This window comes from Dendrobates tinctorius, unplaced genomic scaffold, assembly GCF_039654945.1.
Source record: "Dendrobates tinctorius isolate UK_male_01 unplaced genomic scaffold, ASM3965494v1 ptg000135l, whole genome shotgun sequence".
In the NCBI taxonomy this organism is placed as follows: Eukaryota; Metazoa; Chordata; class Amphibia; order Anura; family Dendrobatidae; genus Dendrobates; species Dendrobates tinctorius.
The window spans coordinates 9,605,014-10,081,127 of NW_027361803.1; the positions used below are offsets into that span (position 1 = coordinate 9,605,014).

General features: G+C 45.4%; 2 protein-coding genes and 2 long non-coding RNA genes across 10 annotated transcripts; 2 read left to right on the plus strand and 2 right to left on the minus strand.

The window, feature by feature from the left end:
- The first annotated feature begins 3,347 nt into the window (after window positions 1-3,347).
- LOC141048423 (class I histocompatibility antigen, F10 alpha chain-like) lies at window positions 3,348-303,565 on the plus strand. Of its 4 annotated transcripts, none has more exons than XM_073543977.1 (8): window positions 3,348-3,496; window positions 22,952-23,212; window positions 65,739-66,017; window positions 72,208-72,477; window positions 95,400-95,492; window positions 105,175-105,204; window positions 113,751-113,796; window positions 115,398-117,722. In XM_073543977.1, the coding sequence occupies exons 1-7, from the start codon at window positions 3,448-3,450 to the stop codon at window positions 113,792-113,794; spliced, it is 1,026 nt and encodes a 341-aa protein (XP_073400078.1). In that variant the 5' UTR covers window positions 3,348-3,447; the 3' UTR covers window positions 113,795-113,796; window positions 115,398-117,722. The 4 variants fall into 4 exon arrangements, with proteins under 4 accessions (XP_073400078.1, XP_073400077.1, XP_073400079.1 ...); XM_073543976.1 differs by lacking the exons at window positions 22,952-23,212; window positions 65,739-66,017; window positions 72,208-72,477; ... (2 more) ...; window positions 113,751-113,796; window positions 115,398-117,722 and adding exons at window positions 197,878-198,138; window positions 248,960-249,238; window positions 253,107-253,376; ... (2 more) ...; window positions 291,041-291,070; window positions 303,120-303,565 and having other exon boundaries at window positions 3,349-3,496; XM_073543978.1 differs by lacking the exons at window positions 22,952-23,212; window positions 65,739-66,017; window positions 72,208-72,477; ... (2 more) ...; window positions 113,751-113,796; window positions 115,398-117,722 and adding exons at window positions 197,878-198,138; window positions 248,960-249,238; window positions 253,107-253,376; ... (1 more) ...; window positions 291,041-291,070; window positions 303,120-303,563 and having other exon boundaries at window positions 3,350-3,496.
- On the minus strand, window positions 128,940-141,498 carry LOC141048383 (uncharacterized). Its single transcript, XR_012220043.1, has 2 exons — window positions 141,360-141,498; window positions 128,940-130,208 (listed from the first exon to the last, which is right to left on the minus strand). It is a non-coding gene; the product is annotated as an uncharacterized lncRNA (long non-coding RNA).
- LOC141048432 (uncharacterized) lies at window positions 163,226-176,131 on the minus strand. 3 transcript variants are annotated; one of them, XR_012220055.1, is made up of 4 exons: window positions 176,117-176,131; window positions 171,065-171,205; window positions 166,011-166,205; window positions 163,226-163,497 (listed from the first exon to the last, which is right to left on the minus strand). It is a non-coding gene; the product is annotated as an uncharacterized lncRNA (long non-coding RNA). The 3 variants fall into 3 exon arrangements; XR_012220054.1 differs by lacking the exon at window positions 176,117-176,131 and adding an exon at window positions 175,826-176,104; XR_012220053.1 differs by lacking the exon at window positions 176,117-176,131 and adding an exon at window positions 174,935-175,286.
- On the plus strand, window positions 176,275-475,814 carry LOC141048425 (class I histocompatibility antigen, F10 alpha chain-like). 2 transcript variants are annotated; one of them, XM_073543981.1, is made up of 8 exons: window positions 176,275-176,360; window positions 398,456-398,716; window positions 442,243-442,521; window positions 450,948-451,217; window positions 456,534-456,629; window positions 466,516-466,545; window positions 474,171-474,216; window positions 475,240-475,814. In XM_073543981.1, the coding sequence occupies exons 1-7, from the start codon at window positions 176,315-176,317 to the stop codon at window positions 474,212-474,214; spliced, it is 1,026 nt and encodes a 341-aa protein (XP_073400082.1). In that variant the 5' UTR covers window positions 176,275-176,314; the 3' UTR covers window positions 474,215-474,216; window positions 475,240-475,814. The 2 variants fall into 2 exon arrangements, with proteins under 2 accessions (XP_073400082.1, XP_073400081.1); XM_073543980.1 differs by lacking the exon at window positions 176,275-176,360 and adding an exon at window positions 374,328-374,477.
- The last annotated feature ends 300 nt before the right edge of the window (window positions 475,815-476,114 follow it).

Sequence of the window (476,114 nt, forward strand, 5' to 3'; positions counted from 1 at the left end):
TTTCCTATTCGACTACACTACATGGTAAAACCAATGGTGTCATTCAAAATTACAACTCGTCCCGCAAAAAATAAGCCCCAACATGGCCACATTGACAGAAAAATAAAAAAGTTATGGCTCTGGGAAGAAGGGGAGCGAAAAAGGAAAACCGCTCCGGTCATGAAGGGGTTAAAAAATAAGAATTTTAAAAAAAATCCCCTAATAAATACACATTTTTATGTAAAAAAAATAAAGTAAACAAAAAGTACACGTTTGGTATTGTTGCTTCCGTAAAAATCCCATCTATAGAAATGTCACCCTAGTTAACCCCTTCAGTGAACGCTGTAAAAAACACAAAAAAGTAGCAAATTATACTTTTTCCAAGCGGTATCATCATACCACTTGGAATAAGTGGAATAAAACGCGATAAAAAAAAAGAATGGTAGTAAAAATAGTATCACTGAATGCGCCATCTTGTTCCGCAAAAAACAAGCCGCCATACAGCTCCATCAGCGGAAAAATAAAAAAGTTATAGCTCTCAGAATAAAGCGATGCTAAAAGTTATTTTTTCTGTAAAAGTTTTTATTGTGTAAAAAAACGATATAAATGAGGCATCGCTGTAATCATAGTGACCCGAAGAATAAAGCTAATTATCAATTTTACCACACGCGGAACGGAGAAAAAAATTCCTGAATTGCTGTTTTTTATTGATTCTGCTCCACAAAAATCGGAATAGAAAGTGATCAAAAAGCGTCATGTGCCCGAAAATGCTACCAATAAAGACGTCAGCTCATCCTGCAAAAAACAAGACCTCACATGACTGCTGAAATATGGAAAAATTATAGATCTCAAAATACGGCGATGCAAAAACTTCTTACAAAAAAATTATCCAAAAAAAAGCCTCTTTTAGTAGGTGACAGAAGCTAAACATGGAAAAAGGATATAAATCTGATATCGCTGTAATCGCACCGACCCGAAGAATAAAGTCGCCATATCACTAATACCGCACAAGGAACGGCGTAAAAATCCAATTCTTCACCTTTTGTGGATTTGTTCATTCTGCTTCCCAAAGATCGCAGTAAGGCGATCAGTGGTTCCCCCCCCCACATGGGGCATCAGTGTACTCAGGACAAATTGCACAACAACTTTGGGGGTCTAATTTCTCCTGTTACCCTTGGGAAAATAAAAATTTGGGGGAAAAAGATCATTTTTCTGGAAAAAAAAAAAATTATTTATGGCTGTACGTTATAAACTTCTGTGAAGCAGTGTGGCGTTCAGAGTTTTCACCACACATCTAGATAAGTTCCTTGGGGGGTCTAGTTTCCAAAATGGGGTCACTTGTGGGAGGTTTCCCCTGTTTAGGCACATCAGGGGCTCTCCAAACGCGACATGGCGTCCGATCTCAATTCCAGCCAATTTGACATTCAAAACCTTTAAGGTCTCTTTCACACATCAGTTTTTTGCCTTCAGGCGCGATCCGGCTTTTTTTTGTAAAACCGGATCCGGCAAAATGCAATGCCGGATCCAGTTTTTCCCCATTGACTTGCATTAGCGCCGGATCGCGCCGGATGGCATTGCGTTTCATCCGTTTTTTGCCGGATCCGGCTACTTGTCTCATTCCGGCGTCTGGAAAAAACGGCTACTGTAACGTTTTTTGTCTCGGGCGAAAAAGCCGGAAGCGCCGTATCCGGCGCTTCCGGCTTTTTGCTACAATGAAAGTCTATGGGCGCCGGAAAGCGCCGGATCCAGAAAAAGACGGATCCAGCCACCGGATCCGTTTTCTTAAGTCTGCGCATGCTCAGATCCAATTGGCCAGCCCCCAGGAACAGATATAACCTGCTAGACGGATCCAGCAAAAAAACGGATCTGTTTCTACAGTTCTCCAAAATTTATGCCGGATCCGTTTTTTCTAAAAATAGCCGGATCCTGCCTGACGGCAAAAAACTGATGTGTGAAAGTAGCCTAAACGATGCTCCTTCCCTTCTGAGTGCTACCGTGTCGCCTAAAGATTGGTCTTTCTGCACACATGGGGTATCGGTGTACTCAGGAGAAATTGCACAACAAATATTGTGGTTCATTTTCTCCTGATACCCTTCACAAAATAAAAAAATTGTGTCTGAAGTTAAATTTTTGGGAAAAAAGTTAAATGTTCATTTTTTCCTTCTACATTGCTTCAGTTCTTGAGAAGTACCTGAAGGGTTAATAAACTTCTTGAATGTGGTTTTGAGCACCTTGAGGAGTTCAGTCTTTACAATGGTGTCACTTTTGGGTATTTTCTGCCATATAGACCCCTCAAAGTGACTTCAGATGTGAGGTGGTCCCTAAAACAAATGGTTTTGTAAATTTTGTTGTAAAAATGAGAAATCGCTGGTCAACTTTTAACCCTTATAACGTCCTAACAAAAAAAAATTTTGTTTCCAAAATTGTGCTGATGTAAAGTAATCAGGTGGGAAATGATATTTATTAACTATTTTGTGTCACATCACTCTCTGATTTAACAGAATAAAAATTCAAAATTTGAAAATTGCGAAATTTTCACCAAATTTCCGTTTTTTTCACAAATAGACACAAAAATTATTGAACTAAATTTACCACTAACATGAAGTACAATATGTCACGAAAAAAACAATCTCAGAATCGCTAGGATGCGTTGAAGCGTTCCTGAGTTATTACCTCATAAAGGGACACTGGTCAGAATTGCAAAAAATGGCCCGGTCATTAAGGTCAAAATGGGCTGGGTCATGAAGGGGTTAATAATATTCCTGACTACAGAAAGAGAAGGTGAAGAAAAGAAAGGATCAGAGGAGGATGTGAAGAATTGATGGTATGAGAGAGGTCAGAGGAGGCTCATGATTTGCTGCGGTTCTGAAGTCAGATGTGAAGTCTGAGGACAAATGTGACACTAGATGGGGGCTCTCATTAGTGGTCGTCCAGGACAGATCCGCAGAGGAGATATAGACCCAAATAAAAGTATTTTACCTATTTCTATGTACAGAATTGCATGCTGGGTGTTGGTGAATGGAGAGCAGTGCAGCAGGGTAAAGCAATGAGGACACTGTCTGCAGTAGCATTGTGCGGCCTCTAGGGGGCACATCCCTTATACTGATTTTCCCCTATTGAGTAATCCCAGAGGCTTTCTCCCCTCATTATCCCCGGGAGGATGGCTCCTGTGTCTGCGGCCTCTGTCCCCCGTGGTCACTGTGTGACGCGTCTTATCCGGCCCTGAGATCTCACAGGTTTTCTTTCCCTTTCGCTTCCTCCAGCTCTCACCTCTCGTCCTCCCTCTGCCCGGTAACTGCTGAGCAGCGGAGATTCCTTCTCCTATTGGAGGACGCTGCACCTCCCGTCCAATCAGCGCTGAGCTCCGCCCTCCAGTGTACAGAGACTGTGAAGCCATTACAGTGTGTCAGTCCTGGGTGACACTGAGCTTCTCCTCCTCGGGGTCCCCCCATATATCGGGGCAGGGGGATGTGGCCCCTCATTGTGCTTCTCCTTCCCGTGTCTGCGGTGTGTTCTGGTGAGTATGGAGGGTGATCAGTGATTGCTCCTGATCGCAGAGGATTATTACGTCTTATGTCGTCTGTTGTGATTGGAGTTTATGGATCAATGTGTTGTCGTCTATAAGAGGCAGAAATCCACTAGAGAAGCTGCGCCTGTAAGATACAAATACAATAATGATTCGGGCCCATAGTCTTTAGTGTGCAGAGAGCAGGATACATAAAAAGTGCACACAGGAAGCCGAGAGAGGTTCTGCAGCAGCTGCAGAGTGACCTGTACAGTACATGACCCCAGCTGCTGCAGAACATCTGTGAGGAACATAAAAGCCTCTGCTCTTGCTGTAACTCCCCACAGACTTTCACCCCTTACCGACATCTGCTGTACATGTACGGCGCAATGGGAAGAGCGTTCCCACAAACAACCGTACCTGTATGACGCGATGATAAAGAAAAAAAGTGAAATAAAGTTTATAAAAATGTGAAAAATAAAAATAGAAAGTAAGAAAAAGAAAAGAGAAAATATTTTGCAAGTAAAAACGCTGTTTTATCTATAAAAAACGAAAGTAAAGGGGAAGAAGTGCATATCTGGTATCAGCAGATCCGGAACACAGTGTCACATTATATAATATCTGATGAACACTGTAAAAAAATAAAAATGCCAAAAATACCACACTGACACACAAAACATAGAATAAAAAGTGATCAAAAAAATTGCCTGCAATAAAAATGGTATCAAGAAAAATATCTTCTTGTCCCGCAAGAAACAAGCCCTTACATAGGTCTGCAGACAAAAAACAAAAAAGTTACAGCTGTCAGAGTGTGAGGATGGAAAAACATTGTAACATATTGATTGTAGTGTGCGAAAGTGGCAAAACATAAAAAACCCTGTATAAGACCGGTGTCTGCGATCATAATGACCCGAAGAATAAAGCTGCCCGATCACTTCTACCACACGGTGAATGGCGTGGAAAAACAATTATAAACTTCTGGTTCTTGTTTCCTCTGTCACCCAAAATGAAAAAAAAGGGATCAAGAAATGTTCTGTGTCCAATATGGTACAAATAAAAGCATCAACTCATCCCGCAGAAAACAAGAACCACGCGGCTCCATCAGCGAGAAAGTGAAAAAGTTCTAGCCCTCAGGATACGGTGATGGAATGACAGATACTTTGTTTGTAAATCAGCGTTTACCAAAAAATAGCAAATTATGAAATTACTAAATAACCCCGACGTCGCTGTAATTGTACTGACCCGAAGAATAAAGTCGTCTTATCACGTTTATCGCACAGTGAACAACATAAAATGGTGTAAAAACATTGCAGACAATTCCTGAATTGCTTTTTATTTATTCTGTTTCTCAAAATTGGAATAAAAATCAAATGATAGATAAGATGTTCCCCCAAATGGCCCCAATGAAAACGTCAGCAAAACACCAGCCCCTCCTCAGATCTGCTGTCAGTGGAAAAACAGAGGCTGTCCGTGTTCCTTGTAGTTCAGAGGCGCTGGAAAAGCGACATGGATCCCAGAAAACATTCCAGTAAAACCCAAGCATGGAGCGCATGCACCCAACAGTGTCCGCAAGCGCAGTGTGGACCTAGCATTAGTTTGAGAGTAGTTTTCAGCTGATTGTGAGAGTGTCGGACCCCCACCAATCTTATATTGAGATTAGTCGTCAATTGTTAGATTTTCAAAAGGGTTGTCCAGACGCACAAGCCGGGCACCATGTCTAAGACACTGGAATGGCATATATGTAATTTTCACTCTGCAACTTCCATTGCACACTAATTGCCAGTGGGGTCAAAATAGTGAGTACACCCCTAGATAAGATCCCTCAGTATAATTTGAAAAATGGGGTCACTTTTGGGTGATTTCTACTGTTTTGGAACTTAGTGGCTCTACAAACTACTCCAGGAAACTCTGCTCCCTAAAAGCCAAATGGCACTCTGAAAATGTGTCTGACCACATATATGGAAGCAAGGAGAGGAGGGAGGAGTGAGCTCAGCACAGTCGTCCAGGTAATCATAAAATGAACTTTATTCAGTTTTCAAAGCGTACAAATTGTACAAAAACAAGCTGACGCGTTTCTGGCACATTAGTGCCCTTAGTCACCTATGCTGGTGGGTGCGCCACGGGCCGGGCTTACCTTGCAGGGACGGAACAAAGTGACTACTACGTAGTCACTAGAGCCTCTGATGGTGACGCCCATTTTCACAAGGTACGACTCGAGGGCAGTCCCCAAGTCTGCAGCAGCGGGTATGAGGTACTGAGAGGTGTCGTCAGGCATCACAGAATCAGTAATCTTAGCTGAGGTCAGGAGCAGAGAGGTCAGGCGGGACGGGTAAACAAGTCGGGTTTTTAATCCGCGGCGGAATACAGAAGAATGCATGAACAGGTACTATCAGGATAGGAACCATAGTTCAGGATTGGTAGGAAGAGCTGCCTAATGAAGACCTTGCTAGCTCGGAATAGGCCAGGGAAGCTAATCGCTGCAGGACCCAGCAAGGTTACCTTCCTGCAGAGACCGGCAATGTCCCCTGTGAAGATCTGAGCTTTTGGGTTGTAATAAACACCTAGGCAGGTTAACAAAGCAACTATTTTGTATCCCTTACATCCATGGCTTTACAACAACTCTGGGTAGATGGGCAAAATACATTGCACTCAGTCCACAAGATCCCCCCCCCGAGGCTGGTAGTGCCACTGCCACCGTACCAGGCAATACTCACTCTCTCCCAACTTTTGGTTGGCCCACAGATTTCTTATCTCCAGCCAGTATAATGTGTAGTCATAGTCAACGCTCTTCTAGACAACCGGTAACAACAAATTCCCATGTATCCAGCAGCAACAGTCCTTAATAATGTTCCTGAAATCCAGACGACAGATCCCTCAACAATAGCAAGTGTGTCCAGCCCTGCCAGCAACCGAACTCCAAACTCCATCCATCCATGTGCTCCATGACCTCATCCTAGATCCGCTCCCTTCTACGTCACTCCCAAATCTCTGACTAAACATGTGGCTTCTTGCCCCCTTCCTGTAATCAGCCCCCCTGAATGGGCAGAAGTGTACACACCGACCCTCATAAACATTTGCTTTTAGCTCAACGAATGAAGAACATTCCATAAGTCCATCACCTGAGATTGCATGTGAGACCCCCTGTGGTGACGGCTCCCCTGGGTCTACTATCCCCATCCCCACAGTGGGCCTTTTTGCTGGGAGAACAAAGGCTTAAGGCCCATGAGATACAGATTAAATTAATAATAGAATGATTTCTTTACATTTACCTTTAGCAATCTCCTGTCTGGCCTTATGTATACTTAACATCGAACCAGCATGTCTTCCTCTGCTTGCTGTCACTGAATGGAAATATTGATTCGTGAGTCTGAACTGAAGAGCAAGCAAATCTCTAATAAAACACAACAATATCAACGTAACCAGTGCTCCGTGCTGGAAAAAGACTGGATCCCGTAGAGCTGTGGACTCCACTCTACGTCCATTCATCCAATAGTCTTTAGTAAATGGCCAACTCCTCACACCCCCTAAGGCTAAATGAAAGCCATGCAGATGCAGCAGTGCTGTAAGACTAACAGGGCAGCCTGACGTGTGGACGTGGAGAAGCCGCACACTGGGTAGAGTGGTGCTGAGGAGGCATGTGACTTACTACCGCGACAGCTATTTCAAAAGTCTAATGGTGCTCCTTTCCCTTCTGAGTGCTGCCATGCGCCCAAGCAGTAGTTTTCCACCACATATGGGGTATCATTGTAATCAGGAGAAATTTCACAACAATTTCACAAATCTAGATTTTCATTTTCACGGATCAACTTTATAAAGCTCCTGTGGGTTCAAAGTGCTCAACACACTACTAGATAAATTCCTTGAGGGGTGCAGTTTCAAATATGGGGTCACTTGAGGTTTTTTTCTACTGTTGAGGAACATTAGAGGTTCGGCAAACGTGACATGGCGTCCGCTATCTATTCCAGCCAAATTTGCACTCCAAAAGTTAAATGGCGCTCCTTCTGTTCCGAGCCTTGCTGTGCGCCCAAACAGTAATTTTGTACCATATATGGGCTATCTGCATACTCAGGACAAATTTAGGGGGCCATTTTCTCCTGTTATCCTTGTGAAAATGAAAAGTTTGGGGCTGAAAAATCTTTTTTGGAAAAAAATTAGGATGTTCATTGTTTCCTAGGAAGCACCTAAAGGGTCAATAAACTTTTTGAATGTGGTTTTGAGCACTTTGGGGTATTTTCTGTCACATAGGTCACTCAAAATCACTTCAAATGTGATGTTGTCCCTAAAAAAAATTGGTTATGTAAATTTTGTTGGAAAATCGAAAATTGCTGACAAAGTTTTAACGCTTCAAATTCTGATTAAAAAATGATTCTTATGTAAAGTAGACATGTGGGAAGTGTTATGTAATAACCATTTTATGTGGTCTAACTGTTTTAAGGGCATAAAATGTCAACGTTTTAATATTCCAAAATGTTCAAATTTTTTGGTAAAAATTTTTATATTTTCATAAATTAATACAAATCGTATTGTTCTAAATCTACCACTAACATAAAGTACAATGAAAAATCATTCTCAGAATCACAGGGATTTGTTGAACGTTCCAGAGTTATTACCACAGGTCAGAATTGAAAAATTTAGACTTTTTGGAAAGTGGAAATAGGCATCGTCGGTAAAGGGTTAATAGAGAAGAACCGGCCTGAATCTCCAAACTAAGGTCATGGAATGTCACTTGACAAACGATAAGGTTTTTAATATTCGAGTTAGGACTGTCCCAATTACGGTCACCGTGGAGTGCTGGGATGGCTTCCGCATTATTTTTTTATCAAAAAACATTTTAACTAAGTACCATATGTTATTTTCAAGCACAATGCTATTTATTTACTGCAGGGTATTTAACCCCTTAACATCTAAGGACGGACATAGTTCGTCACAGGCAGGATATCAGTTCCCGCACCATGGACTATGTCCGTCCTGCATTTAAACTGTCGCTGTGTGTAAACACACACTGACAGTTCATGAGGAAGATGTGCGTGGATCATTGCCATTGGTCCCCGCACCCACAACACTGTGATTGGTCACAGCCCAGTCAGTGCAGGAGCTCAGCGCTGCCGGTGGCTGAGCTTCCTGCACTAACAGCCAGGAGCGGCATCCGCCCCTGACTGTTAGCCCCCTGTTTGCTGCAATTGGGCGCAATTGCAGCGTTCAAGTGGGAGGCAGAGGGTCGGGGGCTCCCTCTGCCTTCTGATTGGCGTCCCCACGATGTAATCGCAGGGCCTGATCTCTGCCATGATGACCCGGGGTTGTCATGACAACGCCCGGGTCATCCAGCTACTGAGAGCCTCAGACCATGCTCTCAGCATGGTCTCAAAAACTTTCTCCATAGGAATAATACATTGCAATGCTCCAGTATTGCAATGTATTATACCATCAACCAAATTAAAAAAAAAGTGAAAGTCCCATAAAGGGACTAGGTAAAAAAAAAAAAAAAAATAACCCCTTACTGCCAGCTGACGGAATAGTACGTCAGCTGGCAGTATGCCCCGCTTTGATGAGGGCTCCGGTGGTGAGCCAACCTCAAAACTGCGAAATGTTATAAACAGCTGACATGTGCCCGCAATAGGAGCGAATGGAATCGCGATCCGCCCGCGCCTATTAACTAGTTAGATCCCGCTGTCAAACGCTGACAGCAGGCATTTAACTAGAGCTTCCAGCGCGCGGCCGGAAATACGCGAATCGCCGACCCCCCGTAACGTGATTGGGGGTCAGCGACGCATTGCCATAACAACCTGAGGTCTACTTGAGACCTCTATGGTTGTTGATGGCAGATTGCTAGGAGCGCCACCCTGTGGTCGGCGTTCATAGCAATGCTGTAATTCTACTGCATAGAGGTGATCTATGCATCACGTCTGTGTAGCAGAGGCGATCGTCATACTTCTTGGAAAAAATGGAATAAGAAACGCGCTAAAAAAAAAAACGAATGGTAATAAAAATAGTATCACTAAATGCGCCATGTTGTCCCGCAAAAACAAGCCGCCATACAGATACATACAGATGAGGTATCCCTGTAATCGTAGTGACCTGAAGAATAAAGCTGCCTTATCAATTTTACCACACGCGGAACGGAGAAAAAAAACAAGAAAAAAACAATTCCTGAATTGCTGGTTTTTGTTAATTCTGCCTCCACAAAAATCGGAATAGAAAATGATCAAAAAACGTCATGTGCCCGAAAATGCTACCAATAAAGACGTCAGCTCATCCTGCAAAAAACAATCCCACACATGACTCTGTCAGCTGAAATATGGAAAAATTATAGCTCTCAAAATGCAAATATTTCTTACGAAAAAATTCTTGCACAAAAAAAAAAGCGTCTTTTAGTGGGCGATAGAAGCTAAACATGAAAAAAGGTATAAATCTGGTATCGCTGTAATCGCACCGACCCGAGGAATAGTCGGCTAATCACTAATACCGAACAAGGAACGGCGTAAAAAATAAAACCAATTCTTCACCTTTTGTGGATTTGTTCATTCTGCCTCCCAAAGATCGCAGTAAGGCGATCACAGTGGTCCCCCCCCACATATGGGGCATCAGCGTACTCAGGACAAATTGCACAACAACTTTTGGGGTCCTATTTCTCTTGTTACCCTTGTGAAAATAAAAATTTTCTGGGAAAAAGATCATTTTTGTGGAAAAATTTTTTATTTTTTAATTTCACGGCTCTATGTTATAAACTTCTGTGAAGCCCTTGGGGGTTCAAAGTTCTCACCTCATTTAGATGTTCCTTGGGGGGGTCTAGTAGGGTGCCAAGGAAAAATGAACTTTGCAAATTGGTAAGTCTTACCCCTCAAATTTGTTCCTTTTGGCATAAGGATTCACCATGTAAAATATGTTGACAATTTAGATTTACCACTTGCTCAAGGCATGTGAATTATTCCATGTTTCTCACTTTCCACAATATTGTACAACACAATAACCACTCAGTTTGTCATCATATCTTTAACTGGATATACTATTTATAATTCAAAAAACATAGAATGGCAGTAAGCATTCTATTACAGTAAAATATGCATTACACAATTAGGTACATTGTACACATATTTGGTATCGCCGCATTCAGAAACGCCCGATCAAAATATAAGATCAATTAATTTGATTAGTAAACGGCATAACATACCATACATTACGCGGGATATGCATGACGATAAATACTAAACAAACATTTAAAACTGCAATATGATGTGCCATTGAGCAACCAGTAAATGATAACTAATCTTAAAAAAAGAAAATTATAAAATATCTATGACCAAAAAGGAACAAAATTAGGAGGTAAGACCTTCAAAAACTTGCGACTTAATTTTTACCCTGCATTTCCTTGGCACCCTAGGGTCTAGTTTCCAAAATGGGGTCACTTGTGGGAGGTTTCCACTGTTTAGGCACATCAGGGGCTTTCCAAACGAGACATGGCGTCCGCTCTCGATTCCAGCGAATTTGACATTCAAAACCTCAACCGATGCTCCTTCCCTTCTGAGCGCTACCGTGCGCCTAAGGATTGGTCTTCCTCCACACATGGGGTATCGGTGTACTCAGGAGAAATTGCACAACAAATATTGTGGTTCATTTTCTCCTGGTACCCTTGACAAAATAAAAAAATTGTGTCTGAAGTAAAATTTTTGGGAAAAAAAGTTAAATTTTCATTTTTTCCTTCCACATTGCTTCAATTCTTGAGAAGTACTGTGAGAATCATGTGGGAATAGTGGATGAAGGCAGGTATATCTCTCCCAGATACCTTTCCTATGTGGCCTAGTCTGGTCAGTATCGCATCTGCTTGCTAATGAATAATGGGAGGTGGATATAAAAGGATGCCAGGTGGTTGTGTGGGTGTCTCAGCCTGGGGACACAGAGAGTCTGTCTGTGTGAGAGACACACGTGAGTGAAAGCAGTGCCCACTGCAACTGTGGTTTGGCTGGACGGGAGAAGCCCGCCAGTTGGTAGTTAGTTTGTACCTTGTTTAGTTAGTGCCGGACAGGCAAGGATTTGTTTTATGTTTTATTTCCTTTTGCATTGCTTTCACCGTTAATAAACCTGACCCAGGGTCAGTTACACCCGAATCCCAGCTCTGCGCCTGAGTTTCATGCTGAACGCACGTGACCTTTGACCCCAGCAAAGCCGATCCCGGAGTGTTTTATCACATTGTGGTGGAGAACGCGGGCATCACGTTGCAAGCATGAGCATGGAGGACGTGGTGAAAGCGCTGGTACAGTCCACCGCCGTCCAGCAAGAAGCTAATCGGGTGATTATGCCCCAGCTGAAGGAGTTGGTGGACATAACAACTACCAATCGTTCGCTTCTCCAGCAGGTGGCGCTGCGCCTGGCAAGCCTACATGAGGTTAACTTGGAAGCCGAGTCGAGAGTGATTCACGTGAGTCGTACTGGCAGAAGATGACGACCGAAGATAACGTCGAGGCATACCTGACCACGTTTGAACGGACGGCGGTGCGAGAAAAATGGCCGAAGGCACGATGGGCCGGCCTGATTGCCCCGTTTCTTTCCGGTGAGGCCCAAAAGGCTTATTATGACTTAGAACCTGAAGCCGCGCAGGACTTTGACAAACTGAAAGCCGAGATCTTGGCCCGGCTGGGAGTGACGACCGCTGTCCGTGCACAGAGAGTGCATGAATGGACTTATCAGCCGGATAAACCACCGCGGTCACAGATGTTCGACCTGATCCACGTGACGAAGAAGTGGCTACAACCCGAGGTGCTGACAGCGCCAGAGATAATCCAGAGAGTCGTCATGGACAAGTATCTGAGAGCTCTACCGCCAGCCCTGAGGAAGTGGGTAAGCCATGGAAATCCTACGACGGCAGATCAACTGGTGGATCTGGTAGAATGTTACTCCGTGGCGGAAGGGCTCCGAGACGACGCTACCCCACCTCGTTCTTCATCATCTCCACGTGGAACCGGTAAGACTGTTCCAGGGAGTAGGGGAGAAGGAAAAATCCCTAAGACATTGGGGGAGGAAAACGGGACTGCCCGCACTGCGAGGCCGAGAGTAACGAACTATGGTCTAAGCAAGGGGCCCGTTAGGTGTTTCCGCTGCCAAGAGATGGGACATATTGCTGCGAACTGTCCGGTCACTACTGAACCCATGCAGTGCGACGTCACAGACTCTAAAAACCGCATGTCTATGGTTGCACGGGTAGTGAGTGTGAATGCCGGTCAAAAGTATGTGGAAAAACACTTGTGTGATTTAACTGTTGATGGCAAAAATGTGGTGGCATTGTTAGACTCGGGAAGTGTGGTGACTCTGGTGAAGGCCAGTCTGGTGTTAGCCCCGACTGGACCATCAGACAAATTTTCTGTAACGTGTGTGCATGGAGACACCTGTTCATACCTCACCACGGTCATATGCATTACAACTTCCTATGGTTCTGTGCAACATAAAGTGGGACTCGTCCCGGCGTTATTGCATGATGTTATCCTTGGCCGGGTTTTTTCCCACTTCTGGCAATTGTGGGAGAATCAGTTGATGCCCTCGGGTAATAATGTACATGATTCTCCTCCCCGGGCGCGTGTGGGTCCCGAACCCCTGGAAGAGGTCTCCCCGGAAGACTCGGGGGAAGAGTCTGCTGGAAATGACCTACAGTTCCCGTTTTCAGTCATGGCGGGTGATACGGAGGAGACCGGGGAAGAGGAGGAGGCCGACAGCCGTCCACCTCCCCGTTTGCCGGATTTAGAAGTTCAGAAAGATGACTTCCAAAGCGAGCAAATAAAGGATCCTACCCTTTCTCAGGCTAGGACAAATGTAAAAGTGATAAATGGGGTACCCGTAGAACCTGGCTCTAGGCTGGCCTATCCTTACATGGTTCTGGAGAATGATTTACTCTATCAGATAGAGAAAAAGGGGGAAGACCCGGTGCAACTATTAGTTGTGCCAAAACCCTACCGGCGGCAGGTGCTGGACCTGGCCCACGGACATGTGATGGGAGGTCACCTGGGTGTCCAGAAAACCACCGAAAGGATATTACACTGTTTTGTTTGGCCAGGCATGCATCACGATGTTCGTGTATATTGTGAGTCTTGTCCTGACTGCCAAGCCTCTGCACCTAAGCCCCGGTTCTGTAGCCCTTTGGTACCCCTACCTATTATTGAAGTCCCGTTTGAGAGGATTGGGATGGATTTAGTTGGGCCCCTTCCACGGTCTGCACGTGGACACCAACATATCCTGGTCATCTTGGATTATGCCACTCGTTACCCGGAGGTCATACCTTTGCGTAACACGGCCACCAAGACGATTGCCAAGGAACTGGTGCATGTGTTTAGTCGGGTCGGTATACCAAAACAGATACTCACCGACCAGGGGACCCCCTTTATGTCCAGGGTAATGAAGGAGCTCTGCCGATTGTTACAAATCGAACCGTTACGCACATCCGTGTATCACCCTCAAACAGACGGGTTGATCGAACGGTTCAATAAAACTCTGAAGCAGATGCTGAGAAAGGCGATAGACAAGGATGGGAAGAACTGGGACTATTTACTTCCGTATTTGCTTTTTGCCATCAGGGAAGTGCCCCAGTCTTCCACGGGGTTCTCGCCTTTCGAGTTATTGTACACCCGACGTCCTTGCGGACTGTTAGACGTTGCAAAAGAAACCTGGGAGGGTCAGGTCACTCCGTTTAAAACGGTGATAGATCACGTCACACAAATGCAGGACCGTATTGCGGCTGTTATGCCTATCGTCAAAGAACACATGATGCAGGCTCAGGGAGCCCAGAAAAGAATCTATGATAGGGGCGCCAAGATCCGTACCTTTGCACCCGGAGATAGGGTGTTGATCCTGGTCCCCACGGTGGACAGTAAGTTCCTGGCAAAGTGGCAGGGCCCCTTTGAGATTAAGGAAAGAGTTGGTGAAGTAAACTACAAAGTATACCAGGCAGGTAAACGGAAACCTTAACAGATTTATCATGTAAATCTGATAAAACCCTGGAAAGATCGGTCTGCTTTGTCAGCGGAGCTGGCCCGTCCCGTCTGCTCGCATACCGTACCGGAGGTACGGGTTGCAGAGACTCTCTCGGAGCGGCAAAAGACTGAGGTCAGGCAGTTTCTACTTCACAACCAAAAGTTTTTCTCAGAAAAACCCGTGCAGACTACGCTAATGAAACTGTCAGGAACACCGCACTGCACTTGCTCACTGAGCCAGGGCGCGTGTCCTGAGTACAAAGACTGTGCACAAAGATACCTGCGGAGCGAGCAGCAGTGGTGACAATGCATGCTCCAGGACCTGAATCACGTGACTGCTGGGGGCGTGTCCTAAGCGCCACAGAGCTAGGAGCTGCAGGGAAACTCCTAGAAGGGTAACTACAGGACAATGTTACCAAGGAGCATAGACAGAGACAGACACCAGATCAAGCCGGGTCAAAGCACGAGATAGCAGGACAGTACCAAAGGGCTTAGACAGAAAGAATAGTCAGGACGTAGCAATAGATCAGAAAACCAGAACAGGTATTAGACGGTACAATAGGGGTAAACTGTAACGGAGTAACCATAGCCAAGCCAGGAGGTCAGAACCAGAAAAAACAATGGTACCAAAAACGAGAGACGGAGTACAGAGTGAAGGAACAAGCCGGGTCATACACGGGAAGCAAACCAACAATGCAGAGTACACACACACCAGAATAGCAGTATAACTGACAGAGAATGCCAGTATGGAGTGAGCATAAATACCCCTCCCAGATCCAAAGAGAGGCCGGCAATGTTAACCCTGTCAGAACAGGACATTAACCATGTCCTAACCATGACAGTACCCCCCTCTTAATGGGGGGCCACCAGACCCCCAGGTTTCTCAGGGTACCTGGCATGAAAAGCCCGCACCAGTCGATCAGCGTGCACCGAACTGGCCGGAACCCACGATCGATCCTCAACGGAATATCCCTTCCAATGGATAAGGTACTGAAGTCTCTGGCGCACCCACCGCGAATCAATGATGCGCCCTACCTCGTACTCCAGTTGACCCTCTACCAACACTGGTGGAGCCACGGATGAGGGATCTTCTCTAACTCCCCACAGGTTTTAATAGGGACCTGTGGAAGACGTTAGAGATTTTGAAGGAGGTGGGCAACTGTAATCTGTATGCCACCGGGTTGATCACCTCTACAATCTTGTATGGGCCAATAAATTTGGGGCCCAACTTCATAGAGGGTATTTTAAGTTTGATGTTACGAGTGGACAACCAGACTTTTTCCCCCACTGTTAATGCAGGAACCACCCCCCTCCTCCTGTCTGCAAAATGTTTGAACTTCTTCTGGGCTTTGGAGATGTTCCCCTGTACCTCCTTCCAGAGGGTTTTTAATTGTTGTACCATCCCCTCGGCACCAGGGCAATCCGAATCCATATGGGAAAATTCCCCAAACTGCGGAACAAACCCATAATTGACCAGAAAGGGAGGCTTTCCGGTAGACTGATTAACCCGACAGTTGAATGCAAATTCTGCCATGGGCAATACCTCACACCAGTCTTCCTGTCTGGAGGAGGCCTGGCATCTCAGAATCTGCTCCAATGACTGGTTGGTGCGTTCCGTTTGTCCGTTAGAGTCCGGGTGATAGGCAGAGGAGAATGACAACGTGACCCCCAACTTCATACAAAACGCTCTCCAAAACCTGGCCACAAATTGCACACCCCTGTCCGACACCACGTTCACAGGCACTCCATGCAGTCGAACAATGTGCTGTATAAACAAACGAGCCAAGGTTTCAGCCGATGGTAACGCAGGTAATGGCACAAAGTGGGCTTGCTTAGAAAATCTATCAACCACTACCCATACCACTGAGTTGCCCTTGGAAGGCGGAAGGTTAGTGATAAAGTCCATGGACAGGTGTGTCCATGGTTTATCCGGAATTGGCAAAGGCACCAATTCCCCGGCCGGCCAGACCTGAGAGCTTTTAGAGCGCGCGCACACCCCACAAGTATTCACAAACCTTTTTATATCAGTACCCATAGAGGGCCACCAAAAACCCCTAGCTACTGCCCCCCGGGTAGCTGCAATACCAGGGTGTGCACTTAACATAGAGTCATGAAATTCTTGAAGGAGTGTGGGACGGAATTGTTCGGGTACAAACAATTTACCTGGGGGTTTATTCCTGGGAGCTTGTGCTTGTGCTTCCAGAATCTCGCTCTGTAACTCAGAGGAGATTTCGGCTACATCCACTCCCGGTTGAAGAATGGAGGAAGGAGGTTCTGGAGGGGACACAGAATCAAAACTTCGGATTAAGGCATCTGCCTTTACATTTTTAGACCCTGGTCAGAACGTGATGGTAAATTGAAATCGAGAAAAAAAAAGTGCCCACCGAGCCTGTCTGGGGGTCAATCTCTTAGCAGACTCGATATAGGCCAGGTTTTTATGATCAGTGACGACCGTAATGGGATGAGCGGCCCCCTCCAAAAAATGCCTCCATTCTTCAAAGGCCAATTTAACTGCTAACAGTTCCCTGTTACCGACATCATAGTTTCTCTCGGCCGACGAGAACTTCTTAGAGAAAAATGCACAGGGTTTGAGGTTAGTCAGGGTAGAGGGGCCCTGTGACAATACTGCCCCCACCCCCACCTCCGAAGCGTCGACCTCGACGATAAAAGGTCTTGACGAATCGGGTTGTACCAACACAGGGGCTGTAGTAAAACACTTCTTTAATGCCAGGAAGGAATTTTTTGCGGCCACAGACCAAATTTTTACATCTGCCCCTTTAAGAGTGAGGTCCGTCAAGGGTTTTACCACCTGCGAGAACCCTTTAATGAACTTCCTATAATAATTAGCGAAGCCCAGAAATCGCTGCAACCCCTTCAGGTCATGAGGCTGCACCCAATCTGTAATGGCCTGAACCTTCCCTGAATCCATGCGGAATCCCTCCCCGGATACAATTACACCCAAAAAAGACAGTTCTTGCATAAAAAATGAGCACTTCTCCAGCTTAGCATACAAATGGTTCTCCCGGAGTCTCATAAGCACCGTACGCAGATGATGCAAGTGTGACTGACTGTCCTCAGAGTAAATCAAGATGTCATCCAGGTAAATGACTACATAACGTCCAATCAAGTCAGAAAAAACAACATTAATAAAGTTCTGAAAAACCGCAGGAGCGTTAGTGAGGCCGAAGGGCATAACCAGGTTTTCACACAGCCCCTCAGTTGTCAGGAACGCTGTTTTCCATTCGTCCCCCTCCCGGATCCTTATAAGGTTATAAGCCCCTCGTAGATCGAGCTTAGAAAACCATTTGGCCCCCGTGAGTTGATTGCATAGATCAGGAATCAACGGGAGAGGGTACGTGTTCTTAACAGTAATTTTGTTCAGTTCTCGAAAGTCGAGGCACGGTCGCAACCCACCATCTTTTTTCTTTACAGAGAAAAACCCCGCTGCCACGGGTGAGACCGAGGGCCGAATATGCCCCTTGCGAAGGCTTTCTTTAATGTACTCTTTCATAGCTTGGCGCTCAGGCCCGGACAAATTAAACAAACGAGCCTTGGGTAATTTGGCTCCAGGTACTAAATCGATAGCACAATCATATGGTCTATGTGGTGGGAGCGCCTCGGCCTCGCTTTCGGAAAACACATCTTTAAGGTCTCTCAGGTACTCCGGAATACCCTCCAGACCGACAGATGACACAGATACAGATTTTATCGGATTGACAAAAGGAACCGGGTTACAACACAGACCATTATCATTACATCCCCAACGGGTGATCTCCCCCTTCACCCAATCAATAAGAGGATTGTGGCGTTGCAACCAGGGCATTCCCAATACCAGTCCTGCAGGCAGATTATTCATAACGAAACAACTTAAATTTTCCACATGAGTGGAACCCACTTTCATAGAAAAAACTTCAGACATAAAACAAATTCCATCCCGGGTAAGAGGGGATGAATCCACAGCCACAATTTTAACAGGGTCTTTTAACCTGACTGTCCCTATCTTATTAAGAGTCACAACTTGGGCATCAATCAGATTAATGGAGGAATCACAGTCAACAAAGGCGGTGGTCATAACAGGACCGCCAGCAATTTCCAATTCAACCTGGAGGACCATTTTTATACGTGAGAAAAAATGTACCTGGGAGTCTGGACAACCTCCTCGATTGTTGCCCAGACTCAGTCGTTTCTCTGAAGGTTTCTCTGAAGAAGGGCAGGAGGGACAATTCCTTTTCCAATGTCCAGAGGCTCCACAGTAAAAACATAGTAGGTTGTCTCTGCTGTGCCTTCTCTCTTTCTCCTTAACCGAGACTGACCCAACGTTCATGGGCTCAGATACGGGTGAAGTGTCACACAATTTGGGGTACAAGGGAGACTCTTGTTGCATAATTCCTCTAGCACGGAGTCTCCGGTCCATATGGACCGCCTGCATCATGGCGTCCTCCAGGGTATCAGGAGGCGGATGTAATGCCAGAGCGTCCTGCAGATGGTCAGAAAGTCCCCTGCGAAACAACCCCCTCAGGGCGGCGTCATTCCAGGATACTTCGGCGGTCCAACGTCTAAACTCTGAGCAGAACCATTCAGCAGAGTGCCTCCCCTGTGTCACACTCATCACCATATCCTCTGCCAGACGCACTCTATCAGGCTCGTCATAAATGTGCCCCAGAGCCTCAAAGAACAAGTTCACTGACATACGTTCAGGAGCAGAGGAAGACAGAGAGAAAGCCCATGCTTGCGGAGCCCCCCGAAGTAGGGAAATAATGACCCCCACCCTCTGGAACTCATCCCCGGAGGAGCGGGGCCTTAGAGAAAAAAAAAGGTTGCATCCTTCTCTGAAAGACCTGAACTCCTTTTTATCCCCTGAGAAGGGATCGGGCAATTTGACTGGAGATTCGGGGGACGCTAATTACACATCCCTACCCCCAGAACTAGAAGCCCCTGCATCGACAGCCCCCTGCACAGTAACCACCAACTGTTGCTGGGTATGGGCCATCGTGCGCTGTTCCACATTGAGTTTATGGAACATTTGGGTCAGGTGCTTGACCTGATCAGCCAAGGCTTGTATGGGATCCATGAGGATAACACACACTTTTTTTTTTTTTTTCCCTTCAGAGGAAAAAAAACCTGAAACGGTCAGTTATAATGTCAGGAACACCGCACTGCACTTGCTCACTGAGCCAGGGCATGTGTCCTGAATACAAAGACTGTGCACAAAGATACCTGCGGAGCGAGCAGCAGTGGTGACAATGTATGCTCCAGGACCTGAATCACGTGACTGCTGGGGGCGTGGCCTAAGCTCCACAGAGCTAGGAGCTGCAGGGAAACTCCTAGAAGGGTAACTACAGGACAATGTTACCAAGGAGCATACACAGAGACAGACACCAGATCAAGCCGGGTCAAAGCACGAGATAGCAGGACAGTACCAAAGGGCTTAGACAGAAAGAATTGTCAGGACGTAGCAATAGATCAGAAAACCAGAACAGGTATTAGACGGTACAATAGGGGTAAACTGTAACGGAGTAACCATAGCCAAGCCAGAAGGTCAGAACCAGAAAAGACAATGGTACCAAAAACGAGAGACGGAGTACAGAGTGAAGGAACAAGCCGGGTCATACACAGGAAGCAAACCAACAATGCAGAGTACACGCACACCAGGGGTCAGACACACCAGAATAGCAAGGTAAAAAAAGAAAATTTTTTCAGCTCACCCCAAAGAAGACAGCTATAAGTCCGATCGGTGCACGGAATGTGGAAACAGGATCCCTCTGCAGCAAAGCGTAATATGGAAAAAAATTCCAGCATCCAGATCAGTAATTAGATTAAAAAATTTTTTATTCCTTTATTCCAAAATTTAAAAAAATCATAAGATTCTCCATCATGATAAGAGACGCATCAGGACGTGTAGTTGGACGCGTTTCGGACAAAAAACCAGTCCTTATTCTAAGACAACCAACACCAGAATAGCAGTATAACTGACAGAGAATGCCAGTATGGAGTGAGCATAAATACCCCTCCCAGATCCAAAGAGAGGCCGGCAATGTTAACCCTGTCAGAACAGGACATTAACCATGTCCTAACCATGACAGAAACATGACATTGTAACGGAACCTGGTGTCACTGTTCACGTGAAACCCTACAGAATTCCGGAAGCGCGCCGTGAAGCCGTTTCCCGAGAAGTGAAGGCAGTGTTAAAGTTAGGCGTCATTGAGGAATCGCACAGTGCTTGGTCCAGCCCGATTGTGTTAATTCCTAAACCGGACAGCACAATTCGGTTCTGCAATGACTTCAGGAAACTGAATGCGGTCTCAAAATTTGATGCCTATCCTATGCCCCGGGTCGACGAGTTAATAGATCGGTTAGGAAAAGCCCGGTATATTACGACCCTAGACCTAACAAAGGGGTATTGGCAGATCCCTTTGGCGGAGGCTGCCAGAGAAAAGACGGCATTTGCTACGCCGGAAGGTCTATTTCAGTATGTGTATATGCCGTTTGGACTGCACGGGGCCCCGGCGACCTTCCAGAGACTGATGGATCGAGTCCTGAGGCCACATAGGCGGTACGCTTCGGCCTATTTGGATGACATTGTCATTTACAGCTTGGACTGGGAGACTCATCTCCAGATAGTACAAGCTGTGATTGACGACCTGTGGGAGGCAGGTCTAACCGCGAACCCCAAGAAATGTCACATCGGGCTAGAAGAAGCCCGGTATTTGGGGTATGTAATTGGGAGGGGTATTGTTAAACCCCAGGTTGATAAGATTCAGGCGGTTCAGGACTGGCCACAACCTGTCAACAAGAAGCAGGTGCAAGCCTTCCTGGGGATCGCCGGCTATTATCGCCGGTTCATACCCAATTTTGCAGCCATCGCTACCCCACTGACGGATCTTACAAAAGGGAAAGACTCCATCATGATTAAATGGAGTTAAGCGGCTGAAGAAGCCTTCCATAGCCTAAAACGGGCACTTTGCTCTCAGCCCGTACTGGTGACTCCGGACTTCCGCAGCGAGTTTGTGGTACAAACGGATGCCTCTGATACCGGTATCGGGGCCGTACTCTCACAAGTGAGGGACGGAGTGGAGCACCCAGTCCTCTATCTCAGCAGGAAGCTGAATAAACACGAGCAAAGGTATGCAGTCGTAGAAAAAGAGTGCCTCGCCATTAAGTGGGCTCTGGAGGCCCTCAAATATTACCTCGTGGGCCGAAAGTTCAGGCTGATCACGGACCATGCCCCTCTCAAGTGGATGCACTTGAACAAGGAACGGAATAGCCGGGTGACCCGGTGGTTCCTTGCCCTGCAGGCCTACACTTTTACGGTGGAGCACCGCCCAGGGGTACAGATGGGGAACGCAGATGCCCTGTCCCGAGTGTTTGGCAGGTGTCATTGCTCGACCGGAGTGGTCTGAGCAGAGGGGGGGGATATGTGAGAATCATGTGGGAATAGTGGATGAAGGCAGGTATATCTCTCCCAGATACCTTTCCTATGTGGCCTAGTCTGGTCAGTATCGCACCTGCTTGCTAATGAATAATGGGTGGTGGATATAAAAGGATGCCAGGTGGTTGTGTGGGTGTCTCAGCCTGGGGACACAGAGAGTCTGTCTGTGTGAGAGACACACGTGAGTGAAAGCAGTGCCCACTGCAACTGTGGTTTGGCTGGACGGGAGAAGCCCGCCAGTTGGTAGTTAGGTTGTACCTTGTTTAGTTAGTGCCGGACAGGCAAGGATTTGTTTTATGTTTTATTTCCTTTTGCATTGCTTTCACCGTTAATAAACCTGACCCAGGGTCAGTTACACCCGAATCCCAGCTCTGCGCCTGAGTTTCATGCTGAACGCACGTGACCTTTGACCCCAGCAAAGCCGATCCTGGAGTGTTTTATCACAGTACCTAAAGGGTTAATAAACTTCTTGAATGTGGTTTTGAGCACCTTGAGGGGTGCAGTTTTTAGAATGGTGTCACTTTTCGGTATTTCTGTTATATTGACCCCCTCAAACTCACTTCTAATGTGAGGTGGTCCCTAAAAAAAATGGTTTTGTAAATTTTGTTGGGAAAAAATGAGAAATCGCTGGTCAACTTTTAACCCTTATAACGTCCTAACAAAAAAAAAAAATTATGTTTCCAAAATTGTGCTGATGTAAAGTTGACATGTGGGAAATGTTATTTAGTAACTATTTTGTGTGACATCACTCTCTGATTTAAGGGTTCAAAACTTAATTTGGAAAATGCAAAATTTGACAAATTTTTGTTATTTTCATAAATAAACGCAAGTTATATCGAAGAAATGTTACCACTGATATGAAGTACAAAGTGTCAGGAGAAAACAGTGTCAGAATCAGCGTTCCAGAGTCATAACAACAAAAAATGACAGCGGTCCGATTTCAAAATTAAGGCCTGGTCATTAACCTACAAAGTGGCTTGGTCCTTAAGGGGTTAATCACTATGTTTCTGTCTTTGGTTTATATGTGTCTCCTCCTGTGACTGCAGGGTCCTGTGTGTGACATGTAACACTCTGTGTCTCTCTCAGACAGTCACTCTCTGCGGTATTATGACACGGTGGTCTCAGCTCCGGGGTCTGGGCTGCCGGAATACTCATCAGTCGGATATGTGGATCATCGGCAGATTGTGAATTATAACTCAGAGAGCGGCAAAGCCCGACCCAAGGTCCAGTGGATGGAGAAAATGGGGGATGAATTCTGGAAGGAACAGACACAGATCACTAAAGGGAGTGAGGCGGCATTCAAATATGCTGTGAGGGCAGTGATGGAGCGATTCAACCAGAGCGGAGGTGAGAAATATACTGTATACACACTATATACACACTCTACACTGTATACACTATACACACTGCACTGTATACACACACTACACTGTATACACTATATACACACTACACCCTATACACACACTACACACTGTATACACTATATACACAATATACATACTACACTGTATATACACTAGACACACTACACTGTATACACACACAATATAGACACTACACTATACACTATATACACACTACACTGTATACACAATACACACACACTATACTGTATACACACTATAAATATAATACACACTACACAGTAAATTTGTAGGCTTTTAGTTTGGGAGAGGCATTATATGAGGTTAGGGTCCCATATAATGCCTCTTGTCATCTTGTCATGGCTGATGGGCTCTTATGAAGTGATCAACTTCTGCGCGAAGTACCTTCATTATTATAAGTATATTCTGCATAGCCGTAATGCAGTTAATATTTCATATTTTACCCTTCGCCTCGACAGCACCCACTGGAGGTAGCGGGATCCGCCTCATTGGAACAGGAAACCTACAGAAAGATAAAAGGGGGCAGTCCACCTCTCCTCCTCAGTTTTGGTTTGCTGTTCCCAGGGGAACCTCAGGAAGAATCCTTCAGAACACATACCTGGGCCAGTGCAGTATCCGCGAGAACGGCAGGGGCTGTGGTCCAGAAGCAGCGTCGGGGGAGTTTCCGTTAGACGGCTCCCCCCTCTTCTGGTGGATGGATTGGAGTGATGACCGGGTCCGGGGAGGGCCGCCCGGTCTCACTCAGGAGCACACTGGGTGCACCGCATGGAGCGCTGGGACAGCCGCCGAAAATACTTAGCGGCGACTCTGGGACCAGGGAAGAGCCGCCGCTGTAGGAGCGGTAAGAGCGCCAGTGGCGCAGAAGAAAAAAACGCAGCGGCAGATTTCCGGCTGGGGGACGCGGCCCCGTGTACAGAGCGGGGCCTGCGCATGCGCCGCTCGACGTAGGTGCTCCGAGCCCCGGAAGTAATGGGTGAACTTCCGGGGCATAATGGCTGAGGTACAGGGCGCCCATAAGCGCTATTGCGCAGGCGCAAAGCGCGCGATTTGACCCGGAAGGGACTTCCGGGTCAAAAAAAAAAGGGAAGGCCCTATTTAAACGAACGCCGCCGAGCAGTTGGCGATGAATCATGTCATCTCCAGGAGACGTGCATGCTCCAGCAGGGGACTCTGCAAGTGGCAGTACCTCCCGGGACCGCTCTGGCAAAGGTTCCACGGACACCGCTCGCAGAAGTGACGCAGGAGAATCAAGATCCAGACCTCATACATCTGATCCGGTACCATAAGTTTCACTGGGTGAGTGCGCAAAAACATACTCTGCCTAGTAAGCTGACACCTCCTTTTTTCTCACCATGTCTCCCCTCTTTCCAGGCTAAGAAAAAAGACAAATCCAAACACAAAGAATGCGCTTTATGCGCTCAGTCTCTCCCTGACTCCTACCCCAAAAATCTCTGCAAGCAATGCATTAGGGAGACCAGACAGGGAGCCGCAGTGTCATCTAAGGACATACGGACCATCATTAGAGAGGAACTACAGGCTATCGCCCGTGCTAGTACTCCCTCAGAAGGTAGGAGCAAAAAGCAAGTGACTCTCAGCTCGGATTCGGAAGAGGAACTAGAGACTCAGACTCCTCACTCACGTCATCATCATCATCAGAGATTGAGGGACGATCATGTTTTCCCCTGGATAATGTAGATAACTTGGTCAAATCCATAAGAAACACTATGGGGTGTGAGGAGACAAAGAGCACCCAAACCACGCAAGATAATGTTTGCGGGTTTGGCGGAGAGAAAAAGGAGAGAGAGCTTTTCCAGTAATACCGGCAATTAAGGCCTTAATTAAGAGAGAATGGGAAAAACATGATCAGAGAAGCTTTCTCCCATCGGCCTCAAAAAGGAAATACCCATTTAACGATGATGAGCTACTAACATGGACGAAAATTCCTAAAGTTGACGCTGCTGTAGCCTCCACCTCTAAACAATCTACTCTTCCGGTAGAGGATGCAGGCTTACTGTCCGACCCACTAGACCGTAAAGCGGAGTCATTATTAAAAAGGTCTTAGGAAGCAACTACGGGCATTTTTAAACCAGCAGTAGCCAGCACATGCACCGCCAGATCAATGCTCGTATGGTTAGACCAATTAGACCAACAAATTGAGTAGAAAGGGTCTATGGAAAAACTGCGCGCCGCTATTCCATTAATTAGAGGAGCAGCAGCCTTCATGGCCGATGCATCTGCCGACACTGCGCCTAGCAGCAAGATCGGCGGGTCTTGTAAACAGCGCCAGGTGGGCACTATGGATGAAAAGCTGGAAGGGGGACGCACAATCAAAATCTAAGATCTGCGCGATCCCGTGCGAGGGTGAGTTTCTCTTTGGGAAAGCCCTAGACGACATACTCACCAAAGCCAAAGAAAGGAAGAAGGCTTTCCCTGACTCTTCTATCCCTTTCTACAGGAGAACCTTTAAAAGGTGACCGTTTGGGAAGAGGAGACAAATGGATAGATCAACTAGATGGCCACAAAAGAAGAGAAGCAAAAGGGTAGCATGTTTAGAGGTTCAACATTCCAAAAAGAAAATAAATACTGAACGATCAATCCTCCCAGTAGGGGGTAGACTAAAACTTTTTATTTTCCAAAATGGGAAACAATAACATCAAGCTCGTGGATTCTAAATATAATCAAAGAAGGAATAAAATTAGAATTCCTTCTTATTCCCCACGACTCATTTATTATAACCTGCCTTAACTCAACAATACAACAAAAAGCCCTCGAAATGGAAATTCGGATTCTACTATCCAAGAGGGTCTTAGTAAAAGTCCCAGAGGGGCAAGAGGGTAGAGGGTTCTACTCTCCTTTATTTTTAGTTCCCAAACCCGATGGTACGTTTAGAACAATCATAAATCATTGACTTAAAAGATGCTTACTATCATCTCCCTATCCATGACAGATACCAAAGGTACCTAAGGGTCACAGTAGCATTCGAAGGCAAGATCCATCACTTTCAGTATACGGCCATGCCCTTCGGTCTCTAAAGCACCGAGAATCTTTACCAAAGTGATGTTGGAGGTGATGGCCTATCTTCATCAGAAAGACACCTTAATCGTGCCTTACCTTGATGACTTATTAGTTATCGGGAACTCGATCACCCAGTGTGCTAGACGTGTGGCTGATACGGTCTCATCTTTGCAGGATCTAGGCTGGATCATCAATTTCCAGAAGTCCAGACTTGTCCCACTCTCCCTCCAGATGTTTTTAGGGTTCCAGTTAGACTCTACGACCCAGAGATGTCTACTCCCTCAGGTAAAAATTATGCTTATTAAAAATAAGGTTAGAGCAGCAATGGACAGACCACGCATGTCTCGGAGAGAGGCAATGTGACTATTGGGGTCGCTCACCTCTTGTGCCCCGGCAGTTCAGTGGGCCCAATATCACATCCGCACACTGTAACATCAGATCCTCCAAGAGGACAGACGACACGGCGGTCACCTTGAGAACAAGATAACCCTATCCCAGGAAGTCTTGACTTTTCTAGAATGGTGGCTAGATAGTAATCATTTGTCCACGGGAGTTCCATGGGTAATATTACCATCCCATACTTTAACCACCGACGCTAGCCCCCACGGCTGGGGAGCCCATATGGGGAATAGCTTCTGTCAGGGAAGGTGGAGTAAGGAGGAACTACAGTACTCATCTAACTTAAAGGAGCTGACGGCAGTACATTATGCATTACATCATTTTCTTCCACAGCTCCAGCAGAAGCATGTCCGATAAGATCCTGACAACACCACCACAGTGGCGTATTTAAACAGACAGGTAGGTTCTCGATCGGAGACTCTGATGTCTTCCGTGGCAAGAATCTATTATTTGTTGTCCCTTTCTGCCCTCCACATCAAGGGAAAGAACAACCAAGAAGCAGACTTCTTAAGCCGACACACACTTCGGCAAGGGGAGTGGCGCCTCAATCACCGAGTCTTCAAGGACATAATAGCTCTATGGGGGCAACCTCAAGTGGACCTCTTTGCCACGAAAGAGAACAGACAAGTAAAAACACTTGCCTCCCTGTCCCCGTCGGATCATCCAGACATACTAGACTCCCTCCAGGCCCCATGGAAATTCGACCTAGCATATGCCTTCCCTCCGATAATCCTTCTTCCACAGGTCATTCGGAAGATCAGAGAGGACAGGGCGAGGGTAATTTTGATAGCACTGTTCTGGCCCAAGAGACCATGGTTCTCATGGCTACGAACCATGTCGATATCAGATCCTTGGGTTCTCCCTTCGATTCCCAACCTACTCTCCCAAGGCCCTTTTTTCCACCCCCAAGTGGACAGCTTACACTTGACGGCGTGGAATTTGAGAGGCAGCTACTTAAATCAAGAGGGTTTTCCAAAACACTAACTGCTACACTCCTACAGAGCAGGAAGCAGTCCACTACTCAGATTTACACGAGAATATGGAAAAAATCTCTGCAGTTCCATACAGCCTCTCATGCCACAGAAATCCCGATAGTTCCTATCTTGGAATTTCTACAAAAAGGAAAAGATCTAGGTCTGGCAGTAAATACGTTGAAAGTCCAAGTGTCCGCATTAGGGGCACTTTATGGCCATAATATAGCGGGGAATAAGTGGGTGTCATGATTTATTACAACTTGTGAACGAACGGCCCCTGTTCACATACCTACAATCCCTCCGTGGGACTTAAACTTGGTCCTAGATGCCCTAATGGAAGCCCCTTTTGAACCAATAGACACGGTATCTCTAAAATACCTGTCACTCAAGACGGCCCTCTTAGTAGCACTAACGTCTGCTAGGAGAGTTAGCGACATCCAAGCCCTATCCATAGACCCACCCTTTTTTCAGATATATCAGGATAGGTTGATATTGAAACCAGACCCCTCATACCTTCCTAAGGTATCAACAAAATTCCATAGATCACAAGAGATACTCCTCCCGACTTTCTTCAGAGACCCCTCCACTCCTGAAGAACAGAAATTTCACACCCTGGACTTTAGGAGAACTGTCTCAAAATATATTGAAAGATCCAGGAGCTGGAGGCAGTGTAGGGCTCTGTTCATATCTTTTCAGGGCTGTAAAAAGGGGTACGGAGTCACGAAGAGCACCTTATCCCAGTGGATCAGGGATGCCATCCGATTAACCTACTCCGCGAGAAGTAAAGATCCTCCGGAGAACATCAGAGCGCATTCTACCAGAGCAATGGCCGAGAGGTGAGACGTTCCAATCGAAGCCATATGTAAGGCGGCAATTTGGTCAACCCCTTCTACTTTCTATAATCACTATAGACTTGACCTTTCATCAACTTCCGACCTAAGCTTTGGCAGGACTGTCCTCGGCACGGTGGTCCCACCCAGGTGCTGGTCTCTGGAATCTCTCCAGTGGGTGCTGTCGTGGCGAAGGGTAAAAAGCCGGATTACTTACCGGTAATGCTCTTTTAAGGAGTCCACGACAGCACCCGCTCACTTCCCTCCCTATGAAGATAACAATAGCAATAAATACACCATATATTAAAGTGTATCTCCTAAAGTAAACAAGTTAAACGTAAAAATGCAAGAACTCATGGTGGGTGCTGGGGTTACAGTCTGGAGCTTCTAGCTGCTTCCACAGTGAGCTGCCTCTCCAGCAATGCCCTCTCTTGAGCTCTATGAATGGCCGTTTGTGACGGGAGTATTCTCCAGAGCAAGGAGGGACAACAGGCCTGGGAACGATCCAACAGATTTATTGACCAGAACACAGGAACAACACGAAGGTAATTTGCAGAGTCCCAAAATAAGTCCACAGGAAACTGATTCAGGGGCACCTCCCGACAATCCTTGTGCCAGATCACAAAACCATAGTCCTTTTAGAGTCCCAGAAATCCGCCACGATCACACTAAGGCCGAGGCTTCCTCAGACAGCCTCGCCCTTCTCTTTCAGCATCCAACTCACATCTGATGGGTCACACATAAGTCCATTGTCTTGGGCTCCTGGGATCAGCCCAAGTGTAGGGGAGTAGAAGTTCCCACCTCCTAGTCAATGGTTTGGTCCATCGCATGGCTCCGAGGTGTCTACGAGGATGTGTATTGTGAGTCCTCCCCCTGCTGAGGAGAACAATGGTGATTCCCCTAGCTGTGTTGACCCAAGCCTGAATTCAATTATGGTCTAGATACACAAGTCTTGTGGAAAGGAGACAGGTTACTTACATAGTTACATTATAGTCCCAGAGACACAGGCAATGGGGAAAGGAAACATATTGTTACAGGTATACACAAGACATTGCAAAGTATTGGGGAAAAATACATATCATGACAATCCCTTCCCCTCCTAATTTGTGTACGTACTAGGGACCTCTACAGGTCACTGGTTAAGTACACACAGGCATGGCTGACTAGACTCAGGGCTCCTCCTGCCTGGACAGTCCATCTGCATTTTGGTGTTGGCTGCCTCTTCTATACTGTATGGTAAAGTTATAGGGCTGCAGAGCCAGGCTCCATCGTAGTAAGCGTCCATTGTCACCAGAGACTCTGTTCAGCCAGGTGAGGGGATTGTGATCAGTAACCACAGTGAATTCTCGTCCATACAGATACGGCCTTAGTTTCCTAAGGGCCCACACTACAGCCAAACATTCTTTTTCAACAGTTGCATAGGCCACTTCTCGGTCCAGCAGTTTCCTGCTAAGGTAGGCAATGGGGTGTTCGTCCCCAGCTGCATTCACCTGGCTGAGGACAGCCCCCAGTCCATAAGCAGAGGCGTCCGTCTGCACAATGAATCTCCTCTTGTAATCTGGAGCAGCCAGAACAGGGTCGCAGACCAGGGCGTCCTTCAGCCGGTTAAAAGCCTCATCACAGGCTGGAGTCCAGATCACCAGCCGGGGCATCGTTTTCTTGGTCAGGTCGGTAAGAGGCTTGGCCACAGTGCTGAAATGAGAAACAAATTTTCGGTAATAACTGGCAGTGCCCAAAAAAGCCATAACTTGTTTCTTAGTTTGGGGTACAGGCCAGTCTCTAATAGCCTGGATTTTGGCAGGTTCAGGACGGAGCTTCCCTCCTCCTACTCTATGCCCTAGGTACTGGACTTCACCCATCCCCAATTGGCATTTATCGGGTCGAATGGTTAGGCCTGCTGCAAGAAGCAGGTCAAGAATAACGGCTACTTGGTTCAGATGTTCCTCCCACGTCTGGCTGAAGATGGCGATATCATCCAAGTAGGCACAAGCAAAGTCACCACATCCCCGGAGGATCTGGTCCACCATTCTCTGGAAGGTGGCCGGGGCATTCTTCATTCCAAAGGGCATATTTAGGAATTCATACAGACCAAAGGGGGTTATAAAAGCGGACCGTTCTCTCCCTTCCTCCGTGAAAGGGATTTGCCAGTATCCCTTACTGAGATCCAAGGTAGTGACATATCGGGATCCAGCCAGTCGGTCTAGAAGTTCGTCAATACGAGGCATTGGGTAAGGATCACTGACGGTATGGTCGTTTAGTCGTCGATAGTCCACACAAAATCGAGTACTCCCATCCTTCTTGGGTACTAACACCACAGGAGAGGCCCAAGGGCTATGGGAGGCCTGGATTACCCCAAGCTGTAACATCTCCTCCAGTTCGTGCTGCATGGTGTTTCGAACTGATTCAGGTACTCGGTAAGGAGCCTGTTGTATGGGACGGATGCCCTGAGTGTCCACATGATGTTGGGTGACGGTGGTTCGACCTGGTTGGGATGAGAAAGCAGCACGTCTCTGTTGAAGCACTCCCAGCATCTGGTTTTTCTGTAAGGAATCCAGGTGATCTCCCAGAGGAGCCTGTTCCACAGTGGATGGGGCTCTCGCTGCTTCCACGAGATCAGGTAGGGAGTCCTCATCCTCTTGACCGTCCTCTGAAGCTAGCCGACAGCTTGCTATCATTGGAAGGTTCCGGTCATGGTACTCCTTAATCATATTCACATGGACAGTCTTTTGTCTTAGCCCCTGATCATCTAAAGCAAGAAGGTAATTGGTGTCATTCAGTTTTCTGAGAACCCAGAAGGGACCCTCCCATGCTGTCTGCAGTTTATTCTGCCGATGGGGAACAATCATTAAGACCTGTTGTCCTTCTACAAACTCCCGGTAGCGTGCTTTACGGTCATACCATGTCTTCTGTCTGGTTTGAGCCATCCGCACATGACTCTGGGCAAAACTAGCAAGTTGGGCCAGGGTTTCTCGCAGCTTTAGGACATAAGGGACAACAGGGGCCCCTGTATCTTCAACTTGCCCCTCCCAGTATTCCTTGAGCAGGGTTAAGGGTCCTCGGACCTTTCTTCCATAGAGTAGTTCAAAGGGGGAGAACCCAGTGGACTCCTGGGGAACTTCCCGATAGGCAAACAAGAGATGGGGTAGGTACTTCTCCCAGTTTGAATCTCTGTCAGTGAAGGCCCTCAGCATATTCTTCAGAGTGCCATTGAATCGTTCACAAAGTCCATTTTTTTGGGGATGATACGGGGTCGTGCGGATCGCTCGTACTCCACAGGTGCGCCACAGACACTGGACCAGCTCCGACATGAACTGGGAGCCTTGGTCCGACAAGATCTCACTGGGAAATCCTACTCTGGTGAAAATGGTAACCAGGGCCTCGGCCACCTTGGCTGCAGAAATACTTGACAAGGCCACCACTTCTGGATATCGGGTGGCATAGTCCACAACAGTGAGAATGTACTGCTTTCCAGATTTACTTGGTTTAGCCAGAGGTCCAATGATATCAACAGCTACTCTTTTAAAGGGTTCTTCTATTATAGGGAGCGGTTGCAGGGGTGCCTTTGGGTGATCTCCGGGTCGCCCTCTGCGCTGACATATGTCGCAAGTTCGGCAGAAATGCGCCACTGCTTGGGAAATCCCAGGCCAATAGAAAGATTGAGTCAATCGTCTCTCGGTGCGGGTTTTGCCTTGATGGCCAGCAGTAGGAATATCATGAGCAAGGTGTAATAGGGGAATTCTGTATTTCTGAGGAACAATCAGCTGTTTGCTATAAGTCCAGGGCTTATCTAGGGAGTCAGCATTGGTAACCCGATACAGAAGTCCATTTTCTCTGATAATTCTTTCTCCATTCTCCCCTAGCTGCCCTATTTCAGCTCGAGCTCTAAAACTAGCTAGGGTGGGGTCAGTCTCCACTTCTTGTCTAAACTGAACTTTATCCCAGGTAACATTCATATTATCCCTACAAGAAGAATCACTCACCGGCTGTGACGGCGGTTCTGGTGGCCTCATTTCCATGGATGGGTTGTACACGTCCACATTTGCTGCTCTCTTGGCTTGACTTCGGGTTACCGCACCGACAAAGTGGCAATGAAGATTCCCCACATCATTTCCTAGAAGAACGTCTGCAGGGAGGCCGCTCATCACACCGACCACGCATTGTTTGGCCCCAAAGCCATAATCCAGGGTCACACTCGCTCTTGGAATATATCTCTGGGTACCTCCAGCCAATTCAATGGCAATTCCTGGTCCCTTTTGAATTGCTTCTGGTTGAATTACTCGGGGATCGGCTATGGTGAGAAAAGCCCCAGTGTCACGGAAGCCAACAACTTTTTGACCATCCAGCACGACCTCCTGTAGATGTTTGTGCTGAAGATCAGAAGAACAGGTGGCTGGGGCTCGCACCCCATAGACTCCTGGTAGGGAAGCCAGGATATCAGAGTCACTTGGCAAGTCATCAGGCACTGAATCCATCTCTTCTCCAGGTGAGGGGGTCTGTAGATAATGAACAGGCAAAGGCGGTCTGTAGGTGTTCTGCCTCCGTACACCTGGACATTGGAATTGCATATGCCCGGGCTGCCCACATCCATAGCATCTGCGCTCCGGGATTCTTCCTCCACGTCATAGTACCGAAGGTGGAGCAGGAGTAATGCGAGGCACAGTCACACGAAGGTCACCATGAGTTGATGGTCTAGTGGGATGGTGAATATTGGAGGCAGAAGGACCAGGGGCCGCCAGCGTTGGGGGGCTGGTAGTGTTTTTCTCCCTGAGTAGTAATTTTTTCCACTGAGGCTTGATGGTGAGAGCCTCATCAGCTAGAGCTGCAGCTTCCTCCACTGTTGCTGGTCTCCTTTCACGCACCCATTCCCGTATCTCAGCGGGGCACTTAAAATAAAACTGCTCTTTTAGGAAGACCTGCAGGAACGTCTCCCAGGTTATGGCCTCCTCTGCCTCCAGCCAGCGAATACATATATGTTTGAGTTTGTGAGCATACATCTTGAAGGACACTTCCTCATCACAGGCTAAAGTACGGAACTGAGTCCTGTAAGTGTCTGGGGTCACAGCATAATGTTCTAGAATAGTCTGTTTAATCTCCGCATACTCACAGTTCCACCGAGGGTCCATAGCTCTATAGGCTGCGGCAGCTCCACCCTCTAAGAGCCCCACAAGATGTCGGACTCGCTCCCTTTCCGGGACTTCCATTAATCGACACTGATGCTCAAAGTCCAGGAAGAAGCCCTCAATGTCACCGGAAGCCTCATTAAACGGCTTGAAGTCTTTGCGGGACACTCTGGGGAGTTCCCTCATGGGGGATGCTGTGGGTACAGTCTGTGTGGAGCTTCTCGCTGCCTCCAAAGCGATCTCCCTCTCCAGCATTGCCCTCTCCTCCATCCTGCGCTGCCTCTCCTTGGCTGTGCGCATGACCTCCCTCTTATCTTCTATGGTAGCCTCTTCTCCCAGCAAGGCCATCTCCTCCTCGTACCACACAACCCACTGACTTTTTTGGGTATTCACCTCCGGCTGCCGTCTTTCCTCTCTTTGCTGTGAGGATCCTTCCTCAGCATCATCTTGCAGGCGAACTGCTTCCAAAGCCTCAATCAGCTGCTCCTTGGAGAGTCCCTTGTAGCTGACTCCCAGTTCACGGGCCTTTGTTTGTAGGTTCACCGCAGTCCAGTTCTTGTACTCTGCGGTGCTGGTTCCCGATGTTGATGGGCCGTTCTCCTCCATTCCTTCTGCTCCGATCCCACCGCTGCCAACCAGTTTGTGACGGGAGTATTCTCCAGAGCAAGGAGGGACAACAGGCCTGGGAACGATCCAACAGATTTATTGACCAGAACACAGGAACAACACGAAGGTAATTTGCAGAGTCCCAAAATAAGTCCACAGGAAACTGATTCGGGGGCACCTCCCGACAATCCTTGTGCCAGATCACAAAACCATAGTCCTTTTAGAGTCCCAGAAATCCGCCACGATCGCACTAAGGCCGAGGCTTCCTCAGACAGCCTCGCCCTTCTCTTTCAGCATCCAACTCACATCTGATGGGTCACACATAAGTCCATTGTCTTGGGCTCCTGGGATCAGCCCAAGTGTAGGGGAGTAGAAGTTCCCACCTCCTAGTCAATGGTTTGGTCCATCGCATGGCTCCGAGGTGTCTACGAGGATGTGTATTGTGAGTCCTCCCCCTGCTGAGGAGAACAATGGTGATTCCCCTAGCTGTGTTGACCCAAGCCTGAATTCAATTATGGTCTAGATACACAAGTCTTGTGGAAAGGAGACAGGTTACTTACATAGTTACATTATAGTCCCAGAGACACAGGCAATGGGGAAAGGAAACATATTGTTACAGGTATACACAAGACATTGCAAAGTATTGGGGAAAAATACATATCATGACACCTCCCTCTTATCTTCTATGGTATCCTCTTCTCCCAGCAATGCCAACTCCTCCTCGTACCACACAACCCACTGACTTTTTTGGGTATTTACCTCCGGCTGCAGTCTTTCCTCCGTTTGCTGTGGGGATCCTACCTCAGCGTCATCTTGCATTCGAACTCCTTCCAAAGCCTCAATCAGCTGCTCCTTGGAGAGTCCCTTGTAGCTGACTCCCAGTTCACGGGCCTTTGTTTGTAGGTTCACCGCAGTCCAGTTCTTGTACTCTGCGGTGCTGGTTCCAGATGTTGATGGGCCGTTGTCCTCCATTCCTTCTGCTCTGATCCCAGCGCTGCCAACCAGTTTGTGACGGGGTATACGACAGAGCAAGAAGGGACAACAGGCCGAGGGACGATCCAACGAGATTTATTAAGGCAGGGAGCATACAACATCAAATATCCATAATGTTCTTGGAGTCCATGAGAAGTCCACAATAAGTCCACACAATGGAAACAAATCCGGGCACCTCACGATAGTCCTTGTGCCAGATGCGATAACAATAATCCTTGCAATAGTCCACAGGATTCCACACAATCCCACGGACGTCACGAGCTGGCCTCAACTCAGTTCGTGACTCCTTCACGTCTGCACTCAAATCACAACTGATCTTAAAACAAGAATGTATTGTCGGGGCTCCTGGGATCAGCCCATCTGAAGGGGGGTAGGGGTCACACCTACTATTCAATGGAAGATTCTAGAAATGTAAGGGCTCCACTGAGTCTACAGGATGTGTATTGTAGGTTATCTTCTGCTTAGGAAAACAATAGCCAAAGTTTCACCAGCTGTTGACACAAGCCTAAATTAGATTATGGTCCAGGTACATCACAAGACATTGCAAAGTATTGGGGGAAGGAGACATGGTTAATTTACAGCAAATACAACCAGAGAAAAGTTAAATGACATACTACACAAAATACAGGACAGGGCAAAACCACAAACCATGACAATCCCTTCCCCTCCCAATTTGTGTACGCACTAGGGACCTCTACAGGTCGCTTGTTAAGTACACACAGGCATGGCTGACCAGACTCAGGGCTCCTCCTGCCTGGACAGTCCATCTGCATTTTGGTGTGGGCTGCCTCTTCTATACTGTATGGTAAAGTTATAGGGCTGCAGAGCCAGGCTCCATCGTAGTAAGCGTCCATTGTCCCCAGAGACTCGGTTCAGCCAGGTGAGGGGATTGTGATCAGTAATGACAGTGAATTCTCGTCCATACAGATACGGCCTTAGTTTCCTAAGGGCCCAGACTACAGCCAGACATTCTTTTTCAACAGTTGCATAGGCCACTTCTCGGTCCAGCAGTTTCCTGCTAAGGTAGGCGATGGGGTGTTCGTCCCCAGCTGCATTCACCTGGCTGAGGACAGCTCCCAGTCCATAAGCAGAGGCGTCCATCTGCACAATGAATCTCCTCTTGTAATCTGGAGCAGCCAGAACAGGGTCGCAGACCAGGGCGTCCTTCAACCGGTTAAAAGCCTCATCACAGGCTGGAGTCCAGATCACCAGCCGTGGCATCGTTTTCTTGGTCAGGTCGGTAAGAGGCTTGGCCACAGTGCTGAAATGCGAAACAAATTTTCGGTAATAACTGGCAGTGCCCAAAAAAGCCATAACTTGTTTCTTAGTTTGGGGTACAGGCCAGTCTCTAATAGCCTGGATTTTGGCAGGTTCAGGACGGAGCTTCCCTCCTCCTACTCTATGCCCTAGGTACTGGACTTCACCCATCCCCAATTGGCATTTATCGGGTCGAATGGTTAGGCCGGCTGCAAGAATCAGGACAAGAATAATGGCTACTTGATTCAGATGTTCCTCCCACGTCTGGCTGAAGATGGCGATATCATCCAAGTAGGCACAAGCAAAGTCACCACATCCCCGGAGGATCTGGTCGACCATTCTCTGGAAGGTTGCCGGGGCATTCTTCATTCCAAAAGGCATGCTTAGAAATTCATGCAGACCAAAGGGGGTTATAAAAGCGGACCGTTCTCTCCCTTCCTCCGTGAGAGGGATTTGCCAGTATCCCTTACTGAGATCCAAGGTAGTGACATATCGGGACCGAGCCAGTCGGTCTAGAAGTTCGTCAATACGGGGCATTGGGTAAGGATCGCTGACGGTATGGTCGTTTAGTCGTCGATAGTCCACACAAAATCGAGTACTCCCATCCTTCTTGGGTACTAACACCACAGGAGAGGCCCAAGGGCTATGGGAGGCCTGGATTACCCCAAGCTGTAACATCTCCTCCAGTTCGTGCTGCATGGTGTTTCGAACAGATTCAGGTACCCGGTAAGGAGCCTGTTGTATGGGACGGATACCCTGAGTGTCCACATGATGTTGGGTGACGGTGGTTCGACCTGGTTGGGATGAGAAAGCAGCCCGTCACTGTTGAAGCACTCCCAGCATCTGGTTTTTCTTCAAGGAATTCAGGTGATCTCCCAGAGGAACCTGTTCCACAGTGGATGGGGCTCTCGCTGCTTCCACGAGATCAGGTAGGGAGTCCTCATCCTCTTGACCGTCTTCTGAAGCTAGCCGACAGCTTGCTATCATTGGAAGGTTCCGGTCATGGTACTCCTTAATCATATTCACATGGACAGTCTTTTGTCTTAGCTCCTGATCATCTAAAGCAAGAAGATAATTGGTATCATTTAGTTTTCTGAGAACCCGGAAGGGACCCTCCCATGTTGTCTGCAGTTTATTCTGCCGATGGGGAACAATCATTAAGACCTGTTGTCCTTCTACAAACTCCCGATAGCGTGCTTTACGGTCATACCATGTCTTCTGTCTGGTTTCATAGAATCATAGAATCATAGAATCGTAGAGTTGGAAGGGACCTCCTGGGCCATCTGGTCCAACCCCCTGCTCAAAGCAGGATTCGCTAAATCATCCCAGTCAGATGTCTGTCCAGCCTCTGTTTGAAGACTTCCATTGAAGGAGAACTCACCACTTCTCGTGGCAGCCTGTTCCACTCATTGATCACTCTAACTGTCAAAAAGTTTTTTCTAATATCTAATCTGTGTCTCCTCCCATTCAGTTTCATCCCATTGCTTCTAGTCTTTCCTTGTGCAAATGAGAATAAAGTTGATCCTTCTACAATGTGACAGCCCTTTAGATATTTGTAGACAGCTATTAAGTCTCCTCTCAGTCTTCTCTTTTGCAAACTAAACATTCCCAAATCCTGCAACCTTTCCTCATGGTTTGAGCCATGGTTTGAGCCATACGCACATGACTCTGGGCTAAACTAGCGAGTTGAGCCAGGGTTTCTCGCAGCTTTAGGACATAAGGGACAACAGGGGCTCCTGTATCTTCAACTTGTCCCTCCCAATATTCTTTTAGCAGGGTTAAGGGTCCTCGGACCTTTCTTCCATAGAGTAGTTCAAAGGGGGAAAACCCGGTGGACTCCTGGGGAACTTCCCGATAGGCAAACAAGAGATGGGGTAGGTACTTCTCCAGTTTGAATCTCTGTCAGCGAAGGCCCTCAGCATATTCTTCAGAGTGCCATTGAATCGTTCACAAAGTCCATTTGTTTGGGGATGATACGGGGTCGTTCGGATCGCTCGTACTCCACAGGTGCGCCACAGACACTGGACCAGCTCTGACATGAACTGGGAGCCTTGGTCTGACAAGATCTCACTGGGGAATCCTACTCTGGTGAAAATGGTAACCAGGGCCTCGGCCACCTTGGCTACAGAAATACTTGACAAGGCCACAGCTTCTGGATATCGGGTGGCATAGTCCACAACAGTGAGGATGTACTGCTTTCCAGATTTACTTGGTTTAGCCAGAGGTCCAATGATATCGACAGCTACTCTTTGAAAGGGTTCTTCTATTATAGGGAGCTGTTGCAGGGGTGCCTTTGGGTGATCCCCGAGTCGCCCTCTACGCTGACATATGTCGCAAGTTCGGCAGAAATGCGCTACGGCTTGGGAAATCCCAGGCCAAAAGAAAGATTGAGTCAATTGTCTCTCAGTGCGGGTTTTGCCTTGATGGCCAGCAGTAGGAATGTCATGAGCAAGGTGTAATAGGGGAATTCTGTATTTCCGAGGAACAATCAGCTGTTTGCTATAAGTCCAGGGCTTATCTAGGGAGTCAGCATTGGTAACCCGATACAGAAGTCCATTTTCTCTGATAATTCTTTCCCCGTTCTCCCCCAACTGCCCTATCTCAGCTCGAGCTCTAAAACTAGCTAGGGTGGGGTCAGTATCTACCTCTTGTCTAAACTGAACTTTATCCCAAGTAACACTCACATTGTCCCCACAAGAAGAACCACTCACCAGCTGTGACGGCAGTTCTGGTGGCCTCATTTCCATGGATGGTTTGTACACATCCACATTAGCTGCTCTCTTGGCTTGACTTCTGGTTTCCGCACCGACAAAGTGGCAATGAAGATTTCCCACATCATTTCCTAGAAGAACGTCTGCAGGGACTGAATCCAGCTCTTCTCCTGGTGAGGGTGTCTGTAGATAATGAACAGGCAAAGGCGGTCTGTAGCTGTCCTGCCTCTGGACGCCTGGACATTGGAATTGCAGATGCCCAGGCTGCCCACATCTATAACATCTGCGCTCTGGGATTCTTCCTCCACGTCGTAGTCCCGAAGGTGGAGCAGGAGTAATGCGAGGCACAGTCACACGAAGGTCACCATGAGTTGATGGTCTAGTGGGATGGTCAATATTGGAGGCCGAAGGACCAGGGGCCGCCAGCGTTGGGGGGCTGGTAGTTTTTTTCTCACTGAGTAGTAGTTTTTTCCACTGAGGCTTGATGGTGAGAGCCTCATCAGCTAGAGCTGCAGCTTCCTCCACAGTGGCTGGTCTCCTTTCACGCACCCATTCCCGGATCTCAGCGGGGCACTTGAAGTAAAACTGCTCTTTTAGGATGACTTGGAGGAAGGTTTCCCAAGTTAAGGCCTCCTCTCCCTCCAGCCAGCGATGACATATTTGTTTGAGTCTGTGGGCATACATCTTGAAGAACACTTCCTCATCACAGGCTGAAGTACAGAACTGGGTCCTGTAAGTATCTGGGGTCACAGCATAATGTTCTAGAATAGTCTGTTTAATCTCCGCATACTCACAGTTCCACCGAGGGTCCATAGCGCTATAGGCTGCGGCAGCTCCACCCTCTAAGAGCTCCACCAGATGTCGGACTCGCTCCCTTTCCGGGACTTCCATTAATCGACACTGATGCTCAAAGTCCTGGAAGAAGCCCTCAATGTCACCTGAAGCCTCATTAAACGGCTTGAAGTCTTTGCGTGACACTCTGGAGAGTTCCCTCATGGTGGTTGCTGGGGTTACAGTCTGTCTGGAGCTTTTAGCTGCTTCCACAGTGAGCTGCCTCTCCAGCAATGCCCTCTCTTGAGCTCTATGAATGGCCTCCCTCTTATCTTCTATGGTAGCCTCTTCTCCCAGCAATGCCAACTCCTCCTCATACCACACAACCCACTGACTTTTTTGGGTATTTACCTCCGGTTGCAGTCTTTCCTCTGTTTGCTGTGGGGATCCTTCCTCAGTGTCATCTTGCAGGCGAACTCCTTCCAAAGCCTCAATCAGCTGCTCCTTGGAGAGTCCCTTGTAGCTGACTCCCAGTTCACAGGCCTTTGTTTGTAGGTTCACCGCAGTCCAGTTCTTGGACTCTGCGGTGCTGGTTCCAGATGTTGATGGGCCGTTGTCCTCCATTCCTTCTGCTCTGATCCCAGCGCTGTCAACCAATTTGTGACGGGGTATACGACAGAGCAAGAAGGGACAACAGGCCGAGGGACGATCCAACGAGATTTATTAAGGCAGGGAGCATACAACATCAAATATCCATAATGTCCTTGGAGTCCATGAGAAGTCCACAATAAGTCCACACAATGGAAACAAATCCGGGCACCTCACGATAGTCCTTGTGCCAGATGCGATAACAATAATCCTTGCAATAGTCCACAGGATTCCACACAATCCCACGAACGTCATGAGCTGGCCTCAACTCAGTTCGTGACTCCTTCACGTCTGCACTCAAATCACAACTGATCTTAAAACAAGAATGTATTGTCAGGGCTCCTGGGATCAGCCCATCTGAAGGGGGGTAGGGGGTCACACCTACTATTCAATGGTTTGGTCCATCAGAAGATTCTAGAAATGTAAGGGCTCCACTGAGTCTACAGGATGTGTATTGTAGGTTATCTTCTGCTTAGGAAAACAATTGCCAAAGTTCCACCAGCTGTTGACACAAGCCTAAATTAGATTATGATCCAGGTACGTCACAAGACATTGCAAAGTATTGGGGGAAGGAGACATGGTTAATTTACAGCAAATACAACCAGAGAAAAGTTAAATGACATACTACACAAAATACAGGACAGGGCAAAACCACAAACCATGACAATCTGCCTAACTATTGGCGGTCCTCCTGGTACTCTGAAATACAACTGAGGAGGAGAGGCGGACCGCCCCCTTTTATCTTTCTGTAGGTTTCCTGTTCCAATGGGGCGGATCCCGCTACCTCCAGTGGGTGCTGTCGTGGACTCATTATCCCCTTCATGACCCAGCCTATTTTGACCTTAATGACCTGGCCATTTTTTGCAATTCTGACCAGTGTCCTTTTATGAGGTAATAACTCAGGAACGCTTCAACGCATCCTAGCGATTCCGAGATTGTTTTTTCGTGACATATTGGGCTTCATGTTAGTGGTAAATTGAGGTTGATAATTTTTGCGTTTATTTGTGAAAAAAAATGGAAATTTGGCGAAAATTTTGAAAATTTCACAATTTTCAAATTTTGAATTTTTATTCTGTTAAACCAGAGAGTTATATGACACAAAATAGTTAATAAATAACATTTCCCACATGTCTACTTTACATCAGCACAATTTTGGAAACAAAATTTTTTTTTTGTTAGGAAGTTCTAGGGGTTAAAAGTTGACCAGCGATTTCTCATTTTTACAACAAAATTTACAAAACCATTTTTTTTAGGGACCACCTCACATTTGAAGTCACTTTGAGGGGTCTATATGACAGAAAATACCCAAAAGTGACACCATTCTAAAAACTGCACCCCTCAAGCTACTCAAAACTACATTCAAGAAGATTATTAACCCTTCAGGTGCTTCACAGGGACAAAAGCAACATGGAGGAAAAAATGGACATTTTAATTTTTCCAACAAAAACTTTCTTTTAGCATCATTTTTTTCATTTTCACATGGGTAACAGGATAAAATGGATCCTAAAATTTGTTGGGGAATTTCTTCTGAGTATCCCGATACCTCATATGTGGTCATAAACCACTGTTTGGGTGCACGGCAGGGCTCAGAAGGGAAGGAGCGCCATTTGACTTTTTGAATGGAAAATATGCTGGAATATTTATCGGTTGCCATGTCGCGTTTGGAAAGTCCCTGTGTGCCTAAACATTGGAGCTCACCCACAAGTGACCCCATTTTGGAAACTAGACCCTCCAAGGAACTTATCTAGATGCTTAATGAGCACTTTGAACCCCCAGGTGCTTCACAAATTGATCCGTAGAAAAAAAAAAGTACTTTTTTTTCACAAAAATTTTCTTTTAGCCTCAGGTTTTTCATCTTCACATGGGCAACAGGGTAAAATGGATCCTAAAATTTGTTGGGAAATTTCTCCTGAGTACACCGATACCTCATATGTGGTCATAAACCACTGTTTGGGCGCACGGCAGGGCTCAGAAGGGATGGAGCACCATTTGACTTTTTGAATGGAAAATATGCTGGAATATTTAGCGTTGCCATGTTGCGTTTGGAGAGCCCCTGTGTGCGTAAACTTTGGAGCTCCCGCACAAGTGACCCCATTTTGGAAACTAGACCCTCCAGGGAACTTATCTAGATGCATAGTGAGTACTTTGAACCCCCAGGTGCTTCACAAATTGATCCGTAGAAAAAAAAAAGTCCTTTTTTTTCACAAAAATGTTCTTTGAGACTCAGTTTTTTCATTTTCACATGGGCAACAGGGTAAAATGGATCCTAAAATTTGTTGGGAAATTTCTCCTGAGTACCCCGATACCTCATATGTGGTCATAAACCACTGTTTGGGCGCACGGCAGGTCCCGGAAGGGAAGGAGCGCCATATGACTTTTTGAATGAAAAATTAGCTCCAATCGTTAGCGGACACCATGTCGCGTTTGGAGAGCCCCTGTGTGCCTAAACATTGGAGCTCCCCCACAAGTGACCCCATTTTGGAAACTAGACCCCCGAAGGAACTTATCTAGATGTGTGGTGAGCACTTTGAACCCCCAAATGCTTCACAGAAGATTATAACGCAGAGCAGAGAAAATAAAAAAATATTTTTTTTCCTCAAAAATGATTTTTTAGCTCGCTATTTTTTATTTTCACAAGGCTAACAGGAGAAATTGGACCCCAAAAGTTGTTGTCCAGTTTGTCCTGAGTACGCTGGTACCCCATATGTGGGGGTAAACCACTGTTTGGACGCACGGCAGGGCTCAGAAGGGAAGGAGCGCCATTTGACTTTTTGAATGAAAAATTAGCTCCATCGTTAGCAGACACCATGTCGTGTTTGGAGAGCCCCTGCGTGCCTAAACTTTGGAGCTCCCCCACAATTTGCCCCATTTTGGAAACTAGACCCCCCCCCCAATGAACTTATCTAGATGGATAGTGAGTAGAGTTGAGCGATACAGTCCGATACTTCAAAGTATCGGATCGGAATGGATCGGCCGATCTTAAAAAAAAGTATCGGTATCGCCGATTCCGATACCGGAAGTCCCATTCAAGTCTATGGGACTTCCGGTATCGGAATAAGAAAAATCCTGTTTTTCCCTTGTACAGCCTCTCTGGGGTCTGTACGGGCCTTTCGGGGGGCTGTGCCGGCCTGCCAGGGGGTCTGTGCAGGCTCCGGTGGTCTGTGCCGGCCTGTCGGGGGCTGTGCCGGCCTGCCAGGGGGGCTGTGCAGGCTCCGGTGGGCTGTGCCGGCTTGCCGGGGGGCTGTGCCGGCCTGCCGGGGGGCTGTGCACCCTGTGGGGGTCTGTACCGGCCTGCCGGGGGGCTGTGCCGGCCTGCCGGTGGTCTGTGCACCCTGTGGGGGTCTGTGCCGGCCTGCCGGGGGGCTGTGCTGATGTCCGGGGGGCTGTGCAAGCATCGTCCGATGGGACTACAAGTCCCATCTGGCGATGCCTGCTACCATGACAGTGATTGACACATTAGCCAATGATGGGACAGTAGTAGTCCCATCATCCGGCTAATGTGTTGAATGTTAAAAAAAAAAAAAAAAAAAAAATACTACATACATACTACATGCATGCTACATACATACTACATGCTACATACATACTACATACATACTACAGACATACTACATACATACCACATATATACTACATACATACTACATACATAACACATATATACTACATACATACTACATACATACTACATACATACTACATACATACTACATATATACTACATGCATGCTACATACATACTACATGCTACATACATACTACATATATACTACATGCATGCTACATACATACTACATGCTACATACATACTACATATATACTACATGCATGCTACATACATACTACATGCTACATACATACTACATATATACTACATACATACTACATACATACTACATGCATGCTACATACATACTACATACATACTACATGCTACATACATACCACATATATACTACATACATACTACATACAATACATTCATACAATACATACATAGACATACAGTACATATAACATAGAGTAACATACTTACCAATACTTGTCACATTGTTCCCTGAAGCCATTGTCTTTTACGGAATAAATATTAACATAACAAACCACAAAAATACTCACCCACGATCCGAAGCAGTCCACGAGTGTGTCCCACGACGATCTTGGGTAGAGAACTGCAGCATCAGCTGTTGCTGCCGTTCTCTACGGGCTGCAGGAATCCAATGACGGAAGGTAGGTATCCTTCCGCACTGTATTCCTCCGCCACTTAAAAAAAAAAAAGTCCCTAGTCTCACTTTATGCCATTGCTGCGTGGGAATTTCCCACACAGCAATGGCATAAAGTGAGACTAGGGACTTTTTTTTTTTTAAGTGGCGGAGGAATACAGTGCGGAAGGATACCTACCTTCCGTCATTGGATTCCTGCAGCCCGTAGAGAACGGCAGCAACAGCTGATGCTGCAGTTCTCTACCCAAGATCGTCGTGGGACACACTCGTGGACTGCTTCGGATCGTGGGTGAGCATTTTTGTGGTTTGTTATGTTAATATTTATTCCGTAAAAGACAATGGCTTCGGGGAACAATGTGACAAGTATTGGTAAGTATGTTACTCTATGTTATATGTACTGTATGTCTATGTATGTATTGTATGAATGTATTGTATGTAGTATGTATGTAGTATATATGTGGTATGTATGTAGCATGTAGTATGTATGTAGTATGTATGTAGCATGCATGTAGCATGCAGTATGTATGTAGCATGCATGTAGTATATATGTAGTATGTATGTAGCATGTAGTATGTATGTAGCATGCATGTAGTATATATGTAGTATGTATGTAGCATGTAGTATGTATGTAGCATGCATGTAGTATGTATGTAGTATGTATGTAGTATATATGTAGTATGTATGTAGCATGTAGTATGTATGTAGCATGCATGTAGTATATATGTAGTATGTATGTAGCATGTAGTATGTATGTAGCATGCATGTAGTATATATGTAGTATGTATGTAGCATGTAGTATGTATGTAGCATGCATGTAGTATGTATGTAGTATGTATGTAGTATGTATGTAGTATATATGTAGTATGTATGTAGCATGTAGTATGTATGTAGCATGCATGTAGTATATATGTAGTATGTATGTAGCATGTAGTATGTATGTAGCATGCATGTAGTATATATGTAGTATGTATGTAGCATGTAGTATGTATGTAGCATGCATGTAGTATGTATGTAGTATGTATGTAGTATATATGTAGTATGTATGTAGCATGTAGTATGTATGTAGCATGCATGTAGTATATATGTAGTATGTATGTAGCATGTAGTATGTATGTAGCATGCATGTAGTATGTATGTAGTATGTATGTAGTATATATGTAGTATGTAGCATGTAGTATGTATGTAGCATGCATGTAGTATATATGTAGTATGTATGTAGCATGTAGTATGTATGTAGCATGCATGTAGTATGTATGTAGTATGTATGTAGCATGTAGTATGTATGTAGCATGCATGTAGTATATATGTAGTATGTATGTAGTATGTATGTAGTATGTATGTAGCATGTAGTATGTATGTAGCATGCATGTAGTATGTATGTAGTATTTTTTTTTTTTTTTTTAACATTTAACACATTAGCCGGATGATGGGACTACTACTGTCCCATCATTGGCTAATGTGTCAATCACTGTCATGGTAGCAGGCATCGCCAGATGGGACTTGTAGTCCCATCGGACGATGCTTGCACAGACCCCCGGACATCAGCACAGCCCCCCGGCAGGCCGGCACAGCCCCCCGGCAGGCCGGTACAGACCCCCACAGGGTGCACAGACCACCGGCAGGCCGGCACAGCCCCCCGGCAGGCCGGTACAGACCCCCACAGGGTGCACAGACCACCGGCAGGCCGGCACAGCCCCCCGGCAGGCCGGTACAGACCCCGGGCAGTCCACACAGCCCCCCGGCAGGCCGGCACAGCCCCCCGGCAGGCCGGCAGAGACCCCCGGAAGGCCCGAAATGACGGCGCATCATGATGCGCACACACCGCGCATCATGATGACGTCAGGCTGTCAATCAACTTTGAACTTCCGATTCTGATGCCGACTTCCGATATTGAAAAAATATCGGAAGTCGGTATCGGAATTCCGATACAGCAGGTATCGGCCGATACCCGATACTTGCGGTATCGGAATGCTCAACACTAATAGTGAGCACTTTGAACCCTCAGGTGCTTCACAGAAGTTTATAATGCAGAGACATGTAAATAGAAATATTTTTTTTCTTCAAAAAATGATTTTTTTAGCCAACAATTTTTTATTTTCACAAGGGTAACAGGAGAGATTGGACCCCAAAAGTTGTTGTACAGTTTGTCCTGAGTACGCTGGTACCCCATATGTGGGGGGAGAACCACTGTTTGGGCACACGTCGGGGCTCGGAAGGGAAGTAGTGATATTTTGAAATGTCGACTAGATGGAATGGTGTGCAGGCGTCATGTTATGTTTGCAGAGCCCCTGATGCACCTAAACAGTGGAAACCCCTGACAAGTGACCCCATTTTGGAAACTAGACCACCCAAGGAACTTATCTAGATGTGTGGTTAGCACTTTGAACCCCCAAGTTCTTCACAGAAGTTTATAACGCAAAGGCGTGAAAATAAAAAATATTTTTTTTTCCTCAAAAAAATGATTTTTAGCCCACAATTTTCTATTTTCACAAGGGTAACAGGAGAGATTAGACCCCAAAAGTTGTTGTACAGTTTGTCCTGAGTACGCTGGTACCCCATATGTGGGGGGGAACCACTGTTTGGGCACACGTCGGGACTCGGAAGGGAAGTAGTGACGTTTTGAAATGTCGACTTGATGGAATGGTGTGCAGGCGTCATGTTACGTTTGCAGAGCCCCTGATGTGCCTAAACAGTAGAAACCCCCCACAAGTGACCCCATTTTGGAAACTAGACCCCCCCAAGGAACTTATCTAGATGTGTGGTGAGCACTTCGAACCCCCAAGTGCTTCACAGAAGTTTATAACGCAGAGCCATGAAAATAAAAAATCATTCTTTTTCCACAAAAATAATTATTTTAGCCCCCAATTTTTTATTTTCCCAAGGGTAACAGGGGAAATTAGACCCCAAAAGGTGTTGTTCAATTTTTCCTGAGTATGCTGATACCCCATATATGGGGGTAAACCACTGTTTGGGCACACATCGAGGCTCGGAATGGAGGGAGCGCTGTTTGACTTTTAAAACGCAAAATTGGCTGGAATAAATGGTGGCGCCATGTCGCGTTCGGAGACCCTGTGATGTGCCTAAACAGTGGAAACCCCTCAATTCTAACTCCAACCCTAACCCCAACACACCCCTAACCCTAATCCCAACCCTAATAATCCTAACCACAACCCTAACCCCAACACACCCCTAACCCTAATCCCAACTCTAAACCTAACTACAAGCCTAACCCTAATCCCAACCCACCCCTAACCCTTATCTTAACCCTAATTCCAACCCTAACCCTAATTTCAACTCTAACCCTTACCCTAATTCTAACCCTAATTCCAGCCCTAACCCTAATGCCAACCCTAACCCTAATGGAAAAATAAAAATATTTTCTTCATTTTATTATATGTCCCTACCTATGGGGGTGATAAAGGGGGTTTTTATTTACTTTTTTTTTTATTTTGATCACTGTGAGAGTTTCTCACAGTGATCAAAATAAACGAATCTGCAGCCGGCGCACTGCGCATATGGCCGCCATTTTCCAAGATGGCGGCGCCCATGATGCAGGACACCGGGACGGCCAGGAGGTTCCGGAGGGACAGGAGGTACCGGGGACGGTGGGGGGGGGAGATTTGATGGCTGGGGGAAGCGGAGGGAAGGGGGAGGGGACCTGATGATGACTGCGGCGTCCGATCGCTGCCGTCAGTCGGTGGCGGCAGCCGATCGGCGCCATCAGTCGGTGGGTGGGGGGTCTGATTGTCGTCTCCAGCCATGGCCGATGCTATTGCAGCATCGGCCATGGTATTGTAATATTTCACCAAATTTAATTGGTGAAATATTACAATCGTACTGCGCATGCGCCCGCCATTTTCAAAGATGGCGGCGCCCATGCAGGTGGGACGGCGGGACACCGGGAGCCGGAGCGGGACATGACAGGTACCAGGGAGGGTGAGGGGCAGATCGTGACAGCAGCAGCCCATCGCTGCTGTCAGTCCGTGGCGGGGGCCGATCGCCCCCGCCAGCCGGCGTGGGGGGGGGGGTTAAATTAGTGTCTCCAGCCATGTCCGATGCTACTGCAGCATCGGCCATGGCTGGATTGTAATATTTCATCAAATTTCATTGATGAAATATTACTATCGCTCTGATTGGCTGTTTCACTTTCAACAGCCAATCAGAGCGATCGTAGCCACGTGGGGGCTAAGCCACCCCCCCTGTGGTGAAGCATAAAGGGTCCTTTGTGTGCGGGTCGGGTGACCTTTCATTAACCCCGGTCACCCGACCCGCAGGGGGGCTATTTATAGCATGACTCCTACGGGGGCGTCATGGGTCGTTTGGGCACGACTTTTCATGACGCCTACGTAGGCGTCATTGGTCGTGAAGGGGTTAAAAGAGCATTACCGGTAAGTAATCCGGCTTATTCAATGTTTGTAGACATATTTGAGCTTACAGAGGCGCCTGGATTATTTTATTTCTGGATTACTCAGCCTAAAAATAGCAGCCTGCAGCCGCCCCACAATTGGCACATCCAAAGATGCGCCAATTGTGGCACTTTACCTGGCTCTTCCCACTTGCCCTGTAGCGGTGGCAAGTGGGTTAATATTTGTGAGGTTCATGTCACCTTTGTATTGTCAGGTGACATCAAGCTCACGGAGACCTATCCATTACTAATCCTATAGTTATATGGTAAATAAAGACACAGCCAGAATAAAGTCCTTTAATTGAAATAATGACACAGATTCCTTTAACAATCTTAATTAAACCATGCTTACTGCATCACCAATTCCACCGACGCCCTCCTTCTCCTGTAAGAGAAATAAAATAAAAAAGCAACAATATACCATACCAGAGAAAAACAAAAGGAGAAAACCGGAGTCCAAATCCATCATAAACAGTGCAAAATTTTATTAATAGCAAAAAAGCACATAATAGAGAAACAGGACAGTGAAAATAGTAAAATGGGCAATAAATTACTGACCCAGAACCAAATAGACAAAAGCAAGCCAGCAGCCTAATGGGAAGTATTTGGTCACTAAGACCACTCAAAATGAGTTGTGCAAGAACTACTAGTAAATAGTACTGAGAAGTCTCCGCTAAGGGTGATCAGTCCTATAATACATTGCACTATGCCCAAAATGATGATATGCTATACAATGAATGACTGATGCTGCAGTGGAGAGTGCAACTCCTGGCAACCAAAAGGTCTGGTAACTGGCAAAGTTGCCTTAAAGCGTATGTGTCGGCTGGAGTAAACAGACTCCTCCACAGAATCAATACTATGCAGTCTCGGACAGGTGCAGAGCAATCAGAGCAGGAGACTGCTAGGAAAACATGTTACCTACGTATTGCACAATTCCCATAGGGGTAGGGAGGAGGAGTGGTCAAGGTGAACATACCCATCATGTCCTGGTAGGGTAGCCGGCGCCTGCAACCCTACCAAACCCTACCAGGACATGATGGGTTTGTTCATGTTACCACGGCTGGTCAGGGGCCGGAATCTCCAGGAGTGGACCCTCTGGACCGTGGCACCGAGGGGCCCCGGGCGAGCCGCCAGGTGAAGCCGACCCCTATACAGGGATCGTTAGGAGCAGGCCCAGGGGTTCGGGTACCACGTTAGCCAGTACCGAGGATGGAGTAGGAACACCGGAGGCAGGACTGCGGGGATACTGCAGGGAACACGGATAGCAGGACTGCGAGGCTACGGCAGGAATCACTGAGGACAGGACTGTAGAGAGCACACGAGGAAGCAGGGCCCAGTGTGCTAGCAAACACAACTATCAGGCGCCTCCCTCAGGGGGAAGCGGCCTGATATGCCCCTGACTGGTCTGCCATTGGTCAGTAGGTGCTTCCGGGTCAGGGCATTGCCGGAGCACAAGTAACAGGAGGGAGGCGCGGCCGCGGCTTATGGCGCATTGCATGCAGAGACCCCGTCAGCCGCGAGCCTGTCAGAAGGGACCGCCGTGGCCATCGGGCGGCGGAGGGCTGCGGCGTGGGAGCGGAGGCCGGGTGAGTATGCCGAGGCGGCGTGACAGTCCACCCTTAGCGGAGACTTCTCAGTATTATTTACTAGTAGTTGTTATTTGCACAACTCATTTTGAGTGGTCTTAGTGACCAAATACTTACCATTAGGCTGCTGGCTTGCTTTTGTCTATTTGGTTCTGGGTCAGTAATTTATTGTCCATTTTACTATTTTCACTGTCCTGTTTCTCTATTATGTGCTTTTTTGCTATTAATAAAATTTTGCACTGTTTATGATGGATTTGGACTCCGGTTTTCTCCTTTTGTTTTTCTCAGGCCTAATGAGAGTCGTCTCTGTCTATTGAGATTTTATGAGGCATTATTTTGGTACTATCTATAATGGATTAACAATGTTCCTTTGGAGGTTTTTCTTTAAATATACCATACCTGTCCGCCGAGAAGATAATCTATACTGTCCCACGACGAGTCCAGCTCTGCTACATCTGGATGCCTTTGGCTGCACAGTGGCATTATGCCACCATCCAGCCTGACATCCAGACACAACGGAGCTTGAGGATGATCACTGGAGATGTCCCCGGCGGTCACGTGTACGGCAGTTCTCACGGTCAGCTCAGCTCCTCCCGAGAACTGCAATGTACGCGACCTTCTGGCTGAAACAAGGTACGCCATTATTTAAATTAGTCACGTGTAGTAAGCTGCTTTCCCGCACTTAATACGCGTGTGACTAGACAGATTACCGCATCTAATGATAGTGAATGGGTAATTTATACAGCGGAGACTGAGCTTCTCCACTGCATAAATTGACATGCTGTGGTCTGGAAAGATGCGCCGTATGTGCGTCTCTGCAGGGAAGCCGGAGGCGTCTCAGGACGCATAGTAATGATGGGATTTCATGAAATCCCCTCCACTATGCTGTAACATCTGGATGCTGCGGGTTTGACGCTGTGGATGTACGGAGCGTCCAACGCACAGCGTTTACTGACCGTGAGAGCATACCCTAAGGCTATGTGCACACGCTGCGGATTCTGCTGCGGATCTGCAGCGGATTTGGCCCTGCGGACACGCAGCAGTGTACAGTACCATTATAGCCTATGTAAAATTAAAACCGCTGTGCAGATGCTGCGGATTTTTCCGCGCGGTTTAGCCGCGGATTACAATCGGCAGCATGTCAATTGTTTGTGCGGATTCCGCAGCGGTTTCACACCTTATCCTTATGAGGTGTGAAACCGCAGGGCAAAACCGCAGGCTAATCCGCAGGCCTTTTGTCCTGCGGATTTACCTGCAGATTTCACCAAATCCGCACAGAAAAATCCGCATATCAATCCGCAGCGTGTGCACATAGCCTAAGATGTGGCGAATCCACTGGTAAAAGCGCACAAGTGTTTTTAGTGAATTTCTGCAGGGGAAACGCATCATAAATGCATGTAATCGGCACATGACTATAGGTATGAAGATTCATCAGAGCCAAATACCAGAAGTATCAAGAATAAAGCGGCTTTGTTCAGAGCGTGACGCCCCAAAAAGAGATAAAAAAAAAAAAAAATTGCAGCGTAAAAAAATGTGACAATGAAAAAATGCAAGTAACGTAATTTCCATAATCCAGAAAATCTGCAACATCAAAAAGTCATAAAATCCTCCTGGTGTGACCGGAGCCGAGTGATGGCGTCTCGGTGTCGTGTGCGGTCTTCATAAATCTTTGTGCCGCACTTCTATGGTGAAACGTTGGTAAAACAGCATTTTTCTGTTATTCCGGTCCTCACTGTCTTATAGCTCATCTCGTCCTGGACGAGGCCACAACAAATATGTGTTTCTGTTTTTACATAAAAGTTGCGTTTTTAATAGAAAACATTTCCCACTGAGGGGCCTCATTATTTTTCTCTCCAGTCGCTGGTGTAAGACACGGTAAGGCCGGTTTCACACTAGTGTGTGTGATGTGAGGAACTCGCACGAGTCTCTCGCATCAACACCCGGCGCTGCTGTCAGCACTCGGGACTGGAGCGTGCGGCTGCATAGAAATACATGCATAGAAATACATGCAGCCGCATGCTCCAGTCTGAGTCCCGGTGGCAATGCCGGGTGTGGATGCAAGAGACTCGTGTGAGTTTCTCACATCACACACGCCAGTGTGATATCGGTCTTATGCTGATGTGCATCAGACCGGTCAGTGTCACCTGACCCCCGTCCTGTACACCTTACTGATGGCAGGACCTCACAGGCCACCGTAGTTGTCTCACCCAGAGGTTACCTGGCAACCATCGCTCCCCCACAATTAGGGGTGTCAGGTGGATGAAAGTGGGAGCCCCCTCCTATTAACCATTTAGATGCTGTTGCTATTGACAGCAGAATCTATGGGGGATAAATGGCCATGACTGGTGCCAGCACCGATCGGGTTTGTTTCTGCAGGGTGTCGGCTGTATTATACATCTAGAGCTGGGGCATTTTGCCAAAAAATACAATCTCAATTTTATTTATTTTTTTTAAAGTTATAGACGATTTTTCTTTTTTAATCTGTATTTTTTATTTTTGTTCTTTTAGCTAAGCTTAGTCCAAATAAGTGTAAAATACCCCCCTATAATTCCCTCCCGGGGGCTTCCTGACGTCTCCTTCTCCTCGGCTTCAGCAGTAGCGAGTTTTCACAGGAGATCGCAGCCGCCGTCATCGGCTGATATAACACAATGTTGTTAGGAAGTATTGGGGTACGTTCCCACGGTCAGTAAATGCTGCTGGTTGGACGCTTCTTACTTTCAAGAAATCCCATGCCCACTATGCATGCACAGACCCCCCACGGCTTGCCTGTAGAGACGGATATGCGGCACGTCTTTCCAGACCGCAGTATGTTTATTTATCTTGCGCAGACGCGAGTCTCCGCAAGAGAAATTCCACTCGCACAATTGTATTGGACGCGGTGATTCCGCACGGTCCAATGAACATATGTGGAATCACCAGCATTCATAAGCCAGCAGCGCTTTACACGCAGAGGACATGTGCTGCATCCAATACGCTGCCGATTCCTGAACATGGGCACATAGCCTTGGAAGCAGCAGAAAAGTCACAACATAAAGGCAGCGGGAATCGTAGTGAGAAAGCGGTCACACAGATCAGTCCTCACCGTACAGCAGCCAAGAAGTAATGCAGCCGGACGTCAGCAGAGTCCGCTGTATCGGGGACACAGAACCGCAATGTTTCCAGGTACACGGAGGTCTCATCAGCCGGACCCCACATTACAGAACCGCAATGTCTCCGGGTATACAGAGGTCTCATCAGCCAGACCCCCACATTACAGAACCGCAATGTCTCCGGGTATACAGAGGTCTCATCAGCCGGACCCCATATTAAAGAACCACAATGTCTCCGGTTACAGAGGTCTCATCAGCCGGACCCCCAAATTACAGAACCGCAATGTCTCCAGGTACACTGAAGTCTCATCAGCCGGACCCCACATTGCGGTTCTGTAATGTATCCTGTTCCACAGAGGTCTCATCAGCCCGACCCCCACATTACCGAACCGAAATGTCTCCGTTTACACAGAGGTCTCATCAGCCGGACCCCCACATTACAGAACTGCAGTGTCTCTGGGTACACAGAGGTCTCATCAGCCGGACCCCACATTATAGAACCGCAATGTCTCCGGGTACACAGATGTCTCATCAGCCGGATCCCCACATTACAGAACCGCAATGTCTCTGGTTATACAGAGGTCTCATCAGCCGGACCCCCACATTGTTGTGTTCTTGTGGAATATCTGGATTATTGCTTTGCTGTCGTCTGATTCATTATTATTATTATTGAGTGATGACAGAACAGAGGGTCTCTGAAGCAGGGGTGAACCTAGCCTCTCTGCTGCCTGAGGCGAACAGCAAAATGACGCCCCCCCCCCCCCCCTCGCACACAAAGTACATTTTCATATCTATCCTGTAAAACTGAGTTCAATAGTGAGTCCTCAGTGGTTGATACCTTTTAATGGCTAACTGAAAAGATGGTAACACATTCCAAGCTTTCGAGACTACTCAGGTCTCTTCTTCAGGCATTGACTAATACAAAATCTGAAGAGTCACATATTTATGCACAATACAACACAGAAAAAATGCAATAGATAAGACAAGTGACGTGAAGCAGAACTATCAATATGGGAGAGGGAGAAACAAATATTGGACCAGTTCATAGATAAGGAGTCCGGATGTTTTATAGTCCTCTGATTGGGGTCTCCTAGTGTGTTGTGATGCCTCCACAAGGTCTTGAAAGCAAATTCCTTAATTGATGTAAAAAGACATAAATCCATGCGACACATTCATTCCAGCACTGAGAGTGTCAAAGGTCGTCATAAATTTATACTCCCAAACATGTCTCTCTCTCTGAGACTTGAAGTTACCTTTCAATACCAGTAATTTCATATCCATGTTGCTGTGATCAGGGATACAAAAATGTTTTGCCACAGGTAGATCCATTCTTTTTTCTCTTATTGTGTGACGATGAGCATTCATCCTTGTTCTAGCTTTTGCCCTGTCTCCCCCACATACAGACCCCCAGTTGGTCATTTAGTACAAATAATTAAGTACACCCCATTAGATGTAATGCAGCTGAAAGTACCTGGGATCTTGTAGTCCTGATGTGAGTTGGGGGATCTTTATCTTGTCCGTGGTCATTATAAATGGACAGGTTTTACATTTTTTCTGGTTGCAAGGAAAGGTAAAGGTTCCTGCAGCTGTTGGAGAGGACAGGGAGCTTCTGACAATGATGCTTCTTAAATTTGGGGGCTGCCTAAAATGCAGCAGTGGGGGGTCTGGAAAAATGGACTGTAATCGGGCATCTTTTTGTAGTAAAGGTTGTAATTTCCGTGCAGCTCCCCTTAGCACTTCCAGATTTGGGTTGTAGGTGACCACTAGAGGCACCCGGTTATTTTCTTCTTTAGCTTTGTAATGTAGCAGGTGATTCCTTGACATTCTGGTGGCTCTTGTAATTTGGTTTTCAATTGTTCTTGGATGGTAGCCCTGATTCAAAAAGGTCTTTTTGAGGCGACCAAGGTGTTTGTCTCTATCCATGGGGTTGGAACATATACGATTGTATCTGATGGCTTGGCTATAGATAATAGAGTTCTTTATGTGTTTTGGATGGAAACTGTCCCATTTAAGGTATGTTGGACGGTCGATTGGCTTTTGATACAGGGATGTCTCTATTTCATTGTTTTTTAGCTTAATGATGGTGTCCAAAAAGTTAATCTCAGTGCTGGAGTAGTTGAGTGTTAAATTGATGGTGGGATGAAATTGATTAAAGTGTTCGTGGAACGTCTTTAGCTGTTGCTCAGACTCTGTCCAGATGATTAAAATATCATCAATGAAGCGGTAGTAGGCCAGGGGCCTGATGGGGCATTTGGACAAAAAGTCGCTTTCAAGCTTGGCCATGAAAAGATTTGCATACTGTGGAGCCATTTTACTTCCCATAGCTGTGCCAGTCTCTTGTAGATAGATCTTGTTGTCAAATTCAAAGTAATTGTGGGTGAGGATGAATTTTACAAGTTTCACCACAGCATTAGCATCAGTCCCTGCGTTTTCCATGAAGAATTTGCAGGCTTTTAATCCATCTTGGTGTGGGATATTAGAGTACAAAGATTCCACATCCATGGTGGCCAGGATGGTTCCTTCTGGTAGAGGAACTATTGCTGCTAGTTTATTCAATAGATCAGTTGTGTCCTGAATGTAGCTAGTTATATCCTTCACCAGTGGTTTAAGAATACCCTCTACCCATCCAGATACCTGCTCAGTAGTTCAATAGTGGACATTTTGATTTAGATAAATAGAAAAAAAGGTGTCCAAAGACAAGGATGTCAGCGGCATCACACGCACATAGAAGAACAACACAGAAGTATCCAGAAGAAGGGCCATTAATGGCAATGGTAGGCCTGGCACAGGGCCGGACTAGCACATGTGAAAAAGACTTGGGTATACTAATAGATCACAGACTGAATATGAGTCAACAGTGTGATGCAGCAGCAAAAAAGGCAAATGCAATTCTAGGATGTATTAACAGAAGCATACAGTCTAGATCACGTGAAGTCATTATTTCCCTCTACTCCTCTTTGGTCAGACCTCATCTGGAATATTGTGTCCAGTTTTGGGCACCACATTTTAAAAAAGACATCAACAAACTGGAGCAAGTTCAGAAAAGAGCGACCAGAATGGTGACCGGTCTGCAAACCCTGTCTTATGAGGAAAGGTTGCAGGATTTGGGAATGTTTAGTTTGCAAAAGAGAAGACTGAGAGGAGACTTAATAGCTGTCTACAAATATCTAAAGGGCTGTCACATTGTAGAAGGATCAACTTTATTCTCATTTGCACAAGGAAAGACTAGAAGCAATGGGATGAAACTGAATGGGAGGAGACACAGATTAGATATTAGAAAAAACTTTTTGACAGTTAGAGTGATCAATGAGTGGAACAGGCTGCCACGAGAAGTGGTGAGTTCTCCTTCAATGGAAGTCTTCAAACAGAGGCTGGACAGACATCTGACTGGGATGATTTAGCGAATCCTGCTTTGAGCAGGGGGTTGGACCAGATGGCCCAGGAGGTCCCTTCCAACTCTACGATTCTATGATTCTATGATTCTATGAAAAATGCAGCCCTGCCACACAAATCCCATAAACTATAACACTCCTCACCCCGATCAGTGAATTTTTGCTATACTTTGTCATCCCCATATCACTCTCTTTAAGGAGTTATTTGAAGAGCCACATGTGAATGGCACCACAGTGCGTATGATTGACCACAGCTCCATTTACATGGTGCTCTTCAAAGCTACGTTTCCTAGGATCATGGGGGTCCCAGCGGTCAGATCCACAACAAACAGAAAGTTATCCCTTATCCCCACATAATGCTCCATACAGTATTATGGGCCCCATATATTACTGCATACAGTATAATGGGCACCATATACTACTTCATACTGCATAATGGGTACAATATATTACTTCATACAGTGTAATGGGCCCCATATAATGGGCCCCATATAATGCTCCATACAGTATAATGGGCCCCATATAATTCTTCTCCCCAAACCCCGCTGATCTGGTCTCCACAATGTATTCTGATGCGCCCCATATAATTCTTCTCCCCAAACCCCGCTGATCTGGTCTCCACAATGTATTCTGATGCTCTGCACTGCTTGGCACAGGGACATCATTACCTTTATGTATATAATTGTCCACTTGGACTGATAGTAATAGTGATTTGTTTGTACCCTGTTGTCTGGGGCTGGCCCTCTTTAAGGGGTGCTCAGGGCATATGATTATGCACCAATAAAAAGTATAAGAGGCTCAAGGTGACCAGTGCCACCTAGTTTCCTACCCTCCTTATTCTACGGGTACTGTGGGCACGCTGACTGGTACTGAGGAAAAGAAAGAAGAGAGAAAAGAGAGAGAGAAAAGGAGAGAGAGAGAGAAGGAGAGAGAGAAAGAGAGAAAAAAGGAGAGAGAGAGAAAAAAGGAGAGAGAGAGAAAAAAGGAGAGAGAGAAAGGACACTATAGCAGCCTGGCTCCCACTGTAGTGCCCACCTGAGCCTCCCGATGCAGGACATATCATGATCCGCTCACATGGCCGGCATCCCCGAGTTCAAGGCGATCCTGCTATCCGCGCTGTTGGAGGAGGACACGGTGATGGATCTGAAGCATTCCCTGAAGTGCCTCCATGGTTCAGACACAATCTCCTCCCGAAATTACCTCATTTCCGGTCAGCTTCTAGCACGTCACTTCCGGTGGAACGTCACGTGCGAATTTTAAAGTGCTCCTCGGGGCTCCGCCGTGTACTCATGTGTCCGTGGGAAAAGTATGCTCCCAGCCGGGACAGTATCTCTCTCAAAATCGGGACTGTCCAACTGGGAGGTATGAATGCTCCCCACCATACACCTTGTACACGTATGGCTCCGCATACATCATACACACACAGTTCTGCTTTTTATGCCTCGTACACACGGCTCCGTTCTGTACACCTCGCACACACACGGCTCCACTCAGTACACATGGCTCCACTCCGTAAACCTCGTACACATGCTGCTCTGCTCCGTACACCTTATATAATCTAATTCACCGCACACTCAGAGGGGTTATATGCAAACAAGTGCTCATTTTATTATATACAGAACATGTGGGAGCCAAACAAGAATATATAGCACAAAGTAGAAGCGATATAATTAGTGTGCGGTGAATTAGATTATTATTGGTAATAGGACCTACTGGTCCATTACACCTGCACCTCGCTACTAGACTTGAGTGCACGCTAACCTCCTGGTTCCGTACACCTTATAGGCACGTGGCCACGCTCTGTAAACCTTGTATACAAATGGCTCCACTCCGTAAACCTTGTACACATGCGGTTCTGCTCCATACACCTCACACATGCGGCGCCGCTCCATACACACACGTGCGACTCTGCTCCGTACACCTCGTACACGTGCGGCTCCGCTCCGTACAACTCACACACTCACGGCTCTGCTCCGTACACCTCGTACACACACGGCTCTGCTCCGTACACCTCGCACACACGGCTCTGCTGCATCCACACTGTAAACCCTCCCTGACCCCACACATAAACTTCACCTCATCCAGGACGATGAGAACCAGCACAGACAGCAGAGTCCTGCATAAACCAAGGGCTGATACTGGGTACTGGGGGGAACATTATACTGTGTATGGGGGGGATGGCGGTACTGTGGGAATATTATACTGTGTGGGGGGGTGACGGTAGTGGGGAACGTTATACTGCGTGTGGGGGATGGTGGTACTGTGGGAATATTATACTGTGTGGGGGGGGTGACGGTAGTGGGGAACGTTATACTGCGGTTTGGGGGATGGTGATACTCTGGGAACATTATACTGTGTGTGGGGACAGGAAAGGGACATTGTAATATGTGTTTCGTTACTTCCTGTTTTCCATACTTGGGTCATATGCATCTATCAGAGGAAAAGGAACAAAATGCTATGATTCTTAGAAAGTGACAACAAAAAAGCACCAAGATAGTCTCAGCTCTGAAAAGGTTACGGTCCCCTGTGCCCAGTAATGGGGAATCTCCAGCACCTACCTCCATTATTCTCTATGTGGATTGTGGCTCTGCGGGTGGAGGTCAGTGCTGGAGGCTCCATTATTCTCTATGTGGAGTGCGGCTCTGCGGGTGGAGGTAGGTGCCGGAGGCTTCATTATTCTCTATGAGGAGCGGGGATCAGCAGGTGGAGGTCAGTGTTGAAGGCCCCATTCTCTAGCACCGACCTCCACCCGCAGAGCCGCACTCCACATAGAGAATAATGGAGCCTCCGGCACTGACCTCCACCCGCAGAGCCGCACTCCACATAGAGAATAATGGAGCCTCTGGCACCGACCTCCACCCGCAGAGCCGCACTCCACATAGAGAATAATGGAGCCTCCAGCACCTACCTCCACCCGCAGAGCCGCACTCCACATAGAGAATAATGGGGCCTCCAGCACCGACCTCCACCTTCAGAGCTACATTCCACATAGAGAATAATGGAGCCTCCAGCACCTACCTCCACCCGCACTCCACATAGAGAACATTGGAGCCTCCGGCACCTACCTCCGCCTACAGAGCCACACTCCACATATATAGCTGCTCTGTGCGCACAGGACCTGTGATGAGGTCACAGGAGGGGAGGAGTCAGGGGTCACATGATCAGGGTGCCCTGACTACTTCCCTCCTGTGACCATCAATTACAGCCTCTTGCAGGCCCGCAGCACCAGCGTGCAGACTCAGAGGCTAAATTGTAGGTGCTGCAGGTAGAGGAGCGCATAATGCCGACCCCTGCTGCCTGCCGCTTGAACAGGTGGCTCAACTTGACTCATTATAGCTGCGGCCCTGGCTAAACCGCAGGCTAATCCGCAGGAACTGCGGATTTAACAAAATCTGCAAGGAGAAATCCACAGCACCTAAAACTTTGTGGGCACATAGCCTTAAAGGGAACCTGTCAGCTAGTTTAGCTATCCTACCCGCCACTGCACCTTGCTAGCACATCCGTGACATCCCTGTCTCATCTAATTGTGAATTACAAATGTGGAAGAAAAGCGTTTTACACACTTGCTTTTGTTCCACTCCCCCATTCTGTGGGCGCTCCTAGATGGGTGGCCGGTCTTCCAGGGTCCGTTTCCTCCCCCTCGCTGCTGGTATCACCTAGTGGATGAGATAATTGTTTCAGGAGCACGGTACAAATTTCAAATTCATGGTTCCTCGCGGGGATGACGCACTGCCAGACGATTGTCATTTCCAGTCTGCTGCATTGTGGGTGATTATCGGGTGTACGGGTCGGCTTCGGAATGCGCACTGCACATGCTCCGGACCCGGCCAGCATAACCAATACACCCCGACAATGCACCGGACTGGAACTGACAACCGTCCGGCAGTGCGTCATACCCACAAGGAGGAGCCATGAAATTGAAATTTGGACCACGTTCCTGAAACAATTATCACACCCACTTGGGCATGATAGCAGCGAGGGGGAGGAAATGGACCCGGGTAGACCACCCACTCATCGGCCACCCATCTAGGAATGCCCACAGAACGGAAAACAAAAGTAAGTGTGTAAATCGCTTTTTTCAACATTTATAATTCACAATTAGGTCAGACAGGGATGTGCTAGGAAGATAGCTAAACTTGGTGACAGGTTCCCATTAAAGAAAACATTCATGCTGTCCGGGGGGCCACACTCACCTGTTGCCAGTAGCTACACTCACATTCACTGTCACCATGTTACACACCCAGGGCCGCCCGCAATCATTTGCTGCTACTGGTCACTCACACTCACTGCCACCCTGTCTCCCCCTCACCTGCTGGCTACAGGCCTGCAGCTTACAATCGCTGATGTATGTGGGTATTATATCTCGATCTCCATTCTCCAAGTTCTCCAGTCTACACACTGGGAGTTTGGGACAGGACATGGGATGAACACATACATAGAGGTAGAGTGACTGTGACTCACTGACTGGATCACCAATCATCTCATCACACTCCCTGGCTGCAGGGGGTGGACACAGAGGAGGCGGAGAGCCAACCAATTGTTCAAATGAAAGTGAAACAAAAGTCTTACAGAGAGACAGACAGCCTCCAAGTCCTCCCTCCCAGGTCTTGATCACAGCCAGCCAGGCAGCTCTCTGGTTCTTATCTTCACAAAGTGTCAGTATCACACAGTGACACAAACACAAGTGACTCACCAATCACCACAAACAGCATTGCAGCCAGAAGCAGGCGTCAGCTTATCTGATTGCAGGGGACAACGCTGCTCTGCCGCCCCCTCTCTTCAGAGACTCTGTGCCGCCTGAGCTGACTTCTCACCTTGGCTCATGGATGATGCAGCTCTGCTCTGAAGGTCGGATGCAGGGTCCGAAAACTCCTCACCAAAATCTGCTGACCGAGCCGTTCTCGTATTGTCTTGTAGGATGTGTTCACACTGATGTTTCTGGAGCGGAAAACACTGGAAACACCACTGGAAAAAATGTTCAAAATAAAGAACATAATTATGTAACAACAACTCACTGTTCACATTGTGCAATAATCTGCTCAGTCTTTTCAGCTTCCTTTAAATGCTCAGAATTTCACAAGACGGCAAAGAAGATTGTAGATTCTCCAGGAAAGCTCAATACTTAACTGTAGACGTTAATGGGAAGGATAAGGTGATATTTTTGCACATTTTTATTGAGCATTTTTACCACAAATTATACAAGTTTTCTTTTCTTTATGGAGATCAAAAAACACTCAGGAAACAAGCAAAAACAGAAGTAAAAGACGCTTTAGGTGTCACGATTTGACTGGCGAGTGGCCTGGGACCAGGGAGCACCTTTCAGGGCCCTAAAACTAGGGGGTGCCCTGTTCCCCGGGATACTTCAGACGGTGAAGATGCTGGGGCTTCCACCTTGCTTTATCTTCTAGATCGGCCCTACATCTGTCTCCTTCCCCCACACAGGGAAGAAAGGCGCTATTGTGTACTGCAGTACACCACCCCGACAGACAGGGGAACAAAGACAAGGGTAAACTAAAAACTCCACACACACAAAATATACACTCACATATAACAGAGGAATTCACCAGGGTGTGTAGGGAGGGGGAAGAAAGTAAAACAGGGTAGGATGAGGAATTTCCAAGCGTACAAACCAGACAATAGTCGCTAATAAATTCCTCCAGCTCTCCTTCACACCAGCTTCTCCAAGATCATGTAGCTATTGCTAACTCTGACAATGCCTTGGTAATCGAGCCCAGATTTTATAGGGAAGAGGAGTGGCTAACAGACCACAGCTGAATGTAGAAGTTTTTCAATATGGCCGATTAACCCCTGTTCTGCTGGAAGAAATAAACCAGTTTACACTGGAGAAGTGCTTCTTCTCAGCGTAGTAGGAGCAACCAGACGTTGCGGTCTTCTGGCTCCGCTCCATTGCGGTAACCCCGTGACATTAGGTTCACAAAACTCCATGGACAAAAATCATTTTCTCAGGCGTCTTCTACTTAAAAACGGTCAGTTTTTAAATGGTGTAAAAAGACATAGTGCGAACACAACCGTAACCTGGTCAGACTGGGGTGGGAGGAAAATCAGACAAGGGGCCAAGAATTCTCTTTATCACAGTTTATGGCCATAGAGTGAAAGCGAAAAACCAGAGGGGGCTGAGAACAGAAGTGGCCGATGTGAAGGGGTTAACCTAGACCTCTTCTGCACAGGAGAAATAACACTGGGAAAAGCGCACAGGCTGAATGCAGAAAGGAAAGGGTTAACCCTCTTACAGGGAAAGTGAAAAGCTGAGTACATTGTATTACTCGGGAGGAGGCACAGGAAGGAGAAGAGGAGGTTGGGGAATGGAGGAGGCACAGGAAGGAGAAGAGGACGGGGAATAGAGGGGGCACAGGAAGGAGAAGAGGAGGTTGGGGAATAGAGGGGGCACAGGAAGGAGAAGAGGTCGGGGAATGGAGGGGGCACAGGAAGGAGAAGAGGTCGGGGAATGGAGAGGGCACAGGAAGGAGAAGAGGTCGGGGAATGGAGGGGGCACAGGAAGGAGAAGAGGAGGTCGGGGTATGGAGGGGGGCACAGGAAGGAGAAGAGGTCGGGGAATGGAGGGGGCACATGAAGGAGAAGAGGAGGTCGGGGAATGGAGGGGGCACAGGAAGGAGAAGAGGATGGGGAATGGAGGGGGCTCAGGAAGGAGAAGAGGTCGGGGAATGGAGGGGGCTCAGGAAGGAGAAGAGGAGGTCGGTGAATGGAGGGGGCACAGGAAGGAGAGGAGGAGGTCGGGGAATGGAGGGGGCACAGGAAGGAGAAGAGGAGGTCGGGGAATGGAGGGGGCACAGGAAGGAGAAGAGGTCGGGGAATGGAGGGGGCACAGGAAGGAGAAGAGGAGGATGGGGAATGGAGGGGGCTCAGGAAGGAGAAGAGGTCGGGGAATGGAGGGGGCTCAGGAAGGAGAAGAGGAGGTCGGTGAATGGAGGGGGCACAGGAAGGAGAGGAGGTCGGGGAATGGAGGGGGCACAGGAAGGAGAAGAGGAGGTCGGGGAATGGAGGGGGCACAGGAAGGAGAAGAGGTCGGGGAATGGAGGAGGCACAGGGAAGGGAAGAAGAGGTCGGGGAATGGAGGAGGCACAGGAAGGAGAAGAGGTCGGGGAATGGAGGAGGCACAGGAAGAAGAGGAGGTCGGGAAATGGAGGGGCACAGGAAGAAGTGGAGGTTGGGGAATGGAGGAGGCACAGGAAGGAGAAGAGGTGGGGGAATGGAGGAGGCACAGGAAGAGGTCGGGGAATGGAGGAGGCACAGGAAAGGGAAGAAGAGGTCAGGGAATGGAGGAGGCACAGGAAGGAGAAGAGGTCAGGGAATGGAGGAGGTACAGGAAGGAGAAGAAAAGGTTGGGGAATGGAGGAGGCACAGGAAGAAGAAGAGGTCGGGGAATGGAGGGGCACAGGAAGGAGAAGAGGTCGGGGAATGGAGGAGGTACAGGAAGGAGAAGAGGAGGTTGGGGAATGGATTGGGTTGGCACAGGAAGGAGAAGAGGAGGTCGGGGAATGGAGGAGGCACAGGAAAGAGAAGAGGAGGTCGGGGAATAGAGGAGGCACAGGAAGGAGAAGAGGAGGTCGGGGAATGGAGGGGGCACAGGAAGGAGAAGAGGAGGTCGGGGAATGGAGGGGGCACAGGAAGGAGAAGAGGAGGTCGGGGAATGGAGGAGGCACAGGAAGGAAAAGAGCAGATCGGGGAATGGAGGCGGCCACATGGGCAGGAGCTGCACACAGAGGACATAAGTGGGGTTTCCTGCTGAGCCGAGTGTCCCCAGGGTTACTGAGTTCAGAGCTGACAGACGGGAGATGTCGCAGGGAGACGCAGCAGTTACTGATCCGGCTGCTCGGGGGTAACCAGTGTGCGGGGAGGAGCGTGCATAGCAGGTGACTGACAGCCGTACAGATCCGTCTCCTCCAGGACCTGCGCTGTCTGCTGCCTGGTCACGTGCAGCATCTCCGAACACGTCAACGCGCCACAGGCGTCCCCCACTGATGACAGACAGCTCTACTGTCCAATCACATAGCTCAGCAGCCCTGCTCCTACCAATGGTAAGACAGCGCCGCGTGTGGGCGGGGCAAAATGCTATTACGAGAAGATGAGACCCACTTGCGCCCTAAGATTACTCCAGTAATCCGCCCTATATACATTCGCCGCCCTCTCCGCTTCTGCCGCCGGGGGCACTGTATCCTCGGGGCCGTAGAAGCCTGGTGAGGATTAAGAATAAAATCCAGTAATGTCCGCGGTAAATGGCGCACAGGTCACTGAGGGGTTACACGGTCTCATGTAGTGACGTCAGACTGTGATCGGTGCACGATGTCTCCGCTGCTCTACAATATCTGTGGCCGATCACACACATCAGATATTGGGGATTATGGAAACACCGGGCACATTCATCACTGGATCGTCAGGATCTTCAGGCTGATCTCTGTGCTGTGTAACATGTTCCTGTCTTGTCTGCAGGTTTCCATTCCTACCAGTGGATGATCGGCTGTGTGCTGAGAGATGACGGCGGGGTCACTGGGTACGATCAGTACGGATATGATGGGAGAGAGTTCATGGCCCTGGACACACAGACATGGACATATGTCCCCACCATGGCCCAGGCTCAGATCACCGCAGATAGATGGAACAGCCCAGAGGAACTATGGGGGGAGAGATGGAAGAATTATATAGAGAATATCTGTATCGAGGATCTGAAGAAATATTTGGAGAACGGGAGAGAAGATCTGGAGAGGAGAGGTGAGCGCTCATCATCACATCTGTCCCTGGCACTGAATACCCCCATATAGGTAATAAGCCCCTGTCACCTCTGTGTGATGTGTGATTTATGGTCAGCCTTGTACTTCTAGTCCCCTCTGTCCCCGGCACTGAATCCCCCGTATAGGTAATAAGCCCCTGTTACCTCTGTGTGATGGGTGATTTATGGTCAGCCTTGTACTTGTAGTCCCCTCTGTCCTCGGCACTGAATCCCCCCATACAGGTAATAAGTCCCTGTTACCTCTGTGTGATGTGTGATTTATGGTCAGCCTTGTACTTGTAGTCCCCTCTGTCCCCGGCACTGAATCCTCCCATACAGGTAATAAGCCCCTGTCACCTCTGTGTGATGTGTGAGTTATGGTCAGCCTTGTACTTTTAGTCCCCTCTGTTCTCGGCACTGAACCCCCCATATAGGTAATAAGCCCCTGTCACCTCTGTGTGATGTGTGATTTATGGTCAGCCTTGTACTTGTAGTCCCCTCTGTCCCTGGCACTGAATCCCCCCATATAGATAATAAGCCCCTGTCACCTCTGTGTGATGTGTGATTTATGGTCAGCCTTGTACTTGTAGTCCCCTCTGTCCCCGACACTGAATCCCCCATATAGGTAATAAGCCCCTGTCACCTCTGTGTGATGTGTGATTTATAGTCAGCCTTGTACTTGTAGTCCCCTCTGTCCCCGGCACTGAATCCCCCATATAGGTAGTAAGCCCCTGTCACCTCTGTGTGATGTGTGATTTATGGTCAGCCTTGTACTTGTAGTCCCCTCTGTCCCCCACACTGAATCCCCCATATAGGTAATAAGCCCCTGTCACCTCTGTGTGATGTGTGAGTTATGGTCAGCCTTGTACTTGTAGTCCCCTCTGTCTCCGGCACTGAATCCCCCTTATAGGTAATAAGCCCCTGTCACCTCTGTGTGATGTGTGATTTATGGTCAGCCTTGTACTTGTAGTCCCCTCTGTCCCCGGCACTGAATCTCCCCCATATAGGTAATGAGCCCCTGTCACCTCTGTGTGATGTGTGATTTATGGTCAGCCTTGTACTTGTAGTCCCCTCTGTCCCCGACACTGAATCCCCCATATAGGTAATAAGCCCCTGTCACCTCTGTGTGATGTGTGATTTATGGTCAGCCTTGTACTTGTAGTCCCCTCTGTCCCCGACACTGAATCCCCCCATATAGGTAATAAGCCCCTGTCACCTCTGTGTGATGTGTGATTTATGGTCAGCCTTGTACTTGTAGTCCCCTCTGTCCCCGACACTGAATCCCCCATATAGGTAATAAGCCCCTGTCACCTCTGTGTGATGTGTGATTTATGGTCAGCCTTATACTTGTAGTCCCCTCTGTCCCCGACACTGAATCCCCCCATATAGGTAATAAGCCCCTGTCACCCCTGTGTGATGTGTGATTTATTGTCAGCCTTGTACTTGTAGTCCCCCCTGTCCCCGGCACTGAATCCTCCCATATAAGTAATAAGCCCCTGTCACCTGTGTGTGATGTGTGATTTATGGTCAGCCTTGTACTTGTAGTCCCCTGTCCCCGGCACTGAATCCCCCCATATAGGTAATCAGCCCCTGTCACCTGTGTGTGATGTGTGATTTATGGTCAGCCTTGTACTTGTAGTCCCCTCTGTCCCCGACACTGAATCCCCCCATATAGGTAATCAGCCCCTGTCACCTGTGTGTGATGTGTGATTTATGGTCAGCCTTGTACTTGTAGTCCCCTCTCCCCGGCACTGAATCCCCCATATAGGTAATAAGCCCCTGTCACCTCTGTGTGATGTGTGATTTATGGTCAGCCTTGTACTTGTAGTCCCCTCTGTCCCCGGCACTGAATCCCCCATATAGGTAATAAGCCCCTGTCACCTCTGTGTGATGTGTGATTTATGGTCAGCCTTGTACTTGTAGTCCCCTCTGTCCCCGGCACTGAATCCCCCATATAGGTAATAAGCCCCTGTCACCTCTGTGTGATGTGTGATTTATGGTCAGCCTTGTACTTGTAGTCCCCTCTGTCCCCGGCACTGAATCCCCCATATAGGTAATAAGCCCCTGTCACCTCTGTGTGATGTGTGATTTATGGTCAGCCTTGTACTTGTAGTCCCCTCTCCCCGGCACTGAATCCCCCCATATAGGTAATCAGCCCCTGTCACCTCTGTGTGATGTGTGATTTATGGTCAGCCTTGTACTTGTAGTCCCCTCTGTCCCCGGCACTGAATCCCCCATATAGGTAATAAGCCCCTGTCACCTCTGTGTGATGTGTGATTTATGGTCAGCCTTGTACTTGTAGTCCCCTCTGTCCCCAGCACTGAATCCCCACCATATAGGTAATAAGCCCCTGTCACCTGTGTGTGATGTGTGATTTATGGTCAGCCTTGTACTTGTAGTCCCCTCTCCCCGGCACTGAATCCCCCTTATAGGTAATCAGCCCCTGTCACCTGTGTGTGATGTGTGATTTATGGTCAGCCTTGTACTTGTAGTCCCCTCTGTCCCCGACACTGAATCCCCCCATATAGGTAATCAGCCCCTGTCACCTGTGTGTGATGTGTGATTTATGGTCAGCCTTGTACTTGTAGTCCCCTCTCCCCGGCACTGAATCCCCCATATAGATAATAAGCCCCTGTCACCTCTGTGTGATGTGTGATTTATGGTCAGCCTTGTACTTGTAGTCCCCTCTGTCCCCGGCACTGAATCCCCCATATAGGTAATAAGCCCCTGTCACCTCTGTGTGATGTGTGATTTATGGTCAGCCTTGTACTTGTAGTCCCCTCTGTCCCCAGCACTGAATCCCCACCATATAGGTAATAAGCCCCTGTCACCTGTGTGTGATGTGTGATTTATGGTCAGCCTTGTACTTGTAGTCCCCTCTCCCCGGCACTGAATCCCCCATATAGATAATAAGCCCCTGTCACCTCTGTGTGATGTGTGATTTATGGTCAGCCTTGTACTTGTAGTCCCCTCTCCCCGGCACTGAATCCCCCATATAGGTAATAAGCCCCTGTCACCTCTGTGTGATGTGTGATTTATGGTCAGCCTTGTACTTGTAGTCCCCCCTGACCCCGACACTGAACCCCCCATACAGGTAATAAGCCCCTGTCGGCTCCTGCTGTTTATTCTGTGAGTCCGTCTTTTCTTACAGTTCCATATCGTCCTGTTCCTCGGTTCTTCCTTCTAGATGTGTTACTAGTCCGGGGCGTCCTACACAGGCTGACACTGTGCGATCAGTGCGGAGCGGCCACATTGTGCAGGACACAGCCGATGTCCAGTCATTTATACATTTCCTGGAGGCATAACAGAGGAATCACAGAATGCAGAAACCTAAGAAAAGATGCTCCAGAATTGTTATTTAATGGGAAATACAAGTTTTGTGCTAAAATAGACGAGTGAGGAGAGGAGACGGGTTCTCTTTAACCCCCTATAGACATTAGACATACTGGTCCATTCAGTGTCGGCTCTCTGTCTCTGGTGCGGGCTCAGGAGCTGAGCCGCCACATTCCCAGCAGGTGATGGCTGCTCTATTCATCCATCATCTACCTCTAAAGTCTGGGGGTGAAGCCGAGCTCCAACCATTGCTGTTATCTGTCAGATGCCGCTGTCAATCACTGAGAGCAGCATTTACAGCAGACCTTTATTCTAAGCGCCCATCAGCTTCCCCGCAGCACGATCGTGGGGAGCCAATGAGCTGCCATGGCAGTCGGGGGTCTGCTGAACGCCCCTGTCATGATGGAGCTGAAGACCCTCCTGTAGCTGCACAGGAGACCCTGATTTGTACTATATACCCCAATACTGCGGTGCTGCAGGATCTAGTACAAGGGATCGGCGACTGCAGGTTCTGGATCCCTAAAAGGACTATAAAATGCAGGAAAAAATTGTGAAAATAAACTTTATTCCCTTATTTATATTCAGTAAACACCGTAATGAGAACAAATATTCAAAACGCCAATATTCCAACATTCCAGGATAAAGTAAGAAGTGATGAATGTGTCACATCAGCCCCAGGATGGGATTAATAAAAAACACCGACTCCGAGCACAAAGTCCCTCACAGCCCGTCACCGGAACACCGGGAACGTCACAGGTCTCGGGAAATGGCGACAGAAGCCACAGTTTATAGAGTATTTCCAAAGTCTGTAATAAATCTGCCTGTTTCTATCACTGTGATCGCACTGACCTGGAGCATCGGCTGCCGGATCATTCTCACCCTAGAATGAAGGCGAGAAAAACTAACAAAAAGCAATCGGAGAATTTTCTTTTTTTTTTTCTCGCAATTTTGCTGTATTTTTTCTGTTTTCCAGTAAATTACATGGTGAAATGGATGGTGTCATTCAAAAGTGCAACTTGTGCCGCAGAAAACAAGGTCTCATGCGGCTACAGACAGAAAAAAAAGCTATGGCTCCTATAGGAAGGGAAGGCAGAAACAAAACGTAAAATCACCATGCCAGGAAGGGGTTAATATCGGTCAGGTATCATTGCACTGACACGAGATTGGCAGCTACATAAATTTAAAACCACCACAAACTGAAATACCCAAACACAAAAATACATAATATAACAAGTAATAAAACCTTTATTAGGCTAAAAAACAGATTGAAAAGGGGAAATTCCAACAAAGACGAGAGTGGTAATCCCCCTATTATACTGGGAGAGAAATAACTGCACTAATACATAAATTACTCATATCCGGTGATGTGAGCAGCACTCATACAGCATCCATCATCCATCTGTGTGTGATCATCATCAGACTAAGTACAAGCTCTGTGGCTCCATCTAGTGGTTATGTGCAAAAATGCTAAACTGGAGGTAGATACAATAAGATCTGCTGTCCCGAGAATAAATATATAGGAATAACATTAGTGTGCCACATTTACTGATTTATGGAAAATATGCATAATATAAAATTAATAAGTGTAAATTATGGCTCAAGGGCCGGAAGAAATTAGAGAAAGTCAGCAAATGTAGCACAGCAGTTATAGTGAGATATGGGGACACAGAGCAATTAATCAAAAAATCACAGAGTCATATTCCAATGAGAAGGCGATCGGGCAAGAACAAGTGTGTGCTAGTGCTGTGCCCGAACAATCAAAAATGAGAACATCCTGCACAAAACATCTATAGACTGAGATAACACATTCACCACTGTCACTCTTACACGCATTTCGCCGCGTTAGCTTCCTCAGGGGGTGAATAAGTGTTCCAAAGGCGTTTCTATATAGGTTTCGCTGGATAGACGTGTCGCCACTGACACCAAACGGGGCAACACACCGCGAGCGTTCAGCACATGAGATGAAACAGGTAGCTCAGGATGGACATATCGCTGCTGAGCTAAATCACATTCACTATCCACACATTGCTTATCTGGTTAAATGGCTACAATAATCTGCGCAGGTAAGAATTAGACAAACGGGACACAGGTGAATGTGACATATAGACCACCCAAGAGGGAAAAATCAAAGTGCAAGTGCCTCTTACAGTGCCAACGTGTGAAATATTGAAAATAATCTAAATTAAAAAAATAAATAAATGGAAAATAATAATTTAATCAGATAAAATATATCTGGATGTTCTACAAGTGTTATATAGAAATGAAATCCTTCAAAGTATATAAATAAATATATATATGTGTGTGTATATATGCATACAAACAAAGATGATAATGTGCAAATTTTTCTTGACTATAATCTACAATTGATTCAGTGTGATTGTGTAGAGTGTGGACTGGAGAACAGAAATAAAAAAGGATACAAAGAAAAGTCCCCGTATCTCTCCTGTTTTCCCTACGTGCTCTATACGCACACTGTATACGGCGCTCTGGTAGCGGCCGGTCAGATGCGGCTCCAATCCGTAATATCGGTAGCAGTAAAGCTCAGCGCTCGATAGGAAGCTGTGCAAGAATTGTGGATTTATTATCAGTCAAGGTCAGTCCGTGATAAACAGCTTAAATTGACGTTTCGTCCAATCATAGACCTTCATCAGAAATCTCCTGTGTTGCTGGGATGTGTAGTGAATGTATACCACTCAGAATTGTAAAGTGGACTGTGAGCCGTGTGGTTATAAGTGGTCAGTGCTGCCGTGTGGTGACATGGTCACTGTCAGGAATGCATGAGAGTAGAGACCCCCAGACAGGAGACAGATCAGATCTGTGCTGCACACACCCCATTTATACCTTCTTCTTCCCTCTCAGTTCGGCCCCAGGTGAAGGTGTCCGGTCAGGAGAAAGGTGACACCGTGAAGCTTCACTGCCAGGTGTACGGATTTCACCCCCGAGCTGTGGATGTGAAGTGGAAGAACAAGGAGGACGAGGTTCACTCATATGAGACCACACACGTCCTCCCCAATCCTGACGGCACCTATCAGATCAGGGTCAGCGCGGAAGTGACCCCCAAAGATGGCGACATATACTCCTGTTATGTGGATCACAGCAGCCTGGAGCAGCCGCAGTACATCGTGTGGGGTGAGTAGTGTCATAGAATCATAGAAACGTAGAGTTGGAAGGGACCTCCTTGGCCATCTGGTCCAACCCCCTGCTCAAAGCAGGATTCGCTAAATCATCCCAGTCAGATGTCTGTCCAGCCTCTGTTTGAAGACTTCCATTGAAGGAGAACTCACCACTTCTCGTGACAGCTTGTTCCACTCATTGATCACTCTAACTGTTAAAAAGTTTTTTCTAATATCTAATCTGTGTCTCCTCCCATTCAGTTTCATCCCATTACGTCTAGTCTTTCCTTGTGCAGATGAGAATAAAGTTGATCCTTCTACAATGTGACAGCCCTTTAGATATTTGTAGACAGCTATTAAGTCTCCTCTCTGTCTTCTCTTTTGCAAACTAAACATTCCCAAATCCTGCAACCTTTCCTCATAAGACAGGGTTTGCAGACCGGTCACCATTCTGGTCGCTCTTTTCTGAACTTGCTCCAGTTTGTTGATGTCTTTTTTAAAATGTGGTGCCCAAAACTGGACACAATATTCCAGATGAGGTCTGACCAAAGAGGAGTAGAGGGAAATAATGACTTCACGTGATCTAGACTGTATGCTTCTGTTAATACATCCTAGAATTGCATTTGCCTTTTTTGCTGCTGCATCACACTGTTGACTCATATTCAGTCTGTGATCTATTAGTATACCCAAGTCTTTTTCACATGTGCTGTTGCTTAGCCCTATTCCTCCCATTCTGTATATGCTTTTTCCATTTTTATTGCCCAGATGTAGTACTTTGCATTTTTCCCTGTTAAAAACCATTCTGTTAGTTGCTGCCCACTTCTCCAGTTTATTTATATCTTTTTGAATCCTCTCTCTCTCTTCTCTAGTATTAGCTATCCCTCCTAGCTTTGTGTCATCAGCAAATTTAATCAGTTTACCCTCAATTCCTTCATCTAAATCATTGATAAAGATGTTGAACAATACAGGGCCCAGGACAGAGCCCTGTGGTACCCCACTTGAGACATTCTTCCAACTGGATGTGCAGCCATTTACGACCACTCTTTGGGTCCGATCACTAAGCCAGTTATGAATCCACCTAACAGTTGCCTTGTCCATTCCATACTTAGTCATTTTTTCAATAAGGATTGTATGACATACTTTGTCAAATGCTTTGCTGAAGTCAATATATACTATATCTACAGCATTTCCTTGATCCACCCAATCAGTGATTCCATCATAGAAGTTAATTAATTTAGTCTGACATGACTTATTAGTTACAAACCCATGCTGACTCTGTTTAATCACTTCATTCTTATCCAGGTACTGACATACATGTTGTTTAATAATTTGTTCAAAGATCTTTCCTGGTATAGAAGTCAGACTCACCGGCCTATAGTTGCCTGTCCATACTGCAGTGTCCATACTGGGCAGATGATGGGGGTAACACTGGAATATGTCATGATTGGTGTTCACTAATTAATATAAAACGACTGAACTGTTCTGTGCGTGACTAATAGTAACTGCAGAATAATCTGTGCTGTGTGTACAGGAGGAATAACACGATATCTGGTCATTATATCACTTGTATCTGAGCAATAACACGATATCTGGTCATTATATCACTTGTATCTGAGGAATAACACGATATCTGGCCATTATATCACTTGTATCTGAGCAATAACACGATATCTGGACATTATATCACTTGTATATGAGGAATAACACGATATCTGGCCATTATATCACATGTATCTGAGGAATAACACGATATCTGGCCATTATATCACTTGTATGTGAAGAATAACACGATATCTGGCCATTATATCACTTGTACCTGAGGAATAACACGATATCTGGCCATTATATCACTTGTATGTGAAGAATAACACGATATCTGGCCATTATATCACTTGTACCTGAGGAATAACACGATATCTGGCCATTATATCACTTGTATATGAGGAATAACACGATATCTGGCCATTATATCACTTGTACCTGAGGAATAACACGATATCTGGCCATTATATCACTTGTATGTGAAGAATAACACGATATCTGGCCATTATATCTCTTGTATCTGAGGAATAAAACAATATGTGTTGTAAGGAAACCAACCGCGAAAGGGAACCAGGCGATACGGATATTCCCCCACCGTCACCAATCTGTGATGGAGCTTACACAGCCGCAGCTCTCTGGTCAGTCAGGGAACTGCACCTAGGATAAGTAGTCGCTGGAGAGGCCGCCCTGTCATGTACTGGTCATTGGGGCACTCTGCAGTGAGGGCGGTATATTTATCACCTGTCCTAGGCTGGGAATATATACACCAGAACGTTATACTGCCACCAGCACCCAAGGGCGGGAGGGTAACACAGCTCTGCTACATCACTCCTGTTCAGCACCACTAGCTATACGTTCATCCATTGGCTTTACCCAGGTAATATTGTTGAGGTAGCTATTGAGGGAGGATCAAGTGACCCTTCACGGTTGACCAAGTGATTTCCAAATTAATCTACAGGGCGTTGCTAGCAACTGAGAATGACCAGACGGAGATGTGTCTCTGTATGGGAGGATCAAGGCAGATCACTAACCCCGTTTATTATGTCACCTTTTTTTTATAGTATTTTGCTTAATTATGCAAAGTACTCAGCTACCAATTACATCGTCGTGACACATTTACTTTATAAGCCAATAGTATTGCAGGAAAACCGGAATATGTCCCTGTGACGAACAGCCCGCCGCTGTTCGCCAATACGTGACGAACGGGGGTCCCGCTACCACCAAAATGCGACGGACAGCGGACCCTGTGTCACCACTATGTCACAATCCCACCACTGACATGGGTGTATCAGCGGATGGATGGACGCGACACACTGCTGGCACACGGCTATCACAGGCACAGTGGGGGCTTATCTTAGTTATCCCACCATGTGACAAAAATATCCAGCAAGCTAATCTCGCTCTAACAATTTGCCGCAGGGGGGTATTTTGGGTGCCCCACCACTGCTATCAATCTTCTACGAACTGCAGGGATTTATGTATATCCCACTTTCTCAGTTCCACTTTGGAACTCGCAGCTCTCCGGCGCCCCCCTTACCCTCAGGTCAGTCAGGGAACTGCACCTAGGATAATTAGTCCCCGGATGGGCTGCTTGTTGTGGACCGGCGGTTAGGCTACTGCAGTGAGGGAATTATCAATGCTGTGGCCGCAGCCCCTCATTCAGCAATATGAGACCCTTCTGGACTGCCAACTAGCCACAACAACCGTACACAACGCGTTACCACCAGTCACGGTTTACTTAATTCACAGAGTTAAGTAAGAGGGTCCGTGGCAAACCCCTTGAATTAGTAGCGGTTATCGAAAAGGGGCGCTTAGTTCGTTTCTTAGAGCATGGAGACAGACTAAATATTAAATCATTTATTCCCCGAAAAAGTAGGGCAGTGGTTATACAGATAAAAGGTGCTACAAAATTGAGACATAAAATATGTACAATACAAATATAACATAATGGGGATTAAAATACAGAAAGTAACACTCACATGTGCTTGGATATCAGGCAGACCATGCGGCTTGGAGGGGGAGGGGCCAGACGTCTCAAGACATTGGGGTAGGTCTGTTCAGCATCAAAACTCTGCTCCAACTGACTGGAATTTGCTAGGGGATAGCTATAGACTAGGGTCTGTGTGACATCACGGAAGGGGCAGTCTGGAGTGGGTCTGCCCCCTACTCCTTGATTTAGAATCAAACTACAAAACTTAGAATAACTATATCTAAATGGTAAAAACCCGTACCGACCCACATGGGGCCTCATTGTTTGTGATTCACCGAATAGAATCCGAAAACACCAAACATGCCATAACTGAGACATTCTATTTGGGTGCAATCCATATCTCAGTCTCTGTACGTCCGAGGACTACGCAAAAGGCACCGTAGCGAAGCTGGGACCGCTCAGATCACAAAAATATGATTGCTGTGTCCGTGCTGTGTATGGTTTTTACGGTACAGACTCTTTAATATCACCCATAGCTGCATTCAAACCTCGTGGTTTCAGACAAAGAGATCTTTTCCCCCTTTTTTTCTTCAGCTTAATTAACATTTCTAGCTGTGGAGAGGAGCCAAATGTTTGTAACAGGAAGTGTCCTATTACCAGTGCGGACACAGGCTGTAAAGGTGGGGGGAAGGGGAAAAGCTGTAGGGGCTGACATGCTGAATTTCTCATCAGAGGGAAGGGAGAGATTTCTAGGCACATATTTTACAGAGAAAAAACAACATCATACTTTACAGACATTGTATATCACACCTCCCCCCTTAAGAGGGCGCTACGGAGGAACTACCTGTCGGTAATCGGCCATGCGCACCTCAGCGGGTTCGCCCCGGCGGGACAACCCATCGGCATTGCCGTTTTCACTGCCCTTCCTGTTATGAGCTCATATTCTGCTCCACCAGCTGGGAGTTCTCCTTCCGTTCTCCCTCTGGTGGTGACAGGATGTAGTGAGGTTGATTTAATTGGTAATGGTCTGCCACCTGACGAGGAAGATAATGATTGGATCTCTGGAGTGTCAGACTGGATATAAGACAGCCGACGCCCTATCCTGTTGCTGGTGATTCAGTCTGCTTCTCAGGTCTTGGACTTCAGCTCTGCTCCAGTCTTCTCAAGTTAAGTTTGTTTTTGCTAATGTTCACACTTGCTCTTGTTGGTCTGCTCAGTTTTTGTGTGGTCAGCCAGCCCAGCTGGGCTATGCTGAATTTCCACTCTTATTTATCTGTATTTGCCTTTTTGTCCTTTATTAGATTGGCCTCTTTTTTGCTCTGTCTCAGAATATTTCAGAGTGCTGATATAGTGGGAGAAGTCTAGTGACTTCAGGGTTAATTTTGTTATCAGAAGTGTTGGACATTATTTTGGGTAGGGTTTTTCGGCAGATTGCAGACAGTATCTTTCCTTTCCTGTCCTTTCAAGTTAGTTTGGCCCCATCGTTTGCTCAGCCTATTTTTCTGCCTTTGTTTGTGTTTTCATCTTGCTTCACCGTCAATACATGTGGGGGGCTGTCTTTCCTTTGGGGTCTGCTCTGGGGCAGTCAGTTTTCCTCTCTTCCTGCTTTAGGCTTATGTAGTTCTCCGGTTGTGACGAGGCGTCTAGATTCATCGTAGGTACGCTCCACGACTGCTGCTAGTTGTGTGTTAATATCAGGGGTCTGCAATCTGCATAGTTGCCAACCTCTGTTTTTCTGAGACATAGCGTGTGTTGCTTTTTTTTCTCCTCGGTGACCCATTCATAACAGAATCACCAGCCATACCGCAGATTCTAGGGTACTCAAAAGCAGGAAAGAATTGTTTAAAAAAAGAATAAAAGAAAAGAAGAAAGGAAAAAAAAAAGTGTCAGAATTTTTTTTTTATATATTTTTTCCTCTTTTTTCTCTGGGGCCGTAGGAGGATTTTTTTTTTCTCTCTCCTAATGGAGATTAAGCAACTGTCTGATCGTGTGGAGCAACTTGCTGCTGAAGTGCAGGGAATTTCTACCTACCTCATTCAGTCACATGTTGCTGAACCCAAGATTCCTACTCCTGATGTGTTTTCTGGGGATCGGTCTAAATTTCTGAATTTTAAGAATAATTGTAAATTATTTCTTGCCTTGAAACCTAACTCATCGGGGAGTTCTGTGCAGCAGGTTAAAATTGTCATCTCCTTACTGCGCGGCGATCCCCAGGATTGGGCTTTTTCTCTGACACCTGAAAATCCTATTCTCACTAATGTGGATGCATTCTTTCAAGCCTTGGGGTTATTGTATGATGAACCTAATGCCGTTGATCAAGCTGAGAGAACCCTGTTGGCATTAAACCAGGGTCAGGATCCTGCAGAGTTATACTGTCAAAAATTCCGAAAGTGGGCGGTCCTTACTACATGGAATGATAGTGCACTGGCAGCTCTCTTTCGGAAAGGTTTATCAGAGACCGTAAAGGATGTTATGGTGGGATTTCCTGTTCCCTCTGGTCTGGATGGCTCTGTCATTAGCCATTCAAGTTGATCGGCGTTTACGTGAACGTAAAACTACACGGGAGGCGCTGCCACCTTCTGAACAAATGTCTGAACCTATGCAATGTGATGGGGTGTTGTCTAGGGCGCAACATCAGGAGTTTAGAAGGCGTAATAACTGTGTTTTTTCTGTGGAGACGCCTCTCATACCATTTCTGTCTGCCCTAAACGAGAGAAACGTTTTGCACACACATTTGCTGTGGGCAGTGTACAACCTAAGTTCCTTTTGGCAATTACTTTGATCTGCTCCTTGTCCACGTTTTCCACTAAGGCTTTTGTGGATTCAGGAGCAGCTCTGAATCTGATGGATTTGGACTTTGCTAAATGTTGTGGTTTGTCCATGACGCCTCTGCAGATGCCTATTCCTTTGAGGGGTATTGATGCCACTCCTTTGGCAGAGAATAAACCTCAGTTTTGGACCCAGGTGATAATGCGAGTTGCCCCAGACCACCAAGAAAATTGTAAATTTTTGGTGCTGCATAATTTGCATGATACTATTGTTCTGGGTTTCCCCTGGTTGCAAATTCATAATCCAGTTTCGGATTGGAAATCTGTGTCTGTGGTGAGTTGGGGTTGTCAGTGTGTTCTTAAGGACGCTCCTGTTTTCTCCACCTCTCCTCAGTCTCATGATATTCCTGATTATCTGGCTGATTTCTCTGATGTATTTAGTGAGAGTAAGTCTGCGTCTTTGCCTCCTCATAGGAGTTATGACTGTGCAATTGAGTTGATGCCTGGGTGTAAGTTTCCCAAGGGTCGGCTTTTCAACTTATCTGTACCCGAACATGATGCTATGCGATCCTATATTAAGGAGTCATTGGGGAAGGGTCATATTAGACCATCCTCGTCACCTTTAGGCGCTGGTTTTTTTTTTTTGTGGCCAAGAAAGATGGTTCATTAAGACCGTGTATTAATTATCGTTCCCTTAACAAGATGACGGTTAAATATCAGTACCCGTTACCTCTGATGTCTGATTTATTCTTCAGAGTTAAGAGTGCCTGCTGGTTTACTAAGCTTGACCTCAGGGGGGCGTATAATCTTATTCGCATCAAGCACGGGGATGAATGGAAGACGGCGTTTAATTCTCCGGAGGGACATTTTGAGTACCTGGTGATGCCTTTTGGGCTCTCTAATGCCCCTTCTGTCTTCCAGGCCTTTATGAATGATATTTTTCGAGACTTTGTTGATAAGTTTTTGATTATCTATCTGGATGATATTTTGATCTTTTCTAGTGATTGGGATTCCCATGTGGAACATGTCCGGACTGTGTTCCAGATTTTAAGGGAGAATTCCCTGTTTGTTAAGGGATCGAAATGCCTCTTTGGTGTACAGAGGATTTCATTTTTGGGATTTATCTTGTCTCCATCGACTATTGAAATGGACCTGGCCAAGGTACAGGCCATTTTATGATTGGGTTCAGCTTACTTCTTTGAAGGCTCTCCAGAAGTTTTTGGGTTTTGCTAATTTCTATCGTAAATTTATAGGTAATTTTTCTAGTATTGTCAAGCCACTGACTGATCTGACCAAGAAGGGAGCTGATGTGCTGAATTGGTCTCCTGAGGCTGTCTCAGCATTTCAGGAGCTTAAGCGGAGATTTACTTCAGCTCCAGTTCTACGGCAACCTGATGTCTCACTTCCATTTCAAGTGGAGGCAGACGCTTCTGAGATTGGTGCAGGAGCTGTTTTGTCCCAAAAAGACCCTGTGACTTCTAAGATGAATCCCTGTGCCTTCTTTTCTCGAAAGTTCTCCCCATCTGAACGCAACTATGACGTGGGGAATCGGGAATTGTTGGCCATGAAATGGGAATTTGAGGAGTGGAGACATTGGTTGGAGGGAGCTAGACATCAATTTGTGGTCCTCACCGATCACAAGAATCTGATTTATCTGGAGTCGGCTAAACACTTGAATCCTAGACAGGCTAGATGGGCCTTGTTTTTCACGCGTTTTAATTTTGTGGTCTCTTTTCTTCCGGGCACTAAGAATGTTAAGGCAGACGCCCTTTCTAGGAGTTTCTTTGCTGATTCTCTTAATGTGACTGAGCCTACTACTATCCTAGGTGAGGGGGTAGTTCTTTCTGCCATTTCACCCGATTTGAGACGCGCCCTGGAGGAATTTCAGGAGGATAAACCGGAGCGTTGCCCTATGGGAAGATTGTATGTTCCTGACCAGTGGAGAAAGAGAGTGATGTCTGAAGTCCATTGCTCCGCATTGGCTGGTCATCCAGGTATTTTTTGGCACCAGAGATTTGGTGAGTCAGTCATTTTGGTGGCCTGCCTTGTCTCGTGATGTCAGGAATTTTGTACAGTCCTGTGGGACTTGTTCTCGGTCTAAACCCTGTTGTCGTTCTAGTGGGTTGCTGATGCCCCTGCCGGTGCCCAAGAGGCCATGGACCCATATCTCAATGGATTTTATTTCTGATCTTCCTGTCTCTCAGAAAATGACTGTTATCTGGGTGATTTGTGATAGATTTTCGAAGATGGTCCATCTTGTACCACTCCCAAAGTTGCCATCTTCCGCTGAGTTGGTACCCTTGTTTTTACAACAGGTGGTTCGGTTACACGGGATTCCTGAGAACATTGTGTCCGATAGAGGGGTCCAGTTTGTTTCCAGATTTTGGAAAGCCTTTTGTTCCAATCTGGGAATTCAGTTATCCTTCTCCTCAGCGTTTCATCCCCAGACCAATGGGCAGACTGAGAGAACAAACCAGACCCTGGAGTCTTATTTAAGATGTTTTATATCTGCTGATCAAGATGATTGGGTCAATTTTTGCCCTTGGCCGAATTTGCGCTGAACAATAGAGCTAGTTCTGCCACTTTGATATCACCCTTTTTCTGCAATTTTGGGTTTCATCCTCGATTCTCTTCAGGACAAGTGGAATCTTCGTCCTGCCCAGGTGTGGACACTGTGGTTGTGAGAATGCAGCAGATATGGGACCAAGTGGTGGATAAGTTGTCACTCTCTCAGGAAAAGGCCCAGCGTTTTTCCAACCGGCATAGGACCATTGGTCCCCGGTTTAAAGTGGGTGATATGGTTTGGTTGTCGTCTAAGAATATTCCTATGAAGGTTGCATCTCCAAAGTTTAAGCCAAGATTTATTGGACCTTATAAGATTTTGGAGATTCTTAATCCTGTTTCTTTTCGATTGGCTCTTCCAGTTACGTTCAAAATCCATAACGTATTTCACAAATCACCGTTGAAGAGGTTTGTTGAGCCAGTAGTTCCTGTGGCGGCAACTCCTGACCCTGTTTTGGTTAAAGGCAATGTGGAATATGAGGTAGAGAAAATATTGGATTCTCGTTTGGTCATACAGAGACTCCAGTATTTGGTCAAATGGAAGGGTTATGGCCAGGAGGATAATTCTTGGGTCTCTGCCTCGGATATTCATGCCAATTGGTTCGTGCTTTTCACTGGGCCCATCCTGATTGGCCTGGTGGCGTGAATGAGGGTTCGGTGACCCCTCCTCAAGGGAGGGTACTGTTACGAGCTCATTTTCTGCTCCACCAGCTGGGAGTTCTCTTTCCGTTCTCCCTCTGGTGGTGACAGGAGGTAGTGAGGTTGATTTAATTGGTAGTGGTCTGCCACCTGACGAGGAAGATAATGATTGGATCTCTGGAGTGTCAGACTGGATATAAGACAGCCGACGCCCTATCCTGTTGCTGGTGATTCAGTCTGCTTCTCAGGTCTTGGACTTCAGCTCTGCTCCAGTCTTCTCAAGTTAAGTTTGTTTTTGCTAATGTTCACACTTGCTCTTGTTGGTCTGCTCAGTTTTTGTGTGGTCAGCCTGCCCGGCTGGGCTATGCTGAATTTCCACTCTTATTTATCTGTATTTGCCTTTTTGTCCTTTATTAGATTGGCCTCTTTTTTGCTCTGTCTCAGAATATTTCAGAGTGCTGATATAGTGGGAGAAGTCTAGTGACTTCAGGGTTAATTTTGTTATCAGAAGTGTTGGACATTATTTTGGGTAGGGTTTTTCGGCAGATTGCAGACAGTATCTTTCCTTTCCTGTTCTTTCAAGTTAGTTTGGCCCCATCATTTGCTCAGCCTATTTTTCTGCCTTTGTTTGTGTTTTCATCTTGCTTCACCGTCAATACATGTGGGGGGCTGTCTTTCCTTTGGGGTCTGCTCTGGGGCAGTTAGTTTTCCTCTCTTCCTGCTTTAGGCTTATGTAGTTCTCCGGTTGTGACGAGGCGTCTAGATTCATCGTAGGTACGCTCCACGACTGCTGCTATTTGTGTGTTAAGATTAGGGATCTGCAATCTGCATAGTTGCCAACCTCTCTGTTTTTCTGAGACTTAGCGTGTGTTGCTTTTTTTTCTCGGTGACCCATTCATAACACCTTCCTGTGTTTTACAGTAAAGTTGTACTGTTGAAGGGCAAGGCTCCAGCGGAGCAACCTTCCATTGGTTCCGGACACTGTGTGCAACCAGCTCAGAGGGTTGTGGTCGGATACCACCGTGAAGGTGCGTCCGTACAGGTAGGGCTGCAAACGTTGCAGTGCCCACCCCATGGCCAGACACTCCTTCTCGATGGTGGATTATGCCACTTCCCTCGGCAAAAGTTTCCGGCTCAGGTACAACACAGGGTGTTCCTGGTTCCCCGAGTCGACCTGGCTGAGCACAGCACCGAGGCCAAACTCGCTGGCGTCGGTCTGTACCAGAAACGGGCGACTGCTGTCGACTGCTCTCAACACTGGAGAGCTGCACAGGGCTGCTTTCAAAGCTTGGAAAGCCGTCTCACAGTCATCTGTCCAGTTGACTGTTTGGGGTAGCCTCTGCTTGGTGAGGTCAGTCAAGGGTTTTGCAAGGGCGCTATAGTCCTGCACGAACCGCCTATAGTACCCTGCAGTGCCCAAGAAGGACTTCACCTGTTTCTTAGTCCTGGGGGTGGGCCAGGACACGATTGCGTCCACTTTTCCTGGCCCCGGACTCATGAAACCCCCGCCTACTCGGTGCCCCAGGTAGTGGACCTCGCGCATGCCCATCTGGCACTTTCCCGGCTTGATAGTCAGGCCTGCCTTGTGAAGACGCTTGAGCACCTCCTGGAGGTGCTGAAGATGTTCCTCCCAGGTGGAACTGAAGATGGCAATATCGTCTAAGTACGCCACCGCATACTCCTCCAGTCACCGAAGCAGGTGGTTGACCATCCGCTGGAAAGTGGCAGGGGCATTCTTCATGCCGAAGGGCATGACAGTGGACTCGTACAGTCCAAAGGGGGTGATAAAGGCGGATTTCTCCTGCGCCTCAGGGGAATCTGCCAGTATCCTCGACTCAAATCCATGATGGATATGTACCTTGCTTTTGCCAGCCGCTCAAGCAGATCCTCGATGCGCGGCATCGGGTGGGCATCAGAGGTTGTGATGGCGTTGAGCCCCCTGTAGTCCACGCAGAACCGGGTGGTTCGATCCTTTTTAGGCACGAGGACTACAGGTGAAGCTCACGTGCTTTTTGACGGTCGAATCACCCCCAGCCTTAACATCTCACCGATCTCTTGGCGCATGACCTGTTGCACCGCCTCAGAGATCCGATAAGGTGTTCGCCGTAATGTGGCATGATTCCCGGTGTCCACCTCATGAACCGCTAACTCCGTCTTCCCAGGTCGGTTGGTGAACACGGCCCAGAAGGGTTCCAGGGTTTCCACCAACTGCGACCGCTGGGATACGGTTAGCAAACCACTTATCTCCATGTCCTCAAGGGACCCATTGGCCTTGGCTTGGGCCAGCATGTCCAGGAGGGGATCTTCCTCCCCATCCTCGGGCAGGTTGGAGACCGGTAGGACGCAAGCTTCACGTTCGTGGTGCGCCTTCAGCATGTTGACGTGAAAGGCCTTGCGCCTATCCCGAGCATGGTCAAGCGTGACCACGTAGGTGACTGGGTTGAGCTGTTGGTGGATGACGTATGGGCCTTCCCAGGCTGCCTGAAGCTTATCCGTTGGTACGGGGACCAGCACCCACACCTTTTGACCCACCTGGTAGGTCCGCTCCCGGGCGTTCTGGTAATACCAGTGCTTCTGGTCAGCCTGAGCCTGCGTCATGTTGTCATGCACCAACTGCGACAAGGTCTGCATTTTGTCACGGAAGCGCATGACATAATCCACGATGGACACTTCTGTGGGGTTTGGCTCATCTTCCCAGGATTCTCTTATCAACCCAAGGGGTCCCCGGACTCGCCTGCCGCACAGGAGCTCGAAGAGGGAGAACCCGGTCGAGGCCTGCGGAACTTCTCTGTAAGCGAACAGCAGTGTGGGAGGTACCGCTCCCAGTCGTGCCCTTGGGTCTCAACCAGCATGCTGAGCATCTGTTTGAGGGTACCATTGAAGCGTTCACACAAACCATTAGTCTGTGGGTGATACGCACTCGATACCAGGTGCTTCACCTGCATTTTCTCACAGAGAGCCTCCATTAGGCGAGACATGAATTGGGTCCCTTGATCGGTAAGCATCTCCCTGGGAAATCCTACCCTTGAAAAGATGGTCACCAGTGCGTCAGCCACCTTATCTGCCCTGGTTGAAGACAGAGCCACTGCCTCTGGGTACCGGGTAGCGTAGTCTACCACGGTGAGAATGTATTGCTTTCCAGAGCTGCTGTGGACGGCCAGCGGGCCTACAATGTCCACTGCGATCCTCTGAAAAGGCTCCTCTATCACCGGCAAAGGAATAAGGGGAGCCTTAAGAGCAGGCCCCGCCGTACCCACTTTTTGACAGGTGTTACAGGAGCGGCAGTATCTGTCCCGGTGCTGCCCTGGGATCTAACTCCCCATCCACCCCCAACACTTCAGGAGCAGTGCTACTTATGGGCCAGTTACCTTCCTCGGTGGCACTGGTCAGCTGCATGGCATTACCTTCCTCATGGTCCCCATGCACCTCCCCATTTCCTTGAGCATCGTTGCTTGCTCCTGCCAGGGGTTCTTCAGCCGTCTCACTCCGCAGAGTGACGCGGCTGAGCACTTCGGTACCTGTGGACACATCTACCGTTTCAAAGAAATGGTTAACAGGTTCAGTCGGCACAGATATATCATCATCATCATTATCACCATTCCTAGGACAAGAATGGTTGTCAGATTGCTTTGGTACATTCACATCACCATCATACCTGGGGAAAGAATGGTTGTTAATTGCATCATTACTCATCAAGGCATTAGCAGGTAACACATTCAGTTTCCCATTATCAACATCAGGGTTAACGTTACCCTTATTATCAGATTGGGGAAGGGTGTCAGGGACATAGAATGCAACCATCCACCCCAAGTCAGTCCCCAATAAAACATCAGTGGGCAGGTTTTCAGACACTCCCACCTCCCTCAACCCGCTCCCAGCACCCCAATCAAGAAAAACCCGGGCCACTGGCAAGGGACAACGGGTGCCTCCAATCCCGGTGACAGTCAGGGTTTTCCCCTCAACAAACTCTTCAGGGGCCGCCAGTCCAGGACGGATGAGGGTTCGTTCAGCCTCGGTGTCCTTGAGGCCTGTAGCAAGACGGGCCCCCACCTGGACAGGTTGAACGTTGTCGTCAATCCTCCCAACCACACCTCCCACCAAAAGAACAGAGGCGTTGGGCCCAGAGGCCTTGGCTGGGGGACTCTTCGGCTTTTCCGGACAGGAGGAACGGAAGTGACCAGTCCGATTGCAGGTGAAACACAGGCGACTGTCAGTAGTAGGCCTGGTGTCGGCAACAGGGACAGGGCCTCCGGAGGGACGGCTAGCTGGGGCATTGGGGTTGGTTGCAGGCTTACCCCTCTCCAGCTGGTGGTGACTGGCCTCCGTGTCTCTGGCTTCCTGTTGGTCTCGTAGTTGTCGGCGATCTGCGCCGCTTTGTCCCCGTTCGTTGGTTCGCGGTCCAGGATGAACTGTCGGACCTCAGCTGGGCAGAGATGCAGGAACTGGTCTTTGATCATCAGGTCCCGTAGCTGCTCAAAGGATTCAACGGACAGTCCATGGATCCACTAGTCAAAGTGGGTCCTAAGTCCTTGCACATCACTGTAGCTATCATGTGGGCCACTTTGGAGGTGCCGGAACTTCTTTCGGTATACCTCAGGTGTCAGCCGGTATTTGGCAATCAGAGCCTGCTTTATGGCCTCATAGTCCTCATCGACTTCTGGCGGAAGAGAAGCAAACGCCTCCAGAGCTTTGCCTTTTAGCCCTGGGGTCAAGTACCTGGCCCATTGGTCAGGGGGTAGACAGTACTGTCTGTAGGCTTTCTCAAAGGCTCGCAGAAACGTGTCCAAGTCCCCGTCCTTTTCCATCATGGGAAAATGCTCTGGCCGGGGTTTAGGACCCTGGACTCTGCTGGGCTCACTGCTTCGGGCTGTGGGGGCATTCCACCCCCGCTGGAGCATCTCCAGTGGGCCCTCTGAGCTTCTCGTTCAGCTCGCTGCTCCGCTCTCTCCCGCTCGGCTCGCTGCTCTGCTCTCTCTCTCGAGCTTGCTGGATCAGCTGCAAACGTCCGTCACGGTCTTCAGCAGGGAGTGCGTCCAAGGCCGCTTGCAGGTAGGGATCCAGCGTGCTCTGGTTGAATGTGGGGCCAGCGCTCAGGAGTGGAGCCTCTGCTGCAGCCCCATTGTCACTTGGGCCAACTTCTACGTCCGCTGGACCCTGGGTGTTGTCCAGCTGCACCAGAGCCGCGATCAGTTGGTCTTTGGTTTTGCTTGTGGCGTCAATGCCTCGGTACGTGCATAACCCAGCAAGAGTTTCCTTTTTCTGCTGCTTATACCACTCCACTCTCATCGCCATGGTTGCCAAATAAAAGATAGGAAAGAAAAACGAAGAAACTGGAGGGGATACTTGTACGTACACAAAAATGTCTCAGGACTAATAACCACTGAGTCTGTTCTCCAAAACCTATGATGCAGGATTCTCGCAGGAACCGTGCAGGTCTTTAGAGAGAGGGATGATTGCTCAAACCAAATCACTAATGCTCTAGGATTATCCCACCGCTCTGCCACCAATATGTGACGAACAGCCCGCCGCTGTTCGCCACTCCGTGACGAACGGGGGTCCCGCTGCCACCAAAATGCGACGGACAGCAGACCCTGTGTCACCACTATGTCACAATCCCACCACTGACACTGGTGTATCTGCGGACGGAGGAACGCGACACACTGCCGGCACACGGCTATCACAGGCACAGTGGGGGCTTATTTTAGTTATCCCACCATTGACACCATGTGACAAAAATATCTAGCAAGCTAATCTCGCTATAACAATTTGCTGTAGGAGGGTATTTTGGGTGCCCCACCACTGCTATCAATCTTCTACGAACAGCGGGGATTTATGTATATCCCACTTTCTCAGTTCCACTTTGGAACTCACAGCTCTCCGGCGCCCCCCTTACCCTCAGGTCAGTCAGGGAACTGCACCTAGGATAATTAGTCGCCGGACGGGCTGCTTGTTGTGGACCGGCGGTTAGGCTACTGCAGTGAGGGAATTATCAATGCTGTGGCCGCAGCCCCTCATTCAGCAATATAAGACCCTTCTGGACTGCCAACTAGCCACAACAACCGTACACAACGCGCTACCACCAGTCACGGTTTACTTAATTCACAGAGTTAATTAAGAGGGTCCGTGGCAAACCCATTGAATTAGTAGCGGTTATCTAAAAGGGGCGCTTAGTTCGTTTCTTAGAGCATAGAGACAGACTAAATATTAAATCATTTATTCCCCGAAAAAGTAGGGCAGTGGTTATACAGATAAAAGGTGCTATAAAATTGAGACATAAAATATGTACAATACAAATATAACATAATGGGGATTAAAATTCAGAAAGTAACACTCACATGTGCTTGGATATCAGGCAGACCATGCGGCTTGGAGGGGGAGGGGCCAGACGTCCCCAGACATTGGTGTAGGTCTGTTCAGCATCAAACCTCTGCTCCAACTGACTGGAATTTGCTAGGGGATAGCTATAGACTAGGGTCTGTGTGACATCATGGAAGGGGCAGTCTGGAGAGGGTCTGCCCCGTACTCCTGGATTTAGAATCAAACTACAAAGCTTAGAATAACTATATCTAAACGGTAAAAACCCGTACCGACCCACATGGGGCCTCATTGTTTGTGATTCACCGAATAGAATCCGAAAACACCAAACATGCCATAACTGAGACATTCTATTTGGGTGCAATACATATCTCAGTCTCTGGACGTCCGTGGACTACGCAAAAGGCACCGTAGCGAAGCTGGGACCACTCAGATCACAAAAATGATTGTTGTATCCGTGCTGTGTATGGTTTTTACGGTACAGACTCTTTAATATCACCCATAGCTGCATTCAAACCTCGTGGTTTCAGACAAAGAGATCTTTTCCCCCTTTTTTTCATCAGCTTAATTAACATTTCTAGCTGTGGAGAGGAGCCAAATGTTTGTAACAGGAAGTGTCCTATTACCAGTGCGGACACAGGCTGTAAAGGAGGGGGGAAGGGGGAAAGCTGTAGGGGCTGACATGCTGAATTTCTCATCAGAGGGAAGGGAGAGATTTCTAGGCACATATCTTACAGAGAAAAAAAAAAACATCATACTTTACAGACATTGTATATCACAGTCCCTAGCTACGTGACATGGAAAAAAGTTACAGAACTTCATGAGTCAAGGTCTTTACACAATAACCCCCTTCACAGAACTTCTTCATCCTGTTTATACTGGTACAAACTGATAACAGCTAACAGAATTTATTTAGTAAACAACAAGATGGTGTCTTGGAAAACAAGATGTCCCGTACATCTGAATCCTGTACTTCACAATCCCCCCTAGATAAATTTAGTTAGCACATAACAGACAGGGCAGAGGTACTCTCCCAAGCTAGCAGCTTGAGGAGTACTTGTCTTCACATGGCTGATGCCATGTTATCAGTCATGGCTGTTGCGGCGCACCCATCCCCCTGTATGCTGCAATTTATGAATAACAATTTTTGATGACGGTGGTGGAGATGTTTTGAAGGTAGCCATGCTCTTGGCTTCAACATCTTCATCAAGGAACCTTTTGAGATCTGTGTAGAGAAGAGCAGGGGTGACGACGCCTTTGGTATCATCATTAGCTGTCCTAGTGCAGAATTCCCTAATACATACAGAAATACACCAAAGAACAAGTTTTAGTATCACATATACAACAAGGATACAGGCAGCAATATGCAACAAGCTTTGTAAGATCCCAGCTAGCCATCCCCCAATTCTGACCACCAACTGTCCTTATTACGATCATTGTCTTTATTATATTGATCTCTGAGTCTTTGAATGTCTTCTAACTTTAACGTCTACCAATAATAATATGGAAAATGCGGAAAACCAAAACATTATGCCCCCTTTTATTTGCTATTGGCTTGTTGAGTGATGAGGAGAACTTGATAGGGACCGTCATACAAGGGTTCCAGTCAGTGCTTTCTGACATGCCTTTTCACGACTACAAAATCACCAGGCTTCAGGTTATGACAGGTGTCGGTTTCTGCTGAATCTGGAAGAGAAGAGGAAACTAGAGCATGGGTGTTAGCAAGATTTTTACTAAGCTGAATAACATTTTGAACAGCACGGCCAGTTTCTTCTGATAACTGCTGAGGCTGGAAATTTGCACCTGGGGGCCTAGCACCAAACAATATCTCATATGGGGACAGGTTATGTTTTGCAATAGGGGTAGTACGAATATGGTATAATACAATGGGTAGGAGCTCTGGCCATGGAGCCGTAGTCTCCTGCATCATTTTGGTCAATTGTCCCTTCAGTGTGCCGTTCAGCCTCTCAACTTTCCCACTGGATTGTGGGTGGTACGGAGTATGGAGGGCTACAGTGGATCCAAGCATTGTCAGAACTTCTTGGTACACATGAGAAGAAAAGGCCGGACCTTGATCACTTTCAACAACTTCTGGAACCCCATATCTGCATATGACTTCCATCACCAGTTTCTTCGCTGTGGTTTTTGCAGTCATGTTGGCAACAGGGAATGCTTCCGGCCAACTGAAGAACATGTCAACAACAACCAAACAGTATTCATACCTTCCAGACTTAGGTAACGTAATATGGTCCACCTGGAGCCTTTGGAAAGGATAGTCGGGCTTAGCAAGATGCTTCGGGGGTACACGTTGAAGTTGACCAGGATTGCAGGTGTGACACATTACAGGCACGGTTGAGCGCTGTCAAAACTGTGGAAATTCCCGGGGCCCAGTAGAATTTTTGCACCAGTGCGAGGGCCTGATTCTTTCCTTGATGTGTAGGCCCATGTGGCAGTAGCAGGGTACATCCGCTTAGGGAGACACACGAGTTGGTCCTTTTTCCAGAGACCATTATATGCGTGCTCCATCAGTCTTCCATTCCTTCACCTCTTCCTTTGGAGACAATTCTCTGCATCGTCATTAATCGTTCTCGCGGGGTCCGACAGAAAATCTCAGTTTGTTGTAGATCATCAGGTTCTTATAGAGTCAGCAGCTCTTGCAACTGTTTACGCTGAGAGCTTGTAGTCACCATAGTTGGTATGGTTGGTTCAACGGGTAAGAGAGCGGCGGCTTTTGCTTGCATATCCGCAAATGCGTTGCCACAGTCTGTGGACTGTTCCTAGGACCGTGCGCCATAACTTTGATAATGGCCACCTGAGTAGGTAATTTCATCGAATCCATGAGGATTTTAACAGCTTCAGCATTTTTCAATGGGGTTTCGGCAGTAGTAATAAACCCTCGATTGGCCCATAGAGCCCCAAAATCGTGAGAAATACCAAATGCATACCGTGAGTCCGTGTATATATTAGCCTGCCTGTTCTTGGCCAAAATACATGCAGCAGACAGAGCCTGGAGTTCTGCTTCTTGGGCTGACTGTGAGGGCGGGAGTGGAGCTGCTTGCACTACAGTGTCCTCTGTGGTAACAGCGTATCCCGTGTGGAATCTACCAAACTCCTCAGCATATCTTGAACCATCCGTGTATAACACCAGATAGGGATTTGGAAGTGGATTCTCGCTGACATTTGGTGGAGTAGCTGTTTCTTCAGTCAGAAGTTGGGAACAGTCATGATGGAGATAATCCTCATCACTGCCATCTTTCTTGGGGACCGGCAGTAAAGTAGCAGGGTTGATTGTTGTACAGCGATGCAACTTGACATGGTCAGGCAAAAGGAGTGAACACTGCAGCCGTAAGTGTCGTTGCACAGTCAAATGTCTTGGTTGCTGAAGTGTCAGTATTGCTGCAATATCATGCGGGGCAAAAATGTGCGTTTCATGTCCAAGATTTATGTCTGCAGTCTTGTCAAGCAACGAATGAGTGGCGTGAACTGCCCTCATGAAACTTGGTAATGCTCGGGCCACAGGGTCGAGGCGGCCCGAATATTAACCCATTGGTCGTTGCCTATTGCCATGTGATTGTGTAAGTACCCCTGCTGCGTGTCCTTCATTCTCAGACACATACAAATGGAACGGTCGAGTATAGCCCGGGATGCCCAAGGCAGGGGCGGAAGCAATAAGTCGCTTTAATTCAGAGAAGGCACAATAAAGGCTTTCCATACAAACCGGTGATCTTATAGTTAATTATACCGTCTTTTGAGGCGTTGTAAAGGGGTTGCATTATGCGGGATGTATCCGGTATCCACTGACGACAATAAGTACATAGTCCAAGAAAACGCTGGAGTTCAGTTTCATCTTTTGGGAAATGAAGGGAGCTGACAGCTATTTTTCTTTCTTCTGTGAGGTGTCTGACACCCTGAAGGAGACAGTGACCCAAGAATATCACTTGACCAAGGCAGAACTGAGGTTTCAAGGCCGAACCCTGACAATTCAGTGCTGCCAGATGCTTGAGGAGGCTAACAGTGGCAACAATGGCTCCGTCCGTGCACACAAGAAAAGATCATCCACATTCTGAAGCAGCGTGACCTGGGTGGGGGTGATCTAACTGCCAGGGCAAGAGACACTCGCTAATATTTTATGCAAACTGGTTGGGACTGTTTTGGGCCCCTTGTGGCATAACTGTCCATGTTAACTGTCGTCCCTGATAAGTGAATGCAAACAAACTGGCAATCTGGGTGTAACGGAATGCTAAAGAAGGCATTGGCAAGGTCGATGACTGTAAACCAAGCAGTATCCTGGGGTATTTGGGACAAAAGAGTATGTGGATTAGGCACCACTGGAGTTTCCAGAACAGTAGCTGCATTAACTGCCCGTAGATCTTGTACCAGCCTGTACACAGAGGGTTGGCCAGGTGGGGTCTTTTTCTTAACGGGAAACCAGGGCGTATTACATGGAGAAACACAGGGTACCAGAGCACCGTTATCAAGTAACATTTGTATTTGTCCCTGGAGGCCCCGCTCCTGATCATGTTTCAAAGGATATTGATGGACTTTGGGAAAAGGGGCGCCAGGTTTAAGAAACACTTTTATTGGTTCTACAGGCATTTTCCCTATATCATTTGGTCCTTTTGACCAAATTTTAGATGGTATCTCTGAGATGTATGGGGTGAGTCAGTGATCCTCAGGCACTATTGGGGGTGGATCTAGGCCTATCAGGGCCATCATACCTGTGGGAAGGGCATGCAAAATACAGATTTCCTCACTGTCTTCATCTGCATAAGGGTTATGTAACGTACGAACCATCTGGCCATCATCTTGGAATTGTATTCTGGAGCGGAACTGTGATAATAAATCTGCCCCTAGTAAATTTACTAGACATGTGGGAGAGATTACGAACTGAGCAGTAACCTCGGGGAAGGGTCCCACAGGGATTGGTTTTGTAAGAGTATGTTTATTGGGTCTGCCATCTACTTCGATTAAAACAGCGGGGGTATGACCATCTCTCTGAAAGTGACCGAGTCGGCCACAGTGCCAGCACTGCAGACAAGAATTGGTGCGGAGGGACTGGGGAGTAAGGTTCCCAGTCATAGGATTGGGTGAGATATTGGAGTAGGGAGCTGAATTTGTGTATGTTTGGAGAGCGGGAGCTGGAGTTTGCTATGTGTGCCACTGATAAAGAACGAGCTGTGTTTACAGCTGCGGTGGGGTCTAAGAGTGGAGTGGGAACTGGAGCAGCTGCTGGCTTGTTTTTTTTTTTTCCTGCTGATACAGAGCAGGATAAATTCTTCTGAAAACTTTTTTTTCTACTTTTAATGCATCGTCCGGAGTCTTTCTGGCACATTACTCTCAGTTCCTTCTCAATCACTTTCTCAATTCCTTCTTCAATATAGCAATAACACAAACTGTCAGAATTCACATCCTTTGTTCTTCCTAACACCTTCGTCACACAATTCATGTGCCAAGCCACGAAATTCTTCTTTTTCTTCCACGGAAACAGGATTCTCTCCTTTAGAGCAAAATATCCTTACTTCAGTTGTGCACAGTACTGGAGCGGCCGTACAGTCTGTTCCACCGGGTCTATCCCCCTCTGGGATGCCCAAAATTCAACGCGGTACTCATTGAAAAGAGGAGGGTGTCTCAGACTATCCCTCCGGACACCTCTGATTATATATATATACCTGAGTTACGTATCCTACCCAATCTTCGATCACATCACCACGCCTGATTCTAACAGTGATGAGGATTTCAGGATATTTTGACTATAAAGAGAGTCACAATCACTGGTCAATCCGGGGTGTCCGTCCCTTATGAGGTACGGTTCGAACACTGGGCCCCCAACAGGACTGCACCTCTATATGATTCCACCCAAGAATCACCCCACCATCAAGGACAAACCTCAGATCCTCTTTGCAGCAACAAGCACAGGAAAACCACACCAAACGGTCAGTCTGTACAGTATAACTGCCAACTTACCGTGGTTGTCGTGGGGGATGATCAGTCCCAATTTTCCAGTTCCTTTGTCCGGTCCGAGGGTCCTTTGTCTTGTCCTCCGGGGGCAGAGACGTCCCTGTTTGGGGACCCCACGTTGGGCAGCCAGCTGTAGAGGTAGCTATTGAGGGAGGATCAAGTGACCCTTCACGGTTGACCAAGTGATTTCCAAATTAATCCACAGGGCGTTGCTAGCAACTGAGAATGACCAGACGGAGATGTGTTTCTGTATGGGAGGATCAAGGCAGATCACTGACCCCGTTTATTATGTCACCTTTTTTATAGTATTTTGCTTAATTATGCAAAGTACTCAGCTACCAATAGCATCGTCGTGACACATTTACTTTATAAGCCAATAGTATTGCAAGAAAACCGGAATATTGTCCCTAGCTACGTGACATGGAAAAAAATTACAGAACTTCATGAGTCAAGGTCTTTACACAATAACCCCCTTCACAGAACTTCTTCATCCTGGTACAAACTGATAACAGCTAACAGAATTTATTTCGTAAACAACAAGATGGCGTCTTGGAGAACAAGATGTCTTGTACACCTGAATACTGTACTTCACAATATATGTATTATAGGGGGAATTATTTTAGCCTGATTTACAGGGATATTATGGTAAATCTGTCCTTGGATTCATCAGATACTGCTGCTAACTAGAAGAGGATAGCCACTGCTTAGGATACAATATATTTGCACATTTTCTGCACTGGGTTAATCCTCACCTCGCAACATCCTTTGGTCACATTGGTTTTTCCACTATGTGATTTGCTGTATCTCCGTTATGAAGCTTTGCATGGATTATACCAATATATATTATTGATTGACAGCACTAATGGATATAACATAGTGGCGGCCTTTGTGTCCTAATGTTGATATACACGTACAGTTCTGATATTGGTTTATATTACTGTGCTGTGCCTTTTGGGCTGTGTTCTTCCCTCCTTGTTTTTTGAAGCCTTAGCCCTGTCTATTTTTTAGTATCCAATCAGATTTTTAAACTTGTTATTAATAAACATTTAATATTTTTTATCTCACTTTCGTTGGAATCTCTTCTGGTCTAGTGGCAATTGGGCCACAATAGACAATTGTTGATACATATGTCATCAGTGCAGCGGAGGAGACTAATGTGCGGCTGATACATGACGCTCTCAGTGTAATCCACAGATCAGATTTATATTTCTGTTTTCCAACCAGAACCAGAGAAGTCCAGAGTCCGGATCATCGCTGTGGTCGTAGCTGTGGTGGTCGTCGCTCTTCTCGGCATTGGTGGATTTATGTTCTATAGAAGTAAGTGTCAGTAATCCCACACGTCTCATGATATATTCCGCTAAATAAACAGCAAAATATATGATGAATGTATTTGCTAAATTTTTCTTCCACACCCCTCAGGTACGCTTTACTGTCATATCAGGTGACTGTTCAGAATAAGCGTCCTGTGAGTACATAAGGAGTAACACTATCTCTGGCCTTTATATCACCTGTATCCAATATTTTCTCCAGTTGTCGCCTCTGCAGGCTTGTAAAATAATGCTTATCCTTGTAAAATACTTAGGACTAGTTACCAGATAAAAATATAGTGGTTTATTTGGATTCTTCCATCAAAGAAAAGATTATTACAGAAAAACATAAAAATAGGTGAAAGAGAGATTGTCCATCAGTTCATTGCAAAAGCTTGTCACCTTCTTTCTCTGGGATGCCACATGGCAAATGGCCTCTGTCTCTCTTAGGCTTCTTACCAGTTGTTCAGTTATGTCCCTGCAGAGATGGCATCTTGCGTCTGTGTCTCATGATGGTGAGGGAAGGAACGAGCGACCTCTACAGTTAGCCATGAATTATATACGTCTCTTGAAGCACGTGATCCTGGTATATATGGAGTTGTCCTGTACCATGAGCCAAGCTTAAAAATAGCATATGTCGTGTAAGCTAAAGCAATGTACAGAACTGAGTCTTATAAGAAATTAACGGATTATTAATATTTAACAAGGCTCTGTCTCTAAATCTCAGTTGTCTCTGAGCTAGTTGGAGGAGAATAGCTGCTCTGATGTCTCCCATATACAGTCGCTGCCAAAACTCCTGAAACTGACACAAATTTTGTTTTTCACAATGTTTGTCACTTCCTTTTTATAGTGGCATTACAGGGAACCTGTCACCTCGTTTTGCCGCTATAAGATGCGGCCACTGCCTTTCGGGGCTAATCTACAGCATTCTGTAATGCTGCAGATAAGTCCCCGGTTTGACCTGAAATGAGGAAAAACAAGTTTTATTATACTCACCCGGGGGGCGGTTTGATGCGATGGGTGTCACAGATCCGGGTCTGGCTCCTCCCATCTTCATGTGATGTCGTCATCCTGCTTGCTTCGTGTCGCGCTCCTGCGCAGGCGTACTGATCTGCCCTGTTGAGGGCAGAGCAAAGTACTGGAGTGCGCATCAGGAAAGGTCAGAGAGGCCCAGCACCTGCGCACTGCAGTACTTTGGTCTTTTCTCAACAGGGCTGATCAGTACGCCTGCGCAGGAGGGTGAAACGAAGCAAGCAGGATGACGACATCGCATGAAGATGGCAGGCGCCGGACCTGGACCTGCAACACCCATCGGACCAGACCGCTGGTCAGACCAGGGGCTTATCAACAGCATTATAGAATGTTGTGTATAAGCCCTGAAAGGCAGTGGCCGCATCTTATAGCAGCAAAACGAGGTGACAGGTTCACTTTAACTCTAGATTATTATGAAGAGCGATCATATGAAATGCAAAAAATTACAAAGTCATTCTTTGTCATGGAGACACGTACAGTCATCATTGCTTTGCACCAAAAGTGCTTTGCAGGCAAGGACATTGCTACTTGTAATATTGCCCCTAAATCAACCATTATTGATCATCAAGAACTTCAAAAGGAAAGGTTTAATTGCTGTGAAGAAGGCGTCAGGGCGCCCAGTAAAGTCCTGCAAGTACCAAGACCGTCTCCTAAAAAGGATTCAGATGAGACAGAGGTGGGGAATCTTTTTTTCTGCCAAGGGTCATTGGGAAATGTATAACGTCATTCGCAGCCATACAAAAGTATCAACTTTAAAATGATCCTGCTATATTTGGTCAAACATTTAATTAACACACCCCTAATGTGATGATGCAGCTCCTCTTTGGGGAGTCTGTGATGTTAGGTGGCATTGATGATGGGACTCTTCACAACTTCCAGGTTTGCATCAATCTGTAGCGCAGTCAACTCTTTGTGATCATATGTTTTGTTAAGAACTCGCAGTAGTAAGCTGTTACCAACACGGTTGAATATTTCACTGCATGTCTCCTTAAAATAAAGTCATCATTCTTCATGTAATTGTCATAGTAATCAAGCAATGTTAGGTCTGCAGTAGTATACATCACATAGGAGACTCAGAGACTGCTGTACATATATCACATAGGTGACAAAGATTGCCGAATACATTACATAGAAGACACCGACACTGCTGTATATACATCATATAGGAAACATTGAAACTGCTGTATATGCATAACATCGGAAACACTGAGACTGCGAAATATGCATCACATAGGAGACATTGTGACTGCTGTATACATTACATAGGAGTCACTGCAACGGCAGCATTCATCATAGAAATGATCAGGATAAGCACACAGAGCAGACAAACTCCACATACAAATAATATCTTGACACTGGCACTGGACATAGTCAGGACGTAATTCAGAAGTGCGTGCACCACGGCGTTCAGTAGTGAATGATGTGTGCAGTCTAGGGAAGAATTAAAAGGCTGCGGCCAGACAAACTGGGCTGGTTACCCAAGCACTGTGGCTGACGGTAATCTGGCCAAAGGCTGGAACAAATTATATCACAGGCTGTAAATGGCCTCTGGTTTGTACTTTCCCCACCCATGACCAAGGGGATCGGTTCAACACCAGTGCAGAGCTTGCTCTGAAATGGCATCAGACAGGTTTTAGTGCAGCTGCACGCACAGTGGGACAAACACTTTCAGAGGCTGGCATAATTTAAAGAAGGGAATCAAAGAAGCCAATTCTCTCCATGTAAAACATCAAGGACAAACTGATATTCTGCTGGAAATATGAGGATTTAACTTGGACATCCGGAAAATGATTATCTAGATAAGAAAAGGTGAGAGCAACCATGAGTCCTATGTCTGTGAACAGTACAGGTTCTTGAGAGCATTCATGTGTGGAGGCTTTTCACCCATGGAGGGGGCTCATTCACAATTTGCCTAGGATCACTGCCTTGAATAAAGAATGGGATCTAAACCTCCTTCAAGAGCAATTTCTGCCCACCACCCAGGAGCAATGTGATGATGAAAAAACTTTTCCAGAATGGTGGATACCAAGTCACAAGGCAAAAGTGATTACTAAGTGGCTCGGTGAACAAAACATAAAAATTTTGGATCCATGGGTGGAAACTCCCCAGATCTCAATTTCATTGAGAACCTGTGGCAAATCCTCAGAAAGTGGTAGGACAAAAAAAACAGAAAGCACCGATTAGATGGGCAGTCATCAGGATTTGGCCCAGAAGCTGATCTATCCAGCTGCCAGGGCGAAGGGCAGAAGTCTGGAAAAATAAGGGTCAACACTGAAAATATCGAGTCTTTTTATAAACTTGATGTACTTCTCAACAAATGTATAATTAGGCTATGTTCACACTAGGCATTTTTCAGCTTTTTATGCAAATTTTGAGCTGCGTTTTACAGTACCAGCAAACTCTGAGATTTCAGAAATCTCATACACACAGCTTGGTTATTTATTTTGTCCTCAGTATTTTGTACCTTTTCTTGGGTTTTGCAGAACAGAGCATGTCACTTCTTTCAGTGTTTTTTCAGCGTTTTCAACCATTGAAAGTAATGGGTGGTGAAAAAAATGATGCAAAAAATGCAGGTATCAGCTTTTGCTGCGTTTTTGACACAAAACCTGATGAAGTACAATATGATTTTTTCTTTGCACTACAGTTTATCAGCATGCACAAGAGACAAATGTAGCATGGCAAAAACGCAGCAAAAAACGCCACAAAGACCAAGCAAAACCTACTTTTTGGGGAAAGTTTCTGCCAAGAGAGCTTGTTTTGCTGCAGAAAAAAAAAGGTGAAAAAACCGCCTAGTGTGAATGTCACGGGGTCCTTCTCCGATACCACACAACAGAGCGAGGGAAGTGTGAACAATCCCAAGACCTTTATTACAGGCAAAATTAGAAGGTCCATAAACAATCCACCACACTGAGGATACAATAGTCCAGAACAAGAATGCAGTCCAGTAACAGGATAAAATGTCCAGGGAGATGAGATTCCAAAACTCTAGCAACAGAGGATAAAATGGGTCCTTCTCTCTGAGGTGCAGTCTTCACACGATCCTCTCCACACAGGAACTGATTTGCCCAGCTCCTGTCCTCCCCCGCCCCCTCATTATCTCCAGGGGTAGTCAGATAGGTTGGGGCGGTTTGCAGGCCTCCCAGAGGAGACAACGGAGCCTTGGGGATTAAGGAACTACAAGGGGTCATCAAGAAACAGATAGAGTCAGGCTATAGACATACAAGGCAACAAGAAAAACACTATGAAAATCAGTAAAATAGCAATATACACAAAATGATATCCACATAGCATATCACACCATCACAACCTCTCCCCCCCATAATAAGTGAGCACGCTATGAGGTCTACACAGACCTCTGGCCTGCTCACTTTTGTCCACATTACTCAATCGTTTATAGTTCCTTGTACAGTGGCAGGGGTTGCAATAATTATAAGCACTTGCTGTCCTTCCATAAATTCCCGGGTCCTGGCGTTACGGTCATACCAGGTTTCTTGACTGGAATGGGCCATTTGCTGTTGATCATTAGCCAAGGTAGCTAGCTGGGCGAGACGGTCTCTGAACTCTAGAACGTAGAGAATGATGGGCATTCCGGTATCTGAGATATCTCCCTCCAATTGTTCTTTCAGAAGAGTGAGAGGCCCACGGACCTTCTGGCTAAACAGATTGCTCCCCAGTGAGGTCCGGATGTCGTGGTGCTTGAAGGGCCTGTAGTTGAGTGGCTGCTCCCACAAAATAACACTGTAACTCCCCAATGTCGTTCCCAAGGAGGATATCTGCAGGAAGTCCTCCCATAACTCCAATCCAGCACAGTTTTTCTCTAAAACCATAATCCAAACGCACCAAAGCTTGCTGTATATATTTGCGGACACCCCCCCCCGCCAAGACAATGGGAATTCCTGCACCCTGGTGAATTGCCTCGGGTCGAACCACACGAGGGTCAGCGATAGTCAGAAATGCCCCTGTGTCTCTAAATCCTGACACTTTGTATTCGTCAATTAAGACATCCTGCAGGTGGCGTTGCCGTTGCTCTGGGTAGCCAAAGGACAAAGGCCAGAGTCCGTACACTCCAGGAGGGGTATCTATGGTGCTGTGGTCGGTGGTCCACTCTGGTGGGGGTGGTGGTAGCTCTTCATCAGGCGGTATGGAGTGCACAAGATGCACTGGACGAGGTGGGGCTGCGTGGAGCTCCCTCCAAATCCTTGTGGGACATCCAAACTGCAAATGTCCAGGTTGCCCACACACATAACATCTCTCGGTGATACCCCCAGGTCGTGGTCGGAACTGTTGGGGCCCAGGATTGGGAGGCTTGATAGTCATCGGCTTGCGACTAGGTGGAAGGGCAGATATAATCTGAGGGAGATGGGGCGCGGGAGCAGGCCATGGTTCATTGTCCAGAAGCCTCCTCCATTGCGGCCGGATAGTAAGGGCTTCATTTGTCAGGGCTGCAGCTCTATCCACGGTACACGGCGTGCGCTCACGGACCCATTCCCGTACCTCTGCGGGGCACTTGGCAAGAAATTGTTCTATAAGGACCGCCTGTATAACATCTTCCACAGTAAAGGCGTTTTCTGCTTCCAGCCATCTCCGACATGCCTGAGACATCTAATGTGCATACATCCTAAACGATCCCCTTGTGGTGCATGGGAGGTCTTGGAACTTGGCCCTGTATGAGTCTGGGGTGATAGCATGGTAATCCAGGATAGTCTGCTTTACAATGTTATAATCCTGATTCCGCTGTGCGTCAATGGTTCGGTAAGCCTCCGCCATGCTTCCGTTCAGGAGTCCCACTAACAAACGCATCCAGCTAGAGTGGGGCACCTCCATCACAGCACACTGCTGCTCATAGTCCTTGAAGAACCCCTCCACATCTCCGGAAGCATCATCGAATGGCTTAAAATCTGTCCGGGTGATCCGTACAGGCTCCCAGATCGTTGGGTTTACACTCCACATTGTATTACTACCTCTCTCAAGCTCCATTGCTTCTTTTCCCCGCTGTGCCCGGCGGGCAGCCTCCTCCTTGTACTCCTGAGACACGCCGGGGCCCAGAACTGCCATCTCTTCTTTGTACAACAACACCCACTGGCTTTTCTGGATGGGGATCCCTGTCTCCTTTGCGTGTCCTTCAGACATATGGGAGTAGGTGGTCTGAATAGCACCCACCAGTAGGTCAATTAAGGCTTCTTTAGTCAGTCCCTGGTAGTTCAGGCCCAGGTCTCTGGCTCTCTCCTGTAAACTGGATACAGTCCAATTTCTGTACTCACTCTGTCGGTGGTTCTCCATTGGGTTACGCTCTGTTGATCCCACTGCTGCCACCAATTGTCACGGGGTCCTTCTCCGATACCACACAATCAACAGAGCGAGGGAAGTGTGAACAATCCCAAGACCTTTATTACAGGCAAAATTAGAAGGTCCATAAATAATCCACCACACTGAGGATACAATAGTCCAGAACAAGAATGCAGTCCAGTAACAGGATAAAATGTCCAGGGAGATGAGATTCCAAAACTAGCAACACATAGGATAAAATGGGTCCTTCTCTCTGAGGTGCAGTCTTCACACGATCCTCTCCACACAAGAACTGACTTGCCCAGCTCCTGTCCTCCCCCGCCCCCTCTTTATCTCCAGGGGTAGTCAGACAGGTTGGGGCGGTTTGCAGGCCTCCCAGAGGAGACAATGGAGCCTTGGGGATTAAGGAACTACAGGGGGTCATCAAGAGACAGATACAGTCAGGCTATAGACATACAAGGCAACAAGAAAAACACTATGAAAATCAGTGAAATAGAAATATACACAAAATGATATCCATATAGCATATCACAACCAACATAGCCTTATGTTTCAAAACTTGATGTACGTAGCTCAAGCCTGTAAGAGGGGCCACACCGGGGATTTTTCTGCCTCTGTGATACAAGTGAAGAAGCCCTTCTTAGCAAGCCAAGCAACCATCAAAGACTGTTATAGCAATGAAATTAGTGATCAGCAGGACACTGAGCAGAGATGGAAGGTATACACAGAGGAACTATATGCTAGCACAAGCAGTGACCATCGTGAGGAGCGTGGAGGCAAAGAGGAACCAGAACCAGACCTATTGGAAAGTCAAGTGGATTGAGCTTTGAGGCAGTTGCCAAAAAAACAAAGCTTTTGATGTTGATGTCATCTCTGCAGAGCTGCTCAATCCAGTCCTGAGAGCCGCACTGACAGCACTATGTCAGAAAATCTGAAAGATCTACACATGGTCAAAGGACCGGAAAAGAATCAGCATTTATCCCGCTGCTGAAGAAAAGCAACATCAGGGACTGCACCAACTATAGAACAATCGCCCTGATTCCCCATCCCCGCAATTTGCTTCTAAGGGTTATTCAGAAGCGCTTGGGGAACATCCTTGATAGAGAACTTCCTGATGCCCAGGCTGGATTCTGTAAGGATAAAGGGACATGATCACATCGCAAAGCTGAGATGGATAATAGAAAAGATGAGAGAGCACCAGAAGACGCTCTACCTGCACCTCACTGATTATACCAAGGATTGTCACTGTGTTGAGTATAAGCTTTGGGAAGCACTGAGTGAGGTAGGAGCCGGCGCACTTTTTTAGCTTCATCTTGTCACTCTACGATGATGAAGAAGCCACAGTGCGAACCAGGTATGGAAATAATGAATGGATCAAGATCAAAAAGCGCATAAGACAAGGAGGCGTCCTCTCCCTTTCTTTTCAACCTGTATGTGGAAGTAATCATAAGGAACCTGGACTTTGCTGATGGCTTTTCTGCCCATTTTCACCTCAACACTTGAATCATCTATGTGATATGTGCAGATGATAGAACTATGCTGACAGAGAGAAAGAAGCACTTAAAGCTTTTGATGTTAAATGTAGAAAGTGAGAAAATGCGACTTAACTGAACATCAAGAAAACCCAAAAATGTAGAAATTAAAGTGGTCGACTGCTTCATTTTTGTGTGTCCATCATTAATCGCAGTGGCGGAATGACAGCAGAGATTAAGTGTCAGATAGCACTGGGGCGCACAACCATGGACCAAAGGTGGAAGTGCTAGTACATCGCAATCATTGTCACACAAAGACTGATCACTGCAATTGTGTTCCCAGATGAGACATGGCTGTGAGATGAAAAGAGAAGATTGAAAATAATTTAACCATAGTAACATAATAAACTAGGGTGCGTCCTGTAATTAGCGTCACAGGGGTCTACATACTTTTAATAAGTCAATCTGCCTATTTATTGGGTGAAAAGTAATCGCTTTGCTGTTTGGTATCATGGACTAAAGAAAGCTACGGAAAGAGTTGTCTCAGGAGAGAAAGAAAAATATAGATGAACATGTTAAAAGTAAAGACTATAATTACTGCAGCTGCACATATTCAGAAGTGTAAGGTCTATGGGACTATAGCCAACCCCTATGGATGGCGGTAAGAAAAATTGATGAGAAATTGAAGAGGTGTGTAATACATATACAAATAGTAACCAAAAAGCCCAAAACAACTTCCAAAGAGACTAGAGGTGAACTCCAAGATTAAGATACATCAGTGCAGATTGCACCATCCGTCGCTGTCTTGGCTAAAGTGGACGTCATGGATGACTACCAAGTAGGAAACCATTGTTGCCACAAAGATCCCTGTAAAATGTCCTTTGGACAGAGGAGACAAAACTGGAGCTTTTTGGCATCACATCAGCTGTATGTTCACATGAAGCATAGAAAGAAAAGGACATTGTACCTACGGTGAGACATGGAGGAGGCTTGGTTAGGTTTCTGGGTGGCTTTGCTGCTTCTTGCACAGGGGGTCTTACGAATTTGTGCAGGGTACAATGAAATCTCAAGACTATCGAGGGATTCTGGAGTGAAATGTGCTGCCCAGTGTCAGAAACCTTGGTCTAAGTGGCAGCTCATGGGTCCTTCAACAGGATAATGACCCAAATCACAGAGCTAAAAACATCCAAGAATGGCTGAGCGCAAAGCATCGGACTCGTTCTCTTGTGGATTCTATGAGCCCTGATCTAAACCCTATTGGACATTTGTGGAAGGAGCTGAGATCTGATGTCTGGAGAAGACGGCTTCACACCTGAGATACCAGGAGCAGTCTGTTCACAAGAAGTCGTCAAAATCCCTGTGCACGTTGGCAGAAATCTCCTTGAGAGTCACAGAAATCGTTTGTCTGCAGTGATTGCCTCAAAAGCTTGTGCAGCAAAATATTAAGTCAAGGGAACCATCATTTTTGTCCCAGCCATTTTTATTAGGTTTTTTTTTTTTTACATTTTCGACCACAATTCAAAAGCAAAAAACAAAGTCTGATTCTCGTTAGTTGATATTCAGTAAATTAAACTTGAAAATTACTTTTGTCAGTTTCATGTTATTTCAGTGACCATTGCGGGATTTTGTTACTTTAGCAGAAGGTACCAACAATGTCGTCCATGTCTGTATTATACCCTCTTGTTTCTTTCTGATTGGCTGTGTTATATCTTAGGGTTGGGGGCTCCTCACTTTTCTCCTTGGTCTGTGGTTGCTCTTCCATATGTTATTTGTAGGGGCTCCTGACTGTATATCGTCTCCCCTCATCTCTCCCCCATTACACTATATTATTATTATATGTCACCAATGATAATGGCGTCTTCAGGTTTCTCTTCCTAATTCCATCTTCTCTGCTTATTTCAGGAAGAAAAGCCGGATACAAGGAGACCGGCAGTGAGTATTCTGCACATGTGGCTCTGATGGGAGGTTTTGGCAGATTTGCTGTAAGGCCACAGCCGGCATTAAGGAAACACATGGACGTCTTGTGTCCCCAGAGGGAGCGCTGATCTTACAGAGCGACTCTCCATTCTGGATCATAGAGGACAGAGACCCAAGTGGACGACCCCGTCTATTCCATACACCATAATTACACCAGAGTGGTGCAGGATCAAAAACACATGGCTGCTTTATTTCAAACACAGCACCGTCCCCGTCCACAGGTTGTATGTGATGGATCGGAGCTCAGCCCTATTCACTACAATGGAGCTGCAATACCAGACACGACCTGTGGACAGGGGCGGCGCTGAGATAGGAGGGAAGCAGACAAGTCTTACTAATCCTGTACTTCTCCCTTTTAGGTTTACAGTAAAGAGAGTCTGCCCCCAAAAACTCACATTAAACCTTTTATACCTTCTTTGGGGGGGGTTAGACTGCTCACCTATGGTATGTGTATTGGGGTATGTTGAAGATCTAACGACAGATGAGTATGGCAAAATAGCGGTGGCTAGATTGCTATATATGTTTAGAAAGTTGATAGCACAGCACTGGTTGGATGATCAGACGCCCTCCATTCCGGAATATATTAGTAAGGTGAACTGGGTGATTAACATGGAAAAAGCAATTTACTTGAAGAGAGGCTGTATCGGAAAATTTGAAAAGCTTTGGGCATTATGGATAGACAGCTCGGGCCTTGCATCCAGAGAGTTACAGAGATTCCGATTAGGTCTTATTTGAGTGTACCTTTACTGAATTGAAGAGAAGTCTTGTCTATATGTAGCACATTTGGAGCCTCTCTTGTATTTCTAATTATTCTTATTCAAGGAGACGTAACATTGACGCTATATAATAATAATATGTTTATTTTTGTTAAGTTGGGGGGACAATTCAATTCAGGGGGGAGGGGGGTGGGGTAAGGGGACTACGTTCCCCTGGGTTGTTATACCTGTTTTGTTGGAAAATGTTCAAATAAAAAATATCTGATTTAAAAAAACCTTTTATACCTTCATATAGGGGACTTAGCCTCCATAAAAAACTTGTAGACTAGATTTTACTTCTTTTGTTTTATATAAAGACAATTTCATTAGATATATAAATGGAGGATCCTCGGTGCACCCATGGAATGGCCAAGGGCTCAGTGCACTATTCCGCCCCTGTAATTACAATCCTCCGCATCTCCACTTATATCTATTAACATCACTCGCTTTGGAGCGTGCCTGACCTGAATTCCCAGCTCTGCACACACTGACACTGCAGGGGCCAAGAGCACACACAGTGTCAGTGTGTTCGGGTGCATTCTGATCTCTATCCTATCTATTAAAAACACATGTAAAATGCACAAATGTGAACACGTCGGTCAGACAATGCTCACACCACCCATTAGCTAAGATATAACAAGAGAACATAGAATGGCAGATTTGCAAAAATTTGCAAAAATTCTCTGCAGCCAAAAATATGGCAGTAATCAGCAAGTGCTGAATAACAAATACAGGGTATTTATTCGATACTTTTTTTTGCAAAAAAATGTATACTAAGCTGCCTCACCAACGTCAAGGTAACCCGTGTCGAAGCAGTCCCTATCTAATGTATTTAATATCTGAACAGTGTCTTGACATGAACAGGATTCAGACAGGCTGCTCCACAGTATGGGCTTATGGGCTGAGACAGCTCTTTTGTGCACATCACACAGGAGAGGGGTGGGGTCTCCCAAACCATGCTAAGCAAGGAGAAAATGGATTAAAAACACGTGAAATGCACAAATGTGAACACGTCGGTCAGACAATGCTCACACCACCCATTAACTAAGATATAAAAAGAGAACATAGAATGGCAGATTTGCAAAAATTCTCTGCAGCCAAAAATATGGCAGTAATCAGCAAGTGCTGAATAACAAATACAGGGTATTTAGTCGATACGTTTTTTTGCAAAAAAAAGAGCTGTCTCAGACAATAAGCCCATACTGTGGAGCAGCCTGTCTGAATCCTGTTCATGTCAAGACACTGTTCAGATGTTCAGGTATTAAATACATTAGATAGGGACTGCTTCGACACGGGTTACCTTGACGTTGGTGAGGCAGCTTAGTATACATTTTTTTGCAAAAAACGTATCGACTAAATACCCTGTATTTGTTATTCAGCACTTGCTGATTACTGCCATATATTTGGCTGCAGAGATTTTTTGCAAATTTTTGCAAATCTGCCATTCTATGTTCTCTTGTTATATCTCTATCCTATCTGCAGCGCCTGCTCATAGGATCACACGGTAGTGGGCGGCCAATGCTGACAGGAGAGGAGAGCGCTCTCACACTGTATCTGCCAGCACTCACTCGGCTCCTGCAGTGTCAGTGTGCACACCTCATCTACCTCTCCGGTCAGCATCGGCTTCCTGCTACTGTGTGATCCTGTATGCAGCGAGCGGCGGCTACATACAGTAGAGCAGGGGTCCTCAAACTTTTTAAACAGGAGGCCAGATCACGGTCCCTCGGACCATTGGTGGGCCGAAATATAGTTTAAAAAAAAATTATGAACAGATTCCTATGCACACTGCACATATCTTATTTTGAAGTAATAAAACAAAATAGGAACAAATATAATATTTAAAATGAAGAAGTGAAGTTAAATCATCAAACTTACCAATTTTTTAGCTTCTTCGAATATCCTACACTTCGAGTCCATTTTTTCACTTTCTTGATATAATTGTTTCCTAGGGATTCAAAATTGCTATTAGTAAAATACCAACATATATACAGCGCTACAAAAACAATATACCAGCAATAAAATTGCCCACACAGAGACATAGACTGCACTGGCCATTAATACAGCCTGACCAGTGCTCATCAATGTAGCCTGATCAGTGCCCATCAATGCAGCCTGATCAGTGCCCATCAGTGCAGCCTGATCAGTGCCCATCAATGCAGCCTGATCAGTGCCCATCAGTGCAGCCTGATCAGTGCCCATCAATGCAGCCTGATCAGTGCCCATCAATGCAGCCTGATCAGTCAGTGCCCATCAATGCAGCCTGATCAGTCAGTGCCCATCAATGCAGCCTGATCAGTGCCCATCAATGCAGCCTGATCAGTGCCCATCAATGCAGCCTGATCAGTGCCCATCAATGCAGCCTGATCAGTGCCCATCAATGCAGCCTGATCAGTGTCCATCAATGCAGCCTGATCAGTGTCCATCAATGCAGCCTGATCAGTGTCCATCAATGCAGCCTGATCAGTGCCCATCAATCAGGGCCGGACTGGGACTAAAATTCAGCCCTGGCATTTGAAGTTACACAGGCCCACTAGTCACATGGTGACTATATAATATCTTTGTACACTTGTAGATTACAAGAAGTGAGAGGAGATTAACACGACTATATAACATGTAGTCAGAGCTGTGCCCAGTATTTCAGCTCAGTCCTATTTATTGCTTTTAGGTACAGTACTCCTCCCAAATCTCTGTCCCCTTTTGTACGCACGGTGACAGAATTCCTGGCAGAACTGCTCTTTATTGGGCAACCAGACCCCCTGGTCATAGCCGCCCCTATCATACCTCCCAACTTTTGAAGAAGGGAAAGATGGACAAAGACTGCGGCGCGCATAGCGCAAATTTTGGTCACGTCCAGCCACACCCATTTCACAACTAGTCACACCCATGTCCACACCTAATCGCACCCATTTAGCACTGCTGATCACACTGACTGTGACTGGCACTAAGGAAGAGAGAAAACAGAGAGAGAGAGAAAAAAGAAAACAGAGCGAGAAAGAAAGGGGAAAGAAAGAAAGAACAGTGAGAGACAGAGAAAGAACAGAGAGAGAAAGAAAGAAGTAAAGAAAAGAAAGAAAGAACAGAGAGAAAGAGAGGAAAGAAAAAGAAAGAAAGAGGGGAAGAAAGAACAGAGAGAGAAAAAAGAAAGAACAGAGAGAGAAAAAAAGAAAGAACAGAGAAAGAAAGAACAGAGAGAGAAAGAAAGAACAGAGAGAAAGAAAATGAGGGAAAGACAGAACAGAGAGAGACAAAGAAAGAACAGAGAAAGAAAGAAAAAGAGAGAAAGAAATAAAGAAAGATTCTACAAAGATACTATAGCAGCCCGGCTCCCATTGTAGTGCCCACCTGAGCCTCCCGGTGCAGGACCTATCATGATCCGCTCACATGGCCGACATCCCCGATTCCAAGGCGATCCTGCTGTCTGCGCTGTCGGAGGAGGACACGGTGATGGATCTGAAGCATTCCTGGTTCCGTCACAATCTCCTCAAGAAATTCTCATTTCCGGTCAGCTTCCAGCACATCACTTCAGGTGGAATGTCATGTGTGTGTTTTAAAATGCTCCTCGGGGCTCCGCCGTGTACTCCTGTGTCCGTGGGAAAAGCCCGCTTTGTATGCTTTGTACACACTTGGCTCCGCTCCGTACATCCCGTACACATATGGCTCCACTCCATACACACACGGCTCCACTCTGTCCACCTCGTACACGCGTGGCTCCTCTCCGTACATCTCGTACACATCCTGCTCCGCTCCGTACACACACACGGCTCCTCTCCGTACACCTCGTACACACGGCTCCGCTCCGTACACCTCGTACACACACACGGCACCGCTCCGTACACCTCATACACACGGCTCCGCTCCGTACACCTCGTACACACACGGCTCCGCTCCGTACACCTCGTACACACGGCTCCTCTCCGTACACCTCGTACACACACGGCTCCGCTCCGTACACCTCGTACACACGGCTCTGGGGCGTGGCGGCTTATCTCCCTGCAGTGCGGGAGGAACTTGGAAACTATCACCGCATGCCCGCAGAGGGCCGGCGGCAGAAGCAACAGTGGCCGCAGCAGCTGGCAAGCGGCCAGATGATTGGGCGCTGCCGCCCGCGGCCCACGTGACAGCGGCCCAGCGGGAAAATGCCCGGTTGGTTATATTGCCAATCCGGGCCTGCCATCAATGCAGCCTGATCAGTGCCCATCAATGCAGCCTGATCAGTGCCCAGTAGCACAGGTCCCCAATAGGCAGGTAAATGTCCCCAATAGGACCCGGCGTTAAAAAAAAAAAAAAAACAGTACTCACCTATGTCCCCGGCTGCTCTGAAGAGGCGCCCGCTCGTCTTCTTCAGGCACAGGCGGCGTGACGTCATCAGGCCGGGCCGTGTGTGCTGTGCTGCATACGGAGGGCTGTGCAACGCCTTTCCTCGGCACCTCGTCCCGCCCGCGATTACAGGGCCCGCTGGCATTGAACTGCAGTTAAATGTTGGCTGGGCCCAGGGGCCGGATAAAAGTCCTTGGTGGGCTGCATGTGGCCTGCAGGCCGTTGTTTGAGGACCCCTGCAGTAGAGGGATCAGAACGCAGTTGCGCACACTGACACTGTGTGTGCTTTCCACCCCTGCAGTGTCAGTGCGTGCAGGGCTGAGGATTGTAATAGAGGGGACGGTACGGTGTCCTGAGCTCTTGGCCACACCAGTGGTGCACTGAGGTCCCTTCATTTACATATCTAGTAAAACAGATTTATATGAAATGAAAAAAGTAAAATCTATAGCATGGGTCTTATTTTATAGGGGCTAAATCTCCTATATGAATGTATCAATGGGTCAATTAGAATTTTGTGGATGACAGACTCTCTTTAAAAGAAATCTGTCATTAAGTTTTTGCTATTCCATCTGAGTGCAGCATAATATAGGCAGAGACCCTGATTCCCACTTACCAGGCTGCATGTTGTCATTTCGATAACATTACTATTTTATACGTTGCAAATCTAGCAGTTCTCTGCATGCTGAGCTTTATATAATTCTGCCCACACCACTGATTGGCAACTTTCTGCCTATGCACAGGGTACATGAAACGCTGCCAATCAATACAGAGTAATACAGAGCTAGTGATAATCTGAGAAAAGAGGGATTTTATCAAAACTACAGCAAGCAGCGCAGTAAGGCTACTTTCACACATCAGTTTTTTGCCGTCAGGCAGGATCCGGCTTTTTTTAGAAAAAACGGATCCGGCATAAATTTTGGAGAACTGTAGAAACGGATCAGTTTTTTTGCTGGATCCGTCTCTGTTCCTGGAGGCTGGCCAATTGGATCTGAGCATGCGCAGACTTAAAAAAACCGGATCCGGTGGCTGGATCCGTCTTTTTCTGGATCCGGCGCATTCCGGCGCCCATAGACTTTCATTGTAGCAAAAAGCTGGAAGCGCCGGATCCGGCGCTTCCGGCTTTTTCGCCGGAGACAAAAAACGTTACAGTAGACGTTTTTTCAAGACGCCGGAATGAGACAAGTTGCCGGATCCGGCAAAAAACGGATGAAACGCAATGCCATCCGGCACGATCCGGCGCTAATGCAAGTCAATGGGGAAAAACCGGATCCGGCATTGCATTTTGCCGGATCCGGTTTTACAAAAAAAAGCCGGATCGCGCCTGAAGGCAAAAAACTGATGTGTGAAAGAGGCCTAAGTGACACAGCGCTGGAATCAGGGTCTCTGTCTTATGCTGCTATCAGATTAGGTGGCAAAACCCTGGTAGCAGATTTCTATTAAAGTGGAACAAGGAGATAAAGTGCTGGGATTGCACTCGCTCTGGTCCCAGAAGATGCAGTGAGAGCTTCATATGCTGCGGACGGCACGGACACAACTTCTGTCCCAGCGCCATCACAGTGACTTATACAGCTCTGGCAAAAATTAAGAGACCACTGCAAAATGTTAATTTTGTCTGATTTTTCTCTTTATATTTTTGAGTAAAATGTAAATTGCTCTTTTATTCTATAAACTACTGACAACATGTCTCCGAATTTCCAAACACTAAATTTTGTGTTTATTTTGAGAAAATGAGAAATGTTCAAAATAACAAAAAATGCAGAGTGCTTGCAGACCTCAAATAATGCTAAGAAAACAAGATCATAATCATTTAGAAACAACAATATTACTGTTTTAACTCAGGAAGAGTTCAGAAATCAATATTTTGTGGAATAACCATGATTTTTAATCACATCTTTAATGCGTCTTGGCTGCTTTCCACCAGTCTCTCACACTGCTTTTGGGTGACCTTATGCCACTCCTGGTACAAAAATTGAAGCAGTTCTTCTTTGTTTGATGGCTTGTGACGATCCATCTTCCTCTTGATTACATTTCAGAGGTTTTCATTGGGGTTCAGGTCTGGAGATTGGGCTGGCCATGACAGGGATTTGATGTGGTGGTCCTTCATCCACACATTGATTGACCTAGCTGTGTGGCATGGCGCATTGTCCTGCTGGGAAAACCAGTCCTCAGAGTTGGAGAACATTGCCTGAGCAGAAGGAATCAACTGTTTTTCCAGGATAACCTTGTATGCGGCTTGATTCTTACGTCCTTCACAAAGATTAACCTGCCCAATTCTAGCCTTACTGAAGCATCCCCAGATTATCACCGATCCTCCACCAAATTTCACAGTGGGTTCAAGACACTGTGGCTTGTACACCTCTCCAGGTCTCCGTCTAACCATTAGATGGCCAGGTGTTGGGCAAAGCTAAAAATTAGACTCATCAGAGAAGATTACCTTACTCCAGTCCTCTATGGTCCAATCCTTATGGTCTTTGGCAAACTTCAGCCTGGCTCTCCTTTGCTTCTCATTGATGAAAGGCTTTTATCTAGTTTTACATGACTTGAGCCTTGCCTCTAGGAGCCTGTTACGAACTGTTCTTGCCATGGACTTCATGCCAGCTGCCATTTCTTTTGTAGGTCACTTGATGTCATCCTGCGGTTGCTGAGTGACATTTGAATAAGATGACGGTCATCCCGGTCAGTGGAGAGTCGTTTTCACCCTCTACCAGTCTGTAACTTTGTTGTACTCAATATGTCCGGCGTGACCTTGTTGTAATGGACAGCCGTCTTAGAAATTTGTAAGGATGGAGGCAACATGACGCTCACTGTATCCCACTGCTAGTAAAGCCAGAATTGAGCCCTTCTTTTCCTCACTCAAGAATTTACTGTTCAACTCTTTGGCATGGTTAAAAGTTACTATTTTTTCATTCCTATTACTTTTGGGATATTACTAGCAGTTGTTTTGCCATCCAGCTTGTCCTATTAAAAAAGGATTGTGAACACCACAGCAGGCTTTTTTATACTTTCCTTTGTTAAATGAGATTTAGTTCAGGTGATCACCTAATCAGAAGCTCATTAAGTAGAATGAGGTGTACTCTGGTTGGAATTCAACTGACAATGGAATGGAACGGCTGTTAGATATGGAGAGAAGCTGATTTTTGTAAATCTGTGCAGTGGTCTCTTAATTTTTGCCAGAGCTGTATGTACGTCCTGATGTAGCAAGTTACACCCCATGAGGACAGACACAGGCGCCATTCTGTGTTAATCGCTGTCTAAAAAGAAAACCAGACACATTTTCTGGAGACTGAAAACTGCTGCACATGAATGAAGAAAAACAAAAAAAAACAGTAAAGAGAAGGTTTCCAGTGTTTCTCCACCTTCTACTCACATTTCATCTGTGACATCTTATAAAACTGAGATTTTGCTATAAATCATTTCCTATTTTCACAGCTTCGGACACATCCTCCGACTCCAATAATCCGGCCAACGCCTAATGGTGAGTGGTGATGTCTTCTGTAAATGCTGCCGCCGTGCAATGAGGGGAGAATTAGGAGAAACTTACTGGGGGAAAGAGGAAAGTGGGGAGGAGGGAAGGGATTGTAAAGGGATTGCGAGGAAGAAAGGTGAGATTCGTCTTTTTCCATATACAGTATATATTGATCATTATGTGATCGTCACTTAAAGAAGGAGAATATAAATGCTGTATATTCCCGGTACATGGACGGTGCAGACTGGGGGAGCAGACAGATTCCTTTACAGCTGGTCATACACTAAAAATGGAGAAAGGAAAGAAAAAGAATAAAAAATTGCAAAAACAATTAGTGCAGAAGAAGGTTCTCTATTACAGCCTGGGAGAGAGGCTGTCAGTAATAATCTTCAATTCTTCCCTTCTCTATCGAGTTTATAAAGAATCTATCATTGGGATTTTCTGTCTTATCTGAGAGCAGCATAAAGTAGGTGCAGAGACCCTAATTCTAGAACTGGGTCACTTACTGGGCTTCTTGCTGTAGTTTGATAACACGCTGTTTTATCTGCTGCAGCTTTGCTAGTCTTCTCAGTGATGAGTTTCTGCTCTGTAGTCCTATATATTTAGTAGCTTAGTCTATCCCCTCCATACAGCACTGATTTTCAGCTTTCTACGGGCCATAAGCTGTCAGTCAGTGTTGCGTTGAAAAACAATAAAGGTAGCACCATGATTTACCAAGAATGATTAGTCTAGAACATTGAAACTGCATTACTGCCATAGAAAATGGGTCAAAGAGTGCTATATAGTGTATATGAAAAATTGCTATTAAAAATACAGTAAAAAAGAAGGTACTTAGCCCATAGATTGGCCAATATATGTGAGCCCAAATACCACATCAAGGCGTCCTTCAAACGTTGGGTCCCTGTTCTGATATGTCACCTCTCCTGGGCAAAAAGCCTACAATTCATGGGGCAGGAACAGACCAGCTATTTAAAATAAACTGTGGCCGATGAGAGTGGGAATGTCCAAAAAGGGTTTGATACAAATAGTGAAAAAGACCAGCACATGCAAAGCTAGTGTGAACAGGTGTCAACCAAAAAATCATATAACTTGAAAAACAATAAAGGTTGCACCATGATTTACCAAGAATGATTAGTCTAGAACATTGAAACTGCATTACTGCCATAGCAAATGTAAAAAAAAGGAAAAAAGCGCTATATAATGTACAAATGAAACATTTATATGCGAATTTGCTATGAAAAATACAGTAAAAAAGAAGGTACTAAGCGCATAGATTGGCCAATATATGTGAGCCCAACTGCCAAGCCAAGGCGTCTTTCAAAAGTTGGGTCACCTCTAGTGATGAGCGAGTATGCTTTGGAAGTGCTCAGAGATTTAGTTTCTGTTGCCGCAGCTGCATGATTTGCGGCTACTTGACAGCCTGAATACATGTGGGAATTCCCTAACAAACAGTCAATCTCCACATGTATCCAGGCTGTCAAGTAGCCGCAAATCATGCAGCTGCGGCAACAGAAACTAAATCTCCGAGCACTTCCAAACCCGAGCAAGGACATTATTAGACCGGTGTAATGACCTCTAATGGGAACGGTTTGTACTTTTTGTCATTACAGAGCCGGACGAGAGACGTCTTCTGCCTCCATCCTTGTGGACCGAAGAATCTCACCTTTTTTCTGTCATTACTTCATTGTGTGTGATTGTACAGGAACCGGCCGTATGCAATAATCTGATTATTATTAAGTCTAATCCCGAAATAAAATGAGCGCTCATAAAAAACAAGCACAAAGCAGAATTGTGAGGCCTCCGGCTGGGTCCTGGTGATGGAGGTCACATTTTCTCGGAAGCTTTTGGGTGAAGTCTTTACATATTTGTGTCTCTTACACAGTTATTCTCATTAATGGCGCATTATACTGGGGGCGGGATCGCTGCATATAACATTATGTCGCTTTATTTCATGCTTTTTACATTCGTTATAACATTTTCTGTGAGGATTTGGGTTTCATTTTATTGTAGCTTCAGTTTTGTTCTGATTTTATTGATATTTTTCTATTTATATGATTAAATATCAGTACAGGAGACATCGGTGCACAGAGCAAATGTTGTATTATACCGGAGGGGTCATTATACGTTCTTACATGTTACACTGGGAAATGTCTGCTGGTAACAGATTAACCCCTTTCTGACATGAGACGTACTATCCCGTCCATGGGACCCGGGCCCCTATGCCCATGGACGGGATAGTGCGTCTACCGCGATCAGCGGCGCCCACGTGGTGAGCGCCGCTGATCGCGGCCGGGTGTCAGCTAATTATCATAGCTGACACCCGGCACAATGTGACAGGGGCGGTCACGGACCGCCCCTGACACGTTAACCCCTTGCACACCGCGATCAAACATGATCACGGTGTACCGGGGGGGGTTAAAGGGAAGCATCGGCAGGGAGGGGGCTCCCTCCGTGCTTCCCTGAGCCCCCCACGGCAGCGCAATGTGCAGCGCTGCTGCGGGGATCTCTTTCCCTACAGGCCCCCGAATCCAAGATGGCGACGGGGGCCTGTAGGGAGCTGACTTCCTCACAGGCATGAGGAAGTCTGCAGCACTGCCTGTGACAGATTGCTGATCTGTCACAGTGATCTGTGATGTGACAGATCAGCGATCTGTCATAGGACAGTGATGTCCCACCTGGGACTATGTAATAAAAAAAAAAAAAAAAAGTGTTAAAATAATTTTTAAAAAATCGCCAAATTAAAAAAAAAAAAAAAAAATATTCCCCAATAAATTCATTTTTTGGAAATAAAAAAAAACCAAACAATAAAAGTACACATATTAGGTATCGCCGCGTCCGTAACGACCTGCCCTATAAAACTGTCCCATTAGTTAACCCCTTTAGCGAACCCCTTAAAAAATAAAAAACGAACCAAAAAATAATGATTTATTATCATACCGCCAAACAAAAAGTGCAATAACGCACGATCAAAAAGATGCATATAAATATCCATGGTACCACTGAAAACGTCATCTTGTCCCGCAAAAAACGAGCCGCCATACAGCATCATCAGCGAAAAAATAAAAAAGTTATAGCTCGCAGAATAAAGCGATACAAAAATAATTATTTTTTATATAAAATAGTTTTCATTGCATAAAACCGACAAAACATAAAAAAACGACATAAATGAGATATCGCTGTAACCGTACTGACCCGAAGAATAAAACCGCTTTATAAATTTTACCGCACGCGGAACGGTGTAAACGCACCCCCCCAAAAGAAATTCATGAAACGCTGGTTTTGTTCATTCAGCGTCCCAAAAATCGGAATAAAAAGCGATCAAAAAATGTCACGTGCCCGAAAATGGTACCAATAAAAAAACGTCAACTCGTCCCGCAAAAAATAAGACCTCACATGACTCGGTGGGTTAAAATACGGAAAAATGATAGCTCTCAATATGTGGTGATGCAAAAACTATTTTTTAAAAAAAAAAACGTCTTTTAGCGTGCGACAGCCGCCAAATATAAAAACCCGCCATAAATAGTAAATCAAACCCCCCGTTATCACCCCCTTAGTTAGGGAAAAATAATAAAATTAAAAGAAAATGTATTTATTTCCATTTTCCCATTAGGGCTAGGGTTAGGGCTAGGGTTAATGCTGAGATTAGGGTTAGGGGTGTGTTGGCGTTAGGGTTGGAGTTAGAATTGGGGGTTTCCACTGTTTGGGCACATCAGGGGCTCTCCAAATGCAACATGGCATCTGATCTCAATTCCAGCCAATTCTGAGTTGAAAAAGTCAAATGGTGCTCCTTCCCCTCCAAGCTCTGCCATGCGTCCAAACAGTGTTCTACCCCCACATGTAGGGTATCAGCCTACTCAGGACAAATTGCAAAACAACTTTTGGGGTCCAATGTCTCCTATTACCCTTTGGAAAATAAAAAATTGGGGGCAAAAATATCATTTTTGTGGAAAAAAAATTTTTTTTTATTTTCAGGCCCGGGCATTATAAACTTCTGTGAAGCCCTTGGGGGTTCAAAGTGCTCACCACACATCTAGATAAGTTCCTTAGGGGGTCTAGTTTCCAAATGGGGTCATTTGTGGCGGGTTTCCACTGTTTAGGTACATTAGGGGCTCTCCAAAGGCAACATGACACCCGCAGACCATTCCATCAAAGTCTGCATTCCAAAACATCACTACTTCCCTTTCGAGCCCCGACATGTGCCCATACAGTAGTTTTCTCCCATATATGGGGTATCAGCGTTCTCAGGACAAATTGGACAACAACTTTTGGGGTCCAATTTCTCCTGGTACCCTTGGGAAAATAAAAAAAATTGGTGACTAAAAGATCATGTTTGTGAAAAAAAATACAAATTTTTTATTTTCACGCCCGGGCGTTATAAACTTCTGTGAAGCACTGGGGGGTTCAAAGTGCTCACCACACATCTAGATATGTTCCTTGGGGGGGTCTAGTTTCCAAAATGGTGTCATTTGTGGGGGGTTTCTACTGTTTTGGTATATCAGGGGCTTTCCAAACGCGACATGGTGTCCCATCTCAATTCCAGCCAAAAACGTCAAATGGCGCTGCTTCCCTTCCGAGCTCTGCCATGCGCCCAAATAGTGGTTTACCCCCACATGTGGGGTATCAGCATACTCAGGACAAATTGCACAATAACTTTTAGGGTCCTGTTACCCTTGGGAAAATAAAAATTGGGGGTGAAAAGATCATTTTTGTGGAAAAAATATGATTTTTTCATTGTACCGCTGTACGTTATAAACTTCTGTGAAGCCCTTGTGGGTTCAAAGTTCTCTCCACATATCTAGATAAGTTCCTTGGGGGGGGTCTAGTTTCCAAAATGGGGTCACTTGTGGGGGGTTTCCACTGTTTAGGTACATCAGGGGCTCTGCAAACGTGATATGGCGTCCGATCTGAATTCAAGCCAATTTTGCATTGAAAAAGTCGAACGGCGCTCCTTCCCTTCTGAGCTCTGCCATGCGCCGAAACAGTGGTTCCCCCCCACATATCAAGTATCAGCGTACTCAGGACAAATTGCACAATAACTTTTGCAGTCCAATTTCTCCTGTTACCCTTGGTAAAATAAAAAAATTGAACCTGAAGTATTTTTTTTGTGAAAAAAAGTTAGATGTTCATTTTTTTTTTTAAATATTCAAAAAATTCCTGTGACGCACCTAAAGGGTTAATAAACTTCTTGAATGTGGTTTTGAGCACCTTAAGGGGTGCAGTTTTTAGAATGGTGTCACTTTTGGGTATTTTCTATCATATAGACCCCTCAAAGTGGCTTCAAATGTGATGTGGTCCGTAAAAATAAAATGGTGTTGCAAAAATGAGAAATCGCTGGTCAATTTTTAACCCTTATAACTTCCTAACAAAAAAAAAATTTGGTTCCAAAATTGTGCTGATGTAAAGTAAACATGTGGGAAATGTTACTTATCAAGTTTTTTGTGTGCCGTATCTCTGTGATTTAAGGGCATAAAAGTTCAAAGTTGGAAAATTGCGAATTTTTCAAAATTTTCGTCAAATTTCCGTTTTTTTCACAAATAAACGCAAGTTATTTGAATGAAATTTTACCACTATCATGAAGTACAATATGTCACGAGAAAACAATGTCAGAATCACCGGGATCCATAGAAGCATTCCAGCGTTATGACCTCATTATGGGACAGTGGTCAGAATTGTAAAAATTGGCCCGGTCATTAACGTGCAAACCACCCTTGGGGGTGAAGGGGTTAAAGCATTGTCCTTCATCCTCCTCCTGACTCTCCAGGTCCCATGTAAGGTCTCCTTCACATGCCCGTGTTTGTCATTTCATTCTTTCTTTATCCGTACCGCAAAAACATGGCTGACACACTGATCCAAAACATGGTGACACCGGTACTGATTTCATACGGACGTTTAAAGTGACCTTACAGTAGATACAGAGCTGTGGAGTCAGTAAGCCAATACTCCAACTCCTCAATTTCTATGACACCAACTCTGACTCCAACTTCTCGACTCCGACTCCACAGCCCTGCTTACATGGTGCTGCGGAGCACTCGCCGTTATCAGCTCCGCACTGATCGCTCACCATTATCAGCTCCGCACTGATCGCTCACCATTATCAGCTCCGCACTGATCGCTCACCATTATCAGCTCCGCACTGATCGCTCACCATAAGGCTGTGTGCACATGCTGCGGATTGTGGTGCGGATTCATCCGCGCGGATTTTGTAAAATCCGCAGGTGAAACCGCAGGTCAAAATACCTGCGGTTTTACCTGCGGATTGCTCTGCGGTTTTTCATCTCCTCAATGGAGGAGATGGCAAACCGCAGCAGAATCCGCAGAAAGAATTGACATGTCAATTCTTTCTGCGAATTGAAAACCGCAGATAATCCGTGCGGAAAATTCCGCACCGTCTGCACAGCGGTTTTTGATTCCCATAGGGAATCATGGTACTGTACAACGCAGCAAAAACTGCTGCGGGTCCGCAGCGGCCAAAACCGCTGCGGAACCGCAGCAAAATCCGCAGCGTGTGCACACACCCTTATAAGCTCCGCACTGATCGCTCACCATTATCAGCTCCGCACTGATCGCTCACCATTATCAGCTCCGCACTGATCGCTCACCATTATCAGCTCCGCACTGATCGCTCACCATTATCAGCTCCGCACTGATCGCTCACCATTATCAGCTCCGCACTGATCGCTCGCCATTATCAGCTCCGCACTGATCGCTCACCATTATCAGCTCCGCACTGATCGCTCACCATTATCAGCTCCGCACTGATCGCTCACCATTATCAGCTCCGCACTGATCGCTCGCCATTATCAGCTCTGCACTGATCGCTCGCCATTATCAGCTCCGCACTGATCGCTTGCCATTATCAGCTCCGCACTGATCGCTCACCATTATCAGCTCCGCACTGATCGCTCACCATTATCAGCTCCGCACTGATCGCTTGCCATTATCAGCTCCGCACTGATCGCTCATCAGGGAAATAACGTCGTGAGCATCATGTGATCCCAGAGGGAAAAGGAGGATCAGGGTTGAGTTATTATACGGAGAATGTGAGTTTAATACAAACAGAAAAACTGAGCAGCACATCCCAACTAGATTGAACAGGAGCCAGCTAACACAACAATTAAGAAAATACAAAGCTGCACTCTGGATTGTGGATAATGGTAAATCTAGAAAATTGGAACTGCATTACGGCCATAAAAAATAGGTAAGTGCTATATTATGTATATATGGAATTTTGGAAAATATATACATAATATAGCACTTATCTATTTTCTATGGCAGTAATGCGGTTCCAATTTTCTAGATTTACCATTCTAAACAATCCAGAGTGCAGCTTTGTATTTTCTCATTAGGGATGAGTTTAATACAGATACTAGTGGTGCGACTGTATATCACTAGTGCAACAATAATAATGACCCCTGTATTGTAGTGACCCGATGCACAAACACCGAGAGATCCCGCTCTAACGCCTCCTGCAGATCAGCGTGGACGAGCGCTGTGACTGCGCTGACATGGACCCAGTGATCGTCAAGACTAATCTGCATGTGGCTTCAGAGCTGGGTTTCTCGGCGCTGACACATCGGATCACTACCAGACAGGCGCCATCTTTATTGCTGTACTGGGATCTATACAGCTGGACCACGAGACTCAGCAGTAAAATCGTCCTGACAGGTTCCCTTTAGGAGCAGCTGATCATTTGCCAGAAGTAGAAAGAGCGATAGTAACAAGGATCTATTAAGAAAAATGTTTGTGGATCAGAATATGCTAATTTTATGCTAATGACAGGGCTCCTGATGAATGTGAGGCAATCAGCCCCGAGAGATTATATAACACCACGAAATATCATCCACAATAACAGAAATCAGAAGGAAACATAATCCCCGGATTTTCTGCTCCAGGACTTTTGTTTGTTTGTTTTTTTCTATAAAAATGGGAATAATTATAAATGAATCTTACAGTATTTCCTGATCTCATCATCCAATCTATAAATAAAGGACATTTACACCGATGTCACAGTCGTCTTTTTCTGTTACTTTTATTGTGGAATATAATACAATGTTTCCCATGTTATTATAATTACAAAAAGCTGCAAACTCCGGAATATTAGAAAAGTGCAATTCATTCTACTGGGGACAAGAAACTTACTGGGGAGTTTATCTCCAGAAATATAACACCTTCCGGGCAGTCGCGTTACTTTTTACATAACATTATTCTTCCGTCCGTCCGGTCGTATGAGGACTTTTCTGGGAGTTGTAGTTTTGGATTTCATTTTTCCTTCGCTTAGTGTGGGATAAAGATGAGCCGGGAACTTGTTCTGCAGATCTGTGGGATTGTGGCGATAATGACGGGTTTTTTCTCTCCAGATTTTATTGGGTTTAATAAACTGTTGTCATTTTCTGCCCCCATTACTGTTATGTTCTAATTACTACTGTGCATTTCTGGGGGAAGTTGTAGTGAAGGAACAAGCGGCAATTCTAAGTTTCATTTTTTTTTTTCCTTTACAGAGATTAACGTGTGGGGGAATTGACTTTATAATGAACTAGCTGAAGAGCCCGGCGCTGCCCGGGCATAGTAACTAACTGGTTAGCTATAGCAAATTATAATTATCCTCCATCCCATAGTCCCGTGCCCATATACCCATCATACATCTCCTCCATCCCATAGTCCAGTGCCCATATACCCATCACACATCCTCCATCCCATAGTCAACCATTATGACATAATGAGCGGCGGGGCATGCAACCTATGATGACATCAGCGTCGCCATGGCAACCATTATGACATCATAATGAGGGGCAGGGCTTGATACACACTTTCCCCATTATGTAGATAGGGGCAAAATTGTTTGGTGAATTGGAACGCGCGGGGTTAAAATTTCACCTCACCACATAGCTTAGGACACTCTCGGGGTCCAGACGTGTGACTGTGCCAAATTTTGTGGCTGTAGCTGCGACGGTGCGGATGCCAATCCCGGACATACACACACACACACACATACATACATACATACATACATACACACACTTGAGCTTTATATATTAGTTCAGGGGTCCCCAACCACCGGTCCGCGGCCCAGCACCGGGCCGTTGCGGAGCCATATATATAAGGGAGAGAGAGTGGGAACGGAGCCATATACAGGGGAGGGAGAGTGGGAGCGGAGCCATATATAAGGGAGGGAGAGTGGGAGCGGAGCCATATATATAAGGGAGAGAGAGTGGGAACGGAGCCATATACAGGGGAGGGAGAGTGGGAGCGGAGCCATATATAAGGGAGGGAGAGTGGGAGCGGAGCCGTATATACAGGGGAGGGAGAGAGGGAGCGGAGCCATATATAAGGGAGGGAGAGTGGGAGCGGAGCCGTATATACAGGGGAGGGAGAGTGGGAGCGGAGCCGTATATACAGGGGAGGGAGAGTGGGAGCGGAGCCGTATATACAAGGGAGGGAGAGTGGGAGCGGAGCCATATATACAAGGGAGGGAGAGTGGGAGCGGAGCCATATATATATGAGGGAGAGTGGGAGCGGAGCCATATATACAGGGGAGGGAGAGTGGGAGCGGAGCCGTATATACAGGGGAGGGAGAGTGGGAGCGGAGCCGTATATACAAGGGAGGGAGAGTGGGAGCGGAGCCATATATACAGGGGAGGGAGAGTGGGAGCGGAGCCGTATATACAGGGGAGGGAGAGTGGGAGCGGAGCCGTATATACAGGGGAGGGAGAGTGGGAGCGGAGCCATATATACAGGGGAGGGAGAGAGGGAGCGGAGCCATATATAAGGGAGGGAGAGTGGGAGCGGAGCCGTATATACAGGGGAGGGAGAGTGGGAGCGGAGCCGTATATACAGGGGAGGGAGAGTGGGAGCAGAGCCGTATATACAGGGGAGGGAGAGTGGGAGCGGAGCCGTATATACAAGGGAGGGAGAGTGGGAGCGGAGCCGTATATACAAGGGAGGGAGAGTGGGAGCGGAGCCATATATATATATAAGGGAGGGAGAGTGGGAGCGGAGCCATATATACAGGGGAGGGAGAGTGGGAGGAGAGCCATATATACAAGGGAGGGAGAGTGGGAGCAGAGCCATATATACAGGGGAGGGAGAGTGGGAGCGGAGCCCTATATACAAGGGAGGGAGAGTGGGAAGAGAGCCATATATACAAGGGAGGGAGTGGGAGCAGAGCCATATATACAGGTGAGGGAGAGTGGGAGCAGAGCCATATATACAAGGGAGAGTGGAAGCGGAGCCATATATGAAAGGGAGGGAGAGTGGGAGGGGAGCCATGTATACAGGATGGGACAGGGGAGCCATGTATACAGGATGGGACAGTGGGAGCGGAGCCATGATACAAGGATGGGACAGGGGAGCCATGCATACAAGAAGGAGGAGCCACACATACATTTTCTGATGATTAGAAAATAATCAGCATGTACAGAACTCCAGTACAATCTTAAGTGCTCAATGCTCCATTTCCTTGTAGGTTCCAATCATCATTAGCAGTGACGGTCATCAGTAGAAGTAGCCCAGTGCTCCCACTGAAACAGAGAAACAAGCCCTGTGCTCCCACTCATTCAAAACCTATGGTGAGTTGAGTCACATTATAAATGTTATAATTAAATGATAAGTATGCACTGCTAAACAACCGCGTCCATAGCCCCGCCCCCTTATGACCAAAGCCCCGCCCATGTCACACCTCCATCCCTGCCGGGCCATGGCAGAATGGTCTTGCTTGAAGCCGGTCCCTGGTGCAAAAAAGGTTGGGGACCACTGTATTAGATGATCAGACTTTTACGAACGAAATATTACTGAGTATGCATATTTTTCTTTTTTTTTTTAAACAAATATTTATGTTCAGTTTGGAAATGGGTGGGGGTGATATAAACTTAGTTTTTATTTAATATATGAAAAAAATACATTGAAATCCAATTTAAGGTCCATGTTTTTTTGTCTTTACACAGTATTTCTTCCATGTTTTGGGGAGGCCGGTAAACTAAAAACTGGTGTATTGTTCACTGCGCTCGCCATGTAGGTTCAGTAATTGGACAATTTTTGTAACCGGGGTCATTACTAATGTGGCAATATCAATTATGTGGGGCTTTTTTTAAAAAAAATTCTATAATTAAATGGGAAAATGTGAGTTTTTGTTTTCCATTTTGTTAACTTATTATCAGGGATATGAACTTCTATCTCCTTGATCACCCCTAATATCCTGCACTGCATCCCTCTAACCACTTACAGGGGAGGTCCAGTAATGTACAACCGCTTTCTAACTATTATTGTTCCCCACAATAATAATGTACTGTATACTTACTGCCTATGAGGTCAGCGCTGTTTTTGTGGCATTGTAATGGCAAGTGACTGCTGCAGCCAATCACTAGTCGCTGAGCGACTGCAGCGGCCACTTGACATTATGTCAACAAGTAATCACAGCTCTGAAAACACAGGAGAGGCGCCGGTATGGGAGGTAAATGTGTGTTTTTAATTTTATGTAGGGGCACACTAGAACTTAAGAGGTTATCCAGCATTGGACAACCCCTGACTTATGGAGACAATAGCCCATGCTACAGTAGTGACCGGTATGCGATTACTGGGATGTGAGCATAGTGTTTGGGGAGTATTTCACTTTCTTCCAGCCTTAATCAGGGATTTCCCAGAATACAAGACCGGTCACGTTACCGGAGACTCCATACAGCCTGCACACAGACTTCTCCAGGTGATGAATATATCTGAGCTGAATTATTAGCAAAGGACAAGAATTATAGGATACCAGACCCACCGCGACACCAGGCCCCTCCGACAGCGATGGCATCAGAGGTCCGAGGAGAAGAAACATTTCTCGGATTTCCCCTTCAGTAATATGGTTGGGAATTACTGAGTTATGGATGAAGTAGATCCACAGACGATCAGCATCGTTCGCACACATTGTATATGATTTCTATATTAGATTTTGAACGGTACCAGCAGTTATAACATATGATATATAAAGCGGATAACTGCGCTCAGATCTGTACTGGATGCTAGAATGAATGACTCCATAATAAATGGGTAAGAATATGCCGTATCCTGTATATAACCACAGTATGATCAATACATTGTATAACCAAAGTAAAGAGACGTCACAATGTCCCCCTCACCACTGCCAGGATGCTCAGGATTAGCCCATTTTTGAGAAATGATGTCCAATTTGCCTTTTTTTCTGTTTTTGTTTTGTGTTGTTCCAATACACACACAGGAAATAAACGTGTATAAAAAACAAAATATTTGTAATTGCAATCATTCTGGGAGAAGTACGTCATTTTTTTGTAACGATTTCAAGGGTGCCAGTGTAAGGAGGAAGACCGAGCAGCGGGTACCTCTGCTGCACCGGGTACGGAACTGTCGAGGCTGCGTCCCCTATTTCCCAGGGGACCGGAGAGGCCCCATGACCCAGAAAGAGGGGGCGTCTTTAGTCAGGGAACCTGGCCGGAAGCTGAGGGGAAAAGCGCGCAAAGCTGCAGAGTCCCCAGCCGTCAGCGTACGAGCAGCAAGGTGGGCAGCGCTGCAACGGACTGCAGCAGACACTCCCAGTGACTGAGAGGCAGGAGGAGAGGCTAAGAGAAAGCGCGCACGATGGCAGACAGCTTTGGCGGGGACAAGCAGCGCGCGGGAGGCTGAGCAGTGTGCTCCGTCCTTAGAGCACTGGCACTGTGAAGGACTGTTCCCGTCGGCTCCCGCTGCTAGCAGCGAGGCTCCCAGAAAGCGAGGCGCTGTGTGCCCAGTGACAGCCAGAGAGCGAGGCTCCGTGACCGTGAGTACAGCGCACGTGCGAAGGCGAGAAGGCCAGTCCACACTGCATCCCCCAACCTACTTTCACCAACACTTTCAGCCATGACTGTATATTAGGACTGATTGAATAGCTTCGGATAAGCGCTTACCGAATAGCTATAGCGCTTACCGAATAGCTGCCTCAGTAACTTGCAGCGCTCCCGATAATCAGCTGTTCGGTGCCACATCTGCATGTGTTGCGGCTGTGTGACCGTCACAACACATGCACGGTGAGCCCAACCCTACTATATATGCAAACTAAATAAAGACCTGTGAGGAGCACATAGAGAGTGAGACAACGGCACGTTAAGGCTTTGTTCCCACTAGGCTTTTTTTATGCTTTTTTAATGCAAATTTTTAGCTGCGTTTCACAGTACCAGCTAAGTCTAAGGCTATGTGCACACGTTGCGGATTTTGATGTGGATCCACAGCATTTTTGGACGCGCGGAATTGCATCAAATCCGCAGTGCAGTGCACAGCCAATGTAATTCAATGTTAAATTAAGAATTGCTGTGCACATGCTGCGGAGGAATCTGCGCAAATTTGCAGCGGTGTTTTTTCCGCATTATGCCAATTATTCTCTCTCCTCCAGAAGCACAATTCATTCCCAGTACCACCTAACAAACCCGCACAGCAAAAACGCAGTATAATCCGCAAGACATCCGCATGAAATCCGCAAGCGTTTTTCCCCACGTTTGCTGCAAAGAGATGCGGATTCTCTGCAGAAAATTCCGCAGCTAATCTGCAACGTGTGCACATACCATAATAGTTGTCAGACATCTCATGCGCACACCTTGTTTTTATTTGTCCTCGGTATTTTGTGCTTTGCTTGTTTTTTTTTAACACAACAGAGCATTTCACTTCTATCAGTGTTTTTTCAGTGTTTTTCACCCATTAAAAGTACCTAATGGGTGGTGAAAGAAATGCTGAAAACACGCAGGTGTCAGGTTTTGTTGTGTTAGAAAAATTATTCTAATTATTAAATTAAAGGGGTTGCCCGGACTCAGGGTACAAGTCTATAATCACTTTATGTGAGTGCACACTCAAGATTTCTCACATTGGGCATCATGTGAGCTGCAAGGATTCTCTGGTGTCGGCAGCGGCGGGCACATGACTATGTGTTATTTGAAAACTGCAGTCCACATTACGACTAGACTGTTTCTGGCCTCGCTCTATACACTGACATTGGGTGAGGCTTCTAGTCGGCATGCGACCACTGCTCCTGGGACCAGAGAGCCCTCATAGTGCACAGTGTGAGCGATGGGAGGATTCACAAGTCTGCAGTCACATAGAGTGACCTCCAGCTTGTAGCCTGAGGCCTGACAATCCCTTTAACCCCACACAGTACTAGCTCGGCACACCCATCGCGTGGCATCACGCTGAGCACCGTGGCGATCGGGTGCGGGTGTCAGCTGTATGTGAAAGCTGACACCCCGCAGCAACGCCCACGATCGGTGCTAGCACCGACAGCAGGCATTTAACCCATCTGAGGCCGCTGTCAGTAGTGACAGCGGCATAGAGGAGCATCCCCTGATTCATTACGCGCTTCCATCAAGATAACACGATCTGATCGCGTTGTCCTGATGGTCTCCATGGAGACACTCCGCCCCAAGATGGCTGCGGGGTCCTTCTGGGTCCTGCAGGGAAGGTGGCTTCCCAGTGCCTGCAGGGAGCAGGATCTGAAACGCCTCCTTCCCTGCCTGTCAGTAGCTGCTCCAATGTTCTGTAGTGCAGATGAATTGCAGAACAGCGATCTGATATAATACAGTAATGTCCCAGGATGGGACAATGCAAAAAAAAACAGTAAAAAAAAAAAAAAAATTAAAAATGTGTAAAAATATTTTTTTTTAATCCAAAAATAAAGAAAAAAAAATCAAATATTTTTTCCAATAAATACATTTATATCAATAAAGAAATAAACAATAAAACTATACATATTTGGTATCGCCGCGTCCGTAACGACCCGCTCTATAAAACTGTCCCACCAGTTAACCCCTTCAGTAAACACCGTAAAAAAACGAGGTAAAAAACAATGCTATATCATCATGCTGCCGAACAAAAATTGCAATAAAACGTAATCAAAAAGACAAATGTGAATAAAAATGGTACCGCTGAAAACTTCATCTTGCCCCGCAAAAAAAAAACAAGCTGTCATACAGCTCCATCAGCAGAAAAATAAAAAAGTTATAGCTTTCAGAATAAAACAGAGCAAAAATAATTATTTTTTCTATAAAATAGTTTTTATTGTGTAAAAGCGGCTAAACATAAAAAACTATATAAATTGGGTATCGCTGTAATCGTATTTACCCAAAGAATAAAGCTTCCTTACCAATTTTACCACACTCAAACAACGAAAGAAACCGAAGAAATGTCCAATTATTAAAGTTTATTAAATTAGTATCAAATATAATGTAAAATGATGTAAAAAATGAGGGGAGGCCAATGCCATGGATGAGGCACAACCAGGGACAATAGTAAGCACTTATGCTATATATATAAAAATAATATCGCACACTACAAGGTAAGACACAATAAATAAGGTGCTAGTGCCAATATAACATTAATGTGCAAACAGCAAAATAGAAACAATTCATGATGTTATATAAAGTGCAGATATATATAAATCTGTACAGCAAAAAATATGGCTACAAATAAGGTGCAGTGCTATAAAATAAAGAAGTGAATCTAATCCATCAAAGTAAATGTACAAAAAGAACTCAAGAGGCAAAACAAAGTGTTTAAATGTGCAAGCAAGGTGCTATACCTCTTATGCTGCTGTAGTCCCCGGGATGTGCCAGCCCCGACACGCGTTTCGGCGTACCTTCGTCAGGGGGTGGCGTCATCCAGGCTTGAGGGGGTATAAAAAGCGCAAAGCAACCAATGGGAGCGGAGTAGGTATAACGCGACGCACACCGGCATCATACGTTACTAGGCAACCCCACGCCGCCGGCCCACGTGTCTCCCCAATCGTCGCAATCAGATGTTGCGGCGAAGAGGGACGCAGGTACAGCGGGCGGGACTCCTAGAACCCGATACCGGCGCGCGTACAACCTAGCCCGCTGTCATTGGGCAGAATAGAACACGTGGTGTACAATTCCTGAGGGCTCTCTCTCATTGGATATATCAGATCACGTGGTACAAAGGTCCTGAGAGCACACTATCATAGAACGAAGAAAGTCACGTGGTACAAAGGTCCTATTAAGTAAATAAAAAGGAAAAATTAAATAAAAATGTACAAATAAATAAAAATATAAATAAATAATTGCAGAGAATAAATGCATCATAAAAATAAAATAAATAATGAAAGAAAACAAAGAAAAATATAAAATCAAGGAAAAAAGGGGGAATTCATCCATATACAATAACGCACGTTCAAAATCAATATATAGATCAGATTTATATAAATTAAATTAAGAAAAAATAATAAAGAAAAAATAAAGAAAAATAATATTATTAAAGTCCATTCTTGATCAAAACTATTCATATATTGATAAGTCAGGCGCTCATTCTTTTTCCTTTTCTTTTCATAGAGGCATTCACAGGAGGAAACAGCAGTGACATCAATCAACTCCAAGACTCCACAACAGGAAGCGGACAGGTAAGCTGAGATAAGTTACTGATGAAAGGAGAATAAACTGAAATGAATAGTAAAGAATATATAATAAATGCAAAATAATTATAATTTAATTAATACATAAAATAAATATAAAATAGAAATAGGACCTATGTATGGCAATAAACAATTAAACTGCAACAACCATGTATAATAAAGAATTAATTAATTCATATACAAAATTGCCCAATAACAATAATATAAATATTATATTCAATATACACTCACTGGCCACTTTATTAGGTACACCTGTCCAACTGTGTGTTAAGACTTAATTTCTAATCAGCCAATCACATGGCGGCAACTCAGTGCATTTAGGCATGTAGACATGGTCAAGACAATCTCCTGCAGTTCAAACCGAGCATCAGTATGGGGAAGAAAGGTGATTTGAGTGCCTTTGAACGTGGCAAGATTGTTGGAGCCAGAAGGGCTGGTCTGAGTATTTCAGAAACTGCTGATCTACTGGGATTTTCACGCACAACCATCTCTAGGGTTTACAGAGAATGGTCCGAAAAAGAAAAAAAATCCAGTGAGCGGCAGTTCTGTGGCCGGAAATGCCTTGTTGATGCCAGAGGTCAGAGGAGAATGGGCATACTGGTTCGAGCTGATAGAAAGGCAACAGTGACTCAAATTGCCACCCGTTACAACCAAGGTAGGCAGAAGAGCATCTCTGAACGCACAGTGCGTCGAACTTTGAGGCAGATGGGCTACAGCAGCAGAAGACCACACTGGGTACCACTCCTCTCAGCTAAGAACAGGCATCTGATGGCTACTTTCAGCAGGATAATGCGCCATGTCATAAAGCTCGAATCATCTCAGATTGGTTTCTTGAACATGACAATGAGTTCACTGTACTCAAATGGCCTCCTCAGTCACCAGATCTCAATCCAATAGAGCATCTTTGGGATGTGGTGGAACGGGAGATTCGCATCAGGGATGTGCAGCCGACAAATCTGCGCCAACTGTGTGATGCCATCATGTCAATATGGTCCAAAATCTCTGAGGAATGCTTCCAGCACCTTGTTGAATCTCTGCCACGAAGAATTGAGGCAGTTCTGAAGGCAAAAGGGGGTCCAACCCGTTACTAGCATGGTGTACCTAATAAAGTGGCCAGTGAGTGTATAAAAGATAAAATAAACTAAAATAAAACAAATATAAAATATAAAATAAAAAAATATAAAAACAGCTGGATGACTAGGTGGTCATAAAAAAGGGACAAAGCTGATGTTCTCATTTAGGCCTTGGGGGAATACTGTTTTGAGTGTCCATATCCATCTCGTCTCCATTTGTGCTCATTTCTGACTGATTTTACCTCCACGTATAGAAAGTGGAATTGTATCGATCCCTCTTACACCAAATTTACTCGAGTCACAATTCTGAAATAGTTTATAATGCCTCGGAATTGTTTTTAGGGCAGAAATATCACTTTCAGTTTTTGCTCCATTAATTCCAATTACACGCTCCCTTACTCTTACTTTTAGTTGTCTTGTAGTAAGACCAACATAAATCTTTGAGCAAGGGCATGTAGCATAATAAATTACTGCCTTGGTGTCACAATTAATATGATGTTTAATGGAATAATTTTTTGAACCAGAAGAATCAGTAAAAGTGTCAGTCCTGTCAACATTTTGGCAGGCGACACAATGGCCACATGGAAATGAACCATTCTTCTGAGGAATCTGAGTCAAAAAAGAGGACGTATGTTCATTTTGATAGTGACTCCTTACCAAAGTATCCCGCAAATTTCTAGAGCGACGAAAAGTAAAAGTAGGTTGCTCTGTTAAATATTTAGATACATCATCAGAGGTCATTCGCGCAATGCAAAAAAAAAAACCAGAAAATCCACAGACTCCTCACAAACAGTATATAGTGTATGACCCCCAGCCCATCACACCCAGGGCTGGCATTTGGACCTGGCAGATGCCTGGGGCCCCCACCTACAAAGGGGGCCCCCTGCATCTGCAGCCCATTTATGAAGTGCCCAGAGGGTGTACAGCAGTGAATAATGCTGTGCATTGCTCTGAAGTCTTGGAGTGTCTCTCGCAAAGCCCCTTGAGCCCCCCTGTCTCTTTCTCCCTGCAGTCAGGTTAAAAGTTGAGAGTGAGAGGGAGGGGCCATTACTGCACAGTGAGTGCAGGAAGATGCCTGCAGCTCTGTATGTCTCCTCCTGAGTCATGGCTGCTCCTAGCACTGACCTGAGAATCGATATGCCTAAGTGAAGCTGCAGAACCTGGTAAGAGCAGCAGTAACAGGTCAGAGAGCAGTGATTTCCTCACTGTCGTCCGGAGCTCTGTGCTGATCGCTGCAGGATCAGGATTCACAGCCACACACCGCAGCGATCAGCATCAGCTCTGACCACAGTCACTAATCCCTGCTTGTAACGTGGCAGGGCGACCTCCTGTCACTGCTGTCTGGATGACACAAGACAGGGATATTGTCTGCTGAATCAGGGGATTTATGACATAGAAATAAATGAATTCCCATGTGAAATAATAAGGGTAAACCATACACATACTGTATATAGTACTAGTACAGGTGTGCATAGGAATCAGCGTTTTTGGTTCATTTTTTTTTTTGCAGCCAAAGCCTCTCTCTTGGCAGTAAAAACACTGCTTTCAAAACGCCTATTTTTTAGGGTATGTGCAGACGATCCAGAAATGGCAGCACTTTGGACGCAGCGGACATGTGCTCCGTCTAAAGTACTGCCATCTTTCGCACGTGATTCCGCGTGTGTTCATCCCATCCACTGTGCTGTAACATCTGGCCGCTGCGGGTTGGACGCTGTGGATGTGCGCAGCATCCAGAGGTTACTGATTGCGGACACAGACCCTTAGAGCTTTTGCTGTTTGTTTTCTTTACAATATGCATTTTGTCTACAGTACATGTTTAATAAAGTTCGTTTTATTAGCCAAAAACGCAGCAAAAAAAACAACGTTGCGACATTTACAGCTTTTCTAAAACTTTTTAATTGCTTTCTACGGGTGAAAAAAATTGCTGAAAGAAGCGACGCTGCGGATTTAAAAACGCTGCAGCTGTGAAATTCGGTCAGGAGAAAATCTCCTGCATGCGCTTGTTTTATTTCTGACTGAATTTCTGAACTGTAGCGCTTTTTAAACCTGCAGCGTCACTTCTTTCAGTGTGTTTTCACCCGTAGAAAGCAATGAAAGAATACAAAAAAGAAAGCTGCAGATATTGCAACGGCATTTTTCGCTGCAATTTTTTAGGTGGTTTTGGTGAATTAAACTATTAAGTGTCATTCACACGTTCAGCATGTTCAGTATTTGGTCAGTATTTCCCATCAGGATTTGTAATGCAGAAGCAGCAGTGGAACAATCAGAGGAAAAGTAACATAGAAACACGTCACCACTTCTGGATTTCTCACCCTCCTGGTTTTGACTTGCACATACTGATGTGAAATACTGACCGAATACTCAACGTGTGAACGTGGCCTTAAACATACTGTAGACAAAGCAAACATCCTCACTTTAAAAAAAGCTGAAAAAAGTGTAAAGAACACCAGAAACAAGGTGAGAAACAGGTGAACGCAACATTTTTACTGCCAATAGAACAGGTTTTGGCTACTGAAAAAAATGCATGTGAACATAGCCATAGCGTTTCAGAGTAAGACTATCTGTGGTGTTACATAGGACTGCAGGTGACATCTACTACATTATCTGTTCTCAGAGAGTTATTACTGCTATCTCTGGTGTTACGTAGGATGAGGTCACAGTCATGTGACTGGTCACGTGAGCCGGGAGGGCTTCTGTTCTGGAGTGTGCTATGCATAGAGGGAATTGTATATGGTGATCGGTACACAGTCCCTTCTGAAATGACAGGTGGGCATGGCGACTGATTTGCGGTGTGGGAAAACTACAATCCCGCAGGTGGGAGTATCAAAATCGGGACTGTCCCGCTGGATCCAGGACTGCTGGGAGCCCTGCTGTGTTATCTGCAGTGTTAAAAAAAAAAAATTAAGAGGGGATTGGGGGACAACTCTTTGTCTTGGGGCTTGGGCCCCCCAATCTTTTCTGACCCTAGCAACGCCCCTGTGTAATGCTAATAGTGGCAGACCCGTTGGCCGATATAAGGCCCCCAAATATGGGGGCCACAGTGCCAGCACCCTCTGCCAACTGTATCCGCATCCTGCTCATGTAATGTAACCTAAATGTATGATATTACAATGTTAGCATTTGGGGCCCCACTTTAAACTTTTGCATAGGGCCCCACTTTGTCTAAAACCGGCACTGATCACACCACAGCCCCTCAGAGGACACACATAACATTCATTTCCAGAGTAAGGTGTAGCAGACCCCCAGCCCCTCAGTGTAAGGTGTAGTAGACCCCCAGCCCCTCAGTGTCAAGTGTAGTAGACCCCCAGCCCCTCAGTGTCAGGTGTAGTAGACCCCCAGCCCCTCAGTGTCAGGTGTAGTAGACCCCCAGCCCCTCAGTGTCAGGTGTAGTAGACCCCCAGCCCCTCAGTGTCAGGTGTAGTAGACCCCCAGCCCCTCAGTGTCAGGTGTAGTAGACCCCCAGCCCCTCAGTGTCAGGTGTAGTAGACCCCCCAGCCCCTCAGTGTCAGGTGTAGCAGACCCCCAGCCCCTCAGTGTCAGGTGTAGTAGACCCCCCAGCCCCTCAGTGTAAAGTGTAGTAGACCCCCAGCCCCTCAGTGTCAGGTGTAGTAGACCCCCCAGCCCCTCAGTGTAAAGTGTAGTAGACCCCCAGCCCCTCAGTGTCAGGTGTAGTAGACCCCCCAGCCCCTCAGTGTAAAGTGTAGTAGACCCCCAGCCCCTCAGTGTAAAGTGTAGTAGACCCCCAGCCCCTCAGTGTCAGGTGTAGTAGACCCCCAGCCCCTCAGTGTCAGGTGTAGTAGACCCCCAGCCCCTCAGTGTCAGGTGTAGTAGACCCCCAGCCCCTCAGTGTCAGGTGTAGTAGACCCCCCAGCCCCTCAGTGTAAAGTGTAGTAGACCCCCAGCCCCTCAGTGTCAGGTGTAGTAGACCCCCAGCCCCTCAGTGTAAAGTGTAGTAGACCCCCAGCCCCTCAGTGTAAAGTGTAGTAGACCCCCAGCCCCTCAGTGTAAAGTGTAGCAGACCCCCAGCCCCTCAGTGTAAGGTGTAGTAGACCCCCAGCCCACCCTGACACGGGTCACCTGTCACCACACAGTAACACACGACCTCCCCTCACTGTACACAGACTATTAGCTGCCATCTGCATCTCACCATCGTGTCTCCGGCCAGGAGCTGCTGTGTGCGGCAGGAGGGAAGCCCTGAAGGCAGCACAGAAAGACGAGGAGGGAGGCGGCACTGACACCGCACAGTCCTGACTGCAGGGAAGGAGCCGGGAATCCTCCTCACCAGGGGCCGCCTGACAGGACAACAAGCGGCAGGAGTTATAGGTGCAGCGCCGCTAAAGCAGCGGGCGGCCGGGTGGCCCTAAATAGCCGCTGGGGGACCTGGGGGCATCTACCCCCTGCCCAGCCCTCCCCTAGGTGCAAGAGAGATAGAGCCTCCTCCATGTTATCTGAGGTAACTGAGAGATAGCGCCTCCTCCATGTTACCTGAGGTAACAGAGAGAGATAGAGCCTCCTCCATGTTATCTGAGGTAACTGAGAGATAGAGCCTCCTCCATGTTATCTGAGGTTACAGAAAGATAGAGTCTCCTCCATGTTATCTGAGGTTACAGAAAGATAGAGTCTCCTCCATGTTATCTGAGGTAACAGAGATAGAACCTCCTCCATGTTATCTGAGGTAACAGAGACATAGAGCCTCCTCCATGTTACCTGAGGTAACAGAGACATAGAGCCTCCTCCATGTTATCTGAGGTAACAGAGAGATAGAGCCTCCTCCATGTTATCTGAGGTTACAGAAAGATAGAGTCTCCTCCATGTTATCTGAGGTTACAGAAAGATAGAGCCTCCTCCATGTTACCTGAGGTAACAGAGAGATAGAGCCTCCTCCATGTTATCTGAGGTTACAGAAAGATAGAGTCTCCTCCATGTTATCTGAGGTAACAGAGATAGAACCTGCTCCATGTTATCTGAGGTAACAGAGACATAGAGCCTCCTCCATGTTACCTGAGGTAACAGAGACATAGAGCCTCCTCCATGTTACCTGAGGTAACAGAGACATAGAGCCTCCTCCATGTTATCTGAGGTAACAGAGAGATAGAGCCTCCTCCATGTTACCTGAGGTAAGAGAGATAGAGGCTCCTCCATGTTATCTGAGGTAACAGAGAGATAGAGCCTCCTCCATGTTATCTGAGGTAACAGAGATAGAGCCTCCTCCATGTCACCTGAGGTAAGAGAGATAGAGCCTCCTCCATGTTATCTGAGGTAAGTGAGAGAGATAGCGCCTCCTCCATGTTATCTGAGGTAAGTGAGAGAGATAGAGCCTCCTCCATGTTATCTGAGGTAAGGGAGAGAGATAGAGCCTCCTCCATGTTATCTGAGGTAACAGAGAGATAGCGCCTCCTCCATGTTATCTGAGGTAACAGAGAGAGCCTCCTCCATGTTATCTGAGGTAACAGAGAGATAGAGCCTCCTCCATGTTATCTGAGGTAACAGAGAGATAGAGCCTCCTCCATATTATCTGAGGTTACAGAAAGATAGAGCCTCCTCCATGTTATCTGAGGTTACAGAAAGATAGAGTCTCCTCCATGTTATCTGAGGTAACAGAGATAGAGCCTCCTCCATGTTATCTGAGGTAACAGAGAGATAGAGCCTCCTCCATGTTATCTGAGGTTACAGAAAGATAGAGTCTCCTCCATGTTATCTGAGGTAACAGAGAGATAGAGCCTCCTCCATGTTATCTGAGGTAGCAGAGAGATAGAGCCTCCTCCATGTTATATGAGGTAACAGAGAGAGATAGAGCCTCCTCCATGTTACCTGAGGTAGGAGAGAGATAGCGCCTCCTCCATGTTACCTGAGGTAAGAGAGAGATAGAGCCTCCTCCATGTTACCTGAGGTAACAGAGAGATAGCGCCTCCTCCATGTTACCTGAGGTAAGAGAGATAGAGGCTCCTCCATGTTATCTGAGGTAAGAGAGAGATAGAGCCTCCTCCATGTTATCTGAGGTAACAGAGAGATAGAGCCTCCTCCATGTTACCTGAGGTAAGAGAGATAGAGCCTCCTCCATGTTATCTGAGGTAACAGAGAGATAGCGCCTCCTCCATGTTACCTGAGGTAGGAGAGAGATAGCGCCTCCTCCATGTTACCTGAGGTAAGAGAGATAGAGGCTCCTCCATGTTATCTGAGGTAAGAGAGAGATAGAGCCTCCTCCATGTTATCTGAGGTAACAGAGAGATAGAGCCTCCTCCATGTTACCTGAGGTAAGAGAGATAGAGCCTCCTCCATGTTATCTGAGGTAACAGAGAGATAGCGCCTCCTCCATGTTACCTGAGGTAGGAGAGAGATAGAGCCTCCTCCATGTTACCTGAGGTAAGAGAGAGATAGAGCCTCCTCCATGTTATCTGAGGTAACAGAGAGATAGCGCCTCCTCCATGTTACCTGAGGTAAGAGAGATAGAGCCTCCTCCATGTTATCTGAGGTAACAGAGAGATAGAGCCTCCTCCATGTTACCTGAGGTAAGAGAGATAGAGCCTCCTCCATGTTATCTGAGGTAACAGAGATAGCGCCTCCTCGTTATCTGAGGTAACAGAGAGATAGAGCCTCCTCCATGTTATCTGAGGTAAGAGAGAGATAGAGCCTCCTCCATGTTACCTAAGGTAACAGAGAGATAGAGCCTCCTCCATGTCACCTGAGGTAAGTTATTGATGAATTTGTCTGTGACTGAGCCACATGCACATATAAAAAGTTTGGGATGTGAAATCTGGCTGACAGATTCCCTTTATGGCTATGTCCACAGCATTTCCGCAACTCCCGCCGCGGGTAAAACGCATGTGGAAATCGCATGCGTTTTCCCGCTAAACACAAGCGTTTTGCAAGCGTATTTAGGTTGCAGAATGCTTGCGCTTTCCAAGCGATTTCAAGCATCGCTTGGAAAACTGATTGACAGGTTGGTCACACACAAGCATAGTGCTAGACAAGTGTGACCATCTTTTTACTATTGATGGCTGCCTATGCCGCATCAATAGTAAAGATAGGATGTTAAAAATAATTTAAAAAAAATAAAAAATGGTTGTTCTCACCTTCTGACAGCCTCCGATCTCCTCGGCGGCGCTCCCGGCATCCTCTGGTCCCAGTGATGCTTTGTGTGAAGGACCTTTGTGACGTCATCTCAGGCCATTCGCACAAAGCATCACTGGGACCGGAAGATGCCGGCAGCGTGGTGAGAGGTGGGAAGGACTCTAGGGGTCATCAGAGGCTGAGTATATTCCTATTTTTTATTTTAATTCTATTTTTTACATGATTATGGTACCCAGGGCATGGAGGACAGTCTCCTCTCCGCCAGACCCTGGGTACCATCCGCACATGGAGCACTCACTTTACACATGGAGGGCATAGCCACATGCATAAAGTGAGCGTTTCAATGCAATCCTTTGTGAGCGGAATCACCGCGATTCCGCCAAAGAATGAACATGCTGCGGATTTTACCGCTATGCGATTCTGCAGCGGTAAAATCTGCATAATTAGCACAGCAATGCGGAATCCCATAGGATTGCATGGGATGCGTTTTTGTAGCGTTTTCGCAGCAGAAAAATGCCGCTAAAAACGTTAAAAAAAGCAACGTGTGCACATAGCCTAAAAGTCTCCACCTTGTGATGACAACACTTCCTGATGAAAACACCTGTCTGTGTTGCTATCATCAGAGGAAATTACCGTTTGACTTGGATCTTTATGGGTTTTATACATTTATGAATTTTGGTGGCAATTTATCTCATATACCTTTCGTTTCTTTATCAGTGTGCACCATGTTATAGTCTGCTGCCCTCTTGTGGCCATTATATACACTACACTTCTATGTCGCTCAGCCATTGTTATTGATACTGCTGACTGCTGTAATTTTTACTATAGGTTTGTTTTTATATACTGTATATATATTTTACACAGTCAGCCCAGTGCATTTTTTATATATATCTAATTAGATTACATTGATTACCGCATGACATTACATTTTGCAGCTTTATATTATATGGAGCCTCCTCCATGTTATCTGAGGTAAGTGAGAGCTATGAAGCCTCCTCCATGTTACCTGAGGTAACAGAGAGATAGAGCCTCCTCCCTCCATGTTATCTGAGGTAATTGAGAGCGATGGAGCCAACTCCATGTTATCTGAGGTAACATAGAACTAGAGCCTCCTCCATGTTATCTGAGGTAACAGAGAGAGATAGCGCCTCCTCCATGTTATCTGAGGTAAGTTAGAGCTATGAAGCCTCCTCCATGTTACCTGAGGTAACTGAGAGCGATGGAGCCTCCTCCATGTTATCTGAGGTAACTGAGAGAGATAGAGCCTCCTCCATGTTATCTGAGGTAAGTGAGAGCTATGAAGCCTCCATGTTACCTGAGGTAACTGAGAGCGATGGAGCCTCCTCCATGTTACCTGAGGTGAGAGCGATGGAGCCTCCTCCATATTACCTGAGGTAACATAGATCTAGAGCCTCCTCCATGTTATCTGAGGTAACATAGATCTAGAGCCTCCTCCATGTTATCTGAGGTAACATAGATCTAGAGCCTCCTCCATGTTATCTGAGGTAACAGAGTTACTTTTGTGATTTGCTACTTTGCCCCCTCTTCTGCGACAACATTGGCACCTCCATATATATTTTTGTGTGAATACTGTCTACTGCATTGATAAGCCGACTTGTGTATAAGATCTCAATTTTGGGCTTACTTGGCATGTGCACTACCATTTTAATGGGTCTCTCCTTATGTGCTTTATTATCCTTGCGCACCTTTTAGGTATGCTATATACCATGTTAATTATCATACCATTTGTGTCACGCAACCAGCGCATGCTCTGTACTAACTTGCCGGCTGATATACTTTTCACAGACCGCATCAACTCTCTGCTCCGTTTTACTGCGCTTGCGCACTTCTTTGTATGACAACCGCTTTGTTTATAGCGATAACCTCGCTGTAGGTAAATGGCACATGCGCTGTATATTGTTGCTGGATATGTCAGCTTGCTACAGGGCGCCTGCGCACTAACCTCTCTGAACGTCTTCGTTATTACTTCCGGCAACACTACTGGAATCTTCCGCAGCTGACAACGATCTCTTGTGTTAGGTAGGTCTGTTTAAACTTAGGAATATGCTTGAGTGGTTGTATTTGCCCCTGATGAAGCCACCATGTGTGGCGACACGTGTTGGGTTCCCATGCCCCTTGGACCTTTGGCACTTTTGATTGACATTTTGATATCCTCACTGGTCGTACCTAATAGGCGCCGCAGTAACCCTTTCTCACCTGGATGGTATGTCTAGTTAGGATGGTACTTCGTTTAGCAGGTGCCTACTAGGACACTGCTTGCTATCCACTTATATTTTCCACATGTCTTTTTCAAGCATCTTTGACGTTGTGTGATAGTTCTTGTTTGATAGCATCCAGCTGCCATTGTGGTTGTTTTTTCCCTCCCGTTTATTATTTTTGCCCCTTTTATTGTTCAGGGTGACTTGTCATTGGGCGGGTTTTTTTTGCTTGGCACTAGTTATAGTATATTTATTTAGGGTGTTTTATAGTGTGACCTTGGTCATATTCAGTCAGCAATGGTCATTTAATTACATGATATTTTTCAATCTTGTTCTTCTTGCCATTTATCCTCAGGTGCCAAAAACTTGCCATTTATATGTGTGCTACTATTTGCACTTAGGTCTGTGGGGCGGTACCCCTCCCTTCTTTCTCATCGGGCATTATGTTTTTAAATGTTGTTTGCTCTGCATATTTCAATAAAATTTGTATTTTTTGTACCGTACACACATATTTTCTGGTGATCGCCGTTGCAGCATGCTCTTTTCTCTTGTATTATTATTAGTGGTTTCACATGCTTCTGGCAGATCTTGTGTACTTGATAAACATTTGGTGATGGTGCCCTCCACTCTGTTCTTTTCTCTGGATGTAGCCACGCAGACGCACAGCGCAAGGGTTAAACAATTATTCACTTTTTCAACACATACAGTTAAAGGGCTGAGGGTTAAACAGGATAACAGTACTTCAAATTAACAGTCTATCAGTTTCACTTATCGTGACTCGGGTGTGCGTTTCTCTCTGAGTTAGATGGCTACCTGGCTGCCGGCTGCGGCCGGTGCTGAGTCTTCCGGCTTCCCCACCCGCAACAAACGGTCCTTCTTCTGGCAGCAGTGGGTGGTCATCAGTTTTGCCCACTGAGCCCCTAGTCCATTCAGCTGCCCAGCAGTCAGGAGTCTCGCACAACATCCTCCTGCTCGGCGTGCTCTGCAGTCAGGAGTCCCGCACAACAATCTCCCGCTCGGTGTACTCTGCCCTGCGCGCCTGGCGACACTCCCCAGTCCTTCCTGCACTTGTCTTTCACTGCTGCATGGCCTAGCGCTACCTGCAGCGCAATGCCGGTCCGCACTCTTGCCTTCCTCTGGTCGGAACTCTCTCTTCCCGCGCAAACTCCCTTATCCTCTCCGGGCTCACCACGCCCCCTCTATGCAGGTCATGGGTCTCCTCCGTCCTCAATTCCATTCCCCCTGCAACAGGAGGCTCGGCCCCAGCAGTTCCGGACCCAATGCCCTGTCAGCAGGAAGGTTGGGCGGGTGAGCACTGATAAATAGGATGTGACGATTGTTTTGCGATGTCTGTAAACATTCATTCTATGAAAATTGATGATCTTGTTCAGTAATCGCCATAAAAAACGAAAAGAATGGAATATCCGGATTTGGCTTTTTCAGCTATTTTGTGTTTCTTTCTCAAGAAATGAAATTAAAATACAATCAAAATTTTTTATATACCCAACAGAGTACAAATAAAGTCCAGCTCGGCACTGAAACATGCAATCCCTTGTACAGCATCATCTGCTAAATATAAAAAAGTTACCGGTCTAAGAAAATGGTGACACAAACCAAACTTTTTTTTATTTTGCAGAATTCAAAATTTCTTTAAAATCTCTTAAAAAAAAATAAAAAGTATAAGTTTGGTATCACTGTAATCATACTAAAGAAGACCCCCCCCCAAATACAATGATAGTATTGCAATATATTCACTGTTTACCACACATTCCTCAGTACATTATACGGGAAAATGAATGGAGTCCTTCAAAATTACAAATAGTCCCACACAAGAAAACAACAACGTCCCTGATGCAGCCATGTCAGAGGAGAAATAATAACGTTATGGCTCCTGGAAAAATGGGAAGAAAAAAAGAGAAAACTTGCCCAGACATGAAGACGTTAAGTGATATGAAGGGGTATTCCCATCTCCAGGATCCGATCCCAATATGTAGAAAGTGTAATAATAATAATATTAGCAAATACGTCCAATTAGAAGAGTGAATGCAATATACTAAAGGAACAGAAAAGCGCAATAGGGTCTTATCCGGGTTAATATCAAAAAAGTAAAAGAAATTCACTCACCTATTTGCAGGGAAGATCAAGCACATAGGATTCCTAGTCAGCTGCTGCACGTCCAAAGGTCAAACCGAGTGACCGCCAATACATCAATTCTTATGGAAATAATTTATGGACTTCCAGTTCAGGTGTATGTATGTATGTATGTATGTATGTATGTATGTGTGTATGTATGTATGTATGTATGGACTTGACAAAATACAGGATCCCAATTATGGTGAAAGATTAATCCTTTATTCCCAACGCGTTTCGAAGTAAGGGCTACTTCTTCCTCAGGGGATGACAGACATGAACAGATAGCGTTGCCTCAAGACTATATACACTCCATATTTGAAAATTGGCACCAATAGCCACATGTTCTTTTGCAAAAAGTCAAAGTTCAAACACATAGAATAACATGAAATAACATAAAAGATAATAAGATAAAAGATTTTTATTAAAATGTGCATACATAGATTGTTTTTTGAACTGGCATTTTTATTCATATAAAACAGATTTTTATAATAATTTTCCCACATATATTTTGTTCCGCACATTTATTCATCCCTTTCCTTCCAGTTCAGGTGTATTCCTGGTCTGGTATACTGGTCTAAGTGGTTGGCCCTTTGTTTTTTTCCGAGTTCTTTTTTCGTTGATATTTTTATATTTTTTCTTTTTCTTTCAAAGTTTTATCTATAATATAATAAAGAGATATTGTGATTTTATTATATAATGATTATTGATCATGTTATTCTATGTGTTTTAACTTTGACTTTTTGCAAAAGAACATATGACTATTGGCGCCAATTTTCAAATATGGAGTGTATATAGTGTTGAGACAACGCTATCTGTTCATGTCTGTCATCCCCTGAGGAAGAAGTAGCCCTTACTTCGAAACGCGTTGGGAATAAATGATTATTCTTTCACCATAATTGGGATCGTGTATTTTGTCAAGCAGCGCATGGAAGTCCATAAATTATTTCCATAAGAATCAATTAGAAATGTGAATACACGAGTCTGAGACCGAATAGTCGCAGATAAAGAAGAGATCTATGGGAATTGGAAATATTATAATATTCCACCAATAAAACCGTATTGCAAATCAGGAAACGTGAGAGAGAAGCGCAGAGCGTATGTGTGACTGATGGGAGTAATATCACACAGGGATGTGTGTGACCATGAGGAATAAATATTCCGTGTACAGATAAACAGCAGCGCAGTCCGTTATTCCCCGATATCTATAGGAATATGGAGAACGGGAAATCTCACATAAGTTTTTATATCATAAGTCACAACTCCTGTGTTATTAGATGATAAATCTAATTCCGTGTCTATAGACGCCATCCTCTATTTATATCCGTATAAACATAAGAGCTCAATGTGCTGCGAGGAATAGGAGCGTCCGATATACACAGAGAAGAGATATAGAACTGGCAGGAAAGATGGAGGCGAGTATATATTGTATATAGTGCACACAGTGATCCCCGTGCTGTACCGGAGGTATCCATGGTTGCGACCACTAACAACTGTCACTCTATGGTCGTATCCCTGGATACCTACACTTTTGCACTGCTCTGCACATGCAGTAAGCGACATAGCCAATCAGAAGATCTATACTACACTGTTAATTGGAGATATTTGCTATTATTACTATTATACCTTCTACATATTGGGATCAGATCTTGGAGATGGGAATACCCCTATAACAGCCAGGATGGATGTGATCTCCAGTCTTGGCCGTTATTGCATGGTGACAGTAATTAATAACCTAAGCAGGTCCTATAAGTCTATGGGAGTAGCAAGAAATATTTCATAAATATCAAAGACAACAATAGTACTCCCATGAAAAATTACCAATAATACAGGTATTGACTAAAAATATGTAATTTTATTAAACATGTATGTAAATAAAGTATAAATACAGAATAAAAAAGATCTACTGCAAAAACTGTTAAAGACACTGGTAAGCACATACTGTATGTAAATAATATAGTAGAGTAATCAATGAATAGTCCATGGAACATGAGAGAAGATGTGTTTCCATATGGGGCAATTATTATTTCTCCTGACGGTCCTCTCTCCTTATTACATCACTGTGCTTATATCTGGATTGTGTCCTCTCATATACTGAGAAAGGGATTAATAATTAGTTATTCCTATACATGTATTCGTTCTGCCTCATTCCCCATGAGTTTCTTGTTTAATGCAAAGCAATGGGCGATGAAGAAGGAGGTTTCTGAAGCCGCACCTGGAGTAGTCGCCATTGCCCCCATAGGCAGTGGCGGATCTTAATAGGGGCGGATGGGGCGGTCGCCCCGGGCCCAAGGTTTTTTGGGGGCCCAGGGGCAGGGGCGGGCTGGGCCGGGTGTCAGAGAGGCAAATGCCCCCCGGGCCACTCCCCCAGCACCTGTACAGTGCCGGCCGTGCCCTGTGCTGTGACGCCGCCGGCAGCAGACAGCCGCCCGCGTCACATTCTATGAGGCCGGGGCCGGGAGCTGTGCACGGCCGTCACCTTGACGGCTGCTCAGCTCCGGCTCCCTCCGGCTGTACTTCCGGGTCAGATGTCGGGCGTGCGCGATGACGTCATCGTGCACGCGCCGACATGTCCCGGAGGATGCTGAAAGCAGAGGCGCTGCTGGGGAGCGAGCCGGCTGTGAGGTAAGTATGGGGAACTTTTTTTTTTTTTTTTTTATTTATAAAATGAATTAAATGGGGGAGGGGGTGAGTGGGGGCTGTACACAATGAAGGGGGGGTGACTGGGGCCTGTATATGATGACGGGGGGGTGACTGGGGGCTGTATATGATGAAGGGGGGTGAGTGGGGCTACACAGGATGAAGGGGGTTGAGTGGGGTTGTACAGGATGAAGGGGGGTGACTGGGGTTGTACAGGATGAAGGGATGAGTGGGGGCTTCACATGATGAAGAGGGGTGAGTGAGGCTACACAGGATGAAGGGTGTTGAGTGGGGTTGTACAGGATGAAGGGGGGTAACTGGGGTTGTACAGGATGAAGGGGGATGAGTGGGGGCTTCACATGATGAAGGGCGGTGAGTGGGGCTGCACATGATGAAGGGGGGTGAGTGGGGCTGCATATGATGAAGGGGGGGTGAGTGGGGCTGAACATGATGAAGTGGGGGATAAGGGGGACTGCACATGATGAATTAAGGGGTAAGTGGGACTGCACATGATGAATTAAGGGGTAAGGGGGACTGCACATGATGAATTAAGGGGTAAGGGGGACTGCACATGATGAATTGGGGGTAAGGGGGACTGCACATGATGAATTGGGGGTAAGGGGGACTGCACATGATGTGGGGGTAAAATTAACTGCACATGATGATGGGGGAGTGGGGCTGCACATGAAGTTGGGGGATAAGGGGCTGCAAATGATGAAGCGGCACTGCAGATGAAGTGAGTGGGTGATAGGGGACTGCAATGGATGAAGTAAGGGGACTTCAAATTAAAGTGGGGACAGTAAAGTAGATCCCCTATGGCCAGGATCATGTTGGGCGATTTTGTGCGTATTGGCCGTAGGCCTACAGCTTATGTGCAACATCTTTTTAGGCCATGTCCACACGTGGTGGAATGGTGGCGGGTTTTCCGTATGGACCCGCAGCAAACCAAGTGCTGCGGTCCGTACGGCTGTCAATTCCCGCACGGGGACCGCAGCGCTCAGGTGGGAAGGGGGGTACAGGGGCCCAGGTTTTATGTACAGCCCCGGGCCCATAGTCCACTTAATCCGCCACTGCCCATAGGTCATACATTTTTGGAGCGCCTTTCTTTTGATATTTTCTCCTCTTTCCATACATAGGGTATTATTTATTCTGGCTTTTAGTTCTTCCAGTGATTGGGAGGATCGCTCCATCCAGTGCGGTGACATCAACTTTCTAGCCTGGAAAATGATTCTACAGAAAGCTGCTGCCATGGGGGAGTCCGAATCCACCCAATCTTCCAAGACACCAGGAATTCAGATTTTGAATACAGATAAAGTCCACATCTGGAGAAGCCTCTATAGGCATTAATGAGAATCGTATGGCCGTCTATTGCTGGCTGTAAAGATAAGAGGTTTGGAGAGAAAACATACGCTCATTACACACAATGGGAAGAATCCTATCAAGGAGATGTGAGAGATGCAATCAGCGGATCATGTAGAGATCTTATATGGAATCCGCATTCACATCCATAACTGATGAGCGCTCCACTAAGCCCAATATATAGAATGAGCGACATCTTATGTGGAGTTGTGCAGCTTAAGCCCAATGAGTGGAAGAGGAATAGGTAAGATATTTAATATGACGCTCCCATCATTATATGGTGAATATTCTACAGAGCCACATGTATAATTGTAAAGATCATCAACCCAAAGATGGCCGCACTTTATAGCTGCACAGTCATATATCATGTAAGGAATTGCCAATCAAGAGGGTGCTGAATCCAGGCGATGGCGCCTTCTATGGGCCAAAGTGTGGTGGATTTGTATCACTGTGTGGATTAATGAGGGGTCACAGTTTGGATCTCTCAGTGGATATCAGAGGAAACCTGAAATGCACCGTCCTTCTGTGACCACTAGGGGGAGATAATTTTTTACAGAAGCCCCTGAGCTCCCCCTGGTGGTGGCTGAACAGACTGTAGGTTTCCCTGTGTTATAGGGAAGCAGTGAAATGATTTTGGACCTTGAACTGAGATGAAATGATTGGTTTTCTTATCTTCCACATATCACTTATATAAACCTTTTTTTCACCATCACAAACTACATGTCCCATAGTCAAAACGTATCACTTGTCCACAGAATAGATCACAAATGTAGGATCGCTCCGGGTCTGACACCCCACTGATCAGAAAGCAGAGATCCCAGTGTGAACGGAGCCGTAGTGCACGTACGTGACCGCCGTCTATTGCACGGAGATGGCGGGGGGCCGTGCTCGGATTTCTTCAGAAGTCTCAACAAAACTCAGTTTTGTTATGGAGACACTAAACCCACTTTTTATGGTCGAACAAAACAAATTTTTTACCGCATTCTAAAAATCCATATTTTTTTACATTTTTTATTATTGTTTTTTCATTGCTCCATTATAGAACTGCAAAAGAGTTTTAAAATAAAAATAAATAAAATTAAAGTTTGGCTCTGAGGTTGCGGGTGACCCCCTGTCACAGCCAGAGAAGAGATCTCGTGCCGCTCTGGGGATCCCGTGATCTGACTGCAGTAAGATCTGCGCCCGCAGCGTTCCTTCCCGTCTGTAAGACTGGACATTAATACTATTTCTGATCTCCAGATTGACATCCAGATTAAAGACGCCATCGGCCGGTACCACCAGTGCGCCACCATCCAGCTGGACTTCCAGCCCCCATCAGATACAACCTCTCATGTCAGGTCAGTGGGGGGCAGCGCCTACATATAGGGGGGCGCAGATCAGCGCGTCGCCTCCTGTTCTAACATCGCCTTTCATTATTTCTGTAACCCGGACGGTAACGACAAGAAGCGGCCGGTCATCATCCACCGCGCCATCCTGGGGTCCGTGGAACGGATGATCGCTATTTTAACTGAGAATTATGGAGGCAAATGGTAAATTTTGGGCGATCTATTGGGTCTGTGTCGTCTGTCATGTATCACACAGAGGCGATAAAGGGGCGGTCTAAGACATAGGCCGTGATCCGTGAGGGCTCGGTGACCGCAGCGTGTTCAGGGTGTATTCACATGAAGCTGTTGTAGTTGTATCTCTTGATATATTTTTTTTTTATAAAGAATGGCGCATGGACGCCCCAGAAATGTCTGCTTCACAGTTGCAGTACCAAGCATAGCCACACTTGTATGCATGGCGCTGTGCCTGCGGAAACAAATAATGAAGATACTTCACCTATTTACAGGCCGAGGTTTGGGGCACTTCCATCAATAAACAAAATCCTACAGAGAATAGGGAAGCATGTGCGAAGTAAAATAAATATACTTTATAAAAAAAAGATAAAAACCTTACATAAAGTCACTTTTCAAGGGAGATAGAAATTGCAAAATAAACAGTCTGCAAGGAGACCATACCATAGCCTAAAGGATCAATGTCATGATATAGGCAGATATTCAAAACCTACTAGATAATAGGACACAGGGTCACTCTGGAAATCCAGAACTCATTTTTGCAGAAATTAATTAAACCTAAGTTGACAGTAAGTATCTGCAGAAATTCACAGATTAAAAACACATGTGAAATGCACAAATGTGAACACGTCGGTCAGACAATGTTCACACCACCCATTAACTAAGATATAACAAGAGAACATAGAATGGCAGATTTGCAAAAATTTGCAAAAATTGTCTGCAGCCAAAAATATGGCAGTAATCAGCAAGTGCTGAATAACAAATACAGGGTATTTAGTCGATACTTTTTTTGCAAAAGAATGTATACCAAGCTGCCTCACCAACGTCAAGGTAACCCGTGTCGAAGCAGTCCCTATCTAATGTATTTAATACCTGAACATCCGAACAGTGTCTTGACTCGGACAGGCTGCTCCACAGTATGGGCTTATGGTCTGAGACAGCTCTTTTGTACACCTCACACAGGAGAGGGGTGGGGTTACCTTGACGTTGGTGAGGCAGCTTGGTATACATTTTTTTGCAAAAAAACATATCGACTAAGTACCCTGTATTTGTTATTCAGCACTTGCTGATTACTGCCATATTTTTGGCTGCAGACAATTTTTGCAAATTTTTGCAAATCTGCCATTCTATGTTCTCTTGTTATATCTTAGTTAATGGGTGGTGTGAACATTGTCTGACCGACGTGTTCACATTTGTGCATTTCACATGTGTTTTCAATCCGTTTTTTCCTTGTTTAGCATGGTTTGGGAGACCCCACCCCTCTCCTGTGTGAGGAGTACAAAAGAGCTGTCTCAGACCATAAGCCCATACTGTGGAGCAGCCTGTCTGAATCCTGTTCATGTCAAGACAGCGGTTGGTTCCGGTGCTCACACTGACGTCAGCGTCACAAGTCACCAGTTCACACCCCCATCCGACGCATCAGACTGAGGAGGCGGAGCCGGCAGCAATGCAGATGCGTCTCCATGGCGACCCACAGCTGGAAGTCTAGAGGAGCGCTCACTGCAGAGAGTGAATGCAGCCCTCAGGCGTATGGATTGGCTAACGCTCTACACACGGTATGTGAAGTGAGACAGTGTTACGCACTATAGGTGAGAGATAGAGTTGAGCGACTTTGGTCGGATCGGGTTTCGTGAAACCCGAATGAAACAAAATAAGTTTCAGATGAAACTCGTCCGACTAGAGCAAAAAAAAGTCGGAGTTTCGTCCGACTTTTATTTCCCATTGACTGGCATTGGGGTCGGGTTTCGGACGAAACTCCGACTTTGTTTTGCTCTAGTCGGACGAGTTTCATCTGAAACTTATTTTGTTTCATTCGGGTTTCACGAAACCCGATCCGACCAAAGTCGCTCAACTCTAGTGAGAAAAGTGCTTCACTAGTGACATCCATTAGCGAGAGTCTAAAGAAGATGTAGATCAAATAAGAAAGTGTAGAGACAAAGTGGCTCCCAGACCGGATCTAATGATCTGATATTGTGAGTATACTCATCTAAGGATTAGTGAGAGGGTATGTAAGTGATAATAGAAATAAATTAGAAAATAGGAGCAGAATAAATAAATAATTTTAAGGGAAGAACTTAAAAGTGGACCCAGGTGTAAAAAAGTGTGCATGTAACAATATAGGATCAGTGATAAAGCAGAGAGATCCTCATTAGAGGAATTGTACATAAATATATAAAAAAATACATATTCTCATTGGACATTTACATATAGATCATAAAGAATAACAGAGTCAGCTGACATAAAGAATTAACCCTTATTTATGCATAGAAATAAATCTAATATATAAAGCTCAATGTGTATATGTCCGGGATTGGCATCTGCACCGTCGTAGCAACAGCCACAAAATTTGGCACAGTCACACGTCTGGACCCCGAGAGCGTCATAGGCTATGTTGTGAGGTGAAATTTTAACCCCGTGTGTTCCAATTCACCAAACAATTTTGCCCCTATCTACATAATGGGGAAAAAGTGACAGGAAAAGTGATGGAGGCAAATTGACAGCTGCCAGATGTGAACAAGGGGGACTTAAAGAATGAGAGCGATGGTGCCAAAGAGTATATACCGTACACATTTCACCACACATACACCAACCTCGCCACATAAAAGCCGAAACACAAAACTCGCCACTCAAAACTCGCCACACTGTCCCAGAGCTGTTTAACAGATGAAAGCTGAGCTGTGATTGGTTGCTATCAGCAACAGTTTTCTTTGTACAGTTGTGGTAACTGAGGCCTATTATTCTTATCATTTCTATGGTGTTATCGTCTATTATATACACGGCTCAGCAGTCAGTATCACACAGGATAGGATTAGATACACGGCTCAGCAGTCAGTATCACACAGGATAGGATTAGATACACGGCTCAGCAGTCAGTATCACACAGGATAGGATTAGATACACGGCTCAGCAGTCAGTATCACACAGGATAGGATTAGATACACGGCTCAGCAGTCAGTATCACACAGGATAGGATTAGATACACAGCTCAGCAGTCAGTATCACACAGGATAGGATTAGATACATGGCTCAGCAGTCAGTATCACAGGATAGGATTAGATACACAGCTCAGCAGTTAGTATTACAGAGGATGGGATTAGATACATGGCTCCGCAGTCAGTATCACACAGGATAGGGTTAGATATATGGCTCAGCAGACGGTATCACACAGGATAGGAGTAGATACACTGCTCAGCAGTCAGTATCACACAGGATAGGATTAGATACACGGCTGAGCAGTCAGTAACACACGATAGGATTAGATACACTGCTCAGCAGAAAGTATCACACAGGAGAGGATATTTGGGTAATCGTTTAGCTAACTTGTGTTGCAAATCTGTAGTGTTGAATATATGATGTGAAATGTTTTTATGTGCAATATAATCATTATAATTTGTTATAACTAACCACAGTTGGTTACTAGGCCCAGGCTCTTCAGCTAGTGTATATATGTGTCTCAATTACATTTGTGTGTGTATGTATGTATGTATGTGTGTATATATATATATATATATGTGTGTGTGTATATATAGCTATTCTTTCTTTTCTTTATTAAACATGTCAGTGTGATTTTACTGTATAGCGCACTGAATTGCCGGCTTTTCTAAAGGACACCGGGAGCGTATTTCTCGCAAGTCACACATCTGGTCCGTGTGTAATGCCTTTGTTTTTGCGCACTTACATTGGCGTACTACGGGAGTAGTACGGTGACAATCGCAGCATGCTGCGATTGGCACGGACCGTAAAATACGCGCGAGAAATATGCGGCTGATGAGAGCTACCCCATAGAGAATCATTGGTCCGTGTGCAATGCATGGTTTTTACGCCTCTCGCTCGTCCGTATTTCTTTCTAGTGTGGCCCCGGCCTAAGAGGGAAGATGTGCCTATGGGATGGAGGATGTGTGATGTGTATATGGGCACGGGAAGGGGGATTCATTTCTGTCATTTGCCCTCTGCTCCTTTCTGGGGGGCAGACAATGGCTGGGAGCTTATGTTCCCAGGGATGCTAGATTTCTCCTACCCAGTCAGTGTCTGCTGAGGTGTTTTCCGGAGTGGGAAAACTATTGTTCGTAGCAACCTGTCACAGCTCAGCTTCTTTTACACAGCTCTGGTGAAATGAAAGATGCTTCGTGATTGGTTGGTGATACACACACACACACATTCAATTTTATATAAAAAGATAACGCATGCGTAACGAACGCATGCGTACGCATGTCCTTCCAGCTCCCCATCAAATTCAACCTCTCATGTCAGGTCAGTGGGAGGCAGTGCATGCATATAGGGGGGCACAGATCAGCGCGTCGCCTCCTGTTCTAACATCACCTTTCATTATTTCTGTAGCCCGGACGGTGATGACAAGAAGCAGCCAATCATCATCCACCGCGCCATCCTGGGGTCCATGGAACGGCTGATCGCTATTTTAACTGAGAATTATGGAGGCAAATTGTAAATTTTGGGGGGTCTATTGGGTCTGTGTTGTCTGTCATGTATCACACAGACGCAATAAAAAAGCAGTCTAGGACATAGGCCATGATTGGTGAGGGCTCGGTGACCAACATGTTCAGGGTGAATTCACATGAAGCTGTCAAGTTGTAGTTGTATCTCTTGATATATTTTTTTTTTATAAAGAATGGCGCATGGACGCCCCAGAAATGTCTACTTCACAGTTGCAGTACCAATCATAGCCACACTTGTATGGATGGTGCTGTGCCTGCGGAAACAAATAATGAAGATGCTTCACCTATTTACAGGCCTAGGTTTAGGGCCCTTCCATCAATAAACAAAATCCTACAGAGAATAGGGAAGCATGTGCCAAGTAAAATAAATATACTTTATCAAAAAAGATAAAAACCTTACATAAAGTCACTTTTCAAGGGAGATAGAAATTGCAAAATAAACAGTCTGCAAGGAGACCACACCATAGCCTAATGGATCAGTGTCATGATATAGGCAGATATTCAAAACCTGCTAGATAATAGGAAACAGGATCACTCTGGAAATCCAGAACTCATTTTTGCAGAAATTAATGAAACATAAGTTGACATTACTGTATCTGCAGACATTAAGTATCTGCAGAAATTCACAGATGCCAGGTATAATTAATGGTATATATGAAACAGTCCCGAAGGCTCATATATATCCACTGACATGAGGGGATTCCATACTAAGACCAAACAGTTGACAAGTGGATAAGAAACACTCTAGCAGCACCACAATCTAAAAATCAGATGTACACAGAACAAAGCCTGATAAATAGGATGCTGGAATCTAACAACCACATTCAATAAACATGTAACATTAATAATAAGGTGCGTAAATGTGCAACAAAAGCCAAAAATCATGAGAAAATACAAGTGTACAAAGCTGATGCATGTTATAAGGCACAGTGGCCAAGCATCACTAAGTCTAGTTTCACACTAGCGTATGGAGGAGCTGCGGAGGATGCGGACTTCCTCTGTGAAGCTCTGCCCATGACCGCAACTCCTCCGGTCAGCTCCACCTCCGTTGGCATGCGTACTCTATCTTTAGCATTGGGTACGCAGGCCGTGCCGATGTATGCAGATGCCTCCGCATGCGTCTTTTTGACGGTGCGGTGACCTGCGCCGAACGTAACGTGTTGCATTTTGGTGCGGTCGCTGCTGTCATGTCGGACGCTATTCACACCACAGCGTCCGGCAGGCAGAGGTAGTTCCACCTCCGTCCACTATAGCCTCAGTGGCGCCGGCTTGAGTTTCTCAGGCTATCGGGGGTTAATCTAGCTGAAGATCAGGTTGGATGTTTGGTCACGCCCACGGTCTTTAAATAGTCTGCTGGCCTATGGGCGTCGCCGATTATAGCTTGTGTGTCATACCAAGTGGTTCCGGTCTGGAGTGGAGGTGTTGGGGGGGGAGAGAGAGAGAGAGAGATTCATATCTGGTGTCGTATGATCCATTGTTACCTTCTCGCCTTCCCATATTTGTTTTGTTGTGCCCTGTTCACATTACTGTATAGTCCTGTGTGTATGCGGCGCGGTGCAGTTTAAGTTCTCCCTGTCTGTCTTTATTGTTTGGGGCTTTGGTGGTTTGTCTCCTCACTGGGTGGAGGGTTAAGCTTAGGGCTGAGCAGGAGATAAGGAAAGGGTGGAGGCTCAGGCATTTGCACCATCAGCAAAAACCCTGAGTTGAGGGTCAGACAGGGTTCCCCTAGTGAAAGGGACACCACAGGGGCCCCGGGTAATTCTGCCTTAGTTGACTTAAGCCCCGCGTGACATTATAATCGGCCCACATTTTTCAGGAGTCCATGGATCCCATGGATTCCATAACCCGCCAGTTGGCGGCGCTGTCCTTACAGGTCTCCGAGTTGAAAGGGGCAGTTGAGCAGCAGGGCCTGGTAGTAGCGAAGGTGCAAACGGCATCTGCAGGTGTCGGTGCAGAGCCGAAGATCCCGCTGCCAGAACGATTCTCAGGGGAACGCAGCAAACTTGTCATATTTCTGGAGGCCTGCAAGTTATACTTCCGCATGCGCCCGGTCTCCTCAGGTAATGAGGCTCAGCGGGTGGGCCTGGTGTTATCATTACTGAGTGGGGACCCCCAAGCATGGGCATTTTCCTTACCAGCTGACTCTGCTACATTTCATTCTGTCGATAATGTTTTTTCTGCACTCGGGCTCATTTATGATGATCCCGACAGATTAGCTCTAGCAGAATCTACAATCCGCGCCCTCCGTCAGGGGGAACGTATGGCGGAAGACTATTGCTCAAAATTTCGCCGTTGGGCAGTAGACACACAGTGGAACGACCCAGCGCTGCGGAGTCAGTTTATTCATGGGGTTTCAGGAAGAGTTAAACAGGCCCTCCTGATGTATGAGACTCCTACATCGTTGGAGTCTGCCATGAGTTTGGTTATACGTATTGATCGCCGTTTGCGTCAGGGGGCACAGGAGACGCTACCCCTGGGGGAAAGCAGGGGTGCAAGTGTGGTTGCTGCAGGTGAGCCCACTGAACCTATGCAAATTGCGGGGGTGTCACTGGTTAAGCGTCGCGTCCCTGGGTTCACGAAGCCCGGAGCATGTTTTTACTGTGGTAAAAGGAATCATTATGTTAACGCTTGTCCTGTGCTACCGAAGAAGGTCACACCGGCGGAAAACTGCTAAGCTCAGTGGGTATGGAGGAGATCCAACTGAGCGTATGCATATCCTCCATGATGGTATCTCAATGTATGCTCCCTGCCAAGGTTATTATCGCGGGCAGAGAGCTACCAATATCAGTGTTTGTGGATAGCGGTTCCGCCACCAATCTCATAGATGAGGAGTTTGCACGCACTGCCGGGTTTAAGATCGAAAAACTCCCTCATCCTATTCAGGTGGTTACCATTAATGCCGCTCCCCTCCCACAAGGGGAGATTACGGAGTTTGTGGCTGAGGTGAAACTCCACATTGGGGTCCTACATTCGGAGTGGGTTACATGTAGGGTCCTCCGTAATCTCCCAGCACAAATGGTCTTGGGTTTTCCATGGTTGTCCAGGCACAACCCGGTGATTGATTGGAAAACTCAGGACATAGTCCAATGGAGTGGTTTTTGCCAGGACAATTGCTTGGCCACATGTGTGTCTGCCGTGACGCCCAGCCTTCCGGAGGCTTTGCAGGATTTCGCGGATGTTTTCTCTGAGAAGGGTTGCTCAGGACTGCCTCCACATAGAGCCTATGACTGTGCGATTAGGTTAAAACCCGGGGCCAAATTACCTAAGGCCAGGATGTTTAATATTTCTGGTCCAGAGAGACAAGCTCTGAAAGACTACATCGCGGAGAGTCTGAGCAAAGGACACATCCGGCCTTCGTCCTCGCCTGTAGCAGCGGGGTTTTTCTTCATTAAGAAGAAAGATGGGGGGTTACGGCCGTGTCTGGATTTCCGGGAGTTAAACCAGATTACGATCCGTGATCCATACCCGATGCCTTTGATCCCTGATTTGTTCAACCAGGTGGCGGGGGGCAAAGTGGCTTTCCAAGCTTGACCTCAGGGGTTCGTATAACCTCATAAGGGTCCGTCAGGGGGATGAGTGGAAGACGGCCTTTAACACTCCTGAGGGTCATTTTGAGAGCCTGGTTATGCCATTTGGGTTGACAACCGCGCCTGCTGTTTTCCAACATTTTATTAATGACGTATTTGCTCATGTCCTGGGGAAATTTGTGATTGTATACCTGGATGATATCCTCATTTATTCGAGCGACCGGGACATTCATTTAGAGCATGTCAGGCAGGTGTTACAGTTGCTCCGTGAGAATAAGCTCTATGCTAAGCTGAAAAAATGCTTATTTTTTGTTCAGGAGTTGCCTTTTTTGGGATATATTGTGTCCGCCACAGGGTTTAAAATGGACACGGCTAAGGTGCAAGCGGTGCTACAATGGGAAAGGCCTGATAATCTGAAAGCGCTCCAGCGGTTCCTTGGGTTTGCTAATTATTATAGGAAATTTATAAAACACTTTTCTACTATAGCCAAACCGCTCACGGACATGACAAAAAAAGGTACCGATCTGACTAGCTGGTCTGAGGTGGCGATACGTGCATTTGAGCGTCTGAAGAACAGTTTTGCTTCAGCCCCCATTCTGGTGCAACCGGACGTGTCTAAACCTTTTGTGGTGGAGGTTGATGCGTCTGAGGTGGGAGTGGGGGCAGTACTGTCACAGGGCTCATCTTTGAGCGATATGCATCCATGCGCCTACTTCTCCAAGAAGCTGTCGCCGGCCGAACGGAATTATGATATCGGCAACAGGGAGTTGTTGGCCATCAAATTGGCTTTTGAGGAATGGCGACACTTCTTGGAGGGGGCGGCTCACCAGGTCACAGTCATCACCGACCATAAGAACCTGCTCTATCTGGAGTCGGCCAAGCGTCTGTCTCCTAGGCAGGCTCGCTGGGCATTGTTTTTTACACGTTTCAATTTTCTGGTGACTTACCGTCCCGGGGCTAAAAACACCAAGGCGGATGCCTTGTCCAGGTGTTTTCCGGGGGGGAGAACCTCGGGAAGAGCCGGTACCCATCCTCCAGGAAGGTGTAGTGGTTTCGGCTCTCACGACTGAGGTAGAGGCGGAGATTGCCGAGGCCCAAGAGGAGGTACCGCCAGGACTTCCCGCCAACAAATCATTTGTACCCCTTCATCTTCGTCTTAAGGTGTTGAGGGAACATCACGACTCAGTACTGGCTGGTCATCCAGGGGTTAAGGGCACTTTGGAGCTGGTATCGCGTCGTTTCTGGTAGCCCAAAATCCGGCAGGACGTGGTCTCGTACGTGGCAGCTTGCATCACGTGCGCCAGGGCCAAGTCGCCCCGAGCCCGTCCTGCTGGCACGCTACAGCCTCTGGGGGTACCTGATAGGCCATGGACAGAAATCTCCATAGATTTTATCACTGACTTGCCAGTCTCGGCAGGGAACACTGTCATCCTGGTGGTGGTTGACCGATTTTCAAAGATGGCGCATTTTGTCTCATTGCCTTCCTTGCCCAATGCGAAGACGTTGGCTCAGGTGTTTGTGCAGGAGGTGGTCAGACTCCACGGAGTTCCGTCGGACATAGTATCTGATAGGGGAACTCAGTTTGTTGCGAGGTTTTGGAAAGCTTTTTGCTCACGTTTGGGGATCAAGTTGTCACATTCATCGGCGTTTCATCCACAGTCAAATGGTCAAACTGAGCGCATGAACCAAAATCTGGAGCAGTATTTACGATGCTTTGTGTCCGACAACCAAGAGGAGTGGTCTACTTTCCTTCCTCTGGCCGAGTTCGCGTTAAATAATCACCTTCAAGAGTCATCGGGAGAGTCTCCGTTCTTTTGTGTTTACGGTCAACATCCTCAATTTTGTACCTTACGTCAGGGTGACTCGGGGGGGGGGCGTCCCGGAGGAGGACCAGCTAGGAGCTCAATTATCATCGGTCTGGAGGAGGGTGAAACAGCGATTGTTGAGCATGAGTGCGAGGTACAAACGGGTGGCTGACAGTAGGCGCGTGCCAGGTCCGGACCTGTGTGTGGGTGAATGGGTGTGGTTAGCGACTAAAAATATAAAACTCAAAATTCCATCTTTAAAATTGGGTCCAAGGTTTATTGGGCCTTTTAAGATTGCTGCCATCATTAACCCAGTTGCTTATCGGTTGGAACTCCCTGCAGTATACAAGATACACAACGTCTTTCACAGGGCTTTATTGAAAAAGGTGGTAGGCTCTGTGGACATGACGCCGATGCCACCTCCGGTCATGGTGGATGGCGATTTAGAGTTCGAGGTCTCCAAGGTAGTGGACTCTCGAGTAGTGCGCCGTACTCTTCAGTATTTGGTACACTGGCGGGGGTATGGTCCGGAGGAGAGGTCTTGGGTACCAGTCTCGGACATCAGGGCTGTGGAGTTGGAGTCGGAGTTAGTTTTGGTTGGAGAAATGTACCGACTCCGACTCCAGCTTTAAAAAAAATGTATTAATATTTCATAATTGAACTTTCATATGAATTTTCTAAATGTTACTCAAATATATATGTTCTATCAAACTATGAACAACAGTGACAAGCAGTTCTGCTGGAGATAGAGACATTTCTTACTTCTTGTGTGTCACTGTTCTCCACTGCCCTTATCTAATCTTATACTTGGTTAACCTCATGCTGCCCCAACCCCCCTACTTACAATGTATGAAACTGAAAGTGAAAATGTGTTGCAAATTCTTAGTAGTAAAGCTCCTCCTCTAGACTAGATCATACTAGGTGTGCGTCTTCCAAGCATCTCACAGCTGCCTGCTACTCAAAAGAGGAAGACTGTAAGTAGTATTATCCTTTCAACAAACTTTGCATCAGTTAACTGTGAGTACATGAGGAATAATAACAGTATTACTGACCACTATATCAGTTGTACGACCTGGCAATAATTTTGTACAATTGTTTTTAGGAAAAACAATTGTCATTTGGATTGTGAATGCAGAATTAAAAACCTGAGACTGTCAAAGAAGCATCACATTAAATCAGCTGTATTTGAACATTTCACCATCACTCAAGATAGAAAACATTATGTCTGTCAGTGTATGACAAATGATCCAGACGAAAACAAATGCTGTGAAGCCAAGATGAGTGCATATTCAGGCAAAGATAAAAATGCTCCTACCAGAGCTAATCTAAAGAGACATTTACAGCGCTTTCATCCAGAAGTACTGAAAGCAGTGGATGAGAGACTGCGTCCAAACCAATGAACCAGTGCCCAGCTCTTCCAGCCAAACAAAGGAGCAGAGAACTTTGCAGCCATCAGTTGCAAAATATTTTGTCAGTGACAAAGTTACTGCGACAATGACAGTAGATACATTTAAAAAAACAGATCATAGAGCTTGTTGTAAAGGATAGTGTGCCTATTTCATTATTTTCACGACCAGCTTTTATGTGTCTGAATGGGGAAATGGCCCGCAAGCTTGGTGTTTCTCTGGAGAGAGAGAGAGAGTATTAGAAAATTAGTAATCGAAGAAGCTTTTAAACAAAAGGAAGAACTTAAAAAACTCTCAAGGGACGCTTTCTGTTTCTTAAAATGGATGCCTGCACACGTCACTATTTTGCCATCAATGTCCGATTTTTGTGACAAAAATGAAATAGTTACCAAGACATTGTCAGTAAAAGACACCAAAGCTCATCACACCAGTGAGTTTCTCCAGGTCTTGGTGGAAAAGGTTCTGCAAAACTATGAACTTAAAAAAGAGCAAGTTCTTTCTGTCGTAACTGACAATGCTTCAAATATGATAAGTACTATTAAGCTAATGAATGAGAGTAATGATGGTGACCAGCAGCTAGAAGAACATTATGGGTCCACAGACACAGAAATGTTTGAAATAGAGGAACACAGTATTGTAACTGAGGAGCAAACTGAAGTTGCTTCAGATGAACAGCAACATGATAGTTTAGATGATCTTGTTGAAACTGTGTCAATATGTTCTTTCATTCATCACATGCGCTGTGTTGTGCATACGCTACAGCTGGCTATAAGAGACAGTCTGCAAGTAGGACATGCTGCTGCACTGATTGGCAAGGTGAGAAAATTGGCTACTGTTGCCAGAACCCCTAAAGTTGACTCAATTTTGAAGAGACGTGCTGGAAAAGGGGCAATTATTGATCAAGCCACACGATGGGGCAGTACTTAATGATTCAGCGCTTGGTTGAACTGAAAACCTTTCTTGTAGACATGGCTAACCCTCAACTGATGCTAAATGAAAGTCTGTGGAATCAGGTGACTGAGCTGGAAAAATTGCTAGAGCACCCATTTACAGTGACTAAAAAATTACAAGCAGAGGACTTCAGGTATTTTCTTAAAGGAGTGGAAGAACCTGATGTTTTGCCTGTCCCAAAGAGGAGGGTTAATTGCAAGTGGCATTGCTACATCAATGAAAGAGGAGCTACTATTACAAAATAACATTCTTTTGGCAGCTGTTTATGTAGACCCAATGCATCGGATTCTTCTAGATGATCAACAGCTAAGTAAAGGAAAAGAAGCTCTGTTTGAAATAGCAGTAAGGATGAAAGGGTTGCAGAACAGTCAGGAGGAACAAGAAGAATTTGGTCGTCCTGCCACATCTTCACCCTCATCATCAACTGATGAAGAATTTAATTTAGAAAAATATTTGGATCACAAGGACCGTGCAAAGCGTTCCCGCATAGAAGAAGAGTCATCCCCATCAAGGAACACAGCCAGTACATTTCAGCAGAATTTTTCATGTGCACTAAAAGAAATTGAGAAATTTGACCGTTCATCAAAAATAACAGTGCAACAAGCGATTCCTCTGTATCCTGACATTGTCAGAGATGTTGCCCGAGTGGTTACTGCTTTGCCACCAACACAAGTTAGTGTAGAGAGGTTGTTCTCTGCTCTCAAAATAATTAGATCAGATTTGAGGGCATCCATGAAGGAGGATCTGACAGAGGCAATACTTTTTCTGAGGACAAATTTATAGATTTCTTCTTATTAACTGCATAAAAGTGTTTATTGCATATTTACTTACAGTTTATAAAAGTTATTTGCTATATTCTAATTGTATTCTAATAAATGTAGTTTTTGCTCTAAGTGGTCTGATTACTTATATGATGGTGAGAAACTGAATAAGCACGATGTTTAATATTTTACAACAGTAAATTTGTTGTTATGAATTGGCCATTTATGAAGGAGTCGGAGCCTGATAAAATCCAGGAGTCGGAGTCGCAACTGTGGCTTACCGACTCCACAGCCCTGTCGGACATACATGCAGATCGGCTGGTCAGTTCTTTTCACCGTCGTCATCCGGACAAACCGGGTCCTATGAGTCTTGAGGGCCCTGGGGTCCCTCGTAGAAGACGGGGTACTGTCATGTCGGACGCTATTCACACCACAGCGTCCGGCAGGCAGAGGTAGTTCCACCTCCGTCCACTATAGCCTCAGTGGCGCCGGCTTGAGTTTCTCAGGCTATCGGGGGTTAATCTAGCTGAAGATCAGGTTGGATGTTTGGTCACGCCCACGGTCTTTAAATAGTCGTGCTGGCCTATGGGCGTCGCCGATTATAGCTTGTGTGTCATACCAAGTGGTTCCGGTCTGGAGTGGAGGTGTTGGGGGGAGAGAGAGAGAGAGATTAATATCTGGTGTCGTATGATCCATTGTTACCTTCTCGCCTTCCCATATTTGTTTTGTTGTGCCCTGTTCACATTACTGTATAGTCCTGTGTGTATGCGGCGCGGTGCAGTTTAAGTTCTCCCTGTCTGTCTTTATTGTTTGGGGCTTTGGTGGTTTGTCTCCTCACTGGGTGGAGGGTTAAGCTTAGGGCTGAGCAGGAGATAAGGAAAGGGTGGAGGCTCAGGCATTTGCACCCTCAGCAAAAACCCTGAGTTGAGGGTCAGACAGGGTTTCCCCTAGTGAAAGGGACACCACAGGGGCCCCGGGTATTTCTGCCTTAGTTGACCTAAGCCCCGCGTGACAGCTGCACCGCCAAAAAGACGCTTCTGGAGGCATCCACATACATCAGCATGGCCTGCGTACCCAATGCTAAAGCTAGGGTACGCATGCCGACAGAGGCGGAGCTGACTGGAGGAGGTGCGGCTGTGAGCGGAGCTTCACCAGGGAAGTCCGCATCCCTCCGCAGCTCCTCCATACGCTAGTGTGAAACTAGCCTTAGCTGTCAGATAAACTGATGAAGCTCCTATAAAGTGCAGCAGGCAAATCTGGTATACATCTGCAAATGGCAGCAAGTGAATAAAGCGTCTCTAGTGCAGTAGGCTAAATAGTGTATGTCACCTGGAAGTACAGTGCTGAGCCCCGACGCGCGTTTCTCGTAATGCTTTTTCCTGGGCGGGGTCTTACTGGAAGGGTGGGTGAGCATGTCGTTGCTTTTATGGCATTGTTAATCAGTGGTGGCAGCGGTTGGTTTTCGGTGCTCACGCTGACGTCCATGCCGGTCAGCGTCACGTGTCACCGGTCCACACCCCCATCCGACACATCAGCATGAGGAGGCGGAGCCGGCAGCAACGCAGATGCGTCTCCACGGTGACCCACAGCTTGAAGTCTAGAGGAGCGCTCACTGCAGAGAGTGAATGCAGCCCTCAGGCGTATGGATTGGCTATCGCTCTACACGCGGTATGTGAAGTGAGACAGTGTTACGCCCTATAGGTGAGAAAAGTGCTTCACTATTGACGTCCATTAGCGAGAGTCTAAAGAAGATGGAGATCAAATAAAACAGTGTAGAGACAAAGTGGCACCCAGACTGGATCTAATGATCTGATATTGTGAGTATACTCATCTAAGGATTAGTGAGAGGGTATGTAAGTGATAATAGAAATAAATGAGAAGATAGGAGCAGAATAAATAAATAATTATAAGGGAAGGACTTAAAAGTGGACCCAGGTGTAAAAAAAAAAAAAAAAGTGTGCATGTAAACAATATAGGATCAGTGATAAAGCAGAGATATCCTCAATAGAGGAATTGTACATGAATATATTAAAAAATACATATTCTTGTTGGAAATTTACATATAGATCATAAATAATAACAGAGTCAGCTTACATAAAGAATTAATCCTTATTTATGCATAGAAATAAATACATATATATAAGTTCCATAACAAGATAACCCCAGTATAGGGGTAAAAAAAAAAAAAAAAAAATGAAAAAGCAGGGGATGAACATGAATGAAAGGGAGAAGAAAAAAAAAATTAAATTACAAATTGATCCTAGAGCGGCTTGAGGGATCGTCCGTCATTTTCATCACCAGAGGATTAGGAAACCACGCCGATCACTGATTAAGTGGGATCGGGGTTACGGGAAACTATAAACTAAAAAAAAAAAAAGTTAAAAACAAATGTAAACAAACAACAACAATACAAGTTACAACCACTAAAACAATATGTATTAAAGGAAAGGGCGAAGCTCCAGACTTAATTCCGTCCATTTGGTTGGACGGAATCTATTTTGGAGATCCATCGGGCTTCCAGCTGTGCTGGATTTTTCTCCCAGTTTCCTCCTCTCGGGCCAATACAGACTTTGTCAGTGCCGGTTACTGTCAGGAGTTTCCATAGCAGTTGTGAAAGGACATAAAGTGTCTCAGTGTGAGTGTTAGTAAGGACGGTTCTTCCTCCTCCCAGCATTGATAATATCTCTATAGCGCTCCCTCACTCTGTGTATAACCGGTCTAGAGGTCACACCCCAATCTATCCTAGGGCCTGGACATATAGCAGGGTTTGGCATAAACTATGGGGAAGAGACGGCTATATGATGTGTGTATCTGCACATGTGACTCTTTATAATTTCCTTACAATGTGTTTGGCCATTTATACGCATATACACTCACTGGCCACTTTATTAGGTACACCTGTCCAACTGTGTGTTAAGACTTAATTTCTAATCAGCCAATCACATGGCGGCAACTCAGTGCATTTAGGCATGTAGACATGGTCAAGACAATCTCCTGCAGTTCAAACCGAGCATCAGTATGGGGAAGAAAGGTGATTTGAGTGCCTTTGAACGTGGCATGATTGTTGGTGCCAGAAGGGCTGGTCTGAGAATTTCAGAAACTGCTGATCTACTGGGATTTTCACGCACAACCATCTCTAGGGTTTACAGAGAATGGTCCGAAAAAGAAAAAAAATCCAGTGAGCGGCAGTTCTGTGGCCGGAAATGCCATGTTGATGCCAGAGGTCAGAGGAGAATGGGCAGACTGGTTCGAGCTGATAGAAAGGCAACAGTGACTCAAATTGCCACCCGTTACAACCAAGGTAGGCAGAAGAGCATCTCTGAACGCACAGTGCGTCGAACTTTGAGGCAGATGGGCTACAGCAGCAGAAGACCACACTGGGTACCACTCCTCTCAGCTAAGAACAGGAAACTGAGGCTACAATTTGCACAAGCTCATCGAAATTGGACAGTAGAAGATTGGAAAAACGTTGCCTGGTCTGATGAGTCTCGATTTCTGTTGCGACATTCGGATGGTAGGGTCAGAATTTGGCGTAAACAACATGAAAGCATGGATCCATCCTGCCTTGTATCAACGGTTCAGGCTGGTGGTGGTGGTGTCATGGTGTGGGGAATTTTTTCTGGGCACTCTTTGGGCCCCTTGGTACCAATTGAGCATCGTTGCAACGCCAAAGCCTACCTGAGTATTGTTGCTGACCATGTCCATCCCTTTATGACCACAATGTACCCAACATCTGATGGCTACTTTCAGCAGGATAATGCGCCATGTCATAAAGCTCGAATCATCTCAGATTGGTTTCTTGAACATGACAATGAGTTTACTGTACTCAAATGGCCTCCTCAGTCACCAGATCTCAATCCAATAGAGCATCTTTGGGATGTGGTGGAACGGGAGATTCGCATCAGGGATGTGCAGCCGACAAATCTGCGCCAACTGTGTGATGCCATCATGTCAATATGGTCCAAAATCTCTGAGGAATGCTTCCAGCACCTTGTTGAATCTCTGCCACGAAGAATTGAGGCAGTTCTGAAGGCAAAAGGGGGTCCAACCCCTTACTAGCATGGTGTACCTAATAAAGTGGCCAGTGAGTGTACATATTGCATTACGGGTGTAACAAATGGAAACTGCCAATTCCTCCTCTTTATTTCTGAGTCTGGTGGGAATACCTTAGTACATGTGTATATACTCCTTGTATTTAATGGTACACATTGTGGTACATCCCATTACCCCGGTGTCTCAGACCCCTACTGATCCATGTACTATGCCGTCCTGTGTCCCAGGGTTGTACTGCTGCCGCCTGCCCTGTGTGTAATATAGGATAATGTATAGATCTGACTCACTCTGTGGATTATCTTGTACTTTTTTGGATCCATAAATATATTTTGTACTTTTTGACATAGCAAGTTTCTGACATTTGTAGTTTTTAGATCGTCAATCTCCATTAATACTGGTATAGCGAAATTCTCTATTTTTCTCCATTATTATGTATAGTCTTTGGAGAGTCTCCTTTATTAAGGAATATGCATTTTCCTGTATACATCAGTTCTGCTTTTATAATATCTGCGTTTTTGATGCTTTTTTGTTACTTGCGTTTTTGATGCAGATTTTTTCCCCTCATTAGTGTGAACGCTGAAAGAATTGATAATCTGCCCCAAATCTGCAGGTGACAAATAAGCACCGTGTGCACGAGACCTCGGGATTCTCACTCACTTTGCTGGAGTTGGGAAACCCTTCAGGTTTTGTGATAAATCTGCATAGTGTGCACAGGCGTTACGGATCCATCCTCCCCACTATGGTGATATTAGTAGTGTGGAGGGTACATGTAATATAGTGATGGAGGCTTATTAGCAGCGAGCATCGCACCCTCACTCTTACCTATTGCGGTCCTTTTTACGTGCGCTCCTGGAGGAATCCTAATTGTGCAGATCCTCCATGGCGGAAGCTTATATGCCGATTACTGCAGCATTACAGAAATCCTCAGGACATCACTGGGCCGATTCCCAGAGGACGGGAGCGGAGAAACCCCGATTTTGGTGAATATTTCATAAGACTTGGACAGCGCTGAGATCTCTGCAGAAGAATAAGAGCAGTGAGACTATGGAACTCTCTGCCATATGATGTTGTAATGAGTGATTCCCTACTAAAATTTAAGAAGGGACTGGATGCCTTTCTTGAAAAGTATAATATTACAGGGTATATACACTAGTTTCCTTAGTGTTGCGTTGATCCAGGGAGCTAGTCTGATTGCCGTATGTGGAGTCGGGAAGGAATTTTTTTCCCCAATGTGAAGCTTACTGTTTGCCACATGGGTTTTTTTTGCCTTCCTCTGGATCAACATGTTAGGGCAAGTTAGGATAGGATATGGGTTGAACTAGATGGACTTAAAGTCTCCCTTCAACCTTAATTACTATGTTACTATGTCTGATGTGAGCAGGTGGGACGCACTGTCACTAATATAATGAAAGAATCACCCTGAGGATGTGTCTACAATGAAACATAATGCAGATTGGATGATGGAGGAGGATGTGAAGAATCAATCTGACATGAGGATCAGCAGAGGATGTGAAGAATCACCCTCACAAAAAGGATCAGAGGAGGAAGTGAAGAATCAATCTGACTGAAGGATCAGAAGAGGATGTTAATGACCTGTGATGACGTAGCGGTCTCGCATGATGCTATGTCATCTGGGGTCATTGTCGCAAGGCATCGCTGGGAACGGGAATTGCCGGGAGCATCGCTGAGGCCTGGGAACGCTGCGGTGGATGCCGGAAGGTGAGAATATCACTTTTTTTTTTTTTTTTTTTTATTATTTAACATTATATATTTTTACTATTGAGGCTGCATAGGCGACCTCCAATAGTAAAAAGTTGGTCACACTTGTCAAACACTATATATTTTTTTAAAAATATTTATTTATAACAGTCTGCAAACAAGATAAGAATCAGTGACATACATAGCATATAAAGATAAAGAAGGACATAACAATATCCAGAAAGTGTAGCTTGAAAGACTCAAAGGAAGATGGGGTTATTCAGTATAAGGGCAGAGACACACTGGCAAATTTTTCGTCCAAGAATCAGATGGTAAAACTTGCCCTGGCCGGCACCTCTCCTGACCTGAGCATGACAGCATGATGGATTACTATGCAGCTGTCAAGTTCAGGTCCGGAGAGGTGCCGGCCAGGGCAAATTTTACCATCCGATTCTCGGACAAAAAATTCGCCAGCGTGTCTCTGCCCTAACAGTCAATCCCAACCCCAACTCCCCCCATCCCCCCCAGGCACGTCTGAAACCCTGCAGGTTTAATCAGGTAAGCCTAATAGGTGTGTTACCAGATATAAGCTCTCTCATATACCAATCAGTGAATTGAAAGCAGCCATGTAATGCTTGACGCACCGATAGTGGCTGCAGATCGATAAAGGAGGACCATGTGAGGAAAAAACATTCCGTATGACTTTTTTTATGAAGTATGGACTCAATCCAATCCATTTTAAACAAATATGTTACCTTCGAAGAAATTAGATTTAGTGAAGGTGTTGTGTCCTGTGCCCACAAATGCAGAATACTCTTGCGGGTAGCCGCCGCCCAAATAGTTAAAACACGTCGTTGCTGAGCAGAGAGTCCGAGTAGTTGATCCCGTGGGAGAATATTAAATAACGCCCATTCTGGAGATAATGTAAAGCGAATGTTGAAGGTGTTAGTGAGATGGCGAAGAAGCATATCCCAAACCTCCTGTATCTTCGGACAATCCCAGAGACAATGAAAGATGTCAGCTGGAGAGTGTAAACACTTGGGACAAGAGGGATTAGCCGATAGAGACATCCTAGATTTGACCTCCGGGGAGATGTAAGCCCTATGGAAAATCATGAGGGCCATAGTTGAGTAGCTGTCATATGGCAATAAAGAGTTTAAACGTAGAGTGGCTTTCAAAAGATCAGTTAGTCTATAATTAGATAGTTGTGATACCCATCTGCCCGGGCCTGGTGAAGAATCTGACCATGAAATGGAAGGTTTGATTGATTTATAGATAAGACTTGGCGAATAAACTCCTGCACGAGCACCAAGGGAGATGAGATGGAGAGGACAGGTTCTGACACTGGTATGCCTCGGAAGACCGAGTCAATGTAATGCTTAATCTGAGTAGTAATAAAAATATTACCCACTAAGATTGAATATTTGGAGAAAATACCCTCCAGAGAAAGAGGACATTGAGCAGTTGTCAGAAGATCGCAGACCAGTCTGCACCCTCTCTCCCCCAGCACTTGGTAAATTGGGGGTGGTCTGCCTTCTAAAAAGAAAAGGTTACCTTGAAAGGGAAGGAAAATTGAGGTATAAGGGTCTAGTCTGCTGATCCTTCTAGCATGACGCCATGCCAATACCACAGACCATAGCAGAGGATTATCCCTGATTGCAGTGGGAACTCTATTTTGTTGTAAATGGAGTAAGGCAGGAAGACTGATCGGTCTAGACATTGCTTCATCTAATAGGGTGTTGGTAAATTTAGTATGGCCCCAAATCCAATCAAGAGAATGTCTGAAAATGGCTGTAACACTATACAATCTTAAATTTGGAAAATTGAGGCCCCACCAAAGATTTAGCCTGTTGCAATTTAAACATACTGATCCTAGATCTCCCCCTCGAGCCCCATATAAATTGTCGAAAAATCTTAGTTAGGAGTTGATCGTCAGCTTTAGATAATAGAATAGGTAGCGTTTGTAAAGGGAAGAGTATTTTAGGAAAGGAAACCATTTTAATAAGGTGAGCTTTACCCGCGAAAGATAATTTAAAAGACGTCCAAGATTGTATTTCCCGAGTAATGGCAGATATTAAGGGTCGGATATTAAGTTAGTAAATAGTATGTGGGTTGGAGGGTAGAAGAATACCAAGATATCGTAAAGAACCATGCCCCCACTGAAATGGAAAAGGGAAGGGCCACTTTTGTCGAGCATCTCTGAAGATCGCTAAAGCCTTGGATTTGTTAAAATTTATGCGGAATCCTGAGATTTCTCCAAACTCATGGAAATCCCCCATTAGGAAAGGAATGGACTCCTTAGGATTAGCTATCATGAGTAGTATGTCGTCGGCGAATGCCAAGGACTTGAGTGTAAGGTGGCCTATCCCAATTCCCTCAAAGGAAGGAATCATCTCCAGACATCTAAGCAGTGGGTCTAGGGCAATATTAAACAATAAGGGGGATAAAGGACATCCCTGCCTCGTACCTCTGAAAATTGAGAAAGGGGATGACTGAATACCATGGAGCCATATTGAGGACTGAGGAGTGGTGTAAATCGTCCAGATAAAATTGAAAAAGGAAAATCCAAACAATCTGTATTTAAGAGTTCGGATGAGGTGGGACCAAGATACCCGGTCAAAGCCTTATCGGCGTCAAGGCTAAACAAGATGTTTTGTTTAGCATTGGTATGATGACTATTAATAACAGCGGCTAATGCCGTTCTAATATTGTAAGTGATGGATCGACCGTGGACAAAGCCTGTTTGGGATGTGGTGAGGATATTAGGAAGCATAGATTGTAATCTGTTGGCCATAATTTTGGTGAGCAATTTGAAATCTACATTTAAAACGGAGATTGGGCGGTACGAGGCAGGGAGAAGAGGGTCTTTACCTGGCTTTGGTAGTAATGAAAGGCTTGCTTCATTGAAGCGGTCAGGAAGGAAACTTTAATCTATAATATGATTAAAAAGAGAGGTAAGGTGGGGTATAAGTAATGGTTGCAATATTTTATAGAATTCTGCTGAGTAACCGTCCGGGCCAGGGACTTTAAGCAATTTAAGAGACTGGATGACCAATCCAACTTCCCCAGGAGAGAGAGAGGTTTATTTAAAATTTCTCTTTGAGAGATGGAAAGTTTTGGAGGATCAACCTTGTGAAGGAAATTATAGCCTTCTTCCTGAGAATCGTTGGGTGGGCCATAGAGATCTGCATAAAAATCTCTGAAAACTGCGCATATTTGAACTGGGTCACGGATAATGGAACCATTAGGATGTTTGATGCTGGTGATTTTAATAGCCTTTTTGAAGGGTTTCGTTAGTGATGCCAGAAGGCGCCCAGGTTTATTGCCCCAATGAAAGAAGCGGTTACGTTGGTAGGCAAGTTGGTTATGCGCTTGTTCATGCAGTAAGGTGTCTAGATTATGTTTAGCAGTGAGGTAAGCCTCCTTGGATGAGGAGGTATTGTGTAGCCGGAAATCTCTATAGGATTGAGTGAGCTGGTCAAGGAGAGGCCGCAAGGAGGACAACAATTTCTTCTTTTTCTGAGACACATAAGAGATAATATGTCCTCTGAGCACTGTTTTAGCGGTTACCCAGAATAAACTGATGTCTTCTAAATGTTCCAAGTTATCCTCCATGTATTGGTTCCCACCAGCCAGCCAAACATTTTGTGAAATTGTCCGACGTATAAAGATATGAGGGAAAACGCCAACAAAAGGAGAGAGTTTTCCTTGTGGGAAGGTCTAGGGTAAGTAGGACAGGAGAGTGATCTGAAATAACCATTGGAATAATCTCAACCGATTTTAAAGATCTAAAAAGAAGGGTAGATGTTAGCCAGTAATCAATGCGAGTGTGTATGTCGTGAACCCTAGAGCCTAGAGTAAAACGTATATTCTTTTTCCATAGGATGGCAGCATCTCCAGGAATCCAATAAGTCAAGCCTATCTAATAAGATGGGAATCGTTCCAACTGGGGAGAGGGATGCAGGCGGTGAGGTAGACCTATCTAAAAAGATATCATGAAGAGCATTTAAATCTCCACATAATAATATATTAGTAGGATGCCAGCTATGGATGACTTCTACCAGCTTAGAAAAAAAGGAAGGTCTAGCTGCATTAGGTGCGTAAACATTAATAAGGCAGAATTCTCTCTGCTCAGCAAGGATCCTAAACAGCAAATATCGTCCCGCCTTGTCTCTTACCACATCTTGAATGGAGTATTAAAGGTCTCTATGGAACAGGATGGCAACTCCACGCTTCTTCCTTAAAAAATAAGCCTCTATGCAGTCTGGGTAATGCTTGTTACGAAGCGGAGGATGTTTTCCACGAATCCAGAGAGTTTCCTGCAAAAACACAATGTGTGGGCGTATACGGGTAACATGGTCTAAAACTTTCTTGCGTTTCACCGGAGTATTGAGCCCAGCCACATTCCAAGATAACAATTTGAGAGAGACTACATTAATATGAGGAGCTACAGTATTAGAGTCAGCCATATTAGCCTATGCCACATTGAGGCCATGAAAGAGTAATATCAGAGAACAAACAACTGGGCAAAGATCTGTCCCAGCAAGCAAACCCTAACACCCAGAAAGACAACTTAAAAAATCGTGCTTAGGGAGGAAGAGCCCACCCCCAACCCCCCAACAAACCCACAAGCCATAGAGAAACCACAATAAACATTATATATCCGTATCTCGACTGAGACCTCCCATAATCATAATGCAGTAAAAACAACATGCATTAAGTAACCGAAAGATTAATCATGCAGGTAAATATAAACAGATGTAACATGGCTATCAACTAGAAAAAAATTACAAAAACCACGAAATTGAAATCAAGTGGCCGGAGAAGAGGCTCGGGAGGAGCGCTTCACCTCCTCCATGGCTTCATTAGGGTCAACGAAAAGCATCATCTTTCCTCGGAGTTCCACCCTCAGACATGCTGGGTAGAGAAGGGCAAAGCGGGAGCCTCTGTCATGCAGAAGTTTACAAGCTGAAGCAAAGGCGCGGCGCTTGGCCGCCACCACGGCAGAATAATCTTGAAACATAAGAAGAGAGTGTCCCTCATATTTCACAGCAGACATAGCCCAAAATGCCCGAAACATTAGCATTTTGTCCTGGAAATTAACTTAAAAAAATAACAGGGCGAGGGCGGGCATTGGATTCTGGAGTCGGAAGTCCAAGTCTGTGGGCTCATTCGCCTATCATGGAGCCAGGTCGGTCAGGCAAATTAAGTGCTCGTGGGAGGCAGGAGGAAGTAAAGTGGTGGAGATCCTTTACCGACTCGGGAACGCCGATGACGCAGAGATTATTTCGGCGGCTCCAGTTTTCCAGATCATCGAATTTGTCTTGGAGCTGCTCTATCACATGGTCCTTATCTTTAAGCTGAGCAACATAGGACTGTACAATGTCCTCCAAATCACTGATCCGCTGTTCTGCTGCCAAAAGTTTGGTGGAATGGTCGGACAACTGGGATATGATCGAGTCCAATGATGATTGAAAGGAAAGAAGTCTTGCATCTATTTTTGGCATAAGTTACTTTGTGATAGAGTCAGCAATGATTTGGAGAGGGGAGACGTCTCAGTCGAGATTTAAGTGCAAGAACCTATATAACTAAGTAGTTTAGGTAGGATATCACAGAGAATTAGTCCCGAGGAGATCCAAGATGGTTTAAGGGATATGGACCACTCAAGATCATAAAGGTAAACAGGCTGAAAAGGGTCCCCAGTTGGGCCGGTATCCACAGCAGTTTAGAAGACAAGCCCTTAAGAGAGGCGTCTGTGTATAAAAGAGAGCACTGAGTGCCACTCAGCAGTGGTATCCGGAGTGGTAGTATACTGCAGCCCGTATCAGTGCGTCATTTTAGTTATGAGCAGTAGATGGCAGCAGAGCTTAACTGGTATGTTGGATGAAATAGTAAATCAGGGATCAGGTGGCTTTTGGAGTAGATAGTCTCCTGCTTAATATGTATCCTCTTGGGGGGAGGGGGTGTGTGGGGGGGTCAAGAAAGTTATGTCCCAGTAGCTGCCCCCACCAAAGGTAACCAGTGCCACAAATAATAGGTCAATGCCTGGATCTTCTCAAAGCCCCTCACTCACAAATATTGGCGTTTCTTAATAAGCTTCTCTGGCCACTATTGTGGAGAGGCAACAGCACTGCTCTGACTATAGTAGAGGAAATCTGCAGTGTCCCTCTAAGGCTGTGTGCACATGATGCAGATTTGCTGCGGATCCGCAGCGGATTTTTCCGCGCAGAAACGCTGCATATCCGCATTGTGATGTACAGTAGTATTAAAATCAATGAAAAAAAAAAAAAACGCTGTGCAGGCGCTGCGGATTTTTCCTGCGGTACAAAATCCGTAGCATGTCACTTCTTTTGTGCGGCTTTCCACCTCCCCTGTCTCCAAAACCGCAGGGGGAAATCCGCACAAAAACCGCATTAAGGCTATGTGCCCACGTAGCGTTTTAAAACGCACACTGAAAACCGGACTCCTTCCCAGAAATCGCACGTTTTTTTTCCCGCGCGATTTCACCGCGATTTTCCTGTGATTATGTTCGTGATTTTGCCGAAATTTTGCCGCGATTTTCGCGTGCGGTAGTCAAGCACTTTCCAAGTGATTTGAAGCATCGCTTGGAAAGTGATTGACAGGTTGGTCACACTCGTCAAACATAGTGTTTGAAAAGTGTGACCAGGTTTTTACTATTGAGGCCGCCTATGCGGCCTCAATAGTAAAAGATAAATTGTTAAAAATGATAAAAAAATAAAAAATTGGGGTATATTTACCTTCCGATGTCCCGCGCTGCATTCCCGGGCCTCAGCGTTCCCAGTAATGCCTTGCGAGAACTGTGATGACGTTGGTCTCGCGTTGGTATAGTGATCTCACGAGACCGCTAGAGTCACGCGAGACTACGTCATCACAGGTCCTTGCCGCAAGGCATTACTGGGAACGCTGAGGCCGGGAATGCAGCGCGGGACGTCGGAAGGTAAATATACCCCGATATTTTATTTTTTATTCTTTTTTTTTTTTACAGGGGTATGGTACCCAGGGCCTGGAGGACAGTCTCCTCTCCTCCACACCGTGGGTACCAACCGCACATGAGACGCTTAAGATTCCCGCTTGGTGGTCATAGCCACATGCAGGAAGTAAGCGATTCTCATGCATTCCTATGGGTGCGGAATCGCGGCAATTCTTTGCAATTCCGCACAAAAGAATGAGCATGCTGCGATTTTTTTTCCGCGATGCGATTCCGCCGCGGAAAAAAGCGCAGCATTAGCACAGCATGTGCGGAATGCCATAGGAATGCATGGGGGGCGTTCTGTACACGATTTTTAAACGTGTTTGCAGCGTTTTTGCGCCGAAAATCGCGGCAAAAAGGCTTAAAAAAATCGCATCGTGGGCACACAGCCATAAGATGGAAGAAATCCGCAGGAAAAATGCAGGTCATTTGACCTGCGGATTTCTTCAATTCTGTGCGGAAAAATCCGCAGGGCTCAAAAGTCCGTCTGCACTCAGCCTAAGGCTGTGTGCACACGCTGCGGATTAGGTGCGGATTCATCCGCGCGGATTTTGTAAAATCTGCAGGTGAAACCGCAGGTCAAAAGACCTGCGGTTTTACCTGCGGATTGCTCTGCGGTTTTGTCCTGCGGTTTTTCATCTCCTCAATAGAGGAGATAGCAAACCGCAGGAGAATCTGCAGAAAGAATTGACATGTCAATTCTTTCTGCGGATTGAAAACCGCAGATAATCCGCGCGGAAAATTCCGCACCGTCTGCACTGCGGTTTTTGATTCCCATAGGGAATCATTGTACTGTACACCGCAGCAGAAACTGCTGCGGGTCCGCAGCGGCCAAAACCGCTGCGGAATCGCAGCAAAATCCGCAGCGTGTGCACACAGCCTAAAGCCCCAGGCTGCTCAGTGATTCTGCAGCAGATGGGGATTTCCCCTGTTGTATAACTGCACAAGGAGGAGAGGACACACAGCTCCCAGCAATCACACAGAACACAATCAGCAATCTTCCCCCAGGTAAGACAGCAGACGGGCAGGGAGAGGTCTGGTCCCGAGGGTCTCTTACTGCCAGCAGGGTCTTCACCACAGATGCAGCGGGGTGGCCCCCCGTGACGGATGATGGTGGCAGACCTCCCTAAATGCTATGTGCTGGAGGCTCCCAGAAGTTCACTCACCCCTCAGTCCGGCCTCCGCTGTAGATCTGTCACAGGTGGATGGAGGGGAAGGAGTGCAGGGACCGTCCCCAGCAACAGGAGAAACTTTTTCCAGCAGGGGGACCACGATTCAGGCCCTGTAGGAGGCCGCAGACTGAAGAGGCTGTACAGGCAATCTCTAGCTGGAGAAGTTGGTTTAAAACTGCTGCTTTCTGGTCCCCCGGGCACTGGGCACCCACCAGAGCAGGAGGGTTAGTGAAGCACTTCCGCACGTGTGCACATAGCCTAAGGGATCATGCTGTGTGCACACGCTGCGAAATGATCTGCGGGTTTGTCCGCGCAGATTTAGCAAAATCTGCAGGTTTATCTGCGGTTTATCTGCAGTTTTGCCCTGCGGTTTGTAACCTCTACAATGGAGCAGGTGGCAAACCGCAGCAGAATCCGCAGAAAGAATTGACATGTCAATTCTTTCTGCGGATTTGAAACTGCAGCAAATCCACGTAGAAAAATCTGCACCGTCTGCACTGCGGTTTTCTTTTTCCATAGGTTATAATGGTGCTGTACACCGCAACAAAAACTGCTGTGGATCCGCAGCAGAATCCGCAACGTGTGCTCACAGCCTTAGAGGAGGATGTGAAGAATTGATGGTATGAGAGAGGTCAGAGGAGGCTCATGATTTGCTGCGGTTCTGACGTCAGATGTGAAGTCTGAGGACAAATGTGACACTAGATGGGGGCTCTCATTAAGTGGTCGTCCAGGACAGATCCGCAGAGGAGATATAGACCCAAATAAAAGTATTTTACCTATTTCTATGTACAGAATTGCATGCTGGGTATTGCTGAATGGAGAGCAGTGCAGTAGGGTAAAGCAATGAGGACACTGTCTGCAGTAGCATTGTGCGGCCTCTAGGGGGCACATCCCTTATACTGATTTTCCCCTATTGAGTAATCCCAGAGGCTTTCTCCCCTCATTATCCCCGGGAGGATGGCTCCTGTGTCTGCGGCCTCTGTCCCCCGTGGTCACTGTGTGACGCGTCTTATCCGGCCCTGAGATCTCACAGGTTTTCTTTCCCTTTCGCTTCCTCCAGCTCTCACCTCTCGTCCTCCCTCTGCCCGGTAACTGCTGAGCAGCGGAGATTCCTTCTCCTATTGGAGGACGCTGCAGCTCCCGTCCAATCAGCGCTGAGCTCCGCCCTCCAGTGTACAGAGACTGTGAAGCCATTACAGTGTGTCAGTCCTGGGTGACACTGAGCTTCTCCTCCTCGGGGTCCCCCCATATATCGGGGCAGGGGGATGTGGCCCCTCATTGTGCTCCTTCACGTGTCTGCGGTGTGTTCTGGTGAGTATAGAGGGTGATCAGTGATTGCTCCTGATCGCAGAGGATTATTACGTCTTATTTATGTCGTCTGTTGTGATTGGAGTTTATGGATCAATGTGTTGTCTTCTATAAGAGGCAGAAATCCACTAGAGAAGCTGCGCCTGTGGTGGGCGCCATAGTGAGGAGGACATGGCGCTGTTTCTGGGGTCTCCGCGTCGGCTCCAGGGATCGGTGTGATCACCGTGTGACCGGATCCAGGAGATCCCAATGTAGGACGAGGCTGAAGTCGGTTTCTTGTTCTCTTTGATTTACAAGTTTAATTATTATCAGAAATGCTCTCAATAATAGAATCCACTGCAGTGCGGGGCCCGGAGGAGAATCCACTGCAGTGCGGGGCCCGGAGGAGAATCCACTGCAGTGCGGGGCCCGGAGGAGAATCCACTGCAGTGCGGGGCCCGGAGGAGAATCCACTGCAGTGCGGGGCCCGGAGGTGAATCCACTGCAGTGCGGGGCCCGGAGGAGAATCCACTGCAGTGCGGGGCCCGGAGGTGAATCCACTGCAGTGCGGGGCCCGGAGGTGAATACACTGCAGTGCGGGGCCCGGAGGTGAATCCACCTGAAAGCGGCTACAAAGTCTATATAAGAGGCTCAGAAATGGCTCCAAAGTGGCGGATCAAAGGGTAAATGATGTTGGGCCACTGATCTCACCAGTGATCACACAGAAGGGAGGGATCCAAGATGGCCCCAATGACCTCCTTGGCCGAATAACATCACAGCGGGCAAATCACCACTTATTAGTGACTCCAATGACTGTGGAGATCACAATCCGCTCCTCTCAGCCGCTCTCTGTGGATCCCGGCATCACAGCCGGTGAGATCCATTGTGCCAGGGATCGCGGTGATGGGGGAGATCAGCGGCACACAGTGATTTCTCTCTCTGAGCTCCGGTTGCTCCTTCACAATAGGGGACAATTGTCCATTTGCCTCTGATGCAGATTTTCGGCTCAGACCCCGTTTGGGCCGGGTACAGAGACCTGATGATGATTCTTGGCGTCTCCTCTGTGTGATTGATGGGAGATCAGTGACTGAAGGTCACAACCCTTGGAAAACACCAGAGACTTATGTGAGTCTGGGACAATTCACCGTCTGACACTTTGAGGCCATTTTTGTGCCTCTTATATATTTTCCAGTGGTTTTCATGTGTGTTCCCCTCCGGGCGCCGCACTGCCGTGTATTCTATTATTGGGAGAACTTTTCTCCTTATTAAACTTGTAAAAAACAAAAAAAAGAAAAATGTACAAATGAGAAAATCAGCAAATAAGAAACCGACTCTCTCATCGCTTCCTCCAGCTCTCACCTCTCCGTCCTCCCTCTGCCCGGTAACTGCTGATCAGTGGGAGATTCCTTCTATTGGAGGACGCTGCACCTCCTGTCCAATCAGCTCTGAGTTCCGCCCTCCAGTGTGCAGTGACTGTGGTGCTGTTACAGTGTGTTAGTCCTGGGTGACACTGACCTTCTCCTCGAGGTCCCCCCATATGTCCATCAGCCATGAGGTGGAAGGAAAGAAACGAGAATCACCGGCCGAGCCACATGACATCATAATGAGAGGCGGGGCTTGCAACCTATGATGACAGCGTCGCCATGGCAACCATTATAACAAATAATGAGGGGCGGGACTTGATACGCACATACTGTTTCCTCATTATGTAGATAGGGGCATTATGACATCAAATTGAGGGGCGGGGCTTGACACGCACACACTTTTTCCCAATTATGTAGATAGGGGCAAAATTGTTTGTTAAATTGGAATGCGCGGGGTTAAAATTTCGCCTCACAACATAGCCTAGGACGCTCTCGGGGTCTAGACGTGTGACCAGGGTGGATTTGATTTAAATCTAACTGATTTAAATCACGATTTAAATCACTAGTCAGTAAGGCTTGATTTAAATCAAAGTTTCTACCTAAACTAGTTCTTGCTACTTGCTAAAATAATCCTGAACTTAATAACAATTTAAATAGATTTATTCAACTGAAACAATAACAACATTACAGCATAAGTTATTTGCTTAAACAAACATCCATGTTTGTTAACTAATTTGGCTAAACAAAATATATATATATTTTAAGAAACTTAGACTGTCAGCCCAGCCGACACATGAAAAACTTAAATACTACTGTCCCTGCTGTCCTCTGTAGCTCACTTGTCGTCATCTTCATCATCATCATCTTCTTCTTTGTTCCTATTCATAATCTGGAAAAGAAAAACAAGCTTTCCTGCTTTATTGGGTCCCAACCGATTTCTCAATTTAGAATGAATGAGTCCAAAGGAAGAGAATATTCTTTCAACGCCTGCAGAAGAAGCTACTGCTGTTAAAAGTGAAATCATTACTTGAACAGTCTCTAAATCCAAGCGCTTAAGTGACTTCCACCAGTTTACTGGTGTGACCTTCCTTAAAATATCTTCAGCAAACAGATATTTCTTGAATGGTTCCCCCTTAGCTCTGAAGTTTATTATAGTTGGCATTAAAGATGGATGATTGCTGGATAATGTCATAGCTAACTCCTCTTCCTCAGCACTTAGGTTTTGACCCTGATATTGGATATTGACAATATTTGCCAAAAAATGAGCTGGAGTCAGTGCTTGTCCCATTCGTTTGTTTACTGCTTGTAATTTAATTCTGTCCATGTGGAGTTCTGTTTTTAAGTGTTCACTCAGTTCCTTCCAAATTTCAACAGCATCCGCAATAAAACAGCTATTTTTCTGTATTTTGTTTAAAGCTTGAGAGATGGGTTTCAGGAAGCTCAGCATATGTTCAACATTTCTCTTAAGCCCAATGTTGAGGATTTTGGCCGTGACAGTGCCATCTATTTTATCTCGATTTTCTTCACAAAGTGTCATCAGAATAGGCCAGTTTTTGATATACTGCTCAAAACAGTCCACCACAGAGTTCCATCTAACATCTTGTGGGAGCGTTAGCTTGGTTCCACCCATCCTTTTCAGAGCTGCTGCAGCAAAATGATTATTACGGAAGTATTTAGCAATTTCAACAACATTAGCCTTTATTTCTGGAACACTTAAGTCTTTGGCTAAGAGGTGCAGCAAATGAGCACTGCAACCATATGTTATTAGCAGCTTTGTATTCCCTCCCTGCTCTTCTAAATCTCTTCTCATCTTGGATACGTTTGCAGCATTGTCAGTGACCAAACTGCGTACTAGACATTTGAATTTTTGTTCACATGTCGTTATAGCTTTTACTGCCACTTCTTGTAAGTATTCTGCTGTGTGTGCATTTCCTGACGTATCAGTTGTTTGTGCAAGGAAGACTTTACCTTCTGTTGTTATACAAGCACATACAATAGGATCATTGTGGACATTACTCCACCCATCAATACTTAGGTTAACAATTTTACCCTCCAGAGCTGTTGCACATTGCTCCATTTCTCTGTCATACACTTGATCCAGCAGTTTCCCTGCAACATCAGCTCTGCTGGGTGGACTGTATCCTGGTCTCAGTGACTGAACCATATTAATGAAATGTGGGTTCTCAGTCAGACGGAAAGAAGAGTTCGTTGCATAAATAAACTGGGCAATTTTTTTATCAATCAACTCTTTTTCTAATCTGCTAGTTCTTATCACAAACCTATCTATGGTGGTTCCAGGAGGTAAATGTTTTTTCTTCCTTTTGGGTGATGGTGATATGTGGCTGTGGGTGTCTGATGATGATGCTGCTGCTAATGAAGCACTATCCTGGATGGATAACTCTGAAACTGTAGAACAGGATGATGGTGATCTTGGAGGTGGATAGTTTCCAGAATCCATGAATTCCCCTAAACAAAAAAAGTCAATGCTGTTATTTTATTGTTTATACAATTTCTGCTTATTGTACACAACACATCACTGCCCCTGCCCCAAAAGGAATATTTGTTTTTCTTCATAACTGTACCAAATGACAGTAACATGCAGTAATAATAAGAAATATAATTTTTCTCACACATGACAGTTCAGTCTTTAGAAATAGGATTCAATAAAAATGTTTACCAACCTGAAGATCCTGCCTGTTCAGAAGTGTTTCTTTGGTCATCTTCATCACCGCACTTCTCATGATGTTGCCTCATTCGCGCCACCAGGCCTTGCATCTCTTTGTTGCATCGTTTGCATTTTGCACGCATGCCTGCCTTACCGATAGGCGAAGGAGCTTCATTAAAATATTCCCAAACTGGGTCTCTTTTACGGCCTGCTGCCATTATAAGGAAAGAATGTAATAAACCTCAGATCGTACACACAAACAGATCCAGACTTGTCTGTCTGTGGCTATGCTGCAGTATTGTGCTCAAAGTTTCACTTTCATTTTCTTGTCTGCTTGCCCTTCCTCCTCCTCACACTTAGATTCACATTCTTCTTGTGTTGTGCAGATCTATTCCACTCCAAACAATCAGAAACATATTGTCTAACTTCTTAGACTTGGCACTGAAGGGGTTGATTCTGTATTCATAGGTTTGTAGAACAATAGGATTAAGGTCTTTTTCTCACCTCTGTTCATGTTGTAACATTTTTGCTGTGAAGAAGAGGCTGGGACCTCTGCGGAGTCAAATTCAGTTTTGAGAAGTGCGTAAGTAAAGCGAGCGTCTGTGATAATATAGGAGAGAAACTGCCCACTAATCCTACAGAAACCTCTGGAAGAGCATGGCATTGTGAATGTTACACATATACAGCCTTTATTCTACTGAGTTAAACAACTCCGCTTTATCTCATGATGGAAGAACCTTTGGATGGTAAAATATTTTCCTCCAAAAAGCAGTTTATTGAAAAAAATCCGATTTAAATAAAAAAAATCAGATTTTTTTTTTTTTATTTATTTTTTTAAAAAACATTGATTTTTATCCACCCTGCGTGTGACTGTGTGCCAAATTTTGTGGCTGTAGCTGCGACTGTGCGGATGCCAATCCCGGACATACACACACACACACACACACATATATACATAAATACACACTTTGAGCTTTATATATTAGATAATATATACAGTATATATAACATATAAATATGTATACACACAAAATCATAAAATAATATACATATATTATATTGAAGATATAGAGAATATATATGCATATAATATATATTATATATACATATCATATATAATATAAACATACTAAAAAATATATATATACACACACGTTAGTGCCAAATACAATTAGTCTAGTGTTGTTCTAAATTATGGACATGCATTTAATAAATAAAATGATTATTTCCAGGAACAAAATGGCGTGGGGTCCCCCTATAATTTTTAGTCAGCAACACTATACTAAATAGCTAATTATATTTGTCACCGACATATATATATAATCTTTTATATATGTATATATGATATGTATGTATAATTTATACATATTTATTTATATTGCACAGTAAGATTGAATAAAAGTCGTTAAATCAATTGTCGGCTTCTGTGAAAACATTACGGAACCCGACATGAAATGACACATGGTTTACAAACAGTAAACCATTTTATTTCAATTAGTTTTTTATATGGCTTTGACTAATAATTTGATTAGGGAATGTGTGTAAAATTTGGGACATGTAGGTGTTAACCCTTTAATTCATTGAAAAAAATTGCGTGGGCTCTCACGCAATTTGCTCCACCAGAGAGGGAAAGCCAGTGAGTGAGGGCAGATTTTAATGAGAGGGACCATTGTTTTTGGCCCCCCTGGCTACAAAAATCTGCCCCCAGACACCCCAAAAAAAGGCGCATCTATAAGATGAGCCTTTTCTGGCACTTATCTTCACTCATCCCACTCCCGTGTAGAGGTGGGATATGGGGTAATAAAGGGTTAATGTCACCTTGCTATTGAAAGGGGATATTAAGCCGATTAATAATGGAGAGTTGTCAATAAGACACCTATCCATTATTTACCCTAGACTATTAAAGGGTTAAAAAACAGACATTAATTAAAATTGTTTTAATTAAATAAAGGCACCAAGTTTTTGACCATATTTATTCCTCTGCTAATCCATAAAAAAACATGAACCTGTAACAAAAATAAAACAAAAAAGCAACAATATACTTACCTCTCCGCTGGTCAGTCAGGTCCCCCACTGCAATCCATCAGAAGGGGTTAAGTGGTTTACATTGGGACAGGTGCTAATGCGACAAGCCCGCTGTAAACTACTGCCAGAATGAATTAGTTCATCTCTGCGCAGCCTCACTGGCTGCCTGGAGATGAACTACTGAGCGTGGGAAAGTTTCTGCATTTTTTTCCCACGCTCATCAGTTCACCTCAGGTCAGCCAGGGCCGACAACTGAGGTCATAAAACATTTCTGATATTTCTTCTATTCATTTATTCTACCGACCTCCTGATATCCACAGCCGGATGGTGGGAGATTGTGGTTCATCTTCTGCAGTGTAGGAAAGAAAACTACATACCATATATACCCGAGTATAAGCCGACCCGAGTATAAGCCGAGGCACCTACTTTTGCCACTGAAAACTGGGTAAGCTTATTGACTCGAGTCTAAGCCGGGATTGCATTGACCCCTCATCCCTGTCCTGGTATGTGGCTCCCCCCATCCTGTCCTGATATGTGGCTCCCCCCCATCCTGTCCTGGTATGTGTGGCTCCCCCTGCTTCGCATTCCTCAGCTCCCCTGTCCCATCGTGTATGGCTCGGCCCCCCCCCGTTCTACTCACCCTCCTGGCGCCATCGCTGGGTCGGATCTCCATCCCTGCACCTTGTTGTTCTGTGGCCGGCAGCTCTTCATGTGCTGAGCGGTCACGTGGTACCGCTCATTAAAGTAATGAATATGCGCTCCATGCCTATGGGAGTCGAGATACGTGCATATTCATTACCTTATTGAGCGGTAACACGTGATCGCTCAGCACAGGAAGAGCTGCCAGCCCCGGAACAACGAGGTGCAGGGATGGAGATCCGATCCAGCGACGACACCTCAAGGGTGAGTATGATGTTTTCTGTTAGCTGGCGGCTGTGGCTCTGTGCCACAGCCCCTGCTGCTCCCCCTTCCCCTGCCAGCAGTGACTCGTGTATAAGCCGAGGGGGGGGCGATGTCAGCACAAAAAAAATGTGCTGAAAATCTCGGCTTATACACGGTATATAAGCGTGTATCCTGTACATCCAGGTGTATCCTATTATTTTCATCCACTATGCTATTTATTTACTGCAGGATATTTAATCATTATGTTTCTGTCTTTCTTTTTTCTGTTCAGTGTCCGGTGTGAACGTGCCCTTACACTCAGCATGCACACCACCTTATATCTGTCATGGGCAGCCTAGGTAACTTTTGGCTGAAACCCCGGGGCCCCTGCGGTGTCCCTCAGACTAGGGGAAACCCTGTCTGTCCCTCAACCCAGGGTTTACACTGAAGGTGTGCCTGCCTGGGCCTCCACCCTGTCCTTGTCTCCTGTCCAACCCTAAGCTGAACCCACCACCCTCCACCCAGTGAGGAGACCAAACACCAAACCCCACAAATACGTATGGACAGGGATAAAGGAAATGCACCACACCGCGTACACACGGGAATACAATAATGTGCAAGGACAACCAAATACAACACAGGGAGGCAAAATGGCAACAACGGAATATACTACACCAGAAACAGTATGCTCCTTAGACCACCACTCCAGACCGGTATCGCTAGCACAAGGCAAGAGCTATAGTCGGCGACGCCCATAGTCACGCAGGAAAATTTTAAAACAGAGGGCGTGGCTAAGACCTCAGCCAGAATGACAACCTGGTTAACCCAATCCAAGCCGGATCAGAAGACCAACCAGCGCCGCTGAGAACAAAGTGGTAGGATGGGATATTACCGCTGTCTGCCTGACACCCTGGTGCGAACAGTGTCCGACATGACAGTACCCCGCCTTCTACGAGGGACCCCAGGAACCTCACAATGTCGAGGACCCGGCTTGTCCGGATGGCGGCGATGAAACGTAACCAGTCGGTCCGCATGTATGTCCGACGCCGGCACCCAAGTCCTCTCCTCTGGACCATAGCCACGCCAGTGGACCAGGTACTGTAGAGTGCGACGCACTACCCGAGAGTCAACCACCTTGGACACGTGCCATCCACCAAGACGGGAGGTGGTGGCACGGGAGAAACATCAACAGCACCCACGGCCTTCTTAAGTAACGCCTTGTGAAACACATTATGTATCTTGTATGCGGCAGGTAACTCCAAACGAAATGCCACAGGGTTGATAATTGCGGAGATCCTAAATGGACCAATGAACCTGGGACCCAACTTAAGCGATGGTATTTTGAGTTTGATGTTCCTTGTAGACAACCACACCCAATCACCCACACACAGGTCCGGACCTGGCACGCGTCTACCGTCAGCCACACGTTTGTACCTAGAACCTACATTCAGCAAGCGCTGCTTTACTCTCCTCCAAACGGATGACAATTGTGATCCCAACTGGTCCTCCTCAGGGACGCCCGCCGAGCACCCTTGGCGCAAGGTACAGAATTGGGGATGTTGACCATAAACACAAAAGAAGGGAGATTCCCCAGACGATTCCTGACAATGATTGTTTATTGCAAATTCAGCCAGAGGAAGAAACGCCGACCACTCTTCCTGATTGTCAGACACAAAACAGCGTAAGTATTGTTCCAGGTTTTGGTTCATACGCTCAGTCTGCCCATTCGACTGCGGATGGAAAGCCGATGAATGAGACAATTTAATCCCTAGGCGTGAACAAAAAGCTCTCCAAAATTTTGCCACAAATTGTGTATCTCTATCAGATACAATGTCAGACGGGACACCATGAAGTCTGACCACCTCACGAATAAATACCTGAGCAAGGGTCTTCGCATTGGGCAAAGATGGCAAAGCAACGAAATGCGACATTTTAGACAACCGATCAACTATTACCAGAATGACCGTGTTCCCAGCCGAGGAGGGCAAATCCGTAATGAAATCCATGGAAATCTCAGTCCATGGCTTACTGGGCACACAGAGAGGATGTAACGTGCCAGCAGGACGGGAGCATGGTGTCTTGGCCCATGCGCACGTGGTACAGGCTGACACATATGAGGCCACGTCCTGCCGGATTTTGGGCCACCAAAAACGACGTGATACAAGTTCCAGAGTGCTCTTAACCCCTCGGTGGTCCGCCAGGACAGTATCGTGATGTTCCCCTAACACCATTAAGCGTAGGTGTAGTGGCACAAACGATTTATTAGGAGGCAGATCCGGCGGTACCTCCTCCTGTGCCTCAGCAATCTCTGCCTCAACTTCTGTTGTGAGAGCCGAGACCACAACACCCTTTTGGAGGATAGGCACCGGATCCTCACGTAGCTCTCCACCCGGGAAACATCTGGACAAGGCGTCCGCCTTAGTATTCTTAGAACCTGGTAGGTATGTCACAAAAAAATTGAACCGGGTGAAGAATAACGCCCAGCGAGCCTGTCTGGGGGACAGGCGTTTAGCAGACTCTAAATAAAGCAGGTTTTTATGGTCTGTTATAACAGTAATCTGATGGACAGCCCCCTCCAAGAAGTGTCGCCACTCCTCAAATGCCAACTTGATGGCCAACAATTCCCTGTTACCAATATCGCAATTACGCTCGGCAGACGACAACTTCTTGGAGAAGTAGGCACACGGACGCAATTTGCCCAAGGATGGACCCTGAGACAGTACCGTCCCCACTCCAACCTCGGATGCATCCACCTCCACAGTAAATGGTAGGGAGACATCAGGCTGAACCAGGATGGGAGCTGAAGCAAAACTGTTTTTCAGGAATTCAGTCGCGCGCACAGCAGCCTCAGACCAGTCAGAAAAATTGGTACCTTTTTTAGTCATGTCAGTGAGCGGTTTAGCAATCATAGAAAAATTCTTAATAAATTTCCTATAATAGTTGGAAAAGCCCAGGAATCGCTGAAAAGCCTTGAGATTATCACGCCGTTCCCACTGCAGCACCGCTTGCACCTTAGCGGTGTCCATTTTAAACCCTGCGGCGGAAATTACATAACCCAGAAAAGGTAATTCTTGGACGACAAATACACATTTCTCAAGCTTGGCATAGAGCTTGTTCTCCCTGAGCAACTGCAATACCTGCCTAACATGCTCTATGTGTGCATCATGGTCGTGTGAGTAAATAAGAATGTCATCAAGGTATATAATAACAAATTTCCCCAACAGATGAGAAAAGACATCATTTATGAAATGTTGAAACACTGCTGGCGCGCTCGTCAACCCAAATGGCATCACCAAACTCTCAAAATGACCCTCAGGGGTATTAAATGCCGTCTTCCATTCATCCCCTTGACGGACGCTTATGAGATTGTACGCCCTCCTGAGGTCAAGCTTGGAAAACCATTTGGCACCAGACACCTGGTTGAACAAATCGGGTATCAGTGGCATCGGGTATGGGTCACGAACCGTAATCTGGTTGAGTTACCTGAAATCCAGACACGGGCGTAATCCACCATCTTCTTGACAAAGAACCCCGCCGCCAATGGAGATGATGAGGGCCTGATGTGCCCTTTACTTAGACTTTCTGCAATGTATTCTTTGAGAGCTTGCCTCTCAGGACCTGAGATATTAAATATCCTGGCTTTCGGTAGCTTAACTCCCGGTTTTAACCTAATAGCACAGTCATAGGGTCGGTGCGGTGGCAGCTCTGAACAACCTTTTTCAGAAAATATATCAGCAAAGTCCAGCAGTGGCTCCGGGATGCTGGGAGTCACTACGGAGATACACGTGGCCAGACAACTCTCCTGGCAATATCTGCTCCACTGGATTATGTCCTGGGTCTTCCAATCAATCACCGGATTGTGCATAGACAACCATGGAAACCCCAGAACTACCTGAGCAGGTAAATTACTGAGCACCTTACATGTTACCCGCTCAGAGTGTAGGACCCCAATGTGGAGTTTTACATCAGCCACAAACTCTTTAATCTCCCCTTGTGAGAGAGGGGAGGCATTGATGGTAACCACCCGGATAGGATTAGGCAGCGTTTCCACCTTAAATCCCGCTGTACGCGCAAACTTTTCATCAATGAGATTAGCAGCTGAACCACTATCTGCAAATACAGTAATTGACAGCTCTTGGCCCCCGATTACTACCTTGGCAGGGAGCATACACTGGGAGACCACCATGGAGGATATGCAAAGGCTCAGACTAGACTCCTCCAGACCCTCTGAGCCTAGCAGTTTTCCGCCGGGACGTCTTTCTTAGGTACCAGGGGGCAAGCATTAATAAAATGTCCTTTTTTGCCACAAAAAAAACAGACCCCTTGCTTTCTGGGCAAGGGACATTTATGCTTGTTATTATGTGTATGTGATATACCAGCGATCTGCATAGGTTCCACGGATTCACCCGAGGCAACCTCACCAGAAACTGCCCCTCCCCCCACAGGCAATGTCTCCTGCGACCTCTGACGAAAGCGGCAATCAATGCGTACTACAAGCACCATAGCAGCCTCCAGAGAGGCGGGAGTCTCATACATTAGCAGAGCTTGTTTAACCCTTCCAGAAACCCCATGCAAAAATTGACTCCTTAGAGCAGGGTCATTCCATTGAGTGTCCACATCCCAGCGACGAAATTCAGTACAGTAATCCTCCGCCAGTCGCTCACCCTGGAGTAGAGAGCGTATTTTAGACTCTGCTAACGCCAGTCTGTCTGGATCATCATAGATTAAACCAAGAGCGGGAAAAAAAAGTCTACTGACTCAAATGCATGTGAATCAGAAGGTAGTGAAAAAGCCCATGCTTGTGGATCACCACTCAGTAAGGAGATTACCAAGCCCACATGCTGAGCCTCAAAAACCAGGGGAAGAGTCTTGAGGAGATCATTTGCATATTCCCAGTGCCTTCTGGGATAAGTGAAGAGTCTCCGCGAGCTCAACGATCACTGGGTTTTGGCCGTTGCAGCAGAAAAGAGGAAATCGGAAAAACCAGGGGAAGAGACTTGAGGAGATCATTTGCATATTCCCAGTGCCTTCTGGGATAAGTGAAGAGTCTCCGCGAGCTCAACGATCACTGGGTTTTGGCCGTTGCAGCTGAAAAGAGGAAATCGGCTCATCTTTCATCGTTTTTAAGAAATCTCAAGATGGAAGAGGCCAGGAGCCATTTGGTGAGCTGCATTTCTTGCTACATGTTCACAGATTTACCAGTGGAAAAGCCAAACTTCACATGCCACAAATGCAAGCTTGTGTCCCTGTTGGAGGAAAAGTTGCAAAATCTCGAAGAGAGGTTAGCTACGTTGAAGATCATTAAGGAAGGTGAAGAGTTCTTGGACAGAGCAGAATTATCTCTTCATGTTACAGAAAGAAGAAATTCGAAGTGCACCTGAAGAAACAGAGGAATGGAGACATGTGACCCAGAGAAGCAGGAGGATCAGGAGGCAGTCAGCACCCATACTGCTCAGAAACCAGTACCAGGCTCTCACGCAGGAAAACGATGAAGAAATACATCAGGATAAGACTTTGCCAACAAACAGCAACCTTGTACGCCTTCAGAGTCCTCCTGGATGGAGAAAGAAAAATGTTGTGAAGAAGAAACGGAGAGTGGTGGTCATGGGGGATTCCCTGTTGAGAGGAACAGAGGCCGCTATCTGCAGACCGGATATAACTTCAAGAGAAATGTGCTGTCTTCCAGGTGCAAAAATTAAAGATGTGTCTGACAGGATATCAGGACTCTTCAGACCTACAGATGACTACCCATTCCTGCTACTACATGTGGGGACAAATGACACCGCAAGAAACGACCTGGAAACCATCTGCAGAGACTTTGAAGACTTAGGCAAGAAAGTGAAAGAACTGGGAGCGCAGGTGGTCTTCTCTCCCATCCTCCCAGTGGATGGCCATGGAACAAGGAGGTGGAATAAGATTCTGCAGGTGAACAACTGGCTACGTCGATGGTGCCGTCAGCAACGATTTGGATTTCTGGATCACGGAGTGAACTACTTATACGATGAACTACTTGCTAGAGATGGGGTGCACCTTACGAAGACTGGAAAGCATGTATTTGGAAGTCGCCTTGCTACACTTGTAAGGAGAGCTTTAAACTAGAAAAACATGGGAAGGGAAGCAAAAGACCAGAAAAAGCCATACACCTGACAAATGCTATTGAGAACTCTGCTATTAGAAGTGGAAAGGAAGAACAAAGACGAAAGAATCTAATTAATAAAAATATTGGAGAAAGAGAAACCAATCACAAACTAAAATGTTTCTATACTAATGCACAAAGCATGGGCAACAAACAAGGAGAATTGGAACTACTAACACAGGAAAAGAAATATGATGTCATTGGAATCACTGAAACTTGGTGGGACAATACACATGATTGGAATACAAGACTAGAAGGATACAACTTATTTGCAAGAAACAGACTTGATAAACGAGGAGGGGGTGTCGCATTGTATGTTCGAAACGCGTATATCTGCACAGAGATTGAAGCTTCAGAGACTGGGAGTTCTGTGGAAACTGTTTGGGTAAGAATACAAGGACAGAACAATGGAAAGGACACCATTGTAGGCATTTACTACAGGCCGCCTGTGCAAAATGAAGATATGGATGAACTCTTTATGCATCAAATGGCCAAGTTCTCCAAAAAATATGACATAGTTGTCATGGGAGATTTCAACTATCCAGACATTTGTTGGGAATCTCTCTCAGGCAAAACTAACAGGTCAAGGAAATTCTTATCCTCTCTTGCTGACAACTTTATCTTCCAAAAGGTAAGGGAGAAAACAAGGGGAACTGCTACCTTGGATCTAATCCTTATAAACAGGGAGGAAATGGTTGAGGAGGTAAAAGTGGCTGGGACCCTAGGAGGTAGCGACCATGCTATTTTAGAATTTTGGATAACTAGAGGCGGAAGACCTGTGAAGACTCAGACGTCAAGGTTAGATTTCAGAAAGGCAGATTTTAAGGGATTCAGAAAGAGAATTGGAGGGATCCAATGGCTGGATATCCTTAAAGACAAAAATGTCCAGGAAGGATGGGAAATCTTGAAAAATGAAATTCTCAAAGCACAATTGTTAACAATTCCAAAAAGAGGGAAGAACAGGAAGCATTTAAGGAAACCAGGATGGATGAACACAGAACTTAAGCACATGCTAAAAAGGAAGAAAAAAATGTTTAGATATGCCTCCCTCTTTCCATTTTATAAAGAAGAATATAATGCTGTCTGCAGAACCTGCAGGGCACAAATCAGATTATCTAAAGCTGAAAATGAATTGAGGCTTGCAAGAGATGTCAAAAGCAATATTAAAGGATTTTGGGGATATGTCAAAAGTAAAAGAAAAGTCAAAGATGCTATAGGATTTTTACAGGATGAAAATGATGAAATGGTAAGACAGGATGTTGAGTAGGCTGAACTTTTAAATTCCTATTTTGCATCTGTTTTCTCTCAGAAAGGAAATGTAACATCAACTGTTATTCACTGTCCTATTAAGGGAATAGAAGAATCCAGGATATCTATAAACAGAAAGATAGTGAGGAAACACTTAGCTAACCTAAATGAATTCAAGTCTCCAGGTCCAGATGAATTACACCCAAGAGTACTGAAGGAGATAGCAGAAGAAATTTTTGAACCCCTCTCCATAATCTTTGAAAATTCTTGGAGAACAGGAGAAGTGCCAGAAGACTGGAGAAGAGCAAATGTTGTTCCTATCTTCAAAAAGGGGAAGAAGGTGGACCCAGGCAACTATAGGCCGGTGAGTCTGACTTCTATACCAGGAAAGATCTTTGAACAAATTATTAAACAACATGTATGTCAATACCTGGATAAGAATGAAGTGATTAAACAGAGTCAGCATGGGTTTGTAACTAATAAGTCATGTCAGACTAACTTAATTTCCTTCTATGATGGTATCACTGATTGGGTGGATCAAGGAAATGCTGTAGATATAGTATATCTTGACTTCAGCAAAGCATTTGACAAAGTCTCTCATACAATCCTTATTGAAAAAATGACTAAGTATGGAATGGACAAGGCAACAGTTAGGTGGATTCATAACTGGCTTAGTGATCGGACCCAAAGAGTGGTCGTAAATGGCTGCACATCCAGTTGGAAGAATGTCTCAAGTGGGGTACCACAGGGCTCTGTCCTGGGCCCTGTATTGTTCAACATCTTTATCAACGATTTAGATGAAGGAATTGAGGGTAAACTGATTAAATTTGCTGATGACACAAAGCTAGGAGGGATAGCTAATACTAGAGAAGAGAGAGAGAGGATTCAAAAAGATTTAAATAAACTGGAGAAGTGGGCAGCAACTAACAGAATGGTTTTTAACAGGGAGAAATGCAAAGTACTACATCTGGGCAATAAAAATGAAAAAAGCAGATATAGAATGGGAGGAATAGGGCTAAGTGACAGCACATGTGAAAAAGACTTGGGTATACTAATAGATCACAGACTGAATATGAGTCAACAGTGTGATGCAGCAGCAAAAATGGCAAATGCAATTCTAGGATGTATTAACAGAAGCATACAGTCTAGATCACGTGAAGTCATTATTTCCCTCTACTCCTCTTTGGTCAGACCTCATCTGGAATATTGTGTCCAGTTTTGGGCACCACATTTTAAAAAAGACATCAACAAACTGGAGCAAGTTCAGAAAAGAGCGACCAGAATGGTGACCGGTCTGCAAACCCTGTCTTATGAGGAAAGGTTGCAGGATTTGGGAATGTTTAGTTTGCAAAAGAGAAGACTGAGAGGAGACTTAATAGCTGTCTACAAATATCTAAAGGGCTGTCACATTTTAGAAGGATCAACTTTATTCTCATTTGCACGAGGAAAGACTAGAAGCAATGGGATGAAACTGAATGGGAGGAGGCACAGATTAGATATTAGAAAAAACTTTTTGACAGTTAGAGTGATCAATGAGTGGAACAGGCTGCCACGAGAAGTGGTGAGTTCTCCTTCAATGGAAGTCTTCAAACAGAGGCTGGACAGACATCTGACTGGGATGATTTAGCGAATCCTGCTTTGAGCAGGGGGTTGGACCAGATGGCCCAGGAGGTCCCTTCCAACTCTACGATTCTATGATTTCCTGAGGAGAGTGGACGCATACGAAAATACAATTTGCAGGATTCACGAAATACAATGAACTTACAGCGATCACCAGAAAATCGTTCAGGAAGAGGTAACTTGGGTTCAGCTGCCCTGACTGCTGCCTCAGTTTGCACAGCAGGAACTGACAGGCCTTGTTGCTGGACCGCCCCCCTCAGTTCAGTGACCTGTATGGACAGAGCCTCCAGCTGCTTGGTTATGGAGACTATAGGATCCATGGTAAATAATCCTTTTTTTTTTTTTTTTTCTTTTTTTTTAATGGGCCGACTATAATGTCATGGGCAGCCTAGGTAACTTTAGGCTGAAACCCCGGGGCCCCTGCGGTGTCCCTCAGACTAGGGGAAACCATGTCTGTCCCTCAACCCAGGGTTTACACTGAAGGTGTGCCTGCCTGGGCCTCCACCCTGTCCTTGTCTCCTGTCCAGCCCTAAGCTGAACCCACCACCCTCCACCCAGTGAGGAGACCAAACCCCACAAATACGTATGGACAGGGATAAAGGAAATGCACCACACCGCGTACACACGGGAATACAATAATGTGCAAGGACAACCAAATAATTCAACACAGGGAGGCAAAATGGCAACAACGGAATATACTACACCAGAAACAGTATGCTCCTTAGACCACCACTCCAGACCGGTATCGCTAGCACAAGGCAAGAGCTATAGTCGGCGACGCCCATAGTCACGCAGGAAAATTTAAAGACAGAGGGCGTGGCTAAGACCTCAGCCAGAATGACAACCTGGTTAACCCAATCCAAGCCGGATCAGAAGACCAACCAGCGCCGCTGACAACAAAGTGGTAGGATGGGATATTACTGCTGTCTGCCAGACACCCTGGTGCGAACAGTGTCCGACATGACAATATCCCAGTTCATACCTTTCGAGTTTTTGCTGTCTGTTTGCATCATGTGCATATAATGGTGCAGCCTTTCCTGTGAGCTGGGCATTATATTGCTGTGGTCTCCCATGGCTGTGTCCACTAGTTGGGCTCAGTCGTTCTCAGCCCTTGTCCACATGAATGTCACTTGACAAGGTTTTTAATATTCGAGTTAGGACTGTCCCAAATACGGTCACCGTGGAGTGGTGGGATGGCTTACGCATTATTTTTTTTATCCAAAAAACATATTAACTGAGTACCATATATTATTTTCAAGCACAATGCTATTTATTTACTGCAGGGTATTTAACCCCTTATCGTCCAAGGATGGACATAGTCCGTCATGGCAGGATATCAGTTCCCGCACTATGACTGACTATGTCTGTCCTGCATTTAAACTGTCACTGCGTGTAAACACACTGACAGTTCGTGCCGACTGCTGTCACTGACAGCTGAGAGGAAGATGTGCGGGGACCCTTGCCATTGGTCCCCGCACTCACAACGCTGTGATTGGTCACAGCCCAGTCAGTGCAGGAGCTCAGCGCTGCCGGTGGCTGAGCTTCCTGCACTAACAGCCAGGAGTGGTGTCCGCGCCCGCCCCTGACTGTTAGCTCCCTGTTTTCTGCAATCGGGCGCGATCGCAGCGTTCAGGGGGGAGGCAGAGGGTCGGGGGCTCCCTCTGATCGGCGTCCCCACGATGTAATCGCAGGGCGCGATCTCTGCCATGATGACACGGGGTCGTTATGACAACCCCCGGGTCATCCAGCTACGGAAAGCCTCTGAGACCATGCTCACAGCTCACAGCATGGTCTCAGAAGCTTTCTCCATAGATATAATACATGCTGGAGCATTGCAATGTATTATACCATCAACCGAATTAAAAAAAAAAAAAAAAAGCGAAAGTCCCATAAAGGGACTAGGTAAATTAAGAAAAAGTAAAAAAAAAAATTAACCCCTTACTGCCAGCTGACGGAATAGTACGTCAGCTGGTAGTATCCCCCCTTTGATGAGCCCACCTCAAAGCCGCGACATGTCAGCAGTTATAAACAGCTGACATGTACCCGCAATAGGAGAGATCTGAATCGCGAACCGCCCTCGCCTATTAACTAGTTAAATCCCGCTGTCAAACGCTGACAGCGGGCATTTAACTAGAGCTTCCAGCGCACGGCCGGAAATACGCGCATCGCCGACCCCGTCACGTGATCGGGGGGGGGTTCAGCGACGTGCTGCGATAACAACCCGAGACCTCTATGGTTGTTGATGGCAGATTGCTATGAGCGCCACCCTGTGGTCGGCGTTCATAGCAATGCTGTAATAAAAAAAACCTAAAAGTTTAAATCACCCCCTTTCGCCCCAATCAAATAAAACAATTAAAAAAAGGTCAAACCTACACATATTTGGTATCGCTTTGTTCAGAATCGCCCGATCAATAAAAAAAAAAGGATTAACCTGATCACTAAACGGCGTAGCAAGAAAAAAAATCAAAACGCCAAAATTACGTTTTTTTGGTCGCTGCAACATTGCATTAAAATTCAATAACAGCCGATAAAAAGAACGGATCTGCACCAAAAAGGTATCATTAAAAACGTCAGCTCGGCATGCAAAAAATAAGCCCTGACCCGACCCGAGATCACGAAAAATGGAGACGCTACGGGTCTTGGAAAATGGTGCAATTTTTTTTTTCACCACTTAGATAAAAGAGAACCTCGACATGTTTGGTGTCTATGAACTCGTAATGACCGGAAGAATCATAATGATGGCAGGTCAGTTTTAGCATTTAGTGAACCTAGCAAAAAAGCCAAACAAAATGTTTGGGATTGCACTTTTTTGCAATTTAATCGCACTTGGAATTTTTTTCCCAATTCGAGTACACTACATGGTAAAACCAATGGTGTCGTTAAAAAGTACAACTCGTCCCACAAAAAATAAGCCCTCACATGGCCATATTGACGGAAAAATAAAAAAAAGTTATGGCTCTGGGAAGAAAGGGAGCGAAAAACGAAAACAGCTCCGGTCATAAAGAGGTTAATAAATAATAAAAAGAATTTAAAAAATCCCCTAATACACATTTTTATGTAAAAAAAAATTAAACAAAAAAGTACACGTTTGGTATCTTTGCATCCGTAAAATTCCCATCTATAAAAGTGTCACCCTAGTTAACCCCTTCAATGGTAATAAAAATAGTATCACTAAATGCGCCATATTCTCCTGCAAAAAACAAGCCGACATACAGATACCGTATTTTTCGGACTATAAGAAGCACCGGACCATAAGACGCACCCCAATTTTAAGAAGGAAAATAGGGAAAAAAATAATAATGTGTCAAATGGGGGTCCGTCTTACAGTCCGAATTCAGCTTACCTGGGAAGGGATCCGGCACAGGTGGAGGAGTGGTCACAGAGGTCATTCAGTGGTCCAGGCTGGTGTGGTGGTGGCGGCTCTGTACTGGAGCAGGTGGGCTGTGCTGGGGTAGGTGGACTGTGCTGGGCAGGGGCAGCTGGGCTGTGCTGGGGCAGGTGGGCTGTGCTGGGCTGGGGCAGCTGTGCTGGGGCAAGTGGGCTGTGCTGGGCTGGGGCAAGTGGGCTGTACTGGGCTGGGGCAAGTGGGCTGTGCTGGGGCAGCTGGGCTCTGCGGTGTGGTGGTGGCAGCGGGCTGTGCTCCGGTGCAGGGGCGGCGGCTCCGCCGGCATTTCCTCGCAGCCTGGAGGCCCCCGCACAACCGTTGGTGGCCTCCGGGAAGATGGCCGCCGGTCCGGGGACGGCGCATGCGCGGGTTCAGATCTCGTCCCGAGATCTCGTTGCCGAGATTTGAATCTCGTCTCCTGAGATCTCGGGACGAGATCTGATCCCGCAGGAAAAAAGTGCGTCTTATGGTCGGAAAAATACGGTACATACAAATGAGGCATCGCTGTAATCATTGTGACCCGAAGAATAAAGCTGCCTTATCAATTTTACCACACGCGGAACGGAGAGAAAAAAAAAAAAAAAAAAAACAAGAAAAACACAATTCCTGAATTGCAGGTTTTTATTGATTCTGCCTCCACAAAAATCGGAATAGAAAGCGATCAAAAAATGTGCCCGAAAATGCTACCAATAAAGACGTCAGCTCATCCCGCAAAAAACTAGACCTCACATGACTGTCGGCCGAAATATGGAAAAATTATAGCTCTCAAAATACGGTGATGCAAAAAATTCTTCTAAAAAAAAAAAGCGTCTTTTAGTGGGTGAAAGAATCTTAACACGAAAAAAGGTATAAATCTGATATCACTGTAATCGCACCGACCCGAGGAATAGTCGCCTAATCACTAATACCGCACAAGGAACGGTGTAAAAAATAAAACCAAATCTTCACCTTTTGTGGATTTGTTCATTCTGCCTCCTGAAGATCGCAGTAAGGCAATCACAGTGGTTCCCCCCCTACACATGGGGCATCAGCGTACTCAGGACAAATTGCACAACAACTTTGGGGGTCTAATTTCTCCTGTTACCCTTGTGAAAATAAAAATTTTGGGGGAAAAAGATCATTTTTGTGGAAAAATATGATTTTTTTTATTTTCACGGCTCTACGTTATAAACTTCTGTGAAGAGCTTGGGGGTTCAAAGTGCTCACCACACATCTAGATTCCTTGGGGGGTCTAGTTTCCAAATGGTGTCACTTGTGGGAGGTTTCCACTGTTTAGGCACATCAGGGGCTCTCCAAACGCGACATGGCGTCCAATTTCAATTCCAGCCAATTTGACATTCAAAACCTTGAAACGATGCTCCTTCCCTTCTGAGCACTGCCGTGCGCCTAAAAATTGGTCTTCCTCCACACATGGGGTATCGGTGTACTCAGGAGAAATTGCACAACAAATATTATGGTTCATACCCTTGACAAAATTAAAAAAAAATTGTGTGTGATGTAAAAATTTTTTGGGGGAAAAGTTAAATTTTCATTTTTTCTTTCCACCTTGCTTCAATTCTTGATAAGTACCTAAAGGGTTAATAAACTTCTTGCATGTGGTTTTGCGCACCTTGAGGGGTGCAGTTTTTAGAATGGTGTCACTTTCGGGTATTTTCTGTTATATTAACCCCTCAAACTCACTTCTATTGTGAGGTCCCTAAAAAAAAAAATGGTTTGAAAATTTAGTTGGATAAATGAGAAATCGCTGGTCAACTTTTAACCCTTATAACGTCCTAACAAAAAAAAAAATGTTGTTTCCAAAATTGTGCTGATGTAATCTAGACATGTGGGAAATGATATTTATTAACTATTTTGTGTGACATCACTCTCTGATTTAAGGGTACAAAAATTTAAGTTTGGAAATTGCAAAATTTTCAACATTTTTTAATAATTTCCGTTATTTTCATAAATAAATGCAAGTTATATCAAAGAAATTTTACCACTGACATGAAGTACAATATGTCACAAAAAACAGTGTCAGAATCAGCATTCCAGAGTCATCATAACCACATAAAGTGACAGCGGTCCGACTTCAAAATTAAGGCCTGGCCATTAACCTACAAAGTAGCTTGGTGCTTAAGGGGTTAATCATGTTTCTGTCTTTGGTTTACATGTGTCTCCTCCTGTGACTGCAGGGTCCTGTGTGTGTGACATGTAACACTCTGTGTCTCTCTCAGACAGTCACTCTCTGCGGTATTATTACACGGGGGTCTCAGCTCCGGGGTCCGGGCTGCCGGAGTTCTCTATCGTTGGATATGTGGATGATCGGCAGATTGTGAATTATAACTCGGAGAGCGGCAGATACCGACCCGAGGTCCAGTGGATGGAGAAAATGGGGGAAGGATACTGGGAGGAAGAGACACAGAGAGCTAAAGGGAATGAGGCTGTAATCAGACATGCTGTGAGGATAGCGATGGAGCGATTCAACCAGAGCGGAGGTGAGAAATATACTGTATACACTATATACACACACTACACTGTATACGCTATATACACACTACACTGTATACGCTATATACACACTACACTGTATACACTATATACACACTACACTGTATACACTATATACACACACTACACTGTATACACTATATAAACACTACACTGTATACACTATATAAACACTACACTGTATACACTATATACACACACTACACTGTATACACTATATACACACTACACTGTATATAAACACTACACTGTATACACTATATACACACTACACTGTATACACTATATACACACTACACTGTATACACTATATACACACTACACTGTATGTAAACACTACACTGTATACACTATATACACACTACACTGTATACACTATATACACACTACACTGTATACACTATATAAACACTACACTGTATACACTATATACACACTACACTGTATACACTATATACACACTACACTGTATACACTATATACACACACTACACTGTATACACTATATACACACACTACACTGTATACACTATATACACACTACACTGTATACACTATATACACACTACACTGTATACACAATATACACTACACTGTATACACAATATACACTACACTGTATATACTATACACACTACACTGTATACACTATATACACACACTACACTGTATACACTATATACACACACTACACTGTATACACTATATATACACACTACACTGTATATACACACTACACTGTATACACTATATACACACTACACTGTATACACTATATACACACACTGCACTATACACTATACACACACTACACTATACACACACTACACTATATACACTATATACACACTACACTGTATACACGATATACACTACACTGTATACCCTATGTAATGTACTGTAAAGATGTTTCTAGAAAATTCTAGAAGTCTCCCCTTCCCCCAAGTCTTTCAGCACTGCCAGCATCTGTGAAACCTGAAACCGTCTATTTCCTGTGAGCTAGGAATGTTAATTAAGCTAGTGGAAAAGATCTCTTTGTCTGAAACCACGATGTTTGAATGCAGCTATGGGTGATATTAAAGAGACTACCGCAAAAACCATACACCATAGAGATATAATAAACATATCACGGTGTAGGCGATGAAGCCAGCTGTCTAAACCCCTAAGTTTCACGATTCTCGGACTTCTAGAAAATGAGATAAGGATTCCTTCTAAACGATGTGTCCGAAATTCTGCATATTTGGGCTTGAATTATTTTACTCAACAAACTACAAAGAATACCATGTGCGTGTTTGTGCGAACTTCCTCCTGCGAGATACAGTTATATTAAGTTTTGTAGTTTGATTCTAAATCCAAGAGTAGGGGACAGACCCTCTCCAGACTGCCCCTTCCGTGATGTCACACAGCAGAGTCTATAAGGCATTCCCTTGGCAAAACCAGTTCAGAGCAGCTGAAGTCCTCGTGCCAGAGAGACGTGCCGATGAGTGGTGACGTTTGGTTACGTGCCCCTCCCCCTCCTATAGCCACATGGGATGCCTAAAGATTCATAAGCAATGTGAGTGTACTTTCTTCATTTAATCCATTTTGTTTTATACTTGTCTATTGTACATATTTTATGTCTCAACTTTATAGCAACTTTTTATCTGTATAACCACTGCCCACATTTTGGGAATAAATCGTAAAATTATCAGTTTGTCTCCATGCTCTAAGAAACGAACTATACGCCTTGTTTAGATAATCGCTACTAATTCAAGGGGTTTTCCACGGACCCTCTTAATTTAACACTGTGAATTAAGTAAACTGTGGATGGTGGCAGCACATTGTGTACGGTTGTTGCGGCTAGTTGGCAGTCCAGAAGGGTCTTATATTGCTGAAGGGGGGGCTGCGGCCACAGCATTGATAATTCGCTTACTGCAGTAGCCTAATTGGCCGTGCACAACAAGCAGCCCGTCCGGCGACTAATTATCCTAGGTGCAGTTCCCTGACTGACCTGAGGGTAAGGGGGGAGCCGGAGAGCTGCGAGTTCCAAAGTGGAACTGAGAAAGTGGGATATACATAAATCCCCGCAGTTCTTGGAAGGTTGTTATCAGTGGTGGAGCATCCAAAATAACCCCCTGCGGTAAATTGTTAGAGCAAGGTTAGCTTGCTGCATTTTTTGTCACATGGTGCCAGTGGTGGGATAACTAAGATAAGCCCCCACTGTGCCTGTGATAGCCGTGTGCCGGCAGTGTGTCGCGTCCCTCCGTCCGCTGATACACCCGTGTCAGTGGTGGGATTGTGACATATTGGTGACAGAGGGTCCACTGTCCGTCACGTTTTGGTGGCAGCGGAACCCCCGTTCATCACGTATTGGCGAACAGCGGTGGGCTGTTCGTCACATATTGGTGGCAGAGCGGTGGGATAATCCTAGAGCATTAGTGATTTGGTTTGAGCAATCATTCCTCTCACTAAAAACCTGCACGGTCCTATGGGAATCCTGCCTCATAGGTTTTGGAGAGCAGACTCAGTGGTTACTAGTCCTGAGATATTAGTGTGTACTTACAAGTATTCCCTCCTTTTTTTTCTGGTTTTCTTTTCTATCTTTTATTTGGCAACCATTGCTACAATGGGAGCCGAGTGGTATAAGCAGCATAACAAGGCATCTCTTATTGCCCTCTGCGGAGTGTGGCGGATCGACACCACAAACAAAAACAAAGCCCAACTGATCGTGGCTCTGGTGCAACGGGAAAACGACCAGAGCCCAGCGAATGCAGAAGCGGGCTCAAGTAACAATGGGGCTGCAGCAGAGGCTTCACTCATGGGCGCTGGCCCCACATTCAACCAGAGTGGGGTGAACCCCTATCCGTAAATGGCCTTGGACGAACTCCCCGCCGAAGACAGTGATGGACAGGTGAGGCTGATCCAGCAATATCGGCAGGAGGCCCGAGCCGAACGCGAGCGCCAAACTGAGGCTGAGAGACCCGAGCGCCAGGCACAGAGGGGCCATGAACTGGAGGTACTCCAGCGGGGTGGGAATGCCCCCACAGCCCAAAGCGGTGAGCCCAGCAGCGTCCAGAGCCCTAAACCCCGGCCAGAGCATTTTCCCGTGATGGAAAAGGACGGGGACTTGGACACATTTCTGCGAGCCTTTGAGAAAGCCTGCCGACAGTACCAGCTGGAGAAGGCCCAATGGGCCAGGTACTTGACACCAGGCCTAAAAGGCAAAGCTCTGGAGGCGTTTACTTCTCTTTCGCCAGAAGCCGATGATGACTATGATGCCATAAAGCAGGCTCTGATCGCCAAATACCGGCTGACACCTGAGTTATACCGAAAGAAGTTCCGGCACCTCCAACGTGGTCCACACGATAGCTATAGTAATGTGGTGCAAGGACTCGGGACCCACTTTGACCAGTGGATCCATGGACTGTCAGTGAACACCTTTGAGCAGCTACGGGACCTGATGATCAAAGACCAGTTCCTGCATCTCTGCCCAGATGAGGTCCGACAGTTCATCCTGGCCAACAGGAAGCCAGAGACGCGGAGGCCAGTCACCACCAGCTGGAGAGGGGGTAAGCCTGCAACCAACCCCAATGCCCGAGCTGGCCGTCCCTCCGGAGGCCCTGTCCCTGTTGCCAACACCAGGCCTACTACTGACAGTCGCCTGTGTCACCACTGCAAGCGGCCTGGTCACCTCTTTTACAGCTGTCCGGATAGGCCGAAGAACCCCCCAGCCAAGGCCTCTGGCCCAACGCCTCTGTTCTTTTGGTGGGAGGTGTGGTTGGGAGGATTGACGACAACGTTCAACCTGTTCAGGTGGGGGCCCGTCTTGCTACAGGCCTCAAGGTCACCGGGGCTGAACGAACCCTCATCCGTCCTGGACTGGCGACCCCTGAAGAGTTTGTTGAGGGGAAAACCCTGACTGTCACCGGGATCGGGGGTACCCGCTGTCCCTTGCCAGTGGCCCGGGTATTTCTTGATTGGGGTGCTGGGAGCGGGTTGAGGGAGGTGGGAGTGTCTGAAAACCTGCCCACTGATGTTCTATTGGGGACTGACTTGGGGAGGATGGTTGCATACTATGTCCCTGACACCCTTCCCCAATCTGATAATAAGGGTAACGCTAACCCTGATGATGATGATGATGATGATGATGGGAAACTGAATTTGTTACCTGCTAATGCCTTGATGAGTAATGATGCAACTAACAACCATTCTTTCCCCAGGAATGATGCTGATGGTGATGTGAATGTACCAAAGCAATCTGATAACTATTCTTTTCCTAGGTATGATGATGATGTATCTGTGCCGACTGAACCTGTTAACCCTTTCTTTGAAACGGTAGATGTGTCCACAGGTTGCGGAGTGAGACGGCTGAGGAACCCCTGGCAGGAGCAAGCAACGGTGCTCAAGGAAATGGGGAGGTGCATGGGGACCATGAGGAAGGTAATGCCATGCAGCTGACCAGTGCCACCGAGGAAGGTAACTGACCCATAGGTAGCACTGCTCCTGAAGTGTTGGGGGTGGATGGGGAGGTAGAGCCCAGGGCAGCATCGGCTGGTGGGTCTGTAGAAATCCCCAGGGAGACAGCATACATAGCAGCTGTCACACGCAGTCAGAGTGCCCAGATTGCAGGTAGCGCACTGTCTTCTGGGCCCTCTTCTGCTACAGGAGAGACTGAACCAGAGGTGAACCCAGAGCCGGTTCCAGAGGGTCCCAGTAAGGAAGGTATCCTGACGTCACTTCTGGCAGCCTCCAGCAAGGAGTTCCAGGCGGCCCTGCACTCAGATGCAAGCCTTGAGAAATTGAGAGGTCTCGCCAAGACCCCCACCTCTGAGTCTGATAAGGAGAGGGTGTTCTGAGAGCGAGGAAGGTTGTACCGGGAGACAGTACCTGGAGATCCTCAAAAGGAGTGGTTGAGGGAAAGACAGCTAGTCGTCCCCCTACAGTTCAGAACTGAGTTGTTGCGGATTGCCCATGAGATTCCACTCGCTGGACACTTGGGGATCAGCAAAACAAAGGCACGGCTGTCTCAACACTTCTATTGGCCCAAGATGGGGACAGATGTCACGACCTACTGCCACTACTGTGCCACCTGTCAAAAAGTGGGTAAGGCGGGGTCTGCTCTTAAGGCTCCCCTTATTCCTTTGCCGGTGATAGAGGAGCCTTTCCAGAGAATCGCGGTGGACATTGTAGGAACGCTGTCCGTCCCCAGCAGCTCCGGAAAGCGATACATTATCACCGTGGTAGACTACGCTACCTGGTACCCAGAGGCAGTAGCTCTGTCTTCAACCAGGGCAGATAAGGTGGCTGACGCACTGGTGACCATCTTTTCAAGGGTAGGATTTCCCAGGGAGCTGCTTACCGATCAAGGGACCCAATTCATGTCTTGCCTAATGGAGGCTCTCTGTGAGAAAATGCAGGTGACGCACCTGGTATCGAGTGCGTATCACCCACAGACTAATGGTTTGTGTGAACGTTTCAACGGTACCCTCAAACAGATGCTTCACATGCTGGTTGAGACCCAAGGGCGCGACTGAAAGCAGTACCTCCAACACCTGCTGTTCGCTTACAGAGAAGTTCCGCAGGCCTCGACCGGGTTCTCCCCCTTCGAGCTCCTGTATGGCAGGCGAGTCAGGGGACCCCTTGGGTTGATAAGAGAATCCTGGGAAGATGAGCCAAACCCCACAGAAGTGTCCATCGTGGATTATGTCATGCGCTTCCGTGACAAGATGCAGACCTTGACGCAGTTGGTGCATGACAACATGACGCAGGCTCAGGCTGACCAGAAGCACTGGTACGACCAGAACGCCCGGGAGCGGACCTACCAGGTGGGTCAAAAGGTGAGGGTGCTGGTCCCCGTACCAACGTATAAGCTTCAGGCAGCCTGGGAAGGCCCATACGTAGTCCACAAACAGCTTAACCCGGTCACCTACGTGGTCACGCTTGACCATGCTCGGGGTAGGCGCAAGGCCTTTCACGTCAACATTCTGAAGGCGCACCATGAACGTGAAGCTTGCGTCCTACCGGTCTGCAACCTGGTGGCCCAAGCCAAGGCCAATGGGTCCATTGAGGACATGGAGATAAGTGGTTTGCTAACCGTATCCCAGCGGTCGCAGTTGGTGGAAGCCCTGGAACCCTTCCGGGCCGTGTTCACCAACTGACCTGGGAGAATGGAGTTAGCGGTTCATGAGGTGGACAGCGGGAATCACGCCCCACTTCGGTGAACACCTTATCGGATCTCTGAGGCGGTGCAACAAGTCATGCGCCAAGAGATCGATGAGATGTTAAGGCTAGGGGTGATTCGACGGTCAAAAAGCGCGTGGGCTTCACCTGTAGTCCTCGTGCCTAAAAAGGATCGAACCACCCGGTTCTGCGTGAACTACAGGGGGCTCAACGCCATCACAACCTCTGATGCCCACCCGATGCCATGCATTGAAGATCTGCTTAAGCGGCTGGCAAAAGCAAGGTACATATCCATCATGGATTTGAGTCGGGGATACTGGCAGATTCCCCTGAGCCCTAAGGCGCAGGAGAAATCCACCTTTATCACCCCCTTTGGACTGTACGAGTCCACAGTCATGCCCTTCGGCATGAAAAATGCCCCTGCCACTTTCCAGCGGATGGTCAACCACCTGCTTCGGGGACTGGAGGAGTACGCAGTGGCGTACTTAGATGACATCGCCATCTTCAGTTCCACCTGGGAGGAACACCTTCAGCATCTCCAGGAGGTGCTCAAGCGTCTTCATCAGGCAGGCCTGACTATCAAGCCGGGAAAGTGCCAGATGGGCATGCGCGAGGTCCACTACCTGGGGCACCGGGTAGGCGGGGGTTTCATGAGTTTGGAGCCAGGAAAAGTGGACGCAATCGTGTCCTGGCCCACCCCCAGGACCAAGAAACAGGTGAAGTCCTTCTTGGGCACTGCATGGTACTATAGGCGGTTCGTACAGGACTATAGCGCCCTTGCAAAACCCTTGACTGACCTCACCAAGCAGAGGCTACCCCAAACAGTCAACTGGACAGATGACTGTGAGGCGGCTTTCCAAGCTTTGAAAGCGGCCCTGTGCAGCTCTCCAGTGTTGAGAGCAGTCGACAGCAGTCGCCCGTTTCTGGTATAGAGCGATGCCAGCGAGTTTGGCCTCGGTGCTGTGCTCAGCCAGGTCTACTCGGGGAACCAGGAGCACCCCGTGTTGTACCTGAGCCAGAAACTTTTTCCAAGGGAAGTGGCATACTCGACCATCGAGAAGGAGTGTCTGGCCATGGTGTGGGCACTGCAACGTTTGCAGCCCTATCTGTACGGGCGCGCCTTCACGGTGGTAACCGACCACAACCCTCTGAGCTGGTTGCACACAGTGTCCGGAACCAATGGAAGGTTTCTCCGCTGAAGCCTTGCCCTTCAACAGTATGACTTTACTATACAACACAAAAAGGGCAGTGAACACGGCAATGCCGATGGGTTGTCCCGCCGGGGCGAACCCGCTGAGGTGCACATGGCTGGTTACAGACAGGTAATGCCGCCCTAGCGCCCTCTTAAGGGGGGAGGTGTAATGTACTGTAAAGATGTTTCTAGAAAATTCTAGAAGTCTCCCCTTCCCCCAAGTCTTTCAGCTCTGCCAGCATCTGAGAAAACTGAAACAGTCTATTTCCTGTGAGCTAGGAATGTTAATTAAGCTAGTAGAAAAGATCTCTTTGTCTGAAACCACGAGGTTTGAATGCAGCTATGGGTGATATTAAAGAGACTGTACCGCAAAAACCATACACCATAGAGACATAATAAACATATCACGGTGTAGGCGATGAAGCCAGCTGTCTAAACCCCTAAGTTTCAAGATTCTCGGACTTCTAGAAAATGAGATAAGGATTCCTTCTAAACGGTGTGTCCGAAATACTGCATATTTTGGCTTGAATTATTTTACTCAACAAACTACAAAGAATGATACCATGTGTGTGTTTGTGCGAACTTCCTCCTGCGAGATACAGTTATATTAAGTTTTGTAGTTCGATTCTAAATCCAAGAGTAGGGGGCAGACCCTCTCCAGACTTCCCCTTCCGTGATGTCACACAGCAGAGTCTATAAGGCATTCCCTTGGCAAAACCAGTTCAGAGCAGCTGAAGTCCTCGTGCCAGAGAGACGTGCCGATGAGTGGCGACGTTTGGTTACGTGCCCCTCCCCCTCCTATAGCCACATGGGATGCCTAAAGATTCATAAGCAATGTGAGTGTACTTTCTTCATTTAATCCATTTTGTTTTATACTTGTCTATTGTACATATTTTATGTCTCAACTTTATAGCAACTTTTTATCTGTATAACCACTGCCCACATTTTGGGAATAAATCGTAAAATTATCAGTTTGTCTCCATGCTCTAAGAAACGAACTATACGCCTTGTTTAGATAATCGCTACTAATTCAAGGGGTTTTCCACGGACCCTCTTAATTTAACACTGTGAATTAAGTAAACTGTGGATGGTGGCAGTGCGTTGTGTACAGTTGTTGCAGCTAATTGGCAGTCCGGAAGGGTCTTATATTGCTGAAGGGGGGCTGCGGCCACAGCATTGATAATTCCCTTACTGCAGTAGCCTAATTGGCCGTGCACAACAAGCAGCCCTTCCGGCGTCTAATTATCCTAGGTGCAGTTCCCTGACTGACCTGAGGGTAAGGGGGGTGCCGGAGAGCTGCGAGTTCCAATGTGGAACTGAGAAAGTGGGATATACATAAATCCACGCAGTTCTTGGAAGGTTGTTAGCAGTGGTGAGGCATCCAAAATACCCCCCCGCGGTAAATTGTTAGAGCAAGATTAGCTTGCTGCATTTTTGTCACATGGTGCCAGTGGTGGGATAACTAAGATAAGCCCCCACTGTGCCTGTGATAGCCGTGTGCCGGCAGTGTGTCGCGTCCCTCCGTCCGCTGATACACCCGTGTCAGTGGTGGGATTGTGACATTGGTGACACGGTCCGCTGTCCGTCGCATTTTGTTGGCAGCGGGACCCCTGTTCGTCACAACACTACACTGTATACACTATATACACACTTCACTGTATACACAATATATACTACACTGTATACATTATATATACACACTACACTGTATACACTATATACACACTACACTGTACACTATATACACATTACACTGTATACACTATACACACCACACTGTATACACACTACACTGTATACACTATATACACACTACACTATGCACACTACAATGTATACACTATACACACTACACTACACTATATGCACACACTACACTGTATACACACTACACTACTCTACACACCACGCTGTATACACTATATACACACTACACTGTATACACTATATACACACTACACTATATACACACTACACTATATACACACTACACTGTATACACTACACTATACAGTATACACACTACACTATATACACACTACACTGTATATACTATATACACACTACACTATACACTATATACACACACGGTAAACACTATACACACTACACGGTATACACTATATACACACTACACTATACAGTATATACACACTACACTATATACACACTACACTGTATGCACTATATACATACTACACTATATATACACACTATATACACACACTACACTATACACTACACTGTATACACTACAATGTATACACTATGTCATGATCTGAAGTGATCTGACAGTTTTAAAAGCATAGAGTGAACTTTTTTTCCTTTTGGCAAGTTGCCAAGGTGACTTGACTGTCCCCGGTGGTGGTTAGTGGTATCGCACCTTAGGTTTTCAGTTTAAAGTTCTCTGTAATTATGATTCAGGTGTGGGGCTCTATAAATGAGTCTCAGGGTGTGTAATCACTGCTGGTGATACTGATTCATTCCTTCATTGATTCTGAGTTGGTGAGAGCCTGGTGGAAGGATGGAGCTGAGGAGGAGTCCTGCGCAGCTTAGCCAGGGGGGACGTGTGTCAGCTATGGTGTCTGGACGAAGGGCTGGCATGGCGTGATGGGGTCGCAGTTATGGTGTCGGCAGGAAGTGTCTGCATGGACTGGTGGAGTGGCGACTATGGAGAGTGGCACTCACCATGTGGGACTTGGCTGCTGAGCTGGACTCAAGCATGCTTGCCTTCGTGTCAGAAGCTGAACTCATCCTTGGGACTCTGTTACTAAGCAGCAGCAACTGGTGGTGGACTCTGCTCCAAGGCAGCATTATGGTGAAGGATCCTGTCATGGTGGAGGAGAAGACGCACGCAGGTGGAGGGCTCTGTTGCAGGAGCATAAGCACAGAGCATAAAGCTAAGTGATGTCCCCCTGTATTGTCTCTTTCCCTCATGTGTGTTGTTAGTGCAGTGGTGGGGTTAGTCTCCGCACCGACCAATTCCCTAGCGAGGGTTTAGGGTCAGGGCGAGCAAGCGTTTAAGGTTCGCGTGCGGCGCCCGGTGCGGAACCGGCATAGGGAACGTTAGGAGTGCAGGGACACTGGCTCAGGGGAGCTCAGGAGGTCTCCACTTCCCTTTTCCCTATCGCAGGGCCCACCACTGTTAATGTTTCCCAGGTCCCCCTTATTATTTAAATTCGCCGTACTGGAGGCGGGGTTTCCAGAATTTATATTAACGTGTAATACTTAAATTCGCAAGGTGGAGGCGGTGTATCCATCTGCACGTTTTATTATTTAAATTCGCCCCACTGGAGGCGCTGTATCCAGGGTCACGTGTGTTATGGGTTCGCCTTACGGAAACATCTGCGTCCAGACACACGTGACCATGACATTATCACCAGCCCCACCTTTTTTCTGGTGAGCTTTTGGCCATGTGGAGACCTGTGAGTAATTGCTGCCGGGCCTCACTGAGGTGAGTGAGGAGCGGCATGGTGTGTTAGAGCCGCTGCAGCAGCATTTATCAGGGTCTGGGGCCTCTGCTCAGACAACCAGGAAATCAAAATGGCGGCTCTGGCAAAAAGCCCCCTAGAGTTGCTGCTGAAGCGGGACTTGCTCATGCATGCGGAGGTACCCAGGCAGGTGGGAGGAGTTGGTGCCCCACGGAGCTGCCTGGCATTCCCCGAGGTGAAGGGGTACATCCCTGTGATGAGCAGACTGGTGTATAGTCCGCGGGGCTCACGCCAAATCTTCCATACCATTGAAGAAGCCGCCCTCTCCTGGTCGTGTGGAGGCGACCAGCGAGTGTATTTTTCCTCCATATTCCTGCGGCTCTGGCAAAGTGCCCCCTAGAGTCGCTGCTGGGGAGTGGGACTTGTTCATACAGGCGGACGTAACCAGACAGGTGGGTGGAATTGGTGTCCCCATGGTGCTGTCTGGGGTTCCCCGAGGTGAAGGGGTACGTCCCTGTAGTGAGCAGACTGGTGTGATAGTCCGCGGGTCTTACGCCAAAACTTCAAATACCACCGAAGAAGCCGCCCCTCCTGGTCGTGTGGAGGCGACCATCGAGTGTATATTCCCTCCATATCCCGGTCCCTTCACCTCCAGGTGTGAGCAGCAGGTGTGCTGCGGGGGAGTAGGGACAAATCTCACCCCTCGCCATTAACCAACCCTGGGAGGCGCAGACCTCATGGTGAAAGGGTTGGAGGGTGGTGTCCCTTGGTGAATAGCGGGGTTGTGAGTGTGGTGACAGCGGAGGGACGCCTCTGTTGTCGAGTCCAGAATGAGTTCATCAAACTTATGACTAACGAATGTGTGCAATAAACGTTCAGGTCCGGACCTGTGTGTGAACGAGCGTGTATGGGTGCCACCAAAAAACATCTTGTGGAAGTGTGTTGCGGAGCCTGATCAGCTCATAACAAACAAACATACACATACATAAACTCGTTCCCCAGGTCGGCGCTGTGGAGATGAGTGGTGCCTCCAAAATGAACTTTGTTGCCAATACCAGCGGTGTGTTGTCATAAACCTGAAGTGTCAGGTAGTGGTGGAGTGAACTCAGGATCTGGGCGTCCCCGCTGTAGGTGTTTCCCTAATGAGGGGTGGTCTTGAGGGTCCAGAGGCCCCTCATTAAGGAGGGGGTACTGTCATGATCTGAAGTGATCTGACAGTTTTAAAAGCATAGAGTGAACTTTTTTTCCTTTTGGCAAGGTGACTTGACTGTCCCCGGTGGTGGTTAGTGGTATCGCACCTTAGGTTTTCAGTTTAAAGTTCTCTAATTATGATTCAGGTGTGGGGCTCTATAAATGAGTCTCAGGGTGTGTAATCACTGCTGGTGATACTGATTCATTCCTTCATTGATTCTGAGTTGGTGAGAGCCTGGTGGAAGGATGGAGCTGAGGAGGAGTCCTGCGCAGCTTAGCCAGGGGGGAAGTGTGTAAGCTATGGTGTCTGGACAAAGGGCTGGCATGGCGTGGTGGGGTCGCAGTTATGGTGTCGGCAGGAAGTGTCTGCATGGACTGGTGGAGTGGCGACTATGGAGAGTGGCACTCACCATGTGGGACTTGGCTGCTGAGCTGGACTCAAGCATGCTTGCCTTCGTGTCAGAAGCTGAACTCATCCTTGGGACTCTGTTACTAAGCAGCAGCAACTGGTGGTGGACTCTGCTCCAAGGCTGCATTATGGTGAAGGATCCTGTCATGGTGGAGGAGAAGACGCACGCAGGTGGAGGGCTCTGTTGCAGGAGCATAAGCACAGAGGATAAAGCTAAGTGATGTCCCCCTGTATTGTCTCTTTCCCTCATGTGTGTTGTTAGTGCAGTGGTGGGGTTAGTCTCCGCACCGACCAATTCCCTAGTGAGGGTTTAGGGTCAGGGCGAGCAAGGGTTTAAGGTTCGCGTGCGGCGCCCGGTGCGGAACCGGCATAGGGAACGTTAGGAGTGCAGGGACACTGGCTCAGGGGAGCTCAGGAGGTCTCCACTTCCCTTTTCCCTATCGCAGGGCCCACCACTGTTAATGTTTCCCAGGTCCCCCCTTATTATTTAAATTCGCCGTACTGGAGGCGGAGTTTCCAGAATTTATATTAACGTGTAATACCTAAATTTGCCAGGTGGAGGCGGTGTATCCATCTGCACGTTTTATTATTTAAATTCGCCCCACTGGAGGCGCTGTATCCAGGGTCACGTGTGTTATGGGTTCGCCTTACGGAAACATCTGCGTCCAGACACACGTGACCATGACACACTATATACACACTACACTGAATACGCTATATACATACAATGTATACACACTATATACACACTATATACACTACACTGTACACACTATATACACTATATATACACTACACTGTATGCACTGTATATACACACTACACTGTATACACTATATACACACTACACTGTATACACTTGTGATGAACGGCGGACCGCTGCCACCAAATTGTGACGGACAGCAGACCCTGTGTCACCAATAGGTCACGATCCCACCACCGACATGGGTTTGTCAGTGGACGGAGGGACGTGACGCACTGCCGGCACACGGCTATCACAGGCACAGTGGGGGCTTATCTTAGTTATCCCACCACTGGCACCATGTGACGAAAACACAGCAAACTAATCTTGCTCTAACCTTCCAAGAACTGCGGGGATTTATGTATATCCCACTTTCTCAGTTCCACTTTGGAACTCGCAGCTCTCCGGCACCCCCCTTACCCTCAGGTCAGTCAGGGAACTGCACCTAGGATAATTAGTCGCTGGACGGGCTGCTTGTTGTGCACGGGCAATTAGACTACTGCAGTAAGGGAATTATCAATGCTGTGGCCTCAACCACTCATTCAGCAATGTAAGACCCTTCTGTACTGCCAGCTAGCCTCGCCAGCCACGCACACCACGCTGCCACCAGCTCCTGGTTTCTCCACTTAAGTTATAGACAATGGAGGGGTTCGAAGCCAACCCGAACAGTAGCGTAATTATCTAAAAAAGGCGCATAGTTAGTTTCCTAGAGCATGAAGGCTGACTAAATAATTTTATCATTTATTCCCAAAAGAATGCGGGCAGTGATTATATAGATAAAAGTTGCTATAAAGTTGAGACCTTACATATGCACAAATACAAATATAAAACAAAGTGGATGAAAGAACAGAAAGTAACACTCACATGTGCGTAGTTGGTATTAGGCAGACCATGTGGCTGGGCGAAGGGCGCTTAACCAAACGTACCCACTCATCGGCATGTCTCTCTGGCAGGAGGACTCCAGCTGAACTGACTGGAATTTGGTAGGGAATACCTATAGCCTAGGGTCTGTGACCTCACGAAATGGGCGGTCTGGTGAGGTCCACCCCCCCCTTCTCTCTGTTATAACTTAACTAAAAAAGTTATGATAACCATATCTTAATGAGGGAAGCTCGTATGAACTCACCAAGGGTATCATGATTCCCAGTGTAACGAATCCAACAAGAAAACATCAAGAATGCACTAGATAGGACACTCCATTTGGGAGCAATCCATATCTCAGGTTCTGGCGGTGATAGAACTTTGCAAGAGCCACCGTAGGGAAGCCGGGTCCGCGCAGATCACAGAAATGTCCGTTTCGTTTTTCTGTCTCGATCGGAGCCCATGCTAGCCTATTTTAATATCTCTCATAGTTTTATTTCAGACACATGTCCCAGAAAGCAAAGGACTTCCTTTAGCTTAACTAATTAACATTCCTTTCTGTGGAGATGGACCAAATGCTATAGGGGAAGTGTCCTATTACCAGTGCGGACACAGGCTGTTAAGGAGGGGGAAGGAGGGAAGCTGTAGGAGCTGACTGGCTGAATTTCTCATCAGAGTTAAGTGGGAGATTTCTAGAAGGTTCTAGAAACATCATACTTCATAGACATTTTACATTACACCTCCCCCTTTTAGAGGGTGCTAAGGAGGCATTACCTCTCGGTAATTGGCCATGCGCACCTCAGCGGGTTCGCCCCGGTGGGACAACCCATCGGCATTTCCATGTTCGCTGCCCTTTTTTGTGTTGTACAGTAAAGTCGTACTGTTTAAGGGCAAGGCTTCAGCGGAGCACCCTTCCATTGGTTCCAGACACTGTGTGCAACCAGCTCAGAGGGTTGTGATCTGTAACCACCGTGAAGGTGCGCCCGTACAGGTAGGGCTGCAAACGTTGCAGTGCCCACACCATGGCCAGACACTCCTTCTCGATGGTCGAGTAAGCCACTTCCCTCGGCAAAAGTTTCCGGCTCAGATACAACACGGGGTGCTCCTGGTTCCCCAAGTCGACCTGGATGAGCACAGCACCGGGGGCCAAACTCGCTGGCGTCGGTCTGTACCAGAAACGGGCGACTGCTGTCGACTGCTCTCAACACTGGAGAGTTGCACAGGGCTGCTTTCAAAGCTTGGAAGGCCGCCTCAGTCATCTGTCCAGTTGACTGTTTGGGGTAGCTTCTGCTTGGTGAGGTCAGTCAAGGGTTTTGCAAGGGCGCTATAGTCCTGCACGAACCGCCTATAGTACCCTGCAGTGCCCAAGAAGGACTTCACCTGTTTTTGATCCTGGGGGTGGGCCAGGATGCGATTGCGTCCACCTTTTCTGGCTCCGGACTCATGGAACCCCCGCCTACATGGTGCCCCAGGTAGTGGACCTCGCTCATGCCCATCTTTCACTTTCCCGGCTTGATAGTCAGGCCTGCCTGGTGAAGACGCTTGAGCACCTCCTGGAGGTGCTGAAGGTGTTCCTCCCAGGTGGAACTGAAGATGGCGATGTCGTCCAAGTATGCCACTGCGTACTCCTCCAGTCCCCGGTGCAGGTGGTTGACCATCCGCTGGAAAGTGGCAGGGGCATTTTTCATGCCGAAGGGCATGACTGTGGACTCGTACAGTCCAAAGGGGGTGATAAAGGCGGATTTCTCCTGCGCCTCAGGACTCAGGGGAATCTGCCAGTATCCCCGACTCAGATCCATGATGGATTTGTACCTTGCTTTTGCCAACCGCTCAAGCAGATCCTCGATGCGCAGCATCGGGTGGGCATCAGAGGTTGTGATGGTGTTGAGCCCCCTGTAGTCCACGCAAAACCGGGTGGTTCGATCCTTTTTAGGCACGAGGACTACAGGTGAGGCCCACGCGCTTTTTGACCGTCGAATCACCCCCAGCCTTAACATCGCCTCGATCTCTTGGCGCATGACTTGTTGTACCGCCTCAGAGATCCGATAATGTGTTCGCCGTAGTGGGGCGTGATTCCCGGTGTCCACCTCATGAACCGCTAACTCCGTCCTCCAAGGTCGGTTGGTGAACACGGCCAGGAAGGGTTCCAGGGTTTCCACCAACTGCAACTGCTGGGATACGGTTAGCAAACCACTTATCTCCATGTACTCAATGGACCCATTGGCCTTGGCTTGGGCCAGCATGTCCAGGAGGGGGATCTTCCGCCCCATCCTTTGGGCAGGTTGCAGACCGGTAGGATGCAAGCTTCATGTTCGTGGTGCGCCTTCAGCATATTGACATGAAAGGCCTGGCGCCTACCCCGAGCATGGTCAAGCGTGATCACGTAGGTGACCGGATTGAGCTGTTGGTGGACGACGTATGGGCCTTCCTAGGCTGCCTGAAGCTTATCCGTTGGTACGGGGACCAGCACCCACACCTTTTGACCCACCTGGTAGGTCCGTTCCCGGGCGTTCTGGTCGTACCAGTGCTTCTGGTCAGCCTGAGCCTGCGTCGTGTCATGCACCAACTACGTCAAGGTCTGCATCTTGTCACGGAAGTGCATGACATAATCCACGATGGACACTTCTGTGGGGTTTGGCTCATCTTCCCAGCATTCTCTAATCAACCCAAGGGGTTCCTGGACTCGCCTGCCATACAGGAGCTCGAAGGGGGAGAACCCGGTCGAGGTCTGCGGAACTTCTCTGTAAGCGAACAGCAGGTGTGGGAGGTACCGCTCCCAGTCGCGCCCTTGGGTCTCAACCAACATGCGGAGCATCTGAGGGTACCGTTTAAGCGTTCACACAAACCATTAGTCTGTGGGTGATACACACTCGATACCAGGTACTTCACCTGCATTTTCTTACAGAGAGCCTCCATTAGGCGAGACATGAATTGGGTCCCTTGATCGGTAAGCATCTCCCTGGGAAATCCTACCCTTGAAAAGATGGTCACCTGTGCATCAGCCACCTTATCTGCCCTGGTTGAAGACAGAGCTACTGCCTCTGGGTACTGGGTAGCGTAGTCTACCACGATGAGAATGTATCGCTTTCCAGAGCTGCTGGGGACGTCCAGCGGGCCTACAATGTTCACCGCGATTCTCTGGAAAGGCTCCTTGTTACGTGCTACAGAACCACTCAGCACCCAGGATATGTTATATGTATGTATAATAGGTTCTATGTGAGATGCATGTCCCTAATGCATCAGCCTACAGGCTGCGCCCCTGGGCAGAGGGGACACGATATTCTCCTTTTATCCGCCCTCCCCCACCTTTGTAATTCCCACAGTAAACATCGGCAGGCTCCGGCCACTTGCGGCTTTTGTAATGCATGTCTGGCCTGCCGCTTTTCTATTGGCCTGCCCTCTGTTTCTGTGTGATATATTCTGTGTCCTGTGAGTAAAGTGTTGTCAGACTGGAAATACGTGGAGAAGCAGTGATCTTTTATATGTGCCCATGTAACCAAGGAATTCCAGCCAGCGTCATTCATTCAGACTCCAGCCAACGCAGAGCGGACCTCCGATAACACGGGGTGGTACTGAAAGAGGTACTCCAGCTTGGTAGATCCCGTTACACTGGTGGCAGCAGCGGGATATGATACCCCTTCTACAGGAGGAAAGGAATGAATGGAAAACAACTACCAGAAGTTAAAGAGGACTACATTAAAAGATCTGGTGGAAGCCCGAGGGTTGATCGCCAGCAACAAAACAAAAGCGGATTTGATAGCAGCCATCATGGAACACGACAGTGCAGCGCCCCCCAATGTGAATGTGGAGGAGACCGAATTCCAGAGGGAGGTAAAGAACAGACTGGCGTTCTATGGCCCAAACCCTGCAGTAGAGATCATACGAGAGGTGATGGCTGATGTGCGTACTGATCTGAAGGAAAAGATGGCCGAGCAGACCAGGATAGAGCTAGCCAAGATGGAGATGGCCGAGCGGAGAGAGGCGAGTCAGCGAACAGGGGGAGCTCTGGCCTCCGCCCAGGTACCTTCAACAGTAAGCCACAAAAAGATCCAGTATAATGCCTTCCGACAGTTGGGGGAGGCAGAGGAAGACATTGATGGCTTTCTGCAGGACTTTGAGCGGCAGTGTGCCCTTCATCAAGTGAAGCCGTAGAAACGGGTTCAGATTCTGACCATCAAGCTGACAGGCCGGGCAGCGGACGCCTATCTCACGGTACCTGATGAGGACTGTATGGACTATGAGTGGATCAAAGAAGTGATCTTGGCCCGGTATGCGCTGACACCAGAGGCATACCGCCAAAAGTTCCGCTGACTTATAAAACGCGTAACCGATACCCACGCTGAATGGGCCTGTAAATTACGGCGGTCACTGCTACAGTGGGTACAAGGGAGCCAAGCAACCACTAAGGAGGACGTCCTCCAGCTCTTCCTGTTAGAACAATTCTTTAATGGACTAAATCCTGAGACACAGGAATGGCTTCGGGACAGTCGGCCAATGACTCTTGAGTAAGCCGCTCGTCTGGCCGATGAACATCATGATGCCAGGAGGCCGCAGTTGTCCAGATCAAAGGTGGTCACTAGGGGCCCGCCCATGAACCTGGAGGGCCCCAAACCACCGAAGATTGTAGGGGGACCAGCTAGAAACCCAGCCTACCACAGTCCCCCGGGGTGCAATGCTACACCTGTCAGCTGCGCCACCTGCAAAGACAATGTCCCAACCGGACTCAGCATACCCAGTGGCCAAAGGCGGGAACAGCTACCTTCAGCCGGGCTGCTGTACACTGCTACCAAGGCGAAGCTGACCCGGCATTGGGGGGCTACGACTAACCAAGGTGTGGAAGAGATGGAGGAAGAGCTGCATGAAGTAGACCCCGTGTAGGCAGCCCGGGCAGATAATCGACAACAGCATCGACAGGTCGTGTGGGTTAATGGGAAACGTATGCAGGGACTAAGAGATTCTGGGGCAACTTTGACCCTTGTGAAGCCTCATCTCGTCCGGGACCAAGAGAAGACGGACCGGACAGTGGCAGTCCGTATAGCAGGGGGAGCTATACATCGACTGCCCACTGCCAGGATTCACCTGAACTGGGGAGTCGGGGTTGGCCTTGTTGAGGTCGGCTTGATGGAGGATTTGCCTGCAGACGTCTTGCTGGGAAATGACTTGGGGCCCATGTTGTCTGCATTCTCGGTGGCCCCTCTGGCTGAGACCTATCCTGTGACCACCCGGAGACATGCTCGAACTGCGGAGGTGGAATCACACTCCGAGGAGGCTCAGGTAAGACATCCCAGCCCTACACGTATTCCCATAGCCAGATACATTTCTTGGGCCACCCCAGATGAATTTAAGAGGGAGTTACTTGAGGATCCTTCATTAGAGGGATATCGTGGGAAGGCACAGGAGGGGAGAGGGGTACTGGAAGGGGAACAGTTTGTATGGAAGCAGGGACTCCTCTACCGGATCACAGAGCAGCACCACACAGGGTCAAGTCCCACTATAAAACAACAGCTGGTAGTTCCCAAGAAGTATAGGCAGGAGTTACTGCGAATCTCTCATGATATACCCTTGGCCGGGCACTTCTGCGTCAGTCGCACCAGGCATCGTCTGACACAAAACTTCTTTTGGCTGGGGGTAACCTATGATGTTCGTCAGTACTGCCAGACCTGTGACAGTTGTCAGCGCATTGGCAAGAGGGGGGATCGATGCAAGGCCAAATTACGCCCCCTCCCCATTGTGGAGGAACCATTTAGCCGAGTAGCGGTCGATCTGATAGGGCCGTTAGCCAAACCCAGTCCGTCCGGGAAAAAGTATATATTGACAGTGGTAGATTATGCCACACGGTATCCAGAGGCAGTTGCGTTACCTAACATACTGGTAGAGACGGTGGCGGCCGCCCTGCTCCAGGTTTTCTCACGGGTTGGATTTCCCCGGGAGATTATCCAGGTAGTGGGGAAAATAGCCGACACAACCTATAATGTCGCCGATTTTGACGACCCCAGGGTTATCCGCTTGTTCCACGTGAATATGCTGAAGCCCTACGGGGAGCGCCCTGAAGAGGTAGTGGCCATCTGTGCACCTGAAGCAGCGGATTTAGCCGGACTTCCCTTGCCGGATGTCTTAGGGGAAAGGACTCAGTTTAAAACATGGGACCAGGTACACTTGGGTGAAGACCTAGGCCCCCGGGAGAGACAGCAGGCGGAGGCGTTGTTGAGGCTGCGACAGAGGATGTTTTCAGAGAGACCGGGGTACACTCGCCTGGCACAACACAAGGTTGAGACCCAGGATCAGACCCCCCCTACGACAAAACCCCTTCCGCGTCCCTGAGTCTGTACGAGAGGGGATGCGACAAGAGATGCTGCGTTTAGGGGTCATTGAAGAGTCAGATAGGCCCTGGGCATCCCCCGTAGTGTTAGTGTCCAAGAAGGATGGGAGTACACGGTTTTGTGTAGCTCAATGAGAAAACAGTGACGGATGCATACCCCATGCCGCGTGTGGATGAGTTGCTAGACCGGCTGGCAGGGGCAAAGTATTTGACCACCATCGATCTATGCAAAGGCTATGGCAGATTCCCCTTAGTCCTGATGCTATTCCCAAGTCAGCATTTGTCACCCCGTTCGGCTTATTCCAGTTTCGAGTTATGCCATTCGGGATGAAGAATGCCCCGGCGACCTTCCAAAGGCTCGCTGACCGGCTTTTGGATGGTCTCCAGGACTATGCTTGTGCCTACCTGGATGACATGGGATGAGCATCTAAATCACCTAGAGACAGTATTGGACAGGATCCACCAGGCCGGAATCACCCTGAACCCAAACAAGTGTCACGTGGGCAAAGCAGAGGTTCAGTATTTAGGGCATTGGGTGGGAAGTGGGAAACAGCGACCAGAACCAGCCAAGATTGAGGCCATAGCCAAATGGCCCATCCCACGCACTAAAACCCAGGTCATGGCGTTTCTAGGGACAGCGGGGTATTACAGGAAATTCGTTCCCAATTACAGCAGCGTAGCCAAGCCCCTCACTGATGTGACCCGTAAGAAACAACCCCGCCAGGTAACCTGGACCTCAGAGTGTGAGGAAGCCTTCCGCCAACTAAAGGACGCCCTTACCAATACCCCTGTATTGGCCGCACCCGATCCAACTAAACGTTTCCTGGTTCACACAGACGCTTCTATGTTTGGATTGGGGGCAGTACTGAGCCAAGTCGGGCCGGACAGCCAAGAACACCCGGTAGCTTACCTAAGTCGGAAACTACTGCCCCGTGAAGTAAGCTATGCGGCCATCGAGAAGGAGTGCCTGGCGGTAGTATGGGCACTCAAGAAGTTGCAACCATATTTGTATGGACGACAGTTTTCCCTCCTAACGAACCATAATCCCCTAGTCTGGCTTAATCGGGTCTCCGGAAACAACGCCAGATAGCTGCGATGGAGTTTAGCCCTACAGCCTCTGGACTTCACCATCCACCACAGACCCGGCAAACAAAACGGTAACGCCGATGGACTAAGTCGACAAACGGAACTTGTACCAATCCCATAAACTTCGGTCATCCCCAAACCGATCCGTTGAGGATCAGACTGTGTATGCCGATCGCGTCGCTGAAGAGGGGGAGCCGTGTTACGTGCTACAGAACCACTCAGCACCCAGAATATGTTGTGCAGTTATATGTATGTATAATAGGTTCTATGTGAGATGCATGTCCCTAATGCATCAGCCTACAGGCTGCGCCCCTGGGCAGAGGGGACACGATATTCTCCTTTTGTCCGCCCTCCCCCCACCTTTGTAATTCCCACAGTAAACATCGGCAGGCTCCGGCCACCTGCGGCTTTTGTAATGCATGTCTGGCCTGCCGATTTTGTATTGGCCTGCCCTCTGTATCTGTGTGATATATTCTGTGTCCTGTGAGTAAAGTGCTGTCAGACTGGAAATACGTGGAGAAGCAGTGATCTTTTATATGTGCCCATGTAACCAAGGAATTCCAGCCAGCGTCATTCATTCAGACTCCAGCCAATGCAGAGCGGACCTCCGATAACACGGGGTGGTACTGAAAGAGGTACTCCAGCTTGGTAGACCCCGTTACACTCCTCTATCACCGGCAAAGGAATAAGGGGAGCCTTAAGAGCAGGCCACGCCTTACCCACCTTTTGACAGGTGTCACAGGAGCGGCAGTATTGTGTTACATCTGTCCCCATCTTGGGCCAATAGAAGTGTTGAGACCTCCGTGCCTTTGTTTTGCTGATACCCAAGTGTCCAGCGAGTGGAATCTCATGAGCAATCCGCAACAACTCAGTTCTGAACTGTAGGGGGACGACCAGCTGTCTTTCCCTCAACCACTCCTTTTGGGAATCTCCGGGTACTGTCTCCCGGTACAACCTTCCTCGTTCCCATAACATCCTCCCCTTATCAGGCTCGGAGGTGGGTGTCTCGGCGAGGTGTCTCAATTTCTCCAGGCTGGCATCTGAGTGCAGAGCCGCCTGGAACTCCTTGCTGGAGGCAGCCAGAAGTGACGTCAGGGTCCCTACCTTACTGGGACCCTCTGGAACCTGCTCTGGGTTCACCTCTGGTGCAGACTCTCCTGTAGCAGAAGAGGGTCCAGAAGACAGGGCGCTACCTGCGATCTGGGCACTCTGACTGCATGTGACAGCTGCTATGTATGCTGTCTCCCTGGGGATTTCTACAGACCCACCAATCGGCGCTGCCATGGGCTCTACCTCCCCATCCACCCCCAACACTTCAGGATCAGTGGCTACTTATGGGCCAGTTACCTTCCTCGGCACTGGTCAGTTGCATGGCACTACCTTCCTCAGGGTCCCCATGCACTTCCCCATTTCCTTGAGCACTGTCGCTTGCTCCTGCCAGGGGTTCCTCAGCCGTCTCACTCCGCAGAGTGACGGGGCTGAGCACTTCGGTACCTGTGGACACGTCTACCGTTTCAAAGAAATGGTTAACAGGTTCAGTCGGCACAGATACATCATCATCCATCATCATTATCATTCCTAGGAAAAGAAGGGTTATCAGATTGCTTTGGTACATTCAGATCACCATCAGCATCATTCCTGGGGAAAGAATGATTGTTAGTTGCATCATTACTCATCAAGGCATTAGCAGGTAACACATTCAGTTTCCCATCATCATCATGAACACCAGGGTTAACGTTACCCTTGTTATCAGATTGGGGACGGGTGTCAGGGACGTCGTATGCAACCATCCTCCCCAAGTCAGTACCCAATAAAACATCAGTGGACAGGTTTTCAGACACTCCCACTTCCCTCACCCCGCTCCCAGCACCCCAATCAAGAAATACCCGGGCCACTGGCAAGGGACAGCGGGTACCCCCGATCCCGGTGACAGTCAGGGTTTTCCCCTCAACAAACTCTCCAGGGGTCGCCAGTCCAGGACGGATGAAGGTTCGTTCAGCCCCGGTGTCCTTGAGGCCTGTAGCAAGACGGGCCCCCATCTGGACAGGTTGAACATTGTCGTCAATCCTCCCAACCACACCTCCCACCAAAAGAACAGAGGCGTTGGGCACAGAGGCCTTGGCTGGGGGGGGTTCTTCGTCTTTTCCGGACAGGCGTGATGGAAGTGACCAGTCCGATTGCAGTTGAAACACAGGCGACTGTCAGTAGTAGGCCTGGTGTTGGCAACAGGGACAGGGCCTCCGGAGAGATGGCTAGCTGGGGCACTGGGGTTGGTAGGCTTACTCCCTCTCCAGCTGGTGGTGACTGGCCTCCACGTCTCTGGCTCCCGGTTGGCCTCATAGTTGTCGGCGATCTGCGCCGCTTTGTCCGCATTCGGTGGTTCGCGGTCCAGGATCAACTGTCGGACCTCAGCTGGGCAGAGATGCAGGAACTGGTCTTTGATCATCAGGTCCCGTAGCAGCTCAATGGTGTTAACTGACAATCCATGGAGCCACTGGTCAAAGTGGGTCCTGAGTCCTTGCACCACATCACTATAGCTATCGTGTGGGCCACGTTGGAGGTTCCAGAACTTCTTTCGGTATACCTCAGGTGTCAGACGGTATTTGGCGATCAGGGCCTGCTTTATGGCATCATAGTCGTCGTCGTCTTCTGACGGAAGAGAAGCAAACGCCTCCAGAGTTTTGCCTTTTAGCCCTGGTGTCAAGTACCTGGCCCAGTGGACCTTATCCAGCCGGTACTGTCGGCAGGCTTTCTCAAAGGCTCGCAGAATCGTGTCCAAGTCCCCGTCCTTTTCCATCATGGGAAAATGCTCTGGCCGGGGTTTAGGAGTCTGGACGCTGCTGGGCTCGCTGCTTCGGGCTGTGGGGGCATTCCCCCCCCGCTGGAGCACCTCCAGTTCATGGGCCCTCTGCGCCTGGCGCTCCGCTCTCTCAGCCTCAGCTTGGCGCTCAGCTCTCTCCGCCTGTGCTTGGCGTTCGGCTCAGGCCTCCTGCCGATATTGCTGGATCAGCCTCACCCGCCCCTCACTGTCTTCGGCGGGGAGTTCGTCCAAGGCCACTTGCAGGTATGGGTCCAATCTGTCCTGATTGTATGTTGAGCCAGCGCTCAGGAGTGGAGCCTCTGCTGCAGCCCCATTGTTACTTGGGCCCGCTTCTGCGTTCGCTGGGCTCTGGTCGTTTTTCCCGTTGCACCAGAGCCGCGATCAGTTGGGCTATGTTTTTGTTCGTGGTGTCAATCCGCCACACACCGCTGAGGGCAATAAGAGATGCCTTGTTATGCTGTTAATACCACTCTGCTCCCATTGTAGCCATGGTTGCCAAATAAAAGATAGAAAAGAAAAACGGAGAGAAGGAAGGGATTACTCGCACGTACACACAAATGTCTCAGGGCTAGTAACCACTGAGTCTATTCTCCAAAACCTATGATGCAAGATTCCCGCAGGAACTGTGCAGGTCTTTAGTGAGAGGAATGATTACTCAAGCCAAATCACTAATGCTCTAGGATTATCCCACCGCTCTGCCACCAATATGTGATGAACGGCGGACCGCTGCCACCAAATTGTGACGGACAGCGGACCCTGTGCCACCAATAGGTCACGATCCCACCACCGACACGGGTTTGTCAGCGGATGGAGGGACATGACGCACTGCTGGCACACGGCTATCACAGGCACAGTGGGGGCTTATTTTAGTTATTCCACCACTGGTACCATGTGACAAAAACACAGCAAGCTAATCTTGCTCTAACAATTTATCGCAGGGGGGTATTTTGGATGCCCCACCACTGCTAACAACCTTCTAAGAACTGCGGGGATTTATGTATATCCCACTTTCTCAGTTCCACTTTGGAACTCGCAGCTCTCCGGCACCCCCCTTACCGTCCGGTCAGTCAGGGAACTGCACCTAGGATAATTAGTCGCCGTACGGGCTGCTTGTTGTGCACGGGCAATTATACTACTGCAGTAAGGGAATTATCAATGCTGTGGCCTCAACCACTCATTCAGCAATATAAGACCCTTCTGTACTGCCAGCTAGCCTCGCCAGCCACGCAAACCACGCTGCCACCAGCTCCTGGTTTCTCCACTTAAGGTATACACAATGGAGGAGTTCGAAGCCAGCCGAACAGTAGCGTAATTATCTAAAAAAAAAGGCGCATAGTTCGTTTCCTAGAGCATGAAGACTGACTAAATAATTTTATCATTTATTCCCAAAAGAATGCGGGCAGTGATTACATAGATAAAAGTTGCTATAAAGTTGAGACCTTACATATGCACAAATACAAATATAAAACAAAGTGGATGAAAGAACAGAAAGTAACACTCACATGTGCGTAGTTGGTATTAGGCAGACCATGTGGCTGGGCGAAGGGCGCTTAACCAAACGTCCCCACTCATCGGCATGTCTCTCTGGCAGGAGGACTCCAGCTGAACTGACTGGAATTTGGTAGGGAATACCTATAGCCTAGGGTCTGTGACCTCACGAAATGGGCGGTCTGGTGAGGTCCAACCCCCCTCTCTCTCTCAGTTATAACTTAACTAAAAAAGTTATGATAACCATATCTTAATGGGGGAAGCTCGTATGAACTCCCCAAGGGTATCATGTTTCCCAGTGTAACGAACCCAACAAGAAAACACCAAGAATGCACTAGATAGGACACTCCATTTGGGAGCAATCCATATCTCAGGTTCTGGCGGTGATAGAACTTTGCAAGAGCCACCGTAGGGAAGCCGGGTCCGCGCAGATCACAGAAATGTCCGTTTCGTTTTTCTGTCGCGATCGGAGCTCATGCTAGCCTATTTTAATATCTCTCATAGTTTTATTTCAGACACATGTCCCAGACAACAAAGGACTTCCTTTAGCTTTACTGATTAACATTCCTTTCTGTGGAGATGGGCCAAATGCTATAGGGGAAGTGTCCTATTACCAGTGCAGACACAGGCTGTTAGGAGGGGGAAGGAGGGAAGCTGTAGGAGCTGACTGGCTAAATTTCTCATCAGAGTGAAGTGGGGGATTTCTAGAAGATTCTAGAAATATCATACTTTATAGACATTTTACATTACAACACTATATATACACACTACACTGTATATACTGTATACACACTTCACTGTATACACTATATGCACACTACACTGTATACACTATACACACTACACTGTATACACTATACACACTACATGGTATACACTATATACACTACACTGTATACACTATACACACTCTACACTGTATACACTATACACACACTACACTATACACTGTATACACACACTACACTGTATACACTATATACATACTACACTGTATACACTATATACACTACTCTGTATACACTATATACACACACTACACTGTATACACTATATACACACTACACTGTATACACAATACACTGTATACACTATACACACTACATTGTATACACTATATACACACTACACTGTATACAGTATACACACTACACTGTATACACACTACACGGTATACACTATATACACACTACACTCTATATATACACACACACTACACTGTATACACTATATCTAATACTAGCTGAAGAGCCCGGCGCTGCCCGGGCGTAGTAACTAACTGTGGTTAGTTATAGCAAATTATAATTATCCTCCATCCCATAGTCCCGTGCCCATATACCCATCATACATATCCACGATCCCATAGGCCCGTGCCCATATACCCATCATACATATTCGCCATCCCATAGTCGAGTGCCCATATACCCATCATACATCCTTCATCTCATAGTCCCATGCCCATATACCCATCATACATATCCGCCATCCCATAGTCCAGTGCCCATATACCCATCACACATCCTCCACCCCATAGTCCCGTTCCCATATACATATCCGCCATCCCATAGTCCCGTGCCCTTATACCCATTAAACATATCCTCCATCCCATAGTCAAGTGCCCATATACCCATCACACATCCTCCTTCCCATAGTCCGGTGCCCATATACATATCCGCCATCCCATAGTCCCGTGCCCATATACTCGTCATACATATCCTCCATCCCATAGTCCAGTGCCCATATACCCATCACATCCTCCATCCCATAGTCAACCATTATGACATCATAATGAGCGGCGGCGGGGCTTGCAACCTATGATGACATTAGCGTCGCCATGGCAACCATTGTGACATCATAATGAGGGGCGGGGCTTGATACGCACACACTGCTTCCTCATTATGCAAATAGGGGCATTATGACGACACTAGATTATGGCCCGATGCGATATGCGATAGCATCACACCTCTTGCCATGTTAATCCTCAACACACACACTCTTCTCACCTTTCACCATCTCCACTCACTCTTTCACTCCACATACGACCCCTTCTCTCACTCCGTCTCTCATACTCACGCCGTCATCGCCGCTGCTCCACGATCCCCGACATCTTCTTCCGCCGGCGCCATCCTGGATCCAGACGTTGTCCACGCCGGCGACATGTTCTTCCGGCGATGCCATCTTGAGTATCGTGAAATCCTGCGATACTCAAGATGGCGTCGCCGGAAAAACATGTCGCCAGCGTGGACGACGTCGGGATCCAAAATGGCGTCGGCGAAATCTCGCGAGATTTCGCCGACGCCATTTTGAATCCCGGCGACATGTTCTTGCGGCGACGCCATCTTGACTATCGCGGGATTTCGCCGATCCAAAATAGCGTCGCCGCAGGAACATGTCGCCGGCGTGGATGCCGTCGGGATCCAAAATGGTGTCGGCGAAATCTCGCGAGATTTCGCCGACGCCATTTTGGATCCCGACGTCCTCCACGCCGGCGACATGTTCTTGCGGCGACGCCATCTTGACTATCGCGGGATTTCGCCGATCCAAAATGGCGTCGCCACAAGAACATGTCGCCGGCATGGAGGACGTCTGGATCCAGGATGGCGCCGGCAGAAGAAGATGTCGGGGATCGTGGATCAGCGGCGATGACGGCGTGAGTATGAGAGACGGAGTGAGAGAAAGGGTCGTATGTGGAGTGAAAGAGTGAGTGGAGATGGTGAAAGGTGAGTGGAGTGTGTGTGTTGAGGGTTAACATGGAAAGAGGTGTGCGGTGACGTCACCGGTTACAACTGGACAGAAGTTGTTACAACCGGAAGTTGCTTAGGGCATTTATTATTATAGATACAGTATATAAAGCTCAGAGTGTGTTTGTAGGTATGTATGTGTGTATGTCCGGGATAGGCATCTGCACCGTCGCAGCTACAGCCACAAAATTTGGCACAGTCACACGTCTGGACCCCGAGAGTGTCCTAAGCTATGTTGTGAGGCAAAATTTTAACCCTGCGCGTTCCAATTCACCAAACAATTTTGCCCCTATCTACATACTGGGGGAAAAAGTGTGTGCGCGTCAAGCCCCGCCCCTCATTATGATGTCATAATGCCCCATTTGCATATAGGGGAAGCAGTGTGTGCGTATCAAGCCCCGCCCCTCATGATGTCACAATGGTTGCCATGGCGACGCTGATGTCATCATAGGTTGCACGCCCCGCCGCTCATTATGATGTCATAATGGTTGACTATGGAATGGAGGATGTGTATGATGGGTATATGGGCACTGGACTATGGGATGGCGGATATGTATGATGGGTATATGGGCACGGGACTATGGGATGGCGGATATGTATGATGGGTATATGGGCACGGGACTATGGGATGAAGGATATGTATGATGGGTATATGGGCATGGGACTTTGGGATGGAGGATATGTATTATGGGCATGGGACTATGGGATGGAGGACATGTATGATGGGTATATGGGCACGGGACTATGGGATGGAGGATATGTAGGTATATGGGCACGGGACTATGGGATGGAGGATCTGTATGATGGGTATATGGGCACTGGACTATGGGATGGAGGATATGTATGATGGGTATATGGGCACGGGCCTATGGGATGGAGGATGTGTGATGGGTATATGGGCACTGGACTATGGGATGGAGGATATGTATGATGGGTATATGGGCATGGGACTATGAGATGAAGGATGTCTGATGAGTATATGGGCACTCGATTTTGGAATATGTATGATGGGTATATGGGCACGAGCCTATGGGATGGAGGATGTGTGATGGGTATATGGGCACTGGACTATGGGATGGAGGATATGTATGATGGGTATATGGGCACGGAACTATGAGATGGCGGATATGTATGATGGGTATATGGGCACGGGACTATGGGATGGAGGATATGTATGATGGGTATATGGGAACGGGCCTATGGGATGGAGGATGTGTGATGGGTATATGGGCACGGGACTATGGGATGGCGGATATGTATATGGGCACGGGCCTATGGGATGGAGGATATGTATGACGGGTATATGGGCACGGGACTATGGGATGGAGGATATGTATGATGGGTATATGGGCATGGGACTATGAGATGAAGGATGTGTGATGGGTATATGGGCACTCGACTATGGGATGGCGAATATGTATGATGGGTATATGGGCATGGAACTATGGGATGGAGAATATGTATGATGGGTATATGGGCATGGGACTATGGGATGGAGAATATGTATGATGGGTATATGGGCATGGGACTATGGGATGGAGGATAATTATAATCTGCTATAACTAACCACAGTTAGTTACTATGCCCGGGCAGCATGGGTATATGGGCATGGGACTGTGGGATGGAGGATATGTATGACGGGTATATGGGCACGGGACTATGGGATGGAGGATATGTATGATGGGTATATGGGCACGGGCCTATGGGATGGAGGATGTGTGATGGGTATATGGACACGGGACTATGGGATGGAGAATATGTATGACGGGTATATGGGCACCGGACTATGGGATGGAGGATGTGTGATGGGTATATGGACACTGGTCTATGGGATGGAGGATATGTATGACGGATATGTGGGCACGGGGCTATGGGATGGCAGATATGTATGATGGGTATATGGGCACGGGACTATGGGATGGAGGATATGTATGATGAGTATATGGGCATTGGGCTATGAGATGAAGGATGTGTGATGGGTATATGGGCACTCGACTATGGGATGGTGAATATGTATGATGGGTATATGGGCATGGGACTATGGGATGGAGAATATGTATGATGGGTATATAGGCACAGGCCTATGGGATGGAGGATATGTATGATGGGTATATGGGCACGGACCTACGGGATGGTGGATATGTATGATGGGTATATGGGCACGGGACTATGAGATGGAGGATAATTATAATTTGTTATAACTAACCACACGGGACTATGGGATGGTGGATATGTATATGGGCACGGGACTATGGGATGGAGGATGTGTGATGGGTATATGGGCACTGGACTATGGGATGTAGAATAATTATAATTTGCTATAACTAACTGCAGTTAGTTACTATGCCCGGGCAGCGCCGGGCTCTTCAGCTAGTCTAATATATAAAGCTCAAAGTGTGTGCCCGTCAAGCCCCGCCCCTCATTATGATGTCATAATGCCCCTATTTGCATAATGGGGAAACTGTGTGCGTATCAAGCCCCGCCCCTCATTATGATTTCACAATGGTTGCCATGGCAACGCTGATGTGATCAAGCCCCGTCGCTCATTATGATGTCATAATGGTTGACTATAGGATGGAGGATGTGTGATGGGTATATGGGCACTGGACTGTGGGATGGAGGATTTGTATGACGGGTATATGGGCACGGGCCTATGGGATGGCGGATATGTATGATGGGTATATGGGCACTCTACTATGGGATGGAGGATGTGTATGATGGGTATATTGGCACTCTACTATGGGATGGAGGATATGTATGATGGGTATATATGGGCACGGGACTATGGGATGGAGGATGTGTATGATGGGTATATGGGCATGGGACTATGGGGTGGAGAATATGTATGACGGGTATATGGGCACAGGACTATGGGATGGAGGATGTGTGATGGGTATATGGGCACTGTACTATGGGATGGTGGATATGTATGACGGGTATATGGGCACGGGACTATGGGCTGACGGATATGTATGATGGGTATATGGGCACGGGACTATGGGATGGTGGATATGTATGATGGGTATATGGGCACTCGGCTATGGGATGGCGAATATGTATGATGGGTATATGGGCATGGGACTATGGGATGGAGGATATGTATGATGGGTATATGGGCACGGGCCTATGGGATGGTGGATATGTATGATGGGTATATGGGCACGGGACTATGGGATGGAGGATAATTATAATTTGTTATAACTAACCACAATTAGTTACTATGCCCGGGCTCTTCAGCTAGTACATTATATACACACTACACTATACACACACTACACTGTATACACAATATACACACTACACTGTATACACAATACACACTACTATATACACACACACTGTATACACAATATACACTATATACACACACTACACTGTATACACTATATACACACTACACTGTATACACTATATACACACACTGTATACACACTATACAGTATACACACTACACTGTATACCCTATATACACACACTACATTGTATACACTATATACACACACACTTTATACACAATATACAAACACTACACTGTATACACAATATACACACAACACTGTATACACAATACACTGTATACACTATATACACACTACACTGTATACACAATACACACACTACACTGTATACACTATATACACACTACACTATATACACTATATACACACACTACACTGTATACACTAGATACATTGTATTCACAATATACACACACACTACTCTGTATACACACTTCACTATATACACTACACTGTATACACAATATACACACTACACTGTATACACAATATCCACTGTATACACAATATCCACTGTATACACAATATACGCACTACACTGTATACACACTACACTGTATACACTATATACACACTACACTGTATACGCTATATACACACTACACTTTATACACTATATACACACACTACACTTTATACACACTACTCTGTTTACACTATGTACACACTACACTGTATACTCAATATATACACACTGCACTGTAAACACTAAATACACACTACACTGTATATACAATATATGCACACTACACAATACATACACACTATACTGTATACACACTAATATAATATACACATACTACACTGTATACAGTACACTGTATACACTATTTACACACTACACTGTATACACACTATAATTATAATATACACACTACACAGTAAATTTGTAGGCTTTTAGTTTGGGAGAGGCATTATATGAGGTTAGGGTCCCATTAAAGAAAGGTCGCCTTGTCATGGCTGATGGGCTCTTATGAAGTGATCAACTTCTGCGCTAACTACCTTCATTTTTATAAGTATATTCTACATAACAGTAATGCAGTTAATATTTCATATATTTAATGTTTGTAGACATTTTCGCGCTTACAGAGGCGCCTGGATTATTTTATTTCTGGATTACCCAGCCTAAAATTAGCAGCCGCCCCACAATTGGCGCATCCAAAGATGCCCCAATTATGGTACTTTACCCGGCTCTTCCCACGTGTCCTGTAGCGGTGGCAAGTGGGGTAATATTTGTGGGGTTGGTGTCACCTTTGTATTGTCAGGTGACATCAAGCCCACGGTTTACTAATGGAGAAGCGTCTATCAGACACCTATCCATTACTAATTCTATACTTATATGGTAAATAAAGACACAGCCAGAATAAAGTCCTTTAATTGAAATAATGACACAGACTCCTTTAATAATCTTAATTAAACCATACTTACTGCATCGCCTATTCCAACGACTTCCTCGTTCTCCTGTAAGAGAAAGAAAAAAAAAAAGCAACAATATACCATACCTGGTCTCCGAGAAAATAAACCATTCTGTCCTACAACAAGTCCAGCTCTGCTACATATGGATGCTTTTGGCTGAACGGTGGGTGGCATTATGCCACCATCCAGCCTGACATCCAGACACAACGGAGCTTGAAGATGATCACTGGAGATGTCCCCGGCGGTCACGTGCACGACAGTTCTCGCAGTCAGCTCAGCTCATCTCGAGAACTGCAGTGCACGCGAACTTCTGGCTGAAACAAGGTACAACATTATTTAAATTGGTCACAAGTATAGTAAGCTGTGTTCCCGCACTTAATACGCATGTGACTAAGAAGAAACGTGGTTTTACGGCTTCTAAATGGGTAATTTATGCAGCGGAGACTGAGCATCTCCGCTACATAAATTGACATGCTGTGGTCTGGAAAGATGCGGCGTATTTGTGTCTCTGCAGGGAAGCCCGAGGTGTCTCAGGACGCATAGTGGAGATGGGATTTCATGAAATCCCCTCCACTATGCTGTAACATCTGGCTCTGCGGGTATGACGCTGTGGATGTACGCAGCGTCCAACCCGAAGCGTTTACTGACCGTGGGAACACACCTTAAGATGGGGAGATTCCACTGGTAAAAGCGCACGAGTGTTTTTAGTGAATTTCTGCAGGGAAAATGCATCATAAATGCACATAATCTGCACATGACTATAAGAATCGGAGCAAAATACCAGAAGTATCAAGAATAAAGCGGCTTTGCTCAGAGCGTGACGCCCCAAAAAGAGACAACAACAAAAAAAATCGCAGCTTAAAAAAATGTGATAAAAATAGAATGAAAAAATGCAAGTAATGTAATTTCCATAATCCAGAAAATCTGCAACATCAGAAACTCACCAAATCCTCCTGGTGTGACCGGAGCCGAGTGATGGCGTCTCGGTGTCCTGTGCGGTTTATATCAATCTTTGTGCCGCACTTCTATGGTGATAAGTTGACAAAACAGCATTTTTCTGTTATTCTGGTCCTCACTGTGTGTAAATGTGACCATCTTATAGCTCACCTCATCCTGGACGAGGCCACAGCAAGTATGTGTTTCTGTTTTTACATAAAAGTTGAGTTTTTAATGGAAAACATTTTTCTGTTATTGTTTTGTGCTTTTTTCTCTCCTTTTCTCCTTGGTTCCCACTGTGGGGCCTCATTATTTTTCTCTCCGCTCACTGGTGTAAGACTCGGTTATGCCGGTTTCACACTAGTGTGTGATGTGAGAAACTCGCACGAGTCTCTCGCATCAACACCCGGCGCTGCATGTAGAAATACATGCAGCCGCACGCTCCAGTCCGAGTCCCGGTGGCAGTGCCAGGTGTTGATGCGAGAGACTCGTGCGAGTTTCTCACATCACACACGCTAGTGTGAAACCGGCCTTATGCTGATGTGCATCAGACCGGTCAGTGTCACCTGACCTCCGTCCTGTACACCTTACTGATGGCAGGACCTCACAGGCCACCGTAGCGGTCACACCCAGAGGTTGTTACTTGGAAACCATCGCTCCCCAACAATTAGGGGTGTCGGGGTGCCGAGTGGATGACAGTGGGAGCCCCCTCCTTCTATTAACCATTTAGATGCTGTTGCTATTGACAGCAGAATCTATGGGGGATAAATGGCCATGACTGGTGCCAACACCGATGTTGTTTGTTTCTGCAGGGTGTCGGCTGTATTATACATCTAGAGCTGGGACATTTTGCCAAAAAATACAATCTCAATTTTATTGATTTTTTTTAAGTTATAGACGATTTTCATTTTTAATCTGTATTTTTGTTCTTTTAGCTAAGCTGAGTTCAAATAAATGTAAAATACCCCCCTATAATTCCCTCCCGGGGGCTTCCTGACGTCTCCGTCTCCTCGGCTTCAGCAGTAACGAGTTCTAACAGGAGATCGCGGCCGCCGTCATCGGCTGATATAACACAATGTTGGGGTACGTTCCCACGGTCAGTAAACGCTGCTGGTTGGATGCTTCGTACTTTCAAGAAATCCCATGCCCACTATGCGTGCACAGTTGCCCGCGGCTTGCCTGCGGAGAGGGACATGCGGCACGTCTTTCCAGACCGTAGTATGTCTTTATCTCCGCAAGGTACACAGAGGTCTCATCAGCCGGACCCCACAATACAGAACCGCAATGTCCCCGGGTACACAGAGGTCTCATCAGCCAGACCCCACAATACAGAACCGCAATGTTTCCGGGTACACAGAGGTCTCATCAGCTGGACCCCACATTACAGAACCTAAATGTCTCCAGGTACACAGAGGTCTCATCAGCCGGACCCCCACATTACAGAACCGCAATGTCTCCGGTTACACAGAGGTCTCATCAGCCGGACCCTCACATTACAGAACCGCAATGTCTCCGGGTACACAGAGGTCTCATCAGCCGGACCCCCACATTACAGAACCGCAATGTCTCCGGTTACACAGAGGTCTCATCAGCCGGACCACGCATTACAGAACCTTTGTTATGAATGGTTCACCGAGGAGGACAACAGAAAGCTAAGTCCCAGAAAACCAGAGAGGTTGGTAACTATGCAGATTGCAGATCCCTGATCCTAACCACACAACTAGCAGTAGCAATGGAGCGTTCCTACGATGATCTAGACGCCTCGTCACCGCCGGAGGACTACATAAGCCTAAAGCAAGAAAAGGGGAAAACTGCCCCAGAGCAGCCCCCACACATTTATTGACGGTGAAACAAGATGAAAACACAAACACAGGCAGGAAAATAGGCTGAGCAAACGATGGGGCCTAAACTAACTATAAAGAATAGGAAAGGAAAGACACTGTCTGCAATCTGCCCCAAAAACCCTACAAAATTAATGTCCAACACTTCTGATAACAAAATTAACCCTGAAGTCACTAGACTTCTCCCACTATATCAGCACTCTGAAATATTCTGAGACAGAGTAAAAAGAGGCCAATCTAATAAGGGACTAAAAAGCAAATTGGCAAATACAGATAAATAAGAGTGGAAATTCAGCACAGCCCCAGCAGGGGCTGGCTGAACACAAAAAAAACTGAATAGACCAAACAAAAACAAGTGTGAACATTAGCAAAAACCCTTAGCTTGAAAAGGCTGGGACAGAGCTGAAAACCAAGACCTGAGAAGCCAGAAGCAATCACCAGCACTAGACTAGGGCGTTGGCTGTCTTAAATCCAGTCTAAGATTCCTGAGGTCCAATCGTCATCCTCCTTATCAGGTGACAGATCTCTACTGATTAAATCAGCCTCGCTACCTCCTGTTACCACCAGAGGGAGTCTGGAAGGAGAACTCACAGCTGGTGGACCAGAGAATGAACTCACAACAGTACCCCCCCCTTGAGGAAGGGTCACCGAACCCTCATCCACGCCACCAGGCCGATCAGGATGGGCCCGGTGAAAAGCACGAACCAATCTATTGGCATGAATATCAGAGGCAGAGACCCAATAATTATCCTCCTGGCCATAACCCTTCCATTTGACCAAATACTGGAGTCTCCGTCTAACCAAACGAGAATCCAATATTTTCTCTACCTCATATTCCATATTGCCTTTAACCAACACAGGGTCAGGAGGTGCTGCCATGGGAACCACTGGCTCAACAAACCTCTTCAACAGTGATTTATGAAATACGTTATGGATCTTGAACGTAACTGGAAGAGCCAATCGAAAAGAAACAGGATTAAGAATCTCCAAATTTTATAAGGTCAAATAAATCTTGGCATAAATTTAGGAGATGCAACCTTCATAGGAATATTCTTAAAGACGACAACCAAACCATATCACCTACTTTAAACTGGGGACCAATGGTCTTATGTCGGTTGGAAAATCGCTGGTCCTTTTCCTGAGAGAGTGACAACTTATCCACTGCTTGGTCCCATATCTGCTGCATTCTCTCAACCACAGTATCCACACCTGGGCAGGACGAAGATTCCACTTGCCCTGAAGAGAATCGAGGATGAAACCCAAATTTACAGAAAAAGGGTGACATCAAAGTGGCAGAACTAGCTCTATTGTTCAGCGCGAATTCGGCCAAGGGTAAAACTGAAACCCAATCATCCTGATCAGCAGATATAAAACATCTTAAATAAGACTCCAAGGTCTGGTTTGTTCTCTCAGTCTGCCCATTAGTCTGGGGATGAAACGCGGAGGAGAAGGATAACTGAATTCTCAGATTGGAACAAAAGGCTTTCCAGAATCTGGAAACAAACTGGACTCCTCTGTCCGACACAATGTTCTCAGGAATCCCATGTAACCGAACCACCTGTTGTAAAAACAAGGGCACCAACTCAGCGGAAGATGGCAACTTTGGGTGTGGTACAAGATGGACCATCTTCGAAAATCTATCACAAATCCCCCAGATAGCTGTCATTCTCTGAGAGACAGGAAGATCAGAAATAAAATCCATTGAGATATGGGTCCATGGCCACTTGGGCAACGGCAGGGGCATCAGCAATCCACTAGAACGAGAACAGGGTTTAGACCGAGAACAAGTCCCACAGGACTGCACAAAATTCCTGACATCACGAGATAAGGCGGGCCACCAAAAAGACCAACTCACCAAATCTCTGGTACCAAAAATACCTGGATGACCAGCCAATGCGGAGCAATGAACTTCAGACATCACTTTCTTTCTCCACTGGCCAGGAACATACAATTTTCCCATAGGGCAACGCTCAGGTTTATCCTCCTGAAATTCCTCCAGGGTGCGTCTCAAATCGGGCGAAATGGCAGAAAGAACTACCCCCTCACCTAGGATGGTAGTAGGCTCGGTCACATTAAGAGAATCAGCAAAGAAACTCCTAGAAAGAACGTCTGCCTTAACATTCTTAGTGCCCGGAAGAAAAGAGACCACAAAATTAAAACGCGTGAAAAACAAGGCCCATCTAGCCTGTCTAGGATTCAAGCGTTTGGCCAACTCGAGATAAATCAAATTCTTGTGATCGGTGAGGATCACAACTTGATGTCTAGCTCCCTCCAACCAATGTCTCCACTCCTCAAATGCCCACTTCATGGCCAACAATTCCCGATTCCCCACGTCATAGTTGCGTTCAGATGGAGAGAACTTACGAGAAAAGAAGGCACAAGGATTCATCTTAGAAGTCACAGGGTCTTTTTGGGACAAAACAGCTCCTGCACCAATCTCAGAAGCATCTACCTCCACCTGAAATGGAAGTGAGACATCAGGTTGCCGTAAAACTGGAGCTGAAGTAAATCTCCGCTTAAGCTCCTGAAATGCTGAGACAGCCTCAGGAGACCAATTCAGCACATCAGCGCTCTTCTTGGTCAGATCAGGCTGTGGTTTGACCATACCAGAAAAATTACCTATAAATTTACGATAGAAATTAGCAAAACCCAAAAACTTCTGGAGAGCCTTCAAAGAAGTAGGCTGAACCCAGTCATAAATGGCCTGTACCTTGGCCAGGTCCATTTCAATAGTCGACGGAGACAAGATAAATCCCAAAAATGAAATCCAAAGAGGCATTTCGATCCCTTAACAAACAGGGAATTTTCCCTCAAAATCCGGAACACAGTCCGAACATGTTCCACATGAGAATCCCAATCACTGGAAAAGATCAGAATATCATCCAAATAGATGATCAAAAATTTATCCACAAAGTCCCGGAAAATATCATTCATGAAGGATTGGAAGACAGAAGGGGCATTAGTGAGCCCAAAAGGCATCACCAGGTACTCAAAATGTCCCTCCGGAGTATTAAACGCCGTCTTCCATTCATCCCCGTGCTTGATGCAAATAAGATTATACGCCCCCCTGAGGTCAAGCTTAGTAAACCAGCAGGCACTCTTAACTCTGGAGAATAAATCAGACTTCAGAGGTAACGGGTACTGATATTTAACCATCATCTTGTTAAGGGAACGATAATCAATACACGGTCTTAATGAACCATCTTTCTTGGCCACAAAAAAAAAAACAGCACCTAAAGGTGACGAGGATGGTCTAATGTGACCCTTCTCCAAGGACTCCTTAATATAGGATCGCATAGCATCATGTTCGGGTACTGATAAGTTGAAAAGCCGACCCTTGGGAAATTTACACCCAGGCATCAACTCAATTGCACAGTCATAACTCCTATGAGGGGGCAAAGACGCAGACTTACTCTCACTAAATACATCAGAAAAATCGGCCAGATAATCAGGAATATCATGAGACTGAGGAGAGGTGGAGAAAATAGGAGCGTCCCTAAGAACACACTGACAGCCCCAACTCACCACAGACCCAGATTTCCAATCCAAAACTGGATTATGAGCTTGCAACCAGGGAAAACCCTGAATAATAGTATCATGCAAATTATGCAGCACCAGAAATGTACAATTTTCTTAGTGGTCTGGGGCAACTCGCATTATCACCTGGGTCAAAAACTGAGGTTTATTCTCTGCCAAAGGAGTAGCATCAATACCCCTCAAAGGAATAGGCGTCCGCAGATGCGTCATGGAAACACCACAACGTTTAGCAAAGTCCAAATCCATCAGATTCAACACTGCTCCAGAATCCACAAAAGCCTTAGTGGAAAACGTGGATAAGGAGCAGATCAGATTAATTGCCAAAAGAAACTTAGATTGTACACCACCTACAGCAAATGTGTGTGCAAAACGTTTCTCTCGTTTAAGGCAGACAGAAATAGTATGAGAGGCATCTCCACAGAAAAAACACAGCTTATTACGCCTTCTAAACTCCTGACGTTGCGCCCTAGACAAAACCCCATCACATTGCATAGGTTCAGACATTTGTTCAAAAGGTGGCAGCACCTCCCATGTAGTTTTACGTTCACATAAACGCCGATCAACTTGAATGGCTAATGACATAGAATTATCCAGACCAGAGGGAACAGGAAATCCCACGATAACATCTTTTACGGTCTCTGATAAACCCTTCTGAAAGAGAGCTGCCAATGCACTATCATTCCATGTAGTAAGGACCGCCCACTTTCTGAATTTTTGACAGTGTAACTCTGCAGAATCCTGACCCTGGCTTAATGCCAACAGGGTTCTCAGCTTGATCAACAGCATTAAGTTCATCATACAACAACCCCAAGGCTTGAAAAAATGCATCCACATTAGTCAAAATAGGATTTTCAGGTGTCAGAGAAAAAGCCCAATTCTGGGGATCGCCGCGCAGCAAGGAGATGACAATTTTAACCTGTTGCACAGAGCTCCCCGATGAGTTAGGCTTCAAGGCAAGAAATAATTTACAATTATTCTTAAAATTCAAAAATTTAGACCGATCCCCAGAAAACACATCAGGAGTGGGGATCTTAGGTTCAGCAGCATGTGACTGAATGAGGTAAGTGGAAATTCCCTGCACTTCAGCAGCAAGTTGCTCCACACGATCAGACAATTGCTTAATCTCCATTAGGGAAAAAAAAAAAAAAAAAATCCTCCTACGGCCCCAGAAAAAAAAGAGGAAAAAATATATAAAAAAAAAAATTCTGACACTTTTTTTAAACAATTTTTTTCCTGCTCTTGAGTACACTAGAATCTGCGGTGTAGCTGGTGATTCTGTTATGAATGGGTCACCGAGGAGGACAACAAAAAGCTAAGTCCCAGAAAACCAGAGAGGTTGGTAACTATGCAGATTGCAGATCCCTGATCCTAACCACACAACTAGCAGTAGCAGTGGAGCGTTCCTACGATGATCTAGACGCCTCGTCACCGCCTGAGGACTACATAAGCTTAAAGCAAGAAAAGGGGAAAACTAACTGCCCCAGAGCAGACCCCAAAGGAATAGTCAGCCCCCACACATTTATTGACAGTGAAACAAGATGAAAACACAAACACAGGCAGGAAAATAGGCTGAGCAAACGATAGGGCACAAACTAACTATAAAGAATAGGAAAGGAAAGACACTGTCTGCAATCTGCCAAAAACCCTACAAAAATAATGTCCAACACTTCTAATAACAAAATTAACCCTGAAGTCACTAGACTTCTCCCACTATATCAGCACTCTGAAATATTCTGAGACAGAGCAAAAAGAGGCCAATCTAATAAGGGACTAAAGCAAATTGGCAAATACAGATAAATAAGAGTGGAAATTCAGCACATCCCCAGCCGGGGCTGGCTGAACACAAAAAAAACTGAATAGACCAAACAAAATCAAGTGTGAACATTAGCAAAAACCCTTAGCTTGAAAAGGCTGGAACAGAGCTGAAAACCAAGACCTGAGAAGCCAGAAGCAATCACCAGCACTAAACTAGGGCGTCGGCTGTCTTAAATCCAGTCTAAGATTCCTGAGGTCCAATCGTCATCCTCCTTATCAGGTGGCAGACCTCTACTGATTAAATCAGCCTCACTACCTCCTGTTACCACCAGAGGGAGTCTGGAAGGAGAACTCACAGCTGGTGGACCAGAGAATGAACTCACAACAAACCTCAATGTCTCCGGGTACACAGAGGTCTCATCAGCCAGACCCCCACATTACAGAACCGCAATGTCTCCGGTTACACAGAGGTCTCATCAGCCGGACCCCCACAATACAGAGCCGCAATGTCTCCGGGTACACAGAGGTCACATCAGCCGGACCCCCACATTACAGAACCACAATGTCTCCGGTTACTCAGAGGTCTCATCAGTCGGACCCCACATTGTTGTGTTCCTGTGGAATATCTGGATTATTGCTTTGCTGTCGTCCGATTCATTATTATTATTGAGCGATGACAGATCAGAGGGTCTCTGAAGGTCGGATACAGGGTCCAACACGGGCCGAAAACTCCTCAGCAAAATCTGCTGACCGAGCCGTTCTCTTATTGCCTTGTTGGATGTGTTCACACTGATATTTGTGGAGCGAAAATCGCTGCAAAAACCACTGGAAAAAAATGTTCAAAAGAAAGAACATAATTGTGTATCAACAACTCGCTGTTCAGATTGTGCAATAATCTGCTCAGTCTTTTCAGCTTCTTTTAAACGCTCAAAGTTTCACAAGACGGCAAAGAAGATTGTAGATTCTCCAGGAAAAGCTCAATACTTACTGTAGACGTTAATGGGAGGGATAAGGTGATATTTTTGCAAATTTTTTTTGAGCATTTTTACCACAAATTATACAAGTTTTCTTTTCTTTATGGAGATCAAAAAGCACTCAGGAAACAACCAAAAACAGAAGTAAAAGAAGCTTTAGGTGTCACGATTTGACTGGCGAGTGGCCTGGGACCAGGGGGCACCTTTCCTGGCCCTAACACTAGGGGGCGCCCTGTTCCCCGGGATAATTCAGATGGCGAAGATGCCGGGGCCTCCATCTTGCCTTATCTCCTATATCAGCCCTTCATCTGTCCCCTTTCCCCACACGGGGAAGAAAGGCGCTACTGTGTACCGGGGTAAGAGTCTTGAGATCATTTGCATATTCCCAGTGCCTTCTGGGATAAGTGAAGAGTCTCCACGAGCTCAACGATCACTGGGTTTTGGCCGTTGCAGCTGAAAAGAGGAAATCGGAAAACCAGGGGAAGAGTCTTGAGGAGATCATTTGCATATTCCCAGTGCCTTCTGGGATAAGTGAAGAGTCTCCGCGAGCTCAACGATCACTGGGTTTTGGCCGTTGCAGCTGAAAAGAGGAAATCGGAATTTTGGCTCATCTTTCATCGTTTTTAAGAAATCTCAATATGGAAGAGGCCAGGAGCCATTTGGTGAGCTGCATTTCTTGCTACATGTTCACAGACTTACCAGTGGAAAAGCCAAACTTCACATGCCACAAATGCAAGCTTGTGTCCCTGTTGGAAGAAAAGTTGCAAAATCTCGAAGAGAGGTTAACTACGTTGAAGATCATTAAGGAAGGTGAAGAGTTCTTAGACAGAGCAGAATTATCTCTTCATGTTGCAGAAAGAGAAGAAATTTGAAGTGCACCTGAAGAAACAGAGGAATGGAGACATGTGACCCAGAGAAGCAGGAGGATCAGGAGGCAGTCAGCACCCATACTTCTCAAGAACCAGTACCCCAGGCTCTCACGCAGGAAAACGATGAAGAAATACATCAGGATAAGACTTTGCCCACAAACAGCAACCTTGTACACCTTCAGAGTCCTCCTGGATGGAGAAAGAAAAATGTTGTGAAGAAGAAATGGAGAGTGGTGGTCATGGGGGATTCCCTGTTGAGAGGAACAGAGGCCGCTATCTGCAGACCGGATATAACTTCAAGAGAAATGTGCTGTCTTCCAGGTGCAAAAATTTAAGATGTGGCTGACAGGATATCAGGACTCTTCAGACCTACAGATGACTACCCATTCCTGCTACTACATGTGGGGACAAATGACACCACAAGAAACGACATGGAAACCATCTGCAGAGACTTTGAAGACTTAGGCAAGAAAGTGAAAGAACTGGGAGCGCAGGTGGTCTTCTCTTCCATCCTCCCAGTGGATGGCCATGGAACAAGGAGGTGGAATAAGATTCTGCAGGTGAACAACTGGCTACGTCGATGGTGCCGTCAGCAACGATTTGGATTTATGGATCACGGAGTGAATTACCTTTACGATGGACTACTTGCTAGAGATGGGGTGCACCTTACGAAGACTGGAAAACATGTATTTGGAAGTCGCCTTGCTACACTTGTAAGTAGAGCTTTAAACTAGAACAACATGGGAAGGGAAGCAAAAGACCAAAAAAAGCCATACACCTGACAAATGCTACTGAGAACTCTGCTATTAGAAGTGGAAAGAAAGAACAACGACAAAAGAATCTAATTAATAAAAATATTGGAGAAAGAGAAACCAATCACAAACTAAAATGTTTCTATACTAATGCACAAAGCATGGGTAACAAACAAGGAGAATTGGAACTACTAACACGGGAAAAGAAATATGATGTCATTGGAATCACTGAAACTTGGTGGGACAATACACATGATTGGAATACAAGACTAGAAGGATAAAACTTATTTGCAAGAAACAGACTTGATAAACGAGGAGGAGGTGTCGCATTGTATGTTAGAAACGCGTATATCTGCACAGAGATTGAAGCTTCAGAGACTGGGAGTTCTGTGGTAAGAATACAAGGACATAACAATGGAAAGGACACCATTGTAGGCATTTACTACAGGCCGCCTGTGCAAGCTGAAGATATGGATGAACTCTTTATGCATCAAATGGCCAAGTTCTCCAAAAAATATGACATAGTTGTCATGGGAGATTTCAACTATCCAGACATTTGTTGGGAATCTCTCAGGCAAAACTAACAGGTCAAGGAAATTCTTATCCTCTCTTGCTGACAACTTTATCTTCCAAAAGGTAGGGGAGAAAACAAGGGGAACTGTTACCTTGGATCTAATCCTTATAAACAGGGAGGAAATGGTTGAGGAGGTAAAAGTGGATGGGACCCAAGGAGGTAGCGACCATGCCATTTTAGAATTTTGGATAACTAGAGGAGGAAGACCTGTGAAGACTCAGACGTCAAGGTTAGATTTCAGAAAGGCAGATTTTAAGGGATTCAGAAAGAGAATTGGAGGGATCCAATGGCTGGATATCCTTAAAGACAAAAATGTCCAGGAAGGATGGGAAATCTTGAAAAATGAAATTCTCAAAGCACAATTGTTAACAATTCCGAAAAGAGGGAAGAATAGGAAGCATTTAAGGAAACCTGGATGGATGAACACAGAACTTAAGCACATGCTAAAAAGGAAGAAAAAAATGTTTATAAAATGGAAAGAGGGAGGCATATCTAAAGAGGAATATAATGCTGTCTGCAGAACACAAATCAGATTATCTAAAGCTGACAATTGAGGCTTGCAAGAGATGTCAAAAGCAATAATAAAGGATTTTGGGGATATGTCAAAAGTAAATGAAAAGTCAAAGATGCTATAGGATTTTTACAGGATGAAAATGATGAAATGGTAAGACAGGATGTTGAGAAGGCCGAACTTTTAAATTCCTATTTTGCATCTGTTTTCTCACAGAAAGGAAATGTGACATCAACTGTTCTTCACTGTCCTATTAAGGGAATAGAAGAATCCAGGATATCTATAAACAGAAAGATAGTGAGGAAACACTTAGCTAACCTAAATTAATTCAAGTCTCCAGGTCCAGATGAATTACACCCCAGAGTACTGAAGGGGATAGCTGAAGAAATTTTTGAACCCCTCTCCATAATCTTTGAAAATTCTTGGAGAACAAGAGAAGTCCCAGAAGACTGGAGAAGAGCAAATGTTGTTCCTATCTTCAAAAAGGGGAAGAAGGTGGACCCAGGCAACTATAGGCCGGTGAGTCTGAGTTCTATACCAGGAAAGATCTTTGAACAAATTATTAAACAACATGTATGTCAGTACCTGGATAAGAATGAAGTGATTAAACAGAGTCAGCATGGGTTTGTAACTAATAAGTCATGTCAGACTAACTTAATTTCCTTCTATGACGGAATCACTGATTGGGTGGATCAAGGAAATGCTGTAGATATAGTATATCTTGACTTCAGCAAAGCATTTGACAAAGTATCTCATACAATCCTTATTGAAAAAATGACTAAGTATGGAATGGACATGGCAACTGTTAGGTGGATTCATAACTGGCTTAGTGATCGGACCCAATGAGTGGTCGTAAATGGCTGCATATCCAGTTGGAAGAATGTCTCAAGTGGGGTACCACAGGGCTCTGTCCTGGGCCCTGTATTGTTCAACATCTTTATCAACAATTTAGATGAAGGAATTGAGGGTAAACTGATTAAATTTGCTGATGACACAAAGCTAGGAGGGATAACTAATACTAGAGAAGAGAGAGAGCGGATTCAAAAAGATATAAATAAACTGGAGAAGTGGGCAGCAACTAACAGAATGGTTTTTAACAGGGAAAAATGCAAAGTACTACATCTGGGCAATAAAAATGAAAAAAAGCATATACAGAATGGGAGGAATAGGGCTAAGCAACAGCACATGTGAAAAAGACTTGGATATACTAATAGATCACAGACTGAATGAGTCAACAGTGTGATGCAGCAGCAAAAGAGGCAAATGCAATTCTAGGATGTAATAACAGAAGCATACAGTCTAGATCACGTGAAGTCATTATTTCCCTCTACTCCTCTTTGGTCAGACCTCATCTGGAATATTGTGTCCAGTTTTGGGCACCACATTTTAAAAAAGACATAAAAAAACTGGAGCAAGTTCAGAAAAGAGCGACCAGAATGGTGACCGGTCTGCAAACCCTGTCTTATGAGGATAGGTTGCAGGATTTGGGAATGTTAAGTTTGCAAAAGAGAAGACTGAGAGGAGACTTAATAGCTGTCTACAAATATCTAAAGGGCTGTCACATTGTAGAAGGATCAACTTTATTCTCATTTGCACAAGGAAAGACTAGAAGCAATGGGATGAAACTGAATGGGAGGAGACACAGATTAGATATTAGAAAAAACTTTTTGACAGTTAGAGTGATCAATGAGTGGAACAAGCTGCCACGAGAAGTGATGAGTTCTTCAATGGAAGTCTTCAAACAGAGGCTGGACAGACATCTAACTGGGATGATTTAACGAATCCTGCTTTGAGCAGGGGGTTGGACCAGATGGCCCAGGAGGTCCCTTCCAACTCTATGATTCTATGATTCTAGTACACTACCCTGACAGACAGGGGAACAAAGACAAGGGTAAACTAAAAACTCCACACACACAAAATATACACTCACATATAACAGGAATTCACCAGGGTGTGTAGGGAGGGGAAAAAAGTAAAACAGGGAAGGATAAGGAATTTCCAAGGTACAAACCAGACAATAGTCGCTAATAAATTCCTCCAGCTCTCCTTCACACCAGCTTCTCCTCCAACTCCAAGATCATGTAGCTATTGCTAACTATGACAACGCCTTGGTAATCGAGCCCAGATTTTATAGGGAAGAGGGGTGGCTAACAGAGCACAGCTGAATGTAGAAGTTTACCAATATGGCTGATTAACCCCTGTTCTGCTGGAAGATATAAACTTGTTTAATACACTGGAGAAGTGCATCTTCTCAGCGTAGTAGGAGCAACCAGACGCTGCGGTCTTCTGGCTCCGCTCACATGCTGTAACCCTGTGACATTAGGTTCACAAAACTCCATTAAAAAAATCATTTTCTGAGGCGTCTTCTGCTTAAAAACGGTCAATTTTTAAATGGTGTAAAAAGACATAGTGCGAATACAACCGTATACTGGTCAGACTGGGGTGGGAGGAAAATCAGACAGGGGGCCAAGAATTCTCTTTATCACAGTTTATGGCCTTAGAATGAAGGTGAAAAGCCAGAGGGGGCTGAGAACAGAAGAGGCCGGTGTGAAGGGTTAAATCCCGACATCTTCTGCACATGGGAGAAATAACACTGGGAAAAGCGCACAGGCTAAATGCAGAAGGGGGAGGAAAGGGTTAACCCTCTTACAGGGAAACTGAAAAGCTGAGTACATTGTATTACTCAGGGGAGGGGGCACAGGAAGGAGAAGAGGAGGTCAGGGAATGGAGGGGGCACAGGAAGGAGAAGAGGAGGTCGGGGAATGGAGGAGGTACAGGAAAGGGAAGAAGAGGTCAGGGAATGGAGGGGGAACAGGAAAGGGAAGAAGAGGTCAGGGAATGTGTTAGCGTGGGTGGTCAGGAGCTGAAATCTCCAGGAGTGGACCCTCTGGACCGTGGCACCGAGGGGCCCCGGGCGAGCTGCCAGGTGGAACCGACCCCTATACAGGGACCGTTAGGAGCAGGCCCAGGGGTTCGAGCACCACGGTAGCCGGTACCGAGAGGGGCAGCTCAGAATGGACTGGAGTAGGAGTGTGGGACTGAAGTGTAGACTGTAAGGCTGGAATATGGAGAGGTGGCTGGAGCGGAACACAGGAGACAGGACTGGAGTAGGACTGTAGGAGTGTGGATAGCTGGAGGGAGCAGGAACACCGAAGGCAGGACTGGAGTAGGATGGAACAGGAACGCTGGTGCAGGACTGGAGTGGAATGGAACAGGACTGGAGTAGGAGGGAACAGGTACGCTGGAGCAGGACTGGAGTATACTGCAGGGAACACGGGAGACAGGGCTGCGAGGCTGCTGCAGGAAACACCGCGGACGGAACCGAGAGGCTGCAGAGAGCACAGGAGGAAGCAGGGCCCAGTGTGCAAGGTAACACAACGATCAGGCGCCTCCCTCAGGGGGAAGCGGCCTGATATAGCCCTGTCTGGTCTGCCATTGGTCCGAAGGTGCTTCCGGGTCAGGGCACAGCCGGAGCACAAGAAGCAGCGGGGAGGCGCGGCAGCGGCCTATGGCGCATGGGCATTGCATGCAGGGATGGTGTCGGCCGCGAGCCCGTCAGAGGTGACCGCCGTGGCCGTCGGGTGGAGAGAGGCTGCGGCGTGGGAGCGGAGGCCGAGTGAGTATGACGGAGCGGTGTAACAGTATGGAGGAGGCACAGGAAGGAGAAGAGGAGGTCGGGGAATGAAGGAGGCACAGGAAGAAGAGGAGGTCGGGGAATGGAGGAGGCACAGGAAGGAGAATAGGAGGTCGGGGACTGGGGGGGCACAGGAAGGAGAAGGGGAGGTCGGGGAATGAAGGAGGCACAGAAAGGAGAAGAGGAGGTCAGGGAATGGAGGAGGCACATGAAGGAGAAGAGGAGGTCGGGGAATGAAGGAGGCAAAAGAAGAGGAGGTCGGGGAATGAAGGAGGCAAAAGAAGAAGAGGTCGGGGAATGAAGGAGGCAAAAGAAGAGGAGGTCAGGGAATGGAGGAGGCACAGGGAGGAGAAGAGGAGGTCGGGGAATGGAGGAGGCACAGGAAGGAGAAGAGGTCGGGGAATGAAGGAGGCACAGGAAGGAGAAGAGGTCGGGGAATGGAGGGGCTCAGGAAGGGGAAGAGGAGGTCAGGGAATGGAGGAGGCACAGGAAGGAGAAGAGGAGGTCGGGAAATGGAGGGGGTTCAGGAAGGAGAAGAGGAGGTCGGAATGGAGGAGGCACAGGAAGGAGAAGAGGAGGTCTGGGAATGAAGGAGGCAAAAGAAGAGGAGGTCGGGGAATGAAGGAGGCAAAAGAAGAAGAGGAGGTCAGGGAATGGAGGAGGCACAGGAAGGAGAAAAGGAGGTCGGGGAATGGAGGAGGCACAGGAAGGAGAAGAGGAGGTCGGGGAATGAAGGAGGCACAGGAAGGAGAAGAGGTCAGGGAATGGAGGAGGCACAGGAAGGAGAAGAGGAGGTCGGGGAATGGAGGAGGCACAGGAAGGAGAAGAGGAGGACGGGGAATGGAGAAGGCACAGGAAGAAGAGGAGGTCAAGGAATGGAGGGCCTCAGGAAGGAGAAGAGGAGGTCGGGGAATGGTGGGGGCTCAGGAAGGAGAAGAGGAGGTTGGGGACTGAAGGGGGCTCAGGAAGGAGAAGAGGAGATCGGGAATGGAGGAGGCACGGGAAGAAGATGAGATCGGTGGAGGCACAGGAAGGAGAAGAGGTCAAGGAATGGAGGGGGCAGAGGAAGGAGAAGAGGAGGTCGGGGAATGGGGGAGGCACAGGAAGGAGAAGAGGTCAGGGAATGGAGGAGGCACGGGAAGAGGAAGATGAGGTCTGGGAATGGAGAAGGCACAGGAAGGAGAAGAGGAGGTCGGGGAATGGAGGAGTCACAGGAAGAAGAGGAGGTCGGGTAATGAAGGGGGCTCAGGAAGGAGAAGAGGAGGTCGGGGAATGGAGGGGGCTTTGGAAGGAGAAGAGGAGTTCGGGAATGGAGGGGGCTTTTGAAGGAGGCGAGAAATGGAGGAGGCACAGGAAGAAGAGGTCAGGGAATGGAGGAGACATAGCAAGGAGAAGAGGAGGTCGGGGAATGGGGGAGGCACGGGAAGAAGAGGAGGTCGGGGAATGGAGGGGGCACAGGAAGGAGAAGAGGTCAGGGAATGGAGGAGGCACAGGTAGAAGAGCAGATCGGGGAATGGAGGGGGCACAGGGGCAGGAGCTTCACACACAGGACATTAGTGGGGTTTCCTGCTGAGCCGAGTGTCCTCAGGGTTACTGAGTTCTGAGCTGACAGACGGGAGATGTCGCAGGGAGATGCAGCAGTTAATTATCCGGCTGCTCAGGGGTTAACCAGTGTGCGGGGAGGAGCGCGCACAGCAGGTGACTGACAGCCGCACAGCGCGTACAGATCCGTCTCCTCTAGGACCTGCGCTGTCTGCTGCCTGGTCACGTGCAGCAGCTCCGGACACATCACCGCTCCGCAGGCGGCCTCCGCTGATGACAGACAGCTCTACTGTCCAATCACAAAGCTCAGCAGCCCCGCTCCCACCAATGGTAAGACAGCGCTGCGTGTGGGCGGGGCAAAATGCTATTACGAGAAGATGAGACTCGCTGGCGCCCGAAGATGACTCCAGTAATCTCCGCCCTATATACATCCGCCACCCTCTTCGCTTCTGCTGCCGAGGGCGCTGTATCCTGAGGGCCGTAGAAGGTGGAGATAAAGAAAGAGCCAGTAATGTCCGCGGTAAATGGCGCACAGGTCACTGAGGGGTTACACGGTCTCATGTAGTGACGTCAGACTGTGGTCGGTGCACGATGTCTCCGCTATACTACAATATCTGGCCGATCACACACATCAGATATCGGGCATTATGGGAAACACCGGGCACATTCATCACTGGATCTTCAGGCTGATCTCTGTGCTGTGTAACATGTTCCTGTCTTGTCTGCAGGTTTCCATTCCTACCAGGTGATGTCCGGCTGTGAGCTGAGAGATGACGGCGGGATCACTGGGTATGATCAGGTCGGATATGATGGGAGAGAGTTCCTGGCCCTGGACACACAGACGTGGACATATGTCCCCACCATGGCCCAGGCTCAGATCAGCACACAGAGATGGAACAGCCCAGATGTACAATGGGGGGAGAGAAAGAAGAATTATCTAGAGAATATCTGTATAGAATATCTACAGAAATATGTGGCGAACGGGAGAGAAGATCTGGAGAGGAGAGGTGAGCGCTCATCATCACAGCTCCGCTGTCTGCGCTCCGTCCTGTCACCTCTGTGTGATGTGTGATTTATGGTCAGCCTTGTACTTGTAGTCCCCTCTATCCCGGACACTGAATCCCCCATATAGGTAATAAGCCCCTGTCACCTCTGTGTGATTTATGGTCAGCCTTGTACTTGTAGTCCCCTCTGTCCCCAACACTGAATCCCCCATATAGGTAATAAGCCCCTGTCACCTCTGTGTGATTTATGGTCAGCCTTGTACTTGTCGTTCCCTCTGTCCCCGGCACTGAATCCCCCCCATATAGGTAATAAGCCCCTGTCACCTCTGTGTGATTTATGGTCAGCCTTGTACTTGTAGTCCCCTCTGTCTCGGACACTGAATCCCCCATATGGATAATAAGCCCCTGTCACCTCTGTGTGATTTATGGTCAGCCTTGTACTTGTAGTCCCCTCTGTCCCCGGCACTGAATCCCCCCCATATAGGTAATAAGCCCCTGTCACCTCTGTGTGATTTATGGTCAGCCTTGTACTTGTAGTCCCCTCTGTCCTCGGAACTGAATCCCCCCATATAGGTAATAAGCCCCTGTCACCTCTGTGTGATGTGTGATTTATGGTCAGCCTTGTACTTGTAGTCCCCTCTGTCCCCGACACTGAATCCCCCCATATAGGTAATAAGCCTTGTCACCTCTGTGTGATTTATGGTTAGCCTTGTACTTGTAGTCCCCCCTGTCCCCGGAACTGAATCCCCCCATATAGGTAATAAGCCCGTCGGCTCCTGATGTTTATTCTGTGAGTCCGTCTTTCCTTCCAGCCCCATATCATCCTGTTCCTCGTTTCTTCCTTCTAGACATGTCTGACTTATCTGACCGCTCGGTGTTACTAGTCCGGGGTGTCCTACACAGACTGACACTGTGCGATCAGTGCGGAGCGGCCACATTGTGCAGGACACAGCCGATGTCCAGTCATTTTTACATTTCCAGGAGGAATAACAGAGGAGCCACAGAATGCAGAAACCTAAGAAAAGATGCTCCAGAATTGTTTTTCAATGGGAAATGCAAGTTTGTGCTAAAATAGACGAGTGAGGAGAGGAGACGGATTCTCTTTAACCCCTAATCGACATTAGACATACCGGTCCATTCAGTGTCGGCTCCCTGTCTCTGGTGCGGGCTCAGGAGCTGAGCCGCCACATTCCAGGCAGGTCATGGCTGCGCTATTCACCCATCATCTGCCTCTAAAGTCTGGGGGTGAAGCCGAGCTCCAACCATGGCTGTTATCTGTCAGATGCCGCTGTCAATCACTGAGAGCAGCATTTACAGCAGACCTTTATTCTAAACGCCCATCAGCTTCCCCGCAGCACGATCGTGGGGAGCCAATGAGCTGCCATGGCAGTCGGGGGTCTGCTGAATGCTTCTGTAGCTGCACAGGAGACCCTGATTTGTACTATATACCCCAATACTGCGGTGCTGCAAGATCTAGTACAAGGGATCGGCGACTGCAGGTTCTGGATCCCTAAAAGGACTATAAAATGCAGGAAAAAATTGTGAAAATAAACTTTATTCCCTTATTTATATTCAGTAAACACCGTAATGAGAAAAAATATTCAAAACGCCAATATTCCAACATTACAGGATAAAGTAAGAAGTGATGAATGTGACACATCAGCCCCAGGATGGGATTAATAAAGAACACCGACTCCGAGCACAAAGTCCCTCACAGCCCCGTCACCGGAACACCGGGAACGTCACAGGTCTCGGGAAATGGCGACAGAAGCAACAGTTTATTTTATAGAGTATTTCCAAAATCTGTAATAAATCTGCCTGTTTCTATCACTGTGATCGCACTGACCTGGAGCATCGGCTGCTGGATCATTCTCACCCTAGAATGAAGGCGAGAAAAACTAACAAAAAGCGATTGGAGAAATTTCTATTTTTTTTTTCTCGCAATTTTGCTGTATTTTTTCCTGTTTTCCACTAAATTACATGGTGAAATGGATGGTGTCATTCAAAAGTGCAACTTGTCCCATAGAAAACAAGGTCTCATGCGGCTACAGACAGAAAAAATAGCTATGGCTCCTATAGGAAGGGAAGACAGAAACAAAACGTAAAATCGCCATGCCAGGAAGGGGTTAATATCGGTCAGGTATCATTGCACTGACACGAGATTGGCAACTACATAAATATAAAACCACCACAAACTGAAATACCCAAACACAAAAATACATAATATAAAAAGTAATTAAACCTTTATTAGGCTAAAAAACAGATTGAAAAGGGGAAATTCCAATAAAGACGAGAGCGGTAATCCCCCTATTATACTAGGACAGAAATAACTGCACTAATACATAAATTACTCATATCCGGTGATGTGAGCAGCACTCATACAGCATCCATCATCCATCTGTGTGTGATCATCATCAGATTAAGTACAAGCTTTGTGGCTCCATCTAGTGGTTATGTGCAAAAATGCAAAGCTGGAGGTAGATAACAATAAGAACTGCTGTCCCGAGAATAAATATATAGGAATAACATTAGTGTGCCACATTTACTGATTTATGGAAAATATGTATACCATAAAATGAATAAGTATAAATTATGGCTCAAGGGCCGGAATAAATTAGAGAAAGTCAGCAAATGTCGCACAGCAGTTATAGAGAGATATGGGGACACAGAGCAATTAATCAAAAAATCACAGAGTCCTATTCCAATGAGAAGGCGATCGGGCAAGAACAAGTGTGTGCTAGTGCTGTGCCCGAACAATCAAAAATGAGAACATCCTGCACAAAACATATATAGACTGAGATAACACATTTACCACTGTCCCTCTTAAACGCGTTTCGCCGCGTCAGCTTCCTCAGGAGGTGAATAAGTGTTCCAAAGGCATTTCTATATAGGTTTCGCTGGATAGTTGCGTCACCACAGACACCAGACGGTGCAACACACCGCGAGCGTTCAGCACATGAGATGAAACAGGTAGCTCAGTATGGACATATCGCTGCTGAGCTAAAGCACATTCACTATCCACACATTGCTTATCTGGTAAAATGGCCACATTAATTTGCGTAGGTAAGAATTAGACAAACGGGACACAGGTGAATGTGACATATAAACCACCCAAGAGGGAAAAATCAAAAGTGCAAGTGCCTCTTACAGTGCCAACGTGTGAAATGTTGAAAACAATCTAAATTAAAAATAAATAAATAAATTTGAAAATAATAATTTCATCAGATAAAATATATCTGGATGTTCTACAAGTGTTATATAGAAATTAACTCCTTCAAAGTATATAAATAAATATATATGTGTGTGTGTGTGTGTGTGTGTATATATGCATGCAAACAAAGATAATGTAATACAAATTTGTATATTGAGTATAATCTACAATTGATTCCGTGTGATTGTGTAGAGTGTGGAGAACAGAAATAAAAAAAGGATACAAAGAAAAGTCCCCATATCTCTCCTGTTTCCCCTACGTGCTCTATACTCACACTGTATACGGCGCTCTGGTAGCGGCCGGTCAGGTGCGGCTCCAATCCGTAATATCAGTAGCAGTAAAGCTCAGCACTCGATAGGAAGCTGTGCAAGAATTGTGGAGTTATTAACAATCAAGGTCAGTCCGTGATAAACAGCTTAAAATGACATTTCGTCCAATCATAGACCTTCATCAGAAATCTCCTGTGTTGCTGGGATGTGTAGTGAATGTACCACTCAGAATTGTAAAGTGGACTGTGAGCCGTGTGGTTATAAGCGGTCAGTGCTGCAGTGTGGTGACATGGTCACTGTCAGGAATGCATGAGAGTAGAGACCCCCAGATAGGAGACAGATCAGATCTGTGCTGCACACACCCCATTTATACCTTCTTCTTCCCTCTCAGTTCGGCCCCAGGTGAAGGTGTCCGGTCAAGAGAAAGGTGACACCGTGAAGCTTCACTGCCAGGTGTACGGATTTCACCCCCGAGCTGTGGATGTGAAGTGGATGAACAAGGAGGACGAGGTTCACTCATATGAGACCACACACGTCCTCCCCAATCCTGACGGCACCTATCAGATCAGGGTCAGCGCGGAAGTGACCCCCAAAGATGGCGACAGATACTCCTGTTATGTGGATCACAGCAGCCTGGAGAAGCCGCAGTACATCGTGTGGGGTGAGTAGTGTCCATACTGGGCAGATGATGGGGGTAATACTGGAATATGTCATGACTGGTGATCACTATTGTGACATGTAATTGTATAGTCACCGACATCTTATTAATGTGAAACGACTGAACCGTTCTGTACGTGACTAATAGTAACTGCAGAATAATCTGTGCTGTGTACAGGAGGAATAACACGATATCTGGCCATTATATCACTTGTATCTGAGGAATAACACGATATCTGGCCATTATATCACTTGTATCTGAGGAATAACACGATATCTGGCCATTATATCACTTGTATCTGAGGAATAACACGATATCTGGCCATTATATCACTTGTATCTGAGGAATAACACGATATCTGGCCATTATATCACTTGTATCTGAGGAATAACACAATATCTGGCCATTATATCACTTGTATCTGCGGAATAACACGATATCTGGCCATTATATCACTTGTGTCTGAGGAATAACACGATATCTGGCCATTATAACACTTGTGTCTGAGGAATAACACGATATCCGGCCATTATATCACTTGTGTCTGAGGAATAACACGATATCTGGCCATTATATCACTTGTACCTGAGGAATAACACAATATCTGGCCATTATATCACTTGTACCTGAGGAATAACACAATATCTGGCCATTGCATCACCTGTATCTGAGGAATAACACGATATCCGGCCATTATATCACTTGTATCTGAGGTATAACACGATATCCGGCCATTATATCACTTGTATCTGAGGAATAACACGATATCTGGTCATTATATCACTTGTATCTGAGGAATAACACTATATCTGGTCATTATATCACTTGTATCTGAGGAATAACACGATATCTGGCCATTATATCACTTGTATCGCTCCCAATAAAACACAAAACAAACCACCCACTCTCCTTCTCCCACCACCCTGCTTCCTGTCTCTGGATCACTCCGGAATGCCCACTCCGTCTGCAATAAACTCCACGTGATTCATGACCTCTCATAGTCTTTCCTTCCTGGGCCTCACCAAACCATGGCTGACACCCTTGGACACAGCCTCCCATGCTGCGCTATGTTACGTCGGCCTCCACTTCACCCACACTCCTTGCCCTAGGAGCAGACATGGTGGAGGAGTGGGCTTTCTTTGTTATGAATGGGTCACCGAGGAGGAAAACAAAAACAAGCTAAGTCACAGAAAACCAGAGAGGTTGGTAACTATGCGGATTGCAGACCCCTGATCCTAACCACACAACTAACAGCAGCCGTGGAGCGTACCTACGATGATTCTAGATGCCTCGTCACAGCCGGAGGACTAAATAAGCCTAAAGCAAGAAAAGGGGAAAACTAACTGCCCCAGAGCAGACCCCAAAGGAATAGACAGCCCCCACACATGTATTGACGGTGAAACAAGATGAAAGCACAAACACAGGTAGGAAAATAGGCTGAGCAAACGATGGGGCCCACACTGACTAGAAAGGACAGGAAAGGAAAGACACTGTGCGCAATCAAGCCAAAAAAAACCTGCAAATAATGTCCAACACTTCTGATAGCAAAAAAAAGCCCTGAAGTCACTACACTTCATCCACTATATCAGCACTCTGGCATATTCTGAGAACAGAGCAAAAAGAGGCCAATCTAATAAGGGACAAAAAGCAAACTGGCAAATACAGTAACATAAGAGTGGAAATTCAGCACAGCCCCAGCTGGGGCTGGCTGACCACACAAAAACTGAATAGACAAAACCAAATCAAATGTGGACATGAGCAGAAATAACTTAGCTTGAGATGACAGGAACTAAGCTGGAAACCAAGACCTCAAGAGGCAGGAAAAAGTCACCAGCATGGGAATAGGGAGTCGGCTGTCTTAAATCCAGTCTGAGACTCCAAAATGTCCAATCCTCGTCCTCATTATCAGGTGGCAGGTCACTGCTAATTAAATCAGCTTCACTACTTCCTGCCACCACCAGAGGGAGCCCGGAAAGAGAACTCACCACTGGCAGACCAGAAAATGAATTCACAACACTTCTTTCTTCCAACTGTACCTTTAACCCAATCTCACCTCTTCCCTCCCTCATCCTCCCCTCTTTTTACGTCCACCCTGTCCGCATCTACTCTCCCTGCAACCTCCCAATGGCCATCATATACCGACCTCCGGGCCCGACCACTGTCTTTATTGACCAATTCTCCGCCTGGCTTCTTTACTTCCTCTCTGCTGACATTCCCACTATCATCATGGGTGACTTCAACATCCTCATTGACACTCACCAGTCAGCAGCCTCCAAACTCCTGTCCCTTACTTCATCTTTTGGACTTAGTGGTCCCTCTCAGCCACCCACAAAGATGGACACACTTTAGACCTGGTCTTCACCCTTTTCTGCTCCCTATTTAACTTCACCGCCTTCCCTCTTCCTCTATCTAACCACCATCTACTCACTTACTCATCACTGTCCTCCACACTTGTCACCCATGTCCAGCAACATGCGCACCCCACAAATACCTTGCACACCTAGACACCCACACGCTTTCTGACTCTATTCTACCACTGGCATCCATATCCCCCTCCATGACACAGAGAGTGCCACTAGTTTCTACAATGCCACTCTTGCATCAGCCATCGATTCGGTCTCCTCTGTTATGCATAGCAGAGTGTGACAAATCAATAGACAACTCTGGCGCAATAACATCACTAAAAAGCTTCGGCAAGCATCCAGAATTGCAGAACGGAGCTGGAAGAAAATGCATTTGCAAGATGATTTCACTGCACTCAAACAAGCAACACTTGCATTCAAATCAGCTCTCATCTCTGCTAAACAGATCTACTTTACATCCCTTGTATCTTCCTTATTCCACAACCCCAAACAGTTGTTCAATACTTTTAACTCCCTCCTCCGCCCACCACTGCCCCCTCCGATTTCCCCAATCTCTGCCGAGGACTTTACCACGCATTTCAAAAATAAGATAGACCAAACAAGGCAAGTCTTTGTTGTTCGACCACCCAACCCTTTGTATGCCAGACCAATGCCCTAACCCCATAACTTCCCTCTCCAAAATCACTGAAGGAGAGCTTGCTCATCTTCTCTCCAAATCACACCTCACTACTTGTGCACTTGACCCCATCCCATCCCACCTCCTCCCCAACCTCACCACCACACTTATCCCATCCCTAATTCATCTCTTCAATCTATCGCTAACTTCTGGTACCTTCCCCTCTGCTTTCAAACATGGCACAATCACACCAATCCTCAAAAAGCCATCCCTTGACACGAGCGCTATGTCCAGCTATCGCCCCATATCTTTTCTCCCATTTGCTTCCAAACTCCTTGAGCAGCATGTCCATGCTGAACTTTCCTCTCACCTTGCATCTAACTTGCTCTTTGACAACCTACAATCTGGCTTCCGTCCCCACCACTCCACTGAAACTGCCCTGACCAAACTGACTAATGACTTACAGCCAAAGCTAACAGACAATTCTCTATACTTCTCCTTCCAGACCTGACCTCTGCCTTCAACACAGTTGACCACTGCCTCCTACAACAGATCCTCTCTTCCTTTGGTGTCAAAGACCTCGCCCTATCCTTGATTTCCTCATACCTTACCAACCACACATTTAGTCTGTGTGCCCACGTTGCGTTTTTTTAAGCATTTTTGAAGCGTTTGTGCCAGATCAGACGCTTCAGAAACGCTTAAAATAAGCTTCCCATTCAATTTAATGCATTTTTGGCTTTTTGTGCCAATGCATGCATTTTTTTCCACTCATAAACCGCTTAGCGGCTAAAAACGCAGCATGCTCATTCTTTTCCGCATAGGTCCGCGTTTTTAGATGTTTCCAAGCTTTCCAGAAACCATGCGGAAAAAACCGCATCAAAAAAGCACATTTTTTGTGCAAAAAACGCGCAGAAATAAAACGTGCGGTTTCTGCGAAGGAGTCCGGTTTTCTGAGCGTTTAAAAACGCTAACGTGGGCACATAGCCTTAGCGTTTCCTACTCCCGTGCTACCTCTTCATCTCTCCCTCTTTCTGTAGGTGTCCCTCAAGCCTCTGTCCTAGGACCCGTTCTCTTCTCAATCTATACCCTTAGCCTTGGACATCTCATAAAGTCTGGGATGATTGTTTTTTACAAACATATTGTACTTCATGATGGTGGTACAATTTCTTCAGTATGACTTGCATTTATTTGTGAAAAAATAGAAATTTGGTGAAAATTTAGCAATTTTCCAACTTTGAATTTTTATGCCCTTAACCCATTCATGACTGGAGGTATTTTCGGTTTTGCATTTTCATTTTTCGCTCCCCTTCTTCCCAGAGCCATAACTATTTTATTTTTCTGTCAATATGGCCATGTGAGGGCTTGTTTTTTGCGGGACGAGTTGTAATTTTGAACGACACCATCGGTTTTACCATGTCGTGTACTAGAAAATGGGAAAAAAAATTCCAAGTGCTGTGAAATTGCAAAAAAGTGCAATCCCACACTAGTTTTTTGTTTTGCTTTTTTTTTTACTAGATACACTATCTAGTAAAACCAAACATGTCTAGGTTCTTTTTTATCTAAGTGGTGAAAAAAAATTCCAAACTTTGTTAAAAAAAAAAAATTTTGTGCCATTTTCCGATACCCATAGCGTTTCCAATTTTCATGATCTCAGGCTGGGTGAGAGCTTATTTTTTGCATTTTGGTGCAGATACGTTCTTTTAATCACCAATTATTGCATTTTAATGCGGCAACCCAAAAAAAGTAATTCTGGTGTTTTGACTTTTTTTTTCTCGCTACGCCGTTCAGAGATCAGGTTAATCCTTTTTTTTTTATTGATCGGGCAATTCTGAACACGGCGATACCAAATATATGTATTTTTTATTTTATTTTCATGGTTTTATTTTGAAAAGGGCGAAAGGGGGTGATTTGAACTTTTATTTTTTTTTATATTTTTAAAAACATTTTGTTTTTTACTTTGGCGTGCTTCAATAGTCTCAATGGGAGACTAGAAGCTGCCATAACCCAATTGGCTTTGCTACATAGAGGAGTTGATCAGAACGACTATATGTAGCAGATTTACTCATTGTTATGAGTGCCGACCACCAGGTGGCGCTCACAGCAAGCCGGCACTGACATAGAAGTCTCCAGGAGACCTCTGGTTGTAATGCCAGCCCAAAGTTGACCCGCGATCACATGACGGGGGTCTCCGCTAGGCGGATCTCCGGCCCGATGGCCGGAAGCGCAAGTTAAATGCAGCTATCAGCGTTTGACAGCGGCATTTAACGGGTTAATAGCCGCGGGTGGATCACGATTCCTCCCGCGGTTATTCCGAGCACATGTCAGCTGTTCAAAACAGCTGACACGCCCTTCCGATTGTTTGTCCTCCCGGATTGATTACTAGATTAAAAAACTCCTTGCCGTTTACTTGGGCTAAAAACTCTATTACCAACCTGGGAATTCACCTGGTTTCCCCTTCCAATGAATTAGTATCCAAAAACATTGTGGAATTAATACATTCCATTAAGCCTGAATTAAATAGAATAAGTGCCCTAGAAATCTCATGGATGGCACGCATACAGACTTGTAAGATGACATTTTTGCCAAAAATTTTATATATTTTAAGATGTATCCCACTACCCATACCTAGAAAATTGCTGGATGAGATTCAGTCCCTACTACTCCGCTTCATTTGGGGTGGTAAAAAGTCTAGATTTCAGAGCTCTTTGCTAATTTATAAGACTGGAGAGGGAGGTTTGGGACTGCCGAATATCCATCTTTATTATAAGTCATGCATGATTGAGCCCTTAAAGAGTGGTGGGATACTACATCCAAATACTCTTGGGTGCAAATGGAAAAATCCAACACCAAACTCCACTCTACTAGACTAATGATGGAGGCGGAGTTCTTACACCCGGGATCACAGTCTGCCCTCAAAATGTGGAAAGAGTTGATCTCTAGAAAGCTGATACACATCCCGTTGAAATATGTCTCATTTAAGAGCTTTGATTTGGTGGTCCCATTTTCCCAATTCCATCGCTGGGATGATTATGGTGTGCCTAATTTGCAAGCCATACTTTCAGGAGTCTTCCTCAAAACTTTTGAGGACCTGAGGCTAGTTTCACACTTGCTTTTTTTTGCAGCGCGTTTTTCCCGCAAAAAAACGCATTAAAAAAACGCATACAAATGCATACAAACGCTGCGTTTTTTTCCAGCATTTTAATGCGCATGCAGGAAAAAACGCAGCGTTTTTGCGCGTTTGTATGCGTTTTTTGTGCGTTTGCGTTTTTTTACAGATTTTGGAAAAACCCCACAAAAAAGAAAAAACAACCATTCAACAACACACAAGACCAATGGGACTTCATTGTGGGTGTGGTATGTTAATATATATACACCCTGTCTACAGTATTCTTCACATTTGCTTGATTCTTCTCGTGACCATGGATCTGCGCTGGAAGAGTTTTCACTTCAACTTGGATTTGGACATCGCGATGGCTCAGGCGTATGCAGTTGCTTGCCATGAACAAAGGAAGAGAGAGAGGCAGCGAAGACGGCGGCGTATGTGGATACATCCGATTGTTGAACTCCGGGAGAGCCGTGGGGCATACCATACCCTCTACAGCGAGCTCCAGTCAAACCCGGAGAAATTTACAGATTATATCCGGATGTCCCACGAAAGTTTCATGGATTTGCTTGCTCGTGTCCAACAATCCATCCGGAGACAGGACACACAGCTCCGTCGTGCGATTCCTCCTGAGGAACGGCTACTGGTGACATTACGGTATGTTTTAAAAACAAAGGGGTGTGGTCTGATGTTTTTTTTTGTAAATTTAGTATTCAAAACCTTGGGTAATTAGTTTTCGTGAATGTACTAATATTTTTTTTATAGTTTTTAAAAATAATATACATAAATATTAATTTTACTTCTTTGTCTGTTCACAGATTCCTGGCGACTGGAGAAACCCTATCCTCACTACACTTCCAGTACCGTATTGGAATCTCTACCTTGTCTGGAATTGTTGCTGACACCTGCCGGGCTCTCTGGAATGTTCTTTGCCCAGAATTTATGCCCCTGCCCACCGCTGAAAAGTGGATGGAAATTGCTGACAAATTCTGGACAGTATGCAATTTTCCCAACTGTTTGGGAGCTGTTGATGGGAAACACATACGGATCATCAAACCCCAAAGAACGGGATCTGAGTACTATAATTACAAAAAGTACTTTTCAATAGTACTCATTGCAATTGCGGATGCCGGATGTATGTTTGTAGCAGTGGACATTGGAGCATTTGGCCGTGGTAATGACTCGCAGGCTTTTAAAAACTCAGACATGGGCCGGAGGTTGTATGGCAACCAATTTAATTTCCCTATGCCACGGCCTCTTCCTCACACCGAAGCTCCGCCACTGCCCTTTGTAATGGTTGGCGATGAGGCTTTTCAAATGTGCGGAAACTTACTGAAACCCTACTCCAGCCGAGACTTGGACCACACCAAAAAAATTTTTAATTACAGGCTGACCAGGGCCAGAAGAACTGTCGAGTGTGCTTTTGGGATTCTTGTTTCCAGATGGCGAATTCTGGGCACGGCCATTAATCTTAAACTTGAAACAGTCGATGAGGTGGTGAAGGCCTGTGTGGTTCTACATAACTTTGTGATGGCTAAAGAGCACCCGACCTTTGAACTGGACGATGATGCTCCTAACCCATTGCCTGAATTCACTCAGCACACTCTCAGGTCATCCGTTGAAGTTGGCCAAATGAGGGACAAATTTGCGGCCTACTTTATTTCTGATGTAGGACGGGTGCACTGGCAAGATGAAATGGTGTAATGTTGTTGTTTATGGTAATAAAAATCCTTATTTGATACCATTACTGAGTGCACTATATTTTTTAAACTCCGATTAATTAAAAAACTTCCCATGTATAACTGAATTTTGTTATGTTCACACACCTGGGCAGGTAAATACACATACGAGTTAAAATGCAGCATTGCTAGTCTGCGTGAAATATATTGGAATGAGCAAAGCTGCAGGCCATGAATCAGGAAACCATTTTTTTTCAAGATAAAATTGTGCAAATAGTTTAAAACAAAGTATGTGATTTTCTCAAAACACAACACTCAAAACCCAACCCCAATGAAAGTCCATGGGGAATACAAGTCAGCATTGAGTGGATGAATGTAATCTGCTCCATTAAAAGTTATTACACTAGGCCTTTGAATTGACTATACTAGGCCGTGGTATTTCAAATATGAGTATACTAGGCCTTGGGGCTAGTAGTATAGTAATATGTGAAATACCACGGCCTAGTATAGTCATACCAAGGCCTACTGTTATAACTCGATTTTTAACAACTAGCATCTTGTTTCAACAAAAACAAACTGGTGAAACTAGAAAGAAACTTATTTTTTAGACAAGTTTCAACAGTTTGTTTTTCATGAAACCAGATTCTATTTGGTAAAACTAGAGTTATTACACTAGGCCTTGGAATGACTATACTAGGCCGTGGTATTTCAAATATGAGTATACTAGGCCTTGGGGCTAGTAGTATATGTGAAATACCACGGCCTAGTATAGTCATACCAAGGCCTACTGTAATAACTCGATTTTTAACAACTAGCATCTTGTTTCAACAAAAACAAACTGGTGAAACTAGAAAGAAACTTATTTTTTAGACAAGTTTCAACAGTTTGTTTTTCATGAAACCAGATTCTATTTGGTAAAACTAGAGTTATTACACTAGGCCTTGGAATGACTATACTAGGCCGTGGTATTTCAAATATGAGTATACTAGGCCTTGGGGCTAGTAGTATATGTGAAATACCACGGCCTAGTATAGTCATACCAAGGCCTACTGTAATAACTCGATTTTTAACAACTAGCATCTTGTTTCACCAAAAACAAACTGGTGAAACTAGAAAGAAACTTATTTTTTAGACAAGTTTCAACAGTTTGTTTTTCATGAAACCAGATTCTATTTTGTAAAACTAGAGTTATTACACTAGGCCTTGGAATGACTATACTAGGCCGTGGTATTTCAAATATGAGTATACTAGGCCTTGGGGCTAGTAGTATATGTGAAATACCACGGCCTAGTATAGTCATACCAAGGCCTACTGTAATAACTCGATTTTTAACAACTAGCATCTTGTTTCACCAAAAACAAACTGGTGAAACTAGAAAGAAACTTATTTTTTAGACAAGTTTCAACAGTTTGTTTTTCATGAAACCAGATTCTATTTTGTAAAACTAGAGTTATTACACTAGGCCTTTGAATGACTATACTAGTCCATGTTATTTCACATATGACTATACTAGCCCTTGGGTTGGTTTTTAACATGTATTTACCCATCAGTGTTTGTGAGTGGCGCAAACAACATTAATGAAACTTATTAATGGTGAACCACAAATGTAAATTTATTTTTTATCACAAAAAAAAAATTTAAAAATTATTTTTTACGGCGTTTGGGGGCAGATGGTTTCAATTTGGGGGTGTGCAGGGAATATGCAACACTTGCAGTTGAAGACGGTGTTTGAGGGGAAGGGGCAACAAAACTTGTGGGGGAAGGTAGTCCAGTTAAGGGAATTAAACTTGGAACACTTGTAGGAGAGGAAATCTGTTCAGTTACATTAGTTGTAATGGCATGTCGCCGTAGGCTTGTGTGCCTGGACCGACTTTGGCCCAATGCCCGCCTTGATTGATTTCGCCTTGAAGTAGGGGCAAATATGGAATGTAGGTCCCCCGTCTGCTGGTATGGCTGCTGCTGCTGAGGTGGCGGCTGCTGCTGCAGAGGTTGCGGCTGCTGCTGAGGTGGCGGCTGCTGCTGAGGTGGCGGCTGCTGCTGAGGTGGCAGCTGCTGCTGAGGTGGTTGCTGCTGCTGAGGTGGTTGCTGCTGCTGCTGAGGTGGCGGCTGCTGCTGAGGTGGTTGCTGCTGCTGCTGAGGTGGCGGCTGCTGCTGAGGTGGCTGCTGCTGCTGAGGTGGCGTCTGCTGAGTTGGCTGCTGCTGCTGAGGTGGCTGATGCTGCTCTTCTTGTTCAGTGCTCGTCCTTGCAGGAGGACTGGTGGCGGCAGTGATGGCCCAGGTTTGCAGAGTGGTGGTGGCAGGGCTACTACATGTTGTTGTAGCGGCAGGGCTGTTCCATGTTTGCCTAGTGGTGGCTGAGCTCCACGCATGCATGGGATTGGCGGTGGTGCTCCAGACAGGAGCAGCGCTTGCCATGGTGGTGTCGGTGAAGTGACCAGCTGCACTCAGACTTGTGGTGGTGTAACGGTGGGTGTCCAGCCTTTGAAGAGAGGTGTCCGTGCAGTGGTATGCAGCACAAGTCGGTAGTGAGGTGAAGCGAGTCAATGGTGGCACAGGTGGAAAGGACACCACTGCCTGCTGACCGTACCGATTATGCTGCATAGCCTGCAAGAAAGCATTGTTGCAGGCCTGCAGCACATTCAGCTGTTGATCAGGACTAAGGTGTTCCGCCATGCCCTTTTCAATCTTACTAAAAAAATGGTGTGCTGGTCTGTTGAGGTCGGCCTCCAGACGGTCAAGGCGCTGTTCTACAGAATTGAAGCGGTGTTCAAAGTGGTTAAAACCACGTTCCATCAGTGCAAAACCGCTTTCAACTCTGTCGGACAGTGACTTGAGGCTGGAATTAAATGTCTCGCTCAAATGCATAAACTCGGGCAAGACATTCCTGTCCAAGGCCCTCTGCCGCTGGCGGGTAGTGCCCGCATAACCAGTGGCAGAGACCTGGGACAGGGGAACACCTGATGGCCCAGCTTCCTGGTCACCAGCTGTGTGTGTGTGGGACCTGCAAGGTGCTTCCTGGCTGTCGGATGGCTGGGACGGGTCAGAGGACGTCCGACGAAGGACCGCTCCAGGGCCAGGTTGCAGGGTGCTGCTCCAGGTGCTGTGGAAGAAAGGAAAATCATTACTACCATGCCTTTACAAGAAGCATCAGCTGTGGATTAGAAAAACACAGATTAATAAAAATAAAAACCCAAAATGTATAATACTTACGATCTTGTGGCAAGGACCGGTCTTAGGAACTGCAACGCGTGATAGTGACGGTATCTAGTTCTGGTCCTTGACGCAGATCCACTGCGAACCTGGCCCTCAGCACGAACATCACTGTTGAAGCGGTCCTTGATCGAACGCCAACGTGTTCGGACTTTGTCCACTGTTGATAAAAAAAAACAGTGCCGTCAAGTACAACAGTCACTGCTTCACAATTTAGCAATACAATACTCAAAGCAGTCACTGTACACCCCGATGACACTGTTGGGTTTCCTGCTAGAATACACCTAGCACGAAACCCAACAGTGCCGTCAAGGACAACAGTCACTGCGGCACAATGTAGCAATACAATACTCAAAGCAGTCACTGTAGACCACGATGACACTGTTGGGTTTCCTGCTAGAATACGCCTAGCACGAAACCCAACAGTGCCGTCAAGGACAACAGTCACTGCGGCACAATGTAGCAATACAATACTCAAAGCAGTCACTGTAGACCACGATGACACTGTTGGGTTTCCTGCTAGAATACGCCTAGCACGAAACCCAACAGTGCCGTCAAGGACAACAGTCACTGCGGCACAATGTAGCAATACAATACTCAAAGCAGTCACTGTAGACCACGATGACACTGTTGGGTTTCCTGCTAGAATACGCCTAGCACGAAACCCAACAGTGCCGTCAAGGACAACAGTCACTGCGGCACAATGTAGCAATACAATACTCAAAGCAGTCACTGTAGACCCCGATGACACTGTTGGGTTTCCTGCTAGAATACGCCTAGCACGAAACCCAACAGTGCCGTCAAGGACAACAGTCACTGCGGCACAATGTAGCAATACAATACTCAAAGCAGTCACTGTAGACCACGATGACACTGTTGGGTTTCCTGCTAGAATACGCCTAGCACGAAACCCAACAGTGCCGTCAAGGACAACAGTCACTGCGGCACAATGTAGCAATACAATACTCAAAGCAGTCACTGTAGACCACGATGACACTGTTGGGTTTCCTGCTAGAATACGCCTAGCACGAAACCCAACAGTGCCGTCAAGGACAACAGTCACTGCGGCACAATGTAGCAATACAATACTCAAAGCAGTCACTGTAGACCACGATGACACTGTTGGGTTTCCTACTAGAATACGCCTAGCACGAAACCCAACAGTGCCGTCAAGGACAACAGTCACTGCGGCACAATGTAGCAATACAATACTCAAAGCAGTCACTGTAGACCACGATGACACTGTTGGGTTTCCTGCTAGAATACGCCTAGCACGAAACCCAACAGTGCCGTCAAGGACAACAGTCACTGCGGCACAATACAGAGCAGGGAAATACTCACTAAACGCCTTTTTGGCGGATGCTGTGGCGCTGTCCCAGCCATCCATCAACGCTGCGGCCACCTCATTCCATAGCCGCCGTGTCACCACATTGTCCTTGTACAGCCGGTCACGGCTGTCCCACAACGGCGAACGCTCCTGGACCAGGCTGATGAGCTGCTCATTATCCAGGTAGACGTCTTCATCCCGTTGTGGAACCTAGACAAAACACATTCATTAGAATAATCAAATTTAAATTGACTAAAAAGTTACAAAAAAAGAAAAAAAAAAAAGAGTAAAAATAGAAGATAAAAAAAAAAAAAAAACATTACAAATCATTTGATACTTACATTACGTATCACCACCGGGACTTGGCTTCGCTGCTCCTGCTGTTCGCCCTCACTATTCCCGTCCGCAGATGATGATGACGATGTCTGAAAGTTGAAAAAAACGTAAGAGATTTGGAGAAGCAGCAGATATACTTACCAGATGCACGAAAATAATCACCTCACGGTCTGCTTGCGCCAATTCCTGCCGCGATGGGGAATACTCCGATTCTGAAGACATACTGCATGTAAAAATAATAAAAATCATTAGTACATACATAATTTAAAAGGACAGGCATATAATGTAATATACTCACATTCTTCGCTGATATAATGTGTTCTTGGTTGAATGTCTGCTCTTCAATCTGTCTAGTGTAGTAGTGGCAGAGTTTTGGCAGGCACCTCCTTTATATAGCCTTTTTTTTTTGGACTTTAGAAGATTCTAACTAGGATAAAAAGTGGACACCACCCAAAAAACGCTGCGCTAAAAAAGCGCATACCTGCGCATGCCAGTGCGCACGTATGCGCATCCATAGGCTATAATGGCCATTTTTAGCGCAAAACGTGCGCATACGTGCGCATGCGATTTTTTCAAGGGCCAAAAAATGCAACATGCAGCGTCTGGAAAATACCATCGCACACCCCAAAAAAACGCAGCGCATGAAAATCGCATACATGCGCTTACAAGTGCGCAGGTATGCGCACCCATGTTAAATATAGGGGAAAAATCGCATGCGCACGTATGCGTTTTTTTCCAGCGCTAAAAAACGCAAATGTGAAACCAGCCTAAGATCATCATACCGACTCCCAGGTAATTTTTTTTTCTCCTATGTCCAATTGAAAAGTTTCCTCTCTCTCATCCAGCAATTTTTTCCCAAGTAGCTCCGTCTTCAATCCAACATTTTATCCTGGGGAAAAAAGGATTTTCTAGAGGGGTCTCAGTCGCCTACAATTATCTTAACTCTCCCACAAATGATAAGCTTCAATACATGGTCAAATGGGAAAATGACCTAGGCACTTCCTTTACCCAAGAGCAATGGCAATTAGCCATATCCTGGCCCCTTAACCCCTTCACCCCCAAGGGTGGTTTGCACGTTCATGACCGGGCCAATTTTTACAATTCTGACCACTGTACCTTTATGAGGTCATAACTCTGGAACGCTTCCATGGATCACGGTGATTCTGACATTGCTTTCTCGTGACATATTGTACTTCATGTTAGTGGTAAAATTTCATTCAAATAACTTGCGTTTATTTGTGAGAAAAACGGAAATTTGGCGAAAATTTCGCAATTTTCCAACTTTGAATTTTTATGCCCTTAAATCACAGAGATACGGCACACAATAAACTTGATAACTAACATTTCCCACATGTTTACTTTACATCAGCACAATTTTGGAACCAAAATTTTTTTTTGTTAGGAAGTTATAAGGGTTAAAAGTTAACCAGTGATTTCTCATTTTTTACAACACCATTTTATTTTTAGGACCACATCACATTTGAAGCCACTTTGAGGGGTCTATATGATAGAAAATACCCAAAATTGACACCATTCTAAAAACTGCACCCCATAAGGTGCTCAAAACCACATTCAAGAAGTTTATTAACCCTTTAGGTGCGTCACAGGAATTTCTTTGAATATTTAAAAAAAAAATGAACATCTAACTTTTTTTCACAAAAAATACACTTCAGGTTCAATTTTTTTTATTTTACCAAGGGTAACAGGAAAAATTGGACTGCAAAAGTTATTGTACAATTTGTCCTGAGTACGCTGATACCTTATATGTGGGGGGGAATGACTGTTTCGGCGCATGGCAGAGCTCAGAATGGAAGGAGCGCCGTTTGACTTTTTCAATGCAAAATTGGCTGGAATTCAGATTGGACGCCATGTCACGTTTGGAGAGTCCCTGATGTACCTAAACAGTGGAAACCCCCTACAAGTGACCCCATTTTGGAAACTAGACCCCCCCAAGGAACTTATCTAGATATGTGGTGAGAACTTTGAACCCACAAGGGCTTTACAGAAGTTTATAACGTACAGCGGTACAATTAAAAAATCATATTTTTTCCACAAAAATGATCTTTTCACCCTCAATTCTTATTTTTCCAAGGGTAACAGGACCCTAAAAGTTATTGTGCAATTTGTCCTGAGTACGCTGATACCCCACATGTGGGGGTAAACCACTATTTGGGCGCATGGCAGAGCTCGGAAGGGAAGCAGCGCCATTTGACGTTTTTGGCTGGAATTGAGACCGGACACCATGTCGCGATTGGAAAACTGATGTACCAAAACAGTGGAAACCCCCCACAAATGACACCATTTTGGAAACTAGACCCCCTAAGGAACTTATCTAGATGTGTGGTGAGAACTTTGAACCCCCCAGTGCTTCACAGAAGTTTATAACGCCCGGGCGTGAAAATAAAAAATTCATATTTTTTCCACAAACATGATCAATTAGTCCCCAATTTTTTTATTTTCCCAAGGGTAACAGGAGAAATTGAACCCCAAAAGTTGTTGTCCAATTTGTCCTGAGTACGCTGACGCCCCATATGTGGGAGAAAACTACTGTGTGGACACACGTCGGGGCTCTGAAGGGAAGTAGTGACGTTTTGGAATGCAGACTTTGAGGGAATGTTCTGCTGGTGTCATGTTGCCTTTGGAGAGCCCCTAATGTACCTAAACAGTGGAAACCCCCCACAAATGACCCCATTTTAGAAACGAGACCCCCTAAGGAACTTATCTAGATGTGTGGTGAGCACTTTGAACCCCCAAGGGCTTCACAGAAGTTTATAATGCCCGGGCATGAAAATAAAAAAAATCATATTTTTTCCACAAACATGATCAATTAGTCCCCAATTTTTTCATTTTCCCAAGGGTAACAGGAGAAATTGGACCCCAAAAGTTGTTGTCCAATTTGTCATGTGTACGCTGACACCCCATATGTGGGAGTAAACTACTGTATGGACACACGTCAGGGCTCGGAAGGGAAGTAGTGACGTTTTGGAATGCAGACTTTGATGGAATGGTCTGCGGGTGTCATGTGCGTTTGGAGAGCCCCTGATGTACCTAAACTATTGAAACTCCCCACAAGTGACCCCATTTTGGACACTAGACCCCCCACGGAACTTATCTAGATGTGTGGTGAGCACTTTGAACCCCCAAGTGCTTCACAGAAGCTTATAACGCTCGGACGTGAAAATAAAAAAATCATTTTTTTCCACAAAAGATATTTTTGCCCCCAATTTTTTATTTTCCTAAGGGTAACAGGAGAAATTGGACCCCAAAAATTGTTTTGCAATTTGACCTGAGTAGGCTGATACCCTACATGTGGGGGTAAAACACTGTTTGGGCGCAGGCAGAGCTTGGAAGGGAAGGAGCACCATTTGACTTTTTCAACTCAGAATTGGCTGGAATTGAGATCAGATGCCATGTTGCATTTGGAGAGCCCCTGATGTGCCCAAACATGAGGAAGCCTTCTGTACTGCTTGTGACAGATCGCTGATCTGTCACAGTGATCTGTGATGTCCCACCTGGGACTATTTAATAAAGTTAAAAAAAAAATTAAAAAATGTGTTAAAATAATTTAAAAAAAATCGCCAATTAAATTCGAAAAAAAAAATATTCCCCCAATAAATCAATTTTTTGGAAATAAAAAAAACAAAAACAATAAAAGTACACATATTAGGTATCGCCGCGTCCGTAACGATCCGCCCTATAAAACTGTCCCATTAGTTAACCCCTTTAGTGAACCCCTTAAAAAATAAAAATAAAAAACGAAGCAAAAAATAATGATTTATTATCATACCGCCAAACAAAAAGTGTAATAACGCGCGATCAAAAAGACGCATATAAATATCCATGGCACCGCTGAAAACGTCATCTTGTCCCGCAAAAAACGAGCCACCACACAGCATCATCAGCGAAAAAATAAAAAAGTTATAGCTCGCAGAATAAAGCGATGCAAAAATAATTATTTTTTATATAAAATAGTTTTCATTGCATAAAACCGACAAAACATAAAAAAAGACCTAAATGAGGTATCGCTGTAACCGTACTGACCCGAAGAATAAAACCCCTTTATCAATTTTACCGCATGCGGAACGGTGTAAACGCACTCCCCCAAAAGAAATTCATGAAACGCTGGTTTTTGTTCATTCTGCGTCCCAAAAAGCGGAATAAAAAGCGATCAAAAAAAGTTATGTGCCCGAAAATGGTACCAATAAAAACGTCAACTCGTCCCGCAAAAAATAAGACCTCACATGACTCGGTGTGTCAAAATACGGAAAAATTATAGCTCTCAATATGTGGTGATGCAAAAACTATTTTTACAATAAAAAGCGTCTTTTAGCGTGCGGCAGCTGCCAAATATAAAAACCGCCATAAATAGTAAATCAAACCCCCCGTTATCACCCCCTTAGTTAGGGAAAAATAATAAAATAAAAAAAATGTATTTATTTCCATTTTTCCATTAGGGCTAGGGTTGGGGTAGGGTTAGGGCTGAGATTAGGGTTAGGGGTGTGTTGGGGTTCGGGTTGGAGTTAGAATTGTGGGTTTCCACTGTTTGGGCACATCAGGGGCTCTCCAAATGCAACATGGCTTCTGATCTCAATTCCAGCCAATTCTGAGTTGAAAAAGTCAAATGGTGCTCCTTCCCTTCCAAGCTCTGCCATGCGCCCAAACAGTGTTTTACCCCCACATGTAGGGTATCAGCCTACTCAGGACAAATTGCAAAACAATTTTGGGGTCCAATTTCTCCTGTTTTGTGGAAAAAAATGATTTTTTTATTTTCATGTCCGAGCGTTATAAACTTCTGTGAAGCACTAGGGGGTTCAAAGTGCTCACCACACATCTAGATAAGTTCCGTGGGGGGTCTAGTGTCCAAAATGGGGTCACTTGTGGGGAGTTTCAATAGTTTAGGTACATCAGGGGCTCTCCAAACGCACATGACACCCGCAGACCATTCCATCAAAGTCTGCATTCCAAAACGTCACTGCTTCCCTTCCGAGCCCCGACGTGTGTCCATACAGTAGTTTTCTCCCACATATGGGGTGTCAGCGTACTCAGGACAAATTGGACAACAACTTTTGGGGTCAAATTTCTCCTGATACCCTTGGGAAAATTAAAAAATTGGGGACTAATTGATCATGTTTGTGGAAAAAATACGATTTTTTTATTTTCATGCCCGGGCATTATAAACTTCTGTGAAGCCCTTGGGGGTTCAATGTGCTCACCACACATCTAGATAAGTTCCTTAGGGGGTCTCGTTTCCAAAATGGGGTCATTTGTGGGGGTTTCCACCGTTCAGGTACATTAGGGGCTCTCCAAAGGCAACATGACACCCGCAGACCATTCCATCAAAAGCATACTCAGGACAAATTGGACAACAACTTTTGGGGTCCAATTTCTCCTGGTACCCTTGGGAAAATAAAAAAATGGTGACTAAAAGATCATGTTTGTGGAAAAAATATGAATTTTTTATTTTCACGCCCGGGCGTTATAAACTTCTGTGAAGCACTGTGGGGTTCAAAGTGCTCACCACACATCTAGATAAGTTCCTTGGGGGGTCTAGTTTCCAAAATGGTGTCATTTGTTGGGGGGTTTCCACTGTTTTGGTACATCAGGAGTTTTCCAAACGCGACATGGTGTCCGATCTCAATTCCAGCCAAAAACGTCAAATGGCGCTGCTTCCCTTCCGAGCTCTGCCATGTGCCCAAATAGTGGTTTACCCCCACATGTGGGGTATCAGCGTACTCAGAACAAATAGCACAATAACTTTTAGGGTCCTGTTACCCTTGGAAAAATAAGAATTGAGGGTGAAAAGATCATTTTTGTGGAAAAAATATGATTTTTTAATTGTACGGCTGTATTTTATAAACTTCTGTGAAGCCCTTGGGGGTTCAAAGTTCTCACCACACATCTAGATAAGTTCCTTAGGGGGTCTAGTTTCCAAAATAGTGTCATTTGTGGGGGGTTTCCACTGTTTAGGTACATCAGGGGTTTTCCAATCGCGACATGATGTCCGATCTCAATTCCAGCCAAAAACGTCAAATGGCGCTGCTTCCCTTCCGAGCTCTGCCATGCGCCCAAATAGTGGTTTACCCCCACATGTGGGGTATCAGCGTACTCAGGACAAATTGCACAATAACTTTTAGGGTCCTGTTACCCTTGGGAAAATAAAAATTAGGGTGAAAAGATCATTTTTGTGGAAAAAATATGATTTTTTAATTGTACCGCTGTACGTTATAAACTTCTGTAAAGCCCTTGTGGGTTCAAAGTTCTCACCACATATCTAGATAAGTTCCTTGGGGGGTCTAGTTTCCAAAATGGGGTCACTTGTAGGGGGTTTCCACTGTTTAGGTACATCAGGGACTCTCCAAACGTGACATGGCGTCCAATCTGAATTCCAGACAATTTTGCATTGAAAAAGTCAAACGGCGCTCCTTCCATTCTGAGCTCTGCCATGCGCCGAAACAGTGGTTCCCCCCCACATATCAGGTATCAGCGTACTCAGGACAAATTGCACAATAACTTTTGCAGTCCAATTTCTCCTGTTACCCTTGGTAAAATAAAAAAAATTGAACCTGAAGTATTTTTTTTATGAAAAAAAGTTAGATGTTCATTTTTTTTTAAATATTCAAAAAAATTCCTGTGACGCACCTAAAGGGTTAATAAACTTCTTGAATGTGGTTTTGAGCACCTTATGGGGTGCAGTTTTTAGAATGGTGTCACTTTTGGGTATTTTCTATCATATAGACCCCTCAAAGTGGCTTCAAATGTGATGTGGTCCTAAAAATAAAATGGTGTTGTAAAAATGAGAAATCGCTGGTCAACTTTTAACCCTTATAACTTCCTAACAAAAAAAAATTTTGGTTCCAAAAAATTGTGCTGATGTAAAGTAAACATGTGGGAAATGTTAGTTATCAAGTTTATTGTGTGCTGTATCTCTGTGATTTAAGGGCATAAAAATTCAAAGTTGGAAAATTGCGAAATTTTCAAAATTTTCGCCAAATTTCCGCTTTTCTCACAAATAAACGAAAGTTATTTGAATGAAATTTTACCACTAACATGAAGTACAATATGTCACAAGAAAACAATGTCAGAATCACCGGGATCCATAGAAGCGTTCCAGAGTTATGACCTCATAAAGGTACAGTGGTCAGAATTGTAAAAATTGACCCGGTCATGAACGTGCAAACCACCCTTGGGGGTGAAGGGGTTAAACATAGGCATCACTGATCTTCCTTATGCTAATAGATGGCTCTGTTCTTTTGTACTAACTGCCGCAAGACAAGCCCTCGCCTCCAATTGGAAATTACAATCAATCCCATCACTGGATGACATTTGGGACATTTCTAAAAAGGATAAAACTCAACAAAGATGGAGCGCGTGGCCTGACGTAAAAAAATTATTCTGTACTTAACAAATCTATGTATAGTAAGTACACCTTCCACCATTGAGGGAAACGATCTGATAGTCTGTGGAATTTTGAATTAGTCAACTTACTTGGTTGATTCCTATAGAGTTTTACACTTGGAGAGTATACCCTTTCATATATATATTTTTTTTTTCTTTTTTTTTTCCGTTTGTTAACTTACTGTTTTGATTTTCCTGTTCTTCCCCCTACCCCAGCCGAGAGGAAAGTTTCAACGTTTTCAGTTTATCCTCTCTCATTCCCTGGTTCATTACTTCAGTGTATTTTTTGTTATATTATTCTTCAATGTATCAACACTGTACGCTATATTGTACTTATGATGAACCTGTTAATTTATCCCCCCCTTTTTATACCTGTTATACTCAGAAAACCTTAATAAAAAACTATTGAATAAAAAAACAGCTGACACCTCCCGGGATAGATGTGGACTCACCTCCACAGCCCACATTAAAGGGAGGGAGTCCGATATCGGCGTAAATTAACCCTTGTCTGACAATTGGCGTAAAAGCACAGAGTTATGTCACACAAAATAGTTAATAAATAACATTTCCCACATGTCTACTTTACATCAGCACAAATTTTGGAACCAAATTTTCTTTGGTAGGAAGTTATAATGCAGGGGTGGGGAACCTTTTTTCTGCCAAGGGCATATTTTTATAATAGCGTTCGGGGCCGTATAAAATTATTAATAATGATGAGCGGGTATACTCGTTGCTCGGGTGTCCTCCGAATATTTTGGCGTGCTCGGAGATTTAGTTTCTGTCGACGCATTTGCATGATTTGCAGCTGCTGGTCAGCCTGAATATATGTTTTGGTTTTTTTTTAACCCTGCTCTTCAACCATGCTCACACTTGCCATCACCGTTTTTGCTCCACTAATCTTCACTCTCCTTCGCTATCCCCAAACCCCTGCAACCTTGAACCAAATAACAATCTCCCCCTCTCTCTTACCCCCCCCACCTCGCTTTATCTGCAGACATACTCCTTAACCTCAGACCTCTCCTACTAAAATACAATACAAGACGATCACTCTCCTTCACCCACCTGCTTTCCCTTTCTCTGCTTCTTCTCACTGATGGTGACATATCCCCCAATCCTGGCCCCCCCTGCCTCATACATCCCACTAATCCTCACCCCTATCTTTCTCACACTAAGAAACTACTGCAATCCCTCAAACTTAAAACCTGTGCCACTGACCCCCTCCCTCCTTCACTCTCTTTCTGGAGCACTTTGGAATGCTCGCTCCATCTGCAACAAGCTCCACGTGATCCACGACCTCTTTACCTCCCACAAACTTTCCTTCCTGGCCCTCACTGAGACCTGGCTGACACCCCCTGACAAGGCCTCCCCGGCCGCATTGAGTTATGGCGGCCTCCACTTGAGCCACACTCCGCGCCCTGGCAACAGACAAGGTGGAGGAGTGGGTTTCCTCCTTTCTAAACACTGCTCCTTCAACCCTATCAAACCCCCACCCTCCCTTATCCTCCCTTCTTTCGAGGTTCACTCTGTCCGTATTTACTCTCCCTCTAATCTCCAAATGGCTGTCATATACAGACCACCGGGCTCAGCCACTGCCTTCATCTACCAATTCTCCACCTGGCTCCTCCACTTTCTCTCTTCTGACATCCCCACCATCATCATGGGGGACTTCAACATCCCCATTGACACCCACCAGCCAGCAGCCTCCAAACTCCTGTCACTTACCTCATTCTTTGGACTTACTCAGTGGTCCTCCACAGCCACCCACACAGATGGACATACATTAGACCTCATCTTCACTCGCCTCTGTTCCCTATCTAATCTCACAACCTCTCCCTTCCCCCTATCTGACCACCATCTACTCACCTTCTCATCCTTGTCTTCCTCACCTGCCCCCCATGTCCAGCCACATCCTCGCAGAAATCTCGCACACCTAGACATCTACAGACTCTCAGACTCTCTTCTACCTCTGTCCTCCCTATCTTCACTCCTCAACACGGACAGTGCCACCACTTTCTACAACGCCACCCTCACATCAGCCATAGACTCAGTCGCTCCTCTCATGCATGGCAAAGTGCGACAAACCAATAGGCAACCCTGGCACAACAACCTCACCAAAAAACTACGATAAGCATCCAGGGTCGCGGAGCGGCGTTGGAAGAAAACACTCCTGCCAGACGACTTCACTGCTTTCAAACAAGCTACACTTGCCTTTAAATCAGCCCTTACCTCTGCTCAACAGACCTATTTCACAAACCTTGTATCTTCATTATCCCACAACCCAAAACAACTGTTCAGCACATTTAACTCTCTCCTCCGCCCACCACTTCCACCTCCAACTCCCATCATCTCTGCTGAGGCCTTTGCCACCTACTTCAAAAACAAGATCGACCAAACAAGGCAAACCTTTACAGTTCCACCACCCCAACCGCTCCACATACCAGACCTCTGCCCTTCCCTAATAACCTCCCTCTCCAACATCACTGAAGGAGAGCTTACTCATCTCCTTTCCAAATCACACCTCACCACCTGTGCACTTGACCCCATCCCTTCGCACCTGCTCCCCAACTTCACTAACATGATCATTCCAGCCCTAACCCATCTCTTCAACCTATCCCTAACTTCTGGTACCTTCCCCATGGCCTTCAAACATGCCACCATAACACCCATCCTCAAAAAATCAAACCTTGACCCTACTGCTATGCCCAGCTATCGCCCCATATCATTGCTCCCAAACTCCTTGAACAGCATGTCCATGCTCAACTTTCCTCCCACCTCTCATCTAACTCCCACCTTGACATCCTGCAATCTGGCTTCCGCCCCCACCACTCCACTGAAACTGCCCTGACCAAAATTACTAATGACTTACTCACAGCCAAAGCTAGCAGATAGTTCTCCATCCTCCTCCTTCTTGACCTGTCCTCTGCCTTTAACACAGTTGACCACTGCTTACTGCTACAGATTCTTTCTTCCCTTGGCATAAAAGACCTTGCCCTGTCCTGGATTTCCTCATACCTTTCTGACCGCACATTCAGCGTTTCCCACTCCCACACTACCTCCTCATCCCGCCCCGTCTCTGTTGGAGTCCCCCAAGGATCTGTCCTGGGGCCCCTACTTTTTTCCATGTATACTCTTGGCCTAGGATAACTCAAAGTCCCATGGCTTCCAGTACCACCTGTATGCAGATGACACTCAGATCTACCTCTCTGGCCCAGATGTCACCTCTCTGCTGTCCAGAATCCCGGAGTGTCTATCAGCCATATCCTCGTTTTTCACCTCTTGCTTCCTAAAACTCAACGTAGACAAAACTAATCTCATTATCTTTCCTCCATCTCACGTATCTTCCCTACCCGATCTATCTATTATGGTAAACGGCATCACGCTCTCTCCCGCACCTGAAATCCGCTGCCTCGGAGTAACTCGACTATGCCCTGTCCTTCAAACCACACGTTTAAACTCTTGCCACCTCCTGTCGCCTCCAACTCAAAAATATTTCCAGAATCCGTCCCTTCCTCAGTCCTCAATCTACTAAAACTCTTGTACATGCCCTCATCATCTCCCGCCTTGACTACTGCAACACTCTCCCCTGTGGCCTCCCTGCCAACTCTCTTGCACCACTCCAGTCTGTCCTCAATTCTGCTGCCCGACTAATCCACCTCTATCCTTGCTACTCCCCTGTTTTTCCCCTCTGCAAATCCCTCCATTGGCTCCCAATTCCCCAACGAATCCAGTTCAAACTACTAACACTGACCTACAAAGTCATCCACAACCTTTCCCCTCCCTATATCTGAACTAATCTCCCAATATCTTCCCTCACGTAATCTTCGATCTTCCCAAGACCTCCTACTCTCCTCCACTTATTTGTTCCTCACACAACCGCCTTCAAGATTTCTCCCAAATATCCTCTGGAATACCATGCCTCAACACGTCCGATTATCCACCACCCTCGGATCCTTCAAACGGAACCTGAAAACCCATCTTTTCAGGAAAGCTTACAGCCTGCAATAACCATTCTGCCGCCTCACCACCGCCTGAGCTGCTGCATCCCCGACCTTCTGTCTCTTCCCCACTATCCCGTAGAATGTAAGTGTGGCGTCCCTGAGGGTTCAGTCGCCACAGAGGTACTGCAACCTCCTGAGGTGTGGTGCCCCACCATCCAGGTAAGGTGGAGACCCCTGAACACGCTCCAACACCTGCACCCCACACAATAGAGTAGTGTAGTAAAGCACCCTTTGGTGGCTCCCTGCTTGGAACACGAAGAGTGCTGGGAGGCGGGTGGAGTTGAGATAGCACTAAAAGAGCGGGAAGAGGATAGGAGTTAGTTAGTTGGTCACAGGAGTCTGACGAGGTTGGACCTGTGTAAGGGGATCCCCTGATTGGGATGGAGGAAGGAAAGTGCTGCAGCCGACCTCAGTGATCTGGGTCCGCTGGCACAAGAAAGGAACACTGAAGGAAAGCCTGACTCTCCATAAGAAGGAAAGGATTAGTACGGAACGTGAGGAGAGGAAAAGAACCAGGGGAGCAGGGTTAGAGGAGAACCCTTCCCAAGTTCTAAGCGCAAGGCCGGGGTCCGGTCCCCGAGGTTGTTTGGATACTTATGGTCCCGCAACAGACACCGGAGGAATAGAAGTTTGTCATCACTTTATTCCCACATCAGACTTGGGGGCACAACAGCAACGAGATAGAGAGCCGGGACTTGGTAGCAGAGAGTCCCCGAAGCAGGCTACAGCTGTCTGCCGTACAAGTAGAGTTCATAGGAACATCTGACAGGAGGAACTCCAGTGTAACTCAGTACTGTGAGTACTTCACTAAAGGCGCTAAGAGGGAGACGTTAAGAAAAGGCACATATGTTGGCGGAGTGTTGGAAGGAGTACTTCATCTTGCCTGGAAGTTGGCGATATAGGCTCTTGAGCCACCACAGACTGGGAGTGAAGCTTTGGAACTACATGCCCTGGTGTCCTCCACTTATTCCTGCGTCAACCTGCCCAGCACTGCTACATCCCCTGCGCCTGACACTACACCATCTAAGTGTCGCTACATCCACTCTGCCCTGGGACTACAGCCCTGCCTCTGGAGGGCTATACCATCACTGCTGCAGGAACTGCAGAGGAACTGTCTGCAGCGTCGGCTTAACATCTACATTGCTGAACACCACATGTGGCGTCACGACTTATTCATTCACACTGAACATTTACAATGGGCGCCCAGGGCCACGGGCCGGGTTCCAGCTACCGTGACATCTCCCATTGAGGACCATCGGGCCCGGTACCGAGTACCCCACTGCCCTGGGTGTGAGGGCGACCCATAAGTCTGCAAGGACAGACTCCTCTCCCCTCTGTACCAGTCCGTCATTGTAAATTTGTTTACTGTTAACGATATCTATAACTTTCTATGTAACGATATCTATAACTTTGTATGTAACCCCCCTTCCCATGTACAGCACCATGGAATTAATGGCGCTATATAAATAATAATAATGTGGAGATTCCTTAACAAACAGGCATTCCCCACATGTATTCAGGCTGTCCAGCAGCCGTAAATCATGCAGCTGAGGCGACGAAAACTAAATCTCCGAGCCCGCCAAAATACTCGGAGGACACCCGAGCATGCTCAGGAAAGCCCGAGCAACGAGTATACTCGCTCATCACTAATTAATAACTTAAACATTAGCCAACTATATTTATTCAAACATTTTAATAACTCCTACCTAATGTGATGGCTGGAATGACTTCTCTTTGGTGAGGCGTTTGATATTGGGAGGTATTGATGATGTTGCTACTCGCAACTGGTTTTCTAAGTTTGCATCAGTCAATCTTGAGCGAAGTCGACACTTTGCGATGGAAAGTTTTGAAAAGAACTGCCTGAACCTATTTGAAAAATAAAAAGCATGACTGAACAAAATAATTTCAAGGGAACCTATCTCCTGTAAAAGCGCTATTAACCTGCAGATTTAGGTTAATAGCGTTTGAATCCTGCTTGGCGCCTGCAGATTGAACCCCTCTGCCCTGCTGAACTTTAATTCTCCCAGCAGCGTTATGGTTTCCGTCATGGAGGTGGCGCCGGTGTGGGTTCAGTCACCGCTCTGTGTATGGAGAGCAGCGGCTGTATCCGCAGCCTTCCGCACTGACTGACAGCTGCTCTGCATTGGAAACCATGAAGGGGGGGGCGCAGATACAGCCGCTGCTCTAGATTTACAAAGCCGTGACTGAACACCGCCGGGAGGATTAGAGTTCATTTCCTCCCAGCAGGGGGGTTTTATATGCCGGAGCCAGGCAGGTTCAGAACACTACTAAGGCCTGTTTCACACATCAGTTTTTAGCATCAGTTTAAATCCGCCAAAATGGCGGAAAGCGGATCCGTTGCTGTACTGATGACAACGGATGCCACCGGACCGTTTTTTTAACGGATCCGATGAAGGAACAATTTTAAAGGAATCGTAGCACGGGAAAGGAGAGAGAGAGAGATTGATTTTTGCGGCCGCCAGAAATGATTTCAGGCTTAAATTTCCGGCTGACTTCTTTCCCCCGGGCATGCGCACTATAAAATGCGGATCCTGCAGCACAACAAAACGTTGTATGGTCCGTCCGGGGATGTCGGCGGACGCCAAAAATTTGGCGGATCCGCAAAAAAACGGATCCAACGGATGGCCATCCGTCAAGATCCGCCGGTAATGCAACTCAATGGGGAAAAAAACGGATCCGCCAAGCAAAGTGGCGGATCCGTTTTTTTTGCAAAACGGCGGATTTTGACTGATGGTCACAGACGGATGTGTGAAACAGGCCTAACCTGCAGATTAACCCCATTTCTGGGGCCTGAGGTATACAACACATGGGTGGTATATGGAGTCTGAGGTATACAGCACATGGGGAGTACATGGAGTCAGGTATACAGTACATGGGTGGTATATGGAGTCTGAGGTATACAGCACATGGGGGTACATGGAGTCTGAGGTATACAGCACATGGGGGGTACATGGAGTCTGAGGTATACAGCACATGGGAGGTACATGGAGTCTGAGGTATTAAGCACATGGGGGGTACATGGAGTCAGGTATACAGCACATGGGTGGTATATGGAGTCTGAGGTATACAGCACATGAATGGTATATGGAGTCTGAGGTATACAGCACATGGGAGGTACATGGAGTCTGAGGTATTAAGCACATGGGGGGTACATGGAGTCTGAGGTATACAGCACATGAGTGGTATATGGAGTCTGAGGTATACAGCACATGGGGGGTACATGGAGTCTGAGGTATACAGCACATGGGGGGTACATGGAGTCTGAGGTATATAGCACATGGGGGGTACATGGAGTCTGAGGTATATAGCACATGGGGGGTACAAGGAGTCTGAGGTATACAGCACATGGGTACATGGGGCCTGAGGTTTACAGCACATGGGGAGTACATGGGGCCTGAGGTACCGTGATTACCCTGCACACTGCAGCTGCACAGGACGTGACACTTTCAGCTCTGCTATCTCGCTCAGTGGATAGAGCGGGGGGAGGGCAGTGACTCCAGTCCGAGGTGGTTCCTGTGCGCGGAGTCCAGCGTCTCACTGGTGCAGGCTCGCTGACAATGCAGCAGGAGACGCATCCTCACAATATGCTGCCAAAACTCCAGTCCCCGTGTCTATTGCCGCAGTATCCACCCAGATTATAACTTGTCCCTCACCTGGAGCCGCACCGCAGGAGTCTCACCACTGAGCACTGATGGGAAAAGCGCAGCACAATACCGCGTGCACCTCTTAAAGGGTAAAGTGGCTGCGAGCCGCACAAGATGATATAGGAGGCCGTATATGGCCCGCGGGCCAGACGTTCCCCACCCCTGTTATAAGGGTTAAAAGTTGACCAGCAATTTTTCAGTTTTCCAACAAAGACCATTTTTTTAGGGACCACCTCACATTTTGTACTCAAAACCACATTCAAGAAGTTTATTAACCCATCAGGTGCTTCACATGAATTTTAAAAAAAAAAAACAAAAACGAACATTTAATTTTTTTCACAAAAAAGTTGACAAGGGTAGCAGGAAAAATGGACCCCAAAATTTGTTGTGTATTTTCTCCTTAGCATGTTGGTACCCCATATGAAGGAGAAAAACACTGTTTGGGTGCACGGCAGAGCTCGGAAGAGAAGGAGAGCCATTTGACTTTTTGAATGCAAAATTTGCTAGAACAATTGGCGGACGCCATGTCGCATTTGGAGAGTCTCTGATGTGCCTAAACAGTGAAAATCCCCCTCAAGTGACACCATTATGGAAACTAGACCCCACTGGCAACTCATCTAGATGTGTGGTGAGCACATTGACCCCCAATGTGCTTCACAGAAATTTATATGTTGAACCTTAAAAATAAAAAAATCAAATTTTCCCCACAAATATGTTTTAGCCCAAAATATTGCATTTTCATAAGGGCAACAGGAGAAATTGCACCATAGAATATGTACGCCGATACCCCATATGAGGGAGAAAACTACTATTTGGACACTCGGCAGGGCTCGTACGGGAAGGAGCGTTAGTTGACTTTTTGAATTTAAAATTTCCTGGAATCGTTAGCGGTTGTCATGTCCCATTTGGTGAGCCCCTGATGTGCCAGTGGAAACCCCCCACAAGTGACCCCATTTTACAAACTAGATCCCTCAAGGAATGTATTTAGATGCATGGTAAGCACCTTGATCCCCCAGGCGCTACACAGAAAATTATAACATTGAGCCGTGAAAATAATAAAATCACATTCTCCTCACAAAAATGTTGTTTTAGCCCCAAGTTTTTAATTTTTCTAAGGGCTAGTAGGAATTTTTTTTTACAATAAACTGGGGTCCATTTTTTCCTGAGTGCGCCAATACCCTACATATAATTGGGAAATATTTTTCAGGCATAGTACAAAGCTCAGAAGGCAAGGAGTGACAGATTTTACTGTTATGGTTTGCAGGTGCCATGACCAACAGGGAGAGCCCATGAGGTGCCAGAACAGCAGAAACCCCATAAGTGACCCCATTTTACGAACTACACCTTTCAATTAATTCATCTAGGGGTGCAGTGATCATATTGACACCACGGGTGTGTCACGGAATTTTATACCATTGAGCAGTGAAGAAAAAGTAACTACATTTTTACCGCCAAAATTTAGTTTTAGCCCCGGTTTTACGTTTTCACACAAGAAATGGGTAAAAATAGCATCCTAATTTGTCCCACAATTTCTACTGAACGTGGCAATACCCCATATGTGGCTGTTCAGTACTACTTACCATACGGAGAGCCTCGTGAGGAACAGAGCGCTATTTGTCTCCTAGAGCGCAGATTTTCCTAGAAGAGTTTACGGACTCCATATACAGAGCTCCTAATTGCTAGAAGAGCAAAATTCCGCCTCAAGTGACCTCATTTTGGAAATTATACCCCTTTGGGAATTTATCTTCACATTTAGTGCCGATTTTGACTCCATGGGTATTTTCCAGAAACAAGCAGTAATGAATATTGCCTAGTGAAAATTGCAAACTGCCATTGTAGTGACCAGTACGCTGTAGCAGCCAGTATGTTATGCCCAGCACGTGCTTCTGGAGTCATGCACCCGTAAGTTAGGCGGGCTCTCATTGCTTCAGAAATCCCAAACAGGTGGACACTATATGTGGTTTAGGTACACTGTGGGCCAGAAGAGAGAGCGGAGAGATTTGAGAGCGGAGAATTTGCTGAATTTCTTTTGGAGGATTATGGAGCCATTTTACTTTTCCAGAGCCTTTGTACTACCAGTAATGTGGAAGCCTTATATAATTCAGTTAACGGGTGACAGACCTGAGTGAAGGCATGTTTTTTTTGTGGATTGAGTTGAAGCTTTTATTGGGAACATTTTACATAACGTTTGGGATCACAGTTATGTGGCGCTTTACGCTGAGCACTTACTTTGGGGTTTCTATCTAAATCTCTGAGTGACGCGATTCAGATGAAACTCCCAAGGGATCCATTCACTATAATGAGGCAGCAGAGTTACTTTGGACGCCATCTGGCCTCTGTTCAGCGGTGTCCTTCTTTTCCGAAGTGCACAAAACTGGGGCTGACGGCACTTTTATGCAATCCTAAAAAGACGGACAGCGCCGGATCACAGGTCAGACGGCGTCCACTGTGCCTCCTTCTGCCTCATTATAGGGAATCTTCCGCCAGAGGTTCTGTCTGAATCACGTATTTCAGAGATTTACATGGAAACCCCGATGCAAGCGCTCAGCGCAGAGTGCTGGATAAATGTGTACCGAGCCTTGCTACGATCTTTGGGAGGCAGAATGAAAAAATCAACAGTAGGTGTAGAATTGGTTTTTATTTTTTACGCCGTTCCTTGTGTGGCATAAGTGATTAGGCGACTTTATTCTTCGGGACGGAGAGATTACAGCGATACCAGATTTATATCGGGTTTTTATGTTTGGCTGCTGTCACACACTAAAAGATGCTCTATTGCAAAAAAATAGTTTTTGCATCACCATATTTTGAGAGCTATAATTTTTCCATATTTTGTCCCACAGAGTCATGTGAGGTCTTGTTTTTGGCGGGATGAGTTGACATTTTTATTGGTACCATTTTCGGGCACATGACATTTTTTATTGCTTTGTATTCCGATTTTTGGGAGGCAGAATGGACAAAAGTCAGCAATTCAGGAATATTTTTTGGGGGGGTTAAGCCTCATTCATATTGTTTTTTATGTTTTGGCGCTTTTATACAAAAAACAATTTTATAGAAAAAATAATTATTTTTGCATGACTTTATTCTGAGAGCTATAACTTTATTCTGAGAGCTATAACTTTTTTATTTTTCCACTGATGGAGCTGTATAGCGGCTTGTTTTTTTTTGCGGGACAAAATGATGTTTTCAGCGGTACCATGTTTATATCCGTCTATTTGATCGCTTTTTATTCCACTTTTTGTTCAGCAGCATGATGATTAAACATTGTTTTTTGCCTTTTTTTATGGTGTTCACTAAAGGAGTTAACTAGTGGGACAGTTTTATAGGTCGGGTCGTTGCAGATGTGGTGATACCAAACGTGTACTTTTATTGATTTTTTTCTTCATACAAATATTTATTTATAAATACAACATCTTTTGATTTTATTATTATTATTTTTGATTTTTTAAACAATATTTTTTACAATTATTTATTTATTTTATTTTTTTTACTTTTTTGAACATTTTTACTTTTGTCCCACTATGGGACTATCATTTTTTCCAGGCTGATTGCTTCTACAGCATGGGGATGCATCAGCATCCCCATACTGTACAAACTGTCAGCTGTGCACTGACAGGAAAAGTTGCTTGTCATGCACTGCGCATAATCAGCAAGTTTCCTACTTCTGGTGACTCGGATGTCATCATGACGACATCTGGTCACGATGGCAACGATTGGGACCCCGCGACATGCCGCGGGGTCTTCGATCCAAAGGCAGAGGGGCTGTCAGCCCTCTGCCGGCTCCTGGAATGCTGTGATCATGTTCAATCACAGCATTTCGGGGGTAAGTGCCAGGAGCGGTGTGTGTCAGATTCAGCTGACACCCAGCGGCGATCGCCCGCATACCACCCGTGTGTGCAGGCGATCGCGCGTATGTAATAATCCGTCCATGATCAGATAGACCCAGGTCACAGGGGCGGATTATTACATCTGATGTCAGAAAGGGGTTAAATTATAGCAATGGCCATGTCACTTCATATGGCAGATTTATACAAGTGGTCACCAGACATGAAATCAGGAGTTTTATAGGCGACCTGGAGAATATGTCAATTTTCTTTTGCAGATTTAATTTTCAAAACGGTTAAATATGTGGCAGAAATCACCGACAAACCTGTGACATATCCGGCATGTCTGCAGTGGAAAATTCCACTACATGTGAATGAGGTTTTGTGACACTGAGTCTAGTTTAACACTGAGAAGTTGTTGCAGATTTTGGTGCAGAATCAGCAGTGAAAATCTGCTACAAATCTGCAGCCTCTGGTCATGTCCTAAGAGGGCGCTGCATTAAGAGATAGAAACACTACACATGTCATCAGTGCAGCGGAGGAGACTAATGAGAGGCTGACACATGATGCTCTCAGTATAATCCACAGATCAGATCAGATTTACATTTCTGTTTTCTAACCAGAACCAGAGAAGTCCAGTGTCTGGGTCATCGCTGTGGTCGTAGATGTGGTGGTCGTCGCTGTACTCGGCATTGGTGGATTTATCTTCTATAGAAGTAAGTGTCAGTAATCCCGCACTACTCATGATATATTCCGCTAAATAAACAGCAAAAGATGAGAAGAATGCATTTGCCAAATTTTTCATCCATACCATTCAGTAAAGTGTACCTGTCATATCAGGTGACTGTTTAGAATAACTTTCCTGCTAGGACATGAGGAATAACTATCTTTGGCCTTTATATCACCTGTATCCTATATTGTTTCCAGTTTTCCCCTCTGCAGGCTCTGTCTCTAAATTTTAGTTGTCTCTGAGCTAGTTGGTGGAGAATAGCTGCTCATATGTCTCCCATATACAGTTGCTGCCAAAAGTCTTGAAACTGACACAAATTTTGGCTTTCACAAAGTTTGCCGTTTCCTTTTTATAGCGGCATTAACTCTAGATTATTATGAAGAGTGATCATATGAAATACAAAAAATTACAAAGGCATTCCTTGCCCTTGAGACAGGTACAGTCATCATTGCTTTGCACCAAAAATACTTTACAGGCAAGGACATTGCTACTTGTAATATTGCCCCTAAATCAACCATTATTCATCATCAAGAACTTCAAAGGGAAAGGTTCAATTGCTGTGAAGAAGGTGTTAGGGCGCCCAGTAAAGGCCAGCAAGTACCAAGACCGTCTCCTAAAAAGGATTCAGATGAGACAGAGGTGAGGAAACTTTTTTCTGCCAAGGGTCATTGGGAAATTTATAACATCATTCGTAGCCATACAAAAGTACGGTATCAACTTTTAAATAATCCTGCTATATTTGGTCAAACATTTACTGCTCCTCTTTGGAGAGGCTGTGATGTTAGGTGGCATTGATAATGGGGCTCTCACATCTTCCAGGTTTGCATCAATCTGTAGCGCAGTCGACTCCTTGCGATGATAAATTTTGTTAAGAACTTGCAGCAGTAAGCTGTAACGAACACAGTGGCCCATTTCACCTTAAAGTCATCACTGCTCATGTAATGGTCATAGAGCTCACGCAATGTTAGGTTTGCAGTATACATCACAAAGGAGCCTCAGAGACTGCTGTACATATATCACATAGGTGACAATGAGACTGCTGAATACATTACATAGAAGACACTGAGACTGTTGTATATACATCATATATGAGACATTGAGACTGCTGCATATGCATAAGATAAACACTGAGACTGCTAAATATGCATCACATAGGAGACACTGTGACTGCTGTAAACATTACATAGCAGTGTGATTGCTGTATTCATCATAGAAAGGAGCAGGATAAGCGTGCAGAGCACACTGACTCCGCCCACAAAGAACGTCTTGACACTGGCACTGGACATAATTAGGACATAATTCAGCAGTGCGTGCGTCACAGTGTTCAGTAGTGAATGATGCGTGCGTATGCGCACAGTCTAGGGAAGAATTAAAAGGCCAGCAGCAAGACAAACTGGGCCGACGACCCAAGCACTGCAGCCCCACTACTCTGGCAAATGGCTGGAAAAAATTACATCATCATAAATGGCATGTGGTTGGTAGTTTCCCCACACCTGACCAATAGGATCGGTTCAACACCAGTGCGGAGCTTGCTCTAAAATAGAATCAGACAGGTGTTAGTGCAGCTGCATGCACAGTGTGACAAACGCTTTCAGAGGCTGGCATAGTTTAAAGAAGGGCATCAAAGAAGCCTCTTCTTTCTAAGTAAAACATCAAGGACGATTGCATAAATACAGAAACTTGATGTATTTGTCAATAAAAATGTAAAAACCTATAACATTTTTATAGGCAGACGCCGAAACGCCTGTCGGGGTGGGCGCATCCAAGGGACAATACACAGCTCATCAGGTAATATACCATCTAAAATGAGGAATTCAATTTATTTCTAACACTGGTTACAGCATGTCACAGCAGCCATGAATTGCTAGTCAAGTCTTTCCTATATCACTTGCATTGCCTTTGTGCTCTGTTCTAATTCAGACAGCAGTATAATTGTTTTCCCCTTTTGCAGACTTTACATAGCGATTCCACTACATATGCACTGTACTCCTTCCTCTCCATTTTATGCTCTCCTCCTTACCTGTATAGAGCTCTATATGGTATCACAGCAAATATTAGTCTAAGTAGTATACTGAGATAATGATTATTATTTTGCACATATTTTTTGCTATTAATTACATGCCATCTGAATTTTGCTGCTATTATTATCTATATACCATTTTATTGTATCTTGTCCCTTATGGTGTGTCCATTTTTTACTGGTCATTTGTTCCCTCCCCTACCGCACCTGTCTGTGTCCATAAAATCAATAGTTATTATTTGTGTCACACATTTTGGACTTTAAATATTTTTTTTCATCTTGTTTTTATCAGTTCTTCACCGATATGTCCTATATTTGGTCCTAAGTATACATACAGTGGGTACGGAAAGTATTCAGACCTCTTTAAAGTTTTCACTCTTTGTTCCATTGCAGCAATCACCGAATCAGTACGTGTCAGACTTTCGGTCATGGGAGTCAGCAGGCACACAGCAGATTGCTGTACACAGTCAATGTACCCAGCCGCAGGGAATCTATGGCGTGGGCCTGCATCAACAAGTTGCTCCAAAGAGGGAGCACCAACCTTCCCCTGCTGCTCGCTGTGTTCTCACCAGATCTCTCCCTGCTTTTCCGCGCACAGCCCCTTTTATCTTAGTCACGCCCGCTGCAGTCAAGTGCAAAGGTTGGTCCGGATCAGAAATCTTTTTCCCCCGGCAACAATGGTGACACTCTCGACAGTTCCGGAACCGACGCAAGAGAGGCACCCCCAATCCGGTCCATCTTCTCACAGAGGCAAAGAAGAACCAGAACCAGACCTATTGGAAAGTCGAGTGGACTGGGCTCTGATGCAGTTGCAAAAAAAAAAAAAAGCATTTGATGTTGATGCATCTCTGCAGAGCTGCTCAATCCAGTCCTGAGAGTCGCACTGACAGCATTGTGTCAGAAAATCTGAAAGATCTGCACATGGACAAAGGACCGGAAAAAAAAATCAGCTTTTATCCCACTGCTGAAGATAAACAACATCAGGGACTGCGCCAACTATAGAACAATTGCCCTGATTCCCCATCCCCGCAATTTGCTTCTAAGGATCATTCAGAACATCCTTGATTGAGAACTTCCTGATGCCCAGGCTGGATTCTGTAAGGATAAAGGGACATGATCACATCGCAAACCTGAGATGGATAATAGAAAAGATGAGGGAGCACCAGAAGACGCTCTACCTGCACCTCACTGATTATACCAAGGATTGTCACTGTGTTGAGCAGGATAAGCTTTGGGAAGCACTGAGTGAGGTAGGAGCCCGCGCACTTGTTTAGCTTAATCTTGTCACTCTAGACGATGAAGAAGCCACAGTGCGAACCAGGTATGGAAATAATGAATGGTTCAAGATCAAAAAGGGCACAAGACAAGGAGGCGTCATCTCTCCCTGTTTTCAACCTCTATGTGGAAGTAATCATACGGAACCTGGACTTTGCTGATGGCTTTTCTGCCTATTTTCACCCCAGCACTCGAATCATCTATCTGATATGTGCAGATGATAGAACTATGCTGGCAGAGAGTAAGAAGCACTTAAAGCTCAAAAGCAAATAGTTAAAAGGTACAAATAGTTAAAAGTAGAAAGTGCGACTTAACTGAACATCAAGAAAACCAAAATCCTGACCATCACTATGAAGGAAGTCCATATAAAGATCAAAAATTTAGAAATAAAAGTGGTCGACCGCTTCATTTTTTGTGTGTCCATCATTAATTGCAGTGGCGGAATGACAGCAGAGATTAAGTGTCAGATAGCACTGGGCGCACAACCATGGACCAAAGGTGGAAGTGCAAGTACGTCGCAATCACTGTCAAACAAAGACTGATTACTGCAATTGTGTTCCCAGTTGAGACATATGGCTGTGAGATGGTGCCCCAAGAGAAGATTGAAAATAATTTAACCATAGTAACATAATAAACTAAGGTGTGTCCTGTAATTAGCGTCACAGGGGTCTACGTACTTTTAATAAGTGAATCTGCCTATTTATTGGGTGAAAAGTAGTCACTGTGCTGTTTGGTATCATGGACCAAAGAAAGCTAAGGAAAGAGTTGTCTCAGGAGATAAAGAGAGAAAAATATAGATGAACATGTTAAAAATAAAGCCTATAAGTTACTACAGCTGCACATATTTAGAAGTTTAAGGTCTATGGGACTATAGCCAACCTCCATGGATGGGGGTAAGAGAAAAATTGATGAGAAATTGAAGAGATGTGTAATAAAAATACAAGTAACCAAAAAGCCCAAAACAACCTCCAAAGAGACTAGAGGTGAACACCAAGATCAAGGTACATCAGTGCCAGATTGCACCATCTGTCGCTGTCTCGGCTAAAATGGACTTCATTGATGACTACCAAGTAGGAAACCATTGTTGCCACAAAGCTCCCTATAAAATGTCCTTTGGACAGAGGAGACAAAACTGGAGCTTTTTGGCGATACATCAGCTCTATGTTCAAATGAAGCATAGAAAGAAAAGGACATTGTACCTACAGTGAGACATGGAGGAGGCTTGGTTAGGTTTCTGGGCAGCTTTGCTGCTTCTGGCACAGGGGGTCTTATGAATTTGTGTAGGGTACAATGAAATCTCAAGACTATCAAGGGATTCTGGAGTGAAATGTGTTGCCCTGTGTCAGAAAACTAGGTTTAAGTTGCAGCTCATGGGTCCTTCAACAGGATAATGACCCAAATCACAGAGCTAAAAACATCCAAGATTGGCTAAGAGCAAAGTATCGCACTCGTTCTCTTGTAGATTCTATGAGCCCTGATCTAAACCCTATTGAACATTTGTGGAAGGAGCTGAGATCTGATGTCTGGAGAAGACGGCTTCACACCTGAGATACCAGGAGCAGTCTGTTCACAAGAAGCCGTCAAAATCCCTGTGCACGTTGGCAGAACTCTCATTGAGAGTCACAGAAATCGTCTGTCTGCAGTGATTGCCTCAAAAGCTTGTGCAGCAAAATATTAAGTCAAGGGAACCATCATTTTTGTCCCGGCCATTTTCATTAGGTTTTTTTTTTACATTTTTGACTAAACCACAATTCAAAAGCAAAAAACAAAGTCTGATTCCCATTAGTTGATATTCAGTAAATTAAACTTGAAAATTACTTTTGTCAGTTTCATGTTATTTCAGTGACCACTGCGGGATTTTGTTACTTTAGCAGAAGGTACCAACAATGTCGTCCATGTCTGTATTATACCCTCATGTTTCTTTCTGATTGGCTGTGTTAGGGTTGGGGGCTCCTCACTTTTCTCCTTGGTCTGTGGGTGCTCTTCCATATGTTATTTGTAGGGGCTCCTGACTGTATATCGTCTCCCCTCATCTCTCCCCCATTACACTATATTATTATTATATGTCACCAATGATAATGGCGTCTTCAGGTTTCTCTTCCTAATTCCATCTTCTCTGCTTATTTCAGGAAGAAAAGCCGGATACAAGGAGACCGGCAGTGAGTATTCTGCACATGTGGCTCTGATGGGAGGTTTTGGCAGATTTGCTGTAAGGCCACAGCCGGCATTAAGGAAACACATGGACGTCTTGTGTCCCCAGAGGGAGCGCTGATCTTACAGAGCGACGCTCAACTCTGGGTCATAGAGGACAGAGACCCAAGTGGACGACCCCGTCTATTCCATACACCATAATTACACCAGAGTGGTGCAGGATCAAAAACACATGGCTGCTTTATTTCAGACACCGCACCGGCCCCGTCCACAGGATGTATGTGATGGATCGGAGCTCAGCCCTATTCACTACAATGGAGCTGCAATACCAGACACGACCTGTGGACAGGGGCGGCGCTGAGTTGGGAGGAAAGCAGTAAAGAGTGTCAGCCCCCAAAACTCACATTAAGCCTTTTATACATTCATATAGGGGACTTGACTTCCATAAAATACTTTTAGACTAGATTTTACTTTTTTAGTTTTATTAGAAATATAAATGGGGGCTCCTCGGTGCACCCATGGAATGGCCAAGGGCTCAGTGCACCATTCCACCCCTGTAATTACAATCTTCCGCATCTCCACTTATATCTATTAACATCACTCGCTTTGGAGCGCTGCCTGACCTGAATTCCCAGCTCTGCACACACTGACACTGCAGGGACCAAGAGTTCACACAGTGTCAGTGTGTTCGGGTGCATTCTGATCCCTATCCTGTCTGCAGCGGCTGCTCACAGGGTCACACGGTAGTGGACGGCCAATGCTGACAGGAGAGGAGCGCGCTCTCACACTGTATCTTCCAGCACTCACTCGGCTCCTGCAGTGTCAGTGTGCACACCTCATCTACCTCTCCTGTCAGCATCGGCTTCCTGCTACAGTGTGATCCTATGTGCAGAGCGAGCGGCTGCTGCATACAATAGGGGGATCAAAACGAGTTGCGCACACTGACACTGTGTGTGCTTTACACCCCTGCAGTGTCAGTGTGTGCAGGGCTGAGGATTGTAATAGAGTGGGTGGCACGGTGTCCTGAGCTCCTGGCCACACCAGTGGTGCGATGAGGACCCTTCATTTACAAATATAATAAAACTGTTTTTATATAAAATGAAAGAAAGTAAAATCTATAGCACAGGTCTTATTTTATAGGGGCTAAATCTCCTATATGAATGTATCAATGGGTCAATTAGAATTTTGTGGATGACAGACTCTCTTTAAAGGAAATCTGTCACCAAACGTTTGCTATTCCATCTGCGTGCAGCATAATGTAGGGGCAGAGACCCTGATTCCCACTTACCAGGCTGCTTGTTGTCATTTTAACCCCTTCCCGACCTGTGACACAGCGTATGCGTCTTGAAAGTCGGTGCCAATCCGACCCATGATGCATATGCTGAGTCATGACTTCAAAGCCCCCCTGCGGGTCGGGTGACAGGGGTCACTGAAAGGTCACCTGACCCACAGATACAGGGGGCTTTGTACTTCACCCAAGGGGGGTGGCTTAGCCCCCCCCCGTGGCTACGATCGTTCTGATTGGTTGTTTCACTTTTAACAGCCAATCAGAGCGATTGTAATATTTCATTTCATCAATGAAATTTGGTGAAATATTACAATCCAGCCATGGCTGATGCTGCAATAGCATCGGCCATGGCTGGAGACCCAGTGTGCCACCGCCGTCATCATCTGCTCCCGTCCCCCTTCCCTCCGCTCCCCCCCACCTTCCCATCCCCCCCTGACCCCCCCCCCCAGTACCTCCGATGTCCCGGTGTCCCTCCGTTCTGTTCCATGGGAGCCGCCATCTTGGAAAATGGCGAGCACATGCGCAGTGCACCTACCTGAATCTGCAACGCTGCTGATTCATTCATTTTGATCACTGTGATATTATTTAGGGTTGGAAATAGGGTTAGAAATAGGGTTAGGGTTGGAATTAGGGTTAGAATTAGGGTTGGAATTAGTGTTAGGGTTGGAATTAGGGTTAGGGTTGGAATTAGGGTTAGGGTTGGAATTAGGGTTAGGGGTGGGTTGGGATTACGGTTAGGCTGGTGGTTAGGGTTAGAGCTGAGATTAGGGTTAGGGGTGTGTTGGGGTTAGGGTTGGAGTTAGAATTGAGGGGTTTCCAATGTTTAGGCACATCACGGGGTCTCCAAACGCGACATGGCACCACCATTTATTCTAGCCAATTTTGCGTTCAAAAAGTCAAACAGTGCTCCCTCCATTCTGAGCCCCGACGTGTGCCCAAACAGTGGTTTACCCCAACATATGGGGTATCAGCATGCTCAGGAAAAATTACACAAGTATGAGGGTCTAATTTCTTCTGTTACCCTTGGGAAAATAAAAAACTGGGGGCTAAAAAAAAATGTGGAAAAAAAATGATTTTTTATTTTCCGGGCTCTGCATTATAAACGTCTATGAAGCACTTGGGGGTTCAAAGTGCTCACCACACATCTAGATAAGTTCCTTGGGCAGTCTAGTTTCCAAAATGGGGTCACTTGTGGGGGGTTTCCACTGTTTAGGAACATCAGGGGCTCTGCAAACATAACATGACGCCCACAGACTATTCCATCAAGTCGGCATTTCAAAACGTCCCTACTTCCATTCCGAGCCCTGACGTGTGCCCATACAGTGGTTCCCCCCACATATGGGGCGTACTCAGGACAAACTGGACAACAACTTTTGGGGTCCAATTTCTCTTGATACCCTTGTGAAAATAAAAAATAGCGGGCTAAAAAAATCATTGTTTGAGGGGAAAAAAAAATATTTTTATTTTCACGGCTCTTCATTATAAACTTCTGTGAAGTACCTGGGGGTTCAGAGTGCTCACTATGCACCTAGATAAGTTCCTTTGGGGGTCTAGTTTCCAAAATGGGGTCATTTGTGGGGGAGCTCCAAAGTTTAGGCACACAGGGGCTCTCCAAACACAACATGGTGTCTAACGATTGGAGCTAATTTTTCATTCAAAAAGTCAAATGACGCTCCTTCCCTTCCAGGCCCTGCCGTGCGCCCAACCAGTGGTTTATGACCACATATGAGGTATCGGTGTACTCAGGAGAAATTGCCCAACAAATTTTAGGATCCATTTTATCCTGTTGCCCATGTGAAAATGAAAAAACTGAGGCTAAAAGAATTTTTTTTGTGAAAAAAAAGTACTTTTTTTTTACGGATCAATTTGTGAAGCACCTGGGGGTTCAAAGTGCTCACTTTGCACCTAGATAAGTTCCTTGGAGGGTCTAGTTTCCAAAATGGGGTCATTTGTGGGGGAGCTCCAATGTTTAGGCACACAGGGACTCTCCATATGAGGTATCGGTGTACTCAGGAGAAATTGCCCAACAAATTTTAGGATCCATTTTATCCTGTTGCCCATGTGAAAATGAAAAAATTGATGCTAAAAGAAAATTTGTTGGAAAAATTAAAATGTCCATTTTTTCCTTCCACGTTGCTTAAGTTCCTGGGAAGCACCTGAAGGGTTAATCAACTTCTTGAATGTGGTTTTGAGTACCTTGAGGGGTGCAGTTTTTAGAATGGTGTCACTTTTGGGTATTTTCTGCCATATAGACCCCTCAAAGTGACTTCAAAGTGGTCCCTAAAAAAAATGGTTTTGTAAATTTTGTTGTAAAAGTGAGAAATCGCTGATAACTTTTAACCCTTATAACTTCCTAACAAAAAAAATGTTGTTTCCAAAATTGTGCTGATGTAAAGTAGACATGTGGGAAATGTTACATATTAACTATTTTGTGTCATATAACTCTCTGGTTTAACAGAATAAAAATTCAAAATTTGAAAGTTGCGAAATTTTCAAAATTTTCACCAAATTTCCTTTTTTTTCACAAGTAAACGCAAAAATTATCGACCTAAATTTACCACTAACATGAAGCCCAATATGTCATGAAAAAACATTCTCAGAATCACTAGGATCCGTTGAAGCGTTCCTGAGTTATTACCTCATAAAGGGACACTGGTCAGAATTGCAAAAAATGGCCAGGTCATTAAGGTCAAAATAGGCTGGGTCATGAAGGGGTTAATAAAATTACTATTTTATCCATTGCAGATCTGGCAGTTCTCTGCATGCTGAGCTTTGTATAATTCTGCCCACATCACTGATTGGCAACGTTCTGCCTGTGCACAGGGTAAACGAAAAGCTGCCAATCAATAGAGTTATACAGAACTCGTTACTTGTCCTGTGGTGATAATCTCCTGCTGAGAAAAGAGGGATTTTATCAAAAGTACAGCAGCAGTGCAGTAAGTGACACAGCGCTGGAATCAGGGTCTCTGTCTTATGCTGCTATCAGATTAGGTGGTAAAACCCTGATGGCAGATTTCTATTAAAGTGGATGAGGAGATAAAGTGCTGGGATTGCACTCGCTCCGGTCCCAGAAGATGCAGCGGGAGCTTTATATGCTGCGGACGGCACGGACACAACTTCTATCCAGCGCCATCCTAGTGACTTACATGTGGTCCTGATGTAGCAAGTTACGCCCCATGAGGACAGACACGGGCGCCATTCTGTGTGTTAAACGCTCTCTGAAAAGAAAACCAGACACATTTTCTAGAGACTGAAAACTGCTGCACATGAATGAAGAAAACAAAAAAAACAGTAAAGCGAAGGAGAAGGTTTCCCGGTGTTTCTCCACCTTCTACTCACATTTCATCTGTGACATCTTATAAAACTGAGATTTTGCTATAAATCATTTCCTATTTTCACAGCTTCGGACTCATCCTCCGACTCCAATAATCCTGCCAATGCATTATGGTGAGTGGTGATGTCTTCTGTAAATGCTGCCGCCGTGCGATGAAGGGAGAATTAGGAGAAACTTACTGGGGTAAAGAGGAAAGTGGGGAGGAGGGAAGGGATTGTAAAGGGATTGTGAGGAAGAAAGGTGAGATTCGTCTGTTTTTCTCATATACACTCACTGGCCACTTTATTAGGTACACCTGTCCAACTGTGTGTTAAGACTTAATTTCTAATCAGCCAATCACATGGCGGCAACTCAGTGCATTTAGGCATGTAGACATGGTCAAGACAATCTCCTGCAGTTCAAACCGAGCATCAGTATGGGGAAGAAAGGTGATTTGAGTGCCTTTGAACGTGGCATGATTGTTGGTGCCAGAAGGGCTGGTCTGAGAATTTCAGAAACTGCTGATCTACTGGGATTTTCACGCACAACCATCTCTAGGGTTTACAGAGAATGGTCCGAAAAAGAAAAAAAATCCAGTGAGCGGCAGTTCTGTGGCCGGAAATGCCATGTTGATGCCAGAGGTCAGAGGAGAATGGGCAGACTGGTTCGAGCTGATAGAAAGGCAACAGTGACTCAAATTGCCACCCGTTACAACCAAGGTAGGCAGAAGAGCATCTCTGAAAGCACAGTGCGTCGAACTTTGAGGCAGATGGGCTACAGCAGCAGAAGACCACACTGGGTACCACTCCTCTCAGCTAAGAACAGGAAACTGAGGCTACAATTTGCACAAGCTCATCGAAATTGGACAGTAGAAGATTGGAAAAACGTTGCCTGGTCTGATGAGTCTCGATTTCTGCTGCGACATTCGGATGGTAGGGTCAGAATTTGGCGTAAACAACATGAAAGCATGGATCCATCCTGCCTTGTATCAACGGTTCAGGCTGGTGGTGGTGGTGTCATGGTGTGGGGAATTTTTTCTTGGCACTCTTTGGGCCCCTTGGTACCAATTGAGCATCGTTGCAACGCCACAGCCTACCTGAGTATTGTTGCTGACCATGTCCATCCCTTTATGACCACAATGTACCCAACATCTGATGGCTACTTTCAGCAGGATAATGCGCCATGTCATAAAGCTCGAATCATCTCAGATTGGTTTCTTGAACATGACAATGAGTTTACTGTACTCAAATGGCCTCCTCAGTCACCAGATCTCAATCCAATAGAGCATCTTTGGGATGTGGTGGAACGGGAGATTCGCATCAGGGATGTGCAGCCGACAAATCTGCGCCAACTGTGTGATGCCATCATGTCAATATGGTCCAAAATCTCTGAGGAATGCTTCCAGCACCTTGTTGAATCTCTGCCACGAAGAATTGAGGCAGTTCTGAAGGCAAAAGGGGGTCCAACCCCTTACTAGCATGGTGTACCTAATAAAGTGGCCAGTGAGTGTATATTGATCATTTATAATGTGATTGTCACTTATAAGATGAGAATATAAATGCTGTATATTCCCGGTACATGGACGGTGCAGACTGGGGGAGCAGACAGATTCCTTTACAGCTGGTCATACACTAAAAATGGGAAAGGAAAGAAAAAGAATGAAAAATCGGAAAAACAATTAGTGCAGGAGAAGGTTCTCTATCACAGCCTGGGACAGACGCCGTCAGTAATAATCTTCAATCCTCCCTTCTCTACTGAGATTAAAGAGAATCTATCATTGGGTTTTTGCTTTCTTATCTGAGAGCAACATAAAGTAAGTGCAGAGACCCCAATTCCTGTGCTGGGTCACTTACTGGGCTTCTTGCTGTAGTTCGATAACATGCTGTTTTATCTGCTGCAGCTCTGCTAGTCCTCTCAGTGATGAGCTCCTGCTCTGTAGTCCTATATATTCGTGAGCTTAGTCTATCCTCGCCATACAGTACTGATTGTCAGCATTCTATGTGCCATAAGCTGTCAGTCAGTGTTGTGAGTGTGAGTATGTGGCGCTTATTGAGAGGACTAGCAGAGCTGCAGCAGATAAATCAGATTTTGTCAACTACAGAAAGTGACACATTGCTGGAATCAGGATCTCTGCTCCTATTCAAGTCTTTTCCCTGATTGGGAAGCATCAACCAAGTGACAGATTCTCAATAATCACCTTATCCTCATCCTTGCAGCTATACAGTGCTCCACCTATATAGTTTGTCCTCCTTTAAGATGATGTCTAATACTCTGATATTGATGCGCTATCCATAGGGAAGGTCATCAGTATCAGATTGGTGGGGTCTGACATCCGGCTGCTGAAGTGTTTTATTAGTTGCTTCTCATAACAATCACACCATTACAATAACACAAAGTGACAGTAGTATAGCCTGATTGACGTAGGGTGACAGCAGTGTCACAATGTCAAGCTTAACCCCTTTCTGACATCAGACGTACTATCCCGTCCATGGGACCCGGGCCCCTATACCCATGGACGGGATAGTACGTCTACCGCGATCAGCGGCGCCCACGTGGTGAGCGCCTCTGATCGCGGCCGGGTGTCAGCTGATTATCACAGCTGACACCCGGCACAATGTGTCAGGGGAGGTCACGGACCGCCCCCGACACGTTAACCCCTTGCACACCGCGATCAAACATGATCGAGGTGTACCGGGGGTTAAAGGGAAGCATCGGCAGGGAGCGGGCTCCCTCCGTGCTTCCCTGAGCCCCCCACGGCAGCGCAATGTGCAGCTCTGCTGCGGGGGGGCTCCTTTCCTGCAGGCCCCCGAATCCAAGATGGCTTCGGGGGCCTGCAGGAAGCTGGCTTCCTCAGTGCCTGCAAAGCGCAGGCATGAGGAAGCCTTCTGCACTGCCTGTGACAGATTGCTGATCTGTCACAGTGTGATGTGACAGATCAGCGATCTGTCACAGGACAGTGATGTCCCACCTGGGACTATTTAATAAAGTTAAAAAAAAATAAAAAAAAGTGTTAAAATAAATTTAAAAAAATCGCCAAATAAATTAGAAAAAAAAAAAATATTCCCCCAAATAAATCCATTTTTTGTAAATAAAAAAAAACCAAAACAATAAAAGTACACATATTAGGTATCGCCGCGTCCGTAACGACCCGCCCTATAAAACTGTCCCATTAGTTAACCCCTTTAGCGAACACCTTAAAAAATAAAAATAAAAAACCAAGCAAAAAATAATAATTTATTATCATACCGCCAAACAAAAAGTGTAATAACGCACAATCAAAAAGACGCATATAAATATCCATGGTACCGCTGAAAACGTCATCTTGTCCCGCAAAAAACGAGCTGCCACACAGCATCATCAGCAAAAAATTAAAAAAGTTATAGCTCGCAGAATAAAGCGATGCAAAAATAATTATTTTTTATATAAAATAGTTTTCATTGCATAAAACCGACAAAACATAAAAAAACGACCTAAATAAGGTATTGCTGTAACCGTACTGACCCGAAGAATAAAACCGCTTTATCAATTTTATCGCACGCGGAACGGTGTAAACGCACCCCCCCAAAAGAAATTCATGAAACGCTGGTTTTTGTTCATTCTGCGTCCCAAAAATCGGAATAAAAAGCGATCAAAAAATGTCACTTGCCCGAAAATGGTACCAATAAAAACGTCAACTCGTCCCGCAAAAAATAAGACCTCACATGACTCGGTGGGTCAAAATACGGAAAAATTATAGCTCTCAATATGTGGTGATGCAAAAACTATTTTTACAATAAAAAGCGTATTTTAGCGTGCGACAGCCGCCAAACATAAAAACCGCCATAAATAGTAAATCAAACCCCCCGTTATCACCCCCTTAGTTAGGGAAAAATAATAAAATAAAAAAAATGTATTTATTTCCATTAGGGTTAGGGCTAGGGTTAAGGCTAAGGTTAGAGTTAGGGTTAGGGATAGGGCTGAGATTAGGGTTAGGGGTGTGTTGGGGTTCGGGTTGGAGTTAGAATTGGGGGTTTCCACTGTTTGGGCACATCAGGGGCTCTCCAAATGCAACATGGCGTCTGATCTCAATTCCAGCCAATTCTGAGTTGAAAAAGTCAAATGGTGCTCCTTCTCTTCCAAGCTCTGCCATGCGCCCAAACAGTGTTTTACCCCCACATGTAGGGTATCAGCCTACTCAGGTCAAATTGCAAAACAATTTTTGGGGTCCAATTTCTCCTGTTACCCTTAGGAAAATAAAAAATTGGGGGCAAAAATATCATTTTTGTGGAAAAAAATGATTTTTTTATTTTCACGTCCGAGCGTTATAAGCTTCTGTGAAGCACTTGGGGGTTCAAAGTGCTCACCACCCATCTAGATAAGTTCCGTGGGGGGTCTAGTGTCCAAAATGGGGTCACTTGTGGGGAGTTTCAATAGTTTAGGTACATCAGGGGCTCTCCAAACGCACATGACACCCGCAGACCATTCCATCAAAGTCTGCATTCCAAAACGTCACTACTTCCCTTCCGAGCCCTGACGTGTGTCCATACAGTAGTTTTCTCCCACATATGGGGTGTCAGCGTACTCATGACAAATTGGACAACAACTTTTGGGGTTCAATTTCTCCTGTTACCCTTGGGAAAAAAAAAAAATTGGGGACTTATTGATCATGTTTGTGGAAAAAATACGATTTTTTTATTTTCATGCCCTGGCATTATAAACTTCTGTGAAGCCTTTGGGGGTTCAAAGTGCTCACCACACATCTATATAAGTTCCTTAGGGGGTCTAGTTTTCAAAATGGGGTCATTTGTGGGGGGTTTCCACTGTTTAGGTACATTAGGGGCTCTCCAAAGGCAACATGACACCCGCAGACCATTCCATCAAAGTCTGCATTCCAAAACGTCACTACTTCCCTTCCGAGCCCCGACGTGTGCCCATACAGTAGTTTTCTCCCACATATGGGGTATCAGCATACCCAGGACAAATTGGACAACAACTTTTGGGGTCCGATTTCTCCTGGTACCCTTGGGAAAATAAAAAAATGGTGACTAAAAGATCACGTTTGTGGAAAAAATACGAATTTTTTATTTTCACGCCCGGGCGTTATAAACTTCTGTGAAGCACTGGGGGGTTCAAAGTGCTCACCACACATCTAGATAAGTTCCTTGGGGGGTCTAGTTTACAAAATGGTGTCATTTGTGGAGGGTTTCCACTGTTTTGGTACATCAGGAGTTTTCCAATCGCGACATGGTGTCCGATCTCAATTCCAGCCAAAAACGTCAAATGGCGCTGCTTCCCTTCCGAGCTCTGCCATGCGCCCAAATAGTGGTTTACCCCCACATGTGGGGTATCAGCGTACTCAGGACAAATTGTACAATAACTTTTAGGGTCCTGTTACCCTTGGAAAAATAAGAATTGAGGGTGAAAAGATCATTTTTGTGGAAAAAATATGATTTTTTAATTGTACCGCTGTACGTTATAAACTTCTGTAAAGCCCTTGTGGGTTCAAAGTTCTCACCACATATCTAGATAAGTTCCTTGGGGGGTCTAGTTTCCAAAATGGGGTCATTTGTAGGGGGTTTCCACTGTTTAGGTACATCAGGGACTCTCCAAACGTGACATGGCGTCCGATCTGAATTCCAGCCAATTTTGCATTGAAAAAGTCAATGCGCCAAAACAGTCGTTCCCCCCCACATATAAGGTATCAGCGTACTCAGGACAAATTGTACAATAACTTTTGCAGTCCAATTTCTCGTGTTACCCTTGGTAAAATAAAAAAAATTGAACCTGAAGTATTTTTTTTGTGAAAAAAAGTTAGATGTTCATTTTTTTTTTTTAAATATTCAAAAAAATTCCTGTGACGCACCTAAAGGGTTAATAAACTTCTTGAATGTGGTTTTGAGCACCTTAAGGGGTGCAGTTTTTAGAATGGTGTCACTTTTGGGTATTTTCTATCATATAGACCCCTCAAAGTGGCTTCAAATGTGATGTGGTCCTAAAAATAAAATGGTGTTGTAAAAATGAGAAATCACTGGTTAATTTTTAACCCTTATAACTTCCTAACAAAAGTAAATTTTGGTTCCAAAATTGTGCTAATGTAAAGTAAACATGTGGGAAATGTTAGTTATCAAGTTTTTTGTGTGCCGTATCTCTGTGATTTAAGGGCATAAAAATTCAAAGTTGGAAAATTGCGAAATTTTCAAAATTTTCACCAAATTTCCGTTTTTCTCACAAATAAACGCAAGTTATTTGAATGAAATTTTACCACTAACATGAAGTACAATATGTCACGAGAAAACAATGTCAGAATCACCGTGATCCATGGAAGCGTTCCAGAGTTATTACCTCATAAAGGGGCAGTGGTCAGAATTGTAAAAATTGGCTTTGTCATGAATGTGCAAACCACCCTTGGGGGTGAAGGGGTTAAAGGGAACCTGTCACCCCCCCCAGGGCGTTTTTAACTAAAAGAGCCACCTTCAGCAGCACTATGGCTGCATTCTGTGAAGGTGGCTCTTCTGTTTCTGACCATTAATGCCAAAATATAGACTTTCATAAATAGGTCCTCATACCTGCATTCTGTCACAGAGGTATGGAGTGTCCCTCTGTTTAAGCTGCCTCTCAGCTATCCATCAACCCCCCTCTATAACATCCCTGCACCGCCTCCTTCTTTTGTATTTGCCGTTACATGCTGCTTCATAGTTTGGGAACCCTTCATAATTTTCCATTTTTCTGCATAAATTTGACAAAAGTCCTAAATGTAAATGCATAGAACAAAACCAAACAAATGAGTCAAAATATTAGACTTTGATTTTTTTAAAATGAGAAAAAATGAACCAATATCACATGTCTGAGTATCAAAAGTATGTGAACCTTTAGAATTAGCAAGGTGAAATTAGGCTGATGCTTTCAATCAATGGGATCAGCTGTGAGTGGTCGTCCTGTTTCAGCGATTTATCAAAGTCTGGTCATTACAACATGTTTGTAGTAGTGTATCGTATTGCGAGGAAAGAGGAGACAAAAAAGCGCAATAGGGTCTTATCCATGTTACACAGAGTAGATACACCAAGAAAATTGCTCACCTGGTGAAGATAAGATACAAGCGTGTAGAAATGGCGGCTGCTGCAGAGCTACAGGTTGATCCACGACCTCATACAGTCATATGTTCAGTAGGAAATTTGTGGAGTAACTCCGCGCTGCCGTAAGGATAAATTCCAGGAATATGTCAAGGATTCAGAGTGATTTATTCAACGCGTTTCGGGGTTCCTATGTCCCCTTCGTCAGTAAATACCACATACCATATACAGTGCAAATTTACCTGATTTAATTACACGCTGGATTTAAAAAAACGGCGCCAATGGATTAGATGACATGATGTCAAAGTTCATTGCAGTCACAGGGTTATCAAATCCACATCAATTGAAATATGAAAATATACATAAGACAAATATTTATCATAATCATTAATTCATTTCATTTGTAGGTTAACAAGTCAAGAATAAGAAAATACAAAAAAGAAAAAAGCAGATCCCGACTTTCGACAAAAATGGACAAGAACCCGCAAAGAAGGGGCATTTAATCTCAAAGGCGGATGCGTTACATTTAAACCACCAAGTGGAATGAAGGAGCAGATTTTCTGAGTTAATGCCGCTGAATCTTAAGCGTGCCCTGAAAACGCATTTATTCAGACTGGCCTACCGCCTCAACACATTAACCTAATCTATCCCTGTGTGGCACAGCCAAAAGTTTTACCATAACCAGGCTCCCCGCATCATGTTCCCACATGCTTTATGCATCCATTAGCCCTCTGCGTCTGTACTGTCACACACTTAATATTATGGCTGGTCCATACAATCAGGGCGACTGTTACCACCCACCTTTCGTGTCTCCCTCTTTCCTCATAGACTGTAAGCTTGCGAGCAGGGCCCTCATTCCTCTTGGTATTTGTTATAATCTATGTGATTATTGTTATGCTGTAATGTCTATTGTCTGTACAATTCCCCTCTGAAATGTAAAGTGCTGCGGAATATGTCGGCGCTATAGAAATAAAATTTATTATTATTGTATAATGCAAAATAAAATCATTTATTTTTATTAATAAATAAAGATTAAAATTGGGACTGAGTGGTCTGGTGTCCAGTTGATGATAATTTATAAAAATGATTCTTATAAATATGTTAGATATATTGCAAACAAATAAAAACAGTGAGGGAAAAAATAAATTCAGTTTGGTGCTCCAGAATAATGGAGAGACGCAAGAGAGGGAGAACGCACCGCCCCGCCCCACCACGAGATCAAAAAAATACATCTGTCAGGGAAGGAAATTAGCCCACAGTGAGGGAGAGAATCAAAAAAAATGTCCACAGGACCAGGGAAGAAATATCAAAAGTGCAATCATATAATCCCCTTAAAAACATGAAATTTTAATAAACTGAGGTAGAAAAACACCCCCCTAGTGCAATAACACAATTAACAAACTCTATACAATAATAACCTACGATAGCCCTACACTAGCCTGCTATCCCTTCCTGACAGTGGAGGTTGGCACCCTAAAAGATACGATTTGGCGCCCCCACTCCGCGGCGGCTGTCCCAGACTCGCCCTAAATGACCATTATAAACTACAGGTGGGAAAACAATAAGCAAATAAAAGAGATGAAAGATAGTGCTTCATATAATACACAGGCCAATAATGTACAATACATAAAAGACAGGCCATTACATGGAAACATAGAGAAACCTCTTGTATAACCAGTAGATAGTGGCAATCTTGTCTTTTTGGGTATTAATAGACCACAGAAAACATAGATTCCATATGTATTATCAAATAAAGCCAAAAAGAAAGCAATCTCTGCAGTAAAATCAGATGAGGTAAAAAATAGCGTGGTTCAATAAAGGAACATCAGAATTATATCCATATTGGTTCCTATAGAAGGCAATGGATGATACCTATTGCCAGAAAAAAAAAAAAAAATCAAAGAAACAGCTGGGGGTTAACCCAAACTTAGCTTCCAGCCTCGACGCGTTTCCCCGTCCACACGGTTCATCAGGAGGCACAATAAGGAACCAGTCAATTCATGGATGTGAGGTGTCCAGATAGAGAGGCAAACGTAGGTTATCATTGTATAGAGTTTGTTAATTGTGTTATTGCACTAGGGGGGTGTTTTTACCTCAATTTATTAAAGTTTCATGTTTTTAAAGGGATTATATGAGGGAGAGAATGAAATTAGTTTGGCACTCCAGAGTAGTGGGGAAAGGCACGGGAGGGAAAAACACTCAACCACACAGGATCATTTATGATAATTTGTAGAAATTTTTCTTATAAATATTTTAGAAAAATTACAAACAAAAACAGTGAGGGAGAAAATAAATTCAGTTCAGCGCTCCAAAAAATGGAGGAGAGGGAGAACACACCGCCCTGCACCACCACGGGGTCAAAAGAACTTACATCTGTCAATGATGGAAATGAACCCACAGTGAGGAAGGGGATGAAATCGGTTTGGCATTCCAGAGTAGTGGGGAAAGGCAAGGAAGAGAAAAAACATCACCCCGCAACCACACATGATCAAAACACACATGTCCGCCAAGGCAATTCCCCAAAAAGACCCATACATAATAAAAAGGCATAAATCCAGAAACCCTTTTGAGGAAAAACAGTATGGTCGGTAAATCATGATTTAGAAAAAACCTCAACATGGACAATAGAACTATTCATAAATAGAAAAAATCATAGCGGTACCTCCTGCCTTGGAGAAAGACAGACGAAAAAATTATAGTCAAAAAAGACCTTATGCAGATAAAGAGATTATTTTTATACATAAAGAGGATATTTAAAATTGAACCAGCACATGAATAATTTGTAGGCATATAATTAGAAAATCTATATATAAAAGTGAATGTATGTATGTGTGTGTTTATCACCAACCAATCACGAAGCATCAGAGTGGGACACCAACCAATCACGAGGCATCAGAGTGGGACACCAACCAATCACGAGGCATCAGAGTGGGATGCGGATGGAGACAGCAGGATGGTGCATGGAGAGCGGGGCTGTGGAGGGAGAGCGCGGGAGAGCAGGGCTGTGGAGGAAAAGAGCGGGGCTGTGGAGGGAGAGAGCGGGGTTGTGGAGGGAGAGAGCGGGGCTGTGGAGGGACAGCAGGACACGGTTGTAGAGCGCGGATGCGGAGGGATAGAACGGGACGGCGGGTGGAGAACAGGGCTGTGGAAGGAGAGAGCGTGATTCCAGGTGGAGAGCGGGGCTGCGGAAGAAGAGAGCATGATGGTGGGTGGAGAGCGGGGCTGTTAAGGAAGAGAGCGGGACCCACGGTTAGGTACTATGCCCGGGCAACGCCGGGATCTTCAGCTAGTATTATGTAAAAGACAGTTGAAATTAAGCCACTGCATAAATAATTTGTAAGCATATAGTTAGATAATATCCAGAAGATATAAATACATAAAAGGTCATAATAAATATATGCATATATAAATAAATAAAAACCATAAAATTAGATGATAAAAATATATATATAAATTCATATAAAAATTCAAAAGGGACTGCGTGCTCTAGATAAAAATCTCAGTTATTTCATTCAAACCATGTGGTTTCAAACTCCCTAATTTGTAAATCAAATACACTTCTTTTCTGTTTAACTTCATAGATCTATTTGGAGCATGTTTTGGGATGTGATCAATTGGGCTAATCTTTAAAGATTTAAAATCTTTATTATGTTCCAAAGCATAGTGTTTGGAAAGGCCATGGGTAAGTAGACCTTTTTTGATATTATGGCGATGTGAATTATGTCGGAGATGAAGGGGTGGAGTAGTCCTACCCACATATTGCTTACCACAGGGACATTCAATAACACAAATTACAAATTCGGAGTTGCAATTCATAAAAAAAGGAATTAAAAATTTTTCTTTTGTAGAGTAGGAAATTATACAATCAGCGTTATGATTTATATTAAAACAGTAAAGACAATTCTTGGTACCACATTTAAAAATTCCCGTGGTGGAATTGGTAGTACAATTACCATTAACCATCGTATGTGGTCTCAGGTGACTGGGGGCTGTGACATCCTTGATTGTAGGAGCCCTCCGAAAAGTAATCCAGGGATTTCTTGGGAGAATCTTATTTAATATGGGATCATTCAATAGAATATATTCCTATGGAGGACCTTGCGGATTTCTCTATGTTCATTGGAAAATTGTGTTATAAAATTCAATGAATATTTATTATTAGCAGTAATTTTATCAGTATGCTCCAAAAGTGCCCTCTGGTTCAATTTCATAGAGTTTTTGAAAGTGTTTTTAATTAAATGAGAGGGATAATTTTGAGAAGAAAATTTTTTCTTTAATATATTAGCTTGTTCTTTATAGTCGGCATCTAATGAACTGTTTTTTTCTGATGTGGCGAAACTGCTTACTTGGGATATTATTGAGCCATTTATTATAGTGTCCACCACTGTAGTGGATATACCCGTTAGTGACCACTTTTTAAAAAAATGTTTTGCTGCAAATTTTCTCTTCTTTGATGAACAGGGTAATATCCAGAAAATTAATAGAAAGTTTACTATAAGAAGCGATAAAAGAAAGACCCCAGCTGTTAGAATTAATTTCATGAATAAAAGCCTCGATATTATTGGTAGAATTGCCCAAATGAAAACAGATCATCTATAAATCTTTTATATAAAATAATATTTTTACACCATATATCATTAAGAATAAAAATTTCTTCGAAAACCCACATAAAAAGATTAGCAAATGTAGGTGCTACCTTCGAGCCCATCACTGGCAGTCCCTTTGATTTCATGAAAAAAATATATTAACAAATGTAAAAATATTGTTCTTCAATATAAAATCAATTCCTTTCATGATAAAATCTTTCTGTGCCCAAGAAAGTCTGTTATCAAATTTGAGAAAGTGATAAAAACAGACTAAGCCTACAGTATGTAGAATATTTGAATAAAGTGCAGTGACATTCATGGTGATAAAAGCAATGTGGCTGCCATAAAACTTCTTGTAGGAGCCACAAGAAGTGAGTAGAGTCACGGAGGTGGCTATGTAAATTAAAAACATGCGGTAACATAATTCTATCGATGTAGTGTGCCAGGTGTCACGGTCACGTGTGTCTGGACGCAGCGAGTACCGCAAGGCGAACCCATATGACACGTGGCCCTGGATACACCGCCTCCAGTGGGGCGAATTTAAATAATAAGAAGTGCAGCTGGATACGCCGCCTCCAACTGGCGAATTTAGGTATTACACGTAAATCTGGAAACCCCGCCTCCAGTAAGGCGAATTTAAACAATAAAGGGGAACCTGGGTAACATTAACAATGGTGGGCCCTGCAATAGGGAAGTGGAGACCTCCTGAGCTCCCCTGAGCCAGTGACCTTGCACTCCTAACGTTCCCTATGCCGGTTTTGCACCGGGCGACGCACAGGAACCTAAAAACCCTAGCTCGCCCTGAACCTAAACCCTCACTAGGGAATTGGTCGGTGCGGAAACTAATCCCACCACTGCACTAAACACACATGAGGGAAAATGACAATACAGGGGAATCACCACTTAGCTTTGCTCTGTATCGTACGCGCCTAGCAACAGAGCCCACCACCTGTGTGCATCTTCACCCGGATCCATCACCATAACTGGATCCTTCACCATAGTGCAGTCTTGGAGCAGAGTCCACCACCAATTGCAGAAGTCCAGTAACAGAGTCCCAAAGATGAGTTCAGCTCCTGCCCAAAAAGTCAAGCATGCTTGAGTCCAGCTCTCAGCAACCAAGTCCCGCATGCTGAGTGCAACTCTCTCCATAGTCGCCACTCCACCAACCCATGCAAGCACTTCCTGCCGACACCATAAACTGTGACTCCACCACGCCATGCCAGCCCTTCTTGCAGACCACATAGCTGCCACTCGTCCCCCTTCCTCACCCAGGCTTGCTTCCCAAATGACGAACACAATATATCACCAACAGTGATTGAACACACCTGGCTCTATTTTATAGAGCCTCACACCTGAATTATAATTACGTGCACTAAACCAAAGAAACTAAAGTGCACTACCACTCACCACCACCGGGGCAACTTAGAATGAACTACACCACGTGTAATAATTCTAATGGCCACCGAGGGCAATCACATCACTTTGGCACCTAGCCAAAGGAAAAAAAGTTCACTTATCCATTTAATCTGTCAGATCCACGCTGGATCATGACACCAGGTTCGAAGATAATGAATTGATGCCTGCAATAATGTGTCTGCCTGGAGGACTATGCAGGCATTTATGAACTTTAGAAAGATGATAGAAGAAGGGAATGCTTGGGTTTTTCATTCTTAAAAAATTCTTCTCTTTACTATTAAAATTGTTGAGGGTCAAACCCTCAGCAAAAAGGTTATTATATGCTTGTATAGTATTAGAATTACTAAATGAGCTTTTTTCATAGTAGTTATCATCGGAAAGAATTCTATGAGCTTCATTAACATAATCATATCGATTTTGAATTACAATTCCTCCACCTTTATCTGCTGGTCTAATCACAATCACATTGTTCATAGACAGCGTTTTCAATGCTTGTTTTCCTTGTTTGTTTAAATTAAAATTCTTTTTTTTATTTGGAATGTTATTAAATGGTTTATTCTGATTACGTGCAGTATTTTCAAATTGTTTCTGCACAATATCGCTGAAGACATTAATGTGGTGACTATTGTCCTCCAAAGCGTAAAATTTAGATTTGGACGGTACGTCGAGGTGAAAGAATTCTGCAAAGCCACCGAAATTATCTTCAGTGGCTAAGGACGTGTTTGTAGTTTCCTTAGTAAAAAACATGCCTTTTTAGGGTTAACTTCCTTATAAAGGTCTGTAAATCCAGAAATAAATCAAAGTCCTTAGGATTATTGTTAGGACAAAAGGATAATCCTTTGAACAAAAGGGCGTCCTCAGTTTAGATAAATTTTAATTAGACAAATTAAAAATATTAGAGGTTAATTCATTATTAGTGGCTGTTAGGCCGGTTTCACATTCGCGCTTTTGAGCGCAGCGACGGCCTGCGCACGGCCGCCGCTAAGCCCCGCCCCCTGCCCCGCCTCCACCAGTATCTCCGCCTCTGGGCGCATGACGTTGCATGCATTATGCGTCCCCTATCTTCATCACAGAGGGCGCAGGCCGTGCGCAGTTTGCGCACAGTCTGCGTTTGCCGGCGCATGCGTCCTTTTGACGGTGCGCCGAGCAGCGCCAAACGCAACCTGTTGCATTTTGGTTGTGCTCGGCGCACCGTCAAAAGGACGCATGCGCCGCCAAACGCAGATTGTGCGCAAACTGCGCATGGCCTGCGCCCTCTGTGATGAAGATAGGGGACGCATGACGCATGCAACGTCATGCGCCCGGAGGTGGAGATACTGGTGGAGGCGGGGCAGGGGGCGGGGCTTAGCGGCGGCCGTGCGCAGGCCGTCGCTGCGCTCAAAAGCGCGAATGTGAAACCGGCCTTAGGGAATCATTTTTCCTCTCTTTTTTTCTACCTCCTCTTGTTCCTCTGTAGTGCTTTTTCTTTTTCCATTTTTTGGTAGAAAGAATTGATTTAATTGCGGGCTTTTGAGAGCCCGGGGTAAAAAAGGAACAGTCCCGGTTTTAGAAGCATTAGAATTGTCAAGTACAATTGTGTTACTAGAATGAAAAGTTATGAGAATGTTATTTTTTAGAAGTATAGGATTATCCAGCAGTATTGTGTTGGAAGGCTGAGAAGACATGAGCATACTTAGTGTCATGTATAGATAAATCCAATAATGAGAAAGGAATAGGGGTAGAGGAATCAGGGAAGGAATTAGTTCCCTTTTTCTCAAGTGAAAAAGTTTTTTTGGGAAATAGAGGAGATTTTTTCTTTATCCTCATTAATTTGATTAATTTGTAGCTTGATTTTTTTGAGGTGTTCCCTGGCCTCAAGCAGTGTTTGAGAGTGATTTAAAAAAACTGTTATTATGGGTCTTAGGCTGGTTTCACATTAGCGCTTTTTAAGCGCACGCACGGCCGGGGGTAGCTCCGCCCCCGAGCCGGCTCTCTGCCCGGCGTGCCCGCCCCTTGCTTGTAGCGCCGCCTCCTAGCGCACAGCGGCGCCTGCGATCGGCGCACCCTATCTTTAGCATAGGGTGCGCAGATCGTGCGCAGGCCGTGCGCTAGTTGCGCTTTGACCTGCGCTGCGCACTTTTGACAGTGCGCCGTGCGCGCCAAAATCAAACTTTTCGGATTTCGGCGTGCTCGGCGCACCGTCAAAAGTGCGCAGCGCAGGTCAAAGCGCAACTAGCGCACGGCCTGCGCACGATCTGCGCACCCTATGCTAAAGATAGGGTGCGCCGATCGCAGGCGCCGCTGTGCGCTAGGAGGCGGCGCTACAAGCAAGGGGCGGGCACGCCGGGCAGAGAGCCGGCTCGGGGGCGGAGCTACCCCTGGCCGTGCGTGCGCTTAAAAAGCGCTAATGTGAAACCAGCCTCAGATGATATTTTAGGTGTACTCATAACTTCTGGAGGATTAATAGAGATTCAATTATTGTCAAGATTTGTTGTATGCACTTTGACAGAAAATGTTTGAAGGTTAGGGGAACATAAGCCACCAATTGGCTTATCCCGAGACGCTGAATGAGATATATATATGATTTTTCTGTTTACTAATGGATCCTGTGGAGACAGAACTTTCATTAGTTGGTATATTTATATTTTTATTATTAATATCTTTATTTTGTTTTATAGTCCTCTCTAACCCTCTGTAGTTTTTTTGATTTTCTCATTATAGTGTCATTCGCCAACTGCATTATAAAGGTGGTTACATTTGAATTTATTTTTTTATATTCCGGATGTGCTAAAAAAGGTGAAAGATCATTATGCATTTGTTTAATTTTGACTGTCGCTATGTCACAAAGTTGAGACCTCTTTTTAAATAAACAAGTTAACATATCAGTCACACAGTTATCTAAAATGCCTTTCCATTCATTGGTAAAAGCAGAGTCTCCTGGAAAGGGAGATTCATGTGTTACCCAATGTATAGTAGAAGAAGAAGAAATGCAGCACTCACCAGTTGAACTAAAAATTGTGCGTCTTTTATTTCACATAAATTCCATCGACAGGTTTATGGACAAGCAGGACTTAGAGGAATGCTGGGGGAGGGAAGAGCCAGACAACGGCCGTTTCGCGATTACTCGCTTCTATGGGTCCAGGTGAGGGGATTAGCTTAAGGTCATTTCCTTTATAGGACTACTGACCTTGCCAATTAACATACATGACTTGTTGTGAGACAGACATTTACAAGTACTGTATATGTTTAACAAAACAAATATACACTAAACAGAGTGCAAAATACTAGGAAAGGATAATTCTTTCCATATCAATTCACATCGATAATCAATATTTTTACAATATCATAGGATGATTATAATCCAAATAACTTTATATATACAATTAATTATAAAAAAAACTGATAGATCGATCCGGTCATTTAGTCCCAGAGGACCTTGTGTGTTTGCTTTCAGAATCCATCTCACTTCTTGTTTCAATAAGGCTTTATCATGATTGCCTCCCTGAGGTGGAAAATTGACTTTTCAATCCTTGCAAAACTCAATTTCTGGGTTAGCTTTATGTGCATCTTGAATATGCTTAATCAGTCGCAAAGAGCCCTTTTCTGAGGTATTAGATCTATAATGTTCGCCAAAACGTATTGCAAGTGGTCTTATGGTTTTTCCAATATAAAAATAACCGCATGGACAGAAAATAATGTAAACCACAAATTTAGTTTGACAAGAAATGTAGTTTTGCACCTTATGCTTAATAGAACCAAAATGTAATCGCGAAACGGCCATTGTCTGACTCCTCCCTTCCGCAGCATTCCAGCAAGTCCTGCTTGTCCATAAACCTGTCGACCTGGTGAGTGCTGCATTTCTTCTACTATACATTGGATGATTCATGTTTGTTCATGCAAGCACCTCCGTTTTTTGACTGAACTGCATACCGCAATACTTCATATAAATAGCTCCGTTTGTTAATAGTGGTGATTTGTGTGCCCTAGTTTGCCGTTCATCTGTTTGCTTTTCTGCTGGGACTAATTGACTTGTCAAACTGAACAGAGCACAGGGTTTATTTCACTTACTTTTTTCCATACTAATGGACAAAGACGTAAATATAGAGCTTTTTGATACGAATGCGATTGAACAGGGACTTTTAGCAGGACGAGAGGATGCAGGGGAGTTTTTTGCAGAGTGCAATTATCAGCACAAAATTACTTGAATCTAAAATACAATCATAGAATCGTAGAGTTGGAAGGGACCTCCTGGGCCATCTGGTCCAACCCCCTGCTCAAAGCAGGATTCGCTAAATCATCCCAGTCAGATGTCTGTCCAGCCTCTGTTTGAAGACTTCCATTGAAGGAGAACTCACCACTTCTCGTGGCAGCCTGTTCCACTCATTGATCACTCTAACTGTCAAAAAGTTTTTTCTAATATCTAATCTGTGTCTCCTCCCATTCAGTTTCATCCCATTGCTTCTAGTCTTTCCTTGTGCAAATGAGAATAAAGTTGATCCTTCTACAATGTGACAGCCCTTTAGATATTTGTAGACAGCTATTAAGTCTCCTCTCAGTCTTCTCTTTTGCAAACTAAACATTCCCAAATCCTGCAACCTTTCCTCATAAGACAGGGTTTGCAGACCGGTCACCATTCTGGTCGCTCTTTTCTGAACTTGCTCCAGTTTGTTGATGTCTTTTTTAAAATGTGGTGCCCAAAACTGGACACAATATTCCAGATGAGGTCTGACCAAAGAGGAGTAGAGGGAGATAATGACTTCACGTGATCTAGACTGTATGCTTCTGTTAATACATCCTAGAATTGCATTTGCCTTTTTTGCTGCTGAATCACACTGTTGACTCATATTCAGTCTGTGATCTATTAGTATACCCAAGTCTTTTTCACATGTGCTGTCACTTAGCCCTATTCCTCCCATTCTATATATGCTTTTTTCATTTTTATTGCCCAGATGTAGTACTTTGCATTTCTCCCTGTTAAAAACCATTCTGTTAGTTGCTGCCCACTTCTCCAGTTTATTTAAATCTTTTTGAATCCTCTCTCTCTCTTCTCTAGTATTAGCTATCCCTCCTAGCTTTGTGTCATCAGCAAATTTAATCAGTTTACCCTCAATTCCTTCATCTAAATCGTTGATAAAGATGTTGAACAATACAGGGCCCAGGACAGAGCCCTGTGGTACCCCACTTGAGACATTCTTCCAACTGGATGTGCAGCCATTTACGACCACTCTTTGGGTCCGATCACTAAGCCAGTTATGAATCCACCTAACAGTTGCCTTGTCCATTCCATACTTAGTCATTTTTTCAATAAGGATTGTATGAGAGACTTTGTCAAATGCTTTGCTGAAGTCAAGATATACTATATCTACAGCATTTCCTTGATCCACCCTATCAGTGATACCGTCATAGAAGGAAATTAAGTTAGTCTGACATGACTTATTAGTTACAAACCCATGCTGACTCTGTTTAATCACTTCATTCTTATCCAGGTATTGACATACATGTTGTTTAATAATTTGTTCAAAGATCTTTCCTGGTATAGAAGTCAGACTCACCGGCCTATAGTTGCCTGGGTCCAACTTCTTCCCCTTTTTGAAGATAGGAACAACATTTGCTCTTCTCCAGTCTTCTGGCACTTCTCCTGTTCTCCAAGAATTTTCAAAGATTATGGAGAGGGGTTCAGAAATTTCTTCTGCTATCTCCTTCAGTACTCTGGGGTGTAATTCATCTGGACCTGGAGACTTGAATTCACTTAGGTTAGCTAAGTGTTTCCTCACTATCTTTCTGTTTATAGATATCCTGGATTCTTCTATTCCCTTAATAGGACAGTGAATAACAGTTGATGTTACATTTCCTTTCTGAGAGAAAACAGATGCAAAATAGGAATTTAAAAGTTCAGCCTTCTCAACATCCTGTCTTACCATTTCATCATTTTCATCCTGTAAAAATCCTATAGCATCTTTGACTTTTCTTTTACTTTTGACATATTCCCAAAATCCTTTATTATTGCTTTTGACATCTCTTGCAAGCCTCAATTCATTTTCAGCTTTAGCTAATCTGATTTGTGCCCTGCAGGTTCTGCAGACTGCATTATATTCTTCTTTTGATATGCCTCCCTCTTTCCATTTTATAAACATTTTTTTCTTCCTTTTTAGCATGTGCTTAAGTTCTGTGTTCATCCATCCTGGTTTCCTTAAATGCTTCCTATTCTTCCCTCTTTTCGGAATTGTTAACAACTGTGCTTTGAGAATTTCATTTTTCAAGATTTCCCATCTCTCCTGGACATTTTTGTCTTTTAGGATATCCAGCCATTTGATCCCTCCAATTCTCTTTCTGAATCCCTTAAAATCTGCCTTTCTGAAATCTAACCTTGACGTCTGAGTCTTCACAGGTCTTCCGCCTCTAGTTATCCAAAATTCTAAAATAGCATGGTCGCTACCTCCTAGGGTCCCAGCCACTTTTAGCTGAGTGAGAAATCCGATCATTTTGGACTGTAAAATCTCAGAAATCATACACTGACTGCAAGAGAGTCCCGAAAGGTTTACGTATATTCAAGGAAATTTCAAAATTTCAAGATGATCCCATTTTCCAAAAGAAATGGACTGAAATCCTTCACCAATGTTCCCTCAATTTATTACAATTGGTAGCCGAGAAAAATAAGCAAGAGTATAATAATTTGACTGAACAGCTGGAGAAAGCGAAATTAGAATTAAAATCAAGCTACACAGACAATATACAAATTTTATAGAAAACTGGATAAAAAACTCGTATTACAACAAGTCGAGATTAAACAGAAGAAAGAAGATAAGTTTTTGAGAGACAAAAATGACTATGAAAATAATATGATTTTCTCCTGGAATAAAAATCGTTCTTTTTTTAAAAAAACGGAGATACAATACATCTCATAAAAAGAAAAATAACTTTGAAGGATGGACCACTGATTCAGGCTCAAGTGTTGCAGAAGATCGAGTAGGTTCGAGCATGCTTACTTTTTCTTCTACTTCTAATGATATGCCCCCTTTGGGAAAAGGACAAGACGAGGTCGGAAAAACAAAAAATCAAGGAAAGAAATGCAAGCATCGTGGAGGAAATAACACCTCCAATAGACAATCTACGTATAATAAATCTCTCAAAGCGCCAATTATCCAGTGAACATATTGAAGTTCTATCTAGAGGTTAAAATTTTTGAAAGCAAACGCACAAGGTCCTCTGGGACTAAATGACTGGATCGATCTATCAGTATTTTTGTAATTAAAGGGAATCTGTCACCCTTTTTTTGGCTTGCAGCTGCCAGCATAGACATCAGGGGCTTATCTATAGCATTCTGTAATGCTCTAGATAAGCCTCCGATGTAACCTGAAAGATAAGGAAAACACGTTATATTATACTCACCGGGGTGGGCGGTCCGGTGGGCGTTGCGGTCCGGTCTGACGCCTCCCTTCTTCATGTGATGACGTCCTCTTCTCCCGTCCTGTAATGGCTGCAGCGCAAGCGCACTGCTCTGCCCTGTTGAGGACAGAGCAGAATTCTGCAGTGCGCAGGGGCCGGATCTCTCCTGACACCTGCGCACTGCTTGTGCTGCAGCCATTACAGGACGGTAATAAAATGCATTACAGCATAAAAACCTCATACAATCTGTGAAACACAGTGGTGTCAGGGTTTGGTCCAGTTTTGCTACATCTAGACCAGGATGGCGGCCATCACTGATGAAACTATAGCAATCAGAGGAAAATGTCACAACACTTGTCCATGAACTGAATCTCAAGGGAACGTCTGTCATCCTCCAAGACAATGAACCAAAGCACATAAGTCGTTCTACAGAAGAATGGTCAAAGAAGAATAAAGTTTGAGTGAACAAGTCACAGTCCTGACCTTAGTCCTATAGTGGAAGGAGCTGAAGTGAACAGTTCATGGGAGAAAACCACCAATATAACAAAGGTGAAGCTGTTCTGTAGAGAGAAATTAGCCACAATTCCTACAACGTGATGTGCAGGACGATCCAACAATTACTGGACACATTTAGATGCAGTTATTGCTGCACACGGCGTCACTCCAGATACTGAGAGCAAAGGTTCACATACAGTACGTTTGATCTTTTTCCTCAATAATAAAATTACAAAATCTAATATTTTAGACTCATTTGTTTGGATTCTCTTCATCTACTGATAAAATCTGATGTAGTTTTAGGCAAAATTTATGCAGAAATATGGAAAATTCTGAAGTGTTCACAAACATTCAAGCAAGACTGTATGTGCTGCTGTCAGGATGTCCAAGAGATCACATTTACCACCGCAGCTATCTGTCGGGGCTTGTGGACGATTCCCAGTGACATCCAGCTTATGGCTATAACGTGACTCGGGATCAGCGGCAGATAAGGCCTCTTTCACACTTCCGTTTTTGACAATCAGTCAAGATCCGCCAATTTTGAAAAAAAACGGATCCGCCATTTTTCTTTGCGGATCCGTTTTTTTCCCCATTGACTTTAATTATTGGCGGATCCTGCCTGATTGGCGTCCGTTGCATCCGTTTTTTTGAGGATCCGCCACGATGCTAGTGTCCGTCAACATCCTCAAAGATTTCCAAACGGAGCTTGCAACGTTTTTTTTCTCCGGCGGATCCTCCAGACATTGAATTAACCCCAAATTCTGTCTGGGTGCCGGGGGAAAAAATATTCTCTCTCTCTCTCTCTCTCTCTCCTTCCCCAGGAACACCACTGCTCTCTCTCTCTCTCCTTCCCCAGCCAGTGTTCCTTTAAATTTCGTCATTTTCAGGATCCGTCTCAAAACGGATCCTGTGCCATCTGTTCACATCAGTTGACAACGGATCCGCTTATCCGCCTTTTTGGCGGATTATAACTGATGCAAAAAACTGAAGTGTGAAAGAGGCCTAAGTGATAAATCTACAGTCACATAATTATCTCTATATACAGTGGGGCAAAAAAGTATTTAGTCAGTCAGCATTAGTGCAAGTTCCACCACTTAAAAAGATGAGAGGCGTCTGTAATTTACATCATAGGTAGACCTCAACTATGGGAGACAAACTGAGAAAAAAAAATCTAGAAAATCACATTGTCTGTTTTTTTTTAATTTTATTTGCATATTATGGTGGAAAATAAGTATTTGGTCAGAAACAAGCAATCAAGATTTCTGGCTCTCACAGACCTGTAACTTCTTCTTTAAGAGTCTCCTCTTTCCTCCACTCATTACCTGTAGTAATGGCACCTGTTTAAACTTGTTATCAGTATAAAAAGACACCTGTGCACACCCTCAAACAGTCTGACTCCAAACTCCACTATGGTGAAGACCAAAGAGCTGTCAAAGGACACCAGAAACAAAATTGTAGCCCTGCACCAGGCTGGGAAGATGAATCTGCAATAGCCAACCAGCTTGGAGTGAAGAAATCAACTGTGGGAGCAATAATTAGAAAATGGAAGACATACAAGACCACTGATAATCTCCCTCGATCTGGTGCTCCACGCAAATCCCACCCCGTGGGGTCAGAATGATCACAAGAACGGTGAGCAAAAATCCCAGAACCATGCGGGGGGACCTAGTGAATGAACTGCAGAGAGCTGGGACCAATGTAACAAGGCCTACCATAAGTAACACACTACGCCACCATGGACTCAGATCCTGCAGTGCCAGACGTGTCCCACTGCTTAAGCCTGTACATGTCCGGGCCCGTCTCAAGTTTGCTAGAGAGCATTTGGATGATCCAGAGGAGTTTTGGGAGAATGTCCTATGGTCTGATGAAACCAAACTGGAACTGTTTGGTAGAAACACAACTTGTCGTGTTTGGAGGAAAAAGAATACTGAGTTGCATCCATCAAACACCATACCTACTGTAAAGCATGGTGGTGGAAACATCATGCTTTGGGGCTGTTTCTCTGCAAAGGGGCCAGGACGACTGATCCGGGTACATGAAAGAATGAATGGGGCCATGTATCGTGAGATTTTGAGTGCAAACCTCCCTCCATCAGCAAGGGCATTGAAGATGAAACGTGGCTGGGTCTTTCAACATGACAATGATCCAAAGCACACCGCCAGGGCAACGAAGGAGTGGCTTCGTAAGAAGCATTTCAAGGTCCTGGAGTGGCCTAGCCAGTCTCCAGATCTCAACCCTATAGAAAACCTTTGGAGGGAGTTGAAAGTCCGTGTTGCCAAGCGAAAAGCCAAAAACATCACTGCTCTAGAGGAGATCTGCATGGAGGAATGGGCCAACATACCAACAACAGTGTGTGGCAACCTTGTGAAGACTTACAGAAAACGTTTGACCTCTGTCATTGCCAACAAAGGATATATCACAAAGTATTGAGATGAAATTTTCTTTCTGACCAAATACTTATTTTCCACCATAATATGCAAATAAAATGAAAAAAAAACAGACAATGTGATTTTCTGGATTTTTTTTTCTCAGTTTGTCTCCCATAGTTGAGGTCTACCTATGATGTAAATTACAGACGCCTCTCATCTTTTTAAGTGGTGGAACTTGCACTATTGCTGACTGACTAAATACTTTTTTGCCCCACTGTATAACTGTACAGTCGTCACTCAGAGGCGTCGTGTCCTTTACACAATATGTCGCCCCTCACTTTCTGGCGTAGTAAAGCTCATGTAGTGACATACACATATTTCTGGTACTTTCCCCCATTATAGAAGGTGATGGAGCATTTAGGACATTATTAGACCGGTGTAATGGCCTCTAATGGGAACGGTTTGTACTTTGTGTCATTACAGAACCGGACGAGAGACGTCTTCTGCCTCCATCCTTGTGGACTGAAGAATCTCCCCTTTTATCTGTCATTACTTCATTGTGTGTGATTGTTTAGGAACCGGCCGTATACAATAATCTGATTATTATTAAGTCTAATCCCGAAATAAAATGACCGCTCATAAAAAACAAGCACAAAGCAGAATTGTGAGGCCTCCGGCTGGGTCCTGGTGATGGAGGTCACGTATTCTCAGAAGCTTTTGGGTGAAGTCTTTACATATTTGTGTCTCTTACACAGTTATTCTCATTAATGGCGCATTATACTGGGGGCGGGATCGCTGCTTATAACATTATGTCGCTTTATTTCATGCCTTTTACATTCGTTATAACATTTTATTGTAGCTTCAGTTTTGTTCTGATTTTGATATTTTTCTATTTATATGATTAGATATCAGTACAGGAGACATCGGAGCACAGAGCAAATGTTGTATTATACCGGAGGGGTCATTATCCGTTCTTACATGTTACACAGGGAAATGCAGAGGTCCCATGTAAGGCCTCCTTCACATGTCCATGTTTCCAGTACGTGTGACCCCCATCTTTGTCATGGACCCCACATGTCCCCATTATAACCTATGGTGATCTTCACATGTCCGTGTTTTCCAGCAGCCGGATACCAAAACCCGATACAAGTCTATGGGTCTGTGTAAGACGTGTGCAGCGCACGGACGGCGTCAGTGTACGGTCCGTGTGTAACACTGCAGAGTATAGGAGAAGCTTTGTCATTCTTTATCCATACCGGAAACACACAGACGGCACACTGATCCAACACACTGGTGACACCGGGCCTGTGTTTCCGGTACCAGTTTCATACGGACGTGTGAATGGGCTCTGATCGCTCAGCTCACATTTAGGCTAAGTTCACACTACATGTTTTTGCAACGTTGTTTTAATGCAAATTTTCAGCTGCGTTTTTCAGTACCAGCAAAGTCCATGAGATTTCAGAAAACATCATGCAGACACCTTTTCATCAGGATTTTGTGCTTGTCATGGTTTTTTGCACAATGGAGCATGTCACCTCATTCAGCGTTTTGTCTGCTTTTTTTCAGCGTTTTTCACCCTTTGAAATTAATGGGTGTTGAAAAAATGCACCAAAAACGCAGGTATCAGGTTTTGATGCGGTTTTGTTTTTTTTGTGCCAAAACCTGTGTAACACCTGCACAGGGAACTGTCAGAGCAGCTAAGAAGAAGCGTTTTGCAGCTGCTGTTAGTCAGGGACCTACAGACATTAACCGTTTTTCCCCTGAGCGGCGGTGGACTACAATTCCCAGGGAGCCTTGTTTCAGTCAGATGACACGGCCTGGAAGGATAGAAGGAGAGAGAGTAGATTGGAGGAGGAGGGACTTGGGGGAGAGAGCTGGGCAGAAAATGAAAGTAAATGTTCAGAGGAGAAGGAGCGTGGCAGCTTGCTGTGAGAGACAGAGCGGTGTGGATCTGCCTTCCTCTATCTTCTGTCTGATTTCTTTACCCCCTGTATGTGGCAGCTCAGTTGGGGATTATACTCCGTACTATGTTATACACAATGGCCTGCTTGTCACCTTTAATGGTGGCGGGGGATTATTGTTATCTGCTAGTGGGCAAATAGATACTTCTTATTCACCTTACCAGGTGCTACTACATATATAATTGTGGATATGGGAGTCTTATAGACACTGCGGTCCCTGTTGCTCAGTCTTCCATTAGTGTCACCCCCCTTTTTTCTGCCATTTTTGTGCCAATTTTAATCTGTGTTCTTTAATAAAGATATGTGTTTTTACACTTCACCTTGGACGTCTATGCACTGATTTCTTTCTTTGTGTATATCTATTTGCAGTGTGTCCCACACTGATATATTATGGGCTGACACTAGTGTTTTTCATTGTTATCTATACCTACATATAATAGATCATGTTACTTTGTTTCAGCCCTGTGGTCTGTCTCTTTTACTCATTATTGATTTTTGCTGTGTTTTGCACAGGAATTTTGACCGACAATATGGATTTCCGGGCCAAAGAAAAATCTTGGCTCTCACAAATGGACCAGGTGTTTGGTGCTAATATGGCCGGACCGCAGCAATCTGTGGATATGGGATTTGAAGATAAATTTGCCTCAGTTAAAACACTGTTAGCTAAACGGTCTAAGTTATGGTGGAATCATACACTTCTTGAAAAATATAAAGATAACAAAACGATTCCAAGAGGTCTTAGAGTAAAGGTTATTCCCTCTTTTCCCATTGAGGATGAGGCCTTCATAACTAAATGGGAAGAGTCATGCAATAATTTTTCATTCTTCCTTATGCAGTGTTTAATTGACCATAATACCTCTACCATTACCAGTTTAGATACGTCAATTCACACAGCACTTAGTGAGCTCCGCAGTGGGTGCTCTACTGATAAATTGCAGAAACTGGAAGGGGAGCTAGATAAATCTATGGACTTGTTGGTCAAAAAAATTCAAGACAATCAAGTAATAAAATTTAATCGTGATATTAAGGACTATCAGTCCAAAAAGGTATACATGTGGAGGAAGAATGTCCAACATTCGAATCTACGTAAGGCATCCTCCTCTCTCTCTGTGTCATCTTTGAGCGGACGCTCGAATCTATCTTCTGTATCCACCATGGCTACTGATGAAACGTCAAGGCTATGTGATCATGCATTCCATCCCTATAGAAGGAACATAGCCCATCCAACTATGAATCGAGATAACAAGGTGATTAATGTGAGTGGTTTGAATTTGTCTGATACTGATCTGCGTCTCCTGGGCAGGGGTCTCTTCTTTAGTCCGGCATCCCATTTTGATCTTTTTGAAACCATCAAAGATATACATTTGTTTGCCCGGTCGTTGCTTTTCAAAAAACATTTTGATTCTGATGATGTTTGTTCATTGTTTCCCACAGAGGAGGAACAGGAGGCTTTGAATATACTTGAGGAACTCTCCTTGGAAAATTGCCCTGATGGAGGTAAGATTCCTCCTTCAATCTGCCCACGGTCTACTAAATTTCCAGCTTTTCTTCATGCGCCAATATCGATATGTTTGTCCGGGTGGTTACGGAGGAGCTGTATAAAATTCCCAACTTCATTGTTGGAGATAATCTCACTAGGAGGAAAGACGTTGTTTGGGATTTTTACAAGAATTGCCGGGTGCATTGATCAAACCGGCTGATAAAGGTGGTAATGTCGTCCTGTGGCCAGTGGAGATGTATGAGAGGGAGGCTTTTTGTCAACTAAGTGATAAGACCTGTTATAGGAAGTTGACATATAACCCCCTCTCAGCATACTCCTCTCAACTGGAAACTATTTTGAAAAGATCTCTACAGGACGGCATTATCACTAAGTCATTATATTCGGCATTATTGGTATCTGAACCAACAATCCCTACGCTGTACTTACTCCCTAAAATTCATAAAAATGCCTCCGTGCCACCCGGGCAACCTATTGTATCTGGACGGGGCAATTTTCGGGAGAACATTAATAGATGGATAGATCATCTTCTACAGCCTCTCGTCACTAGCCTCCCTTCCTTCCTCCGTGACACTGGGGATTTGCTGCACAGGGTCGACGGGCTTTGCCTTGAGAGTGATACTCTTCTAGTTTCAGCAGATGTGGAGTCCCTCTATACGAATATTAGACATGCTGATGGCCTGAGAGCGGTGAGGTTTTTTCTTAATGCATCTGGTCTATCACTGGGCCTGAGGGACCTTCTGCTGGAACTATTAGTGTTCACTCTCACACACAAATTTTTTGTGTTCAAGGGGTCCTTCTACCTGCAGTTCCAGGGTACCGCCATGGGGGCGGCCTTTGCGCCCACCTATGCCGGTCTATTCCTGGGGTTGTGGGAGAGGGACCTCTTTCTGTCAGATGAGAGCGTGTCAATGTGCCACGTCCCCCTTTGGACGCGGTACATTGATGACGTCTTTTTCATCTGGCAGGGCACGCCCGCCGACCTTGAGCAGCTTGTATCCAGTTTAAATTGCAACGACCGTAATATTCACTTAACGTTTGTTTATAATCCAAATGTTTTGGATTTCTTGGATGTCACTGTGAGAATCATAGAATCGTAGAGTTGGAAGGGACCTCCTGGGCCATCTGGTCCAACCCCCTGCTCATGCTCAAAGCAGGATTCGCTAAATCATCCCAGTCAGATGTCTGTCCAGCCTCTGTTTGAAGACTTCCATTGAAGGAGAACTCACCACTTCTCGTGGCAGCCTGTTCCACTCATTGATCACTCTAACTGTCAAAAAGTTTTTTCTAATATCTAATCTGTGTCTCTTCCCATTCAGTTTCATCCCATTGCTTCTAGTCTTTCCTTGTGCAAATGAGAATAAAGTTGATCCTTCTACAATGTGACAGCCCTTTAGATATTTGTAGACAGCTATTAAGTCTCCTCTCAGTCTTCTCTTTTGCAAACTAAACATTCCCAAATCCTGCAACCTTTCCTCATAAGACAGGGTTTGCAGACCGGTCACCATTCTGGTCGCTCTTTTCTGAACTTGCTCCAGTTTGTTGATGTCTTTTTTAAAATGTGGTGCCCAAAACTGGACACAATATTCCAGATGAGGTCTGACCAAAGAGGAGTAGAGGGAAATAATTACTTCACGTGATCTAGACTGTATGCTTCTGTTAATACATCCTAGAATTGCATTTGCCTTTTTTGCTGCTGCATCACACTGTTGACTCATATTCAGTCTGTGATCTATTAGTATAACCAAGTCTTTTTCACATGTGCTGTCACTTAGCCCTATTCCTCCCATTCTATATATGTTTTTTTCATTTTTATTGCCCAGATGTAGTACTTTGCATTTCTCCCTGTTAAAAACCATTCTGTTAGTTGCTGCCCACTTCTCCAGTTTATTTAAATCTTTTTGAATCCTCTCTCTCTCTTCTCTAGTATTAGCTATCCCTCCTAGCTTTGTGTCATCAGCAAATTTAATCAGTTTACCCTCAATTCCTTCATCTAAATCGTTGATAAAGATGTTGAACAATACAGGGCCCAGGACAGAGCCCTGTGGTACCCCACTTGAGACATTCTTCCAACTGGATGTGCAGCCATTTACGACCACTCTTTGGGTCCGATCACTAAGCCAGTTATGAATCCACCTAACAGTTGCCTTGTCCATTCCATACTGTCATTTTTTCAATAAGGATTGTATGAGAGACTTTGTCAAATGCTTTGCTGAAGTCAAGATATACTATATCTAAAGCATTTCCTTGATCCACCCAATCAGTGATACCGTCATAGAAGGAAATTAAGTTAGTCTGACATGACTTATTAGTTACAAACCCATGCTGACTCTGTTTAATCACTTCATTCTTATCCAGGTATTGACATACATGTTGTTTAATAATTTGTTCAAAGATCTTTCCTGGTATAGAAGTCAGACTCACCGGCCTATAGTTGCCTGGGTCCACCTTCTTCCCCTTTTTGAAGATAGGAACAACATTTGCTCTTCTCCAGTCTTCTGGCACGTCTCCTGTTCTCCAAGAATTTTCAAAGATTATGGAGAGGGGTTCAAAAATTTCTTCTGCTATCTCCTTCAGTACTCTGGGGTGTAATTCATCTGGACCTGGAGACTTGAATTCATTTAGGTTAGCTAAGTGTTTCCTCACTATCTTTCTGTTTATAGATATCCTGGATTCTTCTATTCCCTTAATAGGACAGTGAATAACAGTTGATGTTACATTTCCTTTCTGAGAGAAAACAGATGCAAAATAGGAATTTAAAAGTTCAGCCTTCTCAACATCCTGTCTTACCATTTCATCATTTTCATCCTGTAAAAATCCTATAGCATCTTTGACTTTTCTTTTACTTTTGACATATCCCCAAAATCCTTTATTATTGCTTTTGACATCTCTTGCAAGCCTCAGTTCATTTTCATCTTTAGTTAATCTGATTTGTGCCCTGCAGGTTCTGCAGACAGCATTATATTCTTCTTTAGATATGCCTCCCTCTTTCCATTTTATAAACATTTTTTTCTTCCTTTTTAGCATGTGCTTAAGTTCTGTGTTCATCCATCCTGGTTTCCTTAAATGCTTCCTATTCTTCCCTCTTTTCGGAATTGTTAACAACTGTGCTTTGAGAATTTCATTTTTCAAGATTTCCCATCCTTCCTGGACATTTTTGTCTTTAAGGATATCCAGCCATTGGATCCCTCCAATTCTCTTTCTGAATCCCTTAAAATCTGCCTTTCTGAAATCTAACCTTGACGTCTGAGTCTTCACAGGTCTTCCACCTCTAGTTATCCAAAATTCTAAAATAGCATGGTCGCTACCTCCTAGGGTCCCAGCCACTTTTACCTCCTCAACCATTTCCTCCCTGTTTATAAGGATTAGATCCAAGGTAGCAGTTCCCCTTGTTTTCTCCATTACCTTTTGGAAGATAAAGTTGTCAGCAAGAGAGGATAAGAATTTCCTTGACCTGTTAGTTTTGCCTGAGAGAGATTCCCAACAAATGACTGGATAGTTGAAATCTCCCATGACAACTATGTCATATTTTTTGGAGAACTTGGCCATCTGATGCATAAAGAGTTCATCTATATCTTCGGCTTGCACAGGCGGCCTGTAGTAAATGCCTACAATGGTGTCCTTTCCATTGTTCTGTCCTTGTATTCTTACCCAAACAGTTTCCACAGAACTCCCAGTCTCTGAAGCTTCAATCTCTGTGCAGATATACGCGTTTCGAACATACAATGCGACACCCCCTCCTCGTTTATCAAGTCTGTTTCTTGCAAATAAGTTGTATCCTTCTAGTCTTGTATTCCAATCATGTGTATTGTCCCACCAAGTTTCAGTGATTCCAATGACATCATATTTCTTTTCCTGTGTTAGTAGTTCCAATTCTCCTTGTTTGTTGCCCATGCTTTGTGCATTAGTATAGAAACATTTTAGTTTGTGATTGGTTTCTCTTTCTCCAATATTTTTATTAATTAGATTCTTTCGTCTTTGTTCTTCCTTTCCACTTCTAATAGCAGAGTTCTCAATAGCATTTGTCAGGTGTATGGCTTTTTCTGGTCTTTTGCTTCCCTTCCCATGTTGTTCTAGTTTAAAGCTCTCCTTACAAGTGTAGCAAGGCGACTTCCAAATACATGCTTTCCAGTCTTCGTAAGGTGCACCCCATCTCTAGCAAGTAGTCCATCGTATAAGTAGTTCACTCCGTGATCCAGAAATCCAAATCGTTGCTGACGGCACCATCGACGTAGCCAGTTGTTCACCTGCAGAATCTTATTCCACCTCCTTGTTCCATGGCCATCCACTGGGAGGATGGAAGAGAAGACCACCTGCGCTCTCAGTTCTTTCACTTTCTTGCCTAAGTCTTCAAAGTCTCTGCAGATGATTTCCAGGTCGTTTCTTGCGGTGTCTTTTGTCCCCACATGTAGTAGTAGGAATGGGTAGTCATCTGTAGGTCTGAAAAGTCCTGATATCCTGTCAGACACATCTTTAATTTTTGCACCTGGAAGACAGCACATTTCTCTTGTAGTTATATCCGGTCTGCAGATAGCGGCCTCTGTTCCTCTCAGCAGGGAATCCCCCATGACCACCACTCTCCGTTTCTTCTTCACAACATTTTTCTTTCTCCATCCAGGAGGACTCTGAGGGCGTACAAGGTTGCTGTTTGTTGGCAAAGTCTTATCCTGATGTATTTCTTCATCGTTTTCCTGCGTGAGAGCCTGGTACTGGTTTCTGAGCAGTATGGGTGCTGACTGCCTCCTGATCCTCCTGCTTCTCTGGGTCACATGTCTCCATTCCTCTGTTTCTTCAGGTGCACTTCGAATTTCTTCTCTTTCTGTAACATGAAGAGATAATTCTGCTCTGTCCAAGAACTCTTCACCTTCCTTAATGATCTTCAACGTAGCTAACCTCTCTTCGAGATTTTGCAACTTTTCCTCCAACAGGGACACAAGCTTGCATTTGTGGCATGTGAAGTTTGGCTTTTCCACTGGTAAATCTGTGAACATGTAGCAAGAAATGCAGCTCACCAAATGGCTCCTGGCCTCTTCCATCTTGAGATTTCTTAAAAACGATGAAAGATGAGCCAAATCTTTCCCGCCGGGTTTTTGCAGACAGACATTTTCAGGAAAACTACTGCCACTAACTCCTTGCTTCACGCTACATCGTCACATCCGGAGCATATCATTAAAGCAGTCCCCATCGGACAATTTTTACGATTGCGACGTATTTGTTCCACCGATGATATCTTTTTTCATCAGGCGAAAGAACTTCGTCAACGCTTTTTAGATCGTGGATACAGTCGTAGATCGGTTAAGAGAGCCTTTAATCGGGCTAAACATACCTCTAGGCAGGACTTGCTTTATAAATCCAGATCACCGGATGGGCTTAGGGGCAGACAGCTAGTGAGGGTGGTTACCACCTTTAATTCTAGATCTAATGCTGTTCGATCTGCCCTGGAAAAGGCGTGGCCAATCCTTCGGATTGATCCTGTTATCAGTAAATGTTTCTGAGAGACCATCTATGGCGTTTCGTCGGGCAAGAAATTTGAAGGACCATCAGGTCTCGAGCCACTATAGTGGCGGGCATAAACCCACATTTCTGGATGGTTTTAGTTCTGGGGGTGGTTGTGGTCCATGTGGCCACTGTGTTGCTTGCCCCAATATTTTTCGCTGTGATAATTTTACTAATTCTGATGGCGATCAAACTTATACCATCAAACAGCGAATTACGTGTACAACATGATATGTGGTGTATTACGCAACATGTCCTTGTAATCTTATTTATGTGGGCTTGACCACATGTCAACTGAAAGTTCGAGTAAGGGAACATGTGTTGGGGATCCAGGCGGCACAGGGCCACGTGGATGACTCCACCCTTAGAACTATTCCCAGACATTTTAAAGATTACCATAAATGTGACCCAACTCTATTAAAAGTACGGGGTTATTGAGGCCCTAAGAATAGATATACGTGGTGGAAACCTATCTAAAAGGCTTGGTCAATTGGAAACAAGGTGTATTTGGAAATTGAAAACGGTCCATCCAAAGGGTCTTAATGAGTGTTTATCATATGCCCCTTTTTTGTGACCTTTCCCGTGTGTTTTCCCCTTTTTGATTCTTTGCTGCGGTCATTAGGGTGCCACTTTTGTGTCATGGTTTTAACTATTGATTTTATTTCAGTTTCCTATTTGGCATCGTTTGTTTGGCTGTGTTGCCTTTTTTTCAGGGGACGGGATGGACAAACAGAGATGGTGATTGGTGGCCTTATATCCCCATTGCATCAAGAAAAGGACTGGGCCCAAAAAAAAGGGGGGGATTTTTTGTACTCTTGGTGGAGTATATGTTTCTTGTAGTGTTCTATAATGCTCTTTACATATGCGGATATTGGTATTTGTGTGATTTGTCCTTGTTACTGTCATGCAATGTATGTTTATATTCCTTTTTTGTATCCAGCACTTTTTGTCCTTAGTGCTATATCTATTCCTTTATATGTATATCCTTCTGTATATTAGATTGTATAATATGAATAGACACTTTATCCTTCTGTATATTGGATTATATGATATGAATGGACACTTTGTATTTGTTATGTGGGTTGTATCAGAAAGGTGTCTATTGATAATATAATACAACGCTAACAGGCAAATAATATGTGTTTTTTATTTTGTCACTATGTCTGACTTTAAGATGTATGTTATATCAATCTCTTGCTGTGTCTTTTGATTGTGCATAGCTATGTGTTCAGATTATGTGCTGCTTATTTCATCATTTCGTCTGATTTTATATGTGTTTCATGTTTTTGTTTTCTGACTGAATATAGCTCTATTATGTGTTGTTTATTCCATCAATCTGCCTGATTCTTCTACACTATTAGCTTCTACGGTGCCCCTGATTGAGCATAGTTATGCAGGATATCATGTCCATCTTTATGCCTGATTTTATGATGTATTTCATATTAATTTGCATTCTGCTGTGCCTCCTTACTGAGTATACTCTTACTGTGAGTGCGATTGTTATTACAAATATAATTGGTTACTTTCCCGGTTATTCTCCCTTATTTAAGATGGCCGCGGCTGTCCCTTCATTCATCTGCGCATGCGCGGGTTGATGTGCTTCCGCCCCGCCTCTGTCTGCCTGTGGTCTGGCGTCTGACATCACGGGGCCCCGTGAACAGCCAGCGCCAGCCCAGGCAGCGTTGGAGGATGTGGGGGGTTGGTTTGCATCACCTCTATTGATTGGCACAGTAGTTTGTGATCCCCTTTATATACCGCATCCCACAGCCCATTGACACACCCCCTGAGGAAGGAAGATCCGAAACGTATGTTGGGGTTAGCTGAGTCTGGGGTCCTGTGTCCTCCCTCCCCCTCCTGGTAGGTGTTAGTACTATCTTCTGTCCGATTTCTTTACCCCCTGTATGTGGCAGCTCAGTTGGGGATTATACTCCATACTATGTTATACACTGGCCTGCTTGTCACCTTTAATGGTGGCGGGGGATTATTGTTATCTGCTAGTGGGCAAATAGATACTTCTTATTCACCTTACCAGGTGCTACTACATATATAATTGTGGATATGGGAGTCTTATAGACACTGCGGTCCCTGTTGCTCAGTCTTCCATTAGTGTCACCCCCCTTTTTTCTGCCATTTTTGTGCCAATTTTAATCTGTATTCTTTAATAAAGATATGTGTTTTTACACTTCACTCTGGACGTCTATGCACTGATTTCTTTCTTTGTGTATTCCTCTACTCTGCAGAGTGTGGCGGCCCTCGCTGAGATACCCACGCTGCTGGAGAGCGCGCGGTTCTTTCAACCTTTGAGGCAATTAACATCAAAGACCCGGAGAGTTCTGCCGGCACTCCCACCGCATAAAGGCCTAAATCCTGAAGCCCCCAGCTGGTGTCCAGAGGACCCTCTGACCGTTTGAGACACACAGTGAGTGCCCTTCTGAGACTTGTGGTTCTACCAGCGCTATTTACAGTGAGTACACTACAACCCGGACTATTGACAGTAATATTCATCTAAGTGCACCCACGGTTCTAATTTGCGCGCCAACATCAGCGGCAACTGGGCCCCAACGTTTGGACTGAGCTAATACAAAAGAGGAGGAACCTGCTACATTAGAATCATAGAATCATAGAATCGTAGAGTTGGAAGGGACCTCCTGGGCCATCTGGTCCAACCCCCTGCTCAAAGCAGGATTCGCTAAATCATCCCAGTCAGATGTCTGTCCAGCCTCTGTTTGAAGACTTCCATTGAAGGAGAACTCACCACTTCTCGTGGCAGCTTGTTCCACTCATTGATCACTCTAACTGTCAAAAAGTTTTTTCTAATATCTAATCTGTGTCTCCTCCCATTCAGTTTCATCCCATTGCTTCTAGTCTTTCCTTGTGCAAATGAGAATAAAGTTGATCCTTCTACAATGTGACAGCCCTTTAGATATTTGTAGACAGCTATTAAGTCTCCTCTCAGTCTTCTCTTTTGCAAACTAAACATTCCCAAATCCTGCAACCTTTCCTCATAAGACAGGGTTTGCAGACCGGTCACCATTCTGGTCGCTCTTTTCTGAACTTGCTCCAGTTTGTTGATGTCTTTTTTAAAATGTGGTGCCCAAAACTGGACACAATATTCCAGATGAGGTCTGACCAAAGAGGAGTAGAGGGAAATAATGACTTCACGTGATCTAGACTGTATGCTTCTGTTAATACATCCTAGAATTGCATTTGCCTTTTTTGCTGCTGCATCACACTGTTGACTCATATTCAGTCTGTGATCTATTAGTATGCCCAAGTCTTTTTCACATGTGCTGTTGTGTTATGATTGAGTGACCGTAGGAGGCAGACACAAAAACAGAAGCTACGTACAGAAAACCAGAGGAGCTGGTAACTATCCGATTGCAGACCCCTGAACCTATCAACACAACTAGCAGTAGCCGTGGGGGGTACCTACGGTGCCCTAGACCCCTCGAACACAGCCGGAGGACTATATAGCCTAAAGATAGAAAGGGAAATCTAAACTGCCCCAGAGCAGACCCCAAAGTAAAAGGCAGCCCCCAACATATAATGACGGTGAAGCAAGATGAAAAAACACTGACACAGATAGAAAGATAGGCTGAGCAAACGTTGGGGCCCAATCTAATCTAAACAGAAAAGGAAAGGAAAGCTGCTGTCTGCAATCGGCAAAAAACCCTATCAAAAACATAGGCCAGCAAGCTGAAATGGAAAAAGACCCTGAAGCAACTAAGCTTCAAAACTAAATCAGCACTCTGGTATTTTCAGAAGACAGAGCTAAGGAGTTCAGCTCACCCCAGCAGGGAATGGCTGAAATCCAGAAAAAAACAAAGCAAGGCACAAATGCAAAAGGCCAGGAGGAAAACTTAGCTTTAGCAGAGCAGGAATTCAGACTGGACTCCAAGGATACCAAAGAGAAATCACCCGCAGGGAGGAATGGGCGTATGCAGCCTTATATCCAGTCTGTGACTCCACTCAGCCAGTCATCATCATTAATCTCAGGTGTCTGATAATCAGACTCACTACCTCTCCTTACCAGAAGAGGGAATTCCTCGGGCCTCAGTGATGAAGGGGAAAATGAACTCACAACAGTACATCCCCCTTGAGGAGGGGTCACCGAACCCTCAACCACGCCACCAGGGCGATCAGGGTGTGCCTGATGAAAGGCACGCACCAGTCTTTTAGCATGAACATCAGAGGCAGAGACCCAGGACTTATCCTCCTGACCATAACCCTTCCACTTAACCAAATACTGGAGTCTCCGTCTAGCCAGACGAGAATCCAGTACTTTCTCTACCTCATATTCAATGTTACCTTCAACCAATACAGGGTCTGGAGGTGCCACTCCCGGAACAACAGGTTCAACAAATCTCTTCAACAAAGACTTATGAAACACATTATGGATCTTAAATGTGACAGGAAGAGCCAAACGAAAAGAGACCGGATTAATAATCTCCAAAATCTTGTAAGGTCCAATAAATCTAGGCTTAAACTTAGGAGAAGCCACCTTCATAGCAATATTTTTTGATGATAACCACACCAAATCACCAACCTTAAACTGGGGACCAATGGTCCTATGTCGGTTGGAAAACCGCTGGGCCTTTTCCTGGGAGAGAGATAACTTATCCACCACTTGGTCCCAGATCTGGTGCATTCTCTCCACCACAGTGTCAACCCCTGGGCAGGCAGACGGCTCCACCTGCCCTGAAGAAAATCGAGGATGAAACCCAAAGTTACAAAAAAAAGGTGACATCAAAGTGGCAGAACTAGCTCTGTTATTTAAAGCAAATTCGGCCAAGGGTAAAAATGAAACCCAATCATCCTGATCAGCGGAAATAAAACATCTCAAATATGACTCCAAGGTCTGGTTTGTTCTCTCTGTCTGCCCATTGGTCTGAGGGTGAAAGGCAGAGGAGAAGGACAACTGAATTCCCAGCTTGGAACAGAAAGTTCTCCAAAATCTAGACACAAACTGAACTCCTCTGTCAGACACAATGTTCTCAGGAATCCCGTGCAAGCGAACCACCTGTTGCAAAAACAAGGGCACCAACTCAGAGGAAGACGGCAACTTAGGGAGTGGTACAAGATGAACCATCTTAGAGAACCTATCACAAATCACCCAAATAACAGTCATCCTTTGAGAGACAGGCATATCGGAGATGAAATCCATTGAAATATGGGTCCATGGCCTCTTGGGGACAGGCAAAGGCATCAACAACCCACTAGAGCGGGAGCATGATTTAGACCGGGAGCACGTCCCACAGGACTGCACAAAATTCCTGACATCACGAGACAAGGAGGGCCACCAAAAAGACCGACTCACAAGATCTCTAGTACCAAAAATACCTGGATGACCAGCCAAAGCAGAGCAATGAACTTCAGACATCACTCTCTTCTTCCACTGGTCAGGAACATACAACTTTCCACTGGGACAACGCTCAGGCTTGTCTCTCTGGAATTCTTCCAGAGCACGTCTCAAATCGGGCGAGATGGCAGAAAGAACTACCCCTTCGCCTAAGATGGTAGCAGGTTTGGTCACCACAGGAGAATCAGCAAAGAAACTCCTAGAGAGTGCGTCTGCCTTGACATTCCTAGTTCCAGGAAGAAAAGAAACCACAAAATCAAAACATGTAAAAAACAAGGCCCACCTAGCCTGTCTAGGGTTCAAGCGCTTAGCCGACTCTAGATAAACCAAATTCTTGTGGTCGGTGAGGACCACGACTTGATGCTTAGCTCCCTCCAACCAATGTCTCCACTCCTCAAATGCCCATTTCATGGCCAACAGTTCCTGATTCCCCACGTCGTAGTTACGTTCAGATGGAGAGAATTTTCGGGAAAAGAAAGCGCAGGGATTCATTTTAGATGTTACAGGATCCTTTTGGGACAAAACAGCTCCTGCACCAATCTCAGAAGCATCCACCTCTACCTGGAACGGAAGTGAGACATCAGGTTGCCGCAAAAACGGGGCGGAGGTGAATCTTCGCTTCAACTCCTGAAAGGAAGAAACAGCCTCCGGAGACCAATTTAACACATCAGCACCCTTCTTAGTCAAATCAGTCAATGGCTTGGCAATACTAGAAAATTTGGCTATAAATTTCCGATAAAAATTAGCAAAACCCAAAAACTTCTGGAGGGCCTTCAAAGAAGTGGGCTGAACCCAATCATAAATGGCCTGTACCTTGACTGGATCCATTTCAATAGTTGACGGAGACAAAATAAATCCCAAAAATGAAATCCTCTGTACCCCAAAAAGGCATTTAGATCCCTTGACATACAGGGAATTCTCCCTCAAGATCCGGAACACAGTCCGAACATGTTCCACATGAGAATCCCAATCCTTGGAGAAGATCAAAATATCATCCAGATAGATAATCAAAAATGTATCCACAAAATCTTGGAAAATATCGTTCATGAAGCACTGGAAGACAGAAGGGGCATTAGTGAGCCCAAAAGGCATCACCAGGTACTCAAAATGTCCCTCCGGAGTATTAAACGCTGTCTTCCATTCATCCCCATACTTAATGCGAATAAGATTATACGCACCCCTGAGGTCAAGCTTGGTAAACCAGCAAGCACCTTTAACTCTAGAGAATAGATCCGAAATCAGGGGTAACGGATACTGATATTTAACAGTAATCTTGTTGAGGGCACGGTAATCAATACAAGGTCTTAATGATCCATCCTTTTTGGCTACAAAAAAAAAAACCAGCACCTAAGGGTGAAGAGGATGGTCTAATATGACCCTTCTCCAATGCCTCCTTAATATAGGATCGCATAGCCTCGTGCTCGGGTACAGATAAGTTGAAAAGCCGACCCTTGGGGAATTTACACCCCGGGTTCAGCTCAATAGCACAGTCATAACTCCTATGAGGAGGCAAAGACGCAGACTCATTCTCACTAAATACATCATAAAAGTCAGCCAAATAGTCAGGAACATCATGTGACTGGGGCGAGGTGGAGAAAACAGGAGCATCACTAAGGGCACACCGACAACCCCAACTCACCACAGACAAAGATTTCCAATCCAGAACTGGATTATGGATTTGTAACCAGGGAAACCCCAGAACAATGGTATCATGCAGATTATGCAACACCAAAAATCTGCAATTTTCTTGATGGTCTGGGGCGACCCGCATCACCACCTGGGTCCAAAACTGAGGTTTATCTTTAGCCAAAGGAGTAGCATCAATCCCCCTCAAAGGGATAGGCATCCGCAGAGGTGTCATAGGAAATCCACAACGTTTAGCAAAATCCAAGTCCATTAGGTTTAGAGCTGTTCCCAAATCCACAAATGCCTTGGCGGAAAATGTGGACAGGGAGCAGATCAGAGTAATAGCCAGAAGAAACTTAGGTTGAACACCACCAACAGAAAACGTGTGTGCAAAGCGTTTCTCTCGTTTAGGACAGACAGAAATAATATGCGAGGCATCTCCACAGAAAAAGCACAACTTATTACGCCTTCTGAACTCCTGACGCTGCTCTCTGGAGAAAACTCTATCACATTGCATAGGTTCAGTCATTTGTTCAACAGGTGGCAACACCTCTCGTGCAGTTTTGCGTTCGCGCAAACGCCGATCAACCTGAATGGCTAATGACATAGAATCGTCAAGACCAGAGGGAACAGGAAATCCCACCATAGTATCTTTTACGGCCTCTGACAAACCCTTCCGAAAGAGAGCAGCCAAGGCATTATCATTCCAAGTAGTAAGTACCGCCCACTTTCGGAATTTTTGACAGTACAATTCTGCAGAATCTCGACCCTGATTCAATGCCAGCAGGGTCTTTTCAGCCTGATCAATGGCATTAGGTTCGTCATACAACAAAGCCCAAGGCTTGAAAAAATGCGTTCACATTAGTCAGAATAGGATCATCTGGTTTCAAAGAAAACGCCCAATCCTGGGGATCGCCACGCAGCAAAGAGATGACAATTTTTACCTGCTGCGCGGAGCTACCTGACGAGTTAGGCATCAAGGCAAAAAATAATTTACAATTATTTTTGAAATTCAAAAATTTAGACCGATCACCACAAAATACATCAGGTGTAGGAATCTTTGGTTCAGCAGCATGTGAATGAGCAAGGTAGGCGGAAATTCCCCGCACTTCCGCAGCGAGCTGCTCCACACGATCAGACAATTGCTTTATCTCCATTGAGAGAAAAAAAAATTCCCCCTACGGCCTCAGAGATATAGAGGAAAAAATATACACACTTTTTTTTTTTTTTTTATTTGCAATTCTTTCCTGCTATTGAGTACCCTAGGATCTGCGGTCAGGCGGGTGATTCTGTTATGATTGAGTGACCGTAGGAGGCAGACACAAAAACAGAAGCTCCATCCAGAAAACCAGAGGAGCTGGCAACTATCCGATTGCAGACCCCTGAACCTATCAGCACAACTAGCAGTAGCCGTGGGGGGTACCTACGGTGCCCTAGACCCCTCGAACACAGCCGGAGGACTATATAGCCTAAAGATAGAAAGGGAAATCTAAACTGCCCCAGAGCAGACCCCAAAGTAAAAGGCAGCCCCCAACATATAATGACGGTGAAGCAAGATGAAAAAACACTGACACAGATAGAAAGATAGGCTGAGCAAACGTTGGGGCCCAATCTAATCTAAACAGAAAAGGAAAGGAAAGCTGCTGTCTGCAATCGGCAAAAAACCCTATCAAAAACATAGGCCAGCAAGCTGAAATGGAAAAAGACCCTGAAGCAACTAAGCTTCAAAACTAAATCAGCACTCTGGTATTTTCAGAAGACAGAGCTAAGGAGTTCAGCTCACCCCAGCAGGGAATGGCTGAAATCCAGAAAAAACAAAGCAAGGCACAAATGCAAAAGGCCAGGAGGAAAACTTAGCTTTAGCAGAGCAGGAATTCAGATTGGACTCCAAGGATACCAAAGAGAAATCACCCGCAGGGAGGAATGGGCGTATGCAGCCTTATATCCAGTCTGTGACTCCACTCAGCCAGTCATCATCATTAATCTCAGGTGTCTGATAATCAGACTCACTACCTCTCCTTACCAGAAGAGGGAATTCCTCGGGCCTCAGTGATGAAGGGGAAAATGAACTCACAACACTGTTGCTTAGCCCTATTCCTCCCATTCTGTATATGCTTTTTTCATTTTTATTGCCCAGATGTAGTACTTTGCATTTTTCCCTGTTAAAAACCATTCTGTTTGTTGCTGCCCACTTCTCCAGTTTATTTATATCTTTTTGAATCCTCTCTCTCTCTTCTCTAGTATTAGCTATCCCTCCTAGCTTTGTGTCATCAGCAAATTTAATCAGTTTACCCTCAATTCCTTCATCTAAATCGTTGATAAAGATGTTGAACAATACAGGGCCCAGGACAGAGCCCTGTGGTACCCCACTTGAGACATTCTTCCAACTGGATGTGCAGCCATTTACGACCACTCTTTGGGTCCGATCACTTAGCCAGTTATGAATCCACCTAACAGTTGCCTTGTCCATTCCATACTTAGTCATTTTTTCAATAAGGATTGTATGAGATACTTTGCCAAATGCTTTGCTGAAGTCAAGATATACTATATCTACAGCATTTCCTTGATCCACCCAATCAGTGATTCCGTCATAGAAGGAAATTAAGTTAGTCTGACATGACTTATTAGTTACAAACCCATGCTAACTCTGTTTAATCACGTCATTCTTATCCAGGTACTGACATACATGTTGTTTAATAATTTGTTCAAAGATCTTTCCTGGTATAGAAGTCAGACTCACCGGCCTATAGTTGCCTGGGTCCACCTTCTTCCCCTTTTTGAAGATAGGAACAATTGTTAAGTGCCCAGGCCAAGACAATACAGCGGCTACAAAGTGCTGCGGAGGTAGCCAAGAAGCAAACCCTGGTTTCAGGAAGCGAGAATGATGACCTCTGTAGAGTAAAGAGTAGGAAACCAGAAGGGTGCTTTGTCTGTGGGAGTCCAGGCCATATGGCTCGTCAGTATCCGAAGAGGTGGAGCTCAAAAGAACTCTTCACATCTTCCCCATCACACTCAGAGGCAGTCGGGAAACGGAAAAGGGGGCCACTAGAACCCCCATCAGCAGCTAAGACCTACTCTACCGCCCCATCCAATAGTGCCTCATCAAACACTGCCTGAAGGTTTAGTGGGACCAGCCCCACATGTCCCCGCATATATCAATGGTCAACCTTGTACAGTATTGCTGGATAGTGGGTCTCAAGTGTCCATCATCTTCGAAGGATGGTATAAAAGATAGTTATACAACGTGCCTCTGAAACCGTTGTCTGGACTCTTGGTGTGGGGACTGAGTGAGCACAGCTACCTACAGAAGGTACGTGTCCGTGACACTACGATTACCAAAGACTGTTGTTGGAGTGGATAAAGATATACCCATCTGTCATGATTTGTAGTTTTGCCCTATCCTGTATTTTGCATAATAGGTCATTTAACTTTTCTCTGATTGTATTTGCTGTAAATTAACCATGTCTCCTTCCCCCAATACTTTGCAATGTCTTGTGATGTACCTGGACCATAATCTAATTTAGGCTTGTGTCAACAGCTAGTGGAACTGTGGCTATTGTTTTCCTAAGCAGAAGATAACCTACAATACACATCCTCTAGACTCAGTGGAGCCCTTACATTTCTAGAATCTTCTGATGGACCAAACCATTGAATAGTAGGTGTGACCCCTACCCCCCTTCAGATGGGCTGATCCCAGGAGCCCTGACAATACATTCTTCTTTTAAGATCAGTTGTGATTTGAGTGCGGATGTGGAGGGGGTCACGAACTGAGTTGAGGCCAGCTCGTGGCGTCCGTGGGATTGTGTGGAATCCTGTGGACTATTGCAAGGATTATTGTTATCGCATCTGGCACAAGGAATATCGTGAGGTGCCCGGGTTTGTTTCCATTGTGTGGACTTGTTGTGGACTTCTCATGGACTCTAAGGACATTATGGATATTTGATGTTGTATGCTCCCTGCCTTAATAAATCTCGTTGGATCGTCCCTCGGCCTGTTGTCCCTTCTTGCTCTGTCGTATACCCCATCACAAACTGGTTGGCAATGCTGGGATCAGAGCAGAAGGAATGGAGGACAACGGCCCATCAACATCTGGAACCAGCACCGCAGAGTACAAGAACTGGACTGCGGTGAACCTACAAACAAAGGCCCGTGAACTGGGAGTCAGCTACAAGGGACTCTCCAAGGAGCAGCTGATTGAGTCTTTGGAAGGAGTTCGCCTGCAAGATGACGCTGAGGAAGGATCCCCACAGCAAACGGAGGAAAGATGGCAGCCGGAGGTAAATACCCAAAAAAGTCAGTGGGTTGTGTGGTACGAGGAGGAGTTGGCATTGCTGGGAGAAGAGGCTACCATAGAAGATAAGAGGGAGGCCATTCGTAGAGCTCAAGAGAGGGGATTGCTGGAGAGGCAGCTCGCTGTGGAAGCAGCTAGAAGCTCCAGACAGACTGTAACCCCAGCACCCACCATGAGGGAACTCCCCAGAGTGTCCCGCAAAGACTTCAAGCCGTTTAATGAGGCTTCAGGTGACATTGAGGGCTTCCTCCAGGACTTTTAGCATCAGTGTCGATTAATGGAAGTCCCGGAAAGGGAGCGAGTCCGACATCTGGTGGGGCTCTTAGAGGGTGGAGCTTCCGCAGCCTATAGAGCTATGGATGTGACGGGAGTATTCTCCAGAGCAAGGAGGGACAACAGGCCTGGGAACGATCCAACAGATTTATTGACCAGAACACAGGAACAACACGAAGGTAATTTGCAGAGTCCCAAAATAAGTCCACAGGAAACTGATTCGGGGGCACCTCCCGACAATCCTTGTGCCAGATCACAAAACCATAGTCCTTTAAGAGTCCCAGAAATCCGCCACGATCACACTAAGGCCGAGGCTTCCTCAGACAGCCTCGCCCTTCTCTTTCAGCATCCAACTCACATCTGACTGAGTTGCACAGGGATCTAGTGTCTCTGCTCCTGGATCAGCCCATGTGTGTAGTGGAGGAGGGTTCCACTCCTCCTATGCAATGGTTTGGCCCACAGCAAGGCACCGCTGTGTCTAGGAGGATGTGCATTGTGAGTCCTCCCCCTGCTGAGGAGAACAATGGTGATTCCCCTAGCTGTGTTGACCCAAGCCTGAATTCAATTATGGTCTAGATACACAAGTCTTGTGGAAAGGAGACAGGTTACTTACATAATTACATTATAGTCCCAGAGACACAGGCAATGGGGGAAGGAAACATATTGTTACAGGTACACACAAGACATTGCAAAGTATTGGGGAAAAATACATATCATGACAATCCCTTCCCCTCCTAATTTGTGTACGTACTAGGGACCTCTACAGGTCACTGGTTAAGTACACAAAGGCATGGCGTAACTTACATGTGGCTTCATGCAGCCACGAATTGGCATCGTAGCTTTCCCACATCATTGCCCAGGAGAACAGCTGCAGGCAGACCACCCATCACCCCAACCACACATCGCCTGACCCCAAAACCAAAGTTCAGATCCACAGTGGCTGTGGGAATAGTCCTCCATTGTCCACCAGCCAGTTCAATGACAATCCCAGGTCCTCTATGGATTGCCTCAGGCCGAACCACTCGGGGATCAGCCAGTGTGAGGAAAGCCCCTGAGTCACAAAATCCAACAAGTCTTTGTCCATCCAGCACGACCTCCTGCAAGTGCTTACCTCGATGAGCTGAAGTCGTCATGGCTGCGGGTCGCACACCATAAACTCCTAGTGGTGCAACATGGGTGGGTGAGGCACTAGGCCAGTCCTCACGTAGTGGTGACACGTCTTCCTCCATGGCACTTGGCTGTACATAATTAATAATATGATTGGGTACAGGATCAATCCTCATTTGAACAGCTGGGCAGGAGGCTTGCAGATGCCCCGGCTGCCCACATCGATAGCATCTGCGCTGTGTCTCACTCCATCCAATGCGTCCTCTTGGGCGAGGAGTAAGGGAACCTGCCGGTCGGCTCCCACCTAAAGGTGCTGTAGGGGTTTGAGGACGATTCCTCCATGAGCTGGCTGGACATGAGGCCTGCAGATGCCCCGGATGCCCACAACCATAACACCTGCGCTCTGCTACTTCCTCTCCTCGTCGTATTCCAGAAAACGCAGTGGAAGCAACAGGAGGCACATTAACACAGGTATCAACACGAGGTGGTGGCTCAGAGGAACGGGGAACAATGGGGACAGAAGAACTGGGGGCCACCGGTGTTGTGGAGCTGGTAGGCCTCTCTCCATCCTCCAACAGAACTCTCCACCGAGGCTTGATGGTGAGAGCCTCATCAGCGAGAGATGCAGCTTTTTCCACTGTAGCAGGTTTCCTCTCACGCACCCATTCCCTGATCTCAGCGGGGCACTGGGCAAAAAATTGTTCTTTTAGGATAACCTGGAGACAGGTGTTCCAGGTTAAGGCCTCCTCTGCCTCCAGCCAGCGATTACATATTTGTTTGAGTCTGTGGGCATACATCTTGAAAGACACTTCCTCATTACAGGCTAAAGTACGAAACTGGGTCCTGTAAGTGTCTGGGGTCACAGCATAATGTTCTAGAACAGTCCGTTTAATCTCTGCATACTCACAGTTCCACCGAGGGTCCATAGCTCTATAGGCTGCGGCAGCTCCACCCTCTAAGAGCCCCACAAGATGTCGGACGTGCTCCCTTTCCGGGACTTCCATTAATCGACACTGATGCTCAAAGTCCAGGAAGAATCCCTCAATGTCACCGGAAGCCTCATTAAACGGCTTGAAGTCTTTGCGGGACACTCTGGGGAGTTCCCTCATGGGGGATGCTGTGGGTACAGTCTGTCTGGAGCTTCTCGCTGCCTCCAAAGCGATCTCCCTCTCCAGCATTGCCCTCTCCTCCATCCTGCGCTGCCTCTCCTTGGCTGTGCGCATGACCTCCCTCTTATCTTCTATGGTAGCCTCTTCTCCCAGCAAGGCCATCTCCTCCTCGTACCACACAACCCACTGACTTTTTTGGGTATTTACCTCCGGCTGCCGTCTTTCCTCTCTTTGCTGTGAGGATCCTTCCTCCGCATCATCTTGCAGGTGAACTGCTTCCAAAGCCTCAATCAGCTGCTCCTTGGAGAGTCCCTTGTAGCTGACTCCCAGTTCACGGGCCTTTGTTTGTAGGTTCACCGCAGTCCAGTTCTTGTACTCTGCGGTGCTGGTTCCCGATGTTGATGGGCCGTTCTCCTCCATTCCTTCTGCTCCGATCCCACCGCTGCCAACCAGTTTGTGACGGGAGTATTCTCCAGAGCAAGGAGGGACAACAGGCCTGGGAACGATCCAACAGATTTATTGACCAGAACACAGGAACAACACGAAGGTAATTTGCAGAGTCCCAAAATAAGTCCACAGGAAACTGATTCGGGGGCACCTCCCGACAATCCTTGTGCCAGATCACAAAACCATAGTCCTTTAAGAGTCCCAGAAATCCGCCACGATCACACTAAGGCCGAGGCTTCCTCAGACAGCCTCGCCCTTCTCTTTCAGCATCCAACTCACATCTGACTGAGTTGCACAGGGATCTAGTGTCTCTGCTCCTGGATCAGCCCATGTGTGTAGTGGAGGAGGGTTCCACTCCTCCTATGCAATGGTTTGGCCCACAGCAAGGCACCGCTGTGTCTAGGAGGATGTGCATTGTGAGTCCTCCCCCTGCTGAGGAGAACAATGGTGATTCCCCTAGCTGTGTTGACCCAAGCCTGAATTCAATTATGGTCTAGATACACAAGTCTTGTGGAAAGGAGACAGGTTACTTACATAATTACATTATAGTCCCAGAGACACAGGCAATGGGGGAAGGAAACATATTGTTACAGGTACACACAAGACATTGCAAAGTATTGGGGAAAAATACATATCATGACAATGGACCCTTGGTGGAACTGTGAGTATGCGGAGATTAAACAGACTATTCTAGAACATTATGCTGTGACCCCAGACACTTACAGGACCCAGTTCCGTACTTTAGCCTGTGATGAGGAAGTGTCCTTCAAGATGTATGCCCACAGACTCAAACAAATATGTCATCGCTGGCTGCAGGGAGAGGAGGCCTTAACTTGGGAGACCTTCCTCCAAGTCATCCTAAAAGAGCAGTTTTACTTCAAGTGCCCCGCTGAGATCCGGGAATGGGTGCGTGAAAGGAGACCAGCCACTGTGGAGGAAGCTGCAGCTCTAGCTGATGAGGCTCTCACCATCAAGCCTCAGTGGAAAAAAAACTACTACTCAGTGAGAAAAAAAACTACCAGCCCCCCAACGCTGGCGGCCCCTGGTCCTTCGGCCTCCAATATTCACCATCCCACTAGACCATCAACTCATGGTGACCTTCGTGTGACTGTGCCTCGCATTACTCCTGCTCCACCTTCGGGACTACGACGTGGAGGAAGAATCCCAGAGCGCAGATGTTATAGATGTGGGCGGCCTGGGCATCTGCAATTCCAATGTCCAGGTGTTCGGAGGCAGGACAGCTACAGACCGCCTTTGCCTGTTCGTTATCTGCAGACACCCTCACCAGGAGAAGAGCTGGATTCAGTCCCTGATGACTTGCCAAGTGACTCTGATATCCTGACTCCCCTACCCGGAGTCTATGGGGTGCGAGCCCCAGCCACCTGTTCTTCTGATCTTCCGCACAAACATCTACAGGAGGTCGTGCTGGATGGCCAAAAAGTTGTTGGCTTCCGTGACACTGGGGCTTTTCTCACCATAGCCGATCCCCGAGTAATTCAAACAGAAGCATTTCAAAAGGGACAAGGAATTGCCATTGAATTGGATGGAGGTACCCAGAGATATATTCCAAGAGCGAGTGTGACCCTGGATTATGGCTTTGGGGCAAAACAATGCGTGGTCGGTGTGATGAGCGGCCTCCCTGCAGACGTTCTTCTAGGAAATGATGTGGGAACTCTTCATTGCCACTTTGTTGGTGCGGTAACCAGAAGTCAAGCCAAGAGAGCAGCAAATGTGGACGTGTACAACCCATCCATGGAAATGAGGCCACCAGAACTGCCGTCACAGCCGGTGAGAGATTCATTGTGCAGACGGACGCCTCTGCTTATGGACTGGGAGTTGTCCTCAGCCAGGTGAATGCAGCTGGGGACGAACACCTCATCGCCTACCTTAGCAGGAAATTGCTGGACTGAGAAGTGGCCTATGCAACTGTCGAAAGGAATGTCTGGCTGTAGTGTGGGCCCTTAGGAAACTAAGGCTGTATCTGTATGGATGAGAATTCACTGTCATTACTGATCACAATCCCCTCAACTGGCTGAACCGAGTCTCTGGGGACAATGGACGCTTACTACAATGGAGCCTGGCTCTGCAGCCCTATAACTTTACCATACAGTATAGAAGAGGCAGCCAACACCAAAATGCAGATGGACTGTCCGGGCAGGAGGAGCCCTGAGTCTGGTCAGCCATGCCTGTGTGTACATAACAAGCGACCTGTAGAGGTCCCTAGTACGTACACAAATTGGGAGGGGAAGGGATTGTCATGATTTGTAGTTTTGCCCTATCCTGTATTTTGTATAATATGTCATTTAACTTTTCTCTTATTGTATTTGCTGTAAATTAACCATGTCTCCTTCCCCCAATACTTTGCAATGTCTTGTGATGTTCCTGGACCATAATCTAATTTAGGCTTGTGTCAACAGCTAGTGGAACTGTGGCTATTGTTTTCCTAAGCAGAAGATAACCTACAATACACATCCTGTAGACTCAGTGGAGCCCTTACATTTCTAGAATCTTCTGATGGACCAAACCATTGAATAGTAGGTGTGACCCCTACCCCCCTTCAGATGGGCTGATCCCAGGAGCCCTGACAATACATTTTTCTTTTAAGATCAGTTGTGATTTGAGTGCGGATGTGGAGGGGGTCGCGAACTGAGTTGAGGCCAGCTCGTGGCGTCCGTGGGATTGTGTGGAATCCTGTGGACTATTGCAAGGATTATTGTTATCGCATCTGGCACAAGGACTATCGTGAGGTGCCCGGGTTTGTTTCCATTGTGTGGACTTGTTGTGGACTTCTCATGGACTCTAAGGACATTATGGATATTTGATGTTGTATGCTCCCTGCCTTAATAAATCTCGTTGGATCGTCCCTCGGCCTTTTGTCCCTTCTTGCTCTGTCGTATACCCCGTCACACCATCATAGCGCTAATCTGCCCGGAGGCACAGGCAGATGAGAGACCAACACCTGTCATAGTGGGAACAAATGCTAACATCTTCCGTACGTTAGCTCAGTGGTGTCGGGAAGTTGGGGGAGAAAATTACTTGCAGACCCTATCCATCCACCCAGTCTGTTTAGAAGCCTATGTGAGAATGGAGGAGGAGAAGAGGGAACTACAGCCTGAAAGCTTTGACCCTTGTTTTGAAGTTAGTGAGCTGAAAAGAGAAGAAAGGAGGCTGGTCATCGACGGCATGATGATGCGGGGGGCAGTTTCCTCTTTGGGCGAATGGGACAAGGGCCTCGCCCAAGGAGTAGAGCATCGCATTCGGTTGAAGGATCAAAAGCCTTTCCGAGAGAGATCCCGAAGATTGGCCCCGGCGGATATCTAAGATGTCAAGCGGCATCTACGCGGTATGTTAGACACAGGAGTCATCATAGAGTCTAGTAGCCCCTATGCTTCCCCTATCGTGATAGCTCGGAGAAAAAATGGAGCTATTCGGATGTGTGTGGATTATCGTACCTTGAACAAACGTATGGTCCCTGACCAGTACACTGTACCCCGAATCAATGAAGCTTTGGATTGCCTGCAAGGGAGCCAATGGTTTTCTGTGTTAGATCTCTGGACTGGCTACTATCAGATACCCATGTCAAAAGAAGATCAAGAGAAGACCGCTTTTATCTGCCCTATTGGGTTCTTCGAGTTTCAGAGACTGCCTCAAGGACTGACAGGTGCTCCGGCCACTTTTCAGAGATGTATGGACAAAGTAATGGGTACATGCACTTACGTGAGGTCCTGGTTTATCTAGATGATCTTATTGTTTTTGGGAAGACTATGGAAGAACACAACCAGCGGTTGTTCAAGGTGCTGGATCGGTTGAAGGAGGCTGGGTTGAAGTTGTCTCTTGACAAGTGCCGGATTTTCCAGACGACTGTGAAATATGCCCCCCACATTCGATCACTGGCTCGCTCTTGTCATCTGCACCTCAAAAACATTTCTAGAATTCGACCTTTTCTTACTTTTGACTCTGCAAAAACTCTTACTGTTTCTCTTATTCATTCTCGTCTCGACTATTGTAACTCTCTTCTAATCGGTCTCCCTCTTACCAAACTCTCCCCTCTCCAATCTGTCTTGAATGCTGCAGCCAGGATCATATTCCTCACCAATCGTTACACCGATGCCTCTACCTTGTGCCAGTCATTACACTGGCTACCCATCCACTCCAGAATTCAGTATAAACTTATTACCCTCACCCACAAAGCCCTCCATGGCTCAGCACCACCCTACATCTCCTCCCTTGTTTCAGTATACCACCCTACCCGCGCCCTCCGTTCTGCTGATGACCTAAGGTTAGTATCCTCAATAGTCAGAACCTCCCACTCCCGTCTCCAAGACTTTACACGTGCCGCGCCAATTCTTTGGAATGCACTTCCCAGGTCAATACGATTAGTCCCCAATCCCCACAATTTTAAGCGTGTCCTGAAAACGCATTTATTCAGACTGGCCTATCGCCTCAACACATTAACCTAACCTATCCCTGTGTGGCAGAGCCAAAAGTTTTACCATAACCAGGTTCCCAGCATCATGTTCCCACATGCTTTATGCATCCATTAGCCCTCTGTGTCTATACTGTTACACACTTAACATTATGGCTGGTCCATACAATCAGGGCAACTGTTACCACCCACCTTTCGTGTCTACCTCTTTCCTCATAGACTGTAAGCTTGCGAGCAGGGCCCTCACTCCTCTTGGTATTTGTTATAATCTACTGTATGTGATTATTGTTATGCTGTAATGTCTATTGTCTGTACAAATCCCCTCTGAAATGTAAAGTGCTGCGGAATATGTCGGCGCTATAAAAATAAAATTTATTATTATTATTATTATTATTATTATGTGGGGCACATAGTCAGCAGAGAAGGAATTTCCACCGATCCCGCCAAATTGGAGGTTGTTGTAAACTGGCCTAAGCCCACCAAACTGAAGGAGCTTAGGTCCTTTTTAGGATTTTTTGTATATTACCGAAGATTTGTACCCCAGTACTCTTGGATTGCGAAGCCGTTAACTGCCCTTACCCAAGGGTATCCCCTTTCGGGGAGGACAGCCCACTCCTCAAAGTCAAGAAAGAGGGTCTACTTCCGAGTTAATGAACTTTTTGGGGAAAGATGGACACCTGTATGTGATGAGGCATTCGAGAAACTGAAGTCAACTCCAGTGTTGGCCTATGCAGACCCCAGTAAACCATATGTGTTACATGTAGATGCTTCTCTCGATGGACTAGGAGGGGTTCTCTACCAGGACCATGATGGCTGTCTGTGTCCCGTTTACTACATTAGTTGAGGATTGACTCCCAGTGAATGCAACTACCCAGCTCACAAACTGGAATTTCTGGCTCTGAAATGGGCTGTAGTGGACACGCTGCATGACTACCTCTATGGGGTACACTTTGTGGTTCATACCAACAACAATCCATTAACCTACGTGAGAACCACAGCAAAACTGGATGCCACGGGGTACCGATGGCTTGCCACACTCTCTATGTATGATTTCAGCTTAAAATATCGACCAGTGATCAGTAACATTGATGCAGACACCCTCTCTCGCCTGCCTAGGGAACCCTCAATTGAGGAAGAAGAGGGAGGATGGAAAGAGGTCCCCGCCTCTGGGGTGAAGACTCTGTGCCATAGACATTAAACTAATGCCCTCCCTATGCAGTGCTGTGCTAAATTCTTGGGAGCATCTAGTGAAGCGCCCCCGTTGTTGTACTGTCAAGTGACAAATGTAACCCCAGACTCTCTTCCTCAACTGACCCGAAATCAAGTTAGAAAGGCGCAGCAGGAGGATTGGTCGGTGGGGTAGTTCGATGGTGGGTTAAGAGGGGCTGGAGGCCCAAAAAGAATGCATTAAGAACAGAGGAGTCTGTCCTGCTGACTCGGCAGCTAGAGTCACTAGTAGTAAGAATTGGACTACTATACCAGGAGGCAAAGCACCAGAAGGGAGGAGTCCGTAGACAGCTGGTGTTACCCACCCGATTTCGGAGGATGGTCATGAAGTCCCTGCATGATGATCATGGACATCTTGGCATCGAGAAGACCACGGGTTTTGTGGCCGACCGATTTTACTGGCCTCGGATGGAAGCGGATATTGAATACTGCAAATCATGCTCCCGATGTGTGTTGAGAAAAACCTTGCCTTTTAGAACAGCCCCCCTTGTGAACATTACCAGTGATGGCCCACTTGAGCTAGTGTGCATTGATTTCCTCTCCATCGAGCCTGATGAAAGCAATGTCAGTAATGTGTTAGTGGTCACTGACCATTTCACCCGATATGCCCAAGCCAACCCCACTAAAGATCAAAGGGCAATTACTGTGGCAAAAACACTATGGGAGAAGTTCTTCGTACATTACGGGCTGCCAGCCCGCATCAATACCGATCAAGGAAGAGATTTGGAAAGTAGACTAATCAAGGAGCTATGCGCCATCTGTGGGATCAAGAAATCCATAACCACTCCATATCATCCCCAAGGGGACCCTCAACCTGAGAGGTTCAACTGTACCCTTCTGAACATGTTAGGTACTTTGGATCCCAGGAAGAAGGGACACTGGAGAAGGCATGTGAGTCAGTTGGTTCATGCCTACAATTGCACCCCAAATGAGTCAACTGGATACTCGCCTTATTTTCTCATGTTTAGAAGAAAAGCTTGGCTACCAGTGAATATTAGTTTTGGGACATCCTTTGACAGTTCTAATGGGAAGTCCTACTTAAAATGTGTCCCAGCTACAAGAAGATTTGAAAAAAGCTTACAGATTGGCAGATCAGGCCTCTGGTTGGTCAGGGAGGCACAATAAAACTCGCTATGACTGTAGCGTTCGAGAACAAGTTTTACTGCCTGGAGATAGAGTCCTTATCCAACTTCTGGGCCTTCCTGGGAAGCACAAGCTTGCTGATCGGTGGTGTCGTGAACCTTATGTGGTGATGGAGAAGCTGCCCGGTGTCCCGGCCTACAGAGTAAAGCCCGAGAAAGGGGGCGGAGCTGTCAATACCTAACATCGACACCATCTGTTGCCTGTGGGAAAAAACATCCCTTTACCACCATTGCCAACCAAAGGAGGTCATACCAGCCTTCCGTACAATAGAAGTCGTAGGTGTGAACAACCGCCCCAGCTTGGGGTTGCCTCAGGAGGAAGAGACAGCGAGTCTGGGGATGAATGGGAAACCGACGGTCAATGGAGCTATAGATGGACCGAGGACCCATGCCCCATAGGCGCGGGCCCTGTAAACCAGACTCCTAAAGTGGAAACACGGAAAAAGGAAATTTATCAGGAGGATAGTGCGCTCTGCCCAAAATTGGGGGAGAGTTCAAAAGAGGGACATTTATTGAATGAAGAGATCCATCCGGAGGAGCCTGTTTTGGAGAGACAAGAGTCGGGGGCTTAGGAGGGGGCCCCCTCGGTACACACTCGTCCCAAATGGGACACTAGGCCACCCATGATGCTGACCTATGATAGAATGGGACATACCACTGAGGTCCCCCGGCTGATACACCCTAATTCAAAATCTGTTTGGCCTTATTTCCCGGGATCTCCCATGTGTCCAAGTGGTGGTTTGTGTGCATATAAATTTGGTGTTAGTCAGGATGCCTTAACCCCACTTCATGTTTCAGGTGGTGAGTCCTCATATCGTGATGGGACACTTTCAATGACGCACCAGGGGGAGAATGTAACACCTGCACAGGGAACTGTCAGAGCAGCTACCGGTATACTGGAGCTTACAGACACTAAGAAGAGTTTTGCAGCTGCTGTTAATCAGGGACCTACAGACATTAACCGCTTTTCCCCTGAGCGGCAGTGGACTACAATTCCCAAGGACCCTTGTTTCGGTCAGATGACACGGCCTGGAAGGATAGAAGGAGAGAGAGTGGATTGGAGGAGGAGGGACTTGGGGGAGGGAGCTGGGCAGAAAATGAAAGTAAATGTTCAGAGGAGAAGGCGCATGGCAGCTTGCTGTGAGAGAGAGAGCGGTGTGGATCTGCATTCCTCTACGCTGCAGAGTGTGGCGGCCCCCGCTGAGATACCCGCGCTGCTGGAGAGAGCGCGGTTCTGTCAACCTTTGAGGCAATTAACATCAAAGACCCGGAGAGTTCTGCTGGCACTCCCACCGCATAAAGCATAAAGGCCTAAATCCTGCTGCCCCCAGCTGATGTCCAGAGGACCCTCCGACCGTTTGAGACACACAGTGAGTGCCCTTCTGAGACGACTTGTGGTTCTACCAGCGCTATTTACAGTGAGTACACTACAACCCAGACTATTGACAGTAATATTCATCTAAGTGCACCCATGGTTCTAATTTGCGCGCCAACATCAGCGGCAACTGGGCCCCAACATTTGGACTGAGTTAATACAAAAGAGGAGGAACCTGCTACGTTATATTTGCAGGGTCGGAGTAAAAGTAGACTGTGATGTGTATATGACTTTTATATAGCACCGTTACTTGTATTGTATGTTATTCCTTTAAACCCACCTCAATTCTACTGCATAGCAACAAACCTGTTAAACGGTTTTACTCCTGTTCCCTGAGTGTAAAGTATGTACTGAGTTGTGGCAGGGGTTTCCCGAATCAGCCCCTAGCAGAAGATACTTGTCCTTCTGCAGTCTCCAGAGAGAGAGCTCCAATCAAGATTCGGGTGGAGGCACAGTGCCCTAGAGAGGTGAGACCCCCCCATAACACCCAGTGTACCGTGGTAGCCCTAAAGGGGTGTTACACCTGATTCTATAGAATAGGATTTTTTTTTCAACACTAAACTTTATCAGCAAGAGACAAATCTAGCATGCCAAAACCGCAGAAAAAAACAAACAGAAAAGCAAGAAAAAACAAGGAAAACATGCTTTTTCCTGCAGCTTTTTTTCCTGCCAAAAGATCAGGTTTTGCTGCAGAAAACAAAACACCTCGTGAGAACTTACCCTTAGGCCACTTTCACATTTGTGTTTAAGGCTGCAGCGGCGGCCTGCGCACGGCCGCCGCTAAGCCCTGCCCCCTGCCGCGCCTCCCCCGGTAGCTCCGCCTACCGGCGCATGACGCTGCATGCGTCCTGCGTCCCCTATCTTTAGCACTGGGGACGCAGGCCGTGCGCAGGTATGCGTTTGGCGGCGCATGCGTCCTTTTGACGATGCGCTGACCAGCGCCAAACGCAACCTGTTGCAATTTGGTTGCGCTCGGTGCACCGTCAAAAGGACGCATGCGCCGCCAAATGCATACTGCGCACGGCCTGTGTCCCCAGTGCTAAAGATAGGGGACGCAGGACGCATGCAGTGTCATGCGCCGGTAGGCGGAGCTACTGGAAAAGGCACGACAGGGGGCGGGGCTTAGCGGCGGGTGTGCGCAGGCCGTCGCTGCGGCCTTAAACGCAAATGTGAAAGTGGCCTTACAGTGCAGGGTAATAATGCCATCTGCTTCATGTGACGCCAGCAGGAAGAGGAGGATTGGGGCCGGGTTATTATAAGGAGAATGTATAGGGAAGAGGTTAATACAGATACTAGTGGTACGACTGTATATCACTAGTGCAACAATAATAATGACCCCTGTATTGTAGTGACCCGATGCACAAACACCGAGAGATCCAGCTCTGACGCCTCCTGCAGATCAGCGTGGACGAGCCCTGTGACTGCGCTGACATGGACCCAATGATCGTCCAGACTAATCTGCATGTGGCTTCAGAGCTGGGTTTCTCGGCGCTGACACATCGGATCACTACAAGACAGGCGCCATCTTTATTGCTGTACTGGGATCTATACAGATGGACCACGAGACTCAGCAGTAAAATCGTCCTGACAGGTTCCCTTTAAGAGCAGCTGATCATTTGCCAGAAGTGGAGAGAGCGATAGTAACAATGATTTAGTAATAAAAATGTTTGTGGATCAGAATATGCTAATTTTATGCTAATGACCAGGCTCCTGATGAATGTGAGGCAATCAGCCCCGAGACATTATATAACACCACGAAATATCATCCAGAATAACAGAAATCAGAAGGAAACATAATCCCCGGATTTTCTGCTCCAGGACTTTTTTTTTTTTTTTTGTATAAAAATGGGAATAATTATAAATGGATCTTACAGTATTTTGTGATCTCATCATCTAGATAATCTATAAATAAAGGACATTTACACCGATGTCACAGTCGTCTTTTTCCGTTACTTTTACTGTGGAATTTAATACAATGTTTCCCATGTTATTATAAATTACAAAAAGCTGCAAACTCCGGAATATTAGAAAAGTGCAATTCATTCTACTGGGGACAAGAAACTTACTGGGGAGTTTATCTCCAGAAATATAACACCTTCCGGGCAGTCGCGTTACTTTTTACATAACATTATTTTTCCGTCCGGCTGGTCGTATGAGGACTTTTACGGGAGTTGTAGTTTTGGATTTCATTTTTCCTTCGCTTAGGCTGTGTGCCCACGATGCGATTTTTAAGCGTTTTTGCCGCGATTTTCGTCGCGAAAAAGTTTAAAAGTCGTGTACAGAACGCCCCCCATGCATTCCTATGGCATTCCGCACATACTGTGCTAATGCTGCGCTTTTTTCCGAGGCGGAATCGTATCGCGGAAAAAAATCGCAGCATGCTCATTCTTTTGTGCGGAATCGCAAAGAATTGCCGCGATTCCGCACCCATAGGGATGCATGAGAATCGCTGACTTCCCGCATGTGGCTATGCCCACCATGCGGGAAGTTAAGCGTCTCATTTGCGGTTGGTACCCACGGTGTGGAGGAGAGGAGACTGTCCTCCAGGCCCTGGGTACCATACCCCTGTAAAAAAAGAATAAAAAATAAAAAAAAATTGGGGTATATTTACCTTCCGACGTCCCGCGCTGCCTTCCCGGGCCTCAGCGTTCCCGGTAATGCCTTGCGGCAAGGTCCTGTGATGACGTAGTCTCGCGTGACTAGAGGTCTCGTGAGATCGCTATAGCAACGCGAGACCAACGTCATCACAGGTCTCGCAAGGCATCGCTGGGAATGCTGAGGCCCGGAAATGCAGCGCGGGACGTCTGAAGGTAAATATACCGATTTTTTTATTTTTTTATCATTTTTAACATTTTATCTTTTACTATTGAGGCCGCATAGGCGGCCTCAATAGTAAAAACCTGGTCACACTTGTCAAACACTGTTTGACGAGTGTGACCAACCTGTCAATCACTTTCCAAGCGATGCTTCAAATCGCTTGGAAAGTGCTTGACTATCGCACGCGAAAATAGCAGCAAAATCGCGAACATAATTGCGGTAAAATCACGGTGAAATTGCGCAGAAAAAAACCGCGCGATTTCTGGGAAGGAGTCCGGTTTTCATTGTCCGGATTAAATCGCTACGTGGGCACATAGCCTTAGTGTGGGATAAAGATGAGCCGGGAACTTGTTCTGCAGATCTGTCAGATTGTGGAGATAATGACGGGTTTTTCCTCAGATTTTATTGTTTTAAAAAAATCGTCATTTTCTGCCCCCATTACTGTTATGTTCTAATTACTACTGTACATTTTTGGGAAGATTGTAGAGAACGAACAAGCGGCAATTCTAAGTTTCAATTTTTGTCCTGTACAGAGTTTAACGTGTGGAGGAATTGATTTTATAATGAAAGATCAGACTTTTACAAATACAACATCATCAAGTATGCATATTTTTATTTTTTATCAATATTTATTTTGGAAATGGGTGTGGGGTGACTTAAGCTTAGTTTTTATTTAATATATGAAAAAAAAATTTAAACCCAATTTGAGGTACATGTGTTATTTTCTTTAATAATTTATTCCATGTTTTGGGGAGGCAAGTAAAATAAAAAACGGCTCGTCGGGTATATTTTTTATTCACTGTGTTCAACATGTAGGTTCAATAATCGGACATTTTTTCACAAAATTAGAATATCATCAAAAAGTTAATTTATTTCAGTTCTTCAATACAAAAAGTGAAACTCCTATATTCTATAGAGTCATTACACACAGAGTGATCTATTTCACGGGTTTATTTCTCTTAATGTTGATGATTATGGCTTACAGCCAATGAAAGCCCAAAAGTCATTATCTCAGTAAATTAGAATACTTTATTTACCAGCTTGACAAATGATTTTAAAATCTGAAATGTTGACCTACTGAAATATACTGTAAGGACTTGGCCTGGATATCCGTTTCTCTGAAATCCTTGCCTTATGTCTGTCGCTCAGTTTCTGCTTTGCCCTTAGTTTAGTTCATTTTTGCCCTCATCCAAGATGGAGTCACGAGCCTCAACGGGGGCCATCTTATTTCCTGTGTTGAGCTCTCTTGTTCCTGTCTGCTCTGTATATAAGGATGCTCTGTATGATTACTCATTGCTTGAGTATACTTGTTCTTGGAATCAAGCTGGAAGGACTGCTACCTAGCTCGTCTCTTCGTTACCTTGGGATACCCCACCTGCCTGTGAATCTTGGTCTCATTGTAAAGACTTGTTTCTTTGGATCAGCTCTGCACCCACCTCCACTTCAAGGACTGTTTCCTGCTAGCAGGCCTGGCCTGCTCTCCAGGTCTCCGGATCTGGCTTGGACTTCATACATCTCCACGGTCTGTACATTTGCTCACTGCGTTATTATCTTCATCTGCTTTTACCCTGCTGTGTCTTATCTGTAAACCTGCTTGATTCTGATAAATACTACAGAACTGAAAACCTATGAGCTCAGGCCTCATTTCTGATCCACGTCACTGACCTCAATTACACAGAGTATATAAAGTTATAACATATACACACTACTGTTTTTTTTTATGGAAGTGCATTGAGCAGCAGGGTGGTTTTTTGGTGAAGGGGAAAAAAAAAATCTCTTTTAAATCTTCTGCCTGAGCAAGTGTGAACTGAGCGTGAGTGCGAACTTTGGTTAGTGTGTGACTTGTGATTCAGTGACTTTGGATTCAGGGGGTTTCCAAGGGAGGTATTACTGAATTGCTGTTATTTTATTAATACTTTTTATTTATTTTTGCTTATCTTTTCTGTCTGGTGCAATCCCCATTAGGATGTGCTCCACTATTGCCAATGCCATCCAGTGCACGTCTTGCCGCATGTATGAAATCCTTGAACAGCCGATCGAGGGTGCATACTGCTGTGCGAGATGTGAGCACATTGTGCATTTGGAAGCCCAGATACTAGTTCTAAATGTGCAGCTGGCAACACTGAGATCCATAGACAATATGGAAAGGAGTCTTCTGCTCACTGAGCAGATGCTCAATGGGAGAGATGGGGGGGGGGGGGGATGCTAGGTTGGAGCTGCAGGACAGTGAAGCAGCTAGCTGGGTGACAGAAGGCAGGGTAGAGGGAAGAGCACCAGGGGGGCTAGTCCTGATCTGGCACAACCCAATAAGTTTGCTAAGTTGGCAGATGAGGAGTGTCAGTGCAGGAGTAGCACTGCTGCAGCAAGGCATGTCCTCTGAAAGCCGGAGGAGTGTCTGCTCCAGTAAGGGGGGAAATAGGAGAACAGAGCAGGCCAGACAGGTTCTGGTAGTGGGAGACTCCATTATTAGGGGAACATATGGGGCAATACTCGGTATCGGGCCGGTGTCAGCGGAATGTGTCACAGCAGCAGTGACCCGGTCCGTGGCCCTGGGCGCCCAAGTAATGGGGGAGATTGAATGGTGGAATGTAGTTAATGGAATAGTTCGTGGCGCCACCTGTGGTGTTCGGCAAGTGGGATGTTAGGTCGACGCTGCGTGCAGATCCTCTGGGGCTGATGGTGTGTTGCAGCCAAGATGGTGAGGCTCCCCACAGGTGGAGCTGTAGCCCCAGGGCAGTGTAGATGTAGCGGTGCTGGGTGTGTTAATAATAATAATCTTTATTTATATAGCGCCAACATATTCCGCAGCGCTTTACAGTTTGAGTTTCAAAACAAGTCATAAGTAACAACGTTAACAATACAGTAATGAAAGTAAAGTAAGAAGACCCTGCTCGTGAGAGCTTACAATCTACAATGAGGTGGGGGAGATACAAAGTACAGGTGTGTATTTACAATGATGGTCCAGCCATCTTGAGAAGGTGGGGGACAGAGATAGTGAATGGGCTACATACTCACACTTGCACATAGAATGACTGATTAGTGAACGTGATAGGCTGCTCTGAATAGATGTGTTTTGAGAGAGCACCTGAAACTGTGCAAATTGTGGATAGTCCTAATTTCTTGGGGTAGCGCATTCCAGAGGATTGGTGCAGCGCGGGAGAAGTCTTGGAGTGGGAGGTGCGGATTAGGGCAGAGGTTAGTCGAAAGTTGTTTGCAGAGCGCAGCGGTCAGCTAGGCCGATAGACAGATGTGTTGGCGCAGGAATCAATGGAGGACACCAGGGATTGTAGTTCCAAAGCTTTACTCACAGTCTGTAGTACACACACGTGCGTACCGTGTCCTCCGGGTCAGGGACTCAGTCAACCTCCAGGCAAGATGGAGTGCTCCCTTCCAACGCTCCGCCAACATGTACCTTTCTGAACGTCTCCTCTTATAGCGCCTTTAAGTGTGAAGCTCTCCTAGTACTGAGTTACACTGGATGTCAGTAATCAGATACTCCCGATTGGCCACTCGGCAGTGATGTCAGCGATGATGTCAGCGCACATGCTTAGTAGGCACTTCCACGCCCTGCTCCACCATTACAAGTGCTGGCAACTATGCCCACACAGTATTTCATAAGAATAAACAGCATTTATTCATGAAAGAGATAAATCTCAATACATAAATGGAATGGAGCACTTGTAGTGAACATATTAAGTGATGAACTGGACACCCAAAGCATTCATACTAATGGCTGTACATAAACCACAAGCACTATGCCACATGCCCCCTAAAGGACAGATTCAGAGTACCAGCACACAGACAGCAATCACAGAAGGCATTAACCTCTTGCACCACCACTATGCACTATGGGCCAAATGCACATGCCAACAGACATTCACCATATAAACTAGGTGCCAGACGTCACTCACAAAATTAAGGCCTTGGGATTAAATTTATCTCATATACTTTATGATATACAAAAAGGACATAAAATAATTATTGGAAAGAGTTTCTATTCAGGGATTCAACCTTTAAATATAAAAAAAACACAGTATTAAGCAATTAATTTTAAAAAAATCAAAATAATGAACCAAAATTGGTTCAATAAATACAAATAAACTCATATCAGAATACAATACAAGAAGAGAGATCTACAAGGGTTTATAGAGAAACGTGGGAGCACAAAGAGAGGGAGAATGTAAGTAGAAGGACCGGGCATATCTTTTCCATGACGGATCCGGAACTGTCGGGGCTTTCACCCATGTTGCACGGGGGAAAGATTAAAACCCTGGACCAACTTTTGCACTTCGTGACAGGGGGCGCTGCTAAGCTTAAAAAGCCACAGTGCGTGGGAAACGGGAGACTTGGCGGGAACGCGCAGCGCGCAGGAGGTCAGTGTTAGTGCTCTGATCCCTGAGCATCGGGACGGAGCAGGCCCAAGCCATAGGAGCCCCAAATCCTCTCACAGAGACTGCCGACAGAGACCCATGAAGTGCCCACTGGCACAAGTGACTGAGTGTCAGAATCTCCTGCCAAGGCATAGACGCGCACGCACTTAGGCTATGTGCCCACGTTGCAGACATGCTGCGGAATTGTCCGCAGCATTTCCGCAACTCCCCGCTGTGGGTAAAACGCATGTCAAATTCACATAATAATCTTTATTTTTAAATTTTGATATAGCGCTAACATATTTCGCAGCGCTTTACAGTTTGCACACATTATCAGCGCTGTCCTCTATGGGGCTCACAATCTAAATTCCCTATCAGTATGTCTTTGGAGTGTGGGAGGAAACAGGAGGAAACCCACAGAAACACGGGGAGAACATATAAACTCCTTGCAGATGTCCTTGGTTCACATGCGTTTTACCACAAAACACAAGTGTTTTTCAAGCGTTTTTAGCTTGCAGAATGCTAGCGCTTTTCCAAGTTCGTCCTGTCACATGTGGCACCGCTGCGTGAGAACATTCTCACACAGCAGTGGTGCCGTAAAGTGAGAGCACCAACTCCAATGATACACTGCGGGAGTATTATCTCCGGTCAGTGTGTCATCGGCGGCCCTGTAGAGTGGTCACATCTGCTGATGTGACTGCTCTATAGGGGATATTGTGGTGGGACACTCGTTATTAAATGGATTACGTCGGAACAGGGAGTATACTGTTGATTTATTATTTTAATTTTTTTTTGCAGGTGATTGAGGGTGTCGTGAACTATGACATAAGTCTTATTGTCAATCACACACACTGAACTCTGCAACATCTACTTGGTTGTGTGACTGACATGCTACAGACCTGCCCCCCACTAGGTGTTTACAGTACACACACAAAGCCCCTTGCAGACATGCAGCTCCATGGACCCGTAGTGTGCCTGCGTAATTCTATACCACTCTTCCCCCTCCCTCAAGAATATGTTGTGAGCAGCCCCCTCCGCCGTGAGCAGAAGTACATGGCAAGCCAAGATTTCTTTGTCCAGGTACAGTGTTCCTTTAAGACCAAATTTAGTAACACAGAATATTCACAGGAATAGGAAAATCATTTTTGGAAGCTGCAGGGTCAGAGCTCCCAACTGGTGGATTTTGGGAGCTCAGCGCCTATCAGGAGCTGAGAAAAGGGTTGCTGCTTACCCCTAGCGAGCAGACAGTTCGTGTTTGGACTTAAATGAACGCCAATTTCATGCTGAGAAAAATGATAATTTTGTCGTCCTTCTACGGGCTTCCCAGCCCGAGATATGAAATTAATAAGGTGTTAGTGTCAGGATCCTGACAGCGCCGGCGTACAGCCTCCACGGAGCAGGGACTCACTCGCACTGTAGGGGGCCCGGGGACAGGTACGACCGGAAAGTACAGATGCACAGGACCTGTGGACCCTGAAGTTTAGCAAGCAGTTTAGCAACCAGTCAGAGGACCTACGGTCATGTGAATGCAAGGAGGCAGGGCTTAGTGTCCTGCTTTCAGAGATGGCAGAAAACTCAGAGTCCGGTAAAACGGAGGTCATACACATTACGGGCAATAATAATTTTTCCCCCCTCCCCTTATCTCTACCCACAGGGACTCTACATTTTCATTAGATTCATATATATTATCACGCAGGATGGGTTTTAAGGATGATTTTACATATAAACACACGCCTCCCCCTCGCTTATTTGTACGGTCATTTCTGAACAGACTATAGCCCTGTAAATTAACCACCCAGTTGTGGCTCTCGTCCAGTCATGTCTCAGATATCCCCACCATGTCATAATTATGTTCCAACAAAACTCCAATTCCTCCATTTTGTTGGCGAGGCTTCTGGCATTAGTATACATGCACTTTATGTATCTCTCTCTGTACCTCTATTCTTTCTTAAATTGTTAGCTGTTCTAACCCCACCCCCAATGTCATTATTTGTGCCCAAGTCTCTATCTGCACTGTCTTCCCCTCCTATAAAATGAATACCCTCCCCCCCGTCCCTAGTTTAAACACTCCTTCAACCTTCTAGCCATTTTCTCCCCCAGCACAGCTGCACCCTCCCCATTGAGGTGCAGCCTGTCCCTAGCGTAGAACTTGTAGCCAACTGAGAAGTCGGCCCAGTTCTGCAGGAACCCAAACCCCTCCTTCCTACACCAATTCCTGAGCCACTTATTAACCTCCCTAATCTCCCGTTGCCTCTCTGGCGTGGCACATGGTACAGGAAGTATTTCCGAAAATACCACCTTGGAGGTCCTTGCTTTAAGCTTGCAGCCTAATTCCCTGAAATCATCTTTAAGGACCTTCCACCTACCTTTAACGTTGTCATTTGTGCCAATGTGCATCATGACCGCTGGATCCTCACCAGTCCCTCCCAGTAATCTGTCAACCCGATCAGCGATGTGTCGGACTCGAGTGCCAGGTAGGCAGCACACCATCCGACGATCCCTGTCTTTGTGACAGATTGTGTGGCGCCCCTGAGGCTCAGTTGCCACAGAGGTACTGCACCTCCTCCTGAGGTGTGGTACCCCACCATCCAGGTAAGGTGGGGAATCCTGACCACGCTCCAACACTCACACCCCACACAACAGGGTAGTTCAGCAAAGCCACATTGCGGCTTGTTATGAATGAGTCACTGTAGGAGGCAGACACAAAAATAGCAGCTAAGTCCAGAAAACCGGAGAAGTTGGCAACTATCAGATTGAAGACCCCTGAACCTAACAACACAACTAGCAGTAGCCGTGGGGGGTTCCTACGGTGCCCTAGACCCCTCGATCACAGCCGGAGAAACTAAATAGCCTAAAGACAGAAAAAGGAAATCTAAACTGCCCCAGAGCAGACCCCAAAGTAAAAGGCAGCCCCCAACATATAATGACGGTGAAGCAAGATGAAAAAACACACACACAGATAGAAAGATAGGCTGAGCAAACAATGGGGCCCAAACTCACTAAAATAGGACAGGATAGGATAGGAGCTGTCTGCAATCTGCAAAAACCCTGAAAAGACATAAGCCAACAGGCTGATATGGAAAAAGGCCCTGAAGCAGCTAGGCTTCAAAAACTATATCAGCACTCAGGTATTTTCTGAAGACAGAGCTAAAGGAATTCAGATCACCCCAGCAGGGAATGACAGAAATCCAGCAAAAACAACGTACAAATGCAAACGGAAGAGCAGAAAACTTAGCTTTTGGAGAGCAGGAATTCAGACTGGTATCCAAGGATCCACAGGGAAATCACCCACAGAGCAGACGGGCGTGGACAGCCTTATATCCAGTCAGAAACTCCACTCAGCCAATCACCATCATTAGACCCAGATGCCTGATAATCAGGCTCACTATCTTTCTTTACTAGAAGAGGGAGTTCATCGGGCCTCAGTGGTAAAGGGGAAAATGAACTCACAACAGCGGCTCTTGCTTAGAGTGTAGCAGAGCACCTTTGGTGGCTCCCTGCTTGGAACACGAAATGTGCTGGGAGGCGGGTGGAGTTGAGAATATATAAAAGAGCGAGGAGGTTTAGAATTACAGGTCAGTCTGGAGGTCAGTCACTCAGAAAGGAGTGAGGGAAAGAGATCCCTGGAAGAGGGATGGAGAAGGGAGTGCTGCAGCTGTCTCAGTGATCTGAGCCAGTTGGCACGGGAAAGGAAAGAAGGAGAAAGACATTGAACTGAAGTCTGATCTTCCATAGGAGAGTGAGACAAGTACGGAACGAAGGAGTAAAGGGAACACAGAGGACGTGGGTTAGAGGAAGAACCCTGCCTAGAAGTTCTCAGCGCAAGGCTGGGGCCCGGTCCCCGAGGTTGTATGGACACTAATGGTTCTGCAGCAGACACCGGTGGAGTAGTGGGCTGTAAATGCACTACTCCCATCTAAGACTTGGGGGCACAACAGCAACTTGGACAGTGAGTCGGGACTGAGGAGTAGGGAGTCCCCGAAGCAGGCTACAGCTGTCTGCCGTACAAGTAGAGTTCTTGGGAACATCTGATAAGGTACAGGAGGGATATACAGATGGGAGGTCAGACAAAGCCAAAGGTCATACACATTACGGGCAAGCGAGGTACAGGAGGGATATACAGATGGGAGGTCAGACAAAGCCAAAGGTCATACACAGCACAGGCAAAGCAGGTACAGAGTCAGCAAACCAGAGACGTAAACCGTAACAGAGCAGGGTCAGAATACCAGGCAGACGGACAATGATTGGCGTGACGCTCGGACAGAGCAGGGTCGGGCACACTCAGATAGGAGTATAAGCGACAGGGGACGGCTCTCCCCTGAAGCTATAAAAACCCTCCCCAGATCCACAGAGAGGCTCTCAGAGTTAACTCCTACACCACCTACCCAAAACTAAAAAAACACCATGACAGTAAGTCTTCAGTCCTTGTGAAAAGGGGAGTGCATTCCATAGCTCCGTGCCCCAGTGAGGTCACCCAGGGAAAATTATAAGGCTAGGAGGCTCAATCAGGTGGCATTCACACCTGGGGGACACAGCGTATACCATCCATGCTGTGGACTGAATCTTTGCCTTTGGGAACCCCTTCCCCACCAACCATCTACACATGGCTTGCCAGTAACTGAAATATGTAAGTCTTCACTTTAATCCCTTTTGTTTTATTATTGTCTGTAAATATTGTAATTGTCCAAATTTTTAACCTCTTTTTATACTTTTGTAAACACTGCCTATTCTTTTTGGAGTAAAATATAAAGCTTTACTAGCTTTGTTCTCCTTGCTCTAATCGTATCCCAACGTTCACCGACTAAGTCAACACTACTGATTGGGTTGGCTCCTGTCCCGATATTAATTAAAATCAGCGAAAAGGAGATAAATCCAGCGAGCCAAGTTTGAAGTACTTAAAAAAATCTTCTTCTTTATTTCAAACATAGATTAAAAATATTTATCCATAGCATCTATGTTTGAAATAAAGAAGAAGATTTTTTAAGTACTTCAAACTTGGCTCGCTGGATTTATCTCCTTTTCGCAATTATTGTTGGCAAGAGCTCCTGTCATTTATCCGTTGCTGAGAGCCTACACAGTATAGCAGCTTATCTTTTGAACCAACCGGGTAAGCTGGCATTTTTTCTTTTTTAATTAAAATCAGGAGCTGGTGGCAGTGTAGGGTGTTCTGGGGTATTGGGGAGACCCTGGGAGTGACGGACAGAGTTTGATAAATGTATATCCCGCCTGGGACCGGGAATAGTCATATCGCCCTCACTGGTAGCGTGTCCAATTGGCAGTACGCAGCAAGGCAGCCTTTCTGGTGACTACTTATCCTAGGTGCAGTTCCCTGAATAACCTGAGGGTAAGGGGGCACCAGAGGGCTGCAAGTTCCAAACTGGAATTGGAAAGTGGGATATGCAAATAAATCCCCTCCTGTGGCGACAGTCTGCGAATCTGGGCTGCAGTGGGAACAGCGACCCGACTAACCCCGAGACCCTTAACCCCTATACAGGGATCTGGAATTGTAGCAAGGCCCAGGGGATAGCTGTCTAGAGGAGCAGTGGACTAGAGCAGGACGGCCGACAAGGGGTTAAAACAAAAACCCGTAATCGTGGTCCGGAGGCAGGAGTTGGAGGCCGGCGGGCAGCAGAGGTACAAAATCAGCAGGCAGAAGAAGGGTCTAAAGTCTGGGCCAAGGTCAGTAAAAAACCAGGAGGGCAGCAAAGGTACAAAATCAGCAGGCAGAAGAAGGGTCAGGAATCCAAACTAAGATCAGCGTCAAAAATCGGGAGAGAGGCAGAGGTACAAAAACGGCAGGCAATAGAATGGTCAGAAATCCAGGCTGAGGTCAGAGTTAACTATAGCAAATCACACAGTAGCACGCAGGGGAACCAAGAATATATCCGGCGGCTTGCAAGACCAGTCCCAAGGTATTTGAGGGATCAGGTCACCCCTCACAGGTTCCCGGACTGGTGATGTCATTAGGACCGCCCCCAGGACTAGGCCAGATGGTGATGTAGTAACCCCCTGATGACTGACAGAGGGGCGGAGCCTGCACCCACCTGATGCCTGCGCAGGAGCCCCTTCTCTGTCACCACCACCACCCACGGGCGAACTGCGGCACCTCCCCGTGGCCGAGACAGGAACAGCCATCCCCGAGTCTGACGGCGACGTGACAGACCGGCGCCTCCTAGTGGCCGAGGCCGGAACAGCAGACACCGAGTCTGACAGCGACGTGACAGTACCCTCCCCTCCAAGAGGGGCCTCCGGACCCTGAAAACCCGGTTTGACAGGGTGAAGGAGGTGACACCTTCTAATTAACCCCTTGGCATGGATGTCACTAGCGGGGACCCAGGACCTCTCCTCTGGACCGTAGCCCTTCTAATGCACCAAATATTGCACGTACCCTCTCACCAAACGGGAATCAAGGATACCCTGGAATTCATACTCCAAGGCACCCTTGACCAAAACTGGAGGAGGAGGGGACTGGATGAATTGGGGAGCGGTACATCTTGAGGAGGGATTTGTGGAAAACACTGGGTATTTTAAAAGACTCAGGGAGCTTTAAACAAAAGGCTACCGGGTTAATTACCACTAATATCTCATAGGGACCAATAAACCTGGGACCCAGTTTGGCAGATGGCACCTTAAGCTTAATGTTCTTGGCAGACAGCCAAACTTTGTCCCCAACTCCTAGGTGTGGCCCCTTGGACCGCCGTCTATTTGCGGCCGAAGCCTGCCTGACCTGGGACCCTTTCAAGTTTGTGTTCACCTCCGACCAGATTGTCCTTAAGTGATGTATGGATTTCTCTACCCCCGGGAGCTCCAATATCTTGGCCGAAAGTGAACCAAAACGTGGGTGCAAACCATGATTGCAGAAGAATGGGGTGGTTTTGATGGATTTCTGGTATTGGTAATTTAGGGCGAATTCGGCTAACGGGAGATGTTCCACCCAATCGGACAGATGTTCCGAGACATAGCAGCGGAGATACAGCTATAGGGCCTGGTTGGTGCGCTCAGTTTGACCACTGGTCTCAGGGTGGTAAGCGGAGGAGAAGGATAATTCAACGCCAATGCGTTTGCAGAATGCCCTCCAGAATTTAGAAACGAACTGGGTACCTCGGTCGGACACGATATTCACTGGAGCGCCATGCAGTCGTATTACGTGAGTAATGAACAACTTACTCAAAGCTTCTGAATTAGGTAGTCCAGACGGGAACAAAATGTTACTGCTTACTGAACCTGTCCACCACCACCCAGATACATGTCTTCCCTTCTGAGGGCGGTAGGTCAGTAATGAAGTCCATGGAGATGTGGTTCCATGGACTCTCTGGGGCGGGCAAGCACTGGAGCCAGCCGGCAGGCCGATTATGGGGGGACTTGGCGCGAGCACAGATTTCGCAAGCTAGTACGTAATCTTTACAGTCCTTAACTACCGTCGGCCACCAAAAATTCCTAGTCACTAGTCTGGTGGGCTTATCGACACTAGGATGGCCTGCCAAGACAGAGTCATGCGACTCCTTCAGAACTTGTAGACGAAACGGGGCTGGAACAAACAATTTCTGGGGGGACGTCGTGTCAGGGGCTGGTTCTGAGGACCTACGGTTCTCCTTCAGAAGGTCCAGAGACACTGCCCACACAACTATCCCATTGGCCAGTATTGGAACTGGTTCCGAGACCTCGGCCTGTGAGGGGCAGAAACTTCGAGAGAGGGCATCAGCCCTTACATTTTTAGTCCCTGGACGAAACGTGATCACAAAGTTAAACCTTGAGAAGAACAAAGCCTGCCTAGTATTCAGTCGTTTAGCTGACTCCAAGTAGGTCAGGTTCTTGTGATCTGTGATCACTGTAATCTTGTGTTTAGCACCTTCGAGGAAGTGGCGCCATTCCTCGAAGGCCCATTTTATGGCCAACAATTCCCGATTCCCTATCTCATAATTTTTCTCAGTAGAAGAGAATTTTCGGGAAAAGAAGGCACATGGACGGAGTTGAGTGAGGGAGGCAGTGCCTTGGGAAAGCACTGCCCATACTCCAACCTCAGAGGCGTCGACCTCTCCCACAAAGGGGCGGTCTAGATCAGGCTGGATTAATATCGGGTTGGCAGAAAAACAATCCCTTAAAACAAAAAATGCCTGAAGTGCCTCAGACTTCCAATTAACCACGTCTGCCCCCTTCTGGGTCAAATCCGTGAGCGGTTTGGTGACCTCAGAGAAGCCTTTGATAAATTTACGGTAGTAATTTGTAAATCCCAAGAATCGCTGCAGCGCTTTTAGAGTTTTGGGTTGCACCCATTCTCTAATGGGTCGGATCTTGGCAGGATCCATGCGGAACCCCTTAGCAGAAATCATGTACCCCAAAAATTGTACCTCCTCAGCCATAAAAACACACTTTTACAGCTTGGCAAATAGAGAATGTTCTCGAAGTCTCTGGAGCACAGAACAGACATGTTGCGGGTGTGTAAGAACATCAGCAGAGTAGATCAGGATGTCCTCTAAATAAACCACTACATATACCCCACAGATATCCCTGAAGATATCATTCACAAAGTTTTGGAACACGGCAGGTGCGTTACTTAACCCGAACGGCATAACAAGATACTCAAAATGACCAAGGGGTGTGTGCGTTTAGCGGTTTTCCACTGATCTCCCTCTCTTATGCGGACCAGATTGTAAGCTCCCCGGAGATCAAGCTTAGTAAACCAACGGGCTCCCAGTAGTTGATTAAAAAGATCAGGGATGAGTGGAAGCGGATACTGATTTTTTTTTTACAGTAATAGCGTTCAGCTCACGATAATCAATACATGGTCTGAGTCCACCATCTTTTTTTCTACAAAGAAAAACCCAGCCCCTACAGGTGAAGTGGATGGTCTAATAAAGCCTTTTTGTAGGCTGTCTGCTATGTAGTCATACATGGCCTGACGCTCTGGACCAGAGAGATTAAATATTCTGCCCTTAGGGAGACGGGAACCTGGGACCCAGTCTATAGGACAGTCATACTCTCTATGAGGAGGTAATTTCTCAGACTCCACTATGGAAAAGACATCCTCATAGTCCCTGAATGCATATGGTATAAAGGGTGTTTTAATTTCAATTTGGTTCACTGACAGCGACATACAGTTATTCTGACACTGTGGACTCCAGCGCACGATATCACCTTGGTGCCAGTCAATAACAGGGTTATGCTGGCGCAACCATGGCATACCTAAAACAACTGCATCTGATAAATTGTGAATAACAAAAAACGACATCTGTTTGGTGTGTAATGTCCCCACTGACATAGCAATTTCTGTAGTGACAAATTCCACTCCACCTTGGATAATAGATGTACCATTAATTGCAGTGGTGTGAACAGGGGCATTAAGCCTTAGCAGAGGTACACCAAGATTCCTTGTAAGCAAAAAATCCATAAAGTTGCCTGCAGAACCACAATCCACATAAGCCTTCACACACAGAGAATTCTTAGAAAATGAGAGACGGGTAACAAAACTTTAGCCGCATTTGCGGGCAATACCTGAGCCTCTGGGCCAGCATGCTCAGAGCTGCCCAGAGGCCGATGTCCCAGGAATGTGGATATCTGACGCCCAGCATTTCCCTTGAAGTCTCCAGGCTGCAGCATGCTGGTATAGGAAGATAGGCAGGGCCGGACTGGGACTAAAATTCAGCCCTGGCATTTGAAGTTACACAGGCCCACTAGTCACATGGTGACTATATAATATCTTTGTACACTTGTAGTTTACAAGAAGTGAGAGGAGATTAACACGACTATATAACATGTAGTCACAGCTGTGTCCAGTATTTCAGCTCAGTCCTATTTATTGCTTTTAGGTACAGTACTCCTCCCAAATCTCTGTCCCCTTTTGTATGCATGATTACAGAATTCCTGGCAGAACTGCTCTCTATTGGGCAACCAGACCCCCTGGTCATAGCCGCCCCTATCATACCTCCCAACTTTTGAAGAAGGGAAAGATGGACAAAGACTGCGGCACGCGCAGCGCGCCGCTGCAAATTTTTTTCCACGCCCAGCCACACCCATTTCACAACTAGTCACACCCATGTCCACACCTAATCGCACCCATTTAGCACTGCTGATCACACTGACTGGCACTAAGGAAGAGAGAAAACAGAGAGAGAGAAAAAAGAAAACAGAGAGCGAGAAAGAAAGGGGAAAGAAAGAAAGAAAGAAAGAACAGTGAGAGACAAAGAAAGAAGTGAGAGACAGAGAGAACAAAGAGAGAAAGAGGGGAAAGAAAGAAAGAACAGAGAAAGACAGAACAGAGAGAGAAAGAAAGAAGTAAAGAAAAGAAAGAAAGAACAGAGAGAAAGAGAGGAAAGAAAAAGAAAGAGGGGAAGAAAGAACAGAGAGAAAAAAGAAAGATTAGAGAGAGAAAAAAAGAACAAAGAGAGAAAGAAAATGAGGGAAAGACAGAACAGAGAATGAAAGAACAGAGAAAGAAAAAGAGAGAAAGAAATAAAGAAAGATTCTACAAAGATACTATAGCAGCCCGGCTCCCATTGTAGTGCCCACCTGAGCCTCCCAGTGCAGGACATATCATGATCCGCTCACATGGCCGGCATCCCCGATTCCAAGGCGATCCTGCTGTCTGCGCTGTCGGAGGAGGACACAGTGATGGATCTGAAGCATTCCTGGTTCCGTCACAATCTCCTCAAGAAATTATCTCATTTCCGGTCAGCTTCCAGCACATCACTTCAGGTGGAACGTCATGTGTGTGTTTTAAAATGCTCCTCGGGGCTCCGCCGTGTACTCCTGTGTCCGTGGGAAAAGCCCGCTTTGTATGCTTTGTACACACTTGGCTCCGCTCCGTACATCCCGTACACATATGGCTCCACTCCATACACACACGGCTCCTCTCCGTCCACCTCGTACACGCGTGGCTCCTCTCCGTACACCTCGTACACACGTGGCTCCTCTCCGTACACCTCGTACACACGTGGCTCCTCTCCGTACACCTCGTACACACGTGGCTCCTCTCCGTACACCTCATACACACACGGCTCCTCTCCGTACACCTCATACACGCGCGGCTCCACCTCGTACACACACACGGCTCCGCTCCGTACATCTCGAACACACGGCTCCTCTCCGTCCACCTCGTACACGCGCTGCTCCTCTCCGTCCACCTCGTACACGCGCGGCTCCGCTCCGTCCACCTCGTACACATGGCTCCTCTCCGTACACCTCATACACACACGGCTCCTCTCCGTACACCTCGTACACATGGCTCCTCTCCGTACACCTCATACACACACGGCTCCTCTCCGTACACCTCATACAAGCGCGGCTCCACCTCATACACCCACGGCTCCTCTCCGTACACCTCGTACACACGCGGCTCCTCTCCGTACACCTCGTACACACGCGGCTCCGCTCCGTACACCTCATACACACGGCTCCTCTCCGTACACCTCGTACACACTGCTCCGCTCCGTACACCTCGTACACACGCGGCTCCGCTCCGTACACCTCGTACACATGGCTCCTCTCCGTACACCTCATACACACACGGCTCCTCTCCGTACACCTCATACACGCGCGGCTCCACCTCATACACACACGGCTCCTCTCCGTACACCTCCGTACACACACGGCTCCTCTCTGTACACCTCGTACACACACGGCTCAGCTCCGTACACCTCGTACACACGCGGCTCAGCTCCGTACACCTCGTACACACGCGGCTCCGCTCCGTACACATCGTACACGCGCGGCTCCTCTCCGTACACCTCGTACACGCGCAGCTCCGCTCCGTCCACCTCGTACACATGGCTCCTCTCCGTACACCTCATACACACACGGCTCCTCTCCGTACACCTCATACACGCGCGGCTCCACCTCGTACACACACGGCTCCTCTCTGTACACCTCGTACACACACGGCTCCTCTCTGTACACCTCGTACACACACGGCTCCTCTCTGTACACCTCGTACACACACGGCTCAGCTCCGTACACCTCGTACACACGCGGCTCAGCTCCGTACACCTCGTACACACGCGGCTCAGCTCCGTACACCTCGTACACACGCGGCTCCGCTCCGTACACCTCGTACACGCGCGGCTCCGCTCCGTACACCTCGTACACGCGCGGCTCCTCTCCGTACACGCGCAGCTCCGCTCCGTCCACCTCGTACACACACGGCTCCGCTCCGTACACCTCGTACACACGGCTCTGCTCCGTACACCTCGTACACACACAGCTCTGCTACATCCACACTGTAAATCCTGACCCCACACATACTTACCTCAACCAGCACCATGACAACAGCAAAGCAGAGTCTTGCAGACGGTAGAGGCAAGGCTGAGCGCACAGGACCTGTGATGAGGTCACAGGAGGGGCGGAGTCAGGGGTGACATGATCGGGGGTCTGGACAAAGGCTCCTGATCATGTGACCCCCTGACTCCTCCCCTCCTGTGACCTCATCACAGGTCCTGCGAACAGAGCGAGCAGGCAAGCGAGTGCGACGCTGTGAGTGGCTGCGGGGGGGAGGGGGTCTCATGCTAAGGCGTGGTGGCTTATCTCCCTGCAGTGCGGGAGGAACTTGGAAACTATCACCGCCGTGCTGCAGAGGGCCGGCGGCAGGAGCCACAGTGGCCGCAGCAGCTGGCAAGCGGCCAGATGATCGGGCGCTGCCGCCCGCGGCCCACGTGACAGCGGCCCAGCGGGAAAATGCCCGGTTGGTTATATTGCCAATCCGGGCCTGAAGATAGGAGTGTTCCTTCAGGCTGTGCACTGAAGCAGGTGTTAGGCCAAGAAATCAGCTCAGGCAGGAGAATGGGAAAAAAAAAGTTCAGGAGACTGCTTTTATATATGATGGACATACATCCAAAAAGCAGTCTTCTGGGCCGGATATAAAGTGGCGACCGTCTGCGAATCTGGGCTGCAGTAGGAACAGCGCCCCGACTAACCCCGAGACCCGTAACCCCTATACAGGGATCTGAAATTGTAGCAAGGCCCAGAGGGTATCTGTCTAGAGGAGCAGTGGACCAGAGCAGGACGGCCGCCAAGGGGTTAAAACTAAAACCCGTAATCGTGGTCCGGAGGCAGGAGTCGGAGGCCAGCGGGCAGCAGAGGTACAAAATCAGCAGGCAGAAGAAGGGTCAGGAATCCAAGCTAAGGTCAGCGTCAAAAATCGGGAGAGAGGCAGAGGTACAAAAACGGCAGGCAATAGAATGGTCAGAAATCCAGGCTGAGGTCAGAGTTAACTATAGCAAATCACACAGTAGCACGCAGGGGAACCAAGAATATATCTGGCGGCTTGCAAGACCAGTCCCAAGATATTTGAGTGATCAGGTCATCCCTCACAGGTTCCCGGACTGGTGATGTCATTAGGACCGCCCCCAGGACTAGGCCAGATGGTGATGCAGTAACCCCCTGATGACTGACAGAGGGGCGGAGCCTGCGCCCACCAGATGCCTGCGCAGGAGCCCCTTCTCTGTCACCACCACCACCCATGGGTGAACCACGGCGCCTCCCCGTGGCCGAGGCAGGAACAGCCGTCCCTGAGTCTGATGGCGAAGTGACGGTCCAGTGCCTCCTAGTGGCCGAGACCGGATCAGCAGGCCCAGGGTCTGACGGTGACGTGACAGACCGGCGCCTCCTAGTAGCCGAGGCCGGAACAGCAGGCCCTGAGTCTGACCGCGACGTGACACCTCCTGAAGAACTGGGGGCAACCAAACACCCCCAGTTCATGACATATTGGTGGCAGCGATGGGATTCAAATATATTCCCCTGTGATTCATGACAGAGGGCGTCGCATGGATTAGCAGTACAATGAAGATGGCAAAACCATGTTGTTTGATTTCATTAAAATACTTTATTTTGGCTGTGTTTATTTAACCCTATAGGATTAGTAATGGATCCATTACTAAGCCGGGCTTGATGTCACCTTACAATACAAAGGTGACATCAATCCCCCAACTATTACCCAATATGCCACAGCTACATGGCAGTGGGAAGAGAGAGGCTAAGCGCCAGAATTGGCGCATCTTAGAGATGTGCCATTTCTGGGGAGGCTAAGAGCTGGTGTTTGTAGCTGGGGGGGGCAATATCCATGGCCCCTTCCTAGGCTATGAATATCAGCCTGCAGCTGTCTGCATAGCCTTTTCTGGCTATTAATTATAGGGGGACTCCACATCATTTTTTTTGGGGGCCCCCCTATTTTAATAGCCAGTAAAGGCTAAATATACAGCTGCAGGCTGATATTCATAGCCTGGGAAGATCCATGGGTATTACCCGCTTTCCAGGCTATAAACATCGGCCCCCAGTCGCTGGCTTTCCCTGTCTGGCGCAGAAAATTGAATGGGAGCCCATGCCATTTTTTTACCCTTCTTTCTAAATTTAACATACTGTGTTTAATGCAAATTTTATGTGTGTGTGTCTTTAACTCTTCATGTACCATTTTATTATGTTCATTACTAAACATCAGCCATGGTATTATATATCTATCTATAGATATAACTCTCTATTTATAGATATATACTCACTGGCCACTTTATTAGGTACACCATGCTAGTAAGGGGTTGGACCCCCTTTTGCCTTCAGAACTGCCTCAATTCTTCGTGGCAGAGATTCAACAAGGTGCTGGAAGCATTCCTCAGAGATTTTGGACCATATTGACATGATGGCATCACACAGTTGGCGCAGATTTGTCGGCTGCACATCCCTGATGCGAATCTCCCGTTCCACCACATCCCAAAGATGCTCTATTGGATTGAGATCTGGTGACTGAGGAGGCCATTTGAGTACAGTGAACTCATTGTCATGTTCAAGAAACCAATCTGAGATGATTCGAGCTTTATGACATGGCGCATTATCCTGCTGAAAGTAGCCATCAGATGTTGGGTACATTGTGGTCATAAAGGGATGGACATGGTCAGCAACAATACTCAGGTAGGCTGTGGCGTTGCAACGATGCTCAATTGGTACCAAGGGGCCCAAAGAGTGCCAAGAAAAAATTCCCCACACCATGACACCACCACCACCAGCCTGAACCGTTGATACAAGGCAGGATGGATCCATGCTTTCATGTTGTTTACGCCAAATTCTGACCCTACCATCCGAATGTCGCAGCAGAAATCGAGACTCATCAGACCAGGCAACGTTTTTCCAATCTTCTACTGTCCAATTTCGATGAGCTTGTGCAAATTGTAGCCTCAGTTTCCTGTTCTTAGCTGAGAGGAGTGGTACCCAGTGTGGTCTTCTGCTGCTGTAGCCCATCTGCCTCAAAGTTCGACGCACTGTGCGTTCAGAGATGCTCTTCTGCCTACCTTGGTTGTAACGGGTGGCAATTTGAGTCACTGTTGCCTTTCTATCAGCTCGAACCAGTCTGCCCATTCTCCTCTGACCTCTGGCATCAACAAGGCATTTCCGGCCACAGAACTGCCGCTCACTGGATTTTTTTTCTTTTTCGGACCATTCTCTGTAAACCCTAGAGATGGTTGTGCGTGAAAATCCCAGTAGATCAGCAGTTTCTGAAATTCTCAGACCAGCCCTTCTGGCACCAACAATCATGCCACGTTCAAAGGCACTCAAATCACCTTTCTTCCCCATACTGATGCTCGGTTTGAACTGCAGGAGATTGTCTTGACCATGTCTACATGCCTAAATGCACTGAGTTGCCGCCATGTGATTGGCTGATTAGAAATTAAGTCTTAACACACAGTTGGACAGGTGTACCTAATAAAGTGGCCAGTGAGTGTATATCTATAGATAGATAGATCTATGGATAGATAAATAGATATATCTATCCATATATCTATCTATAGATCTATAATTCTATTGATCTATCTATCGATAGATATAAGCAAAATAATGATCAGCACTCCCTAATGTGAACACGTGTAAGCTGCAAAAACTGCATAATATAGATAAAAAAGAACACAGCAGCACATGTGCATGCATCTAGGCCATGTGAAAACAAAGAAAAACATTAAAAGCATTCAATTTAGATTAAACTTCTCAAAATTTTCCACAATTTTTTTTCAAATTTTTTTTTACTTCCAGTAATAGATGAAAAATGAAGGTTCTTAGTGCACAAATTGGCCAATTCATGTAAGCCCATCAACCACGGCAAGGTGACCTCCCTCTGATGGGTCCCTGCTCTATAATATAAGCCAATTCTGGGCCACCAGCCTACAATTTTGGACCAACATGTCACTACCTGGCTAAGTCTACAATTTATGGGCAGGTAGAGCTGATTGTGGCACCTGCAAGGCCAATGGGAGGAGTGCAAGATCAGACTGGAGGCAGCCAGCATCCAGTAATACGCAAAAAAAAAAACCGCTCAGCACCTACTAGTGTGAACACGTGCAAACTGTGAAAACTGCATAATATAGACAGAAAAGAACACAGCAGCACATGTGAACAAAAACTGTCCTGCTGTGTTCTTTTTTGTCTATCTATAGATGTTCACTTATATTTGTTTTGTGTACATTGTATGTGAACATGGTATGTGATGACATGGGATTGAATGGAGTATGTAAAAGAAGAGGTTGGACAAAAATGACATCAAAATTAATTTTTTTTGTTAAATAATAGATCTTTATTTAGCTTACAAAAACCCAGACAAATCTGCATGAAAATCCGCATCAAAAACACACAGATCTTCTGCCAAGAGAGGAAGAATCTGCGCAGAAAATTCCACAGGCAAATCCGCAACGTGTGCACATACCCTTAATGTTCCTTATTTCTAGCAGGAAAGATGTATATCTCTGTGCCGTGTTAGCCAGACAATCTGCAGCTTTCACTTTCGCTTCCTCCAGCTCTCACCTCTCCGTCCTCCCTCTGCCCGGTAACTGCTGATCAGCGGGAGATTCCTGCTCCTATTGGAGGACGCTGCAGCTCCCGTCCAATCAGCGCTGAGCTCCGCCCTCCAGTGACTGTGATATTGTTACTTTGTGTCTTTCTTGGGTGACACTTACCTTCTTCTCCTCCTCGGGGTCCCCCCATATATCTGCAGGAGGATGTGGCCCCTCATTGTGCTTCTCCTTCACGTGTCTGCAGTGTGTTCTGGTGAGTATGGAGGGTGATCAGTGATTGCTCCTGATCGCAGAGGATTATTACGTCTTATTTATGTCGTCTGTTGTGATTGGAGTTTATGGATCAATGTGTTGTCTTCTAGAAGAGGCAGAAATCCACTAGAGAAGCTGCGCCTGTGGTGGGCGCCATAGTGAGGAGGACATGGCGCTGTTTCTGGGGTCTCCGCGTCGGCTGAGGCTGAAGTCGGTTTCTTGTTCTCTTTTATTATTTACAAGTTTAATTATGAGCAAAACCGACCTCAATAATAGAATCCACTGCAGTGCGGGGCCCGGAGGTGACTACACTGCAGTGCGGGGCCCGGAGGTGAATCCACTGCAGTGCGGGGCCCAGAGGTGACTCCACTGCAGTGCGGGGCCCGGAGGTGACTCCACTGCAGTGCGGGGCCCGGAGGTGACTCCACTGCAGTGCGGGGCCCGGAGGTGATTCCACTGCAGTGCGGGGCCCGGAGGTGACTCCACTGCAGTGCGGGGCCCGGAGGTGACTCCACTGCAGTGCGGGGCCCGGAGGTGACTCCACTGCAGTGCGGGGCCCGGAGGTGAATTCACTGCAGTGCGGGGCCCGGAGGTGAATTCACTGCAGTGCGGGGCCCGGAGGTGAATTCACTGCAGTGCGGGCCCGGAGGTGACTACACTGCAGTGCGGGGCCCGGAGGTGAAAACACACCTGAAAGTGGCTACATAGTCTATAGAAGAGGCTCAGAAATGGCCCCAAAGGGGCGAATCACAGGGTAAATGATGTTGGGCCACTGATCTCACCAGTGATCACACAGAAGGGAGGGATCAGAGATGGCCCCAATGACCTCCTGGCCGAATAACATCACAGCGGGAAATCACCACTTATTAGTGACTCCAATAAGTGACTTGTGTGTGTAAAGGGTTAATGACTGTGGAGATCACAATCCGCTCCTCTCGGCCGCTCTCTGTGGATCCCGGCATCACAGCCGGTGAGATCCATTGTGCCGGGGATCGCGGTGATGGGGGAGATCAGCGGCACACAGTGATTTCTCTCTCTGAGCTCCGGTTGCTCCTTCACAATAGGGGACAATTGTCCGTTTGCCTCTGATGCAGATTTTCGGCTCAGACCCCGTTTGGGCCGGGTACAGAGACCTGATGATGATTCTTGGCGTCTCCTCTGTGTGATTGATGGGAGATCAGTGACTGAAGGTCACAACCCTTGGAAAACACCAGAGACTTATGTGAGTCTGGGACAATTCACCGTCTGACACTTTGAGGCCATTTTTGTGCCTCTTATATATTTTCCAGCTGTTTTCCTGTGTGTTCCCCTCCGGGCGCCGCACTGCCGTGGATTCTATTATTGGGAGAACATTTCTCCTTATTAAACTTGTAAAAAAAAACAAAAAAAAAGAAAAATTTACAAATGAGAAAATGAACAAATAAGAAACCGACTCTCTCCTCGCTTCCTCCAGCTCTCACCTCTCCGTCCTCCCTCTGCCTGGTAACTGCTGAGCAGCGGGAGATTCCTGCTCCTATTGGAGGATGCTGCACCTCCCGTCCAATCAGCGCTGAGCTCCACCCTCCAGTGTACAGTGACTGTGGTGCTGTTACAGTGTGTCAGTCCTGGGTGACACTGACCTTCTCCTCCTCGGGGTCCCCCCATATGTCCATCAGCCATGAGGTGGAAGGAAAGAAACGAGAATCACCGGCCGAGCCGCAGATAGTTTATTTATTTTACTCACTTTTATAGCACCATTAATTCCACAGCTTTACAGACATCATCGTCGCTGTCCCCATTGGGGCTCACAATCTACATTCCCTATCAGTATGTCTTTGGAGTGTGGGAGGAAACCGAAAAACCTGGAGGAAACCCACCCAAACCCGGCGGGAACATACACACACCTTGCAGATGTTGTCCTTGTCTCCTTGCTAACCACTGAGCCACCGAGCTGGCCTATGTTACTCACTTATATAGCGCCATTAATTCCACAGCTTTACAGACAGCATCATCACTGTCCCCATTGGAGCTCACAATCTACATTCCCTATCAGGCTGTCTTTATAATGAAACCGGAGGAAACAGGAGGAAACCCACCCAAACACGGGGAGAACATACACACTAAATAACATTAATAATCCCCCAAACCCCGACCACAATGGGGAACAAGAAAAAACTGGAGAAAATGTAGAAGAGACGGAAAAAAAAAATGGCAGAAAAAAAAGGATAATTAGGTGTAAATGGAAAACGAGTGAAAAAACACCAAAAGTTTACCAAAAAAAGGAACAAATACAATAATGATTCAGGCCCATAGTCTTTAGTGTGCAGAGAGCAGGATACATAAAAAGTGCACACAGGAAGCCGAGAGAGGTTCTGCAGCAGCTGCAGAGTGACCTGTACAGTACATAACCCCAGCTGCTGCAGAACATCTGTGAGGAACATAAAAGCCTCTGCTCTTGCTGTAACTCCCCACAGACTTTCACCCCTTACTGACATCTGCTGTACATGTACGGGGCAATGGGAAGAGCGTTCCCACAAACAACCGTACCTGTATGACGCGATGATAAAGAAAAAAAGTTAAATAAAGTTTATAAAAATGTGAAAAATAAAAAGAGAAAGTAAGAAAAAGAAAAGAGAAAATATTTTGCAAGTGAAAACGCTGTTTTATCTATAAAAAACGAAATTAAAGGGGAAGAAGTGCATATCTGGTATCAGCAGATCCGGAACACAGCGTCATATTATATAACATCTGATGAACACTGTAAAAAATAAAAATGCCAAAAATACCACACTGACACACAAAACATAGAATAAAAAGTGATCAAAAAAATCGCCTGCAATAAAAATGGTATCAAGAAAAATATCATCTTGTCCCGCAAGAAACAAGCCCTTACATACAGTTGTGGCCAAAAGTATTGACACCCCTGCAATTCTGTCAGATAATACTCAGTTTCTTCCTGAAAATGATTGCAAACACAAATTCTTTGTTATTATTATCTTCATTTAATTTGTCTTAAATGAAAAAACACAAAAAGAATTGTCCTAAAGCCAAATTGGATATAATTCCACACCAAACATAAAAAAGAGGGTGGACAAAAGTATTGGCACTGTTCGAAAAATCACGTGATGCTTCTCTAATTTGTGTAATTAACAGCACCTGTAACTTACCTGTGGCACCTAACAGGTGTTGGCAATAACTAAATCACACTTGCAGCCAGTTGACATGGATTAAAGGTGACTCAACCTCTGTCCTGTGTCCTTGTGTGTACGACATTGAGCATGGAGAAAAGAAAGAAGACCAAAGAACTGTCTGAGGACTTGAGAAACCAAATTGGGAGGAAGCATGAGCAATCTCAAGGCTACAAGTCCATCTCCAAAGACCTGAATGTTCCTGTGTCTACCGTGCGCAGTGTCATCAAGAAGTTTAAAGGCCATGGTACTGTGGCTAACCTTCCTAGATGTGGACGGAAAAGAAAAATTGACAAGAGATTTCAACGCAAGATTGTGCGGATGTTGGATAAAGAACCTCGACTAACATCCAAACAAGTTCAAGCTGCCCTGCAGTCCGAGGGTACAACAGTGTCAACCCGTACTATCCGTCGGCGTCTGAATGAAAAGGGGCTGTATGGTAGGAGACCCAGGAAGACCCCACTTCTTACCCCGAGACATAAAAAAGACAGGCTGGAGTTTGCCAAAACTTACCTGAAAAAGCCTAAAACGTTTTGGAAGAATGTTCTCTGGTCAGATGAGACAAAAGTAGCTTTTTGGGCAAAGGCATCAACATAGAGTTTACAGGAGAAAAAAAGAGGCATTCAAAGAAAAGAACACGGTCCCTACAGTCAAACATGGCGGAGGTTCCCTGATGTTTTGGGGTTGCTTTGCTGCCTCTGGCACTGGACTGCTTGACCGTGTGCATGGCATTATGAAGTCTGAAGACTACCAACAAATTTTGCAGCATAATGTAGGGCCCAGTGTGAGAAAGCTGGGTCTCCCTCAGAGGTCATTGGTCTTCCAGCAGGACAATGACCCAAAACACACTTCAAAAAGCACTAGAAAATGGTTTGAGAGAAAGCACTGGAGACTTCTAAGGTGGCCAGCAATGAGTCCAGACCTGAATCCCATAGAACACCTGTGGAGAGATCTAAAAATGGCAGGTTGGAGAAGGCACCCTTCAAATATAAGAATGGTCTAAAATTCCAGCAGAGCATTGTAAGAAACTCATTGATGGTTACCGGAAGCGGTTGGTTGCAGTTATTTTGGCTAAAGGTTGTGCAACCAAGTATTAGGCTCAGGGTGCCAATACATTTGTCTGGCCCATTTTTGGAGTTTTGTGTGAAATGATCAATGTTTTGCTTCATTCTTTTTTTGTGTTCTTTCATTTAAGACAAATTAAATTAAGATAATAATACCAAAGAATTTGTGATTGCAATCATTTTCAGGAAGAAACTGAGTATTATCTGACAGAATTGCAGGGGTGTCAATACTTTTGGCCACAACTGTAGGTCTGTAGACAAAAAAACAAAAAAGCTACAGCTATCCGAGTATGAGGATGGAAAAACATTGTTTGTAACATATTGATTTTAGTGTGCGAAAGTGGCAAAACATAAAAAACCCTGTATTAGGGCTCATACTCACTGGAGATAAAAACGTGAGACACACACTATATATATATATATATATATATATATACTAGCTATGAACCTATGAACCCGTTCTACGCCCGGGTGGCGAGCATTTTTATTGGTAGATGGTCTCCCATTCTGGTATGTGCTGCCACCCTCCTATCCTGGTATACATGGTACCCCATTCTTCATCCTGGCATGCATGGTCCCCTCACCCCTTATCCTGGTATGCATGGCCCTCTCATCCCCAAATCCTGGTATGCATGGTCCTCTCACCCCCCTATCCTGGTATGCATGGTATCCTTCATCCCTCAATCCTGGTATGCATGGTCCTCTCACCCCCCAATCCTGGTATGCATGGTACTCCCTCATCCCTATCCTGGTATGCATGGTCCCCTCACCCCCTATCTTGGCATGCAGCGTACCCCTCATCCCCCAATCCTGGTATGCATGTTACTTCCTCATCCCCCAATCCTGGTATGCATGGTCCTCTCACCCCCCCTATCCTGGTATGCATAGTACCCCTCATCCCCCAATCCTGGTATGTATGGTCCCCTCACCCCCTATCCTGGTATGCATGGCCCCCTCACCCCTTATCCAGGTATGCATAGTCCTCTCATCCCCCAATCCTGGTATGCATGGTACCCCTCATCCCCCAATCCTGGTATGCATGGTCCTCTCACCCCCCAATCCTGGTATGCATGGTACTCCCTCATCCCTATCCTGGTATGCATGGTACTCCCTCATCCCTATCCTGGTATGCATGGTACACCTCACCCCCTATCTTGGTATGCATGTTACCGCTCATCCCCCAATCCTGGTATGTATGGTACTCCCTCATCCCTATCCTGGTATGTATGGTCGCCTCACCCCCTATCCTGGTATGCAGGGTACCCCTCATCCCCCAATCCTGGTATGCATATTACTTCCTCATCCCTATCCTGGTATGCAGGGTACCCCTCATCCCCCAATCCTGGTATGCATGGTCCTCTCACCCCCCTATCCTGGTATGCATGGTATCCTTCATCCCTGAATCCTGGTATGCATGGTCCTCTCACCCCCAATCCTGGTATGCATGGTACTCCCTCATCCCTATCCTGGTATGCATGGTACTCCCTCATCCCTATCCTGGTATGTATGGTCTCCTCACCCCCTATCCTGGTATGCAGCGTACCCCTCATCCCCCAATCCTGGTATGCATGTTACTTCCTCATCCCCCAATCCTGGTATGCATGGTCCTCTCACCCCCCTATCCTGGTATGCATGTTACTTCCTCATCCCCCAATCCTGGTATGCATGGTCCTCTCACCCCCCTATCCTGGTATGCATAGTACCCCTCATCCCCCAATCCTGGTATGTATGGTCCCCTCACCCCCTATCCTGGTATGCATGGCCCCCTCACCCCTTATCCAGGTATGCATAGTCCTCTTATCCCCCAATCCTGGTATGCATGGTACCCCTCATCCCCCAATCCTGGTATGCATGGTCCTCTCACCCCCCAATCCTGGTATGCATGGTACTCCCTCATCCCTATCCTGGTATGCATGGTACTCCCTCATCCCTATCCTGGTATGCATGGTACCCCTCACCCCCTATCTTGGTATGCATGTTACCACTCATCCCCCAATCCTGGTATGTATGGTACTCCCTCATCCCTATCCTGGTATGTATGGTCGCCTCACCCACTATCCTGGTATGCAGGGTACCCCTCATCACCCAAACCTGGTATGCATATTACTTCCTCATCCCTATCCTGGTATGCAGGGTACCCCTCATCCCGCCAATCCTGGTATGCATGGTACTCCCTCATCCCTATCCTGGTATGCATGGTCCTCTCACCCCCTATCCTGGTATGCATGGTACCCCTCATCCCCCAATCTTGGTATGCATGGTCCTCTCACCCCCCTATCCTGGCATGCATGGTCCCCCTCATCACCTATCCTGGTATGCATGGTACTCCCTCATCCCCCGATCCAGTTCTGAGGAGTGTGGGATTGTGCGGCCGTAATTGGCGCCTGATTTCGGCGCTACAACCCGCCGTCTTCTGACTTCACGGCAAATACCATGGTTATCTTTTGTGCCTGCTGTGTTGTCAGGAGAGGGCGGGTTGCTGCTCCGGAATCGGCGCCTGCGCATTCCTCTTTCTGGCGCCATTGTCTTGAAGACACACTGCAGTGTGTCTTCCCCAAAATGGCGCCGGAAAGCACGGACTGCACATGCGCCGCTTCCGGAGCAACAACCCGCCCTCTCCTGTCATCACAGCAAGACCCCGCGGCCACACCGAATCGGTAAGGTGTCGTGCCGGCGGGGGGGGGCGTCTACTGTGATCTCGGGGGGGGGGTGTCTTCCGCGATCTCCTGGGGGGGTGCGTCACTCTGTCTGGAGCCAGACTGCGCAGGCGCGTAGCGCTTGCGCAGTCTATAAAGGCTTCGGACAGAGTGAAGCTTAGCCCGTTATATTATATATATATATATATATATATATATATATATGTCACTGACATGTGTGTGTAGTATATATGTATGTATTCTATGTGTATATATATCTAGTGTTTTGTGAGCTGTCAGTGTTATTTAGAGATACATAGCAGAATAGGTGGTAATTCGTTTGTCGGCTTTCGTAAAATAACAGACAGCTCACAAAACACTAGATATATATACACATAGAATACATACACATATATGTATACACACACGTCAGTGACACACACACATATATATAATATATATATATAATATACAGTATATACATAATATATATTATATATCTGTAATATACTGTATACACAAAATATATATAATTTATATATCCATACTATATATATATATATATAATATATACAGTATATATTATATATATATATATACAGGGGTTGGACAAAATAATGGAAACACCTGGAAACATCAACAAAAGTTAGTTTAGTATGGTGTAGTTCCACCTTTTGCGGCGATTACAGCCTCGATTCTCCGAGGTATGGATTCATACAAGGTGTGAATTGTTTCCAAAGGAATTGTAGCCCATTCTTCAGTGAAAACACCCTCCAGTTCTTTTAACGACGATGGCGGCGGAAATCGACGTCTAACTTGAATCTCTAAAATCGGCCATAAATGATCAATAATGTTGAGGTCTGGGGATTGTGGAGGCCAGATGAGATGCTCAACTTCATTACAATGTCCCTCGTGCCATGCTTTAACGATTCCATCTGTATGAATTGGTGCATTATCATCCTGAAAGATGGCGTTCCCCTCCGGGAACAGTGCTTGAACCACAGGATGCACTTGGTCGCCCAAAATGCCTAAATAATCTCGGCTGTTAATTCTTCCATGAAACAAATCCAAAGTGGAAAAAAAAGAGCCGGGCTGAATAAACCACGCTGACCAGAAAAAAAAACGCACCTTCGGCAGTCCATATAATAAAAAACGTCTTTAGTACGCCTACGCGTTTCGTGGCACAACCAGCCACTTCATCATGCCCTGATGAAGTGGCTGGTTTTGCCACGAAACGCGTAGGCTTATTAAAGAAGTTTTTTATTATATGGACTGCCGAAGGTGCGTTTTTTTTCTGGTCAGCGTGGTTTATTCAGCCCGGCTCTTTTTTTTCCACTTTGGATTTGTTTCATTTACTACCAGCGGGATACCAGCGACGACCCGACTTTTATGAGTGATTCCCAGTTTGTTGTGACTCACACAACTTCAGCAGTGAGTCTAACTGATTGGGCTTGCTTGCTATTGTGGTTCTTCTAGACGATACACCCTATGTGCGCTTTCCATCTTTGTTTTTTCTAATTCTTCCATGAAGGGATATCATTAGCCCGGCGGATCTCCACGAAATAGCACCCCAGATCATCACAGAACCTCCGCCATGTTTTACGTTTGGGAGAAGGCAGTCTGGATGGAATGCTTCTTTCGGCTGTCTCCAAGCGTACACTCGGCCGGAGGTCGGAAATAGGGTAAACATGTTTCCACAGCTCGAGGGACCAATTCTGGAGGTTTCTACACCACTCTAAACGCTTGGAAACATTTGTCATTGAGAGCAGCGGTTTTCTAATTGCAGCTCTTCCGTGGAATCCAGATTTGTGCAGCTCCCAACGAACAGTTTTCATGGAAACTGGGTTCTGTAGGTGTTCATTGAGCTCAGCAGTGATTTTCGGAGCCGTGGTCTTGAGATCCTCTCTCACAATTCGCTTTAGAGTTCGACGGTCTCTCTCAGTCAACTTCGACTTTCGGCCGGACCTGTGCTTTGCTGCGGACATTTTTCCTTCTCTTTCAAACGCAGTCATTACTTTGGAGACAGCACCTCTTGACACGCCAAGCATTCGGGCACTTTCTGTTACACTAGTACCTGCCATACGAGCACCAACAATTTGGCCTCTTTGAAAATCCGAGAGGTCTGCCATTGGTATCAGGTTCTCATCAATGTTCTTACAATTATGCAAAACAAACCGTTAATTTACATACACATATCGCATAACACAAATAATCAACTACAAAACATTACCATATGTCACGGTTTGCATGTTTATAACATGTTCGAAGATTATGGATGCCAAAACGTTAGGTGTTTCCATTATTTTGTCCAACTCCTGTATATATATAATATATACACATAATATATAAATATATATGCACACATAAAATCATAAAATAATATACATTATATTGAAGATAGAGAATATATATATGCATATAATATAATATATTATATATACATATCATATATAATATAAACATAGTAAAAATATAATATATACATATCATACATAATATAAACATACTAAAAAAACAAAAAAAAAAAGAATATATATATATACACACACACACACACGTTAGTGGCAAATACAATTAGTCTAGTGTTGTTCTAAATTATGGACATGCACCTAATAAATAAAATGATTATTTCCTGGGACAAAAAGGCGTGTGGTCCCCCTATACTTTATAGACAGCAACACTATACTAATTATCTAATTATATTTGTCAACGATAATGTATATATATATATATGATATGTATGTATAATATATATATATATATATATTTATTTATATTGCACAGTAAGATTGAACAAAAGTCGTTAAATCAATTGTAGGCTTCTGTGAAAACATTACGGAACCCGACATGAAATGACACATGGTTTACATACAGTAAACCATTTTATTTCAATTAGTTTTTATATGTCTTTGACTAATAATTAGATTAGGGTATGTGTATAAAATTTGGGACATGTAGGTGTTAACCCCTTAATTTAATTCGCTGAAAAAAATTGCATGGGCTCCTGCGCAATTTGCTCCACTAGAGAGGGAAAGCCAGTGAGTGAGGGCAGATTTTAATAGCCATGAGAGGGACCATTGTTTTTGGCCCCCCTGGCTGCAAAAATCTGCCCCCAGACACCCCAGAAAAGGCGCATCTATAAGATGCGCCTTTTCTGGCACTTATCCTCTCTCATCCCACTCCCGTGTAGCGGTGGGATATGGGGTAATAAAGGGTTAATGTCACCTTGCTATTGAAAGATGATATTAAGCCAATTAATAATGGAGAGTAGTCAATAAGACACCTATCCATTATTAACCCTAGACTATTAAAGGGTTAAAAAACACAGACAGACATTAATTAAAATTCTTTTAATGAAATAAAGACACCAAGTTTTTGACCATATTTATTCCTCTGCTAATCCTTAAAAAAACATGGACCTGTAACAAAAATAAAACAAAAAAGCCACAATATACTTACCTCTCCACTGGTCAGTCAGGTCCCCCACTGCAATCCATCAGAAGGGGTTAAGTGGTTTACAATGGGACCGGTGCCAATGCGACCAGCCCGCTGTAAACCACTGCCAGAATTAATTAGTTCATCTCTGCGCAGCCTCACTGGCTGCCTGGAGATGAACTACTGAGAGTGGGAAAGTTTCTGCATTTTTTCCCACGCTCATCAGTTCACCTCAGGTCAGCCAGGGCCGACAACTGAGGTCATAAAACATTTCTGATATTTCTTATATTAATTTATTCTACCGACCTCCTGATATCCACAGCCGGATGGTGGAAGATTGTGGTTCATCTGCTGCAGTGTAGGAAAGAAAACTACATACCATATATACCTGAGTATAAGCCGACCCGAGTATAAGCCGAGGCACCTAATTTTGCCACTGAAAACTGGGTAAGCTTATTGACTCGAGTCTAAGCCGGGATTGTAATGACCCCTCATCCCTGTCCTGATATGTGGCTCCTCCCATCCTGTCCTGGTATGTGGCTCCCCCCATCCTGTCCTGATATATGGCTCCCTCATCCTGTCCTGGTATGTGTGGTCATGTGGTACCGCTCATTAAGGTAATGAATATGCGCTCCACGCCTAGGGGAGTGGAGATATGTGCATATTCATTACCTTATTGAGCAGTAACACGTGATCGCTCAGCACAGGAAGAGCTGCCGGCCCCGGAGCAATGAGGTGCAGGGATGGAGATCCGATCCAGCGACGACACCTCGAGGGCGAGTATGATGTCTTCTGTTAGCCGGCGCCTGCGGCTCTGTGCAACAGCCCCTGCTGCTCCCCCTTCCCCTGCCAGCAATGACTTGTATATAAGCCGAGGGGGGCGATGTCAGCACAAAAAAATGTGCTGAAAATCTCGGCTTATACACGAGTATATACAGTATGTACGCGTGTATCCTGTACATCCAGGTGTATCCTATTATTTTCATCCACTATGCTATTTATTTACTGCAGGATATTTAATCATTATGTTTCTGTCTCTTTTTTCTGTGCAGTGTCCGGTGTGAACGTGCCCTTACACTCAGCACGCACACCAGCTTATATCCCAGTTCATACCTTTCGGGTTTTTGCTGTCTGTTTGCATCATGTGCATATAATGGTGCAGCCTTTCCTGTGAGCTGGGCATTATATTGCTGTGGTCTCCCATGGCTGTGTCCACTAGTTGGGCTCAGTCGTTCTCAGCCCTTATCCACATGAATGTCACTTGACAAACGATAAGGTTTTTAATATTCGAGTTAGGACTGTCCCAATTACGGTCACCGTGGAGTGGTGGGATGGCTTACGCATTATTTTTTTTTTATCAAAAAACATTTTAACTAAGTACCATATATTATTTTCAAGCACAATGCTATTTATTTACTGCAGGGTATTTAACCCCTTATCGTTCAAGGATGGACATAGTCCGTCATGGCAGGATATCAGTTCCCGCACTATGATGGACTGTGTCTGTCCTGCATTTAAACTGTCACTGCTTGTAAACACACACTGACAGTTCGTGCCGACTGCTGTCACTGACAGCTGGGAGGCACGGGAAGATGTGCGGGGACCCTTGCCATTGGTCCCCGCACCCACAACTAGTGATGTGTCGTTCACGAACGATCCGACACAAAGAGCCGGCTCCCTGCTGTGAATGATGGGAGCCGGCACCCCAGTGAGAGCCACTAAAATCCTTGAATGGCTCTCACTGGGGTAAAATCCCGATGCTTGGCAGACGTAACCCCGCCCACCAGAAAGAAACTCCACCCACTTAGCAATCTAATTGGTTCCTAGCAAGTGGGCGGGTTTATGCGGTAGGTGGGCGGAGTTTCGGACGCCCGAACTCATGCAATAGGGATCCATTTAGGATCCAAAAAGAGCCGAAAAAGAGCCGGCTCTTTTTGGTGAGAGGAGCCATGAGAGCTGGATCACCAAAAAGAGCCGGACTGCCCATCACTACCCACGACGCTGTGATTGATCACAGCCCAGTCACTGCAGGAGCTCAGCGCTGCCGGTGCCTGAGCTTCCTGCACTAACAGCCAGGAGTGGTGTCCGCCCCTGACTGTTAGCCCCCTGTTTGCTGCAATCGGGCGCGATCGCAGCGTTCAGGGGGGAGGCAGAGGGTCGGGGGCTCCCTCTGATCGGCGTCCCCACGATGTAATTGCAGGGCGCGATCTCTGCCATGAGTACCCGGGGTTGCTATGACAACCCCCGAGTCATCCAGCTACGGAAAGCCTCTGAGACCATGCTCACAGCATGGTCTCAGAAGCTTTCTCCATAGGTATAATACATGCTGGAGCATTGCAATGTATTATACCATCAACCAAATTAAAAAAAAGTGAAAGTCACATAAAGGGACTAGGTTAAAAAAAGTACAACAAAAATTAACCCCTTACTGCCAGCTGACGAATAGTACATCAGCTGGCAGTATCCCCCGCTTTGATGAGCCCACCTCAAAGCCGCGACGTGTCATCTGTTATAAACAGCTGACATGTGCCCACAATAGGAGCGATCGGAATCGCGATCCGCCCACGCCTATTAACTAGTTAAATCCCGCTGTCAAACGCTGACAGCGGGCATTTAACTAGAGCTTCCAGTGCACAGCCGGAAATACGCGCATCGCCGACCCCTCCACGTGATCGGAGGGGGTCAGTGACGCGTTGCCATAACAACCTGAGACCTCTATGGTTGTTGATGGCAGATTGCTATGAGCGCCACCCTGTGGTCGGCGTTCATAGCAATGCTGTAATTCTACTACATAGAGGTGATCTATGCATCACGTCTGTGTAGCAGAGGTGATCGTGCTATGGCAGCTTGTAGCCTCTTATGGAGGCTATTGAAGCATGCCAAAAGTTAAAAAAAGTGTTTAAAATTAAAAAAAATAATAAAAAAAGAGAGTTTAATTCACCCCTCTTTCGCCCCAATAAAAAAAGTCAAACCTACACATATTTGGTATCGCCGCGTTCAGAATCACCCGATATATATATAAAAAAAAGGATTAACCTGATCGCTAAACGGCGTAGCGAGAGAAAAAAATCAAAACGCCAGAATTACGTTTTTTTGGTTGCTGCAACATTGCATTAAAATGCAATAACGGGTGATCAAAAGATCGTATCTGCACCAAAATGGTATCACTAAAAACGTCAACTTGGCACGCAAAAAATAAGCCCTCACCCAACCTGGGATCACAAAAATTGGAGACGCTATGGGTCTCGGAAAATGGTCCAATTTTGTTTTCACCACTTAGATAAAAGAGAACCTAGAGATGTTTGGTGTCTATGAACTCGTAATGACCGGGAGAATCATAATGGCAGCTCAGATTTAGCATTTAGTGAACCTAGCAAAAAAGCCAAGCAAAAGTTTGGGATTGCACTTTTTTTTGGAATTTCATAGCACTTGGAATTTTTTTCCCAATTCGAGTACACTACATGGGAAAACCAATGGTGTCGTTCAAAAGTACAACTCGTCCCACAAAAAATAAGCCCTCACATGGCCATATTGATGGAAAAATAAAAAAGTTATAGCTCTGGGAAGAAAGGGAGCGAAAAACGAAAACGGCTCCGGACATGAAGAGGTTAATAAATAGCATTTAAAAAATCCCCTAATACACATTTTTATGTAAAAAAAATTAAAATACACAAAAAAGAACACGTTTGGTATATTTGCATCCGTAAAAATTCCATCTATAAAAATGTCACCCTAGTTAACCCCTTCAGTGAACGCCATAAAAAAAAAAAAAAGGTAGCAAAGTATACTTTTTCCAAGCGGTATCGTCATACTGCTTGGAAAAAGTGGAATAAAATGCGATCAAAAAAACAAATGGTAATAAAAATAGTATCACTAAATGCGCCATATTCTCCCGCAAGAAACAAGCCGCCATACAGATACATACAAATGAGGCATCGCTGTAATCATAGTGACCTGAAGAATAAAGCTGCCTTATCAATTTTACCACACGCGGAACGGAGAAAAAAAAAAAAAAAAACTCAATTCCTGAATTGCTGGTTTTTATTGATTCTGCCTCCACAAAAATCGGAATAGAAAGCGATCAAAAAACGTCATGTGCCCAAAAATGCTACCAATAAAGACGTCAGCTCATCCCACAAAAAACAAGACCTCACATGACTGTCTGCTGAAATATGGAAAAATTATAGCTCTCAAAATACAGCGATGCAAAAATTTCTTACAAAAAAATTATTCTAAAGAAAAAAAAGCGTCTTTTAGTGGGTGACAGAAGCTAAACACGAAAAAAAAGGTATAAATCTGATATCGCTGTAATTGCACCGACCCGAGGAATAGTCGCCTAATCACTGATACCGCACAAAGAACGGCGTAAAAAATAAAACCAATTCTTCACCTTTTGTGGATTTGTTCATTCTGCCTCCCAAAGATCGCAGTAAGGCGATCACAGTGGTTCCCCCCACACATGGGGCATCAGCGTACTCAGGACAAATTGCACAACAACTTTGGGGGTCTAATTTCTCCTGTTACCCTTGTGAAAATAAAAATTTTGGGGGAAAAAGATCATTTTAGTGGAAAAATATATGATTTTTTTATTTTCACGGCTCTACGTTATAAACTTCTGTGAAGAATTTGTGGGTTCAAAGTGCTCACCACACATCTAGATAAGCTCCTTGGGGGGTCTAGTTTCCAAATGGGGTCACTTGTGGGAGGGTTCTACTGTTCTACTGTTTAGGCACATCAGGGGCTCTGCAAACGCAACATGACACACACAGGCCATTCCATCAAAGTCTGCATTCCAAAACGGTGCTCCATCCCTTCTGAGCTCTGCCATGCGCCCAAACAGTGATTTACCCCCCCCATATGGGGTATCAGTGTACTCAGGACAAATTGCACAACAATTCTTGGGGTCCTTTTTCTCCTGTTACCCTTGTGAAAATAAAAATTTGGGGGCAAAAAGATCATGTTTGTGGAAAAAAATGATTTTTTAATTTTGTGGCTCTACGTTATAAACTTCTGTGAAGCCCTTGGAGGTTCAAAGTTTTCACCACACATCTAGATAAGTTCCTTGGGGGGGTCTAGTTTCCAAAATGGGGTCACTTGTGGGAGGTTTCCACTGTTTAGGTACATCAGGGGCTCTCCAAACGCGACATGGCATCCGATCTCAATTCCAGCCATTTTGACATTCAAAACCTTTAACCCCTTTCTGACATGAGACGTACTATGCCCATGGACGGGATAGTACGTCTACCGCGATCAGCGGCGCCCACGTGGTGAGCGCCGCTGATCGCGGCCGGATGTCAGCTAATTATCATAGCTGACACCCGGCACAATGTGTCAGGGGCTGTCACAGACCGCCCCCGACACGTTAACCCCTTGCACACCGCGATCAAACATGATCGCGGTGTACCGGGGGTTACAAGGAAGCATCGGCAGGGAGGGGGCTCCCTCCGTGCTTCCCTGATCCCCCCACGGCAGCGCAATGTGCAGCGCTGCTGTGGGGGTCTCTTTCCCTACAGGCCCCCGAATCCAAGATGGCGACGGGGGCCTGTAGGGAGCTGACTTCCTCACTGCCTGCAAAGCGCAGGCATGAGGAAGTCTGCAGCACTGCCTGTGACAGATTGCTGATCTGTCACAGTGATCTGTGATGTGACAGATCAGCAATCTGTCACAGGACAGTGATGTCCCACCTGGGACTATGTAATAAAGTTAAAAAAAAAAAAAAGTGTTAAAATAATTTAAAAAAAATGGCCAAATAAATTAGAAAAAAAAAAAATATTCCCCAATAAATTCATTTTTTGGAAATAAAAAAACAAACAAAAAACAATAAAAGTACACATGTTAGGTATCGCCGTAACGACCTGCCCTATAAAACTGTCCCATTAGTTAACCCCTTTAGCGAACCCCTTAAAAAATAAAAATAAAAAACGAAGCAAAAAATAATGATTTATTATCATAACGCCAAACAAAAAGTGCAATAACGCGCGATCAAAAAGACGCATATAAATATCCATGGTACCGCTGAAAACTTCATCTTGTCCCGCAAAAAAAAAGCCACCATACAGCATCATCAGCAAAAAACAAAAAAGTTATAGCTCGTAGAATAAAGCGATACAAAAATAATTATTTTTTATATAAAATAGTTTTCATTGCATAAAACCGACAAAACATAAAAAAACTACATAAATGAGGTATTGTTGTAACCGTACTGACCCGAAGAATAAAAGCGCTTTATCAATTTTACCGCACGCGGAACGGTGTAAACGCACTCCCCCAAAAGAAATTCATGAAACGCTGGTTTTTGTTAATTCAGCGTCCCAAAAATCGAAATAAAAAGCGATCAAAAAATGTCACGTGCCCGAAAATGGTACCAATAAAAACGTCAACTCATCCCGCAAAAATAAGATCTCACATGACTCGGTGGGTCAAAATACGGAAAAATTATAGCTCTCAATATGTGGTGATGAATAAACTATTTTTACAATAAAAAGCGTCTTTTAGCGTGCGACAGCCGCCAAACATAAAAACCCGCCATAAATAGTAAATCAAACCCCCCGTTATCACCCCGTTAGGGAAAAATAATAAAATTAAAAGAAAATGTATTTATTTCCATTTTCCCATTAGGATTAGGGTTAGGGCTAGGGTTAGGGCCAGGGCTAGGGTTATGTTTAGGGCTAGGGTTAGGGCTAAGGTTAGGGCTAAGGTTAGGGCTAAGGTTAGGGCTAGGGTTAATGCTGAGATTAGGGTTAGGGGTGTGTTGGGGTTAGGGTTGGAGTTAGAATTGGGGGGTTTCCACTGTTTGGGCACATCAGGTGCTCTCCAAATGCAACATGGCGTCTGATCTCAATTCCAGCCAATTCTAAGTTGAAAAAGTCAAATGGTGCTCCTTCCCCTCCAAGATCTGCCATGCGCCCAAACAGTGTTCTACCCCCACATGTAGGGTATCAGCCTACTCAGGACAAATTGCAAAACAACTTTTGGGGTCCAATTTCTCCTGTTACCCTTAGGAAAATAAAAAATTGGTGGCAAAAATATCATTTTTGTTGAAAAAAATTATTTTTTTATTTTCACGCCCGGGCGTTATAAACTTCTGTGAAGCCCTTGGGGGCTCAAAGTGCTCACCACACATCTAGATAAGTTCCGTGGGGGGTCTAGTGTCCAAAATGGGGACACTTGTGGGGAGTTTCAATAGTATAGGTACATCAGGGGCTCTCCAAACGCACATGACACCCGCAGACCATTCCTTCAAAGTCTGCATTCCAAAACTTCACTACTTCCCTCCTGAGCCCCGACATGTGCCCATACAGTAGTTTTCGCCCACATATGAGGTATCATCGTACTCAGGACAAATTGGACAACAACTTTTGGGGTCCAATTTCTCCTGTTACCCTTGTGAAAATAAAAAAATTGGGGACTAATTGATCATGTTTGTGGAAAAAATATGATTTTTTTATTTTCATGCCCGGGCATTATAAACTTCTGTGAAGCCCTTGGGTTCAAAGTGCTCACCACACATCTAGATAAGTTCCTTAGTGGGTCTAGTTTCCAAAATGGGGTCATTTGTGGGGGGTTTCCACTGTTTAGGTACATTAGGGGCTCTCCAAAGGCAACATGACACCCGCAGACCATTCCATCAAAGTCTGCATTCCAGAACGTCACTACTTCCCTTCCGAGCCCCGACATGTGCCCATACAGTAGTTTTCTCCCACATATGGGGTATCAGCGTACTCAGGAGAAATTGGATAACAACTTTTGGGGTTCAATTTCTCCTGGTACCCTTGGGAAAATAAAAAAAATTAGTGACTGTGACGGGAGTATTCTCCAGAGCAAGGAGGGACAACAGGCCTGGGAACGATCCAACAGATTTATTGACCAGAACACAGGAACAACACGAAGGTAATTTGCAGAGTCCCAAAATAAGTCCACAGGAAACTGATTCGGGGCACCTCCCGACAATCCTTGTGCCAGATCACAAAACCATAGTCGTTTTAGAGTCCCAGAAATCCGCCACGATCACACTAAGGCCGAGGCTTCCTCAGACAGCCTCGCCCTTCTCTTTCAGCATCCAACTCACATCTGCTGGGTCACACATAAGTCCATTGTCTTGGGCTCCTGGGATCAGCCCAAGTGTAGGGGAGTAGAAGTTCCCACCTCCTAGTCAATGGTTTGGTCCATCGCACGGCTCCGAGGTGTCTACAAGGATGTGTATTGTGAGTCCTCCCCCTGCTGAGGAGAACAATGGTGATTCCCCTAGCTGTGTTGACCCAAGCCTGAATTCAATTATGGTCTAGATACACAAGTCTTGTGGAAAGGAGACAGGTTACTTACATAATTACATTATAGTCCCAGAGACACAGGCAATGGGGAAAGGAAACATATTGTTACAGGTATACACAAGACATTGCAAAGTATTGGGTAAAAATACATATCATGACAATCCCTTCCCCTCCTAATTTGTGTGCGTACTAGGGACCTCTACAGGTCACTGGTTAAGTACACACAGGCATGGCGTAACTTACATGTGGCTTCATGCAGCCACGAATTGGCATCGTAGCTTTCCCACATCATTGCCCAGGAGAACAGCTGCAGGCAGACCACCCATCACCCCAACCAAACATCGCCTGTCCCCAAAACCAAAGTTCAGATCCACAGTGGCTGTGGGAATAGTCCTCCATTGTCCACCAGCCAGTTCAATGACAATCCCAGGTCCTCTATGGATTGCCTCAGGCCGAACCACTCGGGGATCAGCCAGCGTGAGGAAAGCCCCTGAGTCACAAAATCCAACAAGTCTTTGTCCATCCAGCACGACCTCCTGCAAGTGCTTACCACGATGAGCTGAAGTCGTCATAGCTGCGGGTCGCACACCATAAACTCCTAGTGGTGCAACATGGGTGGGTGAGGCACTAGGCCAGTCCTCACGTAGTGGTGACACGTCTTCCTCCATGGCACTTGGCTGTACATAATTAATAATATGATTGGGTACAGGATCAATCCTCATTTGAACAGCTGGGCAGGAGGCTTGCAGATGCCCCGGCTGCCCACATCGATAGCATCTGTGCTGTGTCTCACTCCATCCAATGCGTCCTCTTGGGCGAGGAGTAAGGGAACCTGCCGGTCGGCTCCCACCTGAAGGTGCTGTAGGGGTTTGAGGACGATTCCTCCATGAGCTGGCTGGACATGAGGCCTGCAGATGCCCCGGATGCCCACAACCATAACACCTGCGCTCTGCTACTTCCTCTCCTCGTCGTATTCCAGAAAACGCAGTGGAAGCAACAGGAGGCACATTAACACAGGTATCAACACGAGGTGGTGGCTCAGAGGAACGGGGAACAATGGGGACAGAAGAACTGGGGGCCACCGGTGTTGTGGAGCTGGTAGGCCTCTCTCCATCCTCCAACAGAACTCTCCACCGAGGCTTGATGGTGAGAGCCTCATCAGCGAGAGATGCAGCTTCTTCCACTGTAGCAGGTTTCCTCTCACGCACCCATTCCCTGATCTCAGCGGGGCACTGGGCAAAAAATTGTTCTTTTAGGATAACCTGGAGACAGGTGTTCCAGGTTAAGGCCTCCTCTGCCTCCAGCCAGCGATTACATATTTGTTTGAGTCTGTGGGCATACATCTTGAAAGACACTTCCTCATTACAGGCTAAAGTACGAAACTGGGTCCTGTAAGTGTCTGGGGTCACAGCATAATGTTCTAGAACAGTCCGTTTAATCTCTGCATACTCACAGTTCCACCGAGGGTCCATAGCTCTATAGGCTGCGGCAGCTCCACCCTCTAAGAGCCCCACAAGATGTCGGACGCGCTCCCTTTCCGGGACTTCCATTAATCGACACTGATGCTCAAAGTCCAGGAAGAAGCCCTCAATGTCACCGGAAGCCTCATTAAACGGCTTGAAGTCTTTGCGGGACACTCTGGGGAGTTCCCTCATGGGGGATGCTGTGGGTACAGTCTGTCTGGAGCTTCTCGCTGCCTCCAAAGCGATCTCCCTCTCCAGCATTGCCCTCTCCTCCATCCTGCGCTGCCTCTCCTTGGCTGTGCGCATGACCTCCCTCTTATCTTCTATGGTAGCCTCTTCTCCCAGCAAGGCCATCTCCTCCTCGTACCACACAACCCACTGACTTTTTTGGGTATTTACCTCCGACTGCCGCCTTTCCTCTCTTTGCTGTGAGGATCCTTCCTCAGCATCATCTTGCAGGCGAACTGCTTCCAATGCTTCAATCAGCTGCTCATTGGAGAGTCCCTTGCAGCTGACTCCCAGTTCACGGGCCTTTGTTTGTAGGTTCTTTGCAGTCCAGTTCTTGTACTCTGAGGCTCTGGTTCCAGAAGTTGATGGGCCGTTGTCCTCCATTTCTTCTGCTCTGATCCCACCGCTGCCAACCAGTTTGTGACGGGAGTATTCTCCAGAGCAAGGAGGGACAACAGGCCTGGGAACGATCCAACAGATTTATTGACCAGAACACAGGAACAACACGAAGGTAATTTGCAGAGTCCCAAAATAAGTCCACAGGAAACTGATTCGGGGCACCTCCCGACAATCCTTGTGCCAGATCACAAAACCATAGTCGTTTTAGAGTCCCAGAAATCCGCCACGATCACACTAAGGCCGAGGCTTCCTCAGACAGCCTCGCCCTTCTCTTTCAGCATCCAACTCACATCTGCTGGGTCACACATAAGTCCATTGTCTTGGGCTCCTGGGATCAGCCCAAGTGTAGGGGAGTAGAAGTTCCCACCTCCTAGTCAATGGTTTGGTCCATCGCACGGCTCCGAGGTGTCTACAAGGATGTGTATTGTGAGTCCTCCCCCTGCTGAGGAGAACAATGGTGATTCCCCTAGCTGTGTTGACCCAAGCCTGAATTCAATTATGGTCTAGATACACAAGTCTTGTGGAAAGGAGACAGGTTACTTACATAATTACATTATAGTCCCAGAGACACAGGCAATGGGGAAAGGAAACATATTGTTACAGGTATACACAAGACATTGCAAAGTATTGGGGAAAAATACATATCATGACAGTGACTAAAAGATCATGTTTGTGAAAAAAATACGAATTTTTTATTTTCACGCCCGGGCGTTATAAACTTCTGTGAAGCACTGGGGGGTTCAAAGTGCTCACCACACATCTAGATAAGTTCCTTGGGGGGGGTCTAGTTTCCAAAATGGTGTCATTTGTGGGGAGTTTCCACTGTTTTGGTACATCAGGTGTTTTCCAATCGCGACATGGTGCCCGATCTCAATTCCAGCCAAAAACGTCAAATGGCGTTGCTTCCCTTCCGAGCTCTGCCATGCGCCCAAATAGTGGTTTACCCCCACATGTGGGGTATCAGCGTACTCAGGACAAATTGCACAATAACTTTTAGGGTCCTGTTACCCTTGGGAAAATAAAAATTGGGGGTGAAAAGATCATTTTTGTGGAAAAAATATGATTTTTTCATTGTACCGCTGTACGTTATAAACTTCTGTGAAGCACTGGGGGGTTGAAAGTTCTCATCACATATCTAGATAAGTTCCTTAGGGGGTCTAGTTTGCAAAATGGTGTCATTTGTGGGGGGTTTCCACTGTTTTGGTACATCAGGGGTTTTCCAATCGCGACATGGTGTCCGATCTCAATTCCAGCCAAAAACGTCAAATGGCGCTGCTTCCCTTTCAAGCTCTGCCATGCGCCCAAATAGTGGTTTACCCCCACATGTGGGGTATCAGCGTACTCAGGACAAATTGCACAATAACTTTTAGGGTCCTGTTACCCTTGGGAAAATAAAAATTGGGGGGTGAAAAGATCATTTTTGTGGAAAAAATATGATTTTTTAATTGTACCGCTGTACGTTATAAACTTCTGTGAAGCCCTTGTGGGTTCAAAGTTCTTACCACATATCTAGATAAGTTCCTTGGGGGGTCTAGTTTCCAAAATGGGGTCACTTGTGGGGGGTTTCCACTGTTTAGGTACATCAGGGGCTCTCCAAACGTGACATGGCGTCCGATCTGAATTCCAGCCAATTTTGCAATGAAAAAGTCAAACGGCGCTCCTTCCCTTCTGAGCTCTGCCATGCGCCTAAACAGTGGTTCCCCCCCACATATCAGGTATCAGCGTACTCAGGACAAATTGCACAATAACTTTTGCAGTCCAATTTCTCCTGTTACCCTTGGTAAAATAAAAAAAATTGAACCTGAAGTATTTTTTTTGTGAAAAAAAGTTAGATGTTCATTTTTTTTTTTAAATATTCAAAAAATTCCTGTGACGCACCTAAAGGGTTAATAAACTTCTTGAATGTGGTTTTGAGCACCTTAAGGGGTGCAGTTTTTAGAATGGTGTCACTTTTGGGTATTTTCTATCATATAGAGCCCTCAAAGTGGCTTCAACTGTGATGTGGTCCGTAAAAATAAAATAGTGTTGCAAAAATGAGAAATCGCTGGTCAACTTTTAACCCTTATAACTTCCTAACAAAAAAAAATGTGGGTTCCAAAATTGTGCTGATGTAAAGTAAACATGTGGGAAATGTTAGTTATCAAGTTTATTGTGTGCCGTATCTCTGTGATTTAAGGGCATAAAAATTCAAAGTTGGAAAATTGCGAAATTTTCAAAATTTTCGCCAAATTTCCATTTTTTTCACAAACAAATGCAAGTTATATGAATGAAATTTTACCACTAACATGAAGTACAATATGTCATGAGAAAACAATGTCAGAATCACCGAGGTCCATGGAAGTGTTCCAGAGTTATGACCTCATAAAGGGACAGTGGTCAGAATTGTTAAAATTGGCCCGGTCATTAACGTGCAAACCACCCTTGGGGGTGAAGGGGTTAAACGATGCTCCTTCCCTTCTGAGCGCTACCGTGCGCCTAAAGATTGGTCTTCCTCCACACATGGGGTATCGGTGTACTCAGGAGAAATTACACAACAAATATTGTGGTTCATTTTCTCCTGATACCCTTCACAAAATAAAAAAATTGTGTCTGCTGTAAAATTTTTGGGAAAAAAAGTTAAATGTTCATTTTTTCCTTCCACATTGCTTTAATTCTTGTGAAGTACCTAATGGGTTAATAAGCTTCTTGCATGTGGTTTTGCACACCTTGAGGGGTGCAGTTTTTAGAATGGTGTCACTTTCGGGTATTTTCTGTTATATTGACCCCTCAAACTCGCTTCTATTGTGAGGTTGTCCCTAAAAAATGGTTTTGTAAATTTTGTTGGAAAAATGAGAAATCGCTGGTCAACTTTTATCCCTTATAACGTCCTAACAAAAAAAATGTTTCCAAAATTGTGCTGATGTAAAGTAGACATGTGGGAAATGATATTTATTAACTATTTGTGTGACACCACTCTCTGATTTAAGGGTACAAAAATTAAAGTTTGGAATTTGCAAAATTTTCAAGATTTTTGACAAATTTCTGTTATTTTCATAAATAAACGTAAGTTATATCGAAGAAATGTTACCACTGACATGAAGTACAAAGTGTCAGGAGAAAACAGTGTCAGAATCAGTGGGATCCATGGAAGCGTTCCAGAGTCATAACCACATAAAGTGACAGCGGTCCGATTTCAGAATTAAGGCCTGGCCATTAACCTACAAAGTGGCTTGGTGCTTAAGGGGTTAATCATTATGTTTCTGTCTTTGGTTCTATGTGTCTCCTCCTGTGACTGCAGGGTCCTGTGTGTGACATGTAACACTCTGTGTCTCTCTCAGACAGTCACTCTCTGCGGTATTATTACACGGTGGTCTCAGCTCCGGGGTCCGGGCTGCCGGAATACTCATCAGTCGGATATGTGGATGATCGGGAGATTGTGAATTATAACTCGGAGAGCGGCAGATACCGACCCAAGGTCCAGTGGATGGAAAAAATGGAGGAAGGATACTGGGAGAGGAATACACAGATCACTAAAGGGACTGAGGCGTCATTCAGACATAATGTGAGGATAGCGATGGAGCGATTCAACCAGAGCGGAGGTGAGAAATATACTGTATACACTATATACACACACTACACTGTATACACTATATACACACTACACTGTATACACTGTATACACACTACACTGTATACACACTACACTGTATACACTATATACACACTACACTGTATACACTATATACACACACTACACTGTATACACTATATACACACTACACTGTATACACTATATACACACTACACTGTATACACTATATACACACACTACACTGTATACACTATATACACACTACACTGTATACACTATATACACACTACACTGTATACACTATATACACACTACACTGTATATAAACACTACACTGTATACACTATATACACACTACACTGTATACACTATATACACACACTACACTGTATACACTATATACACACTACACTGTATACACTATATACACACTACACTGTATACACTATATACACACACTACACTGTATACACTATATACACACACTACACTGTATACACTATATACACACACTACACTGTATACACTATACACACACTACACTGTATACACTATATACACACACTACACTGTATACACTATATACACACTACACTGTATACACTATATACACACACTACACTGTATACACTATATACACACACTACACTGTATACACTATATACACACTACACTGTATACACTATATACACACACTACACTGTATACACTATATACACACACTACACTGTATACACTATATACACACACTACACTGTATACACTATATACACACTACACTGTATACACTATATACACACTACACTGTATACACTATATACACACACTACACTGTATACACTATATACACACACTACACTGTATACACTATATACACACACTACACTGTATACACTATATACACACACTACACTGTATACACTATATACACACACTACACTGTATACACTATATACACACACTACACTGTATACACTATATACACACTACACTGTATACACTATATACACACACTACACTGTATACACTATATACACACACTACACTGTATACACTATATACACACACTACACTGTATACACTATATACACACACTACACTGTATACACTATATACACACTACACTGTATACACTATATACACACTACACTGTATACACTATATACACACACTACACTGTATACACTATATACACACACTACACTGTATACACTATATACACACTACACTGTATACACTATATACACACATTACACTGTATACACTATATACACACTACACTGTATACACTATATACACTACACTGTATACACTATATACACACACTACACTGTATACACTATATACACACACTACACTGTATACACTATATACACACACTACACTGTATACACTATATACACACTACACTGTATACACTATATACACACACTACACTGTATACACTATATACACACACTACACTGTATACACTATATACACACATTACACTGTATACACTATATACACTACACTGTATACACTATATACACACACTACACTGTATACACTATATACACTACACTGTATACACTATATACACTACACTGTATACACTATATACACACTACACTGTATACACTATACACACACTACACTGTATACACTATATACACACTACACTGTATACACTATATACACACACTACACTGTATACACTATATACACACACTACACTGTATACACTATATACACACACTACACTGTATACACTATATACACACACTACACTGTATACACTATATACACACACTACACTGTATACACTATATACACACTACAGTGTATACACTATACACACACTACACTGTATACACTATATACACACTACACTGTATACACTATATACACACACTACACTGTATACACTATATACACACACTACACTGTATACACTATATACACACTACAGTGTATACACTATACACACACTACACTGTATACACTATATACACACTACACTGTATACACTATACACACACTACACTGTATACACTATATACACACACTACACTGTATACACTATATACACACTACACTGTATACACTATATACACACTACACTGTATACACTATATACACACACTACACTGTATACACTATACACACACACTACACTGTATACACACACTACACTGTATACACTATACACACACACTACACTGTATACACTATATACACACTACACTGTATACACTATATACACACTACACTGTATACACTATATACACACTACACTGTATACACTATATACACACACTACACTGTATACACTATATACACACACTACACTGTATACACTATATACACACACTACACTGTATACACTATATACACACACTACACTGTATACACTATATACACACATTACACTGTATACACTATATACACTACACTGTATACACTATATACACTACACTGTATACACTATATACACACACTACACTGTATACACTATATACACACACTACACTGCATACACTATATACACACACTACACTGTATACACTATATACACACATTACACTGTATACACTATATACACTACACTGTATACACTATATACACACACTACACTGTATACACTATATACACTACACTGTATACACTATATACACACACTACACTGTATACACTATATACACACACTACACTGTATACACTATATACACACACTACACTGTATACACTATATACACACTCTACACTGTATACACTATATACACACACTACACTGTATACACTATATACACACACTACACTGTATACACTATATACACTACACTGTATACACTATATACACACACTACACTGTATACACTATATACACTACACTGTATACACTATATACACTACACTGTATACACTATATACACACTACACTGTATACACTATACACACACTACACTGTATACACTATATACACACACTACACTGTATACACTATATACACACTACACTGTATACACTATATACACACACTACACTGTATACACTATATACACACACTACACTGTATACACTATATACACACACTACACTGTATACACTATATACACACACTACACTGTATACACTATATACACACACTACACTGTATACACTATATACACACTACACTGTATACACTATATACACACACTACACTGTATACACTATACACACACACTACACTGTATACACACACTACACTGTATACACTATACACACACACTACACTGTATACACTATATACACACTACACTGTATACACTATATACACACTACACTGTATACACTATATACACACTACACTGTATACACTATATACACACTACACTGTATACACTATACACACACTACACTGTATACACTATATACACACTACACTACACTGTATACACTATATACACACTACACTACACTGTATACACTATATATACACACTACACTGTATACACTATATACACACACTACACTGTATACACTATACACACACACTACACTGTATACACACACTACACTGTATACACTATACACACACACTACACTGTATACACTATATACACACTACACTGTATACACTATATACACACACTACACTGTATACACTATATACACACTACACTGTATACACTATATACACACACTACACTGTATACACTATATACACACACTACACTGTATACACTATACACACACACTACACTGTATACACACACTACACTGTATACACTATACACACACACTACACTGTATACACTATATACACACTACACTGTATACACTATATACACACACTACACTGTATACACTATATACACACTACACTGTATACACTATATACACACACTACACTGTATACACTATATACACACACTACACTGTATACACTATATACACACACTACACTGTATACACTATATACACACACTACACTGTATACACTATATACACACACTACACTGTATACACTATATACACACACTACACTGTATACACTATATACACTACACTGTATACACTATATACACACACTACACTGTATACACACACTACACTGTATACACTATACACACACACTACACTGTATACACTATATACACACTACACTGTATACACTATATACATACACTACACTGTATACACTATATACACACACTACACTGTATACACTATATACACACACTACACTGTATACACTATATATACACACTACACTGTATACACTATATACACACTACACTGTATACACTATATACACACACTACACTGTATACACTGTATACACACACTACACTGTATACACTATATACACACTACACTACACTGTATACACTATATATACACACTACACTGTATACACTATATACACACACTACACTGTATACACTATATACACACACTACACTGTATACACTATATACACTACACTGTATACACTATATACACTACACTGTATACACTATATAAACACTACACTGTATACACTATACACACACTACACTGTATACACTATATACACACACTACACTGTATACACTATATACACACTACACTGTATACACTATATACACACACTACACTGTATACACTATATACACACTACACTGTATACACTATATACACACACTACACTGTATACACTATATACACACACTACACTGTATACACTATATACACACTACACTGTATACACTATATACACACACTACACTGTATACACTATATACACACTACACTGTATACACTATATACACACACTACACTGTATACACTGTATACACACACTACACTGTATACACTATATACACACTACACTACACTGTATACACTATATATACACACTACACTGTATACACACTACACTGTATACACTATATACACACACTACACTGTATACACTATATACACACACTACACTGTATACACTATATACACACACTACACTGTATACACTATATACACTACACTGTATACACTATATACACACTACACTGTATACACTATACACACACTACACTGTATACACTATATACACACACTACACTGTATACACTATATACACACTACACTGTATACACTATATACACACACTACACTGTATACACTATATACACACTACACTGTATACACTATATACACACACTACACTGTATACACTATATACACACTACACTGTATACACTATATACACACACTACACTGTATACACTGTATACACACACTACACTGTATACACTATATACACACACTACACTGTATACACTATATACACACTACACTGTATACACTATATACACACACTACACTGTATACACTATATACACACATTACACTGTATACACTATATACACACATTACACTGTATACACTATATACACTACACTGTATACACTATATACACACACTACACTGTATACACTATATACACACACTACACTGTATACACTATATACACACATTACACTGTATACACTATATACACTACACTGTATACACTATATACACACACTACACTGTATACACTATATACACACTACACTGTATACACTATATACACACACTACACTGTATACACTATATACACACACTACACTGTATACACTATATACACACATTACACTGTATACACTATGTGACGGGAGTATTCTCCAGAGCAAGGAGGGACAACAGGCCTGGGAACGATCCAACAGATTTATTGACCAGAACACAGGAACAACACAAAGGTAATTTGCAGAGTCCCAAAATAAGTCCACAGGAAACTGATTCGGGGGCACCTCCCGACAATCCTTGTGCCAGATCACAAAACCATAGTCCTTTTAGAGTCCCAGAAATCCGCCACGATCACACTAAGGCCGAGGCTTCCTCAGACAGCCTCGCCCTTCTCTTTCAGCATCCAACTCACATCTGACTGAGTTGCACAGGGATCTAGTGTCTCTGCTCCTGGATCAGCCCATGTGTGTAGTGGAGGAGGGTTCCACTCCTCCTATGCAATGGTTTGGCCCACAGCAAGGCACCGCTGTGTCTACGAGGATGTGTATTGTGAGTCCTCCCCCTGCTGAGGAGAACAATGGTGATTACCCTAGCTGTGTTGACCCAAGCCTGAATTCAATTATGGTCTAGATACACAAGTCTTGTGGAAAGGAGACAGGTTACTTACATAATTACATTATAGTCCCAGAGACACAGGCAATGGGGGAAGGAAACATATTGTTACAGGTACACACAAGACATTGCAAAGTATTGGGGAAAAATACATATCATGACAATCCCTTCCCCTCCTAATTTGTGTACGTACTAGGGACCTCTACAGGTCACTGGTTAAGTACACAAAGGCATGGCGTAACTTACATGTGGCTTCATGCAGCCACGAATTGGCATCGTAGCTTTCCCACATCATTGCCCAGGAGAACAGCTGCAGGCAGACCACCCATCACCCCAACCACACATCGCCTGACCCCAAAACCAAAGTTCAGATCCACAGTGGCTGTGGGAATAGTCCTCCATTGTCCACCAGCCAGTTCAATGACAATCCCAGGTCCTCTATGGATTGCCTCAGGCCGAACCACTCGGGGATCAGCCAGCGTGAGGAAAGCCCCTGAGTCACAAAATCCAACAAGTCTTTGTCCATCCAGCACAACCTCCTGCAAGTGCTTACCTCGATGAGCTGAAGTCGTCATAGCTGCGGGTCGCACACCATAAACTCCTAGTGGTGCAACATGGGTGGGTGAGGCACTAGGCCAGTCCTCACGTTGTGGTGACACGTCTTCCTCCATGGCACTTGGCTGTACATAATTAATAATATGATTGGGTACAGGATCAATCCTCATTTGAACAGCTGGGCAGGAGGCTTGCAGATGCCCCGGCTGCCCACATCGATAGCATCTGCGTTGTGTCTCACTCCATCCAATGCGTCCTCTTGGGCGAGGAGTAAGGGAACCTGCCGGTCGGCTCCCACCTGAAGGTGCTGTAGGGGTTTGAGGACGATTCCTCCATGAGCTGGCTGGACATGAGGCCTGCAGATGCCCCGGATGCCCACAACCATAACACCTGCGCTCTGCTACTTCCTCTCCTCGTCGTATTCCAGAAAACGCAGTGGAAGCAACAGGAGGCACATTAACACAGGTATCAACACGAGGTGGTGGCTCAGAGGAACGGGGAACAATGGGGACAGAAGAACTGGGGGCCACCGGTGTTGTGGAGCTGGTAGGCCTCTCTCCATCCTCCAACAGAACTCTCCACCGAGGCTTGATGGTGAGAGCCTCATCAGCGAGAGATGCAGCTTTTTCCACTGTAGCAGGTTTCCTCTCACGCACCCATTCCCTGATCTCAGCGGGGCACTGGGCAAAAAATTGTTCTTTTAGGATAACCTGGAGACAGGTGTTCCAGGTTAAGGCCTCCTCTGCCTCCAGCCAGCGATTACATATTTGTTTGAGTCTGTGGGCATACATCTTGAAAGACACTTCCTCATTACAGGCTAAAGTACGAAACTGGGTCCTGTAAGTGTCTGGGGTCACAGCATAATGTTCTAGAACAGTCCGTTTAATCTCTGCATACTCACAGTTCCACCGAGGGTCCATAGCTCTATAGACTGCAGCAGCTCCACCCTCTAAGAGCCCCACAAGATGTCGGACGTGCTCCCTTTCCGGGACTTCCATTAATCGACACTGATGCTCAAAGTCCAGGAAGAATCCCTCAATGTCACCGGAAGCCTCATTAAACGGCTTGAAGTCTTTGCGGGACACTCTGGGGAGTTCCCTCATGGGGGATGCTGTGGGTACAGTCTGTCTGGAGCTTCTCGCTGCCTCCAAAGCGATCTCCCTCTCCAGCATTGCCCTCTCCTCCATCCTGCGCTGCCTCTCCTTGGCTGTGCGCATGACCTCCCTCTTATCTTCTATGGTAGCCTCTTCTCCCAGCAAGGCCATCTCCTCCTCGTACCACACAACCCACTGACTTTTTTGGGTATTTACCTCCGGCTGCCGTCTTTCCTCTCTTTGCTGTGAGGATCCTTCCTCAGCATCATCTTGCAGGTGAACTGCTTCCAAAGCCTCAATCAGCTGCTCCTTGGAGAGTCCCTTGTAGCTGACTCCCAGTTCACGGGCCTTTGTTTGTAGGTTCACCGCAGTCCAGTTCTTGTACTCTGCGGTGCTGGTTCCCGATGTTGATGGGCAGTTCTCCTCCATTCCTTCTGCTCCGATCCCACCGCTGCCAACCTGTTTGTGACGGGAGTATTCTCCAGAGCAAGGAGGGACAACAGGCCTGGGAACGATCCAACAGATTTATTGACCAGAACACAGGAACAACACAAAGGTAATTTGCAGAGTCCCAAAATAAGTCCACAGGAAACTGATTCGGGGGCACCTCCCGACAATCCTTGTGCCAGATCACAAAACCATAGTCCTTTTAGAGTCCCAGAAATCCGCCACGATCACACTAAGGCCGAGGCTTCCTCAGACAGCCTCGCCCTTCTCTTTCAGCATCCAACTCACATCTGACTGAGTTGCACAGGGATCTAGTGTCTCTGCTCCTGGATCAGCCCATGTGTGTAGTGGAGGAGGGTTCCACTCCTCCTATGCAATGGTTTGGCCCACAGCAAGGCACCGCTGTGTCTACGAGGATGTGTATTGTGAGTCCTCCCCCTGCTGAGGAGAACAATGGTGATTCCCCTAGCTGTGTTGACCCAAGCCTGAATTCAAATATGGTCTAGATACACAAGTCTTGTGGAAAGGAGACAGGTTACTTACATAATTACATTATAGTCCCAGAGACACAGGCAATGGGGGAAGGAAACATATTGTTACAGGTACACACAAGACATTGCAAAGTATTGGGGAAAAATACATATCATGACACACTATATACACTACACTGTATACACTATATACACACACTACACTGTATACACTATATACACTACACTGTATACACTATATACACTACACTGTATACACTATATACACACTACACTGTATACACTATACACACACTACACTGTATACACTATATACACACACTACACTGTATACACTATATACACACACTACACTGTATACACTATATACACACACTACACTGTATACACTATACACACACACTACACTGTATACACACACTACACTGTATACACTATACACACACACTACACTGTATACACTATATACACACTACACTGTATACACTATATACACACTACACTGTATACACTATATACACACACTACACTGTATACACTATATACACACTACACTGTATACACTATATACACACACTACACTGTATACACTATATACACACTACACTGTATACACTATATACACACACTACACTGTATACACTGTATACACACACTACACTGTATACACTATATACACACTACACTACACTGTATACACTATATATACACACTACACTGTATACACTATATACACACTACACTGTATACACTATATACACACACTACACTGTATACACTATATACACACACTACACTGTATACACTATATACACACACTACACTGTATACACTATATACACTACACTGTATACACTATATACACTACACTGTATACACTATATAAACACTACACTGTATACACTATACACACACTACACTGTATACACTATATACACACACTACACTGTATACACTATATACACACTACACTGTATACACTATATACACACGCTACACTGTATACACTATATACACACTACACTGTATACACTATATACACACACTACACTGTATACACTATATACACACTACACTGTATACACTATATACACACACTACACTGTATACACTATATACACACTACACTGTATACACTATATACACACACTACACTGTATACACTGTATACACACACTACACTGTATACACTATATACACACTACACTACACTGTATACACTATATATACACACTACACTGTATACACTATATATACACACTACACTGTATACACTATATACACACTACACTGTATACACTATATACACACACTACACTGTATACACTATATACACACACTACACTGTATACACTATATACACTACACTGTATACACTATATACACTACACTGTATACACTATATACACTACACTGTATACACTATATACACACTACACTGTATACACTATACACACTACACTGTATACACTATATACACACACTACACTGTATACACTATATACACACTACACTGTATACACTATATACACAAACTACACTGTATACACTATATACACACTACACTGTATACACTATATACACACACTACACTGTATACACTATATACACACTACACTGTATACACTATATACACACACTACACTGTATACACTATATACACACTACACTGTATACACTATATACACACTACACTGTATACACTATATACACACTACACTGTATACACTATATACACACACTACACTGTATACACTATATACACACTACACTGTATACACTATATATACACACTACACTGTATACACTATACACACACTACACTGTATACACTATATACACACTACACTGTATACACTATATACACACTACACTGTATACACTATATACACACTACACTGTATACACTATACACACACTACACTGTATACACTATATACACACTACACTGTATACACTATACACACACACTACACTGTATACACACACTACACTGTATACACTATACACACACTACACTGTATACACTATATACACACTACACTGTATACACTATATACACACTACACTGTATACACTATATACACACTACACTGTATACACTATATACACACTACACTGTATACACTATATACACACTACACTGTATACACTATATACACACTACACTGTATACACTATATACACTACACTGTATACACACACCACACTGTATACACTATATACACACACTACACTGTATACACTATACACACACTACACTGTATACACACACTACACTGTATACACTATACACACACACTACACTGTATACACTATATACACACACTACACTGTATACACTATATACACACACTACACTGTATACACTATATACACACTACACTGTATACACTATATACACACACTACACTGTATACACTATACACACACTACACTGTATACACTATATACACACACTACACTGTATACACTATATACACACTACACTGTATACACTATATACACACTACACTGTATACACTATATACACACACTACACTGTATACACTATATACACACACTACACTGTATACACTATACACACACTACACTGTATACACTATATACACACACTACACTGTATACACTATATACACACTACACTGTATACACTATATACACACTACACTGTATACACTATATACACACTACACTGTATACACTATATACACACACTACACTGTATACACTGTATACACACACTACACTGTATACACTATATACACACTACACTACACTGTATACACTATATATACACACTACACTGTATACACTATATACACACACTACACTGTATACACTATATACACACTACACTGTATACACTACATACACACACTACACTGTATACACTGTATACACACACTACACTGTATACACTATATACACACTACACTACACTGTATACACTATATATACACACTACACTGTATACACTATATACACACTACACTGTATACACTATATACACACACTACACTGTATACACTATATACACTACACAGTATACACTATATACACTACACTGTATACACTATATAAACACTACACTGTATACACTATACACACACTACACTGTATACACTATATACACACACTACACTGTATACACTATATACACACTACACTGTATACACTATATACACACACTACACTGTATACACTATATACACACTACACTGTATACACTATATACACACACTACACTGTATACACTATATACACACTACACTGTATACACTATATACACACTACACTGTATACACTATATACACACTACACTGTATACACTATATACACACACTACACTGTATACACTGTATACACACACTACACTGTATACACTATATACACACTACACTTCACTGTATACACTATATATACACACTACACTGTATACACTATATACACACTACACTGTATACACTATATACACACACTACACTGTATACACTATATACACACACTACACTGTATACACTATATACACACACTACACTGTATACACTATATACACTACACTGTATACACTATATACACTACACTGTATACACTATATACACTACACTGTATACACTATATACACACTACACTGTATACACTATACACACACTACACTGTATACACTATATACTTACACTACACTGTATACACTATATACACACTACACTGTATACACTATATACACACACTACACTGTATACACTATATACACACACTACACTGTATACACTATATACACACTACACTGTATACACTATATACACACTACACTGTATACACTATATACACACACACTACACTGTATACACTGTATACACACACTACACTGTATACACTATATACACACACTACACTGTATACACTATATACACACTACACTGTATACACTATATACACACATTACACTGTATACACTATATACACACATTACACTGTATACACTATATACACTACACTGTATACACTATATACACACACTACACTGTATACACTATATACACACACTACACTGTATACACTATATACACAGACTACACTGTATACACTATATACACACATTACACTGTATACACTATATACACACACTACACTGTATACACTATATACACACTACACTGTATACACTATATACACACACTACACTGTATACACTATATACACACACTACACTGTATACACTATATACACACATTACACTGTATACACTATATACACTACACTGTATACACTATATACACACACTACACTGTATACACTATATACACTACACTGTATACACTATATACACTACACTGTATACACTATATACACACTACACTGTATACACTATACACACACTACACTGTATACACTATATACACACACTACACTGTATACACTATATACACACTACACTGTATACACTATATACACACACTACACTGTATACACTATATACACACTACACTGTATACACTATACACACACACTACACTGTATACACACACTACACTGTATACACTATACACACACACTACACTGTATACACTATATACACACTACACTGTATACACTATATACACACTACACTGTATACACTATATACACACACTACACTGTATACACTATATACACACTACACTGTATACACTATATACACACACTACACTGTATACACTATATACACACTACACAGTATACACTATATACACACACTACACTGTATACACTGTATACACACACTACACTGTATACACTATATACACACTACACTACACTGTATACACTATATATACACACTACACTGTATACACTATATACACACACTACACTGTATACACTATATACACACTACACTGTATACACTATATACACACACTACACTGTATACACTATATACACACTACACTACACTGTATACACTATATATACACACTACACTGTATACACTATATACACACTACACTGTATACACTATATACACACACTACACTGTATACACTATATACACACACTACACTGTATACACTATATACACTACACTGTATACACTATATACACTACACTGTATACACTATATACACTACACTGTATACACTATATACACACTACACTGTATACACTATACACACACTACACTGTATACACTATATACACACACTACACTGTATACACTATATACACACTACACTGTATACACTATATACACACACTACACTGTATACACTATATACACACTACACTGTATACACTATATACACACACTACACTGTATACACTATATACACACTACACTGTATACACTATATACACACACTACACTGTATACACTATATACACACACTACACTGTATACACTATATACACACACTACACTGTATACACTATATACACACACTACACTGTATACACTATATACACACACTACACTGTATACACTATATACACACACTACACTGTATACACTATATACACACTACACTGTATACACTATATACACACACTACACTGTATACACTATATACACACTACACTGTATACACTATATATACACACTACACTGTATACACTATGCACACACTACACTGTATACACTATATACACACTACACTGTATACACTATATACACACTACACTGTATACACTATATACACACTACACTGTATACACTATATACACACTACACTGTATACACTATATACACACTACACTGTATACACTATATACACACTACACTGTATACACTATACACACACACTACACTGTATACACACACTACACTGTATACACTATACACACACACTACACTGTATACACTATATACACACTACACTGTATACACTATATACACACTACACTGTATACACTATATACACACTACACTGTATACACTATATACACACTACACTGTATACACTACATACACACACTACACTGTATACACTGTATACACACACTACACTGTATACACTATATACACACTACACTACACTGTATACACTATATATACACACTACACTGTATACACTATATACACACACTACACTGTATACACTATATACACACACTACACTGTATACACTATATACACTACACTGTATACACTATATACACTACACTGTATACACTATATAAACACTACACTGTATACACTATACACACACTACACTGTATACACTATATACACACACTACACTGTATACACTATATACACACTACACTGTATACACTATATACACACACTACACTGTATACACTATATACACACTACACTGTATACACTATATACACACACTACACTGTATACACTATATACACACTACACTGTATACACTATATACACACACTACACTGTATACACTATATACACACACTACACTGTATACACTATATACACACACTACACTGTATACACTGTATACACACACTACACTGTATACACTATATACACACTACACTACACTGTATACACTATATATACACACTACACTGTATACACTATATACACACTACACTGTATACACTATATACACACACTACACTGTATACACTATATACACACACTACACTGTATACACTATATACACACACTACACTGTATACACTATATACACTACACTGTATACACTATATACACTACACTGTATACACTATATACACTACACTGTATACACTATATACACACTACACTGTATACACTATACACACACTACACTGTATACACTATATACTTACACTACACTGTATACACTATATACACACTACACTGTATACACTATATACACACACTACACTGTATACACTATATACACACACTACACTGTATACACTATATACACACTACACTGTATACACTATATACACACTACACTGTATACACTATATACACACACTACACTGTATACACTGTATACACACACTACACTGTATACACTGTATACACACACTACACTGTATACACTATATACACACACTACACTGTATACACTATATACACACATTACACTGTATACACTATATACACACATTACACTGTATACACTATATACACTACACTGTATACACTATATACACACACTACACTGTATACACTATATACACACACTACACTGTATACACTATATACACACACTACACTGTATACACTATATACACACATTACACTGTATACACTATATACACTACACTGTATACACTATATACACACACTACACTGTATACACTATATACACACTACACTGTATACACTATATACACACACTACACTGTATACACTATATACACACACTACACTGTATACACTATATACACTACACTGTATACACTATATACACACACTACACTGTATACACTATATACACTACACTGTATACACTATATACACTACACTGTATACACTATATACACACTACACTGTATACACTATACACACACTACACTGTATACACTATACACACACTACACTGTATACACTATATACACACACTACACTGTATACACTATATACACACACTACACTGTATACACTATATACACACTACACTGTATACACTATATACACACTACACTGTATACACTATACACACACACTACACTGTATACACACACTACACTGTATACACTATACACACACACTACACTGTATACACTATATACACACTACACTGTATACACTATATACACACTACACTGTATACACTATATACACACACTACACTGTATACACTATATACACACTACACTGTATACACTATATACACACACTACACTGTATACACTATATACACACTACACTGTATACACTATATACACACACTACACTGTATACACTGTATACACACACTACACTGTATACACTATATACACACACTACACTGTATACACTATATATACACACTACACTGTATACACTATATACACACACTACACTGTATACACTATATACACACTACACTGTATACACTATATACACACACTACACTGTATACACTATATACACACTACACTACACTGTATACACTATATATACACACTACACTGTATACACTATATACACACACTACACTGTATACACTATATACACACACTACACTGTATACACTATATACACACTACACTGTATACACTATATACACACACTACACTGTATACACTATATACACACACTACACTGTATACACTATATACACACTACACTGTATACACTATATACACACTACACTGTATACACTATATACACACTACACTGTATACACTATATACACACACTACACTGTATACACTATATACACACTACACTGTATACACTATATATACACACTACACTGTATACACTATGCACACACTACACTGTATACACTATATACACACTACACTGTATACACTATATACACACTACACTGTATACACTATATACACACTACACTGTATACACTATATACACACTACACTGTATACACTATACACACACACTACACTGTATACACACACTACACTGTATACACTATACACACACACTACACTGTATACACTATATACACACTACACTGTATACACTATATACACACTACACTGTATACACTATATACACACACTACACTGTATACACTATATACACACTACACTGTATACACTATATACACACACTACACTGTATACACTATATACACACTACACTGTATACACTATATACACACACTACACTGTATACACTGTATACACACACTACACTGTATACACTATATACACACTACACTACACTGTATACACTATATATACACACTACACTGTATACACTATATACACACACTACACTGTATACACTATATACACACTACACTGTATACACTATATACACACACTACACTGTATACACTATATACACACACTACACTGTATACACTATATATACACACTACACTGTATACACTATATATACACACTACACTGTATACACTATATACACACTACACTGTATACACTATATACACACACTACACTGTATACACTATATACACTACACTGTATACACTATATACACTACACTGTATACACTATATACACACTACACTGTATACACTATACACACACTACACTGTATACACTATATACACACACTACACTGTATACACTATATACACACTACACTGTATACACTATATACACACACTACACTGTATACACTATATACACACTACACTGTATACACTATATACACACACTACACTGTATACACTATATACACACTACACTGTATACACTATATACACACACTACACTGTATACACTATATACACACACTACACTGTATACACTATATACACACTACACTGTATACACTATATACACACACTACACTGTATACACTATATACACACTACACTGTATACACTATATACACACTACACTGTATACACTATATACACACACTACACTGTATACACTATATACACACTACACTGTATACACTATATATACACACTACACTGTATACACTATGCACACACTACACTGTATACACTATATACACACTACACTGTATACACTATATACACACTACACTGTATACACTATATACACACTACACTGTATACACTATATACACACTACACTGTATACACTATACACACACTACACTGTATACACTATATACACACTACACTGTATACACTATACACACACACTACACTGTATACACACACTACACTGTATACACTATACACACACACTACACTGTATACACTATATACACACTACACTGTATACACTATATACACACTACACTGTATACACTATATACACACTACACTGTATACACTATATACACACTACACTGTATACACTATATACACACTACACTGTATACACTATATACACTACACTGTATACACACACCACACTGTATACACTATATACACACACTACACTGTATACACTATACACACACTACACTGTATACACACACTACACTGTATACACTATACACACACACTACACTGTATACACTATATACACACTACACTGTATACACTATATACACACTACACTGTATACACTATATACACACACTACACTGTATACACTATATACACACACTACACTGTATACACACTACACTGTATACACTATATAAACACACTACACTGTATACACTATACACACACTACACTGTATACACTATATACACACTACACTGTATACACTATATACACACTACACTGTATACACTATATACACACTACACTGTATACACTATATGTACACACTACACTGTATACACTATACACACACTACACTGTATACACTATATACACACTACACTGTATACACTATACACACACACTACACTGTATACACTATACACACACACTACACTGTATACACACACTACACTGTATACACTATACACACACACTACACTGTATACACTATATACACACTACACTGTATACACTATATACACACTACACTGTATACACTATATACACACTACACTGTATACACTATATACACACTACACTGTATACACTATACACACACTACACTGTATACACTATATACACACTACACTGTATACACTATATACACACTACACTGTATACACTATACACACACACTACACTGTATACACACACTACACTGTATACACTATACACACACACTACACTGTATACACTATATACACACTACACTGTATACACTATATACACACTACACTGTATACACTATATACACACTACACTGTATACACTATATACACACTACACTGTATACACACACCACACTGTATACACTATATACACACACTACACTGTATACACTATACACACACTACACTGTATACACACACTACACTGTATACACTATACACACACACTACACTGTATACACTATATACACACTACACTGTATACACTATATACACACTACACCGTATACACTATATATACACACACTACACTGTATACACTATACACACACTACACTGTATACACTATATACACACTACACTGTATACACACACCACACTGTATACACACACCACACTGTATACACTATATACACACACTACACTGTATACACTATACACACACTACACTGTATACACTATATACACACTACACTGTATACACTATATACACACACTACACTGTATACACACTACACTGTATACACACACCACACTGTATACACTATATACACACTACACTGTATACACTATATACACACTACACTGTATACACTATATACACACTACACTGTATACACACCACACTGTATACACTATATACACACACTACACTGTATACACTATACACACACTACACTGTATACACTATATACACACTACACTGTATACACACACTACACTGTATACACACTACACTGTATACACTATATACACACTACACTGTATACACAATACACACACTACACTGTATACACTATATACACACTACACTGTATACACACACCACACTGTATACACTATATACACACCACACTTTATACACTATATACACACTACACTGTATACACTATATACACACACTACACTGTATACACTATATACACACTACACTGTATACACTATATACACACTACACTGTATACACACACCACACTGTATACACTATATACACACACTACACTGTATACACTATACACACACTACACTGTATACACTATATACACACTACACTGTATACACTATATACACACACTACACTGTATACACACTACACTGTATACACTATATACACACTACACTGTATACACAATACACACACTACACTGTATACACTATATACACTATACACACACCACACTGTATACACTATATACACACTACACTGTATACACTATATACACACACTACACTGTATACACTATATACACACACACTACACTGTATACACTATATATACACTACACTGTATACACTATATACACACTACACTGTATACACTATATACACCCACCACACTGTATACACTATATACACACACACTACACTGTATACACTATATACACACTACACTGTATACACTATATACACACTACACTGTATACACTATATACACACACTACACTGTATACACTATATACACACTACACTGTATACACTATACACACACTACACTGTATACACTATATACACACTACACTGTATACACTATATACACACACTACACTATATACACTATATACACACACACTACACTATATACACTATATACACACTACACTGTATACACTATGTACACACTACACTATATACACTATATACACACTACACTATATACACTATATACACACTACACTGTATACACTATATACACACTACACTGTATACACTATATACACACTACACTATATACACTATATACACACACTACACTGTATACACTATACACACACTACACTATATACACTATATACACACTACACTGTATACACTATATACACACACTACACTGTATACACTATATACACACACTACACTGTATACACTATATACACACTACACTATATACACACTACACTGTATACACTATATACACTGTATACACTATATACACACTACACTGTATACACTATATACACACTACACTGTATACACTATATACACACACTACACTGTATACACTATATACACACTACACTGTATACACACACCACACTGTATACACTATATACACACACTACACTGTATACACACTACACTATATACACTATATACACACTACACTGTATACACTATATACAAACACTACACTGTATACACTATATACACACACTACACTGTATACACTATATACACACACTACACTGTATACACAATATACACACACTACACTGTATACACTATATACACACTACACTGTATACACTATATACACACTACACTATATACACTATATACACACACTACACTGTATACACTATACACACACTACACTATATACACTATATACACACTACACTGTATACACTATATACACACACTACACTGTATACACTATATACACACACTACACTGTATACACTATATACACACTACACTATATACACACTACACTGTATACACTATATACACACTACACTGTATACACTATATACACACTACACTGTATACACTATATACACACACTACACTGTATACACTATATACACACTACACTGTATACACACACCACACTGTATACACTATATACACACACTACACTGTATACACACTACACTATATACACTATATACACACTACACTGTATACACTATATACAAACACTACACTGTATACACTATATACACACACTACACTGTATACACTATATACACACACTACACTGTATACACAATATACACACACTACACTGTATACACAATATACACACTACACTGTATACACTATATACACACTACACTGTATACACTATATACACACTACACTGTATACACAATATACACACTACACTGTATACACTATATACACACTACACTGTATACACTATATACACACTACACTGTATACACACACTACTCTGTATACACTATATACACAATACACTGTATACACTATATACACATACACACACTGTGTACACTATATACACACACTACACTGTATACACTATATACACACTACACTGTATACACTATATACACTATATGTGACAGGGTATACGACAGAGCAAGAAGGGACAACAGGCCGAGGGACGATCCAACGAGATTTATTAAGGCAGGGAGCATACAACATCAAATATCCATAATGTCCTTGGAGTCCATGAGAAGTCCACAATAAGTCCACACAATGGAAACAAATCCGGGCACCTCACGATAGTCCTTGTGCCAGATGCGATAACAATAATCCTTGCAATAGTCCACAGGATTCCACACAATCCCACGGACGTCACGAGCTGGCCTCAGCTCAGTTCGTGACTCCACGTCCGCACTGAAATCACAACTGATCTTAAAACAAGAATGTATTGTCAGGGCTTCTGGGATCAGCCCATCTGAAGGGGGGTAGGGGTCACACCTACTATTCAATGGTTTGGTCCATCAGAAGATTCTAGAAATGTAAGGTCTCCACTGAGTCTACAGGATGTGTATTGTAGGTTGTTGACACAAGCCTAAATTAGATTATGGTCCAGGTACATCACAATACATTGCAAAGTATTGGGGGAAGGAGACATGATTAATTTACAGCAAATACAACCAGAGAAAAGTTAAATGACATATTATACAAAATACAGGACAGGGCAAAACTACAAATCATGACAATCCCTTCCCCTCCCAATTTGTGTACGTACTAGGGACCTCTACAGGTCGCTTGTTAAGTACACACAGGCATGGCTGACCAGACTCAGGGCTCCTCCTGCCTGGACAGTCCATCTGCATTTTGGTGTTGGCTGCCTCTTCTATACTGTATGGTAAAGTTATAGGGCTGCAGAGCCAGGCTCCATCGTAGTAAGCGTCCATTGTCCCCAGAGACTCGGTTCAGCCAGGTGAGGGGATTGTGATCAGTAATGACAGTGAATTCTCGTCCATACAGATACGGCCTTAGTTTCCTAAGGGCCCACACTACAGCCAGACATTCTTTTTTAACAGTTGCATAGGCCACTTCTCGGTCCAGCAGTTTCCTGCTTAGGTAGGCGATGGGGTGTTCGTCCCCAGCTGCATTCAACTGGCTGAGGACAGCTCCCAGTCCATAAGCAGAGGCGTCCGTCTGCACAATGAATCTCCTCTTGTAATCTGGAGCAGCCAGAACAGGGTCGCAGACCAGGGCGTCCTTCAGCCGGTTAAATGCCTCATCACAGGTTGGAGTCCAGATCACCAGCCGGGGCATCGTTTTCTTGGTCAGGTCGGTAAGAGGCTTGGCCACAGTGCTGAAATGCGAAACAAATTTTCGGTAATAACTGGCAGTGCCCAAAAAAGCCATAACTTGTTTCTTAGTTTGGGGTAAAGGCCAGTCTCTAATAGCCTGGATTTTGGCAGGTTCAGGACGGAGCTTCCCTCCTCCTACTCTATGCCCTAGGTACTGGGCTTCACCCATCCCCAATTGGCATTTATCGGGTCGAATGGTTAGGCCGGCTGCAAGAATCAGGTCAAGAATAATGGCTACTTGATTCAGATGTTCCTCCCACGACTGGCTGAAGATGGCGATATCATCCAAGTAGGCACAAGCAAAGTCACCACATCCCCAGAGGATCTGGTCAACCATTCTCTGGAAGGTTGCTGGGGCATTCTTCATTCCAAAAGGCATGCTTAGAAATTCATACAGACCAAAGGGGGTTATAAAAGCGGACCGTTCTCTCCCTTCCTCCGTGAGAGCGAATTGCCAGTATCCCTTACTGAGATCCAAGGTAGTGACATATCGGGACCCAGCCAGTCGGTCTAGAAGTTCGTCAATACAGGGCATTGGGTAAGGATCGCTGACGGTGTGGTCCTTTAGTCGTCGATAGTCCACACAAAATCGAGTACTCCCATCCTTCTTGGGTACTAACACCACAGGAGAGGCCCAAGGGCTATGGGAGGCCTGGATTACCCCAAGCTGTAACATCTCCTCCTGTTCGTGCTGCATGGTGTTTCGAACAGATTCAGGTACCCGGTAAGGAGCCTGTTGTATGGGATGGATACCCTGAGTGTCCACATGATGTTGGGTGACGGTGGTTCGACCTGGTTGGGATGAGAAAGCAGCCCGTCTCTGTTGAAGCACTCCCAGCATTGGGTTTTTCTGTAAGGAATCCAGGTGATCTCCCAGAGGAACCTGTTCCACAGTGGATGGGGCTCTCGCTGCTTCCACGAGATCAGGTAGGGAGTCCTCATCCTCTTGACCATCTTCTGAAGCTAGCCGACAGCTTGCTATCATTGGAAGGTTCCGGTCATGGTACTCCTTAATCATATTCACATGGACAGTCTTTTGTCTTAGCCCCTGATCATCTAAAGAAAGAAGATAATTGGTATCATTTAGTTTTCTGAGAACTCGGAAGGGACCCTCCCATGTTGTCTGCAGTTTATTCTGCCGATGGGGAACAATCATTAAGACCTGTTGTCCTTCTACAAACTCCCGATAGCGTGCTTTACGGTCATACCATGTCTTCTGTCTGGTTTGAGCCATACGCACATGACTCAGGGCTAAACTAGCTGTCATGATCCAGTGTTGGATCTGGCGGTATTAAAAGCACAAAGTGAACTTTTTTTACTTTGGTTAAGTTCAAAGGTGTTTTGACTGTCCCCGGTGGTGGTTAGCGGTATCGCACCTTAGGTTTAGGTTAGGTTGCACTTAATTAGGTATCAGGTGTGACACCCTATAAAGGTGTGCTAGAGGTGTGCAATCACTGCCTGTGATATTGTGAGTTTGTGTTTCATTCTGAGTTGGAGAGCCTGGAGGAAGGATGGAGCTGGTGAGGAGTCCTGCGCAGCTTAGCCAGGGGGGACGTGTTGCAGCTATGGTGTCTGGACGAAGGGCTGGCATGGCGTGGTGGGGTCGCAGTAATGGTGTCAGCGGGAAGTGTCTGCATGGGCTGGTGGAGTGGCGACTATGGAGAGTGGCACTCACCATGTGGGACTTGGTTGCTGAGCTGGACTCAAGCATGCTTGACTTCGTGGCAGAAGCTGAACACTTCCTTGGGACTCTGGTACTAAGCAGCTGCAGCTGGTGGTGGACTCTGCTCCAAGGCTGCACTAAGGTGAAGGATCCTGTTATGGTGATGGATCCAGGTGGAGGAGAAGATGCACTCAGGTGGAGGGCTCTGTTGCTGGGAGCGCACGCAACAGAGCAAAGCTAAGTGGTGTTTCCCCTGTATTGTCTCTTTCCTCATGTGTGTTATTAGTGCAGTGGTGGGATTAGTCTCCGCAACGACCCATTCCCTAGTGAGGGTTTAGGGTCAGGGTGAGCAAGGGCGTTAAGGTACGCGTGCGGCGACAGGTGCGGAGCCTGTTTAGGGAATGTAAGGAGTGCAGGGACACTGGCTCAGGGGAGCTTAGGAGGTCTCCTTTTCCCCATTCCCTATCGCAGGGCCCACCATTGTTATAGTTACCCAGGTTCCCCCCTTTATTATTTAAATGCGCCTTACTGGAGGCGGTGTTTCCAGATATTGTATGTATAACGTGTAATACCTAAATTCGCCAGGTGGAGGCGGCGTATCCACCTGCACGTTTTATTATTTAAATGCGCCCAACTGGAGGCGGTGTATCCAGGGTCACGTGTGTTATGGGTCCGCGTTGCGGAAACATCTGCGACCTGACACATGTGACCATGACACTAGCGAGTTGAGCCAGGGTTTCTCGCAGCTTTAGGACATAAGGGACAACAGGGGCTCCTGTATCTTCAACTTGTCCCTACCAATATTCTTTTAGCAGGGTTAAGGGTCCTCGGACCTTTCTTCCATAGAGTAGTTCAAAGGGGGAAAACCCGGTGGACTCCTGGGGAACTTCCCGATAGGCAAACAAGAGATGGGGTAGGTACTTCTCCCAGTTTGAATCTCTGACAGTGAAGGGCCTCAGCATATTCTTCAGAGTGCCATTGAATCGTTCACAAAGTCCATTTGTTTGGGGATGATACGGGGTCGTTCGGATCGCTCGTACTCCACAGGTGCGCCACAGACACTGGACCAGCTCTGACATGAACTGGGAGCCTTGGTCTGACAAGATCTCACTGGGGAATCCTACTCTGGTGAAAATGGTAACCAGGGCCTCGGCCACCTTGGCTGCAGAAATACTTGACAAGGCCACAGCTTCTGGATATCGGGTGGCATAGTCCACAACAGTGAGGATGTACTGCTTTCCAGATTTACTTGGTTTAGCCAGAGGTCCAATGATATCGACAGCTACTCTTTGAAAGGGTTCTTCTATTATAGGGAGCGGTTGCAGGGGTGCCTTTGGGTGATCTCCGGGTCGCCCTCTACGCTGACACGTCGCAAGTTCGGCAGAAATGCGCTACGGCTTGGGAAATCCCAGGCCAATAGAAAGATTGAGTCAATCGTCTCTCAGTGCGGGTTTTGCCTTGATGGCCAGCAGTAGGAATGTCATGAGCAAGGTGTAATAGGGGAATTCTGTATTTCTGAGGAACAATCAGCTGTTTGCTATAAGTCCAGGGCTTATCTAGGGAGTCAGCATTGGTAACCCGATACAGAAGCCCATTTTCTCTGATAATTCTTTCCCCGTTCTCCCCCAACTGCCCTATCTCAGCTCGAGCTCTAAAACTAGCTAGGGTGGGGTCAGTATCTACCTCTTGTCTAAACTGAACTTTATCCCAAGTAACACTCACATTGTCCCCACTAGAAGAACCACTCACCGGCTGTAACGGCAGTTCTGGTGGCCTCATTTCCATGGATGGGTTGTACACGTCCACATTAGTTGCTCTCTTGGCTTGACTTCTGGTTACCGCACCGACAAAGTGGCAATGAAGATTTCCCACATCATTTCCTAGAAGAACGTCTGCAGGGACTGAATCCAGCTCTTCTCCTGGTGAGGGTGTCTGTAGATAATGAACAGACAAAGGCAGTCTGTAGCTGTCCTGCCTCCAAACGCCTGGACATTGGAATTGCAGATGCCCAGGCTGCCCACATCTATAACATCTGCGCTCTGGGATTCTTCCTCCACGTCGTAGTCCCGAAGGTGGAGCAGGAGTAATGCGAGGCACAGTCACATGAAGGTCACCATGAGTTGATGGTCTAGTGGGATGGTGAATATTGGAGGCCGAAGGACCAGGGGCCGCTAGTGTTGGGGGGCTGGTAGGTTTTTTCTCACTGAGTAGTAGTTTTTTTCCACTGAGGCTTGATGGTGAGAGCCTCATCAGCTAGAACTGCAGCTTCCTCCACAGTGGCTGGTCTCCTTTCACGCACCCATTCCCGGATCATAGAATCGTAGAGTTGGAAGGGACCTCCTGGGCCATCTGGTCCAACCCCCTGCTCAAAGCAGGATTCGCTAAATCATCCCAGTCAGATGTCTGTCCAGCCTCTGTTTGAAGACTTCAAATGAGGGAGAACTCACCACTTCTCGTGGCAGCTTGTTCCACTCATTGATCACTCTGTCAAAAAGTTTTTTCTAATATCTAATCTGTGTCTCCTCCCATTCAGTTTCATTCCATTGCTTCTAGTCTTTCCTTGTGCAAATGAGAATAAAGTTGATCCTTCTACAATGGCGTCATTTCCATGGATGGGTTGTACACGTCCACATTAGTTGCTCTCTTGGCTTGACTTCTGGTTACCGCACCGACAAAGTGGCAATGAAGATTTCCCACATCATTTCCTAGAAGAACGTCTGCAGGGACTGAATCCAGCTCTTCTCCTGGTGAGGGTGTCTGTAGATAATGAACAGGCAAAGGCGGTCTGTAGCTGTCCTGCCTCCGAACGCCTGGACATTGGAATTGCAGATGCCCAGGCTGCCCACATCTATAACATCTGCGCTCTGGGATTCTTCCTCCACGTCGTAGTCCCGAAGGTGGAGCAGGAGTAATGCGACGCACAGGCACACGAAGGTCACCATGAGTTGATGGTCTAGTGGGATGGTGAATATTGGAGGCCGAAGGACCAGGGGCCGCTAGTGTTGGGGGGCTGGTAGGTTTTTTCTCACTGAGTAGTAGTTTTTTCCACTGAGGCTTGATGGTGAGAGCCTCATCAGCTAGAACTGCAGTTTCCTCCACAGTGGCTGGTCTCCTTTCACGCACCCATTCCCGGATCATAGAATCATAGAATTGTAGAGTTGGAAGGGACCTCCTGGGCCATCTGGTCCAACCCCCTGCTCAAAGCAGGATTCGCTAAATCATCCCAGTCAGATGTCTGTCCAGCCTCTGTTTGAAGACTTCAATTGAGGGAGAACTCACCACTTCTCGTGGCAGCTTGTTCCACTCATTGATCACTCTGTCAAAAAGTTTTTTCTAATATCTAATCTGTGTCTCCTCCCATTCAGCTTCATCCCATTGCTTCTAGTCTTTCCTTGTGCAAATGAGAATAAAGTTGATCCTTCTACAATGTGACAGCCCTTTAGATATTTGTAGACAGCTATTAAGTCTCCTCTCAGTCTTCTCTTTTGCAAACTAAACATTCCCAAATCCTGCAACCTTTCCTCATAAGCGGGGCTCTTGAAGTAAAACTGCACTTTTAGGATGACTTGGAGGAAGGTCTCCCAAGTTAAGGCCTCCTCTCCCTCCAGCCAGCGATGACATATTTGTTTGAAAATTCACAAAATAAAGAAGAGCAGCATCCGGTCCGGGTGAAGAAGCATATAAAATTTATTATGCCATGAAAACATACAACGTTTCGACCATCACATGGTCTTTTTCAAGCATACTACATAGCAAATATGGCGGTCTTAAATAGGCCAGAATGGCCAATCAATATCAAGTATCCGCCCATACATAAATAGAAAGTCGTCATATATATCAAAAAGACAAATACATAATACATATATAACAATACAATATAAACATGAGTAATAAAATGTAAACCAGAAATGGTAGAAATACAGCAGCACATGGTAAAGGTAAATAGAGAAACATCCAATCACATATAAGAAATCCCTCATGGAGTGTTGGTGTCTCGTATGTATCCTAGCAACCCCCCACCAATCAAAAGTAAACATACATAAAGGTGTCAGCATCAAAACCGGTTAGCCAATAGATGTAGCCACAAAAATAGCGCCAAACCCAGTAACCAATGTGAAGTACCTCTATAACCCGTGTTATCACAGAGACGCCATCCAATGCTCAGCCACCACATTATAGCATCATCAGAGGACGCCCATCCACCATCGAGTCCAAATCTCACGTTATCACAGTACAAATCCCGCGCACGTGCACTAACACTCAACGCGATCTCCATCATACAGATACGTAATGAACAATAAGCGGTCACATGATCAACCAGAAATCACGCGATCACTGATCTCAAATATCGCGCAGGCGCACTAGCGCTCAACGCGAGCCACAACCTCACAGCAAACAATAGTACGTTGCTTCAGAAACGGTCACGTGGCAAATCACATGACCGTGATCCAAACAACGGCATGCTACTAAGAGCGCGAGCACATGACAATGTCACATGGTCGCAACCTATAGCAACATTAATTACACTTCCCAAAACCAACTCCATGATAATTTAGGATTAGTAAATGCCATTGATCTGTGTAGAAAAGCATAACGAAGGCAAATTTTTATTAGCTACCGTAGCAAATATATAACAAGCTAACCAAATGACCCAGTCACATGACAGTTCAACAAACCAAGACTATAGCCCGCCTATAGTGGTAAAAGAGCACAAAACTCTTATCAAAAACAAGTCAATTGACCTGATGATCATTAATTCCTGATCCATAGCAACCTCCAAACAATAACACCATAATTATACAAAATAAGTTGTTAATACCAAAAATAACTTTATTGTTACATGCAAAGACATAAGGGCAGGGGGATTGAAAACATATAAAAAAACATAAATCAATCAAATGAAAAAGAAAAAAAATAACACCAACTTCAGGACAATTTAGTCCCCATATCCTCCGGTCCTCACCACGTATCACTCCTAAAAATAAAACCACAAAAAATAATTTAAAACAACTATTACTATTCAAAAACCAGAAGAATGATGCCGTCAAGAACTATGCGGACTATTTAGTACAAATATGTAGATTATAGTCAAGGTTCAAGCCTCTCGGCTGTAATGTACCTAACGTCGATATCCACTTCAACTCCTTTCTTTTTAACATAAGAGTCCTATCACCACCCCGTCTCAACAAAGGGACCCCATCAATCACCCTGAACCGCAGCTGATTAACAGAATGTCTGAATTCAATAAAATGTTTTGGTATCAGTAATTCCAGGAGTTGTGTTCTGATCGTACTCTTGTGTTTACTAATCCGTGCCCGAACCTCCATGGTGGTCTCCCCAACATACATCAGTCCGCAAGGGCAAGTAATCAAATAAACAACAAAACTGGAGGTACATGTAAATCTTTCCTTAATCAAAAATTTCTTCCCAGTGTGTGGGTGATTAAAACTGTCACCTTTGATCAAATTACCACAACACGCACATCCAAGGCACGGAAAATTACCAGAACTCAACGGACCCAATGTCAATTGTCTCGGAACCCTACTCGGTCCCACATCAGCTCTCATCAATTTATCTTTCAAATTATGTCCACGTCTATAGGATGAGATTAGTCTAGTAGAAAACTCAGGGACATCAGGCCACCCTTTACTTAACAAACCCCAATGTTTATTCAAAATTCCATTAATCTTACCACTAATGGGACAAAAAGTTGAAACAAAAGGTATTCGTCTGGTGCTCATTTTATTGCGTTTAAGGCTGGTTTCACATTTGCGTTTTTTTTCGCGGTATTTTAGCGCTAAATAGCGCATGCGTTTTTTTCCCCTATACTTTGCATGGGATGCGCTTATGTGCGCATACACATGCGTTTGTACGCGTTTTTCCGCGCATGCGTTTTTTTGCGGTATGCGCTCAGGCGCACAAAATGCAACCTGTTGCATTTTTTGGGCGTCCGACTAGCCTCAAAAAAACGCATGCGCGCGCAATGCGTTTTTTTACAGCAAGACACCCATTATAAGTCTATGGTGAGCATATGTGCGCATTGGCATGCTTATGTATGCGTTTTTTTGCACATGCGATTTTTTTTTACCATTAGTTTAGACAATGGAATTTAGGGGTTTGGGTTAGAGTTAGGGTTAGTTAAGGGGGTTTAGGGTTAGTGTTAGGGTCAGGGTTAGGGTTAGGATCAGGGTATGGTTTGGTTAAGGGTTAGGGTTAGGATCAGGGTATGGTTTGGTTAAGGGTTAGGGTCAGGGTTAGGGTATGGTTTGGTTAAGGGTTAGGGTTAGGGACAGGGTCAAGGTTAGGGTTAGGATCAGGGTATGGTTTGGTTAAGGGTTAGGGTTAGGGTATGGTTTGGTTAAGGGTTAGGGTCAGGGTCAAGGTTAGGGTTAGGATCAGGGTATGGTTTGGTTAAGGGTTAGGGTCAGGGTTAGGGTCAGGGTCAGGGTTAGGGTTAGGGTCAGGGTTAGGGTTAGGGTATGGCTTGGGTTAGTAAAGTCATGGTTTGGGTTAGTGTGAGGGGCCACCTAATGTTTGGAAAAAACGCAAACGCGGTAAAAACGCACTAAAAACGCATACAAACGCATAAAAACGCTGTGTTTTTTTCATGCATGCTCATAAAAATGCTTGAAAAAAACGCAGCAGTTGTATGCTTTTGTATGCGTTTTTTCAATGCGTTTTTTTGCGGGAAAAACGCGCTGCAAAAAAAAGCAAGTGTGAAACTAGCCTTAGGCAAAGTTGACCAGAAGTCAAACTGGTCGCCTTCTCCTTAAACCGTTTCACATGTTTCCAAGGATAACCCCTATTGACGAATCTGTGACACATCTCATCCAATCGGATATCAAGTTTGTTTTCATCCTTAACAATTCTCCTCACCCGTAGCATCTGACTCCAAGGGAGAGATTCTACCATTTTCCTAGGGTGATTGCTGTTATATAGCAATAAACTGTTCCTATCGGTGTCTTTGACAAAAAGATCCATACACAACCCACTCCCTTCCTTATAAACCAATGTATCCAAAAATTGAACCTGAACCACAGATTGCGTCAAGGTAAACTTTAGCTCTGGATAAATGCCATTTAATTCAGTTTGAAAATTGTACAGCTCCTCAACACTACCATCCCATATACAGAAGACATCGTCGATGTAGCGCCACCAAGCCGGGACACGACCCCAGTAGATGGAATTGTATACATACCGATCCTCGAATACCGCCATATAGATGTTTGCATAAATCGGGGCCACATTGGACCCCATGGCGGTACCCCGTACCTGCAGGTAGTAATCATCCCCAAAAAGAAAATAATTCTTCCTGAGGATGAAACCTAACAGGGAGAGGATCAGCTGCACACACTCTGGGGCCACGTCCGAGTGTGATAGCACCACATCGACTGCCTCCAAGCCCTTATCATGCTGTATAGAAGTATACAATGAGGTCACATCAAAAGACGCCAACACTGTGTTGGAATCAACTCTAATATCCTTGATCTTGTCAAGAAAATCATTAGTATCCATGATATATGAACGTGCTGCTGTTGCAAATCGTCGCAGAACTTTGTCCAAAAAAATAGCCACTTTACTACACAATGAACCTCTCCCGGACACAATAGGGCGCCCGGGAGGATTAAGTAGATCCTTGTGGATCTTCGGTAAAGTGTACAAAATAGGTGTCACCGGAGCTTCCACAATCAGAAAATCCACTAACTTCTGGTCGATAAGACCATTGTGCAAGGCCTCCTCCACCAGAAGTTGTAACTCTCCAAGAAAACGAGAGGTAGGATCACCCACCAGTTTAATATAGACCTCATTATCTAACAATTGTTGTAAAATCTCGGCCTTGTATTTAATAGTATCCATGATTACCACTGCTCCACCCTTGTCAGCACTCTTAATTGTAATCGCTGTATTTAATTGTAATTCGCCTTCGTTATGCTTTTCTACACAGATCAATGGCATTTACTAATCCTAAATTATCATGGAGTTGGTTTTGGGAAGTGTAATTAATGTTGCTATAGGTTGCGACCATGTGACAATGTCATATGCTCGCGCTCTTAGTAGCATGCCGTTGTTTTGATCACGGTCATGTGATTTGCCACGTGACCGTTTCTGGAGCAACGTACTATTGTTTGCTGTGAGGTTGTGGCTCGCGTTGAGCGCTAGTGCGCCTGCGCGATATTTGAGATCAGTGATCGCGTGATTTCTGGTTGATCATGTGACCGCTTATTGTTCATTACGTATCTGTATGATGGAGATCGCGTTGAGTGTTAGTGCACGTGCGCGGGATTTGTACTGTGATAACGCGAGATTTGGACTCGATGTTTATATCGTATTGTTATGTATTTGTCTTTTTGATATATATGACGACTTTCTATTTATGTATGGGCGGATACTTGATATTGATTGGCCATTCTGGCCTATTTAAGACCGCCATATTTGCTATGTAGTATGCTTGAAAAAGACCATGTGATGGTCGAAACGTATGTTTTCATGGGATAATAAATTTTATATGCTTCTTCACCCGGACCGGATGCTGCTCTTCTTCATTTTGTGACTTCTCATGTCCAACTGGGTCCCTGGACTTAGAGCGCGCATCCTTTGATCCTGTAAGTGCTGTCAGCCATTTTCTATTTGCTGGACATATTTGTTTGAGTCTGTGGGCATACATCTTGAAGGACACTTCCTCATCACAGGCTAAAGTTCGGAACTGGGTCCTGTAAGTGTCTGGGGGTCACAGCATAATGTTCTAGAATAGTCTGTTTAATCTCCGCATACTCACAGTTCCACCGAGGGTCCATAGTTCTATAGGCTGCGGCAGCTCCACCCTCTAAGAGCCCCACCAGATGTCGGACTCGCTCCCTTTCCGGGACTTCCATTAATCGACACTGATGCTCAAAGTCCTGGAAGAAGCCCTCAATGTCACCTGAAGCCTCATTAAACGGCTTGAAGTCTTTGCGGGACACTCTGGGGAGTTCCCTCATGGTGGGTGCTGGGGTTACAGTCTGTCTGGAGCTTCTAGCTGCTTCCACAGTGAGCTGCCTCTCCAGCAATGCCCTCTCTTGAGCTCCACGAATGGCCTCCCTCTTATCTTCTATGGTAGCCTCTTCTCCCAGCAATGCCAACTCCTCCTCGTACCACACAACCCACTGACTTTTTTGGGTATTTGCCTCCGGCTGCAGTCTTTCCTCCGTTTGCTGTGGGGATCCTTCCTCAGTGTCATCTTGCATGCGAACTCCTTCCAAAGCCTCAATCAGCTGCTCCTTGGAGAGTCCCTTGTAGCGGACTCCCAGTTCACGGGCCTTTGTTTGTAGGTTCACCGCAGTCCAGTTCTTGCACTCTGCGTTGCTGGTTCCAGATGTTGATGGGCCGTTGTCCTCCATTCCTTCTGCTCTGATCCCAGCGCTGCCAACCAGTTTGTGACGGGGTATACGACAGAGCAAGAAGGGACAACAGGCCGAGGGACGATCCAACGAGATTTATTAAGGCAGGGAGCATACAACATCAAATATCCATAATGTCCTTGGAGTCCATGAGAAGTCCACAATAAGTCCACACAATGGAAACAAATCCGGGCACCTCACGATAGTCCTTGTGCCAGATGCGATAACAATAATCCTTGCAATAGTCCACAGGATTCCACACAATCCCACGGACGTCACGAGCTGGCCTCAACTCAGTTTGTGACTCCTTCCACATCCGCACTCAAATCACAACTGATCTTAAAAGAAGAATGTATTGTCAGGGCTCCTGGGATCAGCCCATCTGAAGGGGGGTAGGGGTCACACCTACTATTCAATAGTTTGGTCCATCAGAAGATTCTAGAAATGTAAGGGCTCCACTGAGTCTACAGGATGTGTATTGTAGGTTATCTTCTGCTTAGGAAAACAATAGCCAAAGTTCCACTAGCTGTTGACACAAGCCTAAATTAGATTATGGTTAATTTACAGCAAATACAACCAGAGAAAAGTTAAATGACATATTATACAAAATACAGGACAGGGCAAAACAACAAATCATGACAGCCAGACGCAGAGCCACGTCTCTATCCCTGCAGTTGAGGAGACGCGTCAGAAAAGGTCTAGGTGGGGCTCCAGGAAGAAGAGGCCTAGTAGGGATCCTGTGAGCCCTCTCCACCGCAAAGATTGGGGAGAATTCGTCTCCCAAAGTGGTTTTAAGCCAATCTTCTAGGAATTGCTCCGGATGTTGTCCTTCTGAACGGTCCGGCAGACCAATAATTCAGATGTTATTCCGACGCATTCTATTCTCGTCATCTGCTGTTTGCCTCCACGCATTCATAGAGCCTGCCACTTTCGATAGTTTAGCTTCCATGGGAGTGATGGTGTCTTCTACCTGGGATACCCGCGTCTCCACCTCCGTAATGCGGCCCTTCATGGCTTGCATGTCTTGTCGGAGGCGTCCCATCTCAGTGTACACGTCCTCTATCTTCCCAGACAGAGACGTCCTGGTTAAGGAGATAGCCTGCATGAGTTGCTCAGACACCTTCTTAAGGGTTAATTCCTCTTGCTCGCTCTCCTCCCCACCCTCAGAGGGGTGGTTCTTACGCTGAGCCTGTGAAGGATTATTTTTAAGTGATCTTGAGCCTTCAGCATGGTCTACTCTGGCATATTCCTTCAGCCTTTCAGCCGCCCCAGACCCCTTGGAACGACTCATTGCAGTAGCAGTAGGGCACAGCCGGATATCAAGAGACAGTGCACTCTGGAGTCCCTTAAATCAAGGCTATAGAAGGAGAAAGTTTATCAGAAGGTGACTGCAGGGTCCCAAGAGCAGCACAAACCTGCAGAGTCACACAGGGAGGCAATGTCCAGCCCCGAGCAGCAGACAAGGGCCCCTATAGCCCGGGGAGAGATCCTCAGGACCCTACAGGGACAGCAGTCAGACAGGGATCCAAGTCCCTACAGTAATGGCGCTGGCAGGCAGGTGATATCGCAAAGAGGGGGATGCAGGGCCCAATCTTTCAGGGCACACACCGCTTGTCCCTCACAAGTGTTCAGGGTGTCTGCTCACCGTCCTCCAGCGCTGCAGCAAGGGAGCCCGGCGCTGCGTCACTCACAGTCAGAGCGCGCGCCTCCAAGATGGCCACCGCCCTGTGCAGGCCCCGCTGGCCGCCCCAGTCTTCACCGCCACAAGCCCTCAGGAGTCCAGCCCCGCTCTCCTGCGGGGGTCCAGGAGCGTCCCAGAGTCCGGAGGGGACCGAAAATCCGCAGTTATGCCGCAGAGGTAAGGGTCTGCTGGCCGGATATTATCAGGATGGCAGGAGCTCTTGCCAAGCGCGTCTTCACTCCGTCGCTACATAGCCACGCCCCCCCGGACGCTGCGGGTTTGACGCTGTGGATGTATGCAGCGTCCAACCCACAGCGTTCACAGACCGTGGGAACACACCCTAAGATGTGGAGAATCCACTGGTAAAAGCACACAAGTGTTTTTAGTGAATTTCTGCAGGGAAAACGCATCATAAATGCACGTAATCTGCACATGACTATAAGAATGAAGATTCCTCAGAGCCACATACCAGAAGTATCAAGAATAAAGCGGCTTTGTTTAGAGCGTGACGCCCCAAAAAGAGACAAAAATCGCAGCATAAAAAATGTGAGTAAAATACAATGAATGCAAATAAACTATAGGAACAACAAAAGTGCCATAGGGTCTTATCCGGGTTATTATTAGAAAAATTGGTAAAAATTCACTCACCCTTTCCAGGAGGGGTTCAGGCATACAAGATCCGTAGTCAGCTTGCTGCACGTCCAAAGGTCAACACCGTGACCGCCAGAACTTCAGATTTGTATGGAATAAATTCATGGACTTAGGTGCGCTGCTTGACAAATTCACGAATCCAGGTTATGAGACCAATAACCATATATGTCATCCCCTGAGGACGAAGTGGTATACACTTCGAAACGCGTTGGGAAATAAACAGTTAATCTTTCTCATAACCTGCATGAATTTATTCCATAAAAATCTAAAATACATTGAAAAAATGCAAGTAACGTAATTTCCAAAATCCAGAAAATCTGCAACATCAGAAACTCACCAAATCCTCCTGGTGTGACCGGAGCCGAGTGATGGCGTCTCGGTGTCCTGTGCGGTTTACATCAATCTTTGTGCCGCACTTCTATGGTGATAAGTTGACAAAACAGCATTTTTCTGTTGTTCCGGTCCTCACTGTGTGTAAATGTGACCATCTTATAGCTCATCTCATCCTGGACGAGGCCACAACAAATATGTGTTTCTGTTTTTACATAAAAGTTGAGTTTTTAATGGAAAACATCTTTCTGTTATTGTTTTGTGCTTTTTTTCTCTCCTTTTCTCCTTGGTTCCCACTGAGGGGCTTCATTATTTTTCTCTCCGCTCACTGGTGTAAGACGCGGTAAGGCCGGTTTCACACTAGCGTGTGTGATGTGAGAAACTCGCACGAGTCTCTGGCACCAACACCCGGCGCTGCCGCCGGCACTCAGGACTGGAGCGTGCGGCTGCATAGAAATACCTGCATAGAAATACATGCAGCCGCACGCTCCAGTCCGAGTCCCGGGTGTTGATGCGAGAGACTCGTGCGAGTTTCTCACATCACACACGCTAGTGTGATATCGGTCTTATGCTGATGTGCATCAGACCGGTCAGTGTCACCTGACCCCCGTCCTGTACACCTTACTGATGGCGGGACCTCACAGGCCACCGTAGCTGTCACACCCAGAGGTTGTTACTTGGAAACCATCACTCCTCACAATTAGGGGTGTCGGGGTGCCGAGTGGATGAAAGTGGGAGCCCCCTCCTTCTATTAAACATTTAGATGCTGTTGCTATTGACAGCAGAATCTATGGGGGATAAATGGCCATGACTGGTGCCAACACCGATGGTGTTTGTTTCTGCAGGGTGTCGGCCGTATTATACATCTAGAGCTGGGACATTTTGCCAAAAAAATACAATCTCAATTTGATTTATTTTTTTAAGTTGTAGACGATTTTCATTTTTAATCTGTATTTTTTATTTTTGTTCTTTTAGCTTAGTCCAAATAAATGTAAAATACCCCCGTATAATTCCCTCCCGGGGGCTTCCTGACGTCTCCGTCTCCTCGGCTTCAGCAGTAACGAGTTATCACAGGAGATCACAGCTGCCGTCATCGGCTGATATAACACAATGTTGATAGGAAGAATTGGGGTATGTTCCCACGGTCAGTAAATGCTGCTGGTTGGACGCGTCATAAATTCAAGAAATCCCATGTGTTGTGAATTCACTTTCTGGCCTCCCTCTGGTTATTACTCAAGGTACTGGAGCTGGTCAGATCGACAGAGGGGTTGCGAGTTCTCTTTCTGGGCTCCCTCTGGTGGTTACTGGAGGTAATGGAGCTGATCTGATTGACAGAGACTTGCCACCTGATAATGATGATGACGATTGGAGATCTGGGGTTTCAGATTGGGATTTAAGACAGCCGACTTCCTCTATCCCTGCTGGTGATTTGCTTCCTGTTCCTCCTGCGGTCTGATTTCTCCAGCTTTGTCCCTGCATGTTCAGCTAAGTGGTTTATTTGCTCTTCTGTTTGCATTTGATCTGGTTTTGTCTATCTCTTCTTGGTGCGGGTCAGCCAGCTCCGACTGGGGCTGTGCTGAATCACCGCCCAAATGTTACTGCTTGTGCCAGTTTGTTTTATCCCGTTAGATTGGTCTCTTTTTGCTCTGCTTTCAGAATATACCAGAGTGCTAATATAGTGGGGGGGCGAAGTTGTGTGACTTCAGTGTTTTTTGCATCAGACATGTTGGACTTTTTGCAGGGGTTTTTGCGTGATTGCAGACAGTATCTTTCCTTTCCTGTCCAGTCAGTGTGGGCCCCATCATTTGCTCAGTCTATTTTCCTGCCTGTGTTTGTGTTTTCATCTTGTCTCACCGACAATATATGTTTGGGGGCTTTCTATTGCTTTGGGGTCTGCTCTGGGGCAGTTTAGATTTCCCCTTTCTTGCTTTAGGCTTAGTTAGCTCTCCGGCTGTGTTGAGGCATCTAGGATCATTGTAGGTTCGCTCCACGGCTACTGCTAGTTGTGTGGATAGGATCAGGGGTCAGCAGCCAAGAAGTAATGCAGCCGGACGTCAGCAGAGTCCGCTGTATCTGGGGACACAGAACGGCAATGTCTCCTGGTACAAAGAGGTCTCATCAGCCGGACCCCCACATTACAGAACCTTAATGTCTCCGGGTACACAGAGGTGTCATCAGCTGGACCCCACATTACAGAACCGCAATGTCTCCAGTTACACAGAGGTCTCATCACCCGGACCCCCACATTACAGAACCGCAATGTCTCCAGTTACACAGAGGTCTCATCACCCGGACCCCCACATTACAGAACCGCAATGTGTCTGCTTACACAGAGGTTTCATCAGCCAGACCCCCACATTACAGAACCGCAATGTCTCCGGTTACACAGAGGTTTCATCAGCTGGACCCCACGTTCTTGTGTTCCTGTGGATCTGGATTATTGCTTTGTTTTTGTCCGATTCATTATTATTTTTATTGAGTGATGACCGAACAGAGGGTCTCTGAAGGTCGGATATAGGGTCCGAAAATTCCTCACCAAAATTTGCCGACCGAGCCGTTCTCTTATTGCCTTGTAGGATGTGTTCACACTGATGTTTGTGGAGCGGAAAATGCTGCAAAAACCACTGGAAAAAATGTTCAAAAGAAAGAACATAATTATGTAACAACAACTCGCTGTTCACATTGTGCAATAATCTCCTCAGTCTTTTCAGCTTCTTTTAAATGCTCAGAATTTCACAAGACGGCAAAGAAGATTGTAGATTCTCCAGGAAAAGCTCAATACTTACTGTAGACGTTAATGGGAAGGATAAGGTGATATTTTTGCACTTTTTTCTGAGCATTTTACCACAAATTATACAAGTTTTCTTCTCTTTATGGAGATCAAAAAACAGGAAACAACCAAAAACAGAAGTAAAAGACGCTTTAGGTGCCACGATTTGACTGGTGAGTGGCCTGGGACCAGGGGGCACCTTTCCTGGCTCTAACACTAGTGGGCGCCCTGTTCCCCGGGATAATTCAGATGGCGAAGATGCCGGGGCCTCCACCTTGCTTTATCTCCTAGATCGGCCCTTCATCTGCCCCCTTTCCCCACACGGGGAAGAAAGGCGCTACTGTGTACCGCAGTACACCACCCCGACAGACAGGGGAACAAAGACAAGGGTAAACTAAAAACTCCACACACACAAAATATACACTCACATATACAGAGGAATTCACCAGGGTGTGTAGGGAGGGGGAAGAACGTAAAACAGGGAAGGATGAGGAATTTCCAAGCGTACAAACCAGACAGTAGTCACTAATAAATTCCTCCAGCTCTCCTTCACACCAGCTTCTCCTCCAACTCCAAGATCATATAGCTATTGCTAACTCTGACAATGCCTTGGTAATCGAGCCCAGATTTTATAGGGAAGAGGAGTGGCTAACTGAGCACAGCTGAATGTAGTTTTCCAATATGGCCGATTAACCCCTGTTCTGCTGGAAGAAATAAACCACTTTAATACACTGGAGAAGTGCTTCTTCTCAGCGTAGTAGGAGCAACCAGACGCTGCGGTCTTCTGGCTCCGCTCCATTGCGGTAACCCCGTGACATTAGGGTCACAAAACTCCATGGAGAAAAATCATTTTCTCAGGCGTCTTCTGCTAAAAAACAGTCAATTTTTAAACAGTGTAAAAGACATAGTGCGAACAGAACCATAAACTGGTCAGACTGGGGTGGGAGGAAAATCAGACAAGGGGCCAAGAATTCTCTTTATCACAGTTTATGGCCATAGAGTGAAAGCGAAAAACCAGAGGGGGCTGAGAACAGAAGTGGCCGATGTGAAGGGGTTAACCGAGACCTCCTCTTCTGCACAGGAGAAATAACACTGGGAAAAGCGCACAGGCTAAATGCCGAAGTCGAAGGAAAGGGTTAACCCTCTTATAGGCAAAGGTGAAAAGCTGAGTACATTGTATTACTCAGGGAAGGAGGCACAGGAAGGAGAAGAGGAGGTCGCGGAATGGAGAGGGCACAGGAAGGAGAAGAGGAGGTCGGGGAATGGAGAGGGAACAGGAAGGAGAAGAGGAGGTCGGGGAATGGAGAGGGCACAGGAAGGAGAGGAGGAGGTCGGGGAATGGAGAGGGCACAGGAAGGAGAGGAGGAGGTCGGGGAATGGAGAGGGCATAGGAAGGAGAGGAGGAGGTCGGGGAATGGAGAGGGCATAGGAAGGAGAGGAGGAGGTCGGGGAATGGAGGGGGCAGGAAGGAGAAGAGGAGGTCGGGGAATGGAGGGGGCAGGAAGGAGAAGAGGAGGTCAGGGAATGGAGGGGGCACAGGAAGAAGAGGAGGTCACCTCAGGGAATGGAGGGGGCACAGGAAGGACAAAAGGAGGTCAGGGAATGGAGGGGGCACAAGAAGGAGAAGAGGAGGTCGGGGAATGGAGGGGGCAAAAGAAGAAGAGGTCAGCGAATGGAGGGGGCACAAGAAGGAGAAGAGGTCAGGGAATGGAGGGGGCACAGGAAGGAGAGGAGGAGGTCGGGGAATGGAGGGGGCACAAGAAGAAGAGGAGGTCGGGGAATGGAGGGGGCACAGGAAGGAGAGGAGGAGGTCGGGGAATGGACGGGGCACAGGAAGGAGAAGAGGAGGTCAGGGAATGGAGGGGGCAGGAAGGAGAAGAGGAGGTCACCTCAGAGAGTGGAGGGAGCACAGGAAGGAGAAGAGGTCAGCGAATGGAGGGGGCACAAGAAGGAGAAGAGGTCAGGGAATGGAGGGGGCACAGGAAGGAGAGGAGGAGGTCGGGGAATGGAGGGGGCACAAGAAGAGGAGGTCAGGGAATGGAGGGGGCAGGAAGGAGAAGAGGAGGTTACCTCAGCGAATGGAGGGGGTACAAGAAGGACAAGAGGTCAGGGAATGGAGGGGGCACAGGAAGGAGAGGAGGAGGTCGGGGAATGGAGGGGGCACAAGAAGAGGAGGTCAGGGAATGGAGGGTGCACAGGAAGGAGAAGAGCAGATCGGGGAATGGAGGGGGCACAGGAAGGAGAAGAGGAGGTCGGGGAATGGAGGAGGCACAGGTAGAAGTGCAGATCGGGGAATGGAGGGGGCACAGGGGAAGGAGCTGCACACAGAGGACATTAATGGGGTTTCCTGCTGAGCCGAGTGTCCTCAGGGTTACTGAGTTCCGAGCTGACAGACGGGAGATGTCGCAGGGAGACGCAGCAGTTACTTATCCGACTGCTCGGGGGTTAACCAGTGTGCGGGGAGGAGCGCGTACAGCAGGTGACTGACAGCCGCACAGCGCGTACAGATCCGTCTCCTCCAGGACCTGCTCTGTCTGCTGACTGGTCACGTGCAGCAGCTCCAGACACGTCACCGCTCCGCAGGCGGCCCCCGCTGATGACAGACAGCTCTACTGTCCAATCACAGCTCAGCAGCCCCGCTCCCACCAATGGTAAGACAGCGCTGCGTGTGGGCGGGGCAAATGCTCTTATCAGATGAGACTCGCTGGCGCCCTAAGGCCTGTTTCACACTTCAGTTTTTTCTGTCAGTTAAAATCCGCCAAAATAGCGGAAAACGGATCCGCAGGCGGACTGAAAGAAACGGGGGTCAGCGGATCGGCGGATGAGAGAGAGAGAATTTTATCCAGCAACCAGGCAGAAATGTGGGTTAAATCCAGAAATAGCGGATCCGGACACCAAAAAAACGTTACATGCTCCGTCCGGGCCGCTGAGCGGACGCCAAAATCTTGGTGGATCCGTACAAAAGCGGATTGAACGGACGACCATCCGTCAACATCCGCCGATAATGCAAGTCTATGAGGAAAAAAACGGATCCGCCAAGATGGCGGATCCGTTTTTTTTCAAATCGGCGGATCTTGACTGATGGAGACAAACGGAAGTGTGAAACAGTAATCTCCGCCCCATATACATCCGCCGCCCTCTCCGCTTCTGCCGCCGGGGGCGCTGTATCCTCGGGGCCGTAGAAGGCGGCGATAAAGAATAAGATCCAGTAATGTCCGCGGTGAATGGCGCACAGGTCACTGAGGGGTCACACGGTCTCATGTAGTGACGTCAGACTGTGGTCGGTGCCCGATGTCTCCGCTGCTCTACAATATCTGTGGCCGATCACACACATCAGATATCGGGGATTATGGAAACACCGGGAACATCCATCACTGGATCGTCAGGATCTTCAGGCTGATCTCTGCGCTGTGTAACATGTTCCTGTCTTGTCTGCAGGTCTCCATATTGTGCAGGTGATGTCCGGCTGTGAGCTGAGAGATGACGGCGGGATCACTGGGTACAGTCAGTACGGATATGATGGGAGAGAGTTCCTGGCCCTGGACACACAGACGTGGACATATGTCCCCACCATGGCCCAGGCTCAGATCACCACACAGAGATGGAACAGCCCAGATGTAGAAGTGGGGGAGAGAGACAAGAATTATATAGAGAATATCTGTATAGAATATCTACAGAAACATGTGGCGAACGGGAGAGAAGATCTGGAGAGGAGAGGTGAGCGCTCATCTTCATCACTAGTGATGTGTCGTTCGTGAACGATCCGATACAAAGAGCCGGCTCCCTGCTGTGAACGAAATGAGCCGGCTCTGCAGGGTGAACGAGCCGTTTTTTGTTTTTTTTTCCTGGCGCCTCAGCAGTATCAGCCCCAGCTTACTGAAGCCTGACTGTGACTCATCTGGGGGAGGAGCGGTCAGGAGAGGAGGAGCTGTGGATAAATGCAGGGGAGTTAACCCTTCAGTCCCAAATCTATCCTGCCAGCTCCTCCATGGCACATATAGTGTGTGACTGTGTGTGAGAGGAGGGACGCAGCACCTTGTCATCATCATCATCATCTGCAGTGAGCTGTGCGTTACCTTTAGTCCGGTATAAAGCTGCACTCTCCTGGCCCCTCCTCCGTGGCGTATACATACAGTATATGGTGTGTGCAGGAGGACAGGCTCCGCCCATTGCTTGGTATATCATCGTCTTCTCATAGTGTTAGGCCGGGTTCACACTGCGTTTATGGCCCTGCGCTCAGCGGGATCGTTACATAGCGGCACTGACGCTGTAACGGAGGAGGTAACGCCCCCACTGGCCGCAATGCTACTAGCGCATCCAAAATCGGCCTGATGCGTTACTCCATGACGCCCCCTGGAGCGCGGTCTGCAGCATTTGTGGGGGCGTCATGAAGTAACGCATCAGGCCGATTTTGGATGCGATAGTAGCATTGCGGCCAGTGGGGGCGTTACCTCCTCCGTTACAGCGTCAGTGCCGCTATGTAACGATCCCGTTGAACGCAGGGCCAGGAGGATTCAGGACGACACTGCAGGGAGGAGGAGAGACGGCGGCAGGTGTTGCTGCTAACGGCTCACACTCACTTGTGAGAGACGCACGGGATTCTCGTGCAAGTCTCGCATGGAAACCCGGCACTGCCACCAGCACTCGGACCGGAGCGTGCGGTTACATGTATTTCTATGCAGCCGCCCCCTCCGGTCCGAGTGCCGGCGGCAGGGCCGGGTTTCCATGCAAGAGACTCACATGAGAATCGTCCGAGTCTCTCGCTAGTGAGTGTGAGCCCTAAGGGTGGGGGAAGGAATATAAAGTGATTTTAGGTAAAACCTGTGCAGAGATCTCGGGCCAGCCCCAATCATTATTTAGGGTTCAGCTGGTGTCACACTTGCATATTTTGGATGCACACGGATCCGTTTTCGTCTCCATTGACTTTCAGTGGTGACGGATGGGACTGTGCATCCAGTTGTCACCATTTTCCCACAGATCCGCATGTCTGCATATTTATCAGATGCACAAAAACGCAACTTGTTGCAGTTTTGTGTCATCTGAAAAACACGCAGACGCAGGGAGACGCACGGATCCGCGGCTACACGTCTGGAATTAACATGGAGCTCTATGGAGCACGGATCCAAGACAACACGGGTCCATGTGCTTCCGTGTGCAGGGATCCGTTCAGCGGCACTGAGCATGCTCGGAAGCGAGGGATGTGCTGTATGGGACCAGTCTGCAGACATAATATAGACTATGTCCGCATGCTGCTCTGTCATACAGGGATCTTTCCCGCCTCACTAGAAGGGCTTGTGCCCTGTGTTACAGTGTGGTAATGATAATAAAATGTATTGGGAGCATGTATGGGGGCTCCTGGATAGGGGCTGCATGAGTGGGGCTGCGTTCACACTAGTGCAGGGGCGGACATAGACTGTAGTGGGCCCCTGTGCAAGAAATTTTTCAGGCCCCCCCTCCTTCATAGAGCAACAAAGTTATTTGCTATTTGTTATCTAATATTGAGTCTATGCAGGGCTGGATATAATATCTGTATAGAATATAATGCAGTCCCCCCTCATATAGTATAATGCAGCCCCTCCATAGAATATATGGCAACCCCCTCATAGGATATAATGCAGCCCCTTATATAGTATAATGTAGCCCCTCCATAGAATATAATGCAGCCCCCATAGAATATAATAAATATAATACAGCCCCCCTATAGAATATAATACAGCCCACCTCCCCATAGAATATAATGTAGCCCCCCATATTATATAACAGCCTCCCCTTATAGAATTTAATGTAAAATGTACCCCCATGGTATATAACACAGCCGCATAGTGTATAGCCCAGCAACACATGGTATACAGCCCACCATGGTATAATACAGCCCAGCATGGTATATAGCCCCCCCAGCATGGTATAATACAGCCCAGCATGGTATATAGCCCCCCCAGCATGGTACACTACAGCCCAGCATGGTATATAGCCCCCCCAGCATGGTAAAATACAGCCCAGCATGGTATACTACAGCCCAGCACATGTGATGTGTGATTTATGGTCAGCCTTGTACTTGTAGTCCCCTCTGTCCCCGGCACGGAATCCCCCCATATAGGTAATAAGCCCCTGTCACCTCTGTGTAATGTGTGATTTATGGTCAGCCTTGTACTTGTAGTCCCCTCTGTCCCTGGCACTGAATCCCCCATATAGGTAATAAGCCCCTGTCACCTCTGTGTAATGTGTGATTTATGGTCAGCCTTGTACTTGTAGTCCCCTCTGTCCCCGGCACTGAATCCCCCATATAGGTAATAAGCCCCTGTCACCTCTGTGTGATGTGTGATTTATGGTCAGCCTTGTACTTGTAGTCCCCTCTGTCCCCGGCACTGAATCCTCCCATATAGGTAATAAGCCCCTGTCACCTCTGTGTGATGTGTGATTTATGGTCAGCCTTGTACTTGTAGTCCCCTCTGTCCCCGGCACTGAATCCCCCATATAGGTAATAAGCCCCTGTCACCTCTGTGTGATGTGTGATTTATGGTCAGCCTTGTACTTGTAGTCCCCTCTGTCCCCGGCACTGAATCCTCCCATATAGGTAATAAGCCCCTGTCACCTCTGTGTGATGTGTGATTTATGGTCAGCCTTGTACTTGTAGTCCCCTCTGTCCCCGGCACTGAATCCTCCCATATAGGTAATAAGCCCCTGTCACCTCTGTGTGATGTGTGATTTATGGTCAGCCTTGTACTTGTAGTCCCCTCTGTCCCCGACACTGAATCCCCCCATATAGGTAATAAGCCTCTGTCACCTCTGTGTGAAGTGTGATTTATGGTCAGCCTTGTACTTGTAGTCCCCCCTGTCCCCGGCACTGAATCCCCCATATAGGTAATATGCCCCTGTCACCTCTGTGTGATGTGTGATTTATGGTCAGCCTTGTACTTGTAGTCCCCCCCTGTCCCCGGCACTGAATCCCCCATATAGGTAATAAGCCCCTGTCACCTCTGTGTGATGTGTGATTTATGGTCAGCCTTGTACTTGTAGTCCCCCCTGTCCCCGACACTGAATCCCCCATATAGGTAATAAGCCCCTGTCACCTCTGTGTGATTTATGGTCAGCCTTGTACTTGTAGTCCCCCCTGTCCCCGGCACTGAATCCCCCCCATATAGGTAATAAGCCCCTGTCACCTCTGTGTGATGTGTGATTTATGGTCAGCCTTGTACTTTTAGTCCCCTCTGTCCCCGGCACTGAATCCCCCATATAGGTAATAAGCCCCTGTCACCTCTGTGTGATGTGTGATTTATGGTCAGCCTTGTACTTGTAGTCCCCTCTGTCCCCGGCACTGAATCCCCCATATAGGTAATAAGCCCCTGTCACCTCTGTGTGAAGTGTGTTTTATGGTCAGCCTTGTACTTGTAGTCCTCTCTGTCCCCGGCACTGAATCCCCCATATAGGTAATAAGCCCCTGTCACCTCTGTGTGATGTGTGATTTATGGTCAGCCTTGTACTTGTAGTCCCCCCTGTCCCCGGCACTGAATCCCCCATATAGGTAATAAGCCTCTGTCACCTCTGTGTGATGTGTGATTTATGGTCAGCCTTGTACTTGTAGTCCCCTCTGTCCCCGGCACTGAATCCCCCATATAGGTAATAAGCCCCTGTCACCTCTGTGTGATGTGTGATTTATGGTCAGCCTTGTACTTGTAGTCCCCTCTGTCCCCGGCACTGAATCCCCCATATAGGTAATAAGCCCCTGTCACCTCTGTGTGAAGTGTGTTTTATGGTCAGCCTTGTACTTGTAGTCCCCTCTGTCCCCGGCACTGAATCCCCCATATAGGTAATAAGCCCCTGTCACCTCTGTGTGATGTGTGATTTATGGTCAGCCTTGTACTTGTAGTCCTCTCTGTCCCCGGCACTGAATCCCCCATATAGGTAATAAGCCCCTGTCACCTCTGTGTGATGTGTGATTTATGGTCAGCCTTGTACTTGTAGTCCCCTCTGTCCCCGGCACTGAATCCCCCATATAGGTAATAAGCCCCTGTCACCTCTGTGTGATGTGTGATTTATGGTCAGCCTTGTACTTGTAGTCCTCTCTGTCCCCGGCACTGAATCCCCCATATAGGTAATAAGCCCCTGTCACCTCTGTGTGATGTGTGATTTATGGTCAGCCTTGTACTTGTAGTCCCCTCTGTCCCCGGCACTGAATCCCCCATATAGGTAATAAGCCCCTGTCGGCTCTGTGTGATGTGTGATTTATGGTCAGCCTTGTACTTGTAGTCCCCTCTGTCCCCGGCACTGAATCCCCCATATAGGTAATAAGCCCCTGTCACCTCTGTGTGATGTGTGATTTATGGTCAGCCTTGTACTTGTAGTCCCCTCTGTCCCCGACACTGAATCCCCCATATAGGTAATAAGCCTCTGTCACCTCTGTGTGATGTGTGATTTATGGTCAGCCTTGTACTTGTAGTCCTCTCTGTCCCCGGCACTGAATCCCCCATATAGGTAATAAGCCCCTGTCACCTCTGTGTGATGTGTGATTTATGGTCAGCCTTGTACTTGTAGTCCCCTCTGTCCCCGGCACTGAATCCCCCATATAGGTAATAAGCCCCTGTCACCTCTGTGTGATGTGTGATTTATGGTCAGCCTTGTACTTGTAGTCCTCTCTGTCCCCGGCACTGAATCCCCCATATAGGTAATAAGCCCCTGTCACCTCTGTGTGATGTGTGATTTATGGTCAGCCTTGTACTTGTAGTCCCCTCTGTCCCCGGCACTGAATCCCCCATATAGGTAATAAGCCCCTGTCACCTCTGTGTGATGTGTGATTTATGGTCAGCCTTGTACTTGTAGTCCTCTCTGTCCCCGGCACTGAATCCCCCATATAGGTAATAAGCCCCTGTCACCTCTGTGTGATGTGTGATTTATGGTCAGCCTTGTACTTGTAGTCCCCTCTGTCCCCGGCACTGAATCCCCCATATAGGTAATAAGCCCCTGTCACCTCTGTGTGATGTGTGATTTATGGTCAGCCTTGTACTTGTAGTCCTCTCTGTCCCCGGCACTGAATCCCCCATATAGGTAATAAGCCCCTGTCACCTCTGTGTGATGTGTGATTTATGGTCAGCCTTGTACTTGTAGTCCCCTCTGTCCCCGGCACTGAATCCCCCATAGAGGTAATAATCCCCTGTCGGCTCCTGCTGTTTATTCTGTGAGTCCGTCTTTTCTTACAGCTTCATATCGTCCCGTTCCTCGGTTCTTCCTTCTAGACATGTCTGACTTATCTGACCGCTCGGTGTTACTAGTCCGGGGCGTCCTACACAGACTGACACTGTGCGATCAGTGCGGAGCGGCCACATTGCGCAGGATACAGCCGATGTCCAGTCATTTATACATTTTCAGTAGGAATAACAGAGGAGCCATACAATGCAGAAACCTGAGAAAAATTTTGTGCTAAAATAGACAAATAAGGAGAGGAGACGGGTTCTCTTTAACCCCTTATTACATTAGACATACCGGTCCATTGTCATCTCTCTGTCTCTGGTGCGGGCTCAGGAGCTGAGCCGTCACATTCCCAGCAGGTGATGGCTGCACTATTGATCCATCATCTGCCTCTAAGTGCCGAGCTCCAACCATGGCTGTTATCTGTCAGATGCCGCTGTCAATCACTGAGAGCAGCATTTACAGCAGACCTTTATTCTAAGCGCCCATCAGCTTCCCCGCAGCACGATCGTGGGGAGCCAATGAGCTGCGATGGCAGTCGGGGGTCTGCTGAATGCTCCTGTAGCTGCACAGGAGACCCTGATTTGTACTATATACCCCAATACTGCGGTGCTGCAGGATCTAGTACAAGGGATCAGCGACTGCAGGTTCTGGATCCCTAAAAGGACTATAAAATGCAGGAAAAAATTGTGAAAATAAACTTTATTCCCTTATTTATATTCAGTAAACACCGTAATGAGAAAAAATATTCAAAACGCCAATATTCCAACATTACAGGATAAAGTAAGAAGTGATGAATGTGTCACATCAGCCCCAGGATGGGATTAATAAAGAACACCGACTCCGAGCACAAAGTCCCTCACAGCCCCGTCACCGGAACACCGGGAACGTCACAGGTCTCGGGAAATGGCGACAGAAGCCACAGTTTATAGAGTATTTCCACAATCTGTAATAAATCTGCCTGTTTCTATCACTGTGATCGCACTGACCTGGAGCATCGGCTGCGGGATCATTCTCACCCTAGAATGAAGGCGAGAAAAACTAACAAAAAGCAATTGGAGAATTTTCTATTTTTTTTTTCTCGCAATTTTGCTGTATTTTTTCCTGTTTTCCACTAAATTACATGGTTAAATGGATGGTGTCATTCAAAAGTGCAACTTGTCCCGCAGAAAACAAGGTCTCATGCGGCTACAGACAGAAAAAAAAGCTATGGCTCCTATAGGAGGGGAAGACAAACAAAAATGTAAAATCACCATGTCAGGAAGGGGTTAATATCGGTCAGGTATCATTGCACTGACACGAGATTGGCAACTATATAAATATAAAACCACCACAAACTGAAATACCCAAACACAAAAATACATAATATAAAAAGTAATAAAACCTTTATTAGGCTAAAAAACAGATTGAAAAGGGGAAATTCCAACAAAGACGAGAGCGGTCATCCCCCTATTATACTGGGAGAGAAATAACTGCACTAATACATAAATTACTCCTATCCGGTGATGTGAGCAGCACTCATACAGCATCCATCATCCATCTGTGTGTGATCATCATCAGACTAAGTACTAGCTCTGTGGCTCCATCTAGTGGTTATGTGCAAAAATGCAAAACTGGAGGTAGATACAATAAGAACTGCTGTCCCGAGAATAAATACATAGGAATAATATTAGTGTGCCACATTTACTGATTTATGGAAAATACTGTATGTATACCATAAAATGAATAAGTATAAATTATGGCTCAAGGGCCGGAAGAAATTAGACAAAGTCAGCAAATGTCGCGCAGCAGTTAGAGAGAGATATGGGGACACAGAGCAATTAATCAAAAAATCACAGAGTCATATTCCAATGAGAAGGCGATCGGGCAAGAACAAGTGTGTGCTAGTGCTGTGCCTGAACAATCAAAAATGAGAACATCCTGCACAAAACATCTATAGACTGAGATAACACATTTACCACTGTCCCTCTTACACGCGTTTCGCCGCGTCAGCTTCCTCAGGGGGTGAATAAGTGTTCCAAAGGCGTTTCTATGTAGGTTTCGCTGGATAGATGCGTCACCACGGACACCAGACGGGGCAACACACCGCGAGCGTTCAGCACATGAGATGAAACAGGTAGCTCAGGATGGACATATCGCTGCTGAGCTAAAGCACATTCACTATCCACACATTGCTTATCTGGTAAAAAGGCCACAATAATCTGCGCAGGTAAGAATTAGACAAACGGGACACGGGTGAATGTGACATATAAACCACCCAAGAGGGAAAAATCAAAGTGCAAGTGCCTCTTACAGTGCCAACGTGTGAAATGTTGAAAATAATCTAAATAAGAAAAAATCAATAAATGGAAAATAAAAATTTCATCAGATAAAATATATCTGGATGTTCTACAAGTGTTATATAGAAATGAAATCCTTCAACGTATATAAATATATATGTGTGTGTGTGTATATGCATACAAACAAAGATGATAATCTACAATTGATTCAGTGTGATTGTGTAGAGTGTGGAGAACAGAAATAAAAAAAGCATCCAAAGAAAAGTCCCCGTATCTCTCCGTTTCCCCTTCGTGCTCTATACGCACACTCTATACGGCGCTCTGGTAGCGGCCGGTCAGGTGCGGCTCCAATCCGTAATATCAGTAAAGCTCAGCGCTCGATAGGAAGCTGTGCAAGAATTGTGGAGTTATTAACAATCAAGGTCAGTCCGTGATAAACAGCTTAAATTGACGTTTTGTCCAATCATAGACCTTCATCAGAAATCTCCTGTGTTGCTGGGATGTGTAGTGAATGTACCACTCAGGATTGTAAAGTGGACTGTGAGCCGTGTGGTTATAAGTGGTCAGTGCTGCAGTGTGGTGACATGGTCACTGTCAGAAATGCATGAGAGTAGAGACCCCCAGACAGGAGACAGATCAGATCTGTGCTGACCCCATTTATACCTTCTTCTTCCCTCTCAGTTCGGCCCCAGGTGAAGGTGTCCGGTCAGGAGAAAGGTGACACCGTGAAGCTTCACTGCCAGGTGTACGGATTTCACCCCCGAGCTGTGGATGTGAAGTGGATGAACAAGGAGGACGAGGTTCACTCATATGAGACCACACACGTCCTCCCCAATCCTGACGGCACCTATCAGATCAGGGTCAGCGCGGAAGTGACCCCCAAAGATGGCGACAGATACTCCTGTTATGTGGATCACCGCAGCCTGGAGAAGCCGCAGTACATCGTGTGGGGTGAGTAGTGTCCATACTGGGGGGGATGATGGGGTTAACACTGGAATATGTCATGACTGGCGAACACTATTGTGACATGTAATTGTATAGTCACCGACATCTTATTAATGTGAAACGACTGAACCGTTCTGTACGTGACTAATAGTAACTGCAGAATAATCTGTGCTGTGTGTACAGGAGGAATAACCCGATATCTGGCCATTATATCACCTGTATCTGAGGAATAACACGATATCTGGCCATTATATCACTTGTATCTGAGAAACAACACGATATCTGGCCATTATATCACTTGTATCTGAGGAATAACACGATATCCGGCCATTATATCACTTGTATCTGAGGAATAACACGATATCTGGTCATTATATCACTTGTATCTGAGGAATAACACGATATCTGGTCATTATATCACTTGTATCTGAGGAATAACACGATATCTGGTCATTATATCACTTGTATCTGAGGAATAACACGATATCTGGTCATTATATCACTTGTATCTGAGGAATAACACGACATCTGGCCATTATATCACTTGTATCTGAGGAATAACACGATATCTGGCCATTATATCACTTGTATCTGAGGAATAACACGATATCTGGCCATTATATCACCTGTATCTGAGGAATAACACGATATCTGGCCATTATATCACTTGTATCTGAGGAATAACACGATATCTGGCCATTATATCACTTGTATCTGAGGAATAACACGATATCTGGCCATTATATCACTTGTATCTGAGGAATAACACGATATCCGGCCATTATATCACTTGTATCTGAGGAATAACACGATATCTGGCCATTATATCACTTGTACCTGAGGAATAACACGATATCTGGCCATTATATCACTTGTATCTGAGGAATAACACGATATCCGGCCATTATATCACTTGTATCTGAGGAATAACACGATATCTGGCCATTATATCACTTGTATCTGAGGAATAACACGATATCTGGCCATTACATCACTTGTACCTGAGGAATAACACGATATCCGGCCATTATATCACTTGTATCTGAGGAATAACACGATATCTGACCATTATATCACTTGTACCTGAGGAATAACCCGATATCTGACCATTATATCACTTGTACCTGAGGAATAACCCGATATCTGGCCGTTATATCACTTGTACCTGAGGAATAACACGATATCTGGCCATTATATCACTTGTACCTGAGGAATAACCCGATATCTGACCATTATATCGCTTGTACCTGAGGAATAACACGATATCTGGCCATTATATCACTTGTATCTGAGGAATAACACGATATCTGGCCATTATATCGCTTGTACCTGAGGAATAACACGATATCTGGCCATTATATCACTTGTACCTGAGGAATAACACGATATCTGACCATTATATCGCTTGTACCTGAGGAATAACACGATATCTAGCCATTATATCACTTGTATCTGAGGAATAACACGATATCTGGCCATTACATCACTTGTACCTGAGGAATAACACGATATCTGACCATTATATCGCTTGTACCTGAGGAATAACACGATATCTGGCCATTATATCACTTATATCTGAGGAATAACCCGATATCTGGCCATTATATCACTTGTACCTGAGGAATAACCCGATATCTGACCATTATATCACTTGTATCTGAGGAGTAACACGATATCTGACCATTATATCACTTGTACCTGAGGAATAACCCGATATCTGACCATTATATCACTTGTATCTGAGGAGTAACACGATATCTGACCATTATATCACTTGTATCTGAGGAATAATACGATATCTGACCATTATATCACTTGTATCTGAGGAGTAACACGATATCTGACCATTATATCACTTGTACCTGAGGAATAACACGATATCTGGCCATTATATCACTTGTATCTGAGGAGTAACACGATATCTGGCCATTATATCGCTTGTATCTGAGGAATAACACGATATCTGGCCATTATATCACTTGTATCTGAGGAGTAACACGATATCTGGCCATTATATCACTTGTATCTGAGGAATAACACGATATCTGGCCATTATATCACTTGTACCTGAGGAATAACACAATATCTGGCCATTATATCACTTGTATCTGAGGAATAACACGATATCTGGCCATTATATCACTTGTATCTGAGGAATAACACGATATCTGGCCATTATATCACTTGTACCTGAGGAATAACACGATATCTGGCCATTATATCACTTGTACCTGAGGAATAACACAATATCTGGCCATTATATCACTTGTATCTGAGGAGTAACACGATATCTGGCCATTATATCACTTGTATCTGAGGAATAACACGATATCTGGCCATTATATCACCTGTATCTGAGGAATTACACGATATCTGGCCATTATATCACTTGTACCTGAGGAATAACATGATATCTGGCCATTATATCACCTGTATCTGAGGAATTACACGATATCCGGCCATTATATCACTTGTACCTGAGGAATAACACAATATCTGGCCATTATATCACTTGTATCTGAGGAATTACACGATATCTGGCCATTATATCACTTGTATCTGAGGAGTAACACGATATCTGGCCATTATATCACTTGTATCTGAGGAATAACACGATATCTGGCCATTATATCCCTTGTATCTGAGGAATAACACGATATCTGGCCATTATATCACTTGTACCTGAGGAATAACACGATATCTGGCCATTATATCACTTGTATCTGAGGAATAACACGATATCTGGCCATTATATCACTTGTATCTGAGGAATAACACGATATCTGGCCATTATATCACTTGTACCTGAGGAATAACACGATATCTGGCCATTATATCACTTGTATCTGAGGAGTAACACGATATCTGGCCATTATATCACTTGTACCTGAGGAATAACACGATATCTGGCCATTATATCACTTGTATCTGAGGAGTAACACGATATCTGGCCATTATATCACTTGTATCTGAGGAATAACATGATATCTGGCCATTATATCGCTTGTATCTGAGGAATAACACGATATCTGGCCATTATATCACTTGTATCTGAGGAGTAACACGATATCTGGCCATTATATCACTTGTACCTGAGGAATAACACAATATCTGGCCATTATATCACTTGTATCTGAGGAGTAACACGATATCTGGCCATTATATCGCTTGTATCTGAGGAATAACACGATATCTGGCCATTATATCACTTGTATCTGAGGAGTAACACGATATCTGACCATTATATCACTTGTATCTGAGGAATAACACGATATCTGACCATTATATCACTTGTATCTGAGGAATAACACGATATCTGACCATTATATCACTTGTATCTGAGGAATAACACGATATCTGACCATTATATCACTTGTATCTGAGGAATAACACGATATCTGGCCATTATATCACTTGTACCTGAGGAATAACACAATATCTGGCCATTATATCACTTGTATCTGAGGAGTAACACGATATCTGGCCATTATATCACTTGTATCTGAGGAATAACACGATATCTGGCCATTATATCACCTGTATCTGAGGAATTACACGATATCTGGCCATTATATCACTTGTACCTGAGGAATAACATGATATCTGGCCATTATATCACCTGTATCTGAGGAATTACACGATATCCGGCCATTATATCACTTGTACCTGAGGAATAACACAATATCTGGCCATTATATCACTTGTATCTGAGGAATTACACGATATCTGGCCATTATATCACTTGTATCTGAGGAGTAACACGATATCTGGCCATTATATCACTTGTACCTGAGGAATAACATGATATCTGGCCATTATATCACTTATATCTGAGGAATAACACGATATCTGGCCATTATATCACTTGTATCTGAGGAATAACACGATATCTGGCCATTATATCACTTGTACCTGAGGAATAACACGATATCTGGCCATTATATAACTTGTATCTGAGGAATAACACGATATCTGACCATTATATCACTTGTATCTGAGGAATAACACGATATCTGGCCATTATATCACTTGTATCTGAGGAATTACACGATATCTGGCCATTATATCACTTGTATCTGAGGAATAACACGATATCTGACCATTATATCACTTGTATCTGAGGAATAACACGATATCTGGCCATTATATCACTTGTATCTGAGGAATAACACGATATCTGGCCATTATATCACTTGTATCTGAGGAATAACACGATATCTGACCATTATATCACTTGTATCTGAGGAATAACACGATATCTGGCCATTATATCACTTGTATCTGAGGAATTACACGATATCTGGCCATTATATAACTTGTACCTGAGGAATAACACGATATCTGGTCATTATATCACTTGTATCTGAGGAAGAGCACGATGTCTGGCCATTATCATCAGATACCGCTGCTAACTAGAAGAGGATAGCAACTGCTTGGGACACAATATATTTGCACATTTCCTGCACTGGGTTAATCCTCACCTTGTAACATCCTTTTGGTCACATTGGTTTTTCCACTATGTGATTTGCTGTATCTCAGTTATGAAGCTTTGCATGGATTATACCAATATATATTATTGATTGACAGCACTAATGGATATAATATAGTGGCGGCCTTTGTGTCCTAATGTTGATATACACGTACGGTTCTGATATTGGTTTATATTACTGTGCTGTGCCTTTTGAGCTGTGTTCTTCCCTCCTTGTTTTTTGAGGCCGTAGCCCTGTCTATTTTTTAGTATCCAATCAGATTTTTAAATTTTTATTATTAAACATTTAGGCTGTGTGCCCATGTTGTGTTTTTTAAGCGTTTCCGCGGCGATTTTAAACGCGCGATTCTGCCGCGGAAAAGCTTAAGAAAAGCATTCCATTCATTTCTAATTGAAAACGCACATGTTGTGCCAATGGTGCGTTTTATAACCGCTGCGGAATCGCTTAGCTGTAAAAAAAGCAGCATGTTCGTTAATTTTGCAGAATCGCACGCGATTCCGCATACCATCAATTGTATGGTCAAAAACGCATGCAAAAACGCTTGACAAACGCTTACAAAAGTGCGTCAAAAACTGCATGCGTTTTCCCGGGAGCAGGGTGTGCGATTCTGCTCAGGAATATTCTGCTTGAAAATCGCTACGTGGGCACATAGCCTTAATATTTTTTATCTCGCTTTCCTTGGAATCTCTTCTGGTCTAGTGGCAATTTGGCCACAATAGACAATTGTTGATCCATATGTCATCAGTGCAGCGGAGGAGACTAATGTGCGGCTGACACATGACGCTCTCAGTATAATCCACAGATCAGATTTATATTTCTGTTTTCTAACCAGAACCAGAGAAGTCCAGTGTCTGGGTCATCGCTGTGGTCGTAGCTGTGGTGGTGGTCGTCGCTCTTCTCGGCATTGGTGGATTTGTCTTTTATAGAAGTAAGTGTCAGTAATCCCGCACTTCTCATGATATATTCTGCTAAATAAACAGCAAAAGATGTGATGAATGTATTTGCCAAATTTTTCTTCCACACCCTTCAGTAATGCGTACCTGTCATATCAGGTGACTGTTCAGAATAAGTGTCCTGTGAGTACATGAGGAATAACACTATCTCTGGCCTTTATATCACCTGTATCCTATATTTTCTCCAGTTTTCCCCTCTGCCGGCTCTGTCTCTAAATTTCAGTTGTCTCTGAGCTAGTTGGAGGAGAATAGCTGATCTGATGTCTCACATATACAGTTGCTGCCAAAACTCTTGAAACTGACACAAAGTTTGCCTCTTCCTTTTTATTGCGACATTAACTCTACATTATTATGAAGAGTGATCATATGAAATACGAAAAATTACAAAGTCATTCCTTGCCATGGAGACCCGTACAGTCATCATTACTTTGCACCAAACGTGCTTTGCAGGCAAGGACATTGCCACTTGTAAGATTGCCCCTAAATCAACCATTATTCATCATCAAGAACTTCAAACGGAAAGGTTCAGTTGCTGTGAAGAAGGCGTCAGGGCGCCCAGTAAAGGCCTGCAAGTACCAAGACTGTCTCCTAAAAAGGATTCAGATGAGATAGAGGTGAGGAATCTTTTTTCTGCCAAGGGCCATTGGGAAATATATAACGTCATTCGCAGCCATACAAAAGTATCAGCTTTAAAATGATCCTGCTATATTTGGTCAAACTTTTAATTAACATACCCCTAATGTGATGCTGCTGCTTCTCTTTGGAGAGTCTGTGATGTTAGGTGGCATTGATGATGGGGCTCTTCACAACTTCCTGGTTTGCGTCAATCTGTAGCACAGTCGACTCTTTGTGATCATAAGTTTTGTTAAGAACTCGCAGTAGTACAATAAGTTGTTACAACACGGTTGAATATTTCACTACATGTCTCCTTAAAATAAAGTCATCACTCCTCATGTAACTGTCGTAGAAATCAAGCAATTTTAGGTCTGCAGTATACAACACATAGGAGACTCAAAGACTGCTGTACATATAACACATACTGTAGGTGACAAAGACATTGCTGAATACATTACATAGAAGACACTGAGACTGCTGTATATACATCATATTGGAAACATTGAAACTGCTGTATATGCATAACATTGGAAACACTGAGACTGCTAAATATGCATCACATAGGAGACATTGTGACTGCTGTATACATTACATAGGAGTCACTGCAATGGCTGCATTCATCATAGAAAGGATCAGGATAAGCCCGCAGAGCAGACAAACTCCACATACAAATAATATCTTGACACTGGCACTGGACATTGTCAGGACGTAATTCAGAAGTGCGTGCACCACGGCGTTCAGTAGTGAATGATGTGTGCAGTCTAGGGAAGAATTAAAAGGCTGCGGCCGTACAAACTGGGCTGGTGACCCAAGCACAGCAGCTGACGGTATTCTGGCCAAAGGCTGGAACAAATTATATCACAGGCGTAAATGGCCTCTGGTTTGTACTTTCCCCACCCATGACCAAGGGGATCGGTTCAACACTAGTGCAGAGCTTGCTCTGAAATAGCATCAGACAGGTGTTAGTGCAGCTGCACCCACAGTGGGACAAACACTTTCAGAGGCTGGCATAGTTTAAAGAAGGGAATCAAAGAAGCCTGTTCTCTTCATGTAAAACATCAAGGACAAACTGATATTCTGCTGGAAATATGAGGATTTAACTTGGACGTCCGGAAAATGATTATCTAGATAAGAAAAGGTGAGCGCTACCATAAGTGCTATGTCTGCAAAATGATTATCTAGATAAGAAAAGGTGAGCGCTACCATAAGTCCTATGTCTGCCAACAGTGCAGCATCTTGTGAGTATTCATGTGTGGGGGCTTCTCATCCATAGAGGGGGTGCACTCACAATTTGCTTAGGATCACTGCCTTGAATAAAGAATGGGATCTAAACCTCCTCCAAGAGCAACTTCTCCCCACCACCCAGGAGCAATGTGATGATAAAAAAACAGAATGGTGGATACCAAGTCACAAGGCAAAAGTGATTACTAAGTGGCTCGGTGAACAAAACATTAAAATTTTGGATCCATGGGTGGAAACTCCCCAGATCTCAATTTCATTGAGAACCTGTGGCCAATCCTCAGAAAAGTGGTAGGATAAAAAATAGAAAGCACCGATGAGACGGGCAGTCATCAGGATTTGGCCCAGAAGCTGATATATCCAGCTGCCAGAGCGAAGGGCAGAAGTCTTGAAAAATAAGGGTCAACACTGATAATATCGAGTCTTTACATAAACTTGATGTAAGTCTCAATAAATGTATAATTAGGCTATGTTCACACTAGGCATTTTTTCAGATTTTTTATGCAAATTTTCAGCTGCATTTTACAGTACCAGCAAAGTCTGAGATTTCAGAAATCTCCTTCACACAGCTTGGTTATTTTGTCCTCAGTATTTTGTGCCTTTGCTTGGTTTTTGCAGAACAGAGCATGTCACTTCTTTCAGAGTTTTTTCAGCATTTTTCACGCATTGACAGTAATGGGTGGTGAAAAAAAAGCAGGTATCAGTTTTTGTTGCGTTTTTTTTGTGGCAAAACCTGATGAAGTAGAATATGATTTTTTCTTTGCACTAAAGTTTATCAGCATGCACAAGAGACAAATGTAGCATGGCAAAAAACACAACAAAGACCAAGCAAAACCTACTTTTTGGGGCAAGTTTTTACTGCCAAGACAGCAGGTTTTGCTGCAGAAAAAAAGCTGAAAAACCCCTAGTGACAAGCGGCTCCCGGTAACCCGGCGGGGTTACGAACGTGACAAGCTGCTTCTGGTGGATCGGCGGGTCCACGAAGATGGCGCCGCAGGAGCTGCAGTGACACCAGTCGCTGTGTGTGTGTGAACAGCAGCCGGAGGTGCCGGTGGTTTGTGACAGCAGAAGCTGTGGCAGTGCCAGAAGGAACTGGTGTGGTGTTGTGCGTAAAGGGCCAGTACCAGCCTGAAGAAAAAAGGCATAAACTGTACTGTGTGAACTGTGGCCTAAGAAGTTCTGCAGGACAGACATGGGGAAATCCAGAAAGGGGGCGGTGGCCCAAATCGGGGTGGTGACCCAAATTGGAGTGGTAACCCAAAAGGGGGTGGAGTCCCAAAAGGGGAGGTGACCCAAATTGGGGTGGTAACCCAAAAAGGGGTGGAGTCCTGGGAGGGGGCGGCAACCCAAAGTGGGGTGGTGGTCCAGAAAGGGGCCAAGTTTGAAGAAATGACAGCACTGGTTGACTCAGTAGGTATGTCTGGAGTACCGCAGTGTATGTGTAGGTCTTTTTCAGAATGTGGGATATCCTTTCCAGGTAGTAATGACGGGCCACAGGTGTGTACCGTGATGCTGCACCGGGAAGGAGCCTTTGGTCGGCTGGACTCAGAGAGTCAGGTGACTCTGACAGGAATTCCTCTCGTTTTCTCTCTGACCGAGAAAAACGTCAGGGTTCGCTGTAAACACGGGATCACGGTGAACTATGCAGTAGACCGAGTAATGTTTGAGGGGACCAAAGGTGGTGAGTGCCAAGGGGGCGGGATACGATGGGACTTAGTCTATGCCTGGGAGAGGGGCCAGGACTTTCTTTTGTTTGATGACGTTTTGTCGGACGATGGAGACGCTTCGACTGTGGGGCAAGCAGACACTGAGACAGTAACGGCTCCTGACATGGACAGGTCAGAGGTAGAACTGACCAGAAGAAGTACATCTGCCCAACTGACGGACTTGACGTCTCGTGATAAGACAGATGGTGGGCTGGGAGATGAGACGACTGGACTAGACACATTGGTGCTGGACGGTAACTGGAGGGTTCATTCGACTGGTGTGACTGACCCAGTGGTACCCTTTGATGATATAATTAAAGAGGTAGTGGTGAGACACATGCTGGCCAAAAGAGAACAAGATCGTGAGATACAGCTGGTAAAGGAGACTGTAACAGAACATGTCGAACGGGAAAGAGTCCTAAGGCAATCAGCTGAGCACAGAGTGGATGAGCTGGAGAAGGAAGTCTCTGAGCTCAGAGGTCATCTGTCAGCGTGTCAAACTATGACCAAAGCTATAGTGAAGGATATGGAGGTGCTCAGAGAGGCCCAAGAGAAGCATCAACAGGAGATTCTCCGGAGAGAGGATGAGTGTCGCTAACTGGCAGAGGAGCGAGATAACGTTCTGCAAGAGCTCAGTGGAGTAGTAAAAGGTCTTCTTCGGGAGAAGAAGTGGATGGGCGAAGACGTACAGCGGCCGTGCCCGACTGATAGCAAGGCAGAACTGCCAAAGCCCATCTTGGAAAAGGGTCCTGAAGACTGTAAATCTCAGGAAGATGGTGAGCCAAGAGCTGCACAAGACAGTCACCCGGTCTTGGCAGATACCTTGAGGGAAGTGTCTGTGGGGAACCCAGAGCCATCTGTCCAGGATGAGAGCAAGTCCATGACCTTCAAGTGTGTGATGGAGGTACCCGAAGACATGCGAGAAGCGTGTGCCAGCGAAGGTGTGCATGAGACCTTTAAAAAGGCAGTAAAGGCCTATAGTGTGAGCTGGGCACCAGAAACAGACCAGTTGGTGATACTGGCAGAAACGGAAGACACAGAGAGAAGGGTGGCTGTCCTGAAGGAGATGCACTTACAAGGTCTCCGCACGAAACAGATGCTCGTGGAGCGCAATAGGAAAGCCGCTCGACGTCTGGAGCTTGCAAGGGGGGCTCAAAGTCGGCTGGGCTTTGTGGAAGACATAATTCCGGTACCCAGAAATCTGGTGGAGAAAGTCATTGGCAGACTTGGAAAGGTGATGCAGGAGATGGTGAATCGATCCAGTGTGAAGGGAGTGAGGATCCCACCTGAAGGTGAAATCCAAGTCGCTGTTGAAGATGACATGGTTCCTGTCATTGTGGTTGGTTCGGTGGAAAGCATTGGAAAGCTTCGCATGCTCCTGGAATATCGGGTAGCGTACCTGAAAGAGATTGAGCAGCTAAGACAGGATCGACTGCAGATGAATAAGCAGATACAGGACGTCAGGTGGTGTCCACCTCCAACCCAAGAGGTAAGGAACCGAAGGGATCCTCCAAGGAATGAAAGGACAGGTAGTCGAAGGCAAGAACGTCGAGAGTCCGCAAGTGGCCGTTCTAATCTTAGTAACATAGGCACGAGACCCGGTGGTGGACATAGCAACAGAGGGTCAGACTCAGACCAGCCAGTTAGCCCAACTGGACGTGGGACTCATGACTGTACGAACTGGGAGAGCCAGCCAGTGAGAGAAAGGTCGGGTGACGGAGCGCACTGCAAACAGGTGGAGACTAAAGAGTGTCTGATCACACTGACGGACGTTGACGGGAAGGCCAAAGCCCAAGGCCGAGATACTGACCGCTGGGGGCGGGGGAGGCCTAACGTGAATATGAGGCAGTTTGACTACCGAAACAGACGGAGATGGTCCTCTCGACTTGTAGGGCAAGGTGACATGGGTGCCCGGTCTCAAGATCCCTGGGTGATGTCATGTGTTCAACCCCACAAGTTTGAACAGAGGGGGGAGGTATGTGGTGTAGTGACCACTGTCCGCTAGGGGGCGCTGTGTGGGTGTCCCAGGACGGGTGTACAGGCACATTCAGTGTGGTAACAGGAGCAGGGTCCTAAATGACCATTATGTGTCGCAAGGTGGGTGGCCTTGGGATGCAGGCTCCAGGGTGTATTGATCAGCAGAGGTACTGCTGATATTTCTGTTACAATGTATCAGGGAAGTCTGTGTGCAATAGAACCTTTAGTGAGGTCATAGCCTTGTGATCACCTGTGGGTGTGGTTACAGGGCTATGCAATTGAGGTGTTTGGCACATGTGGAAGAGTGTGAGGGAGTCTGTCAGAGAGTGGACAGACTTCTATGTGTCCAGGTGGGACACTACAAAAAGTGTATATGGGGAGGACTACACCTCCCAGCATGTGCTGAGACTCTCGGTCCGAGTCTCCAACCACGGACATTTGTGTTCCTTTGCCTGAGCTGAAGGTGACTTTTCAGTGTTACACTACCTTGTGGGTTTATGAAGTGAATAAACCACAGGAACTTTGGGAAGAACCTGTCTCATGATTGTCTCCCGCTGCACCTAAGCGAGTCACATCCCCACTATATATATATATATATATATATATATATATATATATATATAATTTCTCAGAGTTCTTCATAGCAGAATAGCCGCTATTTCAATTGCCGTCTTCTATCAAATTATTCCCCAACCCGACATGAAATGACTGTGACGTCTGCCTGCGGTCTGGGCTGCAGCCGGACAACACCCCGAGAAACACTGATACCCTTTACCCCTATACAGGGATCTGGATTTATAGCAGAGCCCAGGAGGTGCTGTCTGAATAGGAGCAAAGACCAGAGCAGGACGGTCGCCAGAAAGGTGTTCCAACACAGGACACAAAGGCAATGATATCTGAGACTAAACCAGTCAGGCAGAAATGGTATAAGCACGGTAGACAGCAGCAAAGACAGATACCAGGTCGAAGCCAGAGTCATAAACCAGGAGAGTCGCAGAGGTACCGAATCGTTAGACAGAAGCAGAGTCAGAATCCAGGCCGAAGTCAGTGTCATAAACCAGGAGAGTCGCAGAGGTACAGAATCGTTAGGCAGCAGAAGAGTCAGAATCCAGGCCGAAGTCAGTGTCTTAAACCAGGAGAGTCGCAGAGGTACAGAATCGTTAGGCAGAAGAAGGGTCAGAAGTCCAGACAAAAGTCAGTCAGTCAACAGTAATTCACACAGTAACACGCAGGGGAACCAAGAATATATCCGGCGGCCTGCAAGAGCAGTCCCAAGGTATTTGAGGGATCAGGTAATCCCTTACAGGCCCGTGGCCTGATGATGTCATCCGGACCGCCCCCAGGACCAGGCTGGATGGTAATGTACCAGCCCCTTCATGACTGACCGAGGAGCGAAGCCTGCGTCCAGCGGACGCCTGCGCAGGATCCTCATGGCTATCGCCGCCATCACTCGGGGTTGAAGCACAACGCCTCCCAGAGACCAAGGCCGAGACTGTAGGCCACGGGTCAGACGGTGATAGGACAGTCCGGCGCCTCCTAGTGGTCAAGGCCGGAACAGCAGGCCCTGAGTCTAACGATGATGTGATAGTCCGGCGCCTCCTACTGGCCGAGGCCGGGACAGCAGGCCCTGAGTCTGGCGGTGCCGTGACAATGACACATGGTTTACATTCAGTAAAGCATTTCATTTCATTTTTTTTATATGTCCCTGACTAATAATTAGATGAGGGTTTGTGTGCAAAATTTGGGAGATGTAGTTGTTATTTTAAGGGGTTAATTCGTTGTTAAAAAATGCGTGGTCTTCCCATTGCCCTGTAGTGGTGGCGAATGGGTTAATCTAACAAAGGGTTAATGTCACCTTAGAATTGAATGGTGACACTAACCCTTTGTTAGATTAACCCATTCGCCACCACTACAGGGCAATGGGAAGACCACGCATTTTTTAACGAATTAACCCCTTAAAATAACAACTACAACTCCCAAATTTTGCACACAAACCCTCATCTAATTATTAGTCAGGGAAATATAAAAAAAACATGAAATGAAATGCTTTACTGAATATAAACCATGTGTCATTTCATGTCGGATTGGGGAATAATTCGATAGAAGCCGGCAATTGAAATAGCGGCTATTCTGCTATGAAGAACTCTGAGAAATATAAATTATTTATATATATATATATGTTTGTCACAATGACGTGTGTGTGTGTGTATATATATATATATATATATATATATATGTATATATCTATTCTTTTGTTTCTTTATTAAACCTGTCAGTGTGAGTTTATTGTATTGCGCAATGAATTGCCGGCTTTTCTAAAAGACACCGGGTGCGTATTTCTCGCAAGTCACATGTGTGGTCCGTGTGTAATACGTATTTTTTGCGCACCCATAGACTTGCATTGGCGTATTACGGGCGTAGTACGCTGACAATCGCAGCATGCTGCGATTGCCACGGACCGTAGAATACGCCCGAGAAATATATGGCTTTTGGGAGCAAACCCATAGAGAATCATTGGTCCGTGTGTAATGCGTGCTTTTAACGCCTCACACTCGTCCGTATTCCTCTCTAGTGTGACCCCGGCCAAAAGATCAAAAATGTAGAAATAAAAGTGGTCGACCGCTTCATTTTTTGTGTGTCCATCATTAATTGCAGTGGCGGAATGACAGCAGAGATTAAGTGTCAGATAGCACTGGGGAGCACAACCATGGACCAAAGGTGGAAGTGCAAGTACGTCGCAATCACTGTCAAACAAAGTCTGATCACTGCAGTTGGGTTCCCAGTTGAGACATATGGCTGTGCGATGGTGCCCCAAGAGAAGATTGAAAATAATTGAACCATAGTAACATAATAAACTAGGGTGCGTCCTGTAATTAGCGACACACGGGTCTACATACTTTTAATAAGTGAATCTGCCTATGTATTGGGTGAAAAGAAGTCACTGTGCTGTTTGGTATCATGGACCAAAGAAAGCTAAGGAAAGAGTTGTCTCAGGAGATAAGAAAGAAAAATGTAGATGAACGTGTTAAAAGTAAAGACAATAATTACTGCAGCTGCACATATTCAGAAGTGTAAGGTCTACGTGACTATAGATAACTTCCATGGATGGGGGTAAGAGAAAAATTGATGAGAAATTGAAGAGATGTGTAATACAAATAATAACCAAAAAGCCCAAAAAACTTCCAAAGAGACTAGAGGTGAACTCCAAGATCAAGGTACATCAGTGCCAGATTGCACCATCCGTCGCTGTCTTGGCTAAATTGGACTTCATGGATGACTACCAAGTAGGAAACCATTGTTGCCACAAAGATCCCTGTAAAATGTCCTTTGGACGGAGGAGACAAAGCTGGAGCTTTTTGGTGTCACATAAGCTCTATGTTCAAATGAAGCATAGAGAGAAAAGGACATTGTACCTACGGTGAGACATGGAGGAGGCTTTGTTAGGCTTTTGGGCAGCTTTGCTGCTTCTGGCACAGAGGGTCTTATGAATTTGTGCAGGGTACAATGAAATCTCAAGACTATCAAGGGATTCTGGAGAGAAATGTGCTGCCCTGTGTCAGAAAACTTGGTCTAAGTGGCAGCTCATGGGTCCTTCAACAGGATAATGACCCAAATCACAGAGATAAAAACATCCAAGAATGGCTAAGAGCAAAGCATCGGACTCGTTCTCTTGTGGATTCTATGAGCCCTGATCTAAACCCTATTGAACATTTGTGGAAGGAGCTGAGATCTGATGTCTGGAGAAGACGGCTTCACACCTGAGATACCAGGAGCAGTCTGTTCACAAGAAGCCGTCAAAATCCCTGTGCACGTTGGCAGAAATCTCCTTGAGAGTCACAGAAATCGTTTGTCTGCAGTGATTGCCTCAAAAGCTTGTGCAACCATCATTTTTGTCCCGGCCATTTTCATTAGGTTTTTTTTTGTTACATTTTCGACCACAATTCAAAAGCAAAAAACAAAGTCTGATTCCTATTAGTTGATATTCAGTAAATTAAACTTGAAAATTACTTTTGTCAGTTTCATGTTATTTCAGTGACCATTGCGGGATTTTGTTACTTTAGCAGAAGGTACCAACAATGTCGTCCATGTCTGATTATACCCTCATGTTACTTTCTGATTGGCGGTGTTATATCTTAGGGTTGGGGGCTCCTCACTTTTCTCCTTGGTCTGTGGGTGCTCTTCCATATGTTATTTGTAGGGGCTCCTGACTGTATATCGTCTCCCCTCATCTCTCCCCCATTACACTATATATTATTATATGTCACCAATGATAATGGCGTCTTCAGGTTTCTCTTCCTAATTCCATCTTCTCTGCTTATTTCAGGAAGAAAAGCCGGATACAAGGAGACTGGCAGTGAGTATTCTGCACATGTGGCTCTGATGGGAGGTTTTGGCAGATTTGCTGTAAGGTCACAGCCGGAATTAAGGAAACACATGGACGTCTTGTGTCCCCAGAGGGAGCGCTGATCTTACAGAGCGACTCTCCATTCTGGATCATAGAGGACAGAGACCCAAGTGGACGACCCCGTCTATTCCATACACCATAATTACACCCGAGTGGTGCAGGATCAAAAACACATGGCTGCTTTATTTCAAACACAGCACCGGCCCCGTCCACAGGTTGTATGTGATGGATCGGAGCTCAGCCCTATTCACTACAATGGAGCTGCAATACCGGACACGACCTGTGGACAGGGGCGGCGCTGAGATGGGAGGGAAGCAGACGAGTCTTACTAATCCTGTACTCCTCCCTCACATTAAACCTTTTATACCTTCATATAGGGGACTTAGCCTCCATAAAATACTTGTATAGACTAGATTTTACTTCTTTTGTTTTAGATAAAAACAGTTTCATTAGATATATAAATGGAGGATCCTCGGTGCACCCATGGAATGGCCAAGGGCTCAGTGCACCATTCCGCCCCTGTAATTACAATCCTCCGCATCTCCACTCGTATCTATTAACATCACTCGCTTTGGAGCGCTGCCTGACCTGAATTCCCAGCTCTGCACACACTGACACTGCAGGGGCCAAGAGCACACACAGTGTCAGTGTGTTCGGGTGCATTCTGATCACTATCCTGTCTGCAGCGCCTGCTCATAGGATAAAACGAAAAAAGTGGTTTGGTACCGTGTTAGCCAGTAGAAAAAAATATATAAAGTGCTCTCAGTGAGAGAAACAAAATAGGAATCTTGAGGGTATGATACCTTTTAATGGCTAACAAATAATAGTGAATGTTGTTACAAAGCAAGCTTTCGGGACTGCTTATGTCCCTTCATCAGGCTGATATGACAAAATATTTGAAGAAACCTTATTTATATACAGTTTAAAGCACAACATTTCAATAAACAAACAACGAGCTTGAAGAGAGAATCCTTAATTAGGTAAGATCAGATAGGTAGTATGAAAAGTTCTGAAGATCAAAGGGCTACTTGGAGTAGATAGCTCAGATATGGTAATGGGTCATAAAACCTTCTGACAAATTGAGTCCTGTGTGAATAGAATCAAAGATAGTAATGAATTTATGCTCCCACACTCTCCGATGCGTCTGTGATTTAAAATTGCCTTTTAAAATGACAATTCTCATATTGCCTATGTTGTGTCCTGGACCACAGAAATGTTTAGCCACAGGTAAATGGGGTTTTTTGTCTGTAATTGTATGACGATGAGACCTCATCCTTGCTCTCAGTCTCTGTCCTGTTTCTCCAACATACAGGCCACCCACAGGACATATATTGCATAGAATTAAATACACCACATTGGAAGAGGAACATGTGAATGTCCCTGGGATCTTATAGTCCTGCTGTGTGTTGGGAATTTGGATTTTGTCTTTGGTCTCTATATGAATGCAGGTTTTGCATCTTCTCCCATTGCAAGGATATGTTCCTCTTGATGAATCAGAGGGCATTGAACTTCGGATAATGATATTTCTTAGATTGGGAGGTTGTCTGTAACATAGCAAGGGGGGGTCTTTGAATAGTGTTTTTAACCGGTCATCCTTGTGTAGGATATGGTGAAGTTTCTTAGCCATTTTTCTGAGTATTTCAAGCTGTGGGTTGTAGGTCACTACCAGAGGTACACGATGATTTTCCTCTTTTTTTCTGTATTGAAGTACTTGACTTCTAGGGATCCTTGTGGCCTTAACGATCTGATCATCAATGGAGGTGGGATGGTAACCTTGATTTAAAAATGACATTTTAAGCTGGGTTAGGTATTCATCCCTGTCCTTGGGACTGGAACAGGTACGGTTATATCTGAGGGCCTGGCTGTAGACAATGGATTTCTTAATGTGTTTAGGATGGAAGCTGTCCCATTTGAGGTATGTGGGACGGTCAATTGGTTTCCGATATACTGATGTTTGGAATGAACCATTTTGGATTTTTATGGTGGTGTCTAGGAAGTTGATTTTTGTTTTTGAATGGTCTAATGTCAAGTTTATGGTTGGATGAAATTTGTTGAATTTGTCATGGAAATTTAGAAGTTCTTGTTCAGGCTCAGTCCAGATTATTAATATGTCATCAATGTAACGGAAATAGGCAAAGGGTTTGATGGAGCAGGATGCTAAAAAGTCATTTTCCAGTTTAGCCATGAAGAGATTAGCGTACTGGGGTGCCATTTTACTTCCCATAGCGGTGCCGGTGCGTTGTAGGTAGAGCTCCTCACCGAAAGAGAAAAAGTTGTGTGTGAGGATGAATCTGGTAAGTGCTATTACAGACTTGGAGGGGATCCCATTGGCCTCAAGAAACATTTGGCAGGCCGCTAGTCCATCTTCGTGTGGGATGTTGGAATATAAGGATTCGACGTCCATGGTGGCTAAGATGGTGCTGTCGGGGAGGGGACCTATCGTGGATAGCTTATTAAGCAGGTCTGTAGTGTCCTGTATATAGCTGGCTGTCTTCCTTACCAGCGGCTTGAGGATGTTTTCAATCCACCCTGAGAATTTTTCAGTTAGTGTTCCCACCCCTGAGATGATTGACCTCCCTGGGTTGCCTGGCTTATGAATCTTGGGAAGAATATAGAAAGTTCCCATCCTTGGATTCTCGGGTATTAAGTCCAGAAGGTTTATGGGGTCTGTACATAGACCTTTGATGACTCTTTTCAACTCCCTCAGATATTTGGGAGTTGGGTCATCATCCAGTTTGGTGTAGTACTGTATATCCATCAGTTGTCTGTGAGCCTCTTTGATGTAGTCAGTTGTATTAAGGAGAACTATGGCACCACCTTTATCCGCAGGCTTAATTGTGATCTCCCTGTTGTTCTTAAGGCCGTGAATCGCCTTTTTCTCCTGCAAACTTATATTAGATGTTTCCTTTGCTTTTTTATCCAATATCGTGGACTGCATCGAATGTCTAAATGAGTCAATATATTGGTCCAAAATGGTGTTGCGGCCAGAGGGAGGTGTCCAGTCAGAGTTTTATCCCAGGGACAGTCACATGTTCCTCTTCCAATGTGGTGTATTTAATTCTATGCAATATATGTCCTGTGGGTGGCCTGTATGTTGGAGAAACAGGACAGAGACTGAGAGCAAGGATGAGGTCTCATCGTCATACAATTACAGACAAAAAAAACCATTTACCTGTGGCTAAACATTTCTGTGGTCCAGGACACAACATAGGCAATATGAAAGTTGTCATTTTAAAAGGCAATTTTAAATCACAGATGCATCGGAGAGTGTGGGAGCATAAATTCATTACTATCTTTGATTCTATTCACACAGGACTCAATTTGTCAGAAGGTTTTATGACCCATTACCATATCTGAGCTATCTACTCCAAGTAGCCCTTTGATCTTCAGAACTTTTCATACTACCTATCTGATCTTACCTAATTAAGGATTCTCTCTTCAAGCTCATTGTTTGTTTATTGAAATGTTGTGCTTTAAACTGTATATAAATAAGGTTTCTTCAAATATTTTGTCATATCAGCCTGATGAAGGGACATAAGCAGTCCCGAAAGCTTGCTTTGTAACAACATTCACTATTATTTGTTAGCCATTAAAAGGTATCATACCCACAAGATTCCTATTTTGTTTCTCTCACTGAGAGCACTTTATATATTTTTTGCTCATAGGATCACACGGTAGTGGGCGGCCAGTGCTGACAGGAGAGGAGAGCGCTCTCACACTGTATCTGCCAGCACTCACTCGGCTCCTGCAGTGTCAGTGTGCACACCTCATCTACCTCTCCTGTCAGCATCGGCTTCCTGCTACTGTGTGATCCTGTATGCAGCGAGCGGCGGCTACATACAGTAGAGCAGGGGTCCTCAAACTTTTTAAACAGGAGGCCAGATCACGGTCCCTCGGACCATTGGTGGGCCGAAATATAGTTTAAAAAAAATTATGAACAGATTCATATGCATATTGCACATATCTTATATAGAAGTAATAAAACAAAATAGGGACAAATACAATATTTAAAATGAATAAGTAAAGTTAAATCATCAAACTTACCGATTTTTTAGCTTCTTCGAATATCCTACACTTCGAGTCAATTTTTTCACTTTCTTGATATCATTGTTTCCTAGGGATTCAAAATTGCTATTAGTAAAATACCAACATATATACAGCGCTACAAAAACAATATACCAGCAATAAAATTGCCCACACAGAGACATACAGACTGCACTGCCCATCAATGCAGCCTGATCAGTGCCCATCAATGCAGCCTGATCAGTGCCCATCAATGCAGTCTGATCAGTGCCCATCAATGCAGTCTGATCAGTGCCCATCAATGCAGCCTGATCAGTGCCCATCAATGCAGCCTGATCAGTGCCCATCAATGCAGCCTGATCAGTGCCCATCAATGCAGCCTGATCAGTGCCCATCAATGCAGTCTGATCAGTGCCCATCAATGCAGTCTGATCAGTGCCCATCAATGCAGCCTGATCAGTGCCCATCAATGCAGCCTGATCAGTGCCATCAATGCAGCCTGATCAGTGCCCATCAATGCAGCCTGATCAGTGCCCATCAATGCAGCCTGATCAGTGCCCAGTAGCACAGGTCCCCAATAGGCAGGTAAATGTCCCCAATAGGACCCGGCATAAAAAAAAAAAACAGTACTCGCCTATGTCCCCCCGCTGCTCTGAAGAGGCGCCCGCTCATCTTCTTCAGGTACAGGCAGCGTGACGTCATCAGGCCGGGCCGTGTGTGCTGCATACGGAGGGCTGTGCAACGCCTTTCATCGGCACCTCGTCCCGCCCGCGATTACAGGGCCCGCCGGCATTTTACTGCAGTTAAATGTTGGCTGGGCCCAGGGGCCGGATAAAAGTCCTTGGTGGGCTGCATGTGGCCCGCAGGCCGTAGTTTGAGGACCCCTACAGTAGAGGGATCAGAACGCAGTTGCGCACACTGACACTGTGTGTGCTTTACACCCCTGCAGTGTCAATGCGTGCAGGGCTGAGGATTGTAATAGAGGGGACGGTACGGTGTCCTGAGCTCTTGGCCACACCAGTGGTGCACTGAGGTCCCTTCATTTACATATCTAGTAAAACTGATTTATATAAAATGAAAAAAGTAAAATCTATAGCACGGGTCTTATTTTATAGGGGCTAAATCTCCTATATGAATGTATCAATGGGTCAATTAGAATTTTGTGGATGACAGACTCTCTTTAAAAGAAATCTGTCATTAAGTTTTTGCTATTCCTTCTGAGTGCAGCATAATATAGGGGCAGAGACCCTGATTCCCACTTACCAGGCTGCTTGTTGTCATTTCGATAACATTACTATTTTATACGTTGCAAATCTAGCAGTTCTCTGCATGCTGAGCTTTATATAATTCTGCCCACACCACTGATTGGCAACTTTCTGCCTATGCACAGGGTACATGAAAAGCTGCCAATCAATACAGAGATATACAGAGCTCATAACTTGTCCTCTAGTGATAATCTGCTGAGAAAAGAGGGATTTTATCAAAACTACAGCAAGCAGCGCAGTAAGTGACACAGCGCTGGAATCAGGGTCTCTGTCTTATGCTGTTATCAGATTAGGTGGCAAAACCCTGGTGGCAGATTTCTATTAAAGTGGAACAAGGAAATAAAGTGCTGGGATTGCACTCGCTCTGGTCCCAGAAGATGCAGTGGGAGCTTTATATGCTGCGGACGGCACGGACACAACTTCTGTCCCAGCTCCATCACAATGACTTGTATAGCTCTGGCAAAAATTAAGAGACCACTGCAAAATGTTAATTTTGTCTGATTTTTCTCTTTATATTTTTGAGTAAAATGTAAATTGCTCTTTTATTCTATAAACTACTGACAACATGTCTCCGAATTTCCAAACACTAAATTTTGTGTATGAGAAATGTTCAAAATAACAAAATATGCAGACATTAAATAATTCTAAGAAATCAAGTTCATAATCATTTAGAAACAACAATACTAATGTTTTAACTCAGGAAGAGTTCAGAAATCAATATTTTGTGGAATAACCATGATTTTTAATCCCAGCTTTCCTGCGTCTTGGCTGCTTTCCACCAGTCTCACACTGCTTTTGGGTGACCTTATGCCACTCCTGGTACAAAAATGGAAGCAGTTCTTCTTTGTTTGATGGCTTCTGACTATCCATCTTCCTCTTGATTACATTTCAGAGGTTTTCATTGGGGTTCAGGTCTGGAGATTTGGCTGGCCATGACAGGGATTTGATGTGGTGGTCCTTCATCCACACATTGATTGACCTAGCTGTGTGGCATGGCGCATTGTCCTGCTGGAAAAAACAGTCCTCAGAGTTGGGGAACATTGCCTGAGCAGAAGGAATCAACTGTTTTTCCAGAATAACCTTGTATGCGGCTTGATTCTTACGTCCTTCGCAAAGATTAACCTGCCCAATTCTAGCCTTACTGAAGCATCCCCAGATCATCACCGATCCGTCACCAAATTTCACAGTGGGTTCAAGACACTGTGGCTTGTACGCCTCTCCAGGCCTCCGTCTAACCATTAGATGACCAGGTGTTGGGCAAAGCTGAAAATTAGACTCATCAGAGAAGATTACCTTACTCCAGTCCTCTATGGTCCAATCCTTATGGTCTTTGGCAAACTTCAGCCTGGCTCTCCTTTGCTTCTCATTGATAGGCTTTTTTTCTAGCTTTACGTGACTTGAGCCCTGCCTCTAGGAGCCTGTTACGAACTGTTCTTGCTGTGGACTTCACGCCAGCTGCCATTTCTTCTGTAGGTCACTTGATGTCATCCTGCGGTTGCTGAGTGACATTTGAATAAGATGACGGTCATCCCGGTCCGTGGAGAGTCGTTTTCACCCTCTACCAGTCTGTAACTTTGTTGTCCCCAATTTCTACTGCTTGACCTTGTTGTAATGGACTGCCGTCTTAGAAATTTGTAAGGATGGAGGCAACATGACGCTCACTGTATCCCACTGCTAGTAAAGCCAGTATTGAGCCCTTCTTTTCCTCACTCAAGAATTTACTGTTCAACTCCTTTGGCATGGTTAAAAGTTACTATTTTTTCATTCCTATTACTTTTGGGATATTACTAGCAGTTGTTTTGCCATCCAGCTTGTACTATTAAAAAAGGATTGTGAACACCACAGCAGGCTTTTTTATACTTTCCTTTGTTAAATAAGATTTGGTTCAGGTGATCACCTAGTCAGAAGCTCATTAAGTAGAATGAGGTGTACTCTGGTTGGAATTCAACTGACACTGGAATGGAACGGCTGTCAGACATGGAGAGAAGCGGATTTTTGTAAAACTGTGCTGTGGTCTCTTAATTTTTGCTAGAGCTGTATGTACGTCCTGATGTAGCAAGTTACACCCCATGAGGACAGACACAGGCGCCATTCTGTGTGTTAATCGCTCTCTAAAAAGAAAACCAGACATTTTCTGGAGACTGAAAACTGCTGCACATGAATGAAGAAAAACAAAAAACAGTAAAGAGAAGGTTTCCAGTGTTTCTCCACCTTCTACTCACATTTCATCTGTGACATCTTATGAATCTGCGGGATTTTGCTATAAATCATTTCCTATTTTTACAGCTTCGGACACATCCTCCGACTCCAATAATCCGGCCAACGCCTAATGGTGAGTGGTGATGTCTTCTATAAATGCTGCCGCCGTGCAATGAGGGGAGAATTAGGAGAAACTTACTGGGGTAAAGAGGAAAGTGGGGAGGAGGGAAGGGATTGTAAAAGGATTGTGAGGAAGAAAGGTGAGATTCGTCTTTTTTTCCATATACAGTATATATTGATCATTATGTGATCGTCACTTAAAGAAGGAGAATATAAATGCTGTATATTCCCGGTACATGGACGGTGCAAATGGGTCAAAGAGTGCTATATAATGTATATGAAAAATTGCTATTAAAAATACAGTAAAAAAGAAGTTACTTGGCCCATAGATTGGCCAATATATGTGAGCCCAACTGCCACATCAAGGCGTCCTTCAAACGTTGGGTCCCTGTTCTGATATGTCACCTCTCCTGGGCAAAAAGCCTACAATTCATGGGGCAGGAACAGACCAGCTAACTATTTAAAATAACCTGTGGCTGATGAGAGTGGGAATGTCCAAAAAGGGTTTGATACAAATAGTGAAAAAGACCAGCACATCCAAAGCTAGTGTGATCAGGTGTCAACCAAAAAAATCATACAACTTGAAAAACAATAAAGGTTGCACCATGATTAACCAAGAATGATTAGTCTAGAATATTGAAACTGCATTACTGCCATAGAAAATGGGTCAAAGAGTGCTATATAGTGTACAAATGAAATATTTATATGCAAATCTGCTATGAAAGATACAGTAAAAAAGAAGGTACTAAGCCCATAGATTGGCCAATATATGTGAGCCCAACTGCCAAGCCAAGGTGTCCTTCAAAAGTTGGGTCACCTCTGGTGATGAGAGAAATATGCTCAGCTTTGGAAGTGCTCGGAGATTTAGTTTCTGTTGCCGCAGCTGCATGATTTGCGGCTACTTGACAGCCTGAATACATGTGGGAATTCCCTAACAAACAGTCAATCTCCACATGTATCCAAAGCCGAACAAGGACATTATTAGACCGGTGTAATGACCTCTAATGGGAACGGTTTGTACTTTTTGTCATTACAGAGCCGGACGCGAGACGTGTTCTGCCTCCATCCTTGTGGACCGAAGAATCTCACCTTTTTTCTGTCATTACTTCATTGTGTGTGATTGTTTAGGAACCGGCCGTATGCAATAATCTGATTATTAAGTCTAATCCCGAAATAAAATGAGCGCTCATAAAAAACAATTACAAAGCAGAATTGTGAGGCCTCCGGCTGGGTCCTGGTGATGGAGGTCACATTTTCTCGGAAGCTTTTGGGTGAAGTCTTTACATATTTGTGTCTCTTACACAGTTATTCTCATTAATGGCGCATTATACTGGGGGTGGGATCACTGCATATAACATTATGTCGCTTTATTTCATGCTTTTTACATTCGTTATAACATTTTCTGTGAGGATTTGGGTTTCATTTTATTGTAGCTTCAGTTTTGTTCTGATTTTATTGATATTTTTCTATTTATATGATTAGATATCAGTACAGGAGACATCGGAGCACAGAGCAAATGTTGTATTATACCGGAGGGGTCATTATCCGTTTTTACATGTTACACAGGGAAATGTCTGCTGGTAACAGATTAAAGCATTGTCCTTCATCCTCCTCCTGACTCTCGAGGTTCCATGTAAGGTCTCCTTCACATGCCCATGTTTCTCATTTCATTCTTTCTTTATCCGTACCGGAAAAACATGGCTGACACACTGATCCAAAACATGATGACACCGGTACTGATTTCATACGGACGTTTAAAGTGGCCTTACAGTAGATGCAGAGCTGTGGAGTCGGTAAGCCAATCCTCCAACTCCTCAATTTCTATGACACCGACTCCGACTTCACGACTCCGACTCCACAGCCCTGCTTACATGGTGCTGCAGAGCACTCATCATTATCAGCTCCGCACTG

What these genes read in the sequence shown, in the direction of transcription:
- LOC141048423 (XM_073543976.1), top strand. Translation starts at nt 3,448, where the DNA reads ATGTGGCCCCTCATTGTGCTTCTCCTTCCCGTGTCTGCGGTGTGTTCT. An exon ending in AGAAGATCTGGAGAGGAGAG is followed by an intron (nt 249,239 to 253,106) that starts GTGAGCGCTCAT and finishes CTTCCCTCTCAG; the next exon opens with TTCGGCCCCAGGTGAAGGTG. An exon ending in TGGATTTATCTTCTATAGAA is followed by an intron (nt 285,603 to 287,344) that starts GTAAGTGTCAGT and finishes ACATTTTTATAG; the next exon opens with GCAGACGCCGAAACGCCTGT.
- LOC141048425 (XM_073543980.1), top strand. Translation starts at nt 374,429, where the DNA reads ATGTGGCCCCTCATTGTGCTTCTCCTTCACGTGTCTGCAGTGTGTTCT. An exon ending in GCGATTCAACCAGAGCGGAG is followed by an intron (nt 398,717 to 442,242) that starts GTGAGAAATATA and finishes TCTTGTCTGCAG; the next exon opens with GTCTCCATATTGTGCAGGTG. An exon ending in AGAAGATCTGGAGAGGAGAG is followed by an intron (nt 442,522 to 450,947) that starts GTGAGCGCTCAT and finishes CTTCCCTCTCAG; the next exon opens with TTCGGCCCCAGGTGAAGGTG.